The sequence below is a fragment of the Saccopteryx bilineata genome, chromosome 12 (genome assembly GCF_036850765.1).
Source record: "Saccopteryx bilineata isolate mSacBil1 chromosome 12, mSacBil1_pri_phased_curated, whole genome shotgun sequence".
NCBI classification, from domain to species: Eukaryota; Metazoa; Chordata; class Mammalia; order Chiroptera; family Emballonuridae; genus Saccopteryx; species Saccopteryx bilineata.
In genome coordinates, this window is record NC_089501.1 from 2,093,233 (window position 1) to 2,669,948 (window position 576,716).

The 576,716-nt window shown below is 42.1% G+C and overlaps 3 protein-coding genes, 1 long non-coding RNA gene, 2 other non-coding genes and 1 pseudogene across 11 annotated transcripts; 4 read left to right on the forward strand and 3 right to left on the reverse strand.

The window, feature by feature from the left end:
• The first annotated feature begins 30,889 nt into the window (after window positions 1-30,889).
• Window positions 30,890-243,683, forward strand: CRYBG1 (crystallin beta-gamma domain containing 1). 4 transcript variants are annotated; one of them, XM_066248548.1, is made up of 23 exons: window positions 30,891-31,534; window positions 119,312-119,453; window positions 192,119-193,731; window positions 198,762-199,914; window positions 200,701-201,093; window positions 204,308-204,355; window positions 204,444-204,562; window positions 206,291-206,456; window positions 208,062-208,201; window positions 215,723-215,849; window positions 218,149-218,184; window positions 219,266-219,423; window positions 220,108-220,234; window positions 220,327-220,472; window positions 226,242-226,368; window positions 226,570-226,602; window positions 227,531-227,643; window positions 228,868-228,997; window positions 231,114-231,253; window positions 232,522-232,645; window positions 233,076-233,234; window positions 234,816-234,978; window positions 242,063-243,683. In XM_066248548.1, exons 1-23 carry the CDS (start codon window positions 30,981-30,983, stop codon window positions 242,149-242,151), a joined length of 6,000 nt encoding a protein of 1,999 aa, XP_066104645.1. In that variant the 5' UTR covers window positions 30,891-30,980; the 3' UTR covers window positions 242,152-243,683. The 4 variants fall into 4 exon arrangements, with proteins under 4 accessions (XP_066104643.1, XP_066104645.1, XP_066104646.1 ...); XM_066248549.1 differs by having other exon boundaries at window positions 30,892-31,534; window positions 198,762-199,704; XM_066248546.1 differs by having other exon boundaries at window positions 30,890-31,534; window positions 198,762-201,093.
• A 1,325-nt stretch (window positions 243,684-245,008) lies between these two features.
• Window positions 245,009-301,244, reverse strand: RTN4IP1 (reticulon 4 interacting protein 1). Of its 2 annotated transcripts, none has more exons than XM_066247674.1 (9): window positions 301,167-301,244; window positions 293,633-293,784; window positions 292,779-292,847; window positions 291,752-291,876; window positions 270,697-270,745; window positions 263,766-263,902; window positions 259,380-259,563; window positions 255,594-255,686; window positions 245,009-245,137 (listed from the first exon to the last, which is right to left on the reverse strand). In XM_066247674.1, exons 2-9 carry the CDS (start codon window positions 293,756-293,758, stop codon window positions 245,030-245,032), a joined length of 891 nt encoding a protein of 296 aa, XP_066103771.1. In that variant the 5' UTR covers window positions 293,759-293,784; window positions 301,167-301,244; the 3' UTR covers window positions 245,009-245,029. The 2 variants fall into 2 exon arrangements, with proteins under 2 accessions (XP_066103771.1, XP_066103770.1); XM_066247673.1 differs by having other exon boundaries at window positions 300,574-301,202.
• QRSL1 (glutaminyl-tRNA amidotransferase subunit QRSL1) lies at window positions 301,241-336,858 on the forward strand. Of its 2 annotated transcripts, none has more exons than XM_066247671.1 (11): window positions 301,241-301,477; window positions 310,429-310,588; window positions 310,898-310,996; window positions 312,409-312,505; window positions 315,641-315,817; window positions 319,082-319,257; window positions 319,346-319,458; window positions 319,860-320,052; window positions 320,958-321,075; window positions 323,338-323,543; window positions 334,244-336,858. In XM_066247671.1, the coding sequence occupies exons 1-11, from the start codon at window positions 301,454-301,456 to the stop codon at window positions 334,462-334,464; spliced, it is 1,584 nt and encodes a 527-aa protein (XP_066103768.1). In that variant the 5' UTR covers window positions 301,241-301,453; the 3' UTR covers window positions 334,465-336,858. The 2 variants fall into 2 exon arrangements, with proteins under 2 accessions (XP_066103768.1, XP_066103769.1); XM_066247672.1 differs by having other exon boundaries at window positions 301,433-301,569.
• Window positions 336,859-412,072: 75,214 nt separating this feature from the next.
• LOC136316503 (U6 spliceosomal RNA) lies at window positions 412,073-412,179 on the forward strand. Its single transcript, XR_010727735.1, has one exon. It is a non-coding gene; the product is annotated as a U6 spliceosomal RNA (small nuclear RNA).
• Window positions 412,180-455,940: 43,761 nt separating this feature from the next.
• Window positions 455,941-458,814, reverse strand: LOC136316315 (10 kDa heat shock protein, mitochondrial-like; annotated as a pseudogene).
• A 20,933-nt stretch (window positions 458,815-479,747) lies between these two features.
• Window positions 479,748-484,862, forward strand: LOC136316404 (uncharacterized). The gene is made up of 4 exons (XR_010727702.1): window positions 479,748-479,885; window positions 480,646-480,740; window positions 481,445-481,515; window positions 484,381-484,862. It is a non-coding gene; the product is annotated as an uncharacterized lncRNA (long non-coding RNA).
• Window positions 484,863-560,977: 76,115 nt separating this feature from the next.
• Window positions 560,978-561,111, reverse strand: LOC136316571 (U4 spliceosomal RNA). The gene has a single exon (XR_010727782.1). It is a non-coding gene; the product is annotated as a U4 spliceosomal RNA (small nuclear RNA).
• Window positions 561,112-576,716: the final 15,605 nt, after the last annotated feature.

Below are 576,716 nucleotides of genomic sequence, written 5' to 3' on the forward strand. Positions count from 1 at the left end.
CATCTACCTCTCCATCCTTCCCTCTCCCCTTCTTGCTCTCTCTCTCTCTCTCTCTCTCTCTCTCCCCCCTCCCACAGCTGTGGCTGACTGGTTCAAGTGAGTTGGCCTGGGAGCTGAGGATGGCTCAGTGGCCTCTACATTAGGGCTGAAAAATGGCTGGGTCAGCAACCAAGCAACACGAGCAGAGCATCGCGCCCTAGTGGGCTTGCCAGGTGGATCCTGGTTGAGGGCCATGAGGGAATCTGTCTCTCTGCCTCTCCTCCTTTCACTAAAATAATTAAAATTAAAGAAAGAAACACACTGAGTTTTCAGAGTGTTGTTATATCTATTTTCTCATTCCCAAGTTTGTCAGAGCCACAGCAGCAGAGATTAAGAGCTGCATTTAATAGAAGACTAAAATACATGAGTACGGAAGTCCTCCAATCCATCCAATGTTATCTATACAGTAGCTTGCTGTTTGTGAAAAGCAATTAGTAAATTTACTCCTAAAGAGTGTTTGGATTAAACCTATCCAGAAGCCTTACCAAGCATTTAATGTTTTTCCTCTTAAATTTGCCATACAACATAATGCTGTATAGCCATTAGCCTCTAGGAAAAAAAAAATTAAAGAAAAAAAAGTTATTGGACTTAAGATGCTCTAGATTTCAAGAGGTACCCCAAACTATATGGCATTCACTATGAAATGTATCACAAAAATTAGATGGATTTATGGGTGGATAGAGGGATGGATAGATAGATAAATACATGATAATGCAAGTACATAAAATGTTAATGGTAGAATCTAGACAGTGAGTATATGGGCATTCACTGTAAAATTCTTTCTACTCTCTCACCCTGTGGCTAAAACCTTTAATAGAAATATTTAACACTAATTTTAATAGCTAGTACTTCACATATGAAAAATAGCTCTCTTGCACCAGACCCCACTCAGGAATAAGCACTATTAATGCTTTCAGCCATTCTTTTTTTTTTTTTTTTTTTTTTTTTGTGACAGAGAGTCAGAGAGAGGGACAGATAGGAAAAGACAGACAGGAAGGGAGAGAGATGAGAAGCATTAATTCTTCATTGCAGTTCCTTAGTTGTTCATTGATTTCTCATACGTGCCTTGACCATGGGGCTACAGCAGACCGAGTAACCCCTTGCTTGAGCCAGCGACCTTGGGTCCAAGCTGGTGAGCTTTTGCTCAAACCAAGTGAGCCCGCGCTCAAGCTGGCGACCTCGGGGGTCTCAAACCTGGGTCCTTCCACATCCCAGTCCAGCATTCTATCCACTGCGCCACCACCTGGTCAGGCTACTTTCAGCCATTCTTCACATTACATATCTCTTCATTGGATATGGTCCAGTTATCAGTGTCCCTTTTAAATAGTTGTACTCATTCCCATCTCAGGGTTATGTGATGTAATGTTGGTGGTTGAGGCCAGTTTCTCATTGAATTCTGGCAGATGGTAGAGGAACTGCAGAGCTGGAAAGTGTAGGGCCATACCTATTTATTGAAGGCTCGCAAAGATAGGTGAGCAAATAAACAATAAAGGAAAAGAGCTAATAAACAAAGGAAAACCTGCTTTTCACAGTGAAGGGCAAGGGAGCAGGAAAACTACATAGCGCAGAAGAGTGATCTGGGAGAATCGTTCCCGAGGGCAAGCACTTGTAGCCTTACATAGACCACACACACATGGCACTGCCATATGTTCATGCACTAATCAGGCAAAGTGCTTGCAGCTGGTAAATGAGTGAGCAAGCCTAACACAACTGTTTTGCCCACATGCTCCTTGAGCAAAACTTTGGAAATAAGAATAAGTTGTTCTCTATCATCTCCAATTGTTAGCATTGTTTTCTCTCTGAATCAGTAACACTACATCTTAAAAAAAAATTTTTTTTATGAGGATAACTTTTAAAGAGTTCTTTTTTCCCTGGATGGATAATTTGATTGGTTAGAGTATTGTCCAGATACACAAAGGTTGGTGGTTTGATCTCTGATCAGGGCACATACAGAATACAGATCAATGCTTCTCCCTCTCTCTCCCCTTCCCTTCCTTTCTCTCTAAAATCAATACATAGATTTTTTTTTAAAAAAGAGTTCTTTCTGATTAGCCTTACCATTTCCCTCAAGTCTTAACTCATTCTGATGACTCTCAGGCAGCTGTTTGATTTGTGTGAACTAACTTATAAAATCTTACTTTCACCAAAAGTCAAATACAAAAGTCCTCCAAAATTCTAGGTTTAAAGGCAAGACTCCTGAAAAGTCTCTGTTAATAATATGCTTTCTTTCCTTCTCACTTTAATAGTTTGCAGTTGTAAAGCCCAAATATTATTTTTGCATGCCTCACCACTTTTAAGACTAAAAGCCTTGGGAACTATAACTTTTTTTGCTCTACATTTACTTAAGATTGCTTTTCTAAACTCTTTTTCTATCAACCCCATGAAGTCTAACATGCCATTATTTCTCGACCCCTTCATCTCATCCACTGTCTTTTATCTCCAATCTGCTAGTTTTAGAGGATGACTTAGTTAAGTTAAATATAATTCTTGTACATCACCTCTAGCTTCTCTGACTGCACTCTAAACTATTAGGTAGCCTCCTAACTGGTATCCTTGCTCCAGTCTTGCTCCACTTACACCAGGAGTTATATATACAGTAAGTCCCTGAGTTACAGACATCTGACTTACATGCAACACTTATGACAGAGTGCCATAAGGGATATTGGTAATTAACTGCAGTTGGATGTCAATGAAAATTATAACATATAGTTACTTGACTCCCATGGCAAAGAACTAACCAGTGAAGACCTTATAGAACTAGAGCAGCAGCTGATAGCATTTAGGGAAGAAAACAGGGATTTAGAAACTCCAGAATCAAAAAAGTTTTTTACAAAAGAGTTAGGTGATGCATTTCATCTCATTGAAGCAAGAATGGCAAAGTTAGAGGGAAATGATCCTGATACAGAGAGGTTCACCAAAGTTTACCATACAGTTACCAAAGGCCTGAGCTGCTACAGGACCATTTATGATGAGGAAAAGAAAAGCTCTGTACAAAGCTCCCTTGAAACTGACTCCAGCAGCAGAATCAACCCTGCCTCTTTAACACCAGTCCCATACTCTCCAAGTCCACCATCTTCTGCATCATCCAAGATTGTTTAAGGTTGTATTTGAAATATTTTTAAGTATTTATATGCACAGAAAGGTAAAAATAAATACTATGTTAGGACCAACATCTGTCTAAGTTGCATTTAATAGGTAAATGTACCTGTTCCAACTTACACACAGATTCAACTTACGAACAAACTTGCGGAATCTATCTTGGTTGTAACCCAGAGACTTCCTGTATTTGACTTCGGTATTAGAGCAGATTATCTAAAACACACTCTAACCTCTGAAATGTAGTACCTTTTAGAGATTCCTTCTGGGAAATTTCCTAGTTTCTTAGCATGATCAACTGGGTCCTTCCTTCTAAATCCTCATTTCCCAGGACTCCCTGCATAGTGCTTTGAACTCCAATAGCATCAAGCATTTTGCAGTTCTGTGCACTCAGGCTATGTCGTGCTTCTGTGCCACTGCTCCTGCTCTCCCTGCTGCCTAACATGCCCACCAGACCCATCACTGCATCCCTTCTTCCTCACTTGGCCTTCCCCACTCATTCATGACTCAGTTCAGGTGTTGGAACATTTTTCCTGATCCACCCAATTAGCGTTGTGTTCTTCGTAGTTTCTCAATTATTGTTTTGAATTCACAATGCCAGCACAATGGCTGGCATTCAATGAATGTTGAAATAAACTAAGCTGAATATGAGCTTTCTTCCATGATTCTTATGACTTTCACTTTAGGAACCAAATTCTTCCTCATAGCTTATAGTTTAAGTAGAAAATAGTGGTTTCCTTTTTTACTTCATCAGTTTCAAAATTATCAGTTATAAGTGATTGGGTTACACTGTGATGAGCAGGGTGAGAGTCCAGCAGTCGCCTGGCAATCAAGGGCCCCTACTACTATCACATTCTGTCTCAAGGCCAGTTTTGTGATCTGTGTGGGGAAGGCATTGCTTCTTCCATCTGACTGCGTACTCCACATTGTATGCCCAGGACACAATCATATTTCTGTTCTACCTTTTTTTCCCCTTTTTTTGGTGAGTGTGTGTTTTTTGTTCATCTATACTTTTATTCTTATTCACATGATTCCTCTCAAATGATTCTATTCTAGAATGGAAACTACTAGAAAGCAGGGATAAATGTATGAATCTGAAAGGCTGCAAACTGGACTAATGGTATGACAGTGTAATGTGCTTGAAGCTACTTTAGCATACAGGCTGTGATATTATGCACATACTGGTGTCAATTCTAGTTGTCCAAACTGAGAATTCCATGCTTGAGAGGTTATCAGGTCCCAACATCAAGAAAGACCACATTCCAGAAGCAGCTTTCACAAGAAGCAGCTGTTATCACTATCTTGATCCACACCCCATGATTTGCTAGTTAGCACAGTGACTGTCAGAGATGGGTTTTTAAATTTGGTTGCTCAAAGGATGAGGAATGTTAGAAATGGGATTTAATTTATGAAATTAGCAGTATCTAAGATATGTGGATTGACTAAAATATTTTAGAGATTCTTGTCCCCCTTGATGAACAGAGAAGAGGAATTTATGAGGTCTGCACCTTAATCTCTAAATTTTCTTGTCTTAAGTGAATGTTATAGAATTCAGCCTCAGGAATGGTGTTACATCTGGTTTAAGAGAACCTTTCTTGCAAGGAGATAGTGACAGCACCTTAAATGGCAAGGAGTTGGGGGTCTCATCAAGCTTATGGAGCAGGTTTAAGAATTGTTTTGTTTGATAAACGTCTACATGCATGAGAATTGGTTTAAGATTGGCTTCCATTATCATCTCCTTTCCAGACTATGGGGAAGTAATTAATCCTCACTCACCTTATTTCTTTGTGGCTATGGCTATTTGTCAAAAGGAACATGAGAGTTATCATGGTGACATTAGTCTCGGTCGGTTAGCAAACGTGGCAGATATATAGTTGGTCCTTGAACAACACAAGGGTTAGGGATCCCAACTCTTGTGCAGTCAGCATATAACTTTTGACAACCACTAAATTTAACTACTAATAGCCTACTGTTGACCGGAAGTTTTACAGATAACATAAACAGTTTATTAACACATAATTTGTATGTTACATGATTATATGTTGTTTTCTTACAATAAAGTAGGCTAGAGAAAAAAATGTTTAAAAAATCACAAGAAAGAGAAAATACATTTACAGTATTTACTTAAGAAATCCACATATAAATGGATCCACAGTTCAAACCTGTGTTGTTTAAGAGTCAACTGTATTCTCTTTGCTTCTTAAAATGTTTTTAAAACTCTTTTGAAAATTTAACTGATAATAGATTACACAAAATTCATATTTCTAATTTATCCTGAAATCTGACAATCCAGGGCTCACACGACCACATGGCAACTACGTGCTGGCATGGAGCAGCAGCTGCCCTTTTTTAGGCTGGGCATGCCCTCTGTGGTTTACTGCCTTCCCCATACTAAAACTCACTTGGACATAAAACCTCCTAGCTCAACTCTACAGGTGTTGAAATTTAACACTCCTATATAGCTCTTCACATTTCTAAGGCACTGCCTGCCTCATTTCTTTGCACATAGACAGTAATTCAAATAAAAGACCAAAACAATCGGTCCAGAATGCATTATACTGAAAAATTTAACACAGATTTAATTGTGATTATGAATGTATTTATGGTTTTAAGAAGCAATTCGAAAAATACATGCTTGAAAATTTGGAAAATATCATTATATACTGTATCATTATTAGTGCTTTTTTTTATGACATGAGAAAACATTTTCCTATGAGGATCCATATATTATTTTGAGACTTTCAATGCTCAACAGTCATAGGAATTCCATTTGTATCTATTTAATTGTTATTTTAAAATCAATCCAGGAGCTGGATAGATTCTTTTAGCTTTAATGAAAGCCTTTTATTCTCTGTATCATCCAGTTATTTAAACATTTCTTGAGTTCACATTATTGTGTGCTTGCTAAAGTGAAAATAGCTCTTAAACAACAGCAAAGAAACCCACAAATTTAAATATGTATTTTAAAGACACAATTTGGAGCAATTTCCCTGCTGCAGATAAAATACAGGTTTTTATTGAAAATAATGTGTTATAAGACTATCATTGGCCCTGGCCTGTTGGCTCAGTGGTAGAGCGTCGGCCTGGCGTGCGGAAGTCCCAGGTTCGATTCCCGGCCAGGGCACACAGGAGAAGCGCCCATCTGCTTCTCCACCCCTCCCCCTCTCCTTCCTCTCTGTCTCTCTCTTCCCCTCCTGCAGCCAAGGCTCCATTGAATCAAAGATGGCCCGGGCGCTGGGGATGGCTCCATGGCCTCTGCCTCAGGCGCTAGAATGGCTCTGGTCGCAACAGAGCGATGCCCCGGATGGGCAGAGCATCGCCCCCTGGTCGGCGTGCCGGGTGGATCCCGGTCGGGCGCATGCTGGAGTCTGACTGCCTCCCCGTTTCCAGCTTCAGAAAAATACAAAAAAAAAAAAAAAAAAGACTATCATTACAGTTACTCAAAACTTTTTATCTTCTTGTTTGCACAGATAGATTCTGTAAAAGTGGGTTAAAGCAATATGTCAAATACTTTTGAATATATATATTCATATTCATAACTCTTAAGCATTTGTTTTAATTTTTGATTCCTTAAATTAATATTATTTTAAAATTTTTTGAATTAGATGATTTGACTTTTCCCGTATAAATACTTAATAAAAAAAATTCTATTAAAAACTGGGACAATCCCTGGCTGGATAGCTCAGTTAGAGCATTGTCCTGAAACACAGAGGTTGTGGGTTCGATCCCTGGTCAGGACACATATAAGAACAGATCGATGTTCCTGTCTCTCTCTTTCTTCCTCTTTCTATAAATCAATAAAATAAACATTTAAAAAAACTGGTACAAATCAGTCAGGCAGTTTTTAATTTCTTTCAATGAGTACAGAAGACAAATAGTGTGGGAAGTGTAAATGTTTAGAGGTCTTTTTTAAAAACCCTTAATAGCCTGATTCTTGAAACAGCAAAATAAATACTTGCAATGACACATTTTTGTCACCAGGTGTCACAAACAACCTGATACATTGCTCAGCACTGCTCAACCAGCAAGGTCAGTTAACAGCATTTTCAATGAAGTAACAATGTTTCCCAATAGGAAGCCTCTGGTTACCTCAAGAGATCTTCTGAAAGCCTAAAGAAATTCCCAAAACAAAATTATTTCAATTTGGAAAAACAAACAAACAAACAAAACAAAAAAACCCACCCCACTTTCTGAACCTTTTCAATACTGATAAAATCTCATTCAAATTCCTTTTCCTCTCCTTCACATTCTGTTCTTGGATCATAAGCAGCACAGCATAGCTGTGAATATGGGCTCTTAAATCCGATGTCTGACATCTATTACCTGTGTGGTCACAGGCAAAATTACCCAACCAGGACTGGCCACGCAATTGGCCATGGTCAGTGCAAAATGAAAACGAGGCCCTTTGTTGAGAAAAAGAATTTTAAGGTGGCAACAGCACAATGTTGTATCACCCACTACCAGGCGTCCCCAAACTGCGGCCCCCTGAGGCCATTTATACAGCCCCCACTGCACTTCTGGAAGGGGCACCTCTTTCATTGATAGTCAGTGAGAGGACCACTGTATTTGACAGCCCTCCAATGGTCTGAGGGACAGTGAACTGGCCCCCTGTGTAAAAAGTTTGGAGACCCCTGCTATGCGATTGAACAGGTTGCCTGCCCAAGAACCTGGTTGTTATATAACTTCTCCAAATCTCCACTTCTCCATTTTTCTTGGATAAAATGAGGATAATGATAGCACCGGCTTCATAGACTTGCAAAGATTGTGTGGAACGATGCTCATAAAGCATTTATCACAGTGCTTGGCACATAGTGAGCTCTCAATAAATGGGAGCTGTTGGCTCAGCGGTAGAGCGTCGGCCTAGCGTGCGGAGGACCCGGGCTGGATTCCCGGCCAGGGCACACAGGAGAAGCGCCCATTTGCTTCTCCACCCCTCCGCCGCGCCTTCCTCTCTGTCTCTCTCTTCCCCTCCCGCAGCCAAGGCTCCATTGGAGCAAAGATGGCCTGGGCGCTGGGGATGGCTCTGTGGCCTCCGCCCCAGGCACTAGAGTGGCTCTGGTCGCAACATGGCGACGCCCAGGATGGGCAGAGTGTCGCCCCATGGTGGGCAGAGCGTCGCCCCTGGTGGGCGTGCTGGGTGGATCCCGGTCGGGCGCATGCGGGAGTCTGTCTGACTGTCTCTCCCTGTTTCCAGCTTCAGAAAAATGAAAAAAAAAGAAAATAAATAAATAAATAAATAAATGGGAGCTGTTGTTTTTATGTCCTTTATTATACTGACCCCCACTCTCACCCCACCAACTCATTTTAAAATCTGCTGCCAGAGCAATCATCTCTAGCACAGTTCTAATTATGCCCCTGCCCTGGTTTTACAAAAACCAATCCTCACTGCCTATTGAAATACCGTATTTTTCACTCCATAAGATGCACCTAACCATAAGACACACCTAGGGTTTTTGTTTTGTTTTTTCTTCCGAAGTTAGAAGTGGGGAGGCAGTCAGCCAGACTCCCACATGTGCCTGACCGGGATCCACCAGGCATGCGCACCAGGGGGTGATGCTCTGCCCATCTGGGGCCTTGCTCCATTGGGGCCAGAGCCATTCTAGCGCCCGAGGCAGAGGCCATGGAACTATCCTCAGTGCCCGGGGCCAGCTGTGCTCCAGTGGAGCTTTGGCTGCAGGAGGGGAAGAGAGAGATAGAGAGGAAGAAGAGGGGGAAGGGTGGAGAAGCAGATGGGCGCTTCTCCTGTGTGTCCTGACCGGGAATCGAACCCGGGACTTCCACACGCTGGGCCGACGCTCTATTGCTGAGCAAAACGGCCAGGCCCAACACACCTAGGGTTTTAAGGAGGAAAATAAGAAAAAAGATATTCTGAACCAAATGGTGTGTTAAAATATTTAATAAAATACCATATTTTTCACTCCATAAAATGTACAGGCATTTTCCCTTCCACTTTTGGTGGGGGGGAGTGCATTTTATGGAGTGAAAAATATGGTAATCCAGGTTACTTGGTCTAATGCTAATCCAGTTTACCAGCTACATCACCCATTACCTATCTGGTTCCATGGTCTCTGACCTCTCTCACACCCTGTGCCTTTGCTTACCTTGTCCCTTCTGTTGGAAATGCCCTCTCCCTAGGGCTGTGGGGAAGATACAGGAATCAAACTCACAGTTCTACCTTAGAGTTGCTTACAATCTAGACTAGGAAACAGAATACTACATAGATTTAACAATGCAAGACCGGACAAAAAGGGGTGATCAAGGAAAAATTGTCATAAACATCCAGAAGAAGTAGAAGTCATGACTGAACGGGCACTATTTTTTTGAAAGGGCACTTTTTTAGAGTATTTCATTTTATAGTTTATTAATGTTTACTATATTATGCATAGACCATATGTTATGTATCAAAACCTATAGCTCCATGGATTCTTTTCTACAATAAAATTTATATTTTTTCTTAAGAGAGAGGAAAGGAGAGGGGAGAGAGAGAAAAAGAAGGAGAGGGAGAGAAAGAGAGAGAAGCATCAACTCGTTGTTCCATTTAGTTGTGCCATTGATTGCTTCTCCTCTGTGCCCTGACCAGAGCTCGCACTGACGACCCTAGGCTTGAACTGGCAACTTCGGTGCTCCAAGCCCATACTCCAGGGGTCCCCAAACTATGGCCCGCGGGCCACATGCGGCCCCCTGAGGCCATTTATCCGGTCCCCGCCGCACTTTCTGAAGGGGCACCTCTTTCATTGGTGGTCAGTGAGAGGAGCATAGTTCCCATTGAAATACTGGTCAGTTTATTGATTTAAATTTACTTGTTCTTTATTTTAAATATTGTATTTGTTCCTGTTTTGTTTTTTTTTACTTTAAAATAAGATATATGCAGTGTACACAGGGATTTGTTCATAGTTTTTTTTTAATGTCCGGCCCTCCAACAGTCTGAGGGACAGTGAACTGGCCCCCTGTGTAAAAAGTTTGGGGACCCCTGCCATACTCTCTCCAGTGCGCCACTAGCCAGGGCTAAACATAAAATTTATATATTTTTTTTGGGGGGGGGTTCTTAAGTTCAAAACAGGGAGGCAGTCAGACAGACTCCCGCATGTGCCCCACCGAGATCCAGACGGCACGCCCACCAGGGGACGATGCTCTGCCCATCTGGGGCGACACTCTGCCACAACCAGAGCCATTCCAGCGCCCAAGGCAGAGGCCACAGCCATCCTCAGTGCCCCGGCAAACTTTTGCTCCAACGGAGCCTTGGCTGCGGAAGGGGAAGAGAGAGACAGAGAGGCAGGAGAGGGGGAGGGGTGGAGAAGCAGATGGGCGCTTCTCCTGTGTGCCCTGGCCGGGAATCGAACCCCGGACTCCTGCACTCCAGGCCGACGCTCTACCACTGAGCCAACCGTCCAGGGCCCATAAAATTTATATTTTTAAGTTAATAAATGCTAAACTTAAAAGAGGGGTGATATATATTTAAATTAATTAACTTTCTTTTTCAGAGCAATTTTAGGTTCAAAGCAAAATTGAACGGAAAGTCAGGAGAGTTCCCCTACACTCAGTCTGCACGCACACACAACCTCTTCCACTAGCATATTCTGAACTGCATTGATACGTTTGTTATAACTGCTGAACCTACATTGACATGTCGTAATCGCCTAAAGTCCATAGTTTACATTAGGGTTGACATTTCATGGGGTCAGCCGAATATGTAACAACATGAAGCCACCATTATAAAATCATGCGGAGTAGTTTCACTGCCCTGAAAACCCCTCTGTACTCTGCCTGTTCATCCCTTTCTGCCTCCAAACCCTTGGCAACCACTAATCCTTTTATTTCTCCATAGTTTTGCCTTTTCCAGAATCGTGTAGTTAAAATCATAAAATATGCAGTCTTTACATAGTGTTTTTTTTTATAGTGTTTTTTTTTTCACCTTATAACATGCATTTATGTTTCTGTAATGTCTTTCAAAGTGCAATGTCTTTTTAAATAAAATTTAAAAATTTTAAGTGAGACTCACATTTAATTATATAGAGCTGAATATATAGCTAATTTCTCTTTTTTTACTATTGAAATTTAATGTAGGCTCTTATCAACAGTTCTGTGTTGGAAACTTTTCTGTGGAGTAAGGTGCCCCCACACATTAACTGTCAGAATTGCTGTCCCAGGGTATGTTCCTAAAGGCTCTCTGAATTTTTGGAACAAGAGGAATGGTTTAAAACACCTAATTTTCAAAGAAAGAGAAAAAGGAAGGAAGGGAGGAAGGAAGGATTCAGTTTATCTAATAAAGTTTGTTATAGAGCAATTGTTGAATTTTTGAAAAATCATTTTATAATCATTACCTTTCGTGCTCACCTCCCCGTCAGATAGCACAGCAAGCCCTTATCTTTCTCCTTTAGTGCTATCACTCCCTTAAACATGATGTGGTCTATTCTCCATGTCTTTCTAAACACTACAGGTGAAACTCTGTAGCTATCATTGTGTTTCTGAGACACATTTGTTACCTTGGGCTTTAAAGGACTGTCGTGATTTAAGAGGGTTAGAGAGAAAGGAAAGGTATAGATATTTTAGGAAAGGAACAAAGAATAATCAAAAGCAGGGATAAAACACCTATGTTCATGCTGAGGGTGTTGTGAGTTGATTTATTCCAAAAAGATAAGATACTACATGTCACGAGGTTAGGATGTTCACCATGTATACACAATTTGCTTATATAGTTAGTATATGCACAGCACACTACGTGCTGGGCACAATTCTCTAGTTTTTCTACTATCCTAACCAGAGCCTCAATGCTCATACAATTTGGGAGCCCCTCTTTAGAAAACACACATACTAATAACTTAAAAATACAAAATTAAATGATCTTAGAAAGGTCCCATGCTAGTGACACGCCTTGAAAGTTTGGCTTCAGAGTAAACTCGCCTCTGTTTCTAACTGTTGAGAGTCTGAAGTAGAGAAGTAACGTTCAGGCAGCCTGAGTCTTCCCTTGTCTCAGGTTCTGAGGCTGCTTCTGCTGTATGATCAAATCCTTTTCATAGAAAATCATTACTGTATATCTTGGTTGTATTGGGATTAGGGCAAAGGGCAAAATTAAATAGGAATCTTTCATGTTCTTCTGTCCACATATTATTTACCATTTATGCACCCTTATTTTATTCACTGTCTTATTCTAGGCAGATTTTCTAACAGTCTTTTCATCCACTAACAGTAATATGACGTTTCTGGTATTCCTGAAAGACAGATACAATTAAGTATCATTTTCTCGCCCCTCTCTAGCCTTCCCCAGCAAGCTATAAAGTGATTAGTGTTCTCACAAAACAGTGTGCTCATTCACTTAGTAGGCTTTTATGTGCAACGCTATGCAAGGTACTCAAGATACTGAGGTGCATCAGAAATAATGTCTTCCTTCAAGGAACTCACCAGCGTGGCAGAGAATGACTGCAACAGTCCCTTAGTTAGATGCCGTCATAGAACTATGGACAGCTGTCATGGGAACCTAGCTTCAAGAACCACTAGCAGAGAACATTTTGATGGTTGTCAGAGGAGAGGGGGGTTGAGGGCTGGATAAAAAATGTGAAGGGGTTGAGAAGTACAGATTGGTAGTTACAAAACAGTCACAGGGATGAAAAGTACCGCATTGGGAATATAGTCAATAATACAGTAATAACTATGTAAGGTGCCAGGTGGGTACTAGACTTATCAGGGTGACCACTTTATAAATTATATAAATGTCTAATCATTATGCTGTACACCTGAAACTAATCTAATATTGAATATTAACTGTAATTGAAAAAAGTTTTTAAAAAAAGAGCAACTAGTAACAATGTATACATGAAATCTGAGAGGATAAAAAGGAGACAATAAAAAAAAGGATACAATAAAAAAAAAAAAGGATACAATAGATGGACAAGGAAGGAACAGGCTATTAAGCTAGGGGCTTTTAACCAAGCGGTATGTGGATCATATCCAGAGTTTCAAAGAATTTGAAAGGGAAAACAATTCTATGTTTGTTTTCACCAACCTTCAGTTAGAAATTTAGCATTTTAAAAATTATAAATATAGGCCCCAAACTAAAGTAATATTAGCAATACTTGTACCTTGTCACCAATGGAAACACAGATCTATTCAACTCACATTGCAGTTGACTCAGATTCTTGAAATATCATTTACACTCATCACTATTTTGAAATTACAGTATTAGACCTACTGTGAGATCTTATTATTTACTGCACCAATAAAAACATTATATACTGCACCAATATAACATACTATATAACTCAAACTTTTTTCTAATATTTTGATAATTATATATAAATATAATTGGGACTCTTTGTAAGCATATGTATGTTTACGCACTTAAATACTTTATTTCTAGAAAGCCTCTATAGACATGACCAGACTAAGGGGTCTAATGCTAAAAAAGAAATAAATAAGGTCAAGAACCCCTAATCTAGGCAAAAGGAATAGAAGACACAGCAAGTGTAAAATACATGGACTTGTTCAAGAATTCAATCACCAGCGTTGCCTTTTCTTTCTCCTGACTCTAAATTCTTCCCCACTTTTTTCCTTTTACTCTCTTACTTCCATTCCCCTAGTTTGGGGTACCGTCTCCTCCAATCCATCTTCCACACTCCCCCCAGAATGCCAATATTGTGCCATTGCTGTCTGGGTCGAAGGGAGAAGGAGAGCTCTGCCTCCTTGACCCTCATCTTGCCTCTCCCTAAGGTCCCTAAGGTACCACAGCATGGAGCCCTTGGGACCTTTGGGACAGATTTGGAAACCCCTGGCCTGAAAGAGCAAGTGTGGCTGTCAACACCCTCCCTCTGTGTCCATCTCCTACCATGTGTCCCTTGGATCTGTCCCCCAGCTGCACCGAACACTTTCATTCCTCATAAAGGTCCCACCCCCTTCTGCCTCTGGGCCTATCGACAAGCTATTCACTCAGCCTGGGACACTAATCATCACTCCTTTTTCCTGATTAACTCCAGTTTATCTGTTATGTATCATTTCAGAGATCTCATCTTCTGTAAAGTCCCACTACTCCTCCTAAGAATGGTCTAAGTACATTTCCTATGTGCTGCCTCAGCAGTCTTTCTTTATCTTCATTTTATTATTGAATGGTAATAGACGTTTTACTTGTCTATGCTCTACAAAATACTGCACTCTCTTCTCTTGTTGGCCTGAACCTTTACTCACTGTTTAATTTCCCACCTAGGCCTGACAGGTAGTGAACAGAAGTCCACTTACTAATGAGATGAACGAATGAAGGAAGCTAACACTGTTGTTGGGATTTCATCAGAAAAAGGCTTGGAAACCAAGGTAAGGAGTTTGGACTTTATCTTCAAGACCAGGATTATTCAAACTGTAAGTTATTATCTATTAGTGGATTGTGAGATCATTTAGTGGTTTGCAATGATTGTTTTTGTGCAAAATAGAATTTTATAGAACAGAATACAATAGAATAAAACAGAAAATGTCAGAGTATATCTTGAGCCAGAGTATATCCTGAGTAGCAAGGATAAATTTCTTTCAAGAAACGTTTACTTTGATTATACATTTTTTGTGTGTGTGACAGAGACAGAGAGAGAGACAGGGAGAGGGACAGATAAGGACAGACAGACAGGGAGGGAGAGAGATGAGAAGCATCAATTCTTCGTTGCGGCTCCTAGTTGTTCATTCATTGCTTTCTCATATGTGCCTGACTGGGGGGCTACAGTGGACCGAGTGACCCCTTGCTCAAGCCAGTGACCTTGGGTTCAAGCCGGTGAGCTGTGTTCAAACCAGATGAGCCTGCACTCAAGCCGGAAACCTCGGAGTTTCGAACCTGTGTCCTCTGTGTCCCAGTCCCACGCTTTATCCACTGCTCCATTGCCTGGTCAGGCCAATAATGCATTTTATGCACGTATATGTGTACCCTATATAAGTATGTGTGCATTGTGTAGTAATGCGGGACTTTTTTCTTCCTGGGGGGGTCGCATCAAGCAGGTTCTGAAGCTGCTACTATAACCACAGGAGAGCCACTGAAGGATCTCAATTAAGAATGTGAGATGATCAGATTTGTGGTTTTGGAAACTTCCTCAAATCACAGGACAAAGGGTATTTTGTCTCCGGAGGCTGTGGAAGCAACTGAAAAGCTACTAGAGTTAACTGAGAAATGAGAAGGGTAATCATGAGGGGATGGAAAGGAGGGTGGGAAGGAGAAAAAGTGGCCAATTTGATGGAAGTTGTGTATGAGGGGGCTGAGATTTTTAGAAAATATTTATGCCAAGACAGAGGCATACAGAAAGAGGCATGCCTGCTAAGAATCTTCGTGGGAATTAGTGTTAACCTCTAAAGAGATCTGGAGTTAGAGAGAGAAATCCAGACTACTGGAGACATTTCTACAGGGAGTCATTTATCAGTTGTCATAGTCTGGGTCCTCCCTGAAGCAGATGCCAAGACGGATTAAACTTGCAAAAATGTTATTCGGAGAAATTCCTGGAGGAAAAAATGGGAAGGGAGACAGGAACAGCTGGAAGAACCATCAATCAGATAGTGCAGCCTAAGAAAGGTGGAACAAGGACTTTTTTAGGAACCCTGGAGCCAAAGTTGTCAGAATAGCCCCTCTCTCTGAGGAATAAGACTGCCTCAGAGTCTGCACAGCACTCAGTCCAACAGGAAGTGCGAGAATTGTGGATTTCAGAGTCAGTCTTGGGTTTGTAATTCTCTCTAGCATTAGAAAATGTCAAGAGTACCTCCCGCATAGCAAGGATAAATTTCTTTCATGAAACTTCAGTTATGCATTTTATGAATAATCTATGTGTATCCTATATAAGTATGTGTGTGTTATGTTGTAATGTGGAACTTTTTTTCCACATTATTCTCACTAGCATTTGGAGGTCTATGAAGCATGTTTCCCTGGTCACCACTACACTTTAATGAACAAATACTCACTGAAATGCATACATAGCATTGTAAACAGAAGTCCAATTTTGTAAACTGCCATTTTCAATCAAGAAATTCTGAAGGAGAGTCTATAGCTTGTCTCTCCTAGTAATGACTTCAGACCATTACTCTTCCATTTTAGGTTTTCCTTTTATTCTTGTCACTCACTTACTAGATATTTCAGAATTAACATTGAACTCTGTTCATCATGAATTGCTCCTGTCTTGCTGTTTTTGCCTACTTATCATAATCTGAAACTCATTTAGACAGTAGGACGTTGTTTTGTGAACTAATGCTCCTTTCCTCCTCTTTGGGCTCCCTGCTTACTTATTCCTAGACTAAGTCATATTCCTATTTTGTCTTTTTCTATTTGAGCATGATCTTCTAATCTGGGTACGAAGTTGTGGTGGGAGAAAGGAAGGTTAAGGAGAGGCACAGACAGTTGTTAGGAATCCCAGGCCAGTAGAAGTTCCAACCCTCATAACCTCAGAATGTGACACTATTTGTAGATACGGTCTTTAAAGAAGTGATTAAGTTAAAATGAGCTCTTTCATGGGAGCTCTGATCCAATATGACTGGTGTCCTTTTTAAGAGAGATCAGGACACAGACACACACAGATGACATCTCAGAACACAGTGAGTAGGCCGCCATATATAATAAGCCAAAGAGAGCCACAGATACCAGAACTATGAAAAAATAATTTATATTGTTTAAGAAAAAAATAAAAAAGAATTCCACCCTACCAACAATTACCTGTGCAACCACAGGCAAATTTTTAAACCTTTCTAAGCTTAATTCTTCTAACTTGTAAAATAGGGATAATAATAGTTACTACCCAATAGAATTGCTATAAATAATAAGTGAGATATATGAATTACATAAGAACAGTGCCTGGCATATGATAAGCACCAATACAAATGAACTATTATAATTATTATTAATTATATTATTATTATATCATTATTTTTACTTCCTTGCAATTAGATTCCCTCACCTGTTTTAATGTTAATTTATTAATTTAAAAAAAATTTTATGTTAATTTAGTAATTCATTAAAACTTTTTAAAGGTATCTTTGATTTACCAGATCTCACATATAATAGTTATCTGGGTATGGTAATGGTTACCGTTTTTGGTAATGATTTTGGGGCCTGTATTTTCTGACTGCAGATGGCAGGATTAGGCCAAGGACTTTTTCCTTTCAAAAGTTCACTGTTGTATTTAACAAGGCAGACCTTTCCCAGGGACATGGACTTGTATCTCCCTGACCAAAGCAGTGTCAAATGACCACACCTAGCTGGGAGAGAGACTGGGATAGCAGTATTTTTAGTTGGGTACCTTTCTCACCTCAATACAATCAGGATAATGTTTCAAACAAGGGGCATGGATATTGGGGTGGACAATGACCCATGTCTCCTACACGACTTCCTCATTTAATTTTACTTTTTAAAATGGCAGCCTGTTTAAGATCTGGTATTATTGGCTTGAATCTAAAATATAATAATTTAGATAATGAGTACATCATAGTCAATGTCAATTCAGTAAGAGAAAAGACAATTATACTAACTTTTGCATTAAATTAATCCACTTAGTCAGAACAATTAGCTCATATTGACATGGATTGTTCTGGATATTAAATATATTCACTAATGGGCTGGATTTTCCTGTGTACAAATTACCCATAACTAACAAGCTAAGCAGTGTTTAAACCTGGTTGCTTAAACATTTAAGGTATTTTTTATGTTATTACTACAGTGTATGAATTTATAGACTATGTTTTAAGTAGAAAAATCAACCTACACATCCCATTGCTTATATACTATCTGTATTTTACTCACCTGCTTTAAGTCCTTTTTCAGAACAAAGCAAATATGAGTAAAAGACTCAATAATACATAGTTCATACAACTTAAGCATTGCAAATGAGAGATATTGTTATTTCTTTTTCTTCATATTATAATTATGTTATATCTTGTAAAGTTCTCACTTGTCTAGAAATATTATATAATGTTTTCAGTTCACTATGGATGGGCAATATTTTACCGGGGTAGCATGTACATCTATCATGTCTTAGCTGCAGGATTGAACCTCATCCAAGCAATTTGAGTGTTTCAGCGTATTAAGTATGAGTGTTGTCCTCATTAGTTATTTAGGACAAGCTAGGAAGAAAGGAGTAATAGTGCAGCCAAAGATGGCGACAAAAATAAAATTTATTAGTTTTTATATTTTAAATTACTAATATAATGATAAAATGATTCAAAACACATTAAAACAGCAACTTTTTTTAATTTTGTCCTCTAATCACCTAATATTTATTAGTCTAATGTGTTAAGCTAGATGCAAATGTCCTAAAGAACGCTTTGGGTCCTACATAACACCTAGCAGTGCCTGAATCATGTCTATTGATTGACTGAAGAATGTAATTATGAAAAATTCCAGTGTTTACTTCCAATTACCAGGAAATTCTCTCTATAGCAAAAATAAATAACTTGAATTAAAGCCAGTAGCATAAAGGTATAAACTATAAAGTTGGGTGACTTTTTAAACAAACATGATAGAATAAAAAATATGTAGTCCTTCTTCAAAGTCGAAATGCCAGAAGGCTACATGCTTGTTGAACAATAATGTAGTTAATCAGCATCAACAAAACTCTTTTGCAATTGCTTATGAACCCAGTTAAAGAATACAAGATGAAACCTATATAATTTTATTAACCAGTGTCACCCCTATAAACTAAATAAAAAAGAAACACCCATGCACACACACACACACACACACACACACACAAAGAAACACAAGAAAAACAATTCACATTATTTTATAAATAAAGCTAATTTTTATATTTTCTTTTCCTGAAAAAATACTGATTTGGCTCATATGCTTTATTCAACATATCTGGCTTTAGATAACTCTTGGCTGTGTTAAAATTTTTTCCCTTGCAACCATTAAATGTACTGAAATAAACATGACATAGGATCATTCTAATATATTAACTCTCCATATGAAGAAATCCTAACCTATGTACACAGACTTTATGTCTATAATTAACCCTTTACTCCCTCTAGGCATTCTTTTTATTTTCTTCCTTGTTTTTTCTCTAGGCATTCTTAATTTTGCTTAAGAATTGACATTAACAATTAGTCAATATAGGTAAGGATTTTTAGCATGGGTCTCCTAAGACTCTAAGTTGATTAATGACAATTATGTTTGTAATAATAGCATTGTCAGGTGCCATAGAAGTTTAACTGAGTGTAGATAGGAAAACAACTAAATTTTGTGACTATAAGCAAACATCTAGGTATAAAGATATGTGTTGAATATGAATATATAATTAACTCAATGCAGTATACTATATTTGGCTTTGGATTTTGCAATGGAAGTATTTGTCCACACCTAGTGTTAGAAGATTCCTTGATAAAATATATGTCTTAAGGGTTGTAACATACATTTCTAAAACAGACTAGGTTTTAGCTGTTAACTAATTAGTATCCTATCGCTTGAGGCTGTCTTCATGCATGCAAGGGTGTGATGAAAGTGGTTCCATAAGGCTGACTCTCTGGCTTTTACTGCAACAGTTGGCTGGTTTTCGAAGTCAGAGCAGGGCCCGGGTAGCTATGGCTACCAGCTCAGAACTCTAAATAAAAACCATAATGCAGAGAATGATTTTTTCTGTCATACTCAAAGGTAAGCTACTTGAGGACAGGAACCACTTGGGTCTGACATGTCAAACAGCGACCAAGTCCCTAATTTTATCCTAGGGTATTTCTAGATTCAAGTGACTAATAGGTTCCTTAGTTATGAAGTTAAAACTCACAACCACTGAAATATTTATTATCGTATCAATGAACTAAAAACTTATTTGCTTTTAATCTTCTGCAATAAAGGAAATGTACACCTCTAATACGACATGAAATTTATCTTGCAATTCATTTATACTATTCTTAGTATTTTTGAAAGATTAATTTTTGTTTTCTCTTGTTTTGACAGCTCTAGGGCCAGGTCATTGTGTAACAAAATGGGGAATACAATGCTGAACAAATGAAATATAACAAAATAATGGCGTGGTGAAACACTTAAATCATGGGATTTAGAGTCCATAAAACTTGGCTAGAGTCCAAGCTCTGTCACTTAATATGCTACCCTGAATAACTTACTCAACTGCTCTTGCCCTCAAATTTTCTTTTCTAAAAATAGGAATAAAAAGTGTAAATACCTACTAAAATAGTCAGGAGTATTGATTAATGTGTGTAAAAGTGACATAAGAGGATTTTTAGGAGTGATGAAAATATTCTATATCATGATTATGATATTAATTATATGACTACACACCTTTGTCAAAATTCATAAAACAGTAACCAAAAAGCATGAATTTTACAGAATCTCAAGAGTACTTCAACAAATCTGATTTTAAAAATAAAATAATGAAAATGTTAAATGCATGTAAAGTATTTGCATAGTGTTTCATGCTGTGTTCACTTACCTCTATTCTCCATACACAATGTTTTTTGTTTACTTGTTTTCCCTGCTTTGAAAATTTCCAATTTATCACTGGTTTTTGGAAACTTTATTATGATGTAGTTTTCTCTGTATTTGTTCTATTTTGAATTCAGCTTCCTGGATCTGTGGATTTATATTGTTCATTAAATTTGGAAATTTTTTGCCACTTTTCTTAAATTTTTTCTTTTTTCTAACTTACTTTCTCTTTCTTTCTCCTTCTGGAACCACAATTGCATCATGATAATCCACTTAATATCATCCCACAATTTACCAAGCCTCCTCTCTCCTCCCTTCCTCCCTCCCTCCTTTTTCTCTCTCCCTCCCTATCATACTTTCTTCCTTTCTAACTTTTTTTTTTTTAGAAAGACAGAGACAGAGAGACAGAAAGAGAGACAGGCAGACAGATAGACAGGAATGGAGAGAGATGAGAAACGTCAACTGATAGTTGCGGTACCTTAGCTGTTCATTGATTCTTTTCTCATATATGCATTGACGGGGGGAGGGCTCCAGCTGAGCCAGTGACCTCTTGCTCAAGCCAGCAACCTTGGGCTTTAAATCAGTAACCTTTGACCTCAAGTCAGCAACCAGGGGTTCATGTCTCTGATCCTATACTCATCAGTGACTTTTGGGCTCAAGCTAGTGACCATGGGGTCATGCCTATGATTCCACACTTAAGCTGATGAGCCCATGCTCAAGCCAGCGACCTCGGGGTTTCAAACCTGGGTCTTCAGCATCCCAGGCTGATGCTTTATTCACTGTGCCACCACCTGGTCAGGCCCTTTCTAACTTTTTAATATTTCTTTATTCAGAAACTATCTGAAGAATTTCTTTTCTTTTTTTAAATTTGTGAGAGGAGGAGAAGCAGAGACAGATTCCCACATACACCCTGACTGGGATCCACCTGGCAAACCCACTAGAGGGTGATGCTCTGTCCATCAGGGGCCCTTGCTCTGTTTGCAAGTGGAGGCCCTGGAGCAATCCTCAGCACCCAGGGCCAACTTGCTCTAATCAAGCCTTGGCTGCAGGAGGGGAAGAGAAGAGAGAGTGAGAAGTGAAAGGGAAGGGGTGAAGAAGGAGATGGGTGCTTCTCTTGTGTGCGCTGACCAGGAATCAAACCTGGGACAGCTATATGCGGGGCTGACGTTCTACCACTGAGCCAATCCGCCAGGGCCTATCTGGAGAATTTCTATAGCTGTCTCTTCAGGTTCATTAATTATTTCTTCTGGGTGAATAATCTGCTGTTAATTCCATCCAGTAACTTTTTTTTTTCATTTTAGATATTGTCTTTTTTTCACCATTATTTAATTTCACATTTTCTTTAATTCTTGTTTATAAATTTTCTCTTGTTATGTTTATGATTCCTTTAAGTCTTTGGGCACATTTATAATAATTGTTTCAAGTCCCTGTCTGTTATTTTCATTGTGTCTGTCTGGGTGAGTTTTCTATTGACTGATTTCTCCACTGATGGGTTTTATTTTTCTGTGTCTTATATTCTTTAACTGTGCAGTAATTTTTGTTGAATATGAGGCATTGTGAATTGTACTTTGTTGAGTAATGAATTTTGTTTTCTTCCTCCAAAAGTGTTTTGATTGTTTTTCTGGGTTGCGGTTAAGTTACTTATGAATCAGTCTTCCTGCAAAGAGTGTTGAACTTTGTCTTGTTAAGATATTTGTGTATCAGTATGATACTTTTAGACTTGTTTGTAAGTTTCTTTTTTTTTTTTTTAGGGTGGATTTTCAGTAAACATTGCTGTGGATTAGGTTTGCCCTTCTACTAAGGTGTGGCTCTTCTACAATCTCTATTAAATGTCTGAGTATTTAATGAGGACTCATTACTCTGGCTGGTCAGAATGTTAACATTGCTTAGACTTGTGTGAGCTATGGAAATCATTCGGCTGATTGGCTACTATTTGTTATTGGTCCTCTCTTTTGGATTTCACCTTATTACATGCATAGACTGGCATTTAGCAACAGATTCAAGGGACTCCCTATGCATATGTTCACACATACACACACACACAAATGTTTTCTCTCTGTGCAGTAGCTTTTTCTGTAATTTCCTGCCCTACAAAATTAAGTCACTCCAGCTTCTTCAAAATCCAATCTCTGTCTCCTCAAGAAGCAAGACTGCTGGCCCTGGCCAGTTGGCTCAGTGGTAGAGCGTCGGCCTGGCGTGCAGAAGTCCTGGGTTCGATTCCCAGCCAGGGCACACAGGAGAGGCGCCCATCTGCTTCTCCACCCCTCCCCCTCTCCTTCCTCTCTGTCTCTCTCTTCCCCTCCCGCAGCCGAGGCTCCATTGGAGCAAAAGATGGCCTGGGCGCTGGGGATGGCTCCTTGGCCTCTGCCCCAAGCGCTAGAGTGGCTCTGGTCGCGACAGAGCGATACCCTGGATGGGCAGAGCATCGCCCCCTGGTGGGCGTGCCAGGTGGATCTCAGTCGGGCGCATGTGGGAGTCTGTCTTACTGCCTCCCCTTTTCCGGCTTCAGAAAAATACAAAAGACAAAAAAAAAAAAAAAAAAAAGCAAGACTGCTTTGATCCACTTAGTGTCACCTCCCTTCTGATGCCTTCGAGCAAGTGTCTCAAGGCAAAAAGCAAGTGCAATTTTAATGCTTACTACATTTGTTTTTCTTTTTCTCCTGAATCATGGTCCTGTGAAACCTATTACACCTATATTTGTAAATAGTTTTTTAAAATTTATTTTGTTCTACAATAGTTGCTAGTTGTTTATAGTAAAGGGTTAGCCCTGCTTCTATTACTTCACTATGGCCAGAAGCAGAATTTTCTTCACTATTTTATTCTTGAAACTCTTCTGTATATTCAAAAAATTTCCAAATTAAACATTTTTGGGGACCAAGTAGTTAGCTAAGAATAGAGGATCCAACAGCTGAAATTCTAAGTCTTGTGTATTGCTTTCTAGAGTTTGTCTGGCTACCATGTCTGATGATTCCAGGCCACAAGGAGAGGCACTAAGCTCAAGGTGAAGGGGACTGAATGTAAACTCACGCTTTTCAGAATCCCAGTTCCTACAGTCACCTTAGTCCTCCTGCTCCTGCATGATGAGAAGAGTATAAGGAGAATTAGAGCCTGACCTTACTGCATTCCTTTCTTACCACATGATATATATTATCTTATAGAAACAGTTTTATAAACGGTGGTGGCAGGCCCTCAGGCAAGCCCACAACGTCAACAGCATTATTAAGAGAATTATGCTTTATGGCTTTCATTGAAACTAAAGTATTTGAGCTCCATTATATATATATTAAATTGTATATATTATAATATATTATAATATTTAATATAATATATAATATATTATAATATATAATATAATATTATAATATAAAATAGATTTAAAAAAAATTTTTTTTTAAATAATTTTATTTTTTTAATGGGGTGACATCAATAAATCAGGATACATATATTCAAAGATAACAAGTCCAGGGTATCTTGTCGTTCAATTATGTTGCATACCCATCACCCAAAGTCAGATTGTCCTCTGTCACCTTCTATCTTGTTTTCTTTGTGCCCCTCCCCCTCCCCCTTTCCCTCTCCCATTCCCCCCTCCCCCCCCTAACCACCACACTCTTATCAATGTCTCTTAGTTTCACTTTTATGTCCCACCTACGTATGGAATAATGCAGTTCCTGGTTTTTTCTGATTTACTTAAAATAGAATTTTTTTATTCTTTTAAATTTTATTTATTCATTTTAGAGAGGTGAGAAGGAGAGAGCAACAGAAAGGGAGAGAGAGAAGGGGGAGGAGCAGGAAGCATCAACTCCCATATGTGCCTTGACCTGGTAAACCTGGGGTTTTGAACCGGTGACCTCAGCATTCCTGGTGGATGCTTTATCCACGGTGCCACCACAGGTCAGGCTAAAATAGAATTTATATATGTAATATATATAATATATGATATATGATATATATCATACTATATAATTTATATATATAAATTATATATATTAAATTGATTCTATGGGCTAGTCTATGAAGGGATCTGTAAATAAATCTGTGTGTATAAGACAATGTATTCCAAATTTCAAACAATTGACTTACAAAATACAGCTAAATTGTACTTTGGAGACTTTTAAAATAGGGCTTAACCTTATTCATAGTTGAAGAGAACAAATTTTAACCCTCTAGTATCTGTATCAGTTTTCTACTGTCTATTGCTACATTACAAATCACACCAAAATTTAGTGGCTTAGTTGAACACTGTCTTTCTAACATAATACAAGCATACTATAAAAATAATAATGATGCCTGACCAGGCAGTGGTGCAGTGGATAGAGCGTCAGACTGGGATGCAGAGGACCCAGGTTCGAGACCCCAAGGTCGCCAGCTTGAGCGCGGGCTCATCTGGTTTGAGCAAAATCCCACCAGCTTGAACCCAAGGTCGCTGGCTCCAGCAAGGGGTTACTCGGTCTGCTGAAGACCCGCGGTCAAGGCACATATGAGAAAGCAATTAATGAACAACTAAGGTGTTGCAACGCGCAATAAAAAACTAATGATTGATGCTTCTCATCTCTCTCCGTTCCTGTCTGTCTGTCCCTGTCTATCCCTCTCTCTGACTCATTCTCTGTCTCTGTAAAAAATAAATAAATAAATAATAAAAACACATAGTCAACCCTAGTACAGATCAGAGAGAGAGAGAGAGAGAGAGAAAAATAATGATATTAAGGCCAGTTCAAAGATCTCTGTTCCATCTATTAAAATTATTTTAAAGTAAATTTTAATTTATTTAATCCAGGTAAATAATTTTAATTTAATTAATCCAGGTAATTTATTTGCTTATGATTTTGGCTAAAATGCATTTTATTAACTAGTATAATTGAATATGTGATACTTCAGGATTTTCCATTGCTTCCATTTATTGAACATCTCTGAAGTTAAGATGCAAATGGAGTTGCCATTTATTGACCTTATACCAGGTCACTACCTTTTTTTTTTAAATAAATATTTTTAGACAGCCTGATCAGGCAGTGGTGCAGTGGATAGAGTGTTGGACTGGGACTCGGATGATCCAGGTTTGAAACCCCAAGGTTGCTGGCTTGAACGCAGGCTCATGAAGCTTGATCATGAGCTCACCAGCTCCAGCATGGGATCACTGGGTTGAGCATGGGATCGTAGACATGACCTCCTGGTCGCTGGCTTGAGCCCAAAGGTCACTGGCTTGAGCCCAGGATCACTGGCTTGAGCAAAAGGTCACTTCACTTGCTCTGCTGTAGCCCCCAGTCAAGGCACATATGAGAAAGCAGTCAATGAACAACTAAGGAGCTGCACCAAAGAATTGATGCTTCTCATCTCTCTCCTTTCCTGCCTGTCTGTCCCTATCTGTCCCTCTCTCTGACTCTCTGTCTCTTTTTAAAAAGTTATATATATGTAAATTATATATATACATATAATTTTTCTTTTTTTTAAGACCAAAGACAACACTATTTAGTTGGCTCATGATTCTGCTGGGTGGTTCTGGTCTGGAACAGTCTCAGTTGCTCTCTGGTGACTTCTTTCACGTGTCAAAGAGCAGTTGGTGGCTTCACTAAGGGCTGGCTGGTCCCAGATTGTCTCATTCACATTTGTTATGGTTGGCTACCTGTTGACTGGGGGTGATGCGGATGACTTTGCCTCGAATCTCTCATCATTCAGAAGACTAATTTAGGTGTGTTCATACAGCAACAAATTTTCAAGAGAAGCAAGGAGGTAAGCCCCCTATGCAAGTTCTTTTCAAGTATTGTTTGCATCACATGTGCTAGTGTTTCATTTGCCAAAATAAGTCACATGGTCAACCCAGACTTAGCTAGTGAGAAAATAGACTGCTTCTGTATGGGAAAACTGGAAAATTGTCGGCATTTCTACAATGTATCACAATGTCAACTTAAATTCAGACAGAAGTATAACAGAAAGCTAGGGAAAGAAATAAATCAGTGTAGGTTGGAGGGAACTGGCCACCTGAAGGATGAGTGGAGATTTGAAATAGACCTCAAATTGCTAGACAGAGGAAGAGGTGTGCAGAGAGCACTATACGTAGAGGGCCCCACCTCCATCTATCTTTTACAATCTCCAGCATAGAAATCACATGACCTTGCCCAAGGGATACCGTCTGCCCCAGATATTCCCTTGCCTCTTCAGCTGCTATGTCTGGACTCTATTGGATGTAGGCTCTTCCTTACCAGCAAAATACATAAATCTTAGTGTTACTCAGGGTTTTGTCCTTGCTCCTTTTATCTTTATCTTACACCTTTTTCCTGGATGATCTCATCCAGAGATGATGTCCAAATCTATGTATGTAGCCTTGACCTGTGACCTCTAGAACTATATTTTTCAATGAATTAAACATCTCTGCCTATGTAGCCTTCTAATACTTCAGACTCAATATGTTTATAACTAAATGTATTTTCATGCCCAGAAACCCTAATCTTTCTCTTGTTTTTTATGTTTTTAGTTAACAATTTCACCTCCATCCATTTACCTAAGCTGGAAACCTGACCTTGTAGTTATCATAGATTTATTCTCTTTCATTCACTATAATACCTGGTGATTTCATCTCCTGCATGTATTTTGTATCCATACCTTCTTCTCCGTTTCCACCCACAGTCTTGTTGTGGGCTCTCATTACCTCTCCCCTGACTTCTTGTAGCAACCTCTTGACTGGCCTTACTCAAATAGTTTCATCTTACTAGTTTTTTCTGACCCCACTCCACTCAGGGCACGCTTTATAAAACTCACATTTGTTTATGACACTCCTCTACTTAAAAATGTAAACTGAGTTCCACCCCTATTGCCTAGGAAACTAAGACCCAATTCCTTAAAAGCATGGCTGACCAAGTGCTTAGCAATCTGGCCCCACCTGATTTTACCAATGTCATCTTCTGTCACTCTGCCCCACCCCTCCACCTTCTCTTCAGCCTCACTGAGAGCACAGTTCCCCACCAACAACATGTGCCCTTTCATAATCCTGGGCCTTGGCCCATGTTGTTTACTCTTCCTGGATTGCCAGCCCTCTTTGTTTCTACCTGGTAAATTCTTATTCATCACGAACTTGTCACCTCTCTGCTGCTGACTTCCGTGAGCCATCCAGAGTTAATCACTTCTTCTGTGTTCCCACAACTTTTTACCTTTTCCTTGACAATGACCATCTTTCAAGCTTTTGGTTGCCTAGAACTGTGATATATTTGGCAAATTTTGGGGCACATGAATTTCATCTTTCCAAGGTGGAATCCAAAAAATTAAAATTTCCCTTGCAGCTAGAAAGCTGTTAAATGACTCAGGCTTCCCCAATCATATGTACCTGCTTAGAACTTTTCTTTCTGAAGTGCACAATATGAGTGTCAAAGGGGCAAGGTAGGCAGCTGATCTGTAAAGAGTGGTTGGGACAAGCCTTTGATTCTTGTGGTGGTGGTAGCGGAGCTGCTGGTGTGTAGCACCTACTGCTGAGAGGAGGTGAGAGTGGTGTGTGCTAGATCAGCTCTTTGTGGGCGCTGGACATGTTAGGGCCTCAGAGTCTGGCTCTCTGGATCTGGGGATATTCTGTGAGACACCCAATATGTTATAGTAAGTTAATTTATTGCTTAAACAAGCCTAAGTGGGTCTATATTTGCAATGACTGAAAAAAAAGTGAAACACCTTGGTTAGAACATTTACAAGGTTTATTGTACAAGTTGTATTATATATGGTATTTAGGTGTTTGTTTTCTTTACTAGATGAATCAGAAGTACTGTGTTATCTCTTTTATGCATAGTTCTAATTCCTTATATAATTCAGATAAAATAAGTATTGATTGCCTACTCTGTGCTCTGCACTGTGCTAGTCATTGGGGATGTAATAGTGAAAAAAGACACATATAATCTTTGTTCTTACAAAGTGTACAGTCTAAAAGATTGGTGCCTGAAACATTTTAGGTATTTAATTCAGTTAGTATACCAGGTCTTTGATCAATTATTTTACTTAATGAACATTCATGTCCTAAAAATATCAAAATAAAAAAAAATCTCCTTAAGTTTTTCTCAGGTTAATAGGAGACACAAATATGTAAATAAATAATGTTGATGAAATGTGAACAGTGTGATAACTGAAATATGTTCCCTATTCACTGGTTGCATAAGGAAAGGTATTGTAAAGAATATTGTTCGGAAGAGTCAGTAATGAAAGACTGAATTACTGAACTAGTAAATATTTGAGCAAGTGTGTATATGAAGATTTCCTTATTTTCCTCTTGCTTCTTCCCCTTTTGCTTCTTTTCCCTTCTTTCCTCTTTCCTTCTCCTTTTTTCTTGCTGTTCCCTTTGCCCTTTAAGGTTTAAATCAAGGGTCAGTTTTATAATAAATTCTTATTAACCACTCCTCTTCTTTCTTCCCAAAGGCCCAGGTTCTGTTAGTAATGTTTCCAAACTCCCGTAATGCCTTGTACAGACCTCTACTAATTCTCTTCCTCTTTGATGTATATCACCTACGTAACTGTCAGTTATCTTCCTCCCCCAGTCAGGGCCTGGCAAATAATCTGTACTCAATAAATATTTATTTTGTCTTGTTATATATTTTTTTAATATATTAAGGTTATGCTAGTTAACATAATTATACAAGTTTTAGGTGCTCAATTCTACAATATATCTTTGTACATCATATTGTGTGTGCATCCCATCCCATTTTTTTGTATGTTAAATTTTCTTTTTTATTGGTGCTTCTCCCACTCAGTAAACTGTTTTTTGAGTTTAAACATAAATTAAAATTGCAATGAGATACCGCTAGACTCCCATCAGAATGACCACAATAGGATTGATAACATCAAGTGTTGATGAAGATGTAGAAAAACTGGTAATTTCAAACATTGTTGAAAGGAATATAAATTGATACAACCATTTTGGAAAATTGTTTGGAAAAATTTACTAGAGCTGAACATATGCCTATTCTACTACACAGAGATTGAATTCCTGGAGATTTTATATATATATATATATATATATATAATAAATGCTTATGTCTAAGAAGGTTCATTATATCATCTTTACTTATAATAACCCAAAACTAGAAACCACCTAAATGTCCATCCACAGTACAATGGATAGATTAATTGTGGTATACTCATATCATGAAATAGTATACAATAATTTTTCTTAAAAATAAAAAAATTGCCTGGCCTGTGGTGGCGCAGTGGATAACGCGTCGACCTGGAAATGCTGAGGTCGCTGGTTCGAAACCCTGGGCTTGCCTGGTCAAGGCACATACGGGAGTTGATGCTTCCAGCTCCTCCCCCTCTCCTCTCTCTCTCTCTCTCTCTCTCTCCCTCTCCTCTCTAAAATGAATAAATAAATAAAAAAAATTAAAAAAACATAAAAGGACAAATATTTAAAATAAATAAATAAATAATTACTACATGTAACAGTATGGATGATTCTCATAGATTGAGCAAAAGAAACCAAACCCATAAAAATTACATTTAGTGATTACAGTTAAATGAAGAGGCAAAAATAGTTACTGGTGATAGAGGTCGTAATAATGGTTAACTTTTACAGAAGAGAGAGTAAGGCACTGGATCAGGACAGAGGGGAGACTTCTGAAGTTGGAAATATTTTTTGTTTTTATAATGGTATATTTATAAGCCACATACAGAGGATTTTCTGTGATATGTCAACTGTCCTTTATTAAAGCGATTTTAGACCTGCAATCACATAAATATGGAAAACTTTGAGTTATATACTTATGATCTATGTGCTTTTTTACTGTGTGTTGATTATATAAAAATGTAAATATAAAAACAAATAAAAACAAATGTTCCTTGAATGAATGAATCAATGAATGAATGAGCTGGGTCTCTGAAAAGAAAGAAGGTATTACAGTGTAAGAGGGACTTTGTGCTGCATTGAATATTTAAGCAGTGCTTGGTTCTTGAGCTCTTTATACTCCAATAATGCTCCAAATAATTGCTCCTGTACTTTCTTAGCTTAAATATTAGTTGCCTTTGCTATTTAACCGCAAATGTGAAGTTAATAAAGAAAATAATTAACAGTAAAGCAGATGACGATAACTTGTGGGACTGGAATTTAATTCACTGTGAGGGATCTATTAAGTACTTTGGGAACTGGGTATATGCCTAATTACCTTCTTTTTTTTATCCTTTTGTGCTTTATGAGATGCAGGTACAAATGAATTATTTAGACTCTTGAAGAGATGAGAAGTTGGCACCCATGTTTACACACAGAAACGGAAGCTATCCAGCATATGATATTGCCCAAGCAACCCAGAAGAATCAAATAGTCCTAATTGCCGGGTGGCGGGGCCACGGGATGTGCCCCTCCCATCCTTCTTCAGGCGGAGTTCATGGCTAAGTCACTTATCCTGTGATCCTGGCACAGGTCGCGAGCGTCCAACAACTCCTCAAGCGACCCAAGGCACAGGCACCAGAGGAGTGGTCGAAATCGGACCCAGCTCCGGCACACAATCCAGAGAATGAGATGCAGTGTCAAGAGACGCAGTTCAAAAGGTTTCCAGTAGGCGTCGCTGCCCCGCATCCGCTGCGCGCTGGGAAGCTAGGGACCTTATGGGTCTTACCTGGGGCTCCCGACGCGCGCGCCTCACCTGGGCTGGCTCCCTGTGCCGCCCTCGCCACGCAGGGGCGCTGTGCCGAGGGCGGGCCGTCGCCGATGCACGGAGGGCTCACGCTGCTGTGCTGCTCTTGTTCCGCTCTGTCCTCGTCCTCTAACTCCTTGCCAAGGGGGCGGGGACCGACGGCGCGCTGGGGAAGGCCCGCGCGCTGGAGCGCAGGTATATTCTTCCACCAGGGTCAGGCGGCCGAGAGAGCAGCGTCTGAGCCGTGGGTGGAAGAGGCAGACAAGATGTCACTGTCGTTGCCACTTCGGGGCGACCCCGGGGAGTCCAGCCCGTCCAGGACCTCCAAGAAGCACACTCCTTTCCATATCTGGCGCTCCAAGAAGAAGCAGCAGTCTCTGCCGTCTGATTGTGGGGTGTTCGTTCCGCACCCGCCCCGGGCGCCCCTCGGCGAGGCTAGGTAAGCTCCGCGCCCACGCCCCCCGCCCCCGCGCCGTCTCACCGCCTTCTCCTCCTCCTTATCCACTCCAGCTACTCTGACCCATGACCTCACTTGGAGGAATGCAAAAGCCCGGGATCCGTCTTATTTGGCAGCGTTGTAGTGGGGTCCAGAGGGGCGCAGTCGTGGCAGTCGTGGTGATCCGGTCCCGTGCAGTTTCTGGCTTAGACCAAGCACCAGCGAGTGAAACTTGTGCTCACCGGCTTGGCCTTTATTTTGACTGTCAATGAATTTATTCAAGAGTCTACGGCGCTATCAACCTGCTACCGAGAGCAGGAGAATAGTGACGGGTTATTACTATAATGTATGATGGTAGGAACTGTACTTTGGGATTATATAATATGTTCTATAATGGTACCTTCTTTGTGAAGACCCCCCCCCACACACACACACACTCTTACGATATATCTACATTGCCCTTACAAGATCTGAATGGAGTAGCAGGGATGGTTACTCACATTTTGTGGGTAGACGGCCTGAGACCAAAGGGTGAATGGCTTGTCACTATCAGAATCGTGGCAGAACTTGGTTATTCAAAGTGTAATTGTCATTGCGCTTTTAAATATTTGTCATAATTTTGTGGTGGCTTTATTCTGTATGTATTCAATTGTACTATCTGAATTGATACATTTGTTGAACAATAACCACTTTGAAGTAACACTATATCTATACCGTTTGGAGGTATAATATATTTTTAATGAAGGACAGTTAAGTAAATTCTTCCTGTGTGTTTTAAAAACACACACTTCTGAACAATGAGGACCAGAATAAAATTGTGCGAGATTTGCATTTTAGACACATTTTTCCTTTTATTCTAAAAAAGTCTTAATTTTGCAATACATTTTTATTCATTTAGTATAAATTTTACTGAGCACCTTAACTAAATACTGGGATATAAAAAATGACTGGCTCCTGTCATCGAAGATCTTGGTCTCTTGTGGAGACTAAAAGTAAACAGTGGGATAAATGCTATGATAGATGTTAGTTAGCACAGGGAGGCTTCTTGGAAGAGGATTGCTGAAGTGGCTTCATCGGGTGGGAAAAGTGGAGAAGCAAAAAGTTCCAGGCAGAGGGTGTACTGTGAGCTTCACCAACACTCAGAAGAGCTCGGTACTTCCTGAGAAGCACCGGGGTTCAGGGAGGCCTGAGTGTGTGTGAAGGCGTAGGGAGAGGAGTGCTCAGAGAGAACGCATTTTATTTTTTCTCATCTACAGTAATTGGTTATAATAGGACATATTTATATCTATTCAAAGACTTAGGTACTTATTATGAATTGAAACTTCTAACAAAATACGTTACTTTATAATGATGTACTCAACAGTGAAGTATTTTTTCCTACCTCAGTAAATATTTTAAACATTTTCGAAGTGGTTGTTCTTATCTGATCTCATCCCATTATTTCCTGGCTATCAAAATGTAATCATTCACAACCAAGGGTAATTTATTCAAACACAAACACATTTTAGAGTAAAACTTAAATTAGGAGCTTTTACTTCTTTCCTTGAGCCTCTGGTATTTTAGTTCTGTCTTGAAGCACTCTATTCTCTCCTTCAGAACTATGATACACTTTGTACTAACAAATGTTCTGAAAACTAAATGTACTGGTCTGTCTTTGGATGTTTTACTAGTTAGATCATCTTTATAAATATTTTATTTATTTCTGAGAGAGTGTACCTGTTTCTAGTCTAAAGAGAGTGGTCAAAGTGCACTTAGGTTTCTGGTCAGTCTTTGGTCAGTGTGGCTCCATTCATTTCTGCCCACGACTTGGAGGGGTGGAACTTGGCTAGAAGGTGCAGTGCTTACTGTGGCCTTTGTCACTACATAAGGATGAGGTAGTCAGGTGGCCACACATATTTTGTGAACATATACAATGAATGTAATGGGCTTTCATTTTTTTTTTTTTTTTTTTTTTTTTGCATTTTTCTGAAGCTGGAAACGGGGAGGCAGTCAGACAGACTCCTGCATGCGCCCGACCGGGATCCACCCAGCATGCCCACCAGGGGGCGATGCTCTGCCCATCTGGGGAGTCGCTCTGCTGCATCCAGAGTCATTCTAGCGCCTGAGGCAGAGGCCAAGGAGCCATCCCCAGCGCCCGGGCCATCTTTGCTCCAATGGAGTCTTGGCTGTGGGAGGGGAAGAGAGAGACAGAGAGGAAAGAAAGAGGGAGGGGTGGAGAAGCAGATGGGTGTTTCTCCTGTGTGCCCTGGCCGGGTATTGAACACGGGACTCCTGCACGCCAGGCCAACGCTCTACCACTGAGCCAACCGGCCAGGGCGTAATGGGCTTTTATTATTTATTTATTTATTTATTTATTTATTTATTTTCCCTGTATTTTTCTGAAGCCGGAAATGGGGAGAGACGGTCAGACAGACTCCCGCATGCGCCCGACCGGGATCCACCCGGCACGCCCACCAAGGGGCGACCCTCTGCCCACCAGGGGGCGATGCTCTGCCCCTCGGGAGCGTCGCTCTGTTGCGACCAGAGCCACTCCAGCTCCTGGGGCAGAGGCTGAGGAGCCATCCCCAGCGCCCGGGTCATCTTTGCTCCAGTGGAGCCTCGGCTGCGGGAGGGGAAGAGAGAGACAGAGAGGAAGGAGAGGGGGAGGGGTGGAGAAGCAGATGGGCGCTTCTCCTGTGTGCCCTGGCCGGGAATCGAACCCGGGACTCCTGCACGCCAGGCCGACGCTCTACCACTGAGCCAACCAGCCAGGGCCTGTAATGGGCTTTTAGATCAAACAAAAGTGAAATGGCTGTGTGACCTTGGGCAAGTTTCTTCTTCTTTCTGAGCCTTAGTTTCTTCATTTGGAAAATGGAGAAAATAGTTATACTGACTTTGTAGGGTGTCATGGATATCAAATAAGTGTTTATGTCAGTAACTATAAAACTTTTATCACACTTCTGAGCACAAAGTAGAAATTCAGTAAATGTAAAACCATCATCGACATTGTTATTATAAATGCAAAGCTATAATGGAAGAAATGAAAAAAAATAGGGTTAGATGGGGAAAAAATGCTTTTCTTTCTAAAAGAGCTTACCACTCCAATAATAGTTCTAAGTTTATTGATGTCAGATTTCTGAGACTGTAAATATTTGTGGCTTTTAGAATAGAAGTTCTGAAAATCAACAATGGTTGCTTTCTTTCTGTATGTAAAATAATTTGAACATGGCTGCCTCTATTCCTAAAATTCACCCTTAAAGGTTTTCTTCAGCTTGATTTTGGTAAACATGTTACTATGCTGATTTTCATAGAAATGGAGCCGTTGCCCTTCTGGGTCAGTGCCATCTCTTGTCTGGTCCATTGGTGCCTGGTCATCAGGGGCCCAGTGCTGTGTGTGGGGAGGACATGGCGAGCTGTGACCAGACTTTCCCTAGCAGTCATTAGCAGTTTTGATTTATTGGCTTTTAAATTATACTCTATTGTGTAAACAGTTTATTCAGAGCATGGGTTCTCTCTCTGGGTTTAAGTCCCTGTTCTTCTACTCACTGTGACGCTTAGCCATGTCATCCTGAGCAAGTTAACTTCTTCATGACTCAGTTTTCTCATCAACAAAAGGGGCATAATAAGAGGTTGTTATGAAGATAAACAGGTTAATACATGTCAAGTGATCAAAACAGTGACTGGCATATTGTAAGCACTAATAAATGGGAATTGTTTCTCTTTTTTCTTGTTAGTATCTTGTCTGTACCTCCTTTGGAGCAGTAATTTTATTTTATGTTTTATTTTTTAGGAATAGAGGAAGGGAAGAGAGAAGCATCAATTGGTTGCTCCGCTAATTTGTGTGTCACTGATGGGTTCTCTATGTGCTCTCACCCGGGATTGAACCTGCAAACTTGGTGTGTCGGGATGGTGCTCTAACCAACTGAGCTACTTGGCCAGGGTTGAGCAGTAATTTTATGTGTTTATTTTCTGCTCTATGATGGAAATAGTACTTCCTTTTTATTTTCCCTAATTAAGGCACCCAGTGTTGTGTTGTTTTGATTAGAAATGGGCACTTAGCCAAAGGTGTAAATTAAAAATGATCACCCTGGAACTGAATTGAACCCCAAACTTAGAAATAAATATTAATGTTTTCTGCAGGAGAGCTAAATTCAAGTTATAGGTTGCCCTGATAACCCTCTGAAAATCAGATCTAGTTTCATTCGGAGAAAAAATGCAGCCAGTGCCAGAGGGCAGGACATCCTCATTGGGTGGGCAGAGACATACCTCCGAGTCAGGGTGTGCAGCCTCAAATTCAGTTTTTTGTACTTGAACAGACCTTTCCCTTTTATAAAGAGAAAGCCCCTTGCTACCGGTTTACATCACTACAGCAGCGATTTTCAACCAGTGTGTTCCAAGGGTCACACTGGTGTACCACAAGAATTTTCAAAACATGTAATACTTGACTCTTTAATCAGGGGCACTGACCTCTTTTCCCTTAGGTTGTCAATGAATGAAAATTATATGTGTTTGGGGGGTCAGATCAGCAAAAAGTATTTTAGTAATTAGTTTATGTGTGCCATGAAATGAAGAAGGTTGAAAATTACTGCTAGAGTGGTGTGAGGATAAACTGTTGTTTTATTCCTCAGGAAAAGAGCAATCATTTAAATTCTAAACAGGTTTAATTATTTCTAACATAGTAGTTAAGTCTGCTTTTGTTTTGCCTAATGTTACATCTAAACTGGTTAATAATGGTTATTTCTCTTAATTTAGCCTATGCCAAAGGCAAGAATTTAAAATTTAAGGTTTATTTTGTTTCACCACTGATACACCAGGAATTTAAATTTTAGCTCTGTTGCTTGCTAGCTTTCAGCTCCTGGGATGTTTCTTTTTTTTTTTTTTTTTTAATATATATATATATTTTTTACAGGGACCAAGAGAGAGTCAGAGAGGGGGATAGATAGGGACAGACAGGAATGGAGAGAGATAAGAAGCATCAATCATCAGTTTTTCGTTGTGACACCTTAGTTGTTCATTGATTTCTTTCTCATATGTGCCTTGACCACGGGCTTTCAGCAGACCAAGCAACACCTTGCTTGAGCCCGCAGCCTGGGGTCCAAGTTGGTGAGCTTTTTGCTCAAGCCAGATGAGTCCGTGCTCAAGCTGGCGACCTCGGGGTCTCGAACCTGGGTCCTTCACATCCCAGTCTGACGCTCTATCCACTGCACCACTGCCTAGTCAGGATAGTGGGATGTTTCTTTACTGCCCTAACTTCAGGTTTCATGATCTGCGAACTGCCTCTTAGCATTGTTTTTGAGAGTTTAAAATATAAGTTTAAAACGACTAGCACAGTGCCTGGAAAATAACAGATGCTCAGTGCACAACAACTCTGACAGCATGCTGCAGTGGAGAGAGGGTGCACTGTGGTGTTGGACAGACTCTGTTTCAGATCTGCCTCTGCCATTGGGTGTTGTTAAGCCTCAGGCTCTAGCTTAGCTTCCTCACATTTTTTTTATGGGGTTGTTTGAAGATTTGATGTTATACATGTAAAAACACCTGGCACAGGACCCAGTCAAAAGCAAGTGGAAGCAGGAGTGATAGTAGCAGTGACAGCTGCAATTGTCATCGTTGTCACAGTAATGGTAGTAGCATTACTAAATACGCTTTTACTTTGTAAGTAGAGTCGAACAACTTCTGAAGCCCAGAAGAAGTTATAATCAGATCTGTTCAGCCTTGAAGTACCTTTGAGTATCTGGATGTGCTTATTAGTCTCTAAAGAATGGTCCTTTGTGCATTCAGGGACCTAAAAGTCTTAATACATCTGGCTTCGGAAGCCAAAGATAAACTTTATACTTGAAGTTCGAGAAGTTTCTCCTAAAGTGATTTCAAAGTCTAAGTTAGAATAGGATAATTCTCTGCCACTTTCCTCTGTCATTGTATCACTTTATCCATCCTCTATTTTTATACTTTTAGTTATAATCTCTGTAGTCGATATCTAGGTGCTATATATAGAGATCTTTAATGGCACTTCTTGGCTTAGATTCACTTTTTCCTTTTTTATCTTTCAATTATAAATCTTATTTGTAAGGGTGAGACTGTGGTCACTGCTTTCCTGTTCATCAGTGAGTAAGGCACTGTAGTAGAGGGAGCATTTCAGATCTTACTTCCTGGCAGTTGTCAGTTTTTGCACAAATAACCTCATAAAATTAAAAAAATAATAATGTAACAAAGATATTAACTATTGAAATTTGTTTCCTAGCCCCTAATATTTATTTACAATACCATCTTACTATGAACATTACAAACATGTATCTGTTGACATCATCCTGTATATAGAAAACTCCAAAGACTTCACAGAAAGACTATTAACCAATAAATAAATACAGTAAAGTCGCAGGATACAAAATTGACATACAGAAGTCTATTGCTTTCATATACACTGACAATGAAACTTCTGAAAATGAACTAAAAAAAATAATCTCTTTTACAGTTGCAACAACAACAAAAATACCTACGAATAAACATAACAAAAAATGTAAAGCATCTATATACTGAAAATTACAAAGCATTATTAAAGGAAATCAAAGAAGACACAATAAAATGGAGAAATATCCCATTCTTGGATAGTAATAATAAATAGTTTAAATGCCATATTATCCAAAGCAATATACAAATTTAATGCAATTCCCATACAAATTCCAATGTCATTTTTTTAAGAAATGGAACAAAAAAAGTCACCAGGTTTGTATGGAACCATAAAAAACCCCAAACAGCCAAAGCAATCCTGAGAAAAAAGAATGAAGCCGGAAGCATTATGATACCTGACTTCAAGTTATACGATAGAGCCACAATAATCAAAACAGCATGGTATTGGCAAAAAAATAGACACACAAAGGTTATTTCTTTAAAACAGCCTATCTTTATTTTCATACCAAATTGCATGGCACATGCAACAGATATCTTTTCATACACTTTGTTTAGAAAAGTGATTTTTGAGCTTTTACCCCAGAGAGGATTGAAATATGAATTCAGTATCTCACCTCAAAGTGAGTTTTCAAGAGCAGGTATGTATGAATGTCTGACTCTTTCTTACCAATGGAATAGAATCGAGAGCCCAGAAATAAAACCAGATACATATGGCTAAATCATCTTTGACAAAGGAGCCAAAAACACACAGTAGAGAAAAAATAAGCCTCTTCAATAAATGGTGCTGGGAAAATTGGAAAGCCACATGCAGAAGAATGAAACTTGATTACAGTTTGTCCCCCTGCACAAAAGTTAATTCAATATGGCTCAAAGGCCTAAATATAAGATCTGAAACAATAAATTACATAAAAGAAAACATAGGTACTAAACTCATGGACCTTGGCCGTAGAGAACAATTTGTGAATTTGACCCCAAAATGCAAAGGAAGTAAAGGGAAAAATAAATGAATGGAACTATATCAAACTAAGAAGCTTCTGCACAGCAAAAGAAACGACAACAAAACAAATAGCCAACTAAATGGGAGATGATATTTGCAACAACAGCTCTGACAGGGGGTTAATATCCAAAAAAATATAAAGAACTCACAAAACTCAGCAACACACAAGCAAACAATACGATTAAAAAATGAGGAGAGGACATGTATAGACACTTCTCCCAAGAAGAAATACAAATGGCCAAAGATATATGAAAAGATGTTCATCTTTACTATCTACTCGAGAAATGCAAATCAAAACTACAATGAGATATCACCTCATACCTGTTAGATCAGTTACCATCAACAAGACAGGTAATAAGTGTTGGAGAGACTGTGGAGAAAAAGGAACCCTCATTCACTGTTGGTGGGAATGTAAATTAGTACAGCCATTATAGAAGAAAGTATGGTGTTTCCTTTAAAAAAAAAAAAAGAATAGAAATACCATATGACCCAGCAATCCCTCTACTGGGTATATATCTCAAAAACTTGAAAACAGTGGTATGTTAAGACACATACACCCGTGTTCATCGCAGCATTGTTCACAGTGGCCAAGACATGGAAACAACCAAAGTGCTCTTCGGTAGAGGATTGGATAAAGAAGATGTAGTGCATATATACTATGGAATACTACTCAGCCATAAGAAATTATGACATCGGATCATTTACAACAACATGGATGTACCTTGATAACATTGTACTGAGTGAAATAACTAAATCAGAAAAAGCTAAAAACTGTATGATTCCACAAATAGACGGAATACAAAATTGAGATTCATGGACATAGATAACAGTGCATGCCTCTCTAGGCAGTGGCGCAGTGGATAAAGCATTGGACTGGGATGCAGAGGAACCAGGCTCAAAACCCCGAGATCACCAGCTTGATTGTGGGCTCATCCAGCTTGAGCACAGGGTCACTGGCATGAGCATGGGATCATAGACATGACCCCATGTAGAGGTGGATTTAATGGCAGGCGCACTGGGTTCATGCCCTGGGCCCCGACTTCTGAAGGGCCCTGCAAAACCCCAACTTGGCACTTTTTTCTAACGTAAGAGGCCCAATATTTACTTCTGCACCTAGGGCCTCAACTGACCTTAATCTGCCTCTGACCCCATGGTTGCTGGCTTGAGTCCAAAGGTCACTGGCTTGAAGCCCAAGGTCACTGGCTTGAGAAAGGGGTCAGTAGCTCTGCTGTAGCCCCCCAGTTAAGGCACATATGAGAAAGCAATCAATGAACAACTGAGGAGCTGCAACGAAGGATTGGTGCTTCTCATCTCCCTCCTTTTCTGTCTGTTCCTGTCTGTCCCTTTCTCTGTCTCTCTCTGTCTCTGTCACACACACAAAAAAGAAAGAGTGCAGTCGTTATCAGGGGGAAGGAGATGTAGGGGAGGGAGGGGGAGGCAGTTGGGGAAGGATATAAAGAGAGACAAATATAAGATCACGGAGGATGATTTGACTTTGGATGATGGGTATACAACATAATTGACTGTTCAAATGATGTGGAGATGTTTACCCAAAATCTATGTACTCTTGTTGATCAATGTCACCGTGTTAAATTTAATTTTCTAAACAAAATAAAACACAAATCTGTCTTAAAATTTGAGTTTACTTAAAGGATCGGTTGTGTTTTAGGAATATCCATGTAGGAAAAAGTGATTATTTAATCAAAAATTGTGTCTAGTGAGATTATTTGAAGTGTGTATTTCTGCGTACCTTGAAACACTTTATCACATCACTGCTTAACCTCCATTTCGTGTTCTACTTATTATTCAGAAGATTGAAAGATCCTGTTCTTGAAAAGCAATTCAGTCTGACTTACAGAAATGCTTCTCTGTGATTAATGATAGGTCATTCTAAGGCACAGATTCCTTTTTTGTCTTACTGAGACGATCATCAATTAAATTTTTAAGGGAAGATTTTATGTTCTGCAAACAATTACTGAGCACTTATTCCGTACCAGGCACTGGGAAATTGAGCAGTGAAATCAGAGGTGCTTCCTAGGAAACTTTCAGTCCAGTGGAGAATGGGGCATATGGAGGAAGATGAGTAAAAGTCTCTCTCTTTCTCTCACCCGTGGTAATACTTGCCGGCCCCATTTGTTCCCTTGTTCATGCACTTGTTCTCCACAGCAGCCAGGTGGCCTGGCAGCCTCAAGGACTTGAAGCGTGGGCTCCGAGAGGGCCCAGGCGAGCAACGCAGCGCTGCCGGAGTGCAGCGGGAAACAGAGGCTACGCTAGCCCAATGCGGACAGAAATTAAAGTGGACTAAAAACCAGTGGCACAGAATTTCTGGACCCTGGTCTTTCTTCTGGGCTTGATGAAGACAAGGCTGGACTTCTTCCAGAGAAAATGAAACTGAGACACTGGAAACCTCCGGGAAATCTTTTGCTCACATTCCAGTATATCTTACTACTATATCTCATCCATGTATATGGAGAGGGCCATCCTCTCAACATTGTGTATGCTTTTCTTGCAACTCTGTGGAAGGACCTCATTTCAACCAGCAACATCTGGCAACCACGAAGGGACCAGGAGGAGCCATAGTCTGTGAAAACAACAAGGATGCCAGCTTATCCAGCTGTGCCATTTTCTCAACATTGTGTATGCTGCCTCCCCAGGACAGCACCAGACTGACCCCAACATTCCACAGCCCCTCTTCCTCATGTGAAGGCTCCCCTTCCTTTTGCTCCTTTCTTCCTTTGGCAGATACCAAGAATCTCTGTGCTTGGGACAGGCAGTACTATGCCCCTTGACAGCAGGAAAGAGCTACACAAGATGAGACCTTTAACCATTTACCTTTGAAGATTAAAAAGGCCTAGGGTTCTTCAGAGGGGAAAGAAGAACCCTAGGCCCTTTTAATCTTCAAAGGTAAATGGTAGGTAGCTAGATATTAATAATGTAGGTAGCTAGATATTAATAAAAGAGAAGGGAGAAAAGAGATGAATAAAGTGGTATATGATACATTAAGTACAGAAATAGAAGATTTAATCAGATACACTGAGATCAAAAGGGTTTGCCTGAAGAAGCAGACTTTTTTTCTCAACTCATGTTGAATAAGTAATAGGAAATTTTATTCTGATATGGAGGTCATCAGAGCTCCAGATCTTCTTGAGGTTATGATCATCTTAAACTATATCCAGTACTGTACTAAAAGGGGGACATGGACACTTTTATTTTCACAGTGGCATTTAAAACAAGTCAAAAGAAGTATTACTCAGGATTATGCATAAATCATTTTCTCTAGTTACTTAAAATATCTAAAGCCTGAGGTTATATTATTTCAATACTTTTTGTCATATTTTAGCACTGAGGAATGAGGACTGTGCTTGGACTGTGATGCCCTGGTTTGAGAGTCTTGGCTGAACTTAACAGTAAATGTGATGTAGACACTCTAAAATTATAGATGGAAAGAGAGTGATTCTTGATGTTCTTTAGATAGATTTAAAGATCCGAAGAGGATTATTATTTTTGGTACATGGCTAACTGGGTGTCTACTCAATTTTTGTCAGAATGGCTTTGGAATCTGTGTCGTGGAGAGTGCAGCATTGCCTGTGTTCTCAGAGAAAGGTGTTCTTCTTTAAAACAGCCTATCTTTATTTTCATACAAAATTGCATGGCACATGCAACAGATATCTTTCCATATACTTTGTTTATAAAAGTGATTTCTGAGCTTTTACCCCAGAGAGGATTGAAATATGAATTCAGTATCTCACCCAAAAGTGAGTTTTCAAGAGCAGGTATGTATGAATGTCTGACTCTTGTGGGGAGTTTGGCCAGAAAGAGCAGGGAGTTGTTTATGAGTCTTATTAGCTCATTTATAGCTCCCTTCACACACAGCTGCATTGAGCTGACTCAGTTCCTCATCAGAATACTTCTGTGGATTCAGACTTATGAGAAGCCTTCATTCTAGAGAATGACACCTGTTCAGTGCTGCTGTGACAGCACTGTGCGTCTCCTGGGTCGGCCTGGTCAGTGGAAGTGAAGCAATGATAGATACCCTTCAAAACAAGGGATCACTTTGACGAAGTGCCAGGAGACCCCAGGGACATAGAAGTGAGGCAGAGAATACAAAGTTTTCTCATGGTGTCCCACTTCTCTCATCAACAGGTTATAGACAAGGTGAGGACAGGCTGAACCTGTAGCCAACACAGAAAAATGAAACAGCATTAACAAGTGCCTTTTGTTTTTTAACCTACCCATAGATGGCAATTAAGTGAGTAAAAGTAAGTTGTTAGTCTTGGCATACTATTGTGTGGTGAGAAGTGTTGGCTGCTGGCTGTATTTATTCTTGCTGTGTGCCATTTCAAGCCAGTGACACCAGCTGAGTCTCACTTATTGGAAGTTAGGGTTATGGCATCCAGAAGGTAATCTCACCAGCTCAAATAAGAGGTTTGGCCAACAGTTACATAAAGACACCATGCCTAAGTTACCTCTTCATTTTCTTCAAAGCAGTTTTTCTAGACTCTCTAACTGGAGAGTTCTTTATCTTGTAATTGGGGCCAAGAGGCAAAATAATATATGCTATGAATAAGGTAAGAAAATACAGGACTCATTTTAGGGTTTTTTTTTTGTGACAGAGAGAGAGTCAGAGAGAGGGATAGATAGGGACAGCCAGGAACAGAGAAAGATGAGAAGCATCAATCATCAGTTTTTCTTTGCGACACCTTAGTTGTTCATTGATTGCTTTCTTATATGTGCCTTGACCGTGGGGCTACAGCAGACTGAGTAACCCCTTGCTCAAGCCAGCGACCTTGGGTCCAAGCTGGTGAGCTTTGCTCAAACCAGATGAGCCCGTGCTCAAGCTGGCGACCTCGAGGTCTCGAGCCTCGGTCCTCCGCATCCCAGTCTGATGCTCTATCCACTGCGCCACCGCCTGGTCAGGCAGGACTCATTTTGTTTATGGTAATAATTTCAGACCATGTCTATGAAAACATTGCTTTCCATCAAGATTTGATTAAAAGATAAAGTTTATTTAATATACACCTTGTGTATCAGACACTGTTCTAAATGCTTTACAAATATTAACTCGCTATAGTTAATTCATAACATTCCTGAGAGATAAGTACTATTGTTATCTCAATTTTGAGGGAAATGAAACAGAGGTAGGGTCATCTGATCAACATCACAGAGCTCATAAGGACTAGGGCTGGGATTCCCCACTTGGTGGTCTTGAGTCCTAAAGTGAATTACTGAAAACCAACATCGCTGTAGTTAATCTCCCTTCTTTATATTCCCACATTAAGTATATTTAGGCTCTAGAGCAGAAATTATGATATATATAAAAAATAAAGTTAATTTTTGGTACTGGACAATTTCTATGTTAAGTAGTGGAGAGAAAATATGTAAATTCATAGAAATATAAGTACATGAAAATCTTGGAAGAAAAAGCAATTTAATTTTTTAACTTTTTAAAAATTTTTTGAAAGAGACAGATAGGAAGGGAGAGAGATGAGAAGCATCAACTCAGAATTGCAGCACTTTAGTTGTTCTTTGATTGCTTCTCATATGTGCCTTGACTGGGGGACTGCAGCCGAATCAGCGATCCCTTGCTCAAGCCAGCGACCTTTGGGCTCAAACTAGCAACCATAGGATCATTTTGATGATCCCACGCTCAAGCTGGTGACCCCGCGCTCAAGCCAGTTGAACCTGCACTCAAGTTGGCAATCTCGGAATTTTGAACCTGGGTCCTCAGCATACCAAGTCGATCTTCTATCCACTGTGCCACCACCAGTCAGGCAGAAAAAAACATTTTTAAAACAGAAATTCTACAGGTTATGTTATATACAAAAGCATTGTGTCTAGATCCTGAGCTTGAGGCTTCTGCTCAACCTTCATCTGGAAGCAGCATACCAGAGATGGGCCTCATTTGCACACCCACCTTCCTCTCCCACAGTCTTGGCACAGGCAGCAGAATGCAGAGTCAGAGTAAGCGGCCAGAGAGCTGGCCCTCAAAATTTATAGTTGCTGCTTTAACTTATGGTCTCTAGAAGTCCTGCTGCTTGAACCTTTTGATTTTACTTCCTGGCTTATCGTGGACAATTCCCTGGTGACAATGTAAGTATCATTTATGTTGACCTTACACTTTAAAGATTATAAACCATTGCTGATATTTTATCCCACTTGAGGCTCAGCCTGGCTCTGTGCAGTAAGCTCACACCCTCGTTTTGTAGATAAGGAAACTAAAGTTCAAAGAAGGCAATGCAATTAGAGGAAGCAGGAACAAAACTCAGGTTTTCTGGTTTCTAGTCAGCTGTTCTTTTGAGTTCTCTTGGATTATAGAATATATGTCTCCATTCCTGGCCTATACCAACCTTTGTCTGGAACCCAATTGACTCATCCCCAATTGACTCATATAACTTCCTGATGACTATTGCCCTGGAAATCTTCCTTTAGTTTCACAAACCAGCAACTATGAGACTGTCTGATCCTTCTATTGAGTTACTAGTCACTCAGCTGGTATATACACTAGTCTGGTTCCGATATGCTGAATACTTTCAGAGTTTCTGCTTAATTACTAGTTTACATACTAACTAAAAAAAACAAAACCAAAAACCTTTATAATAATTTATGTTTTCAGAAAAATTCAAAGCTTGCGCATGTCCTATTTTATAACATCAAAATGTCACTTATGATTATAGAATGTATCTATATTTGTTCTGGTGTAAAGACTTCCTTTACAGAGCTTGAAGTAATGCTGGTGCTAAGATATGTAATATATTTTATCTGTGATTTAAATATTTTGATAGTACTGATAGATTTATAATTATCCTATGAAAGCACAGCTTGATTCTTTTGCATCTGCTCTTTGAAGAAGATATGACTATTGAAGCAAACTGTTGACATTCATGCTGAAATACAGTGTCTTCTTTATCATGAGTTCCACGTGCAAACCTGAGAACAATACCTTTCCAAGCTTGTGCAGTGGAGGCTTCTCCAGGCTTTGCCAGCCATTCTTAGCTCAATTGCCTTGCAAATGTTAGCTTGTTTCTCCACTAGTTACCTCCTATGAACTAAGAAATTACTATCTGTAAAACAAGAAAATAATAGTAGCTCCACGGTCATATTACAAAACTACTCTCTGTTAGTAGTTTACCCAAAACAGTTTCTGAAGTTGACTCAGTTACTGTCAGGAGTCCTTCACTGGAGCATACTTTGGATGGAAACCAGAGCTTTGGTATTCCCCATATGAGTCAGTAAGCATGTTTCAACAAGCTAGACTAAAACTAGATTTTGGATATTTTTCAAGAGAAGAGCAAAATACAACTGAATGTCTGGAATTTTTTCCAAGTTTTGAGTTTTTATCAATTTGCATTTTATGATTGTCCTAATCTCGCCCTGTGAAAAGTTTCAAGTACTTTGACTTAGAAGTCTTAGTAGCTAGTGCATTGTTGGCATTTAATTAGACCCTTCCCTGTGATTTCATTTTTATTAAAATTTATCTTTTCTGTCTGTAAGGGGACATCCAGTCTTGGGGGCAGGTGACTGACAGTGGTTGAAGATTCAGGGAGACGTGGTCTCCGTCATCATTTCCTTTCTTCCTGCAGAGAAGCTTCTCAGGAATTTATGCATCAGCTTCCTTGCTCACTACTGGGTCCCTGGCTGCTTGTCTGTGTATCCAATCCTACTGGTTACGATTTCACAAAATTACAAAGCCAGTGATGTTAAAGGGGAGCACCAGTTTTTATCTTCATGCCATTCATTAACTGAACGACAAACAGCAAAAGTGACAGCTGGTTAGTTGGGCTTGGTCATGTTTTCTGAGAAAAGTGGGTGTGGCTTAGAGGAACGGAGGAGGAGGATTCTTTTCAGTCAGATAATCCCCAACCTCTTTTATAAATTAACATAAGACACTTCTGTCAAGAATAAATAGGATAGAGAGTACAATGATGTAGGATCTAGTATGTGACAGTTGCTTTCATATTTGGCATGTCTCATCCAATCTTCACAATAGCTCTGTTAGAGCTAATCTTCAGAGAGTTCTGTATTCCCCACATTTACGGTTGATAAAAGACAACCCTAAAGTAGCTTGTGCTAGCTGATTTAGTGAATAAATGACAGAGCACTATTCGAACCCAGGTCTTTCTGACCCCAAGGCTTGTAGTATTGTCATTGCACATGAGAAAACTGAAAGTCATTGAATGAGCCATTGGTAAAGCATGTGTATGTGAGTTGGCTACTAAAGATTAGACGCATTCAACAGAATGTAATCATGCATTTTCTCTCAGAGCAATCACCTGCTTAAAAATCAGGAAGAAAGTATTTCTTCTTTTTTGATTATTTGCACCCTACCTCAGCCCATTGTAGGGAAGGAGAATATGTAGGAATGAAGAATTCGTGTGCATTGGGAAGTCGACGGGGCACCTTGCTTTCCTGGGAATCCTTAATTTGAGATCATTCTGCTGAGACTCAGTGATTCAGTCCATAAAGTGTTGACTAAACTTGTTACACCTGATTTCTAGTCTACTGTAAAAGCCACATGTCTTACTACCTACCGCTGGGATGATTCACAGTGTGTGCAAAGGAATCTAAAGTGAAACATCTGAGGGTTTTTCACTCTGCATAAAGATTAAACACAGCCCTAAAAGAGGAAAAGAAAATGCTGGTGATCAGTACTTCAAGTTTATAGGTGATACTGTTGGCTTGAAAGACGTGGATCCTGCCCTGGCTGGTTGGCTCAGTGGTAGAGCATTGGCCTGCCGTGTGGATGCCCCGGGTTCAATTCCCACTCAGAGCACACAGGAAAGGAGACCACCTGCTTCTTCACACCTCTCCCTTTCTTTTCCTCTCCTACAGCCATGCCTTGATTGGTTCAAGCAAGTTGGCCTTGGGTGCTGAGGATGGCTCCACGGCCTCACCTCAGGCACTAAAGAAATGGCTCGGTTGCTGAGCAGCAGAGCAACAGCCCCAGATGGCCAGAGCATCACTTCCCAGTGGGGTGGCCGGGTGGTTCCTGGTCGGGTGCATGCAGGAATCTGTCTCTGCCTCCCCTCCTCTCACTACAAAAATAAAAAAGGAAAGACATGGAACCGGAGAGCTGGATGTGAAAGAATTATGAAAAGCCTTTAAGTAATCTTTGTCTTTATGGGAGCTAGTAAGTTTGTTTTTAGTGCTCATATCTCTCAAAATTAAATTTTATTTTCACTTTTATGTATTTGAGGGATTTAATAAACTACATTTAAGAATACTCATAAATTTCTATGAGTTTTATCATATGCACAGAAGTAACTCACAGTAGGTCATAGAAGAGAGAGAGTAAATTTCTTTTTCCGTCAGACTAGCCTAAAGATGTATATGGTCTGGTAGTTAGATTTAATGTAGTTATTTTAAAGCATAAATTATTGTAGTCATTAGTACCACTCAGTTACAACTAGAATCTTGCTACTTTATCTTAAACCATACTTTTTGCTCACTTCTGCTTATTATTGACTTTTTCTAATTTTATTTATTTATTTTTACTTTTTTACTTTCTCTGATTTTAAAATGAAGTATCAAGTGATCATGGCGATGGAAGCGTCAGGTTTGCGTCTTCCATTGGTGGCTCAAGTAACTGTGCAAATGTTGCCTCTCAAAAGTGGTCTCGGTCTGTGTGCTTCAGTGACTGTGTCTGTTGCCCTCAGGCAGGTAAGTAAATGTGAAAGCGGAACTACTCCAGTGTAATTTATTTATTAAACAAACATTTATGGACATCTGTTGTATGGGGGGCCCTGGGATGTGGGATGACAAACCAGTTCAAGTCCTGTTGTTGGGAAAGTGAGTCTCAGCATCCTGTCTTCTGGAGAAGCTGCAATATTCGCCTATTAAAACAGTGAAAAGTTCATACTTACTGTTATAATAAGGAAGAAGAGAAAATATTCAAACATGTACAAGACAGTCTGAGAAATATAGGGATGGAAGATTGATAATTCTTGAAAGCTTTCAACACTGTTACTAATGAAGGAATTCCAGAGGACACTTGACAGTGTGTGTGTCTGTGGGTGTCCCTGCAACTCAGTTATGCGAATATAAAGTCTCTAAATTGATGGTTATATTTATATCTATATCTACAGATATGTCTTGTATGTATGTATGTAAACACCCACACTTACATTCCAGCACTAAGTACTTGGTTTACATGTGTACTCAGTGCTAGATTACTTATGTGTAGCAATGTCAGCAGAGCAGGAATGAGGGAGAGAAAAAAATCCAGAATATTTCTGTGATTTTATGTTATTTCAAGACATTAAGATTTAGCCCTGGCCGGTTGACTCAGCGGTAGAGCGTCGGCCTGGCATGCGGGGGACCCGGGTTCGATTCCCGGCCAGGGCACATAGGAGAAGCGCCCATTTGCTTCTCCACCCCCACTCCCTCCTTCCTCTCTGTCTCTCTCTTCCCCTCCCGCAGCCAAGGCTCCATTGGAGCAAAGATGGCCCGGGCGCTGGGGATGGCTCCCTGGCCTCTGCCCCAGGCGCTAGAGTGGCTCTGGTCGCGGCAGAGCGACGCCCCAGAGAGGCAGAGCATCGCCCCCTGGTGGGCAGAGCGTCGCCCCTGGTGGGCGTGCCGGGTGGATCCCGGTCGGGCGCATGCGGAAGTCTGTCTGACTGTCTCTCCCCGTTTCCAGCTTCAGAAAAATACAAAAAAAAAAAAAAAAAGATTTAGTTTTAGGGTTTAGAATTGTTTTTATATTGTATGACCTATTGCAGCATAATCTTTTGAGTGGTTAGAATGGTCATAATACAGACCTCTGTATGTGCCTTGTTTAAAGACCTGATGGGGCCTGACCTGTGGTGGCACAGTGGATAAAGTTTCGACCTGGAAACACTGAGGTCGCTGGTTCAAAACCCTGGGCTTGCCTGGTCAAGGCACATGGGAATTGATGCTTCCTGCTCCTCCTTTCTCTGTCTGTCTGTCTGTCTCTCTCTCTCTCTCCTCTCTAAAACAAATAAATTAAAAAAAAAAAGAGCTGATGGGAGGAAGTGAGAAAGAAGGATGTGAACTATGGAAAGGAATAGAGAAATGTGCCCAGTTTATTTTCATTTTCCTCACATAAGTTAAATTTCAGACTTGAAAGTATCACTTTATCTTTTTTTTGAAGAAGCTTGATCGGTTGATGCTACTCTTTAAACGTCTTGTCCAGTTCTATGGAAGTGATCAGGGCAGTGAGCCTTGCAGGGTACATTTATTTTTATGCTTGAGGATCTAATTTTATTTATTGATGTAGCCTACATTTGCCTTAGCTACTTTGGCTGACTTATTATATAGTTATAATAAACATAATCTCACTATCTGTGGGTAACATAATACTATTAACATTCTGTGCATATTTTCATAAGTCTGAGGAGAGGACAGGAGTTGGAGGTCACACTGGCGTGTGGTAGTGGTTCCACAGCCTCTAATGGCTGCATCTCTTCTGTAGCTCAGGTCTCCCCGGTTCCAGCAGTACTCATTCCTCCCCTTGTCTCTGGCTTCCTACCACAGGGCCCCTGCTCTCCCATTCCTTATTGATTTCCCCGCACCTGCTCACATCTTGTACATACTGGTCAATTCTTTAGACACTTTTCAATCATCTCTTTTCTGTGTGCCATGTCTCCTGCTGGGGTTCTGACTGACATCATCTAAATCTAAGTGGGATGCTCTTTTTATTCTGTTTCCTGTTTGAGTCTTTGTACTGCAGAATTGGGTAGGGGAGTTAAATTAGGTCAGATTTGTTAGTAAAGAATAGAGGTAGAGGCCCTGGCCGGCTGGCTCAGTGGTAGAGTGTCGGCCTGGCGTGCAGGAGTCCCGGGTTCGATTCCTGGCCAGGGCACACAGGAGAAGCACCCATCTGCTTCTCTAACCCTCCCCCTCTCCTTCCTCTCTGTCTCTCTCTTCCCCTCCCACAGCCGAGGCTCCATTGGAGCAAAGATGGCCTGGGCACTGAGGACGGCTCTATGGCCTCTGCCTCAGGCGCTAGAATGGCTCTGGATGCAACAGAGCAACGCCCCAGAGGGGCAGAGCGTCGCCCCCTGGTGGGCATGCCGGGTGGATCCTGGTCGGGCGCATGCGGGAGTCTGTCTGACTGCCTCCCCGTTTCCAGCTTCAGAAAAGAAAATAAATAAATAAAACAAAAAATAAAAAATAAAGAATAGAGGTAGATTAAGTTAAAGTACTCTCATAGAAATATAAGCAAATTGCTATTGGAGTAGAGAGAAGGGAGCAATAACATCTTCCATGCACTGTGTTAGACACCTCTACTTAAAAGATAAGGAGGAGACCTTACCTGCCAAATGTTTTCAGTTCTCGTTTCACTTGGATATTATTGGTTCAATTATTTCCTTTCTTTTTTCGTTCTGAAATTTTTTTTTTTACTTTTTTTTTTTCTTCTGAAGCTGGAAACGGGGAGAGACAGTCAGACAGACTCCCGCATGTGCCCGACCAGGATCCACCCGGCACGCCCACCAGGGGCAACGCTCTGCCCACCAGGGGGCGATGCTCTGCCCCTCCGAGGTGTCACTCTGCCACGACCAGAGCCACTCTAGCGCCTGGGACAGAGGCCAAGGAGCCATCCCCAGTGCCCGGGCCATCTTTGCTCCAATGGAGCCTTGGCTGCGGGAGGGGAAGAGAGAGACAGAGAGGAAGGGGGGGGGGTGGAGAAGCAAATGGGCGCCTCTCCTATGTGCCCTGGCCGGGAATCGAACCCGGGTCCCCCGCATGCCAGGCCGACGCTCTACCATTGAGTAAACCGGCCAAGGCCGTTCTGAAATTTTTGTGGCTCACCCTTTATGTTTTTTCTCCTGTTCTTGGCAATTTGCATGTTCATATGTACAGTCTTCTAAATCCACTTATATATTCCTCCTTCATCCACGTCTGTGCTCGTGATCTCATCCTTGTAGAAAGCACACTTGGGATTTGTGAGCTGAATGGATATTACATTTCAGGCATTCCTCCATATATGAGTGATAACTTTCTTGGTCTTTAAATGAAAAACAAAATGTAGCAAACAGTTAATTTCATTTGCTGGCAAACAGGACTTCATTTGCTTTTGCTTCAGTTCTAAATTTCAGAGTCTGTAAATTTCAGAAGAAGTGCCAGAGCAGTCAGCAAACGTACTAGGGGCTGTTAGTACTACGTGGAGCTTTTAAATCAAACGGTTACACACTGTGTGGGTGCGAGGCCGTCACCGACGGGACCCCTCCTGACACAGTCTTGAGGCCTAGCCACGGGCTCACTGGGTTGCTCATACCTCCTAGTGCTCGTTTTCTTCTTTCTTTTTACAAAACATTTTATTTTATTTTCGGAAGTGTCTCTGTTGAGCTGATATTCAGATTATATTTCATGCTCTTAGAAATGTGAATTGCTCTGAGTATATTCTACACAGGTATAAAATAAGGATAATGTACTTAAAATCCAAAATATAAACTTCTTATGGTCTTCATCCTGGTCACTGGTGACCCAGGATGACAGAAAAAGAATAACGAAGACCAAAACCCACGGACATAAAAATGAGAGGGCTTGGGCTTTAATCCTAGATTTCTTAGTTGCGAAGTAGGTGATTTTGGGCAAATCATCCAAACTCTTTGCTCCTCAGGGACTTGATTCATCAGTAAAGTGGAAATGGCACCCAGCGGCCTGGCCCGCGGCCCGGCCATTGAGAAGCCTGGCGAAGCAGCGAAGCAGCGTGGGAAAGTGCTGTGGGAGAGAACCACAGGCCGATGAAGTGTGCTCCTCCCCCCCCCCCCCCCCCCCCCCCGCCTGCCTCCCCTCCCCCCGGGACTCATTCCTGCTTCTTGCCCCTGCTTTCCTGGAAGCCTTGTACATTCTCCTCTCTTTACCTGCGGCCTTTTCAGAAATGAGTGGGTACATGGTAGGGTTTGCTTTTCCCTATCTGTATTCCATCCAGTCCCCTCTCTGTCCCTTCCTCCCCATCTCTGGAATTCAGCTCAGAAGTGGGTATGGTGGGTGATCCATGGCCCTCTCCAAAGTGACAGGTGAAAGAAGGGCTCCGTGGGTCCTGTAGCTGCCCACCCAGCGCAGCGCCCCCTTGTGAGCCCCTTCCCCAGGCGCCTCAGTCCTCCACCACCTAAATGCTTGCGGGGATTGTTCCAGCCCGTATGTATTTCCTTCTCAGCTACTGCTGCCGGGTAGCCTTTCCTTTATTAACAGTGTATTTCAAGAGGAAGCTCGTAGGGCTTCCCAGATAATTTGCAGACACAGTTAGATTCGGTCATTTCCATTGTGCAGATTGAGCAGTTGAGGCATGGAGTTGTTTAATGAGAGTTAGGATTATATCCCAGGACTCCAGAAGTTAGCAGTGCTCTCTCCACTCTAGCACCAATATCCCAACAGAAGAAATAGGAAGAAAATGTTTTGTAGCTTTGCTGGCTCATCACAATGTCCTTTCTTTTCTTTCTTTTTTTTTTTTTTTCTTTTTTATGTAACATGAGTAAAGTTTGTGGAGCAAAGTGATATTGAAGTAAAGGAGGAAATTAAAAAATATTTGATTAGTTGAGTAAGATACTGATCTTTACATTCTAGTTAAAGATCAATTAAGAACATTTAATTTTTAACTTAACATTCTATCAAAATGTAGAGAATAATGGAATTTTGATAGTAACAGATGGCCTGGCTGTCCCTGAAGTTTGACTCTTAACCTACACTATGCTCTTTTGAAAGACAATTGTCTCTAGGGCATTTCAGTGTTTGGAGTTCGATAACCAAAGACATTGTCCTGACTTGTATGACTTCAGTGGAGCAAAACCCCAGAAGGTATTACCCCACCAGACAGAGCTCCCCATGTTCAGGTCCTAACACGCACCTTCAGTTTCTTTCTTATGTAGAAATCTGAGTAGCATTAAATACAATGTATTTAGGAAATTCAGGTGTTGAACAATTTTTTTTTTTTTTTTTTGCATTTTTCTGAAGCTGGAAACAGGGAGAGACAGTCAGACAGACTCCCGCATGCGCCCGACCGGGATCCACCCGGCACGCCCACCAGGGGGCGACGCTCTGCCCACCAGGGGACGATGCTCTGCCCATCCTGGGCGTCGCCATGTTGCGACCCTCCTGGGTGTCGCCATGTTGCGACCAGAGCCACTCTAGCGCCTGGGGCACAGGCCACAGAGCCATCCCCAGCGCCCGAGCCATCTTTGCTCCAATGGAGCCTTGGCTGCGGGAGGGGAAGAGAGAGACAGAGAGGAGGGCACGGCGGAGGGGTGGAGAAGCAAATGGGCGCTTCTCCTATGTGCCCTGGCCGGGAATCGAACCCGGGTCCTCCGCACGCTAGGCCGACGCTCTACCGCTGAGCCAACCGGCCAGGGCCAGGTGTTGAACAATTTAAACTATCCTTAGAATAATTTTCTTTGGGAACTTGTGATTTGAGAAGATCTGTGATTGAATTCTCAAGAGATTTTGTAGCTCCAAAGCCAGACCTTGGGCATGGGACAGGAACCAGAGTGGCTGCTCCAAGTTCCTTGAGGCATCAAAACTTGGCAGATCAGAGGGCAGGTGGAACGCCACCTAAATGCATCTGGTGGTTTATTCGCACAGAGGACAGTGTGATCTGGCAGTGTGGCTGTTTCTATCACAGCCTTTGGATGTTTGTATTGATAATGCAGATGAATTCCTAAAAGAAGATAAATAATAATAGTTTGGGGAAAGAACTAAACCAGAAATCTGAAAACTTGGATCTCTACTTATTAGCTGAGTTATTCAGTAAAACCATTTGACTTCCCTGGGGCTTAGTTAGATTCCTCAGTTATAGTAGGAGGAGCAAACTTGGTCTTTCGTTTTAATGTTTGTCTTGACTAAGTCATCTCAATCACATATTTTAGTTTATAATTTTTTCAGGGAAGTTGGTCAAGGTGTAAATAAAATAAATAGCAATGTCTAATGTTGGAATGTCTAAGATGGAAACTGAACTGGTTCTAATGATAGTAGGAATGAAGTAGTTATGTCCACTCTTTTCAGTGGACATGTATGTCTCTTGGTGAAAAGTAGAGAGTTACCCTAGCTGGATAGCTCAGTTGGTTAGACTAGAGTGTCATCCTGATATGCAAAGGTTGTGGGTTCAATCCCTGATCAGGGCACATACAGAAACAGATTGATGTTTCTGTCTGTCTGTCTCTCTCTCCCCTTTCCTCTCTAAAATCAATCAATAAATTTTTTTTTTTAAAAACAGAGCATTATCAAAGTCATGAGGTAGGTTGACAAGAATGCTTTCTAAACACCTCTGAGTAGAAACTTTGTACATCTTGAACAATTGCAATAGGAAAAAGAAGAAAATGACAAGAGTCTCACATTTAATTTAGACATAGCATGAAGGGTGAATCTTATAAATGCTATTTTTAGAACTCTCTTAAGATGTATATATCTTTTTCTTTGTGCTTGAACATTGTTTCCTTAATTTAGCATGGAATCATAAAATTTAAACTGAGATATTTGTAGCCTAGCCTTTCTAATGACAAAAATTCAGAAAAAAACAGACTTAGAAATTTTCTGTGTCTGGCTTCTGTGTAGGCATAATGTGTCTTTTGACTTAATAAAACATTACACTGTTTTCTCTACAGGCCTGAGGCATAGTGTCTTCAGTCTTGAGCTTGTGGCCAAAATATCTAAATTCTCCTGGTTCAGCCATTGGTTGGCTGTGTTACCTCATGTCAGTCATTTCGCCTCTGTGGAGCTCAGGTTCCTGAAATAGGGAAGAGGACCAGTGGTGGAAAGAAAAAGAGATGTTTATCAATTTTATATTATATTTGTCTAGAGATTCTAACATGCTGTTGAGGAGATTGAAAAACATTAACAAACTGAGACAAATGCTATAGTACCAACATTTACATGTCAGCCAATTCTAACTGTTAACAACCATATCTGGTCAAAGATAATGTTACTGAAGAGAGGTTCTTTAGGAGATGGTGTCTTAAGTGGTCTCTCAGAAGCAGACCCCATGACAAGGATTCAAATACAGATGGAATTCAGGAAATACACATAGGGAGTGATGAGGTGAACAGGAAAGGGAAGCCAGGCAATGGAGGGGAATTACTGTATTTCCCCGTGTATAAGACACTCCCATGTATAAGACACACCTTAATTTTGGGACCCAAAATTTGAAAGAAAAAAAAAAGTGTTACATAAAGTTATTTAACTCAAGTTTTATTCATCGTAAAATTCATACAACTCCTCATCACTGTCAAAACTCCTATCCATTAGCTTGTCCTCTGTATCTGATGACAAATCACTATTTTCATATATGGCCTCTTCCTCAGTTCCATCTATGGCATCTGAAAAGTCACACTTCTTAAATGCAAGTAAAAAAAAAACTATGACCACTATATAAGACGCACCTAGTTTTTAGACATCAAACTTTTTGAAAAAGGGTATATCTTATACATGGGGAAATACAGTATTATGCTCGTTTCCACTGTTGGTAAATGGAGCTTAATCCCCTTGGGAAATTCTAAGTGTCAGTGTAGAAGTCAGAGCTATGGCATGGGAGAGATGTTGGCATCTTAGAGCTCCCAGTTCCGCCAGTCCCTGGTCGAGGCTGTTTCTGCAGGGCAGGCACTGCTTCTCAGCACCTCCTCCCCAGGGCAGTGTGGACTCCTACCGCCAGAAAGCCCCCCCGGGTGGTTGGAACTCCACTGGACCCACTGAAGTGCATACAGGCAGTAACAATGTCTGCCATAACCTGATTACAACAGCCCAGCCAGAGCAGTGCATCGAACTACTGCACTGTGGGCATCAGCTGAAGGTAGAGCTGCATTCACCTTAGAAGGAAATGCTGCTAAGGGACGCTGAAGCATAAACCAGGGAGCGGTGAGCATTCCTCCTGCCTGTAGCAATTTCCTGTCTATCTCTAAACACAATGACATGTAGCAGCCCCTGAGTGCTCATTAGCCTTAGACCTGGGAGGTAGGCCATGGACATTGCACAAAGACATGCTGAGAGGACACGTGCAGTCAGTGTTGTCAAAGGTGCAGGGCCTAATTGCGGGCCACACCTAGGACAGTGCAATAAAGGGAGAAGCATCCATGGGGACTCTGTGATGCAAATGGTGAAACTCGGTGGGGAATGGGACTTGATTTTGTAGAAAACTCTTCTTTTTTTTTTTTTTTTGTATTTTTCTGAAGCTGGAAATGGGGAGAGACAGTCAGACAGACTCCTGCATGCGCCCGACCGGGATCCACCCGGCACGCCCACCAGGGGCAATGCTCTGCCCACCAGGGGGCGATGCTCTGCCCCTCCTGGGCGTCACTCTGTGGAGACCAGAGCCACTCTAGCGCCTGGGGCAGAGGCCAAGGAGCCATCCCCAGCGCGCGGGCCATCTTTGCTCCAATGGAGCCTTGGCTGTGGGAGGGGAAGAGAGAGACAGAGAGGAAGGAGGGGTGGGGTGGGGGGTGGAGAAGCAAATGGGCGCTTCTCCTGTGTGCCCTGGTCGGGAATCGAACCTGGGTCCCCCGCACGCCAGGCCGATGCTCTACCGCTGAGCCAACCGGCCAGGGCGAAAACTCTTTTTTTGATAAAGAAAGCAAATTCTCTAATGTGCTGTAAAAGCATCTTAGGAGGTGCAGAATTTTCTGTCAACTTCTGTGGATAACCAAACCAGCTGTCAGCATCCTTGACTGGTTTTGAAAATTTGAGGATTTGAAGTAGAATGTTTGGCATGAGCACTAAAATTTTCTTCCTTCAGGATCACCCAAAGTGCTGTGTGAAAACTGTTGCTTTCTAGGTAGTTTTAAAAAATCAATCTTTCTACATATTGCTATCTATACAGTGGAAAATAAGTGTTAGAAATATAACTATAATTCTGTTAGAAATATAACTTTGATTGATATTTTTATAATAATTTAGTTTTACTTTTAATATTTATGCCAGAATTAAGTGTTTAGAAATAGTTTCTAAGCTAGTGGTATGCAGAAGCTAGCAGATCCATGTACTTGTAATTATTAAAAAAGGTATTATTAACAATATGACTTGGTGAATCATTGACCTTGAGTTAGCCACCTTGCAAAAGAAAATTATAATTAAGTCGTCACAACTGTATTGCTATTAAGTAACCTGCTTAAATTACTGATATCAAGATAGGGCTAATAGAAAATCCTGCCATCATTTTCTTATGTCTCCATGTCCATGGGAAGCAAAAAAGAAATCAAGAGGGCATTTGGATTATTTAGGTAGCTTTGGGGGAAAGGATGTTGAAAATTCAACTTGACCTAATTATGGAACCAGAATTTTATAAGGTTTTTAAAAAGCATGATAAAGAGGTCTTTTAGTCTACTGTTTCTCAAAATGTATTGCTTAAATATCCAAATCAAAATCCCCTGGAGAAAAAAACAGATTTCTGTCCCTGCCTCCAGAAGTTCTAAAATGGAAGGTTTGGAGTAGGGCCGAGGCATTTTAACTAACCTCTTATTAAAATGATCAAAATTTGAAAATCACAGATCTATCCCAATGGAGAGTATGATACAGAAATCTCAAGAGGGTTTTAACAAGGGCACCCTGCTGCCTGGTAGCAGAGCTGGGGCTAAACTCAGGTTTCTCAAGTTTAAAGGTCTTTTTTCTATACATTGTTTATAGTTTTCATAAAATTTGAACCCACATCCCAAATTTATTCTTTGCATAAGTGGTGGGAAGTGATAATTTACTACAGAATCAAATACAGCAGATGTGTAAAGTTGCCATCCTTTTATATATATATCAATATGTAAACAAATTTATGCAGCCGAGAATAATAAGAATAGTTTAGAAAGGCTGGGATTTATATTGTAAAAAACCATAAAATACAAAAAATGAAAAATTCTGAAATGAATGGATATTTTAACCAGGCTCTGATACGGTTTGTCACACGTATTTTTCCTCTGCTCGTTTCTTTGTGTCCACACCTATGTATTATTCATATTTGGCAAGGTTGCTGTGAATAACTTCCTCCTGCAGGTTTTCCTATTCAATCTCCTATGTGTTCCAACCACTGAGCTAGATAGTTGATGACTGTCTGGGCTGGTAAGTTTTCATGATTGGTACATGGGGTTAGGACAGCAATAATTGTCGTTCTCATCCCTGTATGTGGCCACTCAGCCTTGGACAGAGGGGGGAAAAAGCTTCCTTGTTTGTAAACTTCATTCATTTCTAGTAAGGCAAGTCTTGCTGAAGATGTGTGTGCAGTGTTGGCCATGCATGCACCAGGTGAGAGCAAGTGTGTGTAGCACATTACCTCTAGGACAGCGGTTCTCAATCTGTGGATCCCGACCCCGGCGGGGGTCGAATGACCAAAACACAGGGGTCACCTAAAGCCATGGGAAAATACATAGGGGTCGCGACCCACAGGTTGAGAACTGCTGCTCTAGGAGGAAGCAATTTACAGGATACTTCTTGCTGATTGTGGGTAGTTTGGGGTGGGAAATAGCATAGGCTTAAACTCTGACCCAAAATAGGGCTGTGGAGATTCCTCTGTGACCCACACAGAGACTCTCACAGAGCAGTGGGCCCTCACCTCTTCTTTGGAGGAGACGCAGTTGAGACAGGGTGGATTTTGAAACAGAGTTGATTTTTGACATTGATGAGAGTAAAAATAGAATTTGGAGACAATAGCTCTACTTCTTTCTTCTTACTTCTCTTTCCTTTTTATTTTCATGGCTTTACTTAATCTAGTAAAGATTTCAGAGGGCTCCCCAGGTAACATAAAGTATGACAAAGTAGCATGATTCACAAATAGAGGAAAACAACAAAGGAAAAACAAAGGTGAGACCCAAGTTAGTAAGAAACAGGCTAATCTTGCTGATTATAATGACCTGGCCACTACTAGGACAGGGTCTCAGATTTAGTGCTAAGTTTTCTAAAACTGTCAGTAAAGTGAGAAATGGTCTAAGTTACACAGTTTCATTCTTAAGATAAACAGACCCATCAGGAGAATTACAACACTTCTTTCTAGTAAGATCAGAATTCTCTCTAGGGCATCCTTACAAAGAGAATTCTGTGAGCTCAGGAACAATGTTATTGACAAATTCTTAAAATAGACTAAACAACAATTTTCTTGAAGATGTGTCTGATGGCCCTTAATATTGATTTGGAGCATAATTTAGTTAAGACAGTTCTGCAGGGGGCCATACAGTGCAATCTAGGAATTGATGTGCAAATTAATAAAATGGCAATATAAAGTTGTATAGAGCAAGATCCTTGTAGTATCTTAGTCCTTATTTTAAAGATGAGAACTCTGATATTCAAGATACTGGATGATTAAATAGCAGCATGTAAATAGTAGTAACAGAGACATCTTAAATTCAGGTGTTAATTTTCAAGTGTGGGGACTTTCTGCATCTCCTCATCGTGTTCTGCATTAAGGAAGTTTGTTATGGGTATTATTTTAAAGTACTGATTAGTTAAGGGACTATTACTTAATTTTTTTATAATAAATTTTTATTAATTTTAATGGGGTGACATCAATAAATCAGGGTACATATATTCAAAGAAAACATGTCCAGGTTATCTTGTCATACCCATCACCCAAAGTCAGATTGTCCTCCGTCACCTTCTATCTAGTTTTCTTCATGCCCCTCCCCCTCTCCTCCTTCCCCCCCCCCCCCAACCACCACATTCTTGTCCATGTCTCTTAGTCTCGTTTTTATGTCCCACCAATGTGTGGAATCCTGCAGTTCTTGTTTTTTTCTGATTTACTTATTGCACTCTGTATAATGTTATCAAGATCCCACCATTTTGTTGTAAGTGATCCGATGTCATCATTTCTTATGGCTGAATCTTCTTTATCCAGTCTTCTATTTTTACTTAATTTTTTTAATGTAGAAAATTCCAAGTTCTACTGAGCCATTTTCTTATCTAACAATTAAGCTAGCTTGCATTTCTGTTCACCTGTTTATTTTCCGCTCATTACTGAAGTTGCATTTGTAATTGAAAATCCTTTATCCAAATCTTCTTTCATAGTTTCATCTGTAACTTACAATTAAAAAATTTTCCCCAGTTTTTTTGGTTAAAAAATTGCTTTTTGCTGTGTGATTTGTATTTGTTTTACTACTGGGGAAGTAGAAACGATCTCATATGCTTGTTGGCTATTTATTTGTATTTCTTCTTTTGTAGAATGTCCTTTGCCCATTTTAGCATTGGCATATTTGTGTATCAGTGATTTGTAAGAGCTCAGGAATAAAATTAAAATGGGCAGAGAGCATTTATTGGTAATACACTTTTTCTGAAGATGGTGACTGTATCTTTTTTTTTTTACAAAATTAAATTCTTTATCTCCAACTTAAGATGTTTTTTGTTTTTTTTAACCAACCATAGTAGTATTTCAACTTTTTTTAACTTTTGAAGTTCCTTGTGACTTAGCTATGATGTTTGGAGATCCTCCTAGATAAAAGTTAAAGGATTTTTAAAAAGTAATTACATATAAAATGATAAAATAGGTAATCAGGATGATTGCATTTTGAACTCTTTTGTTAAATATTTTGTTTATATAGTCTTGGCTATGAAAAAATCAAATTTATAGTAACTATCAAGGAGCAATACAATCTGACTTCAAGGAGAATGATAATTTTTTTTTTTTTTTTTTCATTTTTCTGAAGCTGGAAACAGGGAGAGACAGCCAGACAGACTCCCGCATGCGCCCGACCGGGATCCACCCGGCACGCCCACCAGGGGCGACGCTCTGCCCACCAGGGGGCGATGCTCTGCCCATCCTGGGTGTCGCCATGTTGCGACTAGAGCCACTCTAGCGCCTGGGGCAGAGGCCACAGAGCCATCCCCAGCGCCCGGGCCATCTTTGCTCCAAGGGAGCCTTGGCTGCGGGAGGGGAAGAGAGAGACAGAGAGGGAAAGCGCGGCGGAGAGGTGGAGAAGCAAATGGGCGCTTCTCCTGTGTGCCCTGGCCGGAATCGAACCCGGGTCCTCCACACGCTAGGCCGACGCTCTACCGCTGAGCCAACCGGCCAGGGCGAGAATGATAATTTTGTAAGTCATATAGTCACATGGTGATTGTGTTTTTGTTTTAAATTATTTTCCAACTCTTATTTTAGTGATTGGCCTGCATGATGAGACTGGGTCAGTATCTACATATTTTTTATTGGTAGAAAAATTTTAATAAAACAGTCCATCCCCTTTTTACAATAGTAATACTTTTTGAAATCAGCATAAATATTAGCTTGCAAGAGTAATCCTAAACAACCAGAATTACAAACTATACTGAAGACTTTATTATGAAACTTTTACCCCTCCCAAAATTATCATGTTTCCATATGGAGTAGCATATTAAGGAACATGATTCTTAATTCTTTCTTTCACTTATCAATAGGGCATTCATACTGGATAAGTGTTTTTTTGTTGTTGTTCTCATGTCTTAGCTAATCCTATATTTTACTCATCCCATAGTACAAGTTTGTGCAGAAAGATTAAAACTATGTCAGTGGTTTTCTGGAAATTATCAGTCACAATATTTTAAAGGTGGTGGAACGGCATCTTTGCATATAGGAGAACATTTGTAAATAAAGTTACATTTCAAAGTAAAAATAATAACTGTCTAAAGCAGTGGAATGAGAATAGAGAGCTGATCTTTCCTTGCCCGCTTCTCCCCTCCCCTGCTCTCTCTCCCCTTCTCATGTCCCCTCCTTTCCTTTCTCACAGTATAACTTACTCAGAGCAAAGTATAAAATATGAAGTATACAGCTCAATTAATTTTTACACATGTGTACACCCATGTGACCACAGCCTAGATAAAAATACAGAACTTTGGCCCTGACTGGTTGGCTCAGCGGTAGAGCATCAGCCTGGCATGTGGAAGTCCTAGATTCGATTCCTGGCCAGGGCACACAGGAGAAGCGCCCATCTGCTTCTCCACCCTTCCCTCTCTCCTTCCTCTCTGTCTCTCTCTTCCCCTCTCACAGCCAAGGCTCCACTGGAGCAAAGTTGGCTGAGGCGCTGAGGACGGCTCCATGGCCTCTGCCCCAGGCACTAGAATGGCTCCAGCCACAACAGAGCAACATCCCAGATGGGCAGAGCATCACCCCCTCGTGGGCATGCTGGGTGGATCGCGGTAGGGCGCATGCGGGAGTCTGTCTGACTGCCTCCCCGCTTCTAACTTTGGAAAAAATACAACAAAAAAACCCCAAAACAGTACTTTGACATTACCCCAGAAGGCTTTCTTGTGTCCTGCCCTTACCCCTCCCCCATCATGAAAATAACTACTTTTCTGAGCTCTGTTCATCATGGAATAATTTTCCTGTTTTTGTCTTCATATCACTGGAATCATACAGTGTATATCTGGCTTCTTGCACTCAATATGAAATTTATGAGAGTCATCCATATTTTGCATATCAGTAGGTTATTTTTTTCTTTTGTGACAGAGACAGAGAGAGGGGCAGAGAGAGGGGCAGATAGGGACAGATAGGCAGGAAGGGAGAGAGACGAGAAGCATCAATTCTTTGTTGCAGCACCTTAGTTGTTCATTGATTGCTTTCTCATATGTGCCTTGACTGGGGGATACAGCAGAGCAAGTGACTCCTTGCTTAAGCCAGCAAACTTTAGGCCCAAGCCAGCGACCTTGGACTTCAAGCCAGCAACCTTTGAGCTCAATCCAGCAACCATGGGGTCATGTCTATGATCCCACTCTCAAGCCAGTGACCCTACGCTCAAGCTAGTGAGCCCGTGTTTAAGCCGGATGCACTTGCGCTCAAGCCGGCAACCTCAGGGTTTTAAACCTGGGTCCTCAGAGTCCTAGTCCAACACTCTATCCCTGTGTCACTACCTGTCGGGACATGGTCAGGCACATGTCAGTAGTTATTGATGCTAAATATTCCATTGCATGACTGTGTATCATAGTTTATTTTTTTCATTCTCTTGTCACTGAATACTTGGGTTGTTTCTAGTTGATTCACTTGTGCGTTGGTATTTCCCACACTGGCCTGTGAATGCTGATGCTGAGATATGCGGGAAGAAGGAAGGGGAGGGGCAAGCGAGCCTCCGGGCACTGCTGCCAGCCACCAATGACCTGGGGAGTGGGCGTGGTTCTCTTCATCCCTGCTTTGGAGAGTTCAAGGAGGAAGTCAAGGATGGCTTTCCCCTCTGCAACTTTGGGACTGAAAAGGAGGGAGTTCTGACTCATTTAAATTTTATTCTAAAGTCAGTTTAATTCTCATGCAAAAATGTGTACACAGTATTCAAAACAGCACTACTTATAATTGCCAAAAGGTAGGGACAAATCAAATAACCATCGGCTGATGAGTGGATAAATAAAAGGTGGTAACATGGACTATTCCTTGGCCATAAGAAGGAAGGAAGTCCTGATGCTACAGCAGGATGGCCCTGGGAAATACTATGCTAGCTGGAAGAAGCTAGCCATAGAAGTCCACATCTTGTATAATTACATTTACATGAAATGTCCAGGGATAGAAAGTGGGTTAGTGGTTGTTTAGGGCTGAAGGGAGAGGGGAATGGGAACAACTGCTAACTGGTGTCGGGTTTCTTTGGCGAGTAATGAAAATATTCTAAAATTGTGGTGATGGTGGCACAACTGTGAATATACTACAACCACTGATTTATATATGTATACTTTAAGTAGGTGAATTGAGTGGTACGTGACTACCTCATTAAAGCTGTTATAAAAGATCAATGTAGGCCCTGGCCGGTTGGCTCAGCGGTAGAGCGTCGGCCTGGCGTGCAGGGGACCCAGGTTCGATTTCTGGCCAGGGCACATGGGAGAAGTGCCCATTTGCTTCTCCACCCCCCTTCCTTCCTCTCTGTCTCTCTCTTCCCCTCCCGCAGCAGCCAAGGCTCCATTGGAACAAAGATGGCCTGGGCGCTGGGGATGGCTCCTTGGCCTCTGCCCCGGGCGCTAGAGTGGTTCTGGTCGCGGCAGAGTGACGCCCCGGAGGGGCAGAGCATCGCCCCCTGGTGGGCGTGCCGGGTGGATCCCGGTCGGGCGCATGCGGGAGTCTGTCTGATTGTCTCTCCCCATTTATAAAATTTTATATAAAAAAAAAAAGATCAATGTAATTTTTGAATTCCATGTCATGATCATCTAAAAGTGACTGTCATTTTGACCACATGAAGTGAAGAGAGAGTAGGGTGGCTTGGCTGGCCCCAGACCTAGGAGAGATACATACACGGTGGCTTTGGTCCCTGGTATAACTATGCTGAAAACAAGGGATGGGGCTCCCCTCAGTTGTGCCAGCACACTGCCCTTGCTACACGCTGTCATTTCAGATTTCCAGCATTAGAGGCATTCCCACCGACCAGACTGAACACGGAGGGCTGTTTCCACAAGCTCATTGTTAAACTCGTGTGTGTGTGTGTGTGTGTGTGTCTCCTGGGAAATGGAGGAAAGCAAGGGAGCTAACCTTCTTTAAGGCAATCATGAACAGCTCTGAGCATTCGGATTGGTTCATTGTATTAGCTGATTACCACCATGCAAAGAAGACTTGATGGGAGGGGAGTTAGTCCAGGAAATCGTGTGGCTGTAGAAGTTAGGCGGGGGACGGGCAAGGCTGAGGACCTGGACTGCGCCTGGCTCTTCACTCCCAACCCTTTCTTCTGTTTGTTTGGTGGACAGTATTTTCCTTTAATCCTCAAGCCTGCTGATTCCCCTTCACGTTCACAAAACGGTCACAGAGGAAACCTACCCCTTCCTCCTGAAGAAGGCAACACCATGAAAATGGGTATCTACCATTCTCTCGATACCGTATTTTTCATGGTCTGATCTTGCATCATCTTTCTCAGCTCAGGACAGGAGAATACAAGGCAGAGAGTCTGAGTGAAGAGGTAGGAGAGCAGAAGCAGGGTTAGGAAGATTCAGAGAAGGCAAGTGAGAACCACAGAGGGGGGGCAGGGAGAAAAAGGGAGGGTAACACAGGAACCAAAGAGCATGGGGAGACAAGAAGGGAGGGAAAGTATCTGAACATTTTGAAAATCAAAATCAAGCATAAAACACTTATGTAAGATTAAATTTCCCCCCTGTAAAATAAAATAGGAAGATGAAGGTAAAGGAATCATGATGGTGAGAACATCCACAAATAAATGTCACCATTGTGCAAAGGGCAGCCTTGCTAAGACCCATTAGAATTTTGGGTTATTTGCAATAATAGACAGAAATTAAGTGAAGCTTGTTCTTGTTTTGTTTTGGCTTACCACGAATGTCTCTTTGGCTTTCAGCATAAAGTCATCATTTGCATGATATATTAATGTGTCTCTAGCTATGCTAAATGAATATAATTAAGACATACATATTTATGTTATGCATTGAGTGATTGAAATAATTGTGTAACAGTCTGCATCATCTCTACTGGGATTCTTATTATATTGATTTTTAGGTGCCTCGCAGGTGGTATTTTATATAAGAAAAAGAAAAAGATTTTGTTGGCATTATTACATATGAAGGATTTCGTGGGTGTTCAGATGCTATTTGTGGCATGTTTTTGTTTCTATAGTTTTATTGTTTTTACTATATTGACTGAAGAAAATTATTGAAGCTCACATTTATAATGATTATCCTGAATTATTGAGGGAAGTTTAAGTTATCCTTTTTGAGAAGGTGAGAAATTTTTATAGAACACTTGGGAAAGATTTTCCTTTAAAATATTTACATTGTGAAATATCCTAGTACTTGCAGAGCTAAAAAAAAAAAAAAGAACTGTTTGAAAAAATAGCTATGCAGAATAATTCTAGCCTTGGAAACTCTGACTACCGGTAGTTGGGACTTTTATAGTATTTATACAAAATGAATATTATAGTCATACTTTTACATGCTGAATTCTAGTGGAAAGCAGGTCCCTGCCCCCACAATTTTTTTTATCATTGACTAAATTGTTTATGTTTACTGGTAGTATTTCTATAGTGCTGTTTTGAATTTTTAAAATTCAAACATTACAGTATCATTTAAACTACATCTACAGCCCTGGCCGGTTGGCTCAGCGGTAGAGCGTCGGCCTAGCGTGCGGAGGACCCGGGTTCGATTCCCGGCCAGGGCACACAGGAGAAGCGCCCATTTGCTTCTCCACCCCTCCGCCGCACTTTCCTCTCTGTCTCTCTCTTCCCCTCCCGCAGCCAAGGCTCCACTGGAGCAAAGATGGCCCGGGCGCTGGGGATGGCTCTGTGGCCTCTGCCTCAGGCGCTAGAGTGGCTCTGGTCGCAACATGGCGACGCCCAGGATGGGCAGAGCATCGCCCCCTGGTGGGCAGAGCATCGCCCCTGGTGGGCGTGCCGGGTGGATCCCGGTCGGGCGCATGCGGGAGTCTGTCTGACTGTCTCTCCCTGTTTCCAGCTTCAGAAAAATGAAAAAATAAAAATAAAAATAAAAAAATAAAAATAAACTACATCTACAATTTTTAGATTTCAAAATCAGCAAATTATCTATACTAGAATCTTATTTATTCACAGGTATTGTTTTAGTTCTAGAATATGCTTATGGTTTTTAGGTTGTAGATGTCAGCCCAGCTCCTCAGAACTCTCAGAGGGAGCACAGCAGAGCTGTGCTACCTTTGTCTAAAAGAGGAGGCCTGGTGACAGCGCTTTGTGGAGAGTGCAGGAGGAATGGCTGAAATGCTCTTTAAAATCTTTTTAATCAAGGCAGGTAACACTCATCTGTATGCAGCTCTGTAACCTCAGTTATGTTCAAATACTGTAACACTAACGGACTGGTGAGCAAGCAGATTCTGTCCAGAGCCTTCTGGGTGTTCCTTCTGCACTCTGGCTGCCCAGACCCCAGGGGACCTCCAGTGTCCATGCAGCCAGGATTAGATGGTGCTCATTCCTTACCTGTGCTCAATTTGACTATTGCCCCTGCTCTCTTAAGATTTATTGTTTTTTGTTGACTACTTATTTCATTTTTGGATTGCTCTATAGATCCTTTTCTTCTTTCTTTTTGTCTTTTTCTGCCATTAGAATATTTGGCTACTGACCCATGGTACTTTTACCAGAAATTGAATAGAAGAGAATCTGGTATCAGCACTGCCTGGCATAGTCCATCGCCTCTCAGCGATGCACTTAGGACGCATGCATGCCACTAACCCTTAAGTACACTTGATTCAGCTTTCGTGATACCTTATTTCTTTGCCATCTTTGAACACAGCTTGTTAATAAATGTCCCTAGCATCGTTTATCTGTCTTTTTCCTCTCTACTCTCATGTTTTCTGAAGGTTTATTTTTTTCTACCCTACACACATTAAACAGTGTCTTACTTTCATAGGTGTTTGTTACTCATTGTTTACTAAATATTGATGTACGTGCCGTGTCTATTTCCATTTATTACAGATGATTGAAATTTATTGATAAACATTTTTTTTCTTCCAAATCTCCAAGCTTCTCTTTTATTCTTATAGACTTATCTTAGAGTTTCATAACAAGGGATTATTTTAGAGGCTAATTTATATGAAAACTAGACATCAAGACACCTTTGTTTTCATTCCTAGCATTGTTAAGCACCCTTTGTAGCAAAAAAGAAACAAAGTGATTTTAAGTTGTATCCAAATAAAAGCTTGTTTTTAAAAGCAAAGCTGTTCCTAACAAGTAAGTTTGTTTCATAATAGTGCATGTTTCATAATAGTGTATGCAAGTTCAATGAACCATGTAATTTCTGCTTTAGGATGTTAAGTTAAAAACCAACATTGTTTAAAAAAACATGACAGGCAAGAACAACAAAGCCCAACGTGAGTAGAAGGAAGGAAATAATAAAGATCAGCATAGAAATAAATAAAAGAGAGTCTAGAAAACACTATACAAAAGATCAACGAATCCAAGAGCCTGTTCTTTGAAAAGATAAACAAGATCAACAAACCTTTAACCAGACTCATCAAGAAAAAGAGAGGAGCCAAATAAATAAAGTCAGAAATGAAACAGAAATAACAATTACACCAAAGAAATGCAAAGGGTTGTAAGAAAGTATATGAACAACTGTGAGCTAACAAATTGGACACTCTGGATGAAATGAATAAATTCCTGGAAACATAGTCTTCCAAAACTGAATCAGGAAGAATCAGAGACTCTGAATAGAAAATTACAACTAATGAAATTGAAGCCATAACCAAAATACTCTCAACAAAGAAAAATTCAGAACCAGATGGTTTTCACAGGTAAATTCTACCAAACATTCAAAGAAGAAATAACATCTGTTGTCTTCAAACTTTTCCAAAAAATTAAAGAGGAAGGAAGACTCCTAACTTATTTTATGAGGCTAGCATTATCCTAATTCCTAAGCCAGATAAAGACACTACAAAAAAAGAAAATTATACGCTAATGTCCCTAGCGAACATAGATGCTAAAATCCTGAACAAAATATTAGCAAACCATATCCAACAATACATTAAAAAGATTGTATACCATGATCAAGTAGGATTTATTCTGAAGATACAGTTTGGTACAATATCCACAAATCAACCATGTGATACACCCATCAACAAAATGAAGAATAAAACCACATGGTCACATCAATAGATGAAGAAAAGCATTTGATAAAATCCAGCACCCATTTATGATTTAAAAAAAAACTCTCAGCAACGTGGGGATAGAGGGAACATACCTCAATGTAATACTCAATGGGCAGAAACTACAAGGGTTTTCCTTTAGGAACAGGACAAAAGTGTCTGCTTTCACCACTCCTGTTCACCATAGTACTGTAAGTCCTAGCCTAGCGATCAACAAGATGAAAAAATAAAAGGCATCCAGATTGGAAAGAAAGAAGTAAAGCTGTCATTATTTGCAGATGTTGTGATTCTGTATATAGAAAATCCTATAGATTTCACCAAAAATGATAAGTGAATTCAGTAAAGTAGCAGGATCTGAAATAAATATTCAGAAATCAGTTGCATTTTTATACACCAATAATGAACTATCAGAAAGAGAAATGAGGAAAACAATTCCATTTATAATTGCTTCAAAAAGAATTAAGTACCTAGAAATAAATTTAACCAGGGATGTAAAAGACCTGTACTCAGAAAATTTTAATATAAGGAAGAAAGAAATTGAAGAGGATAAAAATAGATGGAAGCATATTCATGAGTAGGAAGAATTATCATTAAAATTTCTGGCCTGACCAGGCAGTGGTGCAGTGGATAGAGTGTCGGACTGGAATGCGGAGGACCCAAGTTCGAGACCCCAAAGTCCCCAGCTTGAGTGCAGGCTCATCTGGTTTGACACAAGGTCTCTGGCTCAAGCAAGGGGTTACTCGGTCTGCTGAAGGCCCACGGTCAAGGCACATATGAGAAAGCAATCAATGAACAACTAAGGTGTCGCAACAAATAACTAATGATTGATGCTTCTTATCTCTTTCTGTTCCTGTCTGTCTGTCCCTATCTGACTCTCTCTCTGTCTCTGTGTAAAAAATAATAATAATAATAATAATTCTGTACTACCCAAAGCAATCTATAGATTCAATGTAATTTCTGTCAAGATACCAATGGTGTATTTCACAGAACTTGAACAAATACAGTGTGTTTGTAAAGTCATGGTGCACTTTTGACCGGTAACAGGAAAGCAACAAAAGATGATAGAAATGTGAAATCTGCACCAAATAAAAGGAAAACCCTCCCCATTTCTGTAGGATGATGTGGCAGCATGTGCGCACGCGCAGATAATGACGTAACACCCTGTATATTGCGGAACAGCCCACGGCCATGCCAGTTGAGATGTAGACGGTACAGAGGAAAGTTCAGTGTGTTCTGTGGCTCACTAAATTAGAATCCGTGACCAAAGTGCAATGTGAATATTGGTACGTTTATAACGAAGCTCCACCACATAGTAATAACATTACTCGGTGGGATAAGCAGTAAAGGCAGTTTGGTGGAGAAAGCCTGTTCTGGTAGGCCATCAGTCTGTGATGAGTCTGTAGAGGCTATATGGGATAGCTACCTAAGGAGCCCTAAAAGATCTGTGCATGAGCCCACATCGAACTGCACTGAATAGGATGAAACTGGGAGAGTTTTCCTTTTATTTGGTGCAGATTTCACATTTCTATTGTCTTTTGTTGCTTTCCTGTGACCAGTCACAAGTACACCATGACTTTACAAACACACTGTATTTCAAAAATTTATATGGTACCACAGAAGACCCTGAATAGCAACAGCAATCTTGAAAAAGAACAACAGAGTTGGAAGAGTCACACTACCTGATATCAAACTACAAAGCCATCCATACAGCATGGTCCTGGTGCAAAAACAGACCTATAGATCAGTAGAACAGAATAGAGAGACCAGAAATAAACCATGCCTTTATGGTCAATATATGACAAAGGGTGCAGGAACATACAGTGGAGTAAAGCTAGCCTATTCAATAAATGGTGTTGTGGAAACTGGACAGATAAGTGCAAAAAAAATGAAACTAGACCATCTTCTTATACCCTACACAAGAATAACTTTAAAATGGATAAAAAACTAACATTGCCATGTTAGACTCAAAACCATAAAAAATCTAGGAAAAAAAATAGGCAATACAATCTTGAATATGTCTTGTAGCAGTATTTTTTCTGATCTATCACCTAGAGCAAGGGACATAAAAGAAAAATTAAACTAAATAATCAAACTAAAAAGTTTTTGCACAGCAAAGGAAATCCTCAGCAAAATGAAAGAATAACCCACTGACTGGGAGAACATAGTCACTGATACATTTGATAAGGGCTTAATATCCAAAATTTATAAGGAACTTATAAAACTCAGTGCCAAAAAAGCAAAGGCTAAAGATCTGATTCAGACTGAAGGAGACTAAAGACTTATGACAATCAAGTGATCTGGACAGGTAAGAAAACTGCTGTCAATGACATTAGTCAGTGGACAAAACTTTGGGAGATAGATGAAAGTATTGTATGTTATGTTAATTTTTCTTGAGTTGATTATTGTACTGGGATAATATGAGATATTCTTATTCTTAGAAAATAGACATGAAAATATTTTTATGTGAGGGGGGTATAATACACACAGCTTAAGCTAAAGTGATTCAGAAAAACGTGTATATACAGAGAGAGTGATAAAACAAATGTAGCAAAATGTTAACAATTGGTAAATCTAAGTAAAGGGTATATGTACTATTTTTTCAACTTTTCTGTAAGTTTTAAAATATTTCCAAATGAGGTCTCAAGTGCTTCTGCACGTTTCCATTCAAGTCTTAAGTATTTTCAGAAAGAACATTATAAATTGTGATTAATATCAATTTCTGCTGTGTCATTTAACACACTATTGCGAAACCTCCCTAAAGCACTTCAGAACCAATTAAGAGATATTCTTTTTTTTCCTCTTTTTTAAAGATTAAGCCTGTCAAGTTAAAAAAGATTTTTTATTGAATTTATTGGGGTGACATTGGTTAATAAAATTATAGAAGTCTCAGGTTCACAATTCTACAATAATACATCATCTGCACACTGCACTGTGTGTTCACCACCCCAAATCAGGTCTCCCTCCATCGCCATCTATCCTTCTCTTCCTTCCATCACCCATTCCCACCTCCCCCACTCCCCTTCGCCTCCTGCAATCCTCACACTGTTTCCTGTGTCTATAAGGTTTTTTTTCTTTGCTTATCCCCTTCACCTTTTTCACCCAGCCCCCAAACTCCATCCTCTCTGACAACTGTCGATCTGTTTTCCTTATCTGAGTCTGTTTCTATTTTGTTTGTTAGTTTATTTTGTTTATTAGATTCTACATATAAGTAAAATCATATGATATTTGTCTTTCTCTGACCGGCTTATCTCACTTAGCATAATAATCACCAGGCCATCTGTGCCACTGTAGATGGTAAGATTTCCATCTTTTTTACAATTGAGTAGTACTCCATTTTGTAAATGTACCACAGCTTTTTATCCACTCATCTACTGATGGGCACTTGAGCTGTTTTCAAATCTCAGCTATTGTAAATAATGCTGCAATGAACATGGGGGGGGGTGCACATATTCTTTCAAATTAGTGTTTTAGGTTTCTTGAATATATTCCCGAAAGTGGAATTGCTGTATCATAAGGCAGTTCCATTTTTAATATTTATTTATTTATTTATTTATTCATTTTAGAGCGGAAAGGGAGAGACAGAGAGAGAGAAGGGGGGGAGGAGCTGGAAGCATCAACTCCCATATGTGCCTTGACCAGGGAAGCCCAGGGTTTCGAACCAGCAATCTCGGCATTTCCAGGTCGACGCTTTATCCACTGCGCCACAAAAGGTCAGGCCCCATTTTTAATATTTTGAGGTTACTCCACACTGTTCTCCACAATGGCTGTACCAATCTGCATTCCCATCAACAATGCACAAAGGTATCTATTTCTTGACATAGACTGTCTGAAGAATCTAGTCTTCATGTCTTAATAGCATGTTCTTCACTTTTAGTTTTAATGTAGTTTAATCTACCTTTTCCTTTTATTCTCTTTTTATATGTGTATAGGTTATTTAAACATCCTCTTTTGTGAATTAATTATGCTCATTCTTAGCCCATTTTTCTACTGAGTTTCTTTATTGAGCTTTTTCTATATTCTGAATACTAATTCTTGACTTGTTCTATGTATTGTAAACAGCTCCTCTCAGCCTGTGGCTTTTTTGTTGTTGTTGTTATTGTTTAGCTTTAACAATTCCTTGTGTAATATAGAAGTTTAAAATTTTTAATGTCATAACATTTATTAATATCTTCCTGTAAGAATTCTTTCTATTCTTTCTCAAAATTGCTTTGGCTATTTTGGCCTTTTCCTTGTCCATTATAGATTTAAGATCAGCTTGATAAGTTTGTTGAAAAGATCCAATGGCATCTTTGTTAGGAAGGCAGTGGATTTATAGAATAATTGGGAGGAAAATTGACATCTTTATTATGTTCATTATTTTCATTAATAATTATATATTTTTACTTATTTAGGTTTTTATTTATGTACTTTAGGAAAGATTATAATTTTATATTTGTAAGATTTGAAATAGTAATTTTTTTCTTTTTTTTAGCAAGAGAGAAACAGAGGAACAGACAGGAAGGGAGAGAGATGGGAAGCATAAACTCGTAGTTGCAGCACCTTAGTTGTTCATTGATTGATTTCTCATATATGCCTTGATCAGAGGGACTCCAGCTGAGCCAGTAACCCCTTGCTCGAGCCAGTGACCCCTTGCTCGAGCCAGTGACCTTGGGCTCAAGCCAGCGACTGTTGGGCTCAAGCCAGCAACCATGGGGTCATGTCAATGATCCTACGCTCAAGCCGGCAACCCCTCTCTCAAGATGGTGATCCTGCACTCAAGCTGGATGAGCCCAAGCGCAAGCCTGCAACCTTGGGGCCTAGAACCTGGGTCCTTGGCATCCCAGGCCAATATTCTATTCACTGCGGTACTGCCTGGTCAGGCTGCCACAATAAATTACATAGAAAAAACCTAGGCACTAAACTCATGGACCTTGTCCATAGAGAACAATTTAATGAATTTGACCCCAAAGGCAAGGGCAGTAAAGTCAACAATAAATAAATGGGACTATAGCCCTGGCCAGGTAGCTCTGTTGGTTAGAGCATTGTTCCGAATCACAGAGGTTGTTAGTTCAGTCCCTGGCCAGGGCACATACAGGAATAAATATTCCTGTCTCTCACTCTTTCCCTTCCATTCTCGAAAATCAATAGAATAAATATTTTTTAAAAATGAATGGGACTATATCAAACTAAAAAGCTTCTTCACAGCAAAAGAAACTGACAACAAAACAAAAGGAAGCCCTGGCCGGTTGGCTCAGCGGTAGAGCGTCGGCCTGGTGTGTGGGGGACCTGGGCTCGATTCCCGGCCAGGGCACACAGGAGAAGCGCCCATTTGCTTCTCTACCCCACCCCTTCTTCCTCTCTGTCTCTCTCTTCCCCTCCCGCAGCCGAGGCTCCATTGGAGCAAAGATGGCCGGGGCGCTGGGGATGGCTCCTTGGCCTCTGCCCCAGGCGCTAGAGTGGCTCTGGTCGCGGCAGAGCGACGCCCCGGAGGGGCAGAGCATCGCCCCTGGTGGGCGTGCCGGGTGGATCCCGGTCGGGCGCATGCGGGAGTCTGTCTGACTGTCTCTCCCCGTTTCCAGCTTCAGAAAAATACAAACAAACAAACAAACAAAAAAACAAAAAGGAAGCCAACCAAATGAAAGATATTTAAAAACAACAGCTCTGATAAGGGGTTAATATTCAAACTATATAAAGAGCTCACAAAGCTTAGCAACAAACAAGTAGACAATACAATTAAAAAGTGGGAGAGGACCTGAACAGACACTTCTCTCAAGAAGATGTACAAACGGCCAACAGATATATGAAAAGATGCTCATCTTCACTAACTATATGAGAAGTGCAAATCAAAACTACAATGAGATACAATCAGAAACACATTCCTGATTACTCCTATCTTTTAACTCTTACACCTGTTAGATTGGCTATTGTCAATAAGAGGTAATGACAAGTGCTGGAAAGGCTGTGGAGAAAAAGGAACCCTTATTCACTGCTGGTGGGAATGTGAACCAATACAACCATTATGGAAGAAAGTATGGTGGTTCTTCAAAAAATTAAGAATAGAACTACCGTTATGACCCAGCAATCCCGCTACCGGGTATGTACCCAAAAAACTTGAAAACATTGGTACATAAAGACACGTGCACCCCCATGTTGATGGCAGCATTATTCACAGTGGCCAATACATGAAAACAACCCAAGTGTCCTTTGATAGAGGACTGGATAAAGAAGATGTGGTACACGTATACAATGGAATACTACTCAGCCATAAGAAATGATGACATAGCACCATTTACGACAACAACATGGTGGACCTTGAGAACATCATACGAGTGAAAAAAATCAGAAAAAGCTAAGACCTATATAGTTTCACACATCGGTGGGATATAAAACAACTTATGGACATAAATAAAAGTGAAGTGGTTATGATGGGGAGGGGGATGTAAGGGAAAGGGTGTGTGGGGAAGGATATAAAGAGGGACAAATATACGGCGACAGAAAATGATTTGACTTTGGGTGATGGGTACACAACGTAATCAACAGTTCAAATGCTATAGAAATGTTCACCTGAAACCTATGTACTCTTCTTACTTATCAATGTCACCCCTTTAAATGTAATTTTAAAAATATAAAAAAATATTTTTATATGGGAAGGCATTGGCCATACTTTAAAAAAGTCACTAGCTGCCTTTAGTTTTTGTTGTTGTTAGTAGGATTTAAAATTTTTTTACATTCTCTAATTACAGCTTTTGGTATATAGGAACACTACTGATTTTTATACATTGACCTTAAATGTAACAACCTTGATAAACTTTCTTATTATTTCTGATAATTTGTAGATTGCCTTGGATTTTCTTAGATAATCATTTAATCTATGAATAATAAGTTTGTTTATTTCATTCTAATCGTTATAGTACATTTTATTTTCTTATCTTTTGCACTGGCTAGAAACTCCAGTTCAGCGATGGATAGATACGGTGATAGAGGCATTATTGTCTTATTTTTGGCTTTAAAAAAGGTTGTTTCTAACATTTCACTATTGTATAATGCTTTTTGTAGATACTATTTTTCAGAGAAGACCTCCAACCTCATTGAGAATTACAAAAAGCAGCAAGACTCCAAAAGGGTTGCAAGCAAGCAACTTGTCTTGCCATAACTCCATAAATCTTGAAAGTAGGTAACGAGACTCAATGGATCAGAGCAAGATGGTCTATTATCCACAGCACAGTGAACTGCCTGAGCATCAGCATGGCAATACCAGTTCTCCTGACCCCAAACCCCGTGGTGCCATGTAGTGGCTCAGTGTGCCATAGCTGGGAACCCAAGGCTAAGGGCCCAGCACCTTTCCTATCAAACAGTGAATAAGCCAGTTTCTCCTGCAGAGCAAGTAGCTGCTGTAGTCATGTTATGATTTCCTTGACCTATGTGACTGTCACATGATTGACAATGTGACTAGCTTCAGAAACGGCTGCAGGACAGGCTAGTTAAGGCCTTGAGGTTGGGCATACTCAGAAATGTCATGTAAGGATGTTTGGAACCCATGGTAGACTGACTGCCTCTCTCAACAAGAATTTCTGTATTTTTATTTAGTTTGCTAGAAAATTTTGATGTGAATAGTTATTGAGTTTTATCAGGAGATTTTTTTGTGTGTATTGAGAAAGCAGTATAGTTTTTCTCCTTCAATCTATAACTCTCCTATGTTTTTTATTAACAGTAACATTAATTGTTTAATGTTAAACCAGGCTGTTTAATGTTAAACCAGGAATTTCTGGATAAGGATATATTATATTTTTTAAACATGGATCAATTCATTTTGCTAATATTTTATTTAGCATTTTCATAGTTATACCTATAATTGAGATTGGCCCAGTTTTTCTTTTTATAACCCATGTCTATTTTGGATATCAAGGATACATGAGCCTTATCAAATTTATTGGTAAGCTTTTCTTCTTTCTCTATTCTCTGCAATAGTTTATATAAAAGAGAATTATAAGATGAATGTTATCTGAAATTTTACTGAAGGTTGCTTAGTGGAAAAACATCAGGATTTAGTAGTTTTTGAGTATTTTTGGAATACTGTTTCAACTTCCTTAATTTAGTTGAACTTTAATCAGTGTGTCTGTTTTATCTTGAGTCAACTTTCATAATTTACATATTTTTAAATGTATTGGTAAAATATTTTCTTGGTTTAAAAAAATCATTTTTGTTTCTATAGCTCCTAATGTTTTATTTTTCTGTTTCTCTCAACTATTTCTTTGTTTTTGTTTAACTTCTGATAATATCTATATATTAATTTATTTCTTATTTGAGTTTATACTGTTCTTTTTCTAGCTTCTAGAGTGATTTGAGAGAGAGAAAGAGAGAGAAGCATTCATTTGTTGCTTTGCTTAATTGTGCATTCATTGGTCACGTCCTGTATGTACCCTGACCAGGGATCAAACCTGCAATTTTGGTGTTTGCAAACGGCACTCTAACTGACTGAGCTAATAGGCCAGGGCCCATTTCTATAGTGAAGAGTAAATTGCAATTATTCTATATTTTAAATCAATCAATTACAGTATTATATATCTGTATGACCTCACCAATCTCTAGCAAAAGTAAACTGTACAACTTTTGCTGAAATTTGTAGTTTTATTTCTAGCATTTCAATGAGAACATTTATCTTCTTTGACAACGTTAGCACCAGAGTCAGAAAAATCAGCACCTAAAATCTCTGGCATGATACTCTTAGCATAAGTGGAAAGGTCAAGTTTAATGGTATTGCTTCTTGACCAAATGTGCAGACTGTAGATTTACTGATACCCTGTTCTTCCAGAAAAACAAGACCTTTGGGCAACACCCACTATTTGAGCATTGACATTTTTTATTGATTACATCATAGTATGTGAAGACATCTAAACTAAAGTTGCTGTAGTATTACGTGAAGTCATACTATTTAAAAACTAGGTTTTTCCAAATAGCTTTTATCCTGATTCATTTTAATATTCATGTAACTATAGATTCAAGAGGACTTGGAATCATTGTTTTAAAAATTGTCTCAAATAAAACAAACATTAAGTTAGAGTTTAGGCACTGTAAGTGTTAGGTACTATTAATAAGCTTAATTCAGTTCCCATCCTGCAACACAATTCCTCTATAATCCTCAGCTTTAGGCCCCTCATCTCTGATAAAGGAGAGGGTGTGCTCAAGGAACACAGAGTCGGAAGCCAGAGCATTATGCCCAGAATGAGAGGTCTGGGGTCAGTGGAAGGCCACTGCCATACCTGGCTCTGTGAAATCAACAGAGCGTACCACCACCAACACCCTGACCATTCAGTAATAATCTCTACATTTGAAACATTTCTAACAAGGATTAACTAGAGATAAATTATAATAGTCACCTGCTTCCTGTATAATTTTAGGGAAAATTTTTTTTTTACCTTTTTCTGGTTTAAATGTGGGAATCTGAGCTGCTGTATCTCTGTCAATAGAGCCTTTGGTATTGACTGTCTGTATGTCAAATTTCTATGGCCCCCATATTACCTGGCAATTAGTATCATCAGTGGAGGTACTCACCTTGTGGTTTATCAGTGAGTACTGAAATACTGAGTCTTATTGAGCTAGCACTGTATCAGTTTGTTTATAATAGTATTGTTTTTAATCGAGAAATACAATATATAAATTGAACCCTTGCCCACCCTTCCTACTTTTAAGGATTCTTAGGCCTAGTAGACATGGGCGTACTGAGTGGAGAGGATAGAATAGCAACAGCAAAAATCCAATAAACCTGCCCTGGCCGGTTGGCTCAGCGGTAGAGCGTCGGCCTAGCGTGCAGATGACCCGAGTTCGATTCCCGGCCAGGGCACACAGGAGAAGCACCCATTTGCTTCTCCACCCCTCCGCCACACCTTCCTCTCTGTCTCTCTCTTCCCCTCCCGCAGCCAAGGCTCCATTGGAGCAAAGATGGCCCAGGCGCTGGGGATGGCTCTGTGGCCTCTGCCCCAGGCGCTAGAGTGGCTCTGGTCGCAACATGGCGATGCCCAGGATGGGCAGAGCATCGCCCCCTGGTGGGCAGAGCATCGCCCCATGGTGGGCGTGCCGGGTGGATCCCGGTCAGGCGCATGCGGGAGTCTGTGTGACTGTCTCTCCCTGTTTCCAGCTTCAGAAAAATAATAATAATAAAAAAAAAATCCAGTAGACCTAACAATCAGTGAATTCAGAAACCATTTCAAGGATAGATGGCAAAAATCGATTTCCCATAGAATATACAGGAAGTATATCCTTTTGAACATGAAAATATCTCTTAACTGTTCAGACTTCTGGTCTGTAAGTCTTCCTGAACGCTCACTCATACATTTTCTTACCCATTTTTCAGTTGCTGCAGTGTTAGCATTTCAGAGTGTGACCACTTCCATGATATCTTCGTGGTTTCCTCCAAGCAAAATTGACCCCCTTCCTTCTTTTCGTTGTATCCTCTAACTTTCTCTGTCACAATTACTATAGTGCTTTCTTGCATTTGTTTGTTTACATGCCTATTTCTCTCCACCAGAACAAAGCTCCTTAAAGGCTAGTACCATCTTTTTTCTCTATTCCTAGAATGATACATGGCACATAGTTCATATCCCATAAAGATTAGTTGAATGACTAAATGAATGAGTTAGTCTTAGTGTGGTTTTACCTAGCTTTTTAAGTTTACATTTCCATTAAACTCTTTCAGTGAGGAAGTTTGCCTGACAGCCAGGTTCTTTTGTATCGTAGACACATCCAACAAATATATATGAGTACTTAAAACGATCCAAGTTAATTCCAACTAGAGTCCATGCATTTACAAAATAACTGAAGAAGCCTGATGGATCACCTTACCAATTCCTGTCAACACCTCTCTCACTTCGGGAAGACCTTTGGGCCAGAACTTTGATAATTTTGGATTAAGAAAAGAATGACGAGGTCGGGCGCGTTCAGGGTGGTATGACGTGAGTCAGTAGATCAAACGTTACAGTCAGTTTTCACAATCTGCTTAAACGGAGTTTCTCACCTTTAATTTTAAGTTATACTTTGGTATATGCTTTGGTTTGCCCTTCTAACCTTCTAGACCAGAAAATAACTTACTACCACATTACAGCTTATTTAGTGCCTTAGTTGCATCTCAGTTATTAGATATCAAGAACTTGAAGAGTTAAGTTCGTGTCTCTGTTACACAGTTTTGGACTTGCTGGGATCCTCCATTTTAGCAACATCGTGGACATGGTAAAATCTATTCATGGTGAAGACCGTGTAGATCCAAGGGAGTTCGTTAGTTAGTTTGTTTATTTATTTATTTATTTATTTTGTATTTTTCTGAAGCTGGAAATGGGGAGAGACAGCCAGACAGACTCCCGCATGCGCCCGACCGGGATCCACCCGGCACGCCCACCAGGGGAGATGCTCTGCCCCTCCAGGGCGTTGCTCTGTTGCGACCAGAGCCACTCTAGCGCCTGGGGCAGAGGCCAAGGAGCCATCCCCAGCGCCCGGGCCATCTTTGCTCCAATGGAGCCCCGGCTGCGGGAGGGGAAGAGAGAGACAGAGAAGAAGGAGGGGGGGTGGAGAAGCAAATGGGCGCTTCTCCTATGTGCCCTGGCCGGGAATCGAACCCGGGTCCCCCGCACACCAAGCCGACACTCTACCGCTGAGCCAACCGGCCAGGGCCTGTTTATTTATTTATTGGAGTAAACTTTAAGTATTCTTTGATGGTTTGGAGAGAAATTTTCTGTGTGATTACTTAAGTTTGCATTATCCAGGTGTGTCCTTTAAGGTACAGTTGAATGTGTTCACCTGCACATACAGCAACAGACACTGACGAATCTTGAGTCAATGCCCTTTTTATTTCATTTTTTATATTCATATACTTGTGCTTGGTTTTTTCTCCATCTCTTATTTTAATTTAATGGATCCTCATGATGGATAAAAAATATTTTCCAGAAGGCTAGAATAGAAACAAGTGTGACAAAAGGAGAAGCTTGATCACAGGGAAGGGCAGGATATTTTTAGGTAGTCATGAAAGGGTTTGCCTTGGTTGTGGAAGAAAATGAATGATTTAGGAGAACCCTTTAAGAAGAGGCTCTATAAATATTCAGCAAATAGTTATAGAACAAAGACTAAATCCTCATAAGTGTCAAGCACTATGCAAAGAACCAGAAGTAAAAGTAGAAGAAAGAATACAATACAATTTCTGCCTCCATGGACCACTAATCCAGTGGGATAGACGGATGCTGACCAACTATCTACAATGCCATATGAAAATTACAATGCCCATGGTGTTCATGAGGACATACAGGAGAGTGACCAGTTCTTTGAGGGAAAGTCAAAGGTTTCACAAAAGAGACTTCTCACAGTAGGAGAAGGATTCTGCCATGCAGAGGAGGGTGAGAGGAAGAGCACTTTAAGCAAAGAAAGCAATGTGACCAGAGTTATGAAAGTGCCTGGCATTTTGGGGAGCTGTCTTTTTTGTTAACTGGTTGAGATATTGGTCAGTGGCCCAGTACTTCTGATAACACTTGAGTTTTCAGGTGAAAAGTGCAAAGAGGGGGATTTTTTTTTTTTCATTTTTCTGAAGCTGGAAACAGGGAGAGACAGTCAGACAGACTCCTGCATGCGCCCGACCGGGATCCACCTGGCACGCCCGCCAGGGGGCGACGCTCTGCCCACCAGGGGGTGATGCTCTGCCCATCCTGGGCGTCGCCATGTTGCGACCAGAGCCACTCTAGCGCCTGGGGCAGAGGCCAAGGAGCCATCCCCAGCGCCCGAGCCATGTTTGCTCCAATGGAGCCTTGGCTGCGGGAGGGGAAGAGAGAGACAGGGAGGAAAGCGCGGCGGAGGGGTGGAGAAGCAAATGGGCGCTTCTCCTGTGTGCCCTGGCCAGGAATCGAACCCGGGTCCTCCGCACGCTAGGCCGACGCTCTACCGCTGGGGGGATCTTTTTTTTTTAATATTAAGTCTAAAATGTGAAGATACTCTTAACTTCTTTTCAACCTATAGAGCAAGTAATGGAGTTGGATTCCTTTGTAGCAAGTGACTCTTAAGTAAGAACTAGTGAATGTTTTGGACTTGATTTGTATTTTGTTTACTAGGACTAGTTAAACCTCCATGTTGCTTCCCTTTAGGAGCAAATTAGATTTTCAGAATGTTTTCAGTCACATTTTCTATCACAAGTGATATTATTATTGTCTAGTCTCCTGAATGAGTCTTCAAGGCTCACTCAGGTTGTTCAATGAATGATGGGACATGTCAGGGAAAGTGACTCTGAGGACATGACAACTGAATGGTTGGTCTGTAACCTGAAGGAATTATCATGATAGCACTAGCTCGACGGTGTGTGGCAGGGGGGTCGGGGAGAGGAGGAGGGGGCGAGCAGTATGGGGCAGTGACAAGCACACCCATCGTTGGCAAGGACTAGAACGTAGCATCTGTGAGAGCAAGAAACTGGTCTGTCTTGTTCACAGCGCTAGCTCATGCATCTAGAACATTGCTGACATGTGGTAAGTTCTTAACCCAGAAATGTTTGTCGAAGGAAGACTTGAAGAGGCCCCTTGTTGCTGGGACACAGAGAGCAAGGGGTCGTGTGGAATCAAGAGTGAGGGAAGGGCAAGGCCATGCAAGGCCCTGTAGCTCACCATAGAGGTAAGGGACTTTGTCCTGACAGTGGAACACTATTAAATGATTTTATTTTTTAATTTTTTTAGTGAGAGGAGGTAGGGCAGAGACAGACTCCCACATACACCCTGACTGGGATCCACCCAGCAAGCCCATCAGGGGGTGATGCTCTGCCCATCTGGGGCCCTTGCTCCATTGCAACTGGCATCATTTTTTAGTGCTTGAGGTGAAGGCCATGGAGACATCCTCAGTGTCTGGCGCCAACTCGCTCTCATCAAGCCATGGCTACAAGAGGAGAGGAGAAGAGAGAGAAAGAGAGAGAACTGAGAGGGGGAGGAGTAGAGAAGCAGATGGGCTCTTCTCCTGTGTGCCCTGATCGGGAATTGAACCTGGGACATCCACATGCCAGGCCGACGCTCTACCACTAAGCCAACTGGCCACTATTAAAGGATTTTAAGCAAAGGGATGACATAATTAGATTTGCTCTACAGTGAAGAGCAGTGCTTTCCAATTTTAGTCAGAAACAGATTTTACATTGTAACTAGGAAAACACACACGGACACACAATACTGAAATAATATTTTAGTGAACAATGCTTAGCCTAATTAAATGTGATGTTTGCCAGTATTTTAGGGTCTGTTTGGTATTTTTAAAAAATTAATGGTCCAGGCCCTGGCCGGTTGGCTCAGTGGTAGAGCGTCGGCCTGGCGTGCAGAAGTCCCGGGTTCGATTCCTGGCCAAGGCACACAGGAGAGACGTCCATCTGCTTCTCCACCCCTCCCCCTCTCCTTCCTCTCTGTCTCTCTCTTCCCCTCCCACAGCCGAGGCTCCATTGGAGCAAAGTTGGCCCGGGCGTTGAGGATGGCTCTGTGGCCTCTGCCCCAGGCACTAGAGTGGCTCTAGTCGCGACAGAGTGATGCCCCGGATGGGCAGAGCATCGCTCCCTGGTGGGCGTGCCTGGTGGATCCCGGTCGGGCGCATGCGGGAGTCTGTCTGACTGCCTCCCCGTTTCCAGCTTCAGAAAAATCCAAAAAAAAAAAAAAAAAAAAAAAAAATTAATGGTCTAAACCAGTATGTCTTATGGGTCATTAGTACAGTAGAAAAATACTCCTGAGGAAATGAATAAGGTACTTTAATAATGGAGGCTATGTGCACAAAATTACAGAAGCCAACAACTTCAGGTGATCTAAGAAGAATGGTTACTAGCTTAAAAATGATAAGCAAAAGCCCTGGCCGGTTGGCTCAGCGGTAGAGCGTTGGCCTGGCGTGCGGGGGACCCGGGTTCGATTCCCAGCCAGGGCACATAGGAGAAGTGCCCATTTGCTTCTCCACCCTCCCCCTCCTTCCTCTCTGTCTCTCTCTTCCCCTCCCGCAGCCAAGGCTCCATTGGAGCAGAGATGGCCCGGGCGCTGGGGATGGCTCCTTGGCCTCTGCCCCAGGCGCTAGAGTGGCTCTGGTTGCGACCTAGGGACGCCCAGGAGGGGCAGAGCATCGCCCCCTGGTGGGCAGAGCTTCGCCCCTGATGGGCGTGCCGGGTGGATCCCGGTCGGGCGCATGCGGGAGTCTGATTGTCTCTCCCCGTTTCCAGCTTCAGAAAAATACAAAAAAAAAAAAAAAAAAAAAAATGATAAGCAAAAAATGTCCAGAAACCTAGGGAGATGCTAGTTCCAAGGAAACTCAGCAGAATTTCAAGTGGGCAAAGGATTTTAGGAGTTACAGAATCCAGATGACAAGTTTTGGAGTAAACTTGCTTAAAGATGACACATGAGCATGCTAGCAGAGGTGGACTGGTGCTCAGATTTCTCCCACATCTGTGATCTTCCCATCATTCCTTTCAGTCTGCCCATCAGTGCTTTTCACAATAAACTGTGAGACATGGAAGTTTGGTGATGTTACCACCATGTTCTAAGTCTGGAAACTGGAGGGAAGTTAGTGACTTGCCTCCAGGTTAGTGCCCATTAAGAGGACAAAGCAGAGCTGCGTTTCAGGCCTCCTTATCACTGGTCTGGCATTCTTTCCTTTAGACCAGTGGTCCCCAACCCCCCCTGGTACCAGTGGTACCAGTCCATGGGCCATTTGGTACTGGTCCGCAGAGAAAGAATAAATAACTTACATTATTTCCGTTTTATTTATATTTAAGTCTGAGTGATGTTTTATTTTTAAAAAATGACCAGATTCCCTCTGTTACATCCATCTAAGACTCACTCTTGGCCTGACCTGTGGTGGCGCAGTGGGATAAAGCGTCGACCTGGAACACTGAGGTCGCCGGTTCGAAACCTTGGGCTTGCCTGGTCAAGGCACATATGAGAGTTGATGCTTCCTGTTCCTCCCCCTTCTCTCTCTCTCTCTCTCTCTCTCTCTGTCTCTCTCACTCCTCTCTCTCTAAAAAATCAATAAATAAAATATTTTAAAAAAAAAAGACTCACTCTTGATGCTTGTCTGGTAAGTTCGACAATTATATTTTAAAATGCCAGTTTTTACAATGGTTGCATAATTTTATTTTGTGCATTTATCCGTCCCACCTTAAAGGTCGGTTCGTGAAAATATTTTTTAAAATATTTAAACCGGTCTGTGGCCCAGAAAAGGTTGGGGACCACTGCTTTCGACAACACTTTCATACATCTGCACGGAGACGAGTTAGGATTATAAAGCGACAGTGCAGCACTGGGGCAGGTATACACTTCTGTGTGAGAACTCTTTGAGTTCTGCCGCTACTACTGCTTAATCAGTTTGGAATTAAAAATTAAAATCGATGTGTACAAACTGCTTCTTTAGAAATGTAATCATAGAATAGTACATCCACTTCATGAAAAGAACAATTATATCTGAACATCCAGATCTCAGTCACACAATATCTTCATGGATATCTTGGCTGAAAGCATTGGAGGGTAGGCCAGGAAATGTAGGGATCAGAAAAATGCTAATTGTAGGAAGCCCCTGGGAGATTGACTTAATCTTTGAGAACTAGGTGAAGAGAGAAAAGATCAAGTGTGGTTAATAAGTAATGTATATAAATTAGAAAGCATTTTTGTATGCTGACATGAGATAAAATCAGTTTGAAATGTATTTTTCCCCACCAAAAGCTATTGGGTTTCTATAGGAAATTGGCTTTTTGAACTGTCATGGGGCGCTTTGGGCAATAACAAGATGTTCAACCAATACAGACCTACTTTTAACTGGGGAAACATTTCTCAGATGAGCTTGCCTAAAGCAGAGGTTTACTTCTGTGTGTTCTGGCCTTGGAGGTGTACCCAGGAGGCAGCTTAGCTTTTCCCTGCTGGTCTCATCAGGACTGGGCAGTTTTGATGTTAGTTTAGTATCTTAGCTCAGAGTTTCTGCCACAACATATTTGTGGCTCCATAGGCTTAGGGTGTTGGGGTTTAAATTGTTTTTAAATGATTATTTTTTCCACCAATAGTTCTCTTTGTGTTTTGTCTCCAAACCTGCAAGTGAAATTCTTCTAGTCCTTATTCCCAGATAGGACTCATACTTATGTGGGAACCCAGTCTCACCTTCCTCACTGTCAGGCCAGAGGCCTCTCTGCCCATCCTAGGGCTGGCATCGAAGACCTGGCTCTGAGGAGCGGATTCGTGGTCCCTCCCCCCATACGTTACTTATTAACTGCACCCCCAAACCCCATGCCAGGCAGCTTCGCACTACTTACCTTTCCTTTTTTGGCACCCAAGTATAATTGCAGATTTTAAATTGTTTATTATACTTGATCCAGATTTTCTGTGTTTTGTATTTTCTGTGTATTGGGAGTAGGAAGAGGGTGGCTTCTCAGATTTTGTCGTTTAGTTGCCTTAACTATAGAGTCATTTGTATTACCTCAAAATTCAACTTTGTTAGGGAAAAAAAAGTATTTTATACCTGACGTTTTATCTTACACGTGTGTAGGGGGGCACGGACTATTGTGAATTGACCCCGAGGGTGTGAGGGTCATTGTTGCTAGGTTACGATGTCTCGAATAGTTTGCTACTGACTGGAGGTGAAGCACTAATGCCCTGCTTTTATGATTAGGGACATCTGTCTTTCTTTACATTGACCTAATGTAAGTTGGGAAATGTTAAAAGCAAAGAAGATAAGACAAAGATGACTATCCCCTATTTTCACCTTCACCTCTGAACCTGATGAGGCTCCAGATTTCGGCTCTTGTGTGTGGCAAACTCCCTGCCAGTGGGCATGTGAGGCCAGCTGAGCGGAAGGAGCACCTGCACCTGTCCGTCCAACAGGGGATTGGACATTTTATATCACTCATAACTTTTCAGTTGCAAGTACAGAAATCCAACTCAAATTCTCAAAAATAGAGAAAGGACTTGAATGGCTTCCATGCCTGAAAAGTCCAAGAAGGTCCTGGCTTGTAGGAATGACTGGTCCAGCGGCTCAGGCCACGCTGTTCCCTCCAGCTCTGTTTTCCTTTGTGAGGGAGACATTTTTTATTTTATTTTTATTTTTGTATTTTTCCGAAGCTGGAAACGAGGAGGCAGTCAGACAGACTCCCACATGCGCCCGACTGGGATCCACCCGGCATGCCCACCAGGGGGCAATGCTCTGCCCATCTTGGGGCGTCGCTCTGCTGCAATCAGAGCCATTCTAGCGTCTGGGGCAGAGGCCAAGGAACCATCCCCAGCGCCTGGGCCATCTTTGTTCCAATGGAGCCTCGCTGCGGGAGGGGAAGAGAGAGACAGAGAGGAAGGAGAGGGGGAAGGGTGGAAAAGCAGATGGGCGCTTCTCCTGTGTGCCCTGTCCAGGAATCGAACCTGGGACTCCTGCACGCCAGGCCGACGCTCTACTACTAAGCCAACCGGCCAGGGCGAGGGAGACATTCTTAGGCAACCATGCTCCTCCCCACCTCCCTGCCACGAAATGCCCACCTCAGCTCTAGGCTTTTATCACCTTCATTTTTCACTTAAATGTATTCACTTCAATGTATTCATTTAAATCAGTGGTAGTCAACCTGGTCCCTACCGCCCACTAGTGGGCATTCCAGTTTTCATGGTGGGTGGTAGCAGAGCAACCAAAGTATAAATAAAAACATAGATTTAACTATAGTAAGTTGTTTTAAAAAGATTTATTCTGCCAAACTTGGTGAAAATCCGACATAAAGTACTTGGTAAGTAATTATTATTATATGCTTTAACTTGCTGTAACTCTGCTTTATAAATTTTATAAAGTATAGTTACTTCCCTACTTTATAAATTACCATTACTGTGGAACCAGTGGGCGGTTAGAAAATTTTACTACTAACAGAGATACAAAAGTGGGCGGTAGGTATAAAGTGGTTGACTACCCCTGATTTAAATGTATTCATTTAAATGCCCTTCATTTTTCACTTAAAATGTATTATGAAAATTTTCTGTGTGAATATTTCTAAAAACAAAAAAAGGTTAATGGCTCCAAATTATTTCACTGTATGCAGAACTGATATATGCAGAACTGATGATGCCCACTAATGAAATATACTGCTCAACTTCTGTTTGAATTGATTGGGTGTCTGTTTTAATTAGTTGGTGTCTCACTGGTTATTAAATATTTTTAATATTATTTCATTATATTAGTAGATTCTTTCTACTTCTATGAAATATAACTAAATTTTATGAAACTGTAGGACTTTTTAATTTTGGTATAATATCCATTTCTTCTATTTCTAAGTGTATCCCTATTTGCATGACTTGAGAAAATTGATTTCTCATGTTTAATATTTTTAAGAAGTTAAATAGATTTGTATAAATATCTTCATGGTTTGACTGTCCTGTTAACATTTTACTTACTAGTGTTTCAAACTATTTTTATTAATTCAAAATTATAGTAGCTGAAGGGGAAATTAAGAAAACAATCCCATTCACAATTGCTTCAAAAAGAATTAAATACCTAGGAATAAATTTAACCAAAGATGTAAAGGACCTGTACTCAAAAAATTATAAGAAACTGAAGAAGGAATTTGAAGAAGGCATAAATAAGTGGAAGCATATACTGTGTTCATGGACAGGAAGAATTAACATCATTAAAATATCTATACTACTCAAAGCAATCTATAAATTCAGCACAATTCTTATCAAGATACCAATGATGTATTTCATAGAAGTAGAACAAATATTCCAAAAATTGGTATGAAACGACAAAAGATCCTGAGTAACAATAGCAATCTTGAGAAAGAAGAACAAAGTTGGAGAAATCACACTATCTGGTATCTAACAATACTACAAGGCCATAGAACCAAAACAGCATGGTACTGGCATTAAAACAGACATATAGATCAGTGGAACAGAACAGAGAGTTCAGAAATAAACCTATTTCTTTATAGTTAATTGATATTTGACAAAAGAGGCAAAACTATACAATGGGATAAAGATACATCTGATAAGGGCTTAATATAAAAAATTTACAAGGAACTTATAAAACTCAATGCCAAAAAAAAAATTCAGTTAAGAAATAGGCAAAGGACCTGAATAAAGACTTCTCAAAAATATCCCCCCAAAACATACAAATGGCCAACAGACATATGAAAAGATGCTCAATGTCAGTAATCATTAGATAAATGCAAATTAAACCATGAGATATCATCTCACACCTGTCAGAATGGCTATCATCAATAAATCCACAGAAGACAAGTGTTGGTGAGGATGTGGAGAAAGGGAACCCTTGTGCACTGTTGGTGGGAATAAAAATTGGTGCAGCCACTGTGAAAAGCAGTGGGAAGTTATCTCAAAACATTGAAAATGGAACTGCTTTATGACTCAGCGATTCCACTTCTGGGAATATATCCAAAGAAACCTGAAATGCTAATTCGAAAGAATATATGCACCCCTGTGTTCATTATGCAGCATTAACCCCCTATGCAGCATTATTTACAATAGCCAAGATTTGGAAGCAGCCCACGTGCCCATCAGTAGATGAGTGGATAAAAAAGCCATGGGTACATTTACACAATAGAAGACTACTCACCCATAGAAAAAGAAGGAAACCTTGCCTTTTGTTACAGCGTGGATGAACTCCTGAAGATTATTCTTCTAAGTGAAATAAGCCAGTCAGAGTAAGACAAATACCATATGATTTCACTTACATGTGGAAATCTAATGAACAAAATAAACTAGCAAACAAAATGAAAACAGACTCAGACACAGAGAACAGACTGAGAGCTGTCAGGGGGATGGAGGTTGGGAGGCTAGGTGAGAAGATTAAGCAAATAAAAAACTTACAGACACAGACAACAGTGTGGGGATTTCAGGAGGGAGAGTGGTGGGGGAGGGGAAGGAGGGCAGAGGAGGCATAGATAGTGATGGGGGGCTTGACTTGGGGTGGTGAACACGGTGCCGTGTACAGACGATGCATTATGGAGTTGTACACCTGAAGCCTGTATGATTTTATTGACCACTGTCACCACAATAAATTCAATAGCAAATTTTAAAAATTGTAGTAGCTTTTTAAAAGTAATTCTTTTTCTAGATGATTGTGATTCTTTTTTCTTGCTATTTGATCTATTCCATTTCTCCTCCATCCTGCTTTCCTTTTTTAGAAAAATAATGTGGAAGCTTGAGTTTCCAATTCCTTGTTTAAAAAATCTGTTAAATATTATTTGGGCAACATTGGCAAATAAGGCTCTTTTTTTGTTTTGTTTTGTTTTTTAGGAACAAAAAACACATATTTCAGTCTGCCACTCTAACTTGGGACAATTCATACAAACTCATTTACTGTCTGTTCCATAATGTTTAGTATGTGGACTACTGAAGATGATGAAAGAGGGCCCCTGCCTGCAAGGGGTTCTTTTCAATTAATGGGACTGAGTCAGCAGGTAGATAGGATGTAAAAATGCTATCAACAGGCATGGAGATTAAGTGCTTAAGAATAATGTGACACACAATCACCCTTTTCAGGAGCTTCCTTTTAAAATAGTGGCGTTGCAATGAATTAGGTAAAGGAGATGAAGGCCTTCAGACATGAACGGTGACTAGCATACTCTCAAAGTGAGTTGTTTCTGTGGACAAATTTAATGAACGATTGGAAGCCACAATGCCACCATTTGGTATTTAGCTGCCCTAATGTAATTCTTGGTGTGTGGAAAGAACTCACTTACCTTTTAATGACCCCTGGATCTAAGAACAAATAATAAATTGATCTTAGAGAACATCTAGACTCACATAATAGACAGTCTTGATCTCACCTAAAAGAAGCTTGACTCATTGATGTAAGTGCTGGAGTTTATTGTCTTTATGAACAAGACATTTTCATAACAAACACATTTTGCTAAGGTATCTCCCAGCCGAAAGTTCAGTGATTCAACTTCTTCCTTTATCTTTTTTGGGTTAATTCTGTAGGGAAAAAAAATTTTTTTTAAACTATAGAGCATTTTTCATGTAAAACTCTCTGCAACAGAAACATGTTATAAATATGGATACAAATGTAACAGTTATGCTTATTTGTCAATACAAGAGATGTACTGAAGCACTGAAGTGATCTTAGTTTGGCTCTAGTGAACTTTTCCAATGAACAATGGGGGTACTGTTTGTAAAATACGGGGAGATTTAATTCATTTTAACTTTATTCTTCTCTCGTCTCCCTTCTTTCCCTCTTCACCTCCCTCTTTCATATGTTATGATTTAAGGTAACTAATATTCAAAAGCAAAACTATAGAAACAAGGCAATGCAGGACCACTTGTACTGCAAAGGATTCTCCACTTTGCAAAATAATGTAACTTCCTTCAACCTAGCAAGCTATAAATAATATTTGGTTTATAAAATTTCTTGTCCAAACAAATTTTCTAGGAATGTAAAATACAAGCACAATAAAGTGTGTTTTTTCCCTCCTATTTGGTACCCTTTTTAAAAGATAATTATTCAACTGGCTTTTCCTGAACTTCAAAATAAGTATACAAAAGCTAACAATGTGCATTTTAATAAAAATCTAATGATGACAGACTCACATGATTGTTTTACTACAGTGAAAAGCCAGAATTATTTCTATTTATTTGTTCACTGAACACATTTTAATGAGCATACAAAAGTCCAAAGAGCTCCCTGTCCTCCTGGTGAGCCCACCATTCACAATCACAGTCTCCTCCACCCCCACCCCCACTGCACAGGCTTGAATGACCCACCGCAAAGGAGGCCATGGTGAGAACTGATTATCCACCACTCCTAAAGAGACGAATCAGGACAGTCCTGGCACGCCCTGCATGCCTCTCTGCCTTAGTCATCACCAGAAGCCCAACCTCTCTGGCCATTCCTTGTCATTGGGGTTTTTCTCTCCATACTGTTTGGACTTCCCCCAAGTTCTTCTACTGTGTTCTCTTCAGCTTGGGGTACATCATGGGGGGAGTGCTTTCACAAGTACCATCTCATTTAAATCTTACAACAACTCTGTGGCATGTCATATCATCATTCTTATTTCTTAGGTGAAGACTGAAAACCAGATTAAGTGTCCTGCCCAAGGAGATACTAGATGAGGCAGATGGTATTTTAAGTAAGGTTCTCTGATGTCAATCAGATTCTCCTTTCACTCTGAGGACGTGATGACACATAAATATTGGCATACAGCAAGCAGCAGCCCTTCGTTTCATTGTCCTTTCCACGCATCAAAGCGTCATCCTAAATTCTAGTGCAGTTCTGCAAAGCTGAGAGGTTCTTTGTGGAAGTAACAGACAGGGTGTTCTGAGGTGTGGTGGCTTCTCCTCCAACTTTGTATCAGATTAACAAGACTATCTGTTCCCTTGATCTTTTGTGAAACAAGTTGCTCATTGAGGTTCTGGAAGCAACCAAAAGTAACCATTCACTGGGTTTTAGAACAACTCTTTTTTTGGAGGGGAAGGGTTATAGTGTTTTAGACTTTTTGAAATGAAAAAAACCCAACTATTTTGTAGGGCTGGTAGAGTTGATAACCTGAAATTTTTACCCTTTGACAAAATTATGTTCTTTTCATTTCCTTTCAATTTCTGGTTCTATGTGAAATGTATTGCCATCTATAGACTTGCTAATGGGGGTCTTCTCTGAATAATGAAATGATGGTATATGTGAGGGAGAGGGTGTGTTTTTGAAAGGAGGGAAAAATAGGTGTGGTGGACAGGGCCACCTAAAGTAGAGAGCAAATTAAATGCTGAAGTTCATAGGAGGGGGATCTGGGTAAGTTACTGGAATCATGATGGTGCCTCAGTTGTCCCTTTTACCTAACAATCTTTTAGGAAATATAAACTAACAAAGCATAGATGTCCATACTGTATATGAGGAAATTTCCTATCTCCTGCCAGAATTATATAACATAAATCTGACCAAACACAGTACCATAGTTGTAATGCAGTAGGATGCCAGATTGCATACAAAATCTTTGAGTTACTTGTTTAAGTCTGAAATATGACTTACTTGTAGCTATGATTACTGCAGGACATATTCCTCTCTGAACATAAAAGTATCTGAATAATGAAACTATTTTACTATTGAAGTAGAGACTATATAGTACAGGGGTCTTCAAACTGCGGCCCGCAGGCCGCATGCGGCCCCCTGAGGCCATTTATCCGGCCCCCACTGCACTTCCGGAAGGGGCACCTCTTTCATTGGTGGACATTGACCATCTCATTAGCCAAAAGCAGGCCCATAGTTCCCGTTGAAATACTGGTCAGTTTGTTGATTTAAATTTACTTGTTCTTTATTTTAAATATTGTATTTGTTCCTGTTTTGTTTTTTTACTTTAAAAATAAGATATGTGCAGTGTGCATAGGGATTTGTTCATAGTTTTTTTTATAGTCCGGCCCTCCAACGGTCTGAGGGACAGTGAACTGGCCCCCTGTATAAAAAGTTTGGGGACCCCTGATATAGTACATTAGGTAGTCAAATGGCTTTTGAGTTGGCTGTCTGGATTCAAATTCCAGCTCCACAACTTTCTAGCTGTATGACATTAGGTGTTAGGAGAATTGTTAATCTCTTTGAGCATCACTTTTCTCATCTGTATAAAATGTGGGTCATAACACCTATCTCAAAAGGTTTGTCATAGGATTAAATGAGATAATAGATGTAAAGCATTTAGCACAGTGTATGGGAGAATGATCATCCAATGAAAGGTAGTGATTGATTAAACTATAGTTATCTTTTTTTTTTTTTTTTTTGTATTTTTCTGAAGCTGGAAACAGGGAGGCAGTCAGACAGCAGACAGACTTCTGCATGCGCCCGACCAGGATCCACCCGGCACGCCCACCAGGGGGCGATGCTCTGTCCCTCCGGGGCTTCGCTCTGTCGCGACCAGAGCCACTCTAGCGTCTGGGGCAGAGGCCAAGGAGCCATTCCCAGCGCCCGGGCCATCTTTTGCTCCAATGGAGCCTCAGCTGCGGGAGGGGAAGAGAGAGACAGAGAGGAAGGAGAGGGGGAGGGGTGGAGAAGCAGATGGGCGCCTCTCCTGTGTGCCCTGGCCAGGAATCGAACCCGGGACTTCTGCACGCCAGGCCGACACTCTACCACTGAGCCAACCGGCCAGGGCCTAAACTATAGTTATCTTAAGTGCTTACCATTGCTGATTCTCTGTCCTCCTCTACTGCTCTATTCTTTTTTTGGGGGGGGGAGGGATGTGGAGATAGAGAGCCTGACTTCCTCATGTGCTCCGATCGGGATTCACCTGGCAGCCCCATTCTAGAGCCAATGCTCATCTGCCCATCTGTGGCCATGCTCTCAACTGAGCTATTTTTAGTGCCTTAGGTAGAGGCTCCACAGATCCATCTTCAGTCCATCCTCAGCACCCAGGGCCAACATGCTTGAATCAATCAAGCCATGGCTGCAGGAGGAGGAGAGAAAGAGAAGGGGGAGGGGGAGGGTTGGAGAAGCAGATGGTTACTTCTTCTATGTGCCCTGACTGGGAATTGAACCCAGGTCTTCCACATACTGGGCCAATGCTCTACCACTGAGCCAACTGGCCAAGGCCTGCCTATTCATTTAAAATAAGATAAAAAATTTGAAATATGTACATCATAGAAACATGGATTTTTCTATCCTTTCTAAAATATATTCAGATTCCTGGTTCCACCTAATAAATTCATAGAAACTGGGTTTTCTGTGGATGATTTCTATAAGAAACAACCAACTGTGACATTAAAAAAAAAAAGATATTTTAGTAGAATACAAAGTGATGTTAACCTGTTTGGGTTATCTATTGCTGCATAACATCTATCCCAAAATTTGGTGACCTAAAATAACATCGTTTTTTTGCTTCTAATGATCAGAGTTTGTAAAAGGCCTGTGGGTCAGCTTGTCTCTGTTCTACGTGATGTATCCTGAGGCCAGTACTTCTAAGATGGCTCTTCAGCCACATGCCTAACAGTTCAGCTAAGACAGCTGAGAGATGGTAGGAATCGTTTTCCTGAGGCCGTGTGTCCAGGCTTCAGTTCTTGCTGTTGGTCAGGTTCCAGGATCTCTCTCGCTACTCCTCTCCCTGTGGCTTCTCCCCCAGGGGAGTTGCACCTCCTACAAGGCAGCTCCATGAGGGAAGATAATCCCACCCCATGATGTGAGAAGCAGCATGCAGTACCAAGAGGGGGTGGGGATGTTGGGGCCTTCTTTGGATACTCGTTACACAGCCTTCTAAAACTGTGTCCATCTAACCCTCTTATTTAGTCTCCTAATCCTTATTTTGGAATAAACCTCTCTCTAGTCTAGAACCTTCCTAAGTGATATATTGTATAAGTACCTTCTTAGGTGAACCTTTTCATCTTTCATTCAGTTAGATACTTTCTTCACATAGTCTTTCTAAACTGAAACCTTCAGATTCCAAATCTGAATGTTGGGAGTTATACCTGAGGTAGACTCGGCATGAGGAGATTATAGACCCACATGGGCAAACGAATCGCCTCTTCCAGTTAAACAAGTGAACCAATCTGAAACATGGCATTATTGACACAATATATCCTGCACACAGGTGGGAGTATTACACCAGAAGGAGAGAAGGTATATGTGGAAATGACCACATTGCTTTGTGGGGTTTTTTGAGAATTTAAAGTGTTTTGTCAGGGAACTTGTCCTGTTCAGGTGCCCAGGCGCACTTGGAACGTCTCTACCTTGCAGCACTGATTGGACTAAATTAAAGCTTGGCTGGCTCTCCAGGATTCTGTCAGGGCCAAGAACTGGTGCAGGTCCACTCTGGACTCACGGAACCAGATGTTTGCAGCGCATGTTGATGACATGATGAATTTGCCACCCACAGGTTGTGTTGACTTTGAGGGGTCTCTTTGTATTGTTTATTTAGGTATCAATTAGATTGCAACTGCTTGTGGGCAGGGACCTGATTTATAGGTAACATTGCTATAAATACCAATTATGTTCATAACAGACAGGAATATTAATTTCAGTATGGCAAAACCATTGCTGTCTTCTAGATGCTTCTTGTCTCATGAAGCTCTTTGTGAATGAAACATTCCAATAAACATATTTCTTTTTATTGATTGATTGATTTGAGAGACAGGAAGAGGGACAGGAACATAGATCTGTTCCTGTATGTGCCCTGACTGGGAATCGAACCAGCAACCTCTGTGCTTAGAGATGACGCCCTAACCAACTGAGCTATCTGGCCAGGGCTAAACATAGTCTCTCTCTTTTTTTTTTTTTTTTTCTGAAGCTGGAAACGGGGAGAGACAGTCAGACAGACTCCCGCATGCACCCGACCGGGATCCACCCGGCACGCCCACCAGGGGCGAAGCTCTGCCCACCAGGGGGCGATGCTCTGCCCCTCCGGGGCATCGCTCTGCCGCGACCAGAGCCACTCTAGTGCCTGGGGCAGAGGCCAAGGAGCCATCCCCAGCACCCGGGCCATCCCTGCTCCAATGGAGCCTTGGCTGCGGGAGGGGAAGAGAGAGACAGAGAAGAAGGAGGGGGGTGTGTGGAGAAGCAAATGGGCGCTTTTCCTATGTGCCCCGGCCGGGAATCAAACCTGGGTCCCCCACACGCCAGGCCGACGCTCTACCACTGAGCCAACTGGCCAGGGCTAAACATAGTCTCTTAATTAGGCATCCCCAAACTACAGCCCACAGGCCGCATGCAGCCCCCTGAGGCCATTTATCCGCCCCCCCCCCCACACTTCCGGAAGGGGCACCTCTTTCATTAGTGGTCAGTGAGAAGAGCACTGTATGTGGTGGTCCTCCAACAGTCTGAGAGACAGTGAACTGGCCCCCTGTGTAAACAGTTTGGGGACCCCTGCTCTTAATTGTACCTCATAACCTAGATTCCTTAAGAGAGGAATCACCATTAATTCAAATAGGAGATTTTTCTTCCCTATTTTATACTTCCATTAATGTTTCCTGCCTGATTTTGTTCACTTCGGAAATTTTAAATAGAAGGAAGTCCAGCAAGAGAAATCATACAACTTTTTCAAATATGCTTTGTAATACAATAGGTTTTGTAGTTTGAAGAAAACCCTACTGTGCTTCAAACCTCTTCTGTACTCCCTCCCCCCTTTTCCTCCCTCCTTTCCGTTGTCAGACATTTATAGAGTGCCTTCCATGTGAGTTCACTGTACTTCAAGCTGTCGGGGATACAGAGATGAAGGATACCCAGCACCTACCCTCCAGAGAGTTAAGTGTGTTCTCAGGGCAATTCATGGGTTATCGGAGGGCTTGAACCTGTGTGGGTCAGGATTGTCACCCTCCAGTACGAACACAAGAGTTACTCCGGTGAGTGTCCTCTGGGTATTGAACCCGTGGAAGAAACAGGGATATAATATACATAACAATGCTACTTCTTCAAATTACAAAGTGTTAGACAATGTGAATATTTTTGTTATCCTTCACCTCTTCTGGTAAAAGTAGAAAGGAGCCTGAAGGTTGTTTGGATGTCTCTACTGGTCTGAGAAGTTTGAACTCCAGTTCCCCTGACACTTAGGGAGTTTGGTTGTTGACATGTTTCAGCGCATTTTCAGTTCTTCTGGTGTGAACACTGTATTGTTTTCAGGGCCCATCATGATCTCAATCATTTTCATTTTTGACCAGTGTCATTTTAGCCATAGAGCCAAAGAACTGAGAGCTGCTCTAATGGCTGATGTAAACCTGGAGTTTTATAGTACAAAGGGAAGTCTCCAATGAGGTTTATAATGTGACCCGGCTGGATCCATTTCAAAGACCACATCTTGCATCTGACAGTCTTCGGGCCTTTTAATAGCTGGTAATAGCTGGAAACTGGGATAGATATAAGTGGTAGCAGAAATTTGTATATTCGTTTCTAAAATACCCCTTAATTTATGGGCATAAAACAACAAGCATTTATCCTCTCACTGTTTGAGCAGGTAAGGAATCAGGAGCAACTTAGCTGGGTGGTTGCAACTCAGAATTTCTCGTAGGTGGCAGTCAGGTTGTCGGCCTGGGCAGCAGTCACAGGAAAGGTTCATTTTCAGGCTCACTCATGTGGCTCTTGTCAGGACTCCTCAGTTCCTCCCTGGCTATGTATTGGCTGGAGGTCCCACCCCTTGTCATGTAGGCCTCTCCACAGGATGACACAGAAGCTGGCTTCCCCTGGAGCAAGTGATGAGGGTGAGCCACAATGTTTTGACTTCATCTTGGAGGTGACATGTCATCATGTGTGGGAGAGGGAACGACACAAAGGCATAACGACCTGGAGGAGAAGACCATGGGGAACGTCTTGGAGGATAACTGCAGAAGTCAAGAAGTCAAGGAAATTAAGTAAACTGAAGAATTCTTTATATTTGGACCTATATCTAGGACTGCGTGTGAATGCTTCCTGTCTTTGAATTTATCCAGACTTGGATAAAGTTGAGCTTGTGTTGTACTATAATTATCTGTTAATGTTTATTAGAGGTTTAAGAGTGCTTATTCATCCTCAGTAAAGGTTATAAAAATACACAAAGAAGATACTCTGCTGAGCAAGCTTGTTGGAGTTTATGATCTAAACCAGGGGTTAGCAACTCTTGTCTGAAAAGGGCCAGATAGAAAATATTTTAGGCATGGTCTGACAGCCAGTCTGTGTTGCACCCACTCAGCTCTGTCATTGTAGCACAAAAGCAGCATAGACACGTCTGTATTACTGAGGAGGGAGCAAGCCTCCCTTCTCCCTTGAGAGGGGAGAAACCAGAAGAATACAAGGGAAAGGAGCAGCAGGGATAACTGAGTCAGCCAGTTATAAATTTAACTACATTCCATAGTTCTCTAAATGGTTGCTTGGAGCCACTTGCAACACAAAGCAAGAAAAGCAGGATTTGTATGTAGCTATGACCAGTGATCTGGTAACCCCTTCCCCAATGCCAACTCCCCTTCCCTCTCATTGAGTCCTGGAAAACCTTAAACAAAGGATTACGAGCCCATTGCTTAGATACAGTAAAGGTATATAACCTGTAAGAAAATCTAATTTGGACAGCTTGTGCTTTGGTGCTACTAACTCCATGTTCTCCACTGGCTACTAATAAATTCTCCTTCTATTAATTAAGTTATCTGAGTGTCCCTTGTGTCGGTGTCGCTTCCTCTACATTACAGCTACTGTGTGGTTGTTCCAATAAAACTTTATTTATAGAAACAGGCTGTGGGCCAGATTTGGCCTGTAGGCCATGGCTTGCCAATCCTTGATCTAAAAGAAAACTGTAGAACACTGTATCAGAAGATTTTATCCAGAATCACTGTGAAAGATAAAAGATTTACCTGTAAGTCCCTACCAGTTTCATTTTATGGACTTACCGATTTGTTCTATAAAACCTGTGTAGATGACAACAAGAAGCTATGGGAAGACGTAAAAGATACAGAGCACAGAAAAATGACACAGTGAATGGAATCAGGGTGCCTTTGGTTATTTGAGCCCTGAGATCTGTTGGAGTAGAATAGATGGTTTTGAAATTATGCGTAAGAGGAAACAAAACAAAGTTATTCTCTTGTCAACTTCTCTGCTCTCCTGCCTACCCCCCCCCTCAGTCTTGCTACCACCACTGCAAAGTCACCTTTCAGTGATTACTGTTAAACTCTCTGACAATCATCAAACAGATGTTGATTATCTTAAACAGGGTGAAGTTTCCTGCAAGGATTTTTTTTTTTCTTAAAAACTTTCAAAACAAATGGTGTCTTGGAAGCTATCCAAGAAAAAAATTGTCACTCTCATGCGATAATTAACAATAACCTAACGAACTGAGAAAAAGAAATTGAGACTGGCAGGTAAAATCTGTGCATTAACAGTCTGTTAGCTCATGTAAAGAGGTCTGTTCCATCATCTGGATTACCTTCTGCTACTGCTACTCAAAATCCTCATTTAGACTTCCCTGAGGAGCCTCTTAGGAGTTTTAAAACTTTTTAATTAAATATTATTCTTATTAAAAGACTGTATAGGCCCTGGCCGGTTGGCTCAGCGGTAGAGCGTTGGCCTGGTGTGTGGGGGACCCGGGTTCGATTCCCGGCCAGGGCGCATGGGAGAGGCACCCATTTGCTTCTCCACCCCCCCTCCTTCCTCTCTGTCTCTCTCTTCCCCTCCCGCAGCCAAGGCTCCATTGGAGCAGGGATGGCCCGGGCGCTGGGGATGGCTCCTTGGCCTCTGCCCCAGGCGCTAGAGTGGCTCTGGTCTCGGCAGAGCGATGCCCCGGAGGGGCAGAGCATCGCCCCCTGGTGGGCAGAGCGCCGCCCCTGGTGGGCGTGCCGGGTGGATCCCGGTCGGGCGCATGCGGGAGTCTGTCTGACTGTCTCTCCCCATTTCCAGCTTCAGAAAAATACAAAAAAAAAAAAAAAAAAAAAAAAAGATAAGCCTGACCTATGGTGGCACAGTGGATAAAGCATCGACCTGGAAATGCTGAGGTCGCCGGTTTGAAACTCTGGGCTTACCTGGTCAAGGCACATATGGGAGTTGATGCTTCCAGCTCCTCCCCCCCTTCTCTCTCTCTGTCTCTCCTCTCTGTCTCTCTGTCTCTTCCTCTCCTCTCTAAAATGAATAAAAAATAAAATAAAAAAAGCACCTCTTACCTAAGAGGGTGCCTTAAGCCTGACCAGGTGGTGGCGCAGTAGATAGAGTGTTGAACTGGGATGCGGAGGACCCAGGTTCGAGACCCCAAGGTTGCCAACTTGAGCATGGGCTCATCTGGTTTGAGCAAAAAGCTCACCAGCTTGGAGCCAGGGTCGATGGCTCGAGTAGGGGGTTGCTTGGTCTGCTGAAGGCCCACGGTCAAGGCACATAAGAGAGAGCAATCAGTGAACAACTAAGGTGTCGCAACGAGAAATTGATGATTGATGCTTCTCATCTCTCTCTGTTCCTGTCTGTCTGTCTCTCTCTCTCTCTGTAAAAAAATAAATAAATAAATAAATAAAAAGATAAGGGAAATTTTAAATTTTGCCTAGTAAAATTACCAGTATTTTTCTTTATTTCTTTCACAATGTTTTTAATTTTAGAAAGTTGTTCTGTGTTCTGTATTATCTCCTAACATGCCATAGTGAGCTTTCCAAATTTTTTTGTGATTTGATGTTTTTATATTTAATTCTTTCAGCCACCTAGAATTAATTTTGATGTATGGTATAACTTTGCTTGGATTTAAAGGAATGCATGGTATAGAGCAGTGTTTTTCAAACTCTAGTCCTTCAGAAATTTTGTACCAGTCTGTGAAGGAGTTAACCACCCTGATGGTGTATGAAGATTATAGAGTCTATAATCATTGGGGCTATAAAACACTGGTGGTAGAGAATACAGTTCTCTTGAACTCAGAGATTCCCTCTTAGTGCTCCTGTTGTTCTTGGTTTTACGTCAGTGTTTCTCATTACCTGGGGCAGCATTTTTCGTCTCAGGACGTTTGGTGTCTTTGCAGTGCCCAGGATGGCAAAGAACATGCATTCTTTTTTTCTTTTTTTTTTTAATTATTTTAATTTTTTATTTATTCATTTTAGAGAGGAGAGGGAGAGACAGAGAGAGAGAGAGAGGAGAGACAGAGAGAGATGAGGGGAGGAGCTGGAAGTATCAACTCCCATATGTGCCTTGACTAGGCAAGCCCAGGGTTTTGAACTGGCAACCTCAGCATTGCCAAGTGGATGCTTTATCCACTGTGCCACCACAGGTCAGGCAAAGAACATGCATTCTTTTCATTTCTTTTTCTTCCCTCCCTAAGGCTTAGTAAAGTGCTCCACTCAGACCAACCCAGGCCCACACCTCTGGGGAAGACACTGGCACATGCCAAGTTTCATTTGAAAGGTACTCAGAAGGCCCATTTCCCCAGACATGTCTTCTCTGAATTTGTATTGATGCCAGATATATGTACCTGTTATTTCTTCTCTTTGCATTAAACATTGTTCTCTCCTAGAAGTCTTTAAAAACTCACTCGCTTCAGCAGGGTAGCACAGTGGTTTAGTTTCCTGTGGCTGCCCTAACAAATTAGCACAAATTTGTTGGCTTAAAGTAAGAGAACGTGTTCTCTCACAGTTCTGGAGGGTGGACTCTGAAATGAAGGTGTTGGCAGGGCCATCCTCCCTCTGAAGGCCCCAGGGAGGGTCCTTCCTTGCCTTGTCCTCCCAGCTTCTAGTTGCTGAAGGTAGGCCTTTGCTAGCAGCTGCATCACTCCATCTCTGCCTCGAGAATCGCATGGCTTTCTTCCCTCCGCATCTGTGTGTCTGTGTCTCTCTGTCCATTTTCCTACTCTTATAAGGACACCAGTCATTGTATTAGGCCCCACCTGAATCCAGTATGACTTCTTCTTAACTAATGACATCTGCAAAGACTAATTCCAAATAAGGTCAAATTCTGAGGGTCCAGGCGAACACGAATTTTGGGGGGAACACTATTCATCCCAGCACACACAGTGAGTGAATAGTTCCTTCATATTATTTACTTTTGGTAGATCACCTTTCTGTTTAACAACTGATATGGATCCACAAGAAAATCCTGGATCTGCCAATGAGGAGGCAAAGGGAAAAAATGCAGAGAAAGACAGAGGGAGGGGGAGAGGGTCAATGTCAGGTTCTACCCCTTGGCTATGGCTAGAGGTATAAATAGTAAATTCTTCTGTCTTTTGCTTTCTCAGTAATTTTTTTCTCAGTAATTTTGCTTTCTCAAAAATTTGCTTGTATTTTAAGAGAGGAACACAGTGTTTAGTTAGGTTGATCAGTATCTTCCTTTTCTAGCAGTAACACACAAACTATTTGCTGGGGTAGTGAAAGGGTTCAATGAGGAATTTATTGGAATGATTTATGTTATGGTTTCATGACAAATCTTTTCTTTTTAAAAAATATATAAATTAATGATTTGCAATTATATGATTTTTCTCATATTTGAAGTCTAGTGACATGAGTTGTAACTGTTAGATTTGGTAACAAGAGAAAAATACTTCGTTTTAACTACCATATTTTTTGCTCCATAAGACGTACCTGACCATAAGACACACTTAGGGTTTTAAGGAGGAAAATAGGAAAAAAAATATTCTGAACCAAATGGTGTGTTAAAATATTTAATAAAATACCGAATTTTTCGCTCCATAAGACTCACGGGCATTCCCTCCTCCACTTTTGGGGGAAAAAAAGTGCATCTTATGGAGCGAAAAATATGGTATTTCCTAAAAAGAAGGATTCCTAAGATTCTGTAATTTTAAAGAGAAGAAAGAGGATGACAGATTGGAAAATTAATTTTGCTAATAACATTATTTTGATTCTTTTTAGTAAAAAAGCAATTGCTGAGACTGGGAAATGCCAGTAGGCATTTTCTTGCATTTTAAATAATATGCCAAAAATTTAGTAACTTTGTATTCTACTGTTTGATTTTATAAATTGCTCATTTTTAGAAGCATTTTGATATGTCCTATTACCTGGTTTATAAAAAGCAAGTTTATTTCCTTTATGAAGTATTAACAATGTTAAAACATTTTTTTTTTTACAAATGTAATATAAAGATATTTTGAGTGAAAAAATTAATACAGTTGTTCTTTCTGTTGGCTTGTGCCTGACTTTCACAGTCAAACATTGTGAAAATTCCTACCTCTATTTCAAATGCAAAAAATAGAAATCTTTGTACACAGAGCTTGTTGACTCACAAGTCCTCATCCTACCTGATGAGATAACACTCCCTAATTTAAAATCCTGTTTAGCAAAATAAATATTTTCTTGGAACAGAACGCATTGTGGTTTAGTGATTTAATTCTCAGGGCTGACAGCCTGGATTCTCAGTCAGCCAGCGCTACAAGAAAGAACTTGCTTTATGTCATCCCTGACCAAGAAAAGGCACTTATTTTATACCTGCTGAGTTCAAGTTACAGGGATAGAACTGTAACTTTCAAAAAGCCTGTAACTGAATTCAGAAATGACATGTCTTCACAGAGGACCTACTACGAACAGTTAATTAATAATACCAGCTTAAACCATAAGAAATTGCCATCTTTCACTGGCTTTGACTTAGAAAAATGAGGCGTCTATGGCCATACCACCCTGACCGTGCCTGATCTCGTCGATCTCGGAAGCTAAGCAGGGTCGGGCCTGGTTAGTACTTGGATGGGAGACTTAGAAAAATGGCCCTTCAGGATGTTCAGCCTAGAAGTTCAAGACCAGTTCTTGTCACTCATCTGATTTTTACAAGTCCTTTGGTCCTTAGGTACAGAGAGAGCTGTTGGCCACGGAGGCCTGTCCTGAGCCTCATGCCCACGGCTGAGCGGGAGCCATGGGCCACAGTCTTTCCTAGAGAGCTGTGCACAGCTGCCTCCATCTGCCGCCTCCACGCTCCTTTGCTGCCCATGCTCGCCTCTCAGGGACTCTCTTTCCTCCTCCACACATGCACAGCCCCACCTTACTTTCCATATTTTGTTCTCCTCTTTCTTTCTAGTCTTGGCCAAGAAAACGCTCTCCCCTTTCCCTCACTTCCTTTCCCCCTCTTCTTCTCCTTCCCCCGCTCCATTCTTTGTGTCTCCTTTCATGCCACAGTAATTTCTGAGCACCCAGTTGATGGCTGACAGCCCAAGAGTAAAGCTAGTGACACGCGTGTCTGAGGAAAGGGGATGCCGTGCCTTCTGATGTGACGTTCGGAGTAGTAGCAATGTAGGTCTGGTAACAACAAAAGTCCAGTAAAGCCAGCCACTTTATAATCTAAAAAGTCGTCTAGCCATCATCTCTTTCTAATTCAATCTGCTCTTTTGCAATAATTCTTATTCAAAAAGAGAATAATCTGTACTTGAGAAAAATAAATACTACTTCTGAGACTGTTTTAACCAATATTGGAACAATTCTATGATTCATGTTAGCAGTCTTTTCCATTTTTTTTTTCTTTAAAAAAAGTTTTGGAACATGGTCCTGTTGTAACTTGGGATTTCCTTTCATATAAACTGAATCGCGAAGGTGTAAGGAAACACAAGATTCATTATAAACAGTGAAGTCCTGGAGGGAGTGATTTTGAAATCAGAGAATGGAATTGGATAGCCAAAGATTACAAAGAGGAAAAGGGGGAAGAGTGAATAGGAAACCCAAGCAAAGATACATAAATAATGAATCATGTTGTGCCTAAGAGAAGGACAAAAGAATCTCCCTGAGCACCCCGAAAGCTGAGTTCGTTGAGAGGGGAGAATGAGGTTGATGTGGTATTGGAGTACCCCCCCCCCCGCCCGGTGGGGGATTTGAAGTTGACATTTGGAGCTCATTACTAACATCTCTGTTAGGACAACTCTATTAAATTAGATAGAGAGCCTGACCAGGCGGTGGCGCAGTGGATGGAGCATTGGACTGGAATGTGGAGGACCCAGGTTCGAGACCCTGAGGTCGCCAGCTTGAGCGCAGGCTCATCTGGTTTGAGCAAAGCTCACCAGCTTGGACCCAAGGTCGCTGGCTCGAGCAAGGGGTTACTCAGTCTGCTGAAGGCCCGCGGTAAAGGCACATATGAGAACGCAATCAATGAACAACTAAGGTGTCACAACGAAAAACTGATGGTTGATACTTCTCATCTCTCTCCATTCCTGTCTGTCTGTCCCTATCTATCCCTCTCTCTGACTCTCTGTCTCTGTTTAAAAAAAAAAAAAAAAAAAAAAAAAAAAGATGGAGAGTAGGGACATAGTAATGACCTCATCTTGCCTCACACACCTTAGAGCAGGAGTCAGGAAACTTTTTGGCTGAGAGAGCCATGAACGCCACATATTTTAAAATGTAACTCCATGAGAGCCATACAACGGCCCGTGTACGTTTCGCATTATCCAATAAAAATTTGGTGTTGTCCTGGAGGACAGCTGTGATTGGCTCCAGCCACTCGTAACCATGAACATGAGCAGTAGAAAATGAATGGATTGTAATACATGAGAATGTTTTATATTTTTAACATTACTATATTTTTTATTAAAGATTTGTCTGCAAGCCAGATGCAGCCATCAAAAGAGCCACATCTGGCTCGCGAGCCATAGGTTCCCGACTAGAGTATTTCAGTTGTGAAAAGCTGAGGTTATAAATACCACCTCTTCACAAGCTCAACTTCATAACCATTTCATTGTCTTCTGTCAGAAAATCTGTATTTCTGATGTGTCCGAAATATGTTTTGCATTATTATTTCTAGTTATTTCTAAAAATAATTATTTTTAGAAGTTTTTATTTATTGATTTTATTGAGAGTAGACGGGAGGAGAGAGAGAGAGAGAGAGAAAGGGTGGGAGAGCGGGAAGCATCAAGTCATAGTAGTCGGGTTATGACACAGTTCCATTACTACGACAGTGACGTAACCCAAATTTTGGTGTCAGTTGAAACACACCCTAGCCAAAGTCACTTACCTATCCTAACACAGTTGTAAAATCATAATCTAGAACATAAAAACACAACTAAGCCACAGAAAAAGGGAAAGGACACAAATATACTTTACTGTACACTGTACTGTAGTAACAAAAAAAATGAGTGTAAAAAAAAGTACTTACCTTTATTCCTATGGTTGGCTTGCACACTGGAAGGAGCATTGATAGGTAGGAGAGAGTGACCTATTGGGAGGAGGAGGCTGGAGAGGCAGGAGAACCTGCAGAAGGTACTGAAGATACTGGGTCAGGTGAATTATGTTTGCCTAAGGAACATGCAGGAGACACTGGAAATGATTCTACCTGCACTACAGGTTTTTCATCTCTAGAAGCAGCTGATGTAGAGGGTGCAGGATCTGTTGCAGTCCTCTCTACCTTCTTTAAGGATTGTTCCAGGCTAGTGTGGAAGGTTGATGATTTCTTCTCTTCCCACATCTGCCTATAGCATTGCAAGGCATCCATAACAGCTCTGTAGACCTTACTGAATCTGTCATCGCTAGGGTCCTCAGCCTGAAATTTTGCCAACCCATTCTCTACCATAGAAGAACCTTCTGCCAAACCCTTGGTAGTAAATCTCTTGGGTTCTGGGGTTTCTATCTCTTCCTCTCCCATCAGCTGCTTCTCCAGATGAGTGAGGTCCTCAGCAGACAGCCCCTCCCCTCTCCATGTGATGCCAGTAGCTCTGTGATATACATCGTGGTGGTTTTCCTCTTCTTTGAAGACTCTGACTTTCATTCAGGAGCCATGATAAGGGCCAAAAGTCACCAAACAAAGCGACACAAACGGAACACTTGTGCTTTTAACAGTCTAAAATGGTGTAGGTAAGTGCACTAGGGAACACCAACTCCCTCGTAGGCTGCGTTACTGTGTGTTCTTCCGCCACGCACAACCAAACTAGTTTGCCCATGTAGTCTGTAAGTGTGACGCTAACAAAGCCAGAACACGTCTCAGTTTTTTGAAATTTTTATGGGAGTGAGCGTCATAAACTCGAGATGTCATATGTCGAGGCTGTCATAACCCAAAGACCCCGGTAGTTCCTTCTCATATGTTCTTTGACCAGGCAAGCCTGGGGTTTCGAACTGGCCACCTCAGCATTCCAAGTCAGTGCTTTATCCACTGCACCACCACAGGTCAGACTAGAAATGATTTGTAATTAGAATTTTCATTTGAAACATTAGCACCAGTTAATGACACGCATTGAATCTATTCATTAGGTAAATGATGATAATTCTAGTCACTACAAACGAATGTATCTAGGAAGCCCCTAAGCAAGTCTGATCCCTTGTGGAATTCACCCACCTGTTGCAGGTGGATGGGGAAACCCTTTAAATATGTGATTCAGGTAATTATGTACTAATTACTGAGTGTTTTACATTATTCATTGAACTGTTGCCAAATATATGGAAATTAAGCAAGTCAAACATGATGATATTAAAAGTTGTGAAAATTATTATAAAAATTAACCATAAGAATTATCTTGAAAAAGTGAAAAAAAGATAGAAACTCACTCTCATATTTCAAAATAATTTCTCTAGTTTCACATTATTATCAAAGGGCTTTTACTATTAAGATCGTATATTATGTGTGGGAATATTTTGGATGTCTTTACAAGTAATGTTAAAATACTAATTCTTACTTCTAGGTTTATAAGAGGTGTGTGTAGACCACCATATGGTAAAAATATATTGAGTAGAGCCTTTGAATCTCTGAATTGCAACTCTGAGGAATTTGAGTATCTGTTTTGTAAAAAAAAAAAAAAAAAAAAAAAAAGAGATATTTAAAAGTTCAGCAAATATAGTTAAGTGCTAACATTTTTTGATACAAGGAACAATTACACAATTTCTCTTGAAACTATTGCTTCTAGAGATGCTATGAAGTAATAATATTTGCAGCAATGCAAATATCATCAAAGGTCAGGAATGAGGAAGATAATATTTTTAAGTACCTGACAGGACTGACTAAAGTAGACAAGTTCGGTGGCAGGTTCTTAGGGTCCAGAGTCTCATAGACTTACCCTCTGTCGGCACTACAGTCATTTGGACTAGTGAGCTAAGGTGCGGCGAAAGTAAACAAGGGAAGCAGGTGATGCATAATCAAGTTGCTATAAAGTCAACTTCAAAGTGTGTGACATCCCTAGAGACATCTAGAAAATAACAACAGACATCCCAGCCCAGCATGCAATGATTGTGATTAGGAAGAGGTGCCTCTGAACCAAAGCTTTATATTGACATTTTTTGAAACAGTCATAAACAGCAACAGGCCTGCAAGCCCCTGCTATAGTCATGAGTCAGGCCATCTTTGCAGAAGGAGCTTTGTATTCACTCACCCAGTAAACCCCTGCTGAACATTTGTGATGTGACAGATGTGAGTATATGCTGTGGCTCAAATAGAGAGAATCATACACATGAGCCCCTTAAGAAACTTCCTTTCTGAGATGAGAGGAAGAGCCATCAGTGATTATAATGAAGCTAAAATAGAGCAAAACTGCCTGCGATACAGTGTGTAAGAAAGCTATGTTTGAAAAGGGAGACTAAGCTCAGAAGGTGGAGGAGCTTCACATAAGACTATGAATTAGGACACTTCTGTAAACAGTGTTGAACATCTAATGGTTTTCAAGCAGGAGTCAATGAGGTGGATCACTGTAACTTTAGAATGGGTCGGATGATGCAGGAAAGACTAGGTAAAGAGAATAGCTGGAAAATTATAGTTTGGAACTAGGATAGCAGTAGTTGGAAAGGACAAGAATAACTAGGATGTTATTCTGGGGAGATGGAACCATTATGTTTCATGTATTTATAACCAACACCCCATCCTTTTTCCTCCAATGGATTTATAGTCATTTGCACCCAATTAAATAGGTAAAGATCAGAAAATCAAAGGAATGATAGTGTGATAAGGCCGGAGAGACAATACTTTACAGAAAAGTACATTCATAAAGTTCTATATATGGTAACTGCTAAAATTAATTCATGATCAGTCCACATTGTCTGAAAGACAACAGGTGAGGAAAAGAAAAACTTTTTTAGTACTTAAGAATGAAAGTTCTACTTTTAGCTCCTCATGGAGTACAGATGATGAGGTTACATCTGGATAAACTCATCACAAGTTGAAAATATTGTAAATCAGAAATGCATTTAATGCACTTAACCCACCAAACATCATAGCTTAACCTAGCCTACTTTGTTTTTTTATTTTTTTAATTAATTAATTAATTTTTTTTACAGAGACAGAGAGTGAGTCAGAGAGAGGGATAGACAGGGACAGACAGACAGGAACTGAGAGATGAGAAGCATCAATCATTAGTTTTTCATTGCACGTTGCAACACCTTAGTTGTTCATTGATTGCTTTCTCATATGTGCCTTGACCGTGGGGCTACAGCAGACCAAGTAACCCCTTGCTGGAGCCAGCGATCTTGGGCTCAAGCTGGTGGAATTTTGCTCAAACCAGATGAGCCCGTGCTCAAGCTGGCAACCTCAGGGGTCTTGAACCTGGGTCCTCTGCATTCCAGTCCGATGCTCTATCCACTGCACCACCGCCTGGTCAGGCTAGCCTAGCCTACTTTAAATGTGCACTGAATATTTTACATTAGCCTACAGTCAGAAAACCACCTAACACAATGTATACACTGCAGAGTATCAGTCGTTTACCCTCGTGATCTGGGAGCTGAGGCTCCTACCGCATATTACTAGCCCAAGGAAAGTTCAAAATGCAAAATTCAAAGTACAGTTTCTACTGAATGTTTATCCCTTTTACACCTTTATATAGTCAAAAAATCTCAAGTTGAGCCATTGTAAGTTGTGGACCATCTTTATTAAATAAGACAGTGGCTAAACCCTTTTCGGCTTTCCTGCAGCATGTCCAAGAGTTCTTATACAAAGCATCAGGAGTGATGACAGAGGGTCGCTTGCCCAGTGATCCATCGATCGGAGGTCAGGTGGTGGGAGCAGGAGGGCTCAGAGCTGCCTCTGATGACTGAGTGGTGCTTCTCTACCCCTGTACCTACAACCGCGCCTGCCTGGCTTCCTGCCTCCTTGCCTGTTCCATGGCAGTAGAGTCACTACTTTCTGTTTTGTATTACAAAGGATAGCAATTTAAAATACTCTGTCGTGCATTATTTATGAGCTAAGTAAGATAATAGACAGTCTTTCTTTGGGGATTATATATGCCACCAAAAAGAAAACTACATTCTCTCTTCTCTGCCATGAGATGATAGGAATCCAAGTCGCCTTAGGAGAAAAATGCCAGCAATCAGCATAACATCTTTTATGTTTTGTCAACTGAAAACTAAACTTGTCCAACTTGAATGTTATTAACAGAGGTTGAAAACAAAACAAAACAAAAGCCATGATCTTAAGCTCATCTAATTAAGTAAGAGCATGTGCAATCCTGCGTGAAAACCTGAGACCCCTAATAAACGTGGGCCCTTCCTCTAGTCACAGACCATAGTTCCCCATTTCTCCTGGGAGTGGGGACAGCGATCCCCCGAGTTATGTGGTCCCCAGTTCTCTTTGCTCTCGCCCAGAATGAGAGCCTTTCTTCTAGCACCAGTAAGCCAAACCTTGTTGGGCCCAGCCTGGTTCTGGATGAGCCTCATGGTTTGTTAGTCATGTGGCGTGATTAATGACCATAATCTATACATTATTCATCCGGAGATAGCCTGGTTAAATTTCAGACTCCGTAGCACTCAATGCCTAGATTTCACAGAATGGAATTATTATGGCAGAGGTCTTCAGCCTTTGTTAGAGAGCTGATCTGCATTTCAGGGGTCAGATGTGAGGGGAACTTGGGCACTTCTGCCCCACACAGCACATTGGGAGATGGCCTTATGCTCTTAACCCTTTGAGTAGTAGTGAGGTTTTTTTCATGCTCGCTGACCTCCCGAGTGAGTTTCTTTTTCAAAAAATAAAATTAGTTCCAGTTACAGTTTTATTAACTTAAAATCATGTTTGTTTCCTAACCAGTTTATGGGAACAAGAAGAACATACATTTGCCTTTTTTTAATGTTGCCTTCCACATTTTTAAAAATAATCGTACTCTGGATGGTCAGGAAGCACGAGGACATACATGAACATTCGTACTCAAAGGGTTAAGCTGCTATTTAAAACATCAAGGTTAGGGACACACACCCTGCCCTGGGGTTTGACCAGTGGTGGGACTCGGCCGGTTCATACCGGTTTGGTAGAACCGATACCTAACTTTTTGTTGAGTTTGGTGAACTGGTTGTTAAAATAGCACTTGTAATCAGGATTCTCTGTAAGGTGAGCACCTGGGCAGCCGCCCAATGTAGAAATTCCAAATTTCCATTCCTCACTCTTTTTTAACGTTCTTCTGCGCAACAGTGTATTCTAAACACCCGTAGTAATGTTCATTCCACCCATAGGTGAAAAAAATTGCAAGTGAGGATACCAATCAAGAAGCAATATGGAAATATCTTAAATAACAGTTTTATTGTTTTTTTTCAGGTATTATTTAATATTTTTTCATTAATATTTTTAAACTTTCTCTAACATAATCTAGTTTTGTGTACCTCTTTTATTCTTATTTAAGTATTAAATACATAAAATAATAAACTACCTTTCAGTATATATATATTTTTATACTTACAACAGTCACTAGAGTAAAGAACTAGTTGTTAAATGATTCGAATCCCACCACTGGGTTTGACAGACACTGTATTTTTGGGTCATTTTTAGTTGAGTTTATATTCCATTTTTCATAACTGAAAAATAGTTTGTTTTATGCAAATAATGAGCCATAGAAGGTTTTTTTTTAATGTACCATTTGTTAGTGGTATCTGCTAGTCTACTTGGCAGTGCATGACAATAAATTTCTTCCTTACTTAAAAAAAAAAAAAATCAAGAGGCTGGGGAAGAAGGAGGCAATTGGTAGTAGAGGCTAAGGCACCAGTGTTAAACTTTTTATAAAATTGCTAACTAAAAATGATCGATGCTCTTGTGCAACCACTAGATGGCAGAGGTTCTGCATTAAAAACTGTTACATACCAGTTGCTGCTGCTAAATATACTGTTTACAAAAATTAGAGGATATTTCAAAATGAATATGAAGCAATAAAATATCCCCTAATTTTTGTTGGCAATATACTTGTATTAGTATTTATATTAATGTAGGTATTCCATATACTGATAAAATTATAAGGATGTTTTGGATTTTTAAAACTTAAATGAACACAGATAATTTTATTCCCTTTCTCCACCAAAGTGGGGATTTTTTATTAATGAAACTCATCTGCAGAGAATTTGAAATTAGTCTCTGAACTGGGAATCAGGGCTGGGGTGTCTACCCCCTACTCTGCTATTAATGGGCCCTGTGACTTTGAACAGTGAATGTTCTGAGCCTCAATGAGCTTATCTGCAAAATGAGATGGCTGGGCCACTAGATTATCTCTAAAGTATCTTCCAACTCAGACATTCTCATTTTGATATCATTTCATAGTTGAGCCGGATAAATTCGCTAGTCAGACACATGGTATCTAGTAAGTTATTATCCAGAAAACGTCAGCTGGCATCCACATACATAATTAAAATCGCTGCTACTTATTAAGCACCTACTATGTGCCAGTACTAAACTAAGCGTTTTATGAGTATGGCCTAATTTAATTTTCATGATAATCTGACTATAATCCTCACTTTGCAGGTGAGCTAATTATCCCAGGATTGCGTAGCTAGTGGTCAGGCTGGCACGACTCTGAGATCCGTAGGTATACCATTGCCATATTTCATCTTTTATTCAGCTGAGAACAATATAAATTTGAATACAACATTACTTCTGGAGGGGAAAAAACCCTTTCTTATAAATTGGGCACTCTTGATTTTTCAAGGGAAATAGGTTTGTGGGGATTTTGTTTGTTTGTTTTGCTTTGTTCTGTTTTGGAGACAGGACAGGTTTGCATGGCTCTGTCGTCTCACACTGTTACCGGATGCCTCTTTGTGAGTCTGGGAGTAGAAGCTTCCTGTTCCATACACATGGGTAGCCAGCAGGCCCCCAGCTCTCAGTCTCCTGGTTTCTCAAAGCCAGGGTCTCCAGATCTGCACCAATAATCACTAGGGGCCTTTCTACTGGCTTAGTAGTTGTAGCAAAGAAATACTACACATACTGTTCTGTTTGTTAGTAAATTAAGAGTTTTCTATCTTCTTTGTGGCCAGGAGTTTACATAGCCTTACAAGCACTGCCTTAATTCACAACAATGGATTTAATATCCGGTGTTTGAAGCTCTCGTGAGGAAATAACTCAGTGTGGGTGAAGGCACTTTCTGGTAACTTCCAAATCACCACTCCATTTAGAACACACTAGTAATTCTTTGAGTAGACAATAGGTGGCAGTACAGCCTCAATTTATACCTTATAGTTAAACTTGTATCTCTGGTGTCACATTTTATTATTTTACATTTACACTCTCTCTGAAGCAAGAATCATCAGATAGAAACATCCATTTAACTTGCTTTATCTTGGGCTATGCATTTGAAGATACTGGAGGAACAACTTGAAGGAGTAGACCAAGATACGAAAACCCGAGGCAGATTCCTAGGAAGCAAATGCGGCATAAGCATCAGGGGCTGCTCCCAGTGCCTCGGAAGATCCCCTAGTGCTATACATTTTGAAAAAGCAAAATATTTTGTTCTTTTCTTTAAGAGGGCCACCCAAATTCTGTAAGCTTCAAGCTTCACAAAGCTTGGATTTGTCTGGCAATAGCCATGTGTTTCTTTTTAACTTAGGAAAGGGTAAACAATCTTGCCATTATTAATTGTCTACCAACTTAATCTCCAGAGAGAAGGCAGTCTGGGTTTGCAAAGCAAGCCAAGTCAAAAGGAAACAGAGCGTAGCGGGATGAGCTGGCCGGGACCCACTCGCTTCTGAGTCTGAGTGGAACGAGGTCCCAAACACCACAGCTCTCTCCCTCTGGTGACACTCTCTGTGCTCCCAGAAAAGGAAAAAAGAGCAGTATAGGTTATAATTAGCATATTAATAAATTATCCTCTGCTAAAACTTCAGACCAGTATACAGCATTTGGGAGATTTTATTTTATTCTGTCTTTTTTAAAAAAATTCTTAATAAAAGACCAGTTAGTTGTTGTTAATAAAAGGTGTTGTTCTTAATAAAAGATCAGTTCTGACTATTCACAAAGGAAACTACTTTCATTTATTTACAAATCCTAAATTTCGCACCATGTAGCCAAACTTAGCCTTTCTTTCTATCTTTCTTTTAAGTGAGAGGAGGGGAGATAGTGAGACAGACTCCTGCTTGCACCTCGACTGGGATCTACACAGCAACCCCTGTCTGGGCAGATGCTTGAATCTACTGAACCATCCTCAGCGCCCAGGGCTCAGGCCTGAATCTGAACCTATCCAGCCACTGGCTGAGCTATGGGAGGGGAAGAGGGAGAGAAGAGGGAGAGAAGCAGGTGGTCACTTCTCTTGTGTGCCCTGACCAGGAATTGAACCTGGGATGTCCATACACCATGCTGATACTGTATCCATTGAACAAACTGTCCAGGGCCTAAGTTTAGCCTTTCTTTAGACCTCCTGTAACCTACTTATCAGAACTCAGACTAAAATTTACTCTTTGGGAAAGACAAACTAAACTTTCCAGTTGGCCTTTCCTGTTGCAGATACTTATAAAGGTTGGTTTTTAGGCTAGGGAGACGTATCTGCATCTTGCTCCATATGAAACTATTATTTGAAATTAGGATATCACTGCCCACTTGATGAGCCCTTATGTCAATGAGACCATAATGCCTTGTAGGGCAGGGAGTGGGTTTGCTCTCCTCTTTTATTTTGATGTATGGCCCATAGTAGGATGTCTAAAAATGCTTTCTGGAAGAATGGATGCTAGAGATTGTTTAAAATGTTAACTTAGGGCCTAGACACCTTCCAGCATGATTGTAGGTCTATTACTTCTGTGTAATATTTTGTGAAGATTGTGCTTCCGCAGACAAACTTGTGCAATAGGCTTGCTGTGGGTGGGAGTCCTGTTCCGACACTGGAGAGAAACTGGGAGGTGCTCGTGGGTGGCCTGCGCACCAGGGGCTGGCGAGAAGCTGTCCCGAAGCTGAGCTCTGCTCGCCAAGCCCTCGCTGCCCTCCTGCGGCCTTCTACCTCCCCACCGAAGCCTGGAGCTAACTTTGTTTTAAATTTATTTTATTTTTATTTTTTTATTTTTACTTATTCATTTTAGAGAGGAGAGAGAGAGAGAGAGAAGGGGGGGAGGAGCAGGAAGCATCAACTCCCATATGTGCCTGGACCAGACAAGTGCAGGGTTTTGAACCGGTGACCTCAGCATTCCAGGTCAACACTTTATCCACTGAGCCACCACAGGTCAGGCCGGAGCTGTCTTTGAAATAATGGCACCTGTGACCAGGCGCACAGCTGCACTGCCGGGATCTGGGTCAGGAGGAAAGGGAAGTCAGCCAACACTTCCTTTTCCTCCTCCCCTCAAAGGGAGGTCAGAGGTTGTTGGCTGCACTACCACACTCAACATTTCCTGTTTCAGAATCATGGGTGGAGCAAGGACCTTCCCTGGACTATCTGTAAGGGTCCTCCCCTTTTTCTGGTGGTTGAGAAAAAACCCTACCTTTCATGATGATCCCAAGTATATAGCATTGACCCTTGGATAGCATGCTGTCTTTGTTAGTTCATCCCCCAAATCAGGAGGACAAGCAGGCTGCTTAGGTTCAACGTGCTACAAGGCCAAAATCATGAAAGTTTCGGCTTTAATAACTCACGTTCAATCATGATAGGTTCTGACTCTACGTCTACCAACTACTAAGTGTGGGGAACATGTTTCAACCCTAAGGGAGGTGACATGACGCGCACCAGCATTCATTTTCACTCCCTCCCCTACTCCTTTTCTCTGTAATCAAACCCCGTCTGTACAGAAGCCCACTCTCTGCACAGTGATGTCTTTCAGGCCCCAGCGATGGGCTTCGTATAGGGATGAAACAGTTAGAGAAGTCAGGTGACTTCAGGGGCAGATGCTCTCACCACTAAGAGGGATTCACAGGAAGAGATCATCTTGTCATCTCTGGAACTATCATGTCTGGACGTGATGAGCAGCACTGTAGCAGCCGTGACTACAGCAGCAACTGAACAAACTGATTAAATGAGCTGAGTTCACCCATGTTGTTTTCTATGTGATCATAAATTTAATTTTTGATTGGGCTTCTATAAGTTGGACTCCATGTTACTTGCATGCAAAAGGATCCTGTACTATAGGCAGGGATTGGATCACAACAAAATTATGGAAAGTGCACTTTTGCCAGCTTTTAATCACACCGTATGTAAGTATATAGCAGGAAGATTGAAATCTATTTTGGGGTACCCACCTCCAACAATTAGGAAGCCTGAGGGTAGTTTGCTTTTATCTCCTCACTCTTGATTCATCCAATGGGCACATGTGTTTTTCTCCAGAATGGAAACATATTAAAAGTGGCAGACTTCCTATGAATTTCTGGTTTACTTGTACAGTTTATAAGACCGCAGTGGTTGGAATCAGTTTCTGAGTCCTAGAGGTCTTTTCTCTTGCTTGCTGCTCCTCTTGGCTTCTTTGTGAGCAGGAGGACAGGTGAGCACTCTGGGTTAGGGCCAGTGGAACAATTACTGTTGTAAAAATAGATTACACATCCATGTTAAGACTATATCACCTTCTCAACTTTAAGATACTTTTTGGTTGTCATCTAAATTCTCCTGAAGGTGTTTTCTCTCTCCCTTCATGGGTACTGACTCAAATTCCTGGGGGAAATTTGCCTCAAAGGTTATCTTTCAGCACTTTATTTCAGAGGTAGAAATATATTTTTAAGTGCTTATATGTGATACAAAATCTTGCAGGAAGAAACTGTTAAGAGTGGTTGGTTACTTATGCAGAGTGAAATGGTGCCGGGGCTAAAAAAATGTTTGTTTGTTTTTATTTTAGTTCCCTTTGATATCAATTAAATTATTTTTACTATAATGCAAATATTTTATAGCAATTGGGGGAAACATAAGGGAATTATTTCTGCTAATATATCTTCACATTTCCTATAATACACAAAATGTTTTTCAAAATAAAGGTGTATACAATTGAATTCTCCAAATTATGCCCATACTTCTCTCTCCTGCTGACATTACCCTATTGATTTATGAATGTCTTTCTGCCTTTCTGAAGTATTATTACTTTACCTTAATTATCTTTTCCTCTTTCACACATTATATAAATTCCACAAAAGCTTCTATTTCTTCTGTGAAATATTAAAGCCCTGAATTTTTAGTTTTCTTTCTACTTCATTAGTGTTCTTCATTCAAAGCCCTTATCTTGCTTCAGCATCCTTATCCCCAGCCTTAATTATACACTTAAGAAATATATACATGCCTATATCTGTTAAGATGCTCAATTACAGATAACAGAGAACACCCAACACAAAATGACTTAATGTATGGGACATTTATTATGTAACATAACAAGAACTTCAGCTCTAGGGCAGATCTAGGATTGGTTAATTCAGCTGCTCAACAACATATTTGAAGACTCAAGTTGCTCTCATATTTCTGCCCTGATTTCTCCTTTATCAATTCTCCTTAACATAATACCACTTATGGTCCCAGGGGGTTGTCACATTCCTTACATCCTGGCATGACCCTGGCCTGCTGGGAAGAGAACTATTTCTTTCTATAGTTCATATATATATATATATATATATATATATATATATATACATACACACACACTCTTTTAAAAAAAAAAGATTTTTATTTATTCATTTTAGAGAGGAGAGAGAGAGAAGGGGACAAGGAGCAGGAAACATCAACTCCCATGTGTGCCTTGACCAGGGAAACCAGGGTTTTGAACCGGCAACCTCAGAATTCCAGGTTGATGCTTTATCCATTGTGCCACCACAGGTCAGGCTCTGTAGTCCTTCTTTTAAGAGGAAGAACGCTCCTCCAGGTTTTTCAGCAGACTTCCTCAAATCTCGTTGGCCAAATCAATGTGGTAATGTCAGCAAGAGAGATATGTATGGGCGTGTGTCTAAATCAAGTGCCGACGAGAGGAAAGAGACACTAGCATTAGGTCAATCGCGATTGACAACCGGCCAGGAGCGGCTTCTTCTGAGGCACATGGAGGGATAGCTGAACAAAATCAGTTTTTTTACCTACCTATCTCTAATTTGTTTTCTGCATGGGATTTAAAAGAATTCAGTTAGCCACATGGTGAATTCATTAAGGTTTATTTATAAGTGTGAGTACCAAATTATCTACTATTCTGTGTAGATTTTGAAGACGGATTCATTATTTTGACTGATTGGAAATAAGAGTTGACCCTTGAACAATGCAGGGGTTAGGGGTACTGACCTCCGTGCAATCAAAAGCCATTTGGCTCCCCCACCCAACATTTTTGACTCCTCAAAATCTTACAGTTGGCCTTCAGTATCCATTGAGACTTGGTTCCAGGACCCCCCTTGGAAACCAAAGTCCACAGATACTCAAGTCCCGAATATAGAATGGCACAGAACAATATATATGGTTGGCTTTCTACCTCCATGGACTCCCAACTGCTGATCACAATTACTGTTTTTGATGGGCAGTTGGTTAAATCCATGGTTGTGAAACCCATGGGTATGGAGGACCAACAGCATTGAAAAAAAATCTGCATAGAAGATCAGATTGTGTTGTTCAAGGATCAGCTGTATACATAAAATGTGCCTTTGGCTTTCTTGAGTTTTTGTTGTTCTTGATAGGTTTTTGACATAGCTGTGTTTCCACTCTTTACAGAGCTTTGGATGGAGTGGTAGCTGGAGACCTGGTGGTGGGGGAGCAGCAGGGACTGACCTTGCGCAGTGGGGAACCCCAGTCCTTGCACACCGCCAGTGAGGCGCCTGGGCCTTTACCTGCAGAGTCGGGATTATTCAAAAAGGTAATGCTGCATTTCTGATATCTAGCTGCTTGAAACAAACACTTTTATGAATTAAAACACTGTGAAATAACCCGTCTGATTGAAAAAACACGTATTTAAAAAGAAGGGTAAGATGGTGGATGGTAAAAAGGGCATTATATGTCAAAGCACCACCATCATGAGTCAGGCGCCTCGGGGGGTGAGCATGAGTCCGTGCCCTTTGCTGCCTCAGGGGTTCTTCCCCCCTGTCCTGGCTGCTGGTTCCACCCAGGCTGTGCTCTGATTCGAAGCTGGACAAAGTGAGGTGACATCAATATTTGGAATTAGTGATTCTTTTCCATGAAAAGCATTTTTACTACTTCCTACTGTAAGACATTTAGAGTTGTTATTATATATATCAGTAGTTGCTTCTTAATATCCAGATGTTTGTGCAGAAGATCTGACTTAATTACTTTGCTTTCCCCAACCTGATATAAAGTAGTAAGAAAAGAGGACATGATGAGATTATTAGCTCATATTTTATATTTTATTAGAATATGACAAAAGTAGGTAGGGAAATTCAACAAAGAATGCTTCCTAACTCAAGATAGCATAATATTAATCAGAGTAGCAGAAATATAAAATGTAAAAATTAAAAAATAAAATTTAAATTAAAATAATTAAATAACCCTGCTTACCATCGTTTATACTTGCTTTCAAATTGATTTTGTATTTCGTTCTTTTTCCTTTTTAAGAAACAGTTTATAACGGGTAACAAAACCTGATAAATCTAGTCACTAGCCCTAGCCAGAGTTTTAAGTGGTTTGCCACATTTGTTCTTTAATAACTTAAAATAAAAATAATTCTGTAAGTAACATGCTATTAAATATCTTATAATGTTTACAGAAGGACAGGTAACAGTCGATGGCAGCATTTAGAGCTGGGGCCAAAATAAATCCACTAAGAAGGATGACTTCGAAGGCTCTGCAGTGCCTCTCCCTTAGTTTGCAGTCCAGCGCTAGCTGTGTCTTCCTCAGGCACTGACATCCCCGCTGGCCCTAGTCTCTGAACCCTGCCTCGCTCTCCCAGGACGCAGTCAGGAAGCCCTGGGCACTGGGCAGCCCACGGGAGAGGCCCCAAGGCCAAGCCAGAGAGGCAGTGCTGCGAAGACGGGCAGGGAGGAGGCCAGCGAGTACCCTTGGGAAAGGCAGAGGCTTGGAGGAGAAACAGATGACAGGGAATCCAGTGCAGGATGGAGACAGAGCAACTAGAAGCAGGGCAGAAACTTGAAGAAGGGAGCAAGCAGAGGCACAATGTCATTCTGGCTACAGTGTCCCCAAGTGTCACCTGACACAGGGTCAGCCAGGCACCCCTGTGCTCTCTCTACCTGTACCTTGTGCTCCAAGGTGGTCACACACCACAACAGGAAAAGCCGGCTCCAGATCCGCTTCTGGGCCTGCCTGCTGTCTCTCTCACTGTCCCTCTCTCTGCCCTCTCTGCCCCTCCATCATCCCTCCTTCACACTCCTGCTCTCTGGCCTTTGGCTCTCCTGATCTTTCTCCTCTGCACGTTCTGCTAGGGCTGGGGGAAGGAGGAGGCAGTGAACAGAGCCTCTCTTTCCGGTTGATGTGTTCTCGTCTTTATGTCTGTTGAGACCAGGGTGTACCTAGGACATTCTCAGAAGTGCAGGACTTCCCCATACACCGGTCTGGCCAGTATTATTGGGAAACAAAAGTTAACTCCACTTAGATTTCCTACCTACTGTGAGTGCCAGGGTACCTCCCATACCTTCAAAGTACCTTTCTCTTAGTCCGCTCTCCACAGTGAGCCTGGTCATTTCCTTTGAGATTGAGCAGATTTGCTAGGCAGTTCAGTCAGTGACACCTTTGAGTCTCTCCCATGTAGAAGGCCATAAATTCTTCCTCAGATTGCTGAGTTGATCTAGCCCTCTGAGTTATATCTACTTATGAAAATGAATGCTTAAATTTTTTATTTGCATTGAAATTAAGCTATTTATCTTACCCATCTCTCTATATTTCTTCTGAACATTCTATGTTATTATGTCTGTTTATTTGTTTAACATGCTGTTAAAATTCCGTAAATGTTCCTTAAAGCTAAAAATACCATATTGAATCCTTCAATTAAAATAACACATTTTCCATACCTGCTTGTGTAAATAAAAACATGGATTTATAATTACAAAGATAGTTGCCTCTCAAATGCATATATACATCAACTAGGGAAAAAAGTGGAACTACAAATCAAAACAGAATAATACTAGAGTTTAAATCATAGAATTTAAATATAAAAACCTCCAGGGACTTTATATTTATTTATACAAAACAATTTATCTTTTAGATGGCTACATAAAGTGTTTACTGTTTTAGAGTAGAAGATACGTTTATACAGAAATATTTATATTTATAACAGACCATTTTTCCTATGATAGTAAAGCATAAAGAAGTGATATCATTAAAAAATATGTGATGCATATGTTGAATAACTCTTTCTTTGCATATAAGAGAAGATTAACATCATAGGTCATATGTGTTTTGCTATATATTTTCATACATGGACTTATATTTGTATTTATGACAAATTATTTTGTAAATAAAAATGTATTAATTCTACTACAAAGTGGTATTAACATATTTAATACCACTTGATACTCCAGAACATGAAGGAGCATCCTTTAATAATTAAAGCATTTCTTTAAAAAATATATATAACAAGAATAGCAATCAATGTATTGTTAATTACAATTAGCATCTTCAGTAAGGCAATCACCTTCATGAGCATTTCAATGATTTCCAGTAAAAAATCCCCTTCAGTTCTATTCACTTATTTTGATCTAGAAAAGTATATGTGACTAAGTTATTATATGTGAAATTGTTGTATTTTAATTTAATTCTGGAGCCATGTTCAAAAAATAAAATGGAATAAGCAGGTACAGCAATTATTTTATTATTATTATTATTATTATTATTATTATTGTATTTTTCCGAAGCTGGAAACGGGGAGAGACAGACAGACTCCCGCATGCCCGACCGGGATCCACCCGGCACGCCCACCAGGAGGCCACGCTCTGCCCCTCCTGGGCGTCTCTCTTCCACGACCAGAGCCACTCTAGCACCTGGGGCAGAGGCCAAGGAGCCATCCCCAGTGCCCGGGCCATCCTTGCTCCAATGGAGCCTCAGCTGCAGGAGGGGAAGAGAGAGACAGAGAGGAAGGAGAGGGGGAGGGGTGGAGAAGCAGATGGGTGCCTCTCCTGTGTGCCCTGGCCGGGAATCGAACCCGGGACCCCTTGCACGCCAGGCCGACGCTCTACCACTGAGCCAACCGGCCAGGGCCGCAATTATTTTATTAATTCAAACAAAAAACAATTTGCATTAACCATTTAGATTCTTTTATTCTTGATGACCTGGGTAAAGCCTCTATTTCCCATTGCCTGCAAGTGTATGTGAGTGTTCATGAGTATAAGTGTGTGTGTGTACTTTTTAAAAGGAAAAATAAGCCTCCCCCCCAAAAAAAACCAACTTTGAATAAACAAATGTAACTGTAATTTCTAGAGGAGAAATCTTGCCAAATCAGCGTTGCTCCTGGTGAAGTCAGTTGTACAGATTTTGATTCTTGTTCAAGCTTCTCTGCCCTATCGTTCAGGAGACATCTGTGAGTTTGGGATGCTCCCAAACCATCCAAAATGTACAAGTGTCTGCTTAGTCTCAGCTACCTCAGAGATGTTTCTACCATAGTCACTTTGGCAGTTTTTTTTATTGCCCGGTTAATCTTATAATTGTCAAAGTGGAGCGTTTTCCAGTTTCTTGCCTAGTTATTCCAGTTGAGGCAGAAAGGAAAAAACATTTTCTAATACATTCATTTTTCACATTTCCCAGGTGGCTGGCCACCTGGAGAGGTGATGTACAACTACTTCTGTTCCCACTCCCATTGCTTCTCCTTTTTCTATCTCCCTCTAGCTCCTGCTCCATACAGGTCTACTGATTTTTCCCTGAATGCCCAATTCCCAGCCTTACCCCATTTCCTAGAACAGATCAAGTTCAAAACATGAAATACTTCCGAGGCCTCAGACTTGTTCACCCCCACTTCAACCCTGCCTCATCCCATGGGGCATAGTATTGTGTCTTCTCCACATAGGGCTGGCCTAGGACACCTACGTGAGCATCGATCACTGAGCTTGCACATTTTGTCTCAAGTCACCCAGGCTGTTAATCTCACCAATGACAGTTCCGAAAACATCATGCAAGAAGTAGGACCTTCGACATCCTGAAATTTAACCCCTACCTCTAACCCTGAGACTGAGGCATCCTTTACTAAGATTGGGCCTTCCCAATAGTGATGTCCTTAAATGACTTAATAGTATCATCCATCCATTCAAACTCTACATTTCACCTTCTATTGGTATTTTATCTTAAATTTCTAGTGCCATCTGGTGTTGTGATTAGAGACTGCTGAGCCCTTGAATCTATCTATTTGCAAATCTTTGCTTTGATCATTAGTGGGATCTCACGATCATTTCACACACCCTGTTCCACCCAGAACCTGTCTTATCCACACAGATAGGTCTACGGTCAAGCCTCAATTCTTCTGCCCTTTCCAGACTGTCTGCATGGCAGGGCATTCTCTATGCTCTATCAGTACTGATCTGAAAGACTATACTGTTACACTGTTAGGGGAAAAAAATCAAAATAGAGAGCAATATGTATAACATGTTACAATTTGTGTAAAAGTAGAATGTTGGAATATATATCTTTGTTTACAAATACATTAAAAAACTACAGAAGAAGCTTGACCTGTGGTGGTGCAGTGGATATAGCTTCAACCTGGAACACTGAGGTCGCCAATTCAAAACCCTGGGCTTGCCTGGTCAAGGCACATATAGGAGTTGATGCTTCCTGCTCCTCCCCCCTTCTCTCTCTCTCTCTCTCTCTCTCTCTCTCCAAGAAAAACTAACAATAATTAATAAGCAGATATTGGACACAGGTGGGAGAGAGACCTTTTACTATGTACTTTTTCATATATTGAATTTTGAGCCATGTGAAGATATTACTTAGTTAAAATTTTTTTTGAAGATGGAGGGATGCACAGATATGAGTTAAGGTAAGTTGTGATTAAAGTTAAATGAAATGGTTTAGATCTGCATGTGTAAGTTTTCTACGATTCTGTGATTTGCTGTAGAGTGTGCCAGGCCTGACTGCATTGCCTGAGGGGCTGCTCTGCTTCCCAAGCTTCCTTCACGGATATGTCTGCTGCTTCCCATTCCCAGGAAACCTTTCCCTTTGTCTACCTGCATATTCCTACTCCAGCCTTAAGATCCTGCTCAAACCGCTCTTCCTTTGTGATCTCTGCCAGAAAAGGTCTTCATTTGCCTCTTTGTGCTGCCACTTATCTTGGACGTATCTTGAATTCAGCACTTTCCATATTGATTTACAAGTCTCCTTCCTTACTAGGTAGACGGTCCTAAGGGTCAGACTGCATCTGTATGACTGGAACAGTATAAATTTTGCACAAATGAAATGCTGGATGTTTGCAGTAAGAAATAATAGGAAATAATGTTGTTGCTAATGTACAGCATTTTAGCTCTAGTATGAATTTAATGTTTATTTAGGCTTTTGGAGGTAGAGCAGGAAAGTTCACCAAATACATATATAGCGGTAGGCAAAAGAGATTTACAGTTGTAATACAAATAATGCAATAATTGATAAATAATATAAAATAAGAATAAATTCTGTTTTGCATACCCACAACTGTAGGTCTACTTTTGCCCACCCCTGTCCGTAAGCAAGCCTTGTGTGAGCAGCAGAGGAGCACGTGGCCATTTTCAGAGCATAATTCCACCCTTCCCCTCCAAGTGCTGAAGGGCTGCGAAGATCAACGTTGCATGGTGACCTAGGGAACAGTTCTTTGTCTCCAAAAGAGCCTAGTATTACTGTATGCATCAAGAGCTATCTTAGCTGCACATGAGGTTTCCCAAGTTAAGCATTCCATAGGCTGGAGGATATTGCTTTAATATTCTAAATATGGCAGTACAAACAGCAGGATATGGTATAACAGTTGTTTTTTTTCATAAAAGTTAAGTGTTAACCTTATAAGAAAAAGATTGCCTTTGAATAATCAGCTTTGGAAAAATACAAATTATCTGTACCTGTTTGTGATACTTTGCATCTAAAGGTATTGTCATCACCAGGATATAGCCGGAAATCAGTGAGTGATTTGTTTTTCTTTCCACCTCAAGTGCATGTGTTGTCTTTCCTTGAGGTATTGACTGTGGGTGCTGTTTATTTACGTGTGTGTGTGTGTGTGTTTGTGTGTGTGTATATAAACATATAGGCCCTGGCTGGTTGGCTCAACAGTAGAGCCTGGGTTCAATATCCTGTCAGGACCCACAGGAGAAGTGACCATATGCTTTTCCACCCCTTCCCCACCTCTGTCTCACACTCTCTCTCCTCCTCTCCCATAGCCATGGCTTGAATAATTGGAGCAATGTTGGCTCCGGGCACTGAGGACGGCTCTGTGGCCTCCACCTCTGGCACTAATGTAGCTCGAGCAATGGAGCCCATCCAGATGGGCAGAGCATCACCTGATAGGGGGCTTTCCAAGTGGCTCCCAGTCAGGGTGCATGCAGGAGTCTGTCTCTGCCTCCCTGCCTCTCACTTAATAAAAAAAATAGTAAATAAATAAACAAACAAACATATAAATATATACCAGCCAGTCCATTTCCTGTATTAATCCAAACTAGAAGGCTTTGTCTGTTTAGGGTTTTATGAGTTCTTTAAGAGTGCAGTGATACATTTATTAATTTTTCTTCAAAATACCATTTGCTTGCTGAAAACATTTCCAACAGTACTAAAACATACAAAATAAAGACTTAAATTCTCTCTTTAGCCTTGAAGGTAACTAGTTTGGTGTCTCTCCTTTCAGACTTTTCTTATGCATTTACATAAAGTGTCCATTTATGCTACCAAAGGGATCATGCACTGCATGTAGTTCTCTTTTTTTTATTAAGCAATTTTTGTGATCATCTTTCCAAGTCAGTATCTATAAATATGCCTCTTTTGATTTGCTACATGGTATTTCAAATGTATAATGTGATGAGTGTAACATTATATAGTTTACCAATCTTTATGGACCTTTAAGTTGTTTCCACTTTTTTTTTTTAAAAAATATAAACAATGCTGTCCTTATGGGGGTTATGGAAAGTATTTCTGTGGGATAAATTTTCTAGAAATTGAATTAGCTGAAGCAAAAGCATGTTTATTTTTAAGTGCTATAGATACTATAAAATTGCTTATAGAAAGATTTTATCAACCTAAGCTCCCAACCAAAGTGACTCCCGACTGAAGTGAATAAATGTGCCTATTTTTCTACCATTTTATGAATATTGTATGTAATCAATTTTTTCATTTTGCCAATCTCTTGGTATGTTATTGTTTAAATGTACAGTTCTTCAATTAAGAGTGAGGTTCAGCTCTTTTTTGTTTATTGGCCATTTGTATTTCTTCAGTGAATTTTCTTTTCATGTTGTTTGCTCATTTTTGTATTGGGTGTTTATCATGTTGAAGGTATTGTGATAAAGTGACAATCATTAGTATTCAGAATTGATAAAAATGTATTCTTATATGGGACATTTTTTTAAATCTCCTTTGTGTTCTTTTTCTTTTTAAATAACGTAATGTTCTGGTATTGAAGCAGGGTTTAAATTTGTTATGTGGTTGAGTGTGTGTGTGTGTGTGTGTGTGTGTGTGTGTGTGTGTGTATGCGGGGAGGACAGGGTAGGAACTGTAGTGAAAAACCAAAATGCTTCTCTGCCATCACTAGAGAGGAGAATCAGAGGAGGTGGGAGCAGGAGAGAGAATTTTAAAGTCATCTTTTGGGTGCTCACTTCAGCATCACACATACTAAAATTAAAGTAATCTTTTTGGTCACTCATGCAGTGGAATTAAATAAAGTTCTCAGAAAACTTTAATTAAATGCCCTTCCTCCTCATCCCAGTTCTGTTCTTGCATATTTTAAGTCCCTTTGTTCAAATAAATATCCTTTTTTTTTTTTTAATTTTTTGACAGAGAGAGTCAGAGAGAGGGACCTATAGGGACGGACAGACAGGAAGGGAGAGAGATGAGAAGCATCAATTCTTCGTTACAGCACCTTAGTTGTTCATTGATTGCTTTCTCATATGTGCCTTGAGTAGGGGGCTACAGCAGACCGAGTGACCCCTTGCTTAAGCCAGAGACCTAGGCTCAAGCCAGAGACCTTTCAGCTCAAGCTAGTGACCATGGGGTCACGTCTGTTATCCTACGCTCAAGCCAGCGACCCCGCACTCAAGCTGGTGAGCCCGTGCTGAAGCAGGATGAACCCGCGCTCAAGTAGCGACTTTAGGATTTCAAACCTGGGTCCTCTGCGTACCACTCCAACGCTCTAGTCACTGTGCCACCACCTGGTCAGGCCAAATAAATTTCTTGCATTTATTATTAAAAATATTTACAACAGTCTGAGACTCAAAGCATCCAGGACTGAAGCCATTTCAGTGCAGTCCTTTGGGATTCTGTTTCCAGCTCCAGTCAAGACAGGTCCAGTTCTCTCAGGGACATCCGGGTGGTGATCATCCTGACCAGCATGACGTAAGGGGTCACTTAGGGTAGTAAAGCTTGGAGCATCTATGAAGCTCTATATAAATAGTAATTACTGTTATTGGTCTTTGACATCCTTATGTTTCAAACTGAATTCCTACCGGCTAATGCAGTACATGGGGAAACTAAAGCTCTTGTGACATCATACACATAATAAAGAGAAGTCTCCAGTGGCCAGTGATACTCATTTGTTTTCCTGAGGACATCAAGATAGGATCACATCATCCTTTTGGCTGGAGAGATGAAAAAATTAGGGGCTTAATTTCCTTTGAATCAATGAAGGATTTTTTCTAATTAAATAGAATATTGGTTTGGGCAAAATCCCTCATTGGGGATACCTTCTTCTGTCAACAAAGACCTCTGGCTGCACTCTGACAACATTTGAGCCCACTGGAACCGAATCTGGTCGCCTATGTAGCTCTGGACACTGCACTTCTTCTGCAATCCTTATTACGCTCTCTCGGGGAGAATCTGAAGACCTGTCCTACGCAGAACCTCGATGGGCGGTCAGACCTGCTGCCGGTGCGGCTGTGGCAGGTGCCATGGCTGCGGCAGCAATCGCAGCAGGAGTGTTGACTCTCGGAATAGGTGTCCTGACTCCTGGAATAGAAATGAAAATTTCAGAAACAGGTACCGTGACCGAGATTTTGAGGTAAGTCCTTGCTGAGGGAATCCTTCTGAGTCATTGATTTGTCCAGTGTCTCTTTAATAATATTTGAATATGAGGCACATGATTGTGAATTGATATCTATTACTATTATGCAGGGCTAATGCCATTTTAGTCGCATATATTTCAGAGTATTCTGGGCACTATTTATGAATGTACTCACTTAGATATCTTTTATTTCTGTTAAACAGGGTTTTGTTGGTTTGTTTTTGCAATTAGAGCTTAACTAACAAAGTAAACAGCAGTGAAGGTAGCTGCTGCTCAGTACTGTGGAGCCCGAGGGCCTCCTGAGGCCGCTGAGGGCAGGGGCAGACGGGGTGGGGGCTGGGTGAGGCAGGACGCCATCCCGTGGGGTGAGCTTTATGCCACGCCTTTGCTCAGAGAAGCTCCCGTTTCTGTTCTTCACTATGGTAGAACTGTGTGCAACTTCTTTTGAAAAAAAAAATGTTTTACTGCTGTAAAAATCATGAAAACAACCAGGTGAGATTTCATATAATGTTCTTCCAACTCTGGTATCTATAATTTTATGTAACACTTTAATTAATCTCAGTATCATATTTCCTTTAAAAAGAAACTTTATCACATTTCTCTCATTATCTTATTATTTATATGCGCCCCTCCCGCACCACAATGCAGGCTTTTCCTCTTTATTTTTACCTAGCCAACTTGTCTTACATCCTGTAGTTACTCTTTAAACCTGAATAAGCTGCTTGTCCCTATTGAATTTTCTTTAGTTTGTCGAATCACTCTTCATAATGAATTGTTTTGAAATTTATCCATATTTTTCTGAGCATTAGCAACCTTGACTATCTAGATTCATCAATAAAAATCTGATAATGATCTGATATTCTTTAAAAAAAGTTTTCTTTTAATTACAAAAAAATTTTTATTGATTGATTGATTTTTAGAGAGAGAGAAACATAAATTTGTTTCATTTATTTATGCATTCATTGGTTGATTCTTGTATCAACTCGACTGGGGATCAAACCCTCAACCTTGGCATATTGGGCCGATGCTTTATTCAACTGAGCTACCTGACCAGGACCTGATGAGGTTTTTTTGGGTTTTTTTAAGCGAGAGAGGGGTGAGAAGAGAGAGATGAGAAACATCAAGTCATAGTTGCAGCACTTTAGTTGTTCATTGATGCTTCTCATACATGCCTTGACCGGGGAGCTCCAGATGAGCCAGTGATCTTGGGCTCAAACCAGTGACCTTGGGCTTCAAGCCAGTGACCATGGAGCCATATTAAAGATTCCACAATCGAGCTGGGACCCACACTCAAGCTGGATGAGCCCATGCTCAAGCCGGGGACCTCGGGGCTTTGGACCTGGGACATTGGCTCGACACTGTGCCACCACTGGTAAGGCTGAAGAGGATATTCTTGATCATTTCCTTCTGGTCATTTATAAGGTCACTGAATAGAATGATATTTAAGTTGGAATTAAGCTGAGCAAACTGATATTCTGACCTTCCCATTTTGCTAGCTGATCTGGCAATGAGTTGTCTTTTCTACCTTTGTTTTTGTTTTTAAGAATTATATTTAAAACAGCGAATATGTTCAAGGTTGTGAGTAAATATTTATTGACTGTCATCCAAAGTAGTAAATGTAGTGTCGCACATTTTGAAACATAAATAAATGAAAGAATGAGGAGGTTGATTACAGGATAAAAGGAAGTACTGGAAGGTCAGAGCACGCAAAATAAAGGAAGGAACTCAGCTACCCAGGTGCTCAGCATTCATTCAGAGCTCACTAAGGGCCCCTAGTGCTTCTGCAGTTTTAATGCTAACAGTCTGCCAGTGGCTTATCTTTGTTACCTTTGGTACATGTGCTGTTTATTTATTCATTTCATGTTTGCTAATGAAGTACCTTGGGAGTTTCTCCTTTCAGCAAAAATAGAAGGAAATGAAAGGGGGTTTGTTGGCAGTCCACTGACTGAGTCATGCAAAGTGCCAATTTGGCCAAAAACAAGCCTAAAATAAATGGCAAACTAATTTTAAGACTAAAAAGTAAGATACAGTGTATCAGTTACATTTGATATTATGATGTTCTATGTTATAATTAAGAAAGGGATCAGAATCAAGGTGACAGGTGTACATATGAGAGTGTTAATCCAAATTCGGAGGGACCTGAAATATGGAAAACAGGAGCAAGTTCCGTCATTTACACATTAAAGCTTTATTGTCTAGCTTGGCCAAGGGGCGGGAACTCCGACAGAAATCTGACGGAGAGCGCGCCAGCCCTTTGTTCTACCTAGTTTTTTTATAGTTTTGTAAGTGGGAAGTACAGAAGCAAAAATTGCAATTGTGAGCCCCTTACCGCTATTGGTTATAGTCATATGTCCTTTAACATGATAGGACCACATTCAATTTGCAAACCATACATTATTTTGGAGAAAACAAAATTTACAAGTCAACACAATGGTAGAAAGATGTCTCTTTACATATTAAAAGGCCTTCCTATATTTTCTAGTGTTCATCCACCATCTCTCTGTCCAGAGTCAGACGTATTAACCACATGCATTTACATAAGAGAGGTAGTTTCCGTGGGGACAAATGCCCGCAAATGGCTCATAGTTATAAGAAAAGGTTTATTTTGGCTTTTCCCTTCCTGCACCTGGCTAGCCATTCACTCCTTTCCCCACAGGTGTGGTGGAATGTCAGGGAATCTATGCTTTCCTTCCCTTTTCATTTACAATACAATGGCAAGAGCCATCCTGGTTATGCTAATCACACAGTACAGAGACTATTCTCACAATTTCTCTGCACACCTTAACCCAAATTAATAAAATGTTCTCCAAGCCTCCTAAAATATTAATATTAATTCTGTAGCCTTTTGGTACTTTACAACATCTGCAGGTGAAATGGCTCAGTGGCTCCTCAAGAGGATAAATTAACCAAAGTGGAATGTGTTTGGCTAGAGAGAATGGTACAGAAAGAAGCCTAGGAAGTAGAACTATTTTCAGGAATACGTGTGTGGTAGGAATTACTTTTTGAATACAGACAGAGGAATTGTAAGATCTTGAGCAAAGAAGCATTCTTAATGAATGAAGTATTTCAGAAGTAGTGGCACTGATAATTCTGGTGTGATGGAAAGGTGGGTGGGGTACAGGGAGATAGAAAGCTCTCAGTGCAGATGGAGATTGGCTAGTAAAACAGTACAGGCTCGTATTAAGGTAAAAGTTGTAGAATGGCTGAAGTAAAAAGATCTGATTATAGATTACATGTAGGGCCAAGTGGATGAAATGAAAATATTTGAAGGTCTTAGAAAAATGGTGTCTTGATGACAAATGAAATTTTTCAGAACAAGAGACTGCTTGCAAGGAAGGCTTTTGGTCTTTTTACAAAATCAGCTCTGGCTGGCTGGCTGAGTGGATACAGTGTTAGCCAGGCATGCGGATGACCCGGGTTCGATCCCTGGTCAGGCACACATGAGAAGTGACCATCTGCTTCTCTCTCTCTTTCTCTCCCTCTTCTGTCTCTTTCCCCCTCATGCAGCCAGTGGCTCGATTGGTTTTAGCATTGGCCCCGAGTGCTGAGGACGGCTTGGTAGATTTGAGCTTTAGCCCCAGATGGGGGTTGCTGGGTAGTTGCTGGTCAGGGTGCATGAGGGAGTCTGTCTCTCTATCTCCCCTCCTCTAACTTAAAAATAAATTTTAAAAAAAATGTTGACATTGAAATAATAACTTGAAAACAGGGTGGAAAGTTTTAGATTAACAGAGAGGGCAGTATGGAGAAATAGATTTGAGATCTCATCTGAACAAATTAGAATCTGAAAACATTCGAAATTTTCTTCCTCTTTCATTCTTTCCTTCCTTCCTTTCCTTTCTTCTTTCCTTTTCTTTTTTCTTCTTTCTTTCTTTCTTTTTTCTATCTTTTTCTCTTTTACTTTTTTTTTTTTTTTGTAAATTAACATCAAAACTCATTTGGCAATAAAATCTGACCTGAACTCTCATGAGGCAATTTACTATCTTTAATTAGCCCTCTCAGAATGCACTGTTGTATATATTGGCTGGAAAGAATATTAATGTAGTATGGTAAATGTACCTATTACCTTTCCAAAACCTGAGCATTCTGATTTTTAAAATATACTGCTCACAAAAACTAGGGGATATTTCATAGCTTCATATTCATTTTGAAATATCTCCTAATTTTTGTGAGCAGGATACTCCTGGCTCCAATGGCTTTCCTGAGGGATTGTGGCCCTGCAGTAAGTTTAGAGAAAGAATGCCAGTGAGACATAACTGAGTCATCCTAAGTGTCGAAGATACAATGAGACACCTATAATGAGTGATTAAACTTAAAAAGAAAGGCATAATTCGCACAAGTAGAAGGTAAAAAATAAAAGAGGAAATTCAAGAAATAAGTTGACAAGGATAGCAGATTTGACAGAAAGAAAGATATGGTGGAATCCGTATTGTTCTTGAAGGTTGTGAAAGTAGAGGCAGAGGGCACTGGGAACTGGAGGGGGATGCAGGATGCAGGGCAGGCAGCGGCCAGAAGGGGCAGCGTTGGGGACTGCTCATGGAGACAGGACGAACCATCCAGTTTTAAAAGCAGAAAAGAGAAAGGACAATACTAAAAATACTTCAGAAGGAGGGAATCATTTGGGATTAAAAACTGGTTTAGAGGCAGATCTTGAGCACAGTTGGGACCATAGTTTCAAAGAGGAGGAGAGACATATCCTCAAACTAAAGGAACGTGTCAGAATGTAAAGGTGGCACAAGAAGAATTTCACACTGAAGAGTTTCATTTTTCTTTGTAGGGAAAGAAATGCAGTTAGTATCCCCAAAAATGGGCCAAGGGAAGAATTGATGACTGAGAAGAGTGGGAGTTTGGGGTAACCACCGACAAAAATATAGCAGGAATGCAACAGGAAACTGATGCTGTCGGAAAGGACAGGATGCATTAAACACCATAAATCTACAGGCCAGATGTGTGCAAAGTCCTGTTTGGACACGACTATCTTGTTCTTGTTCTTGTTCAGTGTAAGCTAGAATTTCCCAGTCCACAAAAATGGGATATTACTTCCCTCTCCCAGCAGATGTGTAGATGTGGCACATTAAATCAGGTGTCCCCAAACTACGGCCGGCGGCCGCATGCGGCCCCCTGAGGCCATTTATCTGGCCTCGCTGCACTTCTGGAAGGAGCACCTCTTTCATTGGTGGTCAGTGAGAGGAGCACTGTATGTGGCAGCCCTCCAACAGTCTGAGGGACAGTGAACTGGACCCCTGTGTAAAAAGTTTGGGGACCCCTGCGATTAAATGATGTACACAAAATGATCATTTGTCATTAGTTTTCCTAATAATGAGCAAGTAGTTGTCCCAGGACTAAGGTCAGAACTGTCCCACTGCAGCAGGCTCCTAATGGTCTGCCTCTTTGTTTCTGTATTGTTTGTCTTTCTCTCTACAACATAACTCCATGAGGCAGAGTTTTTTGTCTCTTGTTCACTACTGTTCATTCCCAGTACAATGTCTGCCATGCATTAGGTGCTCAATAAATGTTTGTTGAATGAATAAATGAATGTTTCTCTGTACCTTTTAGTTTGAACTTAATTTCCTTAACTATTTTATTTCTCAATGACTGCTTAATACTTAGTAGGTATTCAGCAGTTTGTTCAATTTTTAAAATTTGGTTTGATTTATTAATGTCAGTATTACACAGTTAGTACAGAACATGGATTCTCCATTCTACAGTTTTGTAACCGAGGGTATTAACCATCTCTGCAAGGCTTCCTAGGCATCAAAGTCCAAAACCTGCTTGTTCTCTTGTGCCATAATCTTCCTATCCATTGTTCCAATTGATGGCATTAAAAGAAAAAAATATCTTACATAACAGAAAGTCAGTATTTTGGGTCAGGAACCAGTTTTGTAACAGCTTATGCAACTTTACCTCAAGGCCCGCAGAGCTTCCCGCGTCGAGATGGGAAGTTGTCATGCGAGTGGAGAAGGTGCTGCACCTTGGCTGCGCGCACAGGCTGCTGGCCATGTCCTGGGCTTCTCCACAGGGACAGGGAACCTCCCTGTGGTTCCCGGGTATTGGTGTAGTCACTCCTTCCCAGCCTGTCCAACAACAGCCTGGCAAACACAATGCCCTGTAACACACCCAGAGAAATTGAGCTGACTAGAGTCTGGCCATAGGTAAGGAATTAAATAAGAAATATCGCCTGGTCTGTGGTGGCACAGTGGATAAAGTGTTGACCTGGAACGCTGAGGTCACCGGTTCAAAACTCTGAGCTTGCCTGGTCAAGGCACATGTGGGAGTTGATGCTTCCTGCTCCTCCCCCCTTCTCTCTCTCTCTCTCTCTCTCTCCTCTCTAAAAAATGAATAAAGACTTTAAAAATATACTTAAAAAATAAATATCAATAAAATAATTCCACAATATTAAAAAGATGAATCTAGACAAGGAAACCAAAGAGCAAATATATAATTATAAAAATGAAATAGGGTGGGTCTACTCAGACCACCTTCTTCAGACTGATAGCTTCACTGAGCTCTCACAGTATAATTAATATGTGTCACTCCCAAAGGGACATATTACCTACCTATACCACAAAGCGTCTTTTATATTTAGCACTGTGCAATCATTAATTAGCTCAAAATGAGCCTCTGAGTTGGTGTCATTACCTCTGTTTTGCAAACAAGGAAAAGCAAGGATGTTAGTGCCCAGACTCCAAGAAGTGTGCTGCCGGACTCAATAAAGAACCCCGGGGTTCCTGACTCCCCGCCTGAACCTGGTGTCCCACTCTGTTGCATCAATATATTATATCATTGAAGACAGGCAAGTGGAAGTGCCCTGAATACGTGTTGTTCTTTAAGTACTTCAGTCCCACCCTTTTGGATTTCTACATAAAAGGAGACTGCTCCTTGCTTGGCATGGTTGGAGTCTGGCGAGAGGGACTAGAGAGAAGGGGGAACCTGACCTGTGGTGGCACAGTGGATAAAGCAGCAAGCTGGAACGCTGAGGTCGCCGGCTCAAAAGCCTGGACTTGCTGGTCAAGGCACATATGGGAGTTGATACTTCCTACCCCTCCTCTCTTCTCTCTCTCTCTCTCCTCTCTAAAATGAATAAATAAAATAAAATAAATAGAAAAGGAGTGTGGCATGGTAGAACAGAAGGGATATGCATCATATGGTTCCTAGAGGTTGGCTCTAAGTCTGAAGGATATATGGGTCTTCAAGAGCAGGGCTGAACATGCAGTCTGGCCTCCCCTCACAGAATGTTTTCAGTAAATTTTATAAGCATAGTGCAGACAAATCCTGTCCTTAAAGGAACCTAGCACCAGGAATGGCGAAACAAAGAGCTCTGGAAATAGAGAACGTGTAAAACAACAACGTGTAGGTCTTCTTTGCAGGCATGTCATAGGCACCTGCCTGATCCATTGATAGGTAATGCGGATCTGGGTTTTGCTATTCACATTTTCACAAGATTATATCTAGTCTTCACTATAAATTATCCAAATCAGTCCAGAAGCCTTTCTGCACCAGATGGGTAAAGAAGTACCTATGAGTTAGTTTCTGGAACATCATACCGCAAGAAGAGTCTTTCCTAGAAGAGTGCTTTGCACAATGTCTTGAATGCTGGTTATTCTCTCAAGGAGTCTGCGCATTAACAGCTAGGTGACAGGTAGGTTGTGGGTCCTCCTGGAAGTGAGGAGGCAGCCTCTGAACTACTGCAGTTCTCTAAGCCTCTCCCCTCCCAAAGCATGTTTTTGCCCTACTAAGCACTCTCTTTGCTAGACACTCAAAAAAGCAAGAGTCCTATTTATTTGCATGCTATAGACAAAAAGAATAGAATAAACAAAAATAGTTAATAAATTAGACACACACACACACACACACACACACACACTTGACTCTTTCGCTCCCTGTCTCTGATCTTTGGTCTGATTTAAGGAGAGAAGTTTAATAGTAATTAAATTTAACAGGGTGACATTGGTCAACCAGAGGACATAGATGTAGAGAAAGAAAACATCTCCACATCATTTGGGCAGTTGATTATGCTGTATACCTGTCACCCAAAGTCAAATCATCCTCTGTCACCCTATATTTGTTTCTCTTTATGCCAAAACATTTCTTTTTCAACAGATTGGTCTGACCAATAGAAAATTCACAGATTCAGGATATTGACTCTCTGAGCACTAGGCCTATCAGAATGGCTTTAGCTTCTCTTTTGCGGGGAAAGAAAAAGATCACAGTATTCTATGAAAAAATTTGCAAGTGTAAGCTAATACTTGCTTTACTTCTTTTTTTTTTTTTTTTTTTTTTTTTTTTTTTTTTTTTTTTATTTTTCCGAAGCTGGAAACGGGGAGAGACAGTCAGACAGACTCCCACATGCGCCCGACCGGGATCCACCCGGCACGCCCACCAGGGGGCGACGCTCTGCCCACCAGCGATGCTCTGCCCCTTCGGGGCGTCGCTCTGTTGTGACCAGAGCCACTCTAGCGCCTGGAGCAGAGGCCAAGGAGCCATCTCCAGCGCCGGGCCATCTTTGCTCCAATGGAGCCTCGCTGGGAGGGGAAGAGAGAGACAGAGAGGAAGGAGAGGGGGAGGGGTGGAGAAGCAGATGGGCGCTTCTCCTGTGTGCCCTGGCCAGGAATGGAACCCGGGACCCCTTGCACGCCAGGCCGAAACTCTACCACTGAGCCAACCGGCTAGGGATTACTTCTTTAACAGCAGTGGAATTTTTCCTTCAGAGAGTTTTAGAGTAAGAATTGATTTTGTTGAATTATTTTTATTTGTAAGTTATAGTTTAAGCTCAGTGATTCTCATGAACACTAAATGTTAATATTTAAATGTTTTGGAGAACTGAATTGCAATACTTTGCTGTCTAGAACCTTGGAAAGTGAGTTGTTTAGGCAACCGCGTTTTATAGATGACTTAATGTTTATCTTATAGGTTAGAAGCTTTAAAAATTTTACTGTTTTGACTAAAAGCTATCTAAATACATGTTTATCTATTTTTAAATATAATATGCTAAACATTATTTAGCTTCTTGATGAAGCGTCATTATTATTGATAACAGCTTTTTCTATGGAAATACAGTAGTGTTCTCAGAACTTATTGAAGTATATGTTCTAGCTGCCATTTCAGTAAATTATGACTTCTGTGTTACTCTTAATAATTTTTTTTAATTTTATTTTTATTACCTGTCAATTTTTTACTTTTGTCACTGTGTACTTTAAAACAATTTAAAAATAATATTTAGTGTTTCAATTAATTCTGTTTGGAAATTAGCTAACACTCTCATTCAAATGTATAAAGTAGTTCTATGTTTGGAAATTAGCTAACAATCCTCATTTAAATGTATAAAGTGAGTCCAAAGTTATCCTCTCTAACCCTAACTATATTATGTTAAAAATATTATTATTAACCCTGGCTAGATAGCATTGTAAGTAAGAGCATCTTCCCAATTTGCCAAGATTGTGGGTTTGATTTCTGTCAGGGCACATATAGAAACAGATTGATGTTTTGTCTCTTGCTTTCTCTCCCCTCCTCTTTCTCTAAGATCAATAAATAAATTTTAAAATATTTTATTATAAATTTTTTAAAAAATACACAAAAGTAGAGATAGTGGAGTAATGGGCCACCCCACCATCCCTCTTACACTTATACATCATTCAGTTTCAACAATCACCAACTTCTGCGCAATCTTGTTTCTTTTATTCATCCTCTATTCTCTCACTTTTCAGCTAGATTAAAAGCCAATCCCAGGCCTGACCTGTGGTGGCGCAGTGGATAAAGCATTGACCTGGAAATGCTGAGGTCGCCGGTTCGAAACCCTGGGCTTGCCTGGTCAAGGCACATATGGGAGTTGATGCTTCCTGCTCCTCCCCCCTTATCTCGCTCTCTCTCTCTCTCTCCTCGCTCTCTCTCTCCCTCTCTCTCTCCTTTCTAAAATGAATAAAAAAAATAAAAACAAACAAACAAACAAAAAAGCCAATCCCAACTTCAATATAAACTCATGTTTAGCTTAATACAGATACAGATGGCTGCATGAGGAAATATTTAGAGGTATTTGTATGTATGCAGATTAGTTATCCTTCCTCGCTTTATCAGATGAGGCAACCTAGAAGCAGGATGACACCCCTGCAATGAGCATGCCTGGAACTCAGATCTTGGTTTCTAATACCATTTTCCAATAAATGAACCAGGGCTGCTTAGAAAAATGGCTGTTTTAGAACTGGAGTGAAAAATATACAAGATGAACCTGTAGTGCCGTAAAGTAAAAAATAGTAAATACACACACAAAAACACAGTGATGGAGATACGTCACGAGGATGTAGGAGCTAACAGAAACAGCTCCCAACAGTCAACACTGGAACAATTTGAGAAACGAAATAAATAAAGAAGCATTTTATTATAATTTACTGTATAAAACAAATATCCTTGAATCCATATTGATAGAAATAAATGATTGAATAGATAGACCTATTTTAAAAATCTGCTCAGAAGAATTCCAAATAATTTATATATATAGATACCATACCCTTAGAGGGGGAGCATGACTGCCCCCACTCCTTCAGTGTGAGCTCCACACAGTGACTTCCTTCCAAAAATCACAATATGGAAAGAGGATCAAAGAATAACTTTACAGTGGAGATATTTGACAAACACTACCAAGGTCAACATCAACACCTATAAACAATGTTGATAGTATGTACCTTTAATATAATAATATAATATGAGGAAAATTACATTGGCTTCTGTGGTCTTATTCCCCCTAAATCCATAACCCTGATCAAGTCATGAGAACACAAGACAAATTTCAATACAGACTCATTCTGCAAAATATCTGATCAGTACTTCTCAGAACTGTCAAAGTCATCAAACTAATGAAAATCTAAGAAATGCTCACAGCCAAGAAGAGTCTAAGGAGGATGACAACTAAATGTCATGTGGTATCTTGAAGGTATCCTGGAACAGAGAAAGATTATTAGGTAATCTGAAGCTGAATAAAATATGCACTTTAGTTAATTATAATGTATCAATATTGGTTCATTCATTGTAATGTTAGATGTTAGTAATAAAGAAGATTGAGTGTGGCACATATGGAAAATCTCTTTACTATCTTCTCAATTTTTCTAAATTTAAAATTTTCCTAAATTATAAAGTCTATTAAACTAAAAAAGGCCAATCCCAGGAATATAATTTCTTCCATAAAAAAAAGTCAATATGTTTTGCTAATAAACTAAAACAACAACAAAAACAGAAACAGAATCCTACTACCAGACTAAAGAAATCATTGATCATGACTTAATATTTTCAAGTATCCAGTGTTCTAAGTTCTCTGATTATCTCAAGTGCTTTTTTACAGTTGGCTCATTGGAATTGAGATCAAAACCAAGTCTCGCCTAACCAGGCAGTGGCGCAGTGGATGGAGCGCGTTGGACTGGGATGCGGAGGACCCAGGTTCGAGACCCTAAGGTCGCCAGCTTGAGTGCAGGCTCATCTGGTTTGAGCAAAAAGCTCACCAGCTTGAGTCCAAGATCGCTGGCTCAAGCAAGGGGTCACTTGGTCTGCTGTAGCCCCACGGTCAAGGCACATATGAGAAAGCAATCAATGAACAACTAAGGAGCCGCAACGAAAAACTGATGATTGATGCTTCTCATCTCTCTCCGTTCCTGTCTGTCTGTCCCTATCTATCCCTCTCTCTGACTCTCTCTCTGTCTCTGTAAAAAAACAGAAACAAAAACCAAAACCAAATCTCTCATAAGCCTCTTTTAATCTGTAAGAATTCCTTTTCCCTCTTTTTTTGTCCCTTGTCATTTATTTCTTGAAGTCATTAGGTCATTTTTCTGTGGAATTTTCCACATTGTGAATTTGTTTGGAGGTTATCCTCATGGATGGCAGGCACTTAACACTTTCTCTATTCTCAGTACTTACTGGTAAATAGTAAACTGATAATTCAGTCCTGATTAGATTACTTTAGGCAAGACTATTTCACATGTGGTGCTTTCTACATATTTATACTTTATACTTTTGCATCATATCCAGAAGTATATATGGTCTCTCTTTTTTATGAGGTAAAGATTGATGTTATCATCCTGACCCATCTTTATAAAGCCTTTTACTTGTTTTAGCAGCCATTGATGACTATTGCCTAATCTGAAACTCATTTCATTTATTGGCTGGGATTTTTCTATCAGAAGAATTTTCCCACATCAACTCTTTTGCTGCTCTAAAACATAGTTCATAAGAAAGACAAGATAAATGCTTCATTCCCCACCCACCCACCCTTTATTCAAAATAATGGCTTGTTACTTTAGAAATTTCCAAATGTGACCAACTAGTTTCATATTTGTTGTCTCTGTTATGATTGCAACTATGTGAAAATTACATTAAGGAAAATGAAAAATAAAAAGCACTTATTTATTAGGCTATATTACACTGATGTGTTTTTTAATCTTTAAAAGTGTTAATACTTTTAAGAAAATCAATTCTAGAGAAGGCAAGAAGCAGGAAGAGAATTACATTTCTAGCAAGGGACCATCACTGGAAGGTTTAAGGTACAAGCAAGAGAGAAGAGCTGAGAGAGAGAATCAGGTAATGGACACAGCAGAAGTGAATATTTTAAAAGAGGGGACACAGAGAAAGAAAATAGAGATACAGTGGAGAGAATGTCACTCACAGTATTCTGTGCTCCAGTAATGTTAATTGCTGACCTAGACAATCTCTGTTTTCCTGTTTCTTTCTGGATTTCCTTATTTAGTCTGAATTCTAATTAAAAATTATCATAATAAGATTGAGTCCCCTTTCTTAACTTTTTTCTGTCACTTCTGTGGACGTGTAATTTCAAAGCACGTGTTGGTCTGTTGTCATCTTCTGCGCTAACCAGGAAATAGGCTTCTCCTACATAAACTGAGATCTACATGTATTTACTCACTCACCGAGGAATCCAATTAATGTGGAGTTTGCATATGATTAGATCCGTTTGCGAGAACACTGCTTGCTTAGAAAAGATGGAGAATATGATTACATTCAGTAAACTAACCATGACTCAGAAACTAACTTGGAGAAGGATTGAAAATTTGGAAAAAGACAAAGGAAACTGTGTCTTTCTGTTCATTAAGTAACATAAGTTATGCATTTGTGATCATTTTTTTAAACTATATGTTCAAATATTGCCAGTTGTGGCTGTTATACCTTTGCCAATTTGTTTTTGATATAAACTACCATGCTGTTAAAGCTTTCATAATTGTATTATATGTTTCTCTTTAAAATTTTTTTTAACTTATCAATTATTTTTTAGGGAGTGAGGATGAGAAAGAGAGGGTGAAAGAGAGAGAGAGACAGAGAGACGGGAACATAGAACTGTCCCTGTATGTGCCCTGGCCGGGTATCCAAAGGCAACCTCTGTGCTTCGGGATGCTGCTGCAGCCAGCCCAGCTGCCCAGCCAGGGCTGTGTTTCTCTTTTTATGTGCTTTTACATTTGGGAAGATGAAACTTATTTTAACAATTTTACTGATTTTTTTTAAGTTATAAAGGATTTACTTTTTATCAGATATTTTGAATGCAGCTAAAAATTCTGAGTGAATTTACTCAAGAAGTAAAAAAGTATAGATTCAGTACTTCCCCTAGACTTGGGCAAGAGTGGCCCACTTTACAAAGGACCTCTTTTTTGTCTCTTTAGAGCAGGCCCTTCTCTCCAAGAGTGGATATCTCCAATCTGGAGAGGCGGCAAGGAGTGTGTTCTGAACTTGAATGTGTAGGCTTAGGTGTCTACTTGTACACATGGGAAGCCACTGTAGCGTAGAAAGGAGAGGGGAGGGAAGAGAGAAGGCAAACCTGAGGTCATTTTGAAGGTGTATTGTTAAAGGCAAGAAATGAAAATGTACTTTAATAGTTTATTTGTTTGATTTATAACTTTGAAATATTTAAACATATGGTATGTGAGCCTCCATTAATATTCTTGTTCTTATAGTCTTGTTACCTATTAGCCACCAATGTTAAGGCAAACTTGAGCACATTTTTAAAACAAAAAAAAAGATTGAACTCATCTGTTCTTATTTTCTTAATTACTTTAACCTACTCATAAACACTTTAACAGATGATCTTTGAATCTAACCGTGAATTATAAGTAAAAGGCTCTACCTAGAGAGACATTCCATAACTTTTAGATTCTTAGAATAAAATAACCCCAAATATTTTTGGCAGAGGAGGAAGATAGTGGAAAAACAAGTAATTAAGTATACTTAGTGCTTTTATGTGTTTAAGGCACAGAGGAAATATTTTCAGTGTAAAAAATGTCCCATGCTCTAAAGGAGCTTATGAAATAGATGGGAAGGCAAGAGAAATGTACATGGAAAAATTAAAATGAAACAATAGCAAATGTGAAATCAGTTTTACTGGGTAGGTACACAAAGGCAAACGGGCTTGAAAAATTTACGTAAACAGACTCGCCATCTGTTTAGGGTTTTGAAACTTTGGACTTTATCCCGGAAACAGTGGATAGTTGTTGAAGGTTTCTGAGATACGGATAATAGGATAATATCTGTGATTTGGAGGGAACAAAGAAATGGCTATGTTCAAATGGACTGTGGAGGTCCTGAGCTCATGGACCAGACATGAGGCCAAGGATCTAATATTTTGAAAAGAGACATGTTTTCTCCTTCATAGAACTTCCATTTTCTAATGGTTTTCAGAGCTATCCCCGATTTCCACGGAGAACAAATGGTTGGTGATAAAATAGAATAGAGTAATAGAAAATGAGTGCCCATGTAAGGAGGATGAAAGGCAGTATACCTTTTTCACTTGCCACACTCCTAGCTCACATCCTCCTAGTGTTTTATGATGTTTACCTGTCTGCTTCTCTAAAGTGCAGAAAAAGTAAGCACCACCTAACTTGTATTTCAAGTAGATCAGGTGTATTTCCAAAATTCAACCGGTAGAATGTAATTGTCTGTACAGAGCATAGGGAAGTGTCTTTAGCCCCAGGTAATGAAAACATATTACTATTTTTTACATAAAACGTCACATGGGATGGGACAGGCAGCATGGTAAAGTGGAGAAAAGCACTGGACCCTGGAAGCCTGTGAGCTTGTTCTCATGACAGTCCTTGTAAGAAATGGCTCTAGGATCTGGGGCAACTCATGTATCCTTGGACAGCTTCACTTAGGAGATTAAATTCTGTAAACTCTGAGGCCCTTTCAGCTCTAATATTCTTAATTATGTGAGTTAGATCTAACAGCAAAAGAGCATTACATGAAATAGATCTTTTTTTTTTTAATTTATTTTTATTTTTATTTTATTTATTCATTTTAGAAAGGAGAGAGAGAGAGAGAGAGAGAAAGAGAGAGAGAGAGAGATGGGGGGAGGAGCAGGAAGCATCAACTCCCATATGTGCCTTGACCAGGCAAGCCCAGGGTTTCAAACCGGCGACCTCAGCATTTCCAGGTCGATGCTTTATCCACTGCGCCACCACCACAGGTCAGGCGATCTTTTTTTAATTCATTTATTTATTTATTTTTAATTGAGAGCAAGGGAGGCAGAAAGACAGACTCCCACATGTACCCAGACTGGGATCCACCTGGCAAGCCCACTAGAGGTGATGCTTTGCCCATCTGGGGCGTTGCTCCATTGCTTGGCAGCTGAGCTATTTTTAGTTCTTGAGGTGGAGGCCATGGAGCTATCCTTATGCCAAAGGGACGACTCGCTCGAACTAATCAGGCCATGGCTGCAGGAGGAGAAGAGAGAGAGAGAGAAGAGGGAAAGGGAGGGGTGGAGAAGCATATGGTTGCTCCTCCTGTGTGCCCTAACCAGGAATTGAACCTGGGACATCCACATGCCTAGCCAATGCTCTACCACTGAACCAACCAGCCAGGATCAAATGGATTTCAAATACACTTTGAATTAGATTCTCTGGTTGAATTTTCCATATCTTCTTCAAGATCAGTCCATCCACTTTTGCAGTGTTTTTTTGGTATATCTCCATTGTAATTCCAAAATCAAAAAAATGGCATTCTTCTGACCATTTTACTGAATGAAGATGATTACTTTCTGTATGGGGCACATGCTTAACGTTCAAGGAGGAGTGTTCTATGGCAAACTGAAGTACAGGAAGAGGAGGTCTAGAGGCAGAAGTGGAGATGGGAAGTGGACCTTCAGATCCCTGTGTGCTTTTAGTGGTAGTGAGTATCCATTTAAGGATACAGGCTCACCAGCGTGAGCACGGAGTTGCTGGCTTGAGCGTGGAATCGTAGACATGGCTCCATGGTCGCTGGCTTGAGTCCAAAGGTCGCTACCTTAAAGCCCAAGGTCACTGGCTTGAGCAAGGGATCACTTGCTCTGCTGTATTCCCCTGGTCAAGGCACATATAAGAAAGCAATTAATGAACAACTAAGGAGCCGAAATGAAGAATTGATGCTTCTCATTTCTCTCCCTGTCTGTCCCTATCTGTCCCTCTCTCTGTCTCTGTCTCTGTCATAAAAAAACCAAAAAAACAAAAACAGTCTGTTGTAGTTTAAGGAGATACAATTTCAAGTTCAGCTGAAGCATTGAGTCATGGTTTCTAAGTTAGTCCTGTTCAGGCTACTTTATTTTAAATAACAATTTGAGGTTGGTCTTTAACTTGTAGTTAATGAATTACCTCAGATTATCTCAAATTAAGCTTCACTTGAATTTTAGAAAACTCCTAGCAAAGCATCTCCCTCTCAGTCATCACTGGTGATCTGAGGTACCACCAAATAGCAGGAAAGTAAAAAGAGGGAGCAACATGGACAATTGGTCTTTTTGTGGCCTCACCCTTCCTTCAGACTCTGGCCCTTCTGGCAAATGTTTTTCTGCCAAGGTCTTCCTGAAGTCTCTCTCTGTTCCTCAGCTGAGAAGGAACCATTTGTCTAGGGCTCATCAGAAGCAGGAGAGAAGATTTTCTTCCTGTCTGGAGGATCACGCTGTGAAAAGGTCTTTTCATTCTCTCTTCTGTTGACCCAGAGCAGGGCACTGTGCCGTTTGGAAGGGTGTGCCATGGGCCCACTTCCCTCCCTCTAGGGCAACTGAAACGTTGCAGAAGTTCCTGTCCCTGTGCAAAGGAGGAGGGCGTGGCTGTCTCCCCGCCAGTGCCGGGACTGTGCCCCTGAGCTGGGATGTGGCAGTCTGCCCTGTGAGACAAACTGTGGAGGGATGGTGATGACTTCCACTTCTGCTCCCTGAGGTCTGGAAGGTTTCGGGATCCCCCTTCGTACGCTGCCCTCGAGGGTAGATCAGTGCACCCAGAAGAACCTCCATACCAAGGATACACAAGAATGGGAAAGAAAATAATGTATATATTTTCTTTTTTGTCAAGGTTAGATCTATCTTATCTCTCCTTCTAAACTTTACTTCCAATTATATTTGTAACCCAATAAAACCAGTTAAACTGGGGCTTGGGCTGAGGCTGGTGACAGCTACCATCTAGAAACCGGTGCACGTGCTAAATTCTAAACTCTTGTGCTTAGTCATTGCCATGTGGAGCAATGCTTACAGGTTTGGGCTTGTCCTGTCATGCATCTGCCAAGGACAGTAACATCTGGCAGAGCACGAACCAATGGAAAGTGTCCCCATGTCAAATGTATTTCCTACCCAAACATGCCGTATTTGTAGAACATGTGTAAGCTCTACATGCCTCCTACTTTGAATACCAGTCAATACCACTTGACTTTTGAACTATGTCTTTCCCAGCTTGCTGTGAAAAGAAACCTTTTCTAATCAGTGTGCACTTCTAATTAGAGATAAATACATACCAAGAGAAATCTTGCCTAGGTAATAGTTGATGCTCAATAAATACATACTTGAATAAATGAATGAATACAAGTCTCATGGGCTTTCACATCAAGAACATATACTTTGGTCAAAAATCATTTCTACCAGTTAAACATGAGTATCCTCATGATGTTTTATACATGGTCTGTGATCTCATGTTCATTCTTTTCCACTTTCAGAAAGCACATGAGGAGCTACAACACATACACATTTCACTCTGTTCTCTGTGAGTCTCGTACTTTCTCCTCTTATCATCTAAAACAGTGATTTTCAACCTTTTTTGAGCCGCGGCACATTTTTTACATTTACAAAATCCTGGGGCACACCACCTACCAAAATGACACTCTAACACAGAATATATTATACATATAGTTAATAATATAGTTTCTAAATGTATTTATACTCACTTAGTGTGAAACCTGGGCCTGTTTCGATGAACACAAAAGGGATATCCTGGCAGGAATGGTAGAAAGACACACACGAAGCTCTTCCTCAACAGTTCTCAGTCTCTCTCTGTTTTTAGTTTTTATCGCAGTCAAGCTTGAGAAGCTCAGCTCACATAGATATGTGGTTGAAAACGGGAGCAATGTCAAAATAGCTTTGTTGGCCAGAATGGGGAACTCCTTGGCAACAGATAACCAAAAACTGTCCAAAGGAAGATCAGCAAACTTTAGCTTTAAAGTTAGATAACATTGTGATGCATTGTATATCACCCTCTGCGGGGGCCTCTTTTAAAAAGAAAAAGGTCAAATATCTATATACACCATCAGGATAGACATAACCAGCTGAGGCTGAGGCTTCATCTAGTGGTGGCAACATTTACCTCCAGTCCTGACCAGGATTAGAAATCTGGACCATGGGGAGGAGTAGCAGCTTCAACTACTCACCAAGGCCACACAATGACAAGTGTGCGGCAGCCCGAGCGGGGACCTTCCTAGGTGTGATGAGAGGCGGCTTACTATTGGTTCATCGCTAGTGGTCAGGATGAATCCTAGAAGGTGATTGGTCAGTGAGCGTTCCCTGTGCCTCCACTCTTCCTGTCGCTGATAGCTGGAGGGATTGTGAGGGGAATGTTTATGTTCGGATGGAGGCGGCTGGTGGCGGGCCGGATAAATAGCCTCCACGGGCCGTATCCGGCACGCGGGCTGTAGTTTGGGGACCCATGTTTAATTTCCCCACGGCACACCTGACCATGTCTCACGGCACACTAGTGTGCTGTGGCACACTGGTTGAAAAACACTGATCTAGAAAATAATTCCTTTTATCATCTGTGCATTTCTCATGTTCAGTTCATCTGCCTCAAATTGCGTCCCTAACCCAGTCCAGCCTTCTGTGTTTTGAAGAGGGTTGCTGACATGAGTGGCATTACTTTTTTTTTTTTTTTTTTTGTATTTTTCTGTAGCTGGAAATGGGGAGAGACAGTCAGACAGACTCCTGCATGCGCCTGACTGGGATCCACCTGGCACGCCCACCAGGGGGCGACGCTCTGCCCACCAGGGGGCGATGCTCTGCCCCTCCGGGGCCTCGCTCTGTTGTGACCAGAGCCACTCTAGCGCCTGGGGCAGAGGCCAAGGAGCCATCCCCAGCGCCTGGGCCATCTTTGCTCCAATGGAGCCTCGCTGCAGGAGGGGAAGAGAGAGACAGAGAGGAAGGAGAGGGAGAGGGGTGGAGAAGCAGATGGGCGCTTCTCCTGTGTGCCCTGGCCAGGAATCGAACCCAGGACTTCTGCACGCCAGGCCGACGCTCTACCACTGAGCCAACCGGCCAGGGCCTGAGTGGCATTACTTTGAATGGGCAAAATTCAACATGCAAAAGCAGAAGACAACCTTACACTTTGTCATTGCTGTCCCTTCAGACACATTCTATGGACTATTTCTTTTCCATCTTCTGGATTTACCACAAACTCTTAAAAAGTATAAAAGCTTTACTTCAGTGGTTAAAATGTCTAGCTGAATATATACTGCTCACAAAAATTAGGAGATATTTCAAAATGAATATGAAGCAATAAAATATCCCCTAATTTTTGTGAGCAGTGTAGTAATGAAAACTCTAACTTTCATTCAAATGAACATTTCCCCATTTGCCCACCTTGAGTTGGGGTCCAGGTGGGCAGCCTACCCTGAGGAAGGGATATAGTTGGCTTCTGTTCTTTTCATCCCTTCTCCCCTATTTTGCTCTTTTTACCCTTTAATCCAGTTAACACAACTCATTTTTTTGTGGGTTAGGCCCAGAAGGAGTGGAGATTCACAGGGGAAAAAAAGGGCACCTACTTATGTTGTTCTCTGGATTACGTGGATATTGGATAGCTGCTTCTCCGCAGGTTTTTTGTGATTTTCTCTAGGGTTCCTCTATTGGACATGAATCTCATTATAATTTCCAGGTTGGCCGATCCCTTAGGTCGACTGTTCATAATTTTACCCCTAGCCCTTAGGTATTGAGTTTGCCCCACATGGACCCTATTAGAGTCCTATTGTCCCTCCTCTACAACCTTCCTTCTTGGTCAGAGCTGTTTTAAGACTGCTCCAGGCTGGCTCTGTCCAGCAGAGTCCACATCTGTTTCATGGTTTTCTCTCACTGTCTTTGGCCCTCACTGTCCCCTGAAGTGCCAGCCAGCGCCTCCCTCTTTCTCTTTGCCTTAGTCCAATAGCCTTATTCTTGCCTTTAGATTTCTCATGCTTGAGTCAGTCACTTGTCCTCTGTGTCTCCCAACCTCCAAGGGATACATGAGACTCTCCGTTTGTCCCCTACGTGCCTCTCACTAGGCTTGAGGAAAGGGAAAGTCCCCATACTCTTTCTAACATGGGGGCAGTGAGAGTGGGGCGGGGGCCCCCTCCATCCAGCTGCTCTCTCCAAATGGTATCTCTCTTGGCTTCTTTGTCTTTGAAGTTTCTTTTCTTTTTTCATAGTTTACTGATGTTTTATTTACTTTTTAAAATTTTATTTAGAAAATTAACTTTAACAGGGTGACGTTGATCAATAAGAGTACATAGGTTTCAGGTGAACATTTCTATAGCATCTGAACTGTTGATTAGACTGTATACCCATCACCCAACATCAAATGATTTGCTGTTACCCTATATTTGTCCCTTGGTATACCCTTCCCCCTACCCCCTACCCCCTACCCATTCACTCAAGTCCCATTCCCCCTCCCCCACATTCCCTTCCCCTTGGTAACCATTTCACTTTATGTCCATAAGTCTTAGTTTTGTATGTCCATAAGTCTTAGTTTTCACACCTATGTGTGAAATTATACAGCAACAAACAAGCAAACAATCGGTTAACGAATGGGGAGAGGACCTGAACAGACACTTCTCCCAAGAGTCCTCTGCAGTTTCTTACACTGGCTTTGAGACATCACCTCTGGAATCCCTTGCGTAAGTGGTTAGCGCCTTGCTTTGGAAGGTGTGAGTACCGCTACCCTGGATTTGTTCTCAGGTTTTCAGGCAGAGCGGAAACTGAGCAGAAAGCATTCACTTTTAACATTCTTTTGCATATGTATATGTAGATACTTTTATAACCGCTGTGCATTATCTTGTGCTGTTTTGATTTGGAAAAACTGTATAAAACATCAATAGCAAATTCTTATATAGCATAGCATTTACTACATGCCAAGCACTGTTCTAATTCAGTCATTGTTTAGTCCTTTGAAAAAAAGCTTTTTAAGAGCAGTATTCACCTGACCTGTGGTGGCGCAGTGGATAAATCATTGACCCTGGAATGCTGAGGTTGCTGGTTCAATACCCTGCGCTTGCCTGGTCAAGGCGCATATGGGAGTTGAAGCTTCCTAGTCCTTCCTCCTTTCTCTCTCTTCTCTCTCTCTCTCTCTCTCCTCTTGAAAATGAATAAATAAATAATTTTAAAAAGCAGTATTCACATTTTTACTGAGAGATATAAAATACGTGTGGTTAATGTCATTTTCATTTGCAAATGGAAGACTTGGGAAGTATGAAGACCTGTACTTGACTTTTTATCAAAATTATCTGCCATCAGATTACTCATATTCAAGCTTCTGAAGGTCTGGAGTTTTCTTTCTACTGCATAGGAGTATGTAGTAGAAACCCCAGTTTATAATAACACACATGTATATATATTGAGTTCTACGAAAAGCTTTATTTGAATAAGTCAGGTTCACAACGGTATACTGCATTTAATGAAACTTCTTTCCTTCTCCTTACCCTCGACCCTCAAGGTCACTAAAGTTTTTATTACTGTAAGAGTGCAGCACAGTGGAAAGCCTTATTGCTTTTAAATGATATTCGACTGCATCAGTCACAATGAAAGAAATAGCAATGTTCAATTCAGAGCATGGATTGTCAAGCTAGGTTTTAAATGAATTGCATATGTCTACACGTCTCTACACCCCATTTGAACTCAAATGATTTTTAGAACTACAGTTAATTTTTGTAGATACACAAGAACCAGAAAGTCTTTGGAGTGAATTGGAGTTAGGATTAATGGGTCCAACCACAAGCATGCAAAGTGGGTTTTCCCAGATGAAGCCCCAGTGGGAACCGTTAGATGGGTGGTTTTTTCACTGCCTTCTCAACAGGAAAGGTTAAATAGAGTAATGTAAGGTTTTTAGAGAACAATATCGACAACACTTTTAAAATGGAAGATATGGCACTGGACCATATGTGATTTATTGCCAGATGTTTTCTACAGTACATAATTATCATAAATATATTTGAAAAGAGGTCGTTTTGTTGCTAGGAAGGCTGGTGTGGGGTCTGGAATGTGAGTTGTGGCTGGAACACGGAGACCTGGAAAGGAGGAAGTTTGATTACGGTTTCAGAGGATTTGAGCTGGAACTGGGAGAGCAGGGACAGGGAGCTCCAGGTGGCTGTACCTATGTCCTCTCCCCCACTAACCTGTTTGGCTTCTCTTTGTGTTCCAAAAAACCCACAACATGCCAGACCAGCAGTGTAATTCTCATTTAAATTAATGAAAGCAGTTTTTCCGTGGCTAATCACCTCCTAAATCTCAGGCCCCCATTCTTTTTTTTTCTTTCTTTTTTTGTGTGTGACAGAGACAGAGAGAGAGACACAGAAAGGGACAGAGTGAAGCAGACAGACAGGAAGGGAGAGAGATGAGAAGCATCGATTCTTCGTTGCGGCACCTTAGTTGTTCATTGATTGCTTTCTCATATGTGCCTTGATGGGGGGGGGGGGCTACAGCAGAGCAAGTGACCCCTTGCACAAGCCAGCGACCCTGGGCTTCAAGCCAGTGACCCTGCACTCAAGCTGCACTCAAGCTGATGAGCCTGCGCTGAACCTGGGTCCTCCACATCCAAGTCTGACACTATCTGCTGCACTACCACCTGGTCAGGCCAGGCCCCCATTCTGGTGACAATACTTTCCGTTTTTCATGAAAGAGTGCAACAAGGGGAGGGGGAACACAAGACCCCACTGGGAGCCACTATGTACACAACTTCAACCCTCACAAAAGGCCTATTGTGTACACACATTTTAAATACAACTTTTTGTTTTTCAGATATAATTGACATAGAATATTATATTAGTTTCAGGTGTGTAACCCAGTGATTAGACATTATATAACTTACTAAGTAATCATCCCAATAAATCTTGTACCCATCTGGCACCATATATGGTTATTGTAATATTATTGACTATATTCTTTATGCTGTACGATACATCCCTGTGACAATTCTGTAACTACCAATTTGTACTTCTTAATCGCTTTACCATTGTGCACACTTTTAACTTTCACCAAAGGATTCCTCAGACCTACTGTGGACTGTGGATGATGGAACTGCTGCTCAGTGGTGAGCAAGTTGCTGGGGGACCGTCGCAGGGAGAGCAGGAGCTGGGATCTGCAGCCTCTGATCGATCCCCAGGCGGATTTCACCCTTGGCTGCCTTCCGGCAGGAGGGTCTGGCGCTTTCCAGGAACAGATACGGCAGTGTCAGATGTTGCCACTGGCTGCACTGCCAGAGACTGGAAGATCAAGATCTCGGAGATGTCTCAGCCTCTGGGATTGGCTCCCAGTCTAGGTTCCAGATTCTTCTAGCTCTAGGAGGCTCCACCCTGGCAAGTGTTTGCGGTCTTCACTGCTTCACTGGTTTCTTATGTCTGTTCTTCATGTGCAGCTGGGGCTAATACTTTCTCCAGCTCACCACTGAAAAAGACCTCTGTGCTCAAGTCATATTTACCTATTTTTTAAAGAAAGGATCAGCAAGGTCAAGTTTTTTGGCTTCAAAAATTTCTGGATTTTGGATTTTGTCCTTGGAGGAGGTTAGGATCATCCCAAGGGCTGGGCCCTCAAATATTCTTCCCATCATCAAAAGGGGAGTTCTTTCTTTTCTCATATTCTGATCCCAATGATAATTCATTCATTTTCAGCTTTTTTTCCAATTCAGGGTTACTTAGACTAACCGTTTATTATAAGAGGATAAAGCTCGGGAACAGCCCGATGGGAGAGGTGCGTGGGGAAGGTATGGGGAGGAGCACGCAGCCGCCATGACCTCTCCTCCCTCCCAGCCCCACGTGGCCACCAGACCAGGAGCTCTGATTAATTCTTATCATCATTCCATGAAGTAGACAGGTGGAGTTATCATTCCTATTTTTCCAAGTGAGAACAATGAGGAATGAAGTTCTCTCTGCTTGCCCAACGTCACTCACTGGTACGTTAGAGGTGGGATTTGAACCTATGTGGCACAGCTGCCTGTGTGCTTCTGACCACAGCACGTGTCATCTCACATCTTGTGGTAACGGGAGGGGCGTCCTCTCAGGAGTCCGGCAGACCGGGAATGAATTCTAGCCAGCTCTACTTGCCATGTGACTTTGGAGAAGTTACACTTACCTCTACTCTCTTCCTCCGGAAAGTGGGGGTAATGCATGTAGGGTTTAGCCTTATGTGGCATGCATCTGGTGGTATTTGACCCTTTCTTCCTGCTCTTCTCTCCTCCTTCCACAATGCAAGCAGAAGACAGCGTCTCTTTACTTCAAAGTACTCCAGATCCTGTGAGATCTGTCCAGCACAAAGACGTTAAGCCTTAGTCGGCAAACAGGTGGCATTTCTGCTCTATTTAATGTAAGGTCCTCTCTTAAAAAAAAAAAAAGTAGGGGAGGCCTGCAAAGATATCTCTACATTTCTGGTCATACTCAGGCCTTCACTGAAGTTTCTCAGTTGTATATTCTCCTTCAAAGCTGTCCTGATGCATTTGTATGAACAGCAGAGCTTTGGGGAAGGGTTCCAGCAGGAAATGAGGAGTTCAGACTGCAGCCTGCCTGTAAGCAAGACTGTGCACAAAGACAGCACGTGGCACCTGGGACTTGGGCGTAGGGGCTGCTATGGTGCGCCCAAGTGGAGAAAGACTGACATCTTCACCCTTCTTCTTCCTTATCATGTAAAAGTGGCACCATGTGTTATACATCACCTTACAAGGGAGGTTAATTAGTTTAACCTTGCAGACCCTCACTTTTCTAATTTCTAAAATGTAACAATAATATTTACCTCTTAGGGTGGTTGTAAGGGTGTACATATAATCGGGGCTTCTGGGAAATTAAGACAGGACTAGATAAATTTCATTTTAGAAAGTTCTAACATATTGGAACAAAAATAATGAACAAATGCCAAAAATAAGGTTGTAAAAAAAAATGCTATGCTCTAAATGTTCTTAGCCCACAGAAATATAATGCAATAAAATTCTGTGATTTATAAGGATTTATTTTTTGAAAACGTTGGTTTATATTTCATGAGATGTAGTTTTATAAGGGACAAATATTCCTGTTGTTGTCTCAATGTACCTGGGTCTTTAACATCATTTAGAAATACTGTGCAGTTTGTCCCTGGGGCCCCCCGGAGACAGTGGGGCTGGGCTGAGTGTGCTCCTCCCACCCTAGTTAGAGACTTCAGGCTCTGCTGACGCTCTCAGTTCATCGCAGGTACTCAGACGTCAATTCCCACCCTCCCTTCTACAGCTGCCGCTAAAGAACAGTGAAAAACACTCACACGGTCCATTGATATACTTGGTCTTAGCATTGTCCCAGGGCCTTATAATTTTTTTCCCCATTTCCCTACTTTTTATCACTTTTATTAGTTTCCTTGGGCTGGTGCAATAAGGAGACTAGAAACAGTCTTATTTCACTATTGTTTCTCATACATTTTTAAAAATTGAGAAATCATCTACGTACTATAAAATTCACTCTTTTAAAGTATACAATGGTACAGTAGTTTTTAGTGTATTTCTAAGGCTATCTAACCATCACGACTATCTAATTCCAGCACATTTTTATTACTGCTACAAGAAACCCCGTAGTCACTCCTCCTCCCCTCTTTTTCTCAGTCCCTGGCAACAATTAATCTACCTTCTGTCTCTTTGTATTTGCCCACTCTGGACATACGATATAAATGGAATCATACAGTATGTGGTCTTTGGTGTCTGGCGTCTTTCACTTTGCATTCTGTTTCCAAGGTTCTGCCATGCCCTAGCATGTCTCGGTACTTCACTCCTTCCCATTGCCAGACGGCGTTCCATTGCACGGATGTGTCACATTTAGTTTATCTGCTCATCAGTCAGTGCGCATCGGGCTGCTTCCACTTTTTGGTTATTATGACTAATGCTGCTGTGAACATTTGTGCAGAAGCTTTGGTGTGGACATAGGTTTTCAATTCTCTTGGATATATACCTAAGAGCAGTGATGGGATTCAAATAATTTAACAACTGGTTCTCTGCCTTAATGACCATTTTAAGTATTATAAAAAACTGATATGCCGAAAAGTAGTTTATTATATCATGCATTTAATACTTAAATAAAACAATAAAAGAGGTACACAAAATTAGATTGTTATAATAAAAGATTTTTAAATATTAATAAAAAATATTAAATAATACCTGACAAAAAACAATAAAACTGTTATTTAAGATATTTCCAATGAGAGCTTGTCGTCCCCTGGTTGTTTGGCACTTTTTCTCTTTATGTTATATGTTTGTTTACTGAAGTAACAAATGCGAGGGAATTAAAATGTAGTATTTCATCAAAGCTATAATGAGTTTTATGAAATGAATAAATAAATATTACAAGCATAGTTCCGTCAAATTTTTTCACCTATGGACAGAATGAACGTTACTTTGGGCGCTTAGAATACGCTGTTGCACAGATGAACGTTACAAAAGAGTAAAGAATGTAAATTTGTGATTGCTACATTGGGCAGCTGCCCAGGCGTCCACCTTAGAGAGAACCCTGATTACAAGTGCCATTTTAACAACCAGTTCACCGAACTCAACAAAAAATTGGGTACTGGTTCTGCTAAACTGATGCAAACTGGCTGAATCCTACCACTGCCTAAGAGTGAAATTACTGAGTAATATGGTAACTATGTGTAACATTTTTTCCCCTTTTTTATTTATTTATTTATTTTTTCATTTTTCTGAAGCTGGAAACGGGGAGAGACAGTCAGACAGACTCCCGCATGCGCCCGACCGGGATCCACCCGGCACGCCCACCAGGGGCGACGCTCTGCCCAGCAGGGGGCGATGCTCTGCCCATCCTGGGCATCGCCATGTTGCGACCAGAGCCACTCTAGCGCCTGAGGTAGAGGCCACAGAGCCATCCCCAGCGCCCGGGCCATCTTTGCTCCAATGGAGCCTTGGCTGCGGGAGGGGAAGAGAGAGACAGAGAGGAAAGCGCGGCGGAGGGGTGGAGAAGCAAATGGGCGCTTCTCCTGTGTGCCCTGGCCGGGAATCGAACCCGGGTCCTCCGCACGCTAGGCCGACGCTCTACCGCTGAGCCAACCGGCCAGGGCTCCCTTTTTTAAACAAGATTGATAGAAAGAGAGAGAAGGGAGAGAGAGGGACAGACAGACAGGAAGGGAGAGAGATGAGAAGCATCAACTCATAGTTGTGGTGACTTAGTTCATTGATTGCTGTCTCATATGTGCCTTGACCAGGGGGCTATAGCACAGTGAGTGACCCTTTGCTCAAGCCAGTGACCTTGGGCTCAAGCCAGCGACCTTGGACTTCAGGCCAGTGAACTTTGGGCTCACGCCAGAGACCATGGGGTCATGTCTATGATCCCATGTTCAAGCCCATGACCCTGTGCTGATACCATATGAGCCTGTGTTCAAGCCAGCAATCTCAGGGTTTCAAACCTGGGTCCTCAGCATCCCGGACTGATGCTCCATCCACTGCACCACCACCTGGTCAGGCTGTTAATGACGTTAAACATCTTTTCATGTACTTACTGGCCATTTGTATATTTGAGAAGAAATGTCTTTTCAAGTCCTTGGCCCATTTTTATGTTGGGTTATATGAATTTTATTGTTGAATGATAAGGCTTCTAGATACAAGACCTCGAATAGATACATGATTTGCAAATGTTTTCTCTCAATCTGTTGGTTATCTTTTCACTTTCTTGATAGTATTTTTGGAAGCATAGAAGTTTTTATTTTTGCTGAAGTCCAATTTTTCTGGGGTTTTTTAATTGGTGGTTGCTTGTACTTTAAATGTTATAAAAAAAACAGTTAACAAATTCAACATGTTTCCTCCTAAGAGTTTTATAATTTTAGCTCTTATATTTAGGTCTTTCCATTTTGAGTTATATCTTGTATCTAGAGTGAAGTAGGGGTCATCATCCATTCTTTTGCTAGAAAATCTGTTTCCCAGCGCTCTGATGTCAGGGGAGATGTAGTTGCAGAACTGATCCCTGGCCTTAAGGGAAGTATAAAGCCAAGCTAGTATTGCTCACTGCAGCCTGGAGTTACCAAGAGGATTTGGGTATCAAATTTGGCTGCTATAATGGAGATGAAAGTTTATCCTAGAAGAACTCTGTCTCTCTGACAAACTAAATTTATATTAACAAAAAAGATTACAAAACCTTTCCAGCTGGTAATTCTACTTAACCAGCCAGTAGAATTAGGTTGATTCATAGGTCTGCAATACTCCGTCCTGGTCTTTATGGTGATGAGGCCTCAGCTCCCCCTTGGTCTCATGTCACCTGCATCTCCTTGGGAAGCGTCAAGATGCAGAGGCCCGGCTTACTGTTGCATTACAGCTCCTTTGCCTTCTCTGCTGGAGACATCTATCTGGCCCTCTGGGTCACTCTTCCGCTCTGCTCTACCCTCCTGTGTCTTGCTTGGGCCTCTGGCTTCCCGATGGGTCAAGGGGGAGTCCTAGAAGGAAGTCAGAGGGCGGGGAGCCGTGGGTGGGCAGTGACTCCCCTGGGCCCTCCCCGTGGGGTTGCTGCAGGCGGGCAGTGCCCGCGGCTCCTCTCAGGGTCCTCTCAGCACAGCTTCTCCGCGGCTGCCTGTCCTGCTCTCTGCTCCCTCCTACCCCTCCAGAGCTGTCTGTGGCCCTGAGGCAGGGCACTGCTTTCAGGGGCTCTCTGGGTCCTGCACAAATGACACGCTCATCAGATCATCCCTCTCCTGCAGTACTTTCTTATTATTTATTTATTTTTGCAAGAGAGAAAGAGAGAGAGAGGCAGACAGACAGACAGGAAGGGAGAGTGATGAGAAGCATCAACATATAGTTGTGGCACCTTAGTTGTTCATTGATTGCTTTCTCATGTGTGCCTTGACCAGGGGTCCCAGCTGAGCCAGTGACCCCTTGCTCAAGCCAGCGACCTTGGGCTTCAAGCCAGCATAACCATGGGGTCATGTCTATGATCTAACGCTCAAGCTGGTGACCCCATGCTCAAGCTGGATGAGCCTGCGTTCAAGCCTGCAATCTTGGGGTTCCAAACCTGGATGTTCAACATTCCAAGCCAGTGCTTTATCCACTGTGCCACTGCCTGGTCAGGCCTTCCTGCACTTTCTTACAGGGTCTGACCGACACCTTCTCCCCGAGTCAGGCATTTATATGCTGAACTGGCCAGACTTCAAGCCTTTCTAATTAGAACAAATCTGTGAAATCGTTTATTCATTTAACTAATGTCTTTGAAGTATGCATTATAAAAGTGAGATGCCTATTATGAGCCAGCTCTTTTAGACACTGGGTTTTTAGGGTGAGTAAGATTGATAAAGTCCTTGCTGTTGAAGAGCTTACATTCAGACGGGGGGGATAAACGTCAGGTCAAATAGATATACATTATATTGTTAGCTAGTGGTGGGTGCTGACGGAGACACAGCTCAGGCAAAGGGAACAGAAATGGTGGGGATAGGGTGCTATTTTAGATAGAACGTGCAGTCACAGACGCCTCTCTGGAGAGACTTGAGGCCAGTAAAGAGGCCTGGAGGCTGGGAGAAGAGAGGTTCAGGGGGAGCAGCAGTGTGCACAGAGGGCATGGCGGGGGCGTGGCCCAGAGACTGGCCTGGAGGAAGGGACTGAGGCAGAGACTAGCAGAGAGGTAGGCAGGGGCCGGGTCACACGGGGCTGGGGGCCAGTGTAAGAGCTTTGAATTTCATTCTCAACATAGTGGAGAGGAGCCATGGGAGGATTTTAAGCAACAGAGTGACATGATCTGACTCATGATTTTAAAAGGCTCACCATCCAGTGTGACCAGGGAAAGAGGGTTTGTAGATGGCAGATGGCACCGTCAAATGACAAAAATAACACGACTTAGAAACCAGTTTGATGTCCTTTATTCAAAGGAAAACAATCCATAGATTGGCGAGTACAGCGCTCCCCACCAGTGGCGCGCTCTTCCCGAGGATTCTGGGCAAGAGTGATTTCCAGTGCTAGGAGAGGAGACTGGAGACCAGGCAGGATGGCCTGGAGATCAGGCTTTTCCTGGGGAGGCCGGCAAGCCCCGTTCTCCAGGGTAAGGAGGGCTGAGTTGGAGGATTGTGATCAGCACATGTTAGGTCTCCTGGACGGTTTTCCCAGAGGAGTAGGTTGGCTTAGGTTTAGATTTGGGATGTGGGCTGGGCCACTCAGGCAACCTCCATTCTGTGGGTCGGAATATACAAATTAGCTTTATCAATAACTAGTCTTGCCTTTTTCTGTGTGGCCTCAGCCACGCCCGCTAATGTGTCTCACAGGGCTAAGTACCTGATCTGTACAATGAATGTGACACGGTGTCTGTGGCACAGGAGTGTACCGAGAGAGAGGCCCTCACAGGGTGGCTGGATGGCCCCGAGAAACAGCAGAAAGGACACTGGCAGAGCAGGCGGGCATGAGAAAGGAGATCAGTAAGAGAAAGAAGACAAGAGGGAACCCAAAGAAACAGGGGTTCATGACAGAGCGGGCTGGTGGAAGCTGATACAGAGGATGTGGGATTTGGAGTCCAGCAGCCCTGAGTTTGAATCTGCACACTTTGATTAATTCCATGACCTTGAGCAAGCGACCTCCCTTCTCTGAACGTGCTTCCTCATTTGAACATGGAGACAATAACAAGTACCTCTTCAGAGGTGTATAAAGTGCTTAGCAAAATTTATAGGGCATAATTAACCGTTATGGTCGAAATTTATAAAAATATAATGGAAATGGCTGCTATTCGGTGTCCCCCAAGACTTCTAGCCATAGAGGGCTCCTGTCCTTTAACATGCAAATAAAAAGAGGGAAACCTTATTCCATGTTCTAAGCCAAGCCAAAGTCACCCCTCCCCCATCCTTTTCTGAGTGACAGCTCCCTCTCTCACCTCTTCTCTCGTGCTTCCTGTGGCCACAAGTCAGCCTGCACACTGATTTCCCCAAAGCATCACTATCCCGTGCAGTTATGTGCAGCAAATGTTTACTGAGGGCATGGCACAGTATGGCACCAATTGAAATTACATATTGGTCACTGCTGTTGATAAAATTTCCTCAGCCATTCCATATACTGGAATGTCTCACTGGCTTTTTTTAAGTCTCATCCTCTCATTATTTTAAAGGCCAGTCTATAATCCCATACATTTTTTCTTTTCTTTCTTTCTTTTTTTTTTTTTTTTTTTTTGTATTTTTCTGAAGTGAGAAGCGAGGAGGCACACAGAATCCCTCATGCACCTGACCGTGATCCACCCGACATGCCCACTAGGGGGCAATGCTCTGCCCATCTGGGCTGTTGTTCTGTTGCAACCGGAGCCATTCTAGTGCCTGAGGCGGAGGCCATGGAGCCATCCTCAGCGCCCGGGCCAACTTTGCTCCAGTGGAGGCTTGGCTGTGAGAGGAAAAGAGAGAGATAGAGGGAAAGGAGAGGGAGGAGGGTGAAGAAGCAGATGGGCGCTTCTCCTGTGTGCCCTGGCTGGGAATTGAACTCGGGACTTCTGCACACCAGGCCGACTCTCTACCACTGAGCCAACTGGCCAGGGCCCCACAAATTTTGATTTTTATTATTGTTTTCATGAAGTATACTTCTGACTCTGATTGGGCCTATTTTTTAATGTATAAATAACTTTAAAATGTCTTTGCTAAACAAAGGGCCATCTTAGTTTAGAGCTCTATCCACTAAAAAACACAGAAGGTTGTGAGATTATCTTCTTTTTAGCACAAATTCTCAAGCATGGGTCTTTTAAACTGAGGAGAGCAGTGCAGATTTATGGATTATGCTGCTGTGTGTCACCCCTCCATCACCTGCGGAAATGGATACAGTTAGTGTTTTGGTGCAAAGAGTTGAAATTTCCTTTCTGTTAGTAAACAAGGCAACTGGAATATCACAGGAAAAACTACTCTGAGTGTTGACTGTGTGATAACAAGCAGGAAGGAGAGGAGGCAGTACCAGCAATGTGAAAGCAGGGAGAAAGCAAAGGCTCTCTCTGTATCCCCTTCAGCCTAGGAGCACAAACACTTGCCACCCTAGTTAACACACAACTGTGCTTCTCTTAATTCTTTCAATGGCTAGGGGTTGACCACCTTACGTCTCCGCCAGTATTCTGGCCCCTCCCGGAGACGCCATGCTTGCTCATGCTCTCCCTTTTCCTGGGGTATGTACACACTCCATCCACACCTAACACAATGGTTCGCATCCTAGCTTGTACCACCACTTTCACAAAACCTTCCCTGATCACCCTCTTCCTTCTCTTTCTTGATTTAAGAATTGCTATGACTAATATAGATACATGCTGCTTTACTTTTTCCTCACATAAGTGCCTATATTATGGTCCCCAGCAGATAGAAGGTGCTCAAATGCATGAATTAATCCTTATACTTTGTAAAAATCACTGGGACCACAGTTCTCGGAGTGCGGAAAGTGGCCAATATTCATTGAATATAAAAATCGTTTTCTGCCTGACCTGTGGTGGCGCAGTGGATAAAGCATCGACCTGGAAATGCTGAGGTCGCCGGTTCGAAACCCTGGGCTTGCCTGGTCAGGGCGCATGTGGGAGTTGATGCTTCCAGCTCCTCCCCCTTCTCTCTCTCTGTCTCTCCTCTCTAAAATGAATAAATAAAAAAAAAAATCGTTTTCTGTTGCTGAGCACAACAAATTATTACAAATTTAGCAGCTGAAAACAACGTACATTTATTATCTGAGTTTCCATGGGTCAGGAGTCTGGACAAGTCTTGTCTGGGTCCTCTACTTAGGGGCTCATGACCTGCAATCAAGATATTGACCGGGGCTGAGTTTTATCTGAGGCTTGGGCCCTCTCCCAAGTTCACGTGGGTTGTGGCAGACTCCATTTCCTTGCAGCCATAGAACTTGTGGCATCTTGCTTCTTTTTTTTTTTTTTTTTTGTATTTTTCTGAAGCTGGAAACGGGGAGAGACAGTCAGACAGACTCCCGCATGCGCCCGACCGGGATCCACCCGGCACGCCCACCAGGGGGCGATGCTCTGCCCACCAGGGGCGGCGCTCTGCCCACCAGGGGGCGATGCTCTGCGGAGACCAGAGCCACTCTAGCGCCTGGGGCAGAGGCCAAGGAGCCATCCCCAGCACCCGCCAATTGGCTGCGGGAGGGGAAGAGAGAGACAGAGAGGAAGGAGGGGGGGGTGGAAAAGCAAATGGGTGCTTCTCCTATGTGCCCTGGCCGGGAATCGAACCCGGGTCCCCCGCTCGCCAGGCCGACGCTCTACCGCTGAGCCAACCGTCCAGGTCCGGCATCTTGCTTCTTTAAGGCCATCAGGAGAGAGACTCTGATGCTTCTTCAAGTCTCTGACCTCTAGACCTCTTTTAAAGGACTCACATGATTGGGTCAGGCCTACCTAACTAAGGATAATCTCCCTTTTGTGTTACTGAAAGTCAGCTCATTAGAGAACTTAATCACATCTGTAAAAAAATCCCTTCAGCTTTGCCTCCTAACAAATCTAGTTCTGGAAGTGACATCTATCATAGTCCCAGGTCCTGCCCACACTCACAGAGAGGGGACACACAGGGCATATGCACCAGGGGAAAGGGATTTGGGGAGCCACTTTAAAATTCTTTGTACCACAAATATATTTGGAACAATGGTCTTAATAGAATGTTTTTTATTTGATAATGTCACAAGACCTAAAATTGCTTCAAAATAGGAAAAACGTCAAATTAATGTCTATTTTAAATGTAAAAGTCTGTAAATAATGTCTATAAAGAAGACATAATTGTCCCATCATTTTAGGGGGTAGATTGAAAATGAAAACAATTATTTCAAATCATTATAGTTTGTTGTAATATGTTGTTTAGAGTTAGGTTCAGTTCATTGTATTCAATCTAGAAACAAGATCACAAAATGTTCATGTATAAATGACAGAGTTGAGTTTGTTAATAGCTGAGGAAACAGGCTAAATGTCTGTCTAAACAGTGCATAGTTTGAGAAACATGTAAAGAACTATGGGAGATTCTTATCTTCTATGGAGAGACCGATGCCTCCAGCAGGGCGTGGAAAAGTCAGTCACGGAAAGTCTTTAGTCTAATGAGCTCACATCATAGTTATCATTCTTTCTCAGAATTCTACCCAGCCTTTACATATACAGTGTGGCGCAAAGGTGGGTTTAAAGTGGTTTGTATGAAAAACAATACAATAATTAATAAAAAATAATAAAAGAATAAATTCTCTGTTCCGTGTACTCACAACTATAAACTTACTTTTGCCCCACCTGTTTCTACACAAAGTTGGGATGGTGCAATGCTATCCTAAAACAGCCAGGGGAATCCCTTCTTCTCCCTGGTGTGAGCAGCGGCTGTTTCCCTTTCAAGGGTGTGAACTTTGGGGCAGCATCACCCATGATAACCATATTTAAACCAGATTTGTGCCTGGGCTGAGGTTTGCTCAAAGACAAAGAACAGAAAGAAAATTCTTTTTATTCCCTTCATTATTCTTTCATTATAAGCCAGCAGTGACACTTTCACTGGGCTCTTAGAGAAATTAGAATGTTTAGTGAACTAATACTTTTGTAAAATAAATAGACCCAAACCTTCCTGGCATACCTATTAACAGGTGACAAAGCCTGGGCTTGCTGGGTAAGGGTAATTTACCAGAACTAACACCAATGTTTCTGTTGGTGGCAGTAAAAATGGCACCAGAATGTTACTGACAATTGGATCTTGGTTCAGCGGCCCTGGTACTTGAGTTCTGGCTAAGAAAGAATTCAGAGCCAAGAATCAAGCTGTAAGAAAAAGTTTATTTAGAAAGCCATAGAGGTAGAAGTGAGCTGTAGAAGAAATGGGCTCAGGAAACAAGTTACAGATGCAGAAGAAGGGTCCTTGGGACTTGGAACAAAGAGATAAAGGTAAAGGTAACACACCTAGGGGGAGAAAGAGGGAATGTGAGCTAAAAAGAAAATTCTGTAGTTTAATTTATAAGAACATCTCACTGGGAGGTTATAAAAGAAGAACTAGTTAAAACCTAATGTAACAATAGATTAAAAAAGGATAAAAAATGACAATTTTCTTCTAAGTGAGAGGAGGGGAGATAGAGAGATAGACTCCCACAAGCGCCCTGATCAGAATCCACCTGGCCACCCCTGTCTGGGGCCAATGATTGAATCAACCAAGCTATCCTTAGTGTCTGAGACTGATGCTTAAACTAATCAAGCCACTGGCTGCAAGTGGGGAAGAGAGAGAAGAGGAAAAGGGTGTGAGAGAGAAGCAGATGGTTGCTTCTCATGTGTGCCCTGACTGGGGATTAAACCTAGGATGTACACATGCTGGGCCGACGCTCTATCCACTGAGCCAAATGGCCAAGGCCACACACACACACAAAAAGACAATTTAAAGATGGTTTCTTTTGAAAAAGTTTAAAGTTCCAATACTTTAATACAACATTTGCTCTGTGGAGATGTGCCGGGCTGTGTGAACACATGCTCTGCACTCATTTATATGCACACTGTTGGTGACTAGCAGCTGAAATATGTTCATATGAATTTTTTCCAATGTGATATGGAAGGGCAGGACCAACGAATGTGGGAGGCAAGTTAGGCGTTGGCAATTCTGTTTTTTCTGTGTCCAGCCCCACCTCTGTGCTCTGCAGAGACCCAGTCATAAATCCCGGGATAAGGACGTTTTACTGAGCTCTGCCTTCCTGCTCTAGAATATAGACTCACACAGGTAGAGAAAGGAGTGTGTGATGGAAGTCCCTGAAGCTGGGTGACCCCTGGGGAGTTTGGGGGGTGGGTAGGCAGGAGAAGGTGTGCCAATTTCTCATCCCTTTCCCCACACCCTGGTAAAAGTCCTGTTGCTCTGGTGAGCAGAACACAAGACCCTTTTTTCAGTTTGCACTAAAAAAAAAAAAAGTGTGCTAATTAAATAGTACAATACCTTGAGTGAACCTGAAAAATAATTAAAGCTGGCAGCTCTTCCTCTCATCTCTGTCGATGTTAATTTGATGAAGTCTCTTCTTGCAAGAGGATTTCACTGGCTTGTATAAAAACAAAACTACAGGCTTGCTATTTTTATTTCATTTGTTATGATAATCACAAAATATAACCTCTTTTTTCAAACACTTTATTTAAACAAAATGATGAAACGCCCACAGGTCATGTCAGAGTAGTTATTACTGAGGCTCATTAATGAACTTCACCCTACAAAGGTGGCTCAGCATGAACCACCCGAGCAGAGGCAGCATGCGAAAGGGCTGACTCCGGGCCAAAACCTGGAAAATACTGATGGGAGCTGGCGACAGATAAATGTGTCTTACAGGAAATAATAACACTTGTTGCCCTATAGTTGAACCAACAATGACAGTTATAAACTATCAAGTATTTTTCCGACCAAAACGTGATCTAATATGTGACTGACCTAGAGTTCAGATAAACTATAGATGTATAGCTTTGAGAACAAAAATGGGTTCTAGGTCCATTCTGCATAGCTTTTGGACACGTCCATTTAGAAATACGGACTGTCCCCTAAGTTCAGCACAACCCAAGCCAGGCTGGTGATGCTCCGAGGGCACGCCCCCGGCGTTGGCACAGGCCTTGAGGCTGCATTGGGACGTTCTTTGGATTCAGCACTCTCAAAGGAGTGTCTGCTTTCCTTCAGCCCTTTCTTCTCTCCCCTCTAGTCTCACAGTTTGTCATCTCAGGCCCCTCAGCCCTTCACATCTGGGCTGCTGCCTTCAGGTCCACGTCCGGGTGGGCCCACCGGAGGCTGACATGCTTGTCGTCCTGCAGCACTGCTTAGATCGTCGTGTCCCTTCCCTGCCCAGAAACCTGCAAAGATCTCGTGCTTCCCACATCACACCTTGGCTTCATGACCTGCCTTGCAAGGCCCTCCCTAAATTAGATTAATCTTACTTATTCCACCTTCCACTTACTTATTCCACTGACCCCCCCATCATGTCCCATCACTCCAGGAGTCCCCTGTGCCTCACTTCATTGTCACTTTATTGCATTTCTTCAGGCTCTTCCCTTCACCTGGAATGTCATTCCTCAACTCTTGTCTCATTAAATCTATCTTTCAAGGCTTGTCCTGTGTCCTCTCTGCAGCCTTCCGGCACACCCTCACTGGTCTTTTACTCTTTGAACTCTGAAATCATTACAAATGTCTCTTCTACACATGTTAGCATTTAATTATATGCCTGCCTGCACAGTGGTTGTTTTATAGACAGGTCTATAAGCTTCTAGAAGTCAAACTCAGCCTTATATTCTCTATCCCTCACATAGTGAATATGTTGTAGTTACCACATAGAAAATATCAATTATTTCATGGTTTATTCTGTCCAGGTTGAATCAGTAGAATTCTTATATTCAGATTATATTGTCAACTATATATATAGCCACAGTATTAAATAAATGTTTTCATATAAATGATTGTTTTAATGAACTGATTAATGCTAGATAATAAGAGTTTTAACTGCTGCCCACTATAATACTTCTTTAGAAAGAAAAAAACAAAGAAAAAGCCCTGAACTAGGATACATTTGCTTTAAAATTTAATTTAAATTCTACTCCTTCAATAATGCACTACTTTTTCTGTACAGGCTGATAATAAATGGTAGCTATCATCATACACCTGTGGCATCCTCTACATACCTCTAAACAGTAACATCAACTTGTACCATCTTTACATATTTACCTGTTTTCCAACCCCCTTACCTCAACATGTGAGTTCCTTAATGGCAAAGTCTGTTTTTAATCCCCGAATCTGCAGAAACTGATATGGAGCTGGCAACCAATTAATGCTGTTGAATGAATGAATGAATTATGAGAGCCCTCTGTTGCCATGGGTGTGACATTCTATAAGTGCAGTTATGGTTGGTAAATAACCATTGAGTCTTTTTATAAATAGATCTTTTAATATTTTAAGTGATTAAGATAACGTTGAAAATTGTTTTTCTATTGAGAGAGAGTGAGAGAAAGAGGAGAGAGAAAGAGAAAGAGAAAGAAGCATCAACCTATTGTTTCACTTAGTTGTTCCGCTTAGTTGTGTACTCACTGATTGCTTCTCATATGTGCCCTGACCAGGGGTCAAACCTGCTGCCTCTGCATGCTAGGTCGATGCTTTATCCACTAAACCAGCCAGCCAGGGCAAGGTAACTTTTTTTTTAAGGAAACTTTAACTCTCAATCTATTCAAATTTTATCTTTTTACATAAACAATTACAGAGGAAATTATCACTGAGTTTAGACCAGGAGAAAGTAAATTGTTTCTTGTCAAGACTAGAGAAATCTGTACTATATTTTTTAAATAGGCTTAGTTATCTCCTTTTTATGACTTTTCTTAGGAACAGCTCTCTTACTCATAAACAAAAGAAACAAATAATCTGATTTTTAAAATGGGCAAAGGGCTTGAATAGACATTTCTCCAAAGAAGAGCTACATGTACAAACATATGAAAAGATGCTCAACATCACTAGTTATTACAGTGAGATGCCACCTCACACCCATTATGACGGCTAGTATCAAAAAACTAAATATAACTAGTGTCAGTGAAGATGTGGAGAAACTGGAACCACTGAGCTCTGTTGATGGGAGTGTACAATGGTGCAGATCTATGGAAAACAGTATAAAGGGTCCTAAAAAAATTAACGATACAATTGCTATTTAATCCAGCAATCCCACTTCTGGGAATATATCCAAAAGAATTGAAGGCAGGGTCTTAAAGAGATACTTGTATACCCATGTTCATTGCAGCATTATTCACTATAGCCAAGAGATAGAAGCACCCAAATATCCATTAACAAATGAATAAATAAAGAAAATGTGGTACATATGTAAAGTGGAATATTATTTAACCTTAAAAAGGAGGAAATCTTGTCTTATGCTACAATATGAACAAACCTTGAGGACACTGTGCTTAGTGAAATAAGCCAGTTACAAAAAGACAAACACTGTATGTTTGGTACCTAAAGTAGTTCAACTCACAGAGACAGAAAGGAGAATAGTGGTTTTCAGGAACTAGGGAGAGAGGGAAATGGGGAGTTGGAATTCAATGACATAGTTTCAGTTTTACATGATGAAAAAATTAGGTCTGTGGCACAACAAGGTGAATATTGTCAACACGATTGAAAAGTACTGAATGATTAAGATGGTAAATTTTGTTATATGCTCTTCATTATAACTTAAATTAAAATTAAAGTTATAGAAAGAATAACACCTCACATACATACTCACCATCATCAATAATATATGTTTGCACATTGACATGAGCCAGTGGGTGCTTAATAAAGGTTTCTAATCCTACTGGTCATGATAAAAAAAGAAAGAAAGAAAGAAAGAAAGAGAGAAAGAAAGAAATAGGAGAACATTTCTTCTGGTTTCTATCACCTAGTAATAAAGACTTAAGTAATCAATAGACATAATAGTAGTGTGACTAATTTGTTGAAGAATGAAACTTGTTACTAAATACTCAAAAGTTCTGATAAGACTTATGCAAACTAGAAACTACTGGAACAAATGTTATGGTGATTACTGAATTATATTTATTGATGAATATAGGTATCAAGTATTTGGGTTTTAATGAGGTAGACATAATTGTTGCCTTTTTAATTATGTTGCACACCTACATTTTGTGTAATGTTACATGGTATTTGACTTATGGGATATAGTTTATATCTTTTTTAAAAAAGCGTAAGCATATAGCCTGACCAGGCAGTGGCACAGTGGATAGAGCGTCGAACTGGGATGCCAAAGACTCAGGTTCGAGACCCCAAGGTCGCCAGCTTGAGCGCGGGCTCATCTGGTTTGAGCAAAAGCTCACCAGCTTGGACCCAAGGTCGCTGGCTCGAGCAAGGGGTTACTCAGTCTGCTGAAGGCCCACAGTCAAGGCACTTATGAGAAAGCAATCAATGAACAACTAAGATGTCACAATGCACAATAAAAAACTGATTGATGCTTCTCATCTCTTCATTCCTGTCTGTCTGTCCCTGTCTATCCCTCTCTCTGATTCTCTGTCTCTGTTAAAAAAAAAAAAAAAAAAGCGTAAGCATATAAAGATTCATATAACAAAAACTCAGCACTAAAGAAGTTGACCTTGTTCACTAGAAAAAGAAAATTAAAGCTAAAATATCTTTCTTGCTCTATTTCCTATCTTCTGGAATCAGATTTTCCATATAATTTAATACGTGCAGGGCGACTTTCTCCAAACTTCTGTTGCCTTTTCAGCAGCTTTGGTTCAGTGTCACACCCAAAAAACGGGCGCACCTCTTTAACCCTTTCAGCTCTTGAATCAAACACACCCTTATTAAAAGTGCTTTTCAAGTAAACAGTCAGTATCTGTCATTCAGCTCAGCCTCAGGGAGAGAGCACGGTGCCGGTGAGCCCAGCGAGAGGCTGAGGTGTAACCGGGAAGGCTGGGAGGAGGAAGGTTAGCTGGGGCTGTTCTAAGTAAAGAAGACTGATATTGGTAATGCCTGCACAGCTACATTTTACTTCTCATAGTCCCTTGGTGTTTTTTTAGAAAGCAAAAAAGAAGCAACATCATGGTAAGAAACTAACTGAACTTTTGTTATCTCTTCATTGACTAAGAATGTTTTGAACTTTAGTTGTATTACTACTGTTAATGACACAATTAACTTCACAATGTGTTCACTGTCTAGAGCTGGCACAGTCTCTGGGCTTAAAAATTGTAAGCAGTTGTGAACAGAAGGACTATAATGGGAAGCTGAGTACCCAGGGGGCCTTTGGCTTGGCTTGAAGTAGAGGTGAACATGCCTAGTATGTGATCTTTAAAAATATTGCAGGTGATCTTTGACAAGCTACTCTTGTTAAATATATTTGAGTTAGTTTCATCAGCCAGTCTTACAATGTCAGTTCTATAGACCTGTTGTTGAGTGCACTATAAAGAATTTAGTTAATCCTCTTTTCCCCCTGAGTTAAAAAGAAATCTTTTCTCCACTTTCTTTTTCCAAATGTCAAGGGCAAACTGATATCCAGCCCCTTGGAAGACACTATTTGGGAAACATTGTGTTGAGAGTAAGGAATGATCTTTATTTTTCTTCATGGTACGAGAGGGTAGAACTCTATTACATATTCTTTTAAAATGTAGGTTATCTTTCAAATGTGTTCTCTAGTGGGTGTTGTCCCCATAGCAAGTTATTATGTATTGCACATACTTCCCCCAAATGAGATTTTGTTAAGACCCAGGAATTTATGGGAGAGACTCAGCTTCTTATAACCCTATCATTCAAGAAGTACTATGGCTTAAAATAATTTATGGGAAAAAAACAATCTTGTAAACTTTTATGAAAGAAGAAGTTTATGTAATGTCTGTTAAACTTTGCTCACTAGTTTGATCATAGAGGCATAACTATAAAGCCCCAAGTAAGAGTTGAGCATTATTGCCACCATTTTTTTTGTTAATACTTAGTACTTTTCCTCATTCTTTGATATTTTAGACACCATAATTTTGTAACTACTCTGTCAAATGGTCGTTAACGCTAAAATATGAACTTCTAATCTGCACAGAATTAACACCTGGTATTTTTACAAAGATGCCTTTTTAAATGAGTTGGCAAAGTTTGAAAAAGTGAACATCTAGGTTTAAAAGCATCACGGCTATGAACATTCAAAAAGCATTTTAAGTTTAATAAGTGAAGTTTATGTTATTTTGGTCAATCATTTTTTTTTTTTTTTTTTTTTTACAGAGGCAGAGATAGACAGGGACAGACAGACAGGAACAGAGAGAGATGAGAAGCATCAATCATCAGTTTCTCTTTGCGCGTTGCAACTTCTTAGTTGTTCATTGATTGCTTTCTCACATGTGCCTTGACCGTGGGCCTTCAGCAGACCAAGTAACCCCCTGCTGGAGCCAATGACCTTGGGTCCAAGCTGGTGAGCTCTTTGCTCATGCCAGATGAGCCCACGCTCAAGCTGGCAACCTCGGGGTCTCGAACCTGGGTCCTTCTGCATCCCAGTCCGACGCTCTATCCACTGCGCCACCACCTGGTCAGGCTGGTCAATCATTTTATTAAGGTTTAATTGCAAATATCTAAGCAATGTACTAGGCAGATTAATTGAACTGTAGCTTATGTGCACTGGTAAGCAAGCTTGGAGTAGGGCGGACCGAGCTGCAGGAGGAGGTTCATTGGCCAGGCTGATAATTTTGAAGATTGTTTCTCCCTTGAGTTTTCCTGTGATAAGATAAAGTTTTGTGGAAGGCACTGCAGGTATTAATAGCATGGTGTCCAGTGAGACGACATTTTAGTTTTCATTCAAATGGTGCCTGCTGCCTGTGTCTCCAGGCATTACCAGAACTAGGGCAGCGCTCAACCTGGGAACACAGGCTTGTCTGCCTCAAGCCTGTACAGGAACAGTGTTTGCTAAATGCAATCCAAACATGCAAGCTGAGGCAGAGAGAAGGCACCCGAGGCTCACGCTGCCTGCCAGGAACAGAGTGGTGAGAGGTGATGAAATGTTTTACTTTGCAAAACTGAGGGAGCAGCAACTTTCTCACAGACTCCCCATCCCTAGCGCAGCACGTCCCACGTCCCCTAGGGCAGTCTAGTGGAGGAGTGAAGAATAGGAACACATTCCCTGCGAGGGAAAATCAAGTGGACCTTCCTGAGGGCGGAAGGAAGGAAGTGGAAGGGCCAGAAAACCCAGAGAGTGGACAGGATATTAGACATGAATGAAAATGCATAATTGTACAGGCCCCACTAGCTGAGGGATGAATTTTTCCCCAGTTTGGTAGTTCCAGTGCTGTTCGCTGGGCTCCCTTGGAGCTGCCCCTTCCAGCCCTGCTCCTTGGTTTCCACTGTCCATCCCCTGTGTCCATGCACCTGCTCCTCCTCCCCACTCTCCCTAGCAATACCGTTTGCTTCTAGGTTCTTTCTGTTTTTGTTCTATTTCCTTTCTCCCTGATATGGTGTGTGTATGTGTGTGTGTGTGTGTGTGTGTGTGTGTGTGAGAGAGAGAGAGAGAGAGAGAGAGAGAGAGAGAATGAGCCAAAAGGAAGAGAGCAGGAAATGGAAAGAGAGTAATGGCACAAACATTACTATCATTACTATGCATCTTCAGGTCCCACCATCTAAGCATGACCTTAGGCAAATCACCTAAATTACTTTTCACACTGCAGTTTTATCAACTGTGAGATGAGGGTGACAGTTACTGCCTTTCAGGACTGTTAGGAGGTCTGTGGCACATGATAGGTTTTTAAGAATTGTTAGCTGAAATAAATCACAGAAGAATAAAAATAAAAGGCCAATAAGTATATAAAATATGTTTGATGCTATTAGAAAGCAAAGAAATGCTTTATTGTAAAATATAACATGCATCAGAAAAGTGTATATAATATAAATACATGATATAGTGAATAAAATAGTAAAGCAAGCACCTGTATAATTAGGCACAGGTCAAGAAATGGCATACTGCTGTTACTTGACGTCTCCTGGGGTTTGTTTGTTTATTTATTTATTTATTTATTTATTTTTGATAGAATTTATTAGAGTGACACTAGTTAATATAATTATTATACAGCTTTTGGTGTCCAGTTCTACAACATATCTGTCCACCGTATTGTGTGTTCAACCCCCCCAAGTCAAGTCTTTGTCCATCACCATTTATGCCCCTATACCCTCTGCACCCCCTCCCCCGCCCCCTGGCAGTCACTACTGGGATCTCTTTCTGATCACACCTCCGTCCCCTTCCTTATCACCAGGACCAGTACTCAGGGGAGAGGGATGGGGCACTTGCCTCAGGAACAAAGATGAAGGGAGTGCCAGAAACCTCAGTCATCAAGATAAAGAATCAATATTGTATTGCAATATTTAAAAAAATAAAAACTAATGAAAAATATCTGGATGAATAAAGTATAATAAAAAATGTAAAGACAGGTGCTCTGCCACAAGAGATAACCACTATCTTAACTGTTACAATCATCACATCTCTCCTTTTTTATAGTTTTACCACCTGGGAATATATCCCAAGACAATGCAAGTTAGTTTTTCTGTCCTTGAATTTCATATAAATGGAATGATATACTATATTCTTATTTGTATCTGGATTCTCTTGATCAACCTGATGTCCATATGTCAAAATTATTTTCCCAATAACGCTAAGATGCTATTTGCCTTTCCCTTTCATGCTCTCCCAGGTGTACAGTGGAGAGCGGAGACAGCATGACACGCAATGATGCTCTGATGGTTAATATTCTGCTCATAAAAATTAGGGATATTTTATCGCTTCATATTCATTTTGAAATATCCCCTAATTTTTGTGAGCAGTAGAGAAATGTCCTGAGTATTGCTGAACTTTAAAAATTGCTCCGTTTTCATTTCTAACCTAATAAGTGTTTGGTAGATATAACCTACATAAACGAAGGCTCTTAGGATCCTTAATTTTTAAGAATGTCAAGGGGTTCTGAAACCAAAATTTTGAGGGCTGCTACTCTAGGGAATCCCCTGAGCAGAGGAACTGCTTGCTCATAGGATATGCGTGGCTTCAATTCTGTTATATGATGCCAGGTATTTTCCAGAGCAGCGGTGCCAATTTACATTCTGATCACCAACCTGTGACAGTTGCTATTGCTTCACATCCTCGCTATTTGGAATTACTGTTCTTTTCCAATCTGGTGGGTGTGTAATGATATTTCATTGTGATTTTCCTTTTTATTTCTTGATTACTAATTAGGAATGTATCTTCTGCAAATAATTAGGGATATGTGTAGAGATAGAGATAAGCTATAAATATGTTCTCTGCAGTCTGCAACGCATTGAAAATAACATAAACCTAACCTGTGGTGGCGCAGTGGATAAAGCGTTGACCTGGATGCTGAGGTTGCTGATCAAAACCCTGCACTTGTCTGGTCAAGGGCCATATGGGAGTTGATGCTTCCTGCTCCTCCTCCCTTTCTCTCTCTCTCTCCTCTCTAAAATGAAAAAAGAAAAGAAAAGAAAATAACATAAATGAACAACTGTAGGAATTGACCTGCATTGACATAATGGAATTCAATACAACTATTAAAAATACTATTATAGAAATGTGTTTATTGGCATGAATTTAGTGAAAGAATAACATACCAAACAGCATATACAAATGACATGATATAATACCCTCTAAATAGAGCCAGAAAGAAAAAAGTAGTAATAGTGGTGTTTTGGGATAAATACATAAAGGATAACTTCTATTTTCTTCATTATACTGGTTTATATATTCTATCAAATATGAATATATATTTCTTCTATTTTCTTTCAAGGTTTGCTTTTCCATTCCCTGTCTCTTCCCCAGATACTGTGCTAGGTGTTTTATGAAAATCTTATCCAAAGGATGAATATTTCAGAAACTGGTCTGTGGAGGAATCACTTGAGAAGGCTAGAAACAGGCCTTCATTCCTATCTGAGAATGGTTCACTGTGGATTTCAGCAATGATTCATTGTCCCCAGGCCATTGGCCATTCCTCTACACCAGTGGTAGTCAACCTGGTCCCTACCGCCCACTAGGGGGTATTCCGGCTTTCATGGTGGGCGGTAGCGGAGCAACCAAAGTATGAATAAAAAGATAGATTTAACTATAGTAAGTTGTTTTATAAAGATTTATTCTGCCAAACTTAGCGAAAATCCAACATAAAGTACTTGGTAAGTAACTATTATTATATGCTTTAACTTGCTGTAACTCTGCTTTATAAGTTTTATAAAGTAAAGTTACTTCCCTACTTTATAAATCACCATTACTGTGGAACCAGTGGGTGGTTAGAAAATTTTACTACTAACAGAGATACAAAAGAGGGCGGTAGGTATAAAAAGGTTGACTACCCCTGCTCTACACATTTTTGTCTGGCTTTCACTTACTGACAGGTAAGAGAGTGAGAGATTTCTAGAAAATATGGTTGATGTGCCTAGTAGTAGCATGCATTGGGGAAAGGGTAAGGAGTACATTCTTGTTCTCATGAAGCTAACATTCTGTAAGGAAAGACAGACAATAAAGGAAACCAATAAATATGAAGTATAGTTCGGGAAACGATAAGTGCTATGAAGGAAAGTAAGAGGAGAAGATTACAGAAAGTGGAGTGCTATTTCACTCGGGGTGATTCACAGGGGTTCTCTCTGCCCAGTCGTGTATCTTCCATGCATTATGATGTGGGAGAAAACATTTTTTTAAAGGTAGACTTTTGTTTTCTTTATTTTAGTCATGGTAAGTTGAAGGTGAGTGTTTGTAAGAAATGATATGCCAAGTTCTGCATACAGAACTTTTTTAAAAGCTACATCTAATATGGCTATTTTCATCTTTATCTCACTAACTGAGAATCATAAATTAATTTTATTATTTACTTTGCTTCTATGATTTAAACTTGGGCTATAAACATCAGCAAATTATCAGGCTAGTAATTATGGCAGCCATCACTGTCTTAGATCACGTTGTGATTTTCGAAGCGTGTCTGCATATTTCACTTAATGTGAATTTCTCAATACCCTATGACAGAGGAGGAATTTCTTTTTTTAATCTTATTTTTATTAATTTTAATGCAGCAACATTGATAAATCAGGGTATATATGTGCAGAGAAAACTTCTCCAGATTATTTTGACATTTGATTATGTTGCATACCCCTCACCCAAAGTGAAATTGTCAGAGGAGGAATTTCTGAGAGGATAAATGTTTTGATCCTATTTAGTAGTATTCCTGTGTTTGCTTCAGAAAGCATGCAAATTTTGAAAAGTATTATGAGGAAGTCAATAATTTTTAGAAATTACAGAGACATTTCTGGGAAATATATATTAATTTGAAAGATGAGGATTATTCCATTTTCTTGAAATAAATTCACTATTTTCTCCCATTCTTTAAAAATTTTTTTTTTGTATTTATTTTTTAAGTGAGAAGCAGGGAGGTAGAGAGACAGACTCCCACATGTGCCCCACCGAGATCCACCCTGCAGGCGCACTAGGAGGCGATGATCTGCCCTTCTGGGGCGTTGCCCCGTTGCAAACGGAGACATTCTAGCACCTGAGGAAGAGGCCATGGAGCCATCCTCAGTGCCTGGACCAACTTTGCTCCAGTGGAGACTTGGCTGCGGGAGGGCAAGTGAGAGACAGAGAGAAAGGATAGGGGGAAAGTTGGAGAAGCAGATGGGCACTTCTCCTGTATGTCTTGGCTGGGAATCAAACCCAGGACTTTCACACGCTGGGCCAATGCTCTACCACTGAGCCAACCGGCCAGGGCTTGTATGTCCTCTTTTTGTCTATTCAGGTCTTTTATCCATTTCTTTTTTCTTTTCTTTTCTTTTTTTTTTTTTTTTCTATTTTTCTGAAGCTGGAAACGGGGAGAGACAGTCAGACAGACTCCCGCATGCGCCCGACCGGGATCCACCTGGCACGCCCACCAGGGGCAACGCTCTGCCCACCAGGGGGCGATGCTCTGCCCCGCCAGGCATCGCTCTGTTGCGACCAGAGCCACTCTAGCGCCTGGGGCAGAGGCCAAGGAGCCATCCCCAGCGCCAGGGCCATCTTTGCTCCAATGGAGCCTCGCTACGGGAGGGGAAGAGAGAGACAGGAAGGAGAGGGGGAGAGGTGGAGAAGCAGATGGGCGCTTCTCCTGTGTGCCCTGGCCGGGAATTGAACCCGGGACTTCTGCACGCCAGGCCGACGCTCTACCACTGAGCCAACCGGCCAGGGCCTTTTATCCATTTCTTAATTGGATTCTTTGGGGGTTTTTTGGTATTGAGTTGTTGAGTTCTTGAAAAATTTTGGATAATAACCCCTTATCAGATGTATCATTGGTGAATATTTTCTTTCATTCAGTGGGTTGTCTTTTCATTTTGTTGAGTGTTTCCTTTGCTGTGCAAAAAACATTTTAGTTTGATGTAGTCCCCACCCCCTTTTTTTGTTTCCCTTGCCTGAGGAGCTATAGCAGAAAAAAATATTTCTATGAGAAATGCCTGAGATTTTACTGCCTATGTTTTCTTATAAGATTTTTATGATTTTGAATTTTACATTTTAGTCTTTAATCCTGTGATGGCGAACCTTTTTATAAAAACCACCCACTTTTGCAGTGCTGGTCAACCTAGTCCCTCCTGCCCACTAGTGGGTGTTCCAGCTTTCACAGTGGGCCAATCACGGTGCCGTTTGGTTGCTCCCTACCACTCACCATGAAAGCTGGAACGCCCACTAGTGGGCGAGAGGGACCAGGTTGACCAGTTCCTCTATTCTCACTTCAAAAGTGGGCGGTTTTTATAAAAAGGTTCACCATCATGGCTTTAATCCATCTTGAGTTTATTCTCAAAGATGTATGGTGTATTCTCAAAAATGAGCGTATGGTATAAGCCTTATACTATAAGGAGATGGTCTAGTTGTGGTGGTGTTTTTTGTTTGTTTTTGCACATGTCTGCCCAATTTTCCCAACACCATTTATTGAACAGATTATCTTTACCCTATTTTATGGTCCTGCCTCCTTTGTCAAGTATTAAGTGACTATAAAAGTGTAGTTTTATTTCTGCCTCTCAGTTTTGTTTCATTTCATTGATCTATATGTCTTTTTTTATGCCAGTACCATGCTGTCTTGATTACTATAGCCTTGAAGTGTAGTTTTATACCAGGTAATGTGATACCTACAACTTTGTGCTTCTTTCTCAAGATTGCTGAGGTTATTCAGGATCTTTTGTGGTTCCATATAAATTGTTGGATTATTCTAGTTGTACAAAAACTATGCCATAGGTATTTTGATAGTAATTGCTTTGAATCTATAGATTACTTTGGGTAGTATAAACATTTTAATGATGTTAATTTTTTCTATCCATGAATGCAGTATATGATTTCTCAGTTTTTTTCTTCAATATCTTATAATGTTCTTAGTACCAGTTTTTTACTTCCTTGACTAATTTTATTTCATGGTACATTATATATATTTTTTATGCAATTGTAAATAAAATTGTTTTCTTAGTTTCTCTTTCTGATAGTTGATTATTGGTATCTAAAAATGCCACAAATTTCTACATCTGTATCCTGCTACTTTATTGAATTCAAATATCAGTTCTAGTAGTTTTTTAGTGGAGTCTTTAGGATTCTTTTTATACAGTCTAATATCATCTGCAAGTAGTGACAGTATTACTTTTTCCTTTCTAGTTTGGATGCTTTTTATTTCTTCTTTTTGTCTGATTGCTGTGGCTAAGACTTCCAATACTATGTTGAATAAGGGTGCTGAAGGCAGATATCCCTATCTTGTTCCTGATCTTAAGGGAAACACTTTCAGTTTTTTCCTGTTGAATATGATGTTGACTGTGAGTTGGTCATATAAGGTCTTTCTTATGTTGAAGTATGTTTCCTCTATTCTCACTTCATTGAGAGTTTTATCCTAAATGGGTGCTGAATTTTATCAAATGCTTTTTCTGCATCTATTGGTATGATCATGTGAATTTTACTCTTCATTTTGTTTATTTGCTCTATCACATTTATTGATTTGCAGATATTATACAGACCTTGCATTCTTGGAATAAATCCCTCTTGATCATGATGTATGATCTTTTTAATGTATTGCTGAATCTGTTTTGCTAATAGTTTGTTGCAGCTTTTAGCATCTATGTTCATTAGGGATATTGGTCTATAATTTTCTTTCTTGGTAGTGTGTTTATCTGGTTTTGGAATTAGGATAATGCTGGACTCATAAAATGAGCTTAGGAGTCTTCCCTCATGTTGAACTTTTTGGAATATTGTGAGAAGGAAATACGTTAGTTCTTTGAATGTTTGGTAAAATCCGCCTATGAAGCCATCCAGTCCAGGACTTTTGTTTGCTGGGAGTTTTTTGATTACTCCTTCAATTTCATTAGTTATAATTGGTCTGTTCAGATTTTCTGATTCTTCGTGATTCAGTTTTGGAAGATTGTATATTTCTAGGAATTTATCCATTTCATCTAGACTCTCTAATTTGTTGGCATATAGTTGTTTGTAATATTTTTTTATAATCCTTTGTATATCTATGGTATCAGTTGTTACTTCTCCTCTTTCATTTCTGATTTTATTTGGGTCCTTTTTTATTTATTTATTTTATAGAGACAGAGAGAGAGTCAGAGAGAGGAACAGACAGACAGGAATGGAGAGAGTTGAGAAGCATCAATCATCAGTTTTTCATTGCAACACCTTAATTGTTCATTGATTGCTTTCTCAGTTTGCTTTGATCATGGGCCTTCAGCAGACTGAGTAACCTCTTGCTAGAGCCAGCGACCTTGGGTCCAAGCTGGTGAGCTTTTTGCTCAATCCAGATGAGCCCGTGCTCAAGCTGGAGATCTCGGGGTCTCGAACTTGGGTCCTCCACATCCCAGGCCGACTCTCTATCCACTGCGCCACCACCTGGTCAGGCTCTCTTTTTTCTTGATGAGTCTGGTTAAATGTTTGTTAGTATGTTTATCTTCTCAAAGAACCAGCCCTTAGTTTCATTTCTTAGTCCTTTTGTCATTCATTCCCACTCTACTCTTCATTATTTCCTTCCTTCTCCTTACTTTGGGGCCCTTCCTTCCTTCCTTCCTGCCTTCCTGCCTTCCTGCCTTTATCCCTCCTTTTCTTTTTCTTTTAGGTGTATTCTGCCATACTTTTTTCTTTTTTGTATTTTTCTGAAGCTGGAAATGGGGAGAAACAGTCAGACAGACTCCCGCATGCGCCCGACCGGGATCCACCTGGCACGCCCACCAGGGAGCGACGCTCTGCCCACCAGGGGGCAATGCTCTGCCTCTCTGGGGCGTCGCTCTGTTGCGACCAGAGCCACTCTAGCGCCTGGGGCAGAGGCCAAGGAGCCGTCCCCAGCTCCCGGGCCATCTTTGCTCCAATGGAGCCTCTTTGCAGGAGGGAAAGAGAGAGACAGAGAGGAAGGAGAGGGGGAGGGATGGAGAAGCAGATGGGTGCTTCTCCTGTGTGCCCTGGCCAGGAATTGAACCCGGGACTTCTGCACGCCAGGCTGATGCTCAACCACTGAGCCAACCGGCCAGGGCCCATACTTTTTCTTGATACTATACAATCACTATTTTGTTTTTTAAAGATCTTATTTATTCACTTTAGAGAGGAGAAATAGAGAGAAGGGGGGAGGAGCAGGAAGCATCAACTCCCATATGTGCCTTGACCAGGCAAGCCCAGGGTTTTGAACTGGCAACCTCAGCATTCCAGGTCAACTCTTTATCCACTGTGCCACCACAGGTCAGTCTTCTGCCATACTTTTAAATGTGGTTAAACTAACTTTAAATTATGAAGTCTTAAGGTCACTAGAAATCTCAGAGGCAGCCTCGAGTCGATAGTGCTGTGTTGGAGAGATGTCACCCTATTCAGAGCTGCCTACCCAGTGTCTCCTCTCTTCCTGGTCTCAGTTGCCTTACAATGAACTTGATTGTGCCTGGTGGGAGGGCAGGCATGCTGTGCCAGTCTTTCCCGAGCCGCTTTACTCACTTGTCCCCAATTACATCATTTACATATGGATGACCTAACTGAAGGTTATTCCTTGGGATTTTAGTGCTTAAATTCTGAGACTCACTAATGGGTTTTTTTGGTGTTTTATAGTATGTATTCTTGATCTTCAATATGAGTTCTCGTGAAAGTCATTGTCAGTTATTCTCTTTAAACTGCATAAAGAACATGCTTGGGGGGGGTGGTTCCGAGTCAATAAAAAAGGAACTGATTTGACTACTTCACAATGAGCACATTTTTTGGTTTGGCTAAGCTTCTTTACTCCAATTAGGAACTAACCAGTGATTTGGTGATACTAATCAACCTGTGTATATAATCCAGAAGGTAGTAAGACATACTTTGCTATAAATTTCAAAGTTTTGTATCTCCTCTTAGTTACACGTTATACATAAGAAAAAAATTCACCAAATTAGGATTATACATCTCTACTACAAAGAAAATTAATTCACGTTGGTAGTTATCTTTGTGAGAAATGGAAAATTTGGGGGGAACTGTGAAATTACTGCATAGAGAAACATTCTGAGTTGCTTGTCACCCATATTTAGGCACACGGCAAGTTCCCAGCACAGGAAACAGCACACTCAACCTGGGTTACTGAGGAAGGTAATGAAGGACTGTTGATGAAGTGTGGGCAAGGCTTTAAGGAAACCAGAGAGGTGAAAGAAGCTTAAGCTTCATTGTTCTTTGCTCACGTGGCCTCTTCCAAGGCTCTGCCCCTAACGCTGTCATCCAGTATTTTGTGTTCTTGTTCTTAAAGAAAGCTTTCAAAATTAATTATGCTTCCTACCCCCACAAAACCTGGTTCTGCCCCAAGCCAACGATAGTGAAGTAACTCCCTGGCCAGCACCTTTTCCATCAAGGTCTGAAAGGCCAAGAAGAGGAAGCAATTTCTGGAACCTGGAGAGAAGTGTAGCTTGGGGAGGGCTGCTTGGCAGAAGTCATGGTCAAACTGTGCTATACCCAACTCAGAGCCTAACAAGGGCAGGGAGAGGAGAGGAGAAAAACTCAACTCATCCTTGGTCCAGCCGCTCCCTTCAGTTCTGTCAGTGCCTTCCACTGGTTGATCCAAACCAAAGCCAAAGGGCGAGGCAGTTAGTTTCTCTAGTCCACAGTGGTCAGGGCCTGGAGCACAGAAAAGGGTGAGCAAACAGAAATATCCAGTGCACATGGTTTACAGAGTTACTGGCTTCTAGACACAGCCCTCCTCAACAAGTGAGAGTGCTTTTGCTGTTTGTTCTGCCACAGTCATTACTGTATGACATGGCCTAGGTGTAATCACCCACACGGCTGTCACATACTCGGTGCGTCCGGTACGTTTATAATAGTGGCGTGTAAATCGTATTCTAGTGAATAAATCTTATTTTTCTAATGCTATAATTTCAAATGAGAGCTAACTTTTAAAAAGCTAACTTGTGTCTTAGGAAGATAATTTGGGCCATGGTTTGCCTCTTTAAGGTAAGGAGAAAATTCCGGTACAAAGCAGACTGTCAATAATTATTAGTGGAAAGAATGAGTGAATGACTCTATAATTCAAATATTCTAGGATCTTGTTTTCCTTTTTGATTGGTTAAATGTCAGTGGCTTTAAGCAATTTGATTTCACTCTGTGTCTGTCAAACAATAAATGACCTAAAGACAGTCTTACCTGGATCTAGGAATGTACTTTTTTTTTTTAATGGTAAAGTTTATTGGAAAGCCTGCTGTGTGTGTGTGTGTGTGTGTGTGTGTGTGTGTGTGTGAGAGAGAGACAGAGAGAGATAGAGGTACAGATAGGGACAGACAGACAGGAAGAGAGAGAGGTAAGAAGCATCAGTTCTCCATTGCTGTACCTTAGTTGTTCATTGATTGCTTTCTCATATGTGCCTTGACTGGGGGGCTACAGCAGACTGAGTGACCCCTTGCTCAAGCCAGAGACTTTGGGCTCGAGCTGGTGAGCCTTGCTCAAACCAGATGAGCCCGTGCTCAAGCTGGTAACCTGGGGTTTTGAACCTGGGTGCTCCACATCCCAGTCAGACGCTCTATCCACCGCGCCACCGCCTGGTCAGGCTAGGAATATATTTTTTAAAGGAAACTCTTTACTTGAATAATAAACATTTAATTATCTTATAAATGTTGGCTTTCATATTCAATAGTGCCTTTCTTTCAGAACACTATTACACCTGGAAGTTTAAAAGAAAACATAGCCTGTTGCTGCTCTTTCACCCAGTCATGTCTGTGCTTTTGCACAACAGGATGTGATTGTCATTTTGCCTGAAGTGGAAGCATTAGGAAAAAAACACAAACATATCAAGGTCGGAAGTAGAGAGGCGTGTGTCGCCTGAATTTGAAAAAACACAGAAGAGATAAAAAAAAAAAAAAACAAAGAAAGTGGTGGTGAGCAGCAGAGATGGGGTGGAGGGCATTGGGATGCTGAGCGACATTAGGCACAGCCAGGGCAGGCCAGCATTTCATCCTGGGAGACTGGGGAGCGGGGACAATGGGAAGAGGCCCAGAAGCTCTGATCCAGGGTGTTATTGGTTGCACCATATGAAATTGTACTGTAGATAAAATGTGGTTGAATGTAGTAATTTCCATAAGAAACCTGCTTACAATTAAATAGTGTTATAGTCCGAGGGTCATACAGTGTAAGCCTTAGTCTTCACTCATTGTAACAGCTCTGAAAGAAATCACTATTTTACCCCAGATGGACTAACAGAGATCCATGGTTCTGTCTCCAGAATCATTACAAAGTAGCTAAATTATATTTAGTATAGTCTTAGTGAGGGAACTGTATAACGTGTAAGAGGAAACTTTATTTAAGTTAAAACAAAAAGTTTCAGTGTTTAATAGGTTGAGGTATTGAATATATATATGTGAGCATTTTTTCTTTTGCATTGTGTGTGTGTGTGTGTGTGTGTCCAAACAAAAAGATAAACACAAACTAGAGAGATAGGAAGGTGGTGAGTAGATCATTTTAAATGCTGGTTCCAAATCTAAGTCTCTAGTATTGGGAGTCCATCTGGATCCTCCGTTAAATTTACCTTCATTTTTCTTGGGGTTGAGACTGAGTTGATATCCTGCTGTACACTTATTATGAAAAATGTGATTTTAATTCTAAAAGTCCAGTATGGCTATCCTGGAAGTTGTAAGAAGAGAATAATATCTCCTCATGAGAGTCTTTCTTGCTTTTTGTTTCTCCTTCTCGCAGCCTAACTCTGCATCACATTTTCTACCTAGCTTTGACTGTTTCTCTCCCTTTTCCCCTTTCCCACACCCTATCTTTGTTCTCTGGCTGGCACTTATTTCTTTGTTCTTTAGTTGAAAATATTTCTTACTTTTATTGCACAGAATTTTCTAAACCTTGTTTTTACTTTGGAAAGTTGAAGGGAGAAGTACCTCAAATCTCTATTTTTTGAAGCCAGACAATTAAAGCCATTTTTAAAAAAATCTAGGCAGAAAAAAATATTTTCTCACCCATGCAAGCACACATACACATATGCTGTGAGTATGAACAAGGTAACATGGCCAATCATATCATTTGCAATAATGTCCATTGGGCTCATTCATTTTTCATCATGGCTGAACTGAAGTTAAGGAGCTAAGATATTTCAGAAGTCAACCAAGTGAGCTCTTAGGGAATCGCAATATTTTTTCAAAGTTACTTTTTTACGTCGATGACCACACCTCTGCAGGATATTCAGGTGAATACACGTAGAAATATCTTGATTTGCTTTCTCAAATCAGATTCAGATTGGGAGCCAGCAGCCCACCTGGAGAATTTGAAGTCTGTGTGTGGCAGCTGCCTCCATGCAGACTCTTCACAAACGCAAAACAGAACTGTGAATTCTTTTTTTTGTGTGTGTGTGACAGAGACAGAGAGACAGAGAGAGACAGATAGGGACAGACAGACAGGAAGGGAGAGAGATGAGAAGCATCAATTCTTTGTTGCGGCACCTTAGTTGTTCATTGATTGCTTTCTCATATGTGCCTTGACCAGGGGGCTACAACAGACTGAGTGACCCCTTGCTCAAGCCAGTGACCCTGGGCTCAAGCTGGCAAGCCTTGCTCCAACCAGATGAGCCCACTATCAAGCTGGTGACCTCGGGTTCTCGAACGTAGGTCCTGTGCATCCCAGTCCGACGTTCTATCCACTGCGCCACCGCCTGGTCAGGCAGAGCTGTGGATTCTTGAGCACACTAAGTCTTGTGCAGTGTTAGGTCTCTGTGTTTTGTTGAGGCCTAACCGTGTTTGTTGGTAACTCCCTTTTGGAAGAAAGGATGGACGTTACTAATTCTTAAGTAACAGCAAATACCTTATGTCTCGCTCTGAGTCCCTGTGCTAGGTATTGAGAATGCAGACAGGACATTTTTTGCTTGCTCTTAGGGGGATTATATTCCACTAGCAATGAAAAGGTGGGAAACATATGAAAGACTCATTTTTAAACAATATATTTTTTAAATTTTCCAGTATTAGTTACATTTTCCAATATTATGATGTTCAACATATTTTTATTCAACCTCCAAACATGATTTCATGTGTAGTACTTTAAAATTTAAAACAATGACTCCAATAAGCAATCTAGACAGTAAATACAGTAAGCATACTATTTTGACCGTCTGTCCAGACATTTTGATATATTAATGATTTGGTAGTATATTAACAATTTTCTCTATTTCCTGATTTTTTGCTCCCCACTGGTTGAGGAGATAGCAGAGGTCTCTGAAATTATATGTAACAATACAAATGGCAGCTACTGATAGCAGGTGTGGCCACACCAAGTAGGTTGAGAATCACAGAACAGCACTGCAGCCAGTGGTGCCTGGGCCTCTACACCCTGCCTGGAACACGGTCTTGTCATAGATGCTTACACCCCCCCAAGGGTCCATATTTAATATGACCCAATATGAACACTCTAAAACAGACCCCAGCACACAACCCATGGTCCATTCCCAGAGTAGTACTGTTGTGCACTGCACTCATCCTGGTAGGACATGGGTGGCAGGGCCTTCTGCAGAGTGAGGTGGCAAAGCAGGCTGCCTTAAGCAAGGTGGGCAGATAGTGCATGGTGAAAAGTTAACTATAGAGGAAGTCCCAGGATTGCCTGGTTCTGCTGTAGTCTGAGAACCCTCAGGGCCGTGCCCATTTCTAGAGGAGGGCCTGGGGACGCGCCTGGGGGAGCAGGAAAAAGACCGATGGACCCTCAGGGCCTCTTTGGGAAACACTCCCCTTCCTAACAGAGTATTGCCAAAGTTGAGGGAGAAGGCATTGGGTCATTGGTCTCCCAGCCTAGGTTTAGGACTGCAAGTGCAAAGGCTCCTACTTCAGGAGGGACCTACTGCCACTTTCTGGATAACTCCTAGGCCATCCAGTTTTTCTCTCATTCTTCCTCATCAAACACTGGGAAGAAATAATCCCTGGTGAAAAGGAGGGTGTACCTCAAAGATATTTCTGTGGACTTCTCCCTGAAGGAGTGGGGCACTCTGAACACTGCTCAGAGGATCCTGCATAGAGCTTTGATACTGGAGATAACAGAGACCCAGTCCTTTGGGGCGGTGCTGCATTCCCCTGTGGATGAGGATCTAGCCTTTGAAGTGACTTGAGTCAAGACTATACTTTCAGGGATCATTCCTATAGTTTGAAATGACTTGAGTCGTTGACTCACAACTATGAAATGTGCGCCTCAGCCAGGTGGATTTTGTTTCTGCTCTTTATTTTCCAGTGAAAGCTTTATTTTAAAATCAACTTTACGAAGATTTAATTTATATTTTAAAAATTGTGTCCACTTTAAGTGTACAGCTTGATGAGTTTGGGGAGATATGTACATGTGTGTAACCATCATCATAGTCAAGATAAGGAACTTTGCAGTCATCCCCCAAGTTCCTTTGTGCCTCTTCCCAGTCACACCTCTGTCCCCCACTCTGCCCTCAGGCAAGCACTAATCTACTCTTCATGATTACAGATTAGACTCTAGAACAGGGGTCTCAAACTCGCGGCCGGCGGGCCGCATGCGGCCCACCGAACAATTTTGTGCAGCCCGCAGACTAATCCACGAAGTTCAAAATATTTTGGATAAAATTAAGTAAGCCTAGGGGCCTACTTGTATTTTTCATTTCTCTAGCATCCTAGCTAGATATTAGCTTAGTTAACAGCAGTTGTGATGCAAACTACAGTTTCTGGTCGTTTTGTGACACTGAGTAAACTGCATGTACGATTGTGCTTGTTGTACTGATTTTTTTTTGTTTTCAACTGCAGTGAGGCAAGTGTTGCATAACAGTTGCCTTTTGTAGACCTAGTGCGGCTCACCGAACGGCTGTGATCTTGCTCTGCGGCCCACATGCTGAGTTGAGCTTGAGACCCCTGCTCTAGAACATCATCTAAATGGAAGCATACAGTATGTTACCTGTAGGTCTGGCTTCCTTTACTTAGTATAACACTTTGGAGATTTATCTATGCCATTACATAGTTCAGAAGTTCTGCTCTATTATTGAGTAGTATTCTGTTGTGTAGATGTACCATAATTTATTCATTTACCAGTTGATGTACATATAAGTTGTTTTCATTTTTGACTCTTATGAATAAAGCTACTATGAATATTCATGTGTAAATAATTCTGCAGTTCTAGCAAGTGCAATAGACAGAACAGCTCAGCAGGTGATAAATTGGCAGCCTTTGGGGGCTGGGGGGAGGAGTGGAGAGGAGTCAAGTAGATGAGGCCAAATTCTGTAGAGTGACTGGTTTTGTAAGAAACGTGATCGCCAGAGTTGGGGGAAATGCCTATCCCAAGCAGAGAGGACTGCTGATCAGGCATCTTTCAACTGCATGAGAAAACCATTGCAACACCGCTGACAGGACAGAATAATACACACACCTAGTTGTGTGGGTTTTTTTTAATAAATAAATTTTTATTAATTTTAATGGGGTGACATCAATAAATCAGGGTACATATATTCAAAGAAAACATGTCCAGGTTATCTTGTCATTCAATTATGTTGCATACCCATCACCCAAAGTCAGATTGTCTTCTGTCACCTTCTATCTAGTTTTCTTTGTGCCCCTCCTCCTCCCCCTCCTTCCGTCCTCCCGCCCCCCGTAACCACCACATTCTTGTCCATGTCTCTTAGTCTTGTTTTTATGTCCCACCAATGTGTGGAATCCTGCAGTTCTTGTTTTTTTCTGATTTACTTATTTCACTCCATATAATGTTATCAAGATCCCACCATTTTGTTGTAAGTGATCCGATGTCATCATTTCTTATGGCTGAATAGTATACCATGGTGTATATGTGCCACATCTTCTTTATCCAGTCTTCTTCTTTTTTTTTTTTTTTTTTTTTTTACAGTGATTAAAACCTTTAAGCAAACTCTTGGCCAATACAGCAAGAATCCATAAAAGAGTAGTGTCCTTAACAAGTTCACCAAGTCTAATTTGGCCCCAACACCATGCCAAGTACCTGATAAATGCAACCCAACCCCAGTTCAGTCTGTTAGGAGCTGTCCCAAGGAGCAGGAGTCCAGGAAAAGTCCACATCCAGGAAAAGTCCTCATGGCACTGGAATTGTTGTCACAATTCTATACTTTGCACCTCACGTCCAAGTCCCAATGACTGCTGCTTCTAGCTGGTAATGATTCAGGTAGACTGGAAAAGCCATCTGCAGCATGTGTGGAGATGGAGCTTCTGTTCTTCTCTGCCTGGAGAGATGAGACCAGGTTGCTTTTCCCTGGAGCTCTGCGACTGTGGCGTGGTAAAGAGAACCTTGAGATACACTAAGCTGGGTGGCAAAGGTAGATTCATAATAGAAGATGGCAAAAGGGGGAAAGAGAGCTCTAAATTAGGAGTAGGTCCCAGCCTGAAATATGAGTGGGGAATTGAGGTAGGAGGAATAAAGGAAACACTATATATTAAACAAAGCAGCAGAAAATAGGACTATCAACACCCACTACAGAGATCTTTGAGGGAAGAATAAAAAACCTGACTATTCAGGCAAGACATAGTTAAGTGGCCCTTGTGCAAATGAGATCAGTTTACCTGCTTCTTGGAAGAAATACCCTAGGCTCGTCCACAGTGTCGTAGATGGGGCCAACGGCCCTGGGCACCTTCAGCCTTCAGTGACAAACCCCAGCATTCTGGGCAAGGTTAGGTCATAGGTGGCTGGAACAGGGCTGGAAGAGACTGAACCCTCCCTTAGAGGAGTGAGGGGGAAGCCTACCTTCCAGTGTCCCTGTTTCCTCACAGCAGAGGCATGTAAGCCTGGCAGGCTTTAGCTCAATGACCTTCCTTTCCACTATTGAAGCAGGACCCAGATGGCATCCTATGAGACCCCTTTGGGGTGTTGGAGCCTTTAAGGGCGTATCCTAAAAGCTAGTAGTTCCCCTGATCTCTATTGGGCTTTTTCTGCCTCTTGGTATCTTAAAAGCCATGCTCGGAAGATCTCACTGAGGGGTTTGAGGATCCCCATCCGCCTATATAAATCTTTTCCATATATCTTAGTTGTGTTTTTTGACATGGGCTAGAATTGAGCCAATAGACTCAAACCAATTTTCCTGGCTACTTCTTCAGAATATGTTTGAAGGTCTGTCCAGGCAGCATGGACAAAGAAGTTCATCTCCAGAGTTAGAAAGACAAGTTGTTGTGGGACCTTGGGTAGGGATAAGTAACCTTGGCAAATGAGCATAAAAAGATTGCCTACCTTAAGGGCTGTTGGGAGGATTAGATGAGAATCTATATAAATCTTAGCAAGTGTCTAGTGAACAGGAAGGGCTAAGTAGGCATGAGTTACAGTATTATGTTTAAAAATCATGTAATACCATTCACTTAAATAGAATCCAAATATATTCCTTAGGAAGTTGAAATACATTAATGTATTTTTTAATTACATGGTGAATTCTTCCTGTGTCACTTATATAAGCATTGAAGACTTGAATTATTAATCAAAATGCAGTTAGATCTCAGCCACAAAATCTCCCAGTAGTGGCCACATTGGTCCATTTCCTCAAGTAGTAGCTCTCTAGTTCCAAAGCTCCCACCAGGTGCTTCTCAAAGGGAGGCATGGAGTTTGTCAGTAAATCTGATTGGTGAACACTTCCTCAGGAGCTAATTCTGGATGCATGTGGCCTGCAGTCTATTCCTGCACTATTTCTCAGAGGTGCCCACTGCACCTCCACATCCTCTAAAAGGGGTCCCTGTGGTGCAGTGGAAGGAGCAGGGTTGGAAGCTGAGGAGTTGGATTTGAATCCTGACTTTAGTGCCCCCCCCCCCCACACACACACTTGAGGTCTCTCTCATCTCGACTTCGCTATCCTCATTTCTACTGTGGGCTAACAGTGCCTCAGTGGGCTACCTAGAATTTCATGACGTTGCAGTGCCAAGACCGTCTCAGTGAATGCTGTTGGCCCTGTTAATTCCATGCTTTGTCTTACAGTCTTCCTTATTTCCCCACCTACAAAGTACACTGGCTGCATACAACTCAAATCCAAAAGAGCTGCTTTTAAGAGCGGTTCAGGAATCTCCCTGCAAACAGTTAATATTGTAAAAACTGTTCTGAATGTTCACCTTCCAGGAAAGGTGGGTGTAAAACCAGAAGGCAGGGCCAGGGCTACCATCACAGCAGCCTTCCGGCCCATGCAGGTTCGCATTGGATTCGGACAGTCGGCAAAGAAACAGCGGAGCCAAAAACTGATGGGCCATAGTCTTTAATTCTAGCTTGCACCCGGCAGGCAAGTAAAAATACACACTGGGCTCCAAAACCCAATCACATTCAGTGCTCACAAAGCCACTGACTTATCCGAGTTTCCTAGAATCAAAGGTTTCTAGCTCACCAGACTTATTCACCTCTGTTCCCCATCTCCTTCCTTATCCCAAATACAAACTCTACACAAACTGGCACCTCACTCAGCACTCCACCATTTTGGCTGCTTCTCCTGGCCTCCTCCACGTGGCCTTTCTCTGCTCTCCTCTGCTCTCTCTTCTAATGATAATCTCAGGAACCAAGAGCGCAAGCTCCCGCTTTGTCCCCATTTTATAATGTAGAAAACCAAAATCCCTTAATCCAATATACAAACAAGGACGTCCCCAGTACAAAGTCACTTATCCAAGGCATAATTGGATTCCTCATGAGAGTGCACCACCCAGATCATACAATCAGTCAAGGGTGTGGGGAAAAGCTTAGTCCCAAAACCAAACCCCAGACTACAACGACCTGGCCTGCCTAGCCTGCCCCCACACCCAATATACATTAATATCACCTGGGCAACGGCCTCCTCGTGTTATCTTTAACAAAGTGAGCATAATACATTTTATCTGCCCAACAGTGGGGCTCAAGTTACCCCCTGTGTTTGAAGTGGAAGAGGTATTGGAAGTGGCTCAAGGTATTGGAGCCACACGTGTGATCCTGGTTTCAGTGGGATCGTTCCCGGCAATTCGCTTCTCTCTGGTAGGACCCAAGGCTGGGCTCGCAGCTCTAGTTCCCAATCTCCTCCCCTTCCTGCCCGCCTCCGTCCCCACATCTACCTAGTACCAGCGCCAGACAACCCCCGGCTTGCCGCAGCGCCCGTTGGTTGGTTAGTTTTTATTGATCTGTTTGTTCCGAGCGCTTTGCAGGCTTCTGGCGAGGGCACCAGGTGCTGACCGTTTTCGCTCTAGGCTACGTAAGAGGAGTAGATTTTTTCTCTTCCCAAGACCGATGCGGGTGGTCAGCGGCGGCGCTGGCCCCCTCACATGGATGGGTCGGGTCCTGGGGATTCCGACTCTGCGGCCCGGGCGCCCCGCTGGGTGGTGTGGGACCCGCCCAGGTCTGAGGCCGGCCTTATTCCCGCGCGCTCCCGTCCGCCCGCGCCTCCCGGGCCAGAGCAGAGGGGATGTGAAGGTGGTCGCCCTCCGCCTTTTCTCTTATCCCCCGTGTACTCTCCGTATTGACATTTCTGGGAACTCCCCTCAGAAAAACTCAGGTGAACTCCTAAATCAACGGTTTGGTTGGATGGGGATTAGTGCGGGTTTGAATGCCCGCGTGTTACTCCCATTGGAAGAGCGCAGGCCCGGCCCACCGTGAGCTGCTGATTCGGCCAAGGGCGGGCTCAGGTGCTCGAACCCCCGTTTTCTGGTTTCATTTGCAATTATGTTAAACCCAGGTGGCTTCTTGGTGTTCTAAAGGAGAAGACTGCCAGTCTTGTTTTTCCTCGTCTTCCTTATCTCAGAAAGAACGGAAGGAGAGGGGAAGGGGGAAGGAGGAAGGGGGGGAGAGGAAGGGAAGGGAAGGTGATGTTTCAGAAAAAAAGAAAAGTATTTACTGCTGCATGACTATTTTGAAACTGCTTTTTATTTGAAGAAAGAGGTAAAAAGCAAAAGCTAGAGAGACATGGGAATTATTTTCTGTATGTGATTACTTGGCCTTTCCAGATTTTCCTTCGAAACACAAGAATAAGTAGATGTTTTTCTAAATAGCACCAAACATAGATGGCATGTAAGAAAAATATAAAAAGTAAGAACAGTTTTTGTTGGGATGACTGTAACAAAACTCATCTCTCATTTTCAATTAGAAATTCTGGTCTGTTATCATTTGGCTTGTAGTTCCATAATGTACTTATACTTACTGCTAAAGAGAGGGGAAAAAACTTGGATTTTCACATTTTCTTTCCCCCATTCTTTTATTTTTCAGTCCAGAGCACAGTCATCAGAAGAGAACAAAAGGAAGCCAGTTTTGGGGAAACTTGGCCACCTGTTCACCGCAGGAAGGAGAAGGAACAGCAGAACCGGGTTAGAGAGTCCCACCAACGCAAATGCCAAATCAGCCTCTCCCAAAGGTGCAACCTCTTCCCAACTCCCTGAAACACAGGATGAGAGAAGAAAATCTCAGGGCAGCGAACCAAATCAAACCGACCAGTGCGAGGGGCACCCCTGCCAGGATAAGCCCCAGGAGCCAGAGGGCGAGCACTCGGAGACCTGTGTCCAGGTAGCCCTCCCGGACGCCGAGCTGTCACCTTGCTGGAGCAGCCAAGCAGCGGCGGCCGTGCAACAGTGCCATGAAAGTGATTCACCCCAATTAGAACCGCTGGACTCGGAGGGAGAGCCCTTCCCAGGTGCCGCCGCCGCTGCCAAGCAGCTGCATTCCTCACTAGAGAATTCCCCCGGGCAAGAGAACGCAGACACGCTAGCCGGCAGTCCGCAGGAGGACGCTGCGTCCCGCGCTGCTCGGGACCAGGAGACAGGTGCCGGGGAGGTGCCGGGGTCGCCCACCTGGGAGCAGCCCTCCAGGGGCCTGGGCGAGGCGGCGGACGGAGTCGAGCGCGTGGGTGCCGAAGGAGGCTCTCTGGAGCCTGCAGACGCGGGCAGCCAGCCTCCAGAGGACGCACCTTCTCCGACAGGTAACCCTCCCGCCGAGGGCGCGGAGCACCGGGCCGGCTCCGACCAGGCAAACGGCACCGTCGGGCCGGGAGGACGCGAGTGCCGGCCGGGCGAGCGCGCCCATCCCGCCAAAGTGTTGACTTTGGACATCTACTTGAGTAAGACCGAGGTGGCCCAGGCGGACGAGCCGGTCGTCATTTCTCCCGGGGCGGAAGATTGGGACGATTTGGACGATATGGATAAGAGGATGAGTGGCCGTCGATCCGGGAGGCGGAGGAAGTCGCAGAAATCCCCCGACTCGCCCGGCGCGGACACCGCAGCGCCCGACGGCGCGGCGAGGGACGACGCGGTGTTCCACGACGAGGTGGCGCCACACGCGGCCGCCGAGAACGTCTCCGCCGAAAAGAAAGTGAAATCTCCGCGGGAGGCCGCGGACGGGGGCGTTGCCTCGGCTGCGAGCCCCGAGTCCAAGTCCAGCCCGGGCTCCAAAGGGCAGCCCCGAGCAGAGCCGGACCGCAGCAAACAGCCGGGGCCGGCCACGTCCCCCACCAAAAGGAGGGGCAAGAGCCGCTTCCCCGAAGCTGCGGCCGTCCCGCCCGCTGGCAGCCCGCGGGCTCCCGCCAAGGAGTCCCCGCCCAGGAGGGCGCCCGCGCCGGATTCCGGACTTGCGGCGCAGTTCGCGGGCGAGAACGGGGAGGAGGCGCCCCTGGTCATCCCCCGTGAGCTCACGGTCAAGAGCAGCTCTCTGCTGCCAGAGCTCAAATCCGAGCACAAGAGGGGGCCGCTCCCCAACCACTTCGACGGCCGGGGGGAAGGAAGTCGAAGCAAAGAGCTGGTACGGTCGTTTGGAGGTCCTGACGCCAACGGCTTGAAGCTCAGGAATCATTTCGGTGCGGGCCGGTCGACGGTGACCACTAAAGTGACCCTGTAAGTATCTGCGGACTTGGGCCGGGTGGAGCACGTCCTGGGCAGCCTATCCGGGAAGCTCAGGGTCTTTGTGTTTGTGGAAGAACTATCTGTGCCCTGAATTTTCTCCTCTGTGTTGAGATTTAAGAGAGTGAAGGGCTAGTTAACAAACTTAAGCTTTAAGAAGATGACACATTCGGTAGCATAATTGGTTAATTCCAGTTTTAATATAAGATTTAATTAAATGAATGTAAAAATAAGATATCTCTTGAGGCTCAGTGCTTACATAAGCAATAGAGAGAAGACTGTATGGCTTGACAGAAGCTAATTCTGTTCTTTATTCAGAATGTACACTGGCATTCTAGGGTAGAACATTCTTAAAATATATCAGCACTGAATTTGAAAACACAGAACAAACACTACTATGTTCAGTGTGTCCCAGTAGCTTTGACATGTGTGAGTTTAAGAGTATTTATTCATAGAACCTTTTATGGAGTTCAGTGCATTATTTGCCTAAACACACACACACACACACACACACACACACACACACACAGCCAAACTCTGACACAAGTCTCTTGGTTGCTTCTTTCCCTTTATAATGTTAGGGAGTCTGGTGATATTTTGCCTCCAAGTTGAAAAGTAATTTTCAGTTTTTAAAATAAAGATCAGTAGTCTTACTGGAAGACTATTTGCCAAATGAGAAGATGTATTAGAAGAATCAAGCTCAACAAAAGACTGACTACTTGCTGTTATGTTGATTGATTTTTCAAATATTTATTGCATACCTTCTGTGCATGGCATTGTGCTATGAACTATGTTGGGAAACCACAATATGATTCAGTTTCTTGCCTTTGAAAAGTTTATGGCCAGTCTAGAACATAAGATGCTGACAAAGAACAATATGAAGTGATATCTGGTTAAAAGGCCAATGGTTGTTACCATCCATAAAAGTTGGGGATGTGCAGAAGCAAGAAGAAAATTACTTTTGGGTTTTGGGAGGACTTGTATCTTGATGATAATGTGAGAGGGAGGGTACTATAAACCTCTTAAGATCCTCTCCTTTCCTACTCTCTGACTTTTCTACCTCCCAGTCAGCACATGCGAAAAATGAGTATCTAAAGTTTATACTTTTCCTGCATTCACACATGTATTAAAAGAGCTGGTATTTTCACAGCATTATCGTTCTTAAACCAAACGGTCCATTCTGATTATTTGACTCCTTGGATGAGTAAGCTTTATAGTAGGAGGTCTGTTTGGTAAACACTTGAGGAGAAGGTCTGTTTAATGAATAACTTGAGCTACCTCACCAACTTCGCACCTGGAGACCTTTGATATATAGTCAGCTATTTATTCTGTAATGGCAGCGTTGGTGAAATAACCTAAGTGAATGATGCCCATTATTTGTAAAAGGCCAGTGTGCCAACATTCAGACCTCCCTAAGTGTGAGCCTTAGAAAAACGTTGCTGTGTACTTGGTTAAGGACACTTCGGCTTCCCCTGTCTTCCAATAGCAATACACTAGTGGAAAAACCAGAAATGTTACACAGTTAAGGAGCAGGGTAAACAAATCTAGGGAAGTGGATCTTACAATGAAATTCTTCTTATGCCACTGTTTATAATAGAACTAAACCAAATGTCTTTTTCTCATTACTAATTACTTTCTACCTAAAGTTTTTCCTTTGCCAGACACTGTCTATTTAATTCTGTTTTCCATAGGGCCTCACACTTTGTGAACTGGCAAAGTACTGAAATGGAAAATTAATAATTCTTTCTAGTCCTTTTCTGATTGACTGAGGTGTTTTTTTTCCAAACCCTTTCATTTTCTCCTGATTGCCTTTCAAGAAAAGATGTTAACTCAGATTATTTGAGAAAAAAAAAGAAATTATATCTGAAATTTTATACTTAAACCTATAGTCCCTTAAAAAGAATGACTATGAAACTTGTTTCTTGAAGCTGTTAGAAAAATTGTGTTTTCAGTTCTTTATCAAATATTAAATGTTGTTGAGATTCTTAAAATGGTATATTTAAAATAAGTAGAATTTTCCTCTCATAGCTTTTTGGACTCCATTATTTTCTTCTCTCACATTGTAAAGAAGGCATTACAACATGAATTATAGGAGTCTTTTAATCTCTTTGCGCTAGGTTAATTGTAGTGACTCTTGGTAGCAGAAGTTAATAGCACAGGTTTGGTTGTAAAATATTTTTTGATCTTGGTGTAAATATTTAATGTGCAGATGGGTTTCCTGACCTGAAGATAGCTTGTTGGCTAACCTGTAGCATTTTCCATTTACATCATAAGATACACTTTGATGTTTGACTGTTCTTAGAGATGATTAGTGAGAATTTTTTAAATATATATTCCCTGGTAGGTGAATGTCCTTAATTAACTGATAGCATTTGTAAGCTTTTTATTTCTAATCATCTCACTGGTTTTAGAATTTAACATTTTAGGACGGCTAGTAAGTTAATTTGCTTCTAAATTTAAGATAATGGGCCCACAACATGGTAGCCTATTATATGGAGATATTGTGGAAAGCAATGCCTGGGAGAAATTAATGAGACTCTTATTAAATTTAGTATTTAAATATAATTTTTAAAAATGAAAATGAAAATGTAAATTTTTTTTTCTTTTAAGTGAGAGGAGGAGAGATAGACTTCTGTATGCATCCTGACCAGGATCCGACTAGGATCTACCCAACAACCCCTGTCTGGGGCCTATGCTCTGCCCATCTGGGGCCATGCTCGTACCAAGCTATTTTTAGCACCTGAGGTGGAGGCTCCATGGAGCCACCCTCAGCACCTGGGGCCAACATGCTGGAACCAATCGAGCCATGGCTGTGGGAGAGGAAGAAAGAGAGAGAAGGGGGAGGGGCAGGGAGGAGAACCAGATGGTCGCTTCTCCTGTGTGCTTGGACCAGGAATCGAACCTGTAACTTCTACATGCCAGGTCAATGATCTACCACTGAGCCAACCGGCCAGGGCTGAGAAAAAAATCTAAATTCTTAACACTGCAGTTTATCAAGAAGGATAAGGAGTCTCACCCAAAGTCATACTGCCCATTCCTCCAAATGGCTCCTCAGGCCCAACCTTCTTGAAGGCCAGGGAGTCCATGTGGGAGACAGCCACTTTGTGTTCTCACTATCGTGGAGGCCTCGTAAAGTATGATAACTTTGTCTTACAGATCTCGTGGTAAATCACTGACTCCTTGAATCGTAAACCTGTTAATAACCAAAGGAGGTTATTGAGGCGAGTCTTGTCCGACCCTGTCTGGGGAAGCAGGATAGCAGAGTGGTTGGGAGGGTAGCATCTGAAACCAGAACTGGATCTGTGTGACCTCAGGCAAACTAGTTACCTGCTCTAAGCCTCAATTTCCTCATCTTTTTATTTTTAAGTAGACTTTATATATTGATTATAGAGGGAGGGTAAGGGAGAGAAAGAGGGAGAAAGAGAAACATTGATTTGTTGTTCCACTTATTTATGCATTCATTGGTTGATTCTTGTATGTGCCATGACCAGGGGTTGAACCCACAGCATTGGCTTATTGGGATGATGCTCTAACCAACAGAGCTAACCAGCCAGTGTTCAACTTCCTCATTTTAAAAGAGAATGTATAAAGTTGTACATTCGGCATGCCATTGAAAGTGGTTCTCAAGTGCTTGGCAATCAGCGAATTAGTGGTTATTATTTCTTCCATTTTATAAACCCCTGGACCAATGGTTTAGACATTTTTGGTTTTGTTTTTAGCTTTGGAGCCTGTTCTTCTAGGGAAGCTTCTATAAAAGTGATATATAGAACAGATAAGTAGGAGTGATTCTGATTGAAAGGAGGGTGGCTGGCCAACAGTCCCATTCCTCAGTCTCTACTGTCCCCAACTGCAACTCATGAAGAGAACTCCAAGGATTACTTCATCCATAACTTGGGGTGGGGAGTGTTGAGTGGGAACCAACTCTGTTCTAAACTAGCTAGTTTTTCTTTGTTTGCAGATAGAGAAGGTACAGAGTTAAGAGACTTAAACTAACTTGACTAAGTATACACAGATATTAGTGTAAATGCCAGGACCAGGTCAGCTAATGGCAAACAGAACATTTTGTTTCTCAGAAAGAAAAAATGTATATATTCAAAGACTTTTGATTTGCATTAGGAGGTAATAATACCCAAGAGGTGAGAGGAGAGACTCTCTTTGCCCAAGAAATGGTTACAAAACCAACAATTGAGTGATTGATAAGTAAATTATGGTATACTCATGTGATGGACTTTTATGCAGACATTAAGGAAACTTTTCAATCAAACTTTTTGGTAACTAGAAACATGTTAAAAATGTTAACTATAAGGTTAAGTAATCTTATTTTTAAAGGCAAGAGACCAAACTCTATGAATGGAATAATCTTACTTCTATTAAAAATATTTAATTGCATTAAAAAGACTGAACATATACTAAAATGTTAACAGAGATATTATATCTGAGTGGTAGGATTGTGAATGATTTTTCACTTTTATATTTTCCAAATTTTCTGTAGTGAGTATAATTATGTAATAAGAGAAAAATTTTATGGGAGAAGGATGAAGGGAATAAAATATCCAAAGAGGTAAATAGTAGATAAGAAGTTTTTATAATCTAGCTTTTTGAGATAATGTAAAGAAAAGTTATGATTAAATAAAAATTACACAGTTGATGTTTAGAGAAATCATTTATATATTTAAAATATGAAAGTGCATTAAACATTTAAATTTGTTCTAATGTTCTTCAGGTCCTAAAACATCTTCTAACTCTAGTTCCAAGCAGTTTGCATACATACTAGGTACTCAGTAAACTTGTTAAGCTCCCTCCTCTAGACTTTCTTAGTTATATCACTTTTCATCCCTCATATGGAAGCAAAACATCAATTAAAAATAGTTGATAGTGTATTTAGGATTGCTTAAAAATAGTTTTCTTTTTTTAAAAAGTTACATACCAGAAAGATGTTGGCTTTTTATAGTTTTATAATAAATTAACATGTTCAGTTTTTAAAACTAACTCAGTAACTTTATCTTATTGCTTTTTTCTTACAGCCCTGCCAAGCCTAAACATGTGGAACTAAATCTTAAAACCCCTAAGAGTCTTGACAGCTTGGGAAATGAGCATAACTCATTTAACCAGCCAGTTCATAAAGGAAACACGGCCACCAAAGTCTCTTTATTTGAAAACAAACGAGCCAACAGTATCCCAAGACACACTGACAGTCGAGGCACAAGAAACAATACCCTTGCCTCTAGTAAAACATTTGTTGGGAGGGCAAAGCTGAATTTAGCCAAAAAAGCCAAGGAAATGGAGCAACCTGAAAAGAAAGTAATGCCAAATAGTCACCAGAACACCTCTGCAGACACCAAAGTCGTTCTCCCCGAAGAGGAGGTTCTCCCAGTGACGGGGAGTCCCGGTGGAAGAGGAGTGGAAGGCGAGCCCACTGAGGATCACGCTCATGGCTTTCAGCTTAAGCAGGGTGATCAGGCAGATGGTCAGGTGGATGCTGGCTGCCCTTCTGAGCCAGTGGCCACTGCTCTGATTTCTGGCAAGGACCACTGCCTCCTAGGAGAGGACGACTCAGTGGCTGCTGACAACAAAAGGCCTGTACTTGAAAACATAACTGGAACAGCACAAGACATTCCTGCCGTTCTTGATACCAGAGACTCGCCAAAAGCCACACCAAAGCCACAAGATAAAATTTGTGACTCACGGCCCCCACCTGAGTCATCTAATGGGCCTCGCTTGCTGCCTGTACCCCTTCCTGTGGACATTCCCAAAGATGCATGTGCTCAAGCCTCCATAAGCAATTTTGCATGTACTGATCTGAAAGGGTCAGAAAACCATAGTGGATGTATTTTGCCTGTATCTCATTCAGATAATGAGAAAATGCCCCCTTCCCAACTTGGAGGAAGAGAAGCAAGCCCTCCTTTGTCCACAGAGCACAGCCCAGAAGTCATGGGAACTGAGACTCCATCCAAGGTCCTTGTCCAGGTCAGGTCCTTCATCCTTCCCGTGGAGAGCACCCAGGATGCGAGTTCCCAGATCATCTCAGAGAGCTCTGAAGTTAGAGAAGCGCAGTTGCCAGGTTGTCACAATAATGAACTTCAAGTGGTTTCCGTTGCCAGTTGTGCTCCCCAGAGAGAGGAAGTGCAGGGCAGTAAGAGCACTTCACCCAAACACGCCCGCGGCAAAGAGGAACAGGTAGCACAATCTGGCTCACAAGCCATGCCGCTGGGTTCAGAAAAAGCTCTGCCTCTCCAGGCTCAGAGTCAGGGCAATGACCCGTCCCTCGTGGTGGAATCCAGCCCCACTCACTCTCCTGGTAGCCCAAATCGTTTAGAAACTCCTCCAGGTCCAGATCAAAATGTCGCGAATGGCCAGGACAGCCCTGCCAGTCTTTTGAATGTTTCTGCGGGTAGTGAAGATAGTGTATTTGATTCTTCTTCTGATATGGAAAAATTCACTGAAATTATCAAAAAGATGGACAGCACAGTTTGTGTGCCTCAGAAGAAGAAGGCCAGGGTGCCAAACTCTCCTACCCCTCACTTTGTCATGCCTCCTATTCATGAGGACAATTTAGAAAAGGTGTTTGATCCCAACGTGTTTACCTTTGGTTTGGGGAAGAAAAAGGGAAGCCAGCCAGAGATGTCCCCAGCTTTACAGTTGATGCAGAACCTAGACACAAAGTCCACACTGCGGCCCAAACGGGTGTCCACCGAACAGAGCGCCCTATTCACGTCCTTGCGTGCTCACACTAACGGGAAAAACGAACCTCTGGCAACTTCAGAAACAAATGACAAAGAGAACAGGGATGTTACAAATGGTGGAGTTAAGAGATCAAGGCTAGAAAAAAGTGCACTTTTCTCCAGCATGTTATCTTTACCGCAAGACAAAATCTTTTCCCCCTCTGTCACGTCAGTCAGTACTATGACCACAACTTTCAGCTCTTCTCAGAACACTTCTCTTTCTCGGTCTTATGTGTTACAGCCCGTGACTGAGGGTACCCCACCCTGCGCTTCAGACAAAGAACCGCCAAACCTTCCACCCAACAACGTCTTAAAGGTCTTCAATTTCAACTCCTCAAATACATCTCATTCAGACTTGGAAAGTCCGAGCTACACAGAAAAGTACCTGCAAAAAGAGGAAACCAAAAAAGGTCTGGATTCTCGAAGCAACCTACACTTGCCAGAAACTAAATTTTCTGAATTTTCAAAACTGAAGAACAGTGATGATACTGAAAAGGCTAATCACGTTGAAAGTGTTCTTAAGTCGAACTTGCTGAACTATGGGAACAGTGACGCAGACTTCATGGGTCTTTTCAAATCCAGCTGGTTTGATCCAAGCATGTCTTTTTCTGGAATGTCATTATCAGATACAACAGTAAGTAGCAACATATGATCATTTATTTGGGGTATTTAAAAAGTGAGAGGAAGGAGGACGATGAGCAATTAGTGTTATTCTTTTAGAAGTGGTTAAGCTTGTGTACAATAATTTTTTTTCACTGATCATATATTTGGAAACTTATGTTCAGGGGATGGCTAGGATCCAAGATGAAAGTACAGAGATTCAGTTCTCAAGGTATTTGAAGTCTAGCAGGGAAAATCAGTTACCCATATTTTAAGGTATTTCTGAATGTATATGCTATATAATGAAAGATATAGAGAAAGTACCTTGAGAGTTCAGAGACAGACAAGATGTTTTTTCTTACCTAGTTCTGCATAAACATACTCCGTACTACAGTTAGAATTTTGAAGATTTGTGAAGCAGCTTCCTTTATTTGGAAAAGCCCCTGCTGAGAATCTTACTCCTGATGAATCTCTTGTGCTGCGGGGTTCACTCTTTCTCTCCATAAGTAGCGGAAAATGTATATGCTATGCATTTGAGAAAGTATTTTGTCTTTACTTGGAATTAGTTTTCATCGGGGAAGTGTTTTTCCTGCAAAGCTTTTGAGGAATAAAGAACTTTGGTTTATATTAGATCTTTTCTTTAATATTGTAGAGAGGACAGCAAAATATGATTTTGAGCAACAATTATGATTTCTTTATCTCCTTCTATCTGACTGCTGACTTTGTTTTCTTTATTCGGTTTTTGATGTGAATTTTTGCCTTCCTGTCACCAAGCTTGATGCTCAAGTTGAGGGAGGACAGTGAAAGAGAAAAACAGAATATAAGCTTCAGAAGTCAGTTCTGTTAACCCAGAAACATGAGTGGGCCTCTGTATTCCTGCTGCCCACCCTGTGAATCAGGCCATCTGTCAAGTGTACCCCATCACCCAAAACAGTGTGTCCAAGCACAAGATACCTTGCACCCTTCCTCACATGCTTAAGGCACTGTGACATGTTTCAGTTTGTTGTATTGGCTTTTGCTACAAGACTGTCATAGAATGCACTTCTGAAAGCTCTTAAAATATAGTTGGGTTTCCAGCAGAGGTTCAGATCCCTCTTTTCAAAAATTTTCAAATTTTTGTCTCAGGATGCTTTTATATTTAAAAATTATTGAGGACTCCAAAGAGTTTTTGTTCACATAGGTTATGCCTGTCAGAAATTATTATATTAGAAATTAACACGGACAAAAACATAAAACGCAAGAACACACAAGTGCACAGTTCATTAACCATCATGGTAATGATGTCATGACCCTCGGGAAAATTCCACTATATACTGTGAAGTAAAGAGAGTGAAAAAGGTAAATAAGCTCTTCCTATGAAGATAGTTTTGACCTTATGGACTCCCTAAAAGTGCCTTAGGAACCCTCCAGGGGTCCCTGGACCACACTTAGGAAACCATAAATATGTGAACACTTAATCAGCCCATAGTTCTCAGAAACTGTGAAGTTTTTAAGTATTTGTCTCAAGCACAAAATTTCCACTGGTCCACTTCCCATTCATTACAGCCTTATTCTCACTTTTTGATCATCTTGGATCACTTCTCTTATTTGACAACAGTCTGGTGAGCCTGACAACGGCATACACAGTTTCTTTGGGGAATCCCTTGACAAACCAGGCCAAATGGGGTAAAAAGGAGAGACAAAGTGCTTTATACTTCCTTTGTTTTTCTTTAGGTTTTGGGCTTTGTTGATTACATACCTATTCTATCTTCCATGTCTTACCTGAATTTTATTTAAAATTTTAGGCTTTTTCTTCAGCTTATCTACTTCTAATATATATATACAAATAAATGCTATTTTAACTTCTAATAATGCTTTACTGAGGCCTTCCTCTGGTGTCTTGTGCATATTTCATTCTGGCATGATGCAAGAGTGATCAAATCAGAGGCAGTCCTTAGAGTAGCCATTCTGGTCAGCATTGAAAGTAGTCCATGTTTTATAATATTTTTACATGTGTAATTACTGTTTTTATGGTGTTATGCACTTCTGGTTTTACTGGTCTTGTCACATGGTCTTGAAAATGATTAGTTTTGTAGCTATATAAAATGTATTTCATCTAATGAACAACAACAACAACAAAAAAACAAAATAGAAACAGACTCAGACACAGAGAACAGACTGAAGAGGGGGGTTGGGGACTGGCTGAAAAAAGGTGAACTGATTAAACAAAGAAAAAACTCAGACACAGACAACAGTATGGTGATTACAAGAAGGAAAGGGGCGTAGGGGAAGGTAGAGAGGACAAAGGAGGGGATAAATGGTGATGGAAGGACACTTGACTTGTGGGGGTGACCACACAGTGCAATATACAGATGATGTGTTGTAGAATTGTATACCTAGAACCTATATAATTTTATTGACTGATGTCTGCCCAATAAATCCAATTTTAAAAATAGTAAACAAAAATGTATTTCATCTATCAAAAAGGGAGTGATTAAATACTATGTGCAATGTATATTGTGAAATAATCCATAAACATGTTATTTAGACTAGTAATTATATGATCCTAGATGTTACTATGAAAAAGCAGTATTTATAGATTCAGATAAGGTAGATATATGAACACAAAATTGATTCAGCTCATTCTAGATAAGTGATTAATACATTATAATTTCTCTTTATTTGAGACTATAGTGAGATTGTTTGAATTATGATCTGCTGAGTTCTTATTCTATAAATTCATGTAAAACATACATCTGACTCTTTCCTAAATTTCCTAGATTGGTGAAAATAGCCTAGGCGTTTAAAGGAGGAGAAGTTGAAATGGCCAATTCTCTTGGGCAGGGGAAGTTCTTAACAGTATAGATGCAGCAGCCTGACCTGTGGTGGCACAGTGGGTAAAGCGTCGACCTGGAACGCTGAGCTTACCGGTTTGAAAACCCGGGCTTGCCTGGTGAAGGCACATATGGGAGTTGATGCAATCTGCTCCTCCCCCCCTTCTCTCTCTCTGTCTCTGTCTCTCTCTCTCTGTCTCCTCTCTCTAAAATGAATTTTAAAAATCTAAAAAATAATAACACTAAATAAATTTTAAAGAATAGTATAGATGCAAAGAGTTTTACTACAACTTTGGCATAGATAAAAGTAGACTTGTTTCAAAATTGATACAGTGTGAGGTGAATGTGATCTTATTCAAAAGATTGTGGGAGGAGGTCAGAGGACTATTACACAAAGTTTAATTATTTGCTGTGATTTTGTTCATCTGATTACAGACGCTTAGAGGAAGTGTCCAAAATAAAATCAATCCACGACCTGGAAAGGTAAGATTATTTTTCTGTTTCTGGTCTAGATTTTGTTCTGGTCTGATAAAGTACAGTAAGAAGTGCTACCACTGTAATTTCTGTGTAGGTGGTGATCTATAGTGAGCCAGATGTCTCCGAGGAATGTATTGAAGTCTTCAGCGACACTGAGGATTGCAGCTCCTGGAGCCTGTCCCCTGTGATACTCATAAAAGTTGTTAGAGGATGGTGAGAATGGCACTGGGACTTGCTGGTTTATAGGGATTATGCTCTACATTTTTAATTACCTTTTTGGCTGTTAGTCCTTATCTAAAATTATGCCTTTAGCAATGTAAAGGGCAGAAAATACTAGTCATAATGAGTATTAAAAGGAATTCATAACACAGGAAGATGGGTTTCAATGATGTTTCTGATTATAGGGGTGATACATGTTTTTGCTAACATATGTCGAGAAAGGGTGGCAGTGCAAGTTTCTTTTCCCACACAGCAGTGGTTCGGACTAATGAATGTCGGAGTCCATAATACACATCTGGTTTCTGAATTTTCACTGAAGTTGATAAGAATTATATCAGTTATATTGGTAAAATTTAAAAAATTCCATAAGAAAAGACATTTTGCTAACTTTTTTATAACAGTTTAGTGAAGGACTAAGTTAAAATTATGTTCTTTTTGATAACAGACAGTAAAGAAAGTGGTGAAAAAATATTTTACCAGCTTAATTGCTTTAGAACATACACAGGAAGTTGAATTAAGAAAAGCAGTTTCAAAAATATTTATTTATTGATGACTGATTTTAGAGACAAGAAGGAACACAGAGAGAGGGAAACTAATTTATTGTTCCATTTATTTATGCATTCATTGGTTGATTCAAGAAAAGCAGCTTTAGAAAAATTACTTATGTGGCATGAATGCTTATCTTTGGTACCAATTTATAAACTTGTTTGAAATAAAGAGATAGAGCTTTAGACATTTGCAGTTTAAAAAATTAGTAAGCTTTTCTTTTGGTCTACATTTGATTAAATATGCAGCATCTTTCTCATAAGGTTTAGATATTTTGCTGTATTTTGCTGTATATTCAACATATTTGTTAGAAAAATTAGTTAGCTTTTGTTCTTATATTTGAAGCCTGAAAGTAACTCTAAAAGTTTTTCTATAAAAATTTTGTTTTTAATGAAGTAGTGCATCTTTTTTTTTCTTCAATTTTTGTTGACTTCTCTCTTTTCTTAAAAACATAAGCATTTGAAAATAGCCCTGTTCTATACAGGAGTGGGCAAAAGTAGGCTTACAGTTGTGAGTACTCAAAACAGTTTATTATGGTATTTATTAATAAGTTATTTTTCTATAAGAACAACTGTAAACCCACTTTTGCCCATCCCTATATTAACATGAAGTTTTTCTTCAGTGTTTAGATATTGTTGCAAAGGATATTTTAAAAATGCTTTTTTTGAACATGAACGTAGTCCTTTGTATCAATATATCCATCGATATGTCTTGAAAAATGTAAGTTTAAATTCTCCTAACAGAAATATTTTCTACACTATACATAAAAAAATTACAGTCCCAGCCCATTTCTCTGATGTATTACTATTTACAAGTCTCCACTAACTGATAATTCTGTAGAACATTAGTATCTCTGTATCAATATTGATAGCAACAAGTTCTCTTAAGATTCTGATATAATTCTTGAATTCTCAGAGGCTAAATTTTAGTCTTAGAGTTTTTACATTTTCATTACTAGAGAATTGGCCATAATATATGATATATATATATATACATATACATATATACATGTATATACATATATACATGTATATATGTATATGTGTGTGTGTGTGTGTGTGTGTGTGTATATATATATATATATATATATATATAGTGGCTATTAGCCAGAATATTTTAGTAATCTAAGCTGCTCTCACCAGGACTGGTTAATGGTATGCTGTGTTTTGTTCTTAGTTGGATTTTGTACGAAAGACCAAATTTTGAAGGACACTCCATTCCTTTAGAAGAAGGAGAATTGGAACTTGCTGGTCTCTGGGATATACCAGATAATTTGGAAAAAAAAGAGGAGGAAGAGTCTGCTAAGCCCGTGGTGATTGGTTCAATCAGACATGTGGTCCAGGTTGGTTATGGGAAGACCAGCATCCATTCATCATTCAGCAAATATTTATTGAATGCCAGGGGTGATTTTTACTTTGAGAGAAAAGTTTATTTTATGAAATAAGTAACTGCAAAAAATATTTGATTGGTGTTTATGATATACTTTCTATAATTGAAGTATTGTGTGCACTTTAAATGAACTAGAAAAGAAACATTCTCATTGGTTAGTCACTATTTTCATGATAAATCTTGAAGGTTAATTTCTCACTCCTGGCCCCCTATTCCCTTTTCCAAATGTATTTTATGCAATAACCTGGTTTTGATGAGAAATTGATCTGTTGTACCACCCATTCATGCATCTATCTGTCCCTATCTGTCACCAAAAAAAACAAAAAAGAAAAAGAAAATGTCATCCAAATCCCACCATCATGAATTTTTCTGAATTCTCTCTTTTTTTTCTTTTTTTTTTTGTATTTTTCTGAAGCTGGAAACGGGGAGAGACAGTCAGTCAGACTCCCGCATGCGCCCGACTGGGATCCACCCGGCACACCCACCAGGGGCGATGCTCTGCCCCTCCGGGGGTGTCGCTCTGCCGCAACCAGAGCCACTCTAGTGCCTGGGGCAGAGGCCAAGGAGCCACCCCCAGCGCCCGGGCCATCTTTGCTCCAATGGAGCCTTGGCTGCGGGAGGGGAAGAGAGAGACAGAGAGGAAGGGGGGTGGAGAAGCAAATGGGTGCTTCTCCTATGTGCCCTGGCCGGGAATCGAACCCGGGTCCCCCGCATGCCAGGCTAATGCTCTACCACTGAGCCAACCAGCCAGGGCCAGGAGTCACCTTTTTAATCACTTTGTTTGTTTCTTTTGGTAATGTTTGAAAAAGTCTCCCCTGAAGTAACCCAATTGTTACTGTTTCTTCTCTACATCCGTTCACCTAGCTAAGCAATCAGGTATTAATAGAGATTTGAGTAGCACTTAGGCACTCAGCCAGGAGAGGCCTTTTGAAGAGTGTTTGATGGACCGTGGACTTGCAGGGCATCAAACAATGATCAAAGTGCAGAGAGTACTTTGGACATGCAGGGCATGGAACAGAGATCAAAGTGAGAGATTTATAAATCACCATAACTGTGTTTTTACATTAACTTAGACCAAACCAACATCACAGAGGTTTGGTCATAGCCAAAGAGAGTTACATGGGACTTCTGTGCACAGAACAGCAGTTGAGGAAGACTGCTGGCACAGCCACTCTGTGGACTAGATTCTCTGGAGTCGGGTGGTCCCATCAGAGCAAAGAAACCAAAACTGCTGTCACCAAAGAAAGCCAAGCAGTTTTTTAGTGAGGATGAGAGAAATAAATACATTTTTTAAAATGTTCCAAAACTCTAAATACATCTTTGGCAATCTTTGCTTGAATATAAAACTCATATATATAACGAAAGCCATGTTTCTGCCCCAAAAGACCACATATTATTAAGTCATAGGTGAAAACAGGAAAGGGATAAAATGGCAGGTATTCTGTGAAAGGTATGTATAAATTTAAAGCTTATCTTAATTATTTGAAAAAAAAATGGGTTTACTGTAGAGTTACATACATGGTGTAATTATTACATATGTATGTGTTTTTCTTTTCAGGATTACAGAGTCAGTCACATTGACTTATTTACTGAACCAGAAGGGCTAGGAGTCCAGAACTCCTACTTTGATGATACTGAAGAAATGCAGGGGTTTGGCATAATGCAGAAGACTTGTTCCATGAAAGTACATCGGGGCATGTAAGTGTTTTATTTTAAATAGTTTCAGTGAAGCTTTTTTTGGTGAGTGTTGTACTGGAAAAAATAATTAACATAGTCTGTTTTTGATTTGTTGTCCTGTTAGGCAATTGTTGACTTACAGTGTTCTTTTTTTTTTTTTTTTTAATAAGGCACATTAAATTATTATTTTTGTGTGCAGCTCTTACAAACAATAATTTCTTAGAGGAAGTGCAGGGTGGAAAATGCATTTTTGTTGTAGGGATTGCCTTATCACAGCGGAACCTGATTCATTCAAAGCTGAGTGTAAGAGATTTTTTTACCTTCCTGATAATTCAAAGGAGGTAATTCACAGCATGTGCCCCTGATATTTCGGGCGGGGCGCAGGCCAGCACACATGGTACTACTTCCTTTAACGTGTTCAACGTGTTCACACAATGCAGTCCAAAGCCCCTAGGATGTTGACCTCACAAGTCACAGGAAACTACACGAGTGTTTTGAAGGAAATGGGAACGTCTCAGAGGGAGGAGAAATGAGCGCTGGGCAGGCTGCCCTACCGCAGGTGGGGGTCTCCAATGTGGGGTGCACAGCACAGGGCGTGTGAAAGGCATCCATGGGGGTGCAGGGAAAAACCCGAAACACTGCAGCTTCTTTATATGTTATTTAAAATCCCCTCCTTTTAAGATTTTATTTTTGTGTATCTTTTCTAGTCAATTCATAATATATTCAATCGTGATATGTAATTTATAAATATTCATGTGTTCAGGGACGCACATTTTTATTAATGACTTATGCATAAGACAATGAACGTGTAATGTGTCCGACGGTAAATACTACAAGAAACAAATTATAGAGAGGGACCGTGGTGTTGTTTTAGGTAAGGTAGTCAGGAAAAAGGCCTGACAGGTAACATTTAGGCAGACACCTGGAGGAAGGTGGGCAGTCGCCCCTGGGGACTGGAGGGAGGCGGGGCGGGGGCGGGGTCTAGGCAGGAAGCGAGCGCAGCATCTGCAAAACCCTGCCCAGCCTGTTTGGGAAACAGCTGGCGGTGGAGCTGGCTGGAGTAGGGTGACTAGGAGGACCCCATGAGAAAGAGGCCTCGTGTCCTGTCGGGCCTCGTAGGCTTTGGGAAGGATTATAGATTGCTCAAAGTGACATGGGTAATCATTGGAGGAGTTTGATCTGATTTGTGTTTTAGAAAGTTCACTCTAACTGCTGTGTGGAAAAGAAACTGCAGTGAGGCCAGGGTGAGAGCAAACAAGTTAGGCCATTGCCGTTTCTAGGCAAGACGTTTTGGTGGCAGTGCTGGTGAGAAATGGGCAGATTCTGGATATGTTCTGAAGGTGGAACTGACACAGGTTATGTGTGAGGGGCTGAGAAGCATCCAGACCCCAGCTTGTTAGAATCTTGGACATAAGTCCCAACATTTATTCGATAGGGTCATCTTTTTAGTTCATTAAATTTGTTCCTCTGGGTAATATTTGAAAGAGCTGCTCCCAAACTAACCCAGGTGTTACTGTTTCTCTTTTACATCAATAGCTCAGCAATCAAATATCAATAAAGAGTCTAGATGATTGGGAGGAGCAGGGTAGGAGGAGGAGTGAAATACAGGAGTTCAGTATTAGAGAAGTGAGGTTGGACATGCAACTGGACATTGAAGTCAGAGGTCAGAAAGGAGACGGTGCCTGAGATTGGAGTTCTGGAGGGGGGTTGGAGGTATACACCTAGGGATCATCAGCATGGAGAAGGCTTTTAAATCCTGCACTAGATGAGATCTCAAAGGGAATTAGTGTAAAGAGCAGAGAAGCCATCTGAGCCTTGGATAGTTATATTTATTGATTGGAATGAAAAGGAGGAATCTAAACAAAACAAAAGTCTTTGTCTTTTGCTGCCTTTGATATTTTCACATCAACAAGATCTAAAGTATGAATGTTGACAAATACCAGTTTTCTCAGAAAATAATGAAATAGGCTTCTGCCATAATATTTTAATCTCAGTGTCTGGAAGGTTTCATGACTCAGGTTTGGGCCCTGTGGAAGCCTAATGAGCTGCACTTACTGTTTCTTACCTTTAGAGTATGTTTAACTTGTCTCATAGCTGGTAGTTACAAACCTGTCAGAGCTGTCAGTGTGTGATGGGCTTGCATGGCATGGACATCTTTTTACTGGCTGTTCATTTCTGTTGCCTCTAGGAGAATAGAAAGCTGTCTTGGATGTCAGTCCAAAGTTTGGACACATTGAACTTGACTGGTCAGCACTGGGACCAGATCATTAGTGCTCTCACAGATCTCCAGCGGGAGTCCTGATGGGTTGACAGAATTCACTGATAATGAGTTCCTGAGCTCCTCTTGCTTTTGTTGGTGCACCGTCCCCTGGACTGGTGCAAGAGAGGTCTTCACTCATGTGAGGGACGTTTTAAAATTCCATCAGGAGATTTAATCTGAATTAGACTCTTTTACACATATGCAGAACGAGAGTATTACTTGTCAAATTTTTATTTGGGAAAATGGTAATTTCAATATACATTTTCTTTTTATATTCTGTTGAGTATAAACTGTTTTTATTTTATTTATTGTTAAGTGAGAGGTGGAGAGGCAGAGAGACAGATTCCGCATGTACCCTGACCATAATCCACCTGGCAAGCGCCCTAGGGGTTGATGCTCTGCCCTTTTGGGGCCATGCTCTGTTGCTTGGCAACTTAAGAGGTAAGGCCATGGTTCCATCCTCAGCACCTGGGGCCTACTTTGCTGGAACCAATTGAGCCATAGTTACGGGAGGGGAAGAGATAGAGAGACTGAGAGAGAGAGAGAAAGGGAGGGGGAGGAGTGGAGAAGCAGATGGTCGCTTCTCCTGTGTGCCCTGGCCGGGAATCTAACCCGGCACTTACACACACGGGCCGATGCTCTACCACTGAGCCAACTGGCCAGGGAAGAGTATAAACTGTTTTTAAACCTTCGTTTTAATAACTAGCTCACACCAGCAGCCATCCTCCCAGAGGCAAGGGTATATCTTTTCTGGGAATATATTTCTATTAAACAAGAAACAAAGAATTTTAAAACTTCAGAGGAAGCATAGAGAGCATCTGTTTTAGCAGCATTATTTAACTAAGGAAGATGGCTTTGACCATTTATTCAATGTTAGGATTAGTCGTTAGCAGAATGGTTGGTAAAATGCAGGTGTTCTGAAGTTAAGAGACATTTTTCTAATAGCCAGATATCTTTTGATCAATTTCATTATGAAATAATTGATCATTTAGAAGAATATGTATATATGTGAATTATGAAGCCTAGTTTAAAAACGAAACACCTTTGTGTGCCCACCACCCAGCTTAGGCCCTCACTGTGCCCACCACCGCTGTAGTACACTGTGTAGCCCCTCCCTGGTCCCATCCTCCTGACCCCTCTCCACGCACAGAACCTCTCTCTGGAATTCTGTGTTTATCTTATACCCTATTTTACAATGTGGCCCTATAGTGTGTGTCCCTGCAATATTTTAGTTGTACTTGCTTTTGAACTTTATAAAAATATTATCAAAGTTCACTGAGGCTTGTTCCTTTTTCTTTACATTGTTTCTAAGATTACCTATATCGATAAGTATATTTGTATTTTATGCTTTGTTACTGTACAATATTCACTGTGTATATTTCCTTGTGGAATATACCATATCAGAGCCTAATTTTTTATTATGAAAGTTTTCAGCCATACACAAAAGGAGAAATAGTTCAGTGAGCATCCATATCCTCTCTACTTAGATTTAATAATTAATATTTTGCCATAGTTGCAGGTATCATGACCCTTTGTTCCTATATACTTCATCCTGCATCCCTTTATAATGGCATTCTCCTGCATAACTATCATGATCACATCTAAGAAAATGAATAATGTCCATGATGATATCTAATCTATAGCCCGTAACCAAATTTTCCCAATTGTCTCAGGAATGTCTTTTATGGATTTTAAAAAAATAATCAAGGTCCAATCAAAGTTTATATAAGTATACTTGGTTTAAGTCTCTTTTAATCTCTAAAGTACTGCATCTCTGTTTCCCATGCCACTGACTTTTTGAAGCATTTAGGGCAGCTGTCTTGGAGAATAGACATCATTTAACTTGTTCTTAGAATTTTGTCTATATTAGGGGTTAGGTCTAAAGGTATGATCAGATGTGGAATGACAGTTTTGGAAAGGACACTTCATGAAGGTATCACCATGTATTTGTGGTTGCATCGTCAAGGTGGCGTGTGCTAACCAGCTTCCCATTAATGATACCAAGTTGGACTGCTTGGTAAAATTGGTGCCTCCCTCACCTTTCCATTGTAAAGGTACATTTTCAGCCCTGGCCGGTTGGCTCAGCGGTAGAGCGTCGGCCTGGCGTGCAGGAGTCCCGGGTTTGATTCCCGGCCAGGGCACACAGGAGAGGCGCCCATCTGCTTCTCCACCCCTCCCCCTCTCCTTCCTCTCTCTCTCTCTTCCCCTCCTGCAGCCGAGGCTCCATTGGAGCAAAGATGGCCTGGGCGCTGGGGATGGCTCCATGGCCTCTGCCTCAGGCGCTAGAATGGCTCTGGTTGCAACAGAGCAACGCCCCAGATGGGCAGAGCATCGCCCCCTTTTGGGCGTGCTGGGTGGATCCCAGTCGGGCGCATGCGGGAGTCTGTCTGACTGCCTCCCCGTTTCCAGCTTCGGAAAAATGAAAAAAAAAAAAAAAGGTACATTTTCCCCTTTGAGATTTCATAGCTCATCCTCTTTTGAATAACCTCAGAGTTGGCACATTCATATTTTATCTTTTGAGTATCCAGTTGGCTTCTGTAAAGTTGGCTAGCTGACATTCATGTGTAGCCATATCTGGAAAATGAGACTTGGGATTCAGCTGGAAATACTGGGTTTGGTTCAAGAGCAATTGAACAAGCTAAGGCCAGTTTTTCTCGTGTGACTTAAAGGGTATTTCTAAAAAAGTAATTACGTAAATTTATTAAAAAATGAATGTATAGCTGGACATTGTTATTACTTCAACAATATTTATTTGTATCCATACATTTGTTAGGTTTTTTTTTAAGAAGCCCAGTTGTACTGTTTATTCATAATTTAGGGTAAAGCTCATTACCTAAGTGCATGGGACAATAAGAGCACCATTAGAAAATGAAATAACACTGTCTGAAGATAGCTTCCCCTCTTCTGATGGCCTCATGGATAATGTATCTTGTTGGAATAGAAATGAGGAAAAATGAATCACTATCTTGTTTGAATAGGATTTAGGAAAAATGAATCATGCTCTGTAAAATGAGTTTTCAAATTCCAAAGTCCATTCAACATTCAGAAATGTCTGAGTTTTCCAGGAGGCTCTTAGGACTCACTCGCCAAGGAAGGAGTCTCAGGGCAGCAGGCTTTGCAAGTGAATCAGTTTGTGTTCAGCTTTGCAAGTGAATCAGTTTGTGTTCAGTTTTTTAGAGAATCCACCTTACCCAGAATGCTTGCTTCTGTAAATGTTAAGTCCTCTGCTTCCGGGAAAGTGAAGTGGGCGGTGTGGGAGGACTCAGCCCCCCAGAACTCAGGCTGTCAGAGGAGAGACTCCCAAACGGGGCCTCGGGCAGCACCCTTTCAGAATCTGAGTTACTTGCTTAGGAGCCATCCATTGTGTTTATGAAAATTGAACCCATTCACTTGTGAGGAGTCAGACTTTGAGGCCCTTGGCTTGTTAGTCTAATAGCACAATTTATGATGAGCTGCCGTTATTAGGGTATGAATGTGTGGCATGCCCGAGGGCATTGAGCTCTAAAAATGTGTAATGCACCCTTAATTATTCTGCTGTGAACAGTAGGGAGGGTTAGAGAAACCATTCTTTTAGCTTCTGTTTTCTTCTGGTTTAGGGCCATGGCAGTGGTATTTTAAAGATAAGCCTCTTTTTTTTTCCTTAATTTTTTTTCTTAATTTTTTTATTGAAATATATATAACATTTGTACACAAAGATTTACAACAAATCAGAAATGTATAAGCTGAGTTAATTTTCCAAGTGTAATCATCACCCAGATCAAGGATCAGAACCTGCCCAGTCTCCCAGAAGCCTGTCACATGCCTCCTCCTGGCTGTGCCCTTGCTCCCACTACCACTGATACCCTAACTTCCAGCACTAGATTCATCCTGATCCCCCACACAGACACCACACACAGCCTCTCAACATCCGTGTGTGTGTGTGTGTGTGTGTGTGTGTGTGTGTGTTGACAAGTCTTCGGTAGGATTTTGTTTGTAAATCCCTTTGTAATTAGTGAGTCTAAAGAAGTTACTGATTTATCCAGGGAAATTTTTAACAAAAACTATCACCTAAAATGTGCCCTCGGGCCAAAATTGGGAGCAAGAGGAAAGCAAAGAAGGAGATGTGGATGCATTTGTTGCTAAGCAATTTCATTTATAGCCATCCCCTTTCTGGAATGGTGTTCTGGGGAACACGGTGGAGAGCCCCAGCTTGGGCATTGGCAAGACTGACTGAGAATTGGATAGTGGAGGTGTTCACCACAAATCCTGTATTTGTTTATGATGATGGCATATAACACCTCTAATATAAAAGTCACTTTTCCAGCTAATTTACCGCCCTGCAACCCTCCCAGGAGCCAGTGAGTTGATAAGGCGCTGCCCAGCCTTTAGAAACAGCTCTAACAGGCATGATTTCCTGGCCTCCAGCACATTAGGGTAGGGTGGGGCCTCCGGCCCCCTGGCCACAGCAGAAGTGACTAGCCTAATAAAAGGGTGTGGTATTGAAAATTCATAAAAATTCAAGAACTCACAAAGGAGTAAGTAGCCTTACAGATCTTCAGGGCCCGGGAGGACAGCACTGTGCATTGTCATACTCACAGTGGTGACCCTGAGTCACTGTGAAATGCACCCCTGGAATGAGAAAAACTGCCCTCACAAAAGGATTAGGAGCCTGGGCCAGATGGCCCTGCACTTGGTGTTTACAGCTGTGTGGCCCTGGGCAATTTATTTAACCTCTTCTGTAAAATGGGGACAATAGTTCTCCTTCCTCATAGCTTGTTAGGAGGATTGGATGAAATTCTGGGTGACATTCCTTATTAAGCTCTGGGTGGATGTTAGCTGTTAGTAATTTTTGACACTGTGACAAATGAGTAAGTGGAATATCCTATTCTTTGGTTACATATGAGATGTTGCCTTTTTAACACAGCCTGAGACTTCCTGGCTGGGGCCTCTCTAAATACACACAGAGCAACAAGATAGCTGCAGTTGACACTTGGGCCTGACTCCAAGGTCAGCTGTACTTTTAATACTTGGAAGTACTAGAGATGATTACACTTTGAAGCACTTAGAATATAAATTAAAATAAGTGGACAAAACCTGCCAAGGAGATAAGCAAAGACTCTTTGGACGAGGCGCAAGTAATGGTTTATTCCTCGAGTCAACATTGCCCCGAGTGTAACTGTACACCATCCAGGTCTGTCTGCGTCCTCTCCTGTTCTCTTCCTTGCTCATTGGTGGGGGCCTGTGTACCGCTGAAACAGATGATGAGCTGTCTCTGTTCCTTTCCTTCCTTGCTGCTCATTTAGATGGCTGATTTATGAAGAACCTGGATTTCAGGGCGTCCCTTTTATCCTGGAGCCTGGTGAATACCCCGACTTATCCTTCTGGAATACAGAAGTGGCGTACATTGGATCCATGCGGCCTCTGAAAATGGTAAAAATGACATGTAACAGACTGTTCTTGGAGCTGGTGATTCTTTGACAGCCTAACATCAATAATTCACAGAATGTGACTCTGAAGCAACAAAGCATACTTTTAAAAACATATGCGGTAGATGGAACTTACTGCTAGATAGAAATGATAGAAAGGGTAACTGGGAAAAAGCAGGGACACCGCGGACCAGCCCATTGCAGGGACAGGAGCCTGGGCTGGGGGAGGCTTTGGGGGCACTGGGGCTGCATGTCTAAATGCATGTTGTCTTCTTCCCGAGTATCTGCCTTAGAAAGGGGCCTGTGCTTCCTGTGCCCCACCCTCGTGCGGTGCCTTGTTCTTTGTTTCTGGTGCTAGACGCTGAGCCTTGGGAGGACTCAGGCTGCCACTGTCCGGGCCCCTGTGTGGAGCACAGAGTGTGCCACAGTGTTAGCAGGTGCTCACGAAATACGTGTGGCCTGGGAGGGGCTCTCCTTGCAAACAAGTTTTTAAAATTCCACTTTGCAGTTATCTTTTGAGTCAGTTTTAAATAAATGAGAAGTTCAGGAAGATAACTACTTTAACTTTATCCCTTCTGCCAAAGCTTGTGGTTTACTTACCTATATGTTTGCTGGTCTTAATGTAAACGATTTGGGGCTTTTTTTTTCTAAAATCAAATCCACTTTCAAAGAACAAGGTTTTGTTAGTTTTGTGAATGTATCAGAGAATTGCTTTTGGTTTACAAGGCAGTTTTCAATGATAATCTATAAAACTGAATTTTATGGCATTTAAATAGGATTACTTTGGGGAAGAATACATACATGATAGTTATACTGGCTTTGGTTTGATGACAAAATCAGCCACGTTTCTTTATAATTATAGTTCATTTGGTACATTTGATCATCTTTGGCTGAGCCTTTCTTAAAGCTGTTAAGTGTATATTGGTGACAAATATCCCCCTGCCTTTCTCACTGCTGATTTGAGCTCTTACCCTGTTTAATATTCCTATGAAATACTTTTTCTATGGTTTATTTTTAGTAAGTTTTAGGGAATTAAAAAAGTTTTTATTATATATAAAAAAAGTTCTTATTATAAAAAAATTAAAATAGTTTTTACTATAAAAAACTATATATGTAACCCTCCCTAGGTCCATCCTTTGGGATGTTTTAAATTTTCCCTAAACATTTAATTATTTCAAGAGTCCTGCAGATCATATTGTGCACTTATGTGAACTTCCAACAGTTGGCAAGCTATGGATTGCAAAATCAAATGCCTGCAGGGGCCAAGCAGCAAGCGGACGGTGGTGAGGCTGGCTGGGAGCGGCCGGAAGGGGGAAACAGGCAGCCCAGAGCTGGCGTCCGGGCTGGAGCTGAGCACAGTGTAGGGCCAGTGAGTTCAGGCAGTGAAGGTTGCTGCCTGGGAGGGTTTGGGCCCCAAGATGTCAGGTCTTAGGACTGCTGTTTAAGTGAAGTGAGGAATAAGCCTTTTTTTTTTTTTGAGAAATTTACTGAGTTAAAAACAACAACTAAAACTTACTGGGTTAAAAAACACACCTAACATGTAGATCAGGGGTCCCCAAACTACGGCCCACGGGCCACATGCGGCCCCCTGAGGCCATTTATCCGGCTCCCACTGCACTTCTGGAAGGGGCACCTGTTTCATTGGTGGTCAGTGAGAGGAGCATAGTTCCCATTGAAATACTGGTCAGTTTGTTGATTTAAATTTACTTGTTCTTTATTTTAAATATTGTATTTGTTCCCATTTTGTTTTTTTACTTAAAAATAAGATATGTGCAGTGTGCATAGTGATTTGTTCATAGTTTTTTTTATACTTTGGCCCTCCAACGGTCTGAGGGACAGAGAACTGGCCCCCTGTGTAAAAAGTTTGGGGACCCCTGATGTAGATGCATCTTAGAGACCACTTGTGTGAGACTGCTCTAGACTGCCTTCCTCATGTCTTCATCTGCATTGCTGGTTGTTTTAGAACCGTTTCAGTGTAAATTTAAACACTAGAGTGTATACTCTCACTGTGAGGTTCGATGGCTTACCATAAACTGCCACGTAAAATACACAAAGGTACCTGACCTCTGGTGGATAAAGCATCAACCTGGAACGCTGAGGTCGCCGGTTTGAAACCCTGGGCTTGCCCGGTCAAGGCACATATGGGAGTTGATGCTTCCTGCTCCTCCCCCTTCTCACTCTTTGTCACTCTCTCTTCTTTCTGAAATGAATAAATACAATCTAAAAAAAAAAGAAATAAAAAATACTAAAAGGTAATATGTCAGCAAAGAACTATTTTTCTTACTGTGTTACTTTCTTTTCAGGGTGGACGTAAAGTTGAATTCCCTACAGATCCAAAGGTAAAACTGTGTGTTTGAAATCTTACTCCTGCTCTGTCCCTCTGAAGAGAATACTTCTGTGATTTTATAGTTCATCCTCCATAAAACATAACTGCAGCCAGAGAATGTTTTCCCAACTTACACGTGCCATGCTTCAGGCTGGCGGAGATGCCAGTGGCGCTGGTTGTCGCTAACAGCATGTGCAGCCGTGGCTCACAGTTTCATTGTCATGTCACGTTTACCATGTGTGGCTGCACTGGCTAATCGCAGGGCCTGTTGCTGCTTGCCAGACAGCCAGAAACAAACTTTCAAGACAAGTTCTTTTTCCTCCAAAACGCTCTTCCTGCTTCTCACATCTGTGACATACTTTGATCTATAGAGTGTTTAATTTTTAAAACAACTTAGGCCAAACTAAAGAACCAGAAAATTTGAAGATATCAAAACAAAAACCAATTATTTATAAACTATCTTTGAATCTTAGCTTTGGGCTATACCATGTCAAGAAAAAACAATCCTGATTTTTAAAATTACAAGATACTATTATTTAGCCTGACTGGTGGTGGTACAGTGGATAGAGCATCTATCTACCTGGGATGCTGAGGTCTCAGGTTTGAAACCCTTAGGTCACTGGCTTGAGCCTGGGATCATCAACATGATCCTATGGCTGCTGCCTTGAGCACCACCACCCCATCCCCACCCCCGCCTTGCTCTGCTGCAATCTGAACCACTCTAGCGCCTGAGGTGGAGGCCGTGGAGCCATCCTCAGTGCCTGGGCCAACTTTGCTCCAGTGGAGCCTTAGCTGCGGGAGAGGAAGAGAGGGGTAGAGAGAAAGGAGAGGGGGAGGGGTGGAGAAGCAGATGGACGCTTCTCCTGTGTGCCCTGGCCGGGAATCAAATCGAGGACTTTCACACGCTGGGTCGACGTTCTACCGCTGAGCCAGCTGGCCAGGGCCTATTTACTTAATTGTTAAAAAGTATGATGAGAAAAATTTAATTTAATTTTTGTTCCAGGACTTAGTGTTGATAAATGACTGATTTAATGTTTAGCTATTATAATATTTAACTTCTTACAAATTACTGGTATATCTCATTTCCATTACAGGTAGTTATTTATGAAAAGCCTTTCTTTGAGGGAAAATGTGTGGAACTAGAAACAGAAATGTGCAGTTTTATCATGGAAGGAAGTGAAACAGAAGAAACCGCTGGAGAGGAACGGTTGCCGTTGGCATCTGTGGGATCTGTGAAAGTTCTCAGAGGCATGTAAGTGGATGGGCGTAACTGGAAGAATTTCTATTTTTCCCTCTGTAATCCAGTCATAAACATTCCCCTCTCCCAAGATCATTCTAGATCTTATGGTGGAGACAATGGCAAACGTGTTCTCCTCAGCCAGTCATGACCTGGACTTGGCAGCAATCTGTGGGCTGCTTTGGGGTCCGTCACTGGGCAAGGCTGATATATTGGCCCATTCAGACTGATCAGATCTGCAGTCATGCTTATTAATATCATGCTCCAAACTGTTGAACTGTTAGTTTGCTTTCTTGTAATGGTCATATTTTACACTTTATAGATCTTTACATTTCCTGTGGAAGTGTACACCGCAAGCCAAAACTACATAATATTTCAATTATCATTTGAAGATAGTATATCCAGTTTTATTTGCTGATGTCCTTTTGAGTCAGTTCTTATTACACACACACACACACACACACACACACATTTTCAGTCTCTCCTCCTATCCTCCTTTACAGAACGTTGTTGTATGTTTCTAAAATTGTTTTCTTGGGGCCATTCTGTTTCTTAATTTTAGAGAAGAATCCCAGTGGTCATAATGTATGAGTCCATCTCTAGCTTCATAGCTATTTGTATTTGTCAATGAAACAGATATACATTGGAAACATTTTAACACCCCTGAGAATGACTACTTCATGTTTTTTTCTGCTGCAGATGGGTTGCTTATGAAAAGCCTGGATTTACAGGTCATCAGTACTTGCTTGAAGAAGGAGAATACAAGGACTGGAAAGGTTGGGGAGGTTACAATGGAGAACTTCAGTCTTTACGACCTATATTAGGTGTAAGTTAAAGAAAAGCTACTGGCTAATACTTAGTGTTTTGGGACAATAAATGGATAGCCTTTGAATTTTCCATTCTTTTTTTCCTCAATAGGATTTTTCAAATGCTCACATGATAATGTACAGTGAAAAAAACTTTGGATCCAAAGGTTCCAGTATTGATGTATTAGGAATTGTTGCTAATTTAAAGGAGACCGGATATGGAGTGAAGACACAATCTATTAATGTACTGAGTGGAGTGTAAGTGAAATGATCCAGTTGGGATTTTTTTTTTTTTTTTTTTTTTTTTTTGGTGACAAAGAGACAAAGGGCTGGATAGGAGAGACAGACAGGAAGTTAGAGATAAGAAGCATCAGTTCTTTGTTGTGGCTCCTTTGCTGTTCAATGATTGCTTTCTCATATGTGCCTTGACTGAGGGGCTACATCAGAGTGAGTGCCCCTTGCTCAAGTCAGCAACCTTGGACTTTAAGCCAGCAACCTTTGGGCTCAAGCCAATGACCATGGGGTCATGTCTATGATCCCACACTCAAGCCAGCAACCCTGCACTCAAGCTGGTGAGCCCACGCTCAAGCCTGAGACCTCAGGGTTTTGAACCTGGGTCCTCTGCACCGCAGTTTGACACTCTATCCACTGTACCACTGCTTGGTCAGGCAACTCAGTCAGGATTTTAAACATGGGTTTCACCTTGGCTTGTGTTAAACTTATACCTTCTCTGACATAGAGAATTAAACTAAACATTAAATCAGTCATTTAATACCTACTGCCACAATATTTTCATAACTGCATTTTAAACTCTTCCTCGTATAACATTTTTTCATGTGTAGTATAACACTGGAGTAGGCTTTGGGGTTTTCTGATAGAAATCTACAGGTGCACTTTCCTTGTCATTCTGCATGGAAAGATCTCATGAATTTCTTACAATGGGAATCAAATAGTGACAGTTATTTAACTTTAGAAACCTGAGGTTGGGACGAAGTCTCATTCCATTATCCTGTGGCTCTACAACTGCCCTATTTTATTTCTTCACTGTTATTTTGACATAAAAACTGTTTCACTGTAACTGGAGTTAGCAATTGAATGCTTTGTTAATGCTAAACTAAGTTTTTATTGAAAGATGACTAGTCAAGACTCTGGGATGCAGGTGGCCACAAGCCAACCTAGATGGGCGCGGGCGATAAAAGTGGAATCTGTTGGCTTACATAACTGAAATTTCCGGGAGAAGATAATACTTCAGTCCTGGCTGGATACAGGGGTTCAGACACTGTCATCAGAACTTGGTGTCTCTGTGCCTTGCCTGGGCTTTCTCTGTGTCGGCCTCACTTGGGGCAGGCCTTGTCTGCCTGGTGGCCTGTGGCAGTGTCATCTGGTGTTTGTCCTCCCATCTCATTACTTCCAGTGAAAAGAACTTCTCTTTCCCACAAAAGTGCCAGGGGTGATTTTGATGCTGCAGGCTTGAGTCATGTGTACCTGCCTGAATCAGTCACTGTAACCAGGGCGATGGCTGTGGCTGTGTGTGCCCACCCCTGGAGCTCAGAGGCAGGTTCAGTCTCACCGGAGCTGCTTATGTATGATTGGGGTGAGCAGTTTCTGAGGAAAATCAGAAAGAATGAGCACAGACACTGGATGGCAAAAAAAAAAAAAAAAAAAAAAGTCTATTAAAAGCAGTTCTGCGATTATTCTTATGATCCAGGCTGATGTCAGTTACAATTTGTTATGAGTAAGATTATTTTAAATGGTTAAGTGAAATCTTTTCATTGGTTCTGTTGAAAGTGCTTGATGTTAGGTTTTTTTATGCCATAAATAATAACATAGGCCATTTGAATCGTAAAACCTCAACTTCACTGTGTTTCGTGGGGCCTTCCACAAGCCCTGGCTGTTTGATGTGTGTCTGTGACGTGCTGTGCTTCCACTGTGAGTCATGTTCACCACATTCTTGTGTCGGTTGTTGCTTGTGGCTCCATCTTGGCAGAGTGACATTAGGGACTTCTGGGTCTTCTGTTCTAAAGAGATGCTTTCTACTGGGTCTGCTCTGGAGCCCTAACATTCTAGAATCTGCCAGAGATAAAAGGAATGGTATCTATGGCAGAAGGCATCTGAAATATTGCCGCAGCCTTTAAAGTTAATTTTTAGAAGGAAGCTACAGCTCACAGGTCTATGTGAGCAAGCAGTTGTACATTTTGATCCTTCCCAGGTGTGTTGGTCCAATTAGTCAGAACCCAGTCATGCACCCAAGAAGAGGGTGCTGGGTAGAATTTCCTGGGACATTAATGTGGATTATGCTGTTAGCATAAGTAGAGTTACTGTACCCAAAGCAAGTTTGTCTTTTTTACCCAGCCCTTGTTTTATTTCAAATCACTTTCTCCCATAAAATGTTGCTTTTATGTGTTTCTATTTTTAGTCATTTCCAGTCGCATTTCCTGGCATACACTTTTTTTTTCTGGGTGTAGCAGTTGTTTTGGTATTGGGGGAAGTTGACGGGAGTGTGCGTACACACACCACTTCCTTTCAAACTCGATGGTTGTAGAAAGGCTTCTTCTGTATTTACCCCTGCTAGCAGCTTCCTCATATTTCATTGCTCGTTCGACAAATACTTATTGAGGTCTGTTATGTACACAGCATTATATTATGTCCTCAAAGAAGTTATAATATTTGTATAAAACATAATTATTATTACAGAAGACATAGGGATTAAGTGCTTTGGGAATCCACCACAGAGAGATTATTTTCCAGCTTGAACTCAGGGAAGACTTTGGAGGCACTAGCGCTGGAGGTGGGCCCCAGGGGATGGGAAGGTGGAGGCTGCCAAGATTTGAGGGAAGAAGACAAACCTATTTGTCTGTAATAGTTTCAAAGAAAAATTATTTTACTGACTTTATTATTTTTGGTAAAAAAAAAGCATTTCAGTTTCATCCTTTATTTCTTGGTATGGAACTCAAAGTCTGAAAAAAGATTTGAGAGTCTTCTTCTGTCTCTTCCGAGAAGTTCACTATCACATGGGAAATAAATCCCCGAGGTGGTAAACTTACTATTGGCCCTAAACAAGTACAGTCTTCAGGAAGGATACTCATGAATCCAGCAACTGAGCTTTCAGGAACTCCATTCCGTTTCTTACTGGATTATCACACGGGCCTCCTTTACACAGCTCTGCTAATCAATTTCTAGTTCTATGCTATGCTCTTGCTCAAATACTTTTTTTTTTTTAATGGCTACTTTTTAAAAAACTAAAGTCCTGTTGTTTTAACTTTTTTCCTCTTCCCGTCCACAGAGGGTGGCTTGCCCTGCAGCCCTTAAATTCCGAGCAGTGATTCTAGCAGGCTGGGACCTGCTAGCACTTGTACTCACCTCTCACCCTCAACCCCCACCAGCCTTATAAACAAGAAGTGCTGATTCATGTGTACAGAATACATTTATACAAGGACAATAAGGAGTGTAGGAAATTTCTTAAGAGTCTCGAGTATAAGTAGACTCTGTATCATAGGTATACCAGAGATCTCAAATCCGAGTGTTGGGTTTTGTTTATTTGGGGGGGGGGGGGTAAGAAGCATCAATTTGTAGTTGCATTACTGTAGTTGTTCATTGATTGCTTCTCATACATGCCTTGACCCGGGGGCTCAAGCCCAGTCAGTGACCTCTTGCTCAAGCCAGTGACCTTTGGGCTCAAGCCAGCGACCTTTGGGCTCAAGCCAGCGACCTTGGGATCATGCTGATGACTCTGCACTCAAGCTGGTGACCTTGGGATTTCAAACCTGGGTCCTCAGCGTCCCAGGTCGATGCTCTATACACTGCGCCACCACCTGGTCGGGATGAGTGTTGGGTTTTTTACCCTCATATTCGTGGATCATTCATCTGGGGGCTGCATCAACACAAATGTCAGTACAAGTAAAATCGTAAATGATTTTCTTGTTTTGACTTCAGTGAACTACTTGGTTTACCTGTGTGTTGGGTGTTTTCTTACATGCAATTTAGTGATATAGGAAAGTACTTGTACGTGTTAGTAAAAAAGTACTGGATAAAGCTTCCTCAGAGACTCGCTCAGTTGCTGCCATCTCTCCTGCACACTCGGTCTCTCCTCCTCTCTGCCTTTCCCCTTCCAACACTGAAGTCAAACAACCAAGCAAAAAGGCCTTGTAACCTTTTGTTTTCCTCTACCTTAGACCAGAGTCGTGCCAGGAGTATCTTTTTCTGGTAAGAGTTTATCTTGTTTAATTTTTTTAAGCCCTGGGTCTTGTAGGTTTTCTTGCCATGCAGCTGTTCCCGCCCACACAGTCATGCACGCGCCCCTGCCTGCTCTCGCTTCTCTGCACAGCAAAGGTGGGGGGAGGGGCGCGGGGGCGCGCACAGGCACCCGTGGTACAGTCTCAGGCGGCACGGCACTTAATACAGGAACCCCCTGACTTATAAATGAAACTATGCAAGCTTTCACAAAGGGTGAGTGGCTTCTTGTCAGTTGTCATGACCACAGCTAGAACCAGGTCTACTTGTTCCTCACCTCACAATGTTAAAGGATAAGTTTTTTAAATTGCTAATGAGGCGCTGAAGTAGGGGGGCATTCTTCTCTGAAATAGACTGACTAGTACTTATAGCGGTTTGTTTATGCAAATCGCCAGAAGTTAGAGTACAGATGGTAGCTGTCCTGAGCTACTCATCTCAGGAGACTTTTGCAGGGTTCTTTTTCTTCTTTATGGCTGTTCATTTCCTAGTAATGACTGTAGTTCAGTTTTTAAGTTAAGCCCCTTAGATAGTAAAATTGTAATCTGTTCCAATGATGAAGTGTGTGGACTGTTTTAAGTATGGCTTGAATCCTTAGGAAACTTTCTAGGGCAAGTGGCGGTTCAGGTTGTGAACTGACGAGAACCTGGAGAGCCTCAGGGGACTCAATCATGAGTTCAGTCATCCCTGGACACTAAGTGATTGTGTCACCTTGGACAAGTCACTTCACCAACAAATAATTCCATGTGATGTTTCTTACTCATCTGTGAGCCTTTGAGGGCAAGGATTTTGTCTTTTTCATTTTTGCATACCTATTGTCAATCTAGTTCCTCACACATGGTGAATGAGCAGTCAGTGTTTGTTGAATGAATAAATGAATTAACTTTTCTGTGTCTTTAGGTTTTCCCTTCTATAAAATAGAAAAATCAGTACATCATTAATGAGATAATAGATGTAAAAGCATTCTGGAAAGTTCTTAGTATGTACACAGGCATATAGGTCTTATTCCCTTAATCTATGAGAGGATCAATAAGGCCATGAATTAACTGAGGAGAAGACACTTGAATATAACAGAATTGGAAAACTTTCTCCTTCTCAAAGACTTTATCTTTGGGTAGGAAATAGCATCCAATAAGTTGGTTTTGTTGATTTTTTTTTTCTGAGTGTAGATCATTTAAAAGATAAATGGAAGCATTTCAAAGAGATTTGTTTTTAGTATTTCTGAGCATGTGTTCAATTTTGCTTATTACATAGCTGTGTGATGTTGGAAATCCTGTTTAAACAAAATTTTAGTTATTTAGCTGTTTTTTATTTTTAAGTATGTATTTCTTCTGTCAACTTTTTTTCAGTGTGGTTTGTTGTGTACAAGAGACATAGCTTCCTATAGTACTGTATTTCTGAAAAAAATTAATGTTGATAACAAAGAGAATTCTAACTTGCCTACTAAAAGAACTTTGACAGCTATATAAGGTCCAAATTATTTCCTATGATCAAATTAGAAAGAAATATATATAAACATAATTCCCCTGGAGCTTCCTCAAGGTATAGGACTGGATAAGTGAGCATAGCAAAAGGCCCAATAAAGATACTTTTTCACTTGCCTCTTTGATTTGTCATCTGTACACATCTACATGCTCCTAAACGATTAATGGTGAATCAGGAAAATTACTAAGATTGCTGGTTAGTAAAACAAACGAAAGTTTCTATAGGATACGTAGTTAGCTAAAGGTGTGTGATCATTTTATTGTATATATAAACTATGAGCTACTATATAACAAATCAATGTTTTTGTTTCTTTAGATGGGTAGCCTATGAAAATCCCGACTTCACAGGAGAGCAGTATATACTGGATAAAGGCTTTTATACCACTTTTGAGGACTGGGGAGGAAAAAATTCTAAGATTTCTTCTGTTCAACCCATTTGTTTGGTAAGGAGTCATATTTTTGTATGAGGATATTTAACTGAATTCTGGATTTCCTTAATGTGTGCTTCTGGTTCATGTAATACTCAACACTGTAGAAGCTATGCTGGTATCATTTTTAACAGGAAGTGCTAACATGGAAGAAAAATGTTTTTAAAGATTGCTGCTCTACTCATTTCCTTTTCTCTTCCCTTTAAAACTTTTTAGGATTCTTTCATTGGCCCAAGGAGACAAAATCAGGTAACTTAAAAAAATACCCTATTTTTTATAGTTAGGGACTAGCCACTGAAAAGCTGAATTTACATGTAAAACTTCAGACATTTGGAAGATTTTGTTAGTTTTACCCATTTTTGTGCCTGAATGCATAACTGCATTTTAAAGTTAGACTTAAATTTCTTAATGCTTGATAACATTGACCCATATTTAAATACTTCTTATAAAATGCTCTCTCTAGGTATTATTGAATTTTATATCATTCTATTGAGTTAGAGTTTACATGAATAGACCAAAACTGATGTTTTAAATAATACATATAGTTATTGTGATAAACAGTACAATGAATTTTCATATTTGCTGTGTCTGCATTAGACAAACATTTTATATGTTCCCTTTATATAGTCTCTCTCTCAAGCCTTTGCATGCTGACTGTCTACATCAATGGAAGTGTTACATTTGTTATTTGGGTCTTTAATGGAGGTGTTCAGACAGCCATAATTATAGAGGCACAAACATCACTGTGGCCTCCGATACTGGCATACACTAGATTCTAATAAGTTAGCAAGTGCCTTCCATTGAGAGGGAGGAAAACTATACCGTTTGCAAAATATAGTTTCTTGTAAATGTTAGAACTGGTGAACAATTAATTTTGGCCACAATAAAGCTTCCAAATGCCTCACAGCTTGTTAGGACAGGGTGATCTGGAGAAGGCTGCCTCTGTGGTTGGATTGCCCTTTGATGTCTCTGTGAGTGAAATTAAGCCATCGGGAGTGGTACAGCCAAAGTATTTCTAATTGATCATTTATGTAAAAGTAGAAAATTAAAGGATTTATAAAATTCATATTAGTTTACTGTAATAAGAGTGAACAGGTTGTGTTTGGGTCATCATTTCAAATGCAAATTGTCTTAATGTCTTTACAAAATAATTTTATTTCTATTTACTTTTTCAAAGATTCACTTGTTTTCGGAACCACAGTTTCAAGGTCAAAGTCAAAGTTTTGAAGAAACAACTAGTCAAATTGATGATTCATTTTCTACCAAGTCATGCCGAGTTTTAGGAGGCAGGTAAGCAGCCAGTGAACTGGCAGAGCCTGGTTGCTGGGAAGATAGATAGACCTCAGCATCAGCAAGTACTGAGTGACACGCTAGTGCTGGGTCCCCTAAGAAACCACCAAATGCAAGGCCCTGGAAGTCCTGAAGTATACTTTTCAGTGAGTGCCGGACATCGGAGGGTATGGAGATCAGCGTGGGTTGGAGACATTAAAGACCCCTCTTTTGTGGGATGGGAACCAGGTTTTCCACTTTCTAGGATACCCTTGGAGCAACCTGTGCCAGATGTGATAAGGAATGAAGTCTAATAATATTCCAGTATTATTCATATAGTTGCCATTATTCGTATAGATTGTTTATGGTCTCAATAGCACCATCATGTCGCCTAGCATGGCAGAGTGGAAAGAGCACTGGCTTTGCGTTCAAATGCAGATTTACAGTAAAACCCGCACCATGTATTAGCACGTACCTCCACCTCTGGCCAGGCTCCTCCTTCCTGCCTACCTGGCTTCATTTATTACCATCAGACATTTTTTTGTTTGAGTATTGTCTGTCTCAGCTCACTAGAATGTAAACTTCAAGCTAGCAGGGACTTTGTTTTGGCCTCTGCTCTATCCCCAGCGATGGAAAAGTATCTGATACACAATTAGTCCTCAATAAGCATTTGTTAGATTAAAAAACAAAAACGAAAGACTCTCCCAGGCAAGCATGGTAAGTGGGCATTTTATCAATAAGGCTGAGGCCCAGAGGCTGAGTGACTCATTTAAGTCACTGTGGTGTTTTGACTCTTGGCCCAGTGTGGAGGTGTTGGAAGGGAGGGTAGAGGAATGTGAGAGGAATTTTAGGAGGAAGTCGGTGGACCCAGGTGACTGACTAGCGAGGAAGGCTGAAGGATTATCCAGAGCACTCCAGGGCTTGATAGCACTACCTGGCTGGGAGCCTGGGGCACCCCTGAGAGGAGCAAGGGGTGTTGGGAGGTGGAGAGGTAAAGACATGAATCATTTCATTGAGAGAGAAGTTTTATTTCCCAAATGCAAAGCGTAACAACTGACTTACTATGAATTTGCCACAAGAGTGAATGCAAAAAATATGTCCAGACATTTTTGAAGAAAGAAAGAACACTGTGAACCACAAGCATTGTGTTCATTTTAATGCAAGCTACCTCTAAAAATCAAATTTCTTGAACAGGAATACTTAAATCACGTATTATACTTTTGTGTGTGGTTTTTCCTACTGTAGCTGGGTTGCATATGATGGAGAAAATTTCTCTGGTAACCAGTATGTGTTGGAAGAAGGCCAGTATCCATGTCTCTCTGCAATGGGATGCCTACCTGGAACGAGTGTGAAGTCTCTTCGTTTTATAGATGTTGTAAGTATGTCAGTGTGAATACAGCCTTACAGAGATGCATGACTCACACAGGTGATGGTCAGAGCAGAAAGCCAGCAGGTAGACATACTCAGGGCTTAAAGTGAGAGGCAAGGAAAATAGATGCAGTAGAGCTTCCTATTCTGTAACTTCTTGGTTTCTTTTTAGCTCTTTAACACGTGAGCTGTTTTGTTTACTGTTTCGTTAGGCTCCCGGGCAGTATTGACTGGGTCCTGGCTCACTCCCTAACGGATTAGGCCCCTCTCCTATTTTTTTTGTTTCACACTTGATTCTTATTTCTATTCTTGTCCCCTTTACAGACGCCCCTTCGAAGGTGTGTGGAATACAGCTTCCATAGTCTCAGAAAACATGTTTTCAAAAAAGTATTATGCTATCGTTCTCATTGCATTATAAACATAACTCAATACTTACATTAAAAAATATTAAGAGCTGTCCATTATGCTATATGTAATCTAGTTCATTGATTCTATTCTATCACTGTGTTTTACTTGTTTAATTCTCACCTGTGTGCCCCCACAGGCCAGTGTGGGAGTCTCAGGCATATACAGTAAAGGCTGGGTTTGCTGGGTTTTCGTGCAGGAGTGGGCAGCTTCTCTGAGTGCTCCCCGATTCTGCCACTTCCCTGGGTTCATTTTCTACTTCATTGCCATTGCTGAGTGTCCTGACTTTTTAACTTTTGAAGGATTTGGGTAGAAAGTATTATCTCAGTGTTTTACTAGTAAAGAGGGTGGTATCTCATATACTTCTTAGTCATTTGGGTTTTCTGTTCAGTGAATTGCCTGTTTATATTTTTACTCAGCTCTTTATTTTATAATTTCCTGTATCTTTAATTGTGGTTATTGATTTGCAGAAACTCCTTACTTAGAGTTTTAAAATCTATTACTCTGTTGTTTTAGAGATTTGTGATCAAATGACTTCTCCCAGTTTATCACGTATGTGAATTCCAGTTCACGTATGTGAACTATCAGACTATTATAGTCTGCCTTTTGGAACAGAAATCTTTAATTTTGATGTAGTCAAAGCAATATTCAATAGAACAGAACTGGAAAATAATGTTCAGAGAGATGGCAGTCTGAGTGTGTTGTTTTGGAAATATTTTAGCTTTTGGTAGCTGGTCACTCATGAAAAGCTTTACACATATGTAGTTGGTTTTATAGTTTTAAAGGCAGAAAGAACATGTGTGATTTGGCTTTATCTCATCCCTTCCTGCCTGTTCAAATAACTAAAATGTTGGCCTTCTTGAGATGTGAAAATAGTAGTGGTGAAACACGCATGCTGTGGTAAGCTTCATTAGCTTCCTGATGCCACACAAACCACCCTGCACATTAATCTGCTCTGTTTACTGGTGAACAGAGTCTACATGTCAGGGCACATTCACATGAATGAAGCCGTGAGTTCCACACCCTTGCCACAAAACTTGAAGCAGGTAGGGAATTTTTGATGTATCATTTATGATTTTAGGATCATTATCATTAGAGCTAAGTCTAGGGTCATGAGGGTCTATAATTTGAAAATAAATGACAGTTTGAACATAAGGCTTTCCTCCTGTATTTTTCTCTCTCCTGCTATCAGTGTTCCTACAGGGAATCTTGGGAGCACAAGCGCACAGAACTATCATCTACTGACAATTAAAACAACAAAAAAAGACAGTTGAAAATGCATGCACGGGGAAGGTCCCTTGCGTAGCAATTCCACTGTACCTCTAGACCCCAAAGACGGCAGTAGCCCCCCGACCCTCACCATCTACACCCATAGCTTTCCTGTCCCAGCCCCTCCTTACCCCAATAGACAGTGGAAGGATTGAAAATAAATTCACTGGACGTGTTGATATTCCAGGCATTTGTGCCTGCGAGATCTCTCATCTATTACACCATTGCCATTTATCTGCCTTTCTAGGCAGTAGGAAGACTTCCTGGCCCTCCTTCCTTCCTCTCTCCAGCTTTGGAGTGTCTAAAACAGCTAGACTTCCCGGGAAAGGAGTTAAACAGGCCAAGCCTGGCCAGGTCTTGTGCTCTGTCATGTAACAAAGATGATTTTCATATAAGTTCAAACTGTTATCAAAGATGGGGAATGGAACATTACTTTTGTTCCCACACAGGAATTTTCTGAACCAACGATTATTCTTTTTGAAAGAGAAGACTTCAAAGGAAAAAAGATCGAACTTAACACAGAAACAGTTAACCTCCGATCCCTGGGATTCAACACGCAGATACGCTCAGTTCAAGTGAACGGTGGCATGTAAGTGAGTCACCTACTTGTTTACTCAGCAGAAGAGTTGACTTTAAAAAATTAAGTTTGGCCCCATTTCTTTCTCTCCTGCATTACCGTAAACAAAGAGGTATATGCTCCCTGTTTCCTGTAAGGGTTATTACTTAGGCACCTTCACAGTGTACTGTCCGCGTTGGGAAGAGCCGTGCATGAGGCATCTCTCTCCCTCCAGGTTCGGAGCTGACTCCAGGGAAGGGCTGTGCCTGATACCTCCCCAAGTCCCAGGGCGCGTTATGGTGCTCTGCCAAGCAGCCATCAGTAAATTGAGCACTTTTTTAGCAAGCAAGACAGAGCTCGTTTTTCTTTCACTTCGAAAGACCAAGTCCTTGATTCTGGAGTGAGGGCCGGGTGTTCCGTGCCGGGGAGTGGGGGAGGACAGGGACAGGTCAGTGCAGGAAGATTGTTCTCAACCTCGAATAACTGTGACATTAAGTAAGATGTAGAAACGAGTGAGAACTATCAATGTAATAAATGTTTTCAATAAAGTATTTTTCTTTCCTTCACAAAAACTACAGGTGTGACTATATATACATGAAATATTAGAGGGGACTATGTATAGCTATTTTAAAAACAATTATTTGGGTGCTAGAATTATGGGTGATTTTTTTTAGCAGGTTTTAATTAATTTTAGAGTTCCAGGGTTAAAAGTTCAGAGCATTCTTCCTTGATTTAACATGTGCCCAGAGGAAGGCGGTTGGGGTGCTGGCATGTGGCTGTGTGCGGACCCTCACACCCCCAGCTGTGGGCACCAGCGGCTCTGGGGGCCTGAGGATTGTTAGCAGTTTTCTGAATTGAGGAAGATTACTCTCATTTTAAACAAAAATTTGAGTGATTTTTATTTAACCAACCTTTATAATAGTACTTACCTTTGCCACGCAATAAGAACTTTACAAGTATTAACTATTTAAATAAAAGAGCCATTATTACAATTGGAAAAGTTTTATGAAAAACTCATAGGAATAGTGGGCTGCACTGTGAAAAGATCTCCTTGCCTTAGTGGGGGGAACACTTACCTATTTCTTTTCAAGAATGAATCTTTTTGGCATAAATGCCAACATTTTGCTATTTGTCAAAAATGGATGTTTTACATGTTTTAGAAGATAAGGTAGTGCTCCCCCCAAGCATGTTTAAAATATAAAGCTCAGTCTAAAAATTGGCAACATTCTAAAAATATAATTGGGGCTCACTGTCAGATGCATACTGCCACTTACTTGTGGTTATCTACTTTTCTCTTCCAGATGGGTTACTTATGAATATGGCAATTACAGGGGTCGGCAGTTCCTGCTGTCCCCAGCAGAAGTACCTAACTGGTATGAATTCAGTGGTTGTCGCCAAATAGGTTCTCTACGACCTTTTAATCAGGTATTTTATTTTTTCTCCTCCATGCTTTGACTAGACTCTTCTCTGAAACGTTTTTTACATGTAATTCCACTTTTTAATTTTAATTTTAAGTTTGAAATTTGCCTCTCCCTTCCCCACCTCGAATTTCTGAATTTGGTCTGTTTCTGGTGCTGAGAGGTGGTGACTGCTTTCAGAAATGCTGTCACACCTGACATCAGAACATGGCCTGTCCCACCTGCTGGGTGTCCACAGGTTGGCTTCCTGCCCCAAGTACTCTGACATGTCATCAGAATCTTCTCATCGAGAAAATCCTAAAGCCTCTGAGACTCTTGGTTGTAGTAATCATCCCTAGTCCAACCCACCCCGGGTTCTGCCCCTGCTACTGATGCTTGTCCAGTGCTTCTGACAGTACAGCTTCTGTGTGATCATTGCTGGGGCTTTTGTCTTCTAGAAACGAATTTATTTCAGACTTCGAAACAAAGCAACAGGGTTATTCATGTCAACCAATGGAAACTTAGAAGATCTGAAGCTTCTTAGGATACAGGTCATGGAGGATGTTGGTGCAGATGATCAGATTTGGATTTATCAAGAAGGATGCATCAAATGCAGGGTGAGCTCTCAGGGTCAGGCAAAGGTCTGTGGCAGCATCTTTCAGGGTGATACAATTTCATGATTCCTAGAGTGTTTTCAGAAGTAAATGGAAGGTTTTCCTTGAAAATATTTCTTAGCTCTTATAGAACCAGTCTACAAACATAAATTGGGAGGTTAACTCTAACAATGATCCAAGATAGAGTATATCTACTCTGATTTTTATATCGTAATAGAAAATTATATAGTTAAGTTCTGCTAGGTGTAGAAATTAACGATAAGCCCCAATGTTAACAACACCAGTCACTCTGGGTTTGCTCCCATTTTGGAGGACCTCATAGACTAGAACGAAGGGTGAAGAAGTACCACCCTGTGTATGACACAGTCCATTTTCCAATGGTCACGCCTTGCAAAATGGAAAATGCCTCATCTCCTCTCTCATCACTCCTGCCTTAACACACATTTAAGGCCCAAATGTAGTAAGATTTTTATGAGAAGAGCTCATGCTTCTATTGTAGGTATTCTTTATAACTTTTTTATTTTACGAGCTTGACTATTTGCTCCTCATTTTTTTTTTTCCTAAACTTTGTGGCCCATGAGTCAGCAAGGCCCGCAGCCTTGGGAAAAGCTTGTGAGCCAGGTCTGCAGTGCCTGAGGGAGAGGCGTCCTCCCGGTGAGCAGACAAGCTTACACAGAGAAACAGCCAAGCTATAATGGTGAGGCAGAAAAAAGCCAATTCCGCCTTTGAATTATCCTAAACAATTCCAGAAAATGGAGCCTTTTATCAATTATTTCTAACAAATATTTTAATGATGTCATTTAACAATTTTGAACTCAGTGGGTCAATGAGAAAAAGTCAAGTATCCTAGCGTGACACAATCGTTCATCTCAAGGAAGAAGAGCGTACTTTCCGTAAGCATTGTCTTTAGCCAGGTGTGTGTGTCCTGGAACGCAGGACTGCTGAGCACCGTTTACACAGGAGGGGCTAGATTCACTTCAGAGAAGGACCCAGAAGACTTTTGCTTGAAAACACACTTCACTGCATTGGCCCTTTCTTCTTTTTTTATAGTCGGATGGCATGACATTTTTAGAAAATTTCACATTTGTCATGAGGGAAAGACAAGAAAAATTAATACATGGAATTTCAAGTTTTAAAATGACAAAATGCCTTTTGGCCACTTTAGTGCCAACAGCCTTCAAAACTAGAGGTGTGGCCGTGTTCTGGAAGAGTCGGGCCGAGCAGGGGCGACTGTGTCAGGGAGAGGTGGCTGCACAGCCGTGGAGTGGTCTTGCCTGGGAGGGAGGGGGCCGCGGTGGGCAGTGTCTGTGTCCTCAGGCTTCTCTTCCTGGTGAAGCATCTCACAAAGGGCAGAAGTCTCTTACAGTGGGCCAGATAGACGACTTGCCATCACTCATCTGAACTACAGGGCATCAGTGTTTGTTGTTGGATCTGGATACCCTGGCTAAAAGCTGAAATGCTTCATGTGGAAACAATGAATCTGGAATCTAGGATGACTTTACAAATTAGTTTAAACAGGTAACCGATGATGGTGATAGCTGGACGTGTATCCATCTCTGAGATACTGTGTCTTGCACTACGCAGATCGCGGAAGACTGCTGCCTGACCATCGTGGGGAGCCTGGTCACCTCTGGCTCTAAACTGGGCCTGGCCCTCGACCAGAATGCCGACAGTCAGTTCTGGAGCATGAAGTCAGACGGCCGGATCTATAGCAAGTTGAAGCCAAATTTAGTTTTAGATATCAAAGGTAAGGATCATTTTATTTTCTCGGTTGTATCTTTAACTAAAAATCTCTTCTTTACTTTTGAAAATGATAAGTGTACTATTTTAAATAGCAAGAGATCTCATACTATGTGTCAGCCATTGTGCTGTGCACTTGACATTCTCATGTGATCCTCACAGCAACCTCGGAGGCCCATGCTATCCCTTCCTTCCCGTCCTCCCCGTCCCATTTTACAGCCTAAGAGCTGAAGCTCAGAGGGGTTAATCCATTTGGCTATAAGTGTCAAGGTGGAATCAGGACACGGGTGATGTTCAAAACTTTGTTTTATTAAACAGTGAGACTAAAAATCACAAGTTAAAAGGCTGTGATCTCACTTGATGATTCTCATGTCTATGCATGTAACCTTTCATTGAAAACATCTAAGATTTTTAAAAAATTAAACAACATGGCCAAGAGGATTTCAGCTGACCATTTGCTCCATGAAAACCTAGAGAAAACTGTGATGGTGCCTGGGAAGAACAAGTACATTTAGGACAGTGTTCCCCAAACTTTGTCGGCATCAGAATCACCTAGAGGACTTACTGAAATACAGACTGCAGCCCTAGCCAGTTAGCTCAGCAGTAGAGCATCAGCCCGGTGTGTGGATGTCCCGGGTTCAATTCCTGGCCAGGGCACACAGGAGAAGCGCCCATCTACTTCTCCACCTTTCCCCCTCTCCTTCCTTTCTGTCTCTCTCTTTCCCTCCCGCAGCCAAGGCTCCATTGGAGCAAAGTTGGCCCAGGCGTTGAGGACAGCTCCATGGCCTCTGCCTCAGGTGTTAGAATGGCTCTGGTTGCAATGGAGCAATGCCCCAGATGGGCAGAGCATCGCCCCCTGGTGGGCATGCCTGGTGGATCCTGGTCAGGTGCATCGGGAGTCTGTCTCTCTACCTCCCTGCTTCTCACTTCAGAAAAATTTAAAGAGAGAGAGAGAGAGAGAGAGAGAGAGAGAAAGGGAAAGGAAGGGAGGGAGGGAAGAAGGGAAAATAAAAGAAAAAATAAGAAAGAGAAAAAAAATACAGGCTGCTAGGATCCACTCTCACAGTTTCTGATACAGTGGGGGGGGGGGGGAGGAATTTGCATTTCTAACAAGTTCCCCTAACCACTAGGAGAACCACTGATAATGTAAAAACAACATAAAGCAAAAATGAGTTTCTAACATAGACATGGGCATTCCGTGAATTGTTATTGCTACTGACAAGCAAATGAAGAAGTTTGTTTTATTCATGTCTCATGGATTAATTTTGCTTTATTAATGGAGACTTTATTTCTATCAGGAAAGCCGGCATGATCATGTTTTACAAATTTAGTGAAATGATTATAATGTAGCCTTACTATATCACATACTTTTAAAAAATTGCTAGAAAGTTGGCTTATTTTACTTTAGTTAGGACTCTTGGCCAAAGCTGTCATTAAAAATTAATATAAGTGTAAAGAAACAGCTGCAACTTGATTTTAAAATAACTGTTCTTTCCGGGTAATGGAGAATAAGCCTGAACATTTTCATCAGGGGCTTTGGTGACTGCACGGGAAGCAGAGGCGGGCATCGTGTGTGTGTGTGTGTGTGTGTGTGTGTGTGTGTGTGTGTGTGTGTGTGTGAGATCTCCAGGTGGATCGGGCAGCCAACCCACGGAATAACGGCATCAGAATTCACAGAGAACCTGAGACATTGGAAAGGTGCTCAGAGGCAAACTCAGTTTATGAGGCAAAGGCAGAGCGCTGCACTTAGGGAGCACAAACTAAGCAATATATAGCAGGCTGAATGGGGACCAAAAACATGCGAGGTCTAAGAAGATAAATGTAACATTCTGAAGTGCAATGGTAATATGAATGTACCTCCTTCACATTGCATTAGGTACAAGATTGGTCATTTGTAGACAGACATTCCGCAGATGATCAACTTGAGGTTCAACCTGATTAAGAATCACTGAACCAGGCCTTTCTTTATTCTTATTTCCATCAACCTGTTGAACTGGAGCTTCTGTGTAAGATAGTTTCAAAACCTCCAGAGAAGACAAAGGAATGTGACTAAATTGGAAACATGGATTTTTTTGGGGAAACATAGATTCATGTTTCTTACAAATGTGATCAGTTTCTGTCCAGGGTTAAGGTCACTGTTACCCTTTTTTCTTTCTTTTTTTATTTTTATTTTTTGTGATAGAGACACAGAGAAAGACAGAGAGAGGGACAGACAGATAGGAAGGGAGAGAGATGAGAAGCATCAATTCTTCGTTGCAGCACCTTAGTTGTTCATTGATTGCTTTCTCATATGTGCCTTAACTGGGAGGCTACAGCAGAGCAAGTGACCCCTTGGGCTTCAAGCCAGCGACCTTTGGGCTCCAGCCAGCGACCATGGGGTCATGTCTATGATCCCATGCTCACACCAGCGACCCCACACTCAAGCTGGTGAGCCCATGCGCAAGCCAAATGAGCCTGCACTCAAGCCGGTGATCTCAGGGTTTTGAACCTGGGTCCTCTATCCACTGTGCCACTGCCTGGTCAGGCCACTGTTATCCTTGATGAGTTAATTTTTTTGGAGCTGGGCTCAAAAATTTTTTTTTACATTTTTGTGAATTAATTTATTTTTAATTTATTAGATTGGCATGGTTCACCAAACCATACAAGTTTCAACTTGATATTACACTATCTACACACCTGCATCAGGCATCCTCTGCCCGAAGCAGAGTCTCTTTCAATCTCCATTTCCTCCTCCTACGTCCGCCTCCACTTCCCTCTGGCTTCTGCCACCTTATGTGTTATGTGTATCTGCTTTTTGGCTAATCCCTTCACCTTCTTTAACCCAGTTCCCTCACCCACCCTCCGCTCTGACAGCTGTCTGTCTGTTCCATGTGTCCATGCTTCTGTTTCTGTTTTGTTCTTCAGTTTACTGTGTTCATTAGATTTCACATGTAAATGAAATCATATGATGTTTGTCTTTCTCTGCCTGGCTTATTTCACTTAGCATAATAAACTCCAGGTTCATCCATGCTGTAATAAACCGTAAGATTTTTTTTTTTTTACTGCCGCATAGTATTCCATTGTGTATATGTACCACGGCTTTTTAATCCACTCGTCCACTGATACTTGGGCTGTTTTCAGATCTTCGCTATTGAAAATAATGCTGCAGTGAACACAGGGGTGCATACATTGTTTTGAATTATGTTTTGGGATTCTTAGGATATATTCCTAGAAGTGGGATGGCTGGGTCAAAGGGCAGTTCCATTTTTAATTTTTTGAGGAAACTTCATTCTGTTTTCCACAGTGGCTGCACCAGTCTGCATTCCCACCAGCAGGGCAAGAGGGTTCCCTTTTCTCTACACCCTCACCAGCACTTGTTTGTTGATTTGTTGTTGTTGATGTGTGAGGTGATAAGTCATTGTGGTTTTAATTTGCATTTCTCTGAGGATTAATGACAAAGAGCATTTTTTACATCTGCCTGTTGGCCACCTGTCTTCTTTGGAGAAGTACTACTCAGGTCCTTTGTCCATTTTTTAATTGGATTGTTTATCTTCCTGGTGTTGAGTTTTATAGGTTCTTTATAAATTTTGGCGAAAATGTTCTCCCATTCAGTGCATTGTCTTTTCATCTTGTTGATTTCTTTTGCTGTGCAGAAGCCTTTTAGTTTGATGCAGTCCCGCTTGTTTAGTTTTCCTTTGTTTTGCTTGCCCAAGACATTTCTTTTGTGCTTTCAACGTGTATTTATTTCACTATGTGAAAGGCGCAGAGTGGGGGAAAGGTCACTGCCTGGGCTTCAGGGTGCTTGTCCTCTAGAGGGTCCGGGTATAGAGGACTTTCTCCCCACTTGCTACATTAACAGTTTGCCAGGAGTAAGGATACCTGGCTTCTAGGGTTTTTGTTTTTCTTTGACTTTAGAGAGGAAGGGAGAAAGCAGGAGAGAGAGAAAGGCACTTCTGTTCCTGTGTGTGCCCTGACCAGGGATTGAACTGGCAACCTCTGTGCTTTGGGATGATGCTCTAACTAAGCAAGCTCTCTGGCCAGGGCTGCCTAGCCTCTAGTTTTGACTCTGACAAGATCTGTGAAACTGTAGGAGGTTCCTCCATAGGGCTTTAAGTGCCAAAGTCACTTCGGAAAATGCATCGAAATTGGATGCCTTCCGAGTAAGAATAATGTCTGTACGTTTGCGAATTCTCAGTATACCTAGTGAGTTACATATCCCTTAATGGTTTGCTTGTTAAACTGTCTTCAAATTTGTCTCAGAATGTGGAGAATGGTGCCATCTAGTGGACACGAGCAAATAGGGTGCACAAGAAATACAATTAAATCTCGTTGATGCACTTAATAGGAAATTATGCTTTTCATTAGCTACAACTATGGAACCATCTGTTACCTGGTAATGTTGCCGTAAGATATTTTAGACCATGTCCTCGTGTTGGGGAGTTGCTTTGGTAGAGAGATTCATGCTTTATTCCAGACCACATAAATTATGACAACAGTGGGAGCTGATTCATGCTTACTTTAAAAACATCAGATGTCTGGGATGATTTTAATTCTCCCTAAAGAAAGAGAATGAATCAGAATATTTCTCAAGAACTTTTACTCTTTGTGATTTTAATTAGAATTATGCTGTAATGTACACAAAAAGTTAAAATACTACAATCCCGAAGAATGAAAAAGAAAGCACTGTGGCCTTAAGATAACACTTCCTGAAACCTCAGAGGAGCATTCTCTGTGTGTGTCAGTGGACACGATGGGCTTTGCTGCTGGTGGTAACTTCCCTGTTCTACTGCGAACTTACACATCGGAGGCCTGACGCACAGTGCCCATGTGTTCTGTCCCACACTGGAAGTGTGGGGGTTCTAGATCAGGGGTCCCCAAACTTTTTACACAGGGGGCCAGTTCACTGTCCCTCAGACCGTTGGAGGGCCACCACATACAGTGCTCCTCTCACTGACCACCAATGAAAGACGTGCTCCTTCCGGAAGTGTGTGTGTGTGTGTGGGGGGGGGGGGGCAGATAAATGGCCTCAGGGGGCCGCATGCAGCCCGCGGGCCATAGTTTGGGGAAGCCTGCTCTAGATCAGGGGTCCCCAAACTTTTTACACAGGGGGCCAGTTCACTGTCCCTCAGACCATTGGAGGGCCGGACTATAAAAAAAAACTATGAACAAATCCCTATGCACCTGCACATATCTTATTTTAAAGTAGAAAAACAAAATGGGAACAAATACAATATTTAAAATAAAGAACAAGTAAATTTAAATCAACAAACTGACCAGTATTTCAATGGGAACTATGCCCCTCTCACTGACCACCAATGAAAGAGGTGCCCCTTCCGGAAGTGCGGCGGGGGCCGGATAAATGGCCTCAGGGGGCCGCATGCGGCCCGCGGGCCGTAGTTTGGGGACCCCTGCTCTAGATAATCAGTACAAGAGATGACTGGATAAGAGATTTCCCAACTACCACGATCTATGATGTAAGTTACGACTTTTTGGATATTTTGTAATGCTTTAAAAGAGAATAAGGACGATTAATTCTTCTTAGCTTGAGGCTGCAGTATGATTTCAATACTAGCCACACTTAGCCTGCATCCAGATGAACAGATTTTTATTTTGATGGTGTGCTTGGTGATACCACCTTGCTGCAGAGACATATTAGAAAAGGATAAGGTATCTAAAAAGATGTTTATTCTATGCTGGAGAAAAAATATCAGAGGATCCTTTTGCTAATAATTCTCCACTGAAAGAAGACCATGAGGTTGTTTTCACTATTAAAGTATGTGAAAGCGCGAGTAGGCACCCTAAAAAAAAATTATTTTTTTGTGTGACAGACACAGACAGAGACAGAGAGAGGGTCAGATAGGGACAGACAGACAGGAAGGGAGAGATGAGAAGCATCAACTCTTCCTTACAGCACCTTAGTTGTTCATTGATTGCTTTCTCATACGTGCCTTGACCAGGGGGCTACAGCAGGCCGAGTGACCCCTTACTCAAGCCAGTGACCTTGGGCTCAAGCTGGTGAGCCTTGCTCAAACCAGATGAGCCCGCGCTCAAGCAGGCAACGTTAGGGTTTCAAACCTGGGTCCTCTGCGTCCCAGTCCAACGCCCTATCCACTGCACCACCGCCTGGTCAGGCATATTCTTACAAACATTCTGGTGAGAGACGGTTAATGGAGACCAGACCAGTATAACAGAACTCAGCATCTGCTATGCTGAGTTTTTATACACCAAAGTTCCCAGCAGCAGGAGTGCTGCTCATGCTCTGGGTATCATTCAAACCCCCTCGGCCTGACACAGCCATTTCTCAGCGTTCCTGCAAAACCTGCTCCACCTGACAGCCACTCCACTGCTGTCAGGTCTGCCTGCTGTCCCCACTGGTATCATGACTCCGCCACCTAATAGCTTTTAGTCCCTTTGCCCCTTTTCCCTTCTCTAGGTCCTTCCCTGCTCCCAATTTCAGACATCTTAAGAATGACGGTGGACTAGGTTATTTTTGTGTGTGTGTGTGTGTGTGTTTTGTATTTTTCTGAAGCTGGAAACGGGGAGAGACAGTCAGACTCCTGCTTGCGCCCGACCGGGATCCACCCGGCACGCCCACCAGGGGCGATGCTCTGCCCACCAGGGGGCGTCGCTCTGCCGCGACCAGAGCCACTCCAGCACCTGGGGCAGAGGCCAAGGAGCCATCCCCAGCGCCCAGGCCATCTTTGCTCCAATGGATCCCTGCTGCGGGAGGGGAAGAGAGAGACAGAGAGGAAGGAGGGGGGGTGGAGAAGCAAATGGGCGCTTCTCCTATGTGCCCTGGCCGGGAATCGAACCCGGGTCCCCCGCACACCAGGCTGACGCTCCACCACTGAGCAAACCGGCCAGGGCCTAGACTAGGTTTTAACACGTGAGTAGGAAAAGGAGCCCCAGAAAATAGGAAGTCCTGTGTGGAGTCACTGGTGCCCTTCATGGGATTTCCACACATTAACCACATTTCAGGGTTTCCCTTCTGGCTTTGTTTCCTTGGTTATGTTTCCTTTAGTTACACTGGTGTTGTGATAAACTATGTCTGCTGTAGCTCCTTCCCTGTGGTGTGGCCACATTTCCTTTTATTTCCTTTTTCTTTTTTACAGGGGGTGCACAGTATGATCAAAATCACATTATCCTCAACACGGCCAGCAAGGAGAGGCTGACACAGGTGTGGGAGGCCATGGTCCTGTGACCCTGAACATACAGGAGAGTCTCTGGAGGCCTCCCGGCCGCCGTAGGGGGAAGAAAACACAAGGCTGCTGACGCAGAAGCAGGCGGCAGTGCACGCCTCCCGTCACTGAAGCCACGCCCACGCCACACTGCTGGGACCAGGCGACCTCTCACCTCCTCAAAGGACTGTAATGGTTTTAAACCAATAATTCTTCTTTCATTTCTTGCCTTTAATTTCCTTTCAGCAGCTGCTTAAACAGGTTCCCTCATTAGCAGCTTTTGGGTGTTTGTTAAAAATGTTACATCAAGACTTTAAGACTAAGTTCATTTTAAATTATGTCCAAAGATAATGACAGGAGAGAACAGAACAAATGTACTCACTTTGTAGACCTACAAATCCCTGATCCTGTAACGGGAAGGATGAAAACCTAAGTCTGTAGGGTAGTAGGGTAGATGCTGTTTAGCATTTGAGAAGAAATAATGGAATAAGCCTATAGTTTTGGTCCTTGACCTTCTGTTTTCTGGAATCACTAATTATGCTGTAAAGCAAAGTGGGGAATTATATATTCAGATATAGTATAAGGAACTGAGTGCGTGTAAACAAAAACTTTTCTGTTAATATTAAAAATGAGTACATTTAAAAGATTTCACGTCCATGTCTGCTGACATTTATGAGCAAGATTTGGATTATTTTAACTCACACACGGGCTGCCCCAGAATGTCACAAATGGGTGATTCGGGCATTTCCTACAGATGCTGCTGGAACAGTATTGCCATGACCTAATTTACTAGCCGGGCTCACTCCTCTAGAGCTAGTTCTGAAGTGTGCTATGCAGTCCTTGGCTAAACTCAGGTCTTTCGGCCTGACTTCCTGCCTCCTGCCCAGCTGCACTGGCCGGGGCCTGCATGGGGCCACATAGCTGCGATGGCCACAGCCATGCTCGGGGACAGCTTCGGGCTTGGGGTAGAGCAGCCCTGAGCTCAATCACTTCGGGCGGCAGAAGTGAGGTGCGGAAGGCTTGGCAGGATGACCCAGTTCTTCCAGAAGGAAAGGAGGCCTTAAGTGATGCCTGTTGGTCAAATCCTAGAACTCTGAAAACCCTAAAATTCATCAAGTATTTCAGTGAAAATTGAATGTTTCACTGCTGACGATACCCTGCCCATACGGTGCTGTTCAGAAAGTGTGTACTCATTTTGAACAAAACTGCTAAACAGCCCTTAATGACACTCTTCTTCTTTCTGTCACCCTGTTGTCCTTGTCACTGCATGGTGGGGCTCTCACAAGAATAAATCTTGTTTCCTTTTTGTCTGCTCCAGTTTTTCTGATTCTAAAACGCTAACCCTCCCTGGAGTCTGTGGTGGGCACCGGGGGTCATCAGAGGGGCACTTCGGTTGAAACAATGTCTATATGTGTCCAGCAGCTGCCAACACATCTTGTTCTTAGATGTACAGCTCTGACTGCCAGCCTCGGTCAGCTCACCCAGTGTGGGGGGCATTCAACAGCAGCCTCTGTCAAATTTATCTTTTGAATAAACCTGTTTCTGGTTAACTGTATTGATGGAATTGGATAGAGTCCTTTCAGCAGCTGTCATAGCACTTCAGAGTAGGCTGGCAGGCTAGAAACAAACATCTGACTGACTAGGACAGAGCATCAGGGATACTGGAGTGAAGGCAGGGAGAGGTGCTGACTCCCTCTTTGCAGACTCAGTAGGGAAGGGGTGCATCCACCCTCCCGAGGAGACAGGAGGGGGGAGAGGTCCTGCCCTGAGTTTGCCTGCACTCCCCCTGGGGAGCACGGAAGGGAAAAGAGCCGACACTGTTCAGGTGAAGTCAAAGTGGCTGTATCCACAACTGAAAACATTGTTTCTTTGGGATAAATTTGTAGTGATGAGACAATTCCGGAGTAAAGCCCTCATTCCACACATCACTAAATGAGTGCTGAGGGGAATAAACTTTAGAAAGTTACTCAAACAGGTCTACCTCAAAAGCTAACATGAGTGTCTAGGGTGCAGTAATGTGGAGTACAACAGGAGATAAACACCCTGAATGAATGAAGGGCAGATAGAGATTCAAAAGCCAAAACGGGCTTCTGGGTGAGAAACTTAAATGTAGGCATTTCATGTCAGAAACTGGAGAGCTTGGAGCCCCCTGGAATGGTGGTAATGTCCACGGAAAAGTCCTCCTTACTGCTGGAGGTCTAGCCCTTATTTAAAAAGAGAAACTTTAGCATCACCTTTCAGTTTCTAAGAGAGTGAACCAAACCACTGGCCGGAGTTGTATATGTGACCCTAAGAGTGAGAACTAAGGGCTGTTCTGACCACAGCAGAGCAGAAGAATGAAAATCAGAGGAGCCCTGGGCCAGGTAAGTCAGTGCTCACTGCCGAGCCCAGGAAGGACCTCGCTTTACGTAAGCTCTTCCTACTGCCACCATTCACACCCTCGAAAGCTTTAGTATCTCACTGACATTAGAACAATAACATCAGTCCAGCTCCTAGGACAGAGGGTGGCACACCATCTGCACGTCTGGTGCGAAAACAGCTTAACAAAAACGCGCCGTCTGACTTCACAGACAAGTCCAGGCGTGGCTCTTTCCACGTCCCATCTGACTGGCGTGTCCCTTGTGCACAGCCGACAGGAGTGCAGGGACGCGTGAGGGGCAGGTTACATCAGAAAGCATCCCGAGCCGGGCGAAATGATGTGTGGAGGGTGGTGGTGTGGCTATAAATCAACCTCTGTGCTCAGTTCAGAAGATAGGAAATTACTGACAAATAGCGTTTTGTTTTGTTTTTTATACCAAGGAACTTATAGTCTAATCTGCAAAGGGAAGGCTAGAAAGAAGGCTGGGCCAGCAGGCACTCCCCAAATAAGAGCAGCAACAATCACCAAACTGAGTATTTATTTTAAATGACATTAATTACAGTCTTTCCTCGTGCGTGTCCTCTTTCCACCTTCAGAAAGGCTTCTGGAACTTCAGAAAAAGGAAAAGTTTTTTCAATAACTGGCTGAATCTGTAAAACACAAGAAGACAAGACTGGTGGGCAAGAAAACCAATGTCTGTGAAGGCAGATGATGTCTGCAATTAGTCCCTTCACGAAGACAGACCCAGTCTCTCTCTCGGGTCCGTCCTGTGCACCCAGGTTAGGAGCTCACCACCAGGCCATGCCTGCTGGGGCTGCTGCGCCTGCTCCTGTCTGCTCCTCCTCTCCACAAGGTGGCCCAATGCCACCACGCAGCCTCACTTCTGTTCTATGCTGGTCATGTCACTCTCCTCCTCAGCCCTGCAGTAGCTGCCACGCCCAGCGTTCAGAGGCCACTGCCATCCCACACTCGGCCCTCGGGCAGATGCCAGGCTTCCCCGAAATGGCCTGCCTGCCCCTGAACGCTGTGTGTCTGTGCCTCTCCTCTGTGACTGCCACCACCTTCCCGCCCAGGTCTCACACTACCCTGCCTGACCTCCCCGTCTGCAGGCTCTCTCTTTGAACTGCTACAGGACCCATATGGCCCTTTTCACAGACTGCTTGTCACAGCTGAGTACACATCCAACCCACCCTGTTCTGTATGGTAAACACCAAAGAGGGCGTCCCAAGGTTCCCACTGTTCAAGTCCCTGTGGCCCCTCCCAGGAAAATCACAGAATGAGGACAGATTGTTTTAATATGTTAAATGTTTGATATATATCTACTCGACCAGAGGTTAGAGTATCTGTGGTGGAGTCACCTCTTTTGTGTCCTCCACAACACCCAGAACAGTGCCGGGCACGTGGCAGGAGCTTAATAAACACCGCGTATAGTCTATGACAAAGGAAGCAAGAACATACAATGGGGTAAAGACAGTCTCGTCAATAAAATGGTGTTGGGAAGACTGGACAGATGCATACCAAAAAACATGAAATGACCAGTTTCTTACACCATATACAAGAATAAACCCAAATGGATTGAAGATTTAAATGTAAGAACAAAACCCACAAAAGTCCTTAAAAAAATAGGCAGTAAACTTTGACATCGCTCTTAGCAATAATTTTTTGAATATAACTTCTTGGACAAGGGAAACAAACAAAAATAATCAAGTGGGACTATGCCAAACTATAAACATTTTGCACAGTGAAGGAAACCATCAACAAAACGAAAAGACAACCCACTGAATGTGAGAAGATACTCGTCAATGCTACATCCAATAAAGGGTCAATATCTAAAAATATATAAGGAACTCATACAATTTAACACCAAAAAAACAATCTGATTAAAAAATGGACAGAGGACCCCAGTAGACATTTCTCCAAAGAGGATATACAAGTGGCCAGTAGACATATGAAAAGATGCTTAATGTCACTAATCATCAAAGAAATGCAAATCAAAACCACAATGAGATATCACCTCACACCTGTCAGAATGGCTATCATCAATAAAGCAAGAAACAACACTGGTGAGGATGTGGAGAAACGGGAACCCTCATGCACTGTTGGCAAGACTGTAAACTGGTGCAGCCACTGTGGAAAACAGTATGGAGCTTTCTCCAAAAATTAAAACAACCATATGACCCAGCAATTTCACTTGTGTGTATTTCTATGAAGAAAACCAAAACACTTATTTGAAAAAGATATATGCACCCCTATATTCACTGCAGCATTATTTATAATAGCCAAGATATGGAGGCAACCTAAGTGTCTACTGATAGATGACTGGCTAAAGAAGATATAATACATATAAACAATGGAATATTACTCAACCATAAAAAAGAATGAAATCTTGCCATTTGTGACAACATGGACGGACCTAGAGGATATTATGCTAACTGAAGTCAGTCAGAGAAAGACACATACCAAACAATTTCACTTACGTGTGGAATCTAAAAACGAACAAACAAAACAGAAACACAGTCATAGATATGGAGAACAAAACTGATGGTCATGGGGAATTACAGTCAGTAACATTGTCAGTAACTATGTTGGTGCCAGATGGGAACTGGAAATGTCAGGGTGATCACTTTATAAATTATAGGAGTATCTAATCACTATGTTGACACCTGAAACAATTATAATACTGTATGTCAAGTGTAATAAAAAAACTTTAAAAAAAAAAAACAAAAATAAAAGACAGTTAAAAAATTTTTTTTAATGTCACAGGTGAAAACTAGTAAAATAATTGGGAAGCAGGAGCTGTACGTGGCGATCCGGGCCTGAGGAGAGTCCCACTGGAACTGCCCTGGGAGATGGGCTGACAGCGAAGCAGCCGTCAGAGTGGACAGGAGAGCCCTCAGCCAGCGCAGGAAGGCCTGACTGCTGCTCCCAGGTCCCCACCCGGCCATCCAGCACTCAGCCTAACACCTCCTGCCGGAACTAGGGCCCAGGAGCCTCTTCCCATGCGGACCTCCTTTCCAAAGCTGCAGCAAAATCGCTAACTGCCCGCAGTGGACTACCTCCCACAGCTCCCCAGGCCGGGACAGGCTGTCACAGGCCAATGCACATTCTTCCTGACACTTCCTTTTACAAGGGGAAGAGGTGTCCTTATGGTGCCGGATGGGTGACTTTCACAGCTCAGCCACCAGAAGAGCACCTCCAAAGAGCTGGAAGTTCTTTGGTACACACAAATCACAGTAAGCTCTTAATAAAAGTAACAGCAGGTATACACTGCCCTCCCAGTGACAGGTACTCTTCTAAGTGCTCTACATAGTTTACTTCATTTAATCCCTATACCCACCTTATGAGGTAGGTACTATTCCCATTTTTGAGATGAAGAAATTAAGGCACAGAGTGAAGTAAGTTGCCTGGCACATAACTGCCAAGTGAGAAGGCAGAATTCAGTCTGGCACAAGAGCCTGTGCTCTCTGCTGCTCACTAAGCCTTTCCTGTATCATCAGCTGCTATTTACATCTACTCCTAATGTCTTAAGGTGGCAGAAAAGGTAGCCAAGGACTATAATGGTTTATCACAGCCTGCATTTTGGCTGGCCCACCTCATGCTAAGGCAGCGGTTCTCAACCTGTGGGTCGCGACCCCAGCGGTGGTAGAACGACCAAAACACAGGGGTCGCCTAAAGCCATCGGAAATACATATTTTATTTAAAAATGTATTGTATAATAAATATCTATTTTCCGATGGCTTTAGGCGACCCCTGTGTATTGGTCGTTCGACCCCCGCCGGGGTCGTGACCCACAGGTTGAGAACCACTGCGCTAGGGATCATGCCAGCTGAGGATCTGGTCTCTAAGCTTTGTATCCAGGCCACCCAGAGGCAGATGTAGGATACAGATGCCACCACTCCCATCTTCGCCTATAGAGGACATCCCTGACTAGTAATCGTGGGCCTCCCCGGCAAGCGGGCCATGACTTTGGAATCTGCCTCAACATGGCAGCCACTACATACAGACCTGAGCTGGCTTGGTAGACAAAACTGAATGGAAGGCATTCAAGTTGTGTCTTGCATATCCCACATGAAACTTCCTGAACCCACCACTCTCTTTAAAGTCCCTTAGGACACTGTTTTCTGGATGCTGATTACCTGAAAAGGAATCACCTGAGTGCATGCTTAAAATGCAGAGTCCTGGGCCTGCTGTTAGACCTAAATCAGAATTTACAGGGATCCAGTGCACACAATACATTTTATTTTTTATTTATTTATTTATTTTTTAAATTTTTTTCATTTTTCTGAAGCTGGAAACAGGGAGAGACAGTCAGACAGACTCCCGCATGCGCCCGACCGGGATCCACCCGGCACGCCCACCAGGGGCGACTCTCTGCCCACCAGGGGGCGATGCTCTGCCCATCCTGGGCGTCGCCATGTTGCGACCAGAGCCACTCTAGCCCCTGGGGCAGAGGCCACAGAGCCATCCCCAGCGCCCGGGCCATCTTTGCTCCAATGGAGCCTTGGCTGCGGGAGGGGAAGAGAGAGACAGAGAGGGAAAGCGCGGCGGAGGGGTGGAGAAGCAAATGGGCGCTTGTTCTGTGTGCCCTGGCCGGGAATCGAACCCGGGTCCTCCGCACGCTAGGCCGACGCCCTACCGCTTAGCCAACCGGCCAGGGCCCCACAATACATTTTAAATGCATTTCCCAGGTGAGTTTTCTCCACACTAGCGTAGGAATCTCTGCAGCCTTCTGTTCTGAGGCTCCCTCACTCAGACCATACACATATTTATTCATCCCACAAAGATGGATTGTGTGCCTTCTAAGTGCAAGGCACTAATCCAAAGCAGATACACAAAGCATGCACCTAAGACAAATCAAGAAAAGAAGGGAGACAATGACATCAACTGGCCACTGAGCAGTGGACACCACTCACTCAACACAGCGGCCACAGAGTAGTGTCAGGTCACAGCGGGGCCCTGACTCCACCTGCTGCACTCCAGAGAGCGCGGTCTTGGCTCACCGCGCTGTGCGCCAGGCCTCTGCCCGGGCCCGGGGCCGGAACTGATGACACAGGCCACTGCAGCGCCTGCACAATTTAATCTGCCTGCTCAGCCTATTGTGGCGAATAACCCCAGAAGGCTGACTGTGGCATAATGAGTCATTCAGCTCTTCTCGTAAGTGACAATGAAAAAAAAGGCTTTCGATTAACAGGCAGGCAAATGCCTGTGTTGGCTGAACATGTGACAGCTAACGGAGATTAGTGGATAATGAGGCAGTGTCGGCCTACGGCCTCGCATCAGACTTACAATGCTTGTTTTTTATGGACTAAGGGGTCAGGGTAAAAACCCAGAGAAGGGAAACAAAGATGAGTTGCACTGAGGTGGGGACATTATGTGATGACACTGCGCGAGCCCACCCAGCACAGGGAGCCCGTTATAAAGCATGAGCGCTCAACACCACACTTCCCTCCACTCACGGGGCTTGTGCCTCACCTTCCTTAGAGGCTGCAGAGAGCCAGGCCCTGGGTCTGGCGCTTGTTGCCTGACATGACTTCCATGAGAAGATAGATAGGGACAGTGGGAACCTATCTATGCCCCCCCCCCCCCGTGACCAGCGCCTGCCCCCTCTCCTCCCACCTGGCAATGAACACTGATGCTTGCTGGCCTCTGGGCAAGGCCCTGTCTGACCCTTGAGGGGAAGAGGAAGAAAAGCCCTCCCCCACAGAGCCCAGGAAAGCAGGTGGACGAGGACTTGGTGAGACAGGCACAGCAGAGGCAGAGGGCTCCCCTCAACTCCCAGTGAGCAGTACAAAACAGGAGAGGTTCAAGGCCATCTACACACTAAGCAAGCTGATGTGAGAGACTGGGAGCCGAGCCACAGTGCTAAGTGCTAAGGGCAAGATCAGAGCCGTCAGCAGAGGAGCCAGAGTTCGGGTCCAGGCCCCCCGATTTCATGACTGCATGGCAACAGGGCGGTGGGGAGCGAAGCTCCAGTCAGTCTGCCCACCTCCTCCCCAGACCTCAGCCCCAGCCTCAGCCCCCATGGGATGTGGAGACCACAGGCCCCAGAGGGTGGGGTGTGTGAGGAGAGACAAATGACAAACACCAAGGGTGACCTAAGGGCTCCTGACACGAGTCCCAGTCCCTGTGGACAGACAGCAGGGACTCAGGGCAGTGGTGACAGGACCACAGTTCTAGCACTGACCTCTGAGATAGGGTCCGTATTTCCAGGGTCGGGGTAAAGGGGGTAGGGGACTTAGAACTGAGGAGATATGAAGATGAAAGAGGAAAACTGTTTGGATTTGCTATTTCTGGAACGTCCTGCCCTACACAGACAAGACAAAGCTGGAAGACGGAGTGAGGCGGGGGTGGGATGGGTGTGGGGATGGGGACCCTCTCCAAGGGAGTAAAAGTGCCCATTCTGGAAAGCGCCCAGGACCTGTCCCTAGGCCCCCCTGAAAGCGTGAGGAGAAACTCCACTGACATCTCCTTACAGAAACAACTCCAGCAGCATCAGGAAAATGTCCGACGCACCCAGGCTTGAGATCCCTGATACCTACATATCCGCAGGATAACCCTCCTCTAGTGGTTCTAGGGCTCAACTGCTAAGCCTTGCCTTCTTTCTACGGAGGAAAAAATCCACTGCAAGTAAAAAGCTTAATGTTTTTTTACAAGGTAATTCATTGCTTAAACTAGGGCCTGGCCAGCCCACAGGGGTCTTGGAAACTGCCTGACTCTGAACTTGGTACATTTTTCTCTAAAGCTGCACTCACCAATAGGGTAACCTCTAACCACATGTGGCTCTTTCAATTTAAATCAATCAAAAGTAAATAAAATTAAAAGTCTGTCCCTCAGTGGCACTAGCCACCTTTCAAGCATCCACTGACCACAGTGGCCGGCGGCTGCCTGCCTACACAGTGCAGACACCTTCACCCCTGCCGAGCTCTGAGGCAGCATTGCTTGGACGTCAACTCCATCACCATACATCTCTCCACACCCTCCTGGGTGAAGGAGACTGCTAGTGGGCCGTCAGTAAATGTACTGAATTAAATTCAAATGAGTTCATAGAAACTATTCGGATGTTGGCTAAAATAAAGAAACAGACGTATCTTTGTCATCACTCAACCAAGAAGCTTGGCTGGTCACCTAGGATCTTCAATAGACCTGTGAAAGTTAAGAACATGACATCAAAGATCCTTAATAATTACATGAAGAATGTGTGCAAAGAAACCTACTCAAAAAGCTTGAAGGGTACAAAGAAAATTCTCCCTCCCACACTTGATTCCCAAGCCATCTAGTTCCCCGCCTCAGGAGCAACCAATGTTTCAAATTGCTTTCATATCTTTCGAGATATTTTAGGCTTGTGGCAGTCAGAACCCCCAAAGATGTCCACATCCTCATCTCCCAAGCCTGTGAATATGATAACTTAACTTTGCAGAAGGGTCTCTGCAGATGAGATTAAGTTCAGGATCTTGAGAGGGGAGAATTAGGTGGGCAGGCCCAACTTAATCAAGGAGGATGAGTCAGAGAGAGAGAGAGATGATATTGTAAGCAGAGGTCAAAGGGTGCAAGGCCACGAGCCAAGGAACATAGCCTCCAGAAGCTGGAGAAGGCAGGGAGCAGACCCTCCCACAGCCTGTCTCCAAGGGAAGGCAGTCCTGCCGATCCATCTTAGACTTCTGACCCTCAGAACTATGATAATAAGCTTGTGCTGTTTTAAAGCCACAACACATACAAAGGAACAGGAAACTAATACATGCATATAAAGGCAAATATGTATAAATATTTTCCTTCAAAACACAGTCATGTTTATCAGTGGCTGACGATGGGCTAAAGGCTCTGCCTTACCACCTCCTCTCAGACTGGAAAGATACTGAGAGATTCAAGAAGAGGATTTTGTAGATAGAATTCAAACTCTTCCTATCTAATGTCTGGATGACTGAGCAAGTAGAAAACAACGAAGGGTCTATGACAGATTTATTTTTTAAATGTTTTGGCCCAATCTTAAAGGCAGCAAAAGGTAGTAGAAGGAACTTTCTCAGAGGTCATGAGACCTGGGCCTTGTCAAGGTCTGTGACCTTGAAATATGTAATTTAATCTCTTAGAGCCTTCATCTCTCCAAATGTGACAGAGGCAGGATGGGGAGTGGAGGGAGATGGGGACAGTAAATTAGATATGAGCTAGATTTTCCTGTTTTTAATCTTTGAGTAGGCTAATCAATGATATATATTTGGCCCAAATATTATTGGCCATGGCCCTCCCACCCCCCACAAAAAAAGTTTGCTAAGTAGTATAAAAACAGGAAATGTTTATTGTATATAGCAGAAATGGCAATAGACTGTTAGCACAAAGAACTATTTCAGGAACAGCCCATTACACTCAACGTGCTAATTATGAATCATTCTCTGTATCATCCTATTGATACCGAGAACTTCTTTGGAATAGCCAATACACCAGTAACACTAATTGTATCTGACAGGGAGAATCTCAGTGACTGAGGGACAAGAGTCAAAGGAAGATTTCTTGAAATTACTTTTTTTACCTTTATGATTCTGAACCTTGTGATTGTATATTTATTTAAAAACTTAAAGTACTTTAAAAGAGTAAGCTCTTTTGGTTCATGGCTTCATAGTGTCAAAAAAACAACTACAGCTCCTCTACCAGATACCTGCTAATTAGAATCATTAGCACTTGGCCAAAGCTTGGAAGAATGCTTAAGGACAGACAGGCAGGAACGGAGAGAGATGACACGCATCAATCATCAGTTTTTCGTTGCGACACCTTAGTTGTTCATTGATTGCTTTCTCATATGTGCCTTGACCGCGGGCCTTCAGCAGACCGAGAAACCCCTTGCTCGAGCCAGTGACCTTGGGTCCAAGCTGGTGAGCTTTGCTCAAACCAGATGAGCCTGTGTTCAAGCTGGTGACCTCGGGGTCTCGAACCTGAGTCCTCCGCATCCCAGTCTGACGCTCTATCCACTGCGCCACCGTCTGGTCAGGCGATGCCTCAACCATTTTAACAACCTTTACTGACGACACGATATGTAAGTAGACCTGTTACATACTCCTTTCTGATTTTCAAGTTTAGGCAATCAATGACCTGTCACGCCCACAAAGAAGGAGTATATACAGCAAGAGAGCCGACCTTATCATGGCATCCAATGTCACATATCAAATTCAGTCTCAGAGCCCTTAACTGTCAGAAATTACTTCTGAGCCCAAATAACTCTGGTTAGAAGGCCAAAAGAACACTTCCTCATACCCCCTCATTAGAGGATACCTCAAGGGCATCTTTATTTCTATCAGGTCCTTTTTAGCCATTCTACCAGTTATCTGCCAAATTTAATAGGTACATATACACAAGTAACCTCTCTTCTCTGTTTCATAAATAGTAATTTCCAGGTAGAGAGAAAGAAACAGTATTTTGGATACAAAACAACAATGGTAAGCACATCAACAGCCGGGAACAGACCTCAGGACAAACACAATTGTGTGGTGGACTTCTGCAGGACGAGGACCTCTTAATAATGGGGTTCCAGCTACATGAGCACTTTGTAGGTCTACGGGTCAAATTATGTCACAAGAGTTTACTCCCTTCTTCCTAGAAATGAGTAAGCATCCCAAGGGATGTGGGAAGAACCCTACAAAGAGGCACTTACACGGTCATACTAAGGCTGACCCCGTCTACCCAGCACACATTAGAAGTCTGAAGTCTGAGAAGAGGCATGCAAATTTGGAACCAAAAAATTTGGGAAAGAGTAATAGGTCTTTACTATCATACAGTTCCTTGGCTATAACAGAATTAAAACGAACAAACAAACAAAAAAAACTAAATGCACAAAAGGCAGTGAGTAGTTCCTAAAAACATCCCATTCCTAAGCTGATGGAAAGATGGAATGGGCCAGCGAGGGGCAGGCGCCAGCAGAGCAAGCCCATCCCAAAGGGTCCTTCATCAGTGGCTTCGCAGGGATCACGTGGTGGTGAGGCTGGTCCTGCTCCGTTCCCATTCCCCGCCCACCAAAACCGACAAGGAGAAAGACATCTTATCTGAGCCCCAGCTCAGTCATCAGCACTGAGCATGCTGCTGAAAGGCAGGGACGGGAAAGCACAGCACTGGGAGCCAGGAAGTACAAGGTCAGGGCCCACTTCTGCACAGGAGCATGACCCACGACCTCTTTGAGCCAGTTTTCTCATCTGTAAAATGAGAATGATGTTTTCTATGCCCTCCAGGGTGAATAAGGTTCTCCACACCGTAATTCCATATAATCTCTCAATAAAGTCAGAAAAGCACCAAAATATGAGTTTGTCTTCTGGGCTATTCCTGCAGAGACAGACTACCAGGGCCATCAAGAACACGTAGGAATGCAAACAGACAGGTGGGAGCTGAGGAGCCTTTCTGCCCTCAACAGCCCTCAAAGACACGACCAGGCGACCACAGCAGTCCTTCCCCACAACGCCCACGCAGGACAGACACGGGTAGCCAGAAAACCAGCCCATCATCCCCACAAAACCTCTGTCCGTCCTCAGCCACGTCCTGCTCACTGTCCTTTCAGGCTGAGCATTCACGGGCCCTGGATTTCATTACTCCAGCCAAGGGACAGGAGACCCGGGGACTGACTGCTAGTCCAGCTCTGCTGGGCCTAGATCCCAGTGTGTGGTCTCCTTGCCCACCTGGACACCCGCGGCCCTCCGGCGCAGTCTCGTCTTCGGACTGAGGAGCCCCAGAAGCAGTGCTACTATAAACTCACAAGGGTGCCCCGCCTCGGGGCAGACTGCCATCACAGTGGCTTCTTTCAGGACTGTCACCAAAGTACTAGCAGCCCAGCTACAGATCCCAGCTCTGCTAACCACTAACACTGTCCTTGGGAAATCATGTAACTTCTCTAGGCCTGCCTCCATCCACAGACCAAGAGCATTAGACCAGATGGTGTAAGCCCTTTGTGAGATACAGCAGTCTATGTCTATGATTCAAACGGAGCTAGAAAAGAACACAGCACTTAGACGTGGCCGTGTGAGGTAGCGTGTGTGTGGGTCGAGCCCACCTCTGCAGAGTTCCCACTGATGAGGCTTGGCAGCCAGGTCACTGAGACGACAAGGAACACTTGAGCACTCAACAGGCTGCACATACCTTCCCCTCATCCACCAGTTTTGCAATGTCGTCTAGATCCAGACCGCTGGCCATGAAAAAGGCCCAGCGATAATGGACTCCTTGCCAGAAATGCTAAAAAGAAAAAGAAAAAGACATGTTAAATGTAAGAAAAGATAAAATCTGACTAGATGCAAATTTAGAGAAAATTTTCTGGATGACGAAGACAAACGGATTTCCCACTTCATGCTGACCCCTTAGCACGGTGACAGACAGATAGTGGATGCTCCACACATGTTTAGTAAACAAATGAGTGAACAAAGAAATACCCATGTGAACTCAGGGTTCTTTACCAACTTGTGCCTGACAAGCAGGTAAGCCCAGGCAAGCCTTCCCTACAATGGCCGTCCAGGCAGCCGTGCACACTCATCTTCCCCGCGGGAGGTCGGGGCCCAGACCGCCAGGCCTGCGCTGCTCAGGTCTGAGCGAAGCCCCCGGGACCAGAGAAGAGCTCTCCATCTAACTGAAGAATTCTCTGGAGGCAATAAGACACCAAAATATGATCTTAGATAAAACATCCAATCACAGTTATTTTCTGGCTCTAAGAACAACTGTTTTTTTTCTTGTGTTTTTTATTTTTTAAAGACTTCTTTTGATTTGAGAGAGAGAGACAGACAGAGAGAGAGACAGAGAGAGAGAGAGAGAAGGGGGAAGAGCAGGAAGCATCAACTCTCATATGTCTTTGACCAGGCAAGCCCAGGGTTTTGAGCCAGCGACCTCAGCGTTCCATGTAGACACTTTATCCTCTGTGCCACCACAGGTCAGGCAATAATACAATTTTAAAAGTAAAACAGAGTGTAAAGTTTTTTATACATCATGGCTGGTCTTTCCCTATAATTACAGTAAGCCCCAAGCTACCTAATTTATTATGGGACAAAACATCCCCAGGCGAAGGTAAGAAATAATCTTATACCAAGAGGGTACACACCACTCGTATACCTACTTTGAATTATTATTTATTATTATTGGGCCATGATCAAAATACCGAGTGAGCTGAGGTTCTCCATGACACCTCAGTGACCTGGCCAACCACACTGCATAGAGGGGTGGGGGAGGAGCCACACAGAAGCCACCTCCCTCCCCACGCCCACCCACCGGGAAGGGGAGCTTGGGCTTCCTCCTCCCCAGCTCACCCTGCACCCTGCAGCCCAGCCCTCAGCTCCCACCGCAGTGTGCAGCTGCCTAGTGCAGTGGGGCCCTGCTGCCCTAGCTCGGGCGCCTCGTAGCTGTGCTATTTAGGTCAAACTGCTCCTTCCCGCCCGGCTTCTGGCCTGCAGGTGACACCACCACCTAGTGCTCGGGGTTGTCTGAAGGATTACCCAAGAATGTCAGATAAGTGTCTGACACATAACAAGTACACAATACATATTTATCTAGTGCTATAAGTAAAGCTTACTGAAGAAAGGGTGATGTGGATCAGTGTTTAAGGCTATAGAAAGAAAGACAAAGCCAAGCGGTTGACTGGTCGAGGGACCCTACCATTTACTGTCTGACCCTGAACAACTGTGAGAGTTAAAGGAGTCACTATTAACAATTACGCCAAGACCATAGATGCAAACAAAAGCGAGCTCGCCGTAGGATGGGGTGACAGACATGGACTCCCGTCAGCCCACAGGGTAGCAAGGCAGTCTCCAGGGAGTTTGCTCTTGGCTCAGAGCAGCCTCAACATGCTCTTCAAATCCTATCATTTTCTATGTATATTAGAGCATGAGAGAGGCTGGGAAGCACTGGGCTAGGAACTAACCTACAAAAGAAAAGCAAAATAAGTACAGTTTGAAGCACTGAGATTGTCCCAAGCTTCTAGGGGGCCAAGTAATCACAGTCACAGACCTACTCATGTACTTCCCGCTAAGGTCTGGCCTTACAGACTACAATTTAAACATTCTGGTAACTGTTTAGGGTTTTAAAGAAGGAACAAATCATAACCACCACGTCCACAATTCTTTACAGCAGGCTGCCCTGTAAAGCGAAACTTGGGGTCTGCGGCAGCAGAATTCGCCTGTTCTGCTCCAAAGGGTCTGTGTGTTTTTCCAGGCCATTACGGGAGCGAGTAAACCAATGCAGACAGGAGAGCCTGGAGCATTACAATGAGGCTTTAACTGTGCACATTCTCAGGAAGACATCAGAAACTACTTAAAAGGTTTTCACATGAGATTACTACTATCATCTTTCAAGGAGGGGAGAGGGAAAATGGAGAGAACTATGGCTGCTTTACTCTCAGAGGACAGCTCTGAAGGTTAAATTGTACATGGTCTGACTGCAGTACAAACTGTAAAACCTTATAGAAATCTTAAACTTATATTTTAAAGCTCTTGGAAAGCCTGGGTTTAGTGAAATGGGAAAGAGAGACACAGGACACCTAAGACTCCTTTGTCCAGCACAGCGCCTGCGGACACCATTTTGGCAGCCGCCTGAGGCCGGCGAAAGCTGAGGCCGGTCCGAGCTGCAGTGTCCGCCCACGCCCACGCAGTTCCAAAGAACTGGGAGTGGCCTCCTCTACCACAGCTCTTCTTTGCTGCCTCCGTGGGTTAGTTAGCACACGGGATTTGAGAGACCAAAGTCTAAGTTTCACTCCTCAAAAGGTCCCAAATTAATTTCTAGAATTAAAAAAAGTTAAGATCATTCTCAAGCCAGTCATCTCATAAACACGGGACAGTGGTGGAGGGCTCCACACAATGACCCACCACCTTTTATTATAAAGGAAACGTCTCCCGCCTTTTCCCCCAAGTCTGAAGTATTTTATCTAATTAATGAAATAGAATTTATCTTCATTTTTTATCATTTTACCACTAATCCAGATTTTAAACCAATGATCTATAATTACCAACAGTGTATAACATGAAATTATACAAGCCTCTGTCATCATTATGACAAGAGGCTATCATGTTAAGAAGAGAGCAGACTCCCAGGCTACGCTCCGTCCTGTGACTCAGGCTGATCTACCCTTGTCCGGGGCCTGCCACTCACCGGATGTGGTCAGTGGGTGACGGAGCTTTTTCCTACCCTGGTAACAGTGACCTTTTTATCAGTCAAGCTGACTAATTAAGTCTCAGAAACTCTCAAAATGCCATCAATAGCTAGTTTCTGATCCACCTGGGATACGCAGTGTTAGACAAATTAATACAATTCCAGAAAAGGCATGATGGTTCTATTAGTCTCAGTAGTCTCACTGAAGTAAGAATACAATTTCCTTCAGGTCTTTGAAATTCAAAAATTGCCCATGGATGGCTAAAGGTCAAAAAGCCCCAGTCTGGGAATCACAGGCATATCTCAACCCCATCAACATATAAACAGCCACCTGCACCTCGTCTTAATAATGTTTTCACCTTCCTCTATAAGAGACTGCATGTGGTGAGACTGGTGAAGACAGAGGGCCATTGGGTAGAGGCAAGAAAAAAGGAGACGGTGTATCAGGTGGTAATAATAATGGCTAACACTCAGTAGAAACTTTCTATGTACTAGGCATTGTGTCAAGTTCTTCACCTGGATTATCTCACCGAATTCTGACGATATGAAGTAAGGTAGACGTCCTGTCAGTCCCACTTTACAGGTGAAGACATCGGGTTTAGTGACACTGACTTGCAAGGGCTTCCACAGCTACTAAGTGGAAGCCAGAATGTGAACCCAGTCCATGTGTGGCCCCAGAGCCCTCGCTGGTGACCACAGTGCTATGCTGCTCCAAGGTAAAAGAAACAGGCCAGGTGGAAATCAGTCTCCAGAAGCATGAGGCACTTGCTTGCTCTCCCCAGCCAAAACCTGAGTCCCTACCTTTAGGGTCTTAGAACCCATAGTGACGCCGGTCTGCAACATGCCATCCGCTACGCCCAACCGGTCCATGTTCAGGAGAAAGGGGGTCACCAAAGTCACGTATGTGGCTCCTGACCATTTCTTGAGGAAATTTAGAGCCCATGTTTCAGTGGATCCACCAACATTATCGAGGATAAAATCAAACCTGGAGAGGAAGAATCAAATCAAAACATCCTGTCAGTCTGTATCCAGGGCTCCCTTTACTCCCATCAGCGGTCAGCTGCAGGGTCCCTTTCAGTGACGGCTCACAGATGAGGCTGGGCTGTGCCTCCAGCAGAGGGGTGGCTGCTTTGACACAGGAGGACAGGGCATACCCATCTGCCAGATCTTGGGTTGTAATCCAAGATAAGTCAAATGTGACTGACTTCGTCATAAAATCATATTTTCTAATACTATAAAACTGACATAAACAAATGGTTCTTGGTCGGACCTGTGGTGGCGCAGTGGATAAAATACCAACCTGGAATGCTGAGGTTGTTGGTTTGAAACCCTAGGCTTGCCCAGTCAAGGCACATATGGGAGTTGATGCTTCCTGCTCCTCCCCCCCTTCTCTCTCTCTCTCTCTTTCTTTCTCCCCTCTTTAAAAAGAATAAATTAAAAAACAAAAAACAGAAAAACAACAAGTGGTTCTTAACAAATGATAAACATCTTAGAGTGCACATAACAGCCCCTCACAACAAAAGTTGTGTAGCCCCACCCTGCCTGTGTAGCTCAGTTAGTTAGAGCATCATCCCAATGCACCAAGGTTGTGGGTTCAATCCCTGGTTAGGGCACATACAAGCATCAACCAATGAACACATAAATAAATGGAACAATAAATCGGTGTTTCTCTCTCTTAAATCAATTAAAAAAAATTTTTTTTAAATATCCAGCTCCAAAAGTCAATACAGTGGTACCTTGAGATATGAACAGACCAACATATGAATTTATTAAGATATGAGCTGTGACTTGGTCCGTATTTTTGTTTCAGATCCGAGCAAAATTCTGAGATATGAGTCGTGATTTGGGAAACTGCCGCTAGTTGGCGTGTTGGCACACGGGTCCAGTATCGGCAGTTCGATATACGAGTTGACTGATTTATGAGCTCAGTTACAGAACGAATTAAATTTGTATCTCACGGTACCATTGTAGTTGAGAAATTAAGATTGCCAAGGTTGAGAAACCCTGACTCAAGCTCTATAAAAACTGCAAAGCTACCTATTCAATATAAATCAAAGTATTCTGTGGTGCACAGGAAGACTGGAATGACAAGTATGTAAAGTTTTCACTCACAAGAATTATTTGCCTTTAATTCCTCTACAGTCAGAACTGCTTATAGAAGCATCCCCTTCACCTGGATTGTTCTATTTTTGCTTGTTTCATGCATAGCAACAGGATGACGCACAAAGGGAAATCAACAGCCTGCTCTGGGTCTTCAGTCCCACTCTCGCATGCCAAGGAAATCCAGTCGTAAGGGAATCCACAGGGATCAACAGACATTCAACTCCCTACGTCTAATCTAAAACTGCTAATAACCACTACATTCTACTTAAAAGGAATAAACCCAATAAAGCTTTTAAATGCTTTTGAAAACAAAAACAAAGATCTATTTAGAGAATGCATGCCTATAAATTAAGCAAACTGATAAATTTCTTTTTGGTAAATCCATTTTCTCTTCTAAATTCATCTGGGTGAAGGCAAACATCCAAACTTCTAAAACCAGCTTCGACTAGCTTTGAGGATCTTGAGTTTTTCATAGGATTAAACTAAAGAAGGCAAATAAAAATGGAAGGATATGAGTGCAGAGAATGACTTCACAAGAAGACTACTGTTTTCACTAGAAAGAGTAAAAATTCTTTTTATGAGTTTAAGTTTCTAAGTTTTCTGCTTTTAATTTTCTACTTCCTTCCCAAATTTTAAATAAACAAACAAAAATAATAATACTTATTTTAAATAGAATTAAGGGCAGCCTGGCATTATAGAATAGGCACCACCTGAAAAAGAAGTCTCGAGACCCGTGGCAGCTGCAGCTCTCCCACCAGTGGTGGAGCAGCATGACCTCGAGCATGCAAACCTCATCAGCCTTCTGCCCCCGACTTCCTCAACTGTAACATGGTAGAAAGGGACTGCAGAATTGCAAAGCCCTTTCCTGCTCTAAGATTCCAAGATTCAAATCTAAGAAGCTGTGATTTAGAAGGAGGAACAAATTTATTCTAGATGGATTCAGAGGCCAAACTCCAGGTAGAAGTTATAAAAATCCATTTTAAAGCTGCCAAAAAAAGTAGCAGCCTGCATTTGTAAGCTAGTGAGGTCCTCCAGCAGGAAAAGAGTAAGCAAAAGGCATCAGAGCATGCGCCAGAGATGTAGAGGGGCAAACTAGCACAGGTGTGGGAGGCTAGTCTGTGCTACAGTCCTCCACCTGCCAGGTTCTCTGTTCTCTGGTGACATACGCCAGACACATATAAAACTTATGGTGGATTGGGGACATGAGTTGGCCTTGGCCTCAGTCTCATAGTGCAATTTCTGGAGGCAGCAGAAGGTATGAGATCAACCAACACTACTATCTAGAAGCCAGATCTTGAGGCCCAGAGAGGCTTAGGTCCCTGACACGCAGGGAGGAAGGCAGCTGACAAGAGCTCTGGCACCTGAGTTTCCCTCAATGATGCATTAAACAAATATGTTGGGATTTTGCTTATTGAACACTTATTACATACTACCACACTGGTCCACATGGAGGGATACAGCAGGAAACAAGATTCTTTAAAACCCTCTTCTCCTGCCTTGCCCACAGAGACCCTGCTCAATGCCCAGAGGCATTTAACTCGCCCACCCACACATCAAACAGACGGCACCAATATCTGTTTTCCCCTTTCCCTGCATCGGGATCCTGGAGAGCACTCGCCAGGGCAACTTCCCAGACTAGAATGCAAGCCCCAGGGCAGGGTCCTGTCTTGTTCACACTGTCTCTGCACCCTGTGCTAGAGCAGCGTCTGGCCCAAGGAGATGCTCCCTGCGGCTGCGCCCGCGTAGGACCAGGGCACGCTTCGGTGCCAGCTGCTGGCCTGGACAGGCCGGGCACTCAGGAAGGGCTCCCTTTCTTTTCCTTTTTCTTTAAGCCATGGAACTACATTTCTGCACAAGTGGGCAAGACAACTGTCTTCTGAAAAGTAATCAAAAAAAGGGACAAAGAAGCTTCTTTGAAAAAGAAGCAGTGCCTGACCTGTGGTGGCGCAGTGGGATAAAGTGTCGACCTGGAACACTGAGGTCGCTGGTTCGAAACCTTGGGCTTGCCTGGTCAAGGCACATATGGGAGTTGATGCTTCCTGCTCCTCCCCATTCTCTCTCTCTCTGTCTCTCTTTCTCACTTCTCTCTCTCTCTAAAAAATCAATAAATAAAATATTAAAAAAAAAAAAAAAAAAAAAAAAAGAAAAAGAAGCAGTAAGACAGCTTTCCAAATAGTCCTAGAGCAGTGATTTTCCATTGGTGTGCCGTGGCACACTGGGGTGCTGCAGGAATTTCTAAAACATGCCATACTTGACTAATTTGTCAGGGGGATGGACCTCTTTTCCCAAAGACTGTCAAATAAAAAAAATGACAACAGCCATGTAGCCAGGCAATGTGAATGAATCAAAATTATACCTATTTTTCCATCAGATCAACAAAAAATATATTCTCAACATCACAAAATGTTAGTAGTTTATGTGCCATGAGCTGAAAAAGGTTGAAAATTGCTGTCCTACATTATGCTCTCAGTTTCAGCTTTGTCTTGGCCAGCTGACCTGATTAATAAGTGACACCCCTCCCCCCACTTCTGCCAGGGCCACAGTCGGATCAGCAGGGCCGGGGAGAACACCTGGGTCCGCCCCTGTTCAGCACAGTAAGCCAAGTCGCAGCCTGGCACTCCAATGCGCCAAGAACATTCACGGTGCTTCCACACTCACATTTATTCTGCCTTTGTTTCTGTGAAGCCCTTATTAGGCCAAAACACTAAAAGCATGTTTAGTAGTAACCATATATTTTCATGCTTTAAGTTCTTCCTATGGTGACAGTTGCAACCAAAAGGAACACACTTCCAATTTTGCCTTCAGACCTATTACAAACCAACAATAAAAATTAACTTGAAAATTAGCAAAAGACTACGTAGGCAAAATATCTTCCTCTGTGCCCATCCCACTGCGTTACTATGCAACATTAACATCTGGAATCAAAACAGAAACCAACCTAAATGGTTTCTAATGACATGGAGTGTTTTTAGATTCTTTTCTAAGATTCCAATGTGATCATAATGCCACCAAACCATCTCGGGCTTGCATTATCAGTTGTTCCTGTCCCCACCTTCCCAATGTGAAGATTGTTCTAATACATACGGTTTTAAAGATTTCAACTGCTCTTCCATATTTCCAGATTTGTAATCAATTACATCATCTGCCCCAAGCTTCTTTACAAGTTCACTGGCATCCCGAGAGCAAACAGCTGTCACATAAGCACCCCATGCTTTCATTACCTGCCAAAAAAAGAAAGAAGGGAGAGGAAAGGTAGAAAACTGACTGCATTTTTTAAAATAGCTGGCACCATGTGTACATATATCAGCCTAATCTACAGAGAGTTCTAAGTGCTTTGTCTTAACAAGAACTTCAGGAAGCCGTCTGTCAGAGCATAGTAAAAATGATTCAACTTTTGTTTACTTAGAAAATTCCAAGAAATAGATCTCATTTTCCCTGACAATAGGCCAGTCCTATTGTCATGAAGTATTACTAATCCAATTAGATAAGGGCTCAATGCTCTACCAGTATCAGACCAGACAAGAGTTGATAGCCTCAAGTTTAGCTCTTTTAATGATGATGACAAAGGTAAATAAATGCCTCCCCCTCCAATCACATCCTCAGAAAATGACAATTTTAAATATATTCAGAACATAAAAATGCAACATTTCGTCATCTGCATCCCCAATAAGTGTGAGTACAGTCTTCAGTCAGGCAGCTGTGTCAAAGCAACCAACTCTCAGTTCTAGTTAATAAAAGAAAAGGTGCTTTGAAAAAGTAAAGAAAATATGGCCATTTTATTTTTAAACATGGATTACCTTTGAAGTAAAGGACCTAAATATATAGTTCCCAAGATATAAAGTACAGATGCCTTATATTTTTAAAATTATAAGGAATAATTAGACTTAAAAAGAACTTAATTATTCAGGATTTTAGTACCCTGAAAGCATCCTACTTCAAAGCTGCCAAACTTTTCGATGATGAGAATTTCACAGATTTAACAGGGGGCCATTATCAGTCTAATTTCAGAATAGTTACTTGGAGTTCACCAAGAAATTTTTGTACTGACAGTTCCAGGTCACAGGAGAGCAGCTGTTTTCTCCACCCTGTCCAGAGTATTGATTTCCTGAGCTTCCATAATACATGTTGCAAAGGTTCACCAAAAAATTAGAGGTCTGCCATGTTTGTTCACTACTGAATTCCCACTACATGGCACATATAGGTGCTAACTAAATAATCTGTTAAATTTAGGAAAATGAAAAAAGGATTTAAAAGCCATTTATAATTTTATCTAATCTTTCACTTTTATTTTTTTAAATACAGTGGTACCTTGAGATATGAACTTAATTCATTCTGTAACTGAGCTTTTAAGTCAGTCAACTCGTATATCAAACTGCCGATACTGGACCCATGCACCAACGCGCCAACTAGTGGCAGCTTCCAGAATCACAACTCGGAATTTCGCTCGGATCTCGAACAAAAACATGGACCGAGTTGCAGCTCGTATCTTAAAAAACTGTATGTTTGTCTGTTCGTATCTCAAGGTACCACTGTATTTATTTTATTGATTTTAGAGGGAGGAAGGGAGAAAGTGAGAGACAGACAGGAACATCAATCTGTTTCTGGATGTGCCCTGACTGGGGATCGAACCGGCAACCTCTGAACTTTGGGACAATGCTCTAACCAACTAACCTATCTGGCCAGGGTATTATCTCATTTCTCACTTTTAAAAGCAGTATTGACCAACAGTCAATACTTTATATGCCCAGGAAATCTGAAGAGAGTTATATCATAGAGGAGTGCCCTCATATACAATGTATGATGTTTTACAGGCTGCAAATAGGCACACTTGGGTATAATGACATTTTCTTTTCAACAGCCAGTCCCAATCCAAATTCAAATATGTGAAAAATATAATCCAAGATAAATATCCAGTAACTATACATAAAAAAAGAAACTGTCAAGACAAAAGGAAATTATATTTTAAGCACTATATTTAATGTTTTCTTTAAAAGTATTAAATCCTCAGGAAGAATCTGTTGAATATTGAAACAGTTCAATGAATTTTCCCCCAAATTTCTAGCTTTTCCTCTTTCACTTAGAACTGTCTAGTATCTTTGAACACCACTAAACAATTTTTAAAACAGCTTTAAAAAGCTTTCTTAATGTAAAATCAAACACCAGTATAGAAAACACCTATAAGGCAGATACCACGCAGAAACAGAAAACCCGCAGCCACTGCAACAGCTCGTCTATGTGCTCCATCCCAATTCAAGCCTCTCCCTCCCTAGAAGTCATCATCATCCCGATGTTTATAGTAATCACGTCCTTGCATTAAAAAAAATTGTTTTGTTGCCCAAATATGCAGTCCCTAGACACTACAGTTTAGTGTTGTACATTTTTAAAATGTGATGTCTTTTTTTGATTGATTTAAATTTATTTTTTACATAGATTCATAAAATATGATGTCTTTTAAGTCTCTGTTTAACTATAGGCTCTTCTTCTATCCCTTCACTTTCCTGTAATTTCTCTGTGAAAGAAACCAGGCCCTTGACCGGCAGAGTTTCCCACAGTTTGCAATTTCTGATTGCACACTCAGGGGTCAGTTCTACAAGCTGCTCTGTCCTCTAGGTTTTCAGTGCCTTTAGCAAGACTATGGACAGTGTCTGGCAAAGTGATACGAGGCACACTTATCATGTCTGGCTCTTTTATTACCACATCATGTTGCTCTTTTTATTGTCTTAGCAGCTGAATACTAGTGGTTGCTAAGTGATGATATTCTATTTCTCTCTTTTTTAATTTAGTTATTGGAATACTCTTACGAAGAAACACTTCCTCTCATATAATGTTTTATTTACTCCAGTGTAAAGTTCATGTAGTAAAGGCAAGAAAAATAATTGTTTCCCTTTATCGGTTTTTAAAATAAGTTGACTGTTACCTTCTAAAAGTGATTGCTTTTTAAAAATATATTATCATGAACTCATGGATTTATATATTTGAAGGGTTTTGATCCACTGTAATTATCATTATTATTCTGAAACTCAAATTGTCAAAACTCTGGGAGTTTCTTCAAGTTGACTCCTGAGTCTTTTTGACATGACTCAACTAATCTTTGATAGTTCCATTGCTACTGAATATATTCCAGGCTCATTCTTATACATTTTGAGCCCTAGATCAGGAATCTGCCATTTCTCCAAGAAGCCATGAATTCACTCAAGCCCCTACCCCCAGGAGCCAGCCAGTTAAACATTCAACCACAATAGAAATGGCCAATAGGTGCCATCCTAATCCTGGAAGCTCAGAACACTGTTTGATTTTTCTGTTTTTAAGTAAAATCCACACAACATAAAATTCAGCATTTTAACAATTTTTGTGTGGCTTTTAGTACACTCACACTGTTGTGGCAATGAACAACACTGTCTATTTCCAGAACATTTTCCTCACTCCCAAAATAAACCCATGCCCATCAAGCAGTCATTCCCCAACCCCTCCACCACCCAGCCCCTGGCAACCACTGATCTGCTTTTAGTATCTGTGGATTTGCCTCTTCTGGACATGATATAAATGGAATCATACAAAATGTGACCTTTTATGTCTGGATTCTTTCACTTAGCAAAACGTTCTGAAGGTTTACGTTGTATTATGTGTCGGAACTTCATTCCTTTTTAAGACTGAATAATATTCCACAGTGTGTATATATAGTTTACCAATTTATCAGTTGACAGACATTAGAGTTGCTTATACTTTTTGACTATTATGAATGTTGATGCTGCTGTGAACATCTGTATACAAGTTTTTATTTGAATCTATTTTTTTATTTCTTTCCAGTGTACACTTAGGGATGAAAGGTACAGGTCATAAGGTAATTCTATGTTTAGCAATTTAAGAAACTGCCAAACTGTTTTCCACAGTTAATGAACCATTTGACATTGCAACTAGCAATATACAAGGGTTTCAGTTTCTCTATATCCTTGCCAACACTGTTATTTTCCAATTTTTTAACAGCCATTCTATTATGTATAAAATGATATCTCATTGTAGTTTTGGTTTGCACTTCCTTAGTGAATAATGATGTTGAACATCCTTCCATGGGCTTATAGCCCATTTGTATACCTTTGAAGAAATGTCTATTCAAGTATTTTGCTAATTTTTTAACTGAGTGTCTTTCTGTTGTCGAGTTGTAAGAAGTATTTACATATTCTGGGTACTCTACCCCATTTGGAAAATGATTTACAAATATTTGCTCCCATGTTGTGTGTTGTCTTTTTACTTCCTTGATAGTATCCTCTGATACACAAAATTTAATTTTCATGTTCAATTTACCCTTTTTTACTATTCTGTAGCTGGTGCTTTTGATATCATATTTAAGAATCTGTTGCCAAATCCAAGATCATGAAGATTTAGTCCTGTGTTTTCTTCTCTGTTTACAGTTTGGTCTTTGACCCAGTCTGAGTTAGTTTTCATATATGATGTGAGGTAGGGGTGCAATCATTCTTTTGCATGTGGACATCTAGTTAGCCCAGCACCATTCATCGAAAAGACTATTCTTTTCCCCAATTAATGGCCTTGCTACTCTAGTCAAAAAGTCAATTACCCATAGATGTACTGATTTATTTCTGAATGTTCAATTCTATTCTATATATGTCTATCCCTATGCCAGTACCAAACTGTTTTGATTAGTGTATTTTTTGTAGAAAAATTTAAAATCGAGATATGTATCTTCCATTTTGTCCTTTTTCAAGATTGTTTGGTAATTTGGAGTCCTTTGCAATTCTAAAGGCATTTTAGGATTAGTTTGTTTTTGCAAAAAAGGCAGCTGTCATTTTGATAGAATTGCATTGAATTTGTAGATCACTTTGGGGGAGTACCTCAATCTTTATAGTATTTGGCTATGGCATCTCTATATATACTCTAGAATCAGCTTATCAATTTTGACCAAATTTCCCAACTTCTATCTACCTGCAATGCCTATGACTTTCTTCCCTACATGTCTTACACAGGCATCCCCAAGGTAACTCATATATTAAATCACTAGAAAGAACAATGATTCCTTCTACATTAGAGAATTTCCTTTTTAGAAGAACAAGCTGAAATTACAGTGAATTTACTGAACCTACCTTTTCCTCAGCTTTTAAGAAAAAATAATTTATGTGAATTTACAAATTCATGAAAATAATAATCTTTCTGTTGACAAGATTAAAAAATTATCTTGGCCCTGGCTGGTTGGCTCAGTGGTAGAGCGTCGGCCTGGCGTGCAGAAGTCCTGGGTTCGATTCCCAACCAGGGCACACAGGAGAGGCGCCCATCTGCTTCTCCACCCCTCCCCCTCTCCTTCCTCTCTGTCTCTCTCTTTCCCTCCCACAGCCGAGGCTCCATTGGAGCAAAAGATGACCCGGGCGCTGGGGATGGCTCCTTGGCCTCTGCCTCAGGCGCTAGAGTGGCTCTGGCCGCGGCCGAGCGATGCCCCGGATGGGCAGAGCATCGCCCCCTGGTGGATGTGCCAGGTGGATCCCGGTAGGGCGCATGTGGGAGTCTGTTTGCCTCCCCGTTTCCAGCTTCAGAAAAATACAAAAAAAAAAAATTGTCTTACATTTTTTATAGAAATGAAGAGAAAGAAATGCAGAGATATTCCATGCTCGTGGATTGAATTAACATTGTTAAAATGTCCATATTACCTAAAACAATCTACAGATTCAATGCAATCCTTATCAATATCTCAATGGCATGTTTCATAGAAATAGAACCAAAAAAATCCTAATTTTGGATGGAACGACAAAAGATACCTAATAGCCAAAGCAATGCTGAGAAAAAGAAAAAAAACAAGGCTGGAGGTATCACACTACCCAATTTCAAACTATACAACAAAGCTTTAGTAATAAAAAACAGTTTGGTACTGGCAAAAAAAAAACACTCAGACCAATGGAACAGAACTGAGAGCCCAATAAACCCACATATATATGGACAACTAATTTACGACAAAGGAACCAAGAATATACAAAGTAAAAAGAAAAGTTTCTTCAATAGAGTTGGGAAAACTGGGCAGCCACATTCAAAAAATTAAAACTAGACCACTGTCTTATACCATGTCTCAAAATTAGAATGGATTAAAGACTTGAATATAAGACCTAAAACCATAAAATGCACAGAAGAAAATATAGGCGTTAAGCTTCTGGACATTGATCTTAGTGATGTTTTTGTAGATTTGATTCAAATGGCAAGGGAAACAAAAGCAAAAGTAAACAAATGGGACTACATCAAATTACCAATCTTCTGCACAACACTGGAAACTATTAACAAAATAAAAGGCCACCAACCGATGGAAGAAATATTTGTAAATGATACTTCTGATAAGAATATCCAAAATATATAAAGAACTTGTACAACTCAACAACAAAAATACAAAAACAACTGATTAAAAATACACAAACGCATGTGCACACACACAAACACACACAGAGTGTAATATTACTCAGCCATAAAAAAGACAAAATATTGCCATTTGTAACAACATGGATGGATCTTGACGCTGTTATGCTAAGTGAAATGAGTCACACAAAGAACAAAAACTGTATTATTTCACTCAAGTGAAACATAAAACAGACAAAAAAGCAAGCAAACAAAACAAAATAAAAACAAACTGATAGGGACAATACAACAGTGGTTACCAGAGGGGAAAGGGTAGAAAGAAGGTGAGGTGGGTAAATGGGGCCAAATATATGGTGATGGATAGAAACTAGACTTTTGGTGGTGAGCACACTACAGTGTATATGGATATTGAATAATAATGTTGTATACCTGAAACTTAAACAATATTATCTCAAAAGAAAAAAAACCTATCAGGGTTAAATAACTAATATTTTTAAAGAGCTAGTATACAATATGTGGCTCAAAATAAGTCTTAAGCTATCATCATCATCATCGTCATCAGCCCTATTATTTCTATTGCTCATGTATTACTTCTACTAAAGAAGCCCTGAAGTAGCATGGATAAATCACTTTTCAAAATTAAAAGGAAAAAAAAAAAGAAACTGCTTACCTGTATAGCAAAAGTACCAACTCCTCCTGAAGCACCCAAGATTAAAACACTGCAATGCAAAAGATACAATTAATAAAAATATTAAGCCAATATAACTACATAAATAAACAAGATGTTTTCAACCCACAACTGGCCCAAAAGCAAATAAAGTCATTTGTCTTCCCAAGATTCTCTTATACAAGGATTTCTATTTTAAATTTACCAATAAGTTATAAATGCTTAAAGTTAGACATTCTATTAACTCTTTACGAAGAATATCGATTACCAAAACTGCCAGTAATTTGTATTTTTTAAAGAAGCTCAGATGGTTCTTGGTAACACTTGCTTTACAATTTTTCTGGGTTAAAATTACCATAGCTTTCTCTGCAAGACAGAGCTCTGGGATTTTTTTATTGTGTTAGAGTAGATTCAGTTGCTCTCTAAGAAACATCACATTCCTGACCACATTCCTGCCAAAGCGGAATAAACATCTTTTGTTCAAACATGTCCCATCAAGCTCATCGACTTTCACACATGGAAATCAATCCTAGCCTCAACCTGGCTTCCTGATAAAGCAGATAATGTGTCCTATCAGCACAGACATGCATGGGCTCCAGGTTTTTACCATGTTTGATTACTGTAGCCTTCCTGCAACTTTAGGTATGCATCGAGAAGTTTATGATGACTGAAGGTGGGAGGTGCAAAGGTATGAACCCTCTGAAGCTGTGAATAGACTGAAATAGCGTACAACTTGGTGTGCTTATACACATGTACAGTGGGGAGGAGAGAGATCCAGATCTATTTCAATTTCCCAAAGAAATGTGTAACTAAAGAGAATCTCACTAGTCAAGAATCACTGCTTTATATACTCTTACTAAATTTTGTTCTTGACTTAAGCCAGCACTCCAATGTATTGCCTTCCTGAGCCTGTATAGTTTCAGGTCTCCAGCCAATTGCTTGTACTGAACTGAGTTTTGCTACCAATACCGGCTGAGGGACTTCACAGTGCCAGTTTGATATTTGATACATTAGATAAGCAGATATTGTTTAGAGAATTCTCACAGAGTACCTATAGAATAACATTTTTCTGAATATTAAGTGGTGGGAGTAGCTGTGCTTCTATTTGTCACTACAAATTGTGTAATTGCTAGTTGTGGGTCCCTCTTTGACGTGGCCGCTAGAAAGTAGAGAAAATTTTGTCAGCTGTCTCCTGCAAGTACACCAGAGCTGGGACACATATTCTGTCTACAAGCTTAACCCTGGTTTCATTTTATTTTTTCTCTTACCCGAATCACAGAAGGCTGCTTGTCACTCTTTAGATCTTAAAAGTTACTAGTAAAAAGTTTCTGAGCCAGCTGTTCCCTTTGAAATTAATACCATTGAATCTGATGTTAAAAGTATCTCTATAAATTTGTTCCTCTAGAAGAGTTACATTTCATTTCACAAAATTGTAAATTGTATATAGAAGAAACTTTAAAGATCAACTCCTCTAAAATCCTTTGGCTCACACATTTAATCACTTTAGTACTTCCTAAATGAAGGAAAAAAACATTCAAACTGCCTCACAGATGCATCCAAAGATTAATTCATCCATGTTTATGCTCTTACTGTGGCACATTCTTATAGAAAGGTAACAGTCAAACCCTCATTTAAGTTCCTCACAATCTAATCTTTACCTCAACTCCAACCCCTCTCACTATTTCCTGAACAGCCAGCCCAGCCCCCTCACTATTTACCCCCACGTCCCATGCACACTGGCCCATTCCTCAGGCTCTCAATTGCCTTCACTATCTGCTGACGTCTCCCTCCCCTGAAGACTCGAGTCCCAGTTTCCCCAAACAATACCCTTGAGATATGCATGCCTCTGCATTTGGCATTTGTTACATCGCTAATTTTCATTCATTTGCTTGTTTCCCAAGCTATTCTGCAAAGCTTTGAGGGCAAAGACCTCACATTATGCCCAGCACTGGGCATACCACACTGGATGCAGCAGATACCCGGGCAATGTTTCCTGGCTTTAAAAATCATCTAAATCAGCATATCCTACAATTAAGGCAACAATTGCTATTACTCCAAATGAGGCAATCACCTGGCTACTTGAAAGGTTGCATTAAGTTTATTCTAGTACAGAAAAGGGCTTTAAATTAATTTCTAATATTCTGAGAATGCTGGTTTTAAGAGGATGCGAAATATAATGGCTGCTTAAAGATCCAACTGCCAGCCACATCTCCTGCTTCATTATTGTCAGTTCATTGCTTCCTGTAACTATTGATCCAAAGCAGCCTCATTCTTCCAAATAAAAAGCAAAAATGAGTTTCTCAGCAGTGCCTGGCAGCAGAGGGGGTGCTACAACAGCAGCTTCAGCTCCTGATGTTGCCACTTGATGGCACCATAGTGCAAAACAGGCAAAGAAAAAAGCCCACTGAAATGCTCCATCCATTAGTCAGCTCGTAAAGAAGCCCTGGGGACACCTCATTCTCTGGTCCTGCAGGTTTTGTGCAGGTTCAACCAGGGCCTGTACTTTGCTTCAAAGAAAGTCCCACAATGGGACAGTAGGCAAAATAAATTTTCCAACCAGCACTAAGTCAGTTGTTCTCTATGGTTTGGAGTCCTGTGGCTGAACTATTCTTGTTGAACTCTTCAAAGCACTTTCACTATAAAGGGAAACTGCGGTGCTTACCCCCAGCGGCCCTTCACTTACGTGCCCGACAGCAGGAACACTTTCTACCCAGTTACTAGAATGGTCACAACATACACTCAATCTTCACTGAAGTGCAAACCTATTCGTTACAGTAAAGAAAGGTCTGCTGTATTGCTTATTGGTTTATACAAAGCAAGTGCCCAGGAAATACAATAAAGGACTATAATTCAAAATTGCCAAGATTTTTCATTGCATTTCTCTCTTACTTCCGGAGCCCATATAGAGCTTCTTTGAAGTGAGTGGAAACTCACAGTAGCAGATATATAAAACACAGGCAAAGGTATGAATAATTATTATACTGCTCAGGTAGTCCTAACCCTACAATTTTATTTTTGATCATTTCTGCCCAATCTCTGAATCCTCCCTAAAATACATTATGGTACTAAAGTAATGCTGGATTTTTTTTTTTCTGAGTCACTTTGTATTTAGTGTTTGGGTGCCTAAGTCCTCCACAATCACAATTTTCAGTATTACAATCTTATGAGGCCTAACTGCTTTACAAATAATAGATATATGAAATATACTGCAAAACACTAAGAGATCCAGAAATACGGAATCATCTTTCAAATTATATTCTGGCTAAGCCCCAGAAATCTCTGAGGGGCACCTAGAAACTTAGGTTCTAGTCCAAACTCTCCCACTAACTGAATATCCAGGTATCAGATTCATCACATATGAAATGAGCGTCATGAAGGTATGTACTTTAGAAGTCAATGAAAAAGAAAGAATTGACATTTTCCATCTAATTTAAGCTTATGTTAGTTTCTCCATTTTTCTAACATACAAGTAAGGACCTGCATACTTCCCCTCAGACCACACCCTTGTGGGGAGAACAGCCACATCCTCGGAGTACAGTGCCCTTTATTAAGTCCTATTGACTCAGAAACAAAAATGATTTAAATATGACTACTCTTCCATCAGTAGAAACAACTGGTGTCTAAAAAATTAAGGATGAACCCTGGCCGGTGGTGCAATGGATAGAGAATCGTCCAGGAGCACCAAGGTCGCAGGTTCGAACCTAGGGCTGCTGACTTAATCCCAAGGGCTCTGGCTCAATCCTGAGGTACCGGTTCAAGCCCCGGTCAGGGCACAGAGGAGAAGCAATCAATAGCACAACTAAGTGGAACACTGAGTTGATGCTTCTCTCTTCTCTCTATCTCTTCATTCCTCTCTCTCATATCAATGGGAAAAAAATTTAAGATGATGCTGAAAATGTATAACCTCATTTTTCAGTTTCACACACTATTTTTGAATCTAGGAGGGTGGAAATGAAAGAGAGCATCATATATCATAATATGCTGGCCCTGGCCGGTTGGCTCAGCGGTAGAGCGTCGGCCTAGCGTGCGGAGGACCCGAGTTCGATTCCCGGCCAGGGCACATAGGAGAAGCGCCCATTTGCTTCTCCACCCCTCCACCGGGCTTTCCTCTCTGTCTCTCTCTTCCCCTCCCGCAGCCAAGGCTCCATTGGAGCAAAGATGGCCCGGGCGCTGGGGATGGCTCTGTGGCCTCTGCCTCAGGCGCTAGAGTGGCTCTGGTCGCAATATGGTGACGCCCAGGATGGGCAGAGCATCGCCCCCTGGTGTGCAGAACTTCGCCCCTGGTGGGTGTGCCGGGTGGATCCCCGTCGGGCGCATGCGGGAGTCTGTCTGACTGTCTCTCCCTGTTTCCAGCTTCAGAAAAATGAAAAAAAATAATAATAATATGCTAAGTCTCCTGCCTGAAGTGAGCGAGAAACTGAATCTGATTAAGTGGAATACAGAAACATGATCAAGACAGCCTGGACTTGTGTGTCCTTTTTATATGCCTCAGTCATTATGCAGACATTCCCCAATTTATGGAAGATTTCATGTGTGAATTAGTTGTGTGGAACTTTAAACACACTTTCCCATGAAAACAAAGCTATTTATACACCTTGGCAAGGAGCCCAGGGTTGCCTTTTAATGAGTTTAGTTAACCCATAATGGACGGAGAACCTCATGTGCAGTGTAACAATGACTCTGTGGGAAATGTATTCAGAATTTCTACCCAGAGTAGTGGGGACACATCTCCCCCAAATGGGCCAGGCAGCGGGAACTGGTCCCTTCGATCTGATGCAGGACAGAGGGAAGGATCATTTAGAATGGCAACAATAGGGTGGATGAGAGAGAGAAGGAGTGTGGTCAGAGAAGGATTCACCATGAAGCTGACAGGGCTCAGGATACGCGACCTCAAATGTGGCACCTTGGTACGCTGACTATTTTAAGCCGAAGGAATTTCCCCCCGGATATTTCCTATGTGTACATGAGGTATAAATGTTAATAAAACTTCTATTTGTTTTTCTCTTGTTAATCTTTTATTACAGGGCTCTCCGCAGAGAGCTCAGAAGGATAGAGTGAAAATTATGTTTTAAATTTTTATTTTCAGAGAGGGAAGTGGTAGAGAGTGGGAGAGGGACAGAAACTTCAGTTTACTTCTGTGTGTGCCCTGAGAACTGAACCAGCAACCTTTGCGTACCAGGATGACACTCTAACCAACCGAACTATCTGGCCAGGGCGTGAAAATGATTTCCCCTCCCGTTCTAAGCAGCAATTAGTCGGAAGTGCTGTCTCTTTCCACTTCTACACTCCATTATACTTCCCCTCTTCTCAGGTGACACTAAATTTGGCTGACGAAAAGATGATTTAAAAACACATTTGCTTTGGGTTTAGTGAGAATACCGATGTGTTCATTGTAATTTTTGAGTAGAGTTATTACAGTCTGTCCTGGTATAAGAAACGGTTCAGAACAGGCCTCCCCAAGATGTGCCATGTTGGCATGTGGATTCTTTTGAGCTGAAAGCAATTGACACCCTGCGGGCTTAAGAGAAATCTTTATCTCCCCCTGAAAGAACTTAAGTTAGAGATCTTGTCCATAATAAGCGTTATCACCATAACTTTTTATGACCTGTCTGTAAGGCAGAGTAAACTTCTAATTACTGGGTATCTGAATGACCTTCCTCCCCTCTGCAGCCCCAGGTGCCTCCCTCATCCCCAGCTCAGAATGCCATGTATACCTCATTTTAACTTTCTGTCTCTGAACCTCTTGGGTGTGGGGTCTCTGACTCACTCCTGAATGAAGTTCATATATATATAATTAAATTTGCTCATTTTCTCTTGTTAATCTGTCTCATGTCAATTTGATTATTAGAACAGCCAGAATTCGAACCTAGAAGAGTAGAGGAGAGTCTTGTCCTCCCCACAATGGCTTCCAGGAATAGTCCTACTTTCTACTAATATGTCCACGCAAATACATTAGTAGGGCTCTTCTCAGGGCCCAAAGCTTAAGCTTCATTGGCTCCACAGGGGAAGGAAAATATCTTTTTCCTCTACTTTTCAAAGTTCTTGGCCGAGGCCCCTGTATCAAATGACAATACAGTAAGGCATCATGAAATTTTATTATTAAGATTGAGTGTCATTGTACCTAGCACTGACTTATAAGAATAATGAAGAAATGTGGTTAAATAAGGCTTGTGATGTACAGAACTAGAAGTTAGTCTGTAGAATATTCTTCCAATTAAAAGACATGTAAAAACTTACACTACACCACCGATAAAGTTTTGTGTGTATGTGTATGTGTGTGTTTTAGCAAGAGAGAGAGAGAGAGAAAGAGAGAGAAAGGGACAGAAAGGAAGGGAGAAAGATGAGAAGCATCAGTTCTTCATTGCAGCACTTTAGTTGTTCATCGATTGCCTTCTCATATGGGCCTTGACTGGGGGCTACAGCTGAACCAGTGACCCCTTGCTCAAGCCAGCGACCTTGGGCTCAAGCCAGCAATCTTGCACTTCAAGCCAGCAACCACTGGGCTCAAGCCAGTGACCATGGGGTCATGTCTAGGATCCCACACTTGAGCCAGCAACCTCACACTCAAGCTGGTGACCCTGCACTCAAACTAGATGAGCCCCTGCTCAAGCTGGCAATGTCGGGGTTTTGAACCTGGGTCTTCAGCGTCCCAGGCCAATGTTCTATCCACTGCACCACTGCCTGATCAGGCCAGTAAAGTTAATTCATATATCAGGACCCACAAAACGATGCTGCCCCAGTGGTCCAGCCACACCATCACAAATCTAAGTCAGTCTGCATTATGCAGAAACACATCACTGTCAAGGAAACCTAATGCCAATCATAATCCTCCCACTCAGCTTCCACTGGCTTACTGCACCCTAGAAAATAGGACCCCTTAGCCTTATGAGGAAATCACGGACCCCCTAGCCACTCATGCCCTGTTTCCATGTTGCCTTTCCTAACATTCTAGAAAACCTTCTCTTGTCCGAAGTCCCTCGGGAAGAATGATCCCTGCTTGTGAGTTGCTGCAGTCCCCCAATTCACAGGCTGTTTTCCCTTGAATAAATAACATTAAATTGGTTACTAAGTTGTATTACTTTTGCCATTGGACATCACCACAGGGAAGACATCAACAACAAACTAGTTAATGAGTGTTGTCAATTAAAATGCAAAGGTATGTGAGGCTTATTCATTGCAGAAGAAAATTCCAAATGCCTTGCAATATATAGCTCATATATTAAAGAAACTTTGAAGACATTTTTCCAAATTTGACAGTAATCCTAAATTTTACATGACATGACATTAAGGAGCTATACAGTGGAACGGGAAGGAGCAGTGTCTGGGAACAATTATCAGATCTTAGCTTACTGTAAATCACAGTAAACTGACGTTAGGAATCTACAGGAGTCGTCAGGGTAGTAAGTAACTCTTGTTTTGCATAAATAGAGTTTCAGATATGAAGGGAACATCAGTAGAGAAGTTGGGGGTTAGAAACATAAATCTGGCCTGAGCAGGTGGTGGTGCAGTGTATAGAGCGTCGGATTGGGATGCAGAAGACCCAGGTTCGAGACCCCGAGGTCACCAGCTTGAGCGTGGGCTCATCAGGCTTGAGCAAAAAAAAAAGCTCACCAGCTTGAACCCAAGGTCGCTGGCTCGAGCAAGGGGTTACTCGGTTTGCTGAAGGCTCGCGGTCAAAGCACATATGAGAAAGCAATCAATGAACAACTAAGGTGTTGCAATGAAAAACTGATGATTGATGCTTCTCATCTCTCTTTGTTCCTGTCTGTCTGTCCCTATCTATCCCTCTCTCTGACTCTCTCTGTCTCTGTAAAAAAAAAAAAAAAAAAAAAGGGGGGATGACGTCAGAGTAATGGCGGGGTAGGAAGCGATATCGATAAATCTCCCCCAAAACTCAACAAGATCTTCAACCAGAAACAGAAAAACCTATACTTGGAGCCTCCAGATGCTTCGCAATACACCCGAAGGTATGGTCGAGTGAAAAATTGGCTAAATATATAACCAAACCCCAAAGGAAATAGGGAGTAAGAAATGCTCCGCCTTCCTCACTAACCTAAACAGGGTGGCTTTCTCTGGTAACTGTGAATACAGAAACTGAGGCGGGCAAAGGGGGTGAATAGATCCAGGCCGTGGCACAAACGGCCGAACCAGGCTGTGGCACGGAGATCCAAGCCGAGGAAAAACTGATCCTGTGGCAACCCGGGCAATACAAGCTAACACTCGCGCCAAACCCAAAGAAAGAAAGACAAGCGCAGCAGCCATTTTACCCGATCTCCTGGTCGGTGCGCAGTTAGTGGGTGAGAGATTTCTTCCTAAACCCCGGGAGTGGGTGCCCGTGTTACTCCACAGAGAGGCAGAGTAAGAGGCCTTTCTGTGGGCCGAAAGCAGAATCTCTGGGCAGCCCCAGCGCCCTGGGAAAGCCGCGCACGGGAGGGAGCGAGGACTAATTCCAACGGTGGAAATTTTCCGTGCTGGTGGGGGCTTCACTCAGAGGGAAACGCGGCCGGCCTCATATCCTGGTCTGCGCGCGCAGATAGTGAGTGAGAGATTCCTCCAAGTACCTCGGCAGTGCACGCCCGTGTTATCGCACAGAGGGGCAGAGTCAGGGGCCTTTGTGTGGGCCAAAGCGGAATCTCGGGCCGCCCCAGCGCCTTGCAAAAGCCGCGCACGGGGACGGAGCGAGAGCCAATTCCAACGCTGCAACTTTTCCATGCGGTTGGGGGTTTCACTCAGAGCATGAGACTGCTGGCCGGATATCCTGGTCTGTGCGCGCAGACAGTGAGTGAGAGTTTCCTCCAAGCGCCCCGGAAGTGGGCGCCCGCCTGTGTTACCAGACAGAGGGCAGAGCCAGAGGTCTTTGAGTGGGCGGAAAGCCAGCCTGATTATGCTAGCAGCTCTGACTAACTGAGCCTTACCCAGAGCCCTGTGCTGAGTGGGAATAGAGTGGGGAGTTGCTAGCTCTTTGAGCCTCTTACTATCCAGGCAGAGGCAGCAGCAACCCCACAGCTGGATTATCAGGCTACTAATTGAGGAAGGAAAGACTAGGAGAAAGGCTCCAGGAACACGGACTCTCTCACTGTCGGAGCCTATAAATGCTAATGAGCCTCGACTGCCAACGAGACTAAAGCACAATACATGACATTGCCATAGAGACTTATCAACTGCAAACCTCTACCAGAGCGTGCCAAAGGGGCAGAACCCGGGGTACAGAGTCACCGACCAGGAAGAGGGAGATAAAAGAAAAAGCAAGAAGATAACCTCTCAAAATCAAGAATAATCTGCAGACTTTATAACCTATCCCATTTTATTATATTTGTTCATTTGTTTCTCTTATCTTCATTCTTGATACTTTTTTTCCTCCTCCAATTTGGCCGATTAACTCTCTGCCGGTCTTACTCTCTCCTCTCCTTGAACTACACTACCCATAAGTGTTACATCTCCCATTATCTTTTCTCTTCTCTTCCTTTCTCTCTATGAGGGTTGCACTCCAAAACCCTTAACTCTCTCTCTCTCTCTCTCTTTCTTTTTTCTTCTTTTAGTGGTTCCCTCTTTTTTTCTCTCTCTCTCTTTCTTTTCTCCCTCTATATTAGTTTCTTCCTTTCTCCTTTACATCTCCTCTCATTCAAACCTCAATAACATACAAATTATCTTATCTGGGACTCAAACTTATGTTTGTGGCATTTTGGGGGGTTTTTACTTCACCTTTTTAACTCACTAGCAGTGCTCCCATCCCTGGCTCTCCATTTTATCTAGTTCTTGTTCCACTAAATACAATAGTAATTTTTTAATTTGTTCCCCCATTTTTCTGTTTTCCTCTTATTCCTCTCATCATAACTCTTAGACAACCAACACCTAAAAGCAAATCATTTTATTCTTGACCCAAATTTTTTCCTTATTTGCTTTTTGTGGGTCCATACCCCCCTTTTTTTCCTTTTTTTTTTTTTCTTCTTGTTTTTTCTTTTTTTTGCCCCTTTATTACTCTTGCCCAATTCAGGCCCTCCATCACAGGCATTGTTTGTTATAATTCACAGTTCACCACAAGATTTTCTCAAGAAAGAGGGGAGAGGAGAGAAGAGGAAAAAAGGAGGGGGGAATAATTTCCTTTTTTTATAAATTTTTATTTTATTTTATTTTTCTTTATTTCATTATTAATTTTTTTAAAAAAAACAACTCTTTTTTATTTTTTTATTTTTAACTTTTTATTCTTTATTAAATCTCATTAATACTATCAACAAAACCACCCTCAGATGCCATTAAGGAAGAGAAAATCAAATATCATGGATACAAAAGAAAGAGAGGTAACACAGCTAGATGAGGAAAAATCTATGGAGAAAAAATTTAATATATTGGAAACCTTGGAGCTAAATGACAGAGAATTCAAGATAGAAATCCTAAAAATCCTCCGAGATATACAAGAAAACACAGAAAGGCAATTTAGGGAGCTCAGAAAACAACTCAATGAACACAAAGAATATATGTCCAAGGAAATTGAAACTATAAAAACAAATCAAACAGAGATGAAAAACTCAATTCACGAGCTGAAAAACGAAGGAACAAGCTTAGCTAATAGAACAGGTCAGATAGAAGAGAGGATTAGTGAAATAGAAGACAAGCAACTTGAGGCACAACAGAGAGAAGAAGAAAGAGACTCAAAAATTTAAAAAAATGAGATAGCCCTACAAGAATTATCTGACTCCATCAAAAAGAATAACATAAGAATAATAGGTATATCAGAGGGAGAAGAGAGAGAAAATGGAATGGAGAACATACTCAAACAAATAATAGATGAGAACTTCCCAAGCCCGTGGAAAGAACTAAAGCCTCAAGTTCAAGAAGCAAACAGAACTCCGAGTTTTCTTAACCCCAACAAACCTACTCCAAGGCATATCATAATGAAATTGACACAAACCAACAGCAAAGAAAAAATTCTCAAGGCAGCCAGGGAAAAGAAGAATACAACATATAAAGGAAGGCCCATTAGATTATCATCAGACTTCTCAGCAGAAACTCTACAAGCTAGAAGAGAGTGGACCCCAATATTTAAAGTCCTGAAAGAGAGAAACTTTCAGCCACGAATACTATACCCATCAAAGCTATCTTTCAAATATGAAGGAGAAATAAAAACATTCACAGATACAGAAAAGATGAGGGAATTTATCATCAGAAAACCCCCACTCCAGGAATTACTAAAGGGGGTTCTCCAATCAGATACAAAGAACAAAAAAAACAGAGCCACAAGTAAAAGCTCCAAGAAGAACACAATAAAACCAAATTTAAACTGTGACAACAACAAAAAGAAAGGGGGGGAGAAGATGGAGATTAACAGTAGCAAAGGACAATGGAGTGCAAAAGTACTCACAAAATAGTTTGCTACAATGAACAGAGTAGGGACCCTTTTCATTACTCAAAGGTAACCACCATTGAAAAAGCACCACAGAAGCATATGAGATAAAAGAGACAGCAACAGAGGAAAGATGTATGGAATACAACCAAATAAAAACAAAAGATAGAAAAACGAAAGAGAAGGATCAAACAAGACACAAAACTAACAGAAAGCAAGATATAAAATGGCAATAGGGAACTCATAAGTGTCAATAGTAACACTAAATGTAAACAGATTAAACTCACCAATAAAAAGGCACAGAGTAGCAGAATGGATTAAAAAAGAAAATCCAACTGTATGCTGCCTACAGGAAACTCATCTAAGTAACAAGGATAAAAACAAATTCAAAGTGAAAGGCTGGAAAACAATACTCCAAGCAAATAACATCCAAAAAAAAGCAGGTGTAGCAATACTCATATCGGATAATGCTGACTACAAGACAGGAAAAGTACTCAGAGACAAAAATGGCCATTTTATAATGGCTAAGGGGACACTGAATCAAGAAGACATAACAATTCTTAATATATATGCACCAAACCAAGGAGCACCAAAATATATAAGACAGCTACTTATTGATCTTAAAACAAAAACTGACAAAAATACAATCATACTTGGAGACCTCAATACACCGCTGACGGCTCTAGATCGGTCATCCAAACAGAGAATCAACAAAGACATAGTGGCCTTAAACAAAACACTAGAGCACCTGGATATGATAGACATCTACAAGACATTTCATCCCAAAGTGACTGAGTATACATTTTTCTCCAGTGTACATGGATCATTCTCAAGAATTGACCATATGTTGGGCCACAAAAACAACATCAGCAAATTCAGAAAAATTGAAGTTGTGCCAAGCATATTTTCTGATCATAAAGCCTTGAAACTAGAATTCAACTGCAAAAAAGAGGGAAAAATCCCACAAAAATGTGGAAACTAAACAACATACTTTTAAAAAATGAATGGGTCAAAGAAGAAATAAGTGCAGAGATCAAAAGATATATATAGACAAGTGAAAATGACAATATGACATATCAGAATCTATGGGATGCAGCAAAAGCAGTGATAAGAGGGAAGTTCATTTCACTTCAGGCATATATGAACAAACAAAAGAGAGCCCAAGTGAACCACTTAACTTCCCACCTTAAGGAACTAGAAAAAGAAGAACAAAGAAAACCCAAAACCAGCCAAAGAAAGGAGATAATAAAAATCAGAGCAGAAATAAATGAATTAGAGAACAGAAAAACTATAGAAAAAATTAATAGAACAAGGAGCTGGTTCTTTGAAAAGATCAACAAAATTGACAAACCCTTGGCAAGACTTACCAAGGAAAAAAGAGAAAGAACTCATATAAACAAAATCCAAAATGAAAGAGGAGAAATCACCACGGACACCGTAGATATACAAAGAATTATTGTAGAATACTATGAAAAACTTTATGCCACTAAATTCAACAACCTAGAAGAAATGGATAAATTCCTAGAACAATACAACCTTCCTAGACTGAGTCAAGAAGAAGCAGAAAGCCTAAACAGACCTATCAGTAGAGAAGAAATAGAAAAAACCATTAAAAACCTCCCCAAAAATAAAAGTCCAGGCCCTGACGGCTATACCAGCGAATTTTATCAAACATTCAAAGAAGACTTGGTTCCTATTCTACTCAAAGTCTTCCAAAAAATTGAAGAAGAAGCAATACTTCCAAACACATTTTATGAGGCCAACATAACCCTCATACCAAAACCAGGCAAGGATGGCACAAAAAAAGAAAACTACAGACCAATATCTCTAATGAATACAGATGCTAAAATACTAAACAAAATACTAGCAAATCGAATACAACAACATATTAAAAAAATAATACATCATGATCAAGTGGGATTCATCCCAGAATCTCAAGGATGGTTCAACATACGTAAAACGGTTAACGTAATACACCATATCAACAAAACAAAGAACAAAAACCACATGATCTTATCAATAGACGCAGAAAAGGCTTTTGATAAAATACAACACAATTTTATGTTTAAGACTCTCAACAAAATGGGTATAGAAGGAAAATATCTCAACATGATAAAGGCCATATATGATAAACCATCAGCTAACATCATATTAAATGGCACTAAACTGAAGGCTTTCCCCCTTAAATCAGGAACAAGACAGGGTTGTCCACTCTCTCCACTCTTATTTAATGTGGTACCAGAGGTTCTAGCCAGAGCAATCAGACAAGACAAAGAAATAAAAGGCATCCATATCGGAAAAGAAGAAGTAAAGGCATCACTTTTTGCAGATGATATGATCCTATACATCGAAAACCCCAAAGAATTCACAAAAAGACTACTAGAAACAATAAGCCAATACAGTAAGGTCGCAGGATACAAAATTAACATACAGAAGTCAATAGCCTTTCTATATGCCAACAATGAAACAATTGAGAACGAACTCAAAAGAATAATCCCCTTCACGATTGCAACAAAAAAATTAAAATACTTAGGAATAAACATAACAAAGAATGTAAAGGACTTATATAATGAAAACTATAAACCATTGTTAAGGGAAATCGAAAAAGATATAATGAGATGGAAGAATATACCTTGTTCTTGGCTAGGAAGAATAAATATAATCAAGATGGCTATATTACCCAAAGCAATATACAAATTTAATGCAATTCCCATCAAACTTCCAATGACATTTTTTAAAGAAATAGAGCAAAAAATCATCAGATTTATATGGAACTATAAAAAACCCCGAATAGCCAAAGCAATCCTAAATAAAAAGAATGAAGCTGGGGGCATTACAATACCTGACTTCAAACTATATTATAGGGCCACGACAATCAAAACAGCATGGTATTGGCAGAAAAATGGACACTCAGACCAATGGAACAGGATAGAAAGTTCAGAAATAAAACCACATATATATAGTCAAATAATTTTTGATAAAGGGGCCAACAACACACAATGGAGAAAAGAAAGCCTCTTCAATAAATGGTGCTGGGAAAACTGGAAAGCCACATGCAAAAGAATAAAACTGGACTACAGTCTCTCCCCCTGTACAAAAATTAACTCAAAATGGATCAAAGATCTAAACATAAGACCTGAAACAATTAAGTACATAGAAGAAGACATAGGTACCCAACTCATGGACCTGGGTTTTAAAGAGAATTTTATGAATTTGACTCCACAGGCAAGAGAAGTGAAGGCAAAAATTAATGAATGGGACTACATCAGACTAAGAAGTTTTTGCTCAGCAAGAGAAACTGATAGCAAAATAAACAGAAAGCCAACTAAATGGGAAATGATATTTTCAAACAACAGCTCAGATAAGGGCCTAATATCCAAAATATACAAAAAACTCATAAAACTCAACAACAAACAAACACACAATCCAATAAAAAAATGGGAAGAGAATATGAACAGACACTTCTCCCAGGAAGAAATACAAATGGCCAACAGATATATGAAAAGATGCTCATCTTCTTTAGCTATTAGAGAAATGCAAATCAAAACGGCAATGAGATACCACCTCACACCTGTTCGATTAGCTATTATTAGCAAGACAGGTAATAGCAAATGTTGGAGAGGCTATGGAGAAAGGGGAACCCTCATCCACTGTTGGTGGGAATGTACAGTAGTACAATCATTATGGAAGAAAGTATGGTGGTTCCTCAAAAATCTGAAAATAGAACTACCTTATGACCCAGCAATCCCTCTACTGGGTATATACCCCAAAAACTCAGAAACATTGATACGTAAAGACACATGCAGCCCCATGTTTATTGCAGCATTGTTCACAGTGGCCAGGACATGGAAACAACCAAAAAGCCCGTCAATAGATGACTGGATAAAGAAGATGTGGCACATATACACTATGGAATACTACTCAGCCATAAGAAATGATGACATCGGAACATTTACAGCAAAATGGTGGGATCTTGATAACATGATACGAAGCGAAATAAGTAAATCAGAAAAAACTAGGAACTGCATTATTCCATACGTAGGTGGGACATAAAAGTGAAACTAAGAGACATTGATAAGAGTGTGGTGGTTACGGGGGGGAGGGGGGAGTGGGAGAGGGAAAGGGGGAGGAGGAGGGGCACAAAGAAAACAAGATAGAAGGTGACAGAGGACAATCTGACTTTGGGTGATGGGTATGCAACATAATTGAATGACAAGATAACCTGGACTTGTTATCTTTGATTATATGTATCCTGATTTATTGATGTCACCCCATTAAAAAAATAAAATTAAAAAAATATATACAGATATGGAAAGGAATGAATTACTAAAAAAAAAAGAAACATAAATCTGTAAGTTACCAAAATATATGGAAGCCGGGAGTACATACAATAACTCTGGGAAACAGAGTGTAACAGAAGGGAGGGAGGGGCGCTTTAAAAATAACAAGAACTGGTCAAAAGGCAAGAGGAAAACTAAACTAGTCTGTGTCCCTGGCACCACGGTAAAAAATGAGTATTAAGGAAGTGGTCAACAGTGCCAGATACTTCAGAGACTTCAACTGAGTCAGCTATGACCCCAGTGAGAACAGCTGCAGCTGAACGGCAAGGCTGGACGCTGATTACAGTGCATGGAAAGTAAGCGACCTCTACCCTTCACGCCATAGCTGCTCTGTCACCTGGAAAACTAGTCTGTAAAAGACAAGTTGCCAGGAACGGGCTTTCTATTAATTCCTTCGGCTGAGCCCTGGAAAACAGAGCCAGAATTAGAGGCCAGATTCATCTGCATCACATGGGCTGGGCCAGAGCCCTGACTCACACCCCCCCTTTTTCCCAACCCCACGGTTTCTTTGAGCAAGTAAACTGCAGGGGTTTCCTTCTCCTCCCCATGATTCCACTAACCATACAGCCTAGTCAAGTGCAAATAAAAACCCAGATTCACAGGGGTGGTGGGAGTGGACGGGGAGAACAGCTGGACAGTGGAGTGAAGAACAAACAGGCAAGTGAAGGCATCTGAAAGAAGGAAGCTGCTATTAATTACCAATATAAGCAAGTGGGGAAGGGGTTGAATCCAACGTTTTTAAGTTTGAGCCTGCTAATTCTATAAACAGAATTAATCAGATACCTGATTTACCCTTACTGACAAAATGTTACTGTCATAAAGCCTGACCTCAAAGAGGAAACAATAAAAAGCTTCCCTTAATTCACTGCGTGAATTTCAAGTACACACAATTTAAAAGAGGAAGTTATTTTGTGGAGGAGGAATGGTACAATTTCTAACACTTCTTAGAACTACTGTCTACTGAGTAAAGTACAACTTTGCCAGCAAGGGATAGTTTTCAGGCAGAGCCATGACATATTCAGGGTGGACCATGACAGTACTAATAAATATAATCATCAGATTGGCCTGCTTTAAAAAATATCTACTATAATCTCTTTTTTAAAAAGTCTATTCAATTTGAGAGTTCTAAGTCACATATGGTTTATCCATTATGTGTTCCTATTGGATAAACCATAAAGAAACTATTGATGGGCTGGTAAGAAGGAACTCATTTTGTGGGAGGCAGTTAGACATAAGCAGAGCAAGGATGACGGGCCAGGTACAGGAGGTCACCGAGTGGAAAGCCCAGCGCCTAGTGAGCGCAAAACTGGGAAAACAAGGACCGCGGCCCAGGGTGACCTTGCCTCCCCAGCATATTACTTGGTCATGGGTTTAGACCCTCTGACCTTTCATATGGCTGGCCACGCGGTTCAAGCCCTCCTCTGACCCTTCCTCCTCAGGCATGTCACAGTCGTGTGGTAGACCCCCTAAGAGGAGGAACAAGGGGCAGGAGATATTCTCATAGGACCACCATGCTAGCCCTCGCATGACCACTCCTGTAAGCATTAACCCCTATGAATAACATCTAGGCCTCAGCTGTGTTTCAGCTCCAGGCCCAGAAAAGCACAAAGCCAGACAACTGCACACCACGACCGACCTCAGGACCAGCCGCAGTGACTAATGACCCCTTACCCTGGTGCCCGCCAATCAGTGGAGACCACACCCTGAGGGGACATAGCTGGAAAGTTGATGAAGATTATATTGAGATCCTCCTCTGGGACCTCCCCTGCAATCCCTGCCTTTACCCCTCAAGATGAAGGACTCGGCGCATTCTCTGAGCATGAGCCTTTCCCCTTCTCCCTCCTTGCCTTTTCTCTCCTAAGCTCCAAGGGCCCTTCCTTTGCCTCTGTAACTTGTTTCCTAACCCCAGGTCTTGTACGGCTCACTTCTTCTACCTCTGTGACTTTCTAAATAAACTTCCTCTTTTAGTTTGAGGCTTGTCTCTGAACTCTTTCCTCACCAGAACTCAGGTACCGAGGTTACTGAACCAAGGTCCGGTTTGACTCTACTGATCTAACACCTGGTGCTGTTTTACCACCAACAATTTCATCTGACATTTTCTAGGGACACCAAGGGTAAGCAAAAATGACATTGTATATGATACCAATAGTAAATTATTCCCTTGGTTCACTGATGCCCAGTTGTTGCAAAAATTAATTATATAACAAAAAGGAAAAGGGAAACACTAAACTCTTAGAAAGTTTTGTCTTAATTTCAAAAAGCTGTTTGTCATTTAAAAAATCCTATGAAATCTTTCAAGGTGCTGATAATTTTATAAAAATGCAATGATAAAAAACACTTAACGCCCTGGCCGGTTGGCTTAGCGGTAGAGCGTCGGCCTGGCGTGCGGGGGACCCGGGTTCGATTCCCGGTCAGGGCACATAGGACAAGCGCCCATTTGCTTCTCCACACCCCCCCTCCTTCCTCTCTGTCTCTCTCTTCCCCTCCCGCAGCCAGGGCTCCACTGGAGCTAAGATGGCCCGGGTGCTGGGGATGGCTCCTTGGCCTCTGCCCCAGGCGCTAGAGTGGCTCTGGTCGCGGCAGAGAGACACCCGGAGGGGCAGAGCATCGCCCCCTGGTGGGCAGAGCGTCCCCCTGGTGGGTGTGCCGGGGTGGATCCCGGTCGGGCACATGCAGGAGTCTGTCTATCTCTCCCCGTTTCCAGCTTTAAAAGAAGAAAAAAAAGAAAAGAAAAAAAAAGAAAGAAAAACAAACAACTAATTTTTAAAAACCCGCTTTTAAGTCCTTAATAACAAACACTGACCCACTTGTGCAGATTAAAGATTGCCTTAATGCCAAAAGCTAACAGAAAAATAATTATTGCTTAGCGAACCCTAAATATGCTCCACTATTCGCATTAAATAGTCAAAAACTGAAAAAAGCCACTTTGGACACCGGAACCTCTGAGTTTATGTATAATAAAATCTCACTACAATAGTAATTTCTTTATATTGAAGTATTTTTCAGTCTTTTAAGATACCAGGTGATGGTGCAGTGGATAGAGCGTTGGACTGGGACACAGAAGACCGAGGTTTGAAACCCTGAGGTTGCCGGCTTGAGCACAGGCTCACCAGCTTGAGCACAGGGTCGCTGGCTTAAGCGTGGGGTCACAGACATGACCCCAAGGTCACTGGCTTGAGCCCAGTCATTGGTTTGAGCAAGGGGTCACTCACTCTACTGTAGCCCCCAGTCAAGGCACATATGAGAAAGCAATCAATGAACAATGAAGGAGCCACAACGAAGAATTGATGCTTCTCACCTCTCTCCCTTCCTGCCTGTCTGTCCCTTTCTGTCCCTCTCTCACACACACACACACAAAAAAGATACCTCTCTCATATGATTCTCTCATAAATAGTTGGAGAGGTAAGCATTATTACCACCCATGTGTAGTAATTTCAGCAAACTGAAACTTCTTGAGCACAAAGGGCCTAGCTCTCACTGCCACTTGGAACAAAGGCATCCCATGGTTACCATGCATGTGGGAATGGGGCAGAAGTCTATGTTGTGGCTAGGAGGCTCTTTACAATAGGTTCACTGTAGTTTGGTTAACATGTGGCCAAATCAATGAATAGATCCAACTCAATATAATACACAATCACCCTATAAAGTACAAACTTTCCACTTCTCAAAGCTCTCCTAATAACCTACACTGTCCTGCACTCAGTACCTTGGAGGAAACTGCAAAGAGACCATAAATAGCATGCATGTGGTCACATAATTAGTTAGCAGCAGGGTGGAGAATAGAACCCAAGGTTCTACTTCCCCAGTTCCAAGCCATTATTACTTGAATAAAGGATAATGGAGTACCAAAGAATTACCCAAAAAGCCAACAATAAAATGGGGGCACACATTTATGTATCTGAGAAGAGACAGCTAGATGTTTCTAAATTGTTTTCTTCAGGGTACTACAGAAAAGTATGCCTGGAGAGCCTTGAACTGGCAAAAGGGATGACAGATCTCTAACCACATATAGTCATGCAGGCACAGAAAGTCTAATGCTTTTAAGGAAAAGCAAAACAATAAAGCATCAATGTTAATGCAAAGCCTACAGTAATAATAAAGGTCTAAATATCTTGAGTAAGATTTTTGCAAGGTTATTAACTAAGACAAGTCATTAGAAAAATCTATGTGGTCAAACTAATTTAATTTAAAGTGTTTGACCAAAATGGCAACTTCAAGAAAGATAAGCCTCAAAGTTTAAAAAATAAACAAGGTTGACCTTTAGAATAAACATTTGCTTTGAATTCTACGATAAAGGGTAGCACCTCATTAGACGAATAGCCTTCACACTACTTTCAGAAATACAGCTATTAAGCTTTCATTAAATCCAATGCTCTTTAACTCAACACATCAAGTGTAAAGTACTATGTTTCATAGCAACAGTAGAATGAAATGACGCAGACTTTATTGTACCTGCAATCTTTAGCAATCAAAAAACTAAGTTATTGTAATTTATTAAAATTTGACCTATAGCTCTCTCCTTCTTCACAATCATTAAATGGTTCTTTGTACCTAGTTTTCTTACCAAAAAAAAAAAAAAAAGAAAATCATCAGTTTTCCCTGATACCCACTTTCTAAAATACAAAAAATATGATCTCATTGTTAATAATAGTCATCTCCATTGGTTGAGTGCCTCCAATGTGCCACAACCTGTGCCAGTTTTACTTGTATTATCTCATTTAACCCTTAAAAGCAAAACTCACAGAAGAGAAGTGACTGAGTAGGCCACCCAGCTAAAAAGCAGCAGACTGAATTTGAACTCAAGTACATAGAAGACATTTCTACTTATGGCATTGCTGCTAACTCAGACAAACATACATTCAAGGCCATCGAGCACCAGAATTAACCTAAAGAATTCCCAAGCACTGAGCCTAAGAAAGCTCAAGATTATTCAGTAGTGTTTTGCAGTTCCTTTAACTCTGGTTTTCATAGGAATCTGCAAGTATGAAAGCAACTCCTAGTAGAGGTAGGAAAAAAACACCTGTACCTTGACATCACTCCTCAGAAAATGCATCGGATGATTCCTAACCTTTATAGGAATCCGATTAAAGCTAGGGATCTTCTTCCCAGATACTCACATAAAATTCTGCATTATTTGGAAGGTTCAGATTCCTGAAGTCCATCTATACATTTCAATTTTAAAATTCGCATTTGACTGAACTAAGAATCAATAGAATGAGGTTAAGAAAGTGCAAAATGACAGAGTTCTTTGGAAATTATTTTAAATGTCAGTACAACTCTGTTTATGTCAATGATCCTATTTTTAATGCTTCTTATAATCGGCAAAGATCTTACAGAGGGAAAGGGAAAAATAACCTTTGCCACCATTGATACTGACCGTTTTCCTGTGCAATTCTTCTCATTCAGGCCGCCAACCTTGTTTATGGCAGACCAGGCTGTGAGGGCCACATACGGCAAAGAGGCAGCTTGAGTATGAGTGAGTGATTTGGGCTTGTGGGAGACCTAGATTTGAAGACAACAGTCAAAAATAAGCAATGACTCGCAAACCTATGAACACAAGTGAGTACATTTACCTTCCTAGGAATCCAGCCATTTTCATAGATAAGTCTATAACATTCCGCCAGGTTCAGTATTTATTACACACCCTCCTTTAAGATGATCACTAAGGAACATTCTCCAAATGCTCAACTTGCCCTCCTCCTAGGGTCAGAAGTTCAGTAATGTTTTACAGGTTACATTATCAGATATAGCTGCTTAATTCATAAAAAGACAACATTCAATAATCCCATTAACCCTGACTATACCTAGAAATAAATCCAGGTAAACCTTGAGCCCTCATAAACTCATCCTAACTTTTTTTTTTTTTTTTTAGATCAGTTGTTTCCTTTACTCCCACTCACTGGAAGGTCATCTTTCCAGACTTTCTCCGATCTCAGTAGTATCCCTTCTCCCCTTCTCCCCTCCCTTCTGTAGCCAATTTCCTGTGTTAACTAACCCCTTTTCCTCTATTTCAATTGTCAGACCTCCTGACTCTATTTAACTCCTGTTTTTAAAGTTACTTGAAACAGCTTGATACTTCCATGCTTCTGTTTACAATTGATCAGTATGCTCTGTTCGGTATATTTGGTTTCCACTATTTACCCTGGGTAAAACCAAGAAACACGGCAGCGTTTCTAGATCTCACTCCAAACCCCTCCTCCGCAAGACAAAGACACCCCTTTGGCAGACTTATTGACATCAAATACTCTTATAATCTTCCAAAAATTCCTATGCTTTATCTTAATCCTTTAAACCTACCCATTAAACAGGGACCTGATCTGAAAAACAAGCAATTATTTCAGAGATATTTGTCAGTCTTTGTTTATATTTTCTAAAGGCATTTCAGCATAGAATTGGTGAGTTACCTCATTTCCACTGACTACAACAAACTCGGAGAGAGTGCCTTGTTTCCAGGGAGGAACTGCAGCCCAGACCTGAAACACACACACACACACACACACACACAATTTATTAGAAACAGATCTTTTTAACCAAAGCTAAGCATAAGGGTATTCCCCAACACATGCCCCACTCTGTGAAAAAGCACAAGTCAGCAATACAGCAACTGAAAGAGTTATTTTCACATGATATAAATGTATTACTGAGTGAATTCTGGATTGATCAAGGCAAGCCACATTGGAAGGGGATGCCAGTAAATCCTGCTGCATTCGCTGACTGCATACTCGGAATACCAGCAACAACAGTCTCTGGGGCATGAGTCCTGCTCTACTACTTATTAGCTGTGGGGCCCCTGTATAACTAGGCTTCCCCATCTGTAAATTGGGCCTACTGTACTTACTTTATAGAGATTAAGAATTATTTTATAAAAAGCAACTGGAACAGTGTTAGCTATTATTCTGAACTCACTTTAATTTCTTGACATAAAGCTTCAGTGACAAGTGACAGGTGATTATACCAAACTTCAGTTATTTTATAGCCATAAGGTAGACACTATCACTTAAAGACTCTTTCAAAAAAAAAAAAGTCCCAATCATACATATTTTAAAGCCTTGCTATTCTTAAGCACTAGATTTAGAATGCTTGAGTACAGTCAAGCTATTTTGACAGAAGAACAGAACCACGAAAATGAGGGTTCCAGCCAAGGCTCAGCATATTTGTTGGAAAGAAGAGAAAAGGTCAGTGATATGTAATATACTCCAAAAGAAGCAAAATGAAGTCTGTATATTTAGAAAAGGAATAGCAGCATTTCATAGCTCACCTCATCTCCGGGCTTGAAGTATCTCACATCAAGTCCACACTCCATCACCACACCGGACACGTCCCGACCCAGAGTCAGGGGAAATTCTTCTCCTTTGGTTTTAATATGTAAAGGATCACGTTTCATATTTAAAGCTGTAGCTCCATAACCACCTATAAAATACAGTTTCATCTGTTTCTTCCGAAAGAATGGAATGATTTAAAAACTACTACAGGGTTATGGGCTAGGTACAATTCCAGATCCTCAAGATGTAAATTATAATCAACTATATATATATATATATATAAATATATATATATATATATATTTTTTTTTTACTGTCACACAGGAAAGCATGAAAACAACTGAGTGCTGTTCCTTTCAAAGAAAATTACTTGGAAAATTATAATAACTTGTTAAACTAAAGCTACCATTGTTCAAAATGTATACATTTCAATTTTGAAACTGTCTCCAGAACTTTCAGTATTTTCTTTTACACTTTTACATTTTTACTTTGTTCTTTGAGGACAGTTTCTTTAATTTATTCATTTATAAACTTTTTAAACAACAAAGTCATTTGGTGCCCAGTCTGGTGAAGAACATAAACGTTAAAGCTGTTTGAAGTTAACACACTAATAAATAGGAACAGAATTATACTGCATACTGCCACTGGTCTGTAAGTAATGGTCCCTACCTCTCAAAAAATATTTTTAGAACATCTTTGGATTAAGTGCATAGATTGATTCCCCAGTGAAAAACAGCCATTTGACTCTACCTGTTCTAATACGCTACATCAAGTTACTTGCTATATTATGTATATCCTTTCATTATAAAGAATATTTACATAATATCAACTAAGTAGAGCTGAAAACATTCTGTGGTCATATTTTTGGTTCAAATAAATTGGCTACTCCATTTACAAAAATCCCAAGCAGTTAATTACAGAGCTTCAACATAGAAAATGGCGTTTCTCAGACACAAAAGTGTCTGTACCGTCTCCTTGGCTTCACAACTTTCTGAGAACTTCCCCACTACGTGAGGTTCTCCTAGATCGGCACTCTGCTGACCTTTCCAGTGTCATGCAGTTTATGCTCTAGAATCACTAAACCAGCCTGTAAGTCTCCTATCCCCTCACCCACTCTCAGGGGCAGAACATTAGCACTGAAGGATGAGGAGAAACCAGCAAAGGAGACTGAGAAGGCGTGGCCAGTGAGCACATGCGCAGAAAGCCAAGTGAAGAGGTTCAAAAACCAAATGCTGCTGACAGGTAAGATAGTTTTTTGAATGAGGTCAAAAGCTGCCAATAGGCTCCTAAAAAACAAACAAACAAACAAACAACCAAAACAAAACAAAAGACTGAATCCAACAATATAGAGGCCTTTGGTGACCTTGATAGGAGCAGTCGCTGTGGCCTAGAGTGGCAGTGAGAAACTGAGAGACAGAACATTCAACTCTTTCAAATAGTCTTGCTATAAAGGGGAGCAGAGGAGTAGAGGGATGTAACTGAGGATTTTTGAGTGCTTTTCCCCCTCTTTAAGAGGGGAGAAATAACAGCCAGTCTGTATGCTAATGAGAATAATCCAGTAGAAAGAAAAAAATGGAAGATGCAGGAGAGAATTGCTGAAAACAATGCTCTTGAGTAGGTGCGAGGGGATGAAATCAAGAACCCAAGGGGGACTGTGGCCTTAGATGTGAACAATGACTGTTAATCCACAAGCAGGAGGAAATGTAGATGATATAGGGAGAGATGCGAACAGGTGGATAGCTTGCAGAAGTTGTTTTCTTTTTCTTTTTCTTTTTGGAAGAGAGACAGAGAGAGGGATAGATAGGGACAAACAGGAATGAAGGGAGATGAGAAGCATCAATTCTTTGTTGTAGCACCTTAGTTGTTCAATGATTGCCTTCTCATATGTGCCTTGACGGGTGTGTGTGGGGGGCTATAGCAGAATGAGTGGCCCCTTGCTCAAGCCAGTGACCTTGGGTTCAAGCCAGCAACCTTTGGGCTCAAGCCAGCGACCATGGGGTCATGTCTGATCCCACGCTCAAGCCAGCAACCCCCCACTCAAGCCAACAACCCCACGCACAAGCTGGTGAGCCCGTGCTCAAGCCGGAGACTTCAGGATTTCGAACCTGGGTCCTCTGAATCCCAGGTCGACGCTCTATCCACTGTGCCACTGCCTGGTCAGGCCAGAAGTTGTTTTTTTAATTAAAAAAAAAAATTAAGACACATGGGAGAAAGTGTTTTAAAGTTGGAATAGTCCCAGAAAATCTAAGCTGATAGTCCTCATGCTGATATTATACATATGCCATCTAGCTAGTGAGGGGTACACTCTATCAGGGAAAGAAAAAAGAACAATGTCACACAAAATACAAAAGTCACGTTTTACTTTTCCTGTCTTACTTTCCATTTCCACCATTAAAACACACAAACAATTATTCACTGAAATCCCTATGCAGTTTAAGCTACAGAACCGGGCATTTAGCCGTATCACATTTCAGTGACTGTGTTAGAGCTGCCAAACGGCCTTCGTCCTCTCTGAGGCACAGACCTGCAGGACAAGGTTGTTCAGACAGTTCTCTTGGTCACTTATGTATCAACCAAGTAGCTCTGGCTCACTGGTCCTAGCTACACTAACTCCAAATCCAGATGCAGCTGGCAGTTAGTAACTGAGACCCTACTTCAGAATGACACACATGAATGGGGCCCTTAGGAACTGCATCCCATTGTTAGAGGTAGCCAGTCTGACTGGGTCTCAGTTGGAATGACTTGGAAAATTATAAATATGTCATCAGTTTCAAAGACTCTAATTCCATCTAAAGAAATCAAACTGTTGGTATGATGTCACAGGCTGTACTTTTTTAATTTTAAAATTATTTATGTTCATTGCAGCATTATTAGTAATAGTCAAGATATGGAAGTAACCTAGATGTTCATCAATAGATGAATAAAGAAGATACAATACACATACACACAATGAAACATTATTCAGCAATAAAAAGTGAAATGTTGCCATTTGCAACAATATGGATGGACCCAGAGAGTATCATGCTAAGTGAAATAAGTCAAAGACAAATACTATATGATTTCACTTATATGTGGAATCTAAAAAAAAAAATGAATAAACAAAACAGACTCAGAGATATAGAGAATCAGTTGATGGTTGCCAAAGGGGTGGGGGATGGGAATAAAACATTTTAAAAACTAAATAAAATAATTAATTTCTTTAGCCATTTATATAACTTATGCTTTTATGTCCAACAATAGTGGTCATCTCCAGAAAAACAGCCTACTTTGATCTTTCAAAATTAACTAGCCATGTCCTTGCTTTCTTGTCAAGGGAAATAACTACTTCTTAGTTTACAGTCTTCTACTCTCATTATTTATTTCCCCAAGCTACCATTTCAGACACTTCCTACAACAACAATCACACATTCTCAAAAAAAAAAAAAATCCATGAGCAGGAAATAAAGACAGTAACTTGCAAATAATACTACCCAGTCAAATCATTTAAAAAAACTAGGATGTCTTAAGAATAATTTATGAGCCTGACTAGGTGGTGGTGCAGTGGATAGAGCGTCAACCTAGGATGCAGGACCCAGGTTGCTGGCTTGAAGGAGGGCTCACCAGTTTGAGTGTGGGTCGCTGGCTTGAGTGTGGGATCAAAGACATGACCCCATTGGCTTGAGCCCAAAGGTTGCTGGTTTGAGCAAGGGATCACTGGCTCTACTGTAGCCCCGTCCCCCCATCAAGGCACATATAAGAAAGCAATAAATGAACAACTAAGGTGCCATAAAGAATAATCGATGCTTCATATCTCTCTCCCTTCCTGTCTGGCCCTATCTGTCCCTCTCTGTCTGTCACACACACAGAAAAGAGTACTTTATAAATATAAAATGTGCTACAGTATTTTATTATTACCATATTTCCCCATGTATAAGATGCAAGAAGCACTTTTTAAAGAAAATTTTGGGGTCTAAAATCTGGTGCATCTTATACAGTGGTTGTAGATTTTTTTACTTGCATTTCCCACTTTTTCCGTGCTTGTTTTTGTGCTTATTCTTGAAGAGAGAGATTTGTCATCAGACAAAGATGAGGACAAGCTAATGGATGGGAGTTTTGACAGTGATGAGGAGTTGTATGAATTTTATGATGAATAAAACTTGAGTTTAATAACTTTATGTAATACATTATTTTCAAATTTTTGGGCCCCAAAATTAAGGTGCGCCTTATACATGGGAGTGTCTTATAACATGGGGAGATACAGTAAACAGCAGCAAAGAAAGTCCAGACCCAGCCATTCTACTGAAATTGAAATGCACACAATACAAATTATGCATGTGAATTCAAAGAAATGAAAGTTAACAGATCTAAATGAAGACAAATGCAAAAATTGCCCAGGGATAAAATACTGCTAATTTCAGTTTGTAATCTTAAATTAGAATGAAAATGTAACACGCCATAAAAATAATGACTGCATGATAACTTCATATGTGAAGTACTAAACAGGTAGTAGTTGACAGAGTACGGTATCTAACTTCAGAGTTTATACTCACTGATCATTGGGTATAAACACTGATCATTAGATATAAACCAACTACTTTAAGGCACCCTATAAAGACTAAATTATCTTCATGCCCAATATAAATGAAATAAACAATACATTCAACTCAATTATTAAGTCAAAGTGAACAAAAAGAATACACTAAGTTATCACTTAAAATCATGGCTACATTCTGCAATTTTAAGTAAATGATGTATAATCAAACCAATTTTCCCATAGCCTAATTGATATAAACAAGAGTTAAGTTCCCAGTTCATCTCATTGATGTTTTTCTCAACTTTATAATGAAACTGTTACCCTAAACAGTAGTTGATGATGTGCTGTACAAATGTTGATTTGGAATTTATAGTAAATCATTTCATTTCCTTTTTAATTGAACTTTCTAGTTATAAACACTTTAAGAGTTCAATTTTCCCCACAAAAAAATGTGTCATAGTTATTCCTTACATTGTATAGATTGGCACTGTCTGAAAGAAATATAATGCAAGCCACATATATAATTTAAATTTTTCTAGTAGCCACTAAAAAATAAACAAGATTAATTTTTAATATTTTACTTATTATATCCAAATACAATCAGATTACTATGTAATCAATATAAAATTATTACTGAGACATTTTACATTCTTTTTGCTCACTGTCTTTTAAATTTGGTGTGTATTTTAAAATGACTGCACACCTCAATTCAACTTGCTATAGTTCAGTTGCTCAATAGTCACATGTGGCTAGAGGCTGCTATATTAGACAGCTAGTTGCTACTAGATATATTCACTAAGTTAAAAAAGAAAAAAGCAGCATTAAAAATTGGAGTCAGTCCTGGCCAATTGGCTCAATGGTAGAACATTGGCACGGTGTGTGGATGTCTTGGGTTCAATTCCCAGTCAGGGCACACAGGAGAAGCGACCATCGGCTTCTCTACTCCTTCTTCTTCCCCACCTCTCTCTCTTCCCCTCCCAAAGCCATGGCTCAATTAGTTCCAGTGAGTTGGCCCTGGGCACTGAAGATGGCTCCTGGAGCCTCCACCTCAGGCACTAAAAATAGCTCAGTTGCAGAGCAACAGAGCAAAGGCCCTAAATGGGCAGAGCATTTCCCTATAGGCAGCTTACCGGATGGATCCTGGTCAGAGCGCATGCAGGAGTCTCTCAGCCTCCCCTCCTCTCACTTAATAAAAAAAATAAAAAATAAATCTAAAAAATGTATCAGAGTCAGGCCCTGGCTGGTTGGCTCAGCGGTAGAGTGTCGGCCTAGCGTGTGGAGGACCCGGGTTCGATTCCCGGTCAGGGCACACAGGAGAAGCGCCCATTTGCTTCTCCACCCCTCCGCCGCGCTTTCCTCTCTGTCTCTCTCTTCCCCTCCCGCAGCCAAGGCTCCATTGGAGCAAAGATGGCCCGGGCGCTGGGAATGGCTCTGTGGCCTCTGCCTCAGGCACTAGAGTGGCTCTGGTCGCAATATGGCGACGCCCAGGATGGGCAGAGCATTGCCCCCTGGTGGGCAGAGCGTCGCCCCTGGTGGGCGTGCCGGGTGGATCCCGGTCGGGTGCATGCGGGAGTCTGTCTGACTGTCTCTCCCTGTTTCCAGCTTCAGAAAAATGGAAAAAAAAAAAAATGTATCAGAGTCAAAGAACTAAGACAGTGAAACTGGTGAAGTCCTAATCCAGCTGTTCTCCATGTTTCTACATCCCTAAAATCTTTTTAGAAGAGTCTAAGAGGTCCCCCCCCCAACTATCCATGTGAGGCTGGGTTTTCTTCACTTCAAATAACATATTGCAACAGACTGAATACAGAAATACGTATGAGGACTCAGCTATCTTATTAAACCAGAAAGCAAAGAGTTATGTAAAAGTATATAGTATAGTATAGCATAGTATAGTATAATATATACTATAATTGCATAGTATATATTTAAGAAATCACAGTGCTCTCCAATCTTTGTCAGTATATTCCAGAAGAAATTAAGATAACATTATTCCATTTAGGATTAAGAAAAGTGTATTTTAACTGAGGCAAAATGCAAAAGCAAAAAGGAGGAAAGTACTGTGTCCATATCCTGGCATCCTGTTCTGCTTTGTCCACTGGACCAATAAAGAAAGCTGTGAACAGTGAGAGGGCAAAGAATTATTATAAAAACGCAAATTCCAAACTGATGTGAAAACATCACCATACCTCTAAAACCTGGAATGGACCTCAGAATATCACAAAATCCCCAGGACAGTATACCAAAAAGTTAGATGTGGACACAACTCTCAGGTCCCAATGTACATTTAAAGAAGCATGGAAGTAATTCATACTTATATTTTGTAAAAGATTAAAGTATACCCTGGGCGTTGCAATTTCAAATTTTTGGAAGTATCTCTCTAAAGAAAAAAAAATACATATAATGAGGAATGTCTTTCGAACTTACTTCTCATATTAACATCTATAGGATTTACACTTGCAGCGTGAACTTTAATAATGACTTCATTTGGATAATGTATGATAGGTAGCATCATGTTCTGAGTAAATCGAAGCACTTCATTCTTCCCATATTTATCTATCACCCAAGCGGGCATGACAGTGCTCCTTGGAGAGGTAGTACTAATCTTCCTAACTGAAGGCTTCTGTATAACTTGACTTCTCCAGAAGCAAACCGTAGTACATGCTTTTCTTCTAAGTACACACGTCTTCAGAAATTCCATCTTAAACATGCGATTGAGTTGCATGCCCTAATTAAACCGTCACCCCCGACTTCGGTCAGATTCTGCCAAACACACTGGCTGATTTCAAAACTGAATTCAAGAGTGAAGTCAGCCTAATGGAGCAAATGAAGGAAGAAGAATATGGAATCAGATGGCTCTTGGCACCTGAAATGCTCCAAGTAATGGTCCAGGCAGTATTCTGTCCATTCTCCACCCCGCTGACACCCTCTCCCCTTAAAAACAAAACTAAAATCAAAACCCCAGAACTCTGCCCCGTCCCGGGCGCACTCAGCGGGCCCGACTGACTCCGCTCACGAACCGAACGCCACAGAGAAGCAGACGCTGCCAGACCGCTGGCGGGACCCAAGCAGGGAGTCCCCTTTCCACCCGCTCTCCCTCGCCGCCGGACTTGCCTCGCGGCGTCAGCCAATCGCGTGCCAAGATCATTTCCCAGGGCTGCAATCCGGCCAATGGAAGGACTCGGTGCTGAATGGTTCAGTGACGAACAGAGATGGCTGCGCCCATGTAGTCCCCGCAGCGTCTATTGACCTTTCGTTTTCCTGCTCGTCACCTGGCCCGTGTGGTGGCAGGCTGGGCACAAAGACCATGCTGGGCCGGACGCTCCGAGAAGTGAGTGGGATTAGCTGCTGAGGTCCCAGGGAGGTCGGAAAGATTCGCGGACTCCGTGGACATGGGGTCCCCGGGCCTGACCACGCATCTCGGTCAGCCTCGCCGCCTCCTTCTCAGGAACTGGGGTGGGGACTGGGACTTGTGCGTCCCTAGGCTGTGCTCTCTGTACAGGTTCTGGAGTTAGGACCTCAGCAGGGGAGAATTCTGTACCGCGGAGCTGGGGGTGGATTTTGCATGTCCCCTTAAGACTCTCTTCTGCCCCTGACACTCGTTTAATGCAGTTTTAGGGAGCCCAGCAACTCTTCCTAGCAAAAGCCAAACTAATGATTTTGGCTCTTCATTCGCAACTCAGTTTAACCGAAGTTGACTTCATCATTGTAACAGGACCACCTCTTACCTTTCAACGTCCATCTTAAAAACAGCAAAAAACCCGAAATCTGATTTCTTAACATCTCAGTCTCTTATTAATGGGACAACTGTTAACCATAGTTGTCTTTAAGATTCTACTTCATCTGTAATATCCAATAAATCACTAATCCCTGTTAATTCCGTTTTGAAATTATGTCTAGAATCTGTTCTCTTCCTTTATGCTGCAGTTAAGGTTTTAATTCAGGTCTCTGTGCTTCCTGGCCTAGGGCTTTCAACCTTTATAACTACCGTATTTCGCCATGTATACGATACACCCCTTTTCCAAAAATTTGGGGTCTAAAAACTGGATGTGGTTATAGGTTGTTGCTTTTTTACTTGCATTTCCTGCTTTTTTGTGCTTCTTTTTGCGCTCATAGTTGAAGACAGTGATTTGTCGTCAGACAGATGAGCACCAGCTAATGGATGGGAGGGTTTTTTTTTGTTTGTTTGTTTTAATTTTATTTATTCATTTTAGAGAGGAGAGAGAAAGGGAGAGAGACAGAGACAGAGAGGGAGAAAGAGAGGAGAGAGACAGAGAAGAGAAGGTGGGGAGGAGTTGGAAGCATCAACTCCCATGTGTGCCTTGACCAGGCAAGCCCAGGGTTTCGAACCGGCGACCTCAGCATTTCCAGGTCGACGCTTTATCCACTGCGCCACCACAGGTCAGGCTGGATGGGAGTTTTGACAGTAATGAGGAGTTGTATGAATTTTATGATGAATAAAACTTGAGTTTAATAATTTTATGTAATACATTTTTTTTTCCAAATTTCGGGCTGCAAAATTAAGGTGCGTCTTATACATGGGGAAATACGATAATCTGCAGGCCCACGGGTATCAGAATCACCTCTGGCCCTCCCTAAAACTAAGCCCTACTCTGGCCAGTTGGCTCAGTGGTAGAGCGTCGGCCTGGAGTGCAGGAGTCCTGGATTCGATTCCCAGCCAGGGCACACAGGAGAAGCACCCATCTGCTTCTCCACCTCTCCCCCTCTCCTTCCTCTCTGTCTCTCTTCCCCTCCCGCAACCAAGGCTCCATTGGAGCAAAGTTGGCCCGGACGCTGAGGATGGCTCTATGGCCTCTGCCTCAGGCGCTAGAATGGCTCTGGTTGCAACAGAGCGAAGCCCCAGATGGGCAGAGCATCGCCCCCAGGTGTGCATGCCGGGTGGATCCTGGTTGGGCGCATGCGGGAGTCTGTCTGACTGCCTCCCCGTTTCCAACTTCAGAAAAATACAAAAAAACAAAACAAAACTAAGTCCTGTCCCAGGGAGGTAGATATGTGTGGTAAGGCCCAGAGTAAATGGTTTAACCAAGGCTCCAGGTGATTCTGTGGGTAAATAGGGATTGAGGACCTATCCTGCCTTCTGTCTGCACCTGAAAAACTTTTCTTCCCAGCTGGCAGCCTTTTAGAAAGCTGTGAGTTGTGAGAACTTTTTAAGCTCACAGGCTTTAAATCTTTTTTTCCCGAATAATTATTGTTTTATCATTTTAATTGCATCTGGCCTTTCAGTGAAGAATTCTATTTGTTCTCGAGAGAACAAACTGAAAACTTGTTTTAAAATGAAATACAACTGGCCTGTTTGGTGGTGGCACAGTGGGTAGTGTCGACCTGGGACACACTGAGATCCCAGGTTCAAAACCCTGAGGTTGCGGGCTTGAGCGTGGGAATCATCAGCATGATCCCAAGATCGCTGGATGGAAGCCCAAGGTCGCTGGCTTGAGCAAGAGGTTAGAGGCTCTGCTGGAGCCCTCCACCCCCATGTATCAGAAGCAATCAATAAACAACTAAAATGCTACAACTACAAGTTGATGCTTCTCATCTCTCTGTCTGTCTGTCTGTCTCTCTCTCTCTCTCTCAAAAAAGAACTAAAATGAAATACAACTGAGAAAATATGGTCTTTTTTCTGTCCTTAGCCCCTTTACCTCCACCTTTTTTGTGCCACCCCTTCCTCATGTTGTTGAGTGAGCCATTGTGAGAAACAACTTTTAAGGGAACTGACGCAGGGGTTGACAGGAGTTTGCCTTGGCATGATTGCTCTCAATCACGCCTTTAACAATTATCTATTGATACTGTGTGCAAAACATTATTTGGTGGTTATTTTCCCAACCCAAAATATATCTTTTGTCCACTGTATTTTCTCCACATCATTGTATTATTGCCCCAAATTCTACTAATTAGAGATTGATTTAGTACGCAGTCTGTTTTAAATATGTAAAGATGCCGGGAAAGGCTTTATGATTTATTCATCCTTTGTTGTAAATTATAATAGTTCAATCAAATTTTTCTCCATCACACTCTAGTTGAGATAATCAATTGAAGAGAGGGAAATTTTCTGGAGAGAACGTTAAGGGGAAAGGCTAGAAACTGGATTGTTGAGGCAATTTGGGGGACCTAAGTGGAGGCCTAGGGCAATGAAGGTGCCCGTGGAGGAAACACTAAAAAGGGTTCAAGTGCCAAGTATGAGGTAAAGCTCCTATTTGTATATTTTATCCAGGTACATTCAGAAAGGGGAAAAGATTTATTTTTATCTTTTTTGTGTCATGACCCCATTGTTTGTAGGAGCTAGACAGCAGGCTAATATTATTAATTCTGAAGTTTATGTATCCAATAGGCTTCTTGGGTCGGGGGTGGTCTAACCTAAGACCATTTCATTATTGTCCTATGGGAAAATTGATTCCATATTTTAAGTAATTCAGTTAATCATTCATTCAGCTAACATTTATTGAGCACCCTGTGTTCCAGACACCGAAGCTTAGCACTGAAAACAGACAAAAGCTCCTATCCTCATGATACCTACATTATTATGGGAAATCAGGCATTAAATATGTTTTTTAAAATAAGTAATACAAATTCACATAAGATTAAGTGCTATGAAGAGAAATTAAGCAGGCTGTAGTGCGAGAACTAGTTGGGGGAGCTGGATGTTTTATATAGAGTGATCAGGAAAAGTTTCTCTGACTGAGTGGTAGGTATTTTATAGAGATCTGAAGGCCATGAAGGGTGAGCCCTGGGAAGATCTGGGGAAACTGCGTTTCCGGCAGAGAAAACAATAATTGCAAAGACTGGTGTAAAAGCAGGCTTGACATGTTTCTGCAATAGCAACAAAGCAAACATACCCAGAGAGAAGTGAGTGAGGACAGGAGTGGGCGATGAGGTTAGAGATGAGCAGGAGCCTGATTGTGGAGAACATTTAGGCCACAGTAAGAAGTGTAGATTTTATTCTAAGAGTAATGGGAAGCCTCTGAAAAGTTAACCAGTTTGTAGACATAATCTGGTTTAAAATTTACAGAACTCCTTCAGGCTACTGTTACGGATTATGGTCTATACAGCAATTCTCAACCTTTTGCATCTCATGGCACACATAAACTACTAAAATTTTGCAGCACACCAAAAACTGTATTTTTTGCCAATCTGATAAAAATATAGGTATAATTTTGATTCATTCACACCGGATGGCTATATTGTGTTGGCTCTTGTCATTTTTTATTTGACAGTCTAGGAAAAGAGGTCAGTGCCCCTGATGCTGGCCTATAGGAAAGCAAGTGAGGAACAATGAAGACCAATTTGAAGGCTGTTGCATTGGCAAGAGATGAGTGGGCATGGATAGGGTGGTGGGAGTAGAAGCAATGTGAAGTGGGTGTTGCTTTTTAATTTGGGGTTTACCAACAGATTAGATACAGAGATTAAGGAAAGGAGAAGAATCAAGGAGGATGCTTAAGCTTTTCCTGGGGCAACTGGGGAAATGGTAACATTTATCAAGATGGGAATAACTCTCAAGGGATCATGTTATCAAAATTTCTGTTCTGGACATGGTAATTTTTAGGTACCTTGTAAATAATCCAAGTGAAGCTGTCAGTTAAGCATGTGGTTGTAGGAGTATGGAGATCAAGAAAGAGACTAGGTATGAGAATATAAATTGGCAAAAGTATAGAAGATAATTAAAACTATATGACCAGATGAGATCACCTGGGAAGTTGAATATAGAAGATGGCCTACAACTTTCCAACATTTAGAGGTTGGCAACAGGGAGTAGAACCAGCAAAAGAAACTTGGAGGGAATGTCCCGTAAGGTAAGATGAAAACCAGGAGGGCTTGGTGTCCTGAAATACAAGTGAAGAAGTTCTTCAAAGAGAGAAGGATCTCTCATTCTTATGTTGATTGCTGCTGGACTGAGCAGTGACTGCTGGATTTGGGAATGTGGTTGTTGGTGATCTTGACATGCTGTCTTTCAGAACAATGGAGACAGAAGCATGAGTGTTAAATGAGGCTGTTAAAGAGAGGACCAGTCAACTAGACACTCGGCCTTCAAGGGCTCTCCTATCCTCTGAGCATTTGTCAAGACTTTTTTTAAAAGACATTCCTTTTCTGAAGTGAACCTTTGATGTTCTTTATAACATTTCATTAACAGAAACACATTAATGTTACAGAGGAGTAAATACTGGCACCCCTTGTATAGAGAATTTTAGAGAATCACAGTGGTCCAGTGCATGGGCTTTAGAAACAAGACCAGCTTTGGTTGAATCCCAGCTCTGCTATTTTCTAGCTATGTGATTTTAAGTTGAAATTTTATTAATTTATCTGTAAAATAGAAATAATATCAGCCTCTAAGTGTGGATATAAAGATTAAGTGAAATATAAAGCATCTACATGCTATTATTAACACTAATTTTGTTACAAGGACAGAATTACTAGGTTATATGCATTTATAATTTTTCTTAACCTGGTTTCTAAGAAGGATGGTTCCTGAGGAAGAATCCTTACTTTCTCCAAGAAGTAATATTCCTCGTATTGCTGCATAATTAGTATATACCACTCAGCTCAAAATATTAATAGCATAATCTTAAACACACACATACAGTCTTACCATCTCAAAGTTTTGTGGGTCAGGAGTTCAGGAAGGCAGTACCTGGGGTCTTTGCTTAGAGTGTCACAGGGCTGAAATCAAAGTGTCAGCCAGAGCTGTGGTTTAATCTTATGTCTTGGGGACCTCATTGTTTGTTGGCAGAACCTGTTTGTTTGTGGTTTTAGACTTGAGGGCCCCATGTTCTTTCTAACTGTGTGGGTAGTGGAGTAAATGAGCTTTGGGACAGGAGATAGGGGATAACTAGAATTGAGGTTTGGGAGGTTATACAGATACTGGTAATGATTGATGTAGTCTGGCTTTGAACATGTAAGTTAGTCACTGGAGTGATGTGAAGAAAAAGTTTGTGTAAAGTGAGGTCAAGAACTGAGTGGTCAGGTGTCAATGTATGTGACTTGAAGTTTGAAGTCAACAAAATAGCAACAGGAGCCATAGTAAGGATTACTGCAGAAGTCCCAGGTTCAATCCCCAGTCAAGGCACACATTAGAAGTGACCATCTGCTTGTCTTCCCCTTCCTCTCCCCCTTCTCTCTCTCTTCTCCTCTCACAGCCAGTGGCTTCATTGGTATGAGCATTGGCCTCAGGTGCTCAGGATAGCTCAGTTGATTTGAGCATCAGCCTCAGACCAGGGTTGCCAGGTGGATCATGCTTGAGGTGCATGTGGGAGTCTGTCTCTCAATCTATCTCTCCTCCCCTCACTTTAAAAAAAAGCTGATGACCATGTGCTAGCCACTAAAATCTTCAGTGAATGAAAAGGAGTAGCAGGGAGACTTACTGTGGTACTATACTAGACCAGTGAGGGTAGTGTAGTCACCTACCTCCAAAGCCTGTGCTTCAGACGAGCCAGGGTTTTGAAAGAAGAGGGGAGAGAAAGGCCTTAAGAACCTAGGAGGATGCCTGCATGCTCGTTCTTTCCTCGTTCCTCCCTGCTCTGGACCCTGGTACGTGGTGGTAGGAGCTAAAACAGCCATCCCCGGAGTAAACTTCAGGAGAAGCAGTGGCCTGGAGGAGAGCTGAATTTCCATCAGGGGAAAGAAGTGCCAGGGAGAGAGAATTTGTTTTTTTAACAAGAAGTCTTTACTTAACTTCATCCTGTTTTCATATATGACTCCTTTGGTTTGGTCCAGGCAGGGAGAACTGTACTATTTATATCTCACATTCCTTATGCTCAATTCATGTAGCTTATTAGCATCTTTGTTTTCATTTCTCTTCTCTGACTCCCTTCCTGATTTTCTCAAATTGGAATTACCTAAAATATGGTCCTAACAAAGATCAGCACCATTTAAAGTGAGTACTTCTTAGCAATCTCATTACTTACGACTGAAACCCCTACCCAGTTGACAAGTCAGAAAGCAGCTTGAGGATAGTGGGCATTAGGGGACTTAAGGCAAAGGAGAAATGACAATTTTCCTAATCGTTAGAACTTTGCCGTGGAGTACGCCTGCCTGTATAGCTCTCTGTCTCTCTAGCTTTGGGTGTTTGCTAGTTCTCTCTTGTACCCAGCCTACCACTTTCTCCTTTCTTCTCACTCCATATTTACAGTATTAGAATACACTGCTGTCTTTCTATTTTTCTCCAGCTCCTTTCTTGTAACATACAAACCATTGAACAGAAATATCTCCTCTTGTTACTAGGTTACCTCCTTTAAGGCAAGCCCAGCTGCTTCTCTCCATCCCCACATGACTCCCCTAGCCTGCCCCAGCCACCTCCAGCCTGCCCACCGCCTGCCCCAGCCAGCCCCAGCCTGCCCCAGCTGGCACCTGGCCTCTCCCAGGCCTCCCTCAGCCTCCCCCAACCTGCCCACAGCCTGTCCACAGCCTGTCCCTGCCTCCTCCAGCCTGCCCCAGCCTGCCCCAACCAGCCCCTGGCCTCCCCCAGACCTCCGCTGGCCTGCCCACAGCCTACCCAGCCTGCCCCAGGCTGCCCACAGCCTGTCCCTGCCTCCCCCAGGCTTCCCCCTGCCTCCCCAGCCTGCCCCAGCAAGCCCCAGGCCTCCCCCTGGCCTGCCCCAGCCACCCCCCCCCCACTCCTCTGGCCTCCCCCGGCCTTCCCCAGCCCACCCACAGCAGTCCTTTCCTCCCCTTGTCCATCAATCAGCATTAGATCCTCTCTATGGCCTATTCCCTCAGCTTTTCTCATTTAAACCCTCAGTGCTGAGAACTACTGCTTTGATGATTTATTCAACAGCTGAGAGCAGATCATTTGCAGATTTTCCTCCAAATGCAAACGCCTGTTGCTTGATGTATTTAGGACATGTGAAAAAAAAACAGTCAACGTGAGGACAAACTAAGCTTCCAGTAGTGCAGAGAGAAGTGGTGAAGGAGCATATATTCATATTTCAAAATGAAGCAATAAAATATCCCCTAATTTTTGTGAGCATATATTTAAAAATTAACTTCTCTTAGCTCATTTCTTCATCTCTAAAATGATGTTAATAATACCTAACTTCGGCCCTGGCCAGTTTGCTCAGTGGTAGAGTGTCGGCCTGGCGTGCAGGAGTCCCGGGTTTGATTCTTGGCCAGGGCACACAGGAGAAGTGCCCATCTGCTTCTCCACTCCTCCCCCTCTCCTTCCTCTCTGTCTCTCTCTTCCCCTCCCGCAGCCAAGGCTCCACTGGAGCAAAGTTGGCCCGGGCGCTGAGGATGGCTCTATGGCCTCTGCCTCAGGAGCTAGAATGGCTCTGGATGCAACAGAGCAACGCCCCCTGGTGGGCGTGCCGGATGGATCCCGTTCGGGTACATGCGGGAGTCTGTCTGACTGCCTCCCCGTTTCCAACTTCAGAAAAATACAAAAAAAACCCAACCTAACTTCTATGGTGGTTTTACGGGTTAAATGAAGTAATAGTGCAACAACAGTGCCTGACTCTTGGTGAATAATAAGTATTCTTCCCCATCCCCCTTATCTGTCTTATTCAACTCTCCTTTCATATTTTCTCCACACTTATTATTCACTTATTTTATCTAGTAAGTATGTAGTTATTACTTACATAGGGAGTATTAAATAATTATCACTTTACTTCAGGCTTCACTTGCTATCAATATATAGGTTCTGGTCACTTGTAGTAGTTTTTTTTAATGCTTTCTTCACCAGTCTTCCTAATGCAGCAAAGACAGGATTTCAGAAAAGTGTGTGAGTTTTTGAACCCATATTTTCTAAGCGTTTCGCTCAGAGTGTACTGTCTTTTGCTTGAATTCTACAATAGATATAAAGATATATAATAAAGATCATTTATTTAGAGCCATAAAGTCCTATATTGCCATGTCTAGTTCATTCCTCTCTCTCCTCTCTCTCTCTGTTTTTATGTTTTATTCTTCTCTATGAACCGCCTGTGTGGCAGCTAAGGTACTCTCTGTGCACAGTCTCCCCTAACCCGTGCTTCACCGTGCTGGACCTCCACTCCTGGGCAGGATAGTTTACCTAAACCGTTGCTCTTGTTTGTTCAAGCCTGACTTGGAAACAAAGTTACCTAGCTAGGCCTATGAATGCGGTGTCCTCCAACCCATCCTCAAACTAATCCAAGTGTTACCCTGTTCACTACACTACTATAGAGCCTATAGGTTTTCTTGGTTTTGAATCCAAGCCTTACTGCAAAATTTTATACTTAACCCCTCTATCTGCCTGCATCAGTGTAATAGTTGAAACTTCTGCAGACACAGCAAAGGGTTTTTGAATTGTATATATTATAGGTTTCTGTGGCACTGAAACAAGGCCAAATTACTCCAACTGAGCTCTGTCAAAAATGCCTCTCCCTGATCAAGAAGACCAAGTTTCTAAATGCTTACATAACTATTTCTGAAGAGCTGGCCTTACAGCAAGCTGAGGAATCCAGGAAAAGGTATAAGAAAGGTAAGTCACTTTGAATTATACTTAATTGTTATATCCTTAGAGAGTTTAATTGGATGTAGTAGTCTCCATGGGCAAGTGAACCTTTTGACATAAAACATTCCCTTATTTAAAGAGCTTGCCATGAGTTATAATGAAGATGCAGCAATGGCTGTCTGATGCTGATACCATCCAACTGTAATCATTTCTAACACTAATTTTATTTATGAAGTATATTTACCAAGAACCAATAGTTATTATAACAGCTAATATTAATGTGACTTTATATCTTGAAATAGATACATCTTCTATTCTTTTGGCTTTCTAACACAGGTCACCCACTGGGGGATTTAGATGGAATTCCTGTTGCAGTAAAAGACAACTTTAGCACGTGTGGCATTGAGACAACGTGTGCATCAAACATGCTGAAAGGTAAAGTTTCACAGATCACAGCATTAATAGTTTTATAAAAATAAGAATTTTTCAGTTTCAATTATTATTATTATTATTATTAAGTGAGAGGTGGGGATAGAGAGACAGACTCCCACATTCACCCTGACCAGGACCCCCCCAGCAAGGCCCCCTACCAGCTGATTGTTTTGCCCATCTGGGGCCACTGCTCCATTGCTCAGCAACTGAGCTATTTTAGCACCTGAGGCGAGGCCATGGAGCCATCCTCAACACCCAGAGCCAACTTGCTTGAACCATTTGAGCCATGGCTGCGGAAGGAGAAGGGGGCATGGTAGAGAAGCAAATGGTCCTTTCTCCTGTGTGTCCTGACTGGAAATTGAACGCGGGACTTTCACACACTGGGCTGACTCTCTACTGCTGAGCCAGCTGGCCAGGGCCCAGTTTAAATTAAAGGCACTAAAGCACCAAGATATTCTCAGACTTATTATATCTACAGAGGAGATACTTAGGATCGACTATTACCTTTTTACTATTTGCTCTTTCAGAATGCAAAATTATTCTTTAGAGGTAGGCCAGCTGAGTGGATGCATCTTACTGGGGAAGTTTTAGCGTCTTATTTAGAAAGACTCAATAACTGAACACCACAAACACACTTAATGACCTCTAATTCCCACTTCCAGATAACGTGGGAATAGGTATGAAGTGGCTGCCATTACCCCTCTTCAGGATGGTGTGTGGATTTATTAGCATCTACTGTTCTGTTATTTTTTATTTTCTGACTCCTCTACCTTTTATATCACTATACTTATCTGAGTATTGTGATGCTTAGTTTTATTACTGATACAGTTTAGTAAGTCAAAAAGAAATCATGTTTATCAAGATATTTGGATCCTATGAAGAAAATGAAATAGCAAAGGGTCATTCAGAATACTGCATGCTAAAAGTAATATTCTTAGGTATGTGCTTCAGGTTCCTCTCATAGGACTGTTGTTAATTGTTTTGAAATATATACTAGGTAGAGAAAATTTTCATTGACAGTAAGAATCTATTTCTGACTGGAAATGAATAAAAATTACTGTAGTATAGCATCATCTGAGAAGAAAAAGTCAAGTATAATGAACCAAATATGATTTGTGATTAGTTTCAAATGAATTGGGTATATCTCTGTTATTCAGTATTTTGCAGTACTAACCATTAAAGTCAATGTTTTTACATGATAGAAACAGTGAATATATAGACTGTCTTTGGAAACCATATAGTGGTTAGCAGTAGAAAAAATTAACTTTTGGAAGAAAGTATTGTATAACCTACTAGTCAAATTAGGAATAATTAACATATGGCAATAAAATTACTTAATTGCAGTTTAAAATCTTGTTTCTTCAGTGTGATTTACATGTTGTTTTCTTTTCTGTAATAAAAATAATTTTTTTCAGGTTATGTACCACCTTATAATGCCACAGTAGTTCAGAAGTTGTTGGATCAGGGAGCTCTACTAATGGGAAAAACAAACTTAGATGAGTTTGCTATGGGGTAAGTAAAATTAAAATTCTCTTCTCCTGTATTTCTTCCATCCATGTCTTTAATTTCATTATGTAGTTTCCTAAAAGTAGTGAGGTGATTTTATTGAGGACTCTAATGCCAGTTTTTCAGTCCCTCTGTGAGATAATGTTCTGGTGTCTACTAGGTATATGGTCATATCTCATTTTGGTTTTAGTTTGTACTTCCCTGATGACTAACGGTGTTAAACATCATGTATTTTGCCACCCATATACCTTCTTCCATGAAGAATCTATTCAAATATTTTGCCCTCCACCCTTTTTTAAATGGATTGTTTGTCTTATTGAGTTGTAAGACTTCTTTCATATATTTTGGATTCAAGTCCATTATCAAACAAGGGATTTGCAGATATTTTCTCCAGATTTCATTGTCTTGGCACTTAGTAAATACATGTTGAATGGATTAATCCATGGGAGTAAACTCAAACGTAGGTTATTAGGACATCACCTTGAACAGCTGATCAAAGTGAGTCTCATGAGTGAGGGTGAAGTGAATGTGGTGTAACCTCCAGATGTGATTCCCTGAGAGGAACACACCATCATCTGTGCAGTTTTCCAGCTGAAAGTGTGTAACCTAAAGTAATAACAAGGAAACAAAAGACAAATCTGAAATGAGAAACATTCTATTAAATGTCAATATCAAAAAAACAAAGAAAGGCTGTGAAAATGTTCAAGACCAAAAGAGGCTCAAGAACATAAAACCTAAAACTTACAGAGCATGACCAGGCAGGGGCGCAGTGGATGGAGTGTCGGACTGGGATGCGGAGGACCCAGATTCAAGACCCCGAAGTCACCAGCTTGAGCGCGGGCTCATCTGGTTTGAGCAAGGCTCACCAGCTTGGACACAAGGTCACTGGCTTGAACAAGGGATTACTCGGTCTGCTGTAGCCCCCTGGTCAGGGCACATATGAGGAAGCAATCAATGAACAACAAAGGTGTCGCAACAAAAAACCAATGATTGATGCTTCTCATCTCTCTCCGTTCCTGTCTGTCTGTCCCTATCTATCCCTCTCTCTGACTCTCTTTCTGTCTCTAAAAAAAAAAAAAACTTATAGAAGAAAACAGTAGAAAATCTTTGTGGCTTTAAGTTAGGTAAGGATTTCTTAGGACAGTGGTCCCCAACCTTTTTTGGGCCATGGACTGGTTTAATGTCAGAAAATATTTTCATGGACCGGCCTTTAGGGTGAGACGGATAAATGTATCACGTGACCAAGACAAGCATCAAGGGTGAGTCTTAGATGGATGTAACAGAGGGAATCTGGTCATTTTTTAAAAATAAAACATCGTTCAGACTTAAATATAAATAAAACAGAAATAATGTAAGTTATTTATTTTTTCTCTGCGGACCGGTACCAAATGGCCCACGGACCGGTACTGGTCTGTGGCCTGGGGTTTGGGGACCACTGTCTTAGGACATATAAAATACAATTTATAAAATAAAAAATTGATAGATTGCACTTCATTAAAATTAGTAACTTCTTTACTTAGAAATACAGACTGAGAGAAAATATTGTAACATATATCTGAGAAAGAACTGGTATCCAGTATATATAGACCCTTTCCCAACTCAATAATAAGACAACTCAGTTTAATTTTTTTAATGGGTTGGAAATGTAAGCAGACATTTCATTAAAGAAAATATACAGTTAGCAAATAAACACATAAAAAACACTTGACATTAGTCGTTAGGAAAATGAAAATTAAAAACACAACGAGAGCCTGACCTGTGGTGGCGCAGTGGATAAAGCATCGACCTGGAAATGCTGAGGTCACCGGTTCGAAACCCTGGGCTTGCCTGGTCAAGGCACATATGGGAGTTGATGCTTCCTACTCCTCCCCCCTTCTCTCTCTCTGTCTCTTCTCTCTCTCTCTCCCTCTCCTCTCTAAAATGAATAAAAAAAAAAACACAACGAGATACTTACACCTATTAGACTAGCTTAAAACGTGACAATATCAAGTGCTGACAGGATGCAGAGCACTTGCATTTCTCATTCAAGCAGGTTGGGAATGCGACATGCTACACCCATTCTAGAAAACAGTTTGGCAGTGTCTTCTAAAGTTAAACATGTACTTACCATATAACCCGGCGATCTCAGTTCTCAATATTTACCCAAGAGATGAAGAATTGGGTTTACACAAAAGCACCGTACAGTATTTCAGTACAATATTTATTGTGGCTTTTATTCAAATTGCCAAAAACTATAAATAACTCAATGTTCATTGGCTGGTGAATGACTTAAAAAAGTGAAGAAAAAAAAGTGGCATAAGAGATAATTAAAAGTAAATGCAGAACCCGACTTTAGTCCTGATCCTGTACTGGGAGGGCTTAACATGTTGTAACAGACATTTTTGGATCAGCCAACAAAATTGGATTATGTACATTAAATTAGATAAAAGTGTTGTATTAATGTTAAATTTACTGTGATGGATAACTGTGCTGTGACTATATAAGAGAATAAATACCCTTAGTTTTAGGAAATACGTACTGAATGCATTCTAAAGTATTTAGGAGTAATGAGTCCTGGCAATATAATTTGCCCTTAAATGGTTCAGAAAAAAAATGTGAGTCTGTACAAACATACACACAGAGCACACAAATGGAAAAGCAATTGAGGTAAGATGTTAACAACAGGCTGGTCTGGGTGGATGGTATACAGTGCTTTTCATAGTATTCTTATTTTTGTAATTTTCCTATAAGATTGAAAGTATTTCAAAATTTAAAAAATAAGTTATTAGCATCCACCTAAATAATGCTTTTTTAAAAAACTTCTGATTAAAAGAGGGATTCCTTCAAAAAACTTCTGTATTGACTGAATGTTTGTTACACTCTTCAGCTGGAGGACCTTAATTTACAAGGGAAATCATCTTAAGCTGAATTAGATGATCATTTGGGATAAAAATCATTTCTTAGCAGACTAGTTTTCTCTGCTTTCTATCACAAATGCTCTTACTTTTCATCCTCCGCCATCTAATTAAGAAAGCTACCCCTACGCAGGCTTCCTCCATTTTCCAATTCAGTTTACAGTGTCAGAAGCAAATAATCAAAGGATGACATTTTCTCATAATATGAAAGTTTTAGTAAGTATCTGGCTTTACTTCTTCATCTCAGATCTGGAAGCACAGATGGTGTCTTTGGACCAGTTAAAAACCCCTGGAGTTATTCAAAGCAGTACAGAGAGAAGAGGAAGCAGAAGCCCCACGGTGAGAAGGAGGATGCAGACTGGCTGATAGCCGGAGGAAGCTCGGGAGGGAGCGCAGCGGCCGTGGCCGCGTTCACGTGCTTCGCGTAAGGCGTTTTTCCGTCTGGACTTTAAAACCCAACCTAATACAGCTGGTCATAATCTATAGACAAAATCCAACAGTGGAAGTTTATTTCTTTTTAATGAGCTAGTTGTGTTAGGTTGTATATTAAAATTATATCTTATAAATACACTCAACGGTACTGTCCGCCTATGTGCGCTACACATTTAATTTTAAGATAATATTTAGTTATCTTATATAGTATCTTATTTTGTTGTCTTGCTATATAATGTCTGGTTCTCTTAAAACCATGATTTTATGGATCTTGCAGGATAAACCAGTTAGCATTAATGGACATTGAATTTCATTTTTCATATAATTTATTTAGGTGTCTGCTTTCTGATTATACAGGTATTTAAGGACTAACATACTATGGCTTTAGCTGAGTGCTGCTGAGCTAAATTGGTAGCTGTGATTCGTCCTTCAGTTCATTTGGACTTTTGCCCCTCAAAAGGGGGGGGGAATACTCCTATGTATCAATAGAATATTTAAAATAGTGTTTTTTTCAATCAGCAACTAAAAATGTGTATCAGTAAATAAAGGTTTTTCAAGTTTGTGGGAAGCTGATTTGTTCAACTGTCATACTTTGTATGTGAAAAGCGTCAGTCATGCTTTATGTCTTAAGTCCCATTTGTAAAGCATTATTTAACCACCTAAAGAAGAGTAAATAAATATTGCTGTTGTTATATTTAACTCTCTTTAATTATCCCACTGAAACTAAGCTCTTTCAGAGGCATTCCAAGCAATAAATTATTTATATCTTTTAAAGCTATGTAGATTTAGACACTACATATATTTCTTTTTTTAGTGTCCCTGAAATCTTGTTAACAAGTAAACCATTTCGTTTTATCTCTGTGAAATTTTATAGCACTGCATTAATATTAATGAGCGTTCTGACAAGTTAGGACTGCCAGATTAGGTGCTCTTTTCTATCCTCATCACCGCATTTAGTGTTCATCTTTCCGAATGTGCTTTGAGGAGATGGCATTTTGACACATAATTCCTATGGAAATGTTTTACTTTTACATAGCCGTCAGTGCATCCTAATAAGAAAATGTATCCTTTTAGAAATAGTGAAGGCAATAGTCTGATTTTTTAGTTCAATTGAACTTGGTTAAAAAAGGCAATCTAATTTACATTTTCTGTAGAACACAAGGGCCATGTGACTGGTAGGATCCTTGTTCTATCCAAAGCTTCACTCTGGGCGTAGTCAAGAGCAGCACAGACCCAAGGAATTCCAGATTGAATGGGTCCCAAACCGTTAGTGTTCTTTGTTCCCCCCTCCCCTTTTGATTCATTACTTCTGTAATAGTTTTTAAAATGGGAAGAGTCTTGGAATACTAGGCACCACTAAAAACAATGAGCTAGAGCACTAGGGAAGTGGAAAGATGTCTAAGATACACTGTTAAGTGGAAAACACGTTGCACAATAGTATGTATAGTATGACCTTATTTTTTTTAAAGTAATATGTACATACTGTGTTAGTTGCATGGAATTGTCTGGATGAATGTATATCAGAATTGATAACTAAATTATGGGGGTAGTAATTATAAGAAATTTTACTCTATATTTCATACCATTATAGAATATTGTAACTTTTGCAGTAGGCATGTATACTTTTCTAATCAGAAAAACCTTTTTTTCTGAATTTTTTAAAATGTTTTTAATTTTTTATTGTAAACTAATCATAACAAAATTTATCATCTTAACCATTTTTTTTAAGAGAGACAGAGAGAGGGACAGATAGGAACAGATAGACAGGAAGGGAGAGAGGTGAGAAGCATTAATTCCTCATTGTGGCAACTTAGTTGTTTATTGATTGCTTTCTTAGATGTGCCTGGGGGGGGGGGGGCAGGCTCCAGCCAAGCCAGTGATCCCTTGCTCAAGCCAGCGACCTTGGGCTTCAAGCCAGTAACTTTCGGGCTCAAGCCAGCGACTGTGGGGTCATGTCTATGATTCCGTGCTCAAGCCAGTGACCCCACGCTCAAGCTAGTGAGCCCACGCTCTAGCCAGAGACCTCGGGGTTTCAAACCTGGGTCCTCTGTGTCCCAGGCTGATGCTTTACCCACTGCACTACCGCCTGGTCAGGTTCTGCAGTACATTTTTCATTTGCAAAACTGAAACTCTGTAACCATTAACAGCTTTCCATTTGCCTGTCTCCCCGACCCCTGGAAAGCACTCTTCTACTTTCTGTCCCTATGAATTTGACTACTCTAGGTGCCTCACATAAGTAAAATTATGCAGTTTCGTGGTTAACTTATTTCACTTAGCATAATGTCCTCAAGGTTAATTTGTATGTGTGTTTTTAAATAAGAAAAGCATATACTCTATGGATAATTGGGCAAAACAGTGAACAAACACTTCATAGTTGGATAATGCAAATATAAATAAATGTGAAAAACTTCTAAAATACACATTAAGAAAGCTTTTGATGATCAATTTAACCATATTTTAAGAACTGCTAGTACTCAGTGAGACATAAGGAAATATTAAACACAATCTGATTCACTGCAGTTGGGAATATAAATGACATAACCTTTTAATGAGTAATTTGACAGTATAGATTAAGAACGTATAATAACAGGCAGATGCTTTGGTCCATTAACTCTGCTTTTTGGAAGCTAACCTAAAAAATAATCAGACATATGGGCAAAGACTTATGTTTAAAGGTGTGTCTTATAAAGTAATTCGTTATACAATTATTATCCTAGTTGGCAACAACATAATATTTAAATAAATTAAAATATATTTCTATCCATGGTTTTAAATGGAGTAGTAAAAGGGCTACAGCTAAATTTCTGGGAAGGGTGTGTTTAGTTGGTAAAAACATACTGTAAAGTTGTCATTAAAGGAAGGTATAAGATTTGTATGTATCTTGATAAGAGAATGTACTTTAAAATATTGGAAATCGCCAGTATTTATATGATATGATAGAGTATTGTACATATTTTAAATTTTCAGTAATTTTAATAACATAATAAAAGGCTCATGATAAGCAAAAAAGAGATAGAAACTTATGATTACAGAATGACCTGAACTATGAAAAAGAAATGCAGTTTTTAAAAGACTTGAAGTTAATATGCCAAATGTTAACTGTGTTTGCCTCAGGTAGTGGAATATTTTGTTACCTTTTACCGTTTTCTGTATTTCAGAAATTCTGAGATGAGCATATTTTACTTTTGTATAATAAAGGGAAGATACAGTTTTAAAATATGTCATTCTTCTAAAGAGAATTCCATTTAAATTCCAGGGCTTTAGGATCAGATACAGGAGGATCCACCAGAAATCCAGCCGCCCACTGTGGGGTTGTGGGTTTAAAACCAAGCTATGGCTTAGTTTCTCGTCATGGTCTCATTCCCCTGGTGAATTCAATGGATGTGCCAGGAATCTTAACCAGATGTGTGGATGATGCAGCAGTTATGTTGGGTATTTATATGATTCCATATAGTTTCAAAATATTGCTATTTCAATGTACAACAATATGTCTGCCACTCACAAGTATTTTTCTTTACAGGTATACTGGCTGGGCATGACTGCAAAGATTCTACCACAGTACAAGATCCTGTTAAACCATTTGTGCTTCCCAGTTTCATAGATGTGAGCAAACTGTGTATAGGAATTCCGAAGGTAACTCTTCTCTTTCATTACTTTACAGAAATACTCTCAAGTCAAATAGCACAGATTTGGGAAATAGACTTGTTGGGTTTGAATCATGGGATTGTTTAAAAAAAAAAACCTTTGTAAAGCATCTAGCAGAATACGTGATATATAATGAACATTTAACAAATATAAGTTCTCCAGCCAAATCTCTGGTCTTTAATATTGTTATATCCAGCTCATATCTAGTGCTGTGCTTGTCATGCCATGAATACTCTTAAATTACTCCAATCTTTCTGGCTCCCTGCTAGCAATTTAATCAAATTTTCTAATGTATTGCCAAAGGTCCCTAAGCACAAATTTTTATAAAAACATCTATACCAATGTTCTAATTCCTGTTTTGTTTTGTTTTTTAAACTTTTTCCAATAAGGAATATCTCGTACCAGAATTATCAAGTGAAGTACAATCCCTTTGGTCCAACGCTGCTAAACTCTTTGAGTCCAAGGGGGCCAAAGTAATAGAAGTGTCTCTGCCCCACACCAGTTATTCAATTGTCTGCTACCATGTATTGTGTACATCAGAAGTGGCATCAAATATGGCAAGATTTGATGGGCTAGAATATGGTAAGATAGCTGTATCTTGGATTCTCTTTTTTCTTTTTTTTTTATTCAGTGAGAGGCAGGGATGCAGAGACAGACTCCCGCATGCAACCCGACTGGGATCACCCGTAAAGATCACTAGGTGGGGCGTTGCTCCACTGCTCAGCAACTGGGCCCTTCTCAGTGCCTGAGGCGGAGGCCATGGAGCCATCTTCAGTGCCCGAGCCAACTTTGCTCCAATTGAGCCATGGCTGCAGGAGGGGAAAAGAAAGAGAGAAAGAGAAGCAAGAGGGGGAGGAGTGGAGTAGCAGATGGATACTTCTCCTGTGTGCCCTGATCAGGAATTGAACCCAGGACATCTGCATGCTGGGCTGGCGCTTTACCACTGAGCCAACTGGCCAGGGCTTGTGTTTTGGATTTTCAGAGTAGTTGTCTCAGCATTTGTATGGTTCACTTATTAATGGCAAAATAAAAATATTGCCTAAGATAAGATAACATTAATGATTTAGAGAAGTAAATCAGTGAATTCTTTGTCATTTTAGCTTTACACTCACACTATTCATTATTAACATCTCTATATGTTCAGTTCACCTTTCTGAATTGAATACCTTAAAGGGGCAATACCTTATCTTTATATTCTCAGTCTATGTAATATAGTGCTTAGTACATGGTAGATGCTTAGTAAACAGTGGAATGAATGAATGAACTAATAAGTGAATGGGGGAGTAAATAAATGATGTTTCCTTCTTTATTTTCTTCCATCTTCGTGATTCCTGACTGGTCAGTCAGTCACAAGGCAAATGAAGAAGAAGAACTATTAAGGGCAATCTCCTGCAATTTAATATTGGTCACAGTGTGAATCTAGGTCTGCTTGTCAGCCAAAACCTGACTTCCTCTTCAAGTAATGTTTATCCCTTTTTTGTTTTCAGGTTATAGATGTGACATTAATGTGTCTACTGAAGCCTTGTTTGCTGCAACCAGACGAGAAGGCTTTAATGATGTGGTGAGAGGAAGAATTCTCTCAGGAAACTTTTTCATATTAAAAGAGTAAGATAATTAGTTTAGGAATTTTTCCCATTCTTAAAAACTCAACAGCAAAGTAGTAGCAATCTTATAAGTTGAGATATTTGCTAAAGAAGCGAAATCCTTATGACTTGAATTAGAAATCGTAATTAAAGGTCTACATATATGGTATATATATCCTGGTTATTCAGGAACAAACAAACAAAAATGATGTTCTAGTTAAATGATTAGTACAAACTGAGTAGTAAGCCCTGAAGGATTTTGGCTTCATGAAAAGTCTGCTGACGGTCCTGGCCGGTTGGCTCAGTGGTAGAGCGTCGGCCTGGCGTGCGGAGGACCCGGGTTCGATTCCCGGCCAGGGCACATAGGAGAAGCGCCCATTTGCTTCTCCACCCCCCCCTCCTTCCTCTCTGTCTCTCTCTTCCCCTCCCGCAGCCAAGGCTCCATTGGAGCAAAGATGGCCCGGGCGCTGGGGATGGCTCCTTGACCTCTGCCCCAGGCGCTAGAGTGGCTCTGGTAGCGACAGAGCAACGCCCCGGAGGGGCAGAGCATCGCCCCTGGTGGGCAGAGCGTCGCCCCTGGTGGGCATGCCGGGTGGATCCCCGTCGGGCGCATGCGGGAGTCTGTCTGACTGTCTCTCCCCGTTTCCAGCTTCAGAAAAATACAAAAAAAAAAAAAACAAAACAAAAAACAAAAAAAAACACAGTAGAAGGGTGACTGCCAGGGGCTGGGAGGTGGAAGAAATGGCCAGATGTTGGTCAGAGGATACAAACTTCCAGTGGTAAAATGGACAAGCTTTGGGGATGTAACATACAGCATAGTTACTGTAGTTAACAATACTTCCTTATGTCCTGGAAACTTGCTAAGGGAGTAGATCTGAGGTGTTCTCACCACATTCAAGCTGTCCCTTGAGCTCTGCGCTACTTTCCCCTATCCTGTCCTCTGCTCTGGCAAATTGTGGCTGTCTGCCTCCCTCACTTACCCATAACCTCCCACTCCCACTCCTGAGCTCTGTTTAAGTTCCTCCTCTCTGGGCAGAGGCCTGAAAACTGCCTCCAGGCATTACTTTGGGGAAATCAAAGGGCTTCACTTAGATTATTTGCTTTCCTGTTCTCTCAGAACTCCCTCTTCTGAATGCCTGTTGTCTAAGGTCTGAAAGTGGTGGCTTTGTGTTGTCTCCTTTCTGCTTGTCTGATATGGCAGGGTTAGTCCCAGTCCTATTACTGCACCAGTGATAGAAGCAGAAGTTCTGCCTCTAAAGTAGGCAGAAATTTAATAGAAAGCAGAAGTATTTGTTCTTTTATAAAATTTAGGTTCGGGGTATGCTGTGAATGCAGTATTTAAGCCATCAGCTGTTTCTGCTGTGTAAATTACAGGTGGTGCCTGCTCTATGAACCCTGGGGTCAAATGATAGGAAAGACATCAGATATTTCTATAGGATTCTTTTAGGGTAGAAAAGATTTTACATTTTTATCTCGTTGTAGTAGGTCCACAGTAAGACTGGAATTGTGATATCCATTTATTTTTACAGGTGAGGAAATTGAAGTTAGAATAGTTAGTACTTTTGCCAGCCTTCATTAGGAGGACTTAAAGAGCATTTTCTTTTACTCATTCTTTGCATGATTGATTTATAGAAACTCCTATGTCTGGCTGATTCTGTAATCTTTTCAGTAAAGTAAGCAGCTTTTCTTGAACTGCACACTTCCATCCTGGGTTGTGCCTATCCAGTAAATACAAAAGTGCAAACACAGCACACTTTTTCCGGTTTCTGTTTCCAGAGCCTGTTTCCTAGAGTCTAATTCGGGTGGCATGTTAGAATTTTGCAAAATTTCAGAATCCTTATAATAATTAGTTGTCATTCTGCTATAGATGGCATGAGACATTTAGTAGAAAGAGCACTGGAACGGGCCTCCAGGGACTCGGTTCTAGTTTTTATTCTACCACTGCCAGTCTCTGTAACCTTTGCAGTCATTTAATTACACTTAACTTTACTCCCCTGGAAATGAGTGTTCTGGTTTATTGGTGTCCCTAAAAGTATTATTAACACTTGTGTTCATATATGCAGAATTGCATCATGTACTGAATTCTGATTGATTAAATTCCACATTTACAAACTTCAAATCACATCACAGTTGAACAAAATTTATTCTTATTTGTTGTTAGGGATTTTTGTGGTCCTGCTCATAAAGGCCAAGAGTCCAGTGATTCTTTAACAAGCTTTTTGTATGAGAATTATTCAAAGAAATAACAAAAAGCTCTTAACATATCATCTATTTTTTTCCACAGAAACTATGAAAATTACTTCGTCAAAGCACAGAAAGTGAGACGGCTCATTGCTAATGATTTTGTGAATGTTTTTAATGCTGGAGTGGATGTCTTGCTAACTCCCACCACCCTGAGTGAGGCAGTACCACACGTGGAGTTCATCAAAGAAGACAACAGAACACGAAGCACCCAGGATGATATTTTCACACAGGCTGTAAATATGGCAGGTAAGGCTTCCCCAAGAGCGTTCTGGTTTTCTGTGCACATTTAGGTAGGCACCCTGATCTTCAACTTAGGTTCTAGCTGGATTGTTTCCTAAAAGTGATTGCTGTCCTTCTGGAATGCTTAGAATCGTGTGTGTGTGTGTGTGTGTGTGTGTGTGTGTGTGTGTGTGTGTTATGAATATGCAAGGCACATGTACACTTATATTCAGCACACACACACATATTCAGAATCAACCCACTTAATAGCATATTTTTTAACTTTTATTTAAAAAATTTTCAAACCTACAGAAAAATTGAAAAGTAGTATAATGAATACCCATGTGCCCTTTGTCATCTTTGTTAACATTTTGCCTCATTTGCTTTCTCTCTTTCTTTTTCCCTCTGTGTCTGTCTGGCTGTACACACACACACACACACACACACACACACACACTGTTTTTAACTGAATAATTTGAAAGTTTCAACATCAGGACACTTCACCTTTATCACGAGTCTTCTAAGAATAAAGACATTCTCATATATAATCACACCTAAAAAAACTAACATAAATACAATAATTTGTGAAATATAATCCATATTTAAATATTTTCGTTTGAAATTTAAATAATTAAATTTTATAAATTAAAAATAATTTCAATTATCAGTTGTACCAAAAAATGTCTTTTGCCAGACCAGGTGGTGGTAGAGTGGGTAGAGCATCAACCTGGGACTCTGAGGACCCAGGTTTAAAACCCCAAGGTTGCTGGCTTGAGCATGGGCTCATCCAGCTTCAGTGTGGGCTCAACAGCTTGAGCTCAGGATCACTGGCTTGAGCTTGGGATCATAGACATGACCCCATGGTCACTGACTTGAGCCCAAGGTTGCTGGCTTGAGCAAAGGGTCACTGGCTCAGTTGGAGCCCCCCGTCAAGGTACATAGGAGAAAGCAGTCAAAGAACAACTAAGGAGCCACAAGAAGTTATGCTTCTCATCTTTCTCCCTTCTTGTCTCTTTGTCCCTGTCTGTCCCTCTCTCTCTCTACAATAAAAAAAAGTATAAGTTGTTATTCCCTTGATATATACATACATTTGTTTATGGTGTCGTTTTATTTTTTAAATGTTTATTTTATTGATTTTAGAGAGAGAGGAAGAGAGAGAAGGACAGAGACAGGAACATTGATCTGTCCCTGTATGTGCCCTGAGGGATCAAACCAGCAACCTCTGTGCTTCAAGACAGTGCTCTAACCAGCCAAACTCTCTGGCCAGGGATATGATGTCTTTTTATTTTATTTATTTTTTTAATTTTTATTAATTTTTAATTTATTGTGTTTACATTGATTCAAGTGTCCCACTGAATATAACTCCCTCACCCCCCACCCCTGTATCCCATTTTACACCCCTTTACTCCCCTCCCCCTAGCTCCCTCCCCCTTTCTCTCTAAGATTTGCTGTCCTGTTATCTGTATCTCTGTGTTATGTATATATAGTTTCACTAATCTCTTTACCTTCTCTGATCCCATCCCTTTATCCCCCTTCCCTCTGACAACTGTCCCTCTGGTCCCTGTGACCCCCCCTCTGCCTCTTTTCCATTCCTCAGTTCACATTGTTCATTAGATTCCACATATATGTGAGATCATATGATATTTTTCTTTCTCTGCCTGGCTTATTTAATTTAGCATAATAATATCCAGGTCCATCCATGCTGTCACGAAAGGTAAGATTTCCTTCTTTTTCACAGCCGCATAGGATTCCATTGTGTATATGTACCACTGCTTTTTAATCCACTCGTCCACTGGTGGACACTTGGGCTGTTTCCAGATCTTGGTTATTGTAAACAATGCTGCAATAAACATGGGGGTGCATTTCTCCTTTTGAATCAGTGATTTGGTATTCTTAGGATATATTCCTAAAAGTGGGATAGCTGGGCCAAAAGGAAGTTTCATTTTTAATTTTTTGAGGAAATGCCATAGTGTTCTCCACAGTAGCTGCACCAGTCTGCATTCTCACCAGCAGTGCAGGAGGATTCCCTTTTCTCCACACCCTCCCCAGCACTTACTGTGTTTTGTTTTGTTAATGAGCGCCATTCTGACAGGTGAGGTGCTATCTCATTGTGGTTTTAATTTGCATTGCTCTGATGATTAGTGACATTGTACTTTTTTTCATATGCCTTTTGGCCATTTGTATATGCTCTTTGGAGAAATGACTATTCAGTTCTTTTGCCCATTTCTTTTTTTTGTTTTTTTTTGGGTTTTTTTTGTTTTTTTCATTTTTCTGAAGCTGGAAACGGGGAGGCAGTCAGACAGATTCCCACATGCGCCCGACCGGGATCCACCTGGCATGCCCACCAGGGGGCGATGCTCTGCCCCTCTGGGGCGTTGCTCTGTTGCATCCAGAGCCATTCCAGCACCTGAGGCAGAGGCCACAGAGCCATCCTCAGCGCCCGGGCCATCTTTGCTCCAATGGAGCCTCGGCTGTGGGAGGGGAAGAGAGAGACAGAGAAGAAGGAGAGGGGGAGGGGTGGAGAAGCAGATGGGCACTTCTCCTGTGTGCCCTGGCCGGGAATCGAACCTGGGACTCCTGCACACCACGCCAACGCTCTACCTCTGAGCCAACCAGCCAGGGCTCTTTTGCCCATTTTTTAATTGGACTGTTTACCTTCCTAGTGTTAAGTTTTAGAGGTTCTTTATAAATTTTAGTTATTAACCCCTTATCAGACATATTGACAAATATGTTCTCCCATTGTGTGGGTTGTCTTTTTATTTTGTTAATGGTGTCTTTTGCTGTGCAAAAGCGTTTTAGTTTGATATAGTACCATTTGTTCATCCTGTCCTTTATTTCACTTGCCCTTTGAGATAAATCAGCAAAAATATTGCTATGAGAGATATCAGAGAGTTTACTGCCTATGTTTTCTTCCAAGATGTTTATGGTTTTGTGACTTACATTCAAGTATTTTATCTATTTTGAGTTTATTTTTGTGAATGGTGTAAGTTGGAGATCTAGTTTCATTTTTTTGCATGTACCTGTCTAATTTTCCCAACACCATTTATTAAAGAGACTGTCTTTACTCCATTGTATGCTTTTGCCTCCTTTGTCAAATATCAATGGACCATAAGGCATAGATTTATTTCTGGGTTCTCTGTTCTGTTCCATTGATCTGTATGCCTATTCTTATGCCAGTACCAAGCTATTTTGAGTACAATGGCCTTGTATTATAACTTGATATCAGGAAGTGTGATACCTCCCACTTTATTCATTTTCAAGACTGCTGAGGCTATTTTGTTCTTTTTTGGTTCCATATAAGTTTTTGGAATATTCTATATCTTTGAAGTATGCCATTGATATTTTAATAGGAATTGCATTGAATATATAGATTGCTTTGGGTAATATAGACATTTTAATGATGTTTAATCTTCCTATCCATGAACATGGTATATGCTTCCACTTGTTTTATCTTCCACTTGATTTCTTTTATCAATGTTTTATAATTTTTCACGTACAAGTCTTTTACCTCATTGGTTAAATTTACTCCTAGGTACTTTATTTTTTTTTTTGTTGCAATAGTGATGAAGGGTATTGTTTCCTTAATATCTCTTTCAGACAGTATTGTTGGTGTATAAAGATGCCACTGATTTCTGAATACACAGCCTCTTTTTCTTGATTTATTTATCTTTGGCTCTTTTTATAGGTTTCTTGCAGTAGAGGTTTGGTTGTAATGAATTTCTTGAGTTTTATTTTGTCTGGCAAGCTTTTTATTTCTCCTTCAATTTTAAACAATAGCCTTGCTGGATAAAGAAGTCTTGAATATAGGTTCTTGCTTTGCATCACTTTGAATATTTCTTGCCAATCCCTTCTGGCCTCAAGTGTTTCTGTTGAGAAGTCAGATGTCATCCTTATGGGAGCTCCTCTATAGGTAATTAACTGCTTTTCTCTTGCAGCTTTTAGTATTCTTCCTATGTCTTTTAACTTTGACACTTTAATTATCATGTGTCTTGCTGTAGGCTTTCTTTGGTTCCTTTTTAGTGGAACTCTCTGTGCTTCTTGAACTTTTGTGACTTTTTTCTTCATCAATTTAGGGAAATTTTCAGCTATGATTTCTTCAAACAGGTTCTCTATCCCTTGTTCATTCTCTTCTCTTTCAGGAACCCCTTTGATGAGGATGTTATTTCTCTTCATGTTGTCACAGAGCTCTCAGAGTTTCTTCAGACTTTTTTAGCCTCTTTTCTTTTTGCTGCTCTGCTTCCATGCTTTTGTTTTTCTTGTTCTCTAAATCGCTGATTCAATCCCCTGCTTTATCCAGCCTGCTATTAATTCCTTCTAGTGCAGTCTTCATTTCTGATATTGTATTTGTCATTTCTGACTGGTTCTTTTCTATGATTTCAATGTCCTTTTTGATGCTTGTTATCTCTTTATCTCTTTATTTAGGTGCTCATTATGTCCATCCATTGTTGTTCTAAGATCCTGAGCATCCTAAAAATCATTGTTTTAAACTCTGCATCTGGTATTTTGGTTACTTCCATCTCATTCAGTTCTTTTTCTGGGAATTTCTCTTGTTGATTCATTTGAGTCACATTTCTCTGTCTGCCCATTTTGTCTGTGTATTTAAGTAGCACTGTGACTTTGAAATTCTTGAGTGGTCTTTATGAAGAAGATGGGCTCGGTGGTACTGTCCTCCAGGCCACTTGCTTCTTGAGGGTACTATTTTCCCTCTTGTTGTATGTGAGTATTAGATGCAGTTGGTCTTTTCATGGATATGTTTATCCTTTCAGGCTGGCTGGCTCTAAGGGTTACCTTGATTATGTGTATTACACATTGTGCAATGTCTGTCGTGTTGGGCATATTCTCCACAGTGTCTGGTGCTTGCTAGACTCCACCTTTGGGTGTGCTGCTGGGTGGGTAGCTGAGTCTAGGGTTGGAGCTGTCTGCCACCCACTACCAGTAGTGTTGGCTCTAGTTCTTCTTGGGTTGGTGTCAGCTGTTGTTTGTAACCTGCTGTGGGCTACCTGTCTATAGCTACTGCACTTTTCACTTTTGTGTCTGTGTTTTCTGTGTCTGGGTACTGTGGGAAGGGCCAGCCTTTCTATCATATAAGGATCAGCTTCCTCCTGCTTAGAGATGACAACAGCTCCATAAAAGCCCCAAACTCTGTAAGATTTGTCTCCACTTTTCAACTGCTCCTCCTCCTCTTGTAAGTGCCTGGTCTTCCCACAGAGTTCTGTAGTAAGACTGTAGTGTGGGCTCAGACTGGCCTAACCCAAACAACCCCTCTACAGGTTGCACACTTGGTGGGTTAGGGCATCTGAAGTTGTGAAAACAACGTTTGTGGGACCCCCTACTTCAGGAGTCTCTTGGTCAGGAGCTCAGTACAGGAAATGTGGCCCCTACTCCAAAGCTTAATCTCTCAGCCACTGCTGGATACTCAAATTTATTTCTCCCCAACAATGTGAGCAGCAGGTTCAGACTGAGTATGGCTGACAGTCCCCTCTGCAGAAGTTCTTTCAGCTGTTGAGACCCTCATTCAGGGAGAAAGACTGAGAGAGTCCTCTCCTGGGGCTGACTGTGCCCCTCCTGAAGGTGGCTAAGCCCCTCGACCAGATCCAACAATAGACTCATAGGGACCCACACTTTAAATGTCCATGCTCCAAGCCTCTCTCCCTTCCCCCTGTGGAATCTAGCCCAGCACAGGCCAGAACATCCAGCACCCAGGCCAGCTGTCTGTGGAGCTCCACCCCATCCAGTGCACATGAGCCTCTGTGCTGGTGCTGATTATAGAGAGCAGAACTCACCTCACCTGGGCCAGGTGTGAGGAGCCCTTCATTGGGATATCACTCTAGCAAGGGTTGTTAGGTCCTGAACTGATGCTTTCTGCAGCTGGCCCCTGGATGTGCTGCCCTGGGCCTCCCTAGCAGGAGCTCAGCACAGACCAGTGGGAGACTGCCCGTGACTGGCTCTCAGCATTCATCTTGGAGCTACAAGCAGTTCAGTTTTTGGGTGCCTCTGCTGGGCCTAAGTGTACATGGAAATACTAAGCTGCACTCCTAGGCTGACTTACCTGCTCTGGTCCTGGGGAAAGTCCGCTCAAACAGCCAAGTTTCCCTGAGTCCCGCCTTCTGCAGCCTCTGTCTGCTGGCTGCTTGTTGGGCTCAGCCACTGAAAAAGCCTCTGCTAGCATCTAGAGCCTGCTGCAATTCAGCAATTAGGAAGAGTGGTGGGTGTGGCTCTGCCTCTGACCCCAGGTGTCAGTCTGTCCAGACTTTTTTCACAGACCTCAGTAGGGTGTGGCCCTAGGAGTCTGGTAGATGTGGCCTCTGAGACTCAAAGATGTGGTCTGCCCACTCTCTGGACAGATTCAACTGAATCTCCAGTGAGGTGGAAGCATCAGTCATATACTCAGGAGAATGTGGGTGGGAGCTCTGGTTCAACACCAGAAAACTGAGTCATTGACATGTCCCTTGCTTCCTGGCCTCTCAGAATGACCCATCACCTCTGTCTGAGGTAAGAGAGACTCCTGAAGGCAGAGCAGTTGCTTTTCCCCAGGCTGATGCCACTCAGAGGGGATTGCTCCACCCAAGAAAGATGGAGACTGCAGTACTGGAGTATGACTCAGCACAGGGGTTTTGATTTCCATCCCCTACAGTGTCTTTCCCTGGGCCTCGAACTTTATACATTGGTACCTTGAGATACAAATTTAATTTGCTCTGTAACCGAGCTCATAAGCCAGTCAACTTGTATATCAAACTGCCGATACTGGATCCATGTGCCAACGCACCAACTAGCGGCAGCTTCCCGAATCATGATTCGTATCTCGGAATTTTGCTCAGATCTCGAACAAAAATATGGACCGAGTTGCAGCTCATATCTTAAAAAATTTGTATGTTGGTCTATTCATATTTCAAAGTACCACTGTACTTTCCTCCTGCAGCTCCAGTCTTCTCAGCTCTCCCCCACCAGAGCCTGTGGTGACTGTGAACAAAATTTTCTGCGCGGGCCTTTTAAAACGGATATGCATCCAAAACGTTTGTCTCTTTCTCAGGGACAGAACCCGGGCTCTTTTCACAGCTAAATGCTGTCTGGGTGCCTCTTCTAGGCTCTGGGGTTTTAGGCTGGGGCTCCGGTCTTGGGGCTGAGTACCCACACCTCTCAGTGTGACCTTCCCCACAGTGAGAGTCCCTCCGGGCCACTGCTCGCTCCTGGGAGCGGGCAGCCCTTTCTCTTGTCTCCACCCTTCCTACCAGTCTCGGTGTGGCTTCTTCCGTGATCCTTGGTTATAGAGTCCTCTTAGTTTAGTCTAAAGTTGGTTTTTCAAGATGATTGTTCTTAAATTAAGTTGTAATCCAATTTGGTCCTGGGAGATGGCAATTGGAACGCCCGCCTACTCCATCACCATCTTTCTTCCTCTTATGATGTCTTTTTAAACCCCCTAGTTCTCTATGGTTTTTTTTTAGAACTACATCAGACTGTATTAAAATTTTTATTGCAATCATAAAACATAATGTAGAACACTCAAGAGAAGATGGAAAGTCTCTTCTACTTACCTATACTTTTCCTACATAGTTTATTTTTCCCTGATACATTAAGATTCTTTGTTTTATCATATCCTTTCCATTTAGAGAAATTCCTTTAGCCATTCCTTTAGGGCAGTGGTTCTCAAAATATGTGCCCTAGAAGATTTCCAGGTGCACCCTATGGTATTCCAGAGAAATATGTGCCTGTTGGGGACCAAAAAACCAATAGGGTTTTTGGAGTTTAGATTTTTAGGGGGATACAGGTGTGGGGAGTTGGCTGTAAGCTGACAGTCTGCCCAACTCCCCACCTCACTTGCCTGATTAGGTTGCAAAAGGCTGTTAAGCTGTGGTGCTGGATGTTCCCCGGAAAGACTGGAGGCAAGTCTCGTCTATCCTTTTTTGGGTATAAAGTTAAGATGATATGTATGGCGGGGGTTTTCTGCACTCAACACAATTAAGAGTAAAAAGAGAGGAATTCTTCAATGCATTGACGAGGAAATGAGAGTTTGCCTTTTAAATATGTGCCCAAACATTGAAGAAATCTCTAGGACACATCAGGCTCATGTTTTTCATAAACACAAGAATGAAAAAGCGTAACACATTTGCGCCAGGACCTGCCGAGTTTACTAAATCTTACTAAGAATGTATCTATATATATATATATAAAAAGATAACTTTTTTGTCGTTTTTATATATATATATTTTTTTTATAAAGTCTTTTTTTAAATTTTTTATTTATTCATTTTAGAAAGGAGAGGGAGAGAGAGAGAGGAGAGACAGAGAGAGAGAAGGGGGGGGAGGAGCTGGAAGCATCAACTCCCATATGTGCCTTGACCAGGCAAGCCCAGGGTTTCGAACCGGCGACCTCAGCATTTCCAGGTCAATGCTTTATCCACTGCGCCACCACAGGTCAGGCCGTTTTTATATTTTTTAACCCCTCTTTTTTATGAATTCTAAAAAGCATAACTCAAAATATGTAACATAAAAATGTCTTTTAATGTCAGAATAAATTTAATTTTGTCGTATTTATTTTGTTTAATTACCATAAAAGCACGCTTGGACTTTATATTTTTTCTTTAATATTTGACTTAATTATTATAACATATTTCTCAGAAATTTGTATATAGTGCACCTACAATTATTTTTAGGATTTTAAATGCTCCCCGGCTTCAAAAGTTTGAGAACCACTGCTTTAGGGTATGTCTGATGGCAGCTAATTCTCTTCACTTTCCTTTCATTTGTAAAGATTAGTTTTGCTATATATAGGATTTTGTTTTGACAGTTCTTTATTTAGCACTTACAAGATGTTTTGCTACTTCTGGACTACTTAGGTTCTGATAACAAATCCTTTAAAACTTTTTGTTTCAAGTGACATTGACTTTTTGAAGAGTCTAGTTCACTTGTCCTGTACGATATCCCATGCATAATCTGGGTTGTCAGATTGCTTCCTTGTGATTGGGTTGAGTTAAACTATTTTTTTGGAGAGAAAGAGAGAAGCATCAACTCATTATTTCACTTAGTTGCGCTATTGATTGCTTCTCATATGTGCCCTGACCAGGCTCAAATTGGTAACCCCAGGACAATGCTCTAAACCAGGGGTCCCCAAACTACGGCCGCATGCAGCCCCCTGAGGCCATTTATCTGGCCCCCGCCGCACTTCCAGAAGGGGCACCTTTTTCATTGGTAGTCAGTGAGAGGAGCACAGGATGTGGCGGCGCCACAAAGCATGGCGGCGCTCACATACAGTACTACTTCCCGTGACGCAGGGTGCACATGTCACGGCTCCGGAAGCACGTCATATCATTTGTTACGGCTAGCAGTGACAAATATGGAACTGGACATTGGCCATCTCATTAGCCAAAAGCAGGCCCATAGTTTCCATTGAAATACTGGTCAGTTTGTTGATTTAAATTTACTTGTTTTTTATTTTAAATATCGTATTTGTTCCCGTTTTTTTACTTTAAAAATAAGATATGTGCAGTGTGCATAGGGATTTGTTCATAGTATTTTTTATAGTCCGGCCCTCCAACGGTCTGAGGGACAGTGAACTGGCCCCCTGTGTAAAAAGTTTGGGGACCTCTGCTGTAAACACTGCACTACTAGCCAGGGTGAGTTTAACATTTTTAACAGAAATACTTCATACAGGAAACAGTTAACATTAGTTTGCTCCACTTTAGGCAGCTAAGCTGAAATGAACACTTGGTTAAGAAAGTGACTGCAGATGTTACATTTCTTTTTATCAGTGATAAGCATTTGGTGAGGTAATACTTTGAGACCATGAGAATATCCTTATCCCCAATAAATTTGAATCCACTTTTAGCATCCAGTGATGCCCCTTGCCTGAATTATTACCTAGAGAATTACATAATGCTAACTTTTCTAATTATATCATTCCTTCTACATATTATTAGTTAGCAGTCTTCTCTAAAGAATAGCTTTCCCTTTTGAATTCAATTATAAGCAACTACTATCAGTTTTTGATGATCAAATTGTCCCAGATTTAGTCAACAGGAGCCACTTCAAGTTGCATGTGTCCTTTAGACTTGTTGGCATTAATTTTTGAAAATTTTCTTATTTTATGGCATAATAAGATGTCCCAAGATTTTATACTTCCTTTGTCCCAAACCTGGAATTAAAACTACCCTTAGCTACTATTTCTCAACTAAGATATTGGAAAAATTCACAGCTCAACAGTATACTCTATTGAAAAGGCAGTATACTTTATTGACAAGACTGTAGGAAAAAAGACATTCCATTTGCTGATGGGAGTTCAAATGGTACAGCTTTTTTTGGAGGGGAATTTGGCATTATCTAATTACATATTTATTTATCCTTTGATGAAGCAATCCTCTTTGTCTGAGAAACTTTCAGGAATATAAAAAATCATACGTGCAAGGTAATTCATTAAGGCAGAGTATGAAATGGCTAAGCACTGAAAACAACCCAGATGCCCAAGCACAGAGGAATGGTTGAATAAGTTACGGTAAACCAACAGAATGGATAGCATGCGGCTGTCAAAATGAATGAAGATGTTCCTGATGACAGTGATTTTCAACAAATATTGTTAAGTGAACAAAGGAAGATTCAAAGCATGCCTAGCATATAATTTTTGTTATTTTTTGAAACATATCCTGTCATGGACACTCGAGTACTGGAGAGTGGAAGAGGTCTCTGCTCATTAGGATGGAGAATTCATCCACTCATGGGTTTCTTTCTCTTCCTCAGGCTTGCCAGCAGTGAGTGTCCCCACGGCCCTCTCAAGCCAGGGCTTGCCCATAGGACTGCAGTTCATCGGACGTGCGTTTTGTGAGCAGCAGCTTCTTACAGTTGCCAAATGGTTTGAAAAACAAGTACAGTTTCCTGTTATTCAACTTGAAGAGATAATGGATGATTGTTCATCAGTTTTTGAAAATGGAAAGTTAGCTTCTGTCTCTCTAAAACAGTAGTGGTAAATATGTCCTGCAAATTCAAGTGACCTAAAGATTCTGTATTCTGGAAATGTCAAATGATCTTGCTAAATTCTTGTAATTTGGTTCATTGTCAACATAACCTATTCCTTGGAATTACTTTTTTAAATTCTTGTGATATAGTTAATTATAAATAATCTGCCAGCATTTATTAAACATCTGCTAAGTGCAAGGTACAGGATTTCTGCTATAACATAAGACACATGCTCCTGAAAAATGAAGCATTTTACAAAAATGTCTATTAAAAATAACGGAGCTTGCCTGTCCTGTGATGGCACAGTGGATAAAGTGTCGACCTGGAATGCTGAGGTTGCAGGTTCAAGTTCGCTGGTTTGAAACCCCAGGCTTGCCCGGTCAAGGCCCAAATGGGAGTTGAGGCTTCCTGCTCCTCCCCTCCTTCTCTCTCTTCTTTCTAAAATGAATAAATTTTTTAATTAAAAAAATAAATAACAGAGCTTATTCACTTCATTAGGTATATTAATGTTGAATGACTATGTTGTACACCTGAAACTAATATAATATTGTATATTAAGTATATTTTAATTTTTAAAAAAGGAAAAATAACAGAGCTTAAAGTAAAAATAAGTTTGAAGACAAACCTCCCAAAACTTATACATCTTTTAAAGCAAAGCATTAACGAAACAGTTATTGGCACCTCCAGAGATAATCTGGACAGCCATGCAGACAGGCAACTCAGCACGCAATGGAGGCTGCCTCGGGATGTTCCACAGAACACGGAACTGCACAGAGACAATGCGATGGGACTGTTCGCCTTTGCCGAGCCAAGCAGGTGTAGGAGCAGCTCTGATGACAGGAGGAAGTGCAAGCTGCTGGGGCCCAGAGTCCCGCAAGACTGGGGTCTGCTTCTCTGGGAGGAGTCCCGGGTGCAGGCTCTCCTCTTACATCTCCATAAAGAGACCTGCACTGACTGAACTTTCTCTCACGCTGAAGGTTAGAATTTTACTTCTGCTGTTGCAGAGAGCACCCCATGCCAAAGAACCAGAACAGCTCCATGTTACACTGAGCTCATTCTATGAACCGATCACAAATGAGCTCATTGATGCCATAGAAACAAGTTGTATCCCAGCCGATCATATTGGACTTAAAACGAAGTAGGTTGTGAAGCATGGTTTTAGTGAGAAAATTTCAACATGCAATAGCCCCCCCCCTTTCTGAGGAAAATACGTTTCAAGACCCCCAATGGATGCCTGAAACCACAGATAGTACCAAACGCTACATAAACTATGCTTTTTCCTATACCTGTATACTTAAGATAAAGTTTAATTTATAAATCAGGCACAGTAAGAGATTAACAATAACATAATAAAATAGAGCAGTTATAACAATATACTAAGTTATGTGAATATGACATTATTAAGTAAAATAAGGGTTACCTGAACACAAGCAACTGTGATACCATGACAGTCAGTCTGACAGCCGGGGGGCTGCCAGCTAATTAAATGGGAAAGTGGTGTATAGAGTGGAGACGCTGGACTAGGGGTGACTTCTGTGCAGCTGGTCGGGCTGGGTGGCTTGAGATTTCACCATGCCATTCGGAACTGCACACAATTTACAATTTATCAATAGTTTATTTCTTCACTTAATATTTTTAGACCACCAGTAACTGAAATGACACAAAGCAAAACTGTAGTACACAAGTAATAATATCCAATATGAGAAACTAGATAATACGGTGAAGATGCCAGAGAGGAGGCCGCCGGCCTTCTGTACCCCCAGTTCTCTGCTTCTTATGCTTATGATTGCCTTACGCTCTGGACTTTCTTTACAACTTCTCTTTATTTGGGCTTCTTGAGCCCAAAGAGACTTTTAATGGCAAGCTGTATTCAAAATGTCAAAGAAAAAACCTCTGATAGAAATCATACTGCCCTCTGTAAAGTTTCATTATTGATTTCTTTGTCTTTGCCAGAATATCACTGTCATTGCAGGTTAATCAGGCTTCTGATTTGGCACTTACATATTGTCAATAAGTGTGAGAGGAAGCTGAATTATTATTTAATAAATTCACTTTAAAATTTCTTTTCTAAATATGAAGTACATGAGGGAAAAATATGAGGGGTGAACCACTGTAATGTCTCGTGGTTGGAATTTAGCCTGCCTGTTTTCACATTAATAGTCTTCTCTCCTCACTGGGACGGTCCCACTCCCAAAGAATCAGTAAACTTCATATAAAAACTTGACGTGCAGGCCCTTATAAATTTTGACTGAATCCCTGAAAGAGGAAGAAATTCATGAGACAGAATTGTATTACTTTATAACAAGAGAAAACTAGTATGATGTGAAAAACAAGCAAATAAATCTTTGCCCCAGTCTATTTATGTGTGTATAATTTGAAATAAAAATTTTCTAATGATACTTATGTAATTTCTCTTATTCCTGTATCTCTGCTTGAGCTGCACAATTTGAATCTGAAAATAGGGAAGTGAAACATTGACCATTCTCATATAATAATATCCAACCAACATGAAATGAATGATACCTAATTTGTTTTTCTTTCCCTTCCACGTTTGGCCTAACTCTAGGGCATCTCGTTTTGCCAAATCACTATCTGGGAATTCAAGTGGGAAATGGTTTCTGTGTCTCAGCTAATTAAACCCTGAGACTCCGCGGCAGGGCTGCTGGAGCAGAACCCTTCTGAAAGGAAGGTGGCTGGCTGGGTGAGAGGAGTTCCTTGATAAGGCGCAGTAAGACAGAGCAACAGGTTTGACAACAGAAGCGTTGCTAGAGCGAAAAAATGTGATGAGATCACAAAACTAGGCACCCTGACACCACAGGGAGCCCAGGGAGCAAGTAGTGGGAAAACCAGTGTTCAGTGTTGGCCCACGCTCAGCGTTACCAACAAAACTAACTGAAACCAGGGAGGCAGAATGTTTTCTTTGGCTAGTTGGTACCAGCTCACTAGGAACAAAGAGGACTGGGGCCATCTAGAAAAGACAGCATGGTACAGAAGAAGAGCTTCTAAAAATAACAAGGACGGTGGCTCCCATTAGGAAATCACCTGTGCTTCTAATGTAGCCAAACACCTTTAGGATGTTAGCACAGAATCTTAGGGACAGTAAAAGACCTGGTTACAGGGTACCAGTAAATATTATAGATTATTGGGGATTCTGCAAATTGTGTCACACCTTGTTGGACTCACAGTAGGGGAGCAGGCTTGTGGAATTTTCACAATAGCTTTTTTCTTTTTTTAAGATATTTATGTTTTTAGAGAAGGGGGGAGAGAGAAGGGGGAAGAGCAGGAAGCATCAACACCCATATGTGCCTTGACCAGGCAGGCCCCAGGTTTTAAACCGGCAACATCAGCATTCCAGGTCAACACTTCATCCACTGCACCACCACATATCAGGCACAATAGCTCTTATTATAAACTTCTGTTTTTAATCACTCTTTCTTCAAAGATCTGATTGCATATACCAATGCCAAATGTGTGTTGACTATGCAAGCTTAAGATAAAATATATTTGCTGTGTTTAGAAGGACCAGAGGACAGTTTAAAATACAATGCTTTCCTCAGTTATTTCATAACTGAAACAGTGTGTACACTAGAACATAAACCTAAAAATTTAATAAAAGCAAATAACACAAAAACCCAGTGAATTAAATAAAAGTAATAATTACAGGTCTTCAAAGGGGATTTTTAATTTCTTTTTCTTTATGATTCAATGGAATATAAACCTAAAAGGATCTTAGGCAGTTTATTAAAAATATTACAGTGGTATAAACAAAGTTGAGGCCCTGGCCAGGTAACTTAGTTGGTCAGAGCATCATTCCCATATTCCAAGGTTGTGAGTTTGATCCCCAGTCCAGGCACATACAAGAAGCAATCAATGAATACACAACTAAGTGAAACAACAAATCAATGCTGCTCTCTCTGTCTCTTTCACTCTGAAATCAATAACTAATTTATTTTTTAAGTAAATAGTTGAGGAAAATCAGGGAAGTGATAAAAGCAGGGAAAGAAGATAAAACCAGAATAAGATTAAAAATAAAAATGCTTATCAAAGTATTTATACAGATGCTTAAGGCTGTATAGTGTGATATAATGGACAATTTCCAGTAGCCTTCCCAATGGTACAGCCACCAGATTTAAAAATATTACCATTTCTGCCTGACCAGGCAATGGTACAGTAGGTAGAGCGTTGGACTAGAACACAGAGGACCCAGGTTCAAAATCCCGAGGTCACTGGCTTGAGAGTAGGCTCATCCAGCTTGAGCACAGGCTCACCAGCTTGAGTGCAGGATCGCTGGCTTGAGTGTGGGATCATAGACATGACCCCAATGGTCGTTGGCTTGAGCCCAAAGGTCACTGGCATGAAGCCCAAGGTCACCTTTGGCTTGAGCAAGGGGTCACTCGGTCTGCTGTAGCCCCCTGGTCAAGGCACATATGAAAAAGCAATCAATGAAAAACTAAGGAGCCACAACAAAGAATTGATGCTTCTCATCTCTTTTTCTTCCTGTCTGCTTGTCCCTCCCTCTTTCTTTCTCACAAAAACAAAAAAACAGTTGGGCTTAAGAGCTTATATAGTCAGTTGAACAAGTAGTAATTATGGAACAGTACCTAAAATGTATAGGACTAAAGGAAGTTACAGGTCATTTCAACAAGGTCTGTTTGTATAGAACTCTCTTAGCCTCGACTCCCCTTCTTCGGCTCTCAGAATATTTTTGTCCTTCTGTATGAGAGGACATCTTTCACATAGGAGTTTTATCTCTTACTTTTAGAAAGAACAGGAGAGGTCAGCCTGCCTTGCTTGTATATGCTATTTTTCAATTCCTGTCACTTAGAATAATCCTTGTGCCAAAGGAATATATTTGGAAATGACTTGTTCTGCTACTCTTACCTCCAAAAGCAAACAAGGTGTTAGGAACTAAACTGTACCCCTCCAAAATTCCTATGTTGAAGTCACAACCCCTAGTACCTTGGAATGTGATTGTATTTGATGATAGGACCTTTACAGAGATTAGGATTAAATGAGACCATATGGATGGGACCTAATCCAATGAGAATAGTGTCCTGATAAAAAAGAAGCGATACCAGGGACACATACACAGAGCAACAGTGGTGAGGGGTGGGGGTGAGGGGAGGGGCACAGCAAGAAGGTGCCATTTGCAAAACCAGAGAGAGCAACCACAGGAAACTGCCCCCAATCCCCTGCATCTTGAGTTCAGATTTCCAGCCCCAGAACTGAGAAAATACAGTGTGTCCGTAAAGTCATGGTGCACTTTTGACCGGTCACAGGAAAGCAACAAAAGATAATAGAAATGTGAAATCTGCACCAAATAAAAGGAAAACCCTCCCAGTTTCTGTAGGATGATGTGGCAGCATGTGCGCATGCGCAGATGATGACATAACACCGTGTATACAGCGGAGCAGCCCACGGCCATGCCAGTCGAGATGTGGATGGTACAGAGGAAAGTTTGGTGTGTACTGTGGCTCGTTAAATTCAAATCCGTGACCAAAGTGCAACGTGAATATCGGCGCATTTATAACGAAGCGCCACCACATAGGAATAACATTACTCGGTGGGATAAGCAGTTGAAGGAAACCAGCAGTTTGGTGGAGAAACCCCATTCTGGTAGGCCATCAGTCAGTGATGAGTCTGTAGAGGCTATACGGGATAGCTACCTAAGGAGCCCTAAAAAATCTGTGCGTGAGCCCACATCGAACTGCACTGAATACGTATGAAAGTGGGAGAGTTTTCCTTTCATTTGGTGCAGATTTCACATTACTATCATCTTTTGTTGCTTTCCTGTGACTGGTCAAAAGTACACCATGACCTTACGGACACACTGTACATTGCTGTTGTCTAAGCCACTCAAGTCTGTGGTATTTTGTTATGTTGGCCCAAGCAGAGTAATATACAAGGCAAAAGAATAACACATAAAATATTTCCCTGAGAAACTTATCTAGACATTCCCATTGACAAATCCCCGCAGTCCAGCAACTCTACAAAGCACAAGAAGTGATAGCTAAAGAAGTTTAGTAACTACCGAGTGATTAAACTTCGAGCCTGACTATTTACAATCAACGCTGTCTTCCTAAAGGTTACATCTTAAATGTTCTTGTCCAAAATGCCTGTATTCTCGCTCCTGACTCTCAGATAATGCTCTCCTGAGTCACTTCGCAGTTCCCTAATTGGTTTTCTATTTTCCAAGTGCCTCTTTTCTGATGAAAGCTGTTTACAGCCTCACAATTTTCAGCAGAGGAGGGGGCGGGCAGGAGATCGACTGTTGACAGAAGCTGTTTCTGAGAAACTCATTTCTTGTTTTCCCTGAATACACAGTATGTGAAGGGAGAAAAGTCCAAAGGGACGAACTTAAGAAACAGAATATAGAATCACAGGGTGTGATTTTTGCAGGGTGCTATTCATGCATCATCGAAGCCTAGGGTTCACGTCCCTGCTCCACACCAGGTCTGTACCAAACGCTGGGGATGTAGCCAGGAGTGAATTAACATCCAAGTCCAGTGTGATGTCATAATTCATGAACCCTGAGATTAATGCTGCTTTGTGGGCTTTTTTTTTTTTTTTTCTCATTTTGACGGCACCATAGAGAAATTTGGAGGTGGAATGAAGAAAGGAGGAAAGGAGGTCTAATCTTCAAGAGCTAAGTGGCAGGAGCGGAGTGAGGAGGCAGGGCCGATGGCCGATGCAGAGATGGGAAGATGGGGGCTGAGGAAGAGGCAGCCTGGGTGAGTGGAAGAGGACTTGACCTCTCAGCTGGAGTCCAGGCGGCCCCCAGTCAGGACACATGCTGACAGCTTCACTGCGGTAGGGATGCCCTGCAGGGCCCCATCAGCCCCCTAGGGAGGAGAGGTCACTCGGGGAGGACTGAGCTCCCTGCTTCAGGGGCAGGAGAGGCACTGGTATAAATTTCAGGCACCCACTACACAACTACACTGAGTGCCATTTGAAGTCATCTGGCACCAACCTCAGACTCTCCTGTCAACCACACCACATGCCCAACCATGGGGCAGAGAGAAGATCCCCAAACAACACCTAGGACCAACTAAACCAAAAGCTGGTTCTTTGGGAAAATATCCAGATCTACCTCCATGGAAAATAATCAGCCCACAGAAAATTAAGGGGCTTACTGCTTTAGAAAACAGAAGTAAAGGGGGAAATTGAGAAGAAAAATATTAATGGTGAGTAATGAAAGAGTCACTATGGGAACAAATGTTTCATTAGAAGCCCCACCCAGAGCCTTGTCACTGTTGGGCTCTGCTGGCATGGATGCTAATTTAAAACCTTGACAGGAGCTAAATGGATTTGACCTGGACTTGGAAGAAATTATACAAATTCTCCAAAGAGGACAGCGTCCAGAGACACTTGAAGGTAGGGACAAGGTGGGGGTGTCTGTTACTTCCCAGTTTGAACCTTTGAGCCCTTGAGTCAGTAGAGGTGATGCAATAGAACTGAGATCCAGATAACCCCCCAGATTCTATTCCTACCCTCCAAAACAACCACCACCAGGCCAGTCTCTTTTGCAATTCTCATGCTCGTGATTGCCTATCCTGGGTTGTTTGTCTGCTTTGTTGTTTGTATTTACCATCGCCTACCACTTGTCATTTCCTCTGTGGCCCCAGGGAACCACAGCTTCTGCTATTCTTGCCCTGTGAATTCCTCTCCCACTGAATCTGGGCTGGCCTGTGACTTCTTTGATAAAATGTGGTGGAAATGACATTCTGGGACTTCTGAGCCCAGCTACTAAGAAGGTCTGGAAGCACCTGCTTGTGCATTTGGGGGAAACTGGGCATCTTGTAAGAAGTATGACCACTTTGAGGCCATCATGATGATGGGAAGCCCAGGACAGCCACATGGAGGGACCACATGGAAAGAGGATGCCACCTGGTCAACCACAGCAGATGTGCCGCTTAGGTTAGCGAGGAGGCCATCTTGGATGGTCCAGCCAGCAGATGCCTTGTGGAGAAGAAACTGTTGTCCATGGACTGAACCAATAGGATCATATAGACTGGGCCTGACCTGTGGTGGCACAGTGGATAAAGCGCCAACCTGCAACACTGAGATCACTGGTTCAAAACCCTGGGCTTGCCAGGTCTAGGCACATATGACAAGCAATCAATGAATGACCAGAGTGAAGCAACTATAAGTTGATACTGCTCACTCCACCCTCTTCTCTCTCTCTGTTCTCTCTGTAAAATCAATTAAAAAAATGATCATATCAACTGGGCCAGTTTTGCAGGGTATGGGTTGTGGTATGTATAAGAGAAAAAGAAGCCACAACACCATTAAAAAACAAAAAAAGCACCGCTCTGATATAGAAGGTTTCCAAGCCCAGTTGCATAAGAACTCTACTTTGATTGGCTCTACTTTGCATAAGGCTCTACTTTGATTGGAATGCTTGTGAGACAGCCTGCTGGTTTTTTGCTTTTGTTTTTGTTCTTTGTTATTTAAACTAACTTGGATGGGTTTCTGTCCCCTGCAATAAAAAGATCTCTGGCTAAGGCAGAGAAAGACAAATAAATACCATGTGATCTTACTTATATGCGGAATCTAATGAACATAATAAACTGAGAACAAAATAGAAACAGAGACATGGACACAGGGAACAGATGGACAGCTGTCAGAGGGAAGGGGGAAGAGGGGACTGGATCAAAGAAGGTGAAGGGAGTAGCCAAATAACATACATACAGTGTGTCTGTAAAGTCATGGTGCACTTTTGACCAGTCACAGGAAAGAACAAAAGATGATAGAAGTGTGAAATCTGCACCAAATAAAAGGAAAACCCTCCCAGTTTCTGTAGGATGATGAGGCAGCATATGTACATGCGCAGATGATGACGTAACACCGTGTATACAGTGGAGCAGCCCACGGCCATGCCAGTCGAGATGTGGACAGTACAGAGGAAAGTTTGGTGTGTTCTGTAGCTCGCTAAATTCAAATCCGTGACCAAAGTGCAACGTGAATATTGGCGTGTTTATAACGAAGCGCCACCACATAGGAATAATATTACTCGGTGGGGTAAGCAGTTGAAGGAAACCGGCAGTTTGGTGGAGAAACCCTGTTCTGGTAGGCCATCAGTCAGTGACGAGTCTGTAGAGGCTATACGGGATAGCTACCTAAGGAGCCCTGAAAAAATCTGTGCGTTGAGCCACATCAAACTGCACTGAATAGGTATGAAACTGGGAGAGTTTTCCTTTTATTTGGTGCAGATTTCACATTTCTATCGTCTTTTGTTGCTTTCCTGTGATGGGTCAAAAGTGCACCATGACTTCACGGTGCACTATGTATAACATATACAGACAACTGAGTGGCAATAGCCACAGGGAAGGGGGGTGAAGGTAGAGGAAAGAAGGCAAAGGAGGGGAAGCGGGACGGGAAGAGACTGCTGGGCAGTGAGGGCTGTGATGTGGTGTGTAGATGGTGTTATATTGAGTTGTACACTTGAAACCTGTATGATTTGATGAACCAACTCAACCCAATACATTAAAAAATAATTTTTTAAAAAAAATCTCTAGCTAAGACCCCCTCCAGAAGACCACATCAAGATGGCCATAGAATAAGACATTTTAAAATATATTTACTAGCTATGTAATTTTCCACTCAGTGAAACATAGGTTTCCTGACAAATTTTATATTAGAAGATAAATGAAATATCACACCAGGAAACATGCAGATCTCAGGAAGTAATCTGGTTATAAACATATTTTCTTAATAGGATATAATTTGATTCTAGCTCTTATTACCTTTTGACAAGAACAGTAAGACACTGGCTGTTTAGTCAATGATTCGTGAAGCTTTCTCAAATGTTCACAGCCCAGTCAGATATACAGCAGAGGCCAGCATCCATCTTCATTTTACTGATGGAGCTTCTGAACTCTAAGGGGTTGAAGAATGTCTGAGACCACAAGGGCAGGAAATTAGAAGCTGGCTTGGTCCTCGGGCACCTGGTCCAGTGCTCTGTTTACCACTGCATAACACTCTATGCTGCCTTCCTCACTCCTGTAGGTACCAAGGAGACGTCACTCAGATCTCCAGGTGCCAGTGGAGCCTCTCCAGAGCTAAATTTTGTAGAGGTCATTATTAATATCATGTCAATTAGGGGGCACTTCACATTATAATGCTTAGCATTAAGTCATTTGTTTGCAGATGCTATTCACTTACTGGGGCTATTCTGGGGCATCATTTTGTAGGTTCTACCTGAGTCCATCAAGTGGCAAAGTCAGTGTGCCCCTTATATGACCTTCACCCCTTCCCCAAACCAAGAGGCTTATTCAATTTTTGCACCCTTTTGAGATGTTTTCAACTTTAATTGCCATTGGAGAACTAAACCCATTTGATTAAGCTCCAATGGTCACTTAAATGTCAAAAAATTTTTGACCCTGGCCGGTTTGCTCAGTGGTGGAGCATCGGCCTGGTATGCGGGAGTCCCGGGTTCGATTCCCGGCCGGGGCACACAGGAGAAGCGCCCATCTGCTTCTCCACCCCCCCCCCCCCCCCCCCTTTTGTCTCTCTCTCCCCCTCCCGCAGCTGAGGCTCCATTGGAGCAAAAAGATAGCCCGGGCGCTGGGGATGACTCCTTGGCCTCTGCCCCAGGCGCTAGAGTAGCTCTGGTCGCGACAGAGCGACGCCCCGGATGGGCAGAGCATCGCCCCCTGGTGGGCGTGCTGGGTGGATCCCGGTCGGGCACATGCGGGAGTCTGTCTGACTGCTTCCCCGTTTCCAGCTTCAGAAAATTTTAAAAAAAAGGTTTTTTTCAAGAAGATTTTTTTATAAAAAAGAATAAGCCATGATGGCAGTTCAAGTGGTGACTGACCTTCCAGGTTTAACATGGGAAGGCCATGTACCATTTCTCAGGGGCTTTTTGACTCTGCTTTAATGGTCAGACATGCCATCCCTCACCCTCCCTTTCACTAGCCCTAGGATTGGCCCTTATGCAACTCAGGCAAATGCCAGACTCAGGCCTAAAGCACCGCTGGTCCTGCCCGGTCTGCCATCCTTCTCCCAAGAGGTTCTGTTGCTGCCTAGTCTTCTCTGTGCTAGACTAAAGCAAGGAGCAGCTCTGAAGTATATACATAGGTTTGCATCTCATAGACCCAAAACTGTCCACTACTTCCAAGGAGATGACTGTAGAATAGATTTGGACCCTGACACTCAGTGAAATGTCTCGTTGCTTTGAACAATAAAATTGATGATAGGATTCATAACATTGTATAAGTGCACATTTATTTCTTAGCCCCTGTCCTTGCTTTGTCTTAATATGTTTAATTACAAATTGAAGGTAGTATGTAGTCAAGATATAAAGACACAGTTTTGGCCCTGGCCGGTTGGCTCAGCGGTAGAGCGTCGGCCTAGCGTGCGGAGGACCCGGGGTTCGATTCCCGGCCAGGGCACATAGGAGAAGCGCCCATTTGCTTCTCCACCCCTCTGCCGCGCCTTCCTCTCTGTCTCTCTCTTCCCCTCCCGCAGCCAAGGCTCCATTGGAGCAAAGATGGCCCGGGCGCTGGGGATGGCTCTGTGGCCTCTGCCCCAGGCGCTAGAGTGGCTCTGGTCGCAACATGGCGACACCCAGGAGGGTCGCAACATGGCGACGCCCAGGATGGGCAGAGCATCGCCCCCTGGTGGGCAGAGCATCGCCCCCTGGTGGGCGTGCCGGGTGGATCCCAGTCGGGCGCATGCGGGAGTCTGTCTGACTGTCTCTCCCTGTTTCCAGCTTCAGAAAAATGCAAAAAAAAAAAAAAAAGAAAAAAAAGAAAAAAAAAATTAAAAGACACAGTTTCCCCTTTAGGGCTAGATGGCCAACAACAATCTAAAAAGTCTTTGAGCCTGATTTGCACAAATCTGGGAGAATCACACACCTTTTCATATGTTTATTTGAATCAAAATAAGGATCCACCTTAATTTATATTTACTTTTAAATAGGCCTGAGGAATTATCAATCAAGATACTCCCCTTAGATTCAGCATGTCTGTGCTTTAATCGAAGGACCCAAGTTAACATCAAATTTTTCTCTGGCGAAACTAAATTCTTCAAAGTGAGTCCATGTTTTCATTGGTCTAACTCTCCCCACTGGCTTCTGGGCTCCAACCAATTCACTTCAACATTGAAAGCCTGCAACAGTCATAGATAAATAGCAGGGCTCTGCCTCCAGCATTAGTTATCAGGCTAAAATGTGCATTTCCTAATTCTGCCCCCACTCTCTGCTAATGGTAACTGAGAGTTTTCTTTACAACTCTTTCTTAGCTGTGAAGGAATGTTAAGATGTTAAAGGGACTGGGCTAGGTCAGTTGTTTTTTTCCCCCCTTGACACAATTAACATTTGGGGCCAAATAATTCTTTGTTTGTGGGTCATACTGTGCACTGTAGGATATTTAGCAGTCTCTGGCCTCCACCCACTAGATGTCAGTAGTTCTACAGCGCACACACACACACACACATACACACTGCTAAAACAACCAAAAATGTCTCCAGACATTGAAAATGTCCCCTGCAGGGCACATCGCACCTCACTGAAATCTGCTGTTCCTGGTACTCAGAACAGTGGGCCTACAGGACACCTCCTGCATGGCTTTCCTGGAACTCTGTGGATGGCTGCAGTTTGGTGCACTTGCGGTAACTCTATTCATGCAGCGTTTCATAACAAAATGCATTAAGCATTAACCATATGACAGACTTTTCAGAAGTGCCTTCCACATATTATTTCACTCAATCTTGATGACACCCCCAAATGGTAAATACAATTGTGAATGATCTCCATTTGAAAAGGAGAAAACTGAGATTTAGCGAGGTATAGTGACTGCCCACGGTCACACAGTGAGTCAGTGACAGCGCTCCCACTTCACCACCACACCCTACTGTCCGTTGCTGCGGACAGTAAAACTGGCAAGGCAGAATTTGTGACATTGGGCAAAACCAAAACAAACTTTGTGGGTATAATGATTTCTGAAAACTGTTTAAGTCTATGTGAGTCTGTCTCTTTCATTTCATATCTTTTTATAAACACCAGGGGAGCAGTAACCATTTGAACAGTTAAATTGACTTAGCATGATAAAATCCACTTCTTTTCTGTCTTGAAATGACAGTGACTCATTTGCCATTGTTTCTTTACAATGGGCCCTCCTGGCCCCCTCTACCACCTCACTTCTCTCCCACTGAGCCGCAGACCCCATTGTCACACTTCTATTTTGCTTTTAATTTTCCAAACAAAAGATTGTATTTTATACTTCAGATATTTCTCCAGGGGACAATAATGGTGAACTGTTCCATCAAAACGCTCAGAAGAAAATCAAGGGAAGAGAGTGAAAAAAGAAACGGAACACAAATATTTCCTAGATCCCTCAAAATTAAAGCTGGAAAAACCACACAGTGCTTTGCAAAATATCACATTCAATTGTTACTTTAAAAAAAATGGTTGGAGGTGCACTTAGTGTTCACTGTGTGGGAACCAAAGCACGTGGCTGGCCCGCAGGGCCGCCCGCCCTCTGGCCCGCAGGGCCGCCCACCCTCTGGCCTGCAGGACCACCCGCCCTCTGACCTGCAGGACCGCCCGCCCTCTAGACCGCAGGGCCACCTGCCCTCTGACGCGCAGGGCCGCACACCCTCTGGCCCGCAGGACCGCCCGCCCTCTGGCCTGCAGGACCACCTGCCCTCTGGTCCAGGGCCTTGAGGCCCAGGCTTTCTGAGATGGCTGAGACGTGTTGAGAGTCTTGTAAATCACTAGAATTTCTCACCTTCTCATGGCACCAGGAGACTGTTTGGAGTCAAGTTAGTTGGGTCTGCTCTCCCTCAGACGCTGAGCCCTGGCTGAGTGTCAAGAGTAAAATTAAGAGATTTCAAGATGGCAACTGAGGAGGCAGATGTTCCAACTGCCACATCCCAGGACCAAACTGGATTGCAACTTAATTTCAGAACAATCATCTTGAAAAACCAACTTTGGACTAAACGAAGAGGACTCTACTATAACCAAGGATCACAGAAGAAGCCACACCAAGACTGGTAGGAAGGGCGGAGTCACAGAAAGAGCTGCTCTACTCCCAGGAGCAAGGGGCATCAGAGGGTCTGAGGGACTCTCACTGTGAGAGGGTCGCCCTAAGAGGTGTGGGTGCTCCATCTTAGAGCCCCAGAGCCCAGAAGAGGTGCCCAGACAGAATTTGGCAATGAAAAAAGCCAGGTTTCTGTCTGCAAGAAAAAGCTTTCTGTGACTCCGATTCTATCTTAAAAAACCCACACAGAAAATCTTGTTCACAGCCACTTACCCAGGGCTCCAGGGGAGGGAGAGCTGAGAGGACTGGAGTTGCATGAGGAGAGTGTAAAGTTGGAGGCCCAGGGAGAGACAAGGTGGGGGACGGCCACCCAAACCCCTGTGGTGACTCATTCTCCAGTACTGCAGTTGCAATCATTCTTGGGTGGAGCGTCCCCTTGGAGTAGCATCAGCCTGGGGAAAAGCAACTGCTCCACCCTAGGGAGTCTCTCCTGCTCCAGTCGGGGTGGAGGGTGGTTCTGAGAGGCCAGGAAGAAAGGGGCACATCAGTGACTCAGATTTCGGGTGCTGAGGCCAGAGCTACATCCCCACACTCTCCCAAATCTATGACTGGTAGTTCCACCACACAGGAGACTCAGTTAAAACTGTGGGCAGGCAGACCACACTTCTGGGTCTCAGAAGACACACCCATCAGACTCCTGGAACCCATCCTACTAAGGTCTGTGAAAAAACTCTGGACAGGCCCTGGCCAGTTGGCTCAGTAGTAGAGCATCGGCCTGGTGTGCAGGAGTCCCGAGTTCGATTCCTGACCAGGGCACAGAGGAGAGGCGCCCATCTGCTTCTCCACCCCTCCCCCTCTCCTTCCTCTCTGTCTCTCTCTTCCTCTCCCGCAGCCAAGGCTCCATTGGAGCAAAGTTGGCCCGGGCACTGAGAATGGCTCTGTGGCCTCTGCCTCAGGCGCTGGAATGGCTATGGTTGCAACAGAGCAATGCCCCAGATGGGCAGAGCATCACCCCCTGGTAGGCACGCTGGGTGGATCCCGGTCGGGCGCATGTGGGAGTCTGTCTGACTGCCTCCCCGTTTCCAACTTCAGAAAATACAAAAAAAAAAAACCCACAAAAAACAAACAAAACAAAACAAAAAACTCTGGACAAACTGAAACCTGGGGTTGAGGGGTGGAGCCACACCCACCACCATTTCTAATCCCTGAATTGCTGCAGGCTCTAGACCAGGGGTCCCCAAACTTTTTACACACCGTTGGAGGGCTGGACTATAAAAAAAACTATGAACAAATCCCTATGCACACTGCACATATCTTATTTTAAAGTAAAAAAACAAAACGGGAACAAACACAATATTTAAATTAAAGAACAAGTAAATTTAAATCAACAAACTGACCAGTATTTCAATGGGAACTATGCTCCTCTCACTGACCACCAATGAAAGAGGTGTCCCTTCCAGAAGTGCGGTGGGGGCCGGATAAATGGCCTCAGGGGGCCACATGCGGCCTGTGGGCCGTAGTTTGGGGGCCCCTGTTCTAGACTATAGAGACCAACAAGCAGCCAGCCGACAGAGGCTGCAGAAGGAAGGACTTGGGGAACTTTGACCTTTTAAGCAGAGTTTCCCTCAGGCCCAGTGTGGGTAAAAGCCAGCCTAGGTGTGCAGCTGGTATTCCCATGTGAACCTGGGCCCAGCAGAGGCAGCCACAAACTCTGGATGGCTTGTTGCTCCAAGAAGGTTGTGGAGGGCCAGTCACGGGTAGTGTCTCCCACTGGTCTGCACCAGTTTTCTGCCAGGAGGCACAGGGCTGGTACATCCAGTGGCCAGCTGCAGAGAGCATTGCTTTAGGACCTAACAACCCTTGCTAGTGGGGTATCCTAATGAAGGGCTCCTCACACCTGGCCCAGCTGAGGTGAGTTCTGCTCTCTGCGATCAGCACCTGCACTGAAGCTCATGTGCATTGGACAGGGTGGAGCTACACAGTCAGCTGGCCTGGGTGCTGAATATCCTACCCTGCTGGGATAGACTCCAGAGGGGGAAAGGAGAGAGGCTTGGAGCATGGACATTCAAAGTGTGGGTCCCTGTGAGCCTATTGTTGGATCTGGTCAAGGGGCTTAGCCGCCTTCAGGAGGTGCACAGTCAGCCCCAGGAGAAGACTCTCTCAGTCTTACTCCCTGAAATCAGACTCTCATAAGCTATAAGAATTTCTGCAGAGGGGACTGGCGGCCCCACTCGATCTGAACCTGCTGGTCACTGTGGGGAAAAATAAAATTTGAGTACCCAAAAGTGGCTGAGGGATTAGGCTGTGGAATAGGGGCCACAATCCCTGTACTGAGCTACTGCCCAAGAGACCCCTGAAGTAGGGGGTCCCACTAACATTGTATTTTCAACCTCAGCTGCCCTAATCCAAGAAGCTTCCAACCTGTAGAAGAATTGGTTAGGTGAAGTCAGTTAGGGCTCACACTACAGTCTTTCTACAGAAGACTCTGGGAAGAGCTGGAAAAGGAAGTGGAGCAGCTGAAAAGAGGAGGCAAATCTTACAGAGATTGGAACTTTTATAGAGCTGCTGTCACCTCTAAGCAGAAGGAAGCTGATTCTCATACTCAGATTGGCCCCTCCCACACTACCCAGGACAGAAAACACAGACATAACCAGCAAAAAGAGCAGTAGCTGCAGAGAAGTAGCCCACAGCAGGTTACAAACAACAGCTGATGCCAACCTAAAAAGATCTAAAACCAACACAACTGCTAGCTGGTGGCAGACAGCACCAACCCTAGTCTCAGCTAGCTACACAAACAGCATGCCAAAGGAGGAGCCTATACACAGGCAAAATGGGTAGACAAAGAAATGCAACCCAAATGAATCAACAAGAGAAATTCCCAGAAAAAGAACTGAATGAGATGGAAGCAACTAAAATACCAGGTGCAGAGTTTAAAACTATGATTTTTAGGATGCTCAGGATCTTAGAGCAACAATGGATGGACATAATGAGCACCTAAATAAAGAGATAACAAGCATCAAAAAAGGACATTAAAATCATAAAAAAGAACCAGTCAGAAATGACAAATACAATATCAGAAATGAAGACTGCTCTAGAAGGAATTAATAGCAGGCTGGATGAAGCAGAGGATTGAATCAGCGATTTAGAGAACAAAATCAATGAAAGCACAGAAGCAGAACAGCAAAAAGAAAAGAGGCTCAAAAGTCTGAGGAAACTTTAAGAGAGCTCTGTGACAACATGAAGAGAAACAACATCTGCATCAAAGGGGTTCCTGAAGGAAAAGAGAGTGAACAAGGAATAGAGAACCTGTTTGAAGAAATCATAGCTGAAAATTTCCCTAAATTGATGAAGAAAAAAGTCACACAAATTCAAGAAGCACAGAGAGTCCCATTAAAGAGGAACCCAAGGAGACCTACAGCAAGACACATCATAATTAAAGTGCCAAAGTTAAGAGACAAAGAAAGAATACTAAAAGCTGCAAGAAAAAAGCAGTTAATTACCTAGAGAGGAGCCCCCATAAGGATGATATCAGACTTCTCAACAGAAACGCTTGAGGCCAGAAGGGATTGGCAAGAAATATTCAAAGTGATGCAAAGCAAGAACCTGCAACCAAGACTTCTTTATCCAGCAAAGCTATTGTTTAAAATTGAAGGAGAAATAAAAAACTTCCCCTCCCTCCCCAAAAAAACCCTAAAAGAATTTATTATAATGAAACCAGTACTGCAAGAAATCTTAAGGGGCCTGCTGAACAAAATATATAGAAAAAGAGGATTGTAGATTTAAAGAATAAAATAGCAATAAACAACTACATATCAATAAAAACCTTAAATGTAAATGGATTAAATGATTCAATCAAAAGACATAGGGTAGCTGTGTGGATAAAAAAACAGGACCCATACATATGCTATCTACAAGAGACCCACCTCAGAATAAAAGATATACAAAGACTGAAAGTGAAGGGATGGAAAAAAGTTTTTTACACAAATGGAAATGAAAAAAAAAAGCTAGGGTAGCAAAACTTATATCTGACAAAATTGACTTTAAAACAAAGGCTATAGTAAGGGATAAAGAAGGTCACTACATAATGATAAATGAAGTAATGCAACAGGAAGATATAACCATTGTAAATATCTACGCACCTAATATAGAACATCTAAATATATAAAGCAGATTTTGATGGACATAAAGGGTGAGATCAACAGCAATACTATAATAGTAGGAGATTTCAATACCCCACTAACATCAATGGATAGATTCTCCAGACAGAAAATTAACAAAAAAACCCCAACAGCCTTAAATGACACACTAGATCAACTGAATTTAATAAATATCTTCAGAACCTTTCAAACCAAAGCAGCAGAATATACATTCTTTTCAAGTGCTCATGGTACATTCTCTAGGACAGACCACATGTTAGGACACAAAACAAGTCTCAATAAATTTAAGAAGATTGAAATCATATCAAGCATCTTCTCTGATCACAATGGCATGAAAATAGAAATCAACTACAATAGAAACTGATAAATATTCCAACACTTGGTGGCTAAATAGCATGTTATCAAATTACAAATGGGTTAACAACAAGATCAAGGAAGAAAATCAAAACTTTCCTTGAAACAAATGAAAATGAACATACAACAATTCAAATTTTATGGAACACAGCAAAAGCAGTTTTGAGAGGGAAGTTCATAGCATTATAGGCATACTTTAAGAAGCAAGAAAAAGTTCAAATAAACAACTTAACCCCACATCTAAAAGAACTGGAAAAAGAACAAATAAAACCCAGAGGAATTAAAAGGAAGGAGATACTAAAGATCAGAGTGGAAATAAATGACATAGAGGCTAAAAAAGCAATAGAGAAGATCAATGAAACCAAGAGCTGTTTTTTGAAAAGGTAAACAAGATCGATGAATCTTTAACCAGACTTATCAAGAAAAAAAGAGAAAGGAATAAAATAAATAAAATTAGAAATGAAAGTGGAGAAGTAACAACTGACACAGCAGAAATACAAAGGATTGTAAGAAAATATTATAAAGAACTGTATGCCAAAAAATTGGACAATCTAAGTGAAATGGATAAATTACTAGAAACATAATCTTCCAAAACTCAATCTGGAAGAGTCAGAAAACCTAAACATACCAATTACAACAAGTGAAATTAAAACAGTTATCAAAAAACTCCCAGCAAACAAAAGTCCTGGACCAGATGGCTTCACAGGCGAATTTTACCAAATATTCAAAGAAGTACTAACTCCTATCCTTCTCAAGCTATTTCAAAAAATTCAAGAGGAGAGAAGACTCCCAAGCTCCTTTTATGAGGCAAGCATAATCCTCGTTCCAAAACCAAGACACTACAAAGAAAGAAAACTATAGGCCAATATCGCTGATGATCTTAGATGCTAAAATTCTCAACAAAATATTAGTAAACAGGATTCAGCAATACAAGGAAAAAAATCATACATTATGATCAAGTGGGATTTATTCTGGGGAGGCAAGGCTGGTATAATATTTACAAATCAATTAATGTGATTCATCACATAAATAAAAGGAAGGATAAAAATCAGATGACAATATCAATAGATACAGAAAGAGCATTTGATAAAATCCAGCACCCATTTATGATCAAAACTCTCAGCAAAGTAGGAATACAGGGAACATACCTCAACATGATAAAGGCCATCTATGAGAAACCCACAGTTAACATCATACTCAATGGGCAAAATTAAAAGTAATCCCCTTAAGATCAGGAACAAGGCAGGGGTGCCCCCTTTTGCCACTCTTATTCAACATAGTTCTGGAAGTCCTAGCCACAACAATCAGACAAGAAGAAGAAATAAAAGGCATACAAATTGGAAAAGAATAAGTAAAACTATCATTATTTGCTGATGACATGATACTGTACATAGAAAATCCTAAAGTCTCAGTCAAAAAACTACTAGACTTGATAAATAAATTTGGCCAGGTGGCAGGATATAAAATTAATATTCAGAAATCAGTGGCATCTTTATACACCACCAATAAACTGTTTGAAAGAGAAATTAAGGAAATGATCCCCTTCATCACTATTGCAACAACAACAAAAAATAAAGTACCTAGGAATAAATTTAACTGAGGAAGTAAAAGACTTGTACTTGGAAAATTATAAAACGTTAATAAAAGAAATCAAGGAAGATACAAACAAATGGAAGCATATACTGTGTTAATGGATAGGAAGACTAAACATCATTAAAATGTCTATATTACCCAAAGCAATCTATAAATTTAACGCAATTCCTATTAAAATATCAATGGCATACTTCAAAGACATAGAACAAATATTCCAAAAGTTTATATGGAACCAAAAAAAGAACACAAACAGCTTCAGCAATCTTGAAAATGAAGAATAAAGTGGGAGGTATCACACTTCCTGATATCAAGTTATACTACAAGGCCATTGTACTCAAAATAGCTTAGTACTAGCATAAGAACAGGCATACAGATCAATAGAACAGAACAGAGAACCCAGAAATAAATCCATACTTTTATGGTTTATTGATATTTGACAAAGGAGGCAAAAATATACAATGGAGTAAAGACAGTCTCTTTAATAAATGGTGTTGGGAAAATTGGACAGCTACCTGCAAAAAAATGAAACTAGAACACTAACTTACACCATTCACAAAAATAAATTCAAAATGGATAAAAGACTTAAATGTAAGTCGTGAAACCATAAACATCTTGGAAGAAAACATAGGCAATAAACTCTCCAATACCTCTTGTAGCAATATTTTTGCTGATTTATCTCCACAGGCAAATGAAATAAAGGACAGGATGAACAAATGAGATTATATCAAACTAAAACGCTTTTGCACAGCAAAAGACACCATGAACAAAATAAAAAGACAACCCACACAATAGAATATATTTGCCAATATGTCTGATAAGAGGTTAATAACCAAAATTTATAAAGAACATCTGAAATTCAACACTAGGAAGGTAAACAATCCAATTAAAAATGGGCAAAAGAACTGAACAGACACTTCTCCAAAGAGGACATACAGATGGCCAATAGGCATATGAAAAAATGTTCTACATCACTAATCATCAGAGAAATGCAAATTAAAACCACAATGAGATACCACCTCACACCTGTCAGAATGGCACTTATTAACAAATCAACACACAATAAATGCTGGTGAGGGTGTGGAGAAAAGGGAACCCTCCTGCACTGCTGGTGGGAATGCAGATTTTTTCAGCCACTGTGGAAAATAGTATGGAAATTCCTCAAAAAATTAAAAATGGAATTTCCTTTTGGCCCAGCTATCCCACTATTAGGAATATATCCTAAGAATACCAAATCACTGATTCAAAAGAAAATATGCACCCCCATGTTTATTGCAGCATTGTTTATAGTGGCCACGATCTGGAAACAGCCCAAGCGTCTGTCAGTGGACGAGTGGATTAAAAAGCGGTGGTACATATACACAATGGAATACTATGTAGCTGTGAAAAAGTAAGAAATCTTACCTTTTGCTATGGCATGGATGGACCTATAGATTATTATGCTAAGTGAAATAAGTCAGGCAGAGAAAGACAAATATCATATGATCTCACTTATATGTGGAATCTAAGGAACAAAATGAACTGAGGAATGAAATAGAGGCAGAGGCGGGGTCACAGGGACCAGAAGGACAGCTGTCAGAGGGAAGGGGGATGAGGGATGGGATCAGAGAGGGTAAAGGGATTTGTAAAATTATATATACATAACACAGAGATACAGATAGCAGGACAGCAGGTCCCAGAGGGAAGGTGGGCTGGAGTTGGGGGGATGGCAGCAAAGGCAGTATAGATAGGGACATGAGGAGGGACGGTGTTGCATTCAGTTGGACACTTGAATCCATGTTAACACAAGAAATTAAAATTAATTTAAAAAAATATATAGAAACAAATAAACAAAACTACCAGTTCTTCAAGATGGTTTCTGAAAATAAGAGTCTTGTCAAATAAACTTAAGAAATTCTGCATGCTAAATCCCCTTCTTGGAGATTCATAGTGAAAACTAATGCATTAAAGGTTCTAAGAAGCAAAAAATAAAATAAAATAAAAAAGATGCTAATTGTTAGACAAAGGGAAGAAAGAGCATCTTTAGGTTAGGGCAGTGGTTCCCAAACTTTGAAGTTGGGGCACATTTAAAATCCTACAAATAATTGTAGGTGCACTATATACAAATTTCTGAGAAATATGTTATAATAATTAAGTCAAATATTAAAGAAAAAATATAAGTCCAAGCATGCTTTTATGGTAATTAAATGAAATAAATACAACAAAATTAAATTTATTCTGACATTAAAAAACATTTTTATGTTACATTTTTTGAGTTATGTTTTTTAGAATTCATTAAAAAGAGGGGTTAAAAAATAAAAAAACAGCAAAAAAATTATCTTTTTATATATATAGATACATTTTTAGTAAGATTTAGTAAATTTAGCAGGTCCCGGAGTGAATGTGTTAAGCTTTTTCATTCTTGTGTTTATGAGAAACATGAGCCTGATGTGTCCTAGAGATTTCTTCAATGTTTGGGCATATATTTGAAAGGCAAACTCTCATTTCCTCATCAATACATTGAAGAATTCCTCTCTTTTTACTCTTAACTGTGTTGAGCACAGAAAACTCCCACCATACATATCATCTTAACTTTACATCAAACAAAGGATAGAAGAAACTTGCCTCCAGTCTTTCTGAGGAACATGGGGGGTAATGTAAACAATCCAGCACCACAGTTTAACAGCCTTTTGCAACCTAATCAGGCAAGTGAGGTGGGGGGTTGGGCAGACTATCAGTTTACAGCCAAAATCTAAACTGTCCCCCAAAATCTAAACTCCAAAGACCCTGTTGGTTTTTTAGTCCCCAACAGACACATATTTCTCTGGAATACCATAGGGCGCACGTGGAAATCTTCTAGGGTGCACCAGTGTGTCCTGGAGCACACTTTGAGAACCACTGGGTTAGGGCAAAGACCCAGGGATTACCTTGCAGCTTCCTACCACCGTACAGGCAAGGTGTTTGTCATCCCACTATCTGGGCGCTCAACTGTGGTCGCCATGAAAACAAATAGTTGTGTATTGTTTTACGGAATAAGGTTAGAATATGGAGTCACATTTAAAATTGGAAAGCACCTTTTGAACAACGACAATTTTCCCTGTCGTTTTCCAAAAGCAGGGACCTAGTCAAGGTCATGTATTGCAGGAACAATGTAATAGGTACCTACCACCTTTCCTGAAGGAAAAACCTGGCCCCAGGGCCTCGCCTGCCTCTTTTCACCACATGAGATAATGAGCATGGAATCCTTTGGAGGAAGAGGTATAACATTTTTAATGTGCTAATGTTTAGGTAGACATTAATATTCTTCAAATGGCAAATTGCAGCCCTTTAGAGCAGGGGTCCCCAAACTATGGCCTGTGGGCCCCATGCGGCCCCCTGAGGCCATTTATCCAGTCCCCGCTGCACTTCCAGAAGGGGCACCTCTTTCATTGGCGCAAAGCACGGCTTCACTCACGTACAGTACTACTTCTGGTGATGCAGGATGCACGCGTCACGGCTCCGGAAGCACGTCATATCACTTGTTATGGCTAGCAGTGACAAATATGGAACCGAACATTGACCATCTCATTAGCTAAAAGCAGGCCCATAGTTCCCATTGAAATACTGGTCAGTTTGTTGATTTAAATTTACTTGTTCTTTATTTTAAATATTGTATTTGTTCCTGTTTTGTTTTTTTACTTTAAAATAAGATATGTGCAGTGTGCATAGGGATTTGTTCATAGTTATTTTTTTAGTGTCCGGCCCTCTAACGATCTGAGGGTCAGTGAACTGGCCCCCTGTGTAAAAAGTTTGGGGACCCCTGCTTTAGAGAGTAATACAATCAGTTTGGTAAGTTGCAAACAGCACTTAAAACATAACAAAGAACCCCAACTTTGATGGCAGTAGTGCTTTGAAGCTGTGCAGCGTGAGGGCATCAGGAGAGGCCTGCCTTGAGTCCTCTTATCAGGAGGGAAGTCACCTCCCAGGTCACTGTTTGTCACAGTCAGGGTTAGAACTTGAGGAAGCTTAATATATATCTATCCATTTCAAGAATTCACTGACAGTGATGAGCAAATCTTTTCCTCCTGATCACAGAATCTGCTTATAAATACTCACACTTAGGCCCTGGCCAGTTGGCTCAGCGGTAGATCATCGGCCTGGCGTGCGGGGGACCCGGGTTCGATTCCCGGCCAGGGCACATAGGAGAAGCGCCCATTTGCTTCTCCACCCCCTCCCCCTCCTTCCTCTCTGTCTCTCTCTTCCCCTCCCGCAGCCAAGGCTCCATTGGAGCAAAGATGGCCCGGGCGCTGGGGATGGCTCCTTGGCCTCTGCCCCAGGCGCTGGAGTGGCTCTGGTCGCGGCAGAGCGACGCCCTGGAGGGGCAGAGCATCGCCCCCTGGTGGGCAGAGCATCGCCCCTGGTGGGCGTGCCGGGTAGATGGATCCCGGTCGGGCGCATGCGGGAGTCTGTCTGACTGTCTCTCCCCGTTTCCAGCTTCAGAAAAATACAAAAATAAAAAAAATAAATAAATAAGTACTCACACTTAGCCCATAGCCTTCTTCCCAACATAGGTGAAGACAGATAAAGGGGCTTAGAGCAGCTTTTTCTAATGTGGGTTCTTTGTGAAAAGGCTCTTAGAGTCAAATATTTGAGGAACATTATGTGCTGTTGTCCCAGTGCACGTGAGCCTATAAAAGAATACAATATAGTGAAGAGATTGGTTTAACTCTGTTTAATCTGATGTCTCACACATATGTGACCTTGGGCTCTTTATTAAACAACATCCAGTAACAGTTGCCCTACCCTAGACCAGCCCTTAGCCTGGTAGCTACTCCCTTTGGCTGCACTCACCTTACTGCATCCTGGCACGGGGATTGCAGTCACACAGGCATCCTTGACTCTGCAGTCCACAGTGGTTTCTCAGTGTTATGTTGATGGAGACCAGAAATTGGCTTTGCCAAATTACCTGCTCTACAGTTTGATGATTTTTAACATTGGGAACCCAATCGTCACTATGATACTTCAGCTTTTATTTAAAGAAGGCTTTTCCACTCCAACTTCATTTCTTTTTTCTTTCTTTGGGATGGGGGAGAGAAAGAGGAAGGAAGTGAGGGAGAGAGAGAGAAAGACAGACAGGAAGGGAGAGGAGAAGCATCAACTCTTAGTTGCGGCATTTTAGTTGTTCATTGATTTCTTCTCATTCATGTCTTGACTTGGGGGGTTCCAGCCAAGCCAGTGACCCCTTGCTTAAGCCAGCAACCTTGGGCTTAAGCCAGTGATCTTGGGCTTTAAGCCAATGACCTTTGAGCTCAAGCCAGTGACCATGGGATCATGTCTATGATCCCACGCTCAAACCGGTAACTCTGAGCTCAAGCCAGATGAGCCCACACTCAAGATAATGACCTCAGGATTTTGAACCTGGGACCTCAGCATCCCAGGTGGATGCTATATCCATTCTAAGGTGATTTCTACAATCACTTCTTATAGAATTACATTGAATTAAATCTAATTGTGGGTCAGTTGATCACTGTGGGTGAAGCCTGTCCATTGGCTTTACAATTTATTCTTTTCCCCCTTCTATGCTGCAAAGCGTGACCCAAGCACCTGCTTGTGTACACTGTGAACTCAACCGTTTAGGAACTTGGGCTATTTTGGTTTTTTCCATGTTCAAATCTGATACAAGCTGCACTGGCCAGGCCATGTGGACTTTCCCTGGAGCTCATTAAGGAACTGGATTTATATATTGTTGCAAAGTAGTCTACCCTGCAGACTGTCCATTAGAAACGGGTGCCAAGAGAGGAAATGTTTAATATTTTCCACGTGGCATGATCTCTATCAGACAGTGTTCCCAATCTAACTGAGTCTGTTTATGCAGTTAAATCACGGGTCTCGACTCTTCCTTTTGCCTCAGGAGTCTGTCTGTCTGCTCTTAAACTCTGCATGTTCTACGTGGCCTGCTGCCGTGCCAGCTGCTACTTCTGTGTGAAAACCTAGTTTTAGTTTTCTCCAGTGTCCTCTGGCTTGGCTATTTCAGTGCTACTCTGCAATAACCCTTCTTTGTCATTTCAGAAACCAATCGTATTTTCCAGTAGCGGGGCTGGGCAGAATTTTCCACATTTGCTGACAGCAGTCACTATTTTCTGCCCTAGTGAGAGCCCAGGAGACACACCCGCCCCTCAAAGCCTTCCTTGGCAGGAGACTTGAGGGACAACACCCCCCAGGGATGAGAAGACAGGTGGTGCACACTGCCCAGGCTTCTATGCAACCCAGCCTGTTCCCTCCCCTAACCCACAGTTCCCATCTTCTCTTTGTTTTAATTTCTTATTTTATTTCCTCACATTTAAACAGCTCCAATGAAATAATGCCAGATGTGAATGCTTTTTAACTAATAGGCTCTAATCATCCCATTACCAAATTCTGTAGGTCTCTACAAAATAAGGCTTGAATCTCTGAAAGTTCCATTTGTTCATTTTACCAATAAGTACCGACTATTACTATGTCCTAGATAGTTCTAGGCGTTAGGGGAACAGTGACACAACCCCTGCTTTGTGTTTACCTGCTAATGAGGGGAAAAGATACAACATAATTGACTATTCAAATGATGGAGTGATGTTTGCCTGAAATTTATGTACACTTATTGATCAATATCACCCTGTTAAAATTAATTTTCTAAATGAATAAACCACAGGAAGAACTTAAAAAAAATCAACACATATAGAATGTTAGTGAAAGTGCTCAGGAGAGAAAATAAAGACCTGAAGGTAGGAATGGATGGTTTGGGGCAGGAGAGGGGGCTGAGATTCTAGAGGGATAACCAGGGAAGGCTCTCCGACAAGACAGTATTATAGTAGGAGGGAGCTATGCGGAAGAAGTATGGTCCAGGCTGAAGGACCAAGCTGTGCCAAGGCCCTGGGGTAGGATATGCCCAGCAAGGTGAGTGTGGAAAAAACTGTGGGGCTGCTGTGAAGATCAAATGTTTATGAGGTGCTTGGCATACAGACAGCACATAATAAATTGTAGCTATAATTATGATAGTCACCCATCAGATGTTTGTGGCTTGATTGATGTAAACATGTACATAGTTATCAGGCCAGGTAGACCCAACTCTGTTCCGTGACCTCAAGAAGAATATGACAGCTCTGCGGACCTTGAAGTATGGCCCCAGCATGCATCCCTCCAACACCCCTACCTTTTCTCCTTCAGTAAGATCATAAAGCCTCCGCCCCAGAAAAAAGAAAAAAAATTGCTGAGTGGCTTTTCTTTGCCTACAACAGGGCAGTAGTTCTCAAGGTGTGGCCCCACAGCAGCACCTAGGAGCTTATTAGAAATGCCAAATCTCAAGCTGCATCCGTATCTGTGGAGTCAGAAATTCTGAGAAGGAACTCAGCAATCACCGTTTAACAAGCTCTCCAGTGATTCCGATGTGTGCTCAAGTTTCAGAACCAGTGCCTAGACTTTTTACTCAGAACTAGTCACCTGAGCCATTCCCTCTTCTCTCCGTAGAGCTGCCTTATGAGGCAGTCTGTGATCGTGGTTGCTATTATGCTTTCTGAGATGCTGTAGGGCTCTCCGGAATTGCTTCTCCATAGATCTCAAGGGATAGCCCACCTATCTCCCTCCACTGATGTCACTAAATTCTGAATGAGCACCGTTCTCCAGCTGGGCTCGGAGACCACCCTGAGGACTTCCTCGGCCCGGTTACTTCCTCCAGCACTTGCAAAAATGGCATGGACTACCTCTGAGAACTATTTTAAATGTTTTGATTATGATATTTTTTTAAAAACTAAACTTCAAAAACTAAGATAAATCACCTTTAGATTTTCAGACAAGACACAGCATTAATATTTTTCCATTCCAGGAAAATGTTATCTTGCTGTTTACTATGAATCAGATAAAGCATGATGCTCCAGAAGCAAGGCCACTTCCAGAAACTTTTCGAGCATTGAATGGCAGCATGACCCAACTTTTCCATAGGAAATGGCATGGTTCACTATTGGGCCTCCGTTGTAATCGTCTGGAGATGGGTGTGCCCGGGGAGGATGAAGGGGAGAAGAGGAAGGAGGAGGAGGTCTTTGAAAATCTGATTTTGTTGTTTTTCAGTTTGAACTCTCTGGTAACTTCTGTTGGCCTAATGGTTCTCAAAATTAATCCAAAATAATTACTCAAGGTTTTTGTTTAAAATATAGATCCCTGGGATCTTAAAACAAGTGCTGCTAATGCCTGTGGTCCTTCTCATTTTGGAGACTACAAGAAAGATATAGCTTAAATTTGTTAACTTCACAGAAAACAAGTTTTGTTACAATGTGGGAATTGCTACCTCTCAAGAATAAAATCTCTTACCATTTTCCTTTTGAATTTAGGATAACATTTATTCTTATTTTTTGTAGTCTAATCTATTTTCTAATTTTTTCAATGTCTAATTTACTTAGAAATTTTATTAGGGATGTATGGTAAATTTTATTTACAATATTTTTATTGATATGATGATTTAAAAAATTTAGTTTGTTCATATAATAGATTGTGATGATAGATTTCCTGATTGTTGACTCACCCTTGAATTCCTAGAATAAACCCTGCATAGTCAAGGATACTGTTCTTTGGATACACTGCTAGATTCCTTGTAAAATAAAATTAGTTACATATAAACTTTTTAAATTTTATTAAAAAATATAGTTTTAAAGAGTCAAATAGTTTCATAAAACTTATAAAAAGTAGCCCTTGCCTTGTCCCTACCTACCCTCAGTTCACACTCTCTGAAAGGTAACCACTTACAACTTTTATATTTCTACTAGTATTTGCTTTTCTATTTCCAAATGTCATGCTTATGCTATTTCTTGATATTTCAGTTTCTGGTTATCATTTAGAGACTTAGGACATTGTATTATAGAATTTAGCTTTTTACACTAACTCTATGTCACGAACACCAGTCCCCCACTCCCACACACAGGCAAACTCCACACACACAGACATACTCTTCCCCATGTCATAATATTGGTTGATTAATATTCAGTTTTCATTATTATAAATATGTGAACAATATTCCCAACTAAGCCATGAAATGAACTGATTAAATCTCCTTGTACAACTTTTATTTTTATCTTGTGTTAATAATTTTTCCATTTTCTTAATCGTCTTATGTACCAATCATTGATTCATACCCAACCTCTCTGACAGAATTAAAATCTCATCTCAATACTTTCAAATATCAGCTATTTTACAAAATTTCTCTTTTTCAAATAGATATCCCTATCCCTGGCTTGCTTGCTTAGTTGGTTAGAACATTTCAATATGCCAAGGTTGTGGGTTCAAACCCTGGTCAGGGCACATACAAGGATCAACCAATTAATACATAAATAAGTGAAACAGTAAATCAATGCTTCTTTCTCTGTCTCTCTCTAAAAGTAATCAATCAAAAAATTATAAAAATAAATATCCCATCTAGAGCCTTTTGTCATATTCTAATTAGAACTGATAATTCTCCAGGGCTGCTGCATGGCTGTTACCCTAAAATCATCCTAAGATCATCTCAGAGATTTCCTTCCTCTCCCTCCTTTTTTGGTTAACTTTCGCACTTTGATGGAGCATATCCTTCAATAGTTTTCTGAGACAGGGTACATGGAAGTTAAGTTTGTTGAGATCTTGAAAGTTTTGAAAAAATTTTTTTTCTGCCTTCAGATTTGCTGGTCTGTTTTGCTGGGTGTAGAATTATAAACTGGAAATAAAATTTCTCAGAGAACACAGAAGGCATTGCTGCACTGTTTTCTATAGAAAATGTTGCCATTCTCCTTCCTGGTCCTCTGTATATGGCTTGATCTCTCACTGTTTTGTCTCCAGTGCTCTGCAAATTTCATAATGATGTGCATTGTTGCAGACTTTTTATCCTTTGTGATTGGTGTTAGGGCAGACTCTTTAAATTGGTTCTGGAAAACCTCCTTGATAAATAATTCCCACTGTTTTCTTTGTCCTCCCTTATTGGAACTCCTTGTCATTCATATATTGGACTTCCTTAATTTCTCTCTCTCTCTCTCTCTCTCTCTCTCTCTCTCTCTCTCTCTCACTGGATTTGTATTCTTGAGGATTCATCTACTATATCTTTCAACTGAGGTTACTAGATGAAATACAATTGCTCGGGACATACTCATACTAAAAAATAATTTGTTGTTTACTGAAAATTCAAATTGGACTGGGAGTCTTGGATTTTTATTTGCTAAATTTGACTTCTTTCAACTCTTATTTTGCACTGTTCCTTTATGTTATTTTATTTTTAACCTCCAAGATCTCTTTGAATTGTTCTCTAAATGTTTCTTTCTAATTGCTTCTTCTCTCTCTGGAGACACGGAGGGATTTTTTTTTCTTATGCTGCCTATACTTCTTCTCTTTCATTCTCCAAATTTCTCCTTTTTTGTTCTGGTTTTTTGGTGTCTGCATTTCATGTTAAACTACCTCACATGTCTGGGGATCCTTGGTTGTCTGCTAATATGTAAGAGAGATACATGACTAACCGGTTGTTTAGGAGTTCTGTGGGTGGGGTGGAATCTGCGGATTGACGGGCTTCCCTGTAGCACTGTTGCTTCATTGGAGGTTTTGCCTGCCAGTATGTTTAGTCTCTCCTCAGAGCTAGTCAGGTCCCCAGAGAGGAAACTTCTAATTCCCTTCCTAGAAGGAACAGGCATGGCTGCTGGCATTCTGGGAGGTGAGGCACAAAAGAAGACCAGGACCCAGGAGTCTCATCTGACCTTTCTGTCACTGACCTTCCTCCTACTCCCCGTTTTCAATGTGGCGTCCTTGTCTCTGTGTGCCAAAGCCCCTCTGGCCCAACCTCCCCGGGCGCCATCGGCCAGGGGGCAGTGGGTGGCCGCTTGCCCTGTGTGAGCCAGGGGAGCTGCCTAACTGCTTCCTACGGAGATTGTTTATCTGTATATATTCTTTTCCTGAAAAAAAGATCCTATTATCCTCACTAATGTGCATCATCTCCCCACAGAAACCCTTCAGCTGCCTCCAGATTCCACCTCATTTCAATAAGATGGAAGCTTAGAATAATTTTACTTTCTCTCCTCTCTTCCTTGAACCTCGGGAATCTTGTTTATTTCTCCCTTATTCCACTCACCAACAGTTGCTGTTTCTTTATTTAAGCTCCTATCCCCCCTGCCCCGTCCCTCACTCAGACGCTCTTCTCACAGCTTCGTTTTGCTGGGAATGCATTTTGCTTTTTCTACTCGACTATTCTCTATCTGGCTGCAGGCCCCTTTTAAACGTGTGGTGTTTTGCTGTATGGGCTCTTTAGGTTTCAGGGTGTTGTGGCTTACGGGTTCCAAGTGGTAGGAGTCCCTCAGCAGGCAGAGGTCATGAAAGCTGAGTTCCTAGGATCCCCTGCCTCCCATTCTTCACTCCTGGCCTTAGATTTTACTCTCCAGGCACTTACCCAGCCCCCTGGGAGAAAGAGCCTCACAATTCTGTCTGCTTGGGACCCGCCAGAACCCGAGGCCCCTATTTGAACCCAACCACTCACAGGAGTGAACAGCTGTTTGGCTCTGGAGAGGGAGAAATTTTGGATTTGGGAATGGGAAAGATGGGAATTGGATCCAGGTTGTCACAGTCCTGGAACCCCTTTTCAGCCTCCATAAGTTATTTCCGTAGCCATTAACCACACAGGGGAGGGAGCCCAGATTAAAAGAGCAGAGTTGGAATGAAGAGCCATCATCCTGGTTCAACATATAAATACCAGTTCATTCCTGAACTTCAGGTTGGTCCAACTGGGAGACAAATGCCAACTACTGTGGTCCTATACCATGGTTTTAGCACTACTGCACGCAAAGATACGGGAGTTACTGCACTGCACTACGCAGAAAAGCAATCAAAGCGTCTCAGAGTCAAATGTAAGTCTTCCCTAACTAACCCTGCTTTATCTGATGAGCTATCTACCCACAGTGAGGAATCGCCAGTCTCCTCTTAGAAAGTGTAAAGATCAGGCTGGTTCTGGAAAGGAAGATTGAGCGGGTATATTATTAACCTAAATGGAATTAGGTTTCTGTTTCAGTAAAGATTCCCATTAAAGCTGAAAGCAATACAGCTGCAGAAATGCAGTCACAGCCACCTACCGCCTGTAGAAAGATGTGCTTAAGTTACACCTGGCTGTCCACCCCATTATCACTTTGCAAAAGACGGTAATTTGAGGTGGACCTCTGTGGCCACAGTGTCCTTCAGGTGACGGCCTCAAAGGAATCCTGTCTTGAATGCAATTGATCCTGGGAACTTACATTACTCATGTATCAGCACATGACAAGAAGCTGACAATAATTAATCAACTAATTACGATAGGCTCTTTTCATCACATAATACGTGACTTATTGACTGCTCTGTATTTTTGTATTTAGTTGCCAAATATTTGGTATGACAACCATATTTTATTTCAAACTGCCCATCTAGGAGGGTAAGTGGGCGCCTTGTCCTTCTTGGGCCGGCATCCCCAGGACCTGCCACGCTGGGGCAAGCAGCAAATCAAGAGTCTTTGTCTCATTTGCCTCTCCCCAGTTGGATGGAAATGTTTATTTTTCCTTATTAAATGACTTAGGAAGGAGGACACACACTGGCAGCCTGTGGGTTGTATTCAGCCTTCAAATGTGTTTTGTATGAGCAGCATGAGGAGAAAAAAAATGAATTTACTATTCACCTTTAAAATCAGAAAATTAATGTAAAAGTCTGGTCACCCTGGGCCTTGACAACTGGCAGGACCGAATAGAGACTGCCCCTGTTTTGATGGGGCAGGTGTTCCCCTGTCGGCCCCAGACTCAACTCTTTCTTATTTTACATCTTGAAACTTCTCTTATTTTCATCACTTGCCCAGCCACTGTCTGGGGAGTGCAATCTGCTAGGAAAAGTTGGCTGGAGGCCACAGTTGTAGTCCCCACTGCCCTGGAAATGCTCAGCACCTAACACTGTACTTTTAAAAGTGTATTACATTTAAGGGAACAGGGAAAGAGGAAGTGAGGAGGCCCTCCCAAGGCCATTAGTCCAGGGTTCTTCCTCACACCTGGGGGGCAGACCTTGAATGCAGGTCACAGACACAGGTGCTTCCATTGTTCACAGTCAAGGAAAGCACCAGGAGTGAAGAGGCAGTGGCACAATGCTGACCAGGTAGGCTGCCTCCCCGGTACCAGATGTGCCTAAAGGACAATTCTATTTTCCTTCTTGTTTCCTCGGAGAAAGGTTAACCACACCGCTTCCCAGCTGCTCCACACCTGTTACTTTAGATCCAGACGAGAAATCTGAAGAACCCCTCAGAGCCTCCAGCCTGGCTCTGGCTTGGAGAACGTCTGTCCAGATCAGAGTGCCAAGGGGAGGGACACATCCTGGACCCCGCTCACTTCGCTGAGAAATCTTCCTGATAATTTCAGAGCTATCACAAAGCCCCGGTGCCTTCCAGCTGATTTGAATCTGCTCAATCCCCAGCAGATGAAAATGATATCAACAGATTTTAGTGGACATAAGAACCACCTGGGGATCTTGTTAACATTTCTATTCTGATTCAGAAGGTCTGGGAAGGAGCCTGAGACTCTGCATTTCTAACGAACTCCCAGGTGAGGCCAATGCCTCTAACCTGCAGAGCGTGACTTCAGTAGAGATGGGCTCTAGAAAACGTCTTCTATTACTGCTCATGGCCATGTCTTGTTCTTCTTTCTGGAGAGCTTGCCTATTTTCTTCACCTTATCCTTTTTTTCCTACCCTCCTTTTCTTCTCTCCATCCATCCTTCTTTTTGGCAAACTCGTTATTCCTACCAGCCATCCCTACCAACTCCCAGCCCTCCTTCATACGAAGATAAAGAAACGTCTGTTCTTTTTTCCTCAGCCATTATTTCCCTCCCTCCTCTACTCAGCAGTGCCAGAAAAATAAAGGTCACCATTTATTGACAGTTGTGTGCCAAACGCTGTCCCAACTGTATTACCTATATTATTTAATTGTTACAACAATCCTACAAAGTATATATTATTACTGTTATTTTAAAAATGAAAAAATTGAGACTTGTATCATTAAAGACCCTTTGTCCTCAATTAGGAAATGCTGAGTTGAGATTAGGATTGGGATCTGCCTCATGCCAAATCTACAGTCTTTATACTACATTATGCTCATATAAGGTTAAATGGCCTAGAAGTCAGCTGGTAAGAGTGGAGTGAAAATAAAAGAAATGAAGTGCCTCACTCCAGTTGTGCATCCTGTACAGTTCTCTGAACCCTTCTTAAGCACATGCCCTATGGGACAGCTTAACATATCGATAATGAGAACTGTTTTAGGAATGCCCAAATTAGCTGGTATGGGAAAGGATTACGAATAGCATTAAAACCCTCACTTGCCAATATACCCAAGTTTTCAATGTAACTCTTTAATTAGGCCCATAACTGTACAGAGATAGACTATTACCAAAAGATATTTCTACCATTAGCCATCACCCAACCACATGGAATCTGAAGGACAGTGACAAGTCTTCTATTAGTCCACATAGTGTCCTCCTTGGATGGGTGGCCAGTTCCTTTCTCTCTCTCCCCAGTTCCTCTTCCTTGACATCACCTCTGGCATCCCTTTAGTCTGTTATTATTCTGCACCCTGTCCCCAAGGCTCTAAGTATGCTGACTTCCAACTTGAGAGCCTCCGCTTGATCTTAAAACTCTTGTGTCTCAGATTCCTCAAACTGCAGACTCTCTAAGACAAGAAGATCTTGCTAGGTTGGCTGTCTTCCTCTTCTGACTTTTATTAGGTGTACCAAAAAATAAAAAATAAAAAAAACCTATTAATTCTTCCTAAAGATCTCACAAGGCATGTGGGGAGCGGAAAAGACAAAAGGTATGGATGAGGAAAATTCTATCTTGACAGCAAAAATATTAATAAGGTCTCTATTTACTCAAAAGGGAAGAGGCAGAATTTTAAAACATGGAATAGATGGAGGAATTGGGAGCAGCATGGTATATGGGAAGGAGCCCTGGCCCAGGAGTCATGAGATTTGGATTTTAAGTCCATTTTTGCCATTAACTGGCTATGCAACCTTGGATAAGCTGGGTCATTTTCTCGACACCAATTTTTTTAATCTTTAAAGTGAGGGAATTAAATTGAATGATTACTAAGATTCCATTTGATCTCTACTTTTTAGTGTCTTTCCTAGCACCTAAAATAAGATGAACCAGAAAGGTTTTGTAAAATAATGTTGCATCTAATCAGAAATTTAGACACATACTCAGTTGAGTCAATGCATGAAAACAGGAAGGTGAAGAAACAGTGATGAATAATGATAAATGAATAATGAGAATAAGAATATAAGACTAAAAAATCAAATAAAGACAAAAAGACTGATCATATAGTTTTTCTTTGTAAAATAGTTTTCACATTCTCTACCAAGTTGCCACCTACTATCCATAATTATCAATTACTTGTAAAATATGTAATTGGAGCAAGACATGTTCTCTTTTGTAGTATATTGCCTTTTAAAATATTGCTTTCCAGTAATAGCACTGTTATAAAGTCAACCACCAACTTTTTAATTTTAAACAACAGCACATAGATCCTAAATAAAATGAGGTCAACACGAATAATTTCCTTCTTGGCAGGTTATGGAAGTTGATGTACATGGTATATATTCCATCTTTCAAGTACTCTTGTAATTATGTTTGCTTAATTAATGTAAACTCATTTGTCCCCAAATGTTTCAAACTGAAAGAGAAAAACAAAGCCTGCCTGTGTCTCCCTCTCCGTCCACGCACTTACCAGGCCAGAAGAGACAATTGCTCAGGGTCCATTTTCTGTGCTGCTGCAGCGGTTTAAGGCTTATCTCATCTTTCTCAGTAGCCCCATCCTGGCATCAGGTACCAATGGTCTCTCTGCCAAAAATAACAATTGAAAACAATATTTTTATTTCTTTGTTCTGGACTCCCCAGGCCTGACTTTCATTGACTGTTGAGGGAATTCTTTTTTTTTTTTTAATTTTGTATTTTTCTGAAGTGAGAAGTGGGGAGACAGAGAGACAGACTCCTGCATGCACCTGACCGGGATCCACCCGGCATGCCCACCAGGGGGTGATGCTCTCCCCGTCTGGGCCATTGCTCCATTGCAACAGGAGCCATTCTAGCGCCTGAGGTAGAGGCCATGGAGCCATCCTCAGTGCCTGGGCCAACTTTGCTCCAGTGGAGCCTTGGCTGCAGGAGGGGAAGAGAGAGACAGAGAGAAAGGAGAAGGGAGAGGGTTGAGAGCAAATGGGTGCCTCTCCTGTGTGCCCTGGCCGGGAATCAAACCCGGGACTTCCACATGCCGATCTGACGCTATTGCTGAGCCAACTGGCCAGGGCTGAGGGAATTCTTTATTCGATAGCAGTTATTACTTTGGGAAGCCCAAGTCCCACCATTCTCTGGCCATCATTTTCCCAGGTGAAGGAAATAAAAGGCAACAAGAAGTCTGGGATGTCAGGATTCTTAAGTAGATCAAAAGACAAGTTTGAGGGGAAATCTGACCTCTTGCCATCCTCTACTAGCCACTAGAACCCGTTCACTTTTTATCTTCATCAAGAAAAACTAAAACATGGCTGAAGATGTAGGTTGCAAATCGACCAAAGCCAATCTGACCATTCAGTCATGATTGGTTCCTGTGGTAATTACTGGGGTTATAGGAAGGGGGAACCTCTACATCCTTCTTTGGTCCCACCTTACCCCCCAGACAGTTTGTTATGCTAAAGCTAGTCTTAGGCCAATGTCTGCCACACATAGAAAACTTCATTAGCAAGCAAGCACAGAGCCTAACATCGAACACTTCCCTTCCCTTAATCTTGATCAAGCCCCCACATTCAGATGCTAACAAGCACCTTGCTTAAGAAGACTGCAGTCACCCCAATATTCTGACAGCATCTCAGTTGGGCTTCTGGCAGAATCAGGCAGCAGAGCCACCCATGAAGTAGAAGGAAGCAGGGCCAGATGGATTTCTGGATGCAGGGCACTCCCTCAATGTGTAAGGTTCATAGGTTTGCTAGAAAGGTGCACTATTCCCATGCCAGGAGAACACGACCTAGTAGAGCCTTCTATCCAAACTCAGTTTAAAGACTATCTAGTCAGTATAAAAGTCTTTCTTATATCACTTATGGTCATTGATGTAACGTCTGCCACAGATTTCTATAACAATATTTATGATACTTACATAACTACTTCTATATGGTGATTTCCTGATTACTTTCCTTCCCATGCTATCTATGACTCATAGAGTGAAGGTTAGAGTTAACTTACATATATGTGCATCATAGTGTTGGCAATGAATTATTATTTTTTTTTAATTTTTTTTTTTTTCACTTTTCTGAAGCTGGAAACAGGGAGAGACAGTCAGACAGACTCCCGCATGCGCCCGACCGGGATCCACCCGGCACGCCCAGCAGGGGCGACGCTCTGCCCACCAGGGGGCAATGCTCTGCCCATCCTGGGTGTCGCCATGTTGCGACCAGAGCCACTCTAGCGCCTGAGGCAGAGGCCACAGAGCCATCCCCAGCACCCGGGCCATCTTTGCTCCAATGGAGCCTTGGCTGCGGGAGGGGAAGAGAGAGACAGAGAGGAAAGCGCGGCGGAGGGGTGGAGAAGCAAATGGGCGCTTCTCCTGTGTGCCCTGGCCGGGAATCGAACCCGGGTCCTCCGCACGCTAGGCCGACGCTCTACCGCTGAGCCAACCGGCCAGGGCGAATTATTTTAAATTAGCCAAGGACAACTTTCTGACATATCTTACCTGCAAATTTGACATCTAAAATTCCTCCACCACTCCCATCATCATATTGCCGGAGAAATTATGAAAATATACAAATAAAACAATGCCATTCTTTTTTAGTTTGCATCTCCCTTCCATGTCCAGCCATTGTAGAAAATGCATTTAATGAGACTATAGAGAAAGGGGAGCACATGGACACAGGATGGGAAAAGAAATGAGCTGGGGACCTAGAAAGCTGTTTTAGCTTAATTAAATTGTCTTAGTGATGCAGAGTGTGCGAAAAAATAACAAAAAAAGACTGGTGAGAGGTGGGATGAGAAAGGATAGGACATGAGGGGCATTCTTCACAGGTAACCTCTTTGAGAAAGGAGCCTGCATAGAGGAAGGATTTCTTTTCTAGACTTTGCAAGGTAGACACTTTGTTTATTAACAGCAGCTCATAGAGTCATCGCTCAGGTAAAGAAAGAGTGAAAGGGGCCATTGAGCAGATGCTTCCCTCACCTGTTCGTCAAAGGAGCAAGCCCAGTTCTTTGCCAGATTAATTTACCTTTGCAGACAACTCAAACTGTTGTTCCCTGGGCGCAGGACAATGACTCACTTGATCAATAACCTGCCGCTTTTTCAGCCATAATAACTCATGCCACACCTCCTTCTATTCATAGTTGACTTTTCCTTTGGACAAGTTACTAGATTAAAAGAGAAGCATAGCTTTATTCGACAAAACATTCAGGAACACGTTCAGTACTATTCCCTACTATTTTACTAAACAGCTATCAGTACGGAGCTTCCATGGATGAGTAGAAAGTAGTGGAGTAGGCCCTGGCCGGTTGGCTCAGCGGTAGAGCGTCGGCCTGGCTTGCGGGGGACCCGGGTTGGATTCCCGGCCAGGGCACATAGGAGAAGCGCCCATTTGCTTCTCCACCCCCACCCCCTCCTTCCTCTCTGTCTCTCTCTTCCCCTCCCGCAGCCAAGGCTCCATTGGAGCAAAGATGGCCCGGATGCTGGGGATGGCTCCTTGGCCTCTGCCCCAGGCGCTAGAGTGGCTCTGGTCGCGGCAGAGCAACCCCCCAGAGGGGCAGAGCATCGCCCCTGGTGGGCGTGCCGGGTGGATCCCGGTCAGGCGCATGCGGGAGTCTGTCTCACTGTCTCTCCCCGTTTCCAGCTTCAGAAAAATACAAAAAAAAAAAAAAGTAGTGGAGTAGGAGGAGCAATGGAACAGAAAAGATACCTGGGTTCTTGTCACAGCTTTACTGTCATTGAATGAGTGGCTGCTTGGTCCCTTCTTTGAATTGAGACGAGAGCGGATGACATCTAAGATCTCTTTGGGGAACAGCATTTGTTCCTTTAACAATTATTTATTGAGCGTCTCTTACTTGTTAATAACAGTTTGTTATTGGTAGCACAGAAGAGTGGACTTAAGTTTGGCTTGAAACATATTAAGAATGAGATGCCTGTTAGCTGTCTAAGGGATGCTAAGGAGCCCATTGTGTATATGAAGTCTGAAGTTCAAGAGAGGTTTAGGATAGAGATAAATGGCAGGCCCTGACAGTGTCATACCAATTTATCTGACACACCTTGGAGTTCACTTACAGCTTGGTAAATAGTTCCCACACCTGCTGTGGCAGACAGACTCCTAAGGTAGCCCGCACAATTCCTGCCTGTTGGAGTTCTGACTCTTGTGGGATGCCCTTCTATGAAGGGTGGACCCTGTGACTTAACTAGAATAGAGCAAAGATAGCAGGATGTATGTGATTTTATGTGCACATGATTATGTAATTATGTTTCATAAAACTGCAGTACTCACCTTGTTAGAGTCTTTCTTTTTCTCTGAGGAAGTAAATTGGGCACTCCCAAGTAGCAAGGAAAGGCAGGTTTTCTATAAGAATGACCTCTGGCCAATAGCCAACCAAAAACTGAAGCTCGCAATCCTACAACCACAGGGAACAATATATTGCCAACACTCATCTGAGTGGGGAAATGGAGCCTGAAGCTTTCCCTGGTCACAGAACTGTTTTTGGCTTCTGTATGGAGTAATGCAGAAGTGCTAAGGAATTCATGTCCCCAGAAGTAATCTTCTGCCGATGAATAATAGAAGTTGGTGGGCAAATAACCCAGCTTCCTTAGCCCTAGGTGGGACCAATCTAAAGCGTGTAGTAAAGACCCAAGGACAAATAGACCAAAGGAACAAAAGAAAAAGTGTCCAGGCACAGATGTACACTTGGACATTTGACTGTGACAAAGATGAATAGAAAAAGAGTGGTCATTTTCTGCTTATTTGTTTCAGTGAGAGGGACAGTGGATGGGAAGGGAGAGGGATGAGAAGCATCAACTTATTGTTGTGGCAATTTAGTTGTTCGTTGATTGCTTCTTATATGTGCCTTGACCAAAGGGCTCCAGCTGAGCTACTGACCCCTTGCTTAAGCCCATTGCTTGACCTTTGGGTTCAAGCCAGGGACCTCAGTGTCCCAGGTTGACACTCTATTCATTGCACCACCACTGGGTCAGGCAAGAGTGCTTATTTTTTAAAATAGTGTTAAGTCAGTGAGATTTGCATATGGGCAAAAGTAAAACTTTACCCTATCCCACTGTGTTCACAAAAATCAATTTCAGGTGGATTGTAGATATAAATTTGAAAGTTAAAACAATAAAGATTCTAGATAATAACATAAAAGAATAACCTTTTATCTTTAGGGGGTAGGCAAAGCTTTCTTAATCAGAAATTGTAAAGCACTAACTTTACAATTGGACAACCTAAAACTAGGACTGTCTTTTCATCAAGACACCCTAAAGAAAACCTACCACAGAGATGCAGAAATTATTTGTAACACATATAACAATGAGTTATATCCAAGCTATATAAAGACCTACAAATCAGTAAGCAAAAACTGACAACACAATAGAAAAATGGGCAGAACTCCTGAATAAGCATTTCACAAAGAGGAAATTCAAATGGCTGAAAATAAGTAAAAAGGACTTTAACATCACTGGTTATTGAGGAAGTACAAATAAGATATCACTATATAGCCACCAAAGGACTAAAAATTTTAAAGGTGTAAAATACTGAATGTTAGCTAGGATGTAGAAGAACAGGTACAACTACTTCAGAAAATTCGCAGTATCTACTAAAGCTGAACAAGCACATACACTGTGTCACTCTGAGATATAAATCCAAGAGGAGTGAGTGTATTTGGTAACCAAAAGACATGTCCAAGTATGAACTTAGCAGGATTATTTTCAATAGCCAAAGAAAAAAAACAATGCATATGTTTATCAATAGCAGAATAGATAAAGTTGTTTTAGTCACACAATGGCTTATTACTCAGCACTGAAAATGAACAAATGAATGCTATGCACATTGCTGATGAGCCCACAGTGCAAAGTAGAGCAGAAGATGCCTTTGGGGCAGAGGGTGGGGAGTGAAACAAACAACCTCATCTTTATCTAGAAAAATGTTCTTCATTTTATATAAAACTGTGCCTGAAACAAAAGGAAAAAATTGCCAACACTTGTTAATTCTGAGAAATGGGAACACAAGTTCTTGTTACCTTATCTTTGTACTTTCTAGAATTGAAAAAAAAAAACCAACACATATATCCTTCTCAAAAAACAAAAAACAAGCCAGCATGTGGTGCAAGCAGAGGCAGTGAGCATGTCCAGCCTATGTCCTATTTTGCCTCTCTGCTAAAGCCTTTATTTTTTTATACCACAGTTTAAGATCTAATTACTGATTATTTTGCCTCATTGGCAAATTGTTTCACACATATTATTTTCACAACCCAACTAGATTAAAAATTCAGGTCACAGACTGAGTTACATTTTTCCACTGATTCCCTGTAGTTCTTTGTATAGTAAAAGGTATATCTTAAAAAAAAAATCAATAAATACTTGACTGATGTGAGTTGTTGATAGGCAGAAGTAAATTTGGTAATCTCAGGCAAAACATTTATTTACATTTCCATGCCACATTTCCACCATTTTTGTGAATTTTTTTCTGTGTACTTTTATATTCATCTCTATATTTCCCTAAGGCTTCAATATAACGGGCATCAAAAAATATCTATTGAAAAAACACATTAATTTTAAGGGATTTCACATGCAAACGTAGATATTTTCCCCATCTGGTAGATGTAAAATATTTTAAGCTACATCTCTTCCACTGGCTGTTGAGCCTGGCAATATGCCAATTTCTCCATAAAAACCACACTTTAAAAATGTTGTTAGTCATTTACAATTTAGCATTAACAAAGAAACTGACACTGAGTTCTGATAGTAATTTTGAGCCCTTGGAATCTGACAGGGGACCACTGTCAGGGACCAGAAGCTGGAGACTTAGGGCATCAAAGAATAAAAATAGCTCTTTTGCAATTAATTTTGCCTAAAGCTCCAGAATGTTGGTAAGCAAAATGATATAGTTTATAAACAACTTTACTCTCACTGTATTATTTCACAGCATTGATCTGTGGTGACTCAATCGTCACCAAAGCTCTTTCCCATCTGCAGCTTTGCTGGGGTTTCTACCTCCAGAGTCTTAACTCTTGGTATGTTTATCCTGCACCTACAGGACCTGCTGTAATGGTGCCTGACCTGTTTCCTTCCCTGTCAGCCTTTTCAGGGCTGGGGCTGGGAGCTACCAGGCAGAAGGAGGGCAGGGTCAGAGAGCCCCTGAGGCTGAAGCTGAGCCTCTGCCAAATCCCTGGACAACTTGCACAGGAGGTTGTGGCCATACCACCCCCTGGCCGCCCCCTCCCATCACAGTCCCCTGGCAGCAGCTCCAACTCAGCCCTTGGGTCCTGGGTTCAGGCATTTTCTGGATGAGGCAGGACTGTTAAAGGTCCGGAGAAATATGGGCCTATCTTGACACAGGAAATGTCACCAATTTGGACAAGAACACAAAAATTATAGGATCCTCAAAACTGGTATTTATTTGCAGAACTCACTTATAAACAAGATATCCCCAAGAACATGGGTTCTGTGGTACCCCACATACTTTAGGGAACCCAGTTACATATTTACAAGTAGCCTTCTTTGTTAATCAAGAGTGAATTATCCATATTCCTGCCAAAAATTATTTTACTTCCATCTAATCATGAGGAAACAATCAGGTAAATCCAAGTGGGGAGAGCAAATAAGGATGTTTTACAAAACAAATAATAATAATAACTGTTCTAGATTAATGAAGAGAAATGTGACAACCAAATGCTATGCATAATTATTGATGATCCTGGCTCAGGAAAAGACATTATTAAGATTGGGGAAATTTGAACTGAACTGTATATTAAATAATAGCATTTCACCAATGCTGACATTTCTGAGTTAACATTGTACTGATTGAACTATTATTATGTAGGAATATACAAAGATACACACTGAAGAAAGTAAGGGTGTATGTCAGGAGGTCTGTACCTTACCCACAACCTTTCTGGGCCTGTTTCACCGTCTGCAGAGTAGGCAATGTAATACCTACTTCATAGGCTTGGGGAGGGTTAAATGTGAGGGTAGAATGTGTAAGAGGATGGTGTACATCACCGTTACTGGGCCCTGGCTGTTGGGAGAAAGGAGAGAAAGAGAAAGCTTCCTATTCAACCCATTTTGTATTTATCCTCTTCCAGGGTTTCTAGGGGGTCCCCTGCTTTCCTAGAGGGGGTGACATGTAAAATCAGGTGGAGCTGGACTCTAGACTTGCCTGGGGGGCCCTGATCTCATCCATGGCTATATGAAAAGGGGGTGTTGGGTTTAGCTATAAGGAAGCCTCTTTCTCCCTGCTCCCCTGAAGTGAAGCTTATCTTTTCTGCACATCTTACCATCTGCTTCAATTTCATAGTTCTAGAAACTGAACTTTTGTTCAGTTATAACTTCTTTTGGTCTTGGGAAATTCATAAGGTTTTGAGTTTGCAATTGGGATTAAGGATAACTAGAACTTTCATACAATTTGCTGATTGATGTTACAGAAGACAATCGTGTTGTCCATGCCACTTCCCCCCAAATCACACTCAGGGGCAAGGTCAAGGCAGCAAGCATTAATGGGCACCTGCTGAGTGACCAGGGCTGCGCCAATACTGAGGGGTCCGAGGGAATGGATACCAAATTGTCTGCCCTCAAAGGGCTTTCAGGAGGAGAAGATTCGATTTACACAGACAGCAAAACATGAAGCACCACTCATGCAAATAACAAATGCTTTAAAATCCTGCGTTGACGAGAACCATTTCCTACAGTGATGGGCACTACAGAGTCTTGATAAAAAAAAATATATATATATCCAAAAGCACTTTGGTCTCCTGGGGAACGCTATTGCCATAATTTTTTTTATTATTCATTTTAGAGAGGAGAGAGAGAGAGAGAAGGGGAGAGAAGCAGGAACCTACAACCCCATATGTTCCTTGACCAGACAAGCCCAGGCTTTCAAACCAATGACCTCAGCGTTCCAGGTTGATGCTTTAGCCACTGCGCCACCACAGGTCAGGCTTGCCATTGTTTTTTAACAATTTTGTGCGTGGACCCTTTGGCCATCTGGTTAAGCCTGAGGACCCCTCTCAAAGTAATATTTTTAAATGCAGAAAAATTAAATATATATATAGGTATGTATATATGTATATATATAATATGTCAATTATATTGAAATAAATCCATCAAAATATTTTCAGAATTAGTCAATGCATTAAATAATAAGACCTAGCAGTGGGTCTAACTAGGAAAAGGTTGAAGTAGTGCGAGCATTAGTGATACTTGAGAACAGACTGACTTATCCATACAGTGCCTGAGGACCCACATATTTTCAGGGGCTCTAAGAATGGTTTGATATTTTAAAGTTCAAAGAAAACATGAATTTTAAGTTGTTATTCACCACTATATATATATATGTATATATGTATGTTTATATGTATGTCTTTATACTAACATTGTAACAAAATATAACTTTTATGGGGCGAGTTACCCCACAAAGGCAAGGTGCTAGAGCCAATGGAAATCACAATGCTGCCCTAGTCAGTATGTCTGCCACAACCAAAATGTGATACGGAAATATCCATGATTGTTATTAGAACCAAGTCACGGGTTCTGCTCACATTGCTGAGGCTTGTTGCCTACATTCATAATTGAAGGAAACAGTTAATTGAATGCAAGAGAGCTGGACCCTTGAATAGGTCTGAGGTCCTGTTTGCTGGGAAAAAGAGGGGCACAGATATGTGGAGGCCACCAGTATGGTCAGTTACAGAAAGGCTGGCTTCAAAACTGAATCTTGACATTTGGGCAGGTGGAGAAGAATGGAGGCAGTTGGGGAAAGCTGCCTTTCGAAGACCAGCTCGGCCGTGGGCGTGCACGAAAGGAAGGCGCTGCAGGGCTTAAGAAAAAACATACATAAGACACAACATACAAAAAAAGATGGCTACAGGGGACTCCCAGCCTCTAGGACTGAGAGCCCAGATCACTGCAGCCTCATCAAATTTATTGGTCTCTTTGCTCATTAGGTAAATTAACAGAGCCTGGGTTCAGGTGCATAGAAGGGTAATTAACTAATGTCTTTCAGGTATGTAGGGGAAAGGCCATAGGGATCAACTGTTTTCCTTTAAACAATCTTTCCAGTGCTTGCAAGGGCAGCGTTCTGCCCCCGCAGGACCCCGCATTCCAAAGTCCGTACAAAAGACTTGTCTCAGGACAACAGTCTAAAACCAGCTATTTTCCTACACTGATTAAACAAAAATTAAATGCAATCTGTTTTGAATTCTTTTAGGTTGCAAAACATGCATCCTAATAGAACACAAAACCAGAAACAAGCACAGTGTCTGGTGTCCAGAGCTGTGCTAGAATATATGACAGAAGTTCACAGGAGTGGGAGACAAAATTGAAGAGACAGCCCTGGCCAGGTAGCTCGTTGGTTAGAGTGTTGTCCTGATACGCCCTGGTTTCCGGTTCAATCCCCAGTCAGGGTACATATAAGAATCAACCAATGAGTGCATACATAAGTGGAACAACACATCCATGTTTTTCTCTCTAAAATCAATTTTTTAAAAAGTTGAATAGACAGCTTGTGGAGAGCTTTGAAGGCCAAAGAGAGTTCTAACCTAATCCAAAGGCTGATAGATAGTCACCGTGGGCCCCTCAGCAGCCAAATGGTAAAAGCAGTACTTTAAGAAAAGCCAATCCGAATTGAGCCAGCAATTTTAATGTTTTTAAAAAGTTCAAATCCTATTTTAATTTTATTTTTCTTTTTGGCAAGGCTGGGGCACAGAACCCGGAAATGAAGCAATTTCTCTTTGAAGGCGTTACAGCCAAGCGAGGCTGGCCTGCCAGAGAGAACGTGACCTGCGCTGTGGAAGGAGCTAGCCTGGCTATTCTGGATTGTTCTGGTGGGATGTGGAATCTACTTGAAATTTGCTAAAGCAATGCCAAGTTTCTTTCCCTTTCAGTGAGTTTGAGTTTCCTGTGGGCTAGAAAAATAGTTTTTCAACCATCACTGCAGGACCAGCAGGAAATAAGCCTCATTCTTCCCATTTCTCTCACTTTCTTGCTCTCCTGCCATCTGCCCCTGCAGGAACCTTTGCGCTCTGAGCAGCCCGGAGAGAGCCTCGCTGGAGCAGCACAGCGCTGTGCCTCCTCCGGGGCCTGCTCTTGGGGCAGGAGCCACCTGCCTCTTCAGCCTCGGCTCGGGAGCCCACCTGGGACTGAGTTCATGGTCAAATTCAGTACATTGTGAGACCCTGTGGGGGTGGGCGCTGCCAGGGAAGAAACAGCTTAGAGTTGGTTCTGCCCAAGCAGTTTGCTCCACAGAGCAGATTAATTTCATACTGGCAAGATCCATACATTTAGTGATTACCTGGACTGGGAGAAAACTACCAGTAAATCAATTGCTACATAAAATAGAATTTAAAAAAATAGAGCCCAGAGAGAAGAAATATGCCCCCCACCCACCCACACAGCTACTCTAAACCAGTATTTGTCTATGTGGGGGTCCAGAGCAAGTCATGCCAAGATGTGCCTCTGTGCCATGCGGATTGTTTTGAGCTACAGGCAATTTTAGCTTCAGGCTCAAGAGAAACTTCTGCCCCTTTAACTACCTAAAAAAAATTGAATTAGGGACCTTGCCCATAATAAGAGATTGTTAGGGATAACTTTTCAACTCACCTATACAGCAGGGGAAATTTTTATTTACTAAACTTCTGTTCTTCTTATCACCCTGATTGACTCTTAGAGGCCCCCAAGGTGCATCACCCCATCCCTAGCTCAGGATGTCGTATAGACCTAGAACCCCCTCTCTTTCTTGGAGCCTCTCCTGCAAGGCAGGTCTCTGATCTCTCATGTGTGAGGGATTCCCATACATCTGTATGTATTAAATTTGGTTATTTTCTCTTGCTAATTTGTCTCATGTCTACTTGATTACTAGACCAGCAAGAAGAACCCTAATGGTAAAGTTTGTCCCTCCCCCACACTTCCACTGACCCTCCAATCTAGCTTTTTTTTCAACCTGGGTTGTCAGCTTCAGACCCATATTTCAACTGTGACCTTCAGTGGCTCCTACTTGCCCTCTGTAACTCACTCAGTGTGGGGTACAAGCCCTTTGTGCACGAGCCCCACCAAAGTTCCCATTGCACACCCCACACACCAGTCACATACTGCAAATTCCTCGCAGTTCCCCAAAGGCTCCAGGCTCTCTTGGGCTCCATGCCTTGACACACGCTGTTCCTCCTGCATGGAATGCCTTCTGCTCAGCCTTCCTGCCTGACTCTGAGTCATCCTCCAGAACGCAGCTCAGGTACCATCTCTGTGTGGCCTCCTGACTACCACTGGCCTTGCCACAGTCCTCGTGGCCCGGTCTGACCATTATTCTTACTGTTCTCTTACCTTCTCCACATGAGGGTCAGCGAGGATCTGTCTTTCATCTTTGTTCCCCTAGCTCAGGTCCTTGCTATCTCTTCCAGGGACCTCTGCAGGTTCCTTTACTATAGCTCTTGTTGCTTCCAATAAATCTCTTCCCTCCCCCATTCTTTCTCTTCTCCTGAGTTTTATCTCTAACACATTTAATTCTCTCTTCCTTTTCATTAAAAAGTCTTCTATTGCTCCTCATTGCCCCATCTCTGTGGCTGCCAAGCATTCAAGGCCCTTGCTAACCTGACCCCAGATTTCTCCTCCATGTTCTTCTTCCACCATTTTGAGCCATAGAGCCACAGTCAGGAGTTCCCCAAAGGGGCCCCAAAATGTCTTTCCTCCACTCTGCTTTCCTCCTCCATAACTGACAGACGTATCCCAAGTGTAATGTGACCAGTTTAGGCCCTCCACGCCTAAGCCAGAATTCATTCCTTCCCCAAGTCTGGTAACTCAGCCCAGCCCTGCTTGGCGCTCCTTTGCTGGAGGCTGAGCTCCTGACCAGAAGCTTCAGCTGCACCAGCAGGTGGCAGCTGGAATTTGCTGAGTGTCTTTGGCCTGTGTGCTGAGCCTGAGGTGAACCCAGGATGCTGAACACACACATAGACAACATAGATTCACAGCATGTCATAAGAGCCTTTCCACAAGGGTGGGCCACTGTCCTAAACCCCATCCAGAATGGCCACCAGAGCCTCCCTGCTGTTCTGTTACATGTTCTATCATAAACCCTACCAGCCCCAGGGCATGGACAATGACTGTATCCGCTGTAGGCAGCCTTCATGGACACTTTTTCCTAGGGTAGTGTCTTAGTCCGTTGGCTGCTATAACAGAGTGCTGTAGACTGGTTGGCTTTTACAGGCATACCACAGAGATAGTGCAAGTACCACAAGTACCACAGTAAAGTGAGTAGTAATCTTTTTACTGGTGGAGGTATTGTCTTCAATTTGTAACAAACATGACACCTGTGAAGTGCATTAATGAAAAACACAATAAAAGAAGATATTGACTGTAAACAGCAGAAATTTATTGGTCACAGAGGTTGGAAGTCCAAGATCCGAGTGCCAGCATGGTCAGGTTCTGGGGCAGGCCCTCTTCTGTATGGCAGAATGCTGTCTTCTTGTTGTATCCTGACACGGCAGAAGGGTTAAGGGAGGTTTCTCGGACCTCTTTCATAAGGGCATTAATCCCGTTGATCAGGGCTCCACCCTCATGACCTGATCACTGCCCAGGGGCCTCATAGCAGCACCTGCAGATCTAGCTTCACTTAGGAGGAGCCCATACTCATCTAACTTCTATTCTCTGGTACCCTGCTTCGCAGGGGAGCTTGGTGTTTCCAGCTTCCACTACCTTTCCAAGAAAGACCCAGCACACTGTCCAGGGCCATGGTCCAGACCTTCAGCCTGCAGAGTAGAACAAACCCTGGCACAACCTCGTGCATCTCATGAAGCCCCAAGCACGCTCCTTAGTAGAAAGACATTTCTAAAAATCAATAAGCTGGGAAGTATTGCAAAATACTTTCTCTCTTCTAGTAAAACAGAATATTCCAGCCATGCTAGAGGCATGGGACTTCCTCAGTATATAGCTATGGGCCCATTTGCAGATTTACACCTGAAAGCCTTAGTAATAGATTATTTGAGCCAGTTTGGAGGCCTGGATCTCCATTATTGGAGGATCACATTTTTTTAAAAAGTTGATGTAGATGTCTTATTATAAAAGAGAATGTTGAGATATTATCGTTCATTATTTACTCCGAGGCGCCCAATAGGTGTGATAACCGAGTTGGCTTAGGAACTTTCAGCTTCCCGCTTGGCACACAATCTGCAGTGAGCCTCTTCATAGACAGAGACAGACTCACAGAGCCTGACAGAGCCTAAGCTTTCGGGTTCTTTGTCTACACAAGGCCTTTCCAAAACTTTGTACCTAATTTTATATTCATAATTTATACTTTTTCTTAAATAGGATTCTCCAAATTACATATAATGCAAGCCCCACACACCCTCGATCAACCCCTGCTTCCACATGAACCTTTAAAGGGGCTCTGTGAGAGTTCCTGAAGAACTTGTGACCTGAGTGGAACTGCGGGTCGCAAGATATCCAGGTACTTAATTCGATTAGCTGGTGCTGGATAATTCTCCAACCTGCGCTCTCACCAGCAGCAAAGGGAGTCTCTGTCCCCAGGCCCCTGCCAGTACTGGGCATTATCCAGCTTTCTAACCTTGCCAGGCTAATGGCTGTAAGCTCTACAGCTTATCACACCCTTAGAATGCAAGGTGATCTCTCATTTTGTTAATTTGCATTTCTCTGATTACTAACAAGCAGTTTTTTTTTTTAACAAGCAGTTTCTTTTATATCCTTGTAAATCCTTTGGGTTTCCTCTTTTGTAAGTTGTCTATTTATATGCAGGGTGGGGCAAAAGTAGGTTTACAGTATTTGATATGGAAGAGAAGACAATCATTAAAAAAATAATACAAAAATAAACTGTGTTTCACGCACTCACAACTGTAAACCTACTTTTGCCCTACTCTGTATTTACCGTATTTCCCCATGTATAAGACGCACATCATGTTGAAAAATTTGGGATCTAAAAATGGAGTGCGTCTTATACAGTGGTTGTAGTTGTTTTTTTTTTTTTACCTGTTTTTCCCATTTTTTCACGCTTATTTTTGCACTCATTATTAGAGAGTGATTCATCATAAGACACAGATGAGGACAAGTTAATGGATGGGAGTTTTGACAGTGATGAGTTGTATGAATTTTATGATGAATAAAACTTGAGTTCAATAACTTTATGTAATTTATTGTTTTTTCAAATTTTGGGCCCCCAAAGTAAGGAGCGTCTTCTACACGGCAGCATCTTATACATGGGGAAACATGGTAACCCATTTTCCTTTCGGTGTACTAACCTTTCTTGTTGACTTTCAGAAGTGTCGTATATATTCTAGATCTCAATCCTTTCTCACTGTAAATTTTGGACATCATAAATCTTTTCTCCCAGTCTGCTGTTTAGCTCTTAAATTCCATTCAATTGTAGTGTCACTTGTTAAGAGAAACCCTTAATTTCGATGTCATCAGATCTACAATTTTTACCTTGTGGTTTTTACTTTTGAAGTTTGGTTCAAGAAATTTTTATCTGCCCCAGGTTACAATTGCTTTTCTTCTGTTAATTTTATAGCTTTACCTTTTGCATGTAAGTTTCTAATTTATTGGAGATCTCCTTTGTATGTGGGTTCAACAGGGATCCATCTTTTTCTCCATCCTTTTTCAGCCTGTTTTCCTACCATCTTCTAAACAACCCAGCTTACCCCTACTAATCTGTGCTGCCAATTCTCTGTTAGATGGTTCACAGGTACACGTAGGGCAGCCAGCTAGCTCGATTCCACTCCACTGCCACATTAAAACAACTGTGTATGTGTCTCAGTGTCTGCTGGGTGATTTCCCGTTCTTTATTCTTCCATTTCAAGATTGATTTAGCTTGTAATGGAACTTATTTTTCCCTATACATTTTAGAATAAGTGTATCATATCTTTAAAAAATTACAACTAGAATTTTGATTGAAATTGCTTCAAATTTATAAGTTGATATGGGTCTATTTGACATCTTTATAATTTAAGTCATGCAAGTCATCCAAGACCTGGTACATCTGAGAAGAGAAAATTGTGAGAAGAGAGTAAAATAGATATTAATGACTGTCTCTGAGAGGCCTCCAAACCCTGTCTTCACCAAGGGCCTTCTTCTTGGAGTCTGCGGAGATGGAGCAATAAAAGCCTCGCGTTGGTCCACGAGGAACCAGCGACAGAGGGCGCCATGCTTCATTGCCTGGGGAGTGGGACCCAAGGCGCTACAAGCCCCCATCTAGAGTGGCACCAGCAATGGCTGAGCAAGGGGCCGAAGGAGGGACTCACTGAGCCCTCGTCCTCAGCAAGGGGAAGAGAAAGCAGCCAAGTGTGCCCTTGCAGCCAAGCCCGCAGGCCTGCAGGCCACCGGGACCCGAGAGAAAGCAGACACGTGGGTCCGCCGACTGGAGACCAGGGTAAGACTGGGGGCACAAAGAGGAGATGCCAACTATGATTATGAGAGCAACACAGGACAAGTTCCAGCTGAGTAGATGCCAGTGGAGGGCAGAGGACAGTGTAGAGCCAGAAACTCCCTCTCAGCAACTGGGTGCTGCAGGCCATCCCTCTTTGCTCAGGAACTGGGATGGTATCCAGGGACAAGGTGGCCCAGGGGGAGGAACAATCCAGATGCTGGCTATTTATGGAGATGAGTTTGAGTTAAAACAAAGTTACCTTGAATTGATAAGTTCAGTTTTGTGGAAATAAATACTTGCATTTTTTTTAACCCCTGAGATATTGAATTATGGTGGTTATATAAATTTTATATCCATTCTACAACTGGCACTTTCTACAGACTGCATTTCAGCAGTAGAAAAAAGTCTGGGAGTACTGGGAGGCTTACAAATAAATGTGACACAACAATAAGGATGGTAAAGAAATTGAGGAATAAAGAAACCAAAAGCTTTGCTTCTCATCAAAGTGAATTAATGGCAGACAACTGTGAATGATTGTGTCATTTCCAGTGCTCAGTTGGCTCTGAATTTAAACAGGACCTTGAGGGGATTCTGGAATAACCCCCTGAGACCACGGCCCTACCCACAAGACCTCTGCTGGGTCTCGGTTGCTGAATTACAGACTGGGGAGCTTTCAGGTTTGGCCTCCTCTCTCCAGGTGATGTCACTGCCCCACACGGAGCATCCAGCACACCAGGGCTGTCTGAGTTTCCTTCCACCACCAGGTGACACCCTGTCTCAGACACAGTGTGCTGCCCATTAGGGGGCCAACGATCCTGCAGCTGGTCTGGGAAGCCCCCCTTGCCTTGTGGTAAGAGATGGGTGTGGCTTTTAAATCTCTCTCCATATGTGGATAAATATATTCTCTACGGAAAGGCAGATGCTGTTGCTAAGAAGACATACCGATCTTAGCTCTGTTTCAGCTCTGGCACTGAAGGAGCCGAGTGTGCTCTGGACACAATCTCCCTGTTCCTGGAGTACAAATAGGTGAGGCACCCTCCCCCCACCAGCTCTAGGAAACTTGTAGCGGAGGCAGGTTGCTTCTCCTCTGAGGATAGCCTCTGCCCACTGTGTCTTTGGGCATCAGCCTCTGTCCTCCCATGGCCTATGGTGTGGGTCTAGGTAGGTCTCTCTACCCAGCCCAGTCTTCTTTAATATCCTGGCTGCTGGTCAGCCTCCCTCACACTCCCTTGAATGGGGTTCTGGAGTTTGGCTGCTTTGCTCTCACCACTCTGAGTGCTTGTCCCCGCTGGCTCAGCCTCTCCCTTGGCCCACTGTTGCTCTGATGCTCCTGTGCCATGGAGAACATAAAGCTTCTCTAGGAGGCTGAGTCTCTCCAGGACTCACCCTGGGAGGGAATCCTAAGTCTCTTCCACCCTGTGGCCCCGCATCTATTTAAGGCATCTGTTCTCCGCCCTGAGCCCCCTCCCCCCTCCGGTGGGAGAGGAAGCAGAGACCTCGGGTCTGCACCCATGTCCTCATCCTGCTTTGGTATAGCTCATAAAATAAGGGTAGTGCTTACATTTTGAAATGGCCAAAAATAAATCAAAAGAAGACTGTTTTGTGACATGTGGAAGTTACACAAAATTCAAATTTTAGTGACCACATATAAAGTTTTGTCTGAACACAGCTGTGCTCACTGGTCACATATCATCTGTGGCTGCTTTTGTGGTTCAATAGCAGATCTGAGCAGTTGTGCTCGAGATTGTGAGGCCCACAAAACCTAAAATATTTACCACCTGGCCCTTTATAGTAAACATGAGCTGACCTCTGGTCTGCCACAAACCTTTCCTCTTGCTCCCTCTCCCGACGGCCATGTGTCGTAGAAGCTGCCATCGCTCTCAGAGCGGCAGAGAAGAGCAGACAGCCAGCCTCCACAGTGGGACCATTGTTCTAGGGGAGCAGCACATATTTTTATTTTGGTAAATAACTTTTAACTGCTCCAAACTAATTTTTATATATCTTTGGATAAAAGGGGTAATTACTGCTTTCTTATATTGAATTAACTTTTATCAAAGTTACAAAAGAGTGAATTGATAAATAACTTCCAAGCAGGAAGATGATCTCAAACTAGTGCTAGTACATTTTTAGAATAATCAGACAACTGGAACTGCAAACTCAGGTAATAAAAGTATTGAGGACAAAAATAAAAATAATGGATCCCTCTGTTTGTGTGTATGTGCGTGTTGATCAGTTCAATAACTGGATTGAGAATAGGAGTAGGATAATTTGCCTTCTTGAGGGGGATTTTGAATCTGATCAAAGATTTATATTTTTTTAAAGTTAGCAATGTGTCTCTAATTTTCATGGAATAGGAAAGGCTGGGGGGATGCTAGAAAATGTGGGCATTCTTTGTTCAGTTTTGAGAGAACCAAACTGAAAACATCACAACATAAGACAGTGTGTGAACTTGTATTGATTTGTGCTTTAAAAATTCGTTCATTCATTTCCAGAAACCCATAATCCTCATGCATTGAATTAGGGGCAAAAAGCTGCAAAGAGATACATGCCACCATCTTTATACACAGAGAGAACACCAGTAAAATGGGAGTGAAATAGGAATGCTTTCTTGGTCATAAGGAGCAGATTCAGGCAGGCTATATCAGGAGGTGGATTTTTTGTTGTTTTTGTTATAAAACTGAATATAGGTCTGACCTCCTGGTGGTGCAGTGGATAAAGCGTCAACCCGCCTGACCTGTGGTGGTGCAGTGGATAAAGCATCAACCTGGAAACGCTGAGGTTGCTGGTTCAAAACCCTGGCTTCCCGGGTCAAGGCACATATGGGAGTTGATGCTTCCTGCTCCTCCCCTTCTCTCTCTCTCTCTCTCTCTCTCTCTCTGTCTTCCCTCTCTATAATAAATAAATAAAATCTTTTTAAAAAAAAAAGCATCAACCCGTAACACTGAGGTCACCAGTTCGAAAACCTGGGCTTGCCTGGTCAAGCCACATATAGAAGTTGATGCTTCCTGCTCTTCCCTCTTCTCTCTCTCTCTTTCTCTCTCTACTCCCTCTCTTTCTCTTCTCTCTCTAAAATGAATAAAGTCTTTTAAAAACATTAAAAAATGATATAAAATAAAACTGAATATGGTACATTAATGGAGTGGGTCTTTCATAATCTGCCAGAAATAGACATTGGTGGGGCAGGCTCACAGCGCTGGGTCCAGAGAAACACTCCCGCTCTGGGTGGCCCCAGGCCGTGGCAGGGGCTGGAGGGCCATGCCCACTGACTTAGCACAGTCTCCTCTGAGCTGCTTCTTTCCCTTGGCGTGCAGTGCTTCTCTCCTCCATCACTTCTGCTGGCTCAGCGTTTCAGTATTTTGTAATTTGGGCTTCTTATAATCCATGTACAGTAGTCTCGATTCTTACTTTCTTATTTCTAAACATCCTACAAAGACTTTTTTTTCTTGACATTTCTCTGTTTAAATTTCCAAGAAAGAAATGGGGATTAACCCAGTGTATGTGTGTGTATATGTGAATGTGTGTGCATGTAAATGTGTATGTGAATGCATGCACATGCCAGATTATGAAATGAATTGCTGAACAGCCCATTGATTGGCTGTCTGTTAGTTAGGTGTCCACCCTGAACCAATCAGATCTAGGCGAGGGGTCAATTACTAAAAACTGTTCTTTCTGATTTCCCCTAGCAGGGTTAGTGGAAATGACAGATTTTGCACATACTTGTTTACCATGGAGTGAGACACATATAAAATTATTCCTATGCTGTGATAAGACCAAGAGCCAAATTCGTTGGCTATGCTTGGCAGCTCCGATGGTGGGAAAAAATCACCAGGTAAGATTAGGGCTGGGGAACCTCTTCTCAGCAGGGCTCATTGCCCCAGGGATGGCCACATGGGCAATATCCAGAGTTGGCAGCTTCAGACTGTGTGTTGTATCCAAAGGGGTTCATGGTAGCCAGCCTGGCAGGATGGCATGGTTCCGGGAGCTGGGATATACCATACCGGGGTGGCTCCAGTCCTACAGGGAGTGACAACAAGAATCAATGCAGTTTCTTTATGTTGTGTGAAGTTCAGAGCAAACCACTAACTCCAGTGGGGAACTGGAGTGCTAAGCAGCCAGCCACGTTAGAGGCTCACTCCTACAGAAGGTGCATAGGGAGCATACGTGTAGAGGAGAACATTGATAAAACTCTAGGGATACCTATCAGCCACATAATGCAAAGGATCAGTAGTGGCACTAATAACTTGAAACTTCTACCTGCAATGTTAAAAGTGGCCAGTAGGGAGTGGTCAGCATGCAGGGCACCCACATCCGGGGCTGAGAGGCCAGAGAAGGTGGAAGCGGAGAGGAGCTCATGAGGAACCAAGGAAGCCGTCACAGATGACTTTGCAGCTGACCTTGATATAACTATTTATCAGAAACAAAGGGAGGTAGATAAAGAACCTTCCCTGGTCAGTAGAATCAAAAAGTTCAGGGGTCCATCTCATATCTTCCCCTTAGGCTCAAAGTGACCTCATGGCTAAGCAGGTAGTAAGGGAACCAGGAAGGTAAGTTACTCACAGTTACAACCCACATACTAAGGGCCACCTTAGGAAGCCAGCTAGTAGACCAAGTCCCGCTGAGAGTTGCTAAGAACATGGGGAGGAAAGCGCTGTGTATTTCCAGAGAGGAGGGCCTGGTGGGCCTTGTAAATTGCTCTTTAAAAGTCTGAGCTGCTTCTGTGGCTTCCCTTAGTTCACCAAAGAAAATTTTACTCAGATGGTTGCCCCAAATGCTTTAACTATCTTTATCTGAGTTAATAGCAGAAGCTTGGCTAATTAGCACAATGAATGACAGAAACAGCCTCTGTTGGCAAAATTAACACTCTATTAATGAACATAAAGGATGTTTAAAATGGGCTTAAACCTAATGGTGTTCAAGACCAGTGGAATGGCTAAAACATTAGGAATGCTCTCTACTTTTACAAAAGCTGAGTATAAGATTCCAGGCAGCCCTTCACTAGGCTCTGTTCAGAATGGCATCAGAGGCACGATTCAGAACTTGTCCTGGGTTTAGCCATTAATTTAGACAATTCTCGTGGCCTGATGCTAACTGAAATCGGATCTTTGGAATATTGTCCTGTCACTCCCAAGAGAACTTTTCATATAAAGGGTGGACAGAGCACCTGAAAGATCAGAGGGCTGGGACTTTGCTGAGCTTAAAGAGAATGTAATGCCGGTGGCCGAGGCCAGGCAGGTTCACATTGGGTTTGGGCAGATGGTAGAAAAACTGCAGAGCTGGAAAGTGTTGGGCCATTCCATTTAATAAAAGTTTCACAGCTGGGGACAAGCACACAGGTGGGGGAAGCCACCTCTCAGGCAAACAAACAGCAAAATGGCCCCTCACAGTGGCCCGCAGGCAATCTGCACATCTGCAATCCCCGAGCACAAGCACCCATAGCCTTATATAGACCACACGCATGTGGCGCAGCCACGTGCTCATGCACTAATCAAGCAAAGGGCTTGCTGCCGGTAAACCAGTGAGCAAGCCTAACACAGTTGTCCCACAGAGAACTAGCTTCTTGAATAATTGGGGGGTCTTCTTACTGGTAAATATGTGTCACAGCACTTGGTCTGAGACTTGCTTTCGTTATCACACTTTGGTGGGAGATAAGACAATCAGATCCCACCACACCTTGGCCAGGAATAGGAAACCTCAGTGGTGCATAAACGGGATGTCCCGTTGAGTCTAGGCAGCACTCATTCATTTGTCCACTCAGCAAATGTTTCTCACATAACTTCTATTTCCCAGGCATGTACTTGATACTGAGGGTATGACGAGGCAGACATGATGAAGCTTTTAGTCCAGAAGGCAAGTGATCAAACAAGTAATAACAATCAGTGGGGAGTGTCATTGGCAGGGGACCTACAGAGGACACCAAGCAATGAGAATATACAGAAATGGGAGGTTAAGCAGTTCTTTCTCTTTGTTTTGGAAAAATTCAAGTGCTAGAATTAAACCCACAGGCAACTGGACAAATGCCTGAGGGCAATGGTGTGGCCTGACCTTGTTACAGAGTCTGCAGCTCAAGGACGTTTTGGAGAGCCCATGGTCATTCTCCCCCCATCAGTTTGGGGCCACATGGACACCTGCCCCCCGCCTATTTTTATCCTGGAGGGCATGAAGGTTCAAGTCCACATTGTGCAGTTGGCAGGTTTCATCCCCAGGGACCACAGCACGGAGAGGCTCAGTGACTGGCCCAAGGGCATTTATTGAGTCAACAGTAGAAATGAGAACAAAACTCAGTCACCTGACGCTGAGGCAGCTCCCCTTCCCTTGACACATCACCTACCGGGGAAAATAATCTTCAGAAGTATCACGTAGCTTTGGTCTTTTGATGACTAAGCAAGCTGATGAGCAAATAATGAGAAAAGTGGGTGTTAAATTTCCTTTGACATAACCCCTTTGGAAAATGCAGCAGTGGAAGCAAGTAGAATGTGACTTACGTTATGATAAAAGCAAAAAACAATATAAAATAGCCCAAACAGCTTATACACATGAGACCTGGCTATGATTATCAGCTGAAAGAAGAGCAGAGGAACAGATGCAAATGTGTAATATGCTGGAGTTTTCAAGCAAGCAAGATGATTGCTCATGATTCGTGGTATAGATACAGGTGACTGAGTGGCCCTTTTTCATCGCCTTAGTTATGAAGGGATAGGGGAGAGGTACTTTTAAAACAGATTGTTTAAAAAGTAGTCCCACTCGAGACTTTGATAAGCTGACTAATGACATATGACTGATGAAATCAGTTGCCTGAATTCTTGCCGAGATGAAAAAAAAACCAGTATCTGCCTTAGAGAGTAGAGGATTCTCTGTGGCAAGGAAAGGGACCCAGGACACGTCTGGCCTGTGTACTGTGAACCCACTGTTCACTCACACCCAGCCTCTATGGGAACTATGAAATAATGGGGTATTACATCTTAGATGGTGAATTTTGTGAAAGAAATGAAATTGCTTACAGAATTCCATATTCATTTTCTTTCCATTGAAGTTTCTATTAGTTTCTTGAAAGACTGTGGCTTTCCTTGGCCTCAGACCACGACAGTATAATTTTCCCTCCACATAGCTCTGCCCCACGCCAAAATTGTGCTGTGCCAGCCTCCCAGCCCCTCACTGTCCCAATGGCAGCACCTAGAATTAGCTTTCTCCGAAACAACCAAAATGAAATGAGTTTCCATAGTTATCTTTCAGTTAGAAAGAGAAGAGGAAGTTGAAACACAAAGGGTTTCTTTGGACCATTTAATCCACTTGCAGTCTCTATTGAAACATGTCTGTGGGCTTTATTTTCTTGATGCAACCAAATACTACAATTTATCCGCGTACTGAACATATATCTTCCTGGCCCCCAGGCAATTTAAGATGAGAAAGCTCAGACAGGAGTGGCCTTGCTTCACTCCATTTTTGTTTCCTCATCTAAGAGATACTCAAGTATTGATAAATGGGTTGTACTGGGAAAGGGGAGGGAAGAAAATGTCACTGAAAGTTAGTAATACTTTCCCTGTTTCTCAAAGGTTTGTAACATGGGAACAAATCTCCCTAGAAATAACTAAAAGCAAATTTTATAAATATGAAAAAAATGTTCCACTTGACAGGATACATGTTCTGGCCTAGTGTAAGTCAGTTCTGTAGAAGAACCCAGAAGCTAGTTTACAGAGAGTGAAAAGCAAACTCACTGTAGATCTCTTACCTGACTTAGATTCACACACCCAACTGCAAGGTCATCTTCTTAGGTGCCCCCACATTCCACCTGTCCAGAGCAGGTCCTACCATCTCCTCTGCCCACTCCTCCAACCCTGATCACCAACAGTACTTATCTGTGTTGGGAAATGCCGCCATTTTCCTTGAGGAGATCCAAGCTAGAAACCAAGGCATCTGCCTTTATGCCTTTCTCTCTCACTCTCTCCACCTCCAAGAAGTTACTCAGCCCTGTTGCTTCTACCTCCAAATCTCTCCCATACTTATCTCCTTCTCTTCATTCCCTCCGTGTGCCACAACCTTAGCCCAATTTGCTAGCACCCCTCACCTGGGTCACAGCACCAGCCTCTCTATCAGGGCTCTGCTTCCTGCCTTGCCTTTTACGTTTCCTCTGTGCAGGAGAGTGATCCTCCTCAAATGCATATCTGGTCCCTTAATCTTACCTGCTTAAGATCCTTCAGTGGCTCCCCACTCTGCAAATAAGGCGAGAGAGAGAGAGAGAGAGAGAGACTTATCAAGTCCTTCTGTGTCTGAACAAGTTTATCTCTTCATATTCTTGACTTGCCACTCCTACCCCGTCATACCCCTTCCTTGAGCTATGAAAACTTCTAGGTCCCATAAAAGCCTGCCTGGCACTTTCTCTCCTCTTGGCCTTTGTATCCTATCCCCACAGCTCAGAACATTCCTCACTCTCTCTCCTCCTTGCCAGATTAACTGCCATTAGTCTTTCAGGTTGCAGACATCGCTATGTGCTCCAAGAACACCGTCTGTGGGCTCCATTTCAAAACCCTTGCCTCACTTAGGAGTACAAATGTTTATTTATTGCTTTAGCCGTATTCTCTACTAAAAGGGATGTTCCTTATGTGACTTGCTAGAAAGACAACACCACAGTGACGGAAAGCAGATTGGTGGTTGCCAGAGGCTGGGGGCCTGGGGAGGACATTGAGTGCAAAGCAGTCAAGCCGAGTTTCTGGGGTGATGGAAATGTTCTGGGTTAAATGAACCTATGCATCTGTCTAAACACATCAAACTGTACACTTAAAATGGGTGAATTATTGTACAGACATGAGACCTCAATAAAATTGATTTTAAGAAAAATAAATATATCTCCCTTTAGGGTAGGTATATACTTAGAACAGGTCTGTATTACGTCCCCACAATAAGTCATTACTAAATGGATGGATGGATGGATGGATGAATAGATATTATTTCCTTTTTACCTGCTGTTTTGTACATTTGGCATAATTTTTCTTTTTAAATAGATGTGTTTTTAAAAAAAGTGTTCTCATGACCTGCCTTGCCATCCCATGACTAGGTATGGGGCAGCTGTTAGGCTTGCTCGCCGGTGCACCAGCTGCAAGCACTTTGCTTGACTAGTGTGTAAGCACCTGGCAGAGGCACGTGTGCATAGCCTATATAAGGTTATGGGTGCTTGGGCTCAAGGAAGATTGTGGATGGTGGGTCGTCTGCCTGACACTGTGAGGAGCCATTCTTGCTGTTTGTGTGCTTGTTTGCCATTGTGAGACTTTATTAAGCAAAATTGCCCAGCCTTTTCTGGCTCCGCAGTTTCTCTACTATCTGCCCTGATCCAATGTGAACCTGCCTGGCCTCAGCCACCAGCATTACACTAGGACTCAAATTTCCTTTCGTGAGACATGAGACATATGCCCGTGGTGCATGTCCTTTGAGGAAAAGTGGTTCTAGGACAAACTTAGGACATTACAATGACCTGAGACAGCAGTTCTGCTTGCCCTTGGTATGGAGAGTGTGAGAAATGAAAAGCTTCAGAAGGATGGCTAGTGGTCTGCCTGCCTGGAAGCTTCTTTTCTGGAGCCTTGGGCTGATCTAGGTTCTGGGTGCACCGTGTCCTGAAGGCACTGACCATGTCCACTGACATTTCTGAGCTGCACACTCCATCTGTGTTCCCAAACACCAGGCAGCTCAGAATAAGTAGGGTGGGAGGTCCGTCCTAGCCCCCCCGTGTAAATGCCTGGACATCGATGCAGAGGGACTGTAAACAAGTGCCTGCCTCGGCCTGGGGCCTCTCTGACCAGAAGCACAGCTTGTATCTGGTTAGCAGTGACCTAGACCAGGGGTAACCTCTGCTTAGCTGTCCAAGGTTAGGAGTCCATTTTGCTTATGGAAATATACATTTATACTCTCTAACCAAGAACAAAAGAATACCTAGAATTGGGAAGGATCTGCTTGCTCATTAGATGAGGAATCTGAGGTCAGAAAGGTGTGAGAGACTTGGCTGGACAATGATGAGATAGCAAAGGCAAGATCTCTCTTTCTGGACCTGAAGGCCAGCTACCAGCCTCCTTGAACCACGTGCCCCCCTGGTTGGTTTGTTCACCTTAGAGCACAGCCACAGGGACTGTGCCTTCCCAACCCAGCAGTGATGAACTCAGTTGCAAAGCCAGTTTTAGATATTTGATGAATCAAAATAATGAATCTCGGAATTCAAATTTTCTCTCAGAATTTACTATTGAATGGATGAAAAGAACAAAAATAAAAAGCAAACAAACTCATTTTCTGTAGGTCACGCAAGCTCACTTGCTGAGAGATTGCCGATTCCACCTCTCATAATTTATTGCCTCCTCCAGAAGGTGCCTGCTTCTATCCCACCTGTCAAAGGCACACACAAATTACATCAATTCCTCTCTCTGTGGCTCTCAACACCACCTCTTTTCCTCTCACACACCTGGTAGGGACTGTTGAATGAATAAACAGATAACCTCATTTGTAAGTAGGTGGCTTGAAATTCAGAATACATTTTCCAAAGGAAGCGACGTCATAAGGGTTTGGGTTTCCTGGTCCTGCCCACAAAGCTGAATTAATCTATCACACCACTGAAAGGCTATATATTTTCAGGAGGAAATAAGGGGAAAAAGAAGTACAGTTACCATGCTAGCACACAGAAATACCTTGAACAAGAGATGCTTGCTGGGGCAGACCTCACCATACTGTCCAGCTCCACTCAGAAGAGGAAGGGGGGGGGTGTCTCTCTTGTGAGGGATCATGCCTCAAAATTAGTGACTTCCTTTACTAACAGCCGAATCTCTCTCTGACAGCTGCTCAGATCAGCCAGGCATACATTACTTTCATCTTTAATAAATAGGCACTCTGAAGTCAGTGGCTGGTCTCCATAGCAACCAGCGCAAAATTTTCCACTGGTATTGGGGGCAGAAAGGAAGAAAGAATAGATCACTTTTGCTAAGGGCTGAACCCTAAGATGGCAGAGGAAGGTGGATGTCATACTGCCCTCCATTTCCCTATGGGTCCCAGCAACTTCCCAGTGAGAATGGGGTAACTTTCTACCTTTTACTGGACAGGGAGGAAGAAGGTTCCTGGTCAGTGGTGTACAAAACATGGGAAAGGGTTGGTTTAGGGAGCGTGGCACACACCAGTGCTGCACTGCGGAGGAGCTAAAGGCAATTCAACCCAAGCTAATTCTTGTTTACTGAGTGCCAGACCGTCCGCGACACGCTTCGAAGGTTACTTACAGTAGGAGATACAGACAGAGTGAGGAGAGGTGGCCCGAACAACACTGGGAGGACGAGAGGCGGGAGGAGGGCGGAGCCCCAGAGGAGGCGCGGCTCCGCCTTCCCAGCCCTGGTTAGTTGCTGCACGTAGTGCTCCTCACCCTCAAGCTCGGCTGCACCTAGCTTGAGCTCTAGCCCGGTGACTAGCAGCGGGGCAGGCTGGGTTATGCACTGGGCCTTTAACACCTGAGACCCATGGAATTTGCACCTTCCCTTAGCTCTCCCTGGGGGTGATTTGGTCTGCATGACTGGGGTCTGATTCACATTCCTAATCCAGCCTGGGGCCCTGGCCTCCTGCTTTGTCTTGACCTCTTCCCTTCGGCAACCAAACCCTACCTAGTTCCATAGTCCTAGTATAGGGGTCCTGCTCTAAATAAACTGGTCACCTTGAACCACAGACAAGGCTTCTCCCATAACTTCAGCTATTGCCGCTTTCTAGAACTGTCTGCTTCAATGACCCTGCAGGAGGCTGGCGTTGAGGTTACTGGCTGCTGCTTGCAGGAACTAAGCCTAACTTTGCTGTGGGGCCCTGAAGACTGTAACTAGGGCCACCAGCACCTCCTCGTGTTACCACCCAACGCCTGCCAGCTCTGGTTCCAACTTCTTCCTTTTCCCTACAAACCAGGGCTTCAGCCAAAATACCAGAAAGCCTCCTTCCTGAGCCTGGGTGGGCCACACTAGAGGTGGAATTTGAGATGGCTCTCAAAGGGCTGCCAGGATTTGGACAGAAGAGAGACTTTCTCTGTCGGAATCAGAGCCTTGATAAAATCACAAGGTGATGGTGTAATGCCGGTGGCCGAGGCCAGGCAGGTTCTCACTGAATTCGGGCAGATGGTAGAAGAACTGCGGAGTAAGAAAGCGTCAGGCCATTCCAGTTTATTGGAGGCTCGCAAGAACTGGTGAGAAAATTGAAAGGCTAGGGAGCAGGGAAAACAGCACCTCATGGTGACAGGAGAGTGATCTGGGAGAATGGCTGCCCAGGGGAAGCACCTGTAGTCTTACATAGACCACACACACGTGGCGCTGCCACGCACCCAGGTACCAATCAGACAAAGTGCTTGCAGCTGGTAAACCTGCGAGCAAGCCTAACAGCCATTTTCCCACAGATGGTGTCTATTCTTTATTCAAATCTTAACTAGATAATCCCAACTTCCTGCTCCTCGTCAGCAGGTAAGGGTACAGGTCATCCTGGCTGGAGGAATCAAGTCCTGCCAGGGTCCCTTTCCAAGGACAGAGACTCACAACATTTCCTGGAGTTGGGTTGTGTAAATACCATTAATACCTTCCTAGGGTCCCCAAAGAGGAACTAGAAGTCGAGGTCCATGAATAGGATTATAACTAAAATTCGCTCAACATAATCACTCATTATTCGCAAAATAGATGGGTCTGGAGGAACCAGCAGAGGCCAGTCATGAGAGGCTCTGCAGGCCACGTTAAGGAGCTTGACTTTTTAAGGGGATACTGTTGAGCTATCAAACAACTTTAAGCTGGGGAAGGATGGGATTAGATGAAGTTATAAGACAACCATTGTGCCATTGTAAGCATAGGTAAGGGAGTGGAGAGCTTGGAGACTGAGAGGAAGGAGCTGGAGGTCCTTCACCCTGCCCAGATATTCCATGAGGGGCAAGGGACTCACAGACTGCAGGTTCCGAGTGCATGGTGGCCCTTGCTTCTGGGTGTCCTCTGTTTTTGTTTTACTTTCCTCTGGGTTCTCCTCCCGTCCTTGCCCCTGCGGCATCTCCAGACTGTTCCTGTGGGCGCTGCCCCACAAGCGCTTTCTCCTGTGCTTTTCTGCTCTCACCTTCCACACCAGCGTCCCCTGTGCTTGCCTCTCCTTTCCCTGCCTCTGTCTCATGTGTGTGAGTGTGGAGTGAAAGCTGCCCAGGAAACCCCCCTTCCTCCAGCTCTGGGGGAAAGACTGGCCCAGGAGGCAAACCCTTCCTCTCATCTGTTGGAAACAAGCAGGCCGACTTTTCCATCACAGGAGCGGAACACCAAAGGCTATCAGCCACACCAGCGGGTCAGCAGAATGTCTACTAGGACTTTATTGTTCATTTCTATCCTTTTAGTGTGGGATACTCTGGGAGCTTCTCTTGACCCTCCCTTGATCTGAAATACCTCCTTTACTGATGCCTGAAAGCCACCATTAAGCCAGCCATTCTTTGTGTTAATCATTACTTTCTCCTCAGGATTTTCCTTTGTATATCAAAATGCTCCAGGAAAGGGAAACACATTTGTTTCCTAGCGCCCTGATATAAACAAAGAAGGGAAGGGAAAAATACAAACGATTTCCAAACCCTCCTCAGCACCACATATGGAATTGGGTTATAAATCTAATTTGACTGGGTGCAGAATTAAGAAAACGTATTTAAATCGCAGAACTGCTGATGTCTATGTAATCATTATCCTATTTTAGCTTTTTAAAAATCTTTTTCACTGAAGTGTAGAGCATCCATACAACAAAGTGTACAGATCTTAAGTGTACACCTTAATGGATTTTAACACCCATTGTTAGTCAAGTAAGTTTGTAAATATGATATATACGTTTGCTCGCTTATAGTTTACATTGAGTGTGGTAGACAGGCTGTAAGTTGGCAGGATCCTTATAGCGTAAGGCTTAAGGTTTTAAGACTAAACCTTTCCTACTCTTTTAATACTAAGATCTTTTCAACTTCTTTCTAATACTAAGATCTTTTCAAAACTAAACTTTTCCCCACACCCTTCACTGTTGCATGATGTGGGGTGGTGCACTCTTACGAGGAATCCCATTTATGCCTCAGATAAGTGGCTTTGTATCAGAGACTTCCTCTTTTGTATATTGGCTTAAAGGCTTTAATTTTCTACACTATAAAATGGGGCAGACCTGGGGCTCTTGCTTGCTCAGACCCTGCCATTAGCATTGCAGGGGAGAGGCAGCCAAGATAGTGGAGTGCTGAAGGAGAAGCCAGTTTGTGCAGAGTTTGTGCTCAAAGAAGGAGATGGGGAACAAAGGAGAATGAGGCTGGTGAGGTAGAAATCTTTGATTCTAGGAATACTCGGGTGAGTCAGTGGCTTTGGGAGCCCTGAATGGAAAGGGAAGTGTTTTCCCACTGTGTCTATTTTCTCGCCCACCAGGTGTGAGCTAGGATTAAAGGTGATGGGGCCACCAGTTCTTGGCTCCGTTGTTTCATTACCATCTGTCCGAATCAAATGCGAACCTGCATTGGCCAGGCGGCTGTGACGGTGGCCGTGGCTACTCGCTTTACACCCGGTAACTCCACCTACATTGAGTATATTTCCAAAACCAGAAGGCTCCCTGTGCCACTTCCTGGTCAGTATTCGCCCAAAGATAACGCCTGTCCTGACTTCTGTTAATTAGTTCTGCCCATTCTCAAGCTTCGTATAAATGGAGTCATGTGGATTCCTGTCTTCTCTTCTTTGGCTCAATATAATTTTTTGAGATCAATATATGCTGTGGCATGTATGAGTCATTTGTTCTTTTCTATTATTGCTTAGTATTCCTTTGTGTGAACACACTACAATTTCTTTAACCATTTTTCTGTTGATGGAACTGGGTTTAATTCCAGTTTCTAGCTATTATGAATAAAGCTGCTGTGAATATTCTTATACAAGTTTCTTGGTGAACGTATGCACTGATTTTTTCTTGGATACATAGCTAAAGGTGGGCTTGTTGGGTCAAAGAGTAGGCATATATTTAACTTTACTAGAAGCTGTTGAATAGATTTGCAAAGTGATTGTACCATTTTGCATTTCCGCCAACAAATGTGTTTGAGTTGCAGTTGTTTGACATCCTTGGGAACACTGGGCATTGTAAGTCTTTTCCATTTTAGCTATTGTAGTAGCAAAATATGTGCAATATATTTGCCTGAGCGGTGGATTCCTAAGCTAGGGCTCCCAAGCAGGGGAATGGAAGTTTCACATTTCTAACAGCTGTGGAAGTGGAGTTCTGATGAGTATTGTTTGTGTGTTTGTTTTAATAACAAGGAATTCTAAGGGCTAGAAAGCCGGAGGAAATTTTTTCTATCAATACCAGTAAGAAGAAAGCCAACCCTAGAGGCCGTGTCACCAGTGGAGCAAAGAGCTAGTTGAGGCTGATTCTAGAACAAATTAGATGAGGCAGATTGGAAGACAACAGTGTGGACCCCTTGTGATGGTGCAGCCAGAAAGGAATAGTACACTAGGATTTTTTTTTTAATTTATTGATCTTAGAGAGAGAGGAAGACAGAGAGAGAGAGAGAGAGAGAGAGAGAGAGAGAGACATTGACTTGCCCCACTTATTTATGCACTCATTGTCGATTCCTACATGTGCCCTGACCGGGATGGAAACTGCAGCCTTGGTTCCATCAGGATGATGCTCTAACCAAATGAGCTATTTGGCCAGATCTCACATAAGATTCTTGGTAGGAAGCCACAGAGACCAGCTCAAATGAATATAATCAAGTGACTATATATTATTAAAAGATTCCTGGGTACTCACAGAATTGATAGGAGAGGAAAAGGCCAGCATAGAGCTGGACAGGAACAGAGGAGGGTCTAGAACGTCAGGAGCAGGCAATTCAGTCTATTTAGTAGAGTCCCCTGACAACTGGAGTCTTTGTTTTACTTGTTCAAGGTTCAAAGTTCCAGAGGAGCTTATCAGAGTGGTTGAACTAAGAACACATGTCTATTCCCAAGGTTGGGAGAGGTAGAAGATGGTCTCTTCAAGAGCTTCCATGGTGGGGGGCTGACCCCTAGATTTATACCCCCCTAAGACTGCACACACAGGAGGAGAAATCAGATGTCATGTGGAAGGTAGAATGGCTATTGAGTAGCCAAAGAAATGCCACATGTACATTGTAGCCCTGCCTTCAGCAGCATGACATTTACAGTATGATGTTAATAAAAATACAGGGGTAAAAGAAAGCTGGCAAGCAAGGAAGGGGAATTTGATGTGACAGACAGCTGACTTGCTAACCTGTTTTTAAATGGATTTGAATAAGAAGAGATTGCGTTACTCAAAGTTTCCTAATTTGTCATTTTCAGCAAGTCTAACTCACTCCAGGATCCCCATTCAGTGTAGTCAAACCTGACTAAGAGGCTCCAGGGGGATATGGTGAGGGGAGGGGCTGTAGAAACGGAGGGGAGATGCTCACAGCACAGGAATGCCTCTCCTTCCAGGTCCTTAATCCCACAGGTGCTGTAAGCATGGTGCCTAAGCCCAGTGTAGTCAAACCTGACTAAGAGGCTCCAGGGGGAGATGGTGAGGGGCTGGGGCTGTAGAAACGGAGGGGAGATGCTCACAGCACAGGAATGCCACTCCTTCCAGGTCCTTCATCCCACAGGCGCTATAAGCATGGTGCCTGAGCCCAGTGTAGTCAAACCTGACTAAGAGGCTCCAGGGGGATATGGTGAGGGGAGGGGCTGTAGAAACGGAGGGGAGATGCTCACAGCACAGGAATACCTCTCCTTCCAGGTCCTTAATCCCACAGGTGCTGTAAGCATGGTGCCTAAGCCCAGTGTAGTCAAACCTGACTAAGAGGCTCCAGGGGGAGATGGTGAGGGGCAGGGGCTGTAGAAACGGAGGGGAGATGCTCACAGCACAGGAATGCCACTCCTTCCAGGTCCTTCATCCCACAGGTGCTATAAGCATGGTGCCTAAGCCTGGGGGCTTCTCAGGGCCTAAGAAACTGTCTTAGACCTAGGAGGAAATTACAGATTCCTAAATATATAGAGAAAAAACAAAATACATAAAGCCAATTGCAACTCTTAAAAAGAGTAATGCTCAATTAACATTTAGGCAAATCTCTCCCACTCTTTGGTGATGCTCCTACCCTCAGCTTAGAGTTCCCCCAACTTTTTGCTATTGTGCATTTTTCAAACTACAGAGACAGCAGAAAAAGAGAACAAGCAAGATGGAGCAGGGGCAGGTGACCTGGCTTCTCTACAACAAATGGCCACGTCTTGATCTTCAAAGCAAAGACTCAAACTCAGCTCTTAAATGGAAGAAAAACAAAAAAGACGAAAGCTTTAACCTCAGGTCCAGACACCCAGTTTCTGGATCCCTTCTTTATTCCTCTAGTTGTTCAATGCAATTAACTCAACATGGCTTTATATCTAGGAAAGAATATGAGAGTGTCTGAGTTACCTGAAATAGGCCAGAGGTCCCATCCAGCCTGGATGTTTGGAGCATGCATTGTCCTACAATGAAAGAAATGCTGGCCTACATGTATATTCCAAGCTTTGCCAGGAACTTCCTGCCTGACCACCAACAAGTTGAAACTTTTATTCTTCTCTTTCCTCTTCTGTAAAATGAAGAGACTTGCTTAAATGAGCACAGAAGTTTGTTCAAGTTCTATGATCACTTAACCTTAAACAGTTTCCTAAAAAAAGGAAGTAAAGAAAGGAACCATGTTAGCTTTGCTGACACATCTTCTCTCATAGGCCACAGAAGACCAAAAGACATAAAAGCATCTTTGTCCCCAAAACCATGCTCAATCTCTAAGTTATGCAGCCTGTGATCAGTAAAACCTATATTGCTGTAATTGAGCAGGGTAGTTCTAGGAAAAAATTATATCAGATCTCACTAAATGTGCACTCATTTGGTTAACCAGACCACTAGGACTGACATACTGTACTGATTACATAATGGGAGTACCTTCAACATCCTTCCCTTTTCAGTGAATTGGCTTTTTAGCTATCAGTCTAGAGACCACTATAATTTATTTTTTTTTGTGGTAGTGGCAAACATGTCTAAATTAGTTAAATTACTTTAATATGTGGATGCTGTAAAGATCAAAACTTCTTGTCCACTCCTTCCAAGGAAATATCAACCCACAACATGTGGAATAAATCTCCATTTTCATTTCTTCATCTCATTTTTTACTTCTCAATTATTTTATTTTTGTTGTTGCTAAATCAACTTAAATTTTGAATCTGATTAAGTACTTTGATATTTGTGCTAATCTTTGACCAAATACTTTTCTTCACTTTGCACCCCACAACTAGGCAACATAATCATGACTGTCACAATGGCTGAATGGTGCACTCTTTATTCTGTCCGTAGCAAGATAAACAACATCCTTGCCTTCACAGCCTCCTGTGGGGTGGCATTCTGACCTCCTCTCATTCTCTGTCCTTCTCAAAGGAGGCCAGTGTAAGTCAGGCTGTTGAGTCACGTGAATGTAATTTGAGCAGTTTGAAAAATGTGCAAACACATTATTAGCAATGTGTTTAAACAGCACCTTTCCCTTAGGTGTTCATACTCCTTTAAAATTATGGCATAATTACTCCTTCTGGTATCACTTTAAAATGTATGTGGCACAGCTAGAATTATATTTGTCAAGAAACATGACAGTTATAAATAAATAAAAATTATTTCCAATTTCTCATACAGCACTTTTATTTATTTTTAGGATCTATATATCCTTTATCTCTTCCAAAAAGGATTTGAGCCTGACCAGGTGGTGGAGCAGTGGATAGAACATCAGACTGGGATGCAAAGGACCCAGGTTCGAGACCCCAAGGTCACCAGCCTGAGCACGGGCTCATCTTGTTTGAGCAGAGCTCACCAGCTTGGACCCAAGGTGGCTCGAGCAAGGGGTTACTCGGTCTGTTGTAGCCGCATGGTCAAAACATATGAGAAAGCAATCAATGAACAACTAAGGTGTCACAACAAAAAACTAATGATTAATGCTTCTCATCTCTCTTTGTTCCTGTCTGTCTGTCCCTATCTATCCCTCTCTCTGACTCTCTCTCCGTATCTGTAAATAAATAAATAAATAAATAAATAAATAAATAAAAAGAGGTGATGCTATTTGGAGATAGAGTATTAAAAGAGGTGATGGTGGAAGTAAAAATAAAAGAAGAAACAAAAAGGATTTGAGGCAACTTACAAACTAGTATGTGCAACATATCTCTAGTAAAATAGGAATAAAATAATGATAGAAGGTAGGATAACTCTTCCAAAACAAGATGAAAAGGCTTAGAGGAAAATGTGACAAATTTTATTACATAGAAATCTAAATGTAAAAGTTCTATGTTGAAACATCAAGACCAATAGATAAAAGGTTACCCACAATATCAACTATATAAAAATTCTAAAAATCAGCAAAAGATTTTGTGTGTATTTTGTGCACTCAAGTGTGTATTTTGTGCAAAGAATATGGTGATTAGGCCCAGAGTAAGAAATGCAAATCATCAAAAATCTTGTGGAAAAAAAGTATTTAAACTCTAATTTCTACAGAAGGAGTTTCAAATTGAAATAAGATAGCTGTGTCTGAATAGGCAGTGGCGCAGTGGATAGAGCATCTGACTGGGACGTGGAGGACCCAGGTTCAAAACCCTAAGGTCGCCGGCTTGAGCATGGGCTCACCAGCTTGAGCACAAAGTCACTGGCTTGAACAAGGGGTCACTCACTCTGCTGTAGCCCCCTGGTCAAGGCACATATGAGAAAGCAATCAATGAACAACTAAGGTGCTGCAATGAAGAATTGATGCTTCTCATCTCTCTCCCTTACTGTCTGTTTGTCCCTATCTATCCCTCTCTCTGAGTCTCTCTCTGTCACAATAAATAAACAAACATACAAACATAAATAAATAAATAAAGTAAGTAAGTAAGTAAGTAAGATAGCAGTTAGCACCAAACTCAATGCCAAAGAATAAAAAGAGCCATAGCTTATGGTATTATATGGCCATTTTGGTTGTTTTAAAATTTTTTCCTAGTACAAATAATGCTGCAATGGATGTACTGGTGTGTGTGTTTGTGTTTGTGTGTGTGTGTGTGTATAATAAACAAATATTTCTATAAAATAGTTTCCAAAGCAAAATTATGTTAAAATTAATATGCATTTTTAAAACATGATAAACTGCCAATTTACTCTCCTAAAATATTGTACCACTTTACACTTAACATCTATAGAATCTGAGTGTACCTATTTTCCCTAAACATGCAACTACCCTACAACCCAGCAATTATACTCTTGGACATTTGTCCCAGAGAAATATAAACTTATGTTCAAACAAAAGCTGTACATAAATGTTCATAACTTTTATTTATAATAACCCCAAACTGGAAACAATCCAATGACCTTCAATGGCTGAGTGTTTAAACAAACTGTGGTACTCCATATCATAGACTACTAATCAACAATAAAAAGGTTGATATTTTTAACAACTTGAAATCCTCAAAGTTATGCTGAATGACAAAGCCAAATCTGAAAGGTTATATACTATATGATTCTGTAAATATAACATTTCTGAAATTAAAGAATAAAAGTGGAGAATAGATGGGGGGGGGGACTATCAGGAATCAGGGGTGGGGAGGAAGCCAGAGGGAGGCATGTAGTATAAAAAGACAACACAGCAATCCTCCTGGTGATGGAATGACTCTATCTTTTTTTTTTTCTTTTTTTTTTATTTATTTTTATTTTTTTTTATTTTATTTATTCATTTTTAGAGAGGAAAGAGACAGAGAGGGAGAGAGAGAGGAGAGAGAGAGAGAGAGAGAGAGAGAGAGAGAGAAGGGGGGAGGGGTTGGAAGCATCAACTCCCATATGTGCCTTGACCAGGCAAGCCCAGGGTTTCGAACTGGCGACCTCAGCATTTCCAGGTCGACGCTTTATCCACTGCGCCACCATAGGTCAGGCGGAATGACTCTATCTTAACTGTGATGGTACATACATGAACCTACACACGTGACAAAATTGCATAGAACACACACACAAATGCATACAAGTAAAGCTGGGGACATCTGAATAAAATTGATGGATTGTATCAATACCAATATCCTAGTTGTAATATTGTACTATAATTCTGTAAGGTGTTACCATGGAGGAAAACTGGGTAAAGGGTACAGGAAATCTGTCTATATTATTTTTTACCACTGCATGTGAATCTAACATTATCTCAAAATAGAAAGTTTAATTTAAAATATATATATATCTATATATATAGATATATATATATGGTGAATCTGTAGGATATAAGATAACGTCTGTGATACACTTTTGAGTAGAAAAATCAAGTCACAAAATAATAGGTACAGTGTTATTTCTATATGTGACATGCAAACAAAGCCATATATCAGATTGTGTGTGTGTGTGTGAGAGAGAGAGAGATAGAGAATTAAGTAGAAAACTTAACTCTGGTTACCTCTGGAGAAGAGGAAGCGAAAAGAGTTAGTTTATAGTCTATATTCTTCTGTATTGTTATAGTGCTTTACAACCAACACACCTGACTTTTGTATTTAAATATATATTTTTAATTGTAAGGCAAGCTTACATTTACCATTAATGAGGGTTAACCAATTGATTTATTAGTTAATTAATTAATTAATTCAGTGAGAGGAGGGGAGGCAGACAGACTCCTGTATGCATCCTGGCTGGGTGCCCATTAAGAGGAGATGCTCTGCCCCTCTGGCATGTTGCTGCATTGCTCAGCAACCAAGCTCTTCTTAGCACCTGAGGCAGAGGTTATGAAGCCATCCTCAGCACCCAGGGCTAACTTGCTCCAATTGAGCCATAGCTGCAGGAGGGGAAGAGAGAGAGAGAAAAGTGAGAAGGGGAGGTGTGGAGAGACAGATGGGCACTTTTCCTATGTGCCCTGATGAGAAGTTGAACCCAGGACATCCACATGCCAGGTCGATGCTCTACCAATGAACCAACCAGCCAGGGCCCCAATTGTTTTAGAGTATAAGCAATATCTCCTCAAGTGAATATGGGCCATGGAGAAGTTCTGGGCAGGGAGAAGTTCCTGTGAAAGTGACGAATCAGAAAAAGCTCCATAGAGGAGCAGGATGTAGGCAGGGGCATGATCTGCAGGGCACTGAAGGGAAGAAAATGCAAAGGGTCAAAAGCAAGAAGGAAGCTGGAGATACATGCTTGTGGGTTTTCCCAATGAGGACAGGAATAAAACATTGCTTTTGATTTGCTATTTGGTAGTGGTTTGCTTGTACCAGGGGGTTCTACTTAGTTATTCTTGCCATAATAGCCCTCAGGCTGTTAGGAACCAACATGAGGATTCCGTCAATTAACTTAATGTGTGCACTGGAACTTGACATTCTAGGGCAGGGGATTATGTGGGTCTCTGGTCTCACTGGACCCTTTGAATTTAAGATCTATCACCTGATCTTCATGGCACTCATTGTGAGAGTGGACATGGAAGGCATTTCTAGTCTAGGGATCAGCATAAGATAACAACCCTCACCTCCCCACACATACACCACCCCAAAAAGCTGGATAGTTCCCTTTCCCCAGTGCCCAATCACTCTGATAAATGGTTGGTCACTGGTCCCTCTAGTCCTGGGGAAAGTTGCAGGGTCCTTTCTCAAAGGGCTCTGAGTCTGTGAACTGGCTTTGGTCTAGAAACTGGGTAAGAAGCCATATATTTTTATTGTGGGAATACAAGTTAGATCTCTGCCCAACAAAGCTAAAATTTTTCTCTGTGTATATATAAAGAAGTAACTTAGGCCTGACTAGGTGGTGGTGCAGTAGATAGAGCAGGGGTCCCCAAACTTTTTACACAGGGGGCCAGTTCACTGTCTCTCAGACCGTTGGAGGGCCGGATTATAAAAAAAACTATGAAAAAATTCCTATGCACACTGCACATATCTTATTTTAAAGTAAAAAAACAAAACGGGAACAAATACAATATTTAAAATAAAGAACAAGTAAAATTAAATCAACAAACTGACCAATATTTCAATGGGAACTATGCTCCTCTCACTGACCACCAATGAAAGATGTACCCTTCCAGAAGTGCCGCGGGGGCCAGATAAATGGCCTCAGGGGGCCGCATGTGGCCCGCGGGCCGTAGTTTGGGGACCCCTGAGATAGAGAGTTGACCTGGGACACTGATGATCCAGGTTCAAAAGCACAAGGTCACAGGCTTCAGTGTGGGATCATAGACATGACCCCATGATCTCTGGCTTGAACCCAGAGGTTGCTGGCTTGAAGTCCAAGGTCACTGGGCTTCTCCTTATCTTTGGTGTGCAGGGGGGTGAATACTTGAGAGAGCTGCAAAAGAAGCATTTGAGGTGAGCTTCAATTCCTGGCTTGAGCAAGGGGTCAATGGCTCGGCTGGAGCCCCCATCAAGGCACATATGAGAAAGCAATCAATGAACAACTAAAGTGCCGCAACTAAGAGTTGATGCTTCTCATCGCTCTCCCTGCCTGTCTGTCTGTCCTTGTCTGTCCATCTGTCTCTCTCTCTCTCTGATTCTCACTTAAAAAAAAAAAAAGAAAGAACTTAGTAAACTACCCATCCAGTTCATTTCTAGGAATCTGGTGGTTTAGCCATTGCCACAGATCCCTGCCTATCCAACTGCACTCCATCCCTGCGATTAATTCAGGTAATTGTGTTTACCTTGTCACTGATGGTCCCGATGAGGCAGGGAAAGCATTCCATTGCAGCATCCACACTCATCTCTGGTGCTCAGAGAGTTACTGTTGAAGAAGCCTGGTACCCCCTTTACCAATGCATTTTTACTGCCTTGGTGAAACGCTCTTCACATCCTCCCAGAGCATTCCTTGAGCCTTTAGAGTCCTTCCTCGTACAGCCTTGCCACTCAAAGTGAGAGTCAGACTAGCAGCATCTTGGCATTGCCTGAGAGCATATTGAAATCTCAGGCCTGTCCTAGACCTGCCAAATCACAATCTACGTCTTAACAAGATCCCCAGGTGCTTCATAAGCACATATAAATTTGCTTTACAGCAATGGCTCCCAAACCCTAGCATTATCAGATTAATTTATGAAAGCATAAATCCCCAGGCCTCATCCCCAGAGTTTCTGAGTCTGTCAATTCGGGGTAAGATTCAAGAATTTCTATTTCTAACATGTTCCCAGTTGATGTTGATGGTCCCAGGTGACATGGTCACCACTCTGTATGAACCACTGTTCTACATGATGCCAAAGAATATACAGAATTTTAGCCTAAAAAACCATAGGTCATCACAGACTCTAGCCTCTAATTAGCAAAAGGAACAGACTGTTAACAACACTCCTTAGTACTTGAACAATCGTGAATCTTAGGTGATGTCTCATGTCAATAAACTCAACCTAATGGAGCCTCACTATCTTCCTCTTCAGTCTAACACCCTTAGAATCTCTTCACACATATGTTCTTCTCGCTCCTCCTGATATCCTTTGTCAAAATCTTAAAACTCTTTTTGTGGATAGGCTACTTTATCCTGGCACAGATCTTTTCTATTTCTCTTTCTGGACTAGATTGAGATCTAATTTTTGGTATGGAGTTGGAAGCAAAACAAGAGAAAGAGAGAATGGGTCTAAGGAACATAGGCATCTATCTACTCTTGAGGTGATTGCTCTAGGTATAGTTACTGAAAAGGCATTTTTTGCAGAAAATGGGCTCAGGAGAATTTAAAATTCAAAGTTCTCAGCATTATCCATATCCCAGTAGTGCCTTACATTAGCATAAGAGATCTGAAAAGGTTAAAAACTTTTGTGTGTGTGTGTGTGACAGAGACACAGAGAAAGGGACAGATAGGGACAGACAGGAAGGGAGAGAGATGAGAAGCATCAATTCTTTGTTGCAGCACCTTAGTTGTTCATTGATTGCTTTCTCATATGTGCCTTGACCGGGAGGTTACAGCAGACCGAGTGACCCCTTGCTCAAGCTGGTGACCTTGGAGTTTCAAACCTGGGTCCTCTGCATCCCAGTCCAACACTCTATTCACTGCACCACTGCCTTGTCAGGCCTGAAAAGGTTAAACTTTTAATTGGCATGTTAACTCAGCAACCCTTGCAATGAGGACCAGGGCTTGGTTGTTAACTACAAGGACTATACTTTAAGAGATTCCTTCAAGCTTGCCATGGAGACTTAATTTTCCATGAGGGTTCTTAAAGCATATATATTCATAGCTCTTAATTCACCTTTTTGCCTATATATGCACTCTGGAGCTGTAAAAACAAACCAGGTGACCCCACAATCTTTAAATTCTCTGCCATTGACCGAGTAACTAAATCCCATGGTTTCTTGATCTCCCAAAGTTGTACCCTCCCTCCACTTACTCTTCATCCCGTGCTGTGAGCACTGATGATCTGAATGGTTGTAATACACTGCGTGCATAGATTATTAGCATCTATTGCCATCCTTTGAACCTCTCACTTTCACAAAGTCATCCCTTTAACTCCTCAAACATGATCAACTCAATACCAGAACCCCATTGTGAAGATCTAATTCCTGGTGCAACTTCAGTATCAATTATTGTATCAGTCAGAGTGCCAGTAATAAACAGTTTGTGTGTTCAAATTAAAATAATTTTGACTGACTGGTGGTGGCACAGTGATAAAGCATCGACTTGGAACACTGAGGTCCTTGGGGTTCCAGCTTGAGGATGGGCTCATTGGCTTGAGCTCAAAGTTCACTGGCTTGAAGCTCAAGGTCACTGGCTTGAGCAAGGCGTCACTGGCATGGCTGGTGGCCCTAGTAAAGGCACATATGAGAAGCAATCAATGAACTAGAGTGAAGCAACTACAAGTTGATGCTTCTCATCTCCTCCCTTCAAAAAAAAAAAGAAAAGATAAATAAATAATAATAATACTTAATAAAAATAAAAAATAGAATAATTTTAAAAGGGAACTATTTGCAATGGTCTGGATGGGTATAGGGAAATCAGAAGAGAGAAGGCACTAACCAAGGGCTAGTAGCAGCTGAGGAGGAGGGCCATGTGGAGAAGCATTAGTTCAGAGAAGCAGTCATGCTCGCTTCTGCAGCACACATACTAAAACTGGAACGATACAGAAAAGATTAGCATGGCTCCTGCACAAGGATGACAAGCAAATTTGTGAAGCTTTCTATATTTAAAAAAAAGAGGCCCTGGCCGGTTGGCTCAGTGGTAGAGCGTTGGCCTGGCGTGTAGGAGTCCTGGGTTTGAATCCCGGCCAGGGCACACAGGAGAAGTGCCCATCTGCTTCTCCACCCCTCCCCCTCTCCCTCCTCTCTGTCTCTCTCTTCCCCTCCTGCAGCTGAGGCTCCATTGGAGCAAAGATGGCCCGGGCGCTGGGGATGGCTCCTTGGCCTCTGCCCCAGGCGCTAGAATGGCTCTGGTCACAACAGAGCGACGCCCCAGAGGGGCAGAGCATCGCCCCTGGTGGGTGTGCCAGGTGGATCCCGGTCGGACGCATGCGGGAGTCTGTCTGACTGTCTCTCCCTGTTTCCAGCTTCAGAAAAATACAAAAAAAAAGAAAAGAAAGAGAGAAGCACTGACCTTCAATCAAGGGACTCAGACAGCCTGTGGCAACACCACAGAGAGGGAGCTAAGGAAATAAACACCTTCAACTCTCTCTCCGCCCTTTCCCAATCTCTCGCCAGGGATCCCCAGTAGCCAAACCCAAATGGAAGTCAGAGGCAAGTGATCCAGTAGCTACAGTCAACCAAGTCAGCCTCCTGGGTGGACAGTGGATCTGGAAGGGAAAATGTAAGATCTCCAGCATGATGGGAAAGACTATGAGTTTAGTTCTAGACACATATGCTTGTGCTATCTAAGCAGAGTTTAAAACAGGCAGCTGAGTGGCTCTGGAGATTCAAGAAAAGTCTGGGCAGTCATACACACTTGAGAGCTCACAGCATGAAGATGTGACCATGCAAGGAAATCAGTTGACTGAGTCAGAGGGTGTAGAGTGAGAAGGGAAGAGGAGCCAAGGTCGAGCCTGAGCAGTTCCAACATTTTAAGATTAAGTAGAAGAGGCAAATTTGGCAGTGTGACAGAGAAATGTAGCCACAGATGTGGGAAGAAAACCAGAAGAGGCCCTGGCCAGTTGGCTCAGTGGTAGAGCGTCGGCCTGGCGTGCGGGGGACCCGGGTTCGATTCCCAGCCAGGGCACATAGGAGAAGCGCCCATTTGCTTCTCCACCCCCACCCCCTCCTTCCTCTCTGTCTCTCTCTTCCCCTCCCGCAGCCAAGGCTCCATTGGAGCAAAGATGGCCCGGGTGCTGGGGATGGCTCCTTGGCCTCTGCCCCAGGCGCTAGAGTGGCTCTGGTCGCGGCAGAGCCACAACCCCGGAGGGGCAGAGCATCGCCCCCTGGTGGGCAGAGCGTTGCCCCTGGTGGGCGTGCCGGGTGGATCCTGGTCGGGCACATGCGGGAGTCTGTCTGACTGTCTCTCCCAGTTTCCAGCTTCAGAAAAAAAAAAAATACAGAAAAAAAAAAAAAAAGAAAACCAGAAGAAAGCAGGAGCTTGGATACCAAGAACATATATGATAGTTTTTCTCAAAGAGAAGGAAGGGTCAGCTTAGTTAAAGTCCACTGAGAGGTCACCTAACATAAAGACTGAGGAGTATCCATGTGATTTATGGGCATGGAGGTCACTAGATACTTTGAGAATAAATAGATTTAATAGAGGAGTAGGGGGAAAACCAGTTTGAGAAAGCCGATGAGTAAACAGGTGTTGAGTAAGGGCAAACAGTGATTATGCACAACTCTTCCAACCAGTTGGTTGTGGAGGAAGGAGAGGAAAAGAGTAGAACCATGAAGAAAAGTTGGGATCCAGAAATGGGATTTTACAGACTGGGAGTAACTAGAGCTTGTTTAGATGACAATTAAGAGAACAGATCAAAGATAGAAAAGGGGGATAATTGGCCACATACCTTTTTTGAGAAGGTTGTAACCCATGACATGAGAAAGAGAGCGGACCTCTCTGAGAGGAGGGACGTCACTTCCATTTTGTCAGAAGGAAAGAACAAAGGATAAGCACATGTGCAAGTCGGTTTATAGGTGCAGATGGCAGGAAGTGAGATCATCCCCACCCAAGGGCCTCTATTTCATCTGTGAAAGGAGCAAAGACAGCTGCCACCAGTGACGGATGAGATGGGGACTAAGGCCTTGAGAAAATTGTTTGAAATGCTCGTTTCAGAGACTGAAGCATGAGTAGGCAAGAGGACAGGGGGGTTTCCCAGGGTGGAGGTGGTTTGAATCAGTGGGGATGATGACAGTGAAGACTGATCAGCTGGGGGACTTTCTTCTCCAGCTGTGCCTTGCTGCCTAGAAGAAGATGTGAAGAAGTTAAGTTGTTGAGTTTTTTTCAGGATTGTATTTCCCCAGGCTAGTGCAATGAAAGGGCACGATAGGCCAGTAAGCTTAAGACATTGGCAAGATAGTGATTGACATAATGGACCATTGAATGTAACATGGCTTCAAAGGCAAACAAAGACAGAGTGACTTGATGGATAAGCACATGTACAGGGGCCGGCTAAGGGCCTCAATAAGACGGGGACAGTGGAGTGAATAAGCTGCTTAGACTAGACAGAATGAGAGAGTTGTAGTCAGAGTGGGAGATTTGATCAACGACAAGGTCTAAGGTATGACAGAGAAGTGGGTGCTGGAGGTTGTAGAGTAGATTAAGGAATTTGAGAGGCCAGAGTATTGACTAGGTAATTCATGAATAGAGTAACATCTCCTGGAAGGATGGTGGGTTGAGATGTAAAAGAATATTGTGGCCTAGAAGGCAAAGTCCTCGGGGAGTGAGAGGGAGTGTCTGGGAAGCCAGTGGATTGCAACAACGCCACCAGAAGCTCAGAGGGGCAGCCACTTTTCCAGGAAGGTTTGGATGCTGCACCAGGGCCCGAGGAGCAGGCACTCCCATCTCCTTATCTTCGGTGTGCAGGGTGGTGAATAGTTGACAGAGCTGCAAAAGAATTAAATTCAGGCAGAGACGGAGGTTCTCCAAGAGTCTGAGGCACCAAGAACCCTGCTGTGAGCGTGGGCAGCAGAAGTGACCAGGGATGAAAAGGAGAGATTTCAACTTGAGTGTGTTTGGGTCACAGCTTGTGAATGGAGTTGCCATTAGAAAGATTTCAAAATAAGTGTCTGTGTCCAGAAAGCATTATTCCTGCTTTTCAAAGGCATACACATAAGCCAGTTCTAGTTGTCCTTCACTCAGTGGTGACCCTCTGTGTGCGGCCTGGCTGTAGAGAACAATGCTTAACCAGCAGTATTGTCTCTATGCTCAGGACTGTACTTGGGGCTCCTGGGTCCCAGCTGCTGTTCGCTGAGTCTGGCATGGATTTTTACTTTTGTCTCCTTATTTCCTAGTGTGCCAAACATCATAGTTTGAAAAGAATTCCCCCACTAAGGATTGCTTTAGGCCAGTTTTCTCTGGATGTTTTTCTGTGTCTGCTCCTCACCACATCTTTCCGCCTCGTCTGGGCCATTGCCCTCCAGTGATTTCTCTGTGCGTTCTACCCCCACTTCATTTCTGCTTGGGTATCCACCCTCTCATTTATTGCCTCGGGGTAATAAGTGAAGCCACTGGGCAGCCAGAGGGCCTGTAAGATCACCAGGTGAATGGCAGTGTGACCGATGCCCTTTAATAGTAAAAGAAACGATGCAGGACCTAACTTTTAAACTTGTTAGTTGTACCTTCGGTAACTAAACCAAGTCTGCAGGTATTAATTAAGTAAAACCAAGTCAGTATGTAAACAGTGAGACTGAACTTGCTGAGTTTCCCTTTCACCAAAGAAAACAGCATTTTCACTTCATTGTGACTTAATTATTAATTCTTAGAATGCAAGCTGTGACCTCATCCTGACGAGTAGATCACAGGTGTGTGTCACTGTTTTTCTCACTCCCCAGGTACATTCCATGCACCACAGTGGCTAGGCCAAACCAGAACACAAATCCAGTTGAGTGTGAAAAACACACTTAGCAAACTGGTTTCACAACACAACAGAATGACTAAGAGTAGTCATATAATTTATTGTCATTTAGATATTTTTTTATAATTTGCTTATTTTTCATTTATATTTTTGATCAAAACTCTTCCCATAATTTTCAATTCAAGGTTCTCTTCCATTTTGTTTTGTTCTTATTGTTTTAAATTTTGTTGTTGTTAGAGCCCTCAATACTTTCTGGGTGGTACTGTGTGTGAGTGGACTAACGCCATCATTGACCCTATGTTTATTGTCACTCATTACCTAAAATGCTTACACACTGTTTCAAATACAGAAATTGCTGCCTCTCAGACCCATTGGGAAGGGTTGGAGAAATGTCTGATACTACAGACAGCCCCATGATTCAGGTAATGAGTTTCAACAGCACCTTCAGGCCCATCGGTTTACTCTTTAGTAACATAAAACAAACAAAAATGTAATTTACTGTTGCTGTGGGAGATTTAATTCTAAATTATCGAGATAATGTAACCCCGGAATCTCTCTGATATCAAAGAGATTTTTTTTTCTTTTTTTTTTTTGAGAAACTGAAGTTATAGTTACTTTCGCATATCTGTTCTAAAATCCTATTACTAGCATCTAAGATAAATACTTTTTCCCTTATAGGTACAACTTAAGTTGGCTGACTTGGACTAAATGAAGAACTTATATTCCTTGCTTGAGGCGTCTTCTTGCTTTTTCTTTCACTTGCTCTATGTCAACAAGTCTATATATATGGCCCGTGCCCCAGCAGCGTGTTTAAAACTCAAACTTAAGATAAAAGCTCTGTGGAGAAGAGCAGAACAGGGCAGGAGAGAACATGGATCCCTGTTGACATCATTAAGCTGCTGAATCAACCAACCCTGGAGGCAACCCTACCTCTGGAATTTCAGGTGTGTGTGTGTGTGTGTGTGTGTGTGTGTGTGCCAAGAAAAGCATTGTAGGTGCTGTAGATACTCACATGCACCTCACCCATGTGACTAAGGAGGGCCCAGCAGGAATCTGAGTCACTGAGGCTAACTCCTGCTAATATTTTCTTCATTCCATTCACTAGACCCGATTCTGATAAGGGTAATTGGTGCTTTGAGTTAACTTTCCTTTGTTTCTTCCCCCAACCTTCATCCCATGTTCTCTCGCTCTCAAAAATCATTGTTAGTCTCCATCTAAAGAAAACATTTCTTTCAGACTGAATTAAATCTGAAGTCAAATCCACCTAATACTTCCAAAATGTGTGAAGAACCCACTGCAGGGTGGCCTGAAAGAGAATGGCCATCCGTAGGAGGAGTGGCCTAGAGTCGTTTCCTGGAGCCAACCAGATTCCGAGAAGAAAGCGCGGGGATTCTGCCAGCACTAGCACTGCTTCTGAGTACTCGGGTCCTTAATTCAGGCCTCATTGTACCTTTAGAAGTTCCCCTGCACCTTGTAGTAAATGGGTAAGGCTGGGTTGAGGTCAAAGGCATCTAGATGGCTGAAATTATGCTATTTGGGATTTGCTGAGATAACTGGTTTTGACCAGTTATCAAATTTGAAAAATTTTCAGCCAACATTTCTTCAAATACTTTTTCTATTTCATTCTCTCTTTCAAGAATTCTTCTGGGACTCTCATTTCATGTATGTTAGATTGCTTGATAGTATCTAACCAATCATTGAGACCCTGTTCTTTTTCTTTTAATCGTTTTTCTTCTCCTTGTTTGGATAATACCTATTGTCTTTGAGTTCTCTGGTAATTTCGTATGTTGTATTCATTATACTGTTATTTTCTAACCAATGAGTTTTCAATTTCAGATATTGTATTTTTTAGTTCCAGGATTTCTATTTTGTTTCTTTTCTGAAGTTTTCACATCTCTCTTGAAAGTTTCCATCTCTACCTTCTATGTCCATATTTTCCTCTAGATTCTTCAACATATTTACCATAGATATTCTATGTTTATTCTAACATCTGAGTCCTATGTGACTCTGTATTTATCGACCATTGTTTCTCTCTGCTATGGGATGCATTTTCTTGCTTTGTGCACTTAGTAATATTTTTATTATATATTGAGCTTTATGGAAAATAAATTAAAGAGATTTTGGATTCTTCTATCTTCCTCAGAAGAAAAATGAGATTTGTTACAGTAAGCAGTTAAATTATTCACATATTATTTCAATCCTATGGAGCCACATCATCCAATAGTACTTTTTTGATGACAGAAATGTTCTTTAATGTGTGAAGTCCAATATAATAATCATTTACCACTATAAGCATTTGATATGTGGCTTGGAAACTACATTTTGAAGTATATTTAATTTTAATTAAGTTTCAAAGACTACATGTACCTAGAGGTTACAGTATTAAATAGCACAGCTATGAAGACTTGGTTTTAGACTGTTAGGACAAGGTCTATTTTGGTTTTGCCTTTATTCCTAGAGCAGAGCCTTTAGTCCTGGAGAGTAATCCTTACTCCTAAACTGTGCCCTTTTGCGGTTTCAATAGAAAGTTGTAGGTGTTTACCATGCTTCCCTAATTTAATAGGAGTTGAACTCTAACCTTCGTCTCCCAACACAAGGCAGCAGATGTTCCAGCATTCCAGCTGTTGCTTCCCCAGGCTCCCTGTGTCTCCCCTCTGCAAGTGCACAGATCAGGAGTCAGCGGGGGATCTGAGGGAAGTTTGTGTACAGATCTGGGAACTTCCCATCTGAGGCTCCCCTTTTCCTGGGATGCTCTCCCCTTAATTTCCAGTTGCAGTGGAAAACCCAACTCCAGCTACTGACTCCTCAGCCCAGTAGAACTGCCACTTTCTGTTTGAGCCCCGTCTCCATCCACCATAGGAAGTGGATAGTGCTCTCAGAGAAAGAGCCTGACCAATCACCCAGCGTGACTGCTGTTCTTCAAGGGTCAGAGCTTCTTCAGTTTTTGTTTGCGGAATCAAATCATTTTGGTTGCTCTCCAGGACTTTAAAATGTGTTTTACTGTTATTATTCTGGTTAGGGTTCAGAATTTATAATTGTCTTTGGCGGGAAGATTAATCAGATACAATTTACTCTGCCGTTATCAAAGTTGGAACTGATCTGAATGGCCAAGCTAGACACCAAACTGTTCTCCTTTCCTCCCAGCACCCCCCCCCCACGCCTCTCTGCACCAGAGGAGCTCAATGTCTGCCGAAGGGATGCTGAAAACTGAAAACCCTCTTGAAGGAGTGAGTCGTACTTTGAAGCATTGTTAGGTATTCAGAATTTGCAATAGATGATCTTTCCATGAAAAGCAGATCTTGATACGGGTTAATGAGACTAAACAAGAGGTTCCTGAGTATTTCCATATTCTGACTGCAAATGGCAGAAAACTTGTCACAATGTTGGCTTAAGAAAAAGAATTTAGTGACAAGCCGCTGTTAAAATTCCATGGTAAGACTGGCTCTAAGGCATAGCTGGATTTAGGGCTCAGATGATATCACCAAACATACTTTTTTTAACCCCCCGCCCCGCCCTGTCCCAGCTTTCAGACCACTCATTGCATTGATAGAGCTAATCCCTGCTGCCTGTGGCTGCAAGAGGAGGTAGCAGCTTCAGCCGTGTGCTGCCTGGGTGTCCGGTCCAGAGAAGAAAGTTAGAGCCTATTTTTCAGAAGCACCCACAAAACTCTCACTGCTTCTTCTAGGTTCTGCCTGCGTGGTGGGCTCATCTCTGGACCCATAATGTGACCATGAAATAAGATGAAATGAGTGGCCTAAGGCTGGCTCACCTGCTTCACCCCACAGTCAGAGGGCTGTCAGTCTCACCGGACCCTCACTGACTGAGAGTAAGGACGGGGCAGACCACCTGATCAGTATCTGGGTTCTTATTCAGGGACAAAAACAACAGAAGCCCACTAAGAAGATTATTGGGGTAGACAGACTGAGGGACCTGGAGGGAGTTAAAGGGTACAAACTAGGGAAGCAGGGAACCTGAAAGAGAAACGCTGCCTCCTACCTCACCGAGCCCCTCTGCCCGGGCTGCTGGCGGCAGCTGCGCGCTGTATCACTGCTTCACGGTTAGCTACTTGGGCACCTAACCGTGAAATCTATGAAATTTAGATACTACAGCAGCATCTTTCAAAGGTATCAGGTGGAGAATGGTTTTTAATGTGGAATCCAGGTCTCCAATTAGAGGCTTGTTCCACTTGCTAAATTTGGTTTGGGTTAAATGCCCAGTGACCTCTCGTCACTATAGCATTTCATCGCGGTGGTGAACGCTCGGGAACAAACCCTCTCTCCCCGCCTCTTCCAACAGTACACAAGCTCCATACCATGAGAGGTGTGAATTCCCTTCCCAGACAGATTGCCCAGCCCTCTCAGTCTGCTCCGTTAGGGAGGAAGCATTCCGGGGGAAAGGAAGGCTGTGCGGAACACAGGAACACTGCTGAATGCCCACCTGGCCTGGACCTGCCTGACCAGCGTCAGCATCCCCCGTGGCTCCGGAATAGCTACGGCTTTTGGGGGGGGGGGGGCGGTGAGAGGGGAACTACTTTTCTCTTCCCCTTCAGAAAAACACAGAAATTATAGAGGACTCCAGAGACCACTAGAAAATACCTTGGGAGTCTCCCAATTCATTCTAAGCACCTTCTAACTTGAACCTGATCATTTTCAGATAGCCCAGTGAAAGGCTTCCCTCAGTAAGTTAGAGGATTCCCCGATTTTTCAAAAAAAAGTCTGTATTTTTCAGTATCTTACATTTTTTTACAATAACCATGCCACACTTTTACCACAAAAAATTAAAATAAGTATGGATATTGAAAATTTAAGCCTGACCAGGTGGTGGCACAGTGGATAGGGCATCAGACTGGGATGCAGAGAACCCAGGTTCGAAACCCCAAGGTCACCAGCTTGAGTGCGGGGTTGCTGGCTTGAGTGTGGAATCATAGACATGACCCCATGGTCACTGACTTGAGCCCAAAGGTCGCTGGCTTGAAGCCCAAGGTCACTAACTTGAGCAAGAGGTCACTCGCTCTGCTGTAGTCCCCCCCCCCATCAAAGCACATATAAGAAAGCAATCGCCTGACCGGGCGGTGGCGCAGTGGATAAAGCGTTGGACTGGGACGCAGAGGACCCATATTCCAACACCCGAGGTCCCCGGCTTGAGCATGAGCTCATCCAGCTTGAAGCCCAGGTTGCTGGCTTGAGCAAGGGGTCACTCACTCTGCTGGAGTCCCCCGGGTCAAGGCACATATGAGACAGCAATCAATGAAGAACCGATGCTTCTCATCTCTCTCCCTTCCTGTCTGTCTGTCCCTCTCTCTGTTTATCTCTCTGTCACAAAAAAAAAAAAAAAGAAAGCAATCAATGAACAACTAAGGTGGCACAATGAAGAATTGATGCCTCTCATCTCTCTCCTTTCCTGCCTGTCTGTCCCTGCCTGTCTCTGTCTGTCTCTCTCTCTCCAAAACAACAACAAAAAAGTAAGGATTCCTTTAGAAGTTCCCCTAGTACCTGACTAGGAAGTTGCTGCTCACAGCATTTTAGGCTTTTTCTGTCACTACCATTCCACATAATAATAAAAAGAGAAATATATTCTTGATAAATTAAATAATGTAACATGGCAGATGCCTCTAGAAAGAAGACTTAACGTCAGCTCTTTTCATATCCATATTCCCTTGTAGAAACTCCTAGCCTTTTGAGGAAATCAGTCCACTCTTTTTTCTATGAAACCACCCAGCTCACTTCCCTCAGTTTAACCTTCCGAATGAACTGGTCTTTGGAAGGGTAAGGATATTCCCTACATTCTCCCTCTTTTCTGCCCTCCCACCACCCAACTTGCTTCTTCACTTTGCATCCCACCTCCCTGAGGACACCTGCCATTGACCTCATTCTCAGCTTTGTTTGTTTCCCTGACAAGATTACTGGCCAGGTGCTGTAATCTTTGGTTTGCTGGACAATTGCCACACAGTTCCTGTGACCGACACTCTGGAAGGAGCAGACTTCTTCATTATTCATGACGCGCTGGAGGTCCAGTTACCAGCCCTGTCCACCTCCGAGGCCAGACAGAAACTTGTTTAGCCAGTTTCCTTCTTTCACTAAGTTGTTCCAAGACTGACACATGCAGATTGAGAAAAACACTGAGAGTTTCTGTATTCCCAGGAATAAATCCCATCAGAACAAGCCTCGGTTTGTTGCTAAACTATGATTGTCATTTCCTCTCCCAGCTCCATTCTCCCCCTCTGCCCCCACCTCCTTTTGCTACAAAGCTATGGACCATCAAGTTTTAATGCGGTGTTGAGTTGTTGATTAAAACAGCGTGCTATTTTCTGAATGTCAAACAACATATGACAATAAAACAGGCACAACATATCAGGAAAACAAATGTGTGCTGCTCGGCACTGGATGCAAATGCACAAATGGCTAATCTTTTAAAGCTTCCATGTTCACAAGAAGTCTTGAAGCATTAAAATTGATGATAGTGATTAGGTTGCCTTTCAGAGCAGCAAAATCTGTATAACTAATCCTCCTGGGCTTAGCCATTTTCAGCCCAGGCATATTAACTTGGCTCACTGTGAGTCTGCTTTTGTGTGCACACACACACACAGTATTTAACCATGAGTGCAGTTGGCCCCAAATTAAAACCATATTTTGTTAGCACCACATGTTCCAGCCTTGACAGTATTTATCAAAGGGGAAGCTGCTGGATTTATTGAAAGAAATAAACTTCACCAGGGTCTGGCAGACCCAACCCCGATAGAGAGCTGTTATCATTACCCTGCCTGTCAGTGGTTGTACGCTGTTGACTCAAGGCTGTTTACTCACACTGGGAACTATTTGCTACTGTTACCTCTCCAGTGTCCATCTCCCAACTGCCTGGGCCTCATGGACGTCATCGACGCCATGGCCACTCATTCTTCGAGGTCCTATTTTTGTTCCTTCTTTTCTGTGAAATCTACTTAAATCCAAGGTCGTTTCTTCCTCCTCTGACCGTTCCAGCCTTGGTCTGGGCATCACTTACCCCTTCTACCAGTGGCTCTCAATGGGAGTCATGTTACCCGCACGGGTGTTTTGGAAATGTGTGTGTGTGTGTGGGTGGGTGGGTGGGGGTTGTGGGTTGTCACAATGATGGGTGCTGGGCAGAAGCACTACTGGCATCAATGGGCAGGGACAATGCCAGGCTGCCTGCTGTGTGGAGTGCAGCTTCACATAAGGAAGATGTGGATCATAAGTCATACGACCTTCCAAAGTGCTGCCAGGAAGTCAGGTTGGCGAGAAACCTATTATTAATTATCTGAGCCTGGAACCAAATTCCTTTGTATAGATATAGACATGAAGAACTGCTTGTACAGTAATAATACACACTGAATTTTCTAGGAATTCAACTTCTGTGAAAATTCAGGGAAGACTGCTTTCTTTTTGTTTAGAACTTCACCTTTGTTTATCATTTTGGCAACATGTATTTATTATCCACGGTGTCAATTAAAGTTTGCCGCCACCAGCCTAATGTGAAGGGGAGTCCCCAGTCTGGGGTGCAGTCAAAGGAGAAATTTTACTCAGGTAAACAGTTTGCTAAGCAGGGAAACACAGCCCTTGGTGGGAACCTAACTGGTCCAAATAGCACTGTCTGTTCCAATTGGTCAGCTTCATGTGACCTGATTGGTTGTTAAGGAGTTGCTTTGATTGTTCAATACAGCTGCAAATGAGGAAATAGCTGTAAAGCTTTAATTGGACAGAGCAGGTCTCAGCCTATCGGTTGAAATACCAAGAATTCCTTTATAAGGGTGGACTCAGCCAGCAAGAACACAATGTTAGAAGCTGAAGGTTCAGTCTGTATGTAGCTTTTCCCTGAAATGCATCATGACTCGAGAGGCTTCTGCTGGCAACACCCCTAGACTCTTGTTACGATTTTGTGCTCAGATAGCCATGCTTCTTAGCAGATATATTTCTTCTCAAGGTCCACAATGATGATGCTAATCACAGTATTTTAGTCTCCAGGATAATATGTCTGTGTTTGTAGCTATCCCAATAATAGTAATTTTATTTTTATTTATTTTTTGACAGAGACAGAGAGAGAGTCAGAGAGAGGGACAGGTAGGGACAGACAGACAAGACAGGAAGGGAGAGAGACAAGAAGCATCGATTCTTCGTTACAGCTCCTTAGTTGTTCATTGATTGCTTTCTCATATGTGCCTTGACCAGGGGTCTACAGCAGACCAAGTGACCCCTGGCTCAAGGCAGTGACCTTGGGCTTAAGCCAGCAACCTTTGGGCTCAAGCCAGCAACCTTTGGGCTCAAGCCAGCGACCATGGGGTCATGTCTATGATCCCATGTTCAAGTCAGTGACCCCTTGCTTAATCTGGTGAGCCTGTGCTCAAGCTGGATGAGTCCACGCTTAAGGTGGTGAGCTCAGGGTTTCGAACCTGCATCCTCTGCATCCCAGTTCGACACTCTATCCACTGTACCTCGACAAGGTCAGGCCCAATAATAGTAATTTTATGTCCAACCACTTCACTATGTATTTTGGTATAAATATGCCTGAGTATTTATATATTAAAATATATTATTTTATTACAATTTTTAAAATTTTTTTCTTTATATCAGAATTAAGAAATTTATTATACTGACTTTGAATTAGTTATATTATTCATGTGTGAGTCTGTTATATTATTCATGGATTCTATTTCAGGAAAATAAAAAAGCCATTTAAAATTATACTTCTCACAAAATTAGGGGATATTTTATTGCTTCATATTAGTTTTGAAATATCCCCTAAGTTTTGTGAGTAGTATATTTGTTATAGAAAGAGAATTTTGGGTCTGATACAGTTGGAAACCTTGGTGTTATATTCTTTAATTGGCCCTTATTACATATTGTCTTGTAATCTTGGCTATATTTGTAAGAGACCATGCAGCGTCTCCCCTACTAGATTATAAAAATCCTTAGGGTATGACTATGTTTTATAAACTGGGTTTTCTAGTCACTACTTAGTTCAGTGTAATGCACATACTGAGCATTAAGTCATTGATCGCATGGCTATTTCAAAGACAGTTCCTTCTCTTCATTCCACTCCGCAGCTGCTACTGAGTTTCTACTGTGTGCAGAACACCGGATGCCTGGCCACACTCGTCATTAAGAAATAATTTAGTCCCAAGGGCCCATCAATAGACAAGTGGGTAAAAAAAATTGGGGGTATATATACCATAGAATATTACTCAGCCATAAAAATGAATGAAATCTTTCCATTTGCGACAGCATGGGTAGACCTAGATGATACTATACTAAGTAAAATCAGACAGAGAAAGACAAATATTATACGATTTCATTTATATGCAAAATATAAAGGACAAAATAAACGAACAAACAAAATAGAAACAGACTCATAAATGCAGAAAACAGACTGATGATTGTCAGAGGTGAAGGTGGTTTGGGGGATGAGTGAAAAAGGTGAAGGGAAGTAAGGAGTACAAATTGATAGTTGTAAAATAGTCATGGGGATGTAAAAACACAGCATAGGGGATATAGTCAATAATATTATAATAACTATATATGGTGCCAGGTAGGTACTTGAAATATTTGAGTGGGGACCACTTTGTAAAGTATATAATTGCCTAACCACTATCCTGTACACCCGAAACTAACACAAAATAATATTGAATGCCAACTATAATTGAAAAATAAAAGTGCCTGACCTGTGGTGGTGCAGTGGATAAAGTGTTGACCTAGAATGCTGAGGCTGCTAGTTTGAAACCCTGGGCTTGTCTGGTCAAGGCAGATACAATTAATCAATGAACAACTAAAGTGAAGCTACTATGAGTTGATACTTCTTGTTTCCCTCTACCCCCTCCCTTGTAAAATCAATCAATAAACTCTCTATAAAAAAAGTTAAAGAAAAGAAAGGGTTGGCACTCTGTTGCTCATGGACCAGACACAAAACACGTAAAGAATTCTGAAACAATGGTGGTTGATCCACTAAGGCAACAAAAACAAACTGCTATGGGATTATGGAAAAGAAAACAATTACAACACATACACGCACATACATGAGTCTGGAGTGGCAAATGCATTTATCAGTTCTTTCCCTTGTATGTGCTTGTACTTACAGGGTTGGCCACCATCTCCTTTGCCCCATTGAATTAGAAGCTTCTTGAGAGCCAGTCTCAGGTATTCTAATTCCTTTATATTGCTGCCAACCTGCAGTGTTGTGTCAAGCAAAATCCCTTCTATTTCTTGGGACAGATTCCACAGGCATGTGTTCTTCTCTATCTTGTGTAGTAATGTGATTTTTTTAGTGTAGACTAGATGGGATTGGTAGTCAGGGGATATGGATTTTAATATGCTGGGTATTTGCATACATTATCTCACTATTCTAGGCATCATCAGAACAGAAGATGGACCAGACTAATGGTTCCCAGACGTGGCTGTTCCTGGGAAAATTTTTAAAAATACAGAGTTCATTTGGGGGTTTACTCCAAACATATTGAAACAGACATTGGAGGTGGACCCCAGATATTTGTAGATTTTAGAAGGTGTCTGTAAGGCCAGTAGCCATGGCCACCATCACAGCTGCCTGGCCCAGGCAGGTTCGCATGTGATTCACACAAACGGTAATGAAACAACAAAGCCAAGAACTGGTGGGACATTACCTTTAATCCTAGCTCGCACCTGGCGGGTGAGAAATACACACAGTGGGAAAACACTTCAGGGCTCCCAAAGCCACTGACTTATCCAAGTATTCCTAGAATCAAAGGCCCCACCAGCCTTATTCACCTCTGTTCCCCATCTCCTTCTCTCTGCACAAACTCTGCATAAACTGGCTTCTCCTTCAGCATTCCGCCATCTTGGCTGCCTCTACTCTACAATGCTGATGGCAGGATCCAAGCAAGAGCAAGAGTCCCTGGTCTGCTTCATTTTATAGCAGGGGTCTCAAACTCGCGGCCCGCAGACTAATCCACGAAGTTCAAAATATTTTGGATAAAATTAAGTAAGCCTAGGGGCCTACTTGTATTTTTCATTTCTCTAGCATCCTAGCTAGATATTAGCTTAGTTAACAGCAGTTGTGATGCGAACTACAGTTTCTGGTCGTTTTGTGACACTGAGTAAACTGCATGTATGATTGTGCTTGTTGTACTGATTTTTTTTTGTTTTCAACTGCAGTGAGAAAAGTGTTGCGTAACAGTTGCCTTTTGTAGACCTAGAGTGGCCCACCGAATGGCTGTGATCTTGCTCTGTGGCCCACATGCTGAGTTGAGTTTGAGACCCCTGATTTTATAGTGTAGAAAATTAAAGCCTTTAAGCCAATATACAAATAAGGAAGTCTCTGATACAAAGCCACTTATCTGAGGCATAAATGGGATTCCTCATAAGAGTGTACCACCCCACATCATGTAACAGTGAAGGGTGTGAGGAAAAGCTTAGTTTTGAGAAGATCTTAGTATTAAAAAGGATGTTAAAAAGATCTTAGTATTAAAAGGGTGACAAAGGCTTAGTCTTAAAACTATGTCTTAGGCCAGTGGTTCTCAAACTTTGTGAAGTCGGGGCGCATTTAAAATCCTACAAATAATTGTAGGCACACTATATACAAATTTCTGAGAAATATGTTATAATAATTAAGTCAAATATTAAAGAAAAAATATAAAGTCCAAGCATGCTTTTATGGTAATTAAACAAAATAAATACAACAAAATTAAATTTCTTCTGACATTAAAAAAATTTTTATGTTACATTTTTTGAGTTATGCTTTTTAGAATTCATAAAAAAGAGGAGTTAAAAAATAAAAAAGTAGCCCTGGCCGGTTGGCTCAGCGGTAGAGCGTCGGCCTGGCATGCTGGGTGACCCAGGTTCGATTCCCAGCCAGGGCACATAGGAAAAGCACCCATTTGCTTCTCCACCCCCACCCCCTCCTTCCTCTCTGTCTCTTTCTTCCCCTCCCACAGCCAAGGCTCCACTGGAGCAAAGATGGCCCAGGCGCTGGGGATAGCTCCTTGGCCTCTGCCCCAGGCGCTAGAGTGGCTCTGGTCGCGGCAGAGCGACGCCCCGGAGGGGCAGAGCATCGCCCCCTGGTGGGCGTGCCGGGTGGATCCTGGTCAGGCGCATGCGGGAGTCTGTCTGACTGTCTCTCCCCGTTTCCAGCTTCAGAAAAATACAAAAAAATAAAAATAAATAAATAAATAAAAAAGTGACAAAGAAGTTATCTTTTTATATATATAGACACATTCTTAGTAAGATATAGTAAATTCGGCAGGTCCTGGCGCAAATGTGTTAAGGTTTTTCATTCTTGTGTTTATGAGAAACATAAGTCTGATGTGTCCTAGCAATTTCTTCAATGTTTGGGCAAATATTTGAAAGGCAAACTCTCATTTCCTTATCAATACATTGAAAAATTCCTCTTTTTACTCTTAATTGTGTTGAGGGTAGAAAATTCTAATTCACATAAATAAGATGTTGAAAATTGTAGTAAAATGTAGTAAAAGCTTTTTTAGATATTGCCACATATTCTTCTTTTATAGAAATCCAAAAGGCTTCAAGAGACAATTCTTTATGTTTAATCATCAATCCGTGATCAGTGGATATAGCTACCAGTTCTTCTTCTTCTGTTAATATTAAACCAAAATCACTTGAAGCTTCCATGAGTGGGTTTCTAATCCAATCATATTGTTCAGTGTTAAGTGATGAAAATGTTATAAATTAAATTCTGCCCATCAGGCTTCAAGTCCTATTTTATTTACACTTAACTTTTGCTCACTTCCAGAATCAGATTCTTCAATATCATGCTTCTTTTTGAGAAATCTATCCATTTTATTTGAGTGTATTTATCTAAAAATAATATAATGATGTGTTAATAATATAATAATGATGTGTTAACAAAAAGAGCAGTATTTCCATAATGAAATGGCATAATAGAGTAACTATATTTGTTTTTATATCTGGGCACATGCAACGAACCAGTGCAGCTAGTAATTCCAGGTCCTGAGTGGGAACAGTGCAGAATTAAGAAAATATGGGGTCGGCCTTGGCCAGTTGGCTCAGTGGTGGATCATTGGCCTGGCATGCAGGAGTCCTGGGTTCGATTCCCGGCCAGGACACACAGGAGAAGCGCCCATCTGCTTCTCCACCCCTCCCCCTCTCCTTCCTCTCTGTCTCTCTCTTCTCCTCCTGCAGCCAAGGCTCCATTGGAGCAAAGTTGGCCCGGGCACTGAGGGTGGCTCCATGGCCTCTGCCTTAGGCACTAGAATGGCTCTGGTTGCAATAGAGCAATGCTCCAGATGGGCAGAGCATCACCCCCTGGTGGGCATGTCGGGTGGATCCCGTTCGGGTGCATGCGGGAGTCTGTCTGACTGCCTCCCCATTTCCAACTTCAGAAAAATACAAAAAAAAAAAAAAAGAAAGAAAGAAAATATGGGGTCGGGAGGGCCCTGTAATTGCTGCTGGCAAGAACAAAGTGTGCCCCAAAACCACATCTTGCTTTATTGATAGGGCAAAGTGAGGCCATTAGCAAATCTTAATTTTACACCAAACAAAGGATAGAAGAAACTTGCCTCCCGTCTTTCCAGGGAACATGGGGGGGTAGTGTAAACAATCCAGCACCACAGTTTAACAGCCTTTTGCAACCTAATCAGGGAAGTGAGGTGGGGGTTGGGCAGACTGTCAGCTTACAGCCAATTCCCCACACCTCTGTCCCCCAAAAATCTAAACTCCAAAAGCCCTGTTCATTTTTTGGTCCCCAAAAGGCACATATTTCTCTGGAATATCATAGGGCGCACCTGGAAATCTTCTAAGGCACACCAGTGTGCCCTGGTGCACACTTTGAGAACCACTGCCTTAGGCTATAAGGACCTTGCAAGCTTACAGCCTGTCTCCCACATCCAATGCAAACTATAAGCGAGCAAACCTATATATCATATTTACAAACTTATTTGACTAACAGTATCAGATAATTCTGGTAGGTGGTCAAGTTTGCTTCTCAAACTTCAATGTGCATATAAATCACCTGGGAGATCTTATTAAACTTTTGATGCCAATGTTGCTGATTCATGAACCACACATACTAGTAGCCAAAAATAAAGGACTTTTAAGTCTCTTTCAGCCAAATGTTCTCCATTATATTAATTGCTAGTGAGTTATGTTATACACGATGACCCATTAAAAATAGCAAATATTAGGCCCTGGCCGGTTGGCTCAGCGGTAGAGCGTCGGCCTAGCGTGCGGAGGACCCGGGTTCGATTCCCGGCCAGGGCACACAGGACAAGCGCACATTTGCTCTCCACCCCTCCGCCGCGCTTTGCTCTCTGTCTCTCTCTTCCCCTCCCGCAGCCAAGGCTCCATTGGAGCAAAGATGGCCCGGGCGCTGGGGATGGCTCTGTGGCCTCTGCCTCAGGCGCTAGAGTGGCTCTGGTCGCAACATGGCGACGCCCAGGATGGGCAGAGCATCGCCCCCTGGTGGGCAGAGCGTCGCCCCCTGGTGGGCGTGCCAGGTGGATCCTAGTCGGGCGCATGCAGGAGTCTGTCTGACTGTCTCTCCGTTTCCAGCTTCAGAAAAAATGAAAAAAAAAAAGCAAATATTTAGTGTTAGATGACCTAGCTCAGTTAAATTGAGATGGTCGAGTATGAAATTATTTCCCTTATTTTTAAATTTTAAATGATATTGTATGGCCAAGAGCCGCCATCATGGCCATTCACATGCAGGTTCGCATTTGATTCGATCAGATGGTAATGAAACAATGGAGCCAAGAACTGGTGGGCCATTAGCTTTAATCCTAGCTTGCACCTGATGGGCAAGAAATACACACAGTGGGAAAAGACTACCCTTTCCTTTCAGGGCTCTCAAAGCCACTGACTCATCCAAGTATTCCTAGAATCAAAGGTTTGTACCTCACCAGCCTTATTCACCTCTGTTCCCCATCTCCTTCTCTCTGCACAAACTGGCTTCTCCTTCAGCACTCCGCCATCTTGGCTGCTGCTTCTCTCCTCCACGTGGCCTTTCTCTGCTCTCCTTTCTTTGCTCTCTCCTCTAATGCTAATCTCAGTAACCAAGAGAGAGCAAGCTCCCAGTCTGCCCCATTTTATAGTGTAGAAATCAAAACCTTTAATCCAATATACAAACAAGGAAGTCTCTGATACAAAGTCACTTAGGGTGGGAAAGGCTTAGTCTTAAAACTAAGCCTTAGGCTATAACGACCCTGCCTACTTACAGCCTGTCCCCCACACCCAATGCAAACTATAAGCGAGCAAACCTATATATCATATGTACAAATTTATTTGACCAACATATATTTTAAAATAATCAATGGAGGATTTATTTCTCTTAAGTTAACATCTCAGAGTAGAGTGTTGAAAGAGTTTTCAAAAATCCTTAGACCCGAAAAATTCTTGACCTATCAGCAGACTTTAAACTGACCTTTTGTGGCACAGAGACTCAAGGCCGGGTGCGACCTGAACGTCACAGAAGGCACTGTCCATTTGTGAATCCTCTCCATGGGTTGGCTTGTGCCTGAAATTCCTTTGCAGGGGACAGCTTTTTCACTCACTCTATAATTAGTAAGGAGGCTTAAAATTCAAAATCTCCAAACTAAAGAAATAAAGTTGGGAGGGGCGTGTATTTTTATGGAAAGAGATTTTCTTAGGAAAGTTGGGTTTGGGGGAGGGGGTTGGATGAAGTAGAGAATGAGAAAGATGTTTCAGAAAGGGAAGTCAGGGGCTGAAATACACTTGACCTTCTCCATAGCTTTGTCCAAAGGAAGCTGCCACTATTAACTAAAACGATCCCACCTGTCTGCCTGAAAGATAGACATTTCCCCAATTCCTTTGCTCACTTCCTATGTTCAAAAGAGAGTCCTTAGGCATCTTCCTTCTGCAGTCTTTCCTTAACACACTCACCAGGGGTACCAGGGAGAAGAGCCTGAGGGTTGGGCAGAACTGACCCGGACACTAAAAAGAGAGGAAGGTAGGGCGCGCCCCCCAAAGAGAAGTCTTGACTCTGTCATTGAACAGCTGCTTAGGCACAACCACTGGGGGACACAACCTCTCCTTCATCCCCCAGAACTCACTTTAAGGTCATTACTGCCTGTCTGAGACACATCAAAAGGAGGGCTGAGGAAACTTATCTTTCTTCCCGCAGTTAAGATGCTCAGTCTGCCCCACAAACAGCAAGCCTCAGGACACCCATACTAATGAACAGAGGCCGCTGGCAGAAAGATCTTTTCTGGCTTACTACGCCGCTGGGCATAGAGGCTGTGTGTCTGAGATGTGCAACAATCACTAAAAGCGGGGGACAGGCAGCGCCTGATGGGACATGAAAGCCTCAAGAACTTGCTCTAGCAGGTTCCCCCTTGGTGTGTTTCCTGTTACCTCTTCATTGCTTTTCCTAAAAAGGGAGTGGGGGTGGGGAGGGGATGAAGACAGGGTGCAGATCACTTGGGTTATCTAGGCCAGAGGGAAGGAGTTCCAGATTCAAATTTTATCTATACCTCTATAGACCACATGATTAGCTGAGTATCAGCTGACATGCGGACACAAAGTGAACGCTCAGTTAAACTATGAGAGGGAGAAGGAAATGGTTACTGAAGCCTGCAGCAGCACTGCCTGCTGAGCAGGGCAGCCCAGGCCTGAGACAAACAGGTGGTGCAATGGCTCTTGTCTCTGCTGACTCAGAGCAAATGGATGTGGCTCCCTTCAACCAATGGAAGCAACATGACCTAAGAAGTTTGGCACTAGAAGGGACTGTAGATCACTTAATTGACACTCATCACTTTATAGATAGGGAAACTGAGGTCCAACAAGGGAAAGTGATTTGTACAGATTCCCTGGTGAATTCTCAGACGAGTTGATCTAGAATCCAGGTGCCTCCTAGACCCAGCCAGCTCCTTCCCACTACTGCCTCCCCAAAGAACACACAGCTCTCCTGTCTCATTGCAGTTTTCCAAATACCTAGGGTTACCAGAGCGGGCATTCACCTACCCTTATCTCCTCAGCCCCTAACTGGGCCTAGATAGAGTTGTCATTCACACTGTCCCCATGAGGTTTGAAGACCAGGGGGAAAGGGTCTTTGCCAAAGGTCCATGAAAGATGGGAAGAGAGAAGCCTTACATTTATGAATTTATACCAGCCCATTGAAGACTCCATTTTCATATTCGGGGTGAGAAATGAAAGCTCTTACTAAACTAATTCAATACACACATGCTAAGTCCAGCATGGCCACGAGTAGGTGAGAAGGAAACTTTTGAACCATGATTGGTTCTACACCCAGAAGTATGGTCCCCCCATAGCAATGATCTGAAGCCTCCTGTCAAATGGAGCCACTAAGTCTCAGCTCACACCAAATTTCACCAGATGGAGGGGCTTCGTTAGCAGACAAACTTAATCTATTATTTTTAAGATTCTATTTATTCATTTTTAGAGAGGGGAGAGAGAGAAGGGAGGAAGAAGCAGGAAGCATCAACTCCCATATGTACCTTGACCAGGCAAGCCCAAGGTTAGGAGCTGGCAACCTCAGTGTTCCAGGTTGATGCTTTATCCACTGCGCACCACAGGTCAGGCAACAAACTTAATCTAAAACATTCATTTGTGGTTCAGAAAATACTTCTTTCTCTCTTCTGCCTTCAAGCTTCCTCACCCTCAAACAAACCACAAAAAGAAAGAAGAAAGAAAGAGAGAAAGAAAGAAAGAAAGAAAGAAAGAAAGAAAGAAAGAAGAAAGAAAGAAAGAAAGATAAAAAGAAAGAAAGATAAAAAAGGAAGGAAGGAAGGAAGGAAGGAAGGAAGGAAGGAAGGAAGGAAGGAAGGGAGGGAGGGAGGGAGGGAGGAAGGAAGGAAGGAAGGAAGGAAGGAAGGAAGGAAGGAAGGAAGGAAGGAAGGAAAAGGAAAAGAAAAATAAAGAAAAGAGAAAAAAAGAGCAAAACACCCAGGCAAGAAGCCTTGCTGCCTGAGGCCCTGTCCCTCCAGGATGCCTCTGGCTGTCCTCATGCAGACTCTCCCCACAGGGCAATGAGTCACAGGGGCTAGGGAACTTGTACATCCAAAGCCCATACCTCACCTTCTAAGCCATTTTTTGATATCTGGGGTCCCAGAATACCCTACTCAAGGGTCCTGAACACATCTCTAGAATCTGCAGAGGCTTCTCCAGATCTGAGTCCTAAGAACGAACCGGCATATGGTTTTGCTCACCCTACGGAGTTGCCTGGGACTGGCTCTTCACAGCGAGCTGGACGTTCAAGCTGAGGCGTCTTTAATGAGGGAGGTAGAACTGAGGGTAGGCAGAGAAGGTGGGTTTGGGGGCAGCGGGTGGGACTCTGAGGGGTCCAAGAATTTTATATTCAGGCATGGCATTCTGGGTCCCTCTGAAGACATATTTTTCAAGGCAAGAGGATAGAAGTCATTCTACAGTAGCAATTTCAACCAGAGTGCTTCAGCACAGTGGTGTCCACAAGAATTTTTAAGGCATGGAACACCTGACTATTTAGTCAGGGGCACTGATCTCTTTTCCTTGATTGTCAATAAAAAATAACAACAATCAACACAATAATAGCGGCCTGGTGTGAATAAATCAAAATTATACCTATCTTTCTTTTTTTTTTTCTGGTCAGAGTGGCAAAAAAAAAAATTTTTTTTGGTGTTCTGCAGAATCTTAGTAGTTTGTGTGTACTATGAGATAAAAAGATTAAAAATCGCTGTGCTGTAGTATAGTTTCTAAGGCTAGATTTATAGCTTTTAAATATTCAGACACATGGTGTGTGGGTCTCCATTTATACTCTTGTCCAGTCTTCAAAAAGCCGGAGAAGCAGTCTTTTTGAAGCAAACACAAAGACTGGATTCATATGGTTAGATGGTGGGAAGGGGGAAGAAGGGAGAAAGGAGAGGGGTCTTATCTGGGAGAAATCACACCAGAGGACTCTGACCCCAGCCCTCCATTGATGACATAATTATCAGGCTTGCTGATTTTTATCCCTTATTCATACAAGGCTGTTAGTCTTATTATATTACTCCTAACCACACACAGAAGAAATCTACAGGTTCTATTAAATCCAGAATTACTTCTAACACTTTTGATACAAATAAAGCAAACTAAATTGTTCACAGAGACTACAACTGACTTGTTGGTTTTACCCAATAATTAACCAACCCTCCAAAAGTTAGAGCAGATTAACTTGTTAACACACAACTCACATTATTCAAGAATATTTAAAAATAAATTATCAAAAATACAGCATAATAGCCAACCTTTCAGGGTCCCCTTTTTGTTCCTCAACTGGACACACCTAAGATGGCACTGTGAGCATCCGCCCCTTGAGGGGTGCCCAGAACTAAGGGGCTCCCTGGCTTTATCCTTTCCCTTCTGGAAAGGCCGGACCAGCCTCAAAGGAGGTTTATATCACTGTATCAGGCAATGATTCTGCTGTTCAACAAGCCACATCCCACAGGTCATATCCACATTTGGGGTTCAAAAGTACTCACTGCATTCCTGACCAGTGATGGTGCAGTGGACAGAGCAGCTGCCTGGGACCCGAGGTTCTGGTTTATTTATTTATTTAAGATTTTATTTATTCATTATAGAGAGGGGAGAGAGAGAGAGAGAGAGAGAGAGAAGGGGGAGGAGCAGGAAGCATCAACTCCCATATGTGCCTTGACCAGGCAAGTCCAGGGTTTTGAACCGGCAACCTCAGCATTTCCGGGTTGATGCTTTATCCACTGCGCCACCACAGATCAGGCCGAGGTTCTGGTTTAAAACCTGAGATCCCTGGTTCAAAAGCTGAGATCACAGCTTGAGCACTGGCTTGCTGGCTTGAGCCCCAGGACCATCATCATGATCCCAAGGTCACTGGCTTGAGCACCACCCCACAACCCCACATTCCCACCCTCCGGTCAGGGCACGTATGAGAAGCAATCAATGAACTACTAAAGTGAAGCAGCTATGAGTTAGTACTTCTCATCTCTTCCCTCTTTCTCTTTCTCTCTCAAATCAATAAAAATATTTTTAAAAATACTGCACAAGAATTATGCAATCTCTCTCTTGTTTTTCTCCTGTGTCAGTGCTATATGTTAAGCAACTTTATCTGCACTTATAGGACCTATGAATTTTCTATTTACATCCGCTTATGGCTTTCCATGGGCAGGCCTGGCCAGGATCCACCACATGCTGACTCTCCAACTCTTTGCTGTGGTTGCCTTTCACATAAGTTTGGGAAACTCTAATAATTGTTTTTTCAACATTTTTGGGAGTTATGGGAACGCAACCAGTAAGCTCAAAAACCTGTGACATTAGCCTGACCAGGTGGTGGCGCAGTGGATAGAGCGTTGGACTGGGATGCGGAAGGACCCAGGTTCGAGACCCCGAGGTCGCCAGCTTGAGCGCGGGCTCATCTGGCTTGAGCAAAGAGCTCACCAGCTTGGACCCAAGGTCCCTGGCTCCAGCAGGGGGTTACTCGGTCTGCTGAAGGCCCGCGGTCAAGGCACATGTGAGAAAGCAATCAATGAACAACTAAGAAGTCGCAACTCGCAACGAGAAACTGATGATTGATGCTTCTCATCTCTCTTCGTTCCTGTCTGTCTGTCCCTGTCTATCTCTGCCTCTGTAAAAACAAAAACAAAAACAAACAAACAAACAAACAAAACCTGTGACATTAAAAATCCCAGCATTCTATCTGACACCCTCTAGAAAGTCAATTCAAAATCCAGGTAATGGCCTGACCTGTGGTGGCGCAGTGGATAAAGCATCGACCTGGAAATGCTGAGGTCGCCGGTTCGAAACCCTGGGCTTACCTGGTCAAGGCACATATGGGAGTTGATGCTTCCAGCTCCTCCCCCCTTCTTTCTCTCTGTCTCTCTCTCTCTCTCCTCTCTAAAAATGAATAAATAAAATATAAAAAAAATAAATAAAAAAAAATAAATTGTATATTATAAAAAAAAAAAATCCAGGTAAATTAACTGGAAGAAAATCTTTATCATTTAGCAATAAACAGTAGCAGGTACAAATCTTAGTCTACAGATATGTAAATTTTTCTTTATTTTTGTATAACACAACTTAACTTTTAGATTAGCCTTCAATTCACCAGAGGAGTCTAAAGTTTATCTCAGTTAATTCAGGGTTATATCTTTGTTTAGGGCATTAGAGTGTGTGTGTGAGAGAGTGTTCAAGAGCCTCTGGTGTTGTTCTTTTCTTTTTTCTCTTTTTTTTTTAACAGAAATATAATCGACACACAACATTTTATTAGTTTCAAGGGTACAATGTAATGATTGTGAAATGATCACCACAGTAAGTCTAGCTAACACTCATCACCACACATAGTTACGGAAGTTTTTTCTTGTGATGAGAACTTTTAAGATCTAATCTCTTAGCACTTTCAAGAACACAGCACTGTATTATAAACTATAGTCACCACCCTGTACATTAGAGGCCCACGATTTATTTAATTTAAAACTGGAAGTTTGTACCTCTAGACCACCTTGCCCATTTTGCCCTCCCCTCACCACCCTCCTCTGGCACCTCTAATCTGTTCTTTGTATGTATGAGCCTGATTGTTGGTTTTTGTTTGTTTTGTTTTGTTAGTTCTATCATTGGATTCCATTCCCATGGACCTGAGACACACAATCCCACTCTCAGGAATCCCTTAAGGACTGTAAATTCTTAATTTCCCATTGAGCCTCTTCCTCCTCCAGAGTCCCCAGGGACTGGGAACAGGGAACTTCAAATGGAACATGATGTACTCCCAAATCTCTGGTATATGTCAGGGTCCTTCCTTCACCCCCACGGCTCACACTCGAAAAACTCAAAGCCAGCAAAGCGGGCCTTTTATATCCCTGTTCTCTGTTAAGTATCCTTTGCTGGGGTAAAGAGCACAGACTAAAAGCAGTGCTCTTAGTCTGCTTGAAGAGCAGCAGCCGAAAGATGAGAGGTGAGTGAGTGGGTTAAGGAAGAGATATTAGGAAGAGAAAAACCACATAGTATTTCAAAAGTAATAACTAATGATAATACTATAGCCTGTGGATATAGTTACCATTCTAAAATACAACCACGATTATCTAACTGCTCTGCCTCCAGTCCTGCAGTGGTTCCACTTGCCCACGATGGCAGTGCAAGATGCTCTCTATCTGAGCAGTGCGGCCCTGGGATCACTGGGCTATTTGTCCGGGAGATCTGCTATTTGCATGAGCAGAGACAGCAAACATTCAAGTGGAATACCCAACTACTAAAGCATCAGGTCCTGGGAATAAAACCAACAAATTTCTAAACATTTCCAAAACACGGCTCTTGAACAAAACTGCTGACCTAATGTTACAAGATCCTGTTTCATTTCTTAACTATCCTTAGTCCTCTTGCACTACAACTACTTTAAATCGACCAATAAGAACAAGAGCAACATTAAAAATACCACGAGAGAAGTTTCCCTATTGGCCTGCTCTCCTCCTTCCTCCTGGACAGAACCTGGGTTCTCTTTTCCGAAACACAGTTTGAGCCTTCAAGAAGTCTCCCTTTGCGCCTCTGACCTCTTCTAGTCACACCACAGCCAGTGTGAGCAGCAGAGATCTTGACTGCCACATTGATAGGTGTTCCTGTTGCTTCTCCTGTCTTTTCAGTATTAACCTATAATTCTACTGGACAAGGTCTGTACCCCACATCCTTTACAGCACCCCAACCACTGAGCACAATGCTCTGCACACAGCAGGAGCTTAATATGTTATTTTTACAGTTTGACTTCTGGGTCCTCACTCCAGCTCCTGGGTAATCATTTGTCAGCAAGCAAATTACCTATCAGTAAGGCAGCTACGGTTTCCAGAGTCAATCGTTTATATTTCCACTGCTGGAAAAGACAACACCTACCACTTTCTTGCAAACAGGAATTTCAGCAGAAGCATGTGATCATGATGCCACTGGTAGATATGGCCTGAGAGTTTTCACACTTTTGTAACTCTTTGGCCTGAAAAGATGGATGACTTCTATTTTGAATCGTGTGTTCCCTTAGGTTCCTTTGCCTAAAGACATAAAAGTCAGAGAATGTGATTCCCCCATAATACTGGTAACAATGACAAATAAATATACATATAGCCCAACCAGGCAGTAGCACAGTGGATAGAGCATTGGCCTGGGAGGCTGAAGACCCAAGTTCAAGACCCCAAGGTTGCCAGCTTCAGCGCGGGGTTGCCAGTTTGAGTGTGGGATCATAGACATGACCCCATGGTCACAGGTCTGAGCCCAGAGTTTGCTGGCTTGAAGCCCAAGGTTGGTCACTTGAGTCCAAGGTTTCTGGCTTGAGCAAGGGGTCACTCACTCTGCTGCTCTGCTGGAGCCCACTGGACAAGGCACATATGAGAAAGCAATCAATGAACAACTAAGGTGTTGCAACAAAGAATTGATGCTCATCTCTCTCCCTTCCTATCTGTCCATCCCTGTCTGTCCCTCTCTCTCTAGCTCTCTCACTAAATATACACACACACACGATCTCTAGCTTAACACCTGCTAGCATCATTCCTGAGAGCCGAGTACCACCTCATCCCTGCAGCATCCAGGATTGGCTAACAGATGACTCAGGGGCTGTGCCTGGCCTGGTCCGCACCAGACAGGGAGCCTGGTTCGCAGGAGGGGGGGGGAGTTTGGTCCTCATGAGGGGGGGCATCCAGAAGCATCCAGGTGCCAAGGCTGCTTCTACCTTGCAATGCCTGATGCTGTTGATGCCCTCTTGGAAGGAGCTGCCCCGTGCCTGGCTCCAAGCTCTGAAATGGCAGGGCAGCGGGGAGTGAAGGAAGAGCCCTGCCTCTGACCAGCCCTAGGCCCCTCCTCCTTGGAGGGGAGCTTCAGAAGACAGCCCAGGTTGCAGTTCTTTCTTTTGGAGGAACAGGTTCCTTTACTTTCACTTTTCCCCTCCGCCTCCCCCCTCCTCCCTTCGTGCAGTACTGACCCTTTGCCCACATTAGGCACCTCTCCCTACCACAGGGTCTGGAATCCAACAAGCTGTATTTAAATTTTGATTCCACCTACACCAATCACTTCCCTTTTCTGAACCTCAATTTTGTCATCTAGAAAACAGATAATACCTACTGTAAGGCCAGTAGTCACGGCCACCATCACAGTTGCCTGACCCTGCAGGATCTCACTGATTCGGTCAGCCAGTAATGAAACAATGGAGCCAAAAACTGGTGGGCCATTACCTTTAATCCTAGCTTGCATCTGGTGGGCAAGTAAAAACACACACTGGGCTCCAAAACCCACTCATTCAGTTCTCACAAAGCTACTGACTTATCTGAGTTTCCTAGAATCAAAGGTTTCTAGCTCACCAGACTTATTCACCTCTGTTCCCCATCTCCTTCCTTCTCCCTGCACAAACTCTGCACAAACTAGCTTCTCATTCAACACTCCACCATCTTGGCTGCTTCTCCTGGCCTCATCCACATGGCCTTTCTCTGCTCTCCCTTCTAATGTTAATCTCAGGAACCAAGAGAGCAAGCTCCCGGTCTGCCTCACTTTATAGTGCAGAAATCAAAACCTTTAATCCAATATACAAAATAGGGAAGTCTCTAATACAAAGTCACTTATCTGAGGCATGATGGGATTACACCACCCCACATCAAAAAGGGTGGGAAAGGCTTGGTCCTAAAATCAAGCCCCAGGCTACAAGGATCCTGCCTGCCCACAGCCCACCCCCAACACACATTAATATCTCTTGGGCAATGGGCTTCCACGTGGGCAGCGCCATCTTTAACAAAGTGAGCATAATATATTTTATCTGCCCAACAATCCACCCCTATGCTCACTTTACTACCCACAATCTATACCACCGGCATTCCTGTACAAGAAAATTAGGCACATTACACAAATTACAACAACAAGACAAATCATACAATTTCAACAGTTACAAAGGTACACTTCACCAGTCTCTGAGCACTTTGCCAAAAGCGCAAAATGTCCTTGGCCTTCTTTCTAGCTATTTGAAAGGTTTCCTGGGGCAGAGGAAGGGCCTCCAGTAAAGCCGCCTGCTCCCACCCCCATCAGGGTATTTCACATTGTCCAAAATCCATAAGTCCATCCAACAAAGGAGCCAGTGCCCACTCCGGTCATAGTCCAGGAAATCAGTCCACGTACATGGGGCCTCAGCCACTCCCCTCATCCCTGCCATCCTGGCAGGTCTTACACTGTCCCAAAGAGGAGTATGTGACAATGGCAGTCAGCATTTCCATCTCTGCTCTGGAGAGCATAATGGCATTCACCCCTATGTCCCAAAATTGCAGACCAAGGGGGGATAGCAGGTACTCCTTGCTGCTGGGTTCTCACCTTCTGGAGTCTGCGGATTGTAACTCCAGCCCAATTCTCCTCATCCTCCAAAGAAGAACTGAAAACACCAGCTCCTGCCGCTGGCCTTGCAGCCCCGGGCCCGGCCTCAGCCCCAGCCTCCCGCCGCTGCTGGCTCTCCAGGGCAATCTGCAACTCATGTACCTGTGATTCTTTCTCCAGCAGCTGCTCCATTTCCAAATGAATTTCACGAACCTGGTTGGCCTCCTGGTGCTTGCTACAGCTCCAGCATCAGCATCTCTTTCTTCCATGTTTGCTCCAGCTCCTTCCACTGCTCAGGTTGCAGGTCCTGGGCAGCCTCTTCCACAGAGCTCTCGGTTTCCTCATGCATGGCTGTAAAAGTCATCCAGCCTATGGTCCCCAAAAGGACAGATGTAAAGCCAGGAGCCAGGGCCAGGGCCACTATCACAGCAGCCTTCTGGCCTATGCAGGTTCGCATTGGATTCGGACAGTCGGTAAAGAAACAACGGAGCCAAAAACTGATGGGCCATAGTCTTTAATTCTAGCTTGCAATCGGCGGGCAAGCAAAAACATACACTGGGCTCCAAAACCCAATCACATTCAGTGCTCACAAAGCCACTGACTTATCCGAGTTTCCTAGAATCAAAGGTTTCTAGATCACCAGATTTATTCTCCTCAGTTCCCCATCTCCTTCCTTATCCCAGATACAAACTCTGCACAATCTGGCATCTCACTCAACACTCCGCCATCTTGGCTGCTTCTCCTGGCCTCCTCCACGTGGCCTTTCTCTGCTCTTTTATGCTAATCATCCCAGGAACCAAGAGGGCAAGTTCCCATTCTACCCCTATTTTATAGTGTAGCTTCACAACCTCTAATCCAATATACAAAATAGGGAAGTCTCTAATACAAAGTCACTTATCTGAGGCATGATTGGATTGTACCACCCCACATCAAAAAGGGTGGGAAAGGCTTAATCCCAAAACCAAGCCCCAGGCTACAATGATCCTGCCTGCCCCCAACACACATTAATATCACCTGGGCGACGGCATCTTTAACAAAGTGAGCATAATACATTTTATCCGCCCAACAACAGACATGGGGAACCATAACAGCAGCTAGTCCTCTACTCCACTGCTCAAAGGTGGTGGTGGCTCCATACTGAATTCTAAATCCTGCCACAGACTACACCAAATGTAAAGCCAGTAGCCATGGCCACCATCACAGCTGCCTGGCCCATGGAGGTTCTCATTGATTCGGACAGTCGGTAATGAAACAACGGAGCAAAAACTTGTACAGGAATGCCGGTGGTATAGATTGTGGGTAGTAAAGTGAGCATAGGGGTGGATTGTTGCCATTACCTTTAATCCTAGTTTGCACCTGGCGGGCAAGTAAAAAAACACACTGGGATCCAAAACCCACTCATTCAGTGCTCACAAAGCTACTGACTTATCTGAGTTTCCTAGAAGCACAGGTTTCTAGCTCACCAGCCTTTTTCACTTCTGTTCCCCATCTCCTTCCTTCTCCCTGCACAAACTGGCTTCTCCTTCAGCACTCAGCCATCTATGCTGCTTCTCCTGGTCTCTTCCACATGGCCTTTCTCTGCTCCCCTACAGCATGGGCTTCTCCTAGAACATAATCACTCTTTTCCCAGAACAATGTGATCTCTCTTCCTTTTAAAACCTTTTGGTGCGAAAGCCTTCCCCCAACACATATTAACATAATCATGCCCATCCCAAGGAATCACCTGGGCAATGGGTTTCCACATGGGCAGCGCCATATTTAACAAAGTGAGCATAATATATTTTATCTGCCCAACACCTACCAATGGCATTGTCCTGAAGATAAGGTCGTAATGTCAGTGGTATTGATAAAGCCTTAGTGACTGCAGGACTTCTATGTGTTGGGGACTATGCCATGTTTCATACATTTTTTTAGAGCCCAGCATTGCGACCAGCCCAGGTGGTCAAAAGTTTCCTTCTCTCCTTCCTTCTTCTCTTCTCCTTCATCCCTCTCTTAAGTCAGGTAAGACCTGAGGGTACCATGTCTGGTCCCATGGGGTGGGGGTTTTTATCCTCTCTACAGCATCCTCCCTTCCTCTGTCGGCCACCAGGGAGCATCCAGACCCCCTCCCCCCATAAAAAAGGAGCTCTCTTATCTCTCCTGTCCAAGACCCCTAACCAACAGGGTTCTTTCATTTCTGTTCCCAGTGTAGTAAGGTGCCAGAGAACTGTAAAACTTAGTATTGGCAACACCATTTTAAAGAGGAAAAGTCAGGCTTTCTGTCCCACCCTTTCTTTGGAAAATGGAGGGAGAAGGATATGAAAGTCTCTAGACTTACAAGGACAACTGGGTCATTCAGTTTTAGTTCTCTGAAAGGATTAGGGTTATCTAAAGAACTTCCTTTCTCTTTCAATAAGAGACAAAGTTTACATACCACCCTACACTGATTTTGGCTCTCCCTCCCTTCCTGGAATCCTGAGAGTAACATACCTCTAGGCAAAGGAGGGGAGATGGACACTAAAAGATTTGTGAATGTCTTTGATTGTATTACCTTGAAAGTTTTAATGTTTTTAATGGATCCCCTAGACAAATGTTGTAAGCTTGTTAATGATTGTGTTGTGATGTCATGCTTCCCCCAACCTGAATGTAATCAATGGTATATAACCAGCCTGTTGGTCAAATAAGTTTATAAATATGATATATAGGTTTGCTTGCTTATAGTTTGCATTGGGTATGGAGGACAGGCTGTAAGCAGGCAGGGTTGTTATAGCCTAAGGCTTAGTTTTAAGACTAAGCCTTTCCCACCCTAAGTGACTTTGTATCAGAGATTTTCTTGTTTGTATATTGGATTAAAGGTTTTGATTTCTACACTATAAAATGGGGCAGACTAGGAGCTTGCTCTCCCTTGGTTCCTGAGATTAGCATTAGAAGAGAGAGCAGAGAAAGGCCACATGGAGGAGAGGAGAAGCAGCCAAGATGGCGGAGTGCTGAAGAAGAAGCCAGTTTGTGCAGAGTTTGTGCAGAGAGAAGGAGATGGGGAACAGAAGTTGTTGGGCAGATAAAATATATTATGCTCACTTTGTTAAAGATGGCGCTGCCCACGTGGAAGCCCATCGCCCAGGTGATATTAATGTGTGTTGGGGGTGGGCTGTGGGCAGGCAGGATCCTTGTAGCCTGGGGCTTGATTTTAGGACTAAGCCTTTCCCACCCTTTTTGATGTGGGGTGGTGCAATCCCATCATGCCTCAGATAAGTGACTTTGTATTAGAGACTTCCCTATTTTGTATATTGGATTAAAGGTTTTGATTTCTGCACTATAAAGTGAGGCAGACCAGGAGCTTGCTCTCTTGGTTTCTGAGATTAACATTAGAGGGGAGAGCAGAGAAAGGCCATGTGGATGAGGCCAGGAGAAGCAGCCAAGATGGTGGAGTGTTGAGTGAGAAGCCAGTTTGTGTAGAGTTTGTGCAGGGAGAAGGAAGGAGATGGGGAACAGAGGTGAATAAGTCTGGTGAGCTAGAAACCTTTGATTCTAGGAAACTCAGATAAGTCAGTAGCTTTGTGAGAACTGAATGAGTGGGTTTTGGAGCCCAGTGTGTGTTTTTACTTGCCCGCCAGGTGCAAGCTAGGATTAAAGGTGATGGCCCATCAGTTCTTGGCTCCGTTTTTTCTTTACCGACTGTCCGAATCCAATGTGAACCTACATGTGAATGGCTGCTATATAATGGTGGCCCTGGCCACTAGCTTTAATAAGGCTGGTGAGCTAGAAACTTTGATTCTAGGAAACTTGGATAAGTCAGTGGCTTTGGGAGCCCTGAATGGAAAGGGAAGTGTTTTCCCACTTGTGTATTTCTTGCCCGCTGGGTGCAAGCTAGGATAAAAATGATGGCCCACCAGTTCTTGGCTCCGTTGTTTCATTATCATCTGTCCGAATCCTATGCAAATTTGCATGGTCCAGGCGGCTGTGATCATGGCTGTGGCTACTGGCTTTACACAGCCTCTGAGATATATTCGAGGCTGCACAATTTAGGTCAGATATGCCCTGTGTTAGTCATATGCGGCTGGCATATTAATAAGTCTCCTTTTAATAAAACCTTCAAAATTCATCTGGACTTGGTGTCTCTATGTAAACCCATGGAAGTGAGGTATGGTACTTTACAACATTAATGATGTACATTACTTTACAACCAAATGAGTTTCCAAGCTCCATTTTACATGAGACCTCCATGCCTGGTACCCCATTCCCCATTTGTTAGTGATTGGTTACTGTTTGTCCAGGTTCTCCTGGTCCAGAGAAGGTGCCTCAGAGAGACTTTTTCTTCCACTCTGGACACAGGAGGCCCTCTGTGCCGGCACATGGTGGAACACTTGCTGGGCACAGATAACCAACTCCGAGGAGCAGTTCCCAGTGGAATGGATGGGCAGGGACCAGGCTGGACCCAGCCACCACCCCGTCCTGGGAGCAGAGGGGCTGCACCCAGCATCAGGGGAGGGGACAGTGGGGCATTGTGACTTTTCCAGATGCCAAGGGGCCACCCACTGTTAAGTCTGAAGAATTGTCAAAGACCTCTAGCAGTTTCCACTGCCCTTTTTACCCTGCATCTAGTGAACATGCCTGGCATTGTCTGAACAAGGCTTCTGAATTATTCTATTCAAGAATGTGTTCTGAGTGGCATCTGGAGGGAGAGGGTGGCCAGGGAATGTAAATAACCTGGGATTATTATTATTATTTTTAAACAGAGTGACAGAGACAGAAAGGAGAGAGATGAGAAGCATCAACTCTTAGTTGCAGCACTGTAGTTGTTCATTGATTGCTTCTCTTACATGCCTTGATAGTGAAGGAGCTCCAGCAGAGCAAGTGACCCTCTTGCTCAAGCGAGCAACCTTTGGGCTCAAGCCAGCAACCTCAGGGTTTAGAACCTGGGACCTCAGACAATACCCTGGGAATCTGAGAATGCTGGGAGACAGCTAGGTTCCCTGTGTAATTTGGGGTGGAGGCTTGAGCTGTTTGACAGGATATGAAAGAACAGTAGGAAACATTTGGAAACCTTCTGTTGTACCACATGCAAATCTGACAACCACTAGAGAAGGTAAAGACTCATTTCTCCTTTACGCAAATAAGTAAGCCCAAAGCACTTAAGAGTCACTCATTTGGACTGAAAGTCAGGGCCCTGCCATAGGCAGTGTCTGCACAGCTCTCTCCCAGAGCTGCTTTCACAAAGAACTACAACCCACCCTTCAGCTCCATCCAGTCCTGCAGGAGCCTCTGTTGGAAGCTCTTCGTGCAGAATTTCAATTCTGTCCTATTTCCCACACCAGTGCAATCTAACCTCTTTCCCTGAGGACTGCTGAACCAGAAGTCCAGATCTCACTCTGAAGTCAGGCAGCCTAATTGTGTGACTTTAATTTCACTAAGACAGCCTCATTAGGCCCTGGTCGGTTGGCTCAGCGGTAGAGCATCGGCCTGGCGTGCAGGAGTCCTGGGTTCGATTTCCGGCCAAGGCACACAGGAGAAGCACCCATCTGCTTCTCTACCCCTCCCCCTCCTCCTTCCTCTCTGTCTCTCTCTTCCCCTCCCGCAGCAAGGCTCCATTGGAGCAAAGATGGCCCGGACACTGAGGATGGCTCTGTGGCCTCTGCCTCAGGTGCTAGAATGGCTCTGGATGCAACAGAGTGACGCACCAGAAGGGCAGAGCATCGCCCCCTGGTGGGCGTGCCGGGTGGATCCCAGTCGGGTGCATGCGGGAGTCTGTCTGACTGCCTCCCCGTTTCCAGCTTGGGAAAAATGAAAAAAAAAAAAAAAGACAGCCTCATTATCTGTAAAATGGGTAACTGTAACATCTATTTCATAGGGCTGAAAAAAAAGAAAAAAGAAGAAAGAAAAGCATATAGTCAGCTTGCAATAAAAGTAAAGTCAGTAGTCACAGCCACTATCATAGCCGCCTGGCCTGTGCAGGTTCACATTAGATTCGAACAGATGGTAATGAAACAATGGAGCCAAGAACTGGTGGGACATTAGCTTTAATCCTAGCTTGCACCCGGTGGGCAAGAAATACACACAGTGGGAGCCCTTTCCATTCAGGGTTCCCAAAGGCACTGATTTATCCGCGTTTCCTAGAATCAAAGGTTTCTACCTCACCAGTTTTATTCACCTGTTTCCCATCTCCTTCTCTCTGCACAAACTCTGCACAAACTGCCTTTTCCTTCAGCACTCTGCCATCTTGGCTACTTCTCCTCTCCTCCACGTGGCCTTTCTCTGCTCTCCTTTCTCTGCTCTCTCCTTTAATGCTAATCTCAGGAACTGAGAGAGAGCAAGCTCCCGGTCTGCCCCATTTTATAGTGTAGAAATCAAAACCTTTAATCCAATACAAACAAGGAAATCTCTGATACAAAGTCACTTATCTGAGGCATAATGGGATTCCTCGTGAGTGTGCACCACCCCACATCATGCAATCAGTCAAGGGTGTGGGAAAAAGCTTAGTTTTTAAAACTAAGCCTTAGGCTATAACGACCCGGCCTGCTTACAGCCTGTCCCCCACACCCAATACAAACTATAAGCAAGCAAATATATATATCATATTTAAAAACTTATTTGACCAACAATTACTGTAACAGTTTTGCCTCACTTAATAGACACAGATTATTTTTCTTAAATTCTAGAAACATAAAAGGAAAACTTCAAATTAATTTGTACTGTATATCACATTGAGCAAATTTAAGTCATCACAAGAAAAAAAATTAATAATGTCATCACACCTGACTAGACAGTGGCACAGTGGATAGAGAGTCAGACTGGACACGGAGGACGGAGGTTTGAAACCCCGAGATTGCTGGCCTGAGCAGGGGCTCATCTGGTTTGAACAAGGCTCACCAGCTTGAGCCCAAGGTCACTGGCTTGAGCAAGGGGTCACTCGGTCTGCTGTAGCCCCTCGGTCAAGCCCCTCAATCAATGAACAACTAAGGTGCCGCAGTGAAGAATTGATGCTTCTCATCTCTCACCCTTCCTGTCTGTCCCTATCTGTCCCTCTCTCTGTCTCTATCACACACAAAAAAAATAGTCATCACAGGAAAAGTATGTAGATTTTGGAAGGACTAATAAATCCTAATAGGTTATTTTCTCTATTGCTATCATTTCAATATATTTACACTGTTAAGTAGTGTTTGCAAATACTTTTATAGCTATTAATCAAATACTTTGATAACCATCAGGTATAACTTAAGTAAATCCCCAACTATAATTTAACTATCTGCATATTTGAGATACTCCCATTTCTTGGTATATTATTAAACTACTAACATTTATTTTACTTCTAAGAAAAAATTCAACATACTTATTATAGATTATTTCAAAATAAAAAGTATAATAGATGAAATAAAAATTACCTGTATTCCACCATCTAAAGATACTTATTATTCATACTTTGATTTATGACTATCTTATCTTTTTGAAAGTTATTTTACTTATCAAAACAAACCCATTTTTACTGACTATTATATGAGAATTTTCTATATTATTATTCTTTTAAAACACAATGTTTATACATGTATGGTATTCTACAATAAATCTATAATATAATTTACATAACTATTTTCACATAGTTGTATATTTATATTATTTCTAATTATTCCCCACTTTATTGTGGACATATATAAATCTGTATGTCCTTCTGTCATTTGTTCCCAGATATCCTCAGGTCTCATAACAACCTGTGAAGTGTCAATTAACAATTTGGTCCAAATTATAGTGGTACAGCTTCCTTGCCCTCCACCAGCCCACAGGAAAGAACTAGATACTGTCTTCAAAGTCTACCAGTTTTTACTTATCTCAGTTGGTGTGGATATTCATATATTTTTCTGAAGAAATATTAATATGCACGATTACAGAGTGCTGCCCCAGAACCACCCAGAAATGTTACATAATACATGGTATATTTTTCTAATTTTTTTACTAAAATTAAATATTTTACTGAAATTTAAAAATCTGACCCCCAGGGTTTCAGATTAAGTGACGATTCTCAATCCTAGTTCAGTTAAGATTCATCTGGTAAACTTAAAAAAAACAATAAACCACTGATGCCATGTCTAAACCTAACGATTCATGTGTGTGTGTGTGTGTGTGTGTGTGTGTGTGTGTGTGTGTGTGACAGAGACAGAGAGAGGGACAAATAGGGACAGACAGACAGGAAGGGAGAGAGACGAGAAGCATCAATTCTTTGTTGTGGCACCTTAGTTTTTCACTGATTGCTTTCTCATATGTGCCTTGATGGGGGGGAGGGGGCTACAACAGACCTAGTGACCCCTTGCTCAAGCCAGTGACCTTGGGCTCAAGCTGGTGACCTTGGGATTTTGAACCTGGGTCCTCCGCATCTCAGTCCGGTGCTCTATCCACTGTGTTACTGCCTGGTCAGGCCAGACCTAAAGATTCTGATAAATGATTTCCTCTGGATTTTTTAAATATAGTTTTTTTTTTTTTTTTTGAGAGAGAGAGAGAGAGAGAGAGAAAGAGATGAGAAGCATCAACTCGTAGCTGCATCACTTTTAGTTGTTTTTTTATTCTTCTTTTTTTTTTTTTACAGAGACAGAGAGAGGGATAGATAGGGACAGACAGACAGGAAGGAGAGAGATGAGAAGCATCAATCATCAGTTTTTTGTTGCAACACCTTAGTTGTTCATTGATTGCTTTCTCATATATGCCTTGACCGTGGGCCTTCAGCAGACTGAGTAACCTCTTGCTTGAGCCAGCCACCTTGGGTCCAAGCTGGTGAGCTTTGCTCAAGCCAGATGAGCTTGTGCCCAAGCTGTCGACCTCGAGGTCTCGAACCTGGGTCCTCCACATCCCAGTCCGATGCTCTATTCACTGCGCCACTGCCTGGTCAGGCAATATAGTTTTTACTTTGAAATAATTATAGATTCATATGAAATTGCAAAAGTATTTCGGAAAGGGCCTCATAAGATCTTGTACAAAACCAGGACATTGATATTGGGTACAATCCACAGATTCCACTAGTTTTAAATGTACTCGTGTGTGTGCACAATTTATCATATGTGCAGACTCATATAATCACCACCACGACCAAAATACACTCTGTTCCATCCCCACAAAGACCCTTCAGCTACCCCATCTTACATCATCCCCAACCCCAGTTCCCTACTCAGTTTTGAGTCCCCAGGGAATGTCTCAGAGAGACATCTCAGACATGTTTTCCCACTCCAGCCTGCTTGATGCTGTAGCTTCTATGGGCCCCTGGGGGAGGCCCAGTGCTGCCCCTCTGCCATCGCTGTGCCCGAGCCCAGGCCCTATTGCCCACAAGGTTGCCTACAGGATTCCCCAAGGCTGACAACCTTTGGATAAGCCAAATGTGGCTGTGTTGGGCAGATAAAATATATTATGTTCACTTTGTTAAAGATGGCACTGCCCACATGGAAGCCTGTTGCCCAGGTGATATTAATGTGTGTTGGGGGCAGGCTGTGGGCAGGCAAGATGCTTGTAGCCTGGGGCTTGGTTTTAGGACTAAACCTTTCCCACCCTTTTTGATGTGGGGTGATACAATCCCATCATGACTCAGATAAGTGACTTTGTATTAGAGACTTCCCTATTTTGTATATTGGATTAAAGGTTTTGATTTCTACACTATAAAATGGGGGCAGAATGGAAGCTTGCTCTCTCGGTTCCTGAGATTAGCATTAGAGAGCAGAGAGTAGAGAAAGGCCACATGGAGGAGGCCTGGAGAAGCAGCCAAGATGGTGGAGTGTTGAGTGAGAAGCCAGTTTGTGCAGAGTTCGTGCAGGGAGAAGGAAGGAGATGGGGAGCAGAGGTGAATAAGTCTGGTGAGCTAGAAACCTTTGATTCTAGGAAACTCAGATAAATCAGTAGCTTTGTGAGCACTGAATGTGAGTGGGTTTTGGAGCCCAGTGTGTGTTTTTACTTGCCCGCTGGGTGCAAGCTAGGATTAAAGATGATGGCCCACCAGTTTTTGGCTCCGTTGTTTCTTTGCCTACTGTCCAAATCCAATGCAAACCTGCATGGGCCAGGCGGCTGTGATGGTAGCCCTGGCTACTGGCTTTATAGGCTGTGATGTGTGTCATTTACCCAGGATGATCCCTAAGAACTAGAGAGATTGCCTACTCCCCAACTGTCCCACTCTGTCACTTTGGTCCCAAAGCAGCATTGTACCTGCCTTCATAAACCTTTCCTGGGTCTGATGGCAGTTCCCTTATCTTTGGAGTCAGAGATAAGCCCTGGAGCTGAGCTGATCACACACATACCGCCCTTCCTCCATATCTCTTAAACTCTCGCCCCAGGGGCCTCTAATCAAAGCTTCTTCTCTTCTTCATAGTTTTCTATTCCTTTAAGTAAACAGCTGCCCAAGGGTTTGCTGCACACATTCATCAGACATGACTGGGCAAAACTGCAGAAGCACAGTCTGAGCCTGGTGGGAAGTCCCACTCCTCTGAGGATAAATTTGACAGCGTTAAAAACTATGAAATAGCCTATTTAAAACCCAAGAACTAAATCATCAGCTTAGCACATTCATACTCATTCAAAATAAGGTTTTACCAAGTCTGGCTCTGTCAAAAATTTTTGATGGTCTAAAGAAGATAATTACCCTCTTTCATTCCTCTCCCATCTAACATTAGATGTGTTCATGATAATTACATTTATACCTCAGTATTTAAGTTACAGAGTGGCAGGGGGTGACTGACTTAGTTAAGAGAAGAATTAACATCACCTAAAGATAGATACAAAGACTCTAGAACCTCTTGGCAGGAGAGGATAGCATGTTTTAGGTAGTACAAGAATAATTGCATCATGTTAAGCAAAAGCACAGTGTTGCTATTGTCTTTGTTTGGAAGTTAAACATACGTGAAAGAAGGGTGTGTGATTGCCAAGTTGACAAGGGAGAGACTGTGGTGGCTTTGTACCGTATGAACTGAGATAAACTGTAACTATGTTTCTAAGAATTTTCTTCCCTGTAGAATTCCAGGTTAGCCTTGGCCACAAAAGATGTGGCCAAGATTTGTGCATCAGATTTGGAAGATGGAAGTGAAGAAGCAGCCACATTTTACTTCCTGAAGGCGCTTGCAGGGCATCAGGTGCTGTGGCAGCTGGGGAATATTGTCACTGACCTGCTGGCCTGGTTTGTTATCCTGAGAACAGCACCCAGGCCACAGTTCCTCCAGCTCCTGCCAGATCTCGTCCATCAGTCTCTCTGAGTCCTAGGCCAGATGCAAGTGTAGTTCCATGGCAAAGAGCATCAGCTTCTCCTGCAGGTCATGCAGAATCGAGATTGGAGTTGATGAGAGGGAAATACAGGGTCCAATTTGTCTTTGTAGTGTCTGTTTGTCCTTGTTCTTATCCACTCCCAACTACATACTTCTCAATGGCCCATCTGGTTGACCCACAGCGAGCCCAGGCTCAACACTAGATTCAGGGCCAACAGTATCCACAGACCACCTCCTCCAACTCACACAAGTGCAAAAGTAGGGCCCCTGTACCTGTGGTCTATGTCACTCACAGTGGCTCTGCATCTTTCTTTGAACTCTGACTGGTAGAGAATTATGCATTGATTATTTCTCAGTGAAGCTATACCTGACTGAACTTGGAATTTGTTGATTGAACAGAAGATAAAATTTCAACTGTATATTGACTGGAGTAGTGGAAGACGAGCAAAAACCCAAAATGCCCTGTGGAGACACACGGAAATATACATTCTCCTGACCAACAAATCCTAGCTAACACTGGACACTTTTACTCTGACACTCAAACATCCTGCCTGTTCTTCAAACAGGAAGCATCTTTACAAATGCTTACTCATTCATTTACTTGACAAATGATGTGTTTGCCTTTCAGATATGCCTACCCCACACACTGTGCCCAACCGGAGTCAAACACACGATAGCTATGTTTCCAAAAACTCTCCTGGACGTTTTTCTTCCTCCCACCCTAGCCTTGACCCCCATCTTCTTTCACTTTAATCTTATCTCCCAAACTCCAAATTCTGGGTTCTGAGGCCCTGACTCAGATTTCTGCCTTAGAACCCCTTAGATTTCACATCCATTCGTGTGCACCCTGGTCTGGCCTTCACACTTCCTATGGACTCTGGCTTGATTTGGTTCTTCAGGCCGTCACGCCTCAAATGACTTCAGCAGAAGCTCACAGTCTGGCTCCTACCAAAGTCAACATCTACCTTTAACTCTGGATGTTGCTTCCCAGTGGGAGGAGCCAAGAACTTGGAGGGAAAGTAGCCATATACAAAAATATAGGGTAACTAACCAAGAAGCTCCGAGGAGAGCACACACTCCCTTCCACCCAGGTCATCAGGGGACTCCTCCTAGGTCAGGTGGCCTTTGGAGGACTGGTAGAAATTGAGCATAACCCCAGCTATATTTCAAGGTCCAGGTAATTTATTGGGAAGGAAGCAAGGCAAAAAGTGCTTCAGGCAATGGAGAAAGCCAGAGAATTGGAGCATGAGGCCTTGTGTGGACAAAAATCATTTAAATGATTAAAACAGGAGATAAGAGAAAGTTAAGAAATATGGGTAAGTTTCGATTTTCTGTTCCAAAAAGAACTAGGGATACTCTAAACACCAAAAATAAGCCTCCAGTTTGCTAATCTCTTAAAACTTGTCTTTTACAAACTTCTTGCTGGGGTGAGAAACACCTGAAGAGTGAGAAAGAAGAAAAACCAGATGAATATAAAGGGTGAGTCAGTTGTCCCCAAATGAAGAGCTCTTCATGTCTGCAAGGATGAGAGAGAAGCCCAGCTCTGAGGTTTCCAGTTCAAAGAAGCACAGCCTGTCTCCTGAGTGCTCTCGACAGGTTAAGCTGGTGGACATTACCTAAGGGGCATTTTTGAGCCTGATAAATACTATAAACAACATCTCTAATAAAACACACAGGGGAAAAAAATTGCTAAAAATATTTCTGCTATAAATAAATACAGCACCACACCCGAGACAGTGCATAGAAGGCAGTGGGTATTTCTCTAATTTAGAAAAAGGCACACATTTGAAAAGACACCAACAAAATCACCATTCCCTCCAAAAAATTATTTTGCCTACTTAGTACCAGACAGGTGTGGTCTTCATGGGATTTCCAGACAGGAGCATGGAGCAAACCTGAAATATTTTGAAGCTTATCTGAAAAATAGTATTCTAGTCAATACACTTGGAGTCAGTTCCATACATCCTTACTGCCTAAATAAACTCTGATTAGAAAACTTTTCATTTGTGGTAATGAAACAGTTTTTCTTAGACTCATTAGATTAATTAAAGTAGAGATAAGTTATGTCCAGATTTATAGAAGCCCCATCCAGAAGACTGCGATCAGCTTCAGGAGAGCCAGTATCATGATCATAATATTGAGCCTCTGAATTGGAACAATGTGGTAGGAATGGAGGGGATATGGGAGTATTTGTCACATATAACCTATATAAAACCAGACCACATGGCTCAGTCTCACAGTGGTATGGTAGTCAAAGAACAAAAAAGTCCAGCGTAAAAGGACTTTCAAAGACTCACGTTCTTTATTTGAGGTTCTTGGAAACCAAAAAGAGAAGGCAAGTTGGGGCGCACAACATTTATGAAATCTCCTTTCTTCTCCTCCCATTTTATGTATATCGACTGCATTTATTCTCAAGCATCTCTCTCCACAAGTCCCAGGCCTGTTTCCAAACAGAGTCCCACACTTACGTCTTACTTCTCCTCACTCCCTCTCTTCTTTCTATCTCTTGATTATGTACAATGATTCAATCCTTATCTCAGTGATTAAAAACAGAATAAAACCACTTTCCCCTTCTTAGGGGGAGGAAGAGGAGAGGACATTGGACAGGCCATCAAAGTATTATTTTAGGTTGTCTGGGAAAGGGAAGAAGGCTGCAGACATTGCCACATAACTATGTCTATTCCATGCAGCACCCTCCCTGATGGATAGAGAATTAATTTATACAGAGACCATTATAGGAAACCCAACTTAGAGAGATTGAAACAAATCCAGCATCACCCATTCATAAAAAAGATATCTATTGCCCTGGCCGGTTGGCTCAGCAGTAGAGCGTTGGCCTGGCATGTGGAAGTCCCAGGTTTGATTCCTGGCCAAGGCACACAGAAGAAGCACCCATCTGCATCTCCACCCTTCTCTCTCTCCTTTCTCTCTATCTCTCTCTTCCCCTCCCACAGCCAAGGCTCCAGTGGAGCAAAGTTAACCCAGGCACTGAGGACGGTTCTGTGGCCTCCACCTCAGGCACTAGAATGGCTCTGATTGCAGGGGAGCAATGCCCCAGAGGGGCTAAGCATCGCCCCCTGGTGGGCATGCTGGGTGGATCCAGGTCGGGCTCATGCGGGAGTCTGTCTATCTACCTCTCCCTCCCTTTTTTACTATGAACTATATGATTCCATACATAGGTGGGACATAAAAATGAGACTCAGAGACAGGACAAGAGGGTGGTGGTTATGGGGGGGGGGGGCACAAAGAAAACCAGATAGGTGACAGAAGACAATTTGACTTTGGGTGATGGGTATGCAACATATTCAGATGTCAAAATAACCTGGAGATGTTTTCTCTGAACATATGTACCCTGATTTATCAATGTCACCCCATTAAAATTAATAATAATAATAATAAAAGATATCTATTGTTGAACTTTTTTTGGATATCATTAGTTTATTATAAAAGTGACAACAGGAATTATTTACATGATGAAAGATTTCAGAGCTTTAGTGGAATGGGTAGCTTCACACGATGCCATTTCAATAGTGATTTATTTCAGTCTACATACTTTCCAAGAATATCACCATCTCTAAATAAGAAACATCCTTGTTGTAAAGCCAGTAGCCACGGCTACTATCACAGCAGCCGCCTGGCCTATGCAGGTTTGCATTGGATTCAGACAGTCAGTAAAGAAACAACAGAGCCAAGAACTGGTGGGCCATTAGCTTTAATTCTAGCTTGCACCCAGCGGGCAAGCAAAAATACATACTGGGCTTCAAAACCCACTCATATTCAGTGCTCACAAAGCTACTGACTTATCCGAGTTTTCTAGAATCAAAGGTTTCTAGCTCACCAGACTTATTCACCTCTGCTCCCCATCTCCTTCCTCCTCCCTGCACAAACTCTACACAAACTGGCTTCTCACTCAACACTCCGCCATCTTGGCTGCTTCTCCTGCCTCCTCCACATGGCCTCTCTCTGCTCTCCTCTCTGCTCTCTCCTCTAATGATAATCTCAGAAACCAAGAGAGGGCAAGCTCCCGTTCTGCCCCTATTTTATAGTGTAGAAATCCAAACTTTTAATCCAATATACAAAATAGGGAAGTCTCTAATACAAAGTCACTTATCTGGGGCATGATGGGATTGTACCACCCCACATCAAAAAGGGTGGGAAAGGCTTAATCCCAAAACCAAGCCCCAGGCTATAAGGATTCTGCCTGCCCACAGCCCGTCCCCAACACACATTAATATCACCTGGGCAATGGCCTCCACATGAGCAGCGCCATCTTTAACTAAGTGAGCATAATACATTTTATCCGCCCAACAATCCACTCCTATGCTCGCTTTACTACCCACAATCTATATCACCGGCATCCCTGGGCAAGGAAATTAGGCACATTACACAAATTACAACAGCACAAATCATACAGTTTCAACAATTACAAAGGTACATTTCACGAGTCTCTGAGCACTTTGCCCAAAGCGCAAAATGTCCTTGGCCTTCTTTCTAGCCATGGGAAAAGCTTCCCAGGGCAGGGGAAGGGCCTCCAGCAAAGCCGCCCCCCACCCCCATCAGGGTATATCACATTGTCCAAAATCCGTAAGTCCATTCAACAAAGGAGCCAATGCCCACTCCGGTCGTAGTCCAGGAAATCAGTCCACGCACATAGGGCATCAGCCACCCCCCTCATTCCTGCCGTCCTGGCAGGTCTTACACTGTCCCAAAGAGGGGCACATGGCAATGGCAGTCAGCATTTCAATCTCTGCTCCAGAGAACATGTCCAGCCCTATGTCCCAAAATCGCAGACCTACCAGAGCCGTAGTAGGTGCTCCTTCTAGCTGTGCTTTCACCTTCTGGAGACTGCGGATTGCAACTCCAACCCAATTCTCCTCAACCTCCAAAGAGGAACTGGAAACATCAGCCCCCACTGCCAGGCTCAAGCCCCGGGCTGCCGCAGCCTTCTGCTCTGCAGACCTTACAGCTCTGGACCTGGCTCCGGCTTCAGCCTCAGCCTCAGCCCTGGCCTCCTGCCGCTGCTGGCTCTCCACAACCTCCAGGGCAATCGGCAACTCACAAACCTGTGAGTCCTCCTCCAGCAGCTGGTCCATTTCCAGGCGAATCTCGCAAACCTGGTCGGCCTCCTCCTCCAGTGCTTCCTCCAGCTCCTGGGTCAGCATTTCTTTCTCCCATGTTTGCTCCAGCTCCTTCCACTGCTCGGTTGGCAGGTCCCGGGCAGCCTCTTCCACAGAGCTCTTAGTTTCCTCACGCATGGCTATAAAAGTCAGCCAGCCTATGGTCCCCAAAAGGACAGCCATGGGGAACCATAACAGCAGCCAGTCCTCTACTCCACCATTCAAAGGTTGTGGCAGCTCCATACCGATCTCCGAATCCTGCCGACTATGCCAAATGTAAAGCCAGTAGCCCTGGCTACTATCACAGCAGCTGACTCATCCGAGTTTCTTAGAATCAAAGGTTTCTAGCTCACCAGACTTATTCACCTCTGCTCCCCATCTCCTTCCTTCTCCCTGCACAAACTCTACACAAACTGGCTTCTCACTCAACACTCCGCCATCTTGGCTGCTTCTCCTGGCCTCCTCCACGTGGCCTCTCTCTGCTCTCTGCTGTACTCTCTCTGCTCTCTCATGCTAATCTCAGGAACCAAGAGCAAGCTCTCGTTCTGCCCCCATTTTATAGTATAGATTCAAAACCTTTAATCCAATATACAAAATAGGGAAGTCAAAGGCACTTATCTGGGGCATGATGAGATTGTATCACCCTACAGCAAAAAGGGTGGGAAAGGCTTAATCCCAAAATCGAGCCCCAAGCTACAAGGATTCTGCCTGCCCACAGCCCGCCCCCAACACACATTAATTTCACCTGGGCAACGGCCTCCACGTGAGCAGCGCCATCTTTAACAAAGTGAGCAAAATACAGTTTATCCACCCAACACTTGTCATCTAGAACCACTTTGGTACCTCCATATTCTGGAATAAGAACTTTATCTCCAACATTCACACTAACTAGTTGAATCTCTTCACCCTTTCCTTTGAAGCCCGCTCCAACAGCTACTACTGTTGCTTGCGATACTTTTTCCTTGAGACTTTTCTGGAAGCATAATGCCTCCTTTGGTTACAGTTTCTATAGCACTCCCTTCAAAGGATACTTGGCCAAAGAGGGAAAGAAACTTTTTTTTTTTTATTTATTTTATTTTTTTACTTTTATTTATTCACTTTAGAGAGGACAGAGAGAGACAGAGAGGAGAGAGAGACAGGGGGGAGGAGCTGGAAGCATCAACTCCCATATGTGCCTTGACCAGGCATGCCCAGGGTTTCGAACCGGCGACCTCAGCATTTCCAGGTCGACGCTTTATCCACTGCGCCACCACAGGTCAGGCAGGGAAAGAAACTTTTTAAACACCTGTCCTGCCATGACTCTGACCGCTCGTAGTCTGCTCTGTTGTGGAACTTTTTTTGATGTATTATATATACAGTGAGTGTGTGTGTGTGAGTACATTTATTAAAGCTGGGGACAGTGAAACAAGGAGGGACTTAGGACAGAAGAAGCAACAAGAGGGAACATAGGTGGGGCTGCTTTGGCTCACTGGGAAGTCAGGATGAAGGGGGCCTGGGGACGGGCTCAAGGGGTTGGTTAACCCGGGATGAGCTCCTGCTGTCCTCTGCTCTCCTGGTTGCAACTCTCATGGGGACCCTCAGAGTTTAAGAGGTGCGTGCCTGTGTGGAGGGGACGGGCATGCTCCCAGGAGCGAGAGCACACTTATTTCTTTAAGAGAGTTAATATAATATATTAAATAGCATATGCTTTGAAAATTAAGATGAGGCAATAAAAAACTTGATTTAAAAAATGCAACAAATAACAATAACAAATCATAAATGCTGGTATGTATTCAATTATATTTCTTAACTGTATGAGTAATAGAGACTTAATGTTAGATAATTTTCAGGAGCTGGGTCAGGTAAAACAATGATTTTCTCATATAAAGGTTACACCTTAACTCCTGCATGAGAAACCGTCATATAATTTGTTCCTTATAAGCCCAGACATTATGCCAGCTCTAAGGGTCACACCAATGTTCCGATATTTGTGAAGCCAGTTTTATAATGTTTCAGCAAGATTTTACTCTCCTAAACCGGGCAGGACCCGTAAGGGCTGTTGGGCCAGGCTCAAACTGCAGAGAAGAGAGACCTGAGAAGGGCCCGGGGGTGGGACCTCCACAAATGACTCCGCCCCCACAGGTGTGGGGAGAAAGTGCGGCAGGGGCCTAGCAGCTGCAGTGGCACTTCCGGTGTGCACTCGGACGGCATCTTTCCTGTGTGTTTCCGTAAAGGCTGCCCTCCCCTAAGAGCGCATACATCCTCTGTGAATTGGCTGAGCCAGGAGAGACGCGGACTCTGGGAGCAAACAAGATCTCCACCTGACCTGTCCCACAAAAAACAAGTCAGCAAACAGCGGGACTCAGTGGCCCACAGCCCTGACACAGCCCTGCAGCCTGTGTCACTCACTTCATCCTCAAACTGCAAGGACTTCATCCGAGTGGGAAAGTACCGATGAGCTATGCCGTCTATGCAGTCTTAGTCTCTTCAAGGTGCTACAACCAATTACCATAGACTAGGTGTCTTAAACAATAGAAATATTTATTATTCACGGTTCTGGAGGTTGGAAGTTCAAGGTCAAGGTGCCAGCCTGTTAGGGTTCTGATGAGAACCCTCCTCCTGGTTTATGCCCACTTTCCCTCTGTGTCCTCACATGACAGAGAGAAAGAAGCAAGCATTCTCATGTCTCTTCTAATCAGAGCACGAATTCTATTCAGGAGGGCTCTTCCTTCAGGACCTAACCACCTCCCAAAGGCCCTACCTCCTAATACTATCACATCGGTGTTAGGATTTCAGCATATAGATTTGGGTGAATGGTGGGACACACACACACACACACACACACACACACACTTTACAGGCACAGAACTAAAATCACACAGTGAATTTTCTTGACAGTCAGCAACATTCTCCAGTCATGTATTTAGCTAAGCAGAGCTCTACAACAAGTCAAGAGGGCTTTTCTTGTTAGTTTTTAACTTTAAGATAACATGAGCCTGACCTGGCAGTCGCGCAGTGGGTAGAGCATCAGACTGAGATGCAGAGGGCCCAGGTTTGAGTCCTGAGCTCACCAGCTGGAGTACAGGCTCATCTGGCTTGAGTGTGGGATCATAGGCATGACCCCATGGTTGCTGGCTTGAGCCCAAGGTCACTGACTTGAGCAAGGGGTCATTCACTCTGCTGGAGCCCCCCAATCAAGGCACATATGAGAAAGCAATCAATGAATAACTAAAGTGCTGCAACAAAGAATTAATGGGTCTCATCTCTCTCCTTTCCTGCCTGTCTGTCCCTTTCTCTGTCTCTCTCTCGCTAAAACAAACAAACCAAGAAAACCCCAAAGATACCACGATTTGTGAAAGAGGCATGATGGAATGAAGACAGCCCTAGTGATACTACTACTTATGTGAACTTGAGGAAGCCACCTACTTGCTCAGTTTTCTCATCTGAAAATTAGGTACAATAAACCCACCTTGCAGGATTTTCCATACTAAATTAATAAATTAATATATAAAAAGCAACTGGCCAGAAGTGGTAACAAGCAAGAATAGAATTTAGAAAAAAAAATTTTTTTTTGCTTGGCTCTAACAGATGTTCTCCAAAGGTGAAAAATGAGGTTGGTGAGCAAGGCAGTGGCTGGTTGACAAGAGACTTTTAGGGTCCCCTGCCTGTGAAGTTTGATTTCACAGTCTCAGGCTCTTCCACGTTTCCATAAGAGGACAAGTAATCGCAATGCCACATCCTGTGGTACAGCCTGCAAGGATGCTTGTAAAACACTCAAAGCTTATTAAAAATTCCCAGCAGATCTCTTCTCCTGGCTTCTTCCCTGCCCCCACACCAATGAGCCACTGCACGTGCAAGGGAAACAAAGAAGCAATTCTAAAGCACAAAGGAGCAGCCGTGCTTTACCAGTAGTTTTCCCCAGGGGGGGAGTGTGCTTCCAGACATGCTTGGCTGGAACTGACTGGGAGCCAGGCTGTGTTCACTGAGCAGGTTGAGAATGATTTGTCTCTATCTTGGGGAAATTATGACATCATCTTTTGGCATTTCACATATGCAATTGTTTACCTTAAAAAGTCTCTTAAGTTGATTAAAGTAGACCTATTTCCACCTTGTAGTACTTTAAACTCATGAGTTTAAAAAAAAAAAAAAAAAGCCTTATAAGACCCATTTCCAAAAACTCTTGGTTTGATGGAAAGAAAACACCAGATGGGAAGACTGCAAAACCAAGTTCCAGGATCCTCATTAGTGTTAACCGAAAACAATTCATGACCATGTCCCAGCCTCCATCTCCTCATCTCTAAGATGGGCTGACACTTCTCCCAAGAGCACATACAAATGGCCAACAGATATATGAAAAGATGCTCATCTTCACTAGCTTTTAGAGAAATGCAAATCAAAACTACAATGAGATACCACCTCATACATGTTAGATTAGCTGTTATCAACAAGACAGGTAATAACAAGTGTTGGAGAGGCTGTGGAGAAAAAGAAACCCTCATTCACTGCTGGTGGGAATGCAAATTAGTACAACCATTATGGAATAAAGTATGGTGGTTCTTCAAAAAATTAAGAGTAGAATTATCATATGACCCAGCAATCTCTCTACTGGGTATCTGCTCCCAAAACTCGAAAATATTGGTACGTAAAGACGTATGCACCTCCATGTTCATTGCAGCATTACTCATAGTGGCCAAGACATGGAAACAACAAAAGAAGTGTCCCTCGATAGAGAATTGGATAAAGAAGATGTGGTATATAGCCTGACCAGGTGGTGGCGCAGTGGATAGAGCATCAGACTGGGACCCGGCAGACCCAGGTTCAAAACCCAGAGGTTGCTGGCTTGAGTGCAGGCTCACCAGCTTGAGCACAGGGTCACTGGCTTGAGCATGGGATCATAGACATGACCCCATGGTCATTGGCTGGAGCCCAATGTCGCTGGCTTGAGCAAGGGGTCACTCACTCCGCTGGAGCCCCCCAATCAAGGCACATATGAGACAGCAATCAATGAACAGCTAAGGAGCCGCAACAAAGAATTGATCCTTCTCATCTCTCTCCCTTCCTGTCTGTCCCTACCTGTCCTTCTCTCTAACTCTCTCACTGACTCTATCAAAAAAAAAAAAAAAAAGATGTGTTACAAATATACAATGGAACACTACTCAGCCATAAGAAGTGATGACATAGTGACATTTACAACATGGATGGACTTTGAGAACGTTATACTGAGTGAAATAAGTAAATCAGAAAAAGCTATGAGCTGTATGATTTCACATGTAGGTGGGATATAAAACTGAGACTCATAGACATAGATAAAAGTGAAGTGGTTACCAGGGGGAAGGGAATGTGGGGAGTGGGGGTGGGGGTGGGAGAAGAGTGTAAAGAGGGACAAATATAAGGTGACAAAAAATGATTTGACTTTGGGTGATGAGAATACAACATAATCAACAGTTCAAAATGCTGTAGAAATGTTTACCTAATGCCTGACCTGTGGTGGCACAATGGATAAAACGTTGACCTGCAACTGTGAGGTTACCGGTTTGAAACCCTGGGCTTGCTGGTCAAGGCACATACGGGAGTTGATGCTTCCTCTCCTCCCCCTTCTCTCTGTCTCTCTCTCCTCTCTCTAAAATAAATAAAATCTTTTAAAAAAATGTTTACCTGAAACCTAGGTACTCTTATTGATCAATGTCACGGCTTTAAAGTTAATTTTCTAAATAAAATTAAAAAGAAAAAAAAAAAAAGATGGGCTGAGAGACCTTTGAGATTCCTTTCAGTTCAGAGAAGTACAGGACCTAGGGATAAATGAACCAGACCTCTGATTTAACTAAGGGCTTGACTCTCACCTGTGGTTTCTGCTCCTTCAAAGGAGTGGGGATTAACTGCCATTTAGAGATAGGAATGCAAGGCTTTGATTATTTTGGTGTCTGTTTTCACAGGCATTGAAGCTGAACCCGGCTGCCAGCCTTGAGGCCTGACCGGACCTCTCCTCTCGTTTGAAAGTAAGCAGGCCCGGCTGATACGCGACACCACAGCGCTGCGGCCCCCCACCAGACACTGCTACAATTAAACCCTATATCTTCACTTACTGGGTGTGTGGCCTCGGTTAACCACAAACCCGCCTCAACGCCTCACTGGCAGGCCAGCTGAAAGCCGTTGCTTCTTATCCAGTCCCGAAGGGATATGATTAGACAAGTTACTTTAAACTGTTAAAATGTTCCCTTCCTAAAGCCCTGGCTGTAACTCAGAGGAACCGTAGGCAAGATGGCTGGTCCCCACCACTTCTCTCCCGGGTGAAATAGGAGTCACCTGGTTTCCTTGGGGTGGCCTAGTGTGCAGAACAGGAGTGAAAATAAAGCTTTTTTTGGCAGTTATCTGAGGTTCTCGGCACAGGTGACAAAGGAAGAAACATTGGCTTATTTAAAAGGGCAATTAAAGTTCAGGGTTCACACTCTCCCTGACCCCCACCTCCGTTCCGCAAATAGCCCGGGGTACCATTTACCGCCAGCAGAAGTATATGGATACCCCAGGAAAGCTATGAATGATTTACAAGCTGGGTCAATAATTAAGTTGCCGGGGAATGTGTACAATACATAACCAGCCTTAACTCTTTGTATTTCAGGAGACATGTTCCCAGGGCTGGCAGGGAAATGAAGATTGGAAACAAAACAAAATCCACACGGACCCAAAGTGCTTTGAGGTAGCAGAGTGTGCCGATCCATTCTGTGGGAAAAGCTGATGCGGAGCCGGTGTTTCCCATCACTGACTGTGAGGATCTTCAGGACAAAGGAGAAGGTTCCTCGGTTCAAGTTCCCACCCTCACAGCTTCCACGCTAGCTCTGCTCTGTGGGCCCGCGAGTTTGAGTGAACCCTCTCCCTGGACCTCGCTGGGGCTTCCTCCAGGAACTCCTCAATAGAACTTCTCATTGTGGTGGGTCCAGATGGTTCCTAAGGGAAAATCACCCACACACTCGTTGAGGGGAAGGGAGCCTGGTTTAGAGCAGCTTCTTTGTGCCTGATTGCCGGGAGCCACAGCCCCGGTCAGTCGGTCAGTCGTCCACTCCAGTTAAGGGCTTAAGGCTAAAACCCCTGAAAGAGTCGGCAACATGTGCCTGTGCAGAAGTCTAGGCTAGAGAAGGTCAGGGGAAAAGTCAGCTAGGACTGGGGAAGTCCTCTCAGGCCGGGCAGGACTAGCCCAGGCCTCCAATAATGGGGGATGAGGGTCAGGATGCTTCAGCTGAGGACAGATGGTAGCTTCTTGCACACAGTCATCCAGCAACAAACATATGCTGAGTCCTGCCTTCCATGAGTCAGACATGAGACTGGGTGCTGGGAATACACTAGTGAGGGAGAGAGCTAGTGTCTGGTGTGGACCAAGTTGTGTCTTCCCAAATTCAAAGGTTGGAGTCCTAACCCCAGCACCTCAGAATGTGACTATATTGGAGATAGGGCCTTTAAAGTGGTGATCACATTAGGGTGGGACCTAAGCTGATCTGACTGGTGTCCTTATAAGAAAAGGAAATTTTGCCTGACCTGTGGTGGCACAGTGGGATAGAGCGTCGACCTGGAACACTGAGGTTGCCGGTTCGAAACTCTGGGCTTGCCCAGTCAAGGCACATATGGGAGTTGATGCTTCCAGCTCCTCCCCCTTCTCTCTCTCTTTCCCCTCTCTCTAAAAATCAATGAATAAAATATTTAAAAAAAAGAAAAGGAAATTTGGACATACAAGGGGACACCAGGGATACATTTGCAGCACAGAGGGACAGCCACGTGAGGATACAGTGAGGAGGAAGCTATCTGCAAGCCAAGGAAAAGGGCTCTGTGAGCACCTGAAGAATGAAACCGAGCAGAGGGAGCACCCCTGAGGCCCAAGACTAGCCTCAGAGTGTCAGAGAGCATGCAGGGGCTGACCCGAGCCCCACTGTGGGGTGGTGGCACTAGGCTGACAACCCGGGAACTATAGATTACATAGCTCCCTGAAATGAGCAGAAGAATGTGTGCTCAAACTCTAAGGCAATGCAGAGCTATTTTAGGTTTCTAAGTATAGGAACAACACAGAGGAGTAGTACTTTAGGAAGGTTTTCCTTACAACCATGTGCTAAGAGGTTGAAGGCTTCAAGGCACAGGGAGGGGGAGTGAGGAGGAGGGCTGAACCGTGGTGGGTGCAATCAGTAAAAATGGAAGGGAGAGCCAGCGCACAGAAAGTATTCCGAAGAAATGACAGGTCTTGGTGATTGACAGGAAACTTTTTAAATAATCTTGTCTCTGTAGCAGCCCACTGGTGATGCTGCTGCTTTATAGGAAAGCCCTCTATAGACCTATCTTCAAGGTCAAGTGGTTGCCATGACACCCAGCTTTGTGCCAGGGGCATGAAGACCAAATTGGGAGTTCACCTCACATCTCCCTTCTCCATCCCTGCATTGTACACTGCTGAAACCCACAAAGCTTTTCAAGTCCACACAACGGGCATCATCAGAATTGTAGTAGGAAAACCTTTGATTATGGCTTTGAGATGCACTAAGAAAGTCAAACCTGGCTAATGTTCTTAAAACCATGTTGCTGATGATCTATCTCTGAGGGCCTTCCAACTTCTTTCTGTGTTTTCAGCTATTCACAGACAGGGTGGGAAGGAAGAGGATGAGGTTAAAAGGAATGATAGAAGTAACTGAACTTCCCGTACCTCCCCAGAAGGAATACTCATGTCTTACTGGCAGAAGCAGGCCAGTAAGTTGCTTAAATCTGCTGGGAAGGAAATGAAAATAAGAAAAACACTGGGGCTGGTGTTTCAGAGTGCCTGCTGACAGCCAAAGCTCGTTGACTTGCAGAAACTACCAGACAGAGAAAGCTGAAAGGAGATACTGAACTGCCAATTGCTGATGGAGCCTGTCCCCACGTAAAGGAGAATGGACACTGAGCCCCTGGTCAGGGAACCATGGTGCCATGAGCCAAACTGCACCACTGCAGACAGCTGCCAAGGGCAGAGCTCACTATCAGACACAGAGGAGAACATCAGCCTCACCTGCTGTCCATCAGCAGTCGATCGTTAACTTGGAGACCAAATTAGAGGCACTAATCTCTGGCAAACCCACATTTGAAGCACTAGGTAAAATCTAGCTCTGGCCAGGTAGCTCAGTTGGTTAGAGCACCATATTGATACAGCAAGGTTGTTGTTTGATCCCCAGGCAGATCATATAGAAGAATCAACCAATGAATGCATAAATAAGTGGAAAACTAAGTCGATGTCTCTGTCTCTCTCAAATCAATTTTAAAATGGGGGGAGAGCACATGAGGACATAAAACACAGGTGAGAGTCCAGCAAAAATTCTTGGCATGGCAGTGACTCTGAATGCATTCTCAAGTACTGGGGAGGGGCAGGATTTTAAAGAGCAAGTCATTTTAGTGATCTATTTTGTGCATGATTATAGTCTATTACTTTATTTAATTTTTTAAATCTATTTTAGAATGATATGGCCTCAAAATGCTTCCTTTTGGCCTGGCCAGAAAAGCTGGTAATTGTTCTTTGTAATCAAAGTATGGTCTGAGGATCGGCTGTATTAGCACCTCTCGGGGTCCTGATACCATCTTGAGAATCTCAGACCCCAGCCCTGAGCTCCTGAATCAGAATCTGCCCTAGAGCAAGATCCATGGAAGCATCACATGTACACTAAAATTGAAAAGAACACTGCTTTAGAGCTGCTTAGGCAAAAAACAAACAAACAAACAAAAAACAAACAAACAAACAAACAGCTGAGAGTGTTGGGTAGCCAAATGCTTGCTCACTCTAAGCTAGGGGTAAGATCATAGCCAGCTGAGTGCTTGCTTCCACTCACTGGGAGGAGAACTAGCCACAGCCCTTGGGCCACAGCAGGATGGTGTAGGTAGTAATGAAGAGGCAGAGGATGAGGGCCAGCTTCAGCTCATGACTAAAAGAGCAACACAGGTGCTTCTTCCTATAGGTGCTGTCATACATTTGCAGCCTTTATCCATGTAGGGCCAGTGGCCACGGCCACCATGACAGCCACCTGGCCCATGCAGGTTCGCATTGGATTTGGACAGTTGGTAAAGAAACAATGAAGCCAAAAACTGGTGTGCCATCATCTTTAATCCTAACCTGCACCCGGAGGGCAAGTAAAACACACACTGGGCTCCAAAACCCACTCAAATTCAGTGCTCACAAAGCTACTGACTTATCCAAGTTTCCTAGGATCAAAGGTTTCTAGCTCACCAGACTTATTCACCTCTATTCCCCATCTCCTTCCTTCTCCCTGCACAAACTCTGCACAAACTGGCTTCTCACTCAACACTCCGCCATCTTGGCTGCTTCTCCTGGCCTCCTCCACGTGGCCTCTCTCTGCTCTCCTCTCTGCTCTCTCCTCTAATGTTAATCTCAGGAACTAAGAGAGCAAGTTCCTGTTGTGCCCTCATTTTATAGTGTAGAAATCCAAACCTTTAATCCAATATACAAAATAAGGAAGTCTCTGATACAAAGTCACTTATCTGAGGCATGATGGGATTGTACCGCCCCACATCAAAAAGGGTGGAAAGGCTTAGTCCTAAAACCAAGCCCCAGGCTACAAGGATCTTGCCTGCCAACAGCCTGCCCCCAACACACATTAATATCACCTGGGCGACAGGCTTCCATGTGGGCAGCGCCATCTTTAGCAAAGTGAGCATAATATATTTTATCTGCCCAACAATCCATAGTAGAAGGCCAAGGCCCAGATGGATATAGATTATGAAAAAAAAGAAAAAGCCTAAGCAATGTAAAAGAGAAAAAAATATTTATTTTTCCAATTAGCAAAGGGTGATGGGCACCTTCTAAAAATTGTGCTTGGTAGTATTTGCTCCCTAAGTAATTATCCTTTTGCTTATTTTTCTGAAGTGTCTGCACCAGAACTATCTAAGACAATTACTTTGCTCTCAGCCTGGCTAAGCAACAACTCTTCATGGTACTTGTAACTCCAACCCCTAAAATCAATGAGATATACCAAACAAAGAAAGAGATTTTGTTCATTCAAGGCTATGCTTTAATTCTGGCTGCTCCAGTTACCAGGTAACCATAGGCAAGTCTCTTATTTTTTGAAAGGGACTAGTAAACTATAAAATACTGAGTGTTAATTATAATGAATTTCTCATTATTGAGTGGAAGTATAGCAGCGTGGCCTGCCTAATAACAGCCCCACTATTATCTGTGTGTCGCAAATGAGAAGACTAAAATGTTGAGTTATGGCTCAATGTCTTACTAGAAAGTGGCAGAGCGCAGACTGGCAGATGCCAGGTCTGTCTCTCAAGAGCCCAGAAGATGGTTAAACCCGATACCCTCGCCTTGATACAGCAAAGGTGCACACTCCCTCCCAGTTCTCTCTACTCTGCGCTGTAATTAATGCTCTCACACTTGAAGATAAAATTACAAGTGAACCAGATTTACCAGATTTGCCAAGGCTACTCATTGACGATTTGTTAGGAGAATAATCAATGCTAGCATCATTTATCTTACTACGTTTTTGACTGCAAGTCATTATTGAGTTTTTTAATTGTTAACTAATTAATCTTCACTCCCCTTGGCTTCTGAATTGTTTGATTTTTCGCCCCCCAAAAATCTAACTCTTCGTGTCAACAAGAAAAATCTCAAAATGAGATGGCAAATCAAATACCCCATTAACTCTCAGACTATGAAATAAAATAACTAACCTTCTCCATCTCTCTCCCCACCCCTATTCTCCCTCCTCCCTGCTTTTCTGTGTTGTTGTTGGGTTTTTTTAGTGCAAATGAAACCAAGGGATCGTGAGGCTCCCTTCCAGGCTGGAAAATAAGTACACCCTTAGCTTGAGTGAAATAGAGAAGGTTGAAACTGAAAGATGGAATAGATTTGAATTAAAACAACTTGGTCTGAAACAAAAGCATTTAAGAGAGTTCAGCAAAGGTTAAGCATGCTGAGAATGCTGTATTTCCTGGTATCTTCTGATTAGCTTTTAAGATAGTTAATGGAAATGGGAGTATTACTTGAGCAAGGAGAGCACATTCCTGAAGAGAAGCAGGAAAGAGAGCTGCATTTGAACATTCTCGTTATAGCTAGGTGACATCTGGGTGACCCTAGGGTCAAGACTTTGATGTTTGGGTTAGGTAGCACTAAAGCTCCTAACACCTTGCATGCATTCCCCTTAAAAGTGCATCATTCCCTTTCCTGGGAGAAAAATTTGCTATCCCCTTTCAGGAAGGGAGAAATTGCTGTAAGCATACACACTCACACACAGTCCTCATCACCCATCCAGTGTGGCACCTACTAGTATTATTCCCATTTTGCAGATGAGGAAACTGAGGTCTAGACAGATTTACTTTTCCACTACCATTCAATAAATATTGAAGCTGGAATTAAATCCAAATCTTCCTAACACTAGAGCCGGAACTACAACAAGGGGTAACATTTCTGCCTTATCTCGCTTCCTTGTTTTACATTCCACAATTCCATGAGAGCAGAGAGAAACAAAAATAATCACACAAAAAAATGTCATGTATGTTCCCAATAACCACTAGGTTTCTTTTTTACCATCTGGCTGGCCAAGCGGCCAAGCAGGTGCCAGCAGAAGAAATATTCAACTAACTTTGGTTTCTGTTTATTTTTTTCTCATACTATGAACTACTTCTGAGTAATGATCATAATTTTTTATTTTTATATCCTTCCCTTTAGCATGGACTATGTGAGCACCCAGACTGCTACTCAACCCCTCTGCCCCCCCCCCCCCACCACCAAAGCCACACACACCTCATCAGACATTAATCAGCTGCAGCACTACTCTCTAGTAAGGCTGACAAGAGCCCCGGGATCCTTCCTAACACAATGTTTCAGACAGTTACTAGCAATCAATCAGAGCTGGCATACTGGGTGAAATCTGCTTGCTTTTCCCTGTCCACATACTTGGCTGAGTGCTTTCCCGTGGTTCTTGTTCTCTGAACATTCACGATCCAAGTTTTAGTTACGAGAGTGCACAGAGAAAAGTCGTCAGTACACAAACGTGTTCGCTGAAGAAACTGACCGCTTTTCTATTCCGTACATACACCTTCAGCCGTCACCCCCCTTTTTACACTAGTCCCCTGAGGTGAAAATGTTATGTTCTTTGTCGACTGTTCTTGCAGGGCGTATGTGCAGAGATGCAAAAAGATGGCAAATGTTGGGAAGTGTGAAGTGGGTGAAAGTGTTACTGGCAAACTGCTCAAATCAGACACATGAGAACGTTCACCACTGAGCGTCTGGGAAAGCTGCACCCCGCTAACGAGTGAAGAAGAGAAAATCCAAGGGTGATGACAAGATAGGTGCTTCCAAAGAGGTCATTGGAATATCAAAGTTCGAGCTGAAGCTCTTGAGGAAACTGATAGAGCCTTGGAATATTTGTGCAAAAAAGAAATGACCTTGTTTATGAAGGTACTGTACAGTGGAAACGAAACATAAAGTGAAGATTTGCGTCATCCCCCTGCGCAAGTTTGTCAGAAAACAATTATGCCAAAAAACACAACCAGCACCGCACTAGTCAAGATTGATTTCTTGATATAGTTATTTTTCAGCTACTTTTATATAAAATGAATCAGACCCAGTTTCACCACTCACGTTAAATTTGGAATTTAATAATGTGGAGTATGGGATTAATTGGAGGATTTTCGTTTTCGTTTAAAGAGAAAAGCACTTTGTCCAAACTTTTTTATACATAAACTAACTAAAGGTCACAGAGAGAATCAGTTGTTTACTGAGGTTACATGGCAAACAATAGACAAGACATAGTCCCAGAGACGCTAAGGATCGGTCACTGTAACTATCATGTCTCTGAGCTAAACATCAGATCCACATCTAATAAAGAGATAAATTCCTTAGTTTCCCAGAGATGATAATGAGAGTGGTAAGACTAGGTCTGGTTTATTTTGTATAGAATTACTTGTAAATAACACTTCATCAAGAATTCTATGACCTGTGGTGGTGCAATGAATAAAGCATATAGACCTGGAGCGTTGAGGTCTCTGGTTTGAAACCCCAGGCTTGCCTGGTCAAGGCACATAGAGAAGCAACAATGAGTTGTGCTTCCTGCTCCTTACCCCACCCACCACCTTTCTCTCTGTCTCTCTCCACTCTCTAAAATCAATAAATAAAATCTTTAAAAAAAAAAAAAGAATTAAAAGCTTGACCAAGTGGTGGCACAGTAGACATCGACCTGGGATGTTGAGGTCCCAGGTTCAAAACTTTGAGGTCACCAGCTTGAGTATGGGGTTGCTGGCTTGAGCATGGGATCATAGACATGACCCCATGGTCACTGGCTTGAGCCCAAGGTCACTAGTTTGAGCCCAAAGGTTGCTGACTTGAGCAAGGAACTGGCTCTGCTGGAGGACCCCCTCCTCTGTTAAGACACATATGAGAATGCAATCAATGAACAACTAAGGTACTGCAACAAAGAGTGATGCTTCTTATCTCTCTCCCTTCTTGTCTGTCTCTCTCACTAAAAGAATTTTTTTAAAAAGAAAAGAATCAAAGAAAAGCACCTGTTCTGCCTCCTACCTCATCACATTTTTAAGGTTTTTCTGGATGGTTTCTTTCAAAAATTGTGAAGGGCAAGGAAGCAAAACTTAAAGAGAACCTTCTAGGTGAGGGCTCCTGAGTAGGACAGCTGATCAGTTTAGATCATGGGCACTAAGTCAGGTAGAAAAGAGTGTGGCTCAACAACTTACTAGCTGTGTGACCATGGACAGGTGAACTAACCTCTCTGAGCCTCAGTTACCTCATTTGTATAGTGGAGAATCATAGCCATCCCACAGTGTGGTTGTGAGTTTTAAGTCAGCGAATGCATGCAAAGTACCTGGAGTAAGATTCAGTCAAGGACAGACTTTCCAGCCCACCTCTCTAGAGTCTTCTTTCTCCAAGTCTTGGTCCAGACCTTTAGGGATAGCTAATCTTCTAGTGTTGTAACTGCCAATTAGCAGCAGAAACTGTGAGGCTTAACACTAACCCCAATGCCTACAAGCCCTTGTGACAGGCAGGGGCTGAGCCCTTCGGTTAATGGAGCAGGATGCTCTTCCTAAACTCTACTACTGTCCAGGCTGCTGAGTGGAGCCTCTCAAAAGTCTCAGGCCCCAAATTCCATTTCCGAATAAGCTGTGCTCTCGAGCCAGCTCCCACCAATCCTTTCAGCATCACCTGAGGAGAAGGCTGAGGCTGGGCTGCCAGGTCAGGTGGTCACATGCTTGCCTCCAGAGCCAGGAAACATGACACCTGGGAGAAGCCACATTCCTAGACTGCTGCTCACAGTCACATGTGGTCACTCAGTCAAGGGAGGGGTCGGTGACAGGAGGGAGCCAAGAGTGCCCTTTGTTCTTTGTCATCAGTAAGGGGGAGGAGAGCCACCAAGCTACAGCATTAACTGGGACACTGGTGTCAAGAGCCCTTGTCTGCTTGGTTTTGTCACCATCTCCCAAGTATCTGTTTCATTATCTGTAACAGTGGTTTTCAAAGTATGGTCCAGGGATCTCCTGGAGTGGGGAGGTCATGACGTCAAAACTATTTTCTGAAGAATACTAAGGTGTCACTTGTTCTTCTCACTCTTAATCTCTCAGTAGCAAACTGGTGTTCTGCAGATGCTACACGTGCTCTGACATCATCAGTGCTCTCGTGAGTGATGGGATGTGCTTGTGTTTTCAAAATTTCTAGCTTCAGTTAATATGGTAAATATTAATAAAGTGTACTCATATAAACTAAAGCTCTTTGGGATCAGCAATAATTTTTAAGACCATTATATACAGGTCCCAAGTACAACTGAGTGGATCATGAAAAGCTGGTATCCCCTCTCTACCCTGTACTCCCAGACAGCACGATCCTTTTCCCCGGGGAAGGCACATCACCTCCTTCCTGTGATCCTCTCTGACATGGTCAAAGCACATATAAACATGTTTGTGTCCCTGTGATTGCCACACTATTAGCACGGCCCTGTGCACCTGCATTTCTCTGTCTCCCAAGTCATCTTGGCAATGACTTCCCATCGCTGCAGGTCCATACCACACGCTACTCAACCTGAGCTCTGTTGAAGAACACCTGGGTTGTCCCTTCTATCTTTTGCAACTTACAATGTTGTGATGACCATGCCTGCACAGACGTCATTTCATAGATGGAGTAGTATATATATATTTATATCCTACACACTTTTCCATTGTGGGAGGGTACATTATTTAGCCAACTTGCTACTGAAAATCACTTAAGTTATTTACAATTTTTTTGTATAACAGGGCTGTGATGAACATCGCTGTATATAAATCTCTTAGAAAAATTCCTTACAAAGAAATTGCTAGGTCAAAATGTATTTGAATTTTAAAGTTTGGTCAATATTGTTGATTTTTCCTCCGAAGAGTTTGCACCAACCTCCGCGACTTTCAGCTGGGTATGAATGCCTTTTTCCCCCCTGGCAACCTGGCCTAAGCTGTTTGTTATAAAAACTCTTTGATCTTTGACCATCTAAAAGGTGAAAAATATTATTTTGCTGTTGTTTCAGTTAGCTTTTATTTAATAATTCATGTGTTTGGCCATTTATCTGTAAATTAATAAATCATTTGTATTTCTTTTGTCTGCCTCTAAATGTCTTTTGCTCATTTTTCTATGAGTTGTAGGTCCTTTTCTTATTAGGTTGTAAAACTTTTTAAAAATACTTTCAGTAGATTAGCTCTTTGTCATATATTATCACTCAAATATTTTTATAAATTTTTATTTGTATTTGAATTTCTTTATGGTAATTCTTTGCTATGTAGATATTTAAAATTTGTATGCAGTCAAACTTACAGGTCTTTTTTTTTTTTTTTTTTTTTGCATTTTTCTGAAGTTAGAAGCAGAGAGACAGACTCCTACATGTGTCCAACCAGGATCCACCCAGAAAGTCCACTAGGGGGCGATGCCTTGCCCATTTGGGGCTTTGATCCATTGCAACCGGAGCCATTCTAGAGCCTGAGGCAGTGGCCATGGAGCCATCCTTAGCACTTGGGCCAACTTTGCTCCAATGGAGCCTTGGCTGTGGGAGGGGAAGAGAAAGAGAGAGGAAGGAGAGGGGGAAGGGTGGAGAAGCAGATGGGTGCTTCTTCTGTGTGCCCTAGCTGGGAACAGAACCTGGGACTTCCACACGCCAGGGCAACACTCTACCACTGAGCCAACCATCAGGGCTACTAGTCTTTTCTTTTATGGCTTCTAGGTTCTGTGCCCTACACAGCCTCAGAAAGTGTGGTCCCAGTGTGAAATTATTAAATTAAACATTTTTATTTTATTTTTTTGCATTTTTCTGAAGCTGGAAACAGGGAGAGACAGTCAGACAGACTCCCACATGCACCCGTCCGGGATCCACCCGGCACGTCCACCATGGGGCGACGCTCTGCCCACCAGGGGGCGATGCTCTGCCCATCCTGGGCGTCACCATGTTGCGACCAGAGCCACTCTAGCGCCTGAGGCAGAGGCCACAGAGCCATCCCCAGCGCCCGGGCCATCTTTGCTCCAATGGAGCCTTGGCTGCGGGAGGGGAAGAGATAGAGAGGAAGGTGCGGCGGAGGGGTGGAGAAGCAAATGGGCGCTTCTCCTATGTGCCCTGGCCAGGAATCGAACCTGGGTCCTCCGCACGCTAGGCCGATGCTCTACCGCTGAGCCAACCGGCCAGGGCAAATTTAACATTTTTTATGTTTATTTCTACAACTTTTATTTCTTACACTTAAGTTTGTGATCTATCTGAAATTTATTTTGGTATAATGAATAAAAAAGCAGTGATGCATTTTTTATTTTTTTATTTATTTTATCGAGAGATTGAAGAAGAGACGGGGACAGACAGGAAGGGAGAGAGATGAGAAGCAACAACTCTTAGTTTATGCTTTAGTTTTTCATTGATTGCTTTCTCATACAGGCCTTGACCAGGGAGCTCCAACTAAGCCAGTGACCCCTTGCTCAAGCCAGTCACCATGGGGTTATGTCTCTGATTTCATGCTCAAGCAGGTAACCCTGTGCTCAAACCAGATGAACCCTGTGCTCAAGCCAGTGACCTCAATGTTTCAAACCTGGGTCCTCAGCATCCCAGGCCTATGTGCTATCCACTGCACCACCATTTTGTCAAGCCGCAATGATGCATTTTTAAGAGTTTTTATTGATCTATTTTTAGAAACAGAGGGAGAGAGACAGAGAGAGAGAAAGAAAAAAAAACTCATCAACTTGTTGTTCCATCCATTCACGCTATCATTGGTTGATTCTTGTATGTGCCCTGACTGGGATCGAACTTGCAACCTCGGCATGCTGAGAAGATGCTCTAACCAACTGAGCTACCTGGCCAGGGCCAGTGAAGTATTTTATAAATTAAACGGTTAGTCATTTAAACCAAACCTGTTTACTGAGTAATCTGTCTTTTCCCTACTGATTTGAAGCAAGTTTTCTTTTTTGTATATAAAGGTCAGCTTTTTTTTTTTTTTTCTGTATTTTTTCCGAAGCTGGAAACGGGGAGGCAGTCAGACAGACTCCTTCAATGCACCCGACCAGGATCCACCTGGCACGCCCACCAGGGGGCGATGCTCTGCCCATCCGGGGTGTCGCTCTGTTGCGACCAGAGCCACTCTAGTGCCTGAGGCAGAGGCCACAGAGCCATCTTCAGTGCCCGGGCCATCTTTTTGCTCCAATGGAGCCTCAGCTGCGGGAGGGGAAGAGAGAGACAGAGAGGAAGAAGAGGGGGAGGGGTCGAGAAGCAGATGGGCGCCTCTCCTGTGTGCCCTGGCTGGGAATCGAACCCAGGACTTCCGCACACCAGGCCAACCACTCTACCACTGAGCCAACCGGCCAGGGCCAAGGTTGGCTTTTTTTATTGATTTTTTTTTTTTTTTGAGAGGGAGGAGAGAGAAGGAGAAATATCAGCTTGTAAATGCTTCACTTGCTCAAGCCAGCAATCTTGGGTTCAAGCTAGCAACCTTTAGGCTCAAACCAGTGACGTTAGGATCATGTTGATAATCCTGTGGTCAAGTTGGCGAGTCCACACTCAAGCCGACAATCTCCAGGTTTCATACCTGGGACCTTAATGTTCCACATTGAGGCTCTATCCACTGTGCCACCACCAGTCAGGTTTGAAGTAAGTTTTGCTAGGACCCACCATACTTCCAAAACAGCATCGGCATGGAGGCCTAGAACTTGAGAAGCAGCACATGCTGCAGCCATGGACATCACACACCGGACAGGAAGGCCCTTCCTCTATAGGATGCGTTGCTGATTAGCACCACCCATCGGAAGAAGGGGCACCTCTGGGCGTCCCATGCCCTCCTCACTGGGGCTTCACTCCAACGGCCTAAGGTAGCTCCAGGTACTATTTGGTAGCTACAAATAAAAATCTTAATGAAAACATCACCTCAAAAATGAACACAGTGAAAGAAGTAGAGGAAGTGATATACAAAACTTTAATTCACAATTTTGAAGCAAAAACTTAAAGGGAAAGGAATTTGGACATGTCATAGAAGAAAACCAGATCTAATATAAAATGCCCTGGGTGAAGAGCCTTGGGCCTGTGACAAGTCTCTCCTCTGTGCCTTCTTCTCATCTATAAAATATGGAGACTAGGCCAAAAAAGCCTGGACTTCCTTCAGCAGTAACACTTAAGACTCCAGAGCTGCTTTGGGGACTCTCTCCAACACTTTTTTTTCTGAATGAGAATTCTTGACAAGATTCTCAGGGAACTGCTGCCCTGTTCTGAGGGTTGCCTGACTCCTCTGTGCCCGGGAAGCCTTAGACCAGGGGTAGTCAACCTTTTATACCTACCACCCACTCTTGTATCTCTGTTAGTAGTAAAATTTTCTAACCGCCCACCGGTTCCACAGTAATGGTGATTTATAAAGTAGGGAAGTAACTTTATTTTATAAAATTTATAAAGCAGAGTTACAGCAAGTTAAAGCATATAATAATAATTACTTACCAAGTACTTTATGTGGGATTTTTGCTAAGTTTGGCAGAATAAATCTTTATAAAACAACTTACTATAGTTAAATCTATCTTTTTATTTATACTTTGGTTGCTCCCTACCGCCCACCATGAAAGCCGGAATGCCCACTAGTGGGCAGTAGGGACCAGGTTGACTACCACTGCCTTAGATCATGACACTGGAAGGGAGCCTCCCCTTTGTGTTGTCATTTTTTTCAAAAATTTCTCATGAAATTAGCAGCCTCCCACCTTCTTGGATCTTACCTTTTGAAAGAAACAGTAAATCAGGATGGCCACCAACCTTCACAAGTTCCTCTCTTTTCAACCAAAATTCTAGAACTGAGAGACACCAAAATGTGTGGTTTCTGGAGACTATTTGACCTTTCAGAAAATGAAAATGCTGAATTCATCTCTTGATAAGGAAAAGGGGCCATTTCCAGGGGACCTTTGCTACAGGCTGTGACCCAAAAAAAAGGTACAGAATACAGGTGACAGTTGTTTCTACCCGGAAGTAATAAAATCAGGAAGTTTGCAAAGAAGTGTTGGAAATTTGGAGCATGGGAAAAATTACTGCTTTTATATTTGTATTTTTTTTAATAATTAGAATTAGCCTGACCTGTGGTGGCGCAGTGTATAAAGTGTCAACCTGGAAATGCTGAGGTTGCCGGTTCAAAACCCTGGGCTTGCCTGGTCAAGGCACATATGGGAGTTGATGCTTCCTGCTCCTCCCCCTTCTCTCTCTCTCTCTCTCTCTCTCTCTCTCTCTCTCTCTCTCTCTCTCTCTCTCCAGTCCCCAGCAAAACAGGCTGGGGGAAAAATCCTTCTCTAGCAAACCATCGCCCCTCTCAAGCAGGAAGGCAAACCTCAATTCACAATCTGCGGCCCTGAGGGCAAGCACCTGCAACCTTGCACAGACGAGACACACATGGCGCTGCCCCAATACAAGGGAGCAAGCTTAAAAAACGTTTGCCCAACATATGGAGACCCCACATCTGTGAGAGGGTTTGAAGCAGAAAGGGAATATGAAATCCATGTGGCATTCTGAGCTAAGGAATGAGGTAAGAGAGAGCCTTGGGGCTTCAGAGGGAGGAAGCTCCCTCACAGACTGATAAGAAGAACAAATGTTCAGTAATGAGATGTTTGCCTTGCCATATAACTAAGTCATAAAAAGTTATTCCTGGTGATAACTCTTATTATGGGCAAGGCGCCAATTCAAATTCTTGAAGGGAGAGGTGACCATATCTTCAGAGCCCACAGGGTCCTCATTGCCTTCTGAGGCCTATTGTGAACCTTTCATCTTCCATGTCTAGAGACCTTGGTAACAACAAGGCAATGGCACAGTCTAGTTGTCCAAGAAGCTTCTGGATTCCACTTCTGTGGATATAAAAGTTCAGCACCAGACGCGGATTAAGGTCAGTTGAGGCCCTGGGTGCAGAAGAAAATATTGGGCCCCTTAAAAAAGAGAGACAGGAAAAATGAACATACATGTTAACCATATTTTTAAATAAATAAAAAATATTTTATACTATTAATGTTAAAATTGCACATATGAAACCAAACTTGGCGTCATTAAAAAAAAAAGTGTCGCCTGACCTGTGGTGGCGCAGTGGGATAAAGCGTCGACCTGGAACACTGAGGTTGCCGGTTCGAAACCTTGGGCTTGCCCGGTCAAGGCACATATGGGAGTTGATGCTTCCTGCTCCTCCCTCCCCTTCTCTCTCTCTCTCTCCTCTCTCTCTAAAAATTAATAAATAAAATATTAAAAAAAAAAAAAAAAAAAAAGTGTCAAGTTGGGGTTTTGCAGGGCCCTTCAGAAGTCGGGGTCCAGGGCCTGTGCCTGGTGTGCCTGCTGTTAAATCTGCCTCTGTTCAGCACTCAAAAACCCAATTGCTATTCGTGCGTATTGCACAGAGCGAGGCCTGCAAGCCTCACTGTAATTGCCAGCAGTGTTTCCTCAGGGCAGAACGATGGGCTGAGGGAAAAGGTGAAGGGAAACTTTCATTTCTTACTTCTCTGCTTCCATGTGCTTAGTTTTTTTTATAACATACTTACTCCTTTAAATATTTCAAACACATTTTTTAAAATCTTCATTGAGTCTTTCAAGTCCATGAAACAAATAGTTGCTGAGACAACGCATTGGGAAGGCGGGTTTGGCTCCAATTCTCTAACCGGAGCAGCTGGGGTCTGCTGAAACCACCCCTGTGCATTTATGTCACCTGCTCTTCTCCCCGCCTCTGCAAAGATGATTTGCAAATGAAGTTCCTTTTGCTGACCTGCCCCTGGGTTGAGGGATGAATGGGAGGCCAGAAGGGCCATGTGGAAAGTGGTCCCAGTGGGCTGGGCAGGGCGCCCAGGCTTGCGAGAACCAAGGTTGGCCAACGCGGTCAGAGCCAGAGACACCACAGCTTTGCTGGGACTCTCTGCCGCTGTCTTCTACCAGATTCTAGAAGGTAAAGTGCTTTCAAGGCAGAAACCTGCCTGCGGAACAAGGCAGGTCCTGCGCACACCGATCTGGCAGGTGGGCCCTGGGAGCCGGTTCCGGGTGAGCAAGAACCCATGAGGCTGAGGGGGAGGTGGGGAGGGGGGCACTTGGGAGGGCTTCCCCTGCCAGGGGGCCAGAGAAGCTCAACGGTGCAGCAGAGTTCTTGCTAAGAGAAACTATGAGAGGTCTAGACAGCAGCCCTAGTGTGGAGCATTGAGAACAAGGTAAGTCTCTGACTCCAGCCCCAGTGACTGACTAGGCAACTGAACAGTATTCTCGGGCATCCTGCTGATCAGCTAATGGATGAGAGTTTTGTTTTTGTTTTGTTTTCAGTTCTTTAAATCTCCTTTTAAAACTCTGGGTTAAAATGTGCCCTCCATGTAATTTCTCACCTGCTGGGGGGAAGGGGAGGGTAAAGGAGAGTAGAATTTATATGATTTAAATCCCATATGATTTGTACCTTTCTCCCCTCCCCCAAATAAAAAGTCATATCATCTTCGGATGGTTCCGGCATATATGTTTTGCATGTACAAGTACACAGAATTTTCCTCCGGGTTAGACTTCTCTGTATTTCTGCTGCCCTGAGAAGCCCACTTCTTGTCTGCTCATCTCTGACCTCTTCCTACTGCTTCCACTGTCTTTAGCCTCGAATCCCACACCCAATGATGGAGTCTGGATATTTTAGAAAGCTCTGTAACTTGATTCCCAATCCCTCCCTATTGTTTTAGAGCTTGAACCCAAGGTGACAACCCTTTGACTTCAGCAGCCTGTCCTGAAACAGACTCTGGAGCAGGGAGCACATGGCTGTTGACTTCATAGCATCGTGAGTGTGATGACATTGACCACCCTTTTTCATGGGTTTCGATGGTCATGGGATTTTTAGATAGTTTCTGATATAAACTCACAGAGTCCTTCCGTGGAATACGTGCCTGACTGCTTCTTATAGGTGAAAACAAAAATGGAACTAGTATTTCACGTCTGACATCACCTTGCAGAACCCTCGTGAGTCTCGGGATCCTGACAATCAGTGCCCTGACCAGGCAGACTCCTAGTGGAAGGAGGGTGGAAGGGATCTCACCTTGGTGAAAAGCCTAACAGGCATCCCCAAACTACGGCCCGTGGGCCACATGCGGCCTCCTGAGGCCATTTATTCGGCCCCCTGCCACACTTCTGGAAGGGGCACCTCTTTCATTGGTGGTCATTGAGAGGAGCACTGTATGTGGCGGCCCTCCAACGGTCTGAGGGACAATGAACTGGCCCCCTGTGTAAAAAGTTTGGGGACCCCTGGAATAGATACTACTCAGACCTCTCCCATCCTGCCAAGTTCCCAGTCCCATGTCTGCTGTGTCTCTCCCTGCCACACCCCATAAAAGCAGCAACTTGACCATAAGCAGATTTGAAAATCAAATCCAAAACATCAGAATCAACAAGGTCTTCAGCCGCCAACCCAGCATCGCTGTGGCGTCTTATCCTGGACAAATACGTGCGAAGATTTTTTTTCTTCCTCTCCTTTTGTATCTCTCCCAGGAAAGCTGAACTGATTAAAAAATAAAAGTAACCAGCTGGTAGAAATCTTGGATCTGTGCGTTGAAGCTGAGGTAATAGCCTTTTAAATAAACTACAAAATAAGGGACAAGGGGAAAATTGAAGGAGACTTTTGTACAGATTCTTGCTTACCACTTTATGACATGGTTTTCACATCAGATATTTAACGGCCCATCAATCTGATTACGGTACAATTAGTGCCACTTCCAAACCTGATTAGCCACTCTGGTCTTGTTTCTTACAAAGATTCATTCTAGATATTTCTCAATTAGGATTAAATGTCAACTAAAATGTAATACATGAAAAGTGTTATTAATATTATCATAATAACAACTTATGCTCCATCCATATTAAAGCATATAACACATTTGCCTAAAATGTGTGGTTGAAACCCTTTTCTTCGCAACCATAAGGAAAAGCAAAAGGTGCTGGAACTAAATATGAATGAAATGTTCTGTCAAGAGCTTTGCAAACACTGCCCTAACCAGGCAAAATCAAATTTATCTCCAGTAGATTTAGTTTAAATGGTTCATATTCACATGATTGCCAAAGATGGGGTGCTAAAGTCCTTTAAGAAACGATAACTTTGGAAATATACATTGGACTTTCACGTTTTTCCATTTGTATAGTCAAAGGCCCTTTATGAATTAGCAATGAGATTATACAGAACAGATTTTCTTGGGATTATATGAAATGTTTTATTTTTAACTAGAAGCTTTAAAAGTGTGATGAAATCAACACCTTACATTAAGTCTGCATAAAGCCTCAGGAAAAAAATTCTCATCAAAGGAACCAGTGAGAAAGCAAAGAGAGGGACAGATAGAAGAAACCCTGGCTAAAATTCTTTGCCATGAAAGTCTGGTGTCTGTACGATGGCTTAAGAAGAGAAAAGAAATGAGAAACACAACTTCCACACAATCAGCCAAGGACTAGAAGAAATCCCTGGTCACCGGCACAGCAGCTAACCTTAGCATTTCTGTTCTGAAGCAGTTCCAGCAATGAAATCTCAAAGGCAAAGTCTAGGGTTTTATCGGATGGAAAAATTAGTTAGAAACAGCTTCAATTTACATTCTGGAAAATGAAACAAAGTATCAAAAGGTTAAAACCATTCTGTATCCAAAAACCCAAGATCCTAGATGTAATGACTGCTAATATTTCAGCTGTTTCCAGCCAATATTTTTAAGAAAGAGGGCTGGGTGTGTGTGTGTGTGTGTGTGTGTAATATCTTGTTTAAAACACAGTTGAAATCCTACCACATATAGATTTTACAATTTATATTGTAAAATATTAATGTATTCAGGAACCTCCGTGGCTGATGCAGGAAGAAGTCGCACACAGAGGAAAACCTTCCTGCCTCTACTGCGAGTCTTAGGACCATGAATGGGGGAGAAAAGAGAACCACATTAAGCACGACTCCCACTCCACTCCCACAACTTTCAGCATCCACTGAGCTGACCACTCTAGTACTGTTTTTCCCTGCAGTCTTTATGACAACCTTGGAATGTCAGAACTTACTTTGTTGTTAACAAAACTAAGGTTCAGAGCCCAGAGTCATCACCTAAAAGTAACAGAGCCATGATTTAAACCCATATCCCTCCATCACTGACCCTCCCCAAAAGTATGGTGAAAAGTAATGTCAAGTGTCTGCAGAGCTTCACATCTCAGCCATCCACTCATTCAATAACCACTGTGTGCCAGGCACTGTCCTACAAGCTGGCAGTAGAGCAGTGAACAAAAACAAAGTCCTGCCTGACCAGGCGGTGGCGCAGTGGATAGAGCGTCAGACTGGGATGAGGAAGGACCCAGATTCAAGACCCCGAGGTCGCCAGCTTGAGCGTGGGCTCATCTGGTTTGAGCAAAAATCTCACCAGCTTGGACCCAAGGTCACTGGTTCGAGCAAGGGGTTACTTGGTCTGCTGAAGGCCCGTGGTGTGGTCATGGCACATATGAGAAAGCAATCAATGAACAACTAAGGTGTTGCAATGTGCAACGAAAAACTAATGATTGATGCTTCTCATCTCTCTGTTCCTGTCTATCTGTCCCTGTCTATGTCTCTCTCTGACTCTCTCTCTCTGTCTCTGTAAAAAAAACAAACAACAAAAAAAACCAAGGTCCTTGCTTTTCATTCAATATAGAGAATAAACAAATTATGTGTGTGTGTACGTATGTATTGTATATACACACATGCGTGTGTAGAGAGGCACATAGATAGATAATAGGATATATGTCAGATGCTGATAATGAAGGTAAGAGTTAATGGGACAGAAAGTAGCAGGAATGGGGCTGTACATTGCTTTCCTGTGGCTGCTGTAATAGATTACCACAAACTTGGTGACTTAAAATCACAGAAACTTCTGGCCTGTAGTGGCACAGTGGATAAAGTGTTGACCTGGAACTCTGAGGTTGCCAGTTTGAAACCCTGGGCTTCTCAAGCCAAGGTACATATGGGAGTTGATGCTTCCTGCTCCTCCCCCTTCTCTTCCTCTTCTCTTTCCCTTCTCTCTCTCTCTCTCTCTCTTTCATTCCCTCTAAAATAAATAAATTAAAAAAATCTTTTAAAAAAGGGGGGGAATTTAAAAAAAAAATCACAGAAATTTATTCTCTCACAGTTGTGGAGAGCAGAAGTCCAACATCAACACTCTCCACAGGCCTCGCACCTCTGAGAGTTCTCAGGCACCACCTTCTTTGCCTGGTCAGCTTCTGGGCTGTCAACATCTGCAGCTGCTCATTCCCGTCCCTGCCTCTGTCTGTGCACAGCCTTCTCAGTGTTTGTCTCAGATCTTCCTCTGACTTTCTCTTATAAGCACTCTTGTGACTGGACATAAGGCCCAGCCAAATAATCCAGGATGATACCCTCATCTCAAAGTTCTTAACTGCATCTACAAGGACCTTTTTTCCAAGTAAGTTTATATTTACAGGTCTGGGAATTGGAATACTGTACAGACATTTGGGAGACCACCACTCAGCCTACTACAAGCTGCTGTTACTGCTGCCCATGAGATGTCAGGAAAGCCCTCCCTATTACAAGGTTATTTAAGCGGAGACCTGAATAAAGGGGACACTTACGCAAGGGACAGGTGGAGGAACAAGTCCAAGGGCTCTGATGGAAAGTGTGTGTGCTGTGTCTGAGTCACAGCAAAGGCGCTGTGTGGTTGGAGTCGTGTGAACAAGAGGAGACTGGCATGAGAAGAGGTGAATTGTGATGAATAATCTCGTTGCCACATATGAAGGTTATAATCTGCTTTCGTTGTGTGGCCCGCAAGAGGCCAATGAATCTAACACCTGGTGACTTAATCCATACAAGGGCAGTCCACCGTCAGGTGTCTTCAAAATACTTCAAGGAGTTTGGCAGAGTAGACTTGATTTTCCAAAGGTAAATTCCAGTCTACCAACTATATCCCTACTGTTTTATAAACTGACACCTCTGAAAAAATTTCCCTGGCCCACATCCCCATCTAAGATAGGTAATCTCTTTCTGTATTTCCCTAGAACCTTGTCCCACACTCATGATGATGTACTGTGACTTGTCACCCCACCCTGTTAAGCTGCTATGTCTCCCAGTCTAATCTCCACGCTTGTTGATTGCAGGAAACAAATCATCTTCATATTCTTAACACTTACAGCAGGCAAGCGATTAATGCCATTGAATGAGTGAAGGAATAAATGAAATGTAAAAGTCTCATCTTATTCATGCTTGGAATGCTATGCAATCAGAAATCCAAAGAAACATTTAGCTTTGAATGGTTTGTTTCAAACTAAGAGTAAAAATAACTAAGACCATTTATCCTCAAACCTAGAGACAAGTAAAATAAGAAACAGCGCTTTGCTTCCTATTACCACTATTAGGGTAACAGGAAGCAGAAGACCTCAGTTCTAGCTCTAGCTTTGTCAGTTGCTATGTGACCCCAAGCAAATCACTTAATTCCTCTGGGCTCTGGGTTTTTACCAGCAATCAGAGGAAGCCGACCTGAGGGAATACAAGGACCTTTCTCACTCTAAGTGCTCCAGGCCTCACATAAAATCCCAGGAAGTAACCCAGCATTGTAAATATTCATTTAACTTCAAAACTTGCTTTGATAGGAAGTCTTTGCTCCCTTTGGTGATCTCAGTCAGAGGTCCTCAACAATCCAGGCCCAAATCTCCTTCTCTATGGTTCTCACTGCTCAATAATCTCATTTGGTTCCGCAAAAGCCCGTTTCTCAAACTTTTCCTACTGAGATATCCCCCCAAAGCAGAAGAGTGAATGACCTACTGTTCCAAGAAAGCCTGCCCAGCAGGTCTGGAGACTTCCCTCCTGAGGCTAAATTCTATTTAAATTTAAAAAGTAATTTTTAAAATTTATTTTTAAATCAAATGAGTTAAATATTTTTATATTTATATGAATTTTGTATTCTATTCTATAATGCATCTGCTTATTGTAAAAATGCATTTTTTCCTCCAAAACTTTTGAGGGCAATCATTGCTCAGTGTTTATCCTGGGTTGGTGCTGGGTGGCACAGCACCCTGGAGCCGGGAGAGAGGCATTCCCCAGGGTGAGCAGTGAGCTGGAATAACACGTCCCTCCATAAAACCAGTGCCAAGGAGCACTCTTCTGTGGGCAGGAAGAGCCGGCAGGCCCTGTGAGCCTTAATTAGACCTCTGTTCCCTCGTTTCGCATGACCAACACTCCACTCTTTATTGCTCTGGGAAGCTGAAACTGGGTGGGACTTTGGGAAAACTTTGTTGAACATTAGAGACAGTGAAAGGGAAGTAAACACCGAACCAGAAGGACAGACAGGCTGACCTGGGAGGTCCTGGCCCATCTGCCCACAGTTGGCTCCTTCCCAGACCTTGGTCTGGTCCATCCCAGTGGTGAGCCATGGTCAGCCCCAGTCAGACCTCATTTGCTGTGTTTTCTCATCTTTCCAGATAGAAGCCAACCATGAACATCCTCAGCTCAGAGTGGCAGGCCCCATCTGGCCTGTGGCCTTGGAGCCTCCAGATTTCCCCTCCATGCAGACCCTCCTCAATTCCCTACTCCAAGCTCCGCCTGCGCTGGGCAGAACTGCTCCCCTTCGGCGACCTCTCTTGGTTCTGCCCCAGTCCTCTCCCAGAGCACAGGACAGAGTCTTCACTGGTTCACAGTGACATGGAAAAGGCTCACAGCTTCCAGCTGAACCTCTCTCCTGAACCACAAGGAGTGAATCTGAAAGCTCTACACCAGGGGTTGGGAACCTATGGCTCGCAAGCCAGATGTGGCTCTTTTGATGGCTGCATCTGGCTTGCAGACAAATATTTAATAATAAAAATAATAACGTTAAAAATATAAAACATTCTCATTATTACAATCCATTCATTTCCTACCGCTCATGTTCATGGTTGCGGGTGGCTGGAGCCAATCACAGCTGTCCTCCAGGACAACACCAAATTTTTATTGGATAATGCAAAATGTACACAGGGCGTTGTATGGCTCTCACAGAATTACATTTTAAAATATGTGGCGTTCATGGCTCTCTCAGCCAAAAAGTTTTCTGACCCCTGTTCTACACAAAGGTACCCCTCTGAGGGCCATTCCCGTGCACCAGGCCATGGCCTCTTACCTCCTGCACCGAGACCTCCAATGTGTCTGCCACACTAGGATGCCAGCACAGCTGCCACTTTCTGCTTTGCACAGAGATGCCCTATGGGAGAAGGGGGGGGGGATTCTTTATGGATTGTCTTTCAGGAATTGAAGAGCTTCAGAGGGATTAGAAAAGGATGCCTCCTCACTGTACATACAACTCCCCTGGCAAAGATTTTCCCCTTTCCCTGCTGGAAACAGCCTTATGGTCAGGCTGGGTTTCTACCCAACCTGTCACTCAGTTGAGGCATTTGGGGGTTTTTGGTCACATAAGTTTTTAAATATGACATATATATTTGCTCGTTTGGGTGTGGGAGACAGGCTGTAAGCTGGCAAAGTTATTATTGGATTAAAAGCTTTGATTTCTACACTATAAAATGGGGACAGACTGGGGGCTCGCTCTCTCGGTTCCTGCTATCACCATTGCAGGGGCCTCCCTGACCCCTTGCCCTCCATGGGAAAAGCAGGTTTTCTGCTTTTCCCTTGGCTTCTCTTGTGGCTTGCCTGTCTTGGTGAGACACCAATAAACAGAATGGCCCATCATTCTCCGACTCCACCATTTCTTTACCATCTGCCTGAATCCAATGGGAACCTGCATGTGAATGGCCACAATGGTGGCCTGTAAAGCCAGTAGCCATGGCCACCAACACAGCCGCCTGGCCTATGCAGGTTCACATTTGATTCAGACAGATGGTAATGAAACAACTGAACCAAGAACTGGTGGGCCATTAACTTTAATCCTAGATTGCACCTGGTGGGCAAGAAATACACACAGTGGGAAAACACTTTCCTTTCCATTAAGGGCTCCCAAAGCCACTGACTTATCCAAGTTTCCTAAGAATCAAAGTTTTCTACCTCATTAGCCTTATTCACCTCTGTTCCCCATCTCCTTCTCTCTGCACAAACTCTGCATTTACTGGCTTCTCCTTCAGCACTCTGCCATCTTGCCTGCTTCTCCTCTCCTCCACATGGCCTTTCTCTGCTCTCCTCCAGCATGGGCTCCTCTGCCCCATTTTATAGTGTAGAAATCAAAACCTTTAATCCAATATACAAACAAGGAAGTCTCTGATACAAAGACACTTATCTGAGGAATAATGGGATTTCTCATGAGAGTGCACCACTCCACATCATGCAACAGTCAAGAGTGTGGGGAAAAGCTTAGTTTTAAAATTAAGCCTTAGATGCCTGACCAGGCGGTGGCACAGTGGATAGAGCGTCATACTGGGATGCAGAGGACCCAGGCTCAAAACCCCAAGGTCGCCAGCTTGAGCGCAGGCTCATCTGGTTTAAGCAAAGCTCACCAGCTTGGACCCAAGGTCACTGGCTTGAGCGAGGGGTTACTCAGTCTGCTGTAGCCCCACGGTCAAGGCACATGTGAGAGGGCAATCAATGAACAGTAAGGTGTCACAATGAAAAACTAATGATTGATGCTTCTCATCTCTCTCCGTTCCTATCTGTCTGTCCCTATCTATCCCTCTCTCTGACTCTGTCTCTGTAAAAAAAAAAAAAAAAAGTTTAAAACTAAGCCTTAGGCTATAAGGACCCTGCCTGCTTACAGCCTGTCCCCCACACCCAATGCAGACTCTAAGCGAGCAAACATATACATCATATTTATAAATTTAGTTGACCAACACGGCCCCTGGCCTTACAGGGGTCAAGTGGCTTCCCTGGAGCTTCTGACATCACCCCCCCCCCCCCCCAGAAGTGTCCTCTCAGGCCACCTACAGTAGACCTTATTCTAAGCATTCCTGGACCAAAATCATGGATTACCTCTGGGTGTTCCCTCATTGTTACAAAACCTCCAAACCAGAAGTTAAGCTCTTTTCCCCAGTTATTCTCAGTCCTTGCACTAAAACAAGCTTTTTTATTTCTCCTACTTCTCACAGTGTTGGCAGAAAATACTTTTCTGGTTTGCCTCTTATCTGCAGTCTTTTATCCTCTCACAGTTCTCCTTTCATTCTTTTCTCCCTAGAAACTTCTTATCTCCCGCCATCCCCCAATGCCCCTCCCATGGAGAGAGCCAGCTCTCACCTCTGAGCATTTACTATCTAAATCTCGGAGTGGCAGGGAGGTCTTCCTTGTGAAGGGAGGCGCCTTAGGAGGGAACTGGCCTTTCGCTGGGTCAAGGTCCTGAGGAGGCTGGGTTTGCAAGGACAGCCTGGAGGCCCTAGAAAGCCCTTCCTGACAGTTTTCCCCATCGTTGCCATAGATGTCAGCAATAGTTTCTTCAGCACGGATCTACACAAGACTCTGTCAAATGCTGTTTTGAATTACAAATGAAGAAGAGTATACAAATACAAAGAATGAAGAAGAGTATAAAAATACAAATGAAGAAGGTATATTCTCATATACCTTACCAAACACATGTTAAAAATGGCAAAGAGAAGAGTTGATATCATTTGGAAATTTTTGTGACAATTTTGCAAACAATTTATTACTACAGGTCAGGGTGGAGGGAAAGGGTCCAGAATATACCACCGTGACATAAAATTATTTTGAGCAGAAGACATTTGAGTTCCTGAAACCTCTTATCTGCCTAAAGGCATAACCTCCTCAAAGAACTCCCCAAAAATTCAATTGTCATAAATTCCCTCCAGGAGAACAACTGGAGATAAGAAGTCTCCATGTGATACCTAAACAAGCATTGTCACAAAACTATCACATCTCCCATCTATTCTCTTAAGGGCTCGTTATATTTCCAGAAAGTTATTTATTTTGCTATAAGTGCCCTTCTCTCCATACCTTCCCCTTATTACGATGATATTGAAGCCTCAAATTTTAACTTCCCTTTGAGTCACATTTTTCGGTGAACTCTTATACATACATAAATAAAAATGTGTGGTTAAATTTTGTCTTGTCTCTTGCTAATCTGTCTTTTTTCAGTTTAACTCATAGGCATCCAAGTATTAAATCTAAAGGTTTAGAGGAAACATTTTCCTCCTCAATAAGAGTCTAGGATAGATTAAGGAAGAGAAAATGCTGAATGCTTAGCTGCTATAAAACATATAATATTTTGCAAAACATATGCAATTGGAAAGTTGAAGGGTTCCTTGGTATCTTTAAAATGTAAACTTTAAACAAATTATGCAAATTATAATATTTTTATACTGCTCTTCTAGTTATTTCTGGAATGTTAAACTTTACATAATACCTTCAATGAACTTGACTCCTTAATTAGAAGACAGAACGAGAGAAAACAGAACACTGAGGTGTTCAGACTGAACATGGGAAACCAAGGGTCGGAAAAGATTGGGCAATGTGTTTATACATTCAGGGGTGAGGGACTGTAAAGCCAGTATCCAAGGCCAGGGCTACCATCACAGCAGCCCGGCCCATGCAGGTTCGCATTGGATTCAGACAGTCGGTAAAGAAACAATGGAGCCAAGAACTGATGGGCTGTCATCTTTAATTCTAGCTTGCACCCGGCAGGCAAGTAAAAATACACACTGGGCTCCAAAACCCACTCACATTCAGTGCTCACAAAGCTACTGACTTGTCCGAGTTTCCTAGAATCAAAGGTTTCTAGCTCACCAGACTTATTCACCTCTGTTCCCCATCTCCTTCCTTCTCCAGCGTCAAACTGCACAAACTGGCCTCTCACTCAGCACTCCGCCATCTTGGCTGCTTCTCCTGGCCACATGGCCTCTTTCTGCTTTCTGCTCTGCTCCCTCTGCTCTCTCATGCTAATCATCCCAGGAACCAAGAGAGCAAGCTCCCGTTCTGCCCCCATTTTATAGTGTAGAAATACAGACCTTTAATCCAATATACAAAATAGGGAAGTCTCTAATACAGTCACTTTCTGAGGCATGATGGGATTGTACCACCCCACATCAAGACAGGGTGGGAAAGGCTTAATCCCAAAACCAAGCCCCAGGCTACAAGGATTCTGCCTGCCTTTAGCCCACCCCCAACACACATTAATATCACCTGGGCGAGGGCCTCCACGTGGGCAGCGCCATCTTTAACAAAGTGAGCATAATATACTTTATCCGCCCAACAGGGACACTTTCACTTCTGAGGGGGTGGGATTTCTTCTTTTCCTCTCAGATCTTCTGACTAGCCTAAGAATTACATTAACATGAGATACAGTAACAGGAGAAAATAACCAAATTCAATTGCATATGTATATATGGGGGGGGTCTGTAAGACTGTGGGGCCCTTGGAAAAATCAGGTGTTGGGCAGATAAAATGTATTATGCTCACTTTGTTAAAAATGTCGCTGCCCACGTGAGGCCATCGCCCAGGTGATATTGATGTGAGTTGGGGATCGTTGTAGCCTGGGGCTTGGTTTTGGGATTAAGCCTTTTCCACCCTTTTTGATGTGGGGCGGTACAATCCAATCATGCCTCAGAGAAGTGACTTTGTATTAGAGATTTCCCTATTTTGTATATTGGATTAGACTAGGTTGTGAAGCTAATATATAAAATGGGGGCGGGACGAGAGTTTGCTCTCTTGGTTCCTGAGATCATCATTAAAGGAGAGAGCAGAAAGGAGAGCAGAAAGAGGCCATGTGGCCAGGAGAAGCAGCCAAGATGGCGGAGTGCTGAGTGAGATGCCAGTTTGTGTAGAGTTTGTATCTGGGATAAGGAAGGAGATGGGGAACTGAGGAGAATAAGGCTGGTGAGCTAGAAACTTTTGATTCTAGGAAACTCGGATAAGTCAGTGGCTTTGTGAGCACTGAATGTGAGTGGCTTTTGTAGCCCAGTGTGTATTTTTCCTTGCCCGCCGGGTGCAAGCTAGGATTAAAAACGATGGCCCACCAGTTTGTGGCTCCGTTGTTTCTTTACTGACTGTCCGAATCCAATGCGAACCTGCATGGGCCAGAAGACTGCTGTGATGGTGGTGGCCCTGGCTCTGGCTCCTGGCTTTACATCAGGCAATCAAGGCTTATATGCTATCTTGCACTGAGGAGAAAGAGGAGTAGTGGTTTGGATTTCAAAGGGGAGGAAGGCAATATATTTATATATGGAGATAGAGAAGCAAATGTCTAGTACTCAGATGTTTGCTGGGCCATCTTTAACAGTGGGACACAAAGAGACTTTGGTCAAATAGGCCTTGCTAGGCTCCTCTCTGTCTATCACACCGAGTTCATATAACAATATAGTTGCCTATGATGATAGCTCCCTTCCTGGAGCAGGTCCTCTATCTAAATTCTCTTAGGCAGTTAAGGGGAAGGTCAAAGTTTCTTCCTGAGTTTTTTGTTTGCTTCTCTTTTTTTAAATTCCTTTAAAGATTTTATTGAATTTATTAGGGTGACATTGGTTAATAAAATTATACAGGTTTTGCCTGACCAGGTGGTGGCACAGTGGATAGAGCATCAGCCTGGAGTGCAGAGAATCTGGGTTTGAAACATTGAAGTCGCCAGCTGAGCACAGGCTCATCAGCTTGGGCCCAAGGTCGCTGGCTTGAGCAAGGGGTCACTCAGTCTGCTGTAGCCCCCTGGTCAAGGCACATATGAGAAAGCAATCAATGAACAACTAAGGAGCCTCAATGAAAAATTGATGCTTTTCATCCCTCTCCCTTCCTGTCTGTCTATCCCTATCTGTCCGTCTCTCTGTCTTTCTCACTAAAAATAAAATAAAATAAAAACTATATAGGTTGCAGGTGGATAATTCTACAATACTTTATCTGTATATTGTATCATGTGTTTAGCATCCCAAATCAAGTCTCCCTATCACCATTGAGTCTTTTGTCTTAAAGAATTTACACTACTTGTTATTAAAAATGTATGAAATACCCTTGGTAAAACTTTTAGACAGCAAGCAAAATGAATGAACTAAATAATTGCATAAATATTTATAATTTAGTAAATAATAACTATAAAATATGTGTTAAAATTTTACATAAAACAAAATTTTATTTAAAATTTCACAAAATTTAAGGCAACTATAATAAGAATGTATAATTCTTAGGAATTCCTTTGCTGCAATAAATCATTATTAAAAGGAAATTTAATAAAACAATAAATTTAGGATGAAGGTTATCATGAGGGAAGAAATGGGAATGAGAAAGCCAATGGTTAAATGTAAATTATTAGAAAGATTTTAGCTTTCGTTTGGGATAGTGGCATCACAGACACTTACTACTATATTTAAAATAACTTTAAAAACCCAAGGAAAGGCCCTGGCCGGTTGGCTCAGTGGTAGAGCATCGACCTGGCGTGCAAAAGTCCTGGGTTCAATTCCTGGCCAGGGCACACAGGAGAAGCGCCCATCTGCTTCTCCACCCCTCCCCCTCTCCTTCCTCTCTGTCTCTCTCTTCCCCTCCCGCAGCCAAGGCTCTATTGGAGCAAAGATGGCCCGGGCACTGAGGATGGCTCTGTGGCCTCTGCCTCAGGTGCTAGAATGTCTCTGGATGCAACAGAGCGACGCCCCAGAGGGGCAGAGCATTGCCCCCTGGTGGGCATGCCGGGTGGATCCCGGTCGGGCACATGCGGGAGTCTGTCTAACTGCCTCCCCATTTCCAGCTTCGGAAAAATGAAAAAAAAAAAAACCCAAGGAAATAAATAAAAAGGAAAAAATAGGTTGAAAATGTTCAGAAATACATAAATATATAAAATATATTAGATCTCCATCCAATATCCCAGAAGTGTACAGTGTATCAGTATATAGTTCCAATTTTTTTATCTTAGTACTTGAAAATGTATTCTAATTTCACATTTAAAAAGCAATAAATAGCCTGCAAGCACCACCCCCCCCCCCCCCAAGGAAAACAAGTAATGTCTGAGTAAAGTTGCTGGTGTTAAAATGATTGCAGGAAGAGCCTCTTGAGTAATTTACACTATATACAGTACAGTAAAGTCTTTGAAAAGTAGACTTAACTCTTTTTTTAAATGATTTTAATTTGTGTTTACATAGATTCAAGTGTCCCACCAAATATAGAGTTAACTCTTAAGCAAAGGGCCTCAGAACTATTAGTAAAGGAAACCCACAGCTTCCTCTTAGCTTAACCAAGGCTGATCTCCCCTCAGAGCTGCTGAAAAGATAAATTTTGAAGCTCTTTTTTCCTGAGCCACTTAGATTAGACTAAACTAGCAATCAGAGGAGCGGGTGAGGGTAGAGAGCTCTGAACAAGTGGTTATCTACCCTCTAGAACAGTGGTCCCAACCCCTGGGCCACGGACCGGTTCTTACATTATTTCCGTTTAATTTATATTTAAGTCTGAACGATGTTTTATTTTTAAAAAATGACCAGATTCCCTCTGTTACATCCGTCTAAGACTCACTCTTGACGCTTGTCTTGGTCACGTGATACATTTATTGGTCCCACCCTAAAGGCCGGTCCGTGAAAATATTTTCTGACATTAAACCAGTCCGTGGCCCAAAAAAGGTTGGGGACCACTGCTCTAGAACACCACAGACTCTTCAAGGTCCAAAATCCAGCAGAAGAGTGATTAGAATTTTTCTTTTTTAGAAGAGGACTGGGTATGAAAACTTTGTAGGTCTAGACTCCAGATGGGAAGGACGTGGTAATTTCTATTCACAGTCTCTTCCCAGGACAAAAGTCCCACTTAGTCGTTTCAAATGGAGGCCACAGCTCTCAATCTCCAACCAAGCTATTGTTTTAGTTCCTGCAAAGAAAATATCCCCAACCTGTTCCCCAAACAGTCCACTTCCTCAGTCTCACCCTAAGGAAGTCACACATCTCACACGCCAACTTGACCCGTATGTGCAGAAAGTGGGCAGAAAGTAGAGGTGAGAGAGAAAATTACACCCCTTGCAGTTGCACTGAGAGACTTAGATGTCATTGCCTAATACAGGCTGTTGGACTTCTGCACCATCCCCATTGGCTCTCCCGGTCAAATGGATTGATACTATTTCTTCAATGTGCCATTAGATTTAATTAATTGCACCCCACATTTGAACTGTAATGTTTAACAACTGGCTCTATGGAGAGAAAGACTGTAACATTTGTCAATTTCCATAGTGTAAATTTCCCACCATGTCCTATGTCAAGTTACCAACATGCTGTCACTGAATGCAGGGTTGGGAAATATGTACAGACAGATCTCATGCTAGTTTGAGCAAGCTCCCTCATACCACTAACTGTAGTACCTTTATTATACAGTAGTTCATTATTTTTTTTGGTAAATAGCTTGGCAACTGACCAATATTTTACAGCCATGCCTCAGTTTCTTCATTTTTAAAAAATGGTTAAAAAAAAAAAAAGACCCACTTCTCCAAATTATTGCGAGAATCTAAGTGACAGGCACATCGTTTTCTATTCACGTTATTCCTGCTTCCTTCTTATATTGCAACTTCACTTCTCTTTCTCACTATAAGAGCGCAGTCCCAGCAGGGACCCAAACCCAGGGAAGTGCCACCTGGAGCCCAGGAGATGAAGAAGCTCTCTAGTGAATGGGCAAGCTGAAAAGCCAAGAGAATATTTTCTCACAGAAAGGTGTTGGCAGACTCTATATAACATTGAGGTTTACATGATGGATAGGTTCTACCTGTAAGGATTCTGTCCATGTTCGGCATTCCCCATAGTGGTGCCTTTGGGGATCCTTGTGGAAAGGGCGATGGTTCCTACCAGGGCACAGATCCTACACAAACAACAATGAGTTTGAGATAACGGTGGGCTCTACAGTAGCACCAGCACCATACTATACCACACTGATTAAACAGGTTTTTGTGGGGTTGCTCCATTCCCTGCAGAAAGCATTTTAGCGGGAAAGTGCACTCCCAATCCCAAACCTATATGACGCATATTTAATTCAAACTGTTAATGTTTGAGGGACTATAAATATATAAAAATACAGATTCTGTGCTAATAAATAGATATTACAGGATGTTCCAAAATTCTTTCTCCTCTAATAACAAAGTTATACCTCTCTTTATTTATAGCCAAGTTTCTACAAAGAGTAGTATAGCCTTCACTTCATACAGTAGTCCATTCAGTTAGGTTTTCTCTCCATTCACTTCCCTGATGCTGCTCTGACAGAAATCACCCAAGGCTTTGACAGAGACAGAGTCAGAGAGAGGGACAGATAGGGACAGACAGACAGGAAGGGAGAGAGATGAGAAGCATCAATCTTTGCTGTAGCTCCTTAGTTGTTCATTGATTGCTTTCTCATATGTGCCTTGACTGGGGGGCTACTGCAGAGCAGGTGACCCCTTACTTAAGGCAGTGACCTTGGGCTCAAGCTCATGCTGGATGAACCCATGCTTAAGCCGTCAACCTCGGGGTTTCAAACCTGGGTCCTCTGCATCCCAGTCCGACGCTCTATCCACTGTGCCACCATCTGGTCAGGCCACCCAAGGCTTTTGAAGTGGTTTTGAAGATATAGCCACAATTGTGTGATACTTCTTCCCTGAAGAGGTAGCGTATCATTCCCCTCCCCTCGAGGAAAGGGCTGTACTTAGTGACAGACTTCCAGTGAATTGGACATGCACCAATGATGGGTTACCACTTCCAAGATTTGGTGGTAAAAAGACTACAGTTTGTCTTGGATCACTTGCTATGGAGAAAGCTATGTCTTGAGCAGTCCCTCGGAAAGGCCCACATGGGAGGACCTGAGGCCTCCAGCCAAGAACCATGGGACTGGCCATCTTGGAAGTGGATCCTCAGCTCCAACCAAACCTTCAGAGACTGCAACACTGAAAACTTAACTGCAAAGCCGGGAGAGTCCCTGAGCCAGACCACCCAGCTAAGTCACATGTGGATTCTTGACCCTCATAAACTGAATGGGATAATAAATGTTCATTGTTATAAGCTGTTAAGTTTTGGAGCAATTCATTATACAGTAATGAATAACTAGTACAACTTTCTAGGGGATAGATCTCATGGCTGTGTTTTTACCCTTTACTTGATTCAAAGTTGTGTTCTATGTAACATCTTTTTCTTTTCCATATTCCCTCCTAAAATCATGAAGCACTCCTCTCTCTTCTCTCCTGGATGGTCCCACTTTTCTTTATCAACCTTTCTTGGCTTCCTCCTTCCCAGGGTTTCCCAGAGTTAGGTCTTTACCATATTCTTTCTCATTCTACGCACACTATCTCATTGACTCTCATGATTTTAATAAACATTTAAGTCTTTTTGAAGACTGGTGACAACTCAATCTCTCAGAAGCATGTGATGAATGCATTGCCTTATGTGGGTGTGAAAGATACGGCTGGAGTAACTCAGAATGTCTAGAACAGGGGTCTCAAACTTGCGGCCTGCGGGCCGCATGCGGCCCGCCAAACAATTTTGTGCGGCCCGCAGACTAATCCACGAAGTTCACCTTGCAACTGGAGAGGACAGGACCTATTGTTCGGGGGCCGCGAGTTTGAGACCCCTGGTCTAGAAGATCTGTAAGAATTTGGTCCCCAAGGACTGGAACCCAGGACTCAATATCTTATCTCTGACTACCTCGTGTCTCTCTTTGCTTTGGTTGCTGCTTGAGTGTTTGCTGTATTCTTTTCCTGAAACAGATTCTGTCTACAAGCTGGAAAAGATGGCACTGTGATAGTCCCACTGAGACCACATGGAGTGGTAGAGAAGTATTTTTGCAAAGAAGGGATGATGGTCAGATAGAAATGTCATATGTCCACTAGATGACTATATCACTGGTCTACTGCTATCTCCTGACCTCCAGACTTGTAGATCAGCTAGCTCTGAGGTATCTCCAGTTGGATAGGCATGATGCACTGTATTAGTTTGCTAGGGTTCCAACAATGGGTGGCTTAAAACAATGAAATGTATTGTCTCACAGTTCTGGAGGCTAGAAGCCCAAAGTCAGGGTGTTGACAAGACCATGCTCCCTCTGAAGCTGTTAGGAAAGAATCTGTTGCAGGTCTTTTCTAGCTTCCTAGACCGGATGTATCACCCCAGTCTCTGCCTTCATTTTCACATGGTGTTCTCCGTATGTGCATGTCTTTCTCTATTTCCAGATTCCTCCTTTTTAAGGGCTCTGCCATATTGGATTAAGGCCCACTTTAATAATCTCATCTTAACTTGCTTACCTCTGCAAAAACTCTCTTTCCAAATAAGACCACATTCTGACATATTGGGGGTTAAGACTTCAATATATGAATTTCTTAGAGATACAGTTGAATCCATAAGAGGCACTATAAGAACTTCAATAGAAAATTCACTGTCTTTGCTTGTTGGTATCTCCCTTCCTATTCCCTAAATTGGTATCTTTCTTCACACATCTTGCCCTGATGATAGACATCATCAATGGGAAATTCAGGAGTCATTTTTAGCTTCCTTTTTCCTTCTATATTCAATCATGCATTACTTTCTGCCAGGGATCCACCCTAAGTGTCTCTTAAATAGGTCCTGTCCTCTCCAGTTGCAAGGTGACCTACATATCAAGCTCAGATTCTTAATATTTCCCATCTGTACGTTCAGGCGCCTCTTACACGGTCTACCTCCAGTTCCGGCTCTGTTCTGCACACTGCACTCCCTTCTCTACCCAGTCCATCCATATTCAGAAGCCTATGTCATCTGCCAAAAATACAAGGGTTTGTTGTTGTTTTTACCACATCGGAGTTCCTTCAATAAGCCCCAATAAATATAAGACAAAGCACAAAGTTCTTAGTCAGACCCACCAGGCCCTGATCCGTGGTCCCTTCCTAGCCACACCTCTGGCCATTCTCCCTACCCTTTACCCTGACTGAAATGGTGTCGTTTCCCTAAAATTGGGCCTCTGCTTCTTTCCACCATCTGTCTCTCAATGACTTCTTTTTAAAAAATTTATTAGGGTGACGTTAGTCCACAAAACCACACAAGTTTCAATTTAACAAAACATCATCTGCACGCTGCATCATGAGCCTACTGCGCAAAGCAGTCTCCCTCCATCCGAATTCAACACCCCTGCCCACCTCTACCTACCCACCTCTACCTACCCACCTCTACCTACCCTCACACCCATTTCCCTCTGGTTATCACCCCATCACCACACTGCTGTCTGTGTCTATGTGTTATAGATATATGTTTTTTAATCCCTTCACTTTCATTCAGCCCCTTCAAACACCCTCCTCTCTGACATCTGTCAGTCTGTTCCATGTATCCATGCTCTGTTTCTATTTTGTTTATTAGATTCCACATATAAGTGAGATCATATGATATTTGTTGTTCTCCGACTGGCTTATTTCACTTACCGTATTCATCCATACTGTTGCAAAAGATAAGATTTCCACCTTTTTTACTGCCATGTAGTATTTTATTGTGTAAATGTACCAAAGCTTTTCTTACCCATTCATTTACTGATGGGCACCTGAGCTGTTTGCAGATCTTGGTTATTTTAACTAATGCTGCAATGAACATAAGATACAGGTACATATTTTTTTTTCTTTTTTTTAAGTGGGAGAGGGGAGATAAGACAGACTCCCACATGCATCCTAACCAGGATCCACCTGTCAATGCCTGTCTGGGGCCAATCCTCATATCAACCAAGCTATTTTTAGCACCTGAGGCTGGTGCTTTCTCCAACCGAGCTATCCTCAGCACCCAGGGCTGACACTTGAACCAGTTGAGTCACTGGCTGCAGAAGGGGAAGAGTGAAAAACCAGGAGAGGAAGGGGGAGGGAAGCAGATGGTCGCTTCTTCTGTGTGCCATGACTGAATAGAACCCAGGTTGTCCATATGATGGGCAACACTCTCCAATGAGCCAACCAGACAAGGCCACATATATTCCTTCAAATTAGTGTTTTGGATTTCTTCAGATATATTCCCAGAAGTGAGATCACTGGATCAAAAGGCAGACCCATTTTTAATTTTTTTTGAGTAACTCTGTACTGTTTCTACAGTGGCTACACCAGTCTGCATTCCCACAAACAGTGTATGAGGGTTCCCTTTTCTCCACATCCTTGTCAGCACTTGTTGTTTGTTAATTTATTGATGATAGCCATTCTGACAGATGCAAAGTGGTATCTCATTGTGGTTTTAATTTGCATTTCTCTAATGACTAGTGATGATGAGCATCTTTTCATGTGTCTATTTGCCATCTGTATGTCCTCTTTGGAGAAGCAGAAGAATCTATTGTGGTGTTTGTGTTCCTGGTGTTGAATTGTATAAGTTCTTTATATATTTTGGAAATTAACCTCTTACCAGATATATCATTGGCAAATATGTTCTCCCATTTTGTGGATTTCCTTTTCATTTTGTTGATGATTTCTTTCTTTCTCTCTCTTTCTTTCTCTTTCTTTCTTTCTTTCTTTCTTTCTTTCTTTCTTTCTTTCTTTCTTTCTTTCTTTCAGTTTTATTTATTGACTTCTAGAGAGAGGAGAAAGAGAAAGAGAGGGGAGAAGCACGAAGCATCAACTTATAGTAGTTGCTTCCTCTATGTACATTGAATGGGCAAGCCCAAGGTTTTGACCTGGCGACCTCAGCATTCCAGATTGATGTTTTATCCACTGCACCACCACAGGTCAGGAGTTGATGGTTTCTTTTGTTGTGAAAAAGTTTTCTAGTTTGATGTAGTCACATTTGATCATTTTTTCCTTTGTTTCCCTTACCCAAAGAGACATATCAGCAAAAATACTCTATGAGAAATGTCTAAGATTTTACTACCTATGTTTTCTTCTAGGATTTTTATGGTTTTGCAACTTACATTTAAGTCTTTAATTCATATTGAGTTTATTCTTGTATATGCTGTAAGTTGGTGGTCTGGTTACATTTTCTTGAACATATATGTTCAATTTTCCCAACACCATTTATTGAAGAGACTATTTTTACTCTATCATGTGTTCTTAACTTCTTTGTCAAATATTAATCGATCATAATGGTGTGGGTTTACTTCTGTGCTCTCTACTCCCTTTCATTGATCTATATGCTTGTTCTTGTGCCAATATCAAGATGTTTTGATTGGTTTGGCTTTGTAGTATAATTTGATATGAGATAGTATAATATCTCCAAATTTGTTCTTCTTTCTCAAGATGGCTGAGGTTATTCAGAGTCTTTTGTGGTTTCATATAAATTGATTCTAGATTTGTTAAATATGCCATTGGTATTTTAATAAAAATTGCATTAAATCTGTAGATTGCTTTGGGTAGTATGGACATTTTAATGATATTTATTTTTCCCATCCATGAATACAGTATATGCTTCCACTTATTTGTATCTTTCTCAATTTCTTTCTTCAGTATCTTATAATTTTCAGAGTACAGGTCTTTTACCTTCGTGGTTAAATTTATTCATAGGTACTTTCTTTTTTGTTGTTGTTGCAACTGTAAGTGGGATTGTTTTCTTAATTTTTTTTCCTGATAGTTTCCTTATTGGTGCATAAATATGCCAATGATTTCTGAATATTAATTTTTTTATCCTGCTACTTTGCAAAATTTGTTTATTAGATCTGGTAGCTTTTTTTGGTGGAGTCTTTAAGGTTTTCTATATACAGTATCATGTCATCTGAGAATAATGGCAGTTTTACTTCCTCCTTTCTAATTCTGATGCCTTTATTTCCTCTTGCTTGATTGCTGTGGCTAGTACTTTCATTACTTTGTTGAATAAGAGTGGTGAAAGCAGACATCCTTGTCTTGTTCCTTATTTTAAGGGCAAGTCCTATAGTTTTTGCCCATTGAGTATGATGTTGGGTGTGGGTTTGTCATAGATGGCCTTTATTATGTTGAGGTGTGATCCTTTTATTCTCACCTCGCTGAGAGTTTTATTATAAACGGGTACTGAATAAAATATAAAATGCTTTTTTCTGCATCTAGTGATATAATCATGTGATATTTATCCTTCATTTTGTTTTTGTGATGTATCATGTTAATTGATTTACAACCTTGCCTCCCCAGAACAGATCTCATTTGATCATAGTGTATAATATTTTTAATGTATTGCTGGATTTAGTTTGTTAATATTTTGTTGAGAATTTTAGCATCTGTGTTCAGCAGGGATACTAACCTATAATTTTCTTTCTTGGTAGTGTTTTTATCTGGTTTTAGAATTAGGATAATGCTGACCTCATAAAAAGAGCTTGGAAGTTTTCCATCCTCTTGAATTTTTTGCAATAGTTGAGAAGGATAGATGTTAGTTCTTCTTTGAATGTTTGTTAAAATTCACCCGTGAAGCCAACTAGTTCAGGACTTTTGTCTGCTGGGAGTTTTATTGCTGCTTCAATTTCATTTGTTATAATTGGTCTATTCAGATTTTCTGATTCTTCCTGATTCAGTTTGAAAGATTGTATGTTTCTAGGAATTTATCTATTGATATTTCACCCAGTTTATCTAATTTGTTAGCATATAAGTGTTCATAGTACATATAATCCTTTGTATTTCTGTGGTATCAGTTATTATTTCTCCTTGTTCATTTCTGATTTTATTTATTTGAGTTTTTTCTCTTTTTTTCTTGATGAGTCTAGTTAAAGGTTTGTCATTCTTGTTTATCTTTTCAAAGAACTAGCTCTTTCTTTCATTGATCTTTTGTGTTTTTTCTCTGTCATTTATTTCCACCCTACTCTTTATTATTTTCTTTTTTCTACTCGGTACTTTGTTGTTCATTTTTAGTTCTTTTAGGTGTAGGATTAGATTCTTTATTTGAGTTTTTTGTTACTTCTTGAAATAGAATGCCTCCTTATTCTTTAAGGCTTGGCTCAAAAACTTCCTTTTGGAAGCCTTATGTCTTAGTTCATTTAGGCTGTTATAACAAAAATACCATGGACTGGGTGGCTTAAACAACAAATTTTTATTTTTCAGAATTTTGGAGACTGGAAAGTCCAAGATCAAAGAGCTTTTGGTGAGAACCTGCTTCCTGGATTGTAGATAGCCTCACATAGGAAACAGAAAGAGAACAAGCTCTGTCTAGTCTCTTCTTAGAAGGACGCTAATCCCATCATGAGGGTTCTACCTTCTTGATCTCCAGAGGCCCAACCTCCAAATACCATCACAATGAGATTAGGGTTTCAATATATGAATTTGGAGGGCACATTCAATCCATTGCACCTTCTGTGCCTGTACCCTCAACTGTCCTGCTCAGTCCCTCTCTGTACAAGCTTGTGCTTCTATCCTTTGCTCTTCATAGCAAGGCAGTCAGCAACCACTGTCTCATATCAGCAATCACACGTGAACAAAGTTCCCTTCCTCTACTATGTGTGCTAGGTTCCTTCGCTCCTTTGGGGAGTTTCTGGTTGCCTGGTAGATAATGTAAGAGGGGTGTCAATCAGAGTAATCACTTAAACTCCAAACCAATTCTTGGACATAGATGGTCATTGTGATATTGTAATTTATAAGAAATATATATTTGGTTTTCATCTCTTTTTCTGGAATGAAGCTCCTAAAACCCTTAGGATTTTCTAAATAAAACAACACAAAGGTGTCTTTTGTTAGGTTAATGAGGTGACTTGGATTGCATATAAGAATGGGGGCTGGTTGCTAGGAAAACCAATCATGTGACTAGAGGGTTAGAACATTCAGTTCCACCCCTTGACCTCTAGGGAGGGGAAAAGGGCTGGAAGTTGGATCAGTCACCAGTAACCTCTGATTTAAGTATTTGTGCCTATGTAATGATGCCTCCATAAAAACCCAAAAGGATGGGTTTCAGAGAGTTTCTGGGCTGGTGAACACATGGAGGTATAGGGAGAGTGGAGAGGGCATGGAGGAAGATCTGTGCCTCTCTCCACACACCAAGCCCTACGCACCTCTTTCATCTGGCTAGTCCTAAATTATATCTTTCTATCAAAAACCAGTAAAATGTCTTTCTGATTTCTGTGAGCCACTTTAAAAGGAGAGGGTTATAGAAACCTCTAATCTATAGTTGGTCAGAAACACAGGTAGGCTTGTGATTGGCATCTGAAATGGGAGGTGGCAGTCTTATAAAATTGAGCCTTTAATCTATGAGATATGATGCTAAATCCAGGAAGACAGTATCAGAATTGAGTTAAATGTTAGGATACCCAGCTAGTGCCCAAGAAGTAATTGTTTGGGGAAACTCCCCCTCCACATCCAAATTGGAGTTAGAATTCTTTGAGTCACCAATCCCACTGGGCAGCAATGGCTAAGGGGCTAGATGTTGTCCAGGTGAATCCTCTCTGGCATCAGTGGGAGGACTGACTGGCAAAAGACCTGCTGCAGGCAAGGGGATGCTGGGCAGTGGGCTGGCAATGACTACTCAGCTTCCGTGGGGTGCCTGGACCTGGGCAGGATCCTGGCTGAAACCCTTTGCTGGGTCCTTCTGCCCAGCTCCTCCCAGCAGTAGACCCTCACCCATGGGCAACTACAAAACAAACCAGCTAAGTGCCAGTGGTAGAAGAGTTAGAACATTCAGTTCTACCATATGACAGTGGAGTCGTGGTCTCTCCATTAGACCGTAAGCTCTGGAAGGACAGGGACTATATCTTCAGCTTTTTAGACCCAGCCCTAAGCACAGGGAGAAACACATAGAGGTGTCGATACCAGCAGCTACCATTAACTGAGCACAATCTATGTGCCAGGTATGTGCTAAGAGCCTTATGTGTACTCAGTATTTTAATTGGCACAGCAGTTTTGTGAGGTGAGGGCTATTAATACCTCCATGGCATAGATAGGGATACTGAAGCACAGAGAGATCAAAAACTTTTCCCTGAAGTTGCACATCTGGTAGGAGGGACTCTAGGCATCTGAACCTGGACTATCCAGCTCCAGCAACCACACTCAACTTTTATCATCTGTGTCCTACCAAGTAATATTGATTAACCTTTACAAATAAGATTAATATGTTAATACTCTCATTTTACTTAAGTACACACAAGCACAGCTCATTTAACCCAAAATCACTGTTGGGGCCGCAGGAAGGTCATTTCAAGACTATAGGTCTTCATCATCTAAAGCAGCTGAAACATAAAAACACTCTTAGGGCTGCAAAGGCCATGGCCACACAGAGAGACCAACAATGTTTTTTACTCTTGAACCCTAAACTAGAAGTATAAAGCACCATGGGCGGAGGAGGGTTTCATACACTCTCGGGCTTGACTTGCCGTCTTGAAAGATGGATAAGGTCAAGGTGAAACAGAAAGGAGTGCATTCTAGGAAGAGGACCCAGCGTGAGCAAATGGAGGGAAAATGTGCACAGGTGTCTAGAGAATGATATGTAGGTAGTATGACTTAAATGCAGGGGTTTGGCAGAGAAGAACTTATAAAAATGAAAATCTTAGAATACGGTATGATTCCACACATCAGCATCCACAGAGAGTGCATATAGAAATCATGTGTCCATGAAATGGTGCTCTTGAATGCTGGTTGTGTTTACGATACTGTGCCATGTGTGGGCATAATTCATGAAACCTCAAGGCAACTGAATGCTGACTTTGCAGCTCGGCTTCATCTTTGATGGCAGCAGCCGTCAATTTGGTTTTCCAATTTACCCTCAACTTTTAGTTCAGCTGAGTGATTTTTTTTCAATAGCCCCAGTACTAAACTCCTCCAAATACTTTGAATAAGGAAACAAGGTTTTTATTAAGGAACCACAGAAATGTATACCACCTAAAAATCATCTAATTTTATAAATATGCTGGTACTACACATATTTACTATATCAAGTACTGTCCACTAGGGGATTTTGAAACGAAATCCATCTTTTCACCTGAGCCTTCCTGATGTCCTCCTTCTAGTAAAGGAAACCAGTAATGAAATTCTGTCCTCTGAAAAGATATTTTCAAAAAATAATAAATGTCAGTTCTCACGTTGGAAGTTTATTAAATTTATTCTTCTGTACTTTTCAATCTTTCTCTAATCACTACCTGTTTTATTCCGTTTCTATGACTGCCCTAATTTAAGTAATATTTACCTTAGCTTTAGTCAATATTTGACATTTTCAGTAAATGTTTTACTATTATACTACTTAAACATTTATTAAGCAGTTAAAATTAAGTCGTTGCCTCATTTAGTATTTATCTTTGAATAGACCAGGTACAGCACAAATGTCACAGCAGAATTCAGAACTTGTATTTAGCGGCTTGACCAAAAGGCATTCTGCAGACTTGGAAATGTGTGTGATCAAAGCAATTCATCAAAGAGGAACCAGCCTGTACAAGAACCAGGAAGCCTGTTTATTAGTGACCCCACTAACTTCAACCATTGTTACAAGAAGTTAGTCAAACTTAAATTAAAATTACCCATTAACTTTTAATTGATCTTGAAGTATATGCTGAGAATGTCACTATGTCAGGCTGTCTAATACCTTGATCAATTCCTCATATTCTCCATTTCTTTTTCATCAGGTGAAATTCCGTAAGTACAGTATTCTTCCTTCTATAGCCTCAGTGAGTCAGCTTTTGAGTGGCCAAAGCAAACTCGTAGAAGGTGGGAATGTAGAGGTAAGACTTACATCTTTGACCCCAGTGAGTGCTTCAGTCCCACCAGAAGGCAGGGAGAGGGAAGACCCTCTACTAAACAGCCTGTGGATCTGAAACACAAGTTCATTCATCCTACAAATATTTGGAGCATCTACTATTGTTAGGTTTGAGTTCAGAGTGGCTTTTAAAACCAGAGAGCCCCCTTTAAAACTAAAATTCCCCTCACTCAATTTCTTACCCAGGCTCAAAGCAGCACATTTTCCACCCGCATTGTGAGGTTGTAGTTAATTGGCTTGCTATTAATGGCTTCCTAGCCTTCACTTTGAAATGTAGCAAAAAAGCTTATCTTTGCAAAAGTCAGGAAAAGCTTACATTGGGAAAAATCTTGACAATTAGAAGAGTGTAAATCACAATAAAAGCCAGACTACAGGCCCACGGGGGCTACCTTCTGATAGCAGTCTTCTGGGAGATCAGTACCTCCCATCCCAAGGGCAGTACACACCAGTGGGAGAAGGGGGGACCGGCTTGCTTGAAGCCTCGGCCTGCCTCGCCCCCGACCTTTGAACTAGCACAGGCCTCCTTTAGACAGCTGAGCTGGGAGGTAAACAATTTGGAGAAACTGTTAGTGCCTCTCCAATCACATACAACAAAATATTACTTTGTACCTAAGAAGGCAGTGATGTCAGCCGCTTTTTCCAAGACCCCTAACTAAACTGGAAATAAACCTACTCCGACCCTACTTGGGGTCGACAGGGAATTTGGATCCATCTCGGTACACTTGCGCCCAAGTGTAAAGTGGTCAACAGCGGGAGAAGGTCACATGAGGAACCCAGACCCAGGAAGTTTGGCTAGAACCACCCACACCCATGCGTGCCAAAAGAAACTTCCCAGGAGTCCTTGGGAAAAGAGTGACCATCTGCCAGCCAGTGAGATTGAACCACGTCATATTAGCTCAACCACCCTAGAGACCGTTTAAATATCTTCCATGCGGGTCACCCTATGTGACTTCCCTGGCCTCTGTCCTCCGGGCCAGGGAACCTCGTCAGGTGGGATGTGCTGTACTAAATAAAGCTTTTGCTTATTTACACTTCGTGGCTACGCCCCTTCCTTCTTCCTTGGCGGGGAAAAATACCTTACATTTGGTGCCAAAACCCAGGAGGAGTCAGAAGTCCAAAAGGACCACTCCTCTCCTCTTCCCCTCCGAGAAAGAACCAGGACCTCCGGCCTTCCACCCACTTCAGCGCACAGTGTGGTAAGTCCCCTGCCTCCAGCCTCCCCTCAGTTCTTTCCACCAAGACTCCCTGTCTGAAACCGCAGCTGCATCAGGAACCTCTTTCCATTCTGTTCCAAGTGCGTGGGTGCCCATGGAGACGTCCCAAGCACATCCACTTTACTTATCCATCCGGTGGCCAGAGCTTGAGTTGCGGGATGCCAGTTCTCAACTCTGACCATCTGAGAACTGAGGATGGCCGTGGGGACACAGGAATCTAAACCTAATCCAAAAACACTCCTGGAATTGCCTTATCTGAAATCTCTCCCTCCCTAAAGAAGAGGAAACTGTTCTTCTTCTCCACTGTGGTCAGGCCACAGAACCCACTGGATAATCAGATCAGGTAGCCTCCTGAAGGGACTTTCAGTTTTTTGTTGTTGTTGTTGTTGTTTTACAGGGACAGAGAGAGAGTCAGATAGAGGGATAGATAGGGACAGACAGACAGGAATGGAGAGAGATGAGAAGCATCAATCATCAGTTTTTCGTTGCGACACCGTAGTTGTTCATTGATTGCTTTCCCATATGTGCCATGACTGTGGGCCTTCAGCAGACTGAGTAACCCCTTGCTCAAGCCAGTGACCTTGGGTCCATGTTAGTGAGCTTTTTGCTCAAGCCAGATGAGCCCACGCTCAAGCTGGCAACCCAGGGGTCTCGAACCTGGGTCCTTCCGCATCCCAGTCCGATGCTCTATCCACTGCGCCACCACCTGGTCAGGCGGGACTTTTGATTTTAACACCCTCACCAATTTAACTATCGCCAAAAAGAACTGGGAACTGGTTGGAGATCCCTTACATGCAGGGCTTCTAGTATTTGCGCTCCTGTCCTAATCTCTGTGCTGCCTGTTCCACCATGCAGGCCTTTTTTTTGGCCAGAGAAACCTCACCTAAAACCTCCGTTCCTAATCTTTACTTCTCCACCGGCCCCCAGCTCTCTCCCCCTCCTGCCTGACTCCCGGGGGTGCCCCTCTCTCGGGACCCCTCTCTGGTCCCTCTGTGGACCTCTTTCACTTGGGTCTCTTCCCTCCAAGAGCCCCCTCCCCTCCCTTCACAGAATCCTGTTTCTCATTTACCTCCAAATACCATTCTCTCTTTCTCCTCCCCTGCTGGCCAGGGGCCCCTCCCTTCTCCTCTGTGTTCTTAAGCCCTTCCTCCATCAGGCCATTCTCAGCCTGCCACTGGCCTTTACACTGGTTTGCAGGAAGGCCCAACCCCAATTTTCTTGTAGGAAGTTCTGGCCCTGTCCTGCCTCTGGCTCCAGCATTTCCTGCCGGATCTGGGTGCTGGGCTCCCTAGGAGCCCCCCTCCTCTTATTCTCAACCCCCAAGCCCCTATCTGAGACCTGTGAACATGGTATTTAAAGTTTTTAATGGTCGCAGCTAGTAGACAAAGGCCAAGGCTGTTCACCAGGCCCATATGCTGCAGAAGGTAACGCTCCAAACCCAGGCTCTTGTGGCAGCCCTGAGGCCAGAAGAGCAACAGGGGCAAGGCACAGGAGGTGCCCAACCCAAATCCAGGCCGCAAGGAGGAATCCCACCAGAAGCTTGCTTTAAATGTGGCAAGCAGGGTCACTGGTCCCGGCAGGGCCCCTGCCCAAGACCACCCACTGAGCCCTGCCCTGACTGCAAGCAGCCCGGTCACTGGCGGAGCTATTGCCCCTTTGAGCAACATGCTCATCCTCAGCATCTGTACATGGGGGACGATCCACTCAGATGGAAGGCCAAGCTAGCCAGACGGGCCCACCGCTCGAACTCCTAGACTTCATGGATGACTGACACGGCCCGGACTCAGAGACCCCCATCACCCTCACCAAACTCAGGGTAATGCTGCAAATAGTGGGTAAGTCCATCTCATTTCTTGTAGACACGGGAGCTACCTTCTCTGTTGTGCCATCACATTCTGGACCTCTAGTTCCCTCGCAGGTCCCGGTTATGAGAGTGGATGGGACCCCTTCCTTTCCCCTTCTTATGCCACTCCTGACATGCAGTTTTTCCCCTTCGTACGCCACTCCTGGCATACAGTTTTGCCTCAAGTTTACTGGCCCCTACCCATCTCTGGCTCACCAAAAGGCTGGACATTGCAGATCCCCCTATTACTCCTCTTTTTTAAAAAAAAATCCTTACAGAACTGCATCCGCGAAGTTTCTCAACTCATAGCCAAACAGATGTTTTCTCCTGACACCCCTCAAAGCCACCACCTGCCGATCTCCCCCTCCCCCCAATGCCCCTAATCAGCAGAAGTAGCCAGAAAAATAAGCAGTGCCCCTAGTTAACACAAAAGATAGGAATGTAAGGTGGTCAACAATGGGGGACGGTCACGTGAGGAACCCAGACCTGGGAACTTGGCTACAACCACCACACCCATGCGTGCCAAAAGAAACTTCCCAGGAATCCTTGGGAAAAGAGCGACCATCTGCTAGCCAGTGAGATTTCACCATGTCATATTAGCTTGACCACCCTAGAGACCCTTTAAATATTCCCCACACAGGTCACCCTATGCGACTTCTCTGGCCTCTGTCCTTGGGGCCAGGGAACCTCCTCGTGTGGGATGCGCTGTACTCAGCAAAGCTTTTGCTTATCCACACTCCGTGGCTACATCCCTTTCTTCTTCCTCAGTGAGGAAGAATACCTTCCACCAGGCATTTTAAATAAACAGTCCTTTTGGAATACAACAGCATTGTGTTTTCAGTTTGGCTCTCCCCAGTGCCCACCCTTATACCTGGGAAGGGGTTCAACCTGTCAGCTATCTCATACAGGATAAGGCTGCTGGACTTCTCTCCAGGTCAGACCTGGTCGGGGGTTTATATTGACCTACCAGTTGCCAAGAGAAGCTGAAAAGAGACTCCCCTCCCCAGTGAACAGGCCACCCGCAGCTTTAACCTAACAACTATGTGTTACTGTGTATCAGGCAATATGCCGGAGGCTAAGGCTAAAATGTTGAGTAAAACAGACCAGATTCTTGCTGTTTTAGGGAAAGACAGAAAAGAGTCAAATAAACAAGAAACAATTCAGATACTGATCATTACAAAAAATTTTAAGTAGGATAATTTGATAGAGTTGACTGGTGTCTCCTCTGTATTGACCATCAAAGAAGACCCCTTTGGGATGGTGAGAGCTAAGTCTGAAAGACCAGAAGGATCCAGCCATGGGAAATCAGGGGGGAGGGCAGGCCCAGCAGAGGACAAAGTTATTCAAAGGCCCCGAGGCAGGAAGGAGTCTAGCAGGTTCTGGGACTAGAAACTCAACTTTTTTTTTTCCTTAAATATTCATAATGATTATGTATTACTTTAAACTACGTGGGGAAAAGTGATATCTTTTAACATTGATAGGCATCAATCTTTATGAAATTCTGAAAGAGGAAAAAACTTTTAGGCACACTGATATTCACAGCAACATCATTAATAATAATGAAAAAATAGAAACAACCTAAATGTCCAACATTCACTAAGTGGTTAAATAAATTGCAGCATATCTATTGGGGGGGTGATATAGTTATTCAATTTATCAAGACTTTTGGAATAATGTTAAATAAAAACAAGCAAAATATAAAATTGATGATCTCAGCCATATAGAAATAAAAAAATCGAGAAAATAAAAAGATATATATTAAAATGTTTAAAATAATTTTATTTATGGGTAGAATTATTTTTCTATCTAGTCTCTATATACAAAATTTTCTTTAATAAACATGAGTTATTTTTATGATTAAAGAAAACAACAACTAGAGTCTTTAAATAAAATAGTCCTTTCCTCTCTGTTTTGGCATCCCAAAAAAGATTTCCCCTTCCTATCCTCTACCCTAATTTTTACTCAAGTGTCTATGCATGCATAGTTCTATCCCACTGCAATAAACAGACTTACCTATGGATATAAATATATATGTATGTAAGCATTAATGAGTCATATACTATGTAAATCAGTAGCGGTAAATGACTGCTCTCCTCAGTTATCACCTGAAAAATACATGAAAGGAAAAAGCAGGCTGTGATGGAAGGGGAAAAAAGATTTTGGTACCCTGGAAGAAGTGGAACTCCCCAGAGGGTAGGAGTGCTTCGAAGGGAAAGCTAAAGCTTAGCACTAAAACTCTGGAAAGAATGGCTTTTGTCTGGAACTTATAATCATAAAAAAAAACTAGGATTTGGAGAGTGGCACAGATCAGATTCTACCCTCTGGTTCAGGACCTAAGGCCTGTCAATTAAACTGACAAAAGAAAGATTAATAGGAGGAAGGTATATAAATTTTATTTGATGTTAATATACATATTTTAATTTTTTAAAATATGCATGAGAAGCCTTAATAGAAAGGAAGTAAACACCCTAAGAGGCAGGAGCTTATATACCATTTAACAAAGAGTGATAAATTTGTGAAGAACTAACAAGACAAATGAGAAGGGGGGTGGGCTTCTAAGGCAGTAGTAGATTGTGAGAAGGTTAAGTGTATGGGGGAAACTGATGAGAGACAAGGGTGATTTATAAGGTTTATTTGTGCAGACCCATCTCAGCGCCCCCCTTCTGTCTCTAGTGATGAAGGTTGTTCTCTTCTATGGGATAGGTAAGGGAATTTTCTTCACAAAAGGAAATTTATGGCCTGCTTTTAATTTAGTAAGAGGAGGGTAGAGAGCTCCTTCTGAATTTGTTCATCTTAATTGCCTTGTGCTACAAACAATTCCTATGCCATAATGACATAGTCGAGGGTAGGCAAATTCTGATCCCCTTCAATATTCAAGTCTGGGGTAGGGAGGAGGATGGGAAGAACATGCCCAAGTTTCTGAGTTGGAGCCTGAGTGAGGAATTCACTAACACAGAAGAAAAACAAAGTGGTTAGAAATAAGGAAAGAATGAGTTCAGGATAGGTTTGGTGGGAGAGGCAGAAAGCAAGAGCAAGAATTATGGAAGAGGCCCTGGCCGGTTGGCTCAGTGGTAGAGCATCGGCCTGGCGTGCAGAGGTCCCGGGTTCGATTCCCGGCCAGGGCACACAGGAGAAGCGCCCATCTGCTTCTCCACCCCTCCCCCTCTCCTTCCTCTCTGTCTCTCTCTTCCCCTCCCTCAGCCGAGGCTCCATTCGAGCAAAGATGGCCCGGGCGCTGGGGATGGCTCCTTGGCCACAGCCCCAGGCGCTAGAGTGGCTCTGGTCGCAACAGAGCGAAACCCCGGAGGGGCAGAGCATCACCCCCTGGTGGGCGGAGCGTCGTGCCCTGGTGGGTGTGCCGGGTGGATCCCGGTCGGGCACATGCGGAAGTCTGTCTGACTGTCTCTCCCCATTTCCATCTTCAGAAAAATACAAAAAAAAAAAAAAAAAAAAGAATTGTGGAAGACAGTGCCTGAAGAGTATGATGCTGGCAGCCTCCAAGGTGGAGCAGTCCTGAGGAATAACAAGGTCTAGAATGATATTGAAGAAGATGAAACGCCTTGGAAAAGAGCTGGGTCAGGACCTGAGGACTGCGGGTGTTGGATGGTGTATGGCCCATGGCCACCGTGGCCATGCAAGTTCCCATTGGATTTGGGCAGATGGTAAAAGAACTGTGGAGCCAGAAAATGGTGGGCCATTCCATTTATTAGAGTCTCATAACAGCAGCAGAGCAAACAAGCAGGGGAAACCGCTCCTCCATCCCCTCAAGACTCACCGGGACCCACAGGCCCCCACAAGCAAAACAGCACTACCTAGCCAAACAGGGGTGGGGTGGGGAGGAATACCCCTTCTCCAGCAAACAATCAAGGGGCAGGCAGTCCGCAGTTTGCAATCTGCCGCCCTGAGGGCAAGCACCTGCAGCTTTCCATAGACTATACATACAGGTGCTGCCCCAATACAAGTGAGCAAACATAAAAACACTTGTTTACCCAACAGACAGGTTGTCTACATGGACATGGAAGCTGCCCAAGATGTGAGGCCTCCTTTCCTGACACGGCAGCTTTGCCTCTCAGTAACCAATCCAGCTATTAGCTCTCCTTCCCAGCTTTTGTCACTTAAACAATCTGTAAAACATTTACATTATTCTTCAAGTCACTGATAGAAATACTAAACCACCTCAAGCCAAACACTTCCCTTGAACATACTTGAAGAGTTCCAAATATGCTCTTATAGTTATGAAAGGTCTTTATTTTATGTAATTAGGAAAAAATGTCAAGATAACGTTCTGTGCACTCAGTTTACTAACCCCTCACCTCCACGTCCTTTTTCATGATAGCTTGATTGTAGAAATGGTGGAGATAGTGTGAAGTACCTATTTTGTGGTTTATTTCCTAGATTATATCATGTATAGGTAAGTCAGTTCTCCTGGAATCTATTGAGTTCATGTCCCATAAATAATAAAAGGTTACACTCCTCTCTATATGACACATGCAAAATGCGAAAAGTCTCTTGGACTTTCTAGCAGCGATGTGTTTTCTGTTGGACCTGAACCTGATCAACTCAAATTTAATATTCAGTTCTCAGCTAGGAGGGGCAAGGAAGAAGAACGAGGAGTGCTGCTAGGCGTGAACAGACCAGATGACAAGGAGCCTAGAGGAAGGAGATAAACTGAGTCGGATGAATTGGTTTCTTGCCTAAGCCTTGCCCTTCTAGGCTCTGGGAAGTGGGCAGACCAGAAATTTGGTTTCCTCTCTGCTAAATGGGGATCACGGTAGCTTACTATGCCTGACTCCACAGGTTAGCATGGGAATAAAGGTAAAACAATGAATGGGAAAATGCTTTGCAAACTCTTAGGGATTAGAGATGTGCATTGTTTTTATTAGGGAAGAACCGCTGGGCCTGCACTACACATACTCAGCAAGGCTTTGTTGCTATTAATTAACTCTTTGCTCCTCCACTATGCATAATCTTTCTCATCCGCAAGGTCCTTTGAAAACCGAGGGCTGATTGAAGAGCTACTTGATTGTGGTGGCAGAGAAAAGCTTCTCCCGCCAATCCAGCATAGACCTCCAGGCCCATCTCAGCACTGTGGCAGTGAAACATACCCGCGTGTAAAACATGTTAAAGAGCAATTTAAAATTTCTTGAAGGCATGGGGGTGCCACCTGGAAGGGGAATTACATTCCTTCAACACACAATCCTCTTTAGACAACCCTCTCGCCAGGGCCTGTCATTCTTACTGGCTTTTTTCATTCTCATGGGGATAATTTTCTGATGTGTCTCTTCACCCATAAGCCAAAATCCTCAACACAGCCCAGCAGCTCAGCTTTGCAGGTGTAGTAGAGGAAATTATTGTGAATCCTAATTTTTTCCCCTGACAATTTTCCAGGTCACAGCTGCCTCTGCCCTGAAGCTATGTATGTGTGTACAGGACTCAGGGGGTAGTGAAGGGAAAGAGAAAGATCAAGATTTCACCTCCCACTCTCCTGCTTCTGGGGAGAGCTTGCTAACCCTGGAGAACAGCCCGCTCTCAGAAGCTGGTAGACCCTTAGGGGGGCGCTGTTGGCACCAGACTATGGCCCACTCCCTCCCTTCCCTCCCAATAATAGATACTGCTCAACAAGTTTGAGTCACAGGCAGGTAAGTGGCTCATAAATTGTTCAGTAAACTGTAGCTGTTAAGATTACTAATAGAATGCTATGTGCTGCAGGATATTTAAAGGAAATATGACCCCAATTGTCTTGGAGAAGTTTAAGATTTATCAATCTAGGTAGATGATGTTTCTTTTTTTTTTTTATAAATAAATTTTTATTAATTTTAATGGGGTGACATCAATAAATCAGGGTACATATATTCAAAAAAAACATGTCCAGGTTATCTTGTCCTTCAATTATGTTGCATACCATCACCCAAAGTCAGATTGTCCTCCGTCACCTTCTATCTAGTTTTCTTTGTGCCCCTCCTCCTCCCCCTTCCTCTCTCCCTCCTTCCCCCCCCAACCCCATAACCACCACACTCTTGTCCATGTCTCTTAGTCTCGTTTTTATGTCCCACCAATGTATGGAATCATGCAGTTCTTGTTTTTTTCTGATTTACTTAGTTCACTCCATATAATGTTATCAAGATCCCACCATTTTGTTGTAAATGATTCAATGTCATTATTTCTTATGGCTGAGTAGCATACCCTAGTGTATATGTGCCACATCTTCTTTATCCAGTCTTCTAATTTTTTTTACAATGATTAAAGCCTTTAAGCAAACTCTTGGCCAATACAACAACAATCCATAAAAGAGTAGTGTCCTTAAAATGTTCACCAAGTCCAAGTTGGCACCATTCCAGATCCCTGCAAATGCAACCCAACCCCAGTTCAGTCTGTTAGGAGCTGTCACAAGGAGCAGGAGTCCAGGAAAAGTCTACATCCAGGAAAAGTCTAAATGGCACTGGAATTGTTGTCACAATTCTATACTTTGCAGCTCAAGTCCAAGTCCCAATGACCGCTGCTTCTAGCTGGTAATGATTCAGATAGACTGGAAAAGCCATCTGCAGCATGTGTGGAGATGGAGCTTCTGTTCTCCTCTGCCTGGAGAGATGAGACCAGGGTGCTTTTCCCTGGAGCTCTGTGACTGTGGCATGGTAAAGAGAACCTTGGGATACATTAAGCTGGGTGGCAAAGGTAAATTCATAATAGAAGTTGGCAAAAGGGAGAAAGAGAGCTCTAAATTAGGAGTAGGTCCCAGCCTGAAATATGAGTGGGGCATTGAGGTAGGAGGGATAAAGGAAACACTATATATTAAACAAAGCAGCAGAAAATAGGACTATCAACACCCATGACAGAGATCTTCGAGGGAAGAATAAAAAACCTGACTATTCAGGCAAGACATAGTTAAGTGGCCCTTGTGCAAATGAGATCAGTTTACCTGCTTCTTGGAAAAAATACTCTAGGCTCATCCACAGTGTCAAAGATGGGGCTGACGGCCCTGGGCACCTTCAGCCTTCATTGGCAAACCCCAGCATTCTGGGCAAGGTTAGGTCATAGGTGGCTGGAGCAGGGCTGGAAGAGACTTAACCTTCCCTTAGAGGAGCGAGGGGGAAGCCTACCTTCCAGTGTCCCTTTTTCCTCACAGCAAAGGCATGTAAGCCTGGCAGGCTTTAGCTCAATGACCTTCCTTTTCACTATTGAAGCAGGACCCAGGTGGAATCCTATCAGACCCCTTTGGGGCATTGGAACCTTTAAGGGCATATCCTAAAAGCTGGTAGTTCCCCTGATCTCTATTGGGCTTTTCCTGCCTCTTGGTGCCTTAAAGGCCATGCTCAGAAGATCTTGCTGAGGAGTTTGAGGATCCCCATCTGCCTATATAAACCTTTTCTATAAATCTGGAGCTATTTGGAAAAATACAAAAAAGCTGGATCAAATAAAAGAAGGTAGAAGTTTGCAGGAGAAAAAAATTTGATGTCTCCTGTTCATCAGCATTCAAAAGAATTTTAAACATTTTTAAGTAAAAAGCATGATATGGTAGACCCATAGGAGTTCCAGGATATGACTCCCCCCTTTAAAATTTTTTTAAATTGACCTTAAAATATTCGCTGGGTACACTTTAATAATACCTTGACTTTAAAGATTGTAAGAAATACCCATAATTCGAAAGGTTTGACAAAATACAGTAAATGCTTTTGCTACATATGCAGGAGCATTGTCCATTTTAACCAGTTTAGGAAATCCAATAATAGAACAATGCATACAGACAATGAGCTATAACATGTTTAGCAGCCTCTCCTGTTCTGGCAACTATAAATCCAGAATAAGTATCCACTGTAAAGTGGACATAGGACTGTTTGCTAAATGAAGGTTTATGAGTAACATCCATTTGCCAAAGTTGTCCTGGTAGGAGTCCTTGAGGGTTAACTCCAAATGAAGGGACAGATTGTAGAATAGGACACCTTAGACAGGATTTACCAATCTGCTGAGCTGCTTCCTGAGAAAGTTGAAACTGTTTACACAAGGCTGCAGTGTTCTGGTGATGAATAGTATGAGACTGAATTGCTCGATCTGTCATGGTTGCTCCAAATAATTTTCTTTTCGGTAGCTTGATCAACAAGGGTATTCCCTTGTGCTAAAGCTTCAGGGAGCATGGAGTGAGCTTGAGTATGTCCTATAAAACATGGAGCTCTATGTTGACATAGAAGTCTTTGAAGAAGGAGGAACTGCTGAAATAGTTCGTCAGCAGTTGTCCCTAAGACAGCAGTCTTTATAAGTAGAAACAACCATAAGTAAATATTTGCTGTCTGTATATAGATTAAAGGAAGAATATGGCAAATGCTGAAAAGCCATGATAATGGCATATAATTCTAGTCTTTGAGCTGATTTTAAGTTGACTGTTTCAGTATAAAGTTGTCCATTGATTTGCAAAAGCGATTTGCCATTTAGTGGAAGTTTCCCAGAGTCATTGTTGTTGATCCTTTGAAAAAAGGAACAACAATAATTTTGAGGCTCAAAACCTATAAGCTGTAAGGGTTGCCTATGCCCCTTGATAATCAAGGAGGCGACAAGATCAAAATATGGAAGTGTATTCCAACGGCTATTAGATGGTTCAATGTGCCCAAGCTGTAACTGCTCTTGTACCAATTGAGCAGCTGCCCTAAGTTTCTCCTGAGAAAGGGGCCATTGGTCTACCCATACAGGATTATCTGATTTCCAAGTAATTGGGTCTGCACAATGCATTATTGGAGTAGCAGGAGCTACCAAGGCCCCTATGCTAAATTTTGATATCCTAATCCACACCTTCTGGTATTGGGAGCCACTTCTATGGGGGTGAGTATTCCTCGCTGTTCTTTCCCTAGTCCCTTAGTGGGCAAAAATCCCTGATCAAGCATCTGAGTACTGACTAAACCCTTAGGACTGACAAGCAATGCTCCCGTATTTTTCAAAACATCTCTACCCCACAAATTAACTGGCCATCCAGGGAGCACATAAGGCTTAAAAAATCCAGAATGACCTTCTTAATCTTCCCAATGTAAAAAACTAGAACTTTGTTGAGGGGATTTACTCTGCCCTATACCTTGTAATTCTATGGCTGCTGCATGAGTGGGCCAGGAAGGAGGCCAATGTAGCTTAGCAATAACAGATACATCAGCTCCAGTATCTAAAAGTCCTTTAAATTTATGCCCTTGTATTGTTAGTTCTATTTCAGGGGGTTCCTGACCTATTTTTTAAAATCCAATTGGCAAAATCAGAGGAGCCAAATCACCAATTTTCTTGGGGCCCTAGATGATGTTTCTTATGTTCTAATACAGAACTTCTGTCTGACAAGAGCTTTGGAAAACAAAGGTCTAGTCCCCTGCCTTACAGCAAGAAAACATCTTCAGTTTCCAGATAAAGTGGAAACTGAAGGCTTGCACAGGTTGGGTAATTTGCTCAAGGTCATGCATTTGGCTGGGATGAAAATCAGGACTTCTCCAAGTCTCCTTTGATCTCTGTAGGACAGTGCTCACAGGCCTCCAGTTCTCCAGGAAGTAGCATTTGCCATCTAGAGGTGTCAAGTACGAAGTTGTGAAAATTGATTACTCTATTGTTTTGACTCACTTTAGATATTTGGGTGCCGGGGTCCAGTCCCGGCGGTGATCCAGGGGTCCCACAGGAGGAGACGGCGTCGGTGAAAATGGAGTGAGAGAGCCGAATTCTTTTCTTTCTCTTTATTCTCCGGTTAGCATTTACTGCCAGGCATCTCTACCAAATGCTAGTATAGCTCCCTTTTTATACACGCACACCGAGTTACAATCACATGGTGTTAATTATTACTTTTGTTTCACTATGTTTTCATGTTTCCGGATAACAGTTAATTTACATCTATGAGTCACAAATCAGGTAGCAAATCATTCAAAATACAAAATAACTTGAATAGCGATAACAACATTAGTAAAAACTTTTAGAGTTATTAGTTCTAAAAGGCTTGCCTCTAAAGAAATTAACATAACATCAAGAATAGCTTTCACCCAAAGATATGCAGAGTGCACTTGCAAGATAGCCCAGCAGCAACACAAGACATTCCATGGATTTCCCTACATTTTTGAATCTCAAGAGAACATCTCATTGAGAAAGCCTAGCAATTGCCTTTAGTCAAAAGACAATTCTCTTAGTAAAACATTCTTTTCTTGCTGACTACGCTCTCATTCTAGGCCACACAATGGGCCATTCTACTATACCTTACCTAAGATACTAATGTCTAGTCAAATATTACTTATTTATTATATTTAAACACTAGTTAAGTTCTGACTCTATTCTTCTCAGAATATACCACTATTTGCAAATCAAAGAAGAAAGGAATGTTTCTCTACTTATCACATGAAAAGGCTAGGGAGGAAAATGTTAAGTGAAGGCCTAAGGGTGCTCTGTGCACAGCCACTGCCTCCTAACCATTCTCAAGTCACAATTTATTCTTTTTATCATGATTAAGAAGGAATTCTCCTACAAACTTAACCCTTTACGAGGGATATCATAGCCAGCCTCTTATGTCTATGAGCCCAGTTCAAGGGGCTTGCAGGCTTTTCTGTGGAACTCACACCCTCTGTCTCATTTCCAAAGAAATCACTACGAATCTACAGGGAAAGCACGGTACTATTATCCCTGTGCCACAAATAATAGCACACACCCAGAAAAGGGGGGATATAAGGCCAGATTAATTCAAAAAGTCAAAGGGGGGAGTATCGTTGTGCCCATCCTTTGTGGTGACTTTGTCACTCCACAGCCATTGGTCTTCACTGCAGTGACTTTGTCACTCCGCAGCCATTGGTTTTCTCTGCTGTGACTTTGTCAATCAGCAGTTTTGGGTCTTCTCCTGCTGTGACCTTGTCAGCCAGCAGTTGTGGGTCTTCTTCTGCTGTGACCTTGTCAGCCAGCAGTTGTGGGTCGGCTCCCGACATTTGGGTCATTTCAAACTGAGGCTCACTAAATACCCAGATCTGTCCCTAAACCAGTGATGGGCCAGGGTACTGAGGATGAAGTAGATGCCATTTATTCAGAGGAACATAGATGTATGTCAAGAGGGAGAGGCAAAAAGTAATTAACAATGTAATAGCCACAGGACAACAAAGGAAAGAGTTTGAATATATTAACAGCATTGTCTTTTAAAAACAAAACCGTGGCAGGGTAGAAAAAAGGAAGAAGCAGGAAGTAGTCTGAAGGAATGTAAGTATGAAGACATATTGATTAAGAAATGTGGGTAGTTGTACAAAATAAATATGAAAGAATGGCCAAATGAGCTTAGACTCTGCCACTGCTGGAAATTAGAGAGGATGAAGATCCTTCCTTCCTTCCTGTATGTCTGTCTGATTCTAGGTAGGTGCTCTCATCACACACACGTAGGTTAAATATTGTAAATGCAGCAAAAGCCACCACATCAAAGCTCACAATCAGCCTATTTCAAGGTTGCTACAACTCCAGAACTTGAGACTATTTATTCCAAGAGCTTCTCAAAGGCTATGGGGTACAAAACCCCCTTGACTTTTCTATTTCTTGCCTTTAAGCTCAGTTGAAAGGTCCTTTTCTTCTTTTCCTACCTTCCAGAGATAGAAGTCAGTGATATTATTAGTAGTTTTAAAGTGGTGAATGGTGGAGAGCTGTTTAATTAACCAGTAACTTAAGTCTCCTGGCTGGACTCCTAGTGGTGAAAATAACACACCGGAGACCTGCCCTTGCGGTGGCTCAGAAAAATTTGTATCAGTATTGGCCTTACTTTCCTTGACCCCATTAGGATCTTCACAAACTCTTTTCAGATTCATCTTTTTATTTTCTTTTAATTAGTAGACTACTTTTAAAAACAGTTTAGGTTTATATAAAAAAAATTGAGAAGTATAGAGTTCCCATTTACTCTCTCCTCCCTCCCCCAAGTCCCCTGTTCTTAACATCTTGGAGCAATGTAGCACATTAATTTACAGTTCATGAGCTAGTATTACTTTTTTAGTATTAACTAAAGTCCATAGTTAACATTAGGGTTTATTCATTGTGTGGTACATTCTGTGGGTTTGGACACATGTACAATGCTCTGTATTCTCCATTACAGACAGTATCATATAGAGTAGTTTTACTGTCCTAAAAATCCCTGTGTGCTCTCCCCATTTATCGTTTCCTTCCCAAACCCCTGGCAGCCAAAGATCTTTCTTATTATCTCCTAATTTTGCCTTCTCCAGAATGTTACATAGTTAGAATCATGCAGTATGTAGACTTTTCAGATTTTATCACCTAGCAATCTACATACACTTAAGGAAAACACATCCATGTCTTTTCATGGTTTGATAACTTATTTCGTGGAAGCACTGAATAATATTTTGTTACCTGGATATCTCACAGTTTATTCACCTACAGAAGGATAGCGTGATTGCTTCCAAGTTTTGGCAATTATGAATGAAATTGCTATATATATTAATAGGTAAGCTTTTGTGTAGCATGTAGACATAACTTTTCAACTCCTTTGGGTAAATACCAAGGAACATGACTGCTGAATCATTCTATAAAAGTATGTTTAGTTTTGTAAGAAACTACCAAGCTGGGGAGAGGGAAAATGGTGATAGAGTAAGCAGATGTTACAACTCCCACCCCACAGAACCAAAGTAGATTACAACTTAACTTAGAAACAATCAACTTGAAAAGCCACCTTTGGACTAAACTAAGAGGAATCTATAACCAAGCATCACCAAAAAAACCACACTGAGACTGGTAGGAAGGGCAGACACACAGAAAGTGCTGCCCCACTCTCAGGAGCGAGTGGTGGCCCAGAGAGTGAGTCCTCAGTCCCAGGACCAGAACCCCAGCTTGGAGTTCCAGAGACTAGAGGAGGTATATGGACAGTATTTAGTTGAAAGAAGAGCCGGGTTATTGTTTGTGAGATGGAGACAGAACTCTCAGACCCAGGCTTTGTCTTAAAGGAACCACGCAGAAAACCTTATTCATAGCCATTACCTGGGGCTCCGGGAGCGTGGAGCGCTGAGAGGACTGGAGTTGCGAGAGGAGAGTGTAGTCTTGGGGCACAGGGAGAGACTGTGGAGGACAGCCACCCTGACCCCTGTACTGGGTCATTCCCCAAACCTAAAGCGGCCATATTTCCTGGGAGAACCAATGCCAGCAAAGGGAAGCAATTACCCCACCCACGAGAGGCTCTCCTGCTCCAGTCAGTGAAAAGAGTTGCTTAGCAGCAGAGGGCGCATCAGGGACACAGGTTTTGAGTGCTGAGGTCTGAGCTACATCACCCCGCAAACTGCTGAGTACCTTCGGAAGGATGGGAGGGCCCAGCTGTGGTGGCAGCTGCTGTGGTTGGCCCATATGGTGGCAGGCAGCAGAGCCCAGCAAGGCATCCCATGTGCCTGTGTGGGGCAGAGCCCAGCAAGGAGAGGCATCCTCTGTGCCCATGCGGGGGGAAACAGGGACCAGTGGGGCAGCCTGAGCTGTGGCAAGCGAGCCTGCAAACCCAGCAGGGCCGGTGCCCGAGTGTCCAAAGAGGCAGTGGTGGTGGTGGGCTGGCGGAAAGACCACACCCTGGGAATAGAGAGGCCTCATACACTAGCCAAGAGTAGATAAAAGCCAGCCTAGGAGTGCAGCTGATATTTACAATGACATCTGGGCCCAGCAGAGGCAGCCACAAATTCTGGATTGCCTGTAGTACAAGAAGGTTGCTAAGGGCCAGTCATAAGCAGTGACCCTACAGGTTCTGGACAGGGTGGTCCAGGGCTGGTATATCCAGCAGCCAGATACAGAGAGCATCAGCTCAGGACATAACACCCTAGTTAGAATGGCATCTTAAGGAAGAGCTCCTCACACCTGACCCAGTTAAGGCATAGAAAACTCTGACACAAATAGCAAAAAGAGTGGTAGCAGCAGACAAGTAGCCACAGCAGATTACAAACAACAGCTGAGGCCAACCCAAGAAGATCTAGAAACAACACAAATGAAAGCTGGGGGCAGACAACACCAACCCTATACTCAGCTAGCTACACAAACAACACATCCAAAGGAGCAGTCTATACAAAATAAAAATGGGAAGACAGAGAAATGCAATTCAAATGAATCAACAAGATAAATCTCCCAAAAAGAACTAAATGAGATGGAAATAACCAAGATACTGGATGCAGAGCTTAGAATAATGGTTGTTAGGATGCTCAAGGATCTTAGAGCAACAATAGAGAGACATAATGAACACTTAAATAAAAAGATAGCAAGCATCAAAAAAGGACATTGAAGGCCCTGGCCGGTTGGCTCAGCAGTAGAGCATCGGCCTGGCATGTGGGGGACCCGGGTTTGATTCCCGGCCAGGGCACATAGGAGAAGCGCCCATTTGCTTCTCCACCTCCTTCCTCTCTGTCTCTCTCTTCCCCTCCTGCAGCCAAGGCTCCATTGGAGCAAAGATGGCCTGGGCGCTGGGGATGGCTCCTTGGCCTCTGCCCCAGGCACTAGAGTGGCTCTGGTCGCGGCAGAGCCATGCCCCAGAGGGGCAGAGCTTTGCCCCTGGTGGGCGTGCCGGGTGGATCCTGGTCGGGCGCATGCGGGAGTCTGTCTGACTGTCTCTCCCCGTTTCCAGCTTCAGAAAAATACAAAAAAAAAAAAAAAGGACATTGAAATCATAAAAAAGAATTAGACAGAAATGACAAATACAATATCGGAAATGAAGACTACACTAGAAGGAATTAAAAGCAGCCTGAATGAAGCAGAGGATCAAATCAGTGATTTAGAGCAGTGGTCTCCAACCCCCGGGCTGCAGACCAGTACCGGTCTGTGGGCCATTTGGTACCAGTCCGCAGAGAAAGAATAAATAACTTACATTATTTCCATTTTATTTATATTTTAGTCTGAATGATGTTTTATTTTTTAAAAATGACTGGATTCCCTCTGTTACATCCATCTAAGACTCACTCTTGATGCTTGTCTCGGTCACATGATACATTTATTCATCCCACCCTAAAGGCCAGTCCGTGAAAATATTTTCTGACATTAAACTGGTCCATGGCCCAAAAAAGGTTGGGGACCACTGATTTAGAGGACAATATAAATGAAAGCACGGAAGCAGAACAGCAAAAAGAAAAGTGGATCAAAAAGTCTGAGGAAACTCTAAGAGAGCTCTGTGACAACATGAAGAGAAGCAATATCCACATAATCGGGGTTCCTGAAGGAGAAGAGAAAGAACAAGAGATAGAGAACCTGATTGAAGAAATCATAGCTGAAAACTTTCTTAAATTTATGAAAGAAAAAGTCACACAAGTTCAAGAAGCACAGAGACTCTCATTAAAGAGGAACCCAAAGAGACCTATACCAAGACACATCATAATTAAACTACCAAAGCTAAGAGATAAAGAAAGAATACTAAAAGCTGCAAGAGAAAAGCAGTCAATCACCTACAGAGAAGCCCCCATAAGGATGACCTCCACCTTTTCAACAGAAACACTTGAGGCCAGAAAGGAATGGCAAGAAATATTCAAAGTAATGCAAAACAAGAGCCTACAACCAAGACTTGTTTATCCTGCAAGGCTATTATTTAAAATGAAGGAGAAACAAAAAGCTTCCCAGACAAAAAAACTCAAGGAATTTATTACAACCAAACCAATGCTGCAAGAAATGTTAAGGGGCCTGTTGTAAACAGAACCAAGGGGGGGGGGAATCTAGTAAAAGAAAAATGTAGATCTAAAGAATAAAATGGCAATAAACAACTACATGTCAAGAATAACCTTAAATGTAAATGGATTAAATGCTCCAATCAAAAGACATAGGGTAGCTGCATGGATAAAAAAACAAGACCCATACATATGCTGTCTACAAGAGACCCACCTCAAAATGAAAGATACACACAGACTGAAAGTAAAGGGATGGAAAAAAATATTTCATGCAAATGGAAATGAAAGAAAAGCTGGGGTAGCAATATTCATATCTGACAAAATAGACTTTAAAACAAAGGCTTTAGTAAGGGATAAAGAAAGTCACTACATAATGATAAAGAGAGCAATCTAATAGGAAGATATAACCATTATAAATATCTATGCACCTAATATAGGAGCACTTAAATATATAAAGCAGACTTTGATGCACATAAAGGGCAAGATCAACAGCAATACTATAATAGTAGGGGATTTTAATAATACTCCACTAACATCAATGTATAGATCCTCAAGAAAGAAAATTAACAAAGAAACAGCAGCCTTGAAGGACACACTAGATCCGTGGTAGTCAACCTGGTCTCTACTGCCCACTAGTGGGTGTTCCAGCTTTCATGGTGGGCGGTGGCAGAGTAACCAAATGGCACCGTGATTACATACTAATCAACTAACTGTTGACCAGTCAAGATCAGGACAGCGGTCAGACTCTGTTACAGGGCATTTGTATTGGGACCACACCTGACCTCTTTCGCGACCACCTGGCCTGCATCCGCGAGCGGCCTGGTACCTGACCCCAGGTCCACACCCGCCACCAGATCTGGTGGGTGGTTTATGACCATCATTGTCGCCCCAAAACTAGCAGTTTGTCGTTTTATTACCCTGTAGACCAAGGGTCCCCGAACTTTTTACACAGGGGGCCAGTTCACTGTCCCTCAGACCGTTGGAGGGCCGGACTATAAAAAAAACTATGAACAAATCCCTAGGCACACTGCACATATCTTATTTTAAAGTAAAAAAACAAAACGGGAACAAATACAATATTTAAAATAAAGAACAAGTAAATTTAAATCAACAAACTGACCAGTATTTCAATGGGAACTATGCTCCTCTCACTGACCACCAATGAAAGAGGTGCCCCTTCCGGAAGTGCGGCGGAGCCGGATAAATGGCCTCAGGGGGCCGCATGCGGCCTGTGGGCCGTAGTTTGGGGACCCCTGCCGTAGACAAAGAACTTCATGGTTCGATGCTTCTTTCTATGACAGAAACTGCCAGATAATGGAGACACCAATTAACTCATATTTTGAACTTGATTCCCGGATTTTAGGGTAATAGGGTGACATTCTAGGAATCCCCCCTTGGACTGCCAAAACTAACCGATTTCTTGCTACTTTGCCCCGATCTCAAAGAAGTGATGCCATTGGCCAACACCCGCTACATAAAATTTTATAAAACGCACAACCACAATACTCACTAACTTAGTCTCATCTTGACAAACTCTCACTCAACCATGACACTTGTAACATTGCGAGCATGCAACAGACTTCAAGCGCATAAGTTTTGTTCACATTACGTAAGTGAAGCTAAATCGTTACATAATCGAAACTAAAGTCAGTACGTAATTAGATTTCTGAGAGCAAGCACGTGCTTACAGCTTCAAATAAAATGTTGTGAAATATTGTGAGCCCATGTCTCAAAAAAATAAAAATACGCACACAGCTATTCGCCAGAGTATCTGAAAATGGGTTTCATAGAATCTGTTGCAAATAAACAACATCCAATGTGTTTATTATGCCATAAAACATTATTCAATGAGGCAATGAAGCCAAGTTGATTGCGAGAACATCTTTCTACAAAGCATCCAAATGACAAGGACAAGCCCATTGAATATTTTCAGGAAATATATAAAAAATTTCAAAATTGTTCAACTATCATTGCATCATTTAAGAAACAACATACAACAAATGAAGATGGATTGATTGCCACTTATCACATTTCACAAATAATTGCAAAAAGTGTTAAAAAGCTAAAATATTGGGGAAACTTTAATACTACCCTCTATAAAAAAATTTATCTCAACAGTAATGCATCAAGATATACCTCAAATTTTAAAAACGTTGCCCCTAAGCGATAGCACAGTAAAGCTACGAATTGATGAAATGGCAGTTAATGTTGAAAACAAACTTATAAGTATTCTCCAAAATGCTTCATTTTCCATGCAATGGGATGAATCTACCACTGCAGATATGAATGCTTTATTGATGGCATATGTACGCTATTTTGATGAAAACAATATATTACGAGAAGAAATGCTATTCGCAATAAACCTCATCACAGATACAGAAAGGATTATATTTAATACTGTGAGAACATGCTTTACAAAAAATAATATTTCTTTGAATAATATTGTTGCATGCACTACTGATGGAGCACCATCAATGGTAGGTCGCTATCATAGATTTGTTCTTATTTGAAGCAAGTAGTGTCAAATGTTTTATGTATTCATTGTGTGGTGCACAGACAACATCTTGTAGGAAAACATTTAAGTACAAGTCTCCATTCATCATTAACTATAATAATTCAAGCCATAAACAAGATCAAATTCAATGCAAAGAATGATAGAATGTTTCGGCAGCTTTGCCAGGGCAATAGTGAAGATTTTATTAAGTTACTTTTGCACACAGAAGTTTGGTGGCTGTCAAAGGGTACATCTTTAGCTAGATTTGTAGCATTATATGATAGTGTCATACAATTTTTTGAAGGTAATAATGAGACCAATCTGTGTCAACAGTTAAAAACAGTAAAGAATGATGCCTTTTACTTGGCAGGTATTTTCAAGAGATTGAACGATGTCAATTTGCAGCTTCGAGGAGCTAATAAAACTCTTATAGGTTGCCAAAGTATTGTGCTATTATTTATTGACAAACTTGAACTACTTTGTCATAATCTATTGAAGAGAGAATTTCATCAGTTTCCTCAATTATCATCTATAAAAGATGATGTAACTCCAGAGGCTATTGACAGATTCAGTAACCTCACAAACTTAAATTGGACATGGAAAAATGATTTGAAGATATTTTGAAATTGAAGGTATATGACTGGATGAGAAACCCTTTTACCGCAAATATTGAAGAGGCTGATACAACTTGCTAAGAAGAACTGTTAGAAATTAGATATGATGAAGAAAGTAGACATAATTTTGACAGTGGTGGATATAAAAACCTAGGACAAAATTTAAAAATGACAGTCTTATATCCAAATATGTGGAAAATGGTATTCAGGTTATTGATACCTTTCCCTACCTCATATCTTGTGGAATCAGGATTTAGTGCTGTTAATCATATCACGATGAAAGAAAGAAACTGCCTGAATATTTCCAAAAGGGGAGACCTTCGTTTGTTCCTCACAAAAATTGAACCAGATATTCAATATTTAGTTTCCCAGGGATCAGCCTCAGGGATCCCACTAATAATTCAATTAACTAATGTAATTTCTATGTATGCAAAGTATATATAAAAAGATAGATTTAACTATAGTAAGTTGTTTCATAAAGATTTATTCTGCCAAACTTAGCAAAAATCCAACATAAAGTATTTGGTAAATAATTATTATTATATGCTTTAAATTGCTGTAACTCTGCTTTATAAATTTTATAAAGTAAAGTTACTTTCCTACTTTATAAATCACATTACTGTGAAACCAGTGGACGGTTAGAAAATTTTACTACTAACAGAGATACAAAAGTGGGCAGCAGGTATAAAAAGATTGATCAACTGGATTAAACAGATATCTTCAGAACCTTTCATCCCAAAGCAACAGAATATACATTCTTTTAAAGTGCTTATGATACATTCTCTAGGATAGACCACATGTTAGGACAGAAAAATAAGTCTCAATAAATTTAAGAAGACTGAAATCATATCAAGCATCTTCTCTGATCACAATGGCATGACACTAGAAATCAACTACAATAGAAAAACTGAAAAACATTCCAACACTTGAAAACTAAATAGCATGTTATTAAATAATGAATGTGTTAACAATGAGATCAAGGAAAAAATTTAAAAAATTCCTTGAAACAAATAAAAATGAACATACAACAACTCAAAATTTATGAGACAAAACAAAAGCAATCCCGAGAGGGAAGTTCATAGCATTACAGGCATACCTTAAGAAGCCAGAAAAAGCTCAAATAAACAACTTGACCCTGCATCTAAGAGAACTAGAAAAAGAACAGCAAGTAAAGCCCAGAGGAAGTAGAAGGAAGGAAATAATAAAGATCAGAGCAAAAATAAATGATATAGAGGTTAAAAAAACAATACAGAAGATCAATTAAACCAAGAGCTGGTTCTTTGAAAAGGTAAACAAGATTGATGAACTTTTAACCAGACTCACCAAGAAAAAAAGAGAGAGGACTCAAATAAATAAAATTAGAGTGGAGAAGTAACAACTGACACAACAGAAATACAAAATATTGTAAGAAAACACTATGAAGAACTGTATGCCAAAAAATTAGACAACCTAGGCAAAATGGACAAATTTCTTGAAACATATAATCTTTCAAAAATCAATCTGGAAGAATCAGAAAACCTAAACAGACCGATTACAACAAACAAGCTTGAAACAGTTATCAAAAATCTCCCAACAAACAAAAACCCTGGGACAGATGGCTTCACAGAAGAACTCTACCAAATATTTAAAGAAGTACTAACTCCTACCCCTCTCAAGCTATTTCAAAAAATTCAAGAGGAGAAAAGACTTCCAAGCTCCTTTTATGAGACGAGCATAATCCTCATTCCAAAACCAGGCAAAGACAACACAAAGAAAAAAAACTATAGGCCCATATCCCTGATGAATTTATTTGCTAAAATTCTCAACAAAATATTAGCAAACCGGATCCAGCAATATATGAAAAAAATCATACATCATGATCAAGTGGGGTTTATTATGAGGAGGCAAGGCTGGTACAATATTCACAAATCAATCAATGTGATTAATCACATAAACAAAAGGAAGGAGAAAAATCACATGATAATATCAATAGATGCAGAAAGAACATTTGATAAAATCCAGCACCCACTTATAATCAAAACTCTCAGCAAAGTGGGAATACAGGGAACATACCTGAACATGATAAAGGCCATCTATGACAAACCCACAGCCAACATCATAATCAATGGGCAAAAATTAAAAGCTATCTCCTTAAGATCAGGAACAAGGCAAGGGTGCCCCCTTTCACCACACTTATTCAACATAGTTCTGGAAGTCCTAGCCACAGCAGTCAGACAAGAAGAAATAAAAGGCATCCAAATTGGAAAAGAAGAAGAAAAACTGTCATTATTTGCTGATAATATGATACTGTACATAGAAAACCCTAAAGTTTCCATCAAAAAACTACTAGACCTGATAAATGAATTTGGCAAGGTGGCAGGATATAAAATTAATATTCAGAAATCAAAGTCATTTTTATACACCAATAGATATGCGATGATATCTCATTGTTTGAATTTGAATTTAAAACTCTCTAATGATATATGATGTCAAGCATCTTTTCATATTCTTGTTTGCCATCTGTACATCTCTGGTGCGATGTCTGTTCTGATCTTTTGCCCATTTTTTAAGTGGGTTGTTTATTTCCTTATTGTGGGTTTTAAGAGTTCTTTGTGTATTTTAAATACCAGTCCTTTATCAGGTGTGTCATTTGGGAATATTTCCTCCCAGCTGGTGGCTTGTCTTCTTATTCTCTTAAAAGTCTTCCTATTTTTCTAAATCAGTGTATTCTCTGTAAGGTATTTTTCCCCACCGAGAAGGAAGGAAGGGGCCGGAGCCACAAAGTGTGGAATAATAAAAGGCTTTATTGAGTACAGCGCGCTTCTCGCCCCACGAGGTTCCCTGGCCCCGAGAAAAGATGGAGGCCAGGGAAGTTGCAAGGATTAAACCACGTGAGGGATATTTAAGGGGTCCCTAGGGTGGTCGAGTTAATATGATGTGGTGAAATCTCACTGGCTGGCAGACGATTGCTTTTTCCAAAGGACTCCTGGGAAGTTTTTTTTTTTTTTTTTGGCACGCTTGGTTGTGGGCTGTCCTAGCCAAAGTTCCCGGGCCTGACCTTTCCCCATTATCCACTGACCTTATATTCTCTGTCCATTTCCTCACTGTTTAATTGGAAAGGTGTTCTCTGTCTGAAAGCTGGGAAAAAGGAAGGCTCTGTATCTAAACTCTCGAAGTGGAAGGAAGGAAGGAAGGAAGGAAGGAAGGAAGGAAGGAAGGAAGGGAGGGAGGGAGGGAGGGAGGGAGGGAGGGAGGGAGGGAGGGAGGAAGGAAGGAAGGAAGGAAGGAAGGAAGGAAGGAAGGAAGGAAGGAAGACAAACCCAAGTCCTGAAACAACCTGACAGTCCAGGTTCTAAGAAGAAGCAGCTGCTAGCAGCTACAGCGCTGAGCTCAGGTAATAAAAGCCGCTCCTGCCTCTGCAGGGCTTGGAATGGATGTCATGAAAGAATCTGTATGCTCTAAGCAGATTTTTAAGTCTCAGAGGAGAGCCCCAAGCAGAATGGTGTGTGCCGTAGTTCTTAGTAGCTGCCCTTCCTTTCCCAGGGAGGGGAAAGCTGTGGCTGATAAGCGATGGACCAGCTGGCTTTCCTCAGTGCATGAACACTGCGTGCAAAAAGAATTAATAAATCAAACCTAAGAGAGTTTTTAAAAGGGATACAGTTACATCTCACCAATAAGTTCATTATTTTCCTCATTGTCTCCGCTCTGGACTATATCAGAGAAATTGAAGGTGTTCTCTAACACAGCCCAGACCACCAGCAGAAGCAGCCTGGGCAGGACCACGTGCAGTCACACATGCACAGAGGGTTCAGAAAGACCAAGAAAATCATGAAACAGAAACCTAAGAGGTGGTGATCCCAAAGAGACGTCTGAAGTATCTTCTTTAAACTTCCGTCTCACATTTGCCCTCATTACCCTGGCAAACAGGATGAACTTGTTGGGTAGGTATTATCCATTTCCTGGCTTTTCACTGTTGCCAGATATAGGTCCCAGGAATTGTGTTTGGTCACTCACTCTCCTGCCTTTTTTGAGGCTGTCTCTGTTAGGCACTGCAGAATAGAAGAAAACAACCCTTTTTACAGTGTAACAAGAGGTACCTATAAAACCAGCTGCGATGGATCCAAGCTGATTGGGCCAGCAATTGGGAAGACCAAGAACACTGACCTAAAAAGTTAACTGTCTTCTACCCACATAATTAATTCCAAATAAATATAAAAATAAACGGAGAGATAAAAATATTCTATAACTTTGATGACCCCATCAACACTTTAATATTTGTATGTCAGATTATGTACCAAAATCTATTTCCCTCTCTCTCTCTCTCTCTCTCTCTGACTTCGCTGCCCCCACCCCTTGTTTCTCTTACCCTGTTCACAATTCTCCCACTGTGGACTCAGAATTTCTACCCAGCACTGCAGGCCTCTCCACCATCCCAGGTCGTGAGCAAAGTACAGCCCTCTTGTTGATGAGAACTCGAACATAAAATGCACAGGAGTGGGTTACTCAGAGAAAAGGGATTTTCCTTCCCAGGGAGCTCCTCTCAGTAAAAATTCTCCCCCTTTCTTCTTTCCTCTTCCCTCTCAGCCTCCCTCCACCCCCAAAAAATTTTTCTTGTGCTTGATGAGCAGGTTAGTTCAAGTACTGCTCTGCCTAAGTTCTGTGGCAGACACCTTAGGAGACTCCTGCCAGAGGGATATTGTTGGTCAAATAAGTTTGTAAAATATAATTTTTATGGTTGCTCACACCAGGTATGTGTTGTCTGTGAAATTGCAAATTACCTTCCTGCTTGGGAGGGGCCATTGTTTTGCTAATGTTTGCTGGAGGAGGGGTCTTTGTGGGCCCAGGTAGTTTTTGCAGAAGGAGTAGAAAAGAAGCCATGTTTGCAGAGTGAGAGCAGAGAGAATGCAGGGTGCTGAAGAAGAAGTCATGTTGACAGGGAGAGAGAAGGTGTGCAGATGAGGAGCCAGAGGTGAGGGGCTTTGCAAGCTCTGCTAAGACTGGGGGACCTTTGATTCTAGGACAGTGGTCCCCAACCCCCAGGCCACGGACTGGTACCGGTCTGTGGGACATTTGGTACCGGCCCGCAGAGAAAGAATAAATAACTTACATCATTTCCGTTTTATTTATATTTAAGTCTGAACGATGTTTTATTTTTAAAAAATGACCAGATTCCCTCTGTTACATCCGTCTACGACTCACTCTTGACACTGGTCTCGTAAGTTCGACAATTATATTTAAAAATACCACAGTTTTTACGCCGGTTGCATAATTTTATTTTGTGCATTTATCCATCCCAGCCTAAAGGCCGGTCCGTGAAAATATTTTCTGACATTAAACCGGTCCATGGCCCAAAAAAGGTTGGGGACCACTGTTCTAGGAGAAACCAGAGAAGATTCTCATGGCTGTGAAACCGGAGAATGTGTCAGGGCTTTGGTAGCTCTGAATGAGAGTGAGAGGGAAGTGTTTTCCTTGTGTGTTTGCTCGTCGGCCTGTGTGTGACTTTAATAAAGGAATGGCCCACCATTTTTTGGCTCCACTATTTCTTTACCATCTGTTTGAATTCAATGTGAACCTGCCTGTGAATGGCCGCATGGCTGCGACTACTGGCCATACAGATGTGTTACTGGCTATTAGAGATAATTCGGAGACTTCTCCCTGAGGAATGTGTTACTTGCTATTAGAGATAATTTGTCTGATTTGGGTCAGAATGCAGAGCAACTTCTCCATCACATATGGCAACCCCACATCTCTCACCTCAGAGAAAAACCTGTAAGCTTGGTGTTCCCAATATAAAATGTATTTATGGCTACCACTAACTGGCATTGCTGAAGAAGAGGGCCCATTCTATCCAAAGCTATAGAGCAAAATAGTAAGACTCAACACAAGATAAAGATTCTCACTCTCATTTTTATCAGTTTGCTTACTAAAATTCTGCTTATTGTAACAAAGTAATTATGTCATGGAGGAGCTATTAATTATGGTTGACATCTTAATAAAGTATGGGATGGAGGGAGGACAAGGGTTGGGGGACCAATCTACCAATGTTATTGGGTAAATAATTACAAGCTGAAGCAAAATTATGAATAAATGCTCCACTACTCTTACATAGTTGACCATACTAAAATTAATGATTAGGATCTGGTGATGAAATTAATTTTGACAGAATGCCCAATGTAGAATGTGGGTTTCTCTGTTAAAAGAGCAAACAGGTGTTTCAGGACTTAGAGCCTGAGGCACCAGACCATTGTGCCTAGATTTATCTCTTAGCTAATTTCCCCTAAATTTTCTGGAATGTAATTGCATGATGCAAAAGTGTTCACCACATCTGTACTTAAGGATAAAAGGTACTTTTTCATGCTGAGGAATTTAAGGGGTTGTTAAACCAATGCATTCCACCCTAAATGCCCGGGCTAACTAGCCACTGCAACAAAGGGGAGAATGTGGATATTCATTCAAGGTGAGGTGTAATGTTTCTAGAACAGAGATGACATTTTAAAACAGCCATCCCTCTTGGAAAAAAAATTATTTTTAATTTTTTATTTATTGATTTTAGTGAGAGAGGAAGGGAGAGAAAGAGAGACAGGAACATCAATCTGTTCCTGTATGTGCTCTGTCTGGGGATCAAATCAGCAGCCTCTGTGCTTCAGGATGAGTCTAACTAGTGAAGCTATCCAGCTAGGACTGAAAACAAAATTTTTTTTTAATTAAAAAAATACTGACCTGTGGTGGCGCAGTGGATAAAGCACCGACCCAGAACACTGACGTTGCCTGTTCAAAACCCTGAGCTTGCCTGGTCAAGGCACATGCGGGAAGCAACTACTACTGCATCCTGCTTCTCTGCCCTCTCTCTCCTCTCTCTCTATCTCTCTTCTCTCTCTGAAAATCAATAAATAAAACAAAATTTAAAAAAATAAAACAACCGCTCCCCCACCACACACCAAAATGTAATTTTGTATAAGATGTGATTTATGTATAAAATATGGACTCTTTTCATATGCATTTGTGTTTCCACAAGGACTCAGTAGCTGTTCAAGTATAGTTCAAAAGTTATTTTCAATGGCCTTTTTTGCTGTCTCCTTGTACCACATCAAAGCAACTGAAACCCTGTATTTACCTTAAAAAATGCATTCTAAAATGTCCAAGTACTTAAGCCCAAAAGGAGAACAAGACAGAGCTAAGCCCTTCATAAACAGTCACAGAAATGATCTTATTAAGCACCACTGTGCAAACACGTCCTCTCTTCAAACAAAACAGGTAGTGAAGGTGAATGGGGTGCTAGTTCCTATTTTATCTCCTCCTAAAGGTTTTTCTCTTCAGCAGAAACTGAAGCTTAGGTTCTTTACAAAGTTTGCTTGCTTTAAAAGAAAAACATTTCAAAGAAATTACTTTAAAAAAACTAAAACTTATGGTTTAAATCAGTGGTCTCCAACCTTTTTTGGGCCACGGACCGGTTTAATGTCAGAAAATATTTTCACGGACCGGCCTTTAGGGTGGGATGGATAAATGTATCACGTGACTGAGACAAGCATCAAGAGTGAGTCTTAGACAGATGTAACAGAGGGAATCTGGTCATTTTTTAAAAATAAAACATCGTTCAAACTTAAATATAAATAAAATGGAAATAATGTAAGTTATTTACTCTTTCTCTGCGGACCGATACCGGTCCGCGGCCTGGGGGTTGGGGACCACTGGTTTAAATAATACTGTTGCCTTTGGTCATAACCCAAAACACAAAATCAGCAACACAAAAAGACTCTTTAAATGTTTACTCCGATTTTCCCCCTAATTTTGATGTCCCTGCTGCACCCCACACACCGCCAATCATTTAGGGCAACACAAGCACTCTCTGTTCAAAGCAGTTGTTTGAAGGAAAAACAAATCTTTATGCCATTTAACCAATCATGAATTAGTAAATAATTAGTGTGACTGATTCAACTCAACAAAATCTTTTTGCACATCTACTATGTGCTTGGAATACATCAGTGAAAAAAATAATCATAAATAATCACTGAGACAAGCAATGAACATTCTGAAGAGTCAATATTTTGTATGCTTGAAGGTTATTAAATAGAGTGAGAAGTTGAGAGAGTCAGCAGAGTAGCTATTACATGGCAGGTAAGGGCTCTCTAGGCTGAGGGAAGAGCCAGAGAAGGTGCCAGGAGGCTGGAGCATAACCAAAATATTGGTGGACAGAGAACGTTTCGTGCATCTGGCATAGGGTGAGCAAGGGTGTTGGGAAGAGAGAAGCTCAGAGAGATAAAGGAGAAGTATGTAAGACAAGGGTTACAGAATATACTACCCCCAAAAGATGCCTCTTTGGCATAACGAGTATTTTGTGCTGATTATTTTGAGAAAAAGCAAACACAAGAGAAGCTCTGAGAACAGTTACTCAGTGTAAGGTATTATCACATTTATAAAGGAAATCTCCATTTGTAAGGGTATCTCCCTTTTTGTACCAGGAAAGGAAGGCTGGCTCTAAATCATAAGAGATTCTTATTATTGAAAAAAGCATCACTTAAAACTGCACAATAAGGCCCTGGCGGGTTGGCTTAGCAGTAGAGCGTCGGCCCGGAGTGTGGAAGTCCTGGGTTCAGGTTCGATCCCCTGTCAAGGCACACAGGAGAAGTGTCCATCTGCTTCACCACTCTTCCTCCTCTCTGTCCTCTCTTTCTCTCTCTCTCTTCTCCTCCCACAGCCAGGGCTTCATTGGAGCAAAGTTGGCCCAGGTGCTGAGGATGGCTCCATGGCTTCCACCTCAGGCACTAGAATGGCTCTGGCTGTAGCAGAGCAACGCCCCAGATGGGCAGAGCATCGCCCCGTGGGCATGCAGGTGGATCCCAGTCAGGCACACGCAGGAGTCTGTCTGACTGCCTCCCTGCTTCTAATTTTGGAAAAATACAAAAAACAAAACAAAACAAAAAAAAACAAAACTGCACAATAAGCCTTACCCTTGTTTGCCATGGCTTTCCTGGTAACCTCCCATGACTGGAATTCCTACACCCGTCTTCCTTTTGTCTTTAGCTGAACGTAATATTTAAGTTAGAGTTAGTTCTAAGTTACTTCAAGGAGTTCCTCATTGTGCATCTCCCCTGTATCCAAACCTCTGTTTGTTTGTTTTTCTTGTGAATTGGTCTTTCATTATAGGTGGCTCAACATAGAACTAAAAGGGTAAAAGTAAAGTTATACTTCCTTCCCTACATAAGGACTCCCATTTATTCTTCTTAAAGACTTCTTGCTGAGAGAGTTTCGTGTTAGAAAGGTGACACGTTTCATGGCAAAGCCTTGGTCTCCAGAGTGTCTGTTCCATGTCTTCAAACATCAGACAATATGACATGGTTTACTTTTTGTAACTTGAGTGAGTCACCCAGTAAATCTCCATTAATTGCTACCTTTTCCCCTTCACATATAACTTGCAAATGCATTTCAGCATAGCTCTTTCTTTTTATTTGCAGAAAAGATCTTCATTTTGGAACTGCTTGCCCTCAGATGAATGTTGCAAACTTTACTTTTCTTCTGGCTCCAAAATTGTTGGCTCTTAACCACAGCATTTGCTTTTAGTTCAGACATAAAATTATCTTCTGCAGCCACACTTTTATCACAATGGTGAACTTTACCCTAAGACATTATCTCTTTTCAATTCCCAGTGCCTGAACGCTGCACTTCTGCACCTACTCTTGCTCGGCAGGCCTCTTTTCTGTGCCCTCCTAAAAGGGAAATTATCTCCCTATTATTCTGAGGAGCGTTATGCATCTTGTGGCTCATTCAGACCCTTTGCTTCCTAACATTTTTCCCCCATTTTAGTCAATTCAAAGCATCATTACCAGAGAAAAGCTAGAGGTAATATTTTATAAGATGCATTTACCTACACGTGATAGAGACAATGACATTATTTCATCGAATCTCATGTTCTTTCTTTTTCTTTCTGGGCAGTTGAGAAACTACATTTTCCAGCTTACCTTGCAGTTTTGTTTTGCTTTCTTTTGTTTTTGTTTTTAAGTGAGAAGAGGGGAGATAGACTCCTGCATGTGCTCCGACTGGGATCTACCCGGGTGACCCCCCGCCCCCGGGGCTGATGCTCTGCCTATCTGGGGCCATGCTCACAAAACTGAGCTATTTTTAGCATCTGAGGTAAAGGCTCCACAGAGCTATCCTCAGCGCCTGGGGCCAATGTGCTCAAACCAATCAAGGGAAGAGAGAGAAAGAGAAAGGGGAAAGGGAGGAGTGGAGAAGCAGATGGTTGCTTCTCCTGTGTACCCTGACCAGAAATTGAACCCAGGACATCCACATGCCTGGCCAACTCTCTACCACTGAGCCAACCAGCGAGGGTCTACCTTGCAGTTCTATTGAAATCCTGTGACTCAGTGGTGGCTAGTGAAAGATGGGTGGAAGTGACATAAACCGTTCCAGGTCTAAACATTAAAAATACATCATTCTTTCTTTCCTTTCTTCAATAGTCTTGGAGGCTACATGTTGAGGCTATATCACAAGATAATGGAAATATAGATCCCAGGGTCTCCAAAGGGAGGAGAACCTCCACTGACCCACATCTGAATCCACTTTGGTTGTGCTAAGCCACTGATGCTACTGAGTTTCAGGCATTATTTGTTTCTGTTACACAATCTAGAGTAGTCTATTGCCATATCCTTTTTTTGCTCTCCCATATCCCTAAAAATAATTTTCCTGGAGAAAGCAGGGTCAGTGAAGCCCATGCTGTGGCTAAGCAAACACAGCTAGTAAATGAGGCAGCCAGCTCGCAGTCCTCTCTGTGCCAGAACTGCCTTGTTTCTGGGGCCCTCAGCATGCCCTGTCTGTTCTGGGTCCTGTAAGAAAGGGGGGAAATCTGTTTCCCTCTACCTTCCTCAATTCTCTGACTGGACCTTGTAAATTAGACTGGCAAAATACAAGTTACCAAGAGGGAAAAAAAGCAGAAAGTTATTAACATGCACAATGTGCATACACATGGAAGCACTCAGAAATTAGTAACTCAAAGGGGTGATTGGAACATGGGTTTATGTAGCATCTTGGCAAAAGAACAACAAAAAAAGAGAAGCAACAAGACAAAGGGAAAGGACTTTGAGTTTCTACGGCAGCAAATTGTGGGAAGGCAAATATATGAAAGGTGAGGGGAAGTTAGTAAAATTTGTTATGTAGATTCCTCTGGTGCCATTTTAGGGCTGGTACAGGTCTGGAGTTATTTCCAGTGATTAACTTTTGTCCTTCCTGGTAGAGAGGGGAGAGGGGACACTTATAAAAAATTATGTCCTGCTTTTAGCAAAATAGGGAGAGGGCAGAGAGCTTTTCTTGTACCTGCCTTTTCTTAATTGCCTTCAGCTCAAAATAATTCTTATTCCAAAATGATACATTTTGGGGTGGCATTTTCTGCTACCCCTCAGTAGTTGTCTACAAGTCTTATTGGGCCATTCATCCTGAATTATCCGACGCTTAATCTTTTTAGAAAGGGCATTTGTTCCTAACCACCATTACTCTCTCTAATACGTAAGAAGATACAGAATGGACATACTGCAGCTGTGGCCCACTAGGGAATATGGCAGGCCTCTCCGATACTTACTTACACAACCAGAATAGCCACAGTTTCATGATTCTAACCAGTAAGGCAGAACAAACAAACAAACAGCCACACACCACAACATATGCTATAAGGGAGGAGCAAATCAAGTCACCAGGTACTGTATAAAAGGGGCTGAAGCAAATCATCATAATTCAGGCTTCTACTGCACCATGTTATATGAACCTCTATCCCATCTTGTCCTTTTGCAGCCATGCTGCCATTTATAAGTAGTGTCACCTCCCAGAAGATAAAGGGAACACAATTCCTCTTTTATGTGTATGTGTGTGTGCACGTGCCCAGACTGTTGAGATGACACACATCCTTTTACCTAATCTGGTCGTCCAGCTTCCACTCCAGGAGCCCAATCTCCTCAGCAAGTGACCTAAACACATAAGTCAGATCAGCCGGTGCCCTGGCTGCCTTCATGGTGGGCTTCTTTTCTTTCTTTAGGTTACTTTTAGATGTCGCCTGCTCAGGAAGGTCACCTGGACCTTGCACATGAAGAAGGTCATTCCCTCATTATTTTCTATTATACTATTTAATCTCTTCAACTCCTATATGTGCCTTGACCGGGCAAGCCCAGGGTTTTGAACCGGCGACCTCAGCATTCCAGTTCGACACTTTATCCACTGCGCCACCACAGGTCAGGCTAATCTCTTAGAAAACTTATCATAGTCTGCAAAGATCTTATCCATCTTTTGTTGACTTGCTTGCCTTCCCCACTAGAATGTTGGCTTCATAAAGGCGCGATAACAATAGCTAATACTTTCTTTGTGCCAAGTGCTGTCTTAAACACTTTAATATGCCAAATACCTCTCAGAAACAATACTTTTTGTTTTTTTTAAATACCCACACTTTATAAAATACATGTATCTCTTAATACATAGTTTACTTGTGTTTTTTTTAACTGATGGGCCTGAGCTGTGGTGGTGCAGTGCATAAAGTATCGACTTGGAACGCTGATGTCACGGGTTCAAAACCCCAAGCCGCACATGGGAGTTGATGCTTCCTGCTCCTCCCCGGCCCTTCTCTCTCTCTCTCTTTCTCTCTCTCTCTCTCCCACATCTCTCTAAAATAAATAAATATAATATAAAAATATTAAATTAAACTGATGGAAATTTTTATATTTATATCTTCAAAAGCTCAATATGTTACATCGTAACAATGTAAGGGAAAGTTTTTCAATTACGTTCCCAATTCAACAAGTAGAGAGTAGCAGCAGTCATAGACACTGAAAAGTACAGCCAGTGTCCGCAGAGGGGATGTAGTCGGTGGATATTGCTGATGCTCAGAGTGACCTCAGAGCTTCACGCTCAGAGTGAGTCATGCTTTGTCACTGGCATTTGTCTTGAGGGCATTTACCAATGTTTTCCGTATTGATCCACAGTTATTGCTGAAAGCTGTACAATAGTACCAGAAAGACTGAGAAAGTTTTGGAAAGGATTGCGGATAAGAAATTAAAAGAACAGAAATAGTAATTACAATGGAAGAGATCAATTGTCTGGTAATCAATGTTTCAAACATTTTGCATCCTAAATGTGATCTTTGTTACTAATACATAAGTGTGTTAGAGAGAAAAGCTTTTTTCTCTATCATCTTTTTTTTTTTTTTTAGGGGGAAGAGGTCATGCAAATTAAACTGGCAAAACACAGAAAAGCAAAAAAAAAGACAAATTTTTATTTACATATACATGGAAGTTCACAGAAAATGTGACTCCAAGTGGTTAGGATGTAGTTTTTATATCATTTTACTAGGAGTAGAGAGAAGCTGAACAGCACTTCTGAAAGAACAAGTGACTTCATAGCAGGAGGGGAGAAGAGCACACATACTGTTGGGCAGATAAATGTATTATGCTCACTTTGTTAAAGATGGTGCTGCCCACGTGAGGCCGTCGCCCAGGTGATATTAATGTGTGTTGGGGATCGTTGTAGCCTGGGGTTTAGTTTTAGGACTAAGCCTTTTCCACCCTTTTTGATGTGAGGTGGTACAATTCTATCATGCCTCAGATAAGTGACTTTGTATTAGAGACTTCCCTATTTTGTATATTGGATTAAAGGTTTGGATTTCTACACTATAAAATAGGGGTAGAACGGGAGCTTGCTCTCTTGGTTCCTGGGATGATTAGCATGAGAGAGCAGAGGGAGCAGAGCAGAGAGCAGAAAGAGGCCATGTGGCCAGGAGAAGCAGCCAAGATGGCGGAGTGCTGAGTGAGATGCCAGTTTGTGTAGTGTTTGTATCTGGGAGAAGGAAGGAGATGGGGAACTAAGGAGAATAAGGCTGGTGAGCTAGAAACCTTTGATTCTAGGAAACTCGGATAAGTCAGTGGCTTTGTGAGCACTGAATGTGAGTGGGTTTTGGAGCCCAGTGTGTGTTTTTACTTGCCCGCCAGGTGCAAGCTAGGATTAAAGACTATGGCCCACCAGTTTTTGGCTCCGTTGTTTCTTTGCCGACTGTCCGAATCCAATGCGAACCTGCATGGGCCGGGCTGCTGTGTTGTCAGCCCTGGCCGCTGGCTTTACATATACAAATGTCTTTTCTGAATGAAAAATGTGTCTTTAGGAGAATAGATGGGAGATATGATAGTTTGGAGATTAGAGTTGCTTCTATGGAGAAGATGTATGAAAATTGAGTTCTTCTGTGAGGCTCTAGTTTTAGACATACAAGAGAGTCCAGGAACTCAGATGCCTTTGCTCAGAATAATTTTTTTGCCAAAGTAGTATATTTTAAATATTTTTTATTGCTTGATTTTAGGGAGAGGGGAAAGGAAAGAGAGAGAGGAAGGGGAAAAGAGAGATGAGAGAGAGAGAGACATCAACTTGTTGTTTCAATTGTTTATGTAGTCAGTCATTGGGTTATTGCAGGAATCAAAGGAGGACAAAAATGCCCAGACAACTTGATGAAGGAAGTAGGATTTATTTAGCAGGCAGAACAGCGTGATCCCAACAGAGGCAACCAAACAACACGTGCTCCCCAAAGTTAGATTTCTTTCATCTTATACACCTTTACAGCTTTAGCTTTCACATGACAAATGCCTGATTTCTATGACTTCTTTGTTTGCAGACCTCCGTGACTTTATGTCTTCGGGAGGGGAAGGGGAGTGAAGGCCGGAGGGTCTGTCCTTGATAACCCTATCATTCATTCTTCTTACTAGAGCTGCAAGTTCATTTCAAGGAACTGATAACAAGCAATGTCCACACCCGAGGTTTGTTATTTTTCAAACTTTTCTGTCTGCCCTTGTTCCCTCAGTCAAGAACAGTGAGGTCACAGGCTGGACTGTAAGACCCCAGACATCGCAGGCCCCCCTCTCCTCTTCATTCTTCTGGTTTCTCCTCCCTCAGAGTGATTCTTGTTTGTGCCCTGACTGGGGATTGAACTCTCAACCTTGGCATATTAGGATGATGCTCTAACTAACTAAGCTACTTGGCCAGGGCAAGTACAAAAGGAAGTGGGTATAGGGCAAAGTGGCATATTTTAGGGTGGCATATCCTTTCAGATGTTTTAGCATACTTTAATTGTACTTTAGGAAGTCAGTTGGGGCTTTTGGGGTTGATGTGTAATGTATTATAATTATTTCATTTTAAAATATTGAAGCTGACCAGGCAATGGCAGAGTGGATAGAGTGTTGGGCTGGGACGTAGACGACCCAGGCTTGAAATCCCAAGGTCGCCAACTTGAGCACAGGTTCATCTGGTTTGAGCAAGGGGTCACTCACTCTGCTATAGCCTCCCAGTCAAGGCACATATGAGAAAGCAATCAGTGAACAGCTAAGGTACCACAACGAAGAATTGATGCTTCTCATCTCTCTCCCTTCTTATCTCTCTGTCCCTATCTGTCCCTCTCTCTGACTCTGTCACACACACATACACACACACACACATATATTTTAAAAACCCAATTAGCACCTTTACACAGGAAACCTAATTTCAAGATACAAATAACTGATATTTACTAAAATGCCAGTATTAACTAATTTCAAACAAATATCTGTTTTGTGTGCTATTTTATTCATCTTCCTCTTTATGTAAGATATGTAAAGTTTAAGTAATATACCCAATTTTTTTTATTCAAAACATTTTATTTTTCTATTTATTTAGAAATTAAATTTGATGGGGTGACATTGATCAATAAGAATACATAGGTTTCAGGTAAATAGCATTTGTACAGTTAATTGTGTTGTATGACCATCACCCAAAGTCAAATCATTTTCCATCACCATATACCTATTTATCCCTGTTTACTCCCCTCCCTTTGGTAACCACTTCACTTTTGTCTGTGTCCATGAGTCTCATTTTTATATCTCACATGAAATCATATAGTTCTTAGCTTTTTCTGATTCAGTTATTTCACTTAGCATACATAATGTTCTCAAGGTCTATCCATGTTGTTGTGAATGGTACTATGTCATCATTTCTTATGGTTGAGTAATATTCCATTGTATATATGTACCACATCCTCTTTATCCAGTCCTCTATCAAGGGACACTTTGGTTGTGTCCATGTCTTGGCCACTGTGAATAATGCTGTGATCAACGTGGGGGTGCATGTGTCTTGATGCACCACTGTTTTTGAGTTTTTTAGGTAGATACCCAGTGGAAGGATTTCTGGGTCATATGATAGCTCTATTCTTAATATTTTGAGGAACTGGTACACTGTCTTTTATAATGGCTGTACCAGTTTACATTCCTACCAGCAGTGAATGAGTGTTCTTTTTTCTTCCCTCTTCAACATTTGTTATGACCTGTCTTGTTGATAACAGGCAATCTAACAGGTGCGAAATGGCCCAGATTTTAATGGAAATAAGTAGTAGGGCTGGGACCTGAACCCAGATATCCTGAATCTAAAATCTGACTTCTTAACCATGATTGAAGCTCCAGGGGCCTCTCCCCAAAGAAGGGAGTGCCCCATCTGTCTAGTGTATTCTACAGCCGGACACCTGACAGGGCTGGTCTATAGTAGATAATGATCAACTACTGTCTTAAATGAATGAATAGATTGAAGGAAACTCTATGTGTCACCCCAAAATGTGTTTCTTTGACATAAACATTATTTTGAGTTTAAGGCAATTAAGAAACAAAATGCAGGAAAAAAATCCCTCTATTGTCCTCTGTTCTGCCTAAAGGCAGGATATAAATTCTTAGGAGACACTCTTATCAGGTGGCAACAGAGAAATATGCAAACAAATGTTACTTTCTTAGTTTTCTCTCTCATATATCTGCCCTCCCGCAGTTTGCCACCCTTGAAAACCTAAACCCATTTCCTTTTGTCATATCACTTCTCTACAAATTTATTGTTCTTTGTTGAAAATATACACCAGAGTTCTAACCCACCTCCTTGAGTTTCTTTTTCCCTGAGTTTCTCCCTTGTATATATGAGATTTACATGTTAATACACTTTAGTTTGCTTTTCTCTTATTAGTCTGTCTTTTGTTACAAAGGCCCCAGCCAAGAATTTAGAAGAGTTAGGGACAAAATATTTTTCCTTTCTTACAGATGAATGAATGAATGAGTGAATGAATTGATAAAAACACACTAACTATATTTTGCCAAAACAACAGGACTATAGTTTTCAAAAATATCAAAATCCTAAAAAAAAGTTCCTGAGAAACTCTTCTAGATTAAAGAAAATCAAAGAGCTATGACACCTAAGTACAATGGGTGACCCATGATCGGATCTTTTGGTCTGAAAGATGCTATTGGGGCAACTGGCACAACTTAAAAGGGTAGCGTGGGCCCCCGTCTCTGTCTTTAAAAATTAATAAATAAAATCTTTGAAAGGAAAACAAAGGTACTGTGGATTAGATGGCAGTAACTGACAGGACTGAACACCGGACTGAAGGGTGCAAAGATTATTTCAAAGTGGAAACTTCTGACCTTCAGCAGATGCAGAATGAACTTTTATCTAAACTTTCCTTATCTGTTTAAAGCAGAACCTCATGAGAGTCAGCTGCCATAACCCTCTCCATGAAGGTCTCCAGGGCATTCCAAAAGACTGTGTAAATAAGCTTCATTCCAACCTCCATCCTTTGAAGCCCGAAACACCATTACCTACCACCCCATCCTATTAAGTCAGAAGGTAAACCACTACCTGTAGCTGCTCAGGTTGTCTCTTCATCTGAAAGCTCCCACAGGAATAAACAAACTCTCCTTCTATTAATATGTCTATTATTAGTTAATTCCCAGGCTCCTAATATTTGAATATAAAATGGCAGAAGAAACATTTCTTCCCAACATAATCTGTCACTATTAAAATTTCCTGATTTTGATGGTTATGTAGGAGAGTGTCCTTCTTTGTCAGGAGGAAAACTGGCTTCTCTGAACACTTTTACCATAATGTCTACAAGAGTGTTTGTTTGTCTGTTTTTGTTTTTAAGTTATGAGATGAATAAAATTTGCACTCCCTTACAAGGAGGAGTGGGCAAGTTACATGGTAGTGGGAAAATGGACCACAGTGGCCACATGTATCAAGGCTATTGCCATGCCTGTTGACAGAAGCCAGAGTCAGTGGAACCCAATGGAACATTGTCCAGGCTCAGAGCCCTGAAGGTCAGGTGCCTGAAGCAGCTGTGGCAAGACCAATCAGGAAAGCAGCGAAGAGTAGAACTCTGAGTGGTTCTCCTAGGCATGTCTCAGCTGCCTCACACCCCACTGTGGGCCATTACCATCATCCTGTGCACGCACTTTATTTATTTATTTTTTTGTTTTGGTGACAGACAGAGGGACAGATAGTGACAGATAGACAGGAAGGGAGAGAGATGAGAAGCATCAATTCTTCATTGCGGCACCTTAGTTGTTTATTGATTGTTTTCTAATATGTGCCTTGACTGGGGGGCTATAGCAGACCCAGTGACCCCTTGCTCGAGCCAGCGACCTTGGGTTCAAGCTGGTGAGCCTTGCTCAAACCAGATGAGCCTGTGACCTCGGGCTCTCGAACCCGGGTCTTCCGTGTCCCAGTCCGACGCTCAATCCTCTGCATCACTGCCTGGTCATGCATGTGTGCACGCACTTTAAAGACCACTTTCATTCCTTCTAGTGAGACTGAGGATAACGCAGGACTGAGTGACTGGGTTTAGAACATGGCACCCCCAAATATGCCAGTTTGACATGTTGACTATTTTGAGCACAAACAAAGGCACTTGAAAAACAAGTGTAAGAAAGGCATTCTAACTGTCACTTTCCTTCCTGTAAACAGGAGATAAAACTCCCAAATGAAACAGGCCTTCCCTGTACCTGGAAGAAAAGAATATTCTTATCACCAGAGATGGGAGGTTGAGGCCAGGAAGAATTTGTACAAACAAACCTTGTTAAAATAACCCTTATCTTTAGTCTCTATATATACAGGGTGCGGCAAAGGTAGGTTTACAGTTGTTCATATGGAAAATAATACATTAATAAATACTAATATAAGAATAAACCCTTTTTCTGTGTACTCACAACTGTAAACATACTTTTGTCCTATCCTATATTTTAGTTACTTTCTCATAATTACTATTCTGTTCAACCTAGTATATAAACACTTAGGCCTAACTGCTTTTTAGGTCTTCATTTTCCTGGGAAGGCTCCCATGTACACACAAAAATAATCTTTGTCTGTTTTTCTCCTGCTAATTTGTTTTATGTCAACTTAATTCTCGAGCCCATCTGAAATCTCTAAAAGCAGATGAGAAAAGTCTTGCCTTTTCACTGTCCCAGTAAAGTACATTGGCAGAAGAAGGAAAAGTCTAAAGATTATTGCCACCAAAAGAGATTTTTTTTTCCTTTTTCAGAAGAATTGCTATCATATACTTACCTGGGTTATTCTCAACATCAACTAACAAAAGAAGGTGTAGAACAGACCGCATGTATAACATAATCTGACAAATGACTTAATGTGAGGAACAGGTAGATTCTTGGCTCTCTAATTCCGTGCTGATACAGAGTTAAATGCCACCAGTCTTGAGGATGTAATTTAATTCACTTTCATATGTGAATTTGATGCAAAGAAATTATTCACTCCTCCACCATACCTTTGTTACCCCTCTGCTTCCCCTCACTGCCTGGCGATCTTACTGATTCTCTCAGGTTAGTGAGGGTGACTTTCAATTTTGATACAATTAGTAGGCCCCGTGGGGCTTCTAGTTTCTTCCTCACTGCTCAGTATCAGCCATAACTGCCTACATTTATGTTTGAGTTGTTGAGTATCACTTTAGGATGCTGTGTGCAGGATTTTATCACCCTGAATTGACCCTGTTACTGTGCTCATTTAATTATATTGCCTAACTTTCTTATTTGAATAAATTTTTCAAAATCTTAAGAAGGCATTTTAGAGAACAATCAGACTGGTTCCCAATGTTTTACTCTTCACACTTAAGAATTTTATTTAAAATGAGCATCGTTGGAAAAAAAAAAACTCAACATAAGAAAATTATTTTAGCCTGACCAGGCAGTGGTGCAGTAGATAGAGAGTCAGCCTAGGATGCTGACGACCCAGGTTCAAAACCCTGAGGTCGCTGGCTTGAGCACGGGCTCACCAGCTTGAGCGTGAGGTCGCCGGCTTGAGCACGGGCTCACCAGCTTGAGCGTGAGGTCACCGGCTTGAGCATAGGATCGTAGACATGACCCCATGGTCTCTGGCTTGAAGCCCAGGGTCACTGGCTTGAGCCCAAGGTCGCTGGCTTAAGCAAGGGACCCCCAGTTAAGACACATATGAGAAAGTAATCAATGTACAACTAAGGTGTCGCAACAAAGTACTGATGCTTCTCATCTCTCTCTCTTCCTTTCTGTCTTTATCTGTCCCTCTCTCTGTCTCTCTCTGTGTCTCTGTCTCTGTTGCTATAAAAATAAAATAAAATATTTTTAAAATACATTAGAATGTTTCTCTTTTTTAAAATTTTCTATATGAGTTTATATAAAATTTATAATAAGAAAGTGCAATTACTTTGTTAAATAAAATGAACACACCCTGGCCAGTAGCACAGTTGGTTGGAGCATTGTCCCAATATGCCAAGGGATTGATACATACAGGTTTGATCTCCAGCCAGAGCACACACAAGAATCATCCAATGGATGCACAAATAAGTGCAACAACAAATCAATGTCTCCCTCTCTCCCATTATTGTTTTTTTACAAAAAAAAAAGTCTGATACATGTCTTTGGATCAAGGTAAAAATAGAGTAGCCCTGGTTTGACACAATAATTATTTTCCCCCAAATAGCTATAAAAAAACATTTCTCTGATGAAAACTTATCTCTTTTTTACTTTCACTATGAAATTAATGTGATTACACTGAAAAAAATCCCCTAAATTGAGCTTTAAAATTTGGAATAAGAAAGAACACTCTCGGTAGTGATCATGTAGCACTTTTAAAACTTGTAAATATACTCAAAAGAATGAATAATGCAGTTTCTGTTAATAAAGGATTCATCTGTCTTTCAATCCATTCATTCAACCCACCATCCAATTTCTGAGCCCGTGAGGTCTTAGGGAAGCAGTAGTAGATAGACCAGTCCAGCCTTGCCTTTCTGAAGCCAGCTGTGTGGTGGAGAATAGAGCAATGAAACAGGCCAGGAACAATTACACTGGGGAAGTCATGGAACCCTGACAGCAGAGAGGGGGCAGCTAGGAATAGTGAACAACCTCTTTGGACAACATTCTGATGAATTTATTTAGAATTTCCTAGACTCAAGTTATATTTTTTAGATGCAAATTTCTGGGTAAGTCTTGTTGGCTGATTCCCTTCGCTGGAGGGAGCACAGCTGCAGGTGTAGATTGAGTCCTTCCATCACAAGCCTATATATTGGATAATTGCACTACCTCCCCAGACACACACCCCAAGAGATGAGACTATTAATCTAATTCACTTACTCATCTTTGTTCCTGGCTCACGGTCTGGCCCATATAACACATTTAATAAATACCGAGTGAACTGTTTGCTGATGAATAATAGTACTGCATGTTCTTACTTTCTATCAGGGTAATTACCTACACTTTTTGCTCCTAAGTGAATTTTTTAAAAATCAGGCGTCTATACTTGTATATAAGGATTTCTGGTACCAAGAATTACCAATCAGATGCAGCCTTATTATTGCTACATGACCAATAAGATGCAACTCTAGTGCACGCTCCCTTCTAAAGGATGCCTGCTGCCTCTCCCACTTCCCTCCAGGCCTGTTCTCCTTGCCTCTCTCTTTCTCCTACGCTCTATGGGACTCCACACTTGCAATGAGGGGATCAGTGGACAGCGGCAGGTTGTCTCAGGCTAACTCCCCTGAACCTGTCTCCAATGTCCCCTTTTCTCTGACTTTCTTCCTGCACAGCCAATAAATTCTTTTCTTACTTGCTGGAAAAAAAAATTCAACTCTACTATATGACCAATATATACTGCTCACAAAAATTAGGGGATATTTTATTGCTTCATATTCATTTTGAAATATCCCTTAATTTTTTTTTTTTGAGCAGTACATATTTATGGTTCAAGATAGGAAATTCATACCAGATGGAATTGTCATGATAGCTATTTTCATTTGACAATTTAAGAGAAAAGAGGTCTGTGCCCCTGACTAAATAGTCAGGTACTGCATGTTTTAAAAATCCTTACAGCACACTGGTTGAAAATCTCTGAGTTACAGCAATGGTCTCCTAATTGGTCTTCCTGCTTCTACCCTCACCTTCCTATAATCTATTGTCAACAGAGCAGCCAGAATGATCTTTATTCACTTTTAATAAAGTACAAAATAATGCATCATTTATTTTTTATGCTTAAAATGTGATGGTTTTCCTTTCCCTTAAGATAAAAGCCAAAGGCCTTCTAAAGACCTAAAAGTATGTATTCTACTGCACCCACCCCCACCCACCCCCCACCCACCCCCACCCACCCCACCTACCTCATCTACTCTTCTCTCTGGGTAACTCTGCTTCAGCCACAGTGGCCTCCTCATTTTTCTGCACATTCATTAGATGCACTCCAGCTTAGGGACCCTGACAGCTCTCTCTACTGAAACACTCACTCCAATAGTCACAAGGTTAACTTTCTTCCCTCCTTCAAGTCTTTGCTCAGATGTCTTCTTCTTCTTCTTCTTCTTCTTCTTCTTCTTCTTCTTCTTCTTCTTCTTCTTCTTCTTCTTCTTCTTCTTCTCCTCCTCCTCCTCCTCCTCCTCCTCCTCCTCCTCCTCCTTCTTCTCCTTCTCCTTCTCCTTCCCCTTCCCCTTCCCCTTCCCCTTCCCCTTCCCCTTCCCCTTCCCCTTCCCCTTCTCCTTCCCCTTCCCCTTCCCCTTCCCCTTCTCCTTCCCCTTCTTCTTCTCCTTCTTCTTCTTCTTCTTCTTCTTCTTCTTCTTCTTCTTCTTCTTCTTCTTCTTCTTCTTCTTCTTCTTCTTCTTCTTCTTCTTTAAATTAAGTGAGAGGCCAGAGGCAGAGAAGCAGAGACAGACTTCTGCATGCACCACAGCAAGCCCCCTACAGTGACTGGAAACCAAACTACTTCAGCATCTGAGGCGAGGCCATGGAGCCATCCTCAGCGCCTGGGGCCAAATTGCTGGAACAACTCGAGCCATGGCTGCGGGAAGGGAGGAAAGAGAGAAAGAAGGGGGGTGTGGAGAAGTAGATGGTCACTTCTCCTCTGTGCCCTGACTAGGAATTGAACTCGGGACTTCCACTGACCAGGGCCAGTTGTCACCTTCTTAATGAAACCTACTCCATTAAAAAGTTGCAGCTGTGCCCTAAACCTCACACTACTGATATCCTTACCCAATTTTATTGTTTTTAGCATTTCCAACCTTACCGATGATGCTAAGTATTTAGCCTGACTGGATTATAAACTCCTTAAGTATATGAGGACAGGTGTGTTTGTATTGATCTCTACTATATCCTTTCACCCAGGAGAGTGACTAGCACAGAGGAGCTGCTCAATGAATTTATGCCGAATGAATGAATGGAATCAGTTCACACCAACAAGAAATTAGAATGGCTTCTAGACTAGGGGGCCTATTCATGCCAGGGCACAGCCCTCGTGAGCTGGGGAGTGAGGAGCTAGTTTTGCCTTATTGACAGACACAGGCTGGGGTTCAGAGTTAAACTCTAGGGCACCCTGCCATCTGATACAGAGATTTTTATCTTCATATTAATAGGCTTGGGTGCAAGACAAAGGCAAAGATATCAATGCTGACACAATTCAAAGACAAATCCTACAGTGTCTATCCTCCATTTGTGCTATGGTAAGACATGCAGCAGGCCCAAACTCCAGGTCAGGTGAGGGTAGCTGAATGGTTTCAAATAAAATTTTGGATATATGTGATAAACTAAGAAGTGAATACACATTATAAATTCCTTTCAGAGGTGCAAATGTCAGACCAATTGGTCTCAAACATAATATCTGGCAGCCCTAAGCAAGGTGGAAAGGGAAGCCAGAGGGAGACTCACGGGTCTCTTCATCCTTTCCAAGGAGAAATGTTTACCTCCTCATCATAAGAACAATATATCCTTGTCCCCCATTCACTAAGGGCCAAACAGGGAAAATGCTCCTACTGCTGCCATTACAGGGTCTCACCTGTGAACAGAAACCGAGCACTGCAAATTAGCTTAATGAGAACTGTGAAAAATGTATCAATACCACTGGGGCTGGGCTGGGGAAAGTAGTGCTATACTCATGAATGACACCGGGGAACAAAAGTTTTGTTGCATCTATAAAAACACTTGTTCTTACCTAATTCAAGTGTGTTGATCTCAAATCTGACATTAGTTTTTCTCTGTAAGATACAGGGTTTTTTTGCAATTCAAGATTTTAGGTTTTCTTCTTGTAAAATTTTCAACATTTAGTTTAACATAATGAAGTAGAATGTCTTCTTGGGCATCATCTCTGTGAAAATATAATTTATATAATGCAGTAAATACACTAATACACTAAAAGATATGATTGCATCAGAATTTGTCTACAATTTTGAAATAGAACATATTAAAACACTTATTTTAATCATAAAATTTGCGCAAAACTTATTTAAATTCTATTCAGGCAAAAATTTAAATTTGTAGCTCTTGCATTTGTGTACTTGTTGAGGACAATCTCATTTGATGCTCCAGCAGTAGTCTGCTCATCACTAACAGCTCCAAGATTTTCAGGAAACTTATCAAGGTGACTGTTCAGGAAGTGAATCTTTTTTTTTTTTTTTTTTTTTTTTTCTGAAGCTGGAAACGGGGAGAGACAGTCAGACAGACTCCCGCATGCGCCCGACCGGGATCCACCCGGCACGCCCACCAGGGGCCACACTATGCCCACCAGGGGGCGATGCTCTGCCCCTCCGGGGCGTCGCTCTGCCGCGACCAGAGCCACTCTAGCACCTGGGGCCAAGGAGCCATCCCCAGCGCCCGGGCCATCTTTGCTCCAATGGAGCCTTGGCTGCGGGAGGGGAAGAGAGAGACAGAGAGGAAGGAGGGGGTGGGAGTGGAGAAGCAAATGGGTGCTTCTCCTATGTGCCCTGGCCGGGAATCGAACCCGGGTCCCCCGCACGCCAGGCCGACGCTCTACCGCTGAGCCAACCGGCCAGGGCCTCAGGAAGTGAATCTTAATGCTCATGTTACATCCAAAGTCACGGAAAGCCAACAGCATCCTTTGAACCAGAAGTTCATAGTTTTCTGCTATTTTGTTGCCAAGGTAGTTCTTTGTAACTGCCGCAAAAGACTGGCATGTTGCTTTCTCCTCCTTATTCATCTTCCTAGAAAATTCTTCGTCACATACGAGGGTTCAAATTTGAGGTCCATCGAATATACCTGCTTTTATCTTCTCGAAAGACAAGGCAGGAAAAGTAGAAATAATATGTTGAAGCATTCACTTTCTCTATTCAAAGCCTGAGCAAACTGCTTCATTAAGCTAAGTTTGATGTGAAGTGGGGGGAAAATGATTCTGTCTCGCTTAACTACAGGTTCATTCACAATATTTTGCATCCCTACTTCCAGAGCTTCACAGTTTGGCCACTCCTTCTGTGTCTAGTGTTTCTCCCAAGCTCAGCTATCCCACAAACACAGAAAGCAAGGATACTTCATGAAACCTCTCTGTTGTCCTAGCAGGAAATTTACCATTTTAAGATCCACACAAATGATCCAGTTATGCTCCTCATACTTCAGAAAGTTGAGGACAATTTTTATGTCATTCTTACTAAGTCATTCAATTCAGGTTGGCTAAACTGCTGAGGGGTTAATGACTGCTTGGCATCAGAAGAAGACCCTTCAGATTCTACAACCATTTCCTCATACATCTTTTCAAAATACACTTGATCACCATGTTCACTTTCTTCATCTTTAGAAGAAATAAAACCATTGAAAACTGGAACCGGGAGTGTCTCAGAGTGTGGAATAGGTCGTATTGCTGAAGGAATATTAGGATATGCGTTCATATGCCATTTTTTCTTGCTGATGCCCTTTGTATGGATCAGACAGAAATAACAGTCACTGCTGTGGTCCTTAGGTTCACGCCAAACCATGGGAATATCAAACGGCATTCCTTTGCATTTTTCTTTTGTCCAGTCATGAAGCATTTCCTCACAATTATGACACACAATATGAGGAGCCCAATTCTTGTCTTGATTGCCAAGGGGAACTTGAAAATAGGCAATATATGCACATATCACAAATGATGAAATATTGTGCCTTTGACGTTGAAGTGTGTAACAGCCACATATATAACAGAAGGTGTCAGGACTATTCTTACATTTACGCCTACTCGAAGAAACCATGATTCAATTTTAAAACAAAATAAGAGGCTGTTTTTACCAGATAATAATTTTTTACATTTAAAAACAACTACAATTATGTAAAAGTGATGTTTATAAAACATTAATTGCCTTGTGGTTATGTTCAATCCAAGAGTCGTTGCCCTTGAACTCTAATTTAAAAACCAATGCATGCCATTAACTGTAACAAAAAGAAATTAAAATTGCATAAAAACTAGAGCATGCACCCAAAAACAGATTTCAGATTTGGAATCAGTGATGCAGAAATATATAGAAACAGTTCTAAAACCTCATGCAACAGAAAATAAAATAAAAAATTGTTCCCCAGTGAATTGCTATTTTATTAAGATAGTTATGTATTGTGGGTTAAATTGTGTGCCCTTGCTCAATTCATATGTTGACATCCTAACCCCTACTACCTCAGAATATGACCTTATCTGGAGGTAAGGTCTCTATAGAGGTCATCAAGTTAAAGTGAAACCATTAGGGCGGGCCCTGATCCAACATGACTGGTATACTTATAAAAGGGAAAATTTGGACACAGAGGACAATGATGTGAAGCTACCCAAGGTGAAGATGACCACCTACAACACAAGAAGAGCTTTTTGAACAGAACTTTCCTTTGTAGCCATCAGAGGAACCGACCCCGTCGACATCAGCTATCAGAACTGTGAGACAATAAATTTCTATTGTCAAAGCCATCCAATTGAGGTACTTTCTCATGGCAGCCCCGGCAAACTAATACAATAAGAAATGTATATTTTGATGTACAGTTTAATACAATAATCCTGCCTCTCCTTACTTCACTGGCATTTTAGAACTTGTTATGACCCAATCACTCAAGTTATGCACTGTGCCATGGGTACCACCAAATCACCATCATCTTTCTCAGTACCTGTGTATTACAAAAGGCTGTCACTTCACCAGGAGAGATTGCTCATGTCACCTTTGGCTGCCTTCATCCACCTCTATTTCCTTTCATCCAGATTCTTCCCTGGAGATTTGGAAGGCTTACCTTTCTTTTCCCAGTGCCAACACCCCCAACCCCTCTACCCCAAGGCACACATTCAGTCTCCCTCCAAACACATGCTTGGCTAGTGATTCCTTTTGTCAAAACCAAATAACTCTTTTTCTCAGTTCTCTCTGAACCATCAATTCATGCCTCTCGGGGTGGGCCTTGCATAGCCCATTCCACAGGAGATTTATTGCCCACTCTATCTTCCCTGTGCACGATTTAATCTGCTGTATTTTAATTGGGTAATAAAACTCTGTGTGCCACCCAGCAAAATTCCAGGGTAAGCAATCACCAGGGACATTCTCTCAGCAGCCAATTTCTAATTATTTATTCAGGCCCAAAGCCTAATTTCCCCCCTGAGTGCAGTGATTCTGAGCTGCTGCGCTCCCTCTTTGCGGAGAGGGAGGAGCCTGGTGGGCAACTTGGGATTCTTGTGAGCTCATGACATCCCTAGACAGCAGACGTCTGTCTCTGAGTCAGGATGGCCTCAGTCCCTGGGAGAAACCTCTCATCTGTTGTCACAGCAGACGGGCGGCTTGCCCTGGGGACTTTGCTTTGTTAGCATTTCAAGCCCCACCACCACCACCACATTACACAGAAATGAAATTGCCACAATTATTAAGGGGTGCCCAACCCTGGAGGGAAAACAGGAACTAGACAATTCATGAAGTCATGATGTCAGAACAACTGATAGCCATCTGGAAGCAAATTGACACCGAATAAATTCCATAGAAATAAAAACATTGAAGCAGAACACGCCACCCTAAAATATGACTGTCGGAGTTTAGGACATGCCACCTTCAAATATGCCACTCTGTTCTAAAATGACGTTTTGTTATAATGACTATGTTGAGCTGTGGGCACTTGAAACACAGCACATGCAGGATGAGTCTTTCACTGAACTCCCTTGTTCCACCTAAAGACATATCCTCCAAAACGAGTGCAATTGTCATACATTTCCTCTCCATCAGCCAGGGATGACTGACTCGAATCACAGCAGGGACTAAACATTGACGCTGCACTCAGATAAACTGCGTTACAAGCTGTCATAACTCCCATTTATTCTTCTATGGGCTTGTTTGTCTTTCTGAAAAAATCACTGACTCTCCTCTAAAGAAGCCTCCATTTACCTTTCCTTATTAAGATGATATTTAATTCTGAATTTTAAGTTACTTCAGGGAGTTACTCATTTTTCCCTGGGTGGCTCCCATGTATACATGAGAGCTGATAAACTTCTGTTTATCTTTCTCTTGTTGAACTCTCTTTTATTATAAAAGTCAAGAATTCAGAAAGGTAACAGGGAAATTGTTTTTCTTCCTCTACAACATCAATATAAATATACATTTATTAAAGTATTAAACTAGAGCTTGGCCTGTGGTGGCACTGTGGATAGAGTGCCAACCTGGAATGCTGAGGTCGCCGGTTCGAAACCTTGGGCTTGCCTAGTCAAAGCACGTACAATAAAGCAACCAGTGAACAGCTAGAATGAAGCAACTACTCTTGTTCCCCCACCCCCTTTCTCTCTTTGTAAAATCAATAAATAAAATCTTAAAAACATATATTAGACTAGAACATGGAAGAATTTTTGTTATAACCTCAAAATAGATTAAAGCTATCTAACAGAGTTAGAAATGTACAAGATCCAAAAATAAAATATTTAAATATTTGACTATAGAAAAAACAAAATTTTGACTCCAATGGCAAGAGAAGTGAAGGCAAAAATTAATGAATGGGACTACATCAGACTAAGAAGTTTTTGCTCAGCAAGAGAAACTGATAACAAAATAAACAGAAAGCCAACTAAATGGGAAATGATATTTTCAAACAACAGCTCAGATAAGGGCTTAATATCCAAAATATACAAAGAACTCATAAAACTCAACAACAAACAAACAAACAATCCAATAAAAAAATGGGAAGAGGATATGAATAGACACTTCTCCCAGGAAGAAATACAAATGGCCAACAGATATATGAAAAGATGCTCATCTTCTTTAGCTATTAGAGAAATGCAAATCAAAACGGCAATGAGATACCACCTCACACCTGTTCGATTAGCTGTTATTAGCAAGTCAGGTAATAGCAAATGTTGGAGAGGCTGTGGAGAAAAAGGAACCCTCATCCACTGTTGGTGGGAATGTAAAGTAGTACAACCATTATGGAAGAAAGTATGGTGGTTCCTCAAAAAACTGAAAATAGAACTACCTTATGACCCAGCAATTCCTCTACTGGGTATATATCCCCAAAACTCAGAAACATTGATACGTAAAGACACATGCAGCCCCATGTTTATTGCAGCATTGTTCACAGTGGCCAGAACATGGAAACAACCAAAAAGCCCATCAATAGATGACTGGATAAAGAAGATGTGGCACATATACACTATGGAATACTACTCAGCCATAAGAAATGATGACATCAGAACATTTACAGCAAAATGGTGGGATCTTGATAACATGATACGAAGCGAAATAAGTAAATCAGAAAAAACCAGGAACTGTATTATTCCATACGTAGGTGGGACATAATAGTGAAACTAAGAGACATTGATAAGAGTGTGGTGGTTACGGGGGGGAGGGGGGAATGGGGGAGGGAAAGGGGGAGGGGGAGGGGCACAGAGAGAACAAGATAGAGGGTGACGGAGGACAATCTGACTTTGGGTGGTGGGTATGCAACATAATTGAACGACAAGATAACCTGGACTTGTTATCTTTGAATATATGTATCCTGATTTATTGATGTCACCCCATTAAAAAAATAAAATTATAAAAAAAAAAAGAAAAAACAAAATTTGTTTAAAATATATATTCCTTCCCAAAAAATTATAAACAAAATCAGAAAGTAAGTGACAGAATGGGAAAAATATTCACAACTGATATTGCCCTAATATATAGATGCACCCTACAAATCAGTAAGAAATTGTCAGCAACCCAAGAGAAAAAGTTGCAAATGTTTATGCAGAGTTTACTGAAGGAAAATAAGGAGTAGCTCTTGACATTTTAAAATGCCATTTATAAAAACTAATTTCTCCAGTGAAGAAATTAAAACTATAATAAAATACCATTTTTTACCTATCTGACTAGCAAGAACTTAATCTCATGCATTGTTGGCAGGGTTATAAAGTGGTTCAATTCACATGAAGAGCAATTTGGCAGTATTTATCCAAATTATAAATATATACAGTATACCCTTTGACCCTAGGAATTTATCCTAATACATGCTTGGGAAATAACACATTGTCCAAGGGTTATTCTGAGCATACAAGGATTGTTTATGAGGTATTGTCTGTATAAGCCAAAGCTTGGAAGGCACCTAAATGTTTATCAAAAGGGAACAGATTTATTCAACTTGGGAAAATCCATACAAAGAAATACTCTTAAGCTGTAAAAAAGAGTCAATATGGGAAAATTGTGCAGAAAAACACAAATATATATACCATACTTGTGTATAAAGTAGGCTGTCATGTATGTTTTTAAAAAAGGAAGGAACGAATAAAATATGTCTATGCCTTACTTATGCATAAAAAATATCAGAAGAATAAACAAGAAAAAAATAGTAGTTGTTAAGGAGGATGGAAACTGAATGAAGAAGGATGAGGTACAAAGCAATCTTTTTTATAGCTTTCTTATATTTTGATGTTTGAAACATGTGAAAGTGTTACTTATTCAAAAAATGAAAATGAAATATACTCTGAGTGGAGGGTAACAGAGGAGAAAATACCTAGATTATGCATGCAGTGTGGTTTCCTAGCAACCAAACCACACCCAATCCTTCCTGGGGGTAGGAAGGGGAGCAGGCCTGACTTCACACTCATACATTTCTGCTTTGGGCAGTGACTATACATACACCATTGTGTTTGTATGCGTGCAAATGTTCTTCTACTAAATGTAAGCATTTGTCAACCCTGTTTCATCATTTCTTTGTGTTTCAAAATATGTACACGGGTATGCTAAAGGAGAGGAAATGTCCTTGCCTCTTTTCACCCTGAGAAAGCCTGCCCACTGAACTTTTTCACTTCTTTTTTTTCCTCTTAAAACTTCTCCCTGGGTGATCACGCTAACCAGATTTAAAGTGGGACACGAAGGTAAGACGGGGCCCCTCTTGGATGACTCTGCCTGGGCACTGCTCTCTCCCCAGGAGGCCCCAGTCCCTTCAGTTCCCTATTAGCAAAGTAAATAGAGGCCAGATGGGGCTATTCCAAGGTATAGGTGCTCCTGCTTAGTGATTCAATACACAACAGATATTTAGTAAGGGAGGCAAGGTAGGTATCTTAATACCTACCTTGGTTAATACCATTTTGGTTTCAATTTTGGTCATTATTAAAAGGCAAGAGATGGGAATTTGTTGGCAATGAAAAGAAGGTGGATGTTTAAGGGGGAAAAAAAACCCAGAGCATGAAGAGAGGATAATGAAGTCAGAATTTCCCTGGGGAATTTACTTCCACTGGCAAAATAAAATATTTAGAATGGTACATAGCACAAAGATTATCCAGAAACTAACGGGAAAAATTTGATGTTCCAAAGGTGGAGTGCTCAAGGGCTAATATAAGATTCTATGAAGAATTATTGGAGAAAGACTCAATCTTCTTTCCTTGGGTAGAATCACAGGTCACGTATCTTTGGAAGCCTGGGATAAAACTTCTGCTTTAAAGCCACTTTTACAGCATGATTTGAGTGGAAGAAGCTATATCCAGGTACTGACTGGTTTGGGGAGGAGGAGCCAGGCCAAAGAAGAGTCCAAGGTGTCCTAGGAAAAGGGGGCAGGAGACAGAAACTAAGCCACTGCAAACATGACCCTGAACTCTTAGAAGAAGAGGTCTTGAATATGAAATCATACCAAGGCTCCCAGCAATATGGGCATCATTCTCCCCAGCCCTCCCTGCTGTCCCACCTTGACTCTCTCTCCAGGTCCTAGCACTGTCATGCAGTTGACAACAAAACTACAATCATTTTCCACCTGGGACATAGGGCCTGATTCTTGGGAGGCAAAGGAAATAGATGAGAGGTATAAAATGCAAGAAGATGCCCAGTGGGGTTCTTTCCTGTATGAGCAACCCAAGTCCTGAGGTCTTCATCAAAGCAGAGTAAAGACGGGAGGGGCCTGCAGTACAGCCCTGACTGTCCTTATGTGCCTCTGGGGTGGAATATGAGATTTTACGGGGCTAAGGTTGCCTAATGAAGAAGATAGTTGTAAGTATCACACCATGGGAATCAGACTGCTGAACGCAACTTCAAAAGCAACTTTCACATGCTTTATTGAAAAGAAGTCAAAACAGCATAAGTCACCAGGAACAAGTAAGTCCTTGGAAACTTTCTGGTACCTTATTACTTTCTCATGTTTGCTTCTTCTATTATCTTTCATAATAGGACTACTTTTAAAGCTAAAATGTCAAATGTCAAAATGTTTGCTTTGAGAGCAACAGTTTATCAAAGAATGGGGCAACCTGAGAGAGAAGGGAGCAGAGAGGAACTGCATGAGTAGGACAGGTTTAGAGAGGGCAGGAGGTTACCACGAGAAGGAGGGAGCAGTAACTTGGGATGTTAGGTGTCCAAGAATATTATTCACTAAGTAGTAGTTTCTTTAAAGCTTTTATTTTTATGCTCTTATGCATTTTTATTAGTTTATAGCCTACCTTTTTTCCATAAATTATTTAAGTAGCTTATACTATATAAAAAACATATGCAGTAAGATATAAATTCAGGATCAGGAAAATGTAAAATTTTTTCATTTAGCAATAATCATGCCTCAGATAAATCTCATTGGCTATGATACTACCACTGCGCGAGGCTGAAAATGTAAATTTTTAAGAGGTCATGACTAAAAGAAAAATTAGAAGACATGCTCACATAAGGTCCTACTCAATTACTTAAGGAAAGACTGGGCTCTGTCTCAGTTTCCAGACATCTGAAGAGGAAGGAAAAATCAGATCAATTACTTGATTCTCACTGTCCATGAGAAGACAAACAAACAGTTGCTGAGATATAATTCTTGTGGTTGTTATCTTAGAAGAGTCATTCTCTTATAGTACTTCATAGAGTGGTGAAAGAGTGATATGGTAAACAATAGCATCTTACTGTTAGGCAAACAAGTGTATAAAAAGTGTGTTAGGCTTGCTTGCTTGTATTTTGCCTGATTGGTGCATGAGCACAGGGCAGCACCATGTATGTATAGTCTATGTAAGGCTGCGGGTGCTTGCCCTCAGGGCAGCAGATTGCAAATTGCAGATTTCCTGCCTGCCTTGGATGGCCACTGTTTGTTATTGTTTGCTGGGGAAGTGGACCTCCCCACCCCCATCCCTCAACTCTTTTTGGCTTGTAAGTCCAGAGAGAGAGAGAGAGAGAGAGAGAGAAGTGGTTTTTCCTGCCTGCTTGCTCATATGCTGCTGGGAGACTATAATAAACAGAATAGCCCAGCATTTACTGGCTCCACAGTTTCTTTACCATCTTCCTGAATTCAGCGTGAACCTGCATGGCCATGGTAGCCACTGACCATACATCTGACGTAGTTGGCAGAATTCGGATCAGATTGGTATGGAGCTGTCAATACCCTGGAAGGATGAGGTAGAGGAGTGGTCGTTGCTCTCCAGTGTATGGTTCTCCATGGCTCTCCTTCTGGGGGGACCATGGGCTGGGTGTTTCTTGCAACCATGAAAGGAAACCAGAAGTTCTGTGTGAGAAGCTGCCTGAGATTAAAAGCTCCAGAATGAGCTGCAGACCAAGTGGCAACAATAGTTGGAGCTGGAAAGGTCACTGGAGAAAGAGCTGCAGGTCTGAGAACTGCTGGTTAGGCTGCAGGATGAGAACCACTGACAACATGAACTGGGGCAAGTGCTGAAGAAGGCAAGCAGGCCAGGTTTGAGAACTGCAGCATGAAATGCAGGCTGAGTACCAAAGGCCCCTGGAACTGGAGCAATCTCTGGAGAAGGAATTAGTGGTTCACAAGTTGCAGTTTACCCTGGAAGCTGAACTTTGGCACTGGTAGTTGTTGAAGAAACAACTGCAGGTTCAAGAGCTTGAATCTCAGCTTCAGGCTGAGAGCCAGTGGCCATAGGAGCTGAAACAGTTGCTGAAGGAGCAGCAGCATCCATTCCAGTGGAGTGGCTTTGAGTTGGTGGGAGCAGGTATTTCCAACTCCTCTTCTGAGGATGAGAAGGTTCAGATTTAAGCTGCCATCTGCAGACTCAGAGCCCAGCCAGTGGTTGTCCAGGAGGTAAAAACCCAGGCAGAGCTGATGGAGTTCAGGCAGAAACCCACTGAGCCCCTGGTAGGGTTGCTGCGGTTGTAGGACATAGGGGTGGATAATACCATGCTCTCCAGAACAAAGATGAAGAGATTAGCCATCATTACCATGAACCCCTCCCTAAGGCAGCATCTTCAGAACTGCCATGACAACAGGGATGAGGGGGAGGCCTGAGGCCCAATATGAAATTGGCAATCCACTAGTCCCTTTCTAATGTGCAGCAGGTATTGACATTAGAAGATAATAAGTGCTTGCTTTTTTTTTTTACAGCAGCTACAGGAACTGTCAAGGCAGCACAGACCTTGAATGTGTTTGACACCAACAGGCCCTATAAGTTTGCTGAGGGGTTGGGATAGGGCTTATGCTAACAGACAGAGCACTTATGGAAAGGTGTTGAAGTAGAGCGATATGGCTAGTTACCTGTAATGGATCTTTACCTTGGTGATTTGCACAGATAGCTGGGTTGTCTATAGTGGACTGATCACTGAGCAGTGTAATGGGCTCTTCGACTGCAACCAGAGGGGGGCACTGGCTCCCTTGTTGGATGAACATGCCGCTTTTGGACCGTATGAGAGATCCTGATGGGTGGAGCCAGCTTCAATGGAGGCCCTCCTGAACCAGGAAACTGCAGTCATCTAGTTGCAGAGATGCACCAAGGACACTTTATGGTTTCCATGAACACAGCCCTGGATTATACAGGCCCTCCCACTTACTGTGGAATAGGGGGCTACAGATGAGCCTTCAGTTAGCACTTAGGGCAGAGTGCTCAGGGAGACATTGTGGAGGGCATCTTTGTAATTATTGTGATTGTATAAGTTGTGCTGTTGCTGTAGTCTGTTTGTTTCTGTAATGTACCTCATTACTTGCACTGGGACCATCAGGAAGATACCTGTTGTGTAGATTGTGAAGCAAGCAACCCTAAAAGGGTGGAATGTTGGGCAAACAAGTATGTCACAAGTGTGTTAAGCTTGCTCGCCTTGTACTTTGCCTGATTGGCGCATGAGCATGGGGCAGCGCCCTGTGTGTATAGTCTCTGTGAGGCTCTAGATGCTTGCCCTCAGGGTGGCTGATTGCAAATTGCCTGCCTGCTTGGGAGGGGCCATTGTTTGCTATTGTTTGCTGGAAGGGGCTCCCCACCACCACTGGCCTGTCTGTGGCTTGGGAGTCTGGAGAGAAAGAAGGAGGGAAGCAGTTTTCCTTGCCTGCTTGGTCCCCCACCATTGCGAGACTCATAAACAGAATGGCCCACCATTTTCTGGCTTCACAGTTCCTTTACCATCTGCTCGAATCCAATGTGAATCTGCATTTCCACAGCCACCAGCCTTACACTCACTGAGAGAAAAACCCACAAAGTTTCTCTTGTAGAATCTAAAAGGATGATTCCAAAGCAAATCTGACTGGTGTCGTTTCTGTGGGACTCCTCTCTGCCTCACCTAACCAGAGGGTGGCAAAAGCAGATTTGGAACTCGGGTCATGTAAAGTCAACTCCTGTTTGCTTTCCACCCCCTCTCACCTACCTCTTTTCTTCTCCTCTATCAGTCTCAGTTTAAACTTTACTTCCTAAAGAAGACCTTCTCTGACCTTGGCCTAGGCAAGGCTCCTGGAGTTTTTCCTACCTTTCATCCATCACATTCTTTGGTTTTCCTTATTTGATGTCTACCTTTACCAACAGACTAAAAGATCATGAGATCAGGAAACATCTATATGATCATCCCAGTAGATGCTGAAAAAGCATGTGACAAAATTCAGCATCCATTTATGATTTAATCTCTCAGCAAACTAGAATTGGAATTGAACTTCCTCAACCTGACAAAGGGCATCTAAGAAAAACCTATAGCTAACTTCTTACTTAATGGTGAAAAACTAAATACTTTCCTCCAAAGATCAGGCAAGAATACTCATTCTCATCACTTATATTCAGCATTGTAATAGAGGTTCTATCCAGGAAAATAATGCAACAAAAAAGAAAACAATTATATCTAGATTGGAAAGAAAAAACTAACACTACCTTTATTGTCAGATGACATGATTATCTATGTTGAAAATGCTAAAGGATTGATTTTCATATACCTATTAGTAAATACAGCAAAGATGGGAGATTCAAATTTGATATATAAAAATCAACTGTATCTATATAATAGTAATAATTGAAAATGAAATTAATAATCAATAAAATAAAATGGCATAAAATGTATCATACTTATGGACACATTTAACTAAAATATGCAAACTTTGTAAAATTAAAACTTCAAAACATTTCTGTGAAAAAATTAAAGATTTTTAATTTTTAAAATTTGAAGATCTAAATAAAGAGAACATCATTCTATGTTCACGGATTGGAAGATTCAATATTGTTAAGATGTCAGTTCTCCCCAAATTGGTCTATAGATCAAAGCAATCCCAAGTAAAATTTCAGAAAACCTTTTTGTAGAAATTGAGAAGCTAATTTTAAAACTCATTTAGAAATGCAAAGGACATGGAATAGCCAAACAATTTTGAAAAAGAAAAATAAAGTTGGAAAAGTTATACCACCTGATTTCAAGACTTACTGTAAAGTTACAATAATCAAGATGGTGTAATATTGCAGAAGGATAAACAAATAGATCAAAAGTCAGCAAATTTCTTCTGTTAAGGGCCAAATAGTAGATATTTTTGGTTTTGTAGTCTGTTTCAGCTCAGCCTTTATGAAACAGTCAGAGACAATACTTAAAGCGATAAATGGGCTTGACTGAGTTCCAATAAAACTTTATTTACAAAACAAGTTTTGAGCCAGATTTGGTCCTTAGATCACAGTTTGTGACTCCTAATATAGACCAATGGAGAAAAAAAGAGAAAGTCCAAAGATAGATCCACAGATCCATGGTCTATTGACTTCCAACAAAAGTACTAATATAATTAAAAGGAGAAATGACTATTGTGACAAGGAGTGTTTTAGAACAACTGGACAATCATATGAGAAAAAAGGAACCTGAACATTTTACTTCACACCTGTTAGGCCAGGGGCCATCACCGTCATGGCCATGCAGGTTCCCATTGGATTCAGGAAGCTGGTAAAGGAACTGTAGAGCCAGAAAATGGTAGGCCATTCCGTTTATTAAAGTCTCTTAACGGCAGACGAGCAAGCAGGCAGGGAAGACCACTTCCCTTTCTCTCAGGGTTCCCAAGCTCCTCAAACTCTGGACTTATTGGACTCATTCTCCGGTCTCATTCTCCGGACTCACTCAACTCATAAGCCCCCACCAGACTCAGCAAAACAGTCTGGGTGGAAATACCCCCTCTAGAGCAAACAATCACAGGCAATCCACAATTTGCAATCTGTTGCACTGAGGGCAAGCACCCACAGCCTTTCACAGACCACACACACGTGATGCTGCCCCTCACCAATGCAAAACACAAGTGAGCAAACCTAAACACACTTGTTTACTGTTGGAATCCATGGGAGTCCGAAAAGACCAGAGTAACAGGCTTTATTGAAAGGAAGAAAGGAACCCTGCCAGACACTTCTCCAGGAGAGAAGGGCACTTGTTACAGATTATGAGGCAAATTTTATAGGGTTTGGGAGAGCCTGAGGGGGTACTGAGTCAGAAGTTCTGGTATGTTCCCTTCTGTGGTTTTAGGATTTCAGCTTTCTGGAATGCTCCTCCTTGGGCAGTTGATCAGCTTTCTGGAACTTTTCTGCCTCAGGGGCGATTGTCCAGTAAGTAAGGGTGAGGTCAGGCAGCCAGGTGGGACAACCAAAGGGCATTTGGAATTTCATATATCTATCATTTTCAACTCTGTGGTATGATAAGAAAGGAAAAGAGGTGGGGGGAAGGAGAGGGTATGGGGTTCAGGAAGGAGGTTTCTCTCGAACTGGCCATCTTCTGTAGCTACTTCCTGCTGTTATTCCTATGGGGGCCTCCTTCGTGAATCCTCCCCCCCGGGGTAGTTGGAGTAGGGGTGTAAAAGCATTTGATTGTAGGTAATCCTGGAGGTTTTTCTCATTTGAGCCTGCAGGAACTTGATAAAGAAAGGGGTAAGCATTAATATTAGGCACAAAATTAGGATTGGTCCTATAATTGGTGCTAGCATCAAGAACAGGGGTTTTTTCCACCATTGTTTGGAGTAGGGGTGTTTTCATGGAGTTCCAGATTTTTCTGTTTTGTGAGGGCAGGTTTCAGGGTTGGTGTGTAGGGTTAGATAGATTTTTCCAATTTTCTGATTGGTGAAGGTCTGCATGTGGTTCTGTAAGAAACTAGTGAACAAACATAAGAGGCAGGGTCCAAAAATTGGAAAAATAAATAGGAGAGTGAGTGGACCAATGAAAGGCAATAGTCAAGACACCCAGTTTGTGAGAAACCACTTATTCCATGTTCATGAATTCGCTGGGCTTCAGAGAGAGAGAGAGAGAGAGAGAGAGAGAGAGAGAGAGAGTAGGAATAAGACAGGGAAGTGGCCAGTCCCCCTGTCCCTAGACCTACTTCTGTAGAGATTCCTAAAGCAACAAGAAGTAGGATTACCTGTACAGCTTGTTTGGTCTTTAGATTGACAAGTAGTGTACTAGAAACTGGAAGAAGCTCATGGGGTGGGATTAGGTTGATATTTGGGGTGAGATAGATTAGAGTACAGGTTTCTGTTCAATTAGTAGGGAGACGCATATAGGTGTTATGCCGTTTTTCTACTTTAGCAGCAGTGGGAGTTGTCAGGATCACTGTGTGTGGACCTGTCCACGTGAAAGTCAGTCCTTGGGTGATGTAATGTTGGAAGCGCCTCTTGGACAGTCTTTGAACAGTTTGCTGAGTAACCTGTAAATCCTGCAAGGATTTAGGGAAAGGGTGGTTACATATTTACACTTTGCAGTTAGAGTTTAAGTCCTAGTGACCACTGCTTCTAGCTGGAATTAGCAGCAGGTCCCAGCCTACAATAGGCATGGGGCATTGAGACAAGAGGAATAAAGGAGATGCTATATATTAAATAAAGTAACAAAATCAGACTGTCAATACCCACAGTAGAGATCTTTGAGGAATAAATAAAATTCAAATATTCAGGCAAGGCATAATAGATGGCCCTTGTGTTCACAAGAAATGAGATCAGTTTATCTGCTACTTGGAAGAAATACCTTACACTCGTGAACCATGTCCTTGGACCTTCAGTGGCAATTCCCAGCATGCTGGGCAAGGTCAGGTCACAGGTAGCTGGAGCAGGGCTAGAAGAGACTGAACCCTCCCTCCATGGAACAAGGGGGCAGTTTACCTTCTTGTGTCCCTCTTTCCATAGCAATGGTGGGTTCCTTGATGGGGCCAGGAAGCCTGGCAGGCTTTTCAGTTCAATGACCTTTCTTTCCACTCTGGAGAAGGGCCCTGATGGAATCCTATGAAGCCCTTTAGGGCGCTGAAGCCTTTAAGAGCGTATGCCAAAAGCTGGTATTCTCTGACTTCTTTTGGGCCTTATTTGCCTTTTCTGTTACTTCCTTAGCCATTATAGACCTTAAAAGCCATGCTCAGAAGATCTCACTGAGGGGCTTGACTAAGAGAGCAAAATTGGGAATCTAGTGTTTAAAGAAGCCTAATAGATTAAGGAAAAAAAGGATTTGATTTGTGATGGTAGGTGATTGGAGACTGCGGAGGGTCTGAGTTTGATTTAGGGTAAGACCTCAGGTGGTGGGGGTTAAGGCGATGCCTAGATAGACTATGGACTAAGAGTGAAGTTGAGCCTTAGTAGAGAAGACATGATATCACTTCATAGCGAGGAAGTTAAGAAGGATGGAGGTATGTCTCCTTGAGGCAGGCAGGGAGGGGCTGCAGAGGAGTAGGTCATCTACATATTGTAAGAGAGTACTAGTTTTGAAATTCCATGCTGTTAAATTCTGAGTTAGTGCCTGCCCAAACAGGTGTGGGCTGTTTCTGAACCCCCGGGGTAAGTTACTGGACTGCATTAGTGTCCGGGTAAAAGCAAACAGAAAGTAAAAGTCAGGGTGTAGAGAAATGGTAAAGAAGGCATTCTTGAGGTCTAGAACCCTGAAGTGAGTGGTGTTTGAGGGAATGTGTGACAGTAATGTGTAGGGACTAGGGACTACTGGATGGAGGGGAACTACCGCCTCATTGATTAGGTATAAGGTTTGTACGAGGCAATAAGCCCCTGAAGGTTTTCGAACAGAAAGGATGAGGGTATTTCAGGGAGAGTCCGTGGGGATGAGTAAGCCTGGTTTAAGAGGCGGATAATTATTGGTTTAAGGCCTTAGAAACAGACACAGTTATATACTAAACAAAGATTTTACATATAAATTATGAATTAAGGAATTTACTTGTTTCAATTCAAATTATGCTAGAGATATTTTCTGACAAACAAAGAGACAAGACAGATCACTCACTCACACAGCTCAATAGACAACTCTTCTTTTTTAAGCTTTTTGAGATGGCAGGGAGTTGCCAGCATAGAGGGGAGGAAGAGAGAAAGCAGATGGATGAACAGTGTGAACAGCTGGATTGAAAAGAAAAAGGGTCAGAATCTGCAGGAGGAGGAGGAAGAGGTTAAAGTGCTGGTGGTGGTGCCACAGGGTCAGAGGAGTTAAAAAGATTAGAGCCTGAGAGGAGAAGGGAGGGGTTTAAGAACACAGTGGAGAAGGGAGGGAAAGGCCCCTCGCTAGCAGGGGAGGAGAAAGAGAAAATGGTATTTGCAGGTGAATGAGAAAGAGGATTCAGCAAAAGAGGGGAGGGGGCTTTCTGGAAGGAAAAGACTCAAGTGGTAGAGATTTGCAGAGGGACCAGAGAGGGGTTCCAAGAGAGGGGTGCCCCCGGGGCTCAGGCAGGAGGGGAAGAGAGTTGGGAGTCTGCGGAGAAGGAAAGATTAGGAGCAGAAGTTTTAGGTGAGATTTCTCTGGCCAAAAATGGCCTGCGTGTAGGACAAGCAGTATAGAAATTAAGGACAGGACAGAAGGGAGAAGAAAGGCCTGCATGTAAGGAATCTCAGATGCCCTCCCCGTCCGGTGGCAAAAGTTGTCAAGGTCTCACAGAATATAGTAATCGAATGTCCCGTTTTCAGGCCTGTGGGAGTCGTTGTCTAGTTTATATTGTGGCCAAGCAGTATTACAAAAGAAAATGAGTAGAAGACAGCCCAACAGGGTTTGGTCAGACGGCTTTGACTCCGAAGAGCCTGATGTGGAGATTAGTGATCTAGAGAGGGTGTCCCCACCTCCATTCACAATCTCAAAGAAGAAAGCTCTCCTGGGAATGTGGACTCGTCCTGCTTAGGGGTCGTCACCACCTAAGAAGGAGCTCAAAGAGAATGTGGAGGGATTTGGCTAAGTGCTTAGACTTTTGGAATGTGCTGTCCCTGGGACAGAAAAATGGCAAACCCCTCAAAATGTGAGGCTGACCAGAGAAAGCCATCCGATGATGGATTAGGGATTTATGGGTCAAAAGGAGAAACTCCTCACCTTTCTAATCAGGCAGGGGTTCAGGACAGGGACAGATCACCGGCCAATCAACCTACAATTACACATCCAAACAGAATCAGGGAGTAAGCCCAGGACGAGCTGCAGCTGCCCATTGCTTCCCTGGTTGTAAGTTTAGACAGCAAAGAGGGATCATCCAGGCAGTTAGTACCCTGTCTGAGGTTTCGGCACCAAATGTTGGAATCCATGGGAGTCCAAAAAGTCCTGAGTAACAGGCTTTATTGAAAGGAAGAAAGGAACCCTGCTGGGCACTTCTCCAGGGGAGAAGGGCACCGGTTACAGATTACGAGGTGAATTTTATAGGATTTTGGAGAGCCTGAGGGGGTACTGAGTCAGAAGTTCTGGTATGTCCCCTTTTACGGTTTTACGATTTCAGCTTTCTGGAATGCTCTTCCTTGGACGGTTGATCAGCTTTCTGGAACTTTTCTGCCTCAGTAGTGATTGTCCAGTAAGTAAGGGTGAGGTCAGGCAGCCAGGTGGGACAACCAAAGGGCAGTTGGAACTTTTTATAACTATCATTTACCCAACAATACCAGATACAAAAAAAATAACTAAAAATGAATTAAAAGCAAAATGCAAGAACTACAACTATAAAACATCTAGAAAGAAATAAGATAAAATCTTTGCGTTTTAAGGTTAGGCAGATTTCTGAGATATGACACCAAAGCACTACACATAAAAACAATGAACTTTAGCCTAACCAGCGGTGGCACAGTGGATAGAGCATTGGACTGGGATATGAAGTACCCAGGGTCGAGACCCGAGGTTGCCAGCTTGAGTGCAGGTTCATCTGGTTTGAGCAAAGCTTACCAGCTTGGACCCAAGGTCACTGGCTTCAGCAAGGGGTTACTCGGTCTGCTGAAGGCCCACAGTCAGAGCACATATGAGAAAACAATCAATGAACAACTAAGGTGTCACAACAAAAAACTGATGATTGATGCTTCTCATCTCTCTTTGTTCCTGTCTGTCTGTCCCTATTTATCCCTCTCTCTGATTCTCTCTCTGTCTCTGTAGAAAAAAACAACAAAAAAATGAACTTTATTAAAATGAATCTTTACACCCAACTTGGATAGAAAATGATACTGAATATGCAATAAACTGTGACAGATCATGTAAACTCGCTCCAGGCAGTCAAGGTAGCCTGAGAGGCTAATGCTTTTTCTGTATTTCAGTGTCCAAGTTTGCAAAAGGGAAGCTGAGGAACATACCTGAGTGAAATCTTTATATCACCTATAAGCCATGTGAAATAGAAGAGAACTCATCTGGGCAAAGTACAAAGACTTACCTGATTAGCCTTGAGAGGAATGGGTTATTGAAAAAACTCACGGCCTGACCTGTGGTGGCGCAGTGGATAAAGCGTCGACCTGGAAATGCTGAGGTCGCCGGTTCGAAACCTGGGCTTGCCTGGTCAAGGCACATATGGGAGTTGATGCTTCCAGCTCCTCCCCCCTGTCTCTCTCTCCCCTGTCTCTCTCTCTCTCTCTCTCTCAAATGAATAAATAAAATAAAAATTAAAAAAAAAACAACAAGCATTTATTGAGCAAAAAAAAAAAAAAAAGAAAAAACTCACAAGGCCAGGAACTGACATTGGAAATCCCATAATGCACAAAACTTCTATAGAAACTTTCTCCATATCTCTGCTTCTCTCTGAAATTATCTGATCATCTGATCTCTCTTACACTTCCTAGGGAAGCATTCTGATTGGTTCCCCTTATTTTTTCATGCCACATCACCGTTTGCTGGTGAGTGTATGGATTTACTTCCTGTCCTGATCCAAAGGATCACATGATATAAGAGGACTTACACTCTCCAGGCAGAACCCATCACAGGTTTCAATTACAGGGTTACAGATAAATGAAAGACCTGACCTGAACAGAACTGCCATTGTTCCTCCTAGTCAGGTCATGATGCTAATTTCATAGAGGAGTATTTTAGGAGGGAATGGAAGGTCCTGTGGCATCAACAGAGCATGTATTAAGTTCCTAAAATTATACTAACTTCAATACTTGCATAATATGACTGTGATGGTTAATATTAGGGGCTGCCTAGTCAAGATATTTTGTTAAATGTTATTCTGGGTGTGTCTGTGAAAGCACTTTGAGATTAGCATTTGAATCTCTGGACTGAGTAAAGCAGCCTCCCCAATGTGGGTGGGCCTCACCCAGTCCATTCAGGCCTGAATAGAACAAAAGGCTGAGTAAGAAAGAATTCATTCTCTCTACCTATCTTTGAGCTGGGAAATCTGTCTCCACATGCCTTCAGACTGGGGCTGGAACTTTCACCACTGGCTCTCCTATTTCTCAGAACTTCAGTCGGGACTGGCACTATATACCATTGCCGTTCCTGGGTCTCCAGCTACAGATCTTGCGACTTCTCAGCCTCCTTATTTGTCTGAACCAATTTCTTATAATAAACAGATACATACACATACATCTTATTGGTTTGATTGTTTCTCTGGAGAACTCTGATTAATGCAGTGACTCCAGTGTACAAAAATCAGTTCAACACAAACAAGACCAAGTGGAAATTTCATTCCAGACTTTGTGATTTTCCATACAGAGCTATGAAACTAAGTTCTGCTGAGGTATCTTACACTCTTATCTTCAGCAAGATGGTGAAGATGGAAACTGGCAATGTTTGAATGAACTGCACATTTATCCCATTTCTCTCGTCTGTCACAAATCCATCCCATCCAGTCCCCGCAGCATAATAAAACCTTCATGACAGTTAACTCTCCTCAGCCCAAAGAGAAGCTTGTGAACCACATGGATAATACAGCCCCATTTTCTTTTTCTTTCCTCTGTTTAATTACTCACTTCATTTATTTTTATTTTTATTTTTCTCAACTTTGTATTTGGATAAATTGGTCTAAGGTCTAATAATAAAGGAAGAATGTTTCTCTATCCCATTTATTAGCATGACGAATACTGCCATACGTGCTCTGATTTGCTAATACATGTGTTACAAACAGGCTCAGCTCTTTTCTCTCATTTAGCACCTAAGATGATCTCTCTTTCTGCCAAAACAATTCCTGTTGATATTCTATTGAAGCTATTGCTGGGAGAAGGAGCTGCCAATGTCAAAAGGAACTTGGGAACTTGCTTGCTTAGAGTAAGTAGGTGGTCTGTGTTATTCCAAAGACACTCTTTTGCATTACACTCAGCTGTTACAAGTTGTACATTTTCACGTATTTTCCCAAGATGTCCCTTCTCATCATTCTGGACTCACTGCTGATTTCAGTCCATGGCATTGATCTTCAAATCTGAAAGTACTTTTGTATGGCCAATAGTCGCCGCCGCTGTAGTGGCCATTCACATGCAGGTTCTCATTGAATTCGAGCAGATGGTAAAGAAACAGTGGAGCCAAAAAATGATGGGCCATTCCTTTATACTAGCCTCGCAACCAGCCGGCAAGTAAACACACAGCGGGAAATCACTTCCCTTTCCATTCAGGGCTCCCAACACCACTGACTCATCCGGTTTTTCCTAGAGCCAAAGGCCCCCACCAGTCTCAGCCATCTCTGGTTCCCCATCTGCCAACATGGCTTCTTACTCTGCAAAACTGGCTTCTCTCTCCTTCTCTTCCATTTTGGCTTCTTCTTCTTCTTCTTCTTCTTCTTCTTCTTCTTCTTTCTTCTTCTTCTTCTTCTTCTTCTCCTCCTTCTTCTTCTTCCTTCTAAAAAACGACCTAGGCAGCCTGACGAGGTCATGGCACAGTGGATAGAGCATCGAACTGGGATGCAGAGGACCCAGGTTCAAGACCCTGAGGTCACCAGCTTGAGCGTGGGCTCATCTGGTTTGAGCAAAGCTCACCAGCTTGGACCCAAGGGTGCTGGCTTGAGCAAGGGGTCACTCAGTCTGCTGTAGCCCCATGGTCAAGGCACATATGAGAAAGCAATCAATGAACAACTAAAGTGCCACAATGAAAAACTGATGATTGATGCTTCTCATCTCTCTGTGTTCCTGTCTGTCCCTATCTATTCCTCTCTCTGACTCTCACTCTGTCTATGAAAAAAAAAATTTTTTTTAATAAGATTTAAAAAACTACCTGGGCCCACAAAGACCCCTCTTCCAGCACAAATTAGCATAACAATGGCCCTTCTCAAGCAGAAATGCAATCTGCAATCAACTGCCCTGCTCTGAGGGCAAGCACACATGTGGTTGCCCAGCACCATTTTTATTTTTATTTTATTTATTTATTTATTTATTTATTTATTTATATTTTTCTGAAGCTGGAAACAGGTAGAGACAGTCAGACAGACTCCCGCATGCACCTGACCGGGATCCACCCGGCACTCCCACCAGGGGGCGACGCTCTGCCCACCAGGGGGCGATGCTCTGCCCCTCTGGGGCGTCGCTCTGTTGCGACCAGAGCCACTCTAGCTCCTGGGGCAGAGGCCAAGGAGCCATCCCCAGCGCCTGGGCCATCTTTGCTCCAATGGAGCCTCGCTGCAGGAGGGGAAGAGAGAGACAGAGAGGAAGGAGAGGGGGAGGGGTGGAGAAACAGATGGGCGCTTCTCCTGTGTGCCCTGGTCGGGAATCGAACCCGGGACTTCCACACACCAGGCCGACGCTCTACCACTGAGCCAACCGGCCAGGGCCGCCCAGCACCATTTTTTTTTTTTTTTTTTTTTGCATTTTTTTTCTGAAGCTGGAAACAGGGAGAGACAGTCAGACAGACTCCCGCATGCGCCCGACCGGGATCCACCCGGCACGCCCACCATGGGGTGACGCTCTGCGCACCAGGGGGCGATGCTCTGCCCATCCTGGGCGTCGCCATGTTGCGACCAGAGCCACTCTAGTGCCTGAGGCAGAGGCCACAGAGCCATCCCCAGCGCCCGGGCCATCTTTGCTCCAATGGAGCCTTGGCTGCGGGAGGGGAAGAGAGAGACAGAGAGGAAGGCGCGGCGGAGGGGTGGAGAAGCAAATGGGCGCTTCTCCTGTGTGCCCTGGCCGGGAATCGAACCCGGGTCCTCCGCACACTAGGCCGACCCAGCACCATTTTTAACAATAAAAGTGAGCAAACTCAAATTACACAAATTTTACAAACTTATTTGCCCAATAAACTCCCAGGGTTTTTCCTAATGGATCACTTTTCCTAATTGGGAACTATTAATAGTGTTTCTTTCCAGCTAAATTTTGATACCAAATGCAAGCAGTGTCAATGAGAGTGTGAAAATATATCTTTCCAAAGGCCTCATACATCACTTCATTCAAGAGCATCACACCTGGCTCTTCCTGTATTGAAGGAGCAGGACCAGTGGGATAGAGATAAATTAACAACCTGTTCTCTGCCCTAATGATGGTTTTAAGTATAAAAAAAGATATACTGAAAGGTAGTTTATTATTTCATGCATGTAATACTTAAATAAGAACAATAAAAGAAGTATACAAAACTAGACTATAAAAAAGAGCTTTAAAATATTAATTAAAAATATTAAATAATACTTGATCCAAAACAATAAAACTGTTAAGATATTTCCATATTGCTTCTTTTTGTTTTCTTTTTTTGCTATTAGCAAGAGAGACAGAAGGAGGGACAGATAGACAGTAAAGGAGAGAGATGAGAAGCATCAATTTTTCATTGTGGCTCCTTAGTTGTTCATTGATTGCTTTTTCATATGTGCCTTGACCGGGGGACTTCAGCAGAGCAAGTGACCCCTTGCTCAAGCCAGCGACCTTGAGCTTCAAGCCAGCGACCTTTGGGCTCAAGTCAGCGATCATGGGGTCATGTCTATGATCCCTTGCTCAGGCCAGTGACTCCACACTCAAGCCGGATGAGCCCATGCTCAAGCTAGCGACCTCGAGGTTTCAAACCTGGGTCCTCTGCATCCCAGTCCAACACTCTATCCACTGCACTGCCACCTGGTCAGGCCATATTCTTCTTCATTGCCATCTTCACTTGCAATTTTTTTCACCTCTGGATGGAATGAACATTACTACAGGTGCTTAGAATAAGCTGTTACACAGATGAACGTTGAAAAGAGCAAGAAATGTAAATTTGTGATTTTCACATTGGTTGGCTGCCCAGGCTCCCATCTTAGAAAGAACCCTGATTTAAAAATGCCATTTTAACAACCAGTTCACTGAACCCACCAAAAAATTAGGTATAGGTTCTGCTGAACCAGTGCAAACTGGCTGAATCCCACCACTGGGCAGGACAGATTCCACTCTCATCCTGCAAGAATTAAAAGAAAGATTTGAGACTATGGGTGGTCTTTTAAAGTAGTCAGTTATTTTCTTTCCATTCCTCTTTTTTTTTTCTTTTTTAGATGTCTGTTCATATCTACTTCAACTGTAGACTGGTTTTATTATAAAGAATTCTTTTTTATTTACATGCAAATATATATGCTTCTTATGCTGTACTTTGGAAATGGTAGTGTTTTTGTGTAAATTAAGACTCAGCTATGAGTAATACTTGGCTCTTCCCGACTAATGTGGTCTAGTGGATTTTGTGTCCTCACAGGAGTAAGAAACCATAAATTCTGTCACTCTAAACTACGTATTTTTCTGGCAAAGTCTAGACAACTAATGACATTTAATATGTTGTGGCTCACATGGGCACTTTAGGGATCACCACCAGCTTGTGAAATGCTTATAAAATTAAGATTTATCTAATGTGTCAGCTGCTTTCAATAGCCACTTATAACTCACTGTTTGCATTAGTTGTTAGTTCCTAAATATGATCCAGACAGAGTTGGTGGTAATTAACGAAAGCTGTTAG

What these genes read in the sequence shown, in the direction of transcription:
- CRYBG1 (XM_066248546.1), top strand. Translation starts at nt 30,981, where the DNA reads ATGCAGTGTCAAGAGACGCAGTTCAAAAGGTTTCCAGTAGGCGTCGCT. An exon ending in TCAATCCACGACCTGGAAAG is followed by an intron (nt 204,356 to 204,443) that starts GTAAGATTATTT and finishes ATTTCTGTGTAG; the next exon opens with GTGGTGATCTATAGTGAGCC. An exon ending in CTGTTCAACCCATTTGTTTG is followed by an intron (nt 226,369 to 226,569) that starts GTAAGGAGTCAT and finishes AAAACTTTTTAG; the next exon opens with GATTCTTTCATTGGCCCAAG.
- RTN4IP1 (XM_066247673.1), bottom strand. Translation starts at nt 300,871, where the DNA reads ATGCAACTCAATCGCATGTTTAAGATGGAATTTCTGAAGACGTGTGTA. An exon ending in AAGAATTGCACAGGAAAACG is followed by an intron (nt 270,746 to 291,751) that starts GTCAGTATCAAT and finishes TTTGCATTGCAG; the next exon opens with TGTTTTAATCTTGGGTGCTT. An exon ending in AACTGGTGGATGAGGGGAAG is followed by an intron (nt 245,138 to 255,593) that starts GTATGTGCAGCC and finishes TGTGTTTTACAG; the next exon opens with ATTCAGCCAGTTATTGAAAA.
- QRSL1 (XM_066247671.1), top strand. Translation starts at nt 301,454, where the DNA reads ATGCTGGGCCGGACGCTCCGAGAA. An exon ending in AACTTTTTCATATTAAAAGA is followed by an intron (nt 321,076 to 323,337) that starts GTAAGATAATTA and finishes TTTTTTCCACAG; the next exon opens with AAACTATGAAAATTACTTCG. An exon ending in ACAGGCTGTAAATATGGCAG is followed by an intron (nt 323,544 to 334,243) that starts GTAAGGCTTCCC and finishes TCTCTTCCTCAG; the next exon opens with GCTTGCCAGCAGTGAGTGTC.